Source organism: Perna viridis, chromosome 11 (assembly GCF_037379345.1).
Source record: "Perna viridis isolate PV_CMFRI_1.1 ecotype Kerala chromosome 11, ASM3737934v1, whole genome shotgun sequence".
Classification (NCBI taxonomy): domain Eukaryota; kingdom Metazoa; phylum Mollusca; class Bivalvia; order Mytilida; family Mytilidae; genus Perna; species Perna viridis.
The window spans coordinates 34098069-34660216 of record NC_142455.1 but is presented as its reverse complement, the minus strand read 5'-3'; the positions used below and the strand labels follow the sequence as shown (position 1 = coordinate 34660216).

The following is a 562148-nucleotide window of genomic DNA, read 5'->3' as shown; positions in this document are numbered from 1 at the left end:
TCCAAAACCCATTAAACAAATGGTATGGGGTATCCAAAACCCATTAAACAAATGGTATGGGGTCCAAAACCCATTAAACAAATGTTATGGGGTATCCAAAACCCATTAAACAAATGGTATGGGGTATCCAAAACCCATTAAACAAATGGTATGGGGTATCCAAAACCCCTTAAACAAATGGCATGGAGTATCCATAACCCATTAAACAAATGGTATGGGGTATCCAAAACCCTTTAAACATACCACCCATTAAACAAATGGTATGGGGTATCCAAAACCCATTAAACAAATGGAATGGGGTATCCAAAACCCATTAAACAAATGGTATGGGGTATCCAAAACCCTTTAAACAAATGGTATGGGGTATCCAAAACCCTTTAAACATACCACCCTTTAAACAAATGGTATGGGGTATCCAAAACCCATTAAACAAATGGTATGGGGTATCCAAAACCCTTTAAACAAATGTTATGGGATATCCAAAACCCATTAAACAAATGGTATGGGGTATCCAAAACCCTTTAAACAAATGGTATGGGATATCCAAAACCCATTACACAAATGTTATGGGGTATCCAAAACCCATTAAACAAATGTTATGGGATATCCAAAACCCATTAAACAAATGATATGGGGTATCCAAAACCCTTTAAACAAATGTTATGGGGTATCCAAAACCCTTTAAACAAATGTTATGGGGTATCCAAAACCCTTTAAACAAATGGTATGGGGTATCCAAAACCCTTTAAACAAATGGTATGGGGTATCCAAAACCCATTACACAAATGTTATGGGGTATCCAAAACCCTTTAAACAAATGGTATGGGGTATCCAAAACCCATTAAACAAATGTTATGGGGTATCCAAAACCCACTAAACAAATAGTATGGGGTATCCAAAACCCATTAAACAAATGGTATGGGGTATCCAAAACCCATTAAACAAATGTTATGGGGTATCCAAAACCCATTAAACAAATGGTATGGGGTATCCAATACCCTTTAAACAAATGGTATGGAGTATCCAAAACCCATTAAACAAATGGTATGGGGTATCCAAAACCCTTTAAACAAATGGTATGGGGTATTCAAAACCCATTAAACAAATGTTATGGGGTATCCAAAACCCTTTAAACAAATGGTATGGAGTATCCAAAACCTATTAAACAAATGTTATGGGGTCCAAAACACCTCATATTATGTTTTAAAGTCCATTTAGTGCACATAGCCCAGTCTCTCACTTTTCACCGGTTTGAAAAGAAGAGGGTTTAATTTCAAAAACAAACTATAATATTCTATCGGGAAAATTTTTCGGTAACTATTGTGTATTTCGGATATTCCATAACAGTTGTTGGGGTTTTCTGTGCACATGTGGAAAATTGCCTTTTTTTTACTTTTCCAAATATTTTCGCTCACACACTCAAATTTGGCGGAATTGGATTCTAAATTCTGCTTTTGAACCCAAGAATACAGTATGAATGCGTTTCTTAGCATTATATGATTCTAAATCCTGCAAATCAAGGGGATCTTCTCTATTACATCTTCTATCCCCACAAAACTGACAGAAATGAAAATCTTGATGATTTAAATAGCCACACATCTTGAAGAACAACATGGTCTTCCAGCGAAATACTAATCAAAGGCCACCATATGAGTGCAACATCTTCATTGGTGATAACCGTGGTGCAAAATCTAACTCTTTGGTCTCTCAAAAAACTCAAAACTTGAAGGATCAAAACAAGAGGGGGGGATGTACAAATTATCAGACGGGCACAAAGTCTGAGAAAACACTTTAACACCTGCTGAACCTGGAGTTGAAAACGGAGTAAAATGACGCAAAGGTAAGTCAACCGCATTCCTCATCACATTAGAGTCTAAAGACATCAGATCTATTTGGTGAGGACCAAAAATTTCCTCTATTAAAGAAATTTGTCTCTACTGAACATATAATCCTGGACAGATCGACTTCCAGAAAGTAAATCTACAGGGTTCTTCTTAGAAGGAATGTAAGATATCCTCAGATCAACATTGAACTCAACTGTAAAATTGAAAAGATCTTTCATTAGTTCATTTAAGGCCAAATCCTTAAATTTCTGTATATCCCATGCCTGCACACATGCAATATTATCAACAAAGGCATCTACTCTATGATCCTGAATGGAAGTTGAAACAGACTTAAGACCATTAATTAAAGCCTGTGTTTCTTTTAAATGAATAGGACGTTCACCCTTTCCATCCCAAAAATCTGAGAATTCTGTAGACTTGTCCTGTGAGAAAACCAAAGCTCCCCACTTGTATAAAGATGAGTCTATAGACACCTGTAAATGTTTTTCACCTCTCCAAGGAAAACATCCTTTCCAGCTTTGTAAAAAAAGTCCGGTGAGATATTTCATTTCTTAAATCCTGAGAAAGCTCAACATAAGCACTATTTTTCCCTGCTATACTTATAGCTTTGTTGACTTCCTTTGTATAGAATTTAGCACTAGGCACTGCTAACAAGAAAGAAATACACTTCCCAGCAAACTTTTGTAAGGTGTTCAAATCAACTTCCTACACAGACAAGATTTTATCCTTCAATGCCAAAATTTTTTGCACTTTATCTTCAGGAATGAGAAAAGCCAATCTGTCTGAGTCTACCAACATACCCAAAAACCTGATTATTGCACTAGGGGCAAACTTAGATTTTTCAATGCTAATAAAATAACCCAATCTGATTAAAACCTCACAGACGACATGTAAGGATATAGCAGCGTTCTTCTGTCTTGCACATTGTATATCATCAATTTTCCCCACCAGCTCTCTTATCCATCTGTCATCTATATACTGTAAACAAGGTATACCCAGTGATCCACAAAAACCTGTAACAGCAAGTCCAGTCAACTGATAAATATATGCGCTAGCCTTAAAACCAAAAGGAATACTGTTGAAAACAAAATAAAACCCACCGAATTGCAAACCAAAATATTTTCTACTATCCTCATCTAAGAGAATATGATCGTATCCGGATTTGTCATCTAAAGAGGACATCAAATCATCTTTACGAACAAGGCGTGGGAGGTCTCTTAAAGTTTCGAGTGAAAAAGGACTATCAACAATCCATAAATTGAGATACCTTTCATCGTGACAAAGCCTTGGTTTACTGGGTTCTATAGTTAAAGGAAGCACTGAATAAGGAGGGTCACATTCACCCACTTTTCCTAGCAATGTCAAAGAACCATTCCTTAACCTTTCTTCTAAAGTTCTAGCAATAAACTGGGTGTAGTCCTCAGAAAACTTAGCGTTAGGTAGCAAAATACTGGGAGGGATATCATGGTCATAATGCTTTCCTTTAAAATTCCCCTTGAAATGCTTAAAACGGATCAACATTTACACCATTTTTTCCCAATCTAGAAATTTTCTATCAGTGCAAATTTTTTCCCATTCAAAATGCTCATGCAAACTGCCTGCCATAAAATTGTTAGGGGTTTCTGAATCTCAAATTATCTGCTGAACTATGGGTAAGGGGCTGAGATATCACATCCCTGTAATCAACATAATCTTCCCTTATCCTTCTCTGTATTACTGATGGATTTAAACTTTATTTCAACTCCCAAATAGAAACATCTGGTAAGTTTTTTTTCTTTTCATCATTAGCATGGTTTAATATATCGCACTGAAAAACTTATAAAACCATTCTTCGACCATGTTGACTACAGAGGTGGATACTCAGCCCCCAGCCCACGTGAATGTAAAATTCACTAGGGCTTCAGTGTCCCTAAGGTTAAAGGCTAGTATCCGAAAAATTATTAACAATAAAAATGAAAATCGACAATAAAATAAAAATATTTATACATTTTATGATTGTATATCCAAAATTACAAAACCTCAAAATACCCCAAAAATATACTAAACCTAAAAAATTCACAAGATCGAGAATATCAAACAAAATGTCTTATTAAGAGTCCTTCTTAATCTTAGGGCATTCAGCAACGTAGTGCCCGCTTTCTTTACAAAAAAGACAGTTGCCTCCCCTGGAGTACCCTTCCCTTCCCAGTCTATTACATCTTCCATTACCAAAACTCCCCTGAAAATTAAAAGGGCTGCGCCTGCTCCATGAGAACTAGTACTAGCTACAATGACAGGATCTGGAACATTCCGGGCTGCAAAAGCTTTCCCTTTTGGGGCCCCGACAAGGTGCATCAGCAACCTAGCATTCTCTATAAGTGGCTCCTTGCAACACAACTACAAAATAAAAATAAGGAATAAATAATAATAATAATAAAATAAAAAATAACTTCAGATTGTCATTAAAATACTAAGAGTCCCTAAGAAAGAAGACAGACTTGAGACATAGCTTGAATAATTTAAACAGTCCCTCATGTCCGTTATTAACCATGGCCGAACAAAATTTAAAGTCTAAAGGGAAAATATATCCAGATTCAAATCCAACAACATGAGAAAATTGCTCTAAGTAAATAAAATATACAGGATCTGATATTGTTTTGACAAAGGTAAAACCGGTACCAGCAATCCCATTCTAATAAAAATAAAAAAACTTACCGTCAAAACATCATTCAAGTCCTCGCCTGCCAGTCCACCAAACTCCGTCTCTAGCTCTTCTATGGGATGATCTTTCTTCAACCTATGCATACGATCAACTGGTAAAGTATCTGACTGCGTTTTGACCTTCATAATCACCGGTATTAGACTTTTATTAATTAAGGAAAACCTTAGTTTCAGAACCTATGGCTGTGCTGCTTAGTCCATCCTCCCGAAAATACAATACAATTTAAATCCAACATTTACTAAGCACTTAAGTCATTAAATGTGGATTTTTTTTTTCTTGACAAATTTCCTTCTAAATTGCATTCTATCAACTTTATACATGTAGTTATATCTATGATATTAATTTTGACTATACTTGAGTATGTACACCTGTAGCTAACAAAATGTTCACAAACATACAGATTTAAAACCTTGAATTAATTTTTATCGTTAAATGCCACTACGACCAAACTCTATGACGACGAATTGTCGAAATGTCCTATACAAACAACTTTGAAAGGAAGTGGCCGACAAAGACTAAGTGGTACTATATATAACAAATCAGGAACAAATTTCAGCAAAGTGTAAGCCTGAATCAACAAAATACATGTAATATACATAACTCCATACTTAACTGACAAAAAATGCCACTCGAATACAAACAAATCTGCAGTCTGCTAAGTCAGTAAAGAGGCTTGTATAGGGGGGGGGTATCTAATATACCGTATCCCTAGAACTTTTAGTCTTAATATCCCTTAACACATTATTTTTAAAATGCATATCCCTCCCTAAAATAATTTTTAATATGCCGTATCCCCTAAACAATTTCAAAGTTGTAATATCTCATATCCCATTACAGTAAATTGTCTAATATCCCATATCCCTAAAAGTAAATTAGCAAATATACCGTATCCCAATATGCCCTATACAAGCCTCAGTAAGGAAAAAAGGCTGAAAAGTAGGGTGGCCAAACTTATAAAGAATACACCCTTTTCTGTTCTTCTGAGCTATTCAAAACAACAAATGAACAATGCCAAAACAAACACATGAAAAATGTAGATCTAAAAAACTGCATAAATTTCACTGAATTTCAGAAAAGAAATAAAAAATAAAGCCAATAAAACACATGTATGCATGCATTGTACAAATTACGCACAAATGATTTACAATTAAAGTGAAAGTAAAACCAAAACCAAAACACCAAATGCATAAACCTAAAAGCTGGCGACACGGAACGGACGAGAAGAAATGGCCGCCTAAGTTAAAAGTCTAAAACTAACTAGTTTAACTAGTTTAAATTAACTACATGTAAATTATACAAAAACACACCAGGAAAAATCAAAAACAAATAGCTACTGTGTTTCCGAAATCGGAACACACGAGGACTCGCGATGTCGATGATACCATCCACGTGGAACCAAGGCCACCGACAGGCAGACAATAAAAATAACAACGTGCCCAAAATTACACGCTAAATACTAATAGCATCTGTTAAAACCTTCTTCCAAATAAATTAAAAAGTTAAAACGTGAACAACAAGCACGTGTAAAAACCAACAGACAAAAAATACACAACTCCGCCACAGTCCATGCACACAATCGTTCATCGAACTATCCAAAACATAAAAATGGTCTAAGACCATCTAAAGCACAACCCATTATATCTTCTATAAAATTAAAAAAACACGTGTCCGAAACACGCCAGAGACATGCATACCAAGTTTCGTGCCCAAAATGACACGCCAAGCTATTCAAGACTTGCAATAATAATCTAAAAGTTATCCATTGCGCATCCAAATAAAATAAAAAATAATATTATTTACCCAACACCAGGCGTATCAAACTCAAGTGAAAGCCGCTGGTCCAAAGGGATGTGTCCTCCTCGGCTGTTCAGCGAAGAATTATTTAAACACCTCGTAATTCTCGCGATATCTCACTTCATCCTCCCAAGTCAGGGTTTTGAGTCCACCCTCGCTCCCTCAAACCTCTGGCATCACTCATTCATATTTAGCGGGTATCGTCCAGCCAATTCCGATTGGTTGCTTTTCCGGGTGAGAAGCACAAATGAAAATCGATTTAACATAAAATGTCTGTGGAAAGGTAAACAATAATACGAGGTAATGAACGATGCGATATAGTAACTGAAAGTTGTTTGATGTCACAAATGATGCAATATGAGCAAAAATGATAACTGTAGATTCTGTTTAGAGTCTTTACTGAAAAAAAAAATTACGTTATGTGTAGCCACTTTGTAAGTTATATCGAAGAGTTTCTATTACGAGTGATTTGATTGGATTTTGGATCCGGGTTAAATTTAAGTAACTCACTAGATGGTGCTGGACGATACCCGCACAATGTGAATGAGTGGTGTCAGGGGTTTCAGGGATCGAGGGTGGACTCAAAACCCTGACTTGGGAGGGTGTCTCACGTAGGATATAAGATAAGTTTCAATAATACAAATGCAACTTTTCTATTTCCTTATTGCAATGAAAACCCCATATCTCTGATGAATATAATAGAATTGGTACTACTAATATATCAAAAAGCTTCAACTATATATCAATTGGTAGACACAATCCTTTAGTTTTATGTATCAATGCGTACATGGCCTTTCGAGCCTGTTCAACTGAATGTTTTTGTGCTAGCGAAAATTTGCAGTTATAGTTGAACAGTATCCCTAGATACGGAAAAGAATCAACAACTTGAGTAATAACACCATCAAATATGAATCTATATTTTTTGTTTTATGTTCTCTTTGAGAAAACCATGATTTTTTGTTTTATCCAAGTTTACAGACAACCTCCACTGCTTACAATATTTTACTAAATGCATATAGAAGCAGCTGTAAATCTTAGTTTCAGACAGTAGAATTGTGTCATCAGCATATATTAACAAAAATATTTTCATGTACATGTCATATTCTTTTTGAAAATTTCATTAACTCTTTCGAGGCATTTTTTTTTATCATTTTGCATGAAATATTCTTCCAAATCTGATAGAAATATTGAAAACACAAAAGTTGATAAATTTTCGCCTTGACTCACACAAGTTTCTGAAGCAGAAAAAACAGATAACTCATTCCCACTTCTTACAAAAGATTTTATATTATCATACATATTATAAATTATTTTAAGTATTTTTCAGTTTACCCCATTTTTGATCATTTTTTTGCCACAGGCCACTCCGCCAAACCGTATCGATTGATTTTCGAAAGTCCACAAATGTACAAAATAGCTTCTTTCCAGATGAAAAGTTGATTTGAATAAGTAAATATAAACAAAATATATTATCTGTTGTGGAGTGACCTTTTCTGAAGCCTGCTTGAGAATGTGGAATCATATCGAGTAGATCTGCTAATTTTGTTAACCTATAATTAGGAATCACTGTAAAAAGTTTTCCCATCACTGACACCATATAGTTATACCTCTATTTGAATTTGGATCTGTCGGATCACCTTTATTTTTGTAAATTGGTACTAATTCCAACTAACCAAGATTCTGGTATTTTTCTAGAGTCCAGTAACTATTAATATGTTTTCATAGAAATGTAACAAAATATGTACAGTACTTTTTATATATTAATAACATTATCAATGCCTGGGGCTTTCGAGTTTTTAGGCCTTTCGCAATAACCATTATTTCTTCATCTGATATATATCCATTGATAATATCATTAATTACATCATCATTAACATTTTCAAAATTCGGTACAAAATCATAACATTTTTATTTTTATTTAACTGTTCAAAATAATCACGTAAAGTCTCAATTGAGATTGGGGTATTGTTTTTATTACAATTACTGAAATCGTTCCATAATCTATTCGGACCACTTCTAGCCTTCTCGCGTATTATACTCTCGGCCTTAAATTCGTAATCTCTGTATGCCCTATTAATGGCTCTATGATAGTCGCTACTTCCTTGTTTTAAGCACAATCGGTTCGTCTCGTTTTTATTAACATCATAGTTTTTCTTCGCTTTATGAAAAGCTGCGGGCTTCAATTTACAATCCGCGTTGTACCAAGTCTGATCAACTTTATGAACACTACTGACCCGTTTTCTATTTCCAAACGCCGGTTCCGCCTTTCCAGTAAAAATACTATTCACTTCTTCAATGACAATATCGAGCTCCGTTTGAAAATTACTATCATGAACATCTAGTGTTTCCGCTTCGGTAAATAAATCGTCAATCGCCTCGCGGTCATTTTGTATACCATCAATAAACTAGTTTTGTTTGTCTGCTACCCAACGAATAGGTAGAACTTTAATCTCCGCTTTATTTTAATCTGTATTCTCACTCGAACATGAATGGAATGTAATGTGTATGTATATCGAAAAAAACAGGGTCAAATTTATAAACAAACGGATTAGGTGATGCAATCGCACAATCAATTAAACATGTATTTTTACAAGTTTTTCTCCCTATATAGTTGCATCTTTTCCAATTCTACCATTTACTATAAAACACCATTGTCAGTACAAAAATCAATTAGTTTTAATCCAAAGATATTTGGTCAACCCTGATCCTCATTACATCTAGATAGAGGGACATTCATTTGTTTCAGAATATTAACTGAATGTAGTGATTCTGCACAGTATCAATATTTAATATATCAAATAATTTATCATCAGGTTCTGTGAAATCTGACAAAACACCAGTTCTAGAATTAATAGTAAAAAATCCATATTTTCCTCAGATAGTAATAGCATATCAGCTTCAATGTCCAAATAAGTATCAACAGAGGTATATTTGACCCTTCAGGAGGGATATAAATACACCCAATAATTAAAGAGTCAATTTTGGAAAATGGATTTGAAAATTTCAACCACTGCACAAAATCGCAGTTTGATTTTGAAAATTTAATTTTATCTTCTAAAATTTTGTTGTATATAACGATAATACCTCTCTGTTTTGCATGATAGGAGTAATTAGGAGGTATATTCCAAAAATCATATTTATCAGTTGTAGATTCTAAGCATACAAAGACGTCATAATTTTGAATTGTTTCACTAAATTCATGCATTAATAATTTATTGGCAAGGCCACATACATTAATACATCAATCTAAGATCATTAAAAGGTTTTAAATTATCAGAAACATTCTGTCCTCTTGTTGTCCTGTCCTCTTTCCAACCCTCATCATTCCGTTGATTATCGGAACGTCGGTGCTGGGATTCATCAGTCTGGAATATTTCGCCTTCTCCGTTGGTTTTTGTAAGTCGGCCGTTTCGATTCGGGATAAACAGGTACATTATTGACATACAGCACATCGTCTTTAAATTTGCAATCATTCCCCAGTCTTTTTCCCTACTGAAGACTGGCCAAAGTTCATTTCGTCTTTCATAGATTTCTTTTGGTAATTGTTCATACACACTGTACGTTGTACATTTAAGTGTTGTGGGTGCACTTTTTAGGACGAGACCCCTATCCTTTCGGCGTTCAAATCGGGCAATGATTGACCTAGACTTACCGTCAGTACGCGGCCGCAGTCTGTGAACGACTTGGAACGGTATATTTTGTTCTATTTTCATTACCTCTTTAATAAAGCGTTTCAGTTATTGTTCTGTGTGTATATTTTCTGCTCCTTTCGATTGTTCATTACTTGCTTCATCTACACCAGAAAAAATTAAGTTCTCTCTCATTGACCTTGTCTGAACATCTATTGCACTTTCTTTAAGCTCGTAATTATCTGATATAATTTAGTTTTTCTCAGCTTCAAGATCCGCTATTCTTTTAGACAAGTCATTCATATTTGTCTCAGTAGAGATAATTATGGCACTGAAATTACCCATGTCATCTTTTATAGATACAACTTCACTTTCAACATAAGAAAATCGCCTTTCAAGTTAAATAATATTGTCATTAATACTAGGGAGCAGATTCAGTTTTTCCACCAGATTGGGAAAGGCACCAAGTTGATCAAGTTTCGCAGTAAGATCACCAATCATTGTGAATAACGATTGAGGCAGCGATGTAAAATGGGGGTCTACTGGGCTGTCAACAAATGATAATGTCTGTGCGACATGACCCTGATTGGCGTAAGATGTATTGAAATTGGTTGCATGCGTCTGTAGCTGGTTAGTGGCCATATCATTTTGTTTCACAACTGTATTAGGTGTCGCCATTTTTTTCTTTGTTTACACACAAAAGTGGAGTTGAAGTTGAATAAAGTTCAATTTACAGTAAATAATTCAAAATGACGATATCAACAAACAGCGATATCATTACATAAATAGTTTATATGCATTAAACAGTCCCACTTTAAGCAAAGCCATCCAAAGAGACAACAAACCCACCACTTCCACCCTGTCCGCCATTGATTTAGTAGTAATTCCCAAACGATGACCACACACTCTTTTGTTTAATCGTTCTTGTGTTTCTCCGACATATACTAAACCACATAAGTTGCATTCTAATCCATATATTAAGTTTGTTGATTTGTAACTTAAATCATCGTGACTTCTTAGAAGGTTTTGTTTGTAAGGGAACTGGTGAAGTATAAGAGTCGCTTATAAGAATGTTGCATGTTTTGCAATTTTTAATACCACATTTTGATATGGTACAATGTGGTTCGTGATCGTTGTAGTCAAATATATCATTTAAAGTGATGGAACATGGTTTGATAATTTTAAAATAGTCAGAATTTTTGTACTGGAATAGATGGTCTGCAGATTGAACGTGTGATTGGGTACTTTTTGTTGAATTGGTCTGGGCACTTTCCATTCCAGATATGAGTGTGCTAAGATTCCCATCTGGGGACACCACATTCTTACAAGACAACAGAGTGTCCGATCTGCTGTCAGGTTCGGACCTTTTTATACTGGGCGACGCCCGAGCCAGTTTTTCTTTCATTCCTCTAGTTAAAACCATTATTTTTAAAAAATGTATTTCTGGGTTGATGATACCCTCGGGGACAAAATCCACCAGCAGAGGTATCGATCCAGCGGTGTGAAAGAGTAATCAAGGGAACCAAGGTTATAGCGGTAATCAAAAGAATGCAATCCAGGGACAAAGACCAGACATGGAAAACAGACATACACAACAAAGAACATAAAGTAACTAAAATCATACATACAAAGTAACAAAATTAAACGAGCAACTCGGACTCCACTAAAAACTGGGAGCATGGACCAGGTGCACCGGTAGAGTAAGCGTCCTCTGCTTTTCTAGAAACACCCACCGAGTTGCTCATAAAGTCAAGTCCGGGGTAGACAAACGAGGAAAGGAAAACTATGACCCGTTGAACAAATCAGTTTTCATGGTGCAGATGGATACACCATAAGGATCCACGAATTCATGACGAAGACCATAAAACTTCTGCAGTGATGATTTCAATCTTGTAGCAACATAACCCTGTTCCAGAAGCCTATTTGTTAGAGTTCTAGCGCGATACAAAAAGTATGCGTAGTTTCGGCAAGCTCTGCCATAACGTATGAGTTGTGTAAGAAAAGTAGTTTTGCAAATTGTTAGCAGATGACGACGGACGCCAAATGATATAAATTAATAGCTCACACTGCCTGGTAATTATAAGCTAAAAACATACTTGAGAATTATTAACTGATCCTGAATACTCGGGTGAATAGTAGTGAAAAATCAATGTTTACAAGTTCCCATGGCAATATCGCAAATATGTAAGTGTGCGAGGACCTTAGCCGCAATTAATCGTGCATCATTATGGTCGTATGTTTCCCAAATAATCAAATTATCCATGTCATTCTTAACATTCCTTTAATCATAGTTTTGAAAGCTGTAGATTTATTTAGAAAAGAACAATAGGCCTCACAAAGGTGCGATGTTAAAATTAAGATAATTTATGAAATCTTGAATGAAAATTAAGTACATGTATGTATTTGTGTCCTGTTGTTTACGCCCCGTTGAAGATACTGATGGCTAAGTTTCGTTTAAAAAAAAACACAAGTATTGCCCCATGTTAATACACCCCTTCCAAAGTTTACGTTTTCTAAATGCTTTCTTTCATATTTTAGGCTTAAAACCATTTTGTCCTAAAATGATTTAACGCCCGTGGAGCTATAGAAAAAGGGTCTAATTATAAGAATGTTTCACGGATACATTTACGAATAAAATCAATTAATTTGGCGGTCTTTCGAATTTTTTAACGAGTTTTAAGACTGGTATTGTGCGTGTGGTTGGATCTATTTTTAAATGGTCTATATAACCTTAGTTTAACCTTTATACATAAAACCGATCAAATATAAAACGTAAATATTGTCAAACGAGCAGTGTTTGCTCCAGGCTTACCTTTATTGTTAAGTCTTTACGTTTAAAAGTGGCATGGAATTTACAGTCGGGAAAGAACTATTCTCAATTTTGAAGTGCCATTAAATGAGATTCACGAGGTCAAGTAACCAGTGGCGGATCCAGAGAATCCCCTTAAAGGGGGAACACCAAGGGCCCACACAGAAATCCTGCTAAACACATTTGAATGCACGCATTTACACAAAAAATACGCTATTTTCATAAATTTTAACCCACCGCCAGATAAAACCGAAAAAATGGTTTTCTCAAATGTCGAAACACAAGATGACCTATGACTTTTCCTACATGATAAGATTATACTGATACTGTCGGGACCAGATACAGTCACTTTGAAAAGAAGGGTGCCAACCGATGTTCCTAATTTTCCATTAAAAAGGGGCGGTTGCCAACCCTCTGCACCCTTTCGTCACAAACATCTTGGAATAGCTTTTTCCATGGAAGGTGGTAAATGGAATAGCCACTTAGATTCTATTGTTAAAAGTGTTAATTGTAAGAAAGTTTGGTATAAGCTCAATGGGGATACACTTTCCAAACTCTATACAGTTTACTGATTATACAGTATACATCCGTCCGCTTTTTGAATATGGTTCTGAGTTTCGGATAAACTCTTAAAAACTTGAAAACTACAGTTTGATGCTGCTAGAATCGTAGCTGAGTTACCGATATTCGTTAAAAAAAAACAGAATATATGTGCTCTGAAACTGCACTGGGAGCCACTCTAGGAAAGAAAAAAAACATGGAAATCTGCACTGGTTTTACTATATTGTCAATAATATGATGAAGGTGAAACCTTTTAACGCTCCCGAAGAAACATTAATTAAAAACAACTTTGATAATTTTTGTCAGCTAATTTGATATTTTTTTTTACTTATAACCTTCAAGTATGTGAAATTTTGTAATGATATATATTTGTTCTAAAGCATTTTACTGATTGTCGTGGTCTGATATGTCTATTGGGCGATATGTCCGGCATTCATAAGGAATTATTGGTTGTCATGGTCCGAAATGGATCGAATTGTCCGGCACTGGTTAACATTATGGTTCTTATATTTGCGAAACGTCTTCAAAGATTTCTTTTGTTGCTTTTAGTTTCGCTTAATTCTCTTCGTTTTGTATAGTTAAATTATGTTTTTATAACGATTTGAGTCATTTTATCGAATAGATTCGTTTCGGTGCTTTCTTTTATCGATTGTTTTCGTTCCGTTTTGGTTCGATTTCGTTTCGCAATTTTTATGACCCGAAAATTATGAGTAATATTGATTACGTAATTTTCGTAAACATCTGGACGCCATACTGCAGACTATAAGGCCAACCCTATCTTGGAAAATCTATGATTCGATTTGTATTTAATTATCGAAACTAGCAAATATTTTCCGAGACTGGTTTGGCTTTCAGTCGCACATATACAAGTATATGCAAATGAAGCTCCCATTATGCTGTTTTTCAGCTCCTGAAAATGCAGGTACAAACCGGATATTGATGCTTTTTCTTGCCATAAGTATACAGAACCAAGTTGATAATACAACCATAAACGCTCCCTTCGGGAGCGTAAAAACACACCCAACTATCTCAATAACTTTTTACTCCCCTGATGTTTAAAGTTTAACTTCATATCCCGTGCGAAACGGCGATGATTTAATAGTCATCTTATAAGCTTTCCGCTAACATCCGAATCTTTCATTCCTTCTGTGTTTAAAACATGGTACAAACTTGACCCGTTCTTCGGGAACTAGTCTCTTTAAAAATTTAAGGCATGTAACGATAAACATAAATCCTCAAAAACAAACCCCTGCACCTTCATATTATTCCTATGGTCCACGAAAACTTAACATAATACTCTTACAACTCCATTACGCTTCATTTCTAATAAGAAATCTTGATAAAACTAACATGTAGCTCCCAGTCTACTTTGTGTAACCAGGGATGCAAATCATTTCTTCTTTGTATGTCCTTCATACAATGAAATCGAAAACAACCTTATTCATAAATTAAATTAGTTATCCATGGAAATAAAAATAAAATAGTTTCTCTCAAGTGGACATCAAGAACCTTCAGTTGAAATAAATGTAGTTATCCTAGAAGAATTTGTTAATTATCAAGAAATCGAAGCTTTGCTCCTGGTGTAAAACACTTGAAGGCATCGGCGGGTGCACTAGCAAACTACATGAATTTAGTTATGTTTCCTGATTTTTGTTTATTTCATTCAGTAGCTATTAATTGTTTTTGCATGACTGTTATTACTGTATATCCTTGTAGTATGCGCTACTGTAATATTGTAAAAAGTATTATTCATATGAGAAGACTTCATTCTGTTCGGTCTCATTTGTGTCCTTGTGGCACAGTATGATTCATTGTAATTATAGATGGTCCCTAAAATGTTAGATTTATTTTCTGATGCTATAGACGATCGTGCCGCTCGTGGCAATTCGTTCTCTCGGCCAGGTGATACACTGATTAGGGACAATTGTGGATTTCGTCACAACAGGCAAACAGAGCAGAATTTAAAGTTGTTCAGCGGAGTGTTGAACTTGTACTACATTCTCCATGACCACTCCGAATTAAATACGTGCGAGATGTGTTTTTAGAGTTCGAAAGACTATTTGCGTGGGAACAGCCATTTTACTGGAAACAAACACTGAAATTGCAATAAGTGACGCATTTAATGACATGAAGCCTTCAAAGTCTATTTTGATATTTAGAGACTTTCAAAATCTGCTGTTTCCCAAATAAAAAAAGTACAAAATGTTCCATTTATCAACTTCACTAATTAATCGCAACAGTTAAATACTTATAAAAAAAGCCATTTTAATTGTTATAAAACCGCCTATTGTTATAATATAAACATCTATTGAAATATTTTTGTTGGCATTGAAGGAATAGGTAATATATAAAGTGTTGGCATTCGTGGAAGGCACCAGTTAAAAGTGGGAAAACCAGGATGACACCCTATATATAATCTGAATTCTTCTTTTCCCTATAACTTCCTCCACTTATTGGAGTACAACAATGCTATAATTGGTTTAAAATTTAATCATTTCGTTTTAATAAGCAGGAACAGTAAGAATCTAGAAGGATAGTTGCAAAATTAACATGTACAGGTCATGTGGTACATGTTCATTATAAATAATAAAATAGTTCTAAGGATTTCGGTGTTATATATATAGTGACGAAAAGTTAAAATGTAAAATAAACGACCCAATCTGTCTGCTGGTTATCACACATATTACAATATAAACCAGTTAAAAAAAAATACATGTACACTACTGTCAACCAAAATTTTAATTTCTCCACTCTTCACAATGGAGTCACTCATGTCCTCAACTTGACTCCACCATAGTAAAAACAAGGATAAAATTGCTCGATTTCAATAGTTTTCAATATTTTTTTCTGCCCTTTATTGAAATGTTATTAAACTGCTGGAACCATTAAATATACATTTGTATAAAGACAGGAGAAGTTAGTTACAATTTTTGAAATGGTGACTTCTCTCTGGAGAGTGGAGACACTGTGACTCCACTCAAAATATCTCAATGTGGAGAGTGGAGAAATTAAACTTTGTGTTGGCAGTAGTGTATCTGTGTATTGTTTTGTTATTGTCCATGTGAACCAACGATTGGTTCACTACAATACTTCGAACTTTAAAGCAGATTTAAGAATGGTGAAGGAAGATAATATTTTTAAACATTGTTCTGGTACTTGTAAATAATGAGGGATAACTTTAACCCGCTGACAACGCTGTCGTTGTCTGAATCTTGAATCTGTTACATGTTCTCGTGTGTGTTTAATGCCTTTCAAGTGTTGAACTACTCTATAAACCTTCTGACAACCTCCTCTTGTGAATTTATTTGACACGATTTTAAGCCTTGATATTTTTGAGGTTTTTTTGTTGCGATAATCTATTCTAAATAACATGTCAATGCATTATAAGCCTTTTTGGCTGGCAGTTATTTCATGTTCTTTATGAACATAATCTGGGATCAAATATCTAGTTTGAAACATATTAATATTATGTACAGGTTACAGACTAAAATAATTCATACATTCATATGGTTGTGCAATTACCACCTGCCCGAATTGTAATGGGTATGTACAAAATTGTACTAATTAAAAGGAAAATTCCAATACAATAGATTTCACTAGGTTTCTATGCATTCATGCAGTACGTTATGTACCATACCGGTACACAAACACTGTGTACACAAACAGCTAGATGTATACAATGTCTACCAGCATGCTAATAAAGCAGGCAACCTACATGTAAACACTTATATTTCAGTATCTAAATCCGGCTTGGAAACTAAGGGCTCAAATTATTTGAAGCTTATTTCCTAATGGTCACTGTATTTAGGTATAACTCATTCATATTATAGTACCCATTGTTTGTTCTCTGCCATATCTGTCATATATGTATATTGTGGTATTTGCTATAGCATTGTTTTGTTGATGCAATAAAATATTCATTCATATACATTTGTACCTGTATTATTAGCCTTCCTTGGGTGTATGAACAATGTTATTGATTTATTGATTGCATTTAGCAGTGTAAATTTTCTGAATGTCAATAAAACCATGAATATTGAGGAATTTTACGTGTATGTCAAGTTTTGATAAAGAGTGTTTGTAAAAAGTCCTAAACTGGGGTGAGAATTCATGGTTTACAGAGAGTTTTACAGTTAATAGATATTCAGGTGAAGATTAAAATGATTTGTTTTTGGCATTAATAGGTTCAAACGACAGTAAGCTATCGGGAAACTGTATTTACTATTATTGAATATGTGTAACCATGGTGATCGTTCTTTTAAATGGATAACATTTATCAAAAATATATTTTACAGCATAGGTATGACCGAAACGGTCATAATAACGCTCACTAAAGTACATATAAGATTTTCATGAAGAAATAATAGCCAAGGACGTTAAGAAATCCCTTAGTCCGTCATGATCTTATATTACACAGTGTTCGGAAGAAATGTTTATTTATTTTAATGGCGAAGTTTTGTTGTTTCAAAACTTTAGTCGACAGCTTTTTCAAGAAAATCATGTCTGTTCTTTTAAAAGTAAGTGAAACCTTCTATAATGATCACAGTAGCAATTTAAAATATGGATGAATTGTAGATTCCCAAGTCTTAATTAATATCAGCATTTGAAAAGTACGTGTATTATTTTCTTTTGTGTACATGTATATATATATATACGAAAAAGAGCCTTGAACAGCCTTAGTTGCTCAACTGGTAATGTTGTAGGAGAGTTCTTCGTGACGTCATCACTTACCTGTGATTTGGTTTTGGTTGGCAAAAAATCCATTGAGTGGCATAGGGTATCAACTTTAAATCATCATAACTTTTTCATTTTTAAAGATAATTGAAAAATTCTTTTGGTTCCCAACATTGCAAATAAAATTCTTTTTATCCATTGAATTTTTAAATAAATATTCAGTAATTAGACTATATGTACATAAGATTTTAATTATAATTTTATACAAAAATTGAGGTTTACATATAGATATCACTACAAATTTATTTTTTCAAGTAAAACAGTTATAAATTAAAATACATAATATGAATTATTTTATCTAAATGAAACATTTTACAAAACCAAAATTGGATATAAAATAACAAAGTTATAAAGTTTTGAAAATTGGGATTCTAATCATGAAATTGTTTATTTAGTTGTTTATTTGCCAACCAATTTGACACTTAATGATATGCAAATTAGTGAATATGACATCACTAATGAGATTGGCGAACTCTCTTATAGACTGGTTACTATTATATTTGTTCCTGCAGAATATTTTTTTTTAATTTACAGAGGCCTATCCTAATACACTGGACATTTTTGTAATATTTATATCTATATATATATTTCCCTACCATAGTCCTAGGAATTATATTATCAACTGAAAGTGTTTTGTAGCTATGATATGTATTATGCATGAATATTATGCATGAATTTCAAGTGTAAGAACCTGTCCTTGTACACACAACACATAATTACTTCCTCCGCCTCTTATAAAAATAATAAAAAAGATGTTTTTATTCGACTGAGAAAAAGTTTCTGTCACATAATGATTTGATACTGTCGTCCCTGTTGCCAATGCATGCCCATAGATACTCAAGTTACAAGTAATAATTACATATAACAGAAGTATTTTACTGGGTTATGGAAATTTAAATGTTTCAGAATTTTAAGTACAAAGATTTTACTGTTGACATACACTGTTTTATTTTGAATATATATATATATATATATATATATATATATATATATATATATATATATATATATATATATATATATATATATATATATATATATATTATGGTTGTGTTATACATGTAATTACATGTTTCGTTTCAGGTACCTACACTTCACACATGTATATTGTTTAGAAGGAATTTCATATTTACCATAATTTATGTAAGGATTTGGGGCTAGCTCTCCAGAAAGACTATAACTATACATGAAGAATCGATCGATCTTCAAGTTGGTAAATAATTGGTAATGACATCAAACAGTCTGAAGTAAACACAATAGAATAATATAATACCTTACACATTCATTTACATATTGTCGTATACATCCTTTGTTCGCACGCATTTTCTCCATTACTCAACTGCTCGGTTTCACTCTCTAAGAAATAAAATGTTTTGACTTTTCCATAATTTGTGATTGTTTCTAATGTTCTTGGCAACCTGTGGTTGCAATCCGTGCGACTTCAGGAATTCTACAATAAATGTACCACTATCCAGGTTAACGTGTTTATTAAATTCCAACAAGACTGCGTGCACTAGGACTTTTTCAAAAAATTTATAGCTACCCTTTAGAACTTTATCTTCCGATTTTTCTACATCTATTTTCAAAATGGCCTCTTTTATGTCATAAATATCCAGAATGTTATCTACCATAATAGTATCGATCGTTAGATCAGCATTTTCGATATTAGAATCTATGTACGTACCCCCCCTATCCCCTTTCCATTTATGAATGCCAACCTTCGTGTTTTCGAAAGATGCAGCGTTGACGATTATTGTCATATTCAGTGGTCTTTTCTTTGGATATCTCATAGATGCACATAGTCTGTTAACATTGATATCAAGACATTCAATAGAAATTACTCTATGTCCCAAAGAAGCTAATGATATTGAATATACTCCAATATTTGCACCAATATCAAGAAAAACTGAATTTGGGTACTTATTTAAATAGGATGATAAAGTTTTTATATAATTTTCTTCATATCCACCCCGTGTTAATATTGCATTAGACACGTGTACGTCAACTGCAGGGGGGTGAACGAAAATTGTAGTTCCTGCCGGATATTTCAGTATTCCTTTCCGAAAGTCATCTTTAATGTCGCACTGAGATGAAACTTTTGTCCATTTTCCTTCTTTCCACGTTATTAACTCTCCTTTGGTATTGTCTTGTTCCATAATTGTTGGACTCTGAAAGTTTTTGTACGTAATCTTGGATTCAAAACCCATGTCCGTCACTGAATCAGAAGATTTGTTTCCAGTTAAACCGCTTAACATCCAAAGCAGAAATAAGAACACTGACGATAAAAATAATATGATAAACTTCCGTTTTGCAAAAAAAGCGACATACTCCATACCTGATAAGTAAACAGTATTAACCAAGTTGAGACATGCGCACAACTAGATTATCGAGTTTTCGCAACTGGACATTCATTACACGTGACATTAAATGAAAAAGATTAGGTCATTCATTTCTCTCTATTGTTACAGGTAGATTTAATGGTTATTCAACTCATTTTAAATTACATGTTATTACAGGTATTTTGGGAAGATTTTGAGTTTTCAGGGGTGTGTTCACGTTTCTCCAACATTTAATTTTTACACTAAAACTACGATTCATTACCGATTGTCCAACATTTTAAAATTATGGAGTTCTGATTGTCCAACAACAAAACTTCTGATTGTCCTATTTTCATTGTTGTTAATTAAACAATGTATGGTCATCATTATAATTTAAGAGTAGCAAGGGGTTTTATTGTAAATAAATAAATAATAAATACATATTTATATAAATTAAAAATAAAACAATGTCTTAAAATAGACGAGAGATAATTTTAATTTGAAATACATATTTATTTTTTTTTTATCATATTGTTTTGTATATTTATCTGAAGCAAACAATAATATAAAAACAAATCATACTGTTTAAAAGAAAATTATTTTAAATATCCAATAAATTGTAAAGTCGAATTTATGTGACTTTTGACCGAAAATCGAAAATCCCATTTTTTTGCTTTTTTGATAAATTTTGACTACAAAAATTGTCAAAAATCATCAAAAGAACCCCAGAAGTACAAAACGTGATAATACTAAACAGAAAATACCACATAAGCCATTTTTTACAGAAGCATAAATATTCTAAGGGTTTTGACATTGAAAAATATGTCAATTTAAACGATTTTTCGGCGGGATAGGGGTACATTGTTTTTCATTTTACCCCAAAACCGCAAGTGTTACCGCAATTTTCTTGGTACCATTGTAAAGCTGATACACTGGGCTATACAATGATACCTACATGTGTATAGTTTGTTCACACATGCTATCCTACCTAGGAAGGCTAAGACGGTCAAACAATTGCGTCACAAAAATCTTGGCTTTTTGACCCAGTGGGGTACAAATATTGGCTTGTACTGAAAAAGAATCAGAGAATATTCTTTGGCGACAAATTGATTCGGTAATGGAAGGTATAAAGGTACCTAATATCACTATGAAGTTGATGGGGGGGGGGGTGCACGGTGGACCCTCCCAGCCCATGGACTGATAAGACGAACTACATGTACTGTACCTATAAAAATGTCAGTCTAGTTGATTATTTGTTACTCTTGCCTTATATTTTCGATGTAATTACTGAATTAATTATTGATTTTAACCCTATGTTTTCAGATGTGCATGTATCTTTTACCCGCTGGCTCTGATAAAGCGGTAAATAGTAAAAACAAAAATGCATGTAAAGAAAGGGTTAAATGGAACCAGCGTAAAGCAGATGATTTTCTGAAAGTTCTGTGAGATGATTCAGAACTTGTTTTACAAAATATTGATGACAAACTAATGCATGAATGTAGAACACAGTCATGTGACCCTTGATGAAGTAAATTCCATTGTAAATGATTTATATTTATTATATAATGAAAGTGCTACATCTGTATTTGGTACACACAATTTAAAGACTAATTTGAAAGATGATTATAAACCTTGGTTCACTAAAGAGTGCAGTATTAAGCGGGATGCATTTCATGATGCTAAAAGTAAATATAAACGCGTTAAAACCGATTATACAAAAAAGCTTCTGAATGAAAAATCGCGAGAGTACAAGCGGGAACTTAACAAAAGTTTTCGTAGTTATCAAGAAAAATAAACGCGACGGAGTTGATATCTCATTCGAAGTATGATCTTAATTCTTTTTGGAGAACGCTGAATAAAGGAGTAAATTCACTAACTTTAGTTTTATGCCTACTATTTTCCCAAAGTTTCAACTTACTATTTGAAATTTTCTATTTGCCTTTTTTAAAGCTGAAATATTATCTGAATACTAATATTCAGAAAATACAAGCTCTTGTGTCATAATTTAGTCACAAGGAGGGTACAAAATGCTACTTCCACACAGTTTTCAAAGAATTTTCACAAAAAAATGAGAGGATTAGGGGTAGTTTTTTAATCCATCAATACAGAGCGCAAGCTATGAACAACAAAATCTTTTGTCAGAAGTTGTGATAGTATAGAAGGCTATTTTTGCATTAATATCAAAGAGTTCGACAAATGCGCTCTATATTTTGTAAATAAAAATGTCTCATTAAATAAGCTATTTTAACAAAATTCGGCTTTATTTTCTGATTTTGCTTTATTTTCATCTAAAATTTTAGTGAAACACTGTCATTTACAGCAATGAAACTTTCTTTTTAACGAAGGCATATATTCAAATAGTAAATTTTGCAATTATCAAATTTATTTGAAACACTTTAGTTTTGGGGGCTGATTTTGACATTTTCTGAACATACTCCTTTTCAGACTCTCGTAAATCCAACCCACCTATAGATATAGATACATGTTTTGATTATTTTAAGAAGCTTAATGATGATGATGATGATGATGTCTTTGATTTAAACACTACTTGTGACAATCCACAGATTGAATCTTTATTAAATAATGACTTTGCTGAGGATGAGATTCGTAGTTCTATCAGATCATTGAAAAATAATAAATCCCCAGGTCTGGATAGTGTTTTGAATGAGTATCTGAAAAACTCGCCTCCGATATTGATTCAGTTCTTGGTTAAACTATTCAACCTTGTTTTGAATACGGGTGTTGTACTTGACAGTTGGACCGTGGGTATAATTCGACCCGTGTATAAAAACAAGGGAGATGATATGAACCCAGATCACTTCAGAGCAATCACGTTAATAAGTTGTTTAGGAAAAATCTTCACCTCGATACTAAACACTAGAATAACGTGCTTTGCTAAGGAGGTTGATTTATTATCGAAAAATCAAGCTGGATTTAGAAAGGGGCATTCAACAATAGACAACTTGTTTACTTTGAATTCCCTCGTATCGATTTACCAATCTAACAGATAGAAATTATTTTGCGCCTTTATTAACTTCTGCAAGGCTTTCAACACTGTGTGGATAACAGACTTGTGGAAGAAGTTACAGAGAAGTGGAATTAAAGGAAAGGTTTTCACTGTTATGCACAACATGTATGATACTATTAAATCTTGTGTTCAATATGATGGTGAACAATCAGATTCTTCCCCCAGTTTGACAAGTGTGAGGCAGGGTGAAAACTTGTGTCCCTGCCTTTTCTCCATTTTTCTAAACGATCTTGAGGAATTTCTTGAAGATCGTGGATGCTCTCCGTAGCATTTGGTTCAAGGTCTAGCTGACCGTGATTGTGATATTTTACTCAAAATATTTGTAATTCTGTATGTCGAGGATATCGTACTATTAGCCGAAACTCCTGATGGGATGCAGAACGCACTCAATATTTTTCAACAATACTGTAATTATTGGAAATTAAAGGTTAATGTAGAGAAGACAAAAATTATGATATGTTGTAAACGGAAATGTAAAATTAATTTTCAATTCAGATTACAAGACGAAAATATAGAAATTATAGATACATTTTCCTAGCTAGGATTATCTTTCAAGTACAATGGCACTTTTTCAAATGCAAAAGAAAAGCTTGTTAACCAAGCTCAAAGACTTTGTTTAGTATTTATAAAAATATTAGAAACCAGAACATTCCTGTTGATCTTCAACTTAAACTTTTTGATGCTATAATTGAACCTATTTTACTGTATGGTTCTGAAATTTTGGGATATGAAAATTTACAAGTTATAGAAAGAATACGGTGTCACCTTAGTTTTTGTAAAAGAATTTTGAAGGTTCGAAGCTCGACCCCTAATTTTATGGTTTATGGAGAACTGGAGCGTTCAAGATACCCTCATAATGCAGGATTTGAGGTTTAATATTTCAAAATTTCCTTGGAGCCATGCCCCCAAACCCCCTTGCCAATTCAGAACACTTTATTATCCTCACCGGTGATCCTGTTAAAATTATTTTTGCCCTAAAACTCTGGATCCGCCACTGATATAGTTATTCGCATTACAATGAATTATGTTAAATAGTTGTATTTTCTACTGCATTTATATTTTGTAGACTGTCTTTGTTATAATAGTTTTTTTTTAAGTTAAATAAAAAATAGTTGAAAGTATTTGTTCGTAAAAAAACATGTGTCATATGGATATTATCAGTAAAAAAGTGGTGTCCTAACAAAAGCATTACATCAAAAAAGTGTCTGTCCTACTGCTATTTGCACTGGTCCTATGTGGTGATAAATTTTGACCGGTCCATAAGACTCCCAGAAACTAGTAGGATTTGGATAACTAAATTGCGTACGTCAAAACTACATTTCCCAATAGAAACTGGAAGATGTTTTAATGTGCCAAGACAAGTAAGATTGTGTACTTTGTAAGAAGATGGAATAAGGGATGAATATCATATTTTATTTATATGGAATAATAGTGTAGTAACAGAATTCAGGAGCAAACTTAGTCCTAACTATTACATCATTATTAAAGAATGGATAAATTTGCAAAATTACTTACCTACTGTCATATTGATGTTTACAAAAAAAACTATCTCTTTTTATAAAAAAAATCAGTCAATTATTTCAACATGTACATTGTTTGTCTGTCCTTTCTGCCATGTACCTCATGTTACACATATTACGTGTATGTGTTTGAGCGTTATCAATAAAGTTACAAAGTTGCAAAAGTATCATCAACCACTTAGAAGGATGGCATATCAACCTGAAGAAATTCATAAGACACGCCCATCCGAACATTTACCATTGGATAGAACTGCTCCAAAAGACACAAGCAAACACAGAGGCCAACCAGATACAGCTAGCTAGTGGTCTAGGGCGCTGAACTTAGTGCAGGCGGTGTTGCCATAGATGTCACAGCGGTACAAGTTCGAGTCCCGCGGAGGGAACGACCAAACATTTGCTTCGCAAATTTGACAGTTCTAACATCGTTGGAATTTTTCAGACCCTTATATTTATAAACATCATAATAAACGATTCTAGTTGACCTACTTCTAAACGATTCTGGTTGACCTACTTCGGACTTAATTGTACTTTAATAGTTGAACGGTGTGTCCCCAGTTGTTTACATGTCTATAAACCTTCACAATTGTGCTGCTGTACTCAGCCTAAAACTGTCTTCCGTTACTGCTTTTCATTTTGTTTTGCTGGAATCATACTTAATTACTCTTTTGCTTTATTTTGTTGTATGTTAATGAAGATTTTATTTTCTTTCTATATGCTTATAGATATGTTTAAAATTAGGAAAAAATTAAAAGGTCATTCGTAAAACAAAATATTAAGACAGAAACCCAACTAATTCCACTTAATCATCCACAAAATAAAAATAAATGACGTAACCAAAATACCATGGAACAAACAAAATGAAGATCTACCTATCTGTTCTTGTTATGTGTGATCTGTTCTAATTATGTGTGATCTGTTCTAATTATGTGTGATCTGTTCTTGTTATGTGTGATCTGTTCTTGTTATGTGTATGTAAGGTTTAATTGCTAAAAAAGCACAAAGTAGCACTTAAATACATGAGTACTCAATTCCCATTTTGCCTTAGTTCATCCAAAATTTGGCGAAATGGGAATAATTTTATTAACCAAATTTGACAGCTGAGGCAAAATGGGAACAAGTCGTTTAGTTGAGGCGGAAAAGTGAATCTATTGTTTATTGCCGTTGCTAATGACCTTAAAAGTTACTTTAAGACAAACAATCGAAGTTAAAATTTTCAATTTAGATAACACTAAGGATAAAGAGTACTATATTTGTAAACAATAAATTATCAACAAAAACTGTGTAAATAATAGTAAGATAAAGCCTAGATCATTAAATGAAATGATTTTGAGTGGGGTTGCGTACGATAAAAAATGGATCACGTCTTAATTGTGTTAGAACAAAAAAAATCGGGAAAAAATACAGAAGTCCGTCATATGTGTATCTACCAACATGCCAAATTTAGGATTTTTTTCTGGCTGTAATTGTTGATAAAGTTAATATACGTTTCACAAGTCCGAATCTAATTTACAATAACTCACGCATGGACAGCAACCTAATACCAAATGTTGTGTCTGCAACTAGATATGCTTTGTTTATGTATTACACATCATGATAGCAAACTTAGTCTGATTGTTCTGCCTGAAAGCAACCGATTTAAAGTACTATGAGCCAACCCATCGTTGTAAAAGGCTAATTAACACGGTGGCAGCGGTGAGCAACGTCTGAAACATTGAAAATTAATGACTGATGATAAACACTCTCTATTCGCACGTGGTTGATTCCCTGAAAATGGCCGACGGTTTTACATACACATTTCGATCACCCCCACCGTTAAATGTAACTGAAGGAAATGCTTCCCTGAAAACTACAAAAAAAGATGGAAAAAACAAGTCCAGATTTATGTAACAGCTAGTGGAGCTTTGGAAAAAGATAATGCTGTGCAAACTGCAATTATTTTGAATTGTGCAGGTCCCCAAGTTGTAGACATTTATGATCAATTTCAATGGGCGGAAGCTGGTGATGAAAATAAACCTGACAAAGTGTTTGAAAAACTTGAAGCCTACTGTATCCCAAGAAAGAATGAAGTATTAGAATCCCATAGATTCCGGAATGAACCCTATCAGGAACCTTTTGACAATTTCTTAACTGAACTTCGGACTAGAGCAGCGTCTTGCAATTTCAAAGAGAAGGACAGAATACTACGTGATAAAAAAAAATTTCACTGCTAAGGGCAAGCTACTTTTAAGTTTTATTGTGAGAGGACAAAATAGACTTAGGAAAATTAATCAAAATTTGTAAAGCTAATGAACAATCCAACAAACAAGTGAAAGAATGGAGAGAAACTCCAACCCGCACTGTTAACAAGGTCAGCAGTGGAAACTCCAACTCACACTGTTAACAAGGTCAGCAGTGGAAACTCCAACCCGCACTGTTAACAAGGTCAGCAGTGGAAACTCCAACCCGCACTGTTAACAAGGTCAGCAGTGGAAACTCCAACTCACACTGTTAACAAGGTCAGCAGTGGAAACTCCAACCCGCACTGTTAACAAGGTCAGCAGTGGAAACTCCAACGCACACTGTTAACAAGGTCAGCAGTGGAAACTCCAACGCACACTGTTAACAAGGTCAGCAGTGGAAACTCCAACCCGCACTGTTAACAAGGTCAGCAGTGGAAACTCCAACGCACACTGTTAACAAGGTCAGCAGTGGAAACTCCAACGCACACTGTTAACAAGGTCAGCAGTGGAAACTCCAACCCGCACTGTTAACAAGGTCAGCAGTGGAAACTCCAACGCACACTGTTAACAAGGTCAGCAGTGGAAAACAAATACAAAAGTTTTCGTAACCTTGCTAAACAAACACCAAGTCATGACAGAAACAATAGTCCATACAAGGAATGCAAATTCTGTGGTAGAAAACACGAATTAAAAAAGGAGAAATGTCCAGCATGGGGTAAAACATGCGACTCATGCAAAGGCAGAAAACGATGAAACAAATGATGATGAACGTTGGCTCAACTCAGTAGAAGGTAATACAGGAGGTAGAATTTCGGCCTTCATGAAGGTCAACAACTGTGATGTTCGCTTTCAGTTAGATAGTGGTGCCGACATTAATACTATATGTCAGAAATATGTCCGAAAATAGCAAGCACGTCCAACAACAGTCACATTAAGAATGTGGAATAAGTCGCACACGAAACCACTTGGAGAAGCTGATCTGAAAATTATAAATCCTATCACTGGAGAAGAATCGATAAGTAAATTCACAATCGTACCAAATGGTCACATTACTCAACTAGGTTTAAAAACAAGTCAAAAGATGGGATTTGTTACTATAAATAGTGAACGTTTTTTTGCTATGATAGACAAACAAGAGCTTGGTACTCTAGGGGAGGCAATTCTAACTGTTGATGAGAAAACTCCCCCAAAAACACCACCGTGTAGGAAACTACCGGTCACTATCGCTACAAGACGATGTTAAAAAGGAAATCGACCAGTTAGTGGAGAGATAAGTTCTGATCCCAGTAACTGAACCGATAAAATGGGTAAGTCAGATGGCAGTAGTGAGGAAACCGAATGGAAAACTGCGCATAGACCCACAACTGTTAAATACTGCACTTATGAGAGAACATTATAAACTTCAAACTATTGATGATGTACTCCCGAAATTAGCTAATGCTAAGATCATTAGTAAATGTGATGTCCGTGAAGCATATTGGCATGTGAAATTAGACAAATCGTCAAGTGAACTGACAACAACGATCACACCATTTGGACGCTACAGATGGGCTAGATTACCGTTTGGACTGAAAGTATCGAGTGAGATATTTCAGCGGAAACTCACTGAAGAACTATGTGACTTTAAAGGAACATTTACTATCGCAGACGATATTGTAGTTGCAGGATGTGGACATACTGAGCAAGAAGCAAAGTTTGACAATGAGCGAAAATTGCAAAATTTGTACAAGCGTTGCCATAGTTGCAAGGAAAAAATATTTTACTGAATGATGACAAGAAAGAAATTGGACTGACTGAAATGAGTTTTCATGGTCACCGGATAACTCGCGAAGGAGTTAAAGTAGATAATGCAAAGGTTAAGGCAATACAGGAAATGCCTATTCCGACCGATATCTCAGGTGTCAAAAGATTATGTGGTATGGTCCAATATATGGCCAAATTTCTACCTGATCTTGCAGACGACTTAGAACCGATTTATGAACTGACTCGAAAAAATGTGCCGTGGCACTGGTTTAGTTAATGTGATTCAGTCTTTCAGCGAGTGACGAAAAGGCTTAATAAAGCACCTGTATTAGCATATTTTGATATCATCAAGGAAGTTGTTCTACAAGTTAATAGTAGTAAAAGTGGTCTAGGAGCCGTTTTACTTCAAGATGGAAAACATGTCGAATTCGCATCTAGAGCACTCAAACCTTCTGAGCGCAACTGGGCTCAAATCGAGGAAGAGGCTTTATCAATGCTTTACGGCCTTGAAAGTTTTGATCAATATACGTATGGTACGTCATAGTCCAGGATGACCACAAACCATTAGCTGCGATACTTAGTAAACCGTTAAGTAGAGCACTAAAACGTTTACAGGATATAGTGATGAATTCAGATTTGTGAAAGGAGTAAATCTAGCACTTGCTGATACTTTAGGTAGGGCCTTTTTGGAAAATGACACTACTACAGAAAGCGAGCGGCCCAGCATCATGAAAATGTACTCATTTGAAGACATACCCAATGCACGATTTCAGGAAGTGAGAAGTGCTACACTGGTTTACAAACTCTTATGCAAATCATAAATGAAGGCAGGCCAGAGGACAGACGGGTGTCATGTCTATAATTAGATATGCCTTATTTTTTTTTCATTGTATTACGCATGTTGATAGCAAGCCACTGCCCGTAAGCAGCCGATTTCAAGTATTTTGAGCCAACCCATCGTTGTAATAGACTAATTAACAGTAATAATATAGAAAAAAATGTTTCAGTGAGTCGGTCGTATCATCGAAAACTTGCCGATGTACTCATCAAATACATTTACCTATGTTTTACCTGTATATTGTCAACAGGTTCAAGATTACATGTACATGTATATCGGCTATGTTGGTTTTAGACCGAAAGTGATCACCGTAATAGGATAATCAATTGGAAAGAGTGAATAACCAAAATATGACCACAAGTACCGAAGAACGCCTAGAATTAACGAGTGTGCGGAACTTGTTGCGCACGAGTTTAATCTTAGGCACCGACCATTTTTATACTGAGGGGGGGCCTGGGATTTTCAATGTTGCTAAATGATTTTTTCTGCTCTTCCTAAACTTATTTATTTTTTTTCAATTGCAATTTAATTATATTTTTTTCAGGAATATGGCAGTTTTTTGTCCGTCAAATTTACGATAAACAATAAATGGAAAATACTTTATAAATTATATAAATACAAAGGGAGAACATGAAAGTAAAGACTCAGATGATCAGATGTTGTATTCTTGTTAAGACCAAATAAAATTAATTAATAGATTTACACCCCCTCCCTCTCCTAAAAAATGACAATTTATAAAAATATGGGACTGGAATTTCAAAATCAGGATTTTTTTCACTTCAGTTTCATGTATTTAGGCACTAAAATAATGTTTCTTCTCTGAAACTGATGTGGCTATGGATTTAGAACATGTCTATACACCAAAAAGATAAAATTAAGACAGCAAATATCTGGTAAAGAGTAAAAAACAAAAAATAAAATCCTCCCAACCACCCATATTTTGGTGAGGGTTGGATAAAAGTTACTTGGCCTAAACAAGACATGGCTTTGTCTGTAGCCAGAAACTGATGAGGAGCTGCGTCTTCTTTCTAAACCATAACAGAGCACGAGAAAGTCTGGGATTCGTGCATGCCGGGATTAACTTCCCCTGTGATAGCACGAGAAAGTCTTAGACACGTGCAGGCCGGAAAGGTCCCTCTGCGATAGCACAAGAAAGTCCCACGTCACAATAAATTATGCATGGCCAATCTAGAGTCTATAGCCCATTAGCACCCCAAAATATATCAATTAGGCAAGAAGCAATCTATGAGTAAATTCATGATTGTATATTATATCTAATTAAATTTCTTGCACACTTATATAGAAAATAAGGGGCGACAGGAGACAGCCTTGGCGTATTTCTTGTATGTTCAATGAAGGATGGTGCGAGTGTTGAATTGTGGATGGGTTGACATTTGGTGTTTTTGTAGAGTCTTTGGATAATCTTTACTATTTGATAGGGATTCCACAGTGTCTTAGTACCTTCCAAAGTACATTTCTGTTTACTATGCTAAGGCGTAAGTCCACAAAGTTTATGTAGAGGTGTGATTGCCATTCTATTTACACCTCGATGGTGACCCGTAACGTGGCAATTTAGTCAATACATGATCGACCGCATTGGAATTTGGAGAGTAGCTGAATTCCTGTCCAGTTTTTGGCAGTTGCCCAGGTCGCCCTTCTTTGGAAGCTTTATGATGTAACTTAAACTCCACTCCCCAGGAATTTCCACTGTTTCTCAGATGTTTTCAAACAGCTCATGCAAGGTGCTGTCGAGCCCCGTGCAGATCCGATTGTCAGAAGAATAGGTGAAATATTGCTGCTCGGGCGTGAAACCCAATAATCATTCAATCGAGATGTTGTTGGTTTTTTCCGACTTGATCTTCAAGACCTCAGATGGAAATTTGGTTCGGTCCTGGGGCTGCTTTTCTAGTCCTTATTCGTAGTGCTTTTATGATTCCATCTTTCTTGATTGGGCCAGTATCAACATCAAGGTCTTCTCCAGGAGATAGATCAGGAGCATCTGATGTATCTTGTCCATTTAAAAGTGGTCGATCTAGGTTTGTTATCACATTGCCATCTTTGTCTTCCACTGGTTTGGAAGTATTGGTCAGATCTACGCTTCTCAGTCATCGCGAATGTATCGTCAGATAACCATGGTTTGTATTCCTTCTTTGAGAATCAAAGTTCTTCTTGGCATTTGGTGTTATATGTGGATTTTACTCTTTCTCATTGTTTGTCTACTGCGCCTCTTCCATATGTTATACTTTGGCCTTATAATATGATCTTGTCTAGTTGCCATGGCTATCTTGATCTTAAATTTAGCCACCACAAGTTGCTGATCGGATGCTATATCAGCACCTCGATAAGCTCTAACATCTGTCATTCTCTTTCTCAATCTCCTGGCGACTGTAGTGTGGTTTATCTGGTTTCTAGTTTTCATCTTTGGAGATACTCAGGTTGTTTTGTGTATATCCTTGTGAGGAAGTTGGAATGTCGTACATGTACCTCCTATGACCAGATCGTTCTGGGGGCAACAATCTGCATTCTGAGTTCTCCATTTTCGTTGATGTTACCAATTCATTCCTTCCCCGTCATTAGTTATCTTTTCAAACTTTGGCATTCATGTCACCGATTACAACCAAGATGCCCCAAGTGTTGTTCTGGGGTAGCTTGAAGCTGGTTGTAAAACTCTTCGTCTTCTTCCTCTGCTACATGGGTAGGAGCGTAGCATTGAATGACTTACATTTTTTATCTTTCACATAAATCTTGCCACGATAAATCCCCATTCGATGAATGATGATTTGGCCTTCATGTTGAGTGAGATTTCTACTCCATGCTGATGGTTGCCATCCTCGTTTGGTGGTCCAAAGTACAGTAGTTTGCCCTGAAGATAGTATGACCGCCCCAGATGATGTCCATCAACTTTGTCCCAAAATATCAAGGTTGTAGTGCTCCGTTTCTATTGCCGCCTGGGCAGCTTTTCCGGTTTCCTATAATGCCAACACGCTCCAGCTTGCAATCATTGAGGCAGTCTTAAGGGAGGAAAGTTTCATCGGCGGATGAAAAATTATAGTTAAGTGAAATCGAATGTGTTTTGTGATATATGTACACATATCACTAGTATATTTCACGAATGTTTCGTTGGCTTCAGATTTATAATGAAAATACTACTTAGTTTCGTAATTAAATGTATTATGTAAAAGATGCATACTTAAAGAACGGTTTATACATGTGATGATTTTATCTTCAACAGATAAAAAGTGCTATGGAGTAATATTTTTAGTTTATTTGTTCATGAAAGACGTGCATCATTGAGGTTTGTCCATTTACTAACTCATATGGTGGTTCTGATAGTCAGGGTCATTTATTATACAAGACCAGTGCTTTCGTAACAAATACGAGATTGTGTAATGTTGGATAGTATTTTGTTGTAAATTTTGATAACTTTTTATTATGTTTTTTATTGACTTTATGTCTGAGAGCACACGCTCTGCTAGTGGGCATAACAAGCTGTATATTTTGCAGTCGAGTAACTTTTTAATGAATTAAAACTGTTGAGATTGTGCATTAGGAACATTGGCCTACTATTAAGTGTCGTAAGGTTTCACCCTATTCCATTTGGACTTCATTGCTCTTTCTCTAAGAAATTTATTGAGGACTTAGATAACGTATAAGTAAATTTGAGTAGTTCAGGTTCTTATTAGCAATGTTAAATAACATTTGAAGTTGATCAAAAGACCCATTAAAGGCAATAAAGCCATCATCTCGGAGCTAATTATGCTGTGCTTGTTTGGGAACTTTTCAACCATAAAGTTAATAAGTTCTTACGCTCGTATGTCGCATACGTCAGGGCTAGGGACTGTCCTCATTGCACATCGCATAATGAACTAATTCTAATGGAACAAATCATAATATTAGAAGTAAGTTCTTATTGCTCAAAAGTATAGCATATTCTTCTTTTTTTTTTCATTTCAAAGTGAACGTTTTCAGCCGCCTTAATTAGTTCATTACTGAACATGATTGTATACATGCTAGTCATGTCATAAGTACATAGGATATTTGTTGTCATTTAGAAACTGTAAAAGTTCCGAACTGTCTCGTACATAAGTACCTTGATTTATAACAATAGGTAGCAAAAATTAGTCAAGAAATCTACGCAATTTCCACAATGGGGAATAATCGGATGGCATGGTATTCTTATCTTTTCTCTATTGGAGATAAAATCTAAATTGGTTATAATGTTTAGTGGTAGTTCGTGTATTTTATGCATCTTTCTAATAGTTTGTTTAACAAACTGGATTAATATAAAACAAAAATCTCTGGATATTGATATCCATTTAGTTACTCATTATAACACTATAAATTTTTCGACTATAAACCGTAGCATGTTAATATCAAAGACATTTATTACATACTTCTTCATACATAATTTAGTATGTTGAATGGCAGTTTATGGTACATTCACTATATGTTCATGAGATACCTCTCCTCTCCTTTCCTTTTCCAATTTTGTTCAACCGTAACTTTTTTAATGAAAAATGGAATACAACATTTTTTTTCATCATTGTGGAACTTTATTTTTTTCTTGCCACAGAATTTTTTTAAAATTTTTCTTCAAAGTGAAATTAATATTTTTTCAAAAATATCCCAGCACCCCCCCCCCAATATAAAACTGGTCAATACCTTACTGAGTTCTTGGCATGAATGATCATATTTTGGTTATTCACGATAACCAATTGATTATTATATTTATTAATTGTTCTATTTATTGCCCCGTTCAGGTCCGTGTGACAAAAGAATAGGCCTGCAGCAGCGCTAAAGGGCGATTAAATAGTGCTCAGAAACCTAGCAGGGGGCTGTGCGCTCTGCCCACAGAGCAACTGGGCTGTGTGCCCCAGGTGGTGGAATGGGATACCCCTGTTATATGCTGGGGATGTCAGGCTACAATACGGAAAACCTAACCGCAAACCATAGTGGTGCACCGTGTTGGGGAGGATGCCTCGTTTCTCGCACGTTAGAGAACCCTTCTGTGGTATTCTCCCGGAGTAGGAACCATAGGGCTCCGCCACAGGAGGCGAAATTGCCCGATCCTACCCATCCCTCCTTTTGTTTTAGTGGCAATCAAAATATTTGGCCCTATTATCCTTGTATCCCATCCCACATCTATATAGATTTCCTCCATTATTCGTAGTTTTTTTCCACGTGAATTTCAAAATTTGTGAACGGCGGATTGGTTTTCGTGTTGTGACTATTTGGCAAGAGAAAACTCAAGAGAGAAATTACAGAATTTATCTAACGGTATGAAATATCGAAATTTTGTACAATGGGAACATTCGGTAAATCACTACTATCTATATAATAATGCCCGAATGTATCATCGATGTTTTTGCCCATTTGTAATTTGAGTACACTTTTTACTCTATCTACTAGGGGTTTTATTCGCGAAAATCTTTCCAATTTTGATTATTTTTTTCTTTTGATGTGTCCGTGGAACATTGCTTTAATTTATTCAAAACATGTTCATTCGCATTGAAGTTCTGTATTTATTCTAGAATATCACCTCGAAAAGTTATATTGATTTATTCATTTACAAATAATTTACATATGATGTAACATTTTTCATTTCTCATTGGTTATGATCACGTGATTCAAAGGATATTCAACGTACCTGAAGCTTTTTTTTTTGGGTCATTCTCAAAATAAGTGCAATTACTGGGTTGGTGTTTTGAAAAAAAAATGCAGGAACGAATGGTTCTATGTTTTTTTGTCTGCGGATTCCAAATATTCATCGTCTAAAATATCTCCACAGTAAGTCTCCAGGCGTTCCAGTGTAATACCAATCAATTTAGATAGGGGAAGCAAAAACCAAAACACAAAACACACACTGAAATCCAAATTTCATCTAGAAAATAAAATAAAATGCACCATTAATACATAAATGTCCATGGGATAATAAAATAAATGTCTTTTGTGTAACAAATGTCGTCTTTCGTATGACATAAATATTGCAAAACCCATTTCCGTCAAACGAAATTCCGTAAATAACAAAATAATTGTCTTTGATGTAACACATTCTGTCTTTGGTGTAACAAAAATTTTGCAGAACCATTTTCCTTCAAAAGTACCCCTGAGATAGTGTTGGGAATATCTGATTCTTAAATAAGAAATGTGTAAATTGATAAAAATATAATTACTTTGAAAAATATAAAGTTAATGATAAACAAAATGGATTATTACTGCATAACTGTCCTTGGACAAAACAAAATTATTATCTTCGGTCAAACAGAAATTGTCTCATATATAACACAAACTATATCAATGTTATACCAAAGACCGTAAAAAAAGTTACGACGTCACTTGTACGCACATATTTTGACTTTAAATAATTGTAACATTTCTGCCGTAAAACATCGTCTGTTATTTGAGTACGTTGGATTATGGTGAAGGGGAAAAACTATTTTTTTTAGTTATTATTCAAGGCAAGACAAGCCATGCCACTCACTTTTCTTTGGTGTTATACCAAAGACAAAAACAAAACAAAAAACAAAAAACAAAAAAACGGCAACTATTTATTATGTTCAACGGCAAAAAAAAATCAACATGTTTATAAGATATATCCATTTTTGGATGATACAAAATCAAATTTACATATCAACACGCTAAATTATTGGGTTTATGTGTAATATTTGATGCATTTTTGAATTCCTAGACCATTGTAAAGATTAAAAAGTGTGCCAGGGACATACAAAACACAGCAACAAATGCCTACTTATCAGGTGGAAATTTTTTTACCATATATATATTATGATTTCATATATTTTTTTCCCCATCTTTAGGCCAACACACGTCGGATAACATAACTTTTGTATATTTATTAAATAATTTCCATCCACCAGCCTACAGGGACAACACCGTTGCACATTTTATTTAGAATTACCCATTTTTAAGCATATTGACGCTATGTACTATTTATTTATGTATTGACGCTATATTGCTAAATATAGAACTAAATATAAATTATTCCTATTTCAACTTTCAAATTTAACATTGATATCATATGTTCAAAAGCGGCTGTATACATATGTAAATAGTGTATTATATATGGGAATGGCCTTAAATTTTATATTTTTGTTATTCCATGGACATTTATGCATTAATGATCAATTTTATTTGTCATACAGTTTATCTTAAAAAAAAAAAACTAAAGATGCATTTTCTTTTTTTTAGATGATATTTGGATTTGGGTGTGTGTTTTGTGTTTTGGTTTTTGCTTCCCCTATCTAAATTGATTGGTATTCAATTGGATATGTTTTGTACATTTGTAGCAATAGGGTATGTAAGTCTAGTCACGGGACGCCGTGATTTCACTAGAATGGGTCCTCATCTACCATTCAAATGCATGGAGATCCATCATTTACATAGCATTGAGTTCAATATAAAAAGCAAAATATATTTCTTTGTAAACATACCGACAAAAAATGTCAAATATCTTGTTATACAGGATAAAAATGTTAAGAAAAGCATAAAATAGAGGTTTTAGCATAGTGATGCAGCGTTTCGATTTCCCGAAAATGAACAATAATATGCAGATCGGTCTTCGAATTTCAATACGTTCTACGTGGGAGATTCCGGAAGGGAAACTGAAACTAGAACGAGACTTACAAATCCTATATATATGATTGGTACTTTTATTGGTATTTTTATATTTAACAGTTAGTAATCATTAATGGGTCTATGCCACTGCTGGTGAACCAAGGGTTTGCAGTATTACAAATTTAATTTCAAAATACCCAAAACGCTGTGGCTTCATTCCTTGTATTGCTCACGCTAAAACCTCTCTCGGTGGTGGATTTGGCCTCCTATTTCGACAGTTTTGGTTTCGATAATTTCTTGTATACCGGCAATTATTAATTGGATTTCTCTTAAAATAAAGATATTCCTATATAATTGATTCTAATATGCTACAGGTGCCTGGTGAGAGGTTACTCCTTGAAACGCATGTACAACATATCGAAATTTACAATAAATAGGATGTTTTGTATTTAATTTTGAAGATATGGAAAATTGATGTAAATTCAAATGGCTACTAACAAACAAAGACAAAGCATGTTTTTATTGATGTACGAATGTTTTAAGCTACCAAACATAAAAACTTCATTTTTTAATATTGTACTATATATAGATGATTATACAAAATTTGCATTGGCACTATTCATGCTTATACCACTGTCTTGTGTTTAGACCATTGGCTAATAAATATTAATAAGTAGATTATCATCCCCTCCCGTCCCTAAAATATAGACATCAATAAAAAAAGATGGGTGGAATTTTAAAACCAGCGTTATTCGCGCCAGTTTCTAGAATTCTGTCTAATTACAATTCAGTCTTATTGAAATTAGCCCCTCCGGTTTTTATTTCTGTTACCGGAGAATAGAAAAAAATATAAAAAAAAAACGCAAGGTCTAATTTTAATAAGACTTTTCATGATATTGAAATACTATAGCACACAAATGTTTCATTTCGTGATGGCTAAAACTATGTTTTCTTCAAAACTGATGTGGCTATGAATGTAGAACATATACATTTCAAATAGCTATTCTATTCTATAACAGCACTTTGAAAGAGTAATCAAGGGCACCAAGGTTATAGCGGTAATCAAAAGAATGTAATCCAGGGACAAAGACCAGACATGGAAAACAGACATTCACAACATAAAGTAACTAAAATCATACATACAAAGTAACAAAAGTAAATGAGCAACTCGGACTCCACTAAAAACTGGGAGCATGGACCAGGTGCACCGGTAGGGTAAGCGTCCTCTGCTTTTGAAACACTTAATTCTTGTGTTTTGTTGCTGTTTGACGCTTTTTTGAACATTTTGTCTCTTATTATAGAGACCATACATACGAGACAAGAATATAAAGTTTAATAAAGTAAAAACGCTGAAAGTGATAGTTTAAATTCGTAATGATTGCATATGACATGAACATGATTTTCTATCATTAAGGAAACAACCATTCTCGTTTAAACAAATCTCGTTTCTAAAGAATGTTTCAAAATGGCTGACCAGTAGTGGGTTATCACAGTCGTCGTTGCCACAAACATCTTGTGTCTCTGAAATGGAGAAAATTCACATAGAAAGTGTATCAGCTTCTATAGTCCGTGAATATTTAAGTCGAAAGGTTAACTCAGTTGATAAATTTGTTCCATTTTTGTTCAGAAATTGATTTCTCGCGCCGACAGTTGTTTGACACAATCAAATTCAAATTATTTTATTGGTATAAAATCCAAATAATAGGATTACAACCAGTTACAGGACAAGTATAAAACATATAATTCAATGTTAAAACAAACAAACAGAAAAAAAAATACCAATATCAAAACCATGATACTGTAGCGCAGAGGAGAATCATAATAATCATTCTCATCATTACTCAAATTAGTCCGAATTTCCTCTGACCCTGCAACCCTCCTCTTTTTTATTTGGATATTGATATGTCGGGTTGGGGTCAGAACAATGTGCCATACAAAAAGTTGGGAGATATAGCGGTACTGCAGATAAATCAAACTTTATATAATTATTAAAACTAAGTAATGATAAATGTACTCAAAATTATACTTTGTAAAATAAATGTAAAAAATTGATAGATTTAAAATATGGCATATGAATTTCTCATTCTTATGTATGAATATATCTTGACTTTATAAGCTAAATTATTAATTAGACATATGGACACAATGTCATCAATAAAAGATGTTAAGGGCTAAAAAAAAGTATGTGTTTCCGGTAACCTGACCGACCCTAGTTTGTGCCCCCCACAACCCTAACTTTTTTATGGCGTCAGCAAAAAAAAAAATCCGGAATGTTGGTGTTTTCCGTTGCTGATTTGTATTTTATTGTATTTAAATCGCTCTCCGGTGTGGAGACCCATTATTACAGTAAGAAAGCTATGGCGAACGCCAGTGCAAGTTCAGTATTTGCAATCAAAATTGCGAAATGTCAGTACTTGGAGGCTAAAAACCTACTGATCATAGTTCCTCGATTAACATTGATTCACTTAGGACCACTAGGGCAAAAAAAAAATTCCTGAATTTTGGTGTTTTCCGTCACCGAATTGCATTTATTGTATTTAAATCGCTCTCCGGTGTTGAGACCCATTATCAAACACAGTAAGAACGCTATGGCAAATGCCAGTGCGAGTTCAGTATTTGCAATCAAAATTGCTTAGTGTCAGCACTTGGAGGCTGAAAACCTACTGATCATAGTTCGTCGATTAACCTTGATTCACTTATGACCACTAGGGCCTAAAAAAAACTACCTACCTACCCTAATTTTGAAAAGGGTGTTACCAGAAACACATATTTTTTTTAGGCCTAAATGTTAACAATAATGTGCTGGGGCAGAGCCAGTGTATTTGATCATAAGTATAGAGACTATTCAGAATTGTAATCATATATATAAAACTGATATAAGTTAGATATTAAGCACAACATTTGTTTTATCTGAGGATCTTCCTAATTCTAGTCCATTATTGTCCCAATTTTTTCAGAAGTTGCAAATCTTCATGGATAAAAATCCAATTGAATTTAAATTTTGATATCCAAATTTCTGAAATGTTACATGTAAGCATAATTTTATCATAAAGGTCAGTCCTAATTTGCTCATATAATGGGGCCAGGTGTTCATGTATATTTATAGAAATATTAACAGGGATGTCAAAAGAAGCTGTCAACGGGCAAAATTGGACATCTACTTGCACATCTTCTGACAGCTATTTTGTTTTAAAAAATGACTTAACTCTTGCAAAATTTTCATCAGTCTACCTGCTACTTAAAATGTTAGACATTTCTGAAATATGTGTATCTAAATCTACAAAAAGCAAAGTTATAAAGTTTTAAACAATGTTGACTGGAACCTCCTAGAGGACTCTATAGTGAACTGACATAAATCTGAGAAGTTAAAATTGTTGTTCCTTGGTAAGCGGGATTAGATCAGTGCAGACCACCCTGTCACATAGTAGCCTAGAGGGAATCTGTTACATACATGTACCTATATGTACATGTACCGGTATACAGATACAGAGAATGTGATTATTAACCTGTAATTGGTTATCATTTATTATGATGTTTAATTTGCTAACCAATTTGACACTATAATGAGATGCAAATTAATGAATATGTAATTTTGCAAAAGTGTACAGTCTTGATCAACATATGAGGCTTAGAACCATGGTCTAAATGCTAGGCTGTACTGAGTATTTTCACCAGTTCTTACAGATAGTAACAGTGTGTTGGCCTTAAGTTGAAATGGTTGAGTCTTAGAATACTATTATAAACAAATTTACATGTGTAATTTTACTCTGAATGAATCCAATAATGTGTGTCTTTATTTCATTTGAAAATTTTGAATACAAAGTATGGAGGAATTTATTAAATGCACAAGAGTTTCTATTATTTAATTTGACATTGATATGTCAGGAAAGGATCAGAAATATGTACCATTTAAAAATAAGGAATGTAAGCAGTACATGTACTTTATGATACTATACTATAGTTATATATTTTTTTATTTTTTTATATGAGACAGATGTAATGAGAGAGGATGAAGTCGTAAGTTGGAGAGACTTGATCCAAAGATACAGCAAATGTACTTGTATGGCCTCTTTAAGGATGAGTCAAAATTTTTACATATTTCAACCAGACATGCCCATCATAAAGACAGTTGACTTACCCTTGATGAAAATGTTAATCTTTGGACTGACCTTAATTTATAAACATGTTTATATATTTCAATTGTCTTCATTCAGGGTTTGAAAGGTACACTCCAAATGATGGACCAAGAGATGCCACGGACAGAAGGATGTATTAGTAACAGACAAGGTCTGATGAAAGAGTTACACATTGAAAGACTTATGAAAAGAAATAAGGTAACACATTATTATAGTGACTGCAGTCCTTCAAAAATTCTCAATGACTGGCTCGAATAATGAAGTACTGTATAGAATTCTACATGCCCGAAATAGGAAAAGTACACACCATTTCACTAGCCTGAATCAACTTTTTGTAGACCCTGGGCTTTGGGCAAGTGGATAAAATCAAGCACTGTGACTGAGAAGTCAAGTATGTAGTGAGGATTGTCAAAGTCAATCTTAAAGTTTTCTTGAAACTATCATTTTACAGTGTTTTAGGATTAAAAAAAAAATCAGGACACCACAGAAAAGCTCCAAACAAAATGGGGTATATTTGTTTATACCTTTTTCTAACCCTGTTATTTACATGTACATGTAGATTACGCACTGAAAAGACATATTGCCACATTTTTATGTTAAAAAGAAGACTAAACCTCAACAAAAATTATTTACGAGCTGTTACATTTACATGTCAAAATGTCACTAAGTATCGTTTTATGCAACTTTAATGATTTCTTACAAAATTTGAAGTTTTGTCAGTGGTTTTTCAGTCCAGACACATTAGCCACAGCCTTAGACCAATTTATTTTCAGCGCCAAGTTTGATATAAACCAAACATTCCCCATTAACTTTCCAAATTCTATGTCTTCATTCAAACAATAACATGTATTAAGTTTTGCACTTGCCAAAGAAAAAAAAATCTTTCCTCACCAAAATTTCACTTGTTTTGGTCTTTTAGGTGATTGGAAATGGGTATAAAGGAATTCTATCTCACAATCATTTGAAAGAGAACTGGTTATTGTTCAGTGATTAATTGGAGGTGTTGTGAGCCTTAGATTATTATAATTTTTTTTCATAACTCTGGTTGTGTTAAAAGATTTAGAAATTTACCAAAATGCAGCATAAGATTGTTCAAAATTTGAAAATGCAGTAATTTTTTTATATTAATACTTTTTATACTCCAGATAGACCAGTGACCTATTGTTTTCCAAGACTGGACAACACCTAATTTTTATCTCTGGACTCAGATTTTCAGAATTAGTTTCAGTCTAGGTGAACTGAATTTCATATTGCGCTTTATACCCTTTCCAAAATACAAATGTTTGCAAAAATGTAACATAACTTTACATTTAATATGTATGCAATATTGATTATGTTGTAGGAGAGATCTGACCCCTTCAGAGCTATGCTAGAAATAATTGTTGCCAGTTTTGTGGAGAATGGAATAAGCATCACTGGATCCGACAGACCATCCTCTATTAAGTCAGGAAGATATAAGCCTCCAGATCTATTAGATATTAGCCCTGCAGTAGATAGACCTACATCGCCCACAGAGACACATAATAATCATAACGGAATTTCAACTGGTTCCTACAAAAGTAAAATTATTTAAAACAAACATATATGAACTTTGAAGAGAAAAGATTTTGTATTAAACAATTCCATAGTAACACTTCATTTTCATGAATCTCCACTTGAATTGAATGGGAATCTGTTTTAAACAATTTAAGAGAACCTCACTTTGAAGAGAAATGAATCAGATCAAGCAATAGATAAAGGAAGAGAAATGGTAAATGCAACAAATGCATCATCGTGTAACCTTTATAAAATAGTAAATACTTACAGAGATCGCCGAAAGATCTTCAATAACAGTTAAGACACCTTGGAAATAATGGACAAACATTTGTCTTTGACAAAATTAGATGAAAAATCACCATAAAACATGCATCATTTATCAATTATTTGTTGAAGAATCTTAATTTGATCTTGAACAAAAACAACTTAAGATCTGCAAGTGTTTAGAAAAAAAAGTCCCCAAAACTAATGATGGACAGACAGACTTACAGGTACTTTTTGTTCTGCTTCTATAGCTGATTTTTACCTATTATTGACTTAAGGAACTTGGACTAAGCAAATTCTACAGAAATAACTGTTTTCTGGACTTTTTTCCAAACACTTGCAGATATTGAGCTGAATTTTTGGTGTGATTTGTTTGGCTATGCTGAACTTTATGAAAATAACTGGCCTTGGACAAATTTCATAAAAATATCAGTTTTCCTAATTTTTTGTCAACAATTTCAGAAACTGAGCTGATTTATGGTATGTGAATCTTCAATGTATCATAATGAGTTACAGATCAAGTTTATGTTTGATTAGACTTTCTATGAATTTTAAAGCCCTTTGAACTTTTTATTTTTATGAGGTTTTTGCCCCACCCCTTTTGGAAGTAAGGTGGTGGAAGGGTGAGATATGTGTTTTCATTAGAATTGATAGAAAAAGCTTATTGATGATTCAATTTTTATGATCAGATGTCAATCTGTTCCTTTTGAAATTTTGTATTGAAAAAATTAGGCTTATCGTTAACCGTTTTGGAGTTAAAGTAGTACAAAATTGGGCCATGCTAAAAAAAAGTGTACTTTTTTATTGTTGGTCTGATTTAATGTTTGTTTATTGGATTCCCTGCCTGTGATTTTCAATTACATTTCAGATATTTATTACCATGTTCAAGTTATAAAGGGTCAAATGGGTCATGCCATGAAAAATTGATGTAATTTTTGTCTGATTTTTAACATTTTTAATTAATTTTCAATTTTTTTGGTTTATTGTGTCCAAATCTATTGTTGTGTCCTTAATGAACTGTAAGCCTTGTGCTTAAGTGTGTCCAAAAAACTAATATTGTATCCACATTGCCCCAACTGTTCTGAGTTTGACCACTGTAGTCATATCATGCTGCATTCCACAGAGCTCTTTACTTTAATGGGAGAATGTGTTTTTGATTGATTGTATTTCATGACTTTTTCACATAATTAATGCATTGTTTGCTTACTTTATAATGATTATAATTCTCATTTGATACACTTTGTCTTTTATATTTTCTCAGAGTTATTGTATATTGTTGTAGGTACAGCAGTAAGATCAGGTGACCTGCTGATTGAGGATGACATTGAGAGTCATACACTCTTGGGCGACGGAAAAGCTGGGCTGATGGACACGCCCCCAGAAACTGAATCTTCAATCAAAACAACACAGGCTAGACCTAAAAGTGCCAAAGTTAAAAATATTGGAGGTCCTATCTCATCAAATATAGATGTAATGTACCTGAAAGTTTTAAAATTCTTTGGCTTTTATTAATGAAGTGTAATGAATGAACTAGGAAACAAACCACAGAAACTCCATTTTATCATTGTTTTATTACAGGCTGGCCATTTATGTCACATTGTTTTATCCCGAGCGATAGAAAGTGGTTAAATAATGACATAATAGTCAGCCTGTAGTAAAACTATGATAAAATGGAGTTTCTGTGATTTACTCCAGTTCTAATAGGACTAGTTTCTTCATATTTTTGCAGACACAGCCTATGTGTTGCACGAAACGTTGGTCATGTGTTTTTTAACGTTTTTACCATGACTGTTGTCTAAAGATCTTTGAAGCACATCATGTTAGAATTATATTTTATTTAATAGATAATCAATTTTCGTTCCATATCCATTTTTTCTGTGTGTACCTTAGAATTAAATTGTGACTTGATATACTAGTATACTAAAAATATCTCTCTCAAAACAGAAAATACATATGTAATTGTATTTCATTTACAATGGTAGGAAAACTTATAATTTATCATTTAAACTTATCAAGGTCAATCCTTTGCTCAGGATTAAAATAACTGAACCTTCATCTGTTTTCATTTTTTTCAGACACTAGGGAAAGGTAGACATGTCCATAAACCTAGACCTTTATCATCCACTGGGAGAGGAGGTAAGAAACTTGATTTATCAAAAGACAATTTTGGATCTAATCTCGGACCAGATATTATAACAAGCAGCAGATATTCACAAGACTCTCCATTGGATAGCTTGTCTGTGAAAAAAATTACACCAGAATCTCGAACAGAAAGTCGTAAAATTCTACATGTCAGTTCAGAGCCTATCATTGAAAACATTGACAGTTTGATAAAAAAGGAAAGAAAGTCATCAATTCAGGATGTTTTAGAGGTTGATGAATCTCATAATTTGAAGACTTCTATTGGAAGGCCAAAATCAAGTCGAAGGCAACAGGATCTAGAGCCAGTAACATATAGTATAGAAGACTCCAGTATCTTACAAAGGCCACCTACTCGTGGGGGTCTGGAAAGGTCAGTATCTTAAAAGGGCCACCTACTTGTGGAGGTCTAGGAAGGTCAGTATCTTAAACGGGCCACCTACTTGTGGGGGTCTGGAAAGGTCAGTATCTAAAAAGGGCCACCTACTTGTGGGGGTCTGGAAAGGTCAGTATCTTAAAAGGGCCACCTACTTGTGGGGGTCTGGAAAGGTCAGTGTTTTTAATTGTCAAATTTGACCATCTTTTGTAAGTACTGATAATCTGAGTATGGTTTTGGTGAAGTATGGGAAAATCAAAGTGTAGAAAATGAAGTATTATTTTTTGAGATTTTTAAACAAAGGCTTAAAGATGTATGTTTGCAGAATTGGTCAGAATATTTATCAAATTCCTCTAAATGTGAGTTTTATACAAAAGTTAAAGATGGAATATATGTAAATGAAAACATTCAAAAGTTATCTTATAATCTACATTGGTATATATATTCTATTTTATGTTCAAATCATAAACTTGCCATAGAAAAAGGTAGACATGAAAACAAACAATTTATATAAAAAAGGCATTGTTAGTTTGAGAAGAAATGCTGTCAATTTGAAAATACTTGTCAATTTGATATTTTGTATTATGTTTCTAATTTTTTAAATTTAAAAAAATTTTTTTTTTTTTTTTGCAAACATAAATATTGTTATGTGTAATGTCTGTAATGAGCTTATAAAGCTATTGTATAATATGTTGTGTTAAATATTGTTCAAATGATGTAGTTGGCATTAATTATTAATTACTTATTGTAAATTGGTACCGTGGGCTGGAGGCCTTTATAGTACAATAAACACATCTTATCTTATCTTACCTGATAATCTGACTTGCTTTGGGGTTTTCGATCATTATGTCAAAATTCTTAAGTACCATATTTTGGTGTGTATTATGTGCACATTTTTACAAAGAAATCATTTCCAGAGCAATATATAAGAATTGGCCAGGAAATATAAGATTGTCGTATGAGATAATACATGATATAAAGTAAACAAACAAAATCAGAAGTTAAATGTTACTGAAAGAGTAATCAAGGGAACCAAGGTTATAGCAGTAATCAAAAGAATGTAATCCAGGGACAAAGACCAGACATGGAAAACAGACACACACAACAAAGAACATAAAGTAACTAAAATCATTTATACAAAGTAACAAAAGCAAATGAGCAACTCAGACTCCACTAAAAAACTGGGAGCATAGACCAGGTGCACTGGTAAGGTAAGCGTAAAAGAAAGTTTATCTAAAAATCAAATACATCTTTAAGTATTGAGTTTGAAATGATATTTTCTTCAAATCATGTTAAAATGTTTTAATCTGAATATAAGTTTCTTTCCTTCACATTTATGTAAGAAATACAGCATCAAGGTAAATAAATTGACTGATCAAGTGCAACATATCGTTCTTTTGTCTGACAAAATTTTACTGCAATCTAAGTCTAGAAAATATTTTTTTACACGCTTTGACCTTCAATACATAAATGTGTATTATTCAAGGTTATCTTTGAAGAAAACAAGGAAATATTAGGTATGATCTACCTTAAATAATGATATTTAAAGCACTCCCTAAAAATACTGTATTAGATAATTTATTTCTTACCATGAAAAAAGCTATATTTAAAAAAAAGTATACATTTCATATTAACCTTTAACCCCCAGAACACTAACATTTTTTTTCTTGTCTAATCGTTAGAAATGCTGTGGTGAAATGCAACAAATATGTATAATATGACCTATTTAAGATAGTATTTGAGTTATGAATATTTATTTAGGTAATCTATAAAAGTACTGTAAGTGAGAAGGTAATTACATGATGCCGTGTCTATTGTAGAAAATCATCATCAACTTCATTGAAAAGTTCTAAAAGTACTAGTAGTACAAAGGTGGGAGATGTTGAATTTGGAGATGTTGATGACCTTGATAGTGACCTTGCTGATCTTCAGCTAGGGCCTTCAGTGCCAAGTTCCCGTCCTATACAGAATTTAATAGATGCTCGACCTATTACATTACAGACTGCCATAAATTTAAAATCTGTGATATTTGGTACAGGCAATCAGAACTTTAACGATGAGTGGCGATACCAGAGTTTCTCCTTTTGTGATATTCCAAAGTTACAATATGGTATTGTCCAGAAAAAGGTAATGGAATAATTCAATGAAGAGTGTTAAGAGGATGTATTAGCTTCTTGTTTTCTCAGGAGAAAGTAGAAACTTCACTTTAATCTGAATTTTTGGGTTAGTTATCTCGCGGCATTTTCCCATATTCCTTTTTTTCTTTACATTTTCATTTAAGACAAAAATTCAGTGTTTCTTTGCCTGATTTTTGCAAAGACTAGCATTTAAATGATAATTACATATTTTCTTTCAGGGTGGTCCCTGTGGTGTCTTAGCTGCAGTACAAGCTATGGTTCTACAGAGTTTACTCTTCAAAGATGGCAGAATACCTCTAAATAGATTGTAAGTAGAAAGATGTGATTGACAAATAAATCTATGACCTTGAAAAAATGCAAATGACCAATAATTTAAATGATCAATGCATTGAATGTGATTATAATGTCCTATGGCAGATATTTTAGGAATTTAAGGAGTAAAATGTTCGATAAATTGAACAGACCCTTTTTGTAGTGGTACAACATACTGAGCCAGATTTCTTGATGCCAGCTCACAGACTTAAGAGTCCTTGGCTAAGCATGTCACCCCACTCGGACAAATTATTCTAACTTGAAGCCAACCAGTCATCGCCAGTCATTGTGCTTGGTGAAGAATCAGTGACTACCAGCTTTAAAGTCTTTAAAAAATTGTATGATTTGAGGGTCAAATTCATCTTGTCTAGCACTTAAGATAAGCAAGCTACCAGGATACTACCAAAGCAGTTATAACTTAGATGAAAAAAGATTATACTTGTGTGTAACTTTTCATTCAGATATATATAGCTAAAACAAGGAAACTGTTGACAGGAATGTGATTAGCATGGTTGACGTTGTTACATGTCTACTTTAAGTGTATTTGCTATTGCTATTTGTCAGTGTTTTCCTTTTATCTTGGTGTTTGAGGTATAATAGCTTAGGCATCTGTGTCATAAGGACTCATTTCCTCTAATCTTTTGTGATGATGTCTTTTTCATCATTTTTCGAATATATTCAGGTACAAAAAATATTACTTCAATTTTTTTTTCATTTAATGATAACAGAAAATTACATAATTATGACATAAATTTACATACACATGTAGGATCTAAGCTACAAAAAATTTTACCTGTAAAACATTACAAACAATTTAAAAAAATATTTATGCCAAATAAAATTAATTAGTAAATTCTCATTGAGTCCTGTATTTAGTATTTAAATACTATAATACATAGCTACATGTATCTTTCATTTTTTTGTGACTAAAATGATGCGTCTTCTCTGAAATTGATGTGGCTATGGATTTAGTACACATCTGTACGTTAAATAGCTAAAACTAGGCTAGCTAGCAAATATCTGGTAACAAATAACAAAAAAATATGGAATCCTCCCATCAGCCCCCTATATTTTGTGAAGGTTGGATGAGGGTCTCCTGTTTAAGATTACTGAGCCCTATTTGTAAGGATCCTCAATAATTTTGAGGAAAATTTCAGTTAATTATATAATGGAGAAATAAGCAGTAATATTATTCAAGATCTGTACGATTCTCCACAAATTATATATAAAACTGTATATCTAAAACTACTTGGGTCAAATATATTATTACAGTACATGGTGATTTATTTCTTTTACAGTGGTGAACCAACACATGCTGAGAGAACCAACGCACTTGCCATTGCTCTAGCCAAAATTTTCTGGAGATGTGGAGAAAGTAAAACTGCTGTAGTTGTCATGTAGGTGAACACTGTTACTATATGAATTATAATAGTCCAGCCAAAATATTGTCTAACCTCAAATATATAGATTACCATAATTCGTGACTAAATCAATATTTTAGTTGGTTATGACAATTCTTTTTATGAATTTCTTTCCTTAAGATAAAACCTTTTAACTGACAGATTTTTTTTTTTAGAGTTTTTAGAGTATCATAAACTAATTGTTTTAGTCTTTGTTGTTTCCTATTTTTATGATTTTAATTTGGGTTATTGGTTGTACTTAAATTAGAATGAATGAAAAAATGGCCATATTAAAATAATTCACATGGCTTGTCAAGAATTTCTGACTACTATAAACACAACAGTAACTTACTATAATTATTTATTTCAACATTTATTGAAGTTTAAAAAAGAAATAGGTATACTTATGTAATTAAGGAATGCTATTAATGCAGATGTCTGAAATCAGTCCTACACTTATAAGCGGGTCAAATCTAGGTTCCATAAATTTTCAATTGAAAAGGGGATCTGACTTAAAGGCTGATAGACTTATACTTGAGTATATACAGTATGTCTTAATTTTTAAAAACTTTGATGCACTTTTACACCTATGTGTTAAGTTACATACTATAAAGATAAAGTGAACATGTTCCATACTTCCTCTGTGAGGTGCCACATGTGTTGTTTTTATTTTTTTTGTGATATATGAAAGATAACTCTTTCTGCAAAACAATATCAGTAGATTTTTTTATACTTGAATAGTCATTAAAATGTGAAACTCAGTATGGTGATGTCACAGAATTATTTGTGATAAGGCATGAGAACTGAAAAATTGTATTTTGATATTCTAATGATTTTGTTATTATTTTTAGGCCATCTACAGGAAATTCTTTGTTCCAGGCGGGAGGCAATAAATACAAATGTGATGGCCTTACTGAAACAGTAAGTTTCAAATTTCCAAAGAACTTGAAAGTTTTTGATGATATTGTTGTACCATTTTTTTGTGATTGACATCAGTGATTATCATCGTTAATGAAGCTAATATTGAATGTTTTATTTAGGAGTATGTTCTGTAATGGTTTGACAGTTTTAAATGGAACTATACTTTCATTTGTTCCTTTAGTGAAGAAAGTTATTTTACTATTACATGTATTACTTTTGTGTGTAATAATGTATTGTTATGTTTCATATTCCTATAATGTATTAATATAGAATAGAAAATAGAGTTTCTTAAATACTGAAGTATTTTGTTGAAAAAGTAGTAGTTCTTAGGAGACTAGCTAAGATGTTTAAAATTGAACATGAAAATCTGTAATACCCACTCCGGCCACTGTTTTATTTATTGACAATACAATTTCACACTTAAATATATCTGAAGTCAATTTTAAAGTTTAAAATTTAATCTAAAATCCTAGTAATGATTATGATGTTAAAATGTAGAGAATATGATATCAAAATGTGTCACATGATTTTCGTGTTGACTTGTATATATTTTCGTGTTTGCATTTGAAAATAATTTGTTGAAATATTTTTGTAAAAAATGTGAGTTTTAACGCTAATTGGTCACTAATTGTAACAGACATTTTAATTGCATATATCACTTGTCCTTGATGATATTGACATTTTTCTGTCAGTTTATTTTCTGTTACAGTTGATGATCAACCATTTCAAGAGTTATGAAGATCTTCACAGTTTCATATCACAGAATATAAGACAGGTGGGTATTAGTCATTCATTGCATACTGTCGAAGAATGACTATTTTTAGGAAAGATTTTTATTCCATTGCAAATTTTTTTCAGTTATATAATGGTATCACGTCTTTGTTGTTGGCATCCGTCAACTTTAGTTTATTTACAAAAACTTGATTAAAACTTATCCATTCTTTTTGACATATTAACACTTTATTATTCCTAGGGTTAAGGCAGAGGCCTTATAGTTTTTTGTTTTTTTTTCCTAACCACTTTTAAAATAAAGGGGCTAAAAGGGGAAAAAAATTTGGGTTATCGTTAGCATTGATAGAAGAAGCTTTCTTTATGATCAGATGTCAATCTGTTCTTTTTGAAATTCTGTCTTGAAAATGTTTTACAGGGTATGCTTTTTAACTGTTTAAGAGTTTAAGGGGTACAAAATTGGGCCACATAAAAACAAATCTACTTCTTTATTTTTTGTCTAATTTCAAAAACTTTTTTGCCTTTTGAAAATCTCTGCCAGCATTTTTGAATCAGATTTCAGATATCTCTTATGGTTTTTTTTAAATTTTTGGTTTGATTTTGAAACTGTTTAATCAAATTTTCCAATTTTGTACTATGTTGTGCCCAAACCAGTTGTTATGTCCATAATAAACTGTAAGTCCCTATGCTTAAATGAGTCAAAAACTAATATTGTGTCCACACTTCCCCAACTGTTCAGGGTTCAACCACTGCAGTCGTATCATGCTGCACTCTGTGAAGCTCTTTATTCAACATTTTTGTGTTATTCTCAAAGCATGATATCGAAACTTAATAAACCATCTCTTTAACCCCATTATGAATTTATTAAATCTAGGCTTCCATTATTTAGACCTTATTGACAAATAGAATCCTTCATTTGCTTTTGTAACCAGTATTGGTTTGTAAATAAAACTAATTATGTATAAAAAGCTTTTTTGTTTGTACATAAAAAAATTTGTTGAGTCAGAGTTGCTCATTTACTTTTATTACTTTGTATGTATGATTTTAGTTACTTTATGTCCTTTGTTTATGTCTGTTTTCCATGTCTGGTCTTTGTCCCTGGATTACATTCTTTTGATTACCGCTATAACCTTGGTTCCCTTGATTACTCTTTTACAAGAACTAATATTATTTTTATATCAATGTAAACATGACAAACAATGTTTCCCAGTATAATAATTGTCAGTATATTTTGCTGGATTGTTGTTTATATTTACAGTTTGAATGTGATGGGACAGGAGGAGTTGTTTTATGTGTTTATTCTGCTGTTATGTCTCGCTATATTGATCTGTAAGTAGAAACTGTGAAACATTTAGATAGGTACTTGTGAGAATTAGAAGACAAGAAAATGATGAAATTTCACATAAGAAAAAGAAACAGATATGGTGAAAGAGTAATCAAGGGAACCAAGGTTATAGCGGTAATCAAAAGAATGTAATCCAGGGACAAAGACCAGACATGGAAAACAGACACACACAACAAAGAACACAAAGCAACTAAAATCATACATACAAAGTAACAAAAGCAAATAAGCAACTCGGACTCCACTAAAACCTGGGAGCATGGACCACGTGCACTGGTAGGGTAAGCGTCCTCTGCTTTTCTAGAAACACCTGCCGAGTTTCTCATAAAAAGTCAAGTCCAGGGTAGACAAACGAGGAAAGGAAAGCTATGACTTGTTGAATAAATCAGTTTTCATGGTGCAGATGGATACACCATAACGATTCATGAGTTCATGATGACGACCATAAAACTTCTGTAGTGATGACTTCAATCTTGTAGCAACATAACTCTGTTCCAGAAGCCTATTTGTTAGAGTTCTAGCGTGATACAAAAAGTCTGCGTAGTTTCGGCAAGCTCTGGCATGACGTATGAGTTGTGATATGAACACTCCATACGCTGGTGCTGAAGGGATGTTGCCACAGATGAAAGGAAAGTTGACAATTTTGAATGAAAAGTCATGACGTTTGTCGTAAAGTTTGGTGAATAGTTTTCCTTTACCACCGATTTCTAAGTGTAGGTCAAGATATGAGGCTGTCTTCACAGTGTCTGTGGTATCCTTTATCTCAAGTTCTTTTGGGTAGATGCGATGTATCAAATCCATGAAATTAGTGTTGTTTAAAGATAATACGTCATCTATATAACGGAAACTGAGATCAAAGGATCTAGCCAGACGATATTCTTTCTTTCGGATATGAAACATAACAAATGCACCATTATATAACCCCTATAAAATAGTAAATACTTAGGTCACCAAAAGGTCTTCAATAAGTGTAAACACACCTTTAAGTAAGCTCTGGATGGCCTCGACAACAAAAGTAATAAAATATACGGTAACAGAACGATGACACTCCTTTAAATAAATTAAAAAGTCAAATGATGACACAGAGACACATTAATGATGGCAACCAGATTTTCAGTTGAAAATATTTTGGTTTTTTTTGGACACCTGAATTTTGTACTCATTCTGTTAGTTACATTAAAATATGTAGTATATTGTGGGAGGTAACAAGGTGAAGATTCAGTTGTATCATATGTATTAAAAAAAAAAACCAAATCTATTATGGTGATACCAATGACTAATTGGATATTTGATTATTGCTTAACTTTCACTCGTTTCAGTATGAGTTATTTATATAACTGTTAGCTGGGTCCAACCTGCTTTGTTCAAATCAACACTTTCTTTGATTTTTTAATGTGCTAGTTCTTGACCAAAAACATTAAGATAATTAGTCTGTAGAAATACAGAATGATTACCAATTGAATATCCTATTTATTGAATAGATTTCCTAAAAAATTTGAGAATCAGTTTCAAATAAATATGAAGTATTGGGATCGGTATATTGATACTTCAGATCACCAGAGACGTCAGAAAATTTTAATGTCTAAGAGGAAAGCATTATGATGTTTTAGCAGAAGAAAGTATGAGAGTGGTAGTACAGAATTTATTATACCCCACGCAACGACATTGCGAAGGGTATAATGTTTTTAACCTGTCCATCAGTCTGTCAGTCCATTTTCAGTTTTCCTGACTTTTTTTTAAACACAGATATTGACATGATTTTTGGTATATAAGTTCATCATATTAAGTTACAGGTCAAGTTTAATTTTCTTTCTGCTCTGATGAATTTTACTGAAAATTACAGGCCTTGAACTTAGTGAAATTCCCAGAAATAACAATTTTCCTAACTTTTTTTCTAAATACTTGCAGATATTGACATGATTTTTGTTATATAAGTTCACCATGATAAGTTACAGGTAAAGTTTATGTTTTGTTCTGCTCTGATGATTTTTATCGAAAGTATGGGCCTTGATCTTAGCAAAATTCACAAAAAAAAATGTTTTCCAGACTTTTATTTCTAAACGCTTGCAGTTATTGACATGATTTTTGGTATATAAGTTCATCATACTAAGTTACAGATCAAGTTTAATTTTCATTGTGCTCTGATGAATCTTACCGTAAATTACAGGCCTTGAACTTAGCAAAATTCACAGAAGTAACAATTTTCCTAACTTTTTTCTAATTGCTTTCAGATATTAACATGATTTTTAGTATAATACTTCACCATGTTAAGTTATAGAACGTGTGTAGTGGGTTCTGTTCTGATGATTTTTATCGAAATTATGGGCCTTGAACTTAGCTAAATTTACAGAAATAACTGTTTTTTCGGAATTTTTCTCTGAACTCTTGCAGATGATGACATGATTTTTAATATATAAGTTCACCATGCTAAGTTACAGGTCAAGTGTATGTTTTGTTCTGCTACAATGATATTTACTCTGGTTTAACTAAAACTCAAAGAAATCACAGTCTGGAGTTTGAACCTACCATTCTGAGTAAAAGAATTTAGTTAAAGGATAAAGGTCTAAAGCCTCAAAACAAAAACACTCTTATTCCTTTTTTTATCGGGGTCCTTCCACATGTATTTCTCTTACAAACAAATTTACTTGAGAAATCAACATGGGGACCCGTGGGGTATGTGAGCGCGCTCACTAAGGTTCTTTCATTTCACTTGCGAATAATTTTTTATAACAATTAAAATATCGTTTCTTTTGGTATATTATATATACTGTAATTTCAGAGTCAAAAGTGATATGGATGAACCCACAGGGAAGTTGATGGGTGCTCATGGATATTGTACTCAGGTCAGCCTCTGTAGATTCCGAAGTAACTTCCATATTTTTTGTAAAACATACTTGTGTTATGCTATACCAGGGGGTATATTGCAATCACCCTGTTCTTTCATTTGTTTGTTACAGATTTCTGAGCTTACTCATTTGATATATTGCTTTTGCATGATGACTTGCACCAATGAGCACTCACTTATCTACATCTTGTTTTAATATCTTAACTCTACTGACATTTTCTAGTACTGTAAACATGTTCATTTTCAGTGTGTACTAATTTTCTTTGTGGTGGGCAGAAAAGCTTGAAAATTACTACCAGTGAAATTGACTTTTAGCACTATAAACCTTATCATTTTTTTAAACTGTGAAAATTAATCCAAGTAATTATGTTCACATGACAGAGTCCATAAAAAGTAATAAAAAATTGTAAATCATTTAAGACTGAAAAATTCATTTACTTTAACTAACATTTTGGAATAAGCATGTCTATTTTCAAGAAATGTCCTCTGAAAATAACTTGTATTTATGTCTTTAAGATCAATACTCTATGCCACTTCTTCATTGATAGTGATTATAATAAAATTTTAGAAAGAATTTTGATTTGTTTGTAGGACCTTGTAAATTTACTGCTGACTGGTAAAGCAGTTTCTAATGTGTTCAATGATCAGATGGAGTTAGAATCTGGAGACGGGTCACCACCAATGATCCTGAAGGGTATTACCGGTCGTAGTGATATTGGACTATTATCTCTGTTTGAACATTATAAGTCTTGCCAGGTTAGTTATTTTAATCAAGGAAAGACCATGTCTATCATAACATGATTTAAGGCTATGCCTATGAAGGATGGAGCTCAATGTTGTATTAAGACGTAACAGTGCCTCAGCACTTGCACAATTGTCTAAAAATATCAATTTTCAATTATGACTAAGGAGATTTTAAGCATTTGTAGTCCATTTGCTTTCTATAGTACATGCATTTTGAAATTTTTGTTGTCAAATTAAAAAAATTGTGGATGACACATTTTCAGCATCATAAGAACTCATGAAGCATGGAATAATCATCTAGAAATCAAAAGGTGTCCCATTAACTTTAATGCAAAATATGTCCATGTCTTTTGTAGGAGTGACCAGATAAAATTAATATCCATTTGAAAACAAAACCAATGTGCTTTTGATCTATTTTAAGCATGACATTTGATAACATATTTAAAGAAACAAAAGCCACAAAATGGATTGAACAAATACACCTAAAACACACCGTTGCTATTTTTGTTACATTTACCTGAGCTATTCCTTTTACCTGAACACTCCTACTATTGAGGTGGTGATAATAGGTGAAAATTTGCACTAGAGGTACATGTAATGGAAAATTTTGATTTTATATGATTTTATTTTTTTTGGTAAATGGTGTCAGAGCTCATATGATGTCAGAAATGTGTTTGCCAAAAATTAAATAAATTCTGATGCAAATCTGATTTTTAACAAATTGTTTCATTTTACTGTAAAAAGTACTTAAAATAATGCAGAGGTATAAGCAATAAATGTAATTGAAATTAGTCCAGTATTGAAATTATCATGAAGTGTTAGAATGTGGTGTTGGTCTTAAAATAACACAAAAGCTATATTATACACTGTATTATATATATAACCTGTACCGTGTCTAGGTGGGGACATTCTGCAGGCCATTTTATATATAACCTGTACCATGTCTAGGTGGGGACATTCTACAGGCCATTTTATATATAACCTGTATCGTGTCTAGGTGGGGGACATTCTACAGGCCATCATATATAACCTGTACTGTGTCTAGGTGGGGAGATTCTGCAGGCCATTATATATAACCTGTACTGTGTCTAAGTGGGGACATTCTACAGGCCATCATATATAACCTGTACTGTGTCTAGGTGGGGACATTCTACAGGCCATTATATATATAACCTATACTGTATTTTAGGTGGGGACATTTTACAAGACACCAAAGTTTCCAATCTGGGTTGTGTGCAGTGAAAGCCATTTCAGTGTAATATTCTCTATAAACAAAGATTTAATCAATGATTGGAAGGCTGAGAAAAGATTTGATTTATATTACTATGATGGACTAGCCAGGCAGCAAGAAGTCATAAGATTATCCATCTGTAAGTACATACCCTCTAGCCTGGTGGGCATAGAACTTTCAAGATAATATACTTTGATAATAAGTCTAATTTAAATCTTGAGTTTTATTGGGTCATTAGTACAGGCAGTCGAAATTTTTTTATCAAATTATTTGTTTTACTTATTACAATAGTTACTTAAGATAAGGAAAGATATTCGTGTGGCTTTATTTGTATATGAAAACAAACTGGGCTCTGGATCTTTAAACAATTAAATTTAGTATCTATACAACCACAAATACATTGCACGTGATTTTAGGGTGGTAATTTCAGCAGTTGATGGTTTTTAATAAAACTTTTTTCCACATTACAAAGGAAAGTTGGGATTGATATGAGGTTATGACCCTATCTATTCAAGAATCAAAGGAAAGGTTGGGATTGATGTGAGGTTATGACCCTATCTATTCAAGAATCAAAGGAAAGGTTGGGATTGATGTGAGGTTATGACCCTGTCTATTCAAGAATCAAAGGAAAGGTTGGGGCTGATGTGAGGTTATGACCCCATCTATTCAAGAATCAAAGGAAAGGTTGGGGCTGATGTGAGGTTATGACCCTGTCTATTCAAGAATCAAAGGAAAGGTTGAGGTTATGATCCTGTCTATTCAAGAATCAAAGGAAAGGTTGGGGCTGATGTGAGGTTATGACCCCATCTATTCAAGAATCAAAGGAAAGTTTGGGGCTGATATGAGGTTATGACCCTGTCTATTCAAGAATAAAAGGAAAAACAAGCATTTTTGTTTTAAATGAGTATAATTTTTTTATATTTTGATCAATTTTAATGGGTGTGGTTAAAAGTTGTAAAAGTACATGTTCTCCACTGAACACTGGTCATTTGAACTCTCTAAATAAAAATGTAATGTCAGTCTAGAATGAACATTTTAAGTTGGTTGGAGTTTGGTAGCAGGGGCAAAGATAAATTTCATTATGTTTTATATTTTGGGCATTGTTTCTAATGGGTCTCATTGTGGTCCATAGGGTGTAGAATTGTTTATTGATTTACTTCAACAGACCTTTAATAGTTATCTGGGTTCTTTGATTAAACTTAATTAAACTGTGTATATAAATATGTTTGCTACGGACTGCAATAGTTGAATATCTTATATAAAATTTTTAAGTTCTACGATGCTTCTTTAATAAAATAATCCCACAAATAAATTAATTACCATCAAAATCAGAATTGTTAGTTTTACATACAAGTTTTGTCTATACTTGACGGAGTTGCTCATTTACTTTTGTTACTTTGTATGTGTAATTTTGTTTATTTTATGTTCTTTGTTTTGTATGTCTGTTTTTCGTGTCTGGTCTTTGTCCCTGGATTACATCCTTTTGATTTCTGCTATAACCTTGGTTCATTGATTACTACTTGGCTCAACTGTTAAGGGGTTGATAGTTGGTATTGTATCAGGCTGTATTCTAAGGAACATTTTATTATCTAAAATACTTCATATGGAAATGTCTGTTGTCCTCAGTTTATTCTGTAATGTAATCAGTGGGGGTTTTGACTCACTACTTTATCTTTATCTATATTGGACAATATGTTTTAATTGAATATTTTGTTATCAGATCACTTGTTACTTTTCTGCAGGTACTGTTGATAAAACATATAAACCACCTTCTGGAGAGGAAGAACTGGTTCCCCCCATAGATCACTGTATCAGAACAAAGTAAGTATATCTTCATTTATTATCAGGTCTGTAATGATACCCCCTGCATACAAAGTTTTGTAGGAATTACCATATCTTTGTCTGCTTATATAACTCAAAGAAACACTGTTAGATCAATATAGGCAACATTGGCTAGTGAATGTTTAAGATTCACCAAAAAGCTCTGAATTATAGAATCTATTAGCAGAATATTGCTTTTGAAACTTATTTTTACATTCTTAATGATAAAAAATTGTATTACACTATTCAGATTCAGAATCATGAATTGCAAATTACCTATAGAATCTGGTAGATGTTAACATTTCTAGATAGAAAATGTAATTTATGTAATTTTCAAGATATTTGCGATAATTATTGTTATTTACTGGGATGTAAGGCACTTGAAAATGAGAGGAAATTATTTTTGAAACAATTATTTTGTACTCAGCTGAACCGTATGTCTGTCCATCTACCCATTCATCTGTCCACATTTCTTGTTAGCACAACGCTTCCTAAACCTCAAGTTTTTTTGATGATATTTTTAGGAAGGTTAGGCACCAATTGTAGATGTGCATTAAGGAATATTATAATGTTGAGAGGGCTCCTAAGGGAGATAACTCAACTTGAAGGTTTTACATATGAAAACCTTGTAAGTGCAATTGTTCATATACTGTTCAAGGGATTTCAATGAAATTTTGTAGAAAGGGTTTGGCATAAAATATAGATTTGCAAGAAGGAAAATAGTTATTGTTTGAAGACTCCAAAGTGAAGTAATTCCTTTCAAGGGTTTTTGTATTAACGTTTAACTCCTTTTGGAGTGGTGAGGAGTTACTCATAGTATTTCTAGTAATTATTTTGCAAATGCTTACTTAAACTGTTTAATTAAAGTTTGGTGATCACCTTATACAGTTAGAATAGAGTATAACATGTTTACAGGTTGGAGTTCTTTGTACACGTTTGTACATATTCTGACATTTATGAAAAGTTGCTTTTAGCAATGAGCATGTTTGCCCCATGCACTATTTTAATAGGGACTGAGCATCAGCGATGTTCTACACATGTAGATCCTTTATCAAGACTTGAATGACTGAAAATCTTTCAGTCTGGGGTGATATATGTAGTTAGGAGGTGACTGTTTTTAAACTTTTAATGTAGACATACATTATGTAGACATACATTGTATGTAATAGGAAGTGTCACATATTCCCGTCGTTCATCAGCTATATAAAAGCGAAGCAGTGCATTATCAATAAAGTTAAATGTAATTTTAGTACAAATAGCTTAGTCCTTCATAGGCAGAGCCTGAAATCATTAATTTAAATCTGTGTCTGAGAGTCTATTTCATTTGTAGTTAAAATTTGTTTTAAATGTATTTTGTTTGTTTAAAAGTATTTTATTTGAACTTTTAGATGGCAAGATGCAGAGGTTGATTGGAATGGGACTGAACCTTTGCTGTGACACCCACTCTTCCATGAATTGGACCCATCCAGAATATTCCATTTTTGTTATTAACATACCAGTGTCAGTATGTTGTTGAACTACCTTTTAATTACTTCATACACTGTGATATATACAAACTACTGAATTTAGGAGGACATCATCATTATTACAACTCCCTTTGTTCCAGTGATGTAACCTGTTATGATGGTCTTTACAACTATCTACAATATCTGTGATAATTTGTTATAGAACCTAAGCTGGTGTTTAATGCCTGGAGTTTTGTACATTGATATTTTTAAGAGATATTTTATTGAAGAACTATTTATTGTAATCTTTGTATACATAGTGCTGCTTCTACAGTACCAGAATATTGTGATGAGTTTTAACAAAAATTAATATGTTTGTGCCAATATTCAGTTGAAAAAAAATGCATCATAAAGCATCAGCAAGCTATTTATTTGTATTTATAGGTAAAATGCATTAGCTTAGTATATTTATTTTACATAGGTGATGAAGAACTTTTTCATTTATTTGTTTCATAAAATTTAATTGAATATGAATTGTTTAGATTCAATTGTATCATAAAAACACTTTATTTACTAAAGTATAATGGCTTTTCTTTTTAAGAAGCAGTCTTTATAAAAATCAGACAGAAGGTGATTCATGCATGTCAAAAAACCAACAAATTCAGTTTTATTTCTTGTTCAGAAAGAGTAATCAAGGGAACCAAGATTCTAGCGGATATCAAAAGAATGTTATCCAGGGACAAAGACATGGAAAAGAGACAAACACAACAAAGAACATAAAGTAACTAAAATAATACAACATACAAAATAACAAAAGTAAATGAGCAACTCGGACTCCACTAAAAACTGGGAGCATTGACCAGGTGCAGCGGTTGGGTATGTGTCCTCTGCTTTTCTAGAAACACCCGCCAAGCTGCTCATAAAAAGTTATACAAAAGACGAAAAAAAAAACTATGACATGTTGATCAAACAGGTTTCATGGTGCAGATGGATACACTGTAACGATCCACGAGTTCATGATGACAACCATAAAACTTCTGTAGTGATGACTTCAATCTTGTAGCAACACAACCCTGTTCCAGAAGCCTAATTGTAAGAAGTATTGTGTGATACAAAAAGTCTGCGTAGTTACGGCAAGTTCTGGCTTAATGTATGAGTTGTGATATGAAAACTCCATACGCAGGTGCTGAAGAGATGTTGCCACAGATTAAAAGAAAGTTATCGCGTTTATCGTAAACTTTTGTCAATAGTTTTCCTTAACCATCGATCTCTAAGTGCAGGTCAAGATATGAGGGCAACTTCACATTGTCTGTAGTATCCTTTATCTCAAGTTTTCTGTGGTAGATGTGATGTATCAAGTCCTCGAAACTAGTATTGTTTACAGAAACAGTTACTGATACATAACCTGTCTTGGTTTTTCATTTGGGTGTTGCACTTTTGGGATAGAATGTACATAAAATTGGCTTTTTGCAAGAGTTGTCTTTCTTATTTTTGTTTGATTTGGTTGATTTCAGTTGGAGATAAATGTATGATTTTCTCAAAAGTAGAGATCTGAATACAGAAATGATTATCGTTATGTGAAAATATAGCATATGTAGACTGAAAAAGCATTGTTTTTTTGGTGGGTTTTTCTACACAAAGAATAACTTTACCATTGGTAGTGTCTGAATTTTATGTGGACTGGTACTTATGTAGGGTAGTAATTGCACATCAGTCATTTTTAAGGTTCAATTCATAGCAACAGAATGATTGAATATGTAGTGTGTACAAACTAAATAGGATAAAATATTGGCCATTGATCTCTAACTAAGACATGTGTTTTTTTCTATATTAATCCACGTTTATTGACAGCTGGTGCCCCACTGATTTAGTTAATTAGATTTAATAAGAGGACAAAGAAGAGAACTACACTGGTATTTTTACTGGATAAAAAGTTTACCAATATAGATAGTAAGAATCAGTTTAATCTCAATGACCACCTGTAAATAGTTCACCTTCGGTAGCAAGTTCATCTTTCTAGAATCATTATCTTGGATATCCTGTGAACTGAGCATGGAATGCCCTTAACTTTTCCGTTAGTTGTAAAAATAATTTGGTCATATTAAGACCCCATAGTAGTGTACTGTAGTGACCCCACTGTTAATATATTGTTCCATAAATAAAAAGTTCTTTCTTTTTTAAGGATTATTTTATGACAACATTTTTTTAATGATTTTTTTTTACAATTATTTTCATAATAAAGATAGTAGTAAAGTTTGTTTATTTTAGTCTTTCTAGCATGTATCATTATATATTAATTTGTGATAAATAGTGTAATCTGATTGGTTAAAATAATTTCGTTATATCTCAATGGATAAAAAAGATATTGACATACCCCTATTCAGTTAAATTCAGAGCTACTTTTCTCATGTTTAAAGATAAAAATATGTTTTAAAATTAATTTATAAGAATTGGCAATAATAAAAATTTTGTCTATTGAAAAATAACATAAATTTTCCATGTGCATATTGTTTATTGCACTTAAAAACAATAGACAAAATTTTTATTATTGCCAATTCTTAAATATGAATAAATTGTTTATGACATATTTTAAAGTCATGACGTAAAATAGAATTTACAAATTTATTACCTCAAAAATAGTAATCAGTGGCTCACTATTCCATTGTAAGTTTTCATAATTTGAAGTAAACTGCTATTGTATTAAATGATGTAAATTAATTCAATCACTTAAGAAGTACTCCTTTATCATTTAACTGATTGAAATTATTCCATAACTTAACCTTTCAATTACAGTGAAACCAAGCCCTGAATAAACTGAATATCTGTCTATAGGTACCAGTCCATATAGCATTCAGACACCGCTACTAGAAGAGGTGATTCATGGTGTAAAAAAACCCAACCAAAACAATGCGTTTTTGGTTTACATATGCTCCATTTTAAAGTGGCCAAAGCCTTTTTCTGCATTCAGATTTGTACTTTTTAGGAAACCATACATTTATCTTCTAATAAAATAAACCACATCAAACCAATTCATAATTGATAACTCTTAGTGCAATTTTGTACACACTTGATATAGTTTGTTATACTCCACCACACGAAGTGGCGCGGTATTATACGATACCCTCTGAAAAGTGGCCTGTCCGTCCTTCTGTCAGTCCATCCCTTGGTGGTTTCCATACGATAACTTGAGAATGGATCAATGATTTTTTAAAAAAAAAATTGCAGTTGTTCAATACCAAAAGATACAGTTAAGATCAATCTAAAATGTAGTTATGCATCAATGCCCTATTTTTATCACAAACGTGCGACAACATAATGACTGGTTATATGGTCTTTCAATGTTGAAGTATAACCAGATTCGTTGGGTATATGACATGCATGACCTGTCTGAATTTGATAAAATATTGATACTTGAAGTCTCATCACGTCAGTTAAAATGTATTTTGCTCCATGGTAAACCAAATACATGTCTAAACTGAATTTTAGTCTAAAATGGGTTTAGACAGGTTGTTCAGTATAAAGGAAACAAGAGCCTGCCTGATCGTCTTAGACGGAAACGGGACTATGCGAAACCCTTACACAGCAGGTCTGTAAATATCGTATTTGAGAACAATGAGAAGAAAATCAAGGAAACCAGGACTCGAACGGGAATCGAGAAGACCATAGTTCAGGGATTAGGTCTCATATTGGATAAAGAAAATAGGCAAACACAACAGAGAACACGAAATAACCAAAATAACACGAACATAGAAACACAAATAAATGAGCAACATGATTCCCATTAATAAAACTGGGAACATGGAACAGGTGCATCGGTAGGGTAAGCATCCTCATGCAGCGCTTCTAGATACACTCGCCGAGTTCCCCCCAAAATGTCACTGGGGCTTGCACCCACTATCTGATATGCAAAATCTGATTTTATATAAGTCAGACTGCATATTTGATAGTGAGAGTAAGCCCCTAACTTTCACTGCCGCCCTAAGTCTAGAGAAGACGAAAAAGGAAAACTATGACACGATTAACAAATCGGTTGTCATGGTGCAGATGGACACACCATTACGTTACACAAGTTCATGCATGATGACAAACACCACCCCGTTCCAGTAGCCTAATTGTGAGAAGTCTAGCATGGTACAAAGAAGTCTGCGTAATTTCGGCAAGCTCTGGCCTAACATATGAGTCGTGATATGAAAACTACATACATTGTATATAGGATGTTGCCGCATATAACATAAATGTTAACAGTACAAAATGAGAAGGCATCGTATAGTTTAGTCATAAGTTTACCTTTCACTTTCCTTTGAAACTAGGGTTTTATACTTGAAGTAAGGATAAAGGACATTTTTAATCTGAGAATATTTTGACAATGTTTAATCATCTTATCTCACGTTTTTCCGTGTTTCGTTCGGATTTATTATGGAACTGTCTTACAGGCGTATTATGCATCTGTTTCAGCATTATCGGTTACTTCCTTTTCTTGTTGCGACGTCGCCTTGCACCGAAAAATTGATGCATTTTGCGACATTTAGATCATCGTCTTTGTTTTGGTACTGGTGGAGACTGCCTTTACAATAAATAAAACTGGTATTTTTTTTTGTATTTTGAACACATTACACAGGGACTGCTTCATGACTGGAGGGTATTACCTGCTGTTTTAAATGTAATGGAGACAGCCCTTGAACACATTTATGGACTGCTGAATGGCTGGAATTTATTACCTGCTGAATAAACAGGGACTGACTTTTAAAACTATAAGCAGAACTGCTGAATGATTGGAAGTTATAACCTGCTGTTTCTAAACGTCAGCTGGTTTGACTATATTACGTAGCTACACATCTGGGATCTCAAAACTAGTGTCCGGGTTGAATTCATGGGACAATGTGTGGGACATTGGTGGAACTTTTCTGGTAGCAATGCAGTTACATTGTAGGTATCGCAATTCGAAGTAGCAAACAATAGAAACCCATGAACAACTTAGGCTTCATGCCTTGTATTGTATGTTAGAACGTTCGATACTGGATTAAAAATTACGATTTCGACATTTTTCATTTTGAATACTTCTTGTATACAATTTCTTTTTTTTTCTAAAAAAAAATGATAATGAAAAAATATTATTTCAAAGATTTCTAGAAGGCCAGACACCTGCTCCTCTAAATTCCTTACGCAACATATGACGTGAAGTTAAAATGTTTGAAAAAACCTTATTTTAAGCTTCTTTAAACAATTCATCCTATATGATTAACTTCAAACACTGCATATAAGACATTTATGTCGTACACACGACACATTCTGCAAATCTATAGTTACGATAAGGAGGGCAGGGAAGAGAACCACACTGGTATTTAACAGGATAATAGAGGTGCCTATTTTGGTCTGCCTCTCCACGCAAGACGTATTCTGGGTCACCGTCTACACAGACGTACGACGAAGCAGTGTGAATCCTGCGAATACTTGCAAGTAATCCATGATACTCCTTTGTCCATTTTTGATAACATGTGCGTCTTCCTGGAATCATTACAACTGACGTCTTCGCCGTGGTTCTGCAAACTGCACAAGGAACGTCCTTGTTTAGAAAATCTCGGGCAAGATTATTTGTTTGCAGGGCCTCCTAATCGCACACCGTAGTCAGCGTGGTGATGTTCTTGTCCTGCTGCGAAATCTGTAAAGAATGATAAGTAGTTCTGGTGGATCGATATATACACAACAAAAAAGATTGGACCAATAAATGCAGAATAATTAGTATTGTAATAATAATAATAATAATAATAATAATAATAATAATACTTTAATTAAACCAAACATGAACCCTATATTAGGCAGTTACAGATTGACATTCATGTTTCAAGTATCATAAGCACTGACATGAAGGATACGTTGCCATACCGAAGGCTCAAACGATGGAAACATTTTTGACAACGTAAGGAAAGAACAGAGTAAATTGTAGAACAGAAAAAGGATCAAACAACAACAAAAAATAAACAACAACAAAAACCAACAACAAACAAAAACAAAACAAACAAACAGAAAACAACTTTTTTACTAAACTTAAACGAACCTTGTCTCTAACATAGCCAACGTTCATATCCGTTGTATGAAGCAACAGTCACATTAATGCTTGTTAACCAATCAAGCATTAGCACTTGTATAATTGTTGAGACAGAAAACTTGTATGGCTTGCTTAACATCCGCATCAGTGAATTATGTTTTCGTTGGTTCGAATATTGAGTCTCTTGTAACTATAAATTAAATAATAATAATCAACTTTATTAAAGTTAGCCCTTCTTTCTGTCAATATCTTTTATCTTGGCATTTTCACGAAGACATTTTAAAATCTGTTTTCACTAAATTCTGTTGGACGTTGTTTAATTGATTCTTTTGTCTGAGAAAACTAGGTATTCTTATCAGTTGGTTTTGGATTTGAACTAGCTTACAGAAACAGCGAGTACTCTATCGAGGTAGACACAGCTTGTTGTCGTTTGTCTTATTTGTTAAGGAGTAATCAAGGGAATGAAGGTTATAGCGGTAATCAAAAGAATGTAATCCAAGGACAAAGACCAGACATGGAAGAGTAATCAAGGGAACCAAGGTCATAGCGGTAATCCAAAGAATGTAATCCAGGGACAAAGACCAGACATGGAAAACAGACAAACACAACAAAGAACATAAAGTAAATAAAATCATAGAAAAAAAGTAACAAAAGTAAATGAGCAACTCGGACTCCACTAAAAACTGGAAGCATGGATCAGGTGCACCGGTGGGATACGCGTCCTCTACTTTTCTAGAAACACCCGTTGAGTTGCTCATTAAACGGCAAGTCCGGGATGGAAAAGAGGAAAGGAAAACTATGACTATTAAGGTGTTTGTATTCTGTATAAATTCAAGAGTTAAATTCAAATTCGCCAAATTTTTATATTTCGTTTTATTGTAGTATTTTTCCAACACTGCTCCGAGTAAGGGGACTGTTGAGCGCTCACAAACATGTTTAACATCGCCACACACTTTATGTTCCTGTCCCAAGCCAGGAACCTGTAGTCTAGTGGTTGTCGTTCTTTTTGTATGTTCATTGAAATTCGTTTACGGTTTTTGTCTAACGATTAGGTCGATATTCGTCTTTCAAAAATAGTTCCACATCATTCATTTCTAGGCCTTTTCAGCTTTATTTATGGTATGGGTTTTGCCCATCATTGAAAACCGTATTGTGACTTGTAGAACTTTAACTGTTTGTTGCTTGAAATTTGGTGGATGACTATCTCTTTGGCAGTCATACCATATCTTCTACTTTGATATTAAAACTATGATATTAAGTACAGCGTTAAAAATATAGACATTTATGCAGTTCTGTATTATGACATGGACACTGTATTCTATCCTCATTGAACATATGTTGCTCCATTATCTGAAATGGGTAGACATATTACCACAAGCTGCTAACAATGGTAGTCTTAAAAGAGTGATCAAAGTAACCAGGATTCCAGCGTTATCAAAAGTTTTTATACTTTTAGTAATAGACACACAACAACAAAGAGCACAATATAACCGAAATAACACGTATAAAAACAAAGTAAACGAGCAACCCGGACTGTGCTAAAACTGGGAGCATGGACCACATGCACCGGAAGGGTAAGCACCCTCTGCTTTGTCAAAGTTTGCAAAAATTGTGACTGTCATACGTGGAAGTTTGAACTTTTAATAACGTTACTTTTCTGTGTGATAACCACAAAATATGAGAATAAGATTATTGCTACTTTTTGAACAATAACCTGTAACTTCCTGCTTACAAGACAACATCTCTGAAGTGATGACGTGCATGGGGTGTCAATATAATTAAAATTAGACCCATTAATTATCAGCAAATAAAACATATTCATATGTTGTTTTCATAAATATATCACATCCATCAGTTTGAATTATCTCTTCCTATGAATTTTGACAAAGTACACTAATCTTAAAATTTTCAAAGTCATTTTAAACTTGCGAAATAGGAGATGTATATACCATTAAGCATCATGTAATGCTAGATTTGATCCAGTCAATTCTATTTCAATACTAAAAGACAACTTAATTCAGAAATTGTTCCGTGTTATGGGGAAATGTTGTTTTTAGAGGTATTTGATATAGATATAATTAAAATCAAAAGCATAAAAAATAGGCTATGCGAACCTAGCCAGAGGTCCTCTTCACAAAAAAAATCGTAAGAGTAAACCTAATCGTAAGTTATGACGACACAAGAGTAATCAAGGGAACCAAGGTTATAGCGATAATCAAAAGAATGTAATCCAGGGACAAAGACCAGACATGGAAAACAGATATACACAATAAAGAACATAAAGTAACTAAAATCATACATACAAAGTAACAAAAGCAAATGAGCAACTCGGACTCCATTAAAAATTAGGAGCATGGACAAGGTGCACCGTTCGGGTAAGCGTCCTCTGCTATTCTAGAAACACCCGCCGAGTTGCTCATAAAAAGTCAAGTCCGGGGTAGACAAACGAGGAAAGGAAAACTATGACCCGTTAAATAATTCAGTTTTCATGGTGCAGATGGATACACCAAAACGATCCACGAATTCATGATGACGACCATAAAACTTCTGTAGTGATGACTTCAATCTTGTAGCAACATAACTCTGTTCCAGAAGCCTATTTGTTAGAGTTCTAGCTCGATACAAAAAGTCTGCGTAGTTTCGGCAAGCTCTGGCATAACGTATGAGTTGTGATATGAACACTCCGTACGCAGGTGCCGAAGGGATGTTGCCACAGATGAAAGGAAAGTTGACAATTCTGAATGAAAAGTCATCACGTTTGTCGTAAAGTTTGGTCAATAGTTTTCCTTTACCATCGATTTCTAAGAGTAGGTCACGATATGAGGCTGATTTCACAGAGTCTGTAGTATCCTTTATCTCACGTTCTTTTGGGTAGATGCGATGTATCAAGTCCCCGAAATTAGGGTTGTTTAAAGATAATACGTCATCTAAATAGCGGAAACTGAGATAGAAGGATCTAGCCAAACAATATTCTTTCTTTCTGATCAGATCAGCTATCAAGTCAGCCTCATAAGAGTGAAGGAATAGGTTAAAAAGTAATGGAGCACAATTTATTCCCATTGGAATGCCGTCCGTTTGTTGAAAAACACGTCCACCACACTGGACAAATATGTTTTCGATTGATAAAAACTGATAAAAATACACAGAGTAATGTTTTTTTTTTAGAAACTAATGCATTGCATTCATCTTACTAATGACTCACTTATGATACTCACTTTTATTTTGATGATTAAGGGTTTGAATGGTTGCCTCTTGAGCTGCAAATCAAAATAAAATAAAAACGAAAGAGTTCGATATATTTCGAACTACTTTTGTTTCACAAACAAAATGAAATCTTTTCGAAGAAAACTAATGCCATATCTGTCGTATGTAACTATAAGATCCACACAAGTTTCGGTATTCATGGAAGATCAACACAGGTTTTACATTTAAAATTTTGTTTCCAAATTTTCCATTAGAATTAACAAACTCATGCTCTATGAAAATGAATGTTAGTTTGTACTTCACAGAAACGGTAAAACCTGTTCTTTTTAAAATCATAAAGAGTTCAACATGAAAATTGGTGAGATAATTCGTACCCTATGTCCCTCATATGATATGGGAGGTCTCTTACATACTCCAAGTGGTTTAATATTAGATGTCACATTACGTCTGTTTCTTTATTTGGAGCAAGGTCTTCCTAACAAATACACCCTTTGTATTTTCTCTAAATATGTTTCGAGTTTTGAATAATTTATTAATTGTAAATGTCACAATGTAAACAAAACAATGAATAGGTCTTGTAAAATGTTCATACATAGATGGACAAACACATCATAAATGTGTTGCATATTTTGTCAATGAGTAATCAAGGGAACCAATGTTATAGCGGTAATCAAAAGAATGTAATCCAGGCATGGAAAACAGACATACACAACTCTTCGGAATCCTTCATAGAAAGTAGTACAATTTGAAAACCTTTGTTATCGTGCATTATGTGACTATAAAGTATCTATATTACTTGACCTTGTTTAATACTATTACATTGATATAGTTGGAGATTAACAATACTGAGGGATTTTGGACATTCTAAAATATGGAAGTAAGTTTACGAGTGTATAGTTTTAAAAAAAAATGCCAGACCGTACGTGTAATTTACACTTTGTAATTTCGTTTGAGTAAAATATGTTTTGATCGATAATTGTGCTTTAGTATAACGGTATGAAAATTACTTGTTACTTGTTATACAAAAGTTATACAATGTACAGCAATATACAACAATGCTTAATATTTGTTCAATGAAGAATACTCCACTGTTTCAGCAACAGATACGAATGGATGGAGGTGAGCCCACTTTCGTTTAAATAGTTGGGTTGATTATGAAGTGAAAACTGGAAATAACATGAGGGCCCCATCATTTTGGAATTTCTGGATCTTTCACTGGTAGAAAATCGTATAAGTGACCTTTACACAAGATCTATTATAGGTATTGTTGCTAATTCACAGTGTTTTGTACACTAATCATCAATTAATTTGATGCGTCTAAACAAATTTTTCTGTGAACAAGATTATTTCTGTGAGTAAAAATCTAGCATGTTATTTAACAATTACATGAGATTAATCAAGGGAAACGGAAATCAAAAGAATATATTCCAATAATAAAGACTATACAGGGAAAAAAAGGCATACACAACAAAGAATATGAAATAACCAAAATATCACGGACAAAGAAAAAGGTAAATAAGCAACCCGGACCCAACTAAAAATTGGGAGTATGGACCTGGTGCACCAGTAGGGAAAGCGTCATCTGCTTTTCGACCCGCCGTGTTGCTCATAAAAGTCACGCTCGGGATAGAGATGAAAGAGGGAAGACAAACTAAGTCACAGTGAACAACTCGGTTTGTATGGTGCAGATGGACACATCATATCAACCTATGAGTTTTGATAGAAAACGCCATACGCAGGTGCTGAAGGGATGTTGCCATAGGTGAAAAAAAATGACAATACGATATGAGAAGTAATCGCGTTTGTCGTATGGTTTAGTCATGACTTTTCTAATTCCATTGATCTCTAAGTGTAGGTCAATATAGAGGCTGACTTCATAGTTTCTGTAGTCTCATAAATCTCGTGTTTGTAATGGATAGATGCCATGTATAAAATCCCCCAAAACTACGATTTATTTAAGACAATAGTCATATATATAGCGGATACTAAACTCAAAGGATCTAGCTAGTAAACGATGTTCCTTCATTATAATCAGATAAAATCACCATCATAGATATAACCGGAAGGAAAAGGTCAGCATCTGTTATAAACATAACCACCACACTGCACAAATATGTTGGCGATAAAAAAAAAAAAACAACGTAGGAAGAGACAAAATGGGTTTTGTATATGAACTTTTCAAAGCCTGTCGAATACGAAAGGTTTTGTCCTTACGTGTATATAAAAATTACTCAATTTGAAAAAACGAAACTTATTCAATATCATTTAAGTACAGATTTAAACTTTCAATGATCTTTAAAATGGACATGTACCACTGAAAATGCCAAACTATTGTAAAATTGAATGATTTTTCAATACATATGTTCATTTTTATTGACGGTGCACTGGAGGATTTGATGATTCCTGTATAAGTTAAATAAATACAAAGAAATGTTCATTTTCTGTTGTTAATTGAAGTAAAACACTTTGCATTTAAACCGAATAGACAGGATATTATGAAATAGAGTAATGGGCAGCCACAGACTAGACCAAATTTCAAACAGACGAGTAGGTCAATAAAACAATGCAGAAATAAACAGAGGGAAATTCATACATGATGCAAGGTTCCAAAGGCAGCACAAACATAAAATGTTATGTTTATTTTGTGCATACAACGCACTCAACAATTCGATCATTTTGGTACGGAGGACATGGTAATGATCCGCACGAATATTTTACCGGATAAAACAAGTGACCGTTTTGATCTGCTTCTCCATGCAATATATATTCAGGCGTATAATCGACGCATACATAAGAAGAAGCGGTTTCACCTCTGTTACCACTAGCAAGTAACCCATGATACTCTTCAGTCCATCCTTGATAACAGGTTCGTCTTCCAGGAATCATTACAGCTGACGTCTTATCCATTCCCCTACAAACTGTGCAAGGTACGTCCCTATTTGCAAAACCTTGGGCAAAACCATTCGATTCATATTCTGATCCAGAAATAGTGCTCCAGGTGTTGGTGAATGAGACATTAGATAATTCTGGATCTTGAGGTAATTACAGAACATTTGCTGGACCTCCCCATCTTGTGGTGTAATCAGTATGATAGTATTCTTGTCCTGCCGCAAAACCTGTTACAAAAAATAATAGAATGCTAACTCATTGTTAATACAAATATTGTGACTGAAAAGAGTAGAACGTGGTACCATAAAAAGGGCTTCATTAAAGAAATATGTAAATTCATTTGACTGTTAGAATTCTAAAATAACATGATTCAATATTAATGAATTTGAAGATCGACACATGAATTTCTTTTGTTTTGTCGATCTTCAAATTCATTAATATTAAACATACTATAGTGTTTTAAAAACAATACATAAACTTTTTTATTTGTAAACATCCCATGAACGTCACCGTTTGTCAGTCCAAACTACGAAGACGTTGACTCCTCAGCAGTATGTCAAAAATCATCATTTAAAAAGAAATAATATTCGCATTTTCTGGTCATCACATAGAAAAGTAACATTTTCAGAGTAATTCAAAACACTTTACCAGTTTGCATTTATATGACTTTGATGATGCAGCTACGTAAAAAGCAATATACAAAATTCCATGGAAAGAAAAGCAAAGAAAGTAACAGCACATAAAATGATAAATGATAGAATTTCTACCTGACACATATTCAAATGCAAGAGGAATTAATGAGAACAGATAAATTGTATTAACTTGTCATATCTGAATATTTTCTAAATGCATTATTCTGCACCTACACAAATTGTAGTAAGATATGTTATTACAATTATAATTTGCAAACAAGAAACGTGTCAACATGGAATTTTATATTACATGTACAGTTGTACAAGAACAGGTTTTGTTTTAAAAGCCACATATACTGTAGCCGGACTATTCCATGCAAGGCAAGATACCACTGACTTGAAGATTTTATTTTGATATTCTGTGGTTATTGCTTTTCGTTTTCTAGCTAGAACACAGGATGTATATTCCAATTAAATATCACAATTTGTTAAGCAGATCAATGCCAGCTTGCACAATATTACATATCTATAGAATAAATAAGTAATGAATATGCGATTTAAAACTTTGACAGCTGCAAATTTTAATTAAAGTACATTGTTCTGTTTTTGAAGTTAGGTTGTACTTTCCCTTAATATGACATTTTGTTTTGTGTTCAATGATATCTGAAGACGCATTGAGTAATTATTCAGAGTAAATGCATAACTAAAGTTATGCATGAGAAAAAATCATACAAATGACTTTAGATGAACCCTATATATCTACCAAAGGAAGTCCGGTAATTGATTGTTATTGTTTATGTATATACGTTTTCTTTACTTTATAACTGGTGTCAAGGTGGCTGAGCAAAAAGGCAGTCGAACAATCTGGTAAAAATGCAACTTTTTCCCATCTTGAGGCTTATTTTCCGATTGGTATAATAATACATGTATGTCTATGAACGTTGCGTTGTTTTATGAACATTGTATTATTTAGTGGTGATATATAAACGAGTTTATGAAAATCTATATGATAGTGCAGAACGAATCCACAGATCATCATCACGTTTTATTTCTTCTGGGTGTTTTCGATTTTTGAGGAAAAAAGGTTCAATGACAATTTGATAAAGATATTGTTTTTAATTACACAAACTTGCTATCTATGTGCTTACATTAAACGTTTGACCATATGGATATGACTTTGTCTGCAATGAATATAGTTACAATCATCAGGACAATGACAGCAGGGCTATGCACTGATTTACTCACCAGAGTAAACAAGTTCGGCTGTGTTGTTAGGACACTGTTTACGACCCCATCGAATATAGGTTGCTCCGTTTCCTGAAAATAGAACGTTTTTACATAACATGATAGAGAGTCGGTCAATGAGAGTTGATGCTGTATTAAATTAAAACTTTAACTTTTACAACTGCCTGTCATAAACACAAAGATGTGATATACAAATGGTTACGAAAAATATGGCTATGTCGGTCAAAAGCTCAATAGAGCGTCTATTTATTATTTTGTATTTTTCATGCCGACTCTAAATAAACTTAACTTATTAATTTTTTCATTTAATTTATTTACAAATATACATATAAAAAAGAAATAAAAGGAACTAATATTCTAGAGGAATCAAAAGAATGTAATGGAGGAACAAAGACCAGACACGGAAAACAGAGACACACCACAAATAACATAAATAACAAAATAAATAGGTACAAATCAACAAAAAAGGGAAAACTCGGACTAATAACTGGGAGCATTGGGTAGGTGCATTGGTAGAGTAAGTGTTCCCTGCTCTTCTAAAAGCACCCACCGATTTGCTCATAAAAAGTCAAGTCCGGGGTAGACGAAAGAGGAACGGAAAACTATGACATTGAACAAATCAGTTTCCAAGGTGTAGATGGATACAGCGTAACGATCCACGAGGTCATGATGACGACCATAAAACCTCTGTAATGATGACTTTATTCTTGTAGCAACATAATCCTGTTCCAAAAGCATTATTATAAGAAGTCATCACGGTTGTCGTAAAGTTTGGTCAATATGTTTCCGTGATCACCAATCTCTAAATGTAGGTCAAGATTTATTGCCTTTACAGTATCTATAATATCCTTTATCCTAAATTCTTTGGAGTAGATGCGATGCATCAAATCCCCGAAAATAGGATTGTTTAGCGATTATACGTTATCTATACTACAGAAACTGAGTGAGATTAAAGGATCTAGCTAAACGATGTTCTTTCTTTCGGATCAGATCAGCTATAAAGTCAGCCTCATAATAGTGAAGGAATATGTCAGCAAATAGAGGAGCACAATTTGTTCCCATTGGAATGCCGACCGTATGTCGAAAAACGTGTCCATCACACTTGACAAATAGTTTGTTGACAAACAAATCCAGCATTCTGAAAACAGGCTAATTTTTTCGTGCGAATATGATGAATACTAAGCGTTTGACCGTCTATAGAGATGTCGTACAAGGCTGGAGGATTATACCGTCTATGGTCGTGACTACGTAGGCGACGTTATCAATTATTGAAAATGTTCACCACATTCACAGAGCTATAGCGGGGACTGGACATATTGCCTACACTGTTGATATTAATGCAGTCGTATGTTATTGTGGTCTCAAGCTCTTGAAAGCAGTTTTCCTCTCTCTGTAAACGGTATAGTGTACTTAAAATAGGACTATTTATTTGGCGAATATGCGATACAGAAACATCTAACCAACTTTGGCTAGATGAAATGAACGTGTAAACATGACCGTTGCACTTTGTGACAAAATTATACACAAAAAGAAACCAAACAATACTGACCTTGCCGAAAAGTTGCCATTTCGTGCTTGAGCTGTGTTATTTCTGACTGGTGGGAAGTTTTCATTTGATTTATCATCTGCTCCAAGTGAGTTAGTCGAGCATTCAACGCATCCGGATCATTGAGAAGCAACCGCTTGTCGACTGCGTGAGTAAGTCCGAAGAGCAGTGTAAGTGCATTTAACATCACAACAATCATTATTTTTAGATTTACAACCGAACTACGTATACATGTACATTAATTCTTATCTTTGTATATGGTCATACAGTGAACATATGGTAGATATCTGCGATTTTCGATAAGGCGTATCATTAGAAATCATGATTAATGAGGTTGCCATATTATAATCTCTGATGCTAACAAAGACCCAACGATATTATAATTTTATGGGTTTTTTTTGGCACAACAATGTAGCGAATAAAAACATATTAAGAGTCACCGTGGTGATATATTCAAATCCCTTGCATAGTTTTATATATATATATGTATGAGCTAAGCTGTGGACCAATAACACAAATAAATATTACTGTGTTAGTGTGAATCGACCCAATAACATATTTACTACTTTTACAACTCATTTACAAAACAGTTATGCAGAGTTCAATTGTGACACATAAACTCTCTTTCAACTCAAATTAATTTAACCTATCACCACCTACGCCATAACGGAAATGTGTTTTGGTAAAATCCTTTGAAAATAACAGACTTTGGAGATGAAGTAGAAATTCCCCAATACCGTAACGTAATTAGAAAAATGTCATTTGCAACAATGGACAGATGGACATACCTCTTTCTTAATTTCTTGGTATCTAATGTTATGATTACCGAATCAAGAACGAATTAAACTATCAAGTTGTTCACCTTTTCTATTGCCTTTATATTAACAGAATATCTCCATCCTAAGCGAGGCAACATTTGTGACCACACTATACTAGTTTCCGGAATACCATTTGACAAGGTACTCAGTACATGTTTAAATATAATACGTCATCTATATAGCGGAAACTGAGATTAAAGGATCTAGCCAAACGGTATTCTTGCTTTCGGATCAAATCAGCTATAAAGTCAGCCTCATAAGAGTGAAGGAATAGGTCAGCAAGTAAAGGAGTACAATTTGTTCCCATTGGAATGCCGACCGTTTGTTGAAAAACACGTCCACCACACTGTACAAAAATGTTGTCGATTAAAAATTCCAGCATTTTGTAAACATCTTCCTCTGTATATTTGGAAGATGATTTGGAATTATTCCTTACAAAGTATGAGGAGTCTCTACCAAGAACTATATATTTGTATCTAGGTGTACCATCTTTTTTGGAAAAACAACGATATATAATGTTTTAAGTCGGGATTTGAACTGAGTGTGGGGAATAAAAGTGTAGTGTTGAAAAATCATAGGTTTTAATGCTATTATATTTAGATAATTGTCTTGAACTGATTGTCTCCAAAAGATCTTCTAATTTTTCAGGATTCACATTGAATTAATACCACTACGGGAGTAAAAAGTGTTGTGGTAGGACTGCAAACCCTCTTTGACAGTTGTGAGTATAGAAGTTTAAAGTTTTGAAAGAGGTATGGTGATATATTTTGCAGATTCAGCTATGAAACGTTGTTTGTATGGATTCTTGTGGAGTTTAGGAATCCAGTACATAGACGGTAAATCAAAATCATCGTCCTTGGTAGAGAGACCAAAAGAGGATAGCAAATATTTATGGTTTTCCACAATCTCTTCTTTGGAGAGTGTGGTAGAAGTATAGGTCTTATCACTGCTATTATTTTCTACGTTTGAACATTTCCTTAAATATCCAAAATTTTGGTATTATTTTTAAGTAAACTTTCTTTAGTCAAACCTATATTTTTACCAGTTGTAAGTTCAGGTCTAATGTATGCTTAATTTGCATTAGATTTCCACCGACCTAGGCGCAAAATTGTTTCCGCTGTTAATTTCAGAACAGTGGGAGCTAAAGCGTTTGGGCCTAATTACGACCAACTCAAAGGATGTTTTTAATACTATGACTAACTGGTACCGTAATATTGTACGTCCGTCAAGGTGACAAAAGAGAAAACCAGGCACTGATGATCTATAAACAAGGTATTCAGTAACAAATATACACGGATAAATTAGATGGTCGGATTGTTATTGCAACAACATAATGGAGCCTGTCCCTATTTGGTCGTCGGTTTAAGAAAGAGGAACACAATACCTCCACGAGCTTATCGCCGAAACATAAGAAATTTAAATAATAGGATTAGTTTGTCCCATGCTACATGTAATAGTAATTTTCCCAATTCTCAGAACACCATGATATGCTAGCAAAAGAGACGCCTGGATATTTTAGCTTCATATCTACACTTACAAATCTGAGATTATACTAAAAATCTTTTGAGATGGGTAGCCTAGAATTTTTGCCAGGACCATTTTTCTTTTTGAAACCTTCCAACTTCTATTGAAAAAAATAAATTTTTGAGTTGGATCGCTTATAACTTACTTTGAAACGAATCATAGTTGAGTAGCATCTAACGTAGAATGAGACGGAATCTCCTGGTACAAAAAGGCTATGATGTGGTATATTAATGCAAAGAGGCAGACCAAACATGACTCTTACCAAATTATGTTCATAACTTAAATATCTATGATATAAATCTTTGCAAGGGTTAAAATTGAACATCCAAACACCTGTAATGGAACCCTAGTAAATCAAAGTTTTCCGGGCTAATGATTTATGATCGAAAAGTTGACCTCACATTCCTTTTTTTCCAAGCTTCACTGGTGCGGATAGTGAATTTTTTTTCGAGAACCACACGAAGTATATATAATTTGTGTCACGTCGGGGTCGACATATGCATTCATAATATTCCGAGCTGGGTGAGATACAATTGTCATGAGCCTATACCCTCATCTCATATCGGAGATAACCTTATATGTGATTTTCGTAATTAAAGATACATAATTTTGAAAAAGGGTCCAAGGCTCGACCCAGTTCAACCTCGTTGCAAATTATTGCCTATGTAACGACTTTAAATTTATTTGGTGAACGCAGATAGCCAGAGAATAAATAATTTTAAGGTCCCATACTTTACCTAAAGCCATGGTGGTGCTGCTAATGGCTAATTGTATTTATTTTCATATTTGCTAAGGTTGGTCTTGGACTTCTTGGTACTAATCCATGTAGCTGGGGGTCTCATTTGGTATTACGACCATTGCTGAAATTGGGTCCTGACAACCCCTTAAAACTGTCTATATAACAGCAGGTGATCATCTGCACGCATAAATGGCTGTAATAATGAGATACTCGTTGGCGTATGCCATCAAAATTGATCACATTCAACCGCGTCTTTCCTTCTACTTAACTGATGTCAGAAACTACTCACAAAGCCACAAGCACTACTAGAGATATAAATTAACTTAAGTTGAAGTCAACAATAGCCAATGAGCTTTTCTCGTTCTGAACGGTTCGTCTTAAAATTTCCAAGTATTCTGAACTGTTCGTATTAAAATTTCCAAGTATTCTGAACTGTTCGTCTTAAAATTTCCAAGTATTCCTTAGGGAACATTAAATGGGTTACAAAAAAGTAGAATTACCTTCTGCTTATGTAGCTGGTACAATTTTTTCAGTATATATGATATGCACAGTAGCAGGAGTTGAAGAGCCTGGAGTTTGTACTCGATACCCTAATTTGGTAATGTTCAACAGCCGAATAATAGAACTTATACTATTATTTTGGTATTCTGACTATAGAATACCCAAGGCGGGTATGCATGGTGGCCACTGCAGCAGTTGTGATGAAGGTTTCTGTTTCCGACTAGGTCACCTCAGTCCCGTGCAGGTCCGGGTGTTTAAAGAATAGGCCTGCAGCAGCGCTAAACTTGTCGTAAAAGGCGACTAAATTGTGCTCAGAACTCTAGCCGGGGGCTAGGGCGCTCTGCCCACAGAGCAACTGGGATGTGTGCTCCAGGTGGTGGAATGGGGTACCCCTGATGTGTTACATGCTATAATACGGAAAACCTGACCGCAAACCATAGTGGTGCACCTTGTTGGGAAAGATGCCACGTTCCCCACAGTTAAAGAACCCTACTGTGGTATTCTCCCGGAGTAGGAACCATAGGGCTCCGCCACAGGAGGCTAAATTGCCCGACCCTACCCACCTCCCCTTATTTCCAGTGGCAAACAAACTTTGTCGACCCCATTGTCCTTGTGTCCCATCCCTTTTTCATTTCATCATCATTTCATCATCATTTCATGTTCAAACAAACAAATAGATCACCTCAGCTGAGCAGAGACATGGCTCTCATGAGGATAATTTAAAAAAAAAAAAAAAAAAAAAAAAAAAATGCTAGTTGCTTGATAACTTTGCCGATTCAAAAAATATATTTCAGTCCATAGCATACTGCCCATACAATACCCTGCATGTTCTATATAAATACAACGAAACGATTACGATATTATGTGAATGAAATATGCATTCAAATATCTATGTTAGTGCGTGTGCCCTTTCAGGTAATACAATCGTCAACCGAATCTCAAGCAAGGTTAATTGAACCAAGTGTGAAATTCTCATATAAGCATTTTGTCGGAAAAGAGTAATCATGCAAACCAAGATTCCAGCGGAAAATCTAAAAAAGAATGTAATCCAGGGACAAAGACCAGACATGGAAAACAGACAAACATATCAAAGAGCATAAAATAACTAGAGCAATACATAAAAAGTAACAAAAGTAAATGAGCAACTCGGACTCCATTAAAAACTGGGTGCATGGACCAGGTGTACCGGTAGTGTAAGCATCCTTTTCTTTTCTAGAAACACCAGCCGAGTTGCTAATTAGAAGTCAAGTCCGGGTAAGCAAAAGAAGAAAGGAAAACTATGACACTTTGAACAAATCAGTTTTAATGGTGCAGATGGATACATCGTAAAACCCCGCAAGTTCATGATGACGACCATAAAACTTCTGTAGTGATGATTTCAATCTTGTAGCAACATAACCCTTTCCAGAAGCCTTAATGCAAGAAATCTAGCGAGAAACAAAAAGCATGTGTAGTTTCGGCAATCTCTGGTATGATGTTTTCTCCATACGCAGGAGCTGAAGGGATGCTACCACAGATGAAAGGAAGACTTTACTCTTTAAACATGTGAATATTTTTATTGTCATATATGATCATAGCTCTTTCATTTAAATATACTTATTGCAACCCAATCTTTCAAAAAAGAATTTATCAAAGTGAATAATATATCAACAATAATATCAAGTACTTGGGAAAGTTGTTGTCGTCGGATATTCAACTTGACGATGATGTTCTGTTGAACCAGTTAAGAGGATACCAAAGCAAAAATCCATACAGTCGTGTCACATGACAAATTTGGTTTTCAAAATGTTTTTCATCCATTTCATATCACGTATGTATTCTTTGTCAACGTTGAATGCTGGCTTTGAATTAACTACAAAGATAAAAGAGAAATAAATTACATAGAAATCACTGAAAATCATTGAAAAGAGGGAGATAACTGTTTCATCATATGTTGTCGTACTAGCAGACAAAGCTAACAAAACATTGTTTTTGTCTGCTTAACGCATTACATCCAATGTTTATTGTGAGAATTAGACGTAATAACAGTGATAAGACCTATACTGTCACTACATTCTCCAACGAAGAAATACTGTGCTATCCTCTTTCGGTCTCTCTCTACCAAAGACGAAGATTGTAATTTACCGTCTATGTACTGGATTCCTAAACTCCACAAAAATCTACACAAACAACGCTACATAGCTGGATCTGCAAAATGTACCATCCAACTTATTTCAAAACTTTTAACTTCTATACTCACAACTGTCAAAGAGGGTCTGCAGTCCTACTAAAACACTTGTTACTCCAGTTATGGTATTAGTTAATGGATCCTCAATTCTGATTATTATCAGAATATTATAGTATTAAAACCTATGATTTTTGTCAACACTTTAAACTTCTATTCCCCATACTCAGTTAAAATCCCGACTCAAAAATATTGTACACCTAGATACAAATATAAAGGTTTTGGTAGAGGTTACAATATTTTGTAAAATATAATTTCAAATCATCTTCCAAATATACAAAAGAAAATGTTTTCAATATATTGGAATTTTTTTATCGATAAAATATTTGTCCAGGATGATGGAAACGTTTTTCAACAAACGTTCGACATTACAATGGGAACAAATTGTGCTCCTCTAATTGCTGACTATTCCTTCACTCTTATGAGGCTGACGTTATAGCTGATCTGATCAGAAAGAAAGAATATCTAGATATAAAGCTAGATCATTTAATATCACAAGCTTCTAGTTTTTATTGGAGTCCGAGTTGCTCATTTGCTTTGTTACTTTGTATGTATGATTTTAGTAACTTCATGTTCTTTGTTGTGTATTCTGTTTTCCATGTCTGGTCTTTGTCCCTGGATTACATTCTTTTGATTACCGCTATAACCTTGGTTCCATTGATTACTCTTTCAAGGCACAATTTATAAAAAAATGTTTTCATTATTTTTTGACAGAAAAGGACAATTTCGGATATTTCTAAGTATTACCATCTTAATGATTATGTCTTTTCAAACCAATTTTAGAAACTATGATGTCACTGTATCTATTCGTTTTTATGAAGCCATCATGGATATTTCTTACCAAATTTATATGGCTTTTTGTTGAAGACCAAATTTTGATGACCGACAACAATACTAGAGTGTTTTCCTATGCAATCCAATATTACAGACGGTTCATCGGTAGCAAAATCTCCATGAATAAATTTTCAGATGTAATTTATAGTATTAATAAATCAATTTGTGACAATATAAAATTTTCGGACTATTTTACAGTATACGGTGGTGGATCCAGAAAAAAATGAAATGGTCCTAAATGAAGGTTATGTGGCTTGGAAAAGGAGGACAAATATCATCGGCATTATTTAGAATCATGGATTTAGGACACCAGCATACTAAAAATAAACCACAGTTTGAATGCCGAAGGTAAAATGCATAATTTTGCTTCTTCACCACCATCTGTACTAATGTAAAACATGCGTTGAGCTTTTAAAGTAGCTGGATTTAACATAGAAATTAATGGGGACTAGAAATAGTGGTATGACACTTAAGTGCTCGATTTGCATCATAATTAGTGCGCGTATTGTAATTGTTCAGTAAAGGGGATTATCTTATAACAAACAGGGCTTCCCCATGTAATCATAGAATTAGAGCAAGTATCCTCTCTAATTAAATAATTAGGTATAATTTGGGAAAATGAACTTCAGATTCTTTTTGTATTGTGTAAAGACTATCATTAAACCCCACATGTTGAAAAGGATCCTATTCACTTTAACTTAACGTTTGTACACCGTAAAACTATACTTCTATATTCCATCACATGTTTTGAACTGAATTCAATCTAGTCTTGCCGAGTGGTCTAGGGCGCTGGACTTAGTGCAGGCGGTGTTGCCATAGATGTCACAGCGGTACGAGTTCGAGTCCCGCAGAGGGAACGACCAAAAATTTGCTTCGCAAATTTGACAGTTCTAACATCGTTGGGAATTTTTCAGACCCTTCTATAAGTTTACGTTATCTTCCCTGTATCAATTAGACGTTATATATATTGAATAGCACTGCAAGCCTCGCGATCAAAGCTATAAAAAAGATAAGAAATTCCATAATCAACTCGTTGTGATTTCAAGAATTAATATTATATTGTATTTAGTTAGTTTCTCTACTTCTATATAATAAATTTGAGTTGTCTTTCTTCCTATGTGTTTTCAATATATTTTAAATAGCAACCAAGGTACTTTTGAGCGTTTTTAGGTTCACATTCTTTTTCTAATAAGGTTGAATGCAGTAATTATGCAGTTTGTTTTCTTTTCTCAATAAATTAAGGTATGGAATTACAGAATATTGCCAAAGATTACATAGTGTATCCCATTTTCACAGATGAAGGCTATTAGATAAAATACTTTACCCTTGTTTGTTGGTTGGATCCTGACATGTATTTTGGTGTATAATAAAGTTCAATCATACAAAATGAATCATATACAGGGAAACGTATAGTTTCATTTTAATTCTATTCGACAAGATCCATACCTAATACAACAATAAATCTTATGTTAATGAATATTTACTGCCTTTATTTCACAAAAATAAATCACTAGAGTAATCTTCCATTTAACAGGTCAGTCTAAAACCAGTGGACTTTGTTGCATTTGCAATATAATAACGATTATTTAACAACAATATTTATTTCTTACATATAGAATCTACAACGATAACGAGTTGATTATGGAATTTCTTACATCGAGTGAAATAAATTTTATAGTTTTGATCACGAGACTGGCCGTGCTATTCAAACTATAAAATTTATTTCAAGAGTTGTGAGAAATTCATAATCAACAAGCTTTGAGTGTAGATTATGTTTCTCTTATGCCCTTAAAACATCAAAAATATCCTAAAATGAAAAGTGCGCGAAACGTTATGATTCCGATTCGTAGGAAACATGTTTTACATCCAAACCTCCTGAGTCCTTTCAAAATTCTTTTTTAACTGAAATATAACCAGAATGGCAATCGAGTCCATTACAATCGATTTCTAAGCCAATCGAACTCTGAGAACAAAAAAGGCAATAGTGATGAGAACATTTTTTTCCACACCGGTCAAGCGGTATGAAAATTGAAACAAAATTAAAGAAATACATTTTTGTTACGTTTATGTTGCAACTTTGAGTAACTTAGGTAACACGAAATAGTTATATGTTCAAACAATAACACCATTAAAAAGCTCATATTTCTGTACAGTCAACTCATTTAACATGAATATTGTCATTATATGAAGTACTCAGTAACACGCAAAGTTTGAATTACTTCGGTAAAGAACTGCGATGTATTAAATTCTGTGTAAATAAAACACATATTTCCCGTTATCATGTGAAATGAACATGCTTTTTTACACGGAATTACATGAGGAGAATGGTTAAACCATTTTATTTCAATAAAAATACATGTATTTTTGCTTGTGTTTTTTTTCTTTCCACAAATTGCAGCTTTTAACTTTTATGAATTATATATTATGCGATATTCCCCGTGTGTTTTAGTTCTAATACTTTGACAAGTGTGATAACATATTCACAAATAAGAACATATTATAGTCACTTCAACAGTTAAAAAATCTGTAACACCAGAGACCTTCTTCATTTTTTTACATTTGCAGGGCGAAATTTTGATCTGATCGAATTAGGGAAGAGTATTCAAGTGAACAAATATTCGGAAAGAAATCAAGAGAAATATTCCAATGATGAAGACTAGAAAGGGAAAACTGACACACACAACGAAGAATTTGAAATAACAAAATATCATATAGGTACAAAGAAACAAAGGTAATTGAGCAACCCTGGCTCCACTAAAAAGCAGTAGGGTATGAGTCCTCTACTTTTCTAGAAACACCTACTGAGTTGCTCATTGAATGTTACGTGCGGGGTAGGCGAAAAGGAAAGAACACACTTGACAAGGTAAAATAATATGTTTTCATAATGCATATGGATACACCAAAACAATCAACAAGTTCATGATGACGCCCATAAAACTTCCGTAAGAAATCATGGAAACAAATATTTGAATGGTTATCAAATGAACTAAATCTAAAGATAACGATCATTTAAAGACATACACAGCAAGGAAAATGAATCAACAAAATAAAACGTTCAAAGAAACAAAAGTAAAGAGCAACCCCAATTCCAGGGAGCAAGGATCAGGTGGAAATGTAGCTAGGGTAAGCGTCCTCCAATTTTCTTTCTAGAAAACCGGGCGAAAATGCTAAAGTCTTCGTGATAGACAAAAGAGGAAAGTAAAACTACTTCTTAATAAAACCGAAGTAGGGGTTGTGAGATTACATTTTTGTTCCAAATACTTTTTGAAATGAAATAAACTTCATAACATAGCATGTGTATTTCTGAGGTAAGAAAACAAGCAACATACATATAAAGTTATTAAAACAAGCGCCATATGAACCTTTCGTATTCGTTCATTTCTCAAATGGTACAATATGCGTCAGTAGAAGTGTTTTAGGGTTCATTTTAACTAGATTGCACAGTATGAAGACAATAATCAGATAAGGCACTCCATGATTTAATGATATAAACTTAATGCGATAAAAATGGTGTGGTTTATTCTAAGTGTACTTCTTCCTTTGGTGTTAATTATATATGGTGACAACAGGAAACGGTTGTTAGTCACAGATCCCGATGTCATAAACTCACGTCTGGCTCACCTGGAACAGACTGTGGCTTAATTACAGAATATAATAACTGGTAACCAAAGTAACACGTCTATTGATAATGACATACTATTCGTATGGTTTTATTCATTTGTAGATAACTATACCAAACAAGATTAGGCGTAATAAGAATCATTATTGACTAACGTTCGAATATTAGCCTAAATAAGATAAACATAGCCAATAAAATACCAAATACAAAAGTGCGCCAATACGGAATCTAGCCGTCCAATACGAGATTTAGCCGGCCAATACGGCTTTTACCCGCCCAATACATCACATTGGACTGGTTAAAATCCATATTGGTCTAGCGTATTGGACAAGAGTAATCAAGGGAACCAAGGTTATAGCGGTAATCAAAAGAATGTAATCCAGGGACAAAGACCAGACATGGAAAACAGAAATTCACAACAAAGAACATAAAGTAACTAAAATCATACATACAAAGTAACAAAAGTAAATGAGCAACTCGTACTCCACTAAAAACTGGGAGCATGGACCAGGTGCACCGGTAGGGTAAGCGTCCTCTGCTTTACTAGAAACACCAGCCGAGTTGCTCATAAAAAGTCAAGTCCGGGTTAGACAAACGAGGAAAGGAAAACTATGACCCGTTGAATACATCAGTTTTCATGGTGCTGGTGGATACACCATAACGATCCACGAGTTCATGATGACGACTATAAAACTTCTGTAGTGATGACTTCAATCTTGTAGCAACATAATCCTGTTCCAGAAGCCGCGCGATACAAAAAGTCTGCGTAGTTTCGGCAAGCTCTGGCATAACGTATGAGTTGTAATATGAACACTCCATACGCAGGAGCCGAAGGGATGTTGCCACAGATGAAAGGAAAGTTAACAATTCTGAATGACAAGTTAGTCAATAAAGGTAAAATTGCGTAAGTTTTTCCATATTGGCTGAGTTATTGATCCTCGGCTAAAATATTGGACTGAAACGTCGCCTCAGTCCAATATGGCTAGCTTCGGACCATTTATTAGGCCAATGTGGAAAACCTTACGCAATAATACTATATTACCAAGAGATAATGATTTTTATTAAAAAGTTTGAAAGTTTGTTTCTATCTATTACGATTTGCAAGTTATAATCTGAAATCACAATTTTCTTTTGTCGTCTAAGGACAATAACTCTTATAATATGTTAACACATGACCCTGTAAGGACTTTTGTTACATAGATGATTGGAACATTTGAAAGATTTTTAAAGGATACTAAAGACACCCTGAAGTCATTCTTATACCTTGATCTACATTTAGAGATCGATGTGAAAGAAAAACTATCGACAAAACAATGACTTTTCTTTCCGTTTTGTCAGCGTTCCTTTCACCTGTGGCAACATCCCGGTGCACCTGGTCCATACTCCCAGTTTTTGGTGGAGTCCGAGTTGCTCATTTGCTTTTATTGCTATGTGTGTGTGGTTTTGGTTGCTTTATGTTCGTTGTTGTGTGTGTCTGTTTTACATGTCTGGTCTTTGTCCCTGGATTACATTCTTTTGTTTACCGCTAGAATCTTGGTTCCCTTGATTACTCCTTCAGCACCTACGTATGGAGTGTATATATCATATAATTGTTTTGGTACAATTTTCTTTTCTAGATTCCGCTAGAATCTTGGTTTCCTTGATAACTCTTCCAGACAATGGCAAATTAGAAATAAACAAAGGAAGCGCACATCAGAGAAATGGAGACCAACATTTACATTGATTTTTTCCCAGACTTTTTATGTTCTCAGAACATAGGAGAACGCTTAACGTACCGATCTAATTGGTTTATGCTCCCAGTCATTATTAGAGTCCGAGTTGCTCATTTACCTTTGCTTCTTTGTACGTGTTATTTTGGTCTTTACCCCTAAATTGTACTCTTTTGATTTCCTTTAAAGTTTCCTTAATGACTGTATGACATACTTCCAGAAAATGCTTAAATGTTGCCACATTTTAAAAAATTCAGGAAATGGTCAAGGCTCCATATTTTTGTGAGATGGGGAAGGACACAGTGTCCAAACAACTCCTATACAGAGGTAGTGTATTCAGGTTTGTCATTGGAGTGAAATTGTTAACAGAACCGTTATTTTGAATGTAAAAAGGAGCGGACATGAATAAACTCGGGTGATATGGAATGTTGTGAAGTTCCTGTCTCTTGCGAGACACACACCCTTCTGTACGTTATGGTCACGTGTTCTGGGTAGGAAGGGCACCTTTGACTGAGGATGTATATAGTTTAACAAGATCAAATCAATCGGTATGGCGAGAAAAACTTTTCACGTCTAGTCAATAATCCGACGCACTAATGTAGTAAAAACGTAAAAGAATTATACAAAACAAAATCACTTTATTGAGTCTTCACAACGGTATGCAATGCAAAAATAAAGTCATAGCTTGGACGCACCGAGAGCCTGGTCTAGCAGGAAATCACTTATTTCGAATCTTTCCATACTAATCTCAGTATTTTCGTATCTTCTTTACTAAAAAGCGTTCATCATATGGTCTTAGATAATTAATCAAATTCAGACATTTTTTTTCTTTTCCAACATACCATAAGAGTAGGCCTTTCTGGTTTAAAGTCCAAAGTACGAACGCTTTATACTGCATCGTCTTACGTCTGTGTTGATTCCAATCCTGAATATATACCGTCGTGCTAAAATAACCTAAATGGACATTTGTTTAATCCAATCGGTGTAAAATGTGGCCCGTTGCCATGTCCTTATCACGAGGGACGCTTAATCGAATGTGTTGTATATACCAAATAAATGCATAACTTTTATGCTTTTCTTCGCATGCAATTATTCAGTTCATCATACTTATTAACGAGCCGTTATTCTAACATAAAAACAAGGCATGTTCAAAGAAACAGTGATTAAATGAAAAACCAAACTCATAGACTTTTTATGCTGCCAGAAAAGCAGAAAACGCTAACCCTACCCGTACATCTGGTCCATACTTCCAGCTTTTAGCGGAGCCCGGATGACCAATTTACCATTGTTTGTATTGTATTTCACTTATATTTTCTCATACGGTTCTCTTAAAATTTGAAGTAAGCCTTTGAAAATGATTTGCAAGAACAATATTGTATAGTTGAATATAGAAAACACTATTTAAATACTTTCAATCAATTATTTAACCATAATAATGCTTTCTTTATTGTCATGTCTCTTTTTCAAAGATCGACATAAGGGTGTAATTGTTTTAGTTTTATTTCAATCAAAAACTGCAACCGTTCTTGTTTTTTCTCTATCTTGAATCCATTTGCAAAGATCTTACAAATAGTTACCAAAGACATACAAATGTCAGACACAAAGTGTTTATCATGACACAGCCTCCGTTAAATCATATATATTTTAAAATAAAACAATACCCGAAAAAAGACAAAATGTACGAACTCTTACATTTTTATTTCATCAAACACTTTACGTGGTCCTATACTATTTCGCCTAGCCTCAAGGTACACTTGTCTATGTAAATTATCCTCATGGTATAAAGTCTTTCTTATCCTGATTGAAGTAAATGCAGTTAATCGAATAATTTCTAAAAAGATCACGATTCCATTTTCAGAACTTTCCACACTTAATCTATATCAAGAGAATTAAACCCTTCCATATGATGTGTTTTTTAAATAAAGTACTTTAATATTTGTCTCAGAATTGTCAGAACTGTTGTAGATATTAACTCGTCAATCATGTTGATCTTTGTGTTGTCTAAATAGTCGTCAGTACATTACACTTTATGTGTCCGATTTAAAGTGCTATACTTTTCACAAGTTAAATTAAATCAGCATCCTTGGAAAACCTTATTTGAATTTACAACTAGGCCGCCTTTCAATTTACTAATCTCCACTAATTGAACCACCACGTTAGAAATTTATTTTCCGGGAATACGGGGAAATACCAGCGTCAAAGGAATGTAAACATATATATATATATATATATATATATATATATATATATGTATATATATATGTATATATATATATGTATATATATATGTATATATATATATATATGTATATATATATATGTATATATATATATGTATATATGTATATATATATATATATATATATATGTATATATGTATATATATATATATATATATATGTATATATGTATATATATATATATATATATATATATATATATATATATATATATAATTGTAAATTTCTTTATGTTGTATTTGCGATGTTCATGTTAAATGCGTTGAAATCGATAGTTTTTATACTTAAGAGAAACAGCTTCTATCTTTACATCTCTAAATAACGAATTTAGTAACTGCTCAAATATACTTTCAAGAGATCCCTTTGATATTCGTGTCAAGGAGCTACATTATTGTTATAAACTATTCTTACCGGATTATTCTCACTTGAAGTATGACGGGAGCCGCTGGTAGAGCAGGAGATGCTTACCCTTCCGGAGCACCTGTTTTTGTGGGAGTTTATATTGCTAGTGCTTTATTTTTTTGTGTTGCATTTTGTTTTTCGTGTCTTCAGTATTTATATCTAATCTATTTTATTCGGTACATTATGTATGTAGATCGTCTATGTTTCCTGTTTTCACGGTCTGGCCATCTATTTGGATTCTGAAGCATTTTGAATTATCATATTATTCACGATTTGGTAACTTTTTGCCGATATTATGAATAAAGTCTTTTAAAATAAAAAAAAAACACAGTTATATCGTAATATTTGGCACGGAATTAGTATATGTAAAACTTAAACGTATGATTCATTTTTTAGTCAAATTTAAATGAGAATGTTATGGCAAAGCATATCAGTGATAGGAACCAATAACAAAACATCAGAAATAAATCAGGTCACTAATTACAGCCGATTAATCGACTATTTAACAGATGTTTTGATTTTTATGTCATATCCAGATGTTTCATGAGTGTTAACTTCGTTTTGTTATTAATAAATTTAGGAAATATGTAACTTGTATACCTGTTTGAATTGATCTATGATTGAAAGTGGGAGTAGAAAGCATATGAATAGCAGCTTAAACTAATAAAATATAACCTTTGAAGTAAAGACGATCTCATTTCTTTGATTTAAACTAAAATATGATGTTTTTGCACAATATTCAGATTAAGTATTTATCAATAATAGCATAGTAATAGCTTCCCCAAAATTAGTGCACGTCAAAATTTGTTACTTTTAATTGTCGTGAATACCATCATAAAGAGCTACTGTATTATAATCAATTAAATGGTTTACAGATGTTAATATCGGAAAAGGCAAATCCGATTAAACTCTAATCGTACAACATTTTACGAATGAAACTCTAACTTGGCATTAAAAAATCTCATAAACCACCCAGCAGATCTTTAAATAAAACCTAGCAAACACACAAACATATAAAGAAAAATAGAAAAAAGTGACGATTCTCCTCAAAATCAAAATATATCTAATTTCATAATGCGAAACTTGAAAATTAGTAGTTACATAAGTTTACACAGTATTTACACACTTTTTTCAAGAATCATCATTTTGGTACGATGTTTTATCTTATAGGTTATTAATCATTTAACATAAATACATCGTTCGAGTTGTCTTCTGTAAACTAATAATAAAGAGACACTGTCGTCATAAGGAGTCCAATTGAATTTGAGTTAGCCATGCATGGCATAATATGGTGCATGTACTGATGTTGATATCATTTTGCGGATTCTATATATCGTATTTATCACAAAGACCTGATGATAAAAGAGACCATTGACATTATGATATCAGCTTCAAATCTTGAAATACACTTAGAGACCGATGGAAAAGGAAAACATGAAGAATATTTACGACGAACACGATGACTTCTCATTCCCTATTGTTAACTTTCCTTTCATTTATGGCACTGGATGATTTGGAATTTTCACATCATAACGCCAGAGCTTGCAGAAATAAAGCGGACTTGTTGTACCGTGCAAGACTTCTTACAATTTGGCTCAGAAACAGGGTTTTGTTTTAGCTACAATATTTACTACAGAAGTTTTATGCTACTCATTATGAACTCATGGATCGATATGGTATATCCATCTGCATCATGAGAACAGATTTGATCACCATATCATAGTTTTCCTTTCCTCTTTCGTCTACCCTGGTTGTGACATTGTATGAGCAAATCGATGGGTTATTTAAGAACAGCAGAGAACGCTTACCCTATCGGTGAACGTGGTCCATGCCCCTATCATAAGTGAAGGTGGAGTCCGATTTGCTCATTTACTTTTGTTTCTTTGTTGTGTGTATGTCTGCTTTTCTTGTCTTTTTCATTGAATCTTGGTTTCTTTCCCTTGATTACTCTTTCATGTTGGTTAAACAACTGAGAAAAAAAACATAATTTTTTTTATAGTTCTTCTGTTTAACATTAAACATTTGAGGTTGCTGATTTGCCTTACAGGGGCCAGATGCAGTAATTTCTTATACCATCACGCAAGTATAAGCGGACCATCTCCCATGGATCCGCTTAATACGTGAGTGAAATGCAAAGACAAATAATTAGTGTGACGAATCAATTATTGTACAATGCTGATCGTATATGTATGAATTTAATAATTTAAGAGGATGAATTTCAAGAATAAAATTGATAAGCCGAAAATAAATTATCAGATCGTTTGTACGATTCTAATATACCGACATAATATATAGAGTTGATAATTTATCAGAATCATCGTAATTATCTAAAGAAGCAGTTGGTAGCACCATTACCATTAAATATGGTATTTAAAAAAAAATCCGACCACCACTTGGATCATTGAAACTGTGTCACGAAGACTCTTCTTGATATTATAAAACATCTAAAATTTTGCTTTTCCTTAAATATTGCCATTTAACTTGTCGACGTAAAGTAAAATAAGGATTTCAGTTTACAAAGTCTGTTTGAAGTACGATATGACAACGGAACCGTCAATCTCCTTTTTGTTTGGAATTAATGACGTCTTCCGTAGTATCAGGGAAAATATATAGCGCTCATAAACTTTTGTCATTAGTTAACCACTAGCAGTGTTCATAATTGCGTTTTCTATTCGCATTTTTGTCTTTTGAAGCTCTGTAATCATCATAATCGAAACGAGCTTTGTTTCACGTGTACATATATGAATCTTACACTCTATTCAAATTGGTGATCCTCCTAAAAATATCTTTGCCCAAGCACTTTAAATGTATTTTAGAGACATTTTAAATAGTATATCTAAATTTGTTAACACAGTAGTTGATACATACTATGACTATATCAAGCATTAACAATTAGTCATGCTGTTTTAACCAATCGTCGTGGTTTAGGGGAAAATGATCAGTTCATAGATTCTTGATTTCGTGGATTTTAGAACAATATCATACAATCGAAGGGTAATTTCCATTTCGTTGGGAACCACATTTCGTGGTTTACCAAACCCACGAAAACCACGAAAATTGGTACCCAACGAACAACAATAAGTTCACAGCATGTTATAAGTCCTATATATGAGTACATTGTAAAAATTATCTTGCGGAAATTAATAAAAATGTCTGGATGTCGGACTTTATGCTTATTTTAGAATGGCTAGAGACTATATTTTGCATTATTTTTCACCGAGCTTTAGGAATTATTTCTTCTCTAACATGACAAAAAAGTCATGTTTGTCAGTGAGGCCTACTTAGATAAACGAAATATTTGGCTCTTCCAATTACGTTTCCATATTATGTTTCTTTTAACTGTTTCAACACTAATATCTTAAATACAAGTATATCATTATAATAAGGAGTAATATGCAGAATTTGAAAACGATAATTGAACCTCATTAAAAAATAAACAAACCAACGGAATCATATCATGTGACGTAAAATATAGGTCATTCAGTCGCGGTGGAAAAGCCGCACAAGATCGTTGAGGTTAGCCTCACAAAATAATTACAAATCACAGTCCTCGAAACACATTTAATTCTTTGTGAATGACATTTCAATTTTGGTTTGGTAGCGTGATCACCATCCTCAATGCTTGGCCGAAACCGTCATTGTACATGTGTCATACAGCCAACTGGTATCTTGAACATGTTCATTGACAATTGGATTATCAGGTCCTCGATTCAATTCTTCTATAGTAAATTGTGTTACAATTTAAAACCTAGTAATTTATAATTAAACCAATCTCCAAGGTGCTACCCGGTTTTGAAGCGATATGTATTTGTTCATCTATGTAAACGACACATTTTTAACTTGTTTTTAAGCGGGAGTGTCGTAAGAATGGCCTAATGTTTGACCAAAACTTAAGATAATATTTTCTATATGTTCTAATGTAGTTGGCTAAGATCGTAATAGAACAGAGGCTTTTCTTAAGAAGTATTATTGTATAATTTTTTGGATCATTGTCATTATCTAACGAAACAATTGGTTGTAACATCATTATTGAATATGAAATTAAAAGAAGACCAGATCTTGGACAATTGAAAAATTGTCATCAGGACTGATCTGGATATCAAAATTCATCTAAAACTTTGCTTTTTCTTAAATACTGATTTCTAGCCATTCAATTAGTCGATATTAAGGTAAAAGTGTTCAGTTTGCAAAATCTGTTTGTACCATATGACAACGGAACCTTCAATCTACTTTTTACTGTCCGTTTTCTTTGTTTGGAATTAATTATGTTTACCATAGTTTGAAACTAGAATAAAACATATTGGACCTACATTTTTGTCATTAACAAATAGCAGCCTTTATGATTGCGTCCTGTAGTCCTTCCTTACTTCAGTTCTATTGAAGCTATGTCTTTGTCACAATCTAAAAGAATTTGTTTCACCCGTACAAATATGTATCTTACACTCTATAACAGTTTTTAAATTAATGCTTTTTTCATTGTCGAATGTTCAAACAAAAGAGCAATTAACCCCTAAAATGTGCAACACCAAAACAAAATTTATCAAATGCAATTTCTGTATATTCGCTGTTTTTGTTGCACTTTTGACGTGTACAGTTTTCTGCGCATGCTCTATGAAAAGGCACATATGTCCATTTAGACTTATGAATTATGTCGCTAGTACTGCATATTCAAAGAGCTTACACAGGGACGTATATATTTGTATATATACAGTGAGAAATGTCTTAACAGAACCTCTTTTAGACTTAACGACTGGTGCACTTAAGACTGGTTTTCGGTTTAAAAAAATTGAAAATTTATTGTTATTGAGGTCATGCTTCGGTTCAGGAACGATTCACTAATTTAATAAGATTAACGACAAGTGGAACAAGTAGGAATATAAACAATAGGACATAACTCGCAGCTCTCAATAATTGATCAATTTTGTAACATCAATGTTTTCATTTAGTACAAACAACTGTACGTTCATATGACCGCATACGTTCTGATCACGTCAAAGTATTGTGACCCCGCCGCATATTTTTGCGCCTGTTCCAAATCAGGAATTACAAGCCTGTGTATATCTTGTTTCGTTTTCACTTTTAGTTTACTTTTATGTAGCTGTAATATTAAGGTGCAACTATTGAAGACCCACCGATGACCTTGAAGAGACATTTTTCACCTCTGGTATTGATGTATCTTAGACATATTCACCATATCCGTTCCTGTTAAACATTACACAGTAGGAAACTATTTCTCAGTGTATAAGACGAATACAAGTTATCAACATTCTTCCAAGAGTTTTATCTATTTCTTTCATTAATTTTAACACTTTTTCTGTTTGATTCCAATTAAAGCCCGATGGAATGGAAATAAGGAAATATAAGAAAAATACTTTCCATTTCCCTACGAAGTTTTTTACTTAAATAACCATAGACCTATGGATGGAAACCTCGATAGTTCCCAGTTGACAAAGTAATAATACTCTCATAAATCATTAAATTCAACGAACGAATAAAAATGTTCAATTGATTATATTTGTAAGATTGCTAATACATATATTTCTATCGTTTATTCCCCACTGTGATTGGAATATCATAAACTCGCAAAATTTAAGAACTTAAGATAATTCATCAAAATGGATTTTTTAAACGTCATACGTAATCTTGTTTTTATTTCCTGAAGATGATAAAAGTGCAAATGATTTGTCTACAACTGTTCTGGAATATCTAGGTAAAACACTAGTTATGATGAAATTAATAATTCATTAATGATTTTACAATTCCAAGGCAATGGGTGATCTTATTAAATTTATCCGTATTAATGGTAACTCTTGTGTTTGGCAAAAATATTGAAAAGTTGAGGTTAGGAACAAAACCACCAATGTTTGCTCAGTATATTGTAAAAGTATGTCGTATGTTGTTGAAAGTTGTTTGGTCAAAGTAGAAATTTAAATGTCGTTCAATAACGTAATGATAGAACTAAGATATTTTAGGTAAACCAAAGTTTCAGGAACAAATATGAACAAGAAGAAATACAATGGCGTAAAACAAATAGACGGGTGATTCAGAGCATTTAAAGTGTTCGTTTTTGTTTCCACATTTCACACTTACACTATGTACTGGACTTAGCACATACATAATAGGGTATGTAAGTCTCGTTCTAGTTTCATGTTCATTACCGGAATTTTCCACGTAGAACGTATTGAAAACCAAAGACCTATCTGCATTTTATTGTTTACTTCCGGGTACTCGAAACGTTGTATACAAATGCAAAATGAAAAATGTTTTTTCTTAATACCTTTATCAGGTAGGTAAATAGATATTTGTTATTTTTTATCTGTATGTTTTACACAAAAGATGTTTTGCCCTCGACACTGAACTCAATGCTCTCTCATGACAAATCTCCATGCTTTCGAAAGGTAGAATATGACCAAATTTCGTGAAATCACGGGGTCACATGACGACACTTGCATACTCCATGTCGCGAATAGGATACGATTTTATTACATATTAAATTAAGACAAGGAAAAAATATATCATGCAAAATTTGAAAAACTTAAAATATGAACTATCCAAAAATATGGCAGTGACATCAGGATCTACTTAATGATAAGCAAGTTCTTCTCTGACAGCGTCATCCGTCAATCAGCAAGTGGACTAATCCGGAAAAAAATCTAGCTGCAATCATGTAGTTTCCAAAGAACACTTTTTCCAGGTGGAGTCACAAAGATGTTCACACAAAAACAAGTAAGTGATTTTAAGTTGGGCGGTATCATAATACTAAACAATGTGTTTCGTGGTGTAAACAATACTGAAAAGTACAAATAATTTTTAAACTACACCAAATAATGGTACAGTGAAACTCAACTTAACCGGCCCTGAACAATAAACCTTTTGAAACTTCTTTAATAGAAAAAGAACGGATATGGTGAAATAAATGCACACGCGTATAACTTAAGTACAATATAGTAAATACTTTGACAGACCAAAAAAGGTCTTCTATAAGTGAAAACACGCCTTCTGAAAGCTCTGGAATGCCCCATTTAGAACAGTTTAAATATATTTTGGGTAAACCAAGCATCCGTCTATACAAAACACATGTCTATACCAAACACCTGTCAAATCGAACACTGTTTAAACCAAACACATTTCAAACTGATCACCTGTCTTAACCGAACAAATGATACAGTCTAAAAGTGATTTAGACAGGTTTTACTTTAGCATTAAGTTGTTATTCCGCCTTTTTAGTCGATAGTGTATCAAACCTTTTATTAATACTGCTTTTGATACTTTTTTGTATCGCGTTAGACTTCTTACAATTGTCTAGTGCGAGTTGCGAATATGGTTTAGTCGATATATTTGTACGTATTATTGTTGTTATTTTATGTTCTTTGTTGTGTGTGTCTGTTTTCCATGTCTGGTCTTTGTCCCTGAATTACATTCTTTTGATTTCTGCCGGAATCTTGGTTCCCTTGATTACTCTTTGATATCAGCATCTGTATAACTCAATGTGGAGTAAATATAAAAATAAAATGACCATGGAAATGAGGCAAGAAATTGATTCTCATTAATCAAATGAAGCTTATCGTTATTCAATAAATAGACATGAAATACGCGACCCTTATCTTGAAAATGATATAACAGTCTTATTAGGTTAGTCGAATCATGCTTGACTTCTCCATGACTCCGTATTTATTACTGAGATTAAACGTTAACCTTACATTCCAGTATGGGAACATCTTGCCGACCATCTGTCTACGGAATACGACATTAAAATACTAATATATACGTGGCATGAAAGTAACAACAGTATAATATTTTGGTCTTTATTACTTCATTTTGATATCCAAATTATTTTTAGACACTGAAATACAGGACGGAAATCTGCAAAAAGTTCATGAAGGTATTTCACAATATTTATTTTTTGAAAATGTCTAAACGGGTTAGGAATACACTCTTTTTATTTTTTTTTAAACATTCTTATATTTTGTTAGATTACTTTACGATATTATTTAGCATGTCAAACATTTGGACAAAATAGTTGATGAATTCTGTGTCAAAAATAAATGATGGAATGTGTTTAAATAATTTTGAAAAAAAATTGATAAGAAAATGGGGTGAGAAAGGTGGTTCAAATTATTTCTGTATATAAACAATGGTTTCCACATGTCAGTAATGAATCCGTGGTTTTTATACTTTGCGTTGATTTATCTCAGCATGACTAAACAAATATGTTTATTCTAAATAACTAGTATTTTGAAATTGGTGTTCGTTTACAATTTTTTTAGGCTAAAGTTTATAAGATATTAAACTTAAAATATTATTTTTCATTGTTATCTACATGTTTTGACTCTAAATAAAATTTACTTGACTTGCTTGAGTTGATCCTCTATCCTACATAACAACGCCTAGATGAACTGTCCCGTACTACCATACATCGTGTACCAAGTTACAACCCTACATTAATCCGCTAAAAATGAATCCATTGACCAGGTTCGTTGTAAAGTAAGCGTCCTGTTTTTTGTTCTAAAAGCAACCACTGCGTTGCTCATTTAAAATTGAGTCCGTAAAAGACCTACGAAAAATGTATGACACAAATCAGATGGATACACCATAACGATTTCACAAGTTCACAATGTTGTCCATGAAACTTCGTTAGTAATTGTTTCGATCTGGTAGCAACAAAACCCTTTGTTAGAAGCCTATTTGTTAGAAGACTTAAATGATACAAAGTGCCGGCGTAGTAACGACACTCTCTGGCATAGGGTACGAATTGTGATACGAAAACTTCATACGCAGGTGCAGAAGAGATGTTGCCACGGAGGAAACGAAAGGAAAGTTGACAATACGGATTTCACAGTCATTGCTTTGTCGTATAGTTTGGTCATGAGATTTTCCTTTTTCATTGGTCTCTAATTGTAGGTCAAATTATGAGGCTGTCTTTATAATGTTCATACTTGTATTAAAATAAAGGAATGACTCCCAATGAACACAAATTTTGCAAAAAAGACATATTACCCATATTTCATATCCGTGTTCTCCTCGTTTGGTAACTGTTCTAAAAACACGGAAATGCTCAATATAGATCAATAAAGACTATAATAATATACTGTAAACATACAGTTGAACATAAAGACATAGGTCATCTATCTATCGACAAACAATGACGTTATGGAGGATAATGTCTAAATATATACCCCATCTACCTATTTATGGCTAGGAAAAAGGAATTCGGATGCGATATTAACTGAACATAAAGACTTCCTTGTATCAAAGGCCAAAAACCATACAAAACAGTATTGACACATAGACAGTATAAGTGCCATTAACCTCACTGTTAACGTTGTATACTACAACACATTTCAGAATTCCGCGCCATTAAAATTAGCGGGAAAGGACGGATGAAGCAATCAAAGCTGTTGAGACAAATTTAGGTAATTGCTGTTACAAAGAATTCATGGTGGAAGTAAGAACTGCCAATAACTGTTATATGTATAGATTTTATTACTTAGTTACACTATTTAAGTTAATTGAATGACTTTTTATCATTCATGGGCCACAAGGCTAAAATGACTTTACTGTACTACAGATTAATATATTCATATTCATGATGACATGTTCAATCGGTAAGATTTGAAAGGATACTAAATAAGAATGAAAATGTATATTTGTCATATAAAATTTACAAAGCAATTCTGTTTTTTTTTTTCGCAACCTAGTTTAAGATTGATTGATTGATTATAGGAGTTTAACGCCCGAGCAGCAATATTTCAGCTATATTCAGGCGATGAACATGAAATGGATGATAACATGGACATGAAATGATGAAGATGAAATAAAAAAAAAGGATCGGACACAAGGATAATAGGGTCGACAAATGTTGATTGCAACAAGAGAAAAGAGAGGGATGGGTAGGATCTGGCAATTTAGTCTCCTGTGGCAAAGCATAAAGGTTCCTACTCCTATCGAGTACTACAGCAGGGTTTTTTTTTAACGTGTGGGGAACGTGGCATATTTATCAACACGGTGCACCACTATGGTTTGCGGTAAGATTTTCCGTATTATGTCTGACAACCCCACAATGTAACACGTCAGGGGTACCCCATTCCACCTCCTGAGACACACATTCCAGTTGCTCGGTGGGCAGAGTGCCTAGCTCGCGGCTAGGTTTCTGAGCACTATTTAGTCATCTGCACGGGGCACCAACTTTGAGGAATCGAAATATATTGCTGGATTATGGCTGTGTTCATCATTAAATAAATATTTATCCTTAATGTACAATAAAACGTCAACATATGTTCAGAAAAATAGACTTTTCATCAAGAATTAAGGGTATACTTCTTTAATGCAATAAATATAATCGCTATCTTAGTCAATACTACTGTCATTTGTATAACGATATTGACCAGTTTATATCAGTAAATTTCATGATATTGGTATTGAATAACTTGACAAGAAGATGTATATATAACCAATTGTGATACTGGAAGTACGTTTAAGTTGTATTTTCATAATTTCATTTTTACTAAATGAGAACACAAGAAGCTGAGATTACCCACAACTTGACCAGTCATGCCAATGGGTCTTAATACAATGTAGCCTGTGATTGCCAACACCTTGCAAGGTGGTAATCTATGAATGTTTATGAAAATGTGGCTCAATGGCAGTTTGGCTCAATATTTCTCATTAATTGAGTATCATTCAAAAAGAGATATTGCGTATTATTCCATGTGAATACGATGAACAAACAGTGATTGATTAATGTAAGGCTGTAGATTATCCATAGAAACGACGTAATTATGACGCATAAGTCCATGACTACATTGGCGGTGGTGACTTTTATTGAAATTATTTATCATTATCACATATAACTTCGGCGGAGTAGTGGACAGATAATCTACTCTTAATCTAGCAGTAATAAGACATATACTGCTACCGCACTCTTCATCAACATTCTGTGCTATCCCCTTTTGGTCTGTCTACCAAAGACGATGATTGTGATCTACCGCCTATGTACTGGATTCCTAAACTCCATAAAAACAACGCTACGCTACATAGTTGGATCTGCAAAATGTACCACCAAACCACTTTTAAAACTTTTAACTTCTATACTCACAGCTGTCAAACTTTGAGAGTAAGTCTCTAGACCTAACACGACACTGGTTACTCCCGTAGTGGTATTAATTCAATGTGGATCCTGACAAATTTGAAAGATCTTCTGGAAACCCTCAATTCAAGATTATTATTAAATATAATAGCACTGAAACCTATGATTTTTTCAACGCTTTTTATTCTACTCTATTAAAACGGTCGGCATTCCAATTGGGACAAATTGTGCTCCTCTATTTGCTGACTTATTCCTTTACTCTTATGAGGCTGACTTTGTAGCCGATCTGATTCAAAAGAGGGAAAATCGTTTATCGAGGTCCTTTAATCTCAGTTTCCGCTATAAAGATGACGTATTATTGTTAAACAAACCTGGTTTCTGAGATTTGATATTCAGCATCTACCCCCAAAGAACTTGCCATAAAGGATACTACAGACACTGTGAAGTTAGCCTCGTATATTGACCTACAATTAAAGATCGATGGTAAAGGAAAAGTATTGACCAAATATAAACGCAATGACTTTCCTTTCATCTGTGGCAATATCCCTTCAGCTCCTGCGCACGGAGTTTTCATCACAACTCATACGATGTGCCAAAGCTTACCGTAACTATGCTTACTTTTTGGATCGCGCTAGACTTCTTACAATTAAGCGTTTAGAACAGGGTTATGTTGCTTGATTGACCACTCTCTTGTTTCGTACGATTTTTTAATTTTCATACAATTCATAAATGATAAATTTCGGAACATAATGATTTTATGGTTGTTACGACATACCTGGAATGAAATGTTTCATCTTAAGGAGATAGGCCTAGGGAAAAGGGACATAACCCTTTTGAATCATTGGAACGTTTGTGTAAAGCATTTTACATCCATCTCATCTAAGCATCAAAGTAACATTGATTGATTTCATTCTATTTCAAATTAAATATGCTTTGTTGAAGTTGAATATGATGCTAATATATCACTGATTTTATGAGCTATGTTACTTATCCCAGGTCTACCTACTTAACTACCAATACCAATGGTTGCATCTATTTTCGTCATAATTTTGACTTAAATATGAAAATTTCTGCTGGCGAATTGATCTGCATTGTGGAGAAAACAATACACCAATTTCCTTCTAAAATGAATCAAATTAAGAACGAAAAATCTTTCCCATTTCATAAACAATATATGTGGCCTGAAACGTGCAGCTACAGAGATTGGTCTGTTACTTTTTCTGAATAAAGATAGGTGTAAATGTTGTTGGTTTGAATCATGAATCATTTTTTGTCTAATATTTATAATGATTACTACTTAAGGCAATACCAAAAAAAAAAATAAAAAATAAAAAAAATAAAATAAAATATAAAATCATGCATTTTCATTGTCATATTAAAAAATGTTCCAGAAAAGAAATAACAGATGGTGACGCATGTCTTGTAATTACGCAATGTTGGTAAAACCGAGAAACGTGTTGTCATGACAGCACATTGATATCTGTGTGACTTATGCTATGATGTTTTATTTTTTTTATTTTATTCAAAGGACTTCTACAGCTGCAAATACTTTATTTATATAGTCCATCACTGCAATCATTAAGTAATAAACAAATCTAAACCCACATCAAAGGCTTTAGAAACCAGTTTATTATTGATAGAAATTACTTTTATATTACAATAAAACTATTTTCTTTGACAAGTTCTTTCCGTATATTGATTAACACGAGCCTCCTTAAATGACAATGAATCTGCCTTCAACAAATTGCAATTCAATCACTGCAGAAGCTTTGAATGACATTTATATCATTATTATGAAACTAGTTAATGCTGTAGATCCCATTAATTTGTAATATGTACCACTTTTGAAGCGTTATTCTATAATTAAGTATATCTTTGAAGTTAATTGTAGTAAACGCTAAGAAGGTCGCGTGAATTAGGTTAGGCATGTACACAGTAGTACATCAGTTTGATAAGCCTGAAAATTTTGATCATTCCTTTTGGAATGTCGCATTTTAGTCTGCCAAAACATAAATATCCTATAAAAGCCAACCGAATGTTTATGAAAAGTTCGCTTCGAATAATTAGCTTGGGTATCATTTCCATCAAGAATGGTCCTTTTGTACAACGATACCAAAAACAAAGACTGTAGTTATTTTTTACATTTATCGCTAAATTTTGACATGTATTATCCATATAAATATATTTTATTTATTTATTGCAAAGACTTTTACAAATGAAAAAAAATAGCATGAAAGTTAAGAAATAAACACTACCACTAACTCCACAAACATGTGAGTTATTCGATAGCATCCGATGATATCAAAATTTTAAATCACTTTCTCAGGAGAGTTCTAGCCTCAACTGTTAATTTCTTAATTCTTAATATATACCAACATCTCCATCTTTTGGAGTTTATATGTTGTACTGTCGTGCATGCCTTTGACTTTGACTTCATTTGCATAGCATGAATACTGTCACATAAGTTTCTAAGACATGGTTATTTTAAGCCTTTGTTCATAGTTGTGCGAGTTATTTTCTCAAATCTAGGTACAGGAACATCGACGAAATAGCCTCCAATGATATAAAATATAATCACTTTCTCATGAAAGAACATCTTGTATGTACAAGGCAGAAGAATCTGTTGTGATCAGATTTTACAATTATATGTTTTTTTTCGGCCGAACTGATTGAGTTTTTACCATTACCTCTATCTTGGCATATAAGCCCCAAACGTTTTTTTTGTATGTAGTTACATTTTGGTCTAATATTTTATATAATTCATAACACTACCGTGATAAGAAAACTATTTTGTTTTGGTACATCCATTACAAACAATATCTAACGAACTTTTTTTTATCTGCATCCGACATCATTTGTTTGAGAAGCAGAAGTTGAATAGAAGTTCCGAATAATCTACTTTGTTTAAATTTTCAACTCTACTTTGAATCTCCTTATATGGCAATTACCATGTTAGTGTAATGAATTTCTTATTTTATTATAACCACCGAACCTGCTAAGTTTTAGGTATAAGTATTCTGAATATTTGCTGATGTCTGTAATACAATTATTTGTTTTTGTTTTTGTTTTTCATCTCCAATATCGAAGACCAAAATATATGTTATCCATGCTTCTTTAACAAGTATGTTGTATAAACTCGGAAAAGTTTGACCCGTTAGAAAATCTAAAACTAAACCAATTTCCCTATAAATTACTATGATATCTTTTTCATTTTATCCAGTAAATGATTTCTAAAAAAACCCGCTTGCAGAGGTCTTATATAAAACATTGACAAAGCAGTATGGTTAGTATGTACACCTTATGAGATACGTCATAGCCTGGCAATTGGTTTTCCTTCTATCCTTAGTTTCGATTCATTTTTGTGCTATTTCAGTAATCCTTTGATATTTAGCAACAGCGGATCTTAATATAATTAGATTCCACTATTTGTACGAGCAATTCTCATTACAATTTTCTGTTCACGTATCATTTTGGTTATTTCATGTTTTTGTTGATTGTGTCTGTTTTCGCTGTCTAGTCTTTATCCATGGGTTGTATTCTTTTGATTTCCGTTAAATCTTGGTTCCCTTGATCACTCTTCTCTCTCTTAATATACGAATATTAACAATCTGGTTTTTATTTCATTTCTATTTCTGTCTAGTGTCAAAGAAGTCTTTTTATTTTTGACGTGTGCCCAACGGTGTAAACAGGTATAAGCCCGCTCGATTCCGTCTGTCCGTCCCATCATCACGTTTAGGGTCTATCTACTTTGAGTAACTGTAACTCATGACAGCTTTTAACCTACTCTGAACAGTGTTTATATAAATATTAATGATGTGCCTTTGATATTATGAAGGCATTTGCCTTTTTTCTACAGTTTTAGCATTTTGAACTTTCGTTTGGTAACTGTACGCTGTTTACATGGTGTTATATATAATTTAATAAGAATAAAACGAATAATATACAAACATTGCATTGTGTTTTTTACATATTAAAGATACTTATTTGCTGCTTTGCATGACAGGGACGCAGGTCCAGATGAGTATGAGCCTTGTTTAACGTAAGCATGGCTCTTCATCTAACTAACATCCGTTTTGTTTCTATATCTATATATATATATATATATATATATATAGCCTAGCTGGCCGAGTGGTTTAGGGCGCTGGACTTTGTGCAAGCGGTGTTGCCATAGATGTCACAGCAATACGAGTTCGAGTCCCGCAGAGGGAACGACCAAAACTTGCATCGCAAATTTGACAGTTCAGACAGACCATCCCCCAAAAACAAAAGGGTACGGATTGTAGTTCAATAACGTTACTTTCTCAAAGTAAATAATCATTGGGAACAAATCGGTTATGCTTTTCCAATTATTTTATTTTTGTATTTAGCTACGAAGAGAAAAACGGGTTTGTATGTTTGAATTGGAATAGAGGACGTTTTTCCTCAATTGACTTTGATTAACAATGAACAATCAATATTATTTACATACAATAACATTAGATAAGCTATGTGTTATTTTATTTAATCTGTGATTGATGAATTTAAAACACAAATTATGAGCGAAATAAGTCATACGTTACATATTTAGTATACGAAGACATACCACAAACTTAGTAATGGTAATAAACTGGCTATGTTCTATGATTTTATCTAATAATATCTCAAATTCATGTACCCCTCAATGTAATTAAGAAATCAATCACGGAATATTCATGTTATTATTTTTTTTACCACGGGCTGGCCGTGTATGCCACATTGTTTTACCCGAGCGATGGCGAATGTAAAATAACGACATATATGGACAGACCATGGTAAAACAATGATTAAATTGAGATTCCCTGATTAATTTCGATTGTAATAGGTCTAGTTTCTTCATATTTTTTAACAGATGCACGAAATGTGTTCATGTATTTGCCACTTTTTTTTACCAAAAAGCTTTGTATCAAGTCATATCAGAAATACATTGTCACAAATACAATAGTGTAAGTTACGAAATCCGTGCAACAATAGCTAGCTTATTATTTGCAACAGTTCAACGTTGTGTTTTTTTCCTTAAATATTTTCCTTATCATTCATACAAGAATGGTAATAAGTAGACCTTGACCGATACTGACCATTACATTAGCTCAGTGCAATAATATCAAGAAAAACTTTAATTTTTGCATAAAATTGCTTCTCATGAGATATTCTCAAATAGTCGTCCTTGTATAACCAATATGAGTGCGTAAGATACTATATTGGATCCAATGTCACAAGAAGTCGTAAGGGTAAAGTCGATCGTAGATATTGACGTCACGATAACATTGTGACGTCATAACTTACGATGATCGCTTTCGGCTTTTTGCAAAAAAAAAAGGTTGCGGAATAGCATCTTGTATTTCCGTAAATAAAAACTTTTTAAATAGTGTAGTTTTATTTCATTATTTGTTTCCTCATAATAAATACAATAAATTATGGTCATACTGTACATCATAATAAAATGTATACATGTTTTAAATAAATATGATGATGCATAACATTGAACCTACACTTCGTGGTCGTCATCACTTGTAATGAGATATGAACGATAGTTGAGCAATTACTTTACATCAGCATAAACATTGTTCCAATATAACATTTAATATGCACCCTTATGTATATAACTCAAGTTTTTTATATCGTGTTATGAAGTATTGTTTTGATATTGTTTTGTTTTTGCTAGCGACAAAGATGCAGTGCTAATGTAATGTAGCTTCTATCTTTGAGAATCAACATAAAAACCGTTGGTGTTTTATTTTTTTTTCCAGAAATGATATTGAAGTGATTGTGTATCCATTGGATCGTATCATCGTGAAGTCCTTTCCTTGTGACTATCGCACAATCTAAAGGCAACTCCTCCATTGATACAGTACAGCACAGCGATATATATTAATCCAACTAGTTATAATCCAAAATATCTTCAAATAACACTTTCATTGATTCTTTCGAAAGATTCAGCGGATGGTAAAATAAATGTGTTATCACCAAACCCAGACAAATGTTTTATTTCAATACCTGCGTTAAGATGTTTATATTCCATGGAAGAATTACAGGGTCCCCCGTTTATTTTGGTCTGTGTGTTATTGTTTAGGTTGTTGATCGTTTCAACATGATCGGAAACAGAATGGCCAATCGGCACGTGGTTTGGAATAATAACTGGTGTAGCATCCACATGGCTTTCTACTAAAGACTTCTCTTCCAAATGGTTGTTCACAACAAGTTTATCATTGGTTTTGTTTTCGAAAATAGGTTCAATTTCCGTACAGTTTTCATCAATAAACTCTTCAGGAATCGGTGTTGTTATCTTGTTGAAACGACTGTTGTTCAAAACACCGGAAGTATTATCAGATGACAACGAAGATCCAGCTAAGAGTAAGGATGATGTGGGAAGTTGAGTCTGCTACAAAAGGAGGAAAAATGAAATCAAAATCTAATAAAGGGAAATAATTAAGAAGCTTAAATAAATAATAAAAAAAAACATATATCATAATAAAATTAGAAACGTATACATGTCGCCAAATTGGTATTTCTTATGTTATAAACATATGATTACCAAAAAAAAAAAGAAGACAAAACATTAAATAATATGAAATTAAAATCATTAAACCGTCTTGTGTCTTACATCACGATACGTACCAAAAATGTATAATGATAAAAAAGCAAAAAAATAAAAAACGAAAGACAAAATAAAAAAAATTATGCTTGGAACCTAGTTACCTTCGAGAACTCTGACACGATAGAAGGTATGCTATATAGTAACTTATTCATGTCATTTGCAAAATCATAAAAAATTCGAAAAAGTTATGCTTACAAATGATTTAGGATAATAATAATTAATGATTTTCAAATGTATACAATTAATTCACGGCGACGTCACTTAAATGCATCTCTTTTACAAATGTAGCTTGTATTTCCATTAAATATTATGCTCAAATTGTGCTTGAAAATTGACAATTCACACAACAACTACACTGACGAAATATGTAAGATTAAAGAAGATGGAAAAAAGCATTATCGTGAGTGAACAGCTTTTAAGTGCATTAGTTGTTAGACAGGAAATATCTAAATGTAATTAGTGCTAATTCACCTGAAGACACAATGACCAATCCAATGAATACAACACTAGTGTTATGAACATATTTATTGCACAACGTTAGTCATTAATACATTATTTCAGGTGATTTTAATCCTCGTCCCATGCACACGGACAGAAAATCTTTTTCTCTTTTTTATCACAGTCAGGTGCGTGTTTATGTTCACATTCATCGTGACAGCCATGTAGTGCATGGCAAACACTCTTGCGAAAAGCAGTCAAGGGGTGTACCTCTGTTTGTGAGAGCATGAAGTCAGAGGCCCGTGAACCACGCGGTCGGCCCCTCCCTCCCTTCAAATGGCGTCTTATGGTGAACCTAGTCCATTTCTGTCTTATCACCCTCTTAACCTGTAAAATAAGAAAATAAAGAATAAGTAAATAAGACTTTAATTCTGCATGAGAATGCGATTTGTAAATGTTAGCGAAGATTTTGAGGCTAAGTCTCTTTAAGAAGCAGACATATGGCAAATCAAGGTATGAAAAAAAGAAAACCATTTTGAAAATGGTATTTGACTATTTGCATCATCAGAATCAAGGAAATAGGAAAGATTTTCAATATTGTTTTGGGTAAACTGAGGTATAATTTCATCTAAATGAACTAAAATGAACATTTCCAGGACAGATAACTCTATCAATAATATAATTTTCTATTGAAAAATTACTAAACAGATCCAGTAAAGGAGAGATTTATCAGTAGATTTTTCATATCGAAAAATCATCCTTAAGTGAAATTTTCTTTTTGACATAGTAGAATAATATAATGACTTTTCTAATTTTGCCTGATTCTTACAAATACTTTCACTTTAAGGATATACTTTTTTAAGTACTATAAATGCGGTAAAAAGTAATGGAGGAAAGTGATGAAAAGGATTGAAGCATGGTTCGTTCTTATCTAGGCATATTCTTATAAACCAAAACAGTTATTCCTAAATCATTGGCCGCAGTTTAACAATACTTGATGTACGATGTAAAGACCTTAGAATTTCTAATATGTAGCTAACGATGTGATAAACATGTATTTTTTCAGTATTGTAGGTATAAGATAAGATGATTGCAAACTCTGCATTTCTCTTTCATAGTATTTTACAGGCTACATGTCAGTAACCTACCTCTCCGTTCATAAAACAGTACAAAACTGCAAGCAATATACCCTAAAATAGACAAAGTTTTAATCAACTTTTATTACGATATGAAGTAAATGGCTGCCTATTGAAAGCTATATTTACATTACGTTAATCATTTAACTTTATTGTTTATATGTTCTCATGTCCTTTGGCAATTATTTTTTTGTATAAAATGTCTTTTCGTCTCAAAAATCATAACCTATTCTTCAAAATTGTGTTTATACAATTTATAACAAACAAAAAAATTTCTTTATTTTAACAAATTTGATTTGGCCATTTTATAAGCATGAACATAAGTGCATAAGTGCTCATATTAAATTTGAAGATAGTGTCTCATCCAGGTAATTGATCAATTTTAATGACGTACTAATTTTAGCATATACTATATCTATTGATTAAAAAAGCCAAAAACAATTTGTGTTTGTAGAAAGGTTATTTGTCCACTTAAATGGCTCGCTGTGAAACCATGAATTATTTATCTCGTGCTTCAAATAAGCAAATGTGTTTTTGTTTTAAAGTGTGAAATAATATTTATTACCTATTTTTATTTATTCAGAAATTGTTAGTTAACATACTTTCTTTTTGTTGGTTTAATGCTCATTCCATTCTGTAATAATAGATTAGAGTAATAGTATGAGACCTGACGTTTAATATAAATTGCGCATCTTAGGACACTGCAATACGTCATTAGACCTAAAAATTATTTTACGCTTGCTGACTATAATTTTGTAATAGTAAAATGGTGAGTAAACTGAATTGTATTGCTCACCCCAGTTGACTGTAATATTGCATTGGTAATATGGTATGTGACTTGAAGACTGCCTCTATCCTCTGGATTATACAGGAAGATTATATTGGTCAATCCTAATAACGGGAATAATATTATTGTAGCTCTAATTGTCTTTCTGAAAAATAATATAAGAAAAATATACACATACTAGATAATTTAATTTACTTCTTGCTTTATCTTATAAACTAGATGTTATGTGGCACAGATTCAAGCATTTTAAAGAGGTTATATATAAAAGCACTACTTGTATGGTAATTAGATGCCTTATCTATAAGAATTAAACAAGATAAGGCTAAAGAGGAATAAGGTAAAAATGTCGCTCAATAGTACATAGCCTAAGGAATGTCGAAACATTAAATTTCTATTTAGATCAAGTTGCATTGTACTAAAAAAGGAAAACCACCTTTGCATTAAGTTAGACACTTGAGAATAAACATTCACATGTAACCAAAAATATGTAACCTTTATTGCAAAATGTGCATTTGTAAAATGCACAAGGCTATGCAAAATTCGAGATCATTTTGACGTATGTAAATGTCCATCTTGCAAAACTCTTCTGAAGGAATTGTACTCAGACTTTATTGATTTTTACCGATAGCTTTAGATTAGCTCGTGACGTCACTAAGTCGGTTGGTAGTGTTACAAGTACTACATTATTGTAAGTAAACAAGAAATAGTCCTTATATATTTCTACGATCCTGTTTTTCTAATCACCAAAATATCACAAATGATAAAGGAGAAATATTCAAACAGTTCTTTGACAGGCAACATGAACACTCTTCGAAAGTGGCCATTAGATCTTCCTCAGAAATATATTATACTAGTCTTCTAACTGCAAAAAAACCATCGTTCGTTAATGTTTTCTGGCATTTGATTACATTGTGTGCCTCAATATTTTTTTCCTATTTATTTTGGATTGACCTTATAGAGAAAAAGTCTCAAATTTGCGCTTTCTTCGGACTTCGCAATCAATTACATATTTACGTTCGCTTTACAAACCGACTTCGTGATGGCACAGCTCAAACGATTATGGTGGCGGGAAATTAAAAAAAATCAAAAACCCTAATTATCAATCGTGATAAATGAGTTAAGAAAAAATATTGAAATTATTTCTATTAATTTAAATTTCATGAATATTTAACAGATTACTTTCGATGTAAATGACTTGCATAGTCTTCTCCTTCAAAAAATTCAGTTTATTCAAGTTAAACCAATATGTACCAATACCCTTGATTATATCTACCAGAAGAAATAATTGAACAAAACATTCCACCAAGTTATTTGAAATTTCAAGATAACACATTATTCTCCAGATTTGCATTGCGATACAAATATTAATTTGTGCACAACATCGGTACTAAAAGTTTATTTTCTTCGGCATTTAGAAAATAATGAACAATCATTAGTTATCCACTTTCTATTGAACATAGGAATTCTAAGGCATATTAGTGTCTTTTCGGTATTGATATTGTCTAAATTAAATTGTGTGTAATGAGTAAAAAATTAAAATTGTACCTAAAACATTGCTTGATTGACAAGTAACACAATTGAAGTGACAGGTGAACACATAACATACAGACTTGAAATTAATGTGGAGAGATAAAACGCCTTCACATTGTGTTTTTAGTAAACTTTAATAAGTCAAATGATTTGTTTGAATCAAATTAGCATTAGCTTGTATATGATGCAGTCGACTTGCCGTAAAATGATTAAAACTTTATTATTCTGTTATTCATCAAATCATACAGCAGCTTGACAATTTAATGTATAAAGCAGTGGGAAAATCGACGTTTCAAACATGGAGAAATTTGTGAATAAATCGAAGCCTGTGACAAAAAATTAAACACGTGAAAACGTGCACCAATATAGAAATGAAAATAACACACAGACGAATCAAAATGCACGAACTCTGCTAACATTTTTTTTCAAAAACTGATTTATTCTCCCGATAAACCAACGCACGACGAACAAATTATTTGAATGTTTTAATTTGTCACGACAAATGTGTACTGACGTTTATCAAAATTCTGAAAATTACATATCATATGATGATTTACAATACTTACTTAATTCTAGATGATTCATCTGTGTTATTTGATCGGAGTTTTGTGACTAGAATTCGTATAATATTTATTAAAAATAATAAATTTATCTGCAAAAGATAAGAAAATGACATCTATTAGTAAAGTGATTTATTTTTAGGCATAATAATCACCATTTCTCATGATAAAAGATACCAGTAAACTTAACCCCTCACATTTTTTATCCTCACAGTTGACAGGAAGTTGAATATGTATATCAAACCATGCCTAATATCCTAATTACATGAATTCCATGTCGTAAAAAAAGAAAATTTGAAACGAAATAGATGGAATAAATTATAAAATTAAACAGTATTTTTTATCAATTCAATATGAGTCATAGTAATCAACAGTATCGAGGGACCGTTAAATAATCTTTCATTGAAACGGTAACATTCCCGAAAAAGACATGATTTTCTTTTAAAGTCAATATTTGTGAGGTAATTGTAAAATAAAGCGCAATACATAATTTTACACACAATTAAATTTCTAAACTTTGAACAGTATAGCAATTTATTTGCTACAAAGTGTTTGTAGACTAAAGAACTAAGCGTTTTATCCATGTCCATAAAATTATATTATTGTAGTACTTAATGAATAAAGGCAGGAAAACGTCATCGTCAATTTCAAAGTAAAGTGCCAACAATTATGACGATGAAATGGAAAGAATTAGCGGCTGCAGTTGAAGGTTTTTGTTTCATATTTTACACTCTAGTCTACCATGTTTCGGTGTGGATTATTATCATGAATGAAAACATAACAAATTACAATGTCATGATTAACGTGTTAGCCGACAGAATCACATTTAAAAATGTCTGTTCTAAACCTTTTTGTCCATATTAGACAGGTGTTAAGGTTGTCCAATTTGAAAATAAATTTAAGCTTAAATGAAAGAACTTTGAAGATTGGCCGGTTTAAACGGGTTAAATTAGGATTAGACAGGTTGCATTTTTTCAGTGTTCGGTTAAAACAGGTTACAGTTTATTCCGAGTTCAGTTTAGACAGGTTGCACTGTATTACAAAAAAAAAATACGAAATTACTTACAAATATTACAAATAAAAATGGAACTAAGACCAAATAAATCCAGTCGGACTGTGAATATTTATTCCAACAACTGTTATCATATGTAAGCTGCATTATTATTGACCAAACTAAAACTATTATACCCGGTACTCCTAAAATAGACAGAAACAATATATACATGCACATGTTTTTGTTGTTATTCCAAGTTGGGAAAGTATGTTTGATGTTTCTTGTTAAAATATTCAAATCATTAAAATAACTAATAAAAGTATAAACTGCTTAAAAAACAACTGATAAAGTTATAAACGGGGGAGTGAATGAAAGAGAGCCTTGAATGGGCTATAAAAGCAAAATATGAGGATATGAATTAATCCTTTTAGGCAATTTTAACCTTTGGGTTTATTTGGCGATTTGAGATGGCATTTCATTATAAAATGCGGATTCGCTTTGACATAGCATTTTTTCATTCAAGTGTCAAAAATGATTCGTTTTTTTTTCTCGATTTCGAGTTTCATTTAATGTTCACAACAGCCCTTACATATACTATATTACTGTAGCATCTTAGGGTTGCTAGCTCTGTAAAATTAGTGTTTGATTTTGACGCATATCGTCTTACCCCAGCCAATGAAGCAGAATAATTTGAACGGAGCGTCTGTACTAAACACGGCAGCAGCTATTTGGTTATGTAGATAAAGCCCTTCAACAAACATCCAGTACATATTTGAAGTGTTTCCATATTCTCGGAGGGCAATCAGCGTTTTACATAACCATTCCTAAAGGAAACAATGAAAACAATTGTAAAGTTAAGCCCATACAATTTTGAGCACTTGCAGAAAATGTTTCGTTCTGTGTAGGTGTAGGAAGCTTAAGGAGTTCAGCTAGCTCTGTTTGAAAATATTTTTAAGACGGTTATTATTGTACTTGAGGGTTGTAAATCTGCAAAGAGATTTTAATGCATTCATAAATTTCACAAAAAACAGAGGACACAAATAAGCAATTGTAACGGAATTTGTATGTTCCCTATCTGTAAACATAACATGTATTATTTCTTATGAATAACATATAGAATAATACTATGATTGGTGTGATGAATAAAGGAGGTAATTTCCGACACACTTATTCATAAAACGTTGATTAAATAACCTTATACGAACCCGCTGAATCATGATGACTGAACATGTTTCCAAACAGTTAGGAAAGTAGTGAAAGGTTGTTGCCATGTTTTCATTATTCATTATAATTATATATTAAACTTCATTCCAGTGGTCTAGACAGTAGCATTTTGAAGCATGCTTGGGTACTTCCATGTATATGCATTGTTAGTTGGTTAGTTGGTTGCCTTTATATCTTTTGAAAACTATGTTTTGCTAATGATATGTAGTGTTTCAGCCTTGTTTAATGTATATAGAAAACAATTATTACTTGACAGTGAATTGTCCTCAAAATGGGTGTGTTTGTATGTCTACAACGATATATGTCACACGTATCGACTAAATTGTCATTCGGTTGACGACTATCACTGTTTATGGATGTTTACGTTAGTGAAAAGCTTACAGAACATTACCCTGAGATCGTTTGCCTCTTTAAACGTAAAATTCAATATGGAATGTTACTGTAAAATGTTGCTAATAGTATGCTTTTTGGCTGTAGTCGTAACAAACATTACTATTTTCATCAAGAAATTTAATAATAATAATAATAATAATAATAATAATAATAATAATAAAAACACCTAAATAAAATTCGTCAGGAACATCATTTTTTTTTTTTACTTTTGTAGACATTTATAGATGAAGACGAAAGTTTTTATCCTCTTAATTTTTTCATTAATAGATATACTTATGAATTGTTGAACATAATGTCTCTTTCCGTACTATCCTGACATATTGTACCGCGTATATTCTCAATTACAAGGTCAATAGCGTAATAATTAATTTTTATTTATCCTAATCAAATTTTTACATTACACAACTTATTATTATAAAATAGTAAGATTCTACGACATTATGAATCAACCATAAAGAAAATCTTCCTTTTATCTAATTTGTCGATGAATATCAATATCACAAGACAGTTATTGAAAAATAAGTCATGTTTTAATATTAAATGTTATAAATTCAAATTTAATATTAAAACTCAAAATACTATGTATGTAATTGTTGATACACTTCGGTACAAATTTTCCTTGTACGAGTTGAAAAATCTTAAATATGCTTTCACTGAGCGAAGTCTTCTATATTTGAAACTATCTATTATTCTATCTGATCTCTGCATGACTGGAGATGTTTGGAACTACTGCAATAGATTATAAAGAAAACTGAGCTTTTTCCTGCCCAAATGCTATAGAAAATCATTTCGAAATTGTTTTCATTCTGGAGGTGAAATTGTTAAATAACACTGTTAAAGTACACATATTTTACCCACTGCCTGATTTTCATGAAGCTTGACACTTAATCCTGCAAGTTTTAATTGTGTACTTACATAATCTCTGTATGTATTAGTTCTCTTAGTAACACCTGGTTCTACCATGATTATCAGGATAACAAACTTAATCACAAATGATATGAACATGTGGACGTGTATTGTTATTCTGTGACAATGTAATGATCTGAAATAAAATAATAACAATTGAATATTATTCAGGTCCGAATACTGGGCCACCTAATTTTAAAATATAAATGCAATAGTAACAACGCACCTAAAAGCAATTTCCTTGGACACTAGAAAAATATGTTATGAGTCCATCCGTCGTTAAACAGCGGTTTATATAGTTTTAAGATTTTTCTATTTAAATTCCTGTTTTCGCGTTTTGGTCATTTACATTGGATTTGGTGTTTCAATATTATCCTTCAGTTTTCATGTTTTTTTTCGGTAATTGACAAAAAATTATTTGAGCAACAGAATGACGGCGTTTTTGGATTCTGCTATTCAGAAGCACTTGAGGTGACATATTTTAACCGAAAATCTTATGAAACGTTAGCCTTTGCAAAGCAACAATATCGGAATGGTGAACTTTTTTGAAACTAAGTTTTTATACTACTATTTATTTTACTATTTAATATATGTGATATAAGCATTTCAACAGGAAATCGGAGGAAACCGTGAATCGAATGGTTATCACAAACAACATAATTGAAGGATAACGACGAGATGGGCAAAGTAAAAACCACGTACAGTACAAAAAAAAAGTAAATGAGCTACCCGAACTTCACTAGAACTTGAAGCATGGACCAGGTTCAATGGTAAGATGATCGTCCTCTTCATATCCAGAAAAAAAAAATTAACGAACATTTTTTTTAATTGCGATATATTGCAAATCAGTATAAGCTGCTCTTTTAATATTCAGTTTCGATTAATTTTTATTCTAATAAAAAATATATAAACATGCCAACAGATATTTCTAAGTAGGATCCGAACAAAAACAAGAAGTACGACACGACGTCCGGGGAACATAAAAAAGAAAAACAAAACGTAAAAACGAAGGAAACCTGATTAAATCAAATTATTCATACTGTACATATGTAAATATACACAAAACGTGTGCTTACAGCAAGCAACAATGAAACTAGACAAAGTTTTAATACAGTTCGCTTAAGAATATCCCACCCCTCATCCAACAAACAATATGTTTATGTAAAATCAATGTAATCAAACAGGAGATAAACTTCGCTAGAGTCTGAATGCACCATACGGCATAGCCATATAAAGCATCTTTCAAATTTAAACTGGTTGTGATTAGAAGTGAATAATTGTGAAGAAAACTGTTATTAAACGAACAAAAATGTTGACGGACGAACGCACGGATGAACACCATGGTTACTACAAACTCGTGCACATCGTTAAAATATATTTGTACATAATGTGCTACTTACTTGAAGTATATAAAGATGAATATTGAGATGAGAAGGAATAACAAGGAAATGATACTGAAGACAAAGTAGATATCTGACATGACTGTAGCTATGTGCTTCTCATATTCATCAACCATTTCAGTCTGAGAAAACAAAACATTATACAAATTATGCTATTCATTGTCCGCTAGTTATTTATTAATATGAGATTAAAGTGACCTGTCAACAATGGTCCATATGAAAACTGCTACCTACTACCTTCGAAATGTGCACTATTGATAGGCATATTAATTGGCTAACAACTTGATTTGTAAAATAAAGTATTAAACAATTGGTAATAACTTCATGAAAATAAATATTAATTGCAAGTATTAGGTTTTGGGGAAAAGCCAGACTAATACTCCAACCACAATCTACTGAAATTCCTTTTGGATATGTTCTATATGTACAAAGGTAAATGAATATTCAGATTGCACATGTTCGCAAAGCTAGTATACGATTTGTGATTTTTAAGAATTCTCGTATCGACATAAATACAAAGCAATGTGAACTGCTTAAGTTTATTATGTATTTTTCTGCTCGTTTTGTACCTTCTCTTTTTTCTCCTACACTATCATTTAGTGTTCTCTCTGATGTAGGAGTTATAATCTGTTATTGCTATTTTACATGTTAGCATTTGTTCTAATATCTCAGTCCTTTTTTATAACACCACTCCTAAACGGATATACCATCATTAGGCTTACCGGGTGTGGAATGAATTCCTCTTCCGGTATATGCTGGAAGCAAACATTGTAATCTGTTTTTGTCCAGTTCCCATCACTACTGCAGTTTTTAAATGCTAAGGCCTGAGCTGTAATAAAAAAGGTATAGTCGATGATAGTTCATCTACCTAATAAATAATTTACCGGACAATTTTCACGATGCACTATGTTAATATAGTCCTTTTCATGAAATCATATGCAAAAATACTAGAAAATTCATATTTACATAAATATATAACAAAGGTTTACCTACTTGTTGAATTTAATAACTGAAAACCGAAAAAGAGACGATTTTTCGATGTAAATAAAATATCAATGTACTTAGTACATCGTTTAATTAAGTATCAGAAGGCGTTAGCTTTATCATAATTACATTTTAAATGTCATTGAACATGTTTGCGTTAAGATTAATTACTATACTTTGTCAGACCAATTTCTTCTTTTCTCTATTGTGCTTGAAATACATATACTCATTCTCAGAATTTCCTAAATTTATGACTCTTTTAGTATCAAACTTATCAATTATTATGAGAATAAGTTGTTCTATTTAGCCTGATATTCTAAGTTCTCACTTAACTAAAAAGAATATTGTTTTGTTCAGCTGTTGTAAAAAATACAATCGTTAAACAAATGTTAGGCAATGAATAATAACAATAAAATACAGCATGTATATATAAAATGAAAGTAATATGCAGTTTACACTTTTTTTAATTTTCAAAAAATACGGATGCAGCAATAGCAGAATAATAGTCACTATATAGCAGCCGGTTCCAAGGCCATCGGTATAAACGTGGACTTTTATGACTAAAGAGCGACAAACCAATTCTAAAACGATAAAACGTAACACATATTGTAACTAAGGAAATTATTATAATCAAAAACAAAACGCTCTAAATATTTTTTTCATATCATATTTATTGTAAACATTACTTTCATTTAATTGTAAGGGATGATTCAGCTATATAAATAACATAGTTTTTACCAATCGTTTTAATGACTGCAATTACTATAATTATTTGTTATTTGAGCTTAAAATAAACCAATCCGAAACTATTAAAGACAATTTGTGTTAGTTAAAAGCTATTTATTTACTCTTAAAATGGGCAACTATCATGGTGTCAATGCATAACAGTAAATTTTGTTTAATAAGAAGAGAATACTGTTTCAACATTTCTTTCTTTACACATGCTGCATTGAGTTTTGAACGAAAATGTATGGAAGAATTATGTGATCTGGGCTAGTAGTTTATTTCGTCAAACGTCAACATGATTATAATATATTGAGTATAATTATATATCATGGAACAGTGTTCTTAATTCTTATAGGAAAGTGACGTGAACGAATACTTTCTTTTTCATTTTACCCGCAAAAATATGAAAAATTGAACTTAAAAAAATATGGACACTATCAGTTTATGTAAGAAGGTGGGTTAATCTTGGAAGGCTTGATACATATACATATTGTACCAGTTCTGTACTCTTGGACACTGTAGCGTCACCAACCAGGTTAAGATAACGACCATTTAGCGTTTAAAATGGCAACTTTTAAAAATGGGAAACATTGTTTTGTCCTTGCAAATTTTACGTACGTCAATTGACTATATCTAGGATAATTATTGTTTTATCTAGAACAGTACAGAATGTCTGATTGCAGACTTCACTAATGATTTCGAACTTCTAGTACTTATGTTTCAATACTGGTTTATTTAGTTACCTATTCTGCTTATTTGCAATGGGAAAGTAATGGAATGTGATGCTGAAACAATATATTATATTATGTTACTAATGATACCCATTTTCGCTTCATTATGCTTTTCTCATGAAAGATATCATATTTTGTTGTGGTTGTTTTTGTTGTTGAATAAATATTGAACTGTTTTAGCATCTTTGCTTCCAATGACAGTCAAAAGGCCACAAGGTTACACTTAACCTGTATAAATTAACTCTATGATAACCATTTTTTTTCACAAGTGTATATTTTTGAGTAATCTCTGTAATAAGTGCCATGGATAATAGAAAGAATCAGGTGAACGTATTATTTGCAATGTCATACATGTAATCAATCAAGAAAAACCTCTAACCTTTAAACAACAAAGGGGTCATGATCCTACTCTTTCTGTCATAACCAGGCTTATAAACCAACATAATTGACTTTATTACTAGTTAAACGATACACAATAGTGATGATTGGCCAGACAAAACGTCGTAATTACCATGACCACTCAACTCAAAAGGTTCTCCATTATAGGATTATAATATAATAGTAGCTTTTATGTAACATATAATGATTGTATTGAGTAGACAATGACGTCGATTTGCAAATAAATTGAAGTTTTCATAATAGAGAAATATTAGTTTTACAAGATAATATAATTTAATGTTATAAAAAGTTTTATTGATTGATGAACTCATGTAAGGAAACAATTGTTTGTTAAAAGGACACATGCCTATGTGGCATGATTAACATCATTGCCCTCTTTTGGGAGAATTTTTGCTGCTTAGAAAACGGATAAGGTGCTTGGTTGAATGTTTATGTATAAAATAATGTTATATACCATAAATTTGTCGTAATACAAGTGATTACAAATATCTTAATAACAATTTAAAAAAGAAATTAAAATTAAAAAAAATAATAATAAAAATGACTAACTTACAAATAACCAAGGAATTAACATTTCTTGTTAAAGCGAACCTTTGATTCAACGTTTCGTATTAGATTCAGGAGTTGAATCATTGGTATGGACATGTACAATGTCCAGAAGGATTTTTTCTTGCCTTTTTATCAATACTTTTTCTTTTTTGTCTTATGATGCATTAATTTCTTTCTTTTAACTTTTAACTAGTTACCGTCTTAAGATTTTGTGTGACGTATTGTTTCCCTTATTTTCAGTTTTTTAATTCGGCTTGTAAATCGTCTCTGTTTTCTGTATTCAAGTTCAGGCCATGTTTTGGTTTTTTTTTACCTTTTTGTAGAATGCCACTGCTAACCCAGTGATTTTCTATGCCATCATTTACTACATTTACTTAGCTATCGGAATGTTTATTTGATGAATTTATGATCTAAATATCTTACGTGGAAGTTGCACGCCTGGTATCGGACACGGTTCTGACATAATGGAGTTCGCTGGAGCAGCTTTCCAACAAATCAGTTGGTCGAATTCAGGTTCACAGTATACTTGACCTAGCAAAATACATAAATGAGAATGGATAATCTAAAATAAATAAAGCGTTATCAGCATATATTGATAAAATCACGTGAACTATTTTTGCCAATGTTCAGATTGCATATGTCAAAAAAAAAAAAAAAAAAAAAAAAAAAAACAATACAACACAACACAACACAAATTACAACTTCGTCACCCAAGTTATAATATAGGATATAAAGTTCAGATTAATTATGAGCTGCTCCTCGACTTCTACACGTTGACGGTATAATGAAATGCAATTTCTATAAAGATCTTCTCAGCTAACAAAATACATGAACTAAAAATATTGGGATTGATTTGCGATATATTACTTATTATTTGTATTTGTTTATTTATACGGCATTAAGATAAAAAATGAAGTTATATAAATGTATACTCTATTGAATGTAACCGTTTGACAAACATATACTAGTAATACATGATGAAAACAAAGTAGCTGTTTTAGAATCTGTTAATATTATGCAATGGTCAATAGAATGACATAACTAGAGTAGAATGACCCAAATTTACTAAAAATATGGATGTCTCAACAGTAATCAAGACCAAGTCTTATCAGAAAATATTGATTGAACCATTTCTTACAAATTAAACTAGCAATTTGTTTTATCAGATGAGTGCTACTGATCAAACAAATATGATTAATGATAATGTTTAGGGGAATTTAATTAGAGAATTTCTAATCTTTTACGTAGTCCCTGTCTTATCTGGTAACTTCTATCATTTCTACAAACACTCTGCCTTTGAAATCGCATGAAATTTATAGATATTTCGGTTCATTTTGAAGATTTACTTGTAATTATTTATTGTTATTGTAAATTGACGAAATTAATGTTTCGACTAATGACCGATTTGTGCTTAAATATTTGTTATGAAAACGGATTCATGTAGATATTTTTTTCTTTTTTTCCAAGTTTATTTTTTGTTAAAGCCAACAGCGTGATATCCAGTCACTTTAGCTATTGGAAGACGGTAAATAAACGACGCGGCATAAACGGGTGGCATAAGGTACCAGTGCACCTGCCGTATAGTCCATAATACATTTTCCTAGCACACTTGTCATTCGGTTTCTGTTTTTTTTTTTTTCGTTTTCCGTTTTTATTTGCTTCAACTTATTAAATATGTCGTCCATATATAGATGAATATCGGTATCGTTCAACGTCATAAAGAAAACGTTAATACAATTTAGTAAGTTGTAGATATTATCATTTAGTTTGGAGGGTGAGTGGAGTGTGTGGTTGGTATAATTTATTTGGTTTTCCATTTTTATGAGCAACTCGGCGGGTGTTTCTAGAAAAACAGAGGACGCTTACCCTACCGGTGCATCTGGTCCATGCTCCCAGTTTTTAGTGTTACTTTTATGTAATATTTTAGTTACTTTATGTTCTTTGTTGTGTATGTCTGTTTTCCATGTCTGGTCTTTGTCCCTGGATTACATTCTTTTGATTACCACTATAACCTTGGTTCCCTTGATTATTCTTTCAACTATATGAGGGTTCCCAAAACTAGATTAATCCATTGTTCCTACCATTTAAAAAGCGATACTAGGACTCTAAAAATAAACTCGTTCACAATAGCACCAGACCTTATCTCGACAATGGTAACAATTTTTCTCTAGAGTCTACGAAAGCATTGTTTCAATGCTTGATAAAGATTGGAGAGAGTATATCAACATTGTCATATAATTTCAGACAGCTCGTGGGAGAGATCAAATGCGTTGGAATAGATGGTTTTATCAGAACATTTCACAGCAATCACGTTGACGAGAAATGTTTCTCAGTGTGATCAGTAAAGCTGATACTCTTTATAGGTTATATACTTTACTATACTTTTTCATTTTCACAAACCTGTATGTTATTGTATGGTTTTGTGTTCTCTGGTATCCCTTCTTAAAGAGTTATCAAGGGAACCAAGAATGGACCAGCTGCACCAGTAGGGTAAGCGTCTTGTGATTTTGTTTTTAGAAATACAAGCCGAGTTGCTTATAAAAAGTCAAGTCAAGGTTTGACAAAAAGAAAGGGAAAACTATGACATTTGGAAGAAACCGGTTCTTAAAAATGGCACGTGCAACCTTTTTGAGTATTTTCATGCAGTTGAAAAAAGAAACGCTTTCAAAAAATGACTATTTCCTTAAGTGAAAAAATTGATTTTTTTTACTGTTGAATTAGTGTTCTCATTAAACAAATTATATAATGAACTTTTATTGACGAATGTAGTAATCAAACGCCAGGAACTGAAACACAGCATCGATTTTCTTTAATGAAAAATTAAGTTTTAAACCCCACGGAGTGTAAATAAATGTTAAAGGAAAGCATAGAAGACGTCGTCTACACTTTAAAAGATAAATATACCTGCCAAAATGAAAAAAAAATGGATAAAAGTGAGTTATCCGTTTTGATGAAACGTATGGTTTGAAAAGAAAGTTAAAACAAAGCCCATATGTAAGATGAGAATTATTAGCAAAAATAATACATACATTAACTAAATGAGAGTACAATTGTATATAATATAGTTTACCCCCCACCCCCAGTCCCACACACAGAAAATGTCGCTATCATTTAAATAGTCGAACAATATTATTAACACAAATGCGAAATTTCCTATAACATACGAATGCATTTGTGTTATAAGTTTAAAGAACCAATTCCTAAATACGTCACACGACATAAATTCAAGCAATTTCAACCATTAGTTTTTCGGAGTAACTACATAAATAGTACTCGCTCTTCCTTTGTTTAATTAGTCAAACAATATCATTAACACAAACAAAGACCGATAGATCTTGAATAAAATGATATTTAAGTTGTGAAAGCATTCTTTGTTTGAAACGTCGAATATACATCTTGTTTTAGGGCCGGAAAACGAAATTCTGCTCTGGCATCAAACGTACAAGGCATATCATGGCTTTTAGTACTTACTTATTAAGACAAAATGGAAACACGGAAATAGGAGAAGCCTAAATAAATAAATAAATAAATAAAATTAAAAAAAAATTAAAAAGACCAAATCAGCAGAAGTAACTCTTTAAACAACAAATTAAACTCTGGGTGTTTGAACATCACTTAAATATTATTAATTCTGATATATATCTACTCGGGGTCATTGTGTTCTAATATAACTCTTTAACATGCAACATGTTGATCTCCTTCTCTTCACATCTCCTTTAGTCTCTATCTCGAAATAATCGTCTTTTTTCATTTGGCATATACCCCGTCGTGAATTTCGGTGCAAACAAAAATAGTGTATGGCGAGTAGGTAATTCAAACTCCATTCAAGAAGAATCTGTTGTAACTTGCCCGTAATATACATTGAATTATCACTTACATTTTAGCTATATATTTGCACATTGCCACATGAAATTGCGCGGTACCTAGTGGAATATGTAATGTGGTCGTCTAGTATTTTTTTTTTACAGTTTATCTTTATATCTTTCAATTTACTTAGAATTGGTAAAAGAAAAAATATTTATAAAAGCAATTTACCCCAAAATGTAGACTTTAAACATACCAATATGATACATGTAAAGTGGACATCATTTTCTATTCTTATTTCCCCTTGTTCTTTTTGCTTTCATTTTAGTTTAGACTTCGTACTTTACGTGTTTTTATTTTCTAATATCGATGTTTGTATTTCGAAATAAGATATCTAACGATACACAGTACCGTTTATAAGAAGTTAAGGTTGGTGTTTAAAATATGTTTTTCTGTATGAGCGTGGAGAATGCTTAGGATCTCTGTTAGTATGATACTAATACTAGTTCTAATTATTTACTTTTGTTACTTTGTATGTATGATTTTGAGTTACTTTATGTTCTTTGTTGTGTGTGTCTGTTTTCCTTGTCTGGTCTTTGTCCCTGGATTACATTCTTTTGATTACCGCTATAACCTTGGTTCCCTTGATTACTCCTTAATTATTTAATTATTAATAATGTTTTGAGGTACAATTGTCCTCAAATCGACATTGTTTATCAAATAACCTTTGCCTTATTGAATATATGATATGATGCAAACATGTTAAATCTTCTTTTGTGTGTATGGTTAATTCACATGGGGACGAAACTGAGGTTCATGGTAATGGATTCTTACTCGATATGAAACATTCTAAAATGTAATAAAAAGTATGATTACCTTCACAACAGAGACCGTTATCTTTGTTAACTTAAGACCTTTAATCAATATTTAAGTGTAAGAACGAGCGTTTAACTACAGATGCAGTACTTTTTGTTTTTCCGACGCAGTCGGTATAGTTTCACTTTTTACCCTTTGACCTTAAAGACGCTCTTCTATGGAAACCCAAGGCACCTGATCGCAATTCTGTTTCCCGATCGGCCAAATACTGATAACTTAGTGGCGTTCCAAAAACATGTATCGACATTGTTTGCCATGTGTTATTTTCTTGAATGAAATATAGAAAAGTATTAGTAAAAGAACAAAATTCTACTGCGTCGGTTATCTTTTTTAAAGATGGTACTTGTTTTATTTACTATGTTGATACAAGAGCAGCGGAAATCAAAATAATGTAACCCAGACATGTAATTTTCTACTGAGCTCATTTTTGTGTACATCTTATTTCCGAGGAAATTCTAGTACAGTTTTGGCCCTGTGAGGTTTACTAATGCACGATTTATTGCTTTATGATATCAAGGGCAAGATCAAATTCAAAATGTTCTACAAACAATTTATGAATGAAGCATGTTTTGGATGCTTTATCGTTGCCTTTATCTAATTATGTTGATTACCGATGCTTGTCTACTATTTCCAAGTTGTCTGCTGCACTTGCAGCATAATACCAAGTTCGAAATGAATGATTTCGCCTAAATATATTAATGTTGGTCATTCAGGTGTCTTGGTATCGATATTTGCCGAATATAAGGACATATTTTCAAGTGCATTTTATTTAATTAGGTATGGACTAAAACTCAAAATAAAATATAATTACTTATCACATCCACTCCCGGTAGATGATAAAATAAATCTTACCCCTACAGAAATGGACATTTAAATTTAAATACAAGATTTGGACCGTAGTGAATTCTATGACTTAGCTCGTTTGACTTGTGTCAAAGGAATTTCGGCTGGAAGGTATAAGGGTCGGTTGGTAATCAATCTTGTAAGGCGTCGAATCTAAAAGGAACATATATGGTGAACTATACTTAAACAAGAAGGAGAAGACTAATTAATGACCAACATCTCCGGACTGAACTCATGTAAATTAATACTATAAAATGCAATTGTGTGTGTCCACACAGGAAGTGTTATCCTTATTTAAGGGAATTTGCACATTTCATTTTAACCGGTGTTCTTACTGTCAGTACGTCGTTAAATGTATGTTGTCGGTAAATAACCACGCGAGTCAAGTCCTGTAAGACTATGATATTAGTTGAAGCACCTTCTATCTGTTGAATATCAATGTAACAAGCAAGTCACATCATCCATTGATAGTTTGTTTTAAAAATAACGTGTTGAATATTCATCAAACTTACAAGCATGTACAATTTGAAATATGAGAGCCGTGTATATGTGTTACTGTATTTAGGAATTGTTAGCCTAGTAGAGAAACACTAATTTTGAATAAGGTCAGTTAATATTTTAAACATCACTTGCCATTGTTTGGTATCGAATACGACCGATTTTATTACTGTTTCTCGCCAATGTGATTTAATCTCTGATTTTGACGCCTTTCAGATTGGATATTAAATATCCGATTAATTTTCTAAAAATGAATTGCTAATCTACTGATTTAAGGTAAATACCTCAAACAGACAAAATTTTAATTATCAGAACGAATTCTGTACTAATCCGATAACAGGACTACGGTATCATTATTTGAAGTACATATTCTTTAAAGAAAGAAATATGCAATATTGCCTGAGGACGGGTATGCACAATGAAAAAAAGAGTTCAAGTGAAAACCAGGAGAACCAGAACTCGAACGGTAATAAAGACACACTCCAAGGACAACGACTTGACAGGAAAAATATATATACACTATAAAATACATAAAATAACAAAACATAACTTGTAAAAAACAACGGCAATTGAGCAATCCGGACTCAATAAATAAAAGAAAAGTACTGGATGCACCAGTAGGGTAAGGGATCTGTGTAATTCTGATACAAGTGACATTAAACATATGAAAATATTTGTATCACGATGCAGGTGTTTTGTGCACTAAAAATCGAACTAACTAATACATTGTATTAAAGAGAGAAAAATATGATAAGGTTCTTTGACGGATGTGTATTCATTACAGAATTAAACAACAAAACATCCCAAAAAGATTTGAAGATATTGATTTAAAAATAATAATATCCTATAAGACACGTATAAATAATTACAATTAGATAGGACAAATAACAAGACATAACACATAAAATGAACTGGGAATATGACTTCATGTTCGTTTATTACTAACATTTGTATATATATGTATGAGTAATCAAGGGAACCAAGGTTATAGCGATAATCAAAAGAATGTAATCCAGGGACAAAGACCAGACATGGAAAACAAACATACACAACAAAGAACATAAAGTAACTAAAATCATACATACAAAGTAACAAAAGCAAATGAGCAACTCAGACTCGACTAAACACTGGGAGCATGGACCAGGTGCACCGGTAGGGTAAGCGTCCTCTGCTGTTCTAGAAACAACCGCCGTGTTGCTCATAAAAAGTCGAGCCCGGGGTAGACAAACGAGGAAAACTATGACCCGTTGAATAAATCAGTTTTCATGGTGCAGATGGATACATCATTACGATCCACGAGTATATCATAATGATATTATATCAGGGACAGATAAATAGCTTATTTCACAAGTAGTAATCAACATATGATAATACAAAATAATACAAACAAACAAAAAACACTTACTACAATAAACTCAAGTACATGTATACCATATTATAAATTCAACAAGGTAGGCGAATTGCACATCAAGAAAATTATTCATAAAGTAAATACCAGTTTATAAATCACATCGATGTTCAAACTTTAAATTTTCAAAGATATAATCATTTATCCCTTTGTTAAAAGCATCATGATTTGCAATGTTTTCAGTTTATTGGGCAAATTATTCCAATCTTTCACAGAAATGTAGTACAATGTATTTGCTGCCATGTCCTGAACAGGTGGTACAAAAAGTTGTGCTGACTGGAACTTGTGTTATAAGAGAGACTATCTCTAAGTTTAACAAAACTATTTTTCATATACGATGGACATTTATTGAACAACACAGTTTTGAGAATATGGTTAAGTCGCAATTGCCATACACTAATTTCAACATTTAAAAAACTTATCTCTTGAAACAAAGGATATTTTATACTTGATCCGAAGTCTAAGTTTTTTATTATAAAAAGTATTGTCTTATTTTGTCCTACTTGAAGATTATTTCTCAATGCTTTGTTTAAACCAGAAAACAAAATGAATATAAGTAGTCGAGATGACACTGTATTAAGGCCATACATGAAATGTTTATCGATTTTTCTGATCAACATTTTTGTATCTGTATAAGAAACTCAGTTGCATTAACTATACTATGTTATTTACAATTAACTTTCCAGATGTGAATTGTTCAATACATAGACCTAAATATTTAACACTTTTTTTTACATAAAATTGTATGACAATTACATGAAATTTTGAAATCTTTCACCTTTTTTAATTTACTTTTTGACCCATGAATTCTATAGCCTGAAAACAGAGTAGATATAACAGACGTTTTTCCTCAATATTTGTTTACAAATGCATTACATTACGTCAGAGCTAGTAACAACAATTCTGAAATCTCAGGACACCACGTTTGTTTCCAGACAGACGTTTGGACCAAGATTATAAGAAAATACGTCTCATACGCTGTCCTAAAAGATTAGTTTCCGATATTCATCTTGAACTTTACGCAAATTTTCAAAATAGGTCAACACTCATTTTGAAATTTGTTGTTTGAATTTACATGTATACGATGACATTACATTGCTAAAACATTCGATCTTTATGAAACTGTTTCAGTGGAATGAAAATGGTTTATGTATAATTGGCTTTCAATGATTCTAAATTGTTTAATAGTTTCCTAGCTTAGATAGTTGAATCGGAGTTTTTATTTTAGTTCCTATTAGTTAAAGTTCGATCAGAATAAATGAAATAATCTTAAAAAATCGATCGAAACGCAAGATATTAATATGAATTTCAAATATTACGCTTGGGCATGAAAACGCACACTGCAATACTTTCTCATCCAAACTTTACATTTCGACAACAATTGCTGAGCAAAGGGGAAGTAAAAATTAACCATATATACCTATACCAGAGTACATTTCACAATAGCAAAAAAGCATGTACGCGTGAGGTCGTGTTACTTGTAATTTTCAGAAAACAAATACTAGTTGAATAGGTTGAAAATGTCAGAGGCACTCCGTTGGTTCAGCTGATTGCGTCAATAAAATTCACCTTATTTAATTTGAATAATACTATTCCAAATACATGACATTTCAATTAAGGGTCAAATCATGCAGAATTTCAATCTAGTCTGATTAAAGAAATAGCATGTAAGCTAGGAACTTGTTGCTTGGATATTTGATAGTACATGATTGGAATATACGAGGTGTTGACAATATAACTAATTATGGATTTTAGCAAGGTTTTCTTTTTGAGCTGAGAACAAATTAACACTTAAAATTTAGATTTGACTTCTTCATTTATTTTAGCACCACATTTTGGTCGATATTAAACAAAAAACATTTTGGTAAATATAGATTTAAACCTTAACTTCAAATGGGGTTATTGGTACTCTTTCCGTAGTACCAGATTTGAAGCAAAACATTTATATGAAAAGTTCTATATAACACTGTCATTAACACTACCATAACCGAGAAGGAGATTTCCCGTCAATCTTAACTCAGTACTTGACATAGGCTAATAGTAGAAGTTTTACATCAACCAACTACTTGTCACAATGAAGAGAGCTCTCATCATCCTACATACACAATCAATACAAAATTATATTACAGGAAGTCTAAGCTAATAAAATCACTAGTCAATTTGATTGCAACTCATTCTTCTATTCGAATTTAATCTGGAAAATTAAGACTGGGATAAATTGATAACTGATCTTAAGTCAACAACGAAATTTATTTGTAATGAACTTTCTAAGGAAAATCAAATTACATGTTTTTTTTAGGCTTTAGATTTGGATAATTAAGCTCTGAAGTATTTGACCTCCTGAAAAATTAATCTCATGATTCAACCACAGTTGTTGATAGGCATTCAACACTTTTATCCTAATTGACTCCCACATGGATAGATTTTATTAAAAAAATACAAAATAGGCATGAAAAACCGTGGCTTTTTCTCGCTATTTGTGCGGTAGTATAATGAATTGAGTAATAATCGTAAATTTTAAACAGTTCAAAAGTAGATTTTTTCACAGATCCCACGAAAAATAAAAGTTGGTGTGAATATGATCCTGTTAACAGTTTATTTGATTCGATCATATAAAACAGAATTTTTTATATCGACATTGTTCCGAGTTTTAAGTCGAATAACAAAATTTCCAAACAATTTGACTAGTGAAAGAATGCAAGACCATATTGAATGGAAACCTTCAATGAAGGAAAAATATCTAAATTTAGCAGCGGAATTAAACAGTTAGGACTTGACCTCAGAGGTTTATATAATATACAGGGAGATGTCACTAATAGTAAACGTGTTAATACATACCATTTAAAAGGTTTGTTATGCTTTCTAGTGTAAAAAACAATAATATTTTTCAAATGAGATTGCTTGGAAGGAGGATACCAGTTGTCATTTAGTCATGTATTTCAACAATGTCATTGTCGACATTGTAAACGCTTAGTATTTAATCATACAGTGCTTTTTTGAAAAGGGATTTTGACATTTTGTAATAATATATTTCTGTCAGTTGGGAATCTTCGTCATTTTAATTGAACAAAAATGATTGGCCAAGGATGATTTGTCTGTATGGAAGATATCAAATATTAAGTAAACACAAGTCCACTCAACTGGTATAATTTGTTCCCTCATCCAATATATCAACATGATTGGCACAGAAAAAAACTATGATATTTTACTGATAAGCGTCTGTATAACGACTTAAATATTCAAATCGCTTTTGGCCCACTACATCTATTTTCAATACTTGAATTGTATAAATCGAAGTGACGAGCTGAAAAGTATTTTGAGGGTTTAACGACCACTTTACGCAAATGACACTGTAACATATTCATTCTACATTCGACAAATTGTAAAAGTTCATGAGTTCTTTTAAAAAAACATCGTACTTGTAAAATAAGCCGCAAGTTATGACGTCATATATTTTGAACTATATTATGATGTCATAGCTCACGACAATGTCCACACCTTCGACTTTTGGTGAAAAAGACCCTAGATTCGTTAACGTCACAATTAACGAACGTCAAAAACATTTATTGTTTCAGCTACTGATTACGGGGAAATAACCCATGATTTCAGTGGTCAAGCAGCATACGAATTGACTTTTCATACACAAATTTAACCATTTTTAAATTCAATAATTTAACAGTGTTCTCAGAAATGTAAGGGAAAACCTAATACAAGGACTGTATTTCCTTGGATATCAAATTCCCATTAGTTGATAAAAGCTGTAAATACAGTTTATAGTAATATTACCGCATGTTGTTAATCAAAAAAGCCATCAACAGTAACGGCACTTTATTATTAATTTTCCCGCTATTTGCATTCGGACGCTCAATATCTGGACGTTATCACAAACATTTGTACACTTGTATAATTTTGGAATTACATCCTGCAAAAACGCGTCGGGAGGTTTGATTGAAATCGTTCGCTTGAATAAGTAATTGGCACTGTAGTTACTGCCATTTGTTTCTTAAAAGTTTATCATAAACTTAATCCATTTTGTCTTTAACCTTATAATGATATTATAGTCTCACACATACTAGACTTCTAGTTTCTACAGTGCTTTTGGTATCAGTTAGAACAAACTGTCTTGTACTGATGTTTAGTTTGAATGTGTATCGTAATGTTCTAGTATGATATTATTAAAAAAACGAAATAATTCAATTGCGAAATGCGACTAAATACATTGTATAATGACCGCTACAGAGTAGCCAATTGCAGGGTATAATGAACATTTATCAGCATAAATATACATTAAAAAAAAGAAGAAAAAAAGATACCGAGATTGTTTGTACGCTCTATTAACAATTCAAAAATATAAATCATTTTTAAAGAACTTGTTCTTCGTATATACTCTTACTACAAGATTACATAAGACAAATGGATTTAAATCAATCAGAACATTATTGTGACACTTTATCAATTCATTCTTATGTATTATTAAGTTTATGTAACCGTTAAGCATAAGAAAAAAACAATGGTTTAATTCGATTTTTAGTACGTATAAAAGCGCTTAGGCAGAAATAGTCGAGTTTTAAATCAATTCCTATATGTTTGAGAGATAAATACCATTTATCTTACTTTCTTTGTCATCATTTTGGCGTAGATATGTTCATCATGAAGCCATTGCATTAATTTTCATTTCATATTATCGGTTATTTATGTCCTCTTTTTAAGGACGCTTACCCTTCCGGTGCATCTGGTCCATGCTCCCAGTTTTTAGTCCGAGTGGCTCATTTACCTTTGTTATTTTATATGTATGATATTAGTTACTTTATGCTATCTGTTGTGTATGTCTGATTTCCATGTCTGGTTTTTGTCCCTGGATTACATTCGTTTGATAACCGCTATAACCTTGGTTCCCTTGATTACTCTTTTAAACTTCAGTTTTAGTAGAAACCCATTTTTCATTTTCAAAGGATTGTCCAAATTAAAACCTTAAGTATGATAGAAAACTTAACATGCCTAAGGGCCCTGTGCAGGTCCGGGTGTCAAAAAATAGGGCTGCAGCAGCGCTAAGCTTGTCGTAAAAGGCGACTAAATAGTGCTCAGAAATCTAGCCGGGGCTAGGCGCTCTGCCCACAGAGCAGCTGGGATGTGGGCCCCAGGTGGTGGAATAGGGTATAATTGACGTGTTACATGCTGGGGTTGTCAGGCTATAATACGGAAAACCTGACAGCAAACCATAGTGGTACATCGTGTTGGGAAAGATGCCACGTCCCTCGCACGTCAAAGAACCCTTTTGTGGTATTCGATAGGAGTAGGAACCTTTGCGCTCCGTCACAGGAGACTAAATTGCCCGACCCTACCCATCCCCCAATTTTTCTTGTGGCAATCAAAATTTGTCGAACCTATTGTCCTTGTGCCCCATCCCTTTATTCATTTCACCATCATCATTTCATGTTCATTTTATCATCCTTTTCATGTTCATCACCTGAATATAGCTGTAATATTGCTGCCTTGGCGTTAAACCTCAAAAATCAATCAATCATTAACATGCCTTAGGTAGCAATGATAATTACTGTAACAACCTGCTGGGCATTATTTTGTCGTTTCAAATATCCAATTCTCCATTTAATACAACGAAATTTCGTAAGTCTGTTGAAACAATACTAAACGTATATGTGTTATAGAAGACAGGTAATAGTAACGATTTAAGTGTCAAAGAAATGTAAAACACAGAATCACTGAATTCTGTTAAGTAGCAGTCTTTGTATGAACAATGCAAGCTCTGTAAAATGTGATACACCCTAAAAAAAGGCTGCACATTTTAATTTTTGTTATTAAGTTGCTTTATAGGTCTTTATGATGAAATGTATGTTTCAATTGTATTTTAGTGTAAATTTACAGAGTTATTTACCTTAATTTTAAATTCTGTAGTGCATATAATTTTTATCTCCTAAAAATAAGTGTTATGTGAAAAACCACATGTAGTTTTTGTTTACTATAGCATTTATAACAAAATATCAAAATTAAAAATAAAGATATGTAGGTTTTCCAACCATGAAACACATTTGCATGATTCTAATCAGGAGTGCTACTTAAAGCAATATAGAAAATAGCACAAATAAAGGAGAACACAACGACTATCAAAATGAAACCAATTTTACAGGTTTTTGTAACTTAATCATGTTCCCTTCACGACGTAGTTTATCAATGAAACATTCGGTACAATATTTCCTTTCACGTGTCTGGTTGTGACGGGTCAATTATTATAGAATCGTTATTCAATTTAAATTAAACAAAGAAACAATTAAACATTCATTAGTTGTAGGTAACATTTATTACCTTGCAGTTAGTAGTTTCAACTAACGTAAGAGGCATTCGTCGAAGTAGGGAAAGTTAATTAATCTAATTAAATGCTATTAATTAAATATTGAGTAGATCTCATTAGGCAAACGTATCATTTATTCATGTGCCAGCAAGAAAAACATACTTTAAAATGTTGTTCCGAACATTAAAGATAAATCTCACACCTTTAAGCTGAAAAAAGAATCAAAGAAAATTGAAGACACAATGGAGACACAACACGTAGATACAAAGTATACAAGTACCTGAAATAACACAGAAAGAAAGGAGACACAAACTCAGAATAAAACACAGGAATAAACGAGGCACGAACTCTGCATAATGAACACACGGATGCAATGGCGACACGAACTTGGACTCAAAGGAGAAACACACCCAACGATCACAGACAGACGCCAAGGATATGAAGTCCGAACACATCACAGACAAAAAAAAAGAGATACGAACTCCGAACACGTAACAAACACAAAGAACACACGAACTCTGCATAATTAAAGACACAAAGTAAACACAAACACCGAAAAAAAAAACACCAACAGGAAAGAGACATGAACTCCGCATTAAACACAAACACAAATGAAATGAGAAATCTGAGTAAATCACAACCACTAATTACTCGCAGACACACAGGAGACACATACTCCAAGTAACACACAAACACGACAGAGACAAGAACAAAGAACAAACCGCTGCCACTAGGAGTTACCAACCACTAACTACTCGCAGACGCAAAGGAGACACGAACTCCGAACAACTCATAGACGCAAAGGAGACATGAACTCCGGAAAACTCATAGACGTAAAGGAGACATGAACTCTAAACAATATACATAAACTATGGCGACTCAAACCACTAACTCCTCTCAGACAAAAAGGAGACATGAACTCAGAACAAAACGTAGCCACAAGAAGACACGAACTTTCACAAACATAAAAGTGAAAAGAACTGCAAACAACTCACAGACACAAAAGATACATTTACTCGAATAAAACAACCGCACAAAGGAGACAGGAACTAAAAAAAATCACATACAAAAAGGAAACACGAACTCCGAATAAAACATAGAGACAAAGGATATACGAACTCCCAATAAAATACAGACACAATAGGAGACACGAACAACAAACATACAAGAATATACGGATTCGTGGACACACTAACACCGAACAACTTGCGTAAACCTCACAGATAAGAACGCTAAACGACATATGTATACATTGGGGGCAAGAACGAGGAACACACTTTTTGAAGCTGCTAATCAAATTTATCTTTCTCAATTATTCTAATTGCTAATATCTGAAACACAGAAAAATCAACTTAACTCTTGATTTTCATAAACAAAATAATTTAGATCTATTTTTTTTTAACTTCTTCTTCCATACAGTCTGACAATCTAAGAGACAGTCTGACATGAAACCTTCAATACACCATTCATTAACTACGGGTTCAAACATTTAACCTTCATTAACTGGTGGTTCATTAGTGGTTAATTCCATAGTGTATCTGGGACGACTACGTCATGTAGAAACTGGCTGAGTGACATATCAGACATGACATATGAAAAAATGACAATTAACAGCTACATTCAGTCTAGGATTAACAAATTTTCGTACCCACCATTACAATCTAGAAATCGAGTTAACAGATGTCCTTTAAAGTAAGAAATGTAAATTAGAAGTAATAAAATGTACAGCACATCTATCGTGGTGCTTTACTTCTCAGAATGTCACCACTCTAACTACACTGCTTAATCGAATCATGATTTTACTAATGCTATTACGAAAATCATAATCCGATAAAGCAGTATAGCAATATCCGGAGTCACTTTCAGGGGTGTATTGATGCTATTTATTTAATGTGACTTGCATCGTAAACATGATCTTGACACCCCTCTCGTAACTGTCATGGACTCCTATACATTGTGTACTAACCAAATATTCTAGACTAACCATCTACACTGTACGACACAATGCAAGTAATATGATAGCATAATTATTGTTTAAGATGTTTTTTTAATCGAACGGATGGGTGTTTGATGTTTTGATAGATTCGAGCGAAAATTAAAAAAAAATATTCCACAGACAAAGACTAGACAGAAAAAAAACCAGACACACATAACAAAGAACGTGAAATGACCAGAAGTACACGTACCAAGAAACAAAAGTCAATGATCAACAAAATCACTAACCAGGTGAACCAATAGGGGAAGCATGCTCTGATTTTTTAGAACAACCCACCGAGTTGCTCATAAAATAAAAAAAAAACACAAAAATTAAAAGCAAAGACGTCAAAATAGATGCAAGAGTGTCGAATCTAAAGGAGCTAATAAGTATTCATCAATTACCACATGTGAACCTTTATGCTTTATATTGTTATGTTAATTTGAAATTTAAAACGAGAGACGTTGACTAGAAAAAAAAAGAGTAACACGCACCACTGACTGATGACCCTATTTTATATATATACTTCATAACTCTAGCATACCGCTGATATATCACATTTATTCTTCAACAACTATTTATATAAATGGTCAACACTCACCAACAATTATTTGCTTATGGATACAAACACAGGATACAGCTCAAGTTTTTTTCTTAATATTCAGTCATTGCATCGATTTGTAATACACAGTGTAGAAATGATGAAGAACAGGAAACATTGTGTCTCCCTTGATGTTATTCACGAGGTCTTTTCGTGAGAAAAGAGACGTTAAGTGTTATTAATTACCGTAAGAAGACCAATGCATTCCCATAAAACACGACTAGCTCGGTATTAAACAAACAGTTGTATAACAAAAGACTAAAATTAAGATCGTAATAGGTTTACTTATTAATGGAGTTAAACACATCCCATTATGGCTTAAATTGATATGAAAGAAGCCCTTTCCTGAATGGTATATGATAATCATAAAACATTATCCGAATAAACAAGGAAATAATAGGAAAAAAAAACAAAAATAACAGCTACAAAACAAACCAAAACAACAAATAATGCAAATGAATATAATCAGGAAGAAGCATGATTTAATGAACAGAATGTGACGACTCTACTTGCTACACTGCTCCATCGGATCAAATTGATACAGGGAAGATATATAAACGTATAGAAAGGCATGACAAAAACGATGTTAATATTCCGAGTCCCGCGGAGAGAACGACCAAACATTTGCATCGCAAATTTGACAGTTCTAACATCGTTGGGAATTTTTCAGACCTTTATATATATATATATGAAAGGCAAGTACAATCAACAAAAAGACAAATGTGTTTGAACAGATAAAAATATCTCAATAGACAATAATGTTTTAAATGTTTGATACATGTGCGTCTATTATTTATGTATACAGCTCACCTAAACGACCAAAAATAGAACCAAACGCATAATTTGAACATCCGAATATTAGACTGTTTCTTAACATAACATGTTTAATCTTCAATAATTGAATAGTTGCAGCGTTTGACCAGTAACAATACGACATGAAACTTTACAAATAAATATACAAAAATTATATAGTAGAATATCATATTCGGTTTCTTGTGTAACCTTGAAATCATATTTTACTATCATATCAGAGCAATTAATCAAAATGTTCAAAATATTTTAAAAGTAATTACGATATTATGAATTTTAATTTGTTTACATCATGCGATAGCTTTCTTTTTGACTTAATGGGTTCATAGCGTGTAAGTCATAAATAACTTGCGCGCTAGTTTTACGTACCAAATATTAGTAAGGAGATATCTGATGGATAAGACTCTATTTTATCAATATTTGATTTGTTTTCATTACAAAATTAAATGGCATAATTTTCTCTGAGTTGAATTTTATTGTGTATGAAAGCTTTGATTTGTGAAAAAAGAAGGCCAATTTTATTTAAAGTGAATCTGTCAAAATGATGACATAAACATTACTGTTCTAAATGTACGTCGACAAAATATTTTGTGATAACTTGTCCTGTATATTCGATGTGTTTTTGAGTTTATTGAAGACAGATGGAAAGGATACTTGTTAATTACTTACTTATTCATTCTTCAGTTTCTAGGTGTAATCTTTTTATTCGGTTCGCTACATTATGTATGAAAATCATCTTGGTTTCATGTTTTCACATTCAGGCTATGTTTTTGGATTTTTACGTATTTTAACCATCTCATAGCCGACGCTTGTTTTTCTTTTTTACAACTAACAACTATCATTTTTATGATGCTTTCGTAAGGTCTGTCGGGTCATAAAAATAGATGCATCCATTAATTTGATAAATTGTTGCGATCTTCACTCTGTCAAAGTGTTTGAGAAAGGAAGATAAAAAAATATTATGATTACATCAATGTTATTGATTTGTCGTCACTTTATACGTGGACAACATACATGGTGCAATCATGTTATTTCTAACAAGGTCATAAGCTATATTAATGTATCTGATCAAACAGTCCACAACTTTAATTTGGGAATATTTGTGGTTTGTGCTAAGATCTCCCTATACGATAGTCATTGAGTCAGGTATCGATATCATAATATTCATCCTTATTTTTTACGGTCCTAATATTTCACATTCAGGTTCAGTCTAAGGTCTTTCCTTCAGGGTCATATTCTGTTTCACTCCGTGATATTACAACACTATAACACTATAGCTCATGATAGTGTTTTTTTATTACCTCGTTTGTCATGTAATTAGTCTTAAAGCACAGTCTACATATTTGTTTATCTTTTTATGGAAATACAAATATTTTGACATATCGTATATTTGTATTATACCTTTTTTGTATTTGCATTATAAGTGTGTGTTTAAACTCTGTATTGTAAACCATATATCGTATACCCTAAATCAACACCTTAAGACCTGTACTGCATACCCTATATCATACCCCTTAACCTTTATCGCATACCCTATATCGCACCCCTTCACGGACCATACTAGAAGTATAGTTAAAATATATGATATAATAAAATGACATGTCAAAATCTGTATAACATGCGTCACCATATCGGCCCGCGGGCCGGTGGCTCTTGTGGTAATATAGGAGTCTCGGATTGATAAAGCATACCATACAGATTTCGAATGTGATATTCAGTATATATTCTCTCTCTTATCTATTATTAAGCTCAAATAAAACATCTTGGTAGGTCTTTGACATCGTGTGTTATTGAGAGAATATCATTTTTCATATTCGTTTTTATTCGACGATCAATTGCGTTCTCCCCGAATACTTCTGTAGGTCTTTTGTCTCAGATGACAACAAGAATACAAGATCACAATAGAAATCAAAAACAGTACAAGATGCGTTTGTGTTATATCGATGAGCAAGTGACATGTACTTCTGCGAGGTAGGGCTTCGGTGATACAAACTAAAATCCTCGACAAAGTCTAAATTAAGCATGCTCCATACATGCTCCATACATGCCCATCGCCTATCACTTAGCAAACACGAAATTGTCTGTTTGTCAATTTGTTATACCTATACAAACTAACAGCTGATTTAGGATGTCCGAATGGAATAAAAACATGTTATTAAAACAGCATACAATGTGGCAGATAGTCCGTTTATGAAAAAAAATATCTACTTTGAAATCTTTGTATAATCCTAATTATGTTCAACAGTAAATGTGTCATTTCATTGACCATATGTCAAATGTTGTTTAGGGTACGAATTTTGAAATTCTACCACCGAATAAAGTTCAATTCTGCAATTCGATATGCATTTTACCTTTTGTTTGTTTTTTACGTTCAAACTTGAATAATATGTTTATGTTGATGCATATATAAAAGAATTCAAATAAGACAGACACAATTATCTTCTTACTGCACGATATGAATTCACAATATATTACCATCCCAAAGAACACATTAATAAAATCAAAAGTGCATCAGACAAAACAACGGTCAAACATAATATAGGAAGTCACAATATTCATTAAAGGTTTCATTTATTGTACAGTACCCATCAAGATTACCAATCAGTGAGTAATGTCTTCAGAAATAGATTGGATTTCTCCATTACACTGATGATTAGTTACGATGGCTACCTAATCATTGTCTTATTTTTGTTTATAGGTCGCTAGCGATAGAAATATTCTAACTCTTAACAAATATAATAATGATAATTAGGGCACAAGCTAAGCATTAAAAGGGTGGAGCTGTTGTTAAATAATCAAGCAGTTGTCAATATTTAATTTCTAGTTACAATAAACATCTTTATTAAAAGAATGGGAAAACCGTCTGTAATCCACGTCAAATGAACAAGAGTATTAAATATCGTTCAGTGAATAATTAATCTGAATTATTCCAAAATTGCGTACAAGCATGGACATTACTGAAGTAAATATCGCCACACTTATCGCAAACTACTCTGCTTTTTTTTCTGTAAAAGTGTAAATTTTAGGTATTCTGCGTTTTCCATATTCTTCTCATTTTCTTTTCTTTTGGCGTTACCTGCATTTTTTTTATTCAAGGGTTCGACACTTTGGTATTACGACTTTTTCTTAAATTCGTCAGAAAATGTAGCCATGGTAATGACGACGAAACCATTTATGCTCAAGAGTAATAAGAGGAATTAAGATTCTAGCAGAAATCAAAAGAATGTTATCCAGGGACAAAGACCAGACATGGAAAACACATACAACTCTCCAAACAAGTAACATACACATATCAAATTGGAAATACTATTATTATTGATATAATTAATGAACACTTCAATAAATCATTATTCTTTTAACACAACAGTTATAGAACTGTCTGAGTTTTAGTCAGATAAATGCAATCTGGGTTCTCTTTATAATTTAATCATGCATACAACCGATTTTCTTAGGGTAGGTTCTTATCATGTTATATTGAATTTCAGAAAACGTTCTATTTTTATCACATAAAGAAAAAATGAGGACTTTAAAATATCGCTTGATGCTATAATAGCTGTTTAACTTGTACTGGATTCTTTTCTAAAGATTAATCAATATCCAACAACAAAGGTTTACTGCTACAAAACAGTTACTCATTCCTTAATTAACAACATGCTGAAATGTTGTTTAGTTTTCATCTCCTTTGAAAAGGGAATTCAGGCAAAAAAACCCTACCTGATCCTTTGATGATGAGAAATCGAACAAAATTAGACATATACAGGTTGAGTGATAAATATTCTGCCTGAATTGTCTTCAACGAACGAAAGATTAAAATTTCATGTAAAGTGACAAAAAATGTAAAGGACAGTAATTAAATGACAATACTTGATATGTTTCGATGTTAAAGTGGGTTTTTACCACTTTCTGTTATAACCGCCAGTTACGTTTAAAGAGAAATCCAAAACAGCATCGACACGATAATGCAAATTTCACGATTCTGACTTTATTGCCCCTCTGTTTGGTTGGAATCCCTTTTTGCTCAGCATGTCAATCCTAATTTTTCAATAGAAATGTATTTGAAACTTTGCAGTTTGTCGAACAATCTGTTAAAGAAGCAAAATAAGTATGGCACTCTCCTCTATTAGAAATAGTTGTATCAGCAATATAGTTATGACTATTGATAAATACCCACAGTTGCTGTAGAGAAATCTCTGTTCTCTCACAACAAAATAATTCTAAGATATTTTTAATATGAAATCTATGAATTAGAATTGTGTATAGAATCTGAGTTTACATATGAATGGTTGTGTAATAATAAAATTTCCGAACTGACAAAGTCTAAGCAGTAATCAAAAAGCATAATCTGAATGGAAAGACGTATATCAAATGGCAATATCAGGGCAAATCCGGGAAGTGGCAAAACCACCTCAATGGTCCTGACTTGGTATAGGAATTTCAAAATGGAGGTGGGTTAAATCAGGTTTTATAGTGCCGCTTCCATTAGAGTTAATTATTTTAGGATCAGGTAGTTTTGTCATCTGTTTTCGAAAATTTGGAATGGCGAAAAGACAGATGGTTAAATTCTGATATTAAATGAACACAGGTTCTTTATTGTCGATAAGATTCAATTGTCTTCCACTTAATATGATATAAACCTTTGATGTAGCACCACTATAATCAAATAAAAATACTCACACATACTTCGGTAATACGGGTGTAAATTAGGTTAAAGTTTTATGCTTTTCATCTGGGGGAACCTGCATAGTTCCAGGAAAAGAAAAAAAAATCATAAGAATATTAACTTTAATTGACTATAAATTCAAATTTTCGCCCATAATATGATTTTGAAATATTGTTCCTTTCAACGAATGACATTAAAAAGTAGTAATTTGCTTGATTAAGGAGATAATGATAAATGACACTTGTTACAGTATCTTGGATTGGTTCCTGAAACTAAATTATACATGACAAACTCATTTCATTTATTGTCTTTGCTCGTTCTAAGATTGATGTATAAACAACTCTATTATTTTCCGCTCTTCTTAAATCAAGAAATGCATAGGTTGTATTGTATACGGAGGAAATTATTTCATATGATTTTCACACAAATTTCACATAATTTTCACCTGAAATGAGCAAAGAAACTTTTGATAAATTCGCGTGAAATTCGGGTGAATCGAGCCTTCCGATAACATTCACGTTTTTTTTTCACATGAAATTCATTTTAACTGAATTTCACGTGATAATCACGTGAATTTCATGTGACATTCACATGAATTTTATGTGAACAGAATTTGCGCATGTGAATTGTGGACCGTGCACGTATATGTGTGTCATCTTTTGCGTTAAAAAAATAATGTATGTATTTCAAGAGATCAACTGTGGAAATTGACAGGAAACACTTGGAAATACAATACATAATGTAGACGAATTTCTTTATCACTATATTAAAAACGTTTAGATTTAGATAAAAAAGGAATTGATATTTTTTGTAAAAAATCACAAATAAAGATTTCTCGTGTATTTTCAAGTATTTCAAAATTTTCAAAACTGTAACGAGATGAATGATGTGGAGATTCAAAGCATGATAAACGCCAAGATGGAATTCAAATTAATATTCAATAAACACCTTCATCTATAAAACAAGCACAAGAAACGGAGAATAAATCGAGAATAACAGCATGAGTTTACATATCTCCCGTATCACAGTCCTAATTAAACATCTGTTGATTGTTTTATAAGAAATGGCACACAGATCATTCTCTAGTATTGAATACAGAATAGCAGGTTAATTACGATTAAATATAATACCATGGCATAGTAAAATCAAATGCGAATTGTATTTGAACTCAGCATTTACGTCTTTCTCACAATTAATGGTCGAATTCCTTACAAATAGTGTATATGTAGTTCAGACAGGTTTTAAACCGAGGAAAATTCATATTATTGATAATAACAATTACAGTTTTATTATCTTTATCAAACCACTTATTCTGCTGGGAATGGACATTTAAGATATTTTCCTCAACGATACAAATTCAAATTAGCTTTTTAGTAAAACTTTAAGATACCAATTGCTGTGCGAATCTGAAAAATGCACTTGACCAATTCGGTTTCATTTTAGCTCATCATTACTCAACAATGATGTATAATAAAGAAAAAGACGACTCCAATGTTTTACAAACTTCATAAGACACGTTTAAGACACATTTATATCGTACTAAGTTTGCATTGACTCTAAAAATAATAGACACGTTTTGTTTTTTTTTTGTGTTATTTTTCATGTCTCCCATAACGGCAATAGATATATTAATCACCACATGAAAATGACAATGTGATATAGATTTCATATTCACATTTCCTGAACACCTCTGTAAAACCCGCCCTTAAGAATCCAGATCAACGATCAAACTAACGACAAAATACCAATACATATGCATCAACCTTCAATATTACAACTAGTGTGACATTTCTTTCTATGTTCAAGAATTCGCAAAAACAAAACGAAAAAGATGATTTCGATATTGAAATTAGAACGTCATGGATGCAAACTAAGCGTGGGGTATAATTACATTCGCTAAACTGATTGCGTTACTGCGTTAGCTTTCCTGGGCTACTCCTTGTATATCTAATCAAACAGAAAAGGCAAATATGACAATTAATCTGTCCGTAAACTGTAAATAGATACATACCATTGATTAAGATTATTACTCATAATTATAACGTTTGCTTCTGCATCGTATTTAAATCATATACTTACAACTTATAAATATCCGTCAATAGTATAATAAGTATTGTTTACATAAATAAAACTGCCTTATATGTATAATTTTAGTTACTTTGTGTTCTTTGTTGTGAATGTCTGTTTTCCATGTCTGGTCTATGTCTCTAGATTGCATTCTTTTGATTACCTTATAACCTTGGTTCCCTTGATAACTCTTACATCAAATCAACAGTTCTGCCTGGTCGCTTTTTATCTACTTCTTGGACGGCTATATATTTGCAATATCACGCCATGGACGATGTGATATGAACAAGTGCTATGGAAATTAACTTCGCAAAAGTTGGTTGTTGTTTGATTATATATCATTTTCTATAAAAAATTATATCTCGTAAAATCTCGGTTATTTCGGAGTATTAACTCGTGAAATTTGATAAGTGCGGAATGTCAATTCGCGTTATTTACTTTCAACAACATAAAAAAGTTGCTTAGGCTCGTGTGTTATTAATATTGTAAATGTATTAATTTTTGCGGATTCAAGTGAGCATATTCGCGTGTATCAATTTTCGCGGTTTCCAAAAAAAAAAAAAAAAACAAAACAAATGATTTGCGTCACAAAGTATTGAAAATCAATTTTGCGTATACTATTTTTCGATGGTTTTTTTTGTCCACCCCACAAAAAGCAAAAATTAGTACGTTTACAGTAACTTAAGGTGAATTTTTGTGCTATACAACATTCATTAATAATGAAGCCTATACTTAACTGAAAAAACAGCTAATAGAATGGCAATTGTTCGACCAAAATACTGTTTTAAGTCGATAGACGATTTTTTAACTGTGTTAAAAATAATTCCCAGATATACCAAACATGATGTTTTCAATTTTTTTACCGAATTTTTTATCGACAACATATTTGTCAAGTATGGCGGACGCGTTTTTCAATAAATGGTCGGCATTCCAATGCATTTCAATGGGAACAAATGGTGCTCCTTTATTTGTTGATCATTTCCGTCACTCTTATAAAGCTGACTTTAAAGCTCATCTGACCCAAAAGAAGAAACATCCTTAAGCAAGATCCTTCAATATCAGTTTCCGCTATACAGATGACGTAATATCGTTAATCGATCCTATTTTCGGGGATTTGATACACCGCATCTACTCGAAAGAACTTGAGATAACAAATATAGCATACACAGTAAGTTCAGCCTCATATATTGACCGACACTTAGATTCCGATGATAAATGAAAACTATTAACCAAACTATACGACAAACGCGATGACTTTTCTTTCCGTATTGTGAACTTTTTTTTTCATCTGTGACAACATCCCTTCGGCGCCTGCGTACGGAGTTTCCATATTGCAATACGATATGCCAGAGGTTGCCGTATCGCGCTTCACGTCGTACAATTAGGCTTTTGGAACAGTTATGATTGAAGATTGAAGTCATCATTGCAGAATTTTTATGGTCGTTACCATGAACTTGTGCATCGTTACGGTGCATCCATTTGCACCATGAAAACTGAATTGTTCAACGTGTCATAGTTTTCCTTTCCTCTTTCTTCTACCTCCAACTTAACTTGAATGAACATATCGACGGCTGTATTCTTAAAAAGTAGAGGACGCTTACCCTACCGGTGCATCTGGTCCATGCTCCCAGTTCGGGAGTCCGAGTTGCTCATTTACTTATGTCATTCTGAATGTATTATATTGGTTATTTTATGTTCTTTGTTGTGTCAGTCTGTTTTCAATATCTAGTGTTTGTCCCTGAATAACATTTTTTTTTTCTTTCCGCTAGAATCGTGGTTCCCTTAATTACTCTTATATTCAAAAAGTAACGTTACTCCTTACATAAGGACAGTCTAGACTTAAGTTAGGTTTGTTTTGGTAACGTTCATTACATTGAACGTTTGTGTGGAAAAAAATAAGTATGCATTCAAAACATTTTATTTGAGACTGTTGCGCTATTATTCGGTTATTTTTTACCAGATTAAAGACAGATCATTGAACGCTTCTATTAACCCTTTGAATAAAGTTTTAAACGAAAATAAATTAAGCGTTATATAATTTTATCTCTGTGTGAATGACATAACGATTTACGTTAGAACGTGATCTAAAGAATCAGGTATGAAAATAAACAGAAATGCTAATCACTGGCTAATTCATTTTTTAGATATCTTAAACACGGCGCCCCTATCATAAAAAAGGAAAATAGTTGTCAACACTTCAGAATAAACTTTTCACAGATTTGATCCAGTTCTGATATAGTTATAATGGACAGGTTACACTTGTAATTTAGCACGTCATAATCGGTTTTCCAAAGCAAGGGTTTATCTGATGAAAAAAAAAGTACAGCTAAAGAAAAATATGTTAAAATCGATGAAAAGTGACGGTAAGGATTTTAACACGCTAGGAACTATCTGATTCAAATGACAGTTATATAAATTGACCATATTTTTATGTAGAAAATTTAAAAAAAAACAAAACAAAACAAACAAAAACAAAATCATTAAATTTTCGCGATAATTATTGTCCTTTTCATCTATTCCTTAATTAAATCAATTACTACTTGTGGAGTCAATAGTTTGTTAGTTAGTTTGTTTGTTTGTTTGTTTGTTTTTATTTCTGTTTCAAATGTTATTGTTTGTATCTAACATTATACTATACAAATTTTCTGAATAAATGGTATTATTTTCCGATGAATTGATTTATCATACTGACAAGTTAGCTGCATATTAACATTTCACTAAAGTTAAGATATTTTATGTTAATTTGAAATATTTACTACTTGAATAAAGTATCGTATATATTTCTCTTAATGTTCCATTTTAAAACAGTTTGGTTGCCGATGATGCAATGCCTGAACAATGTACTTAATTTTGTATTTTCATCTAAGTCGAACATCAACGTGAAATCAACAAAACAGCTGATGTTTCTCCTCTTATGTTTATTAAGGAATTCATATTGCTAGTGTTATTACTTTGTGTTACGTCTTGTATTCATTGTCTCCAGTTTTTATGTGTAATCTTTTTATTCGGTTCGCCATATTGTGTTTGTAGATCGTTGTTTGTTTCCTGTTTTCACATTTTGGCCATGAATTTGGATTTTTAGGTATTTTGATTGTCCAATTGATAACTGTTCAGTATTTTATTTTGCCAATACTGAAAAAAAGAAACATAAACCAGATCTATAACAAGAGGAAACACTATAGTCTGTGTTACATTTCATGTTACTAACTACTATAATCGATTGTTGTTTGTAAGAACAGATACAAAAGTAACAGAGTAACAAAGAAAAACCTAAATTAAAGCTATTATAAGACGACTTGAAGATAAACCTGATCTTTCTGTGATCAAAAATATGATTGTAACAACAAGCTTAGCGTCAGGTGAAATGACAGAAGACAACAATAATAACACCTGGAACTCGATTATCAACTCATTCAATAAAATGCTAGTGCCCGTATACCATATTTCATCAATCAAAAACATTGGCAAAACAACAACACACAACAAAAACGTAACTTTGAATCCGAACTAACAGCTAGGTTTGAGCTAAAATTGATGTTGATGGAAAAAAACTACCCTAAAGCAAGGCAATCTCAAAGATAGTCAACTTCCGTGTTTATCTAACACAGATATATAACAAGACAGAGACATATCATGTATGATAAGATCCTTAAAACACTTCATAAGACCTTACATACATTTCCTTTTTACTCAGACAATTGTGAAAATAAACGTCGAATTAAACATGGTAGAAACGCAACAAAAGGGAATAACATAAACTCAACTTGTTTGTAGAATTGGCTTAAAATGAAAAAGGATCAATATGATTTGATCACCGATTGTTGAAACTGATGACTTGTTTAAGGCAGATAATGCAATTAATGATGAACTTCGTTGAGGAACTCTTCTCATCAGCGGGAGGTTTTGTAAATATAATTTATATTTTTACAGGAAATGGTTTTCTTTAGTATTGTATAATATAGCATCAATAATCGCTATAATTCAAAAATAATATTGTGGATAACCTATTATGTATAATTTATCAGATCTAAAACTAAAGGGTCAATATTAAAGATTTTAAAAAAAGTATTGCAACTAACAGACATTGTTCAACAGAACTTTAACTTGTTTTTCAGGTTTGACCTAAATGAATACAAAATTTAATTATCTTTTATTTAAGGGCGTATTAATGATGCATACCTTTTACATGTTTTTTTTTTAAAGATAAATTGCACTTCCTCTGCTTCTAACACTAATTCGATCAACAGGAAATAATAATCTGACATTCGTGGAAGTAAAACAAATCATTATAAAATTTCATAGTAAATAGACTACTGTCCACCGAAATGTTTAGAATGCTAATTTATACAGTTGTTCATGACATGACGTTTAGCCGGAATAAATGAAACCGTATGTTGAAATTTTAGTTAAAAAAAAGAGGTAAAAAGGATCTTTGAAGTATTCAATTGGCACAGTCAAAGAAACTGCTGCCAGAAAACTATAAAAACAAATAAAACATCCTTAATTCTTTTGGTCGTTATAAAACAATCAATTCCTGATCCAATTAGGTAAGTTATTATCTAAACATGATGTACCATCAAAAACAAGACGAATCAATCATTAAAACTATGTTCTTACCTGGATCTCTTGTAATTAGGGCATTAGAAGTACTGGTACAGTTTAGTTGTTTAAACCTAAACATATCTTCACTCATCGCCATTTCGTCCAAATTATGATTTCTTCTGATACAGCCTTTTTTTGAATGATCTTCACTATGTTATAAATTTATTTCCAAAACTAAAATGTAGAATCGTACCGATCAGTATCCATATCGAAGAAACAAAATTATATTATTTTCTACATCTTCTGTTCTATATTGTAACACTGTCTTATAGTGCACCCAACATACGTAAACTCTCACACTATTTAGAGTGTTATTCCGTGAAAGCAACTCCCGTAAAGAAATCTACAATAGGAATTGTCTCGAGTAGTTTCAATTTTATTGTGCTTCTCTTCTGCAGATTATCGCTGTTTTTGTATAAGCAGATTTTATTTATAATCAATAAATCCGTGTAAGTTACTAACCGCAATTAAATTCCTTCTAAACTTTCTCTTACAGCAATTAAAACTAATCGAATCTCTTAATTTCGTAATTATTCATATGATCTTGCATTCTCTGATAATCGGTTCCGAATGAGTTCCACGTGCGGAGCAGATGCAATGACAATCCCCACGTGTACAGATATCATCTGCTAATTGATGTTCTGTTCGTGAATATCCTTATGAAAAGAAATAAGTGTTTTTAGACAACATAAGATGCTTAATCTTTCTATATGTAGAATGAATGTCACATCTATAAAATAATGTTTTATCCTAACATCTGTTCACTAATCAACTGGAAGCCAATATATTTTCTTCTGAGATGCTGCGATCCAAAATCTCCCTCTTATAGACGAACGTCTTTGCTAAACTCTCCGATATTTTCTAATGTGCAAGCAAATGTATATCACCTGTTTTCCCACTGTTCTTCTCTGGAAAACAAAAGGCAGATTGATTTATAATTAATTATAACTATTCATCCCTATAATAAGGTCATAACGTCTTGGTCTAGAACATTGAATACTATATATAGGTTTCTATTCAATACCAACGCAATTACGCATTTAGAGATAAACAGTCAGAATTGTTGTTTTGAATGAACACATGTAAGCGATACCTTATATTTCATACTAAATTAGGCTGTCATAATTGTTGATTGGTATGTCTGTCTTTGTCCTACGAAGATATTGTGAGCTATTTTCAAACAACCATTTAAATTGTTTAAAGCTGTCAAATAATAGTAAGTATTTTAATGATAAAGGAAGGACAGTACTCTAAGTTCCTAACAACATATGTTCATAATTAGCCATCGATGACCGAGATTTTAACGCTTAGAGGATAATTATAACTAAAACTTACACGCAAATACAGCATTGATGTATATGTCATCAAAAGAGAGGAATGAAAAGACAAAAATTAAATATGAACATTTATTAGTAAACATCCTATTTACTCGTAATAATTGGTTTGTTGTTGAATATTATCTATCAATTAACATTTATATATCTCTTAATTAATTATATAAAATTTCTGACTTTTAATACCTATAGATAAATATATCCCGTGTTATATGCAGTATATGTATACTGCACTACAGTAGTAGAATTTGTTAAATGTTAACGTCTTTTGTTGATTTAACCATAGGCTGAGAAATGTTGAGAGATGTTAAAGCGGTAATGAGGTATGATTATATAGCTTATAATCATGGGTGATATTTGGTTTGGTATGTTCACAAACAGAAGGTTTCGATGGTTAGACACAAATGTTATAGCTGTGAATATAAAAAAAAATATTTAGAACTTTGGGTTTTCCTTCTCAAATATACCTTTATTTAATGTCACTTCGAAGTGATAGTTGTGTAATTTGATGTTTTTGCTGCCGTTCTACATTACTGATTGTAAAAATAGTGAAACGATAAAAAAAATATGTACGGCAGGTGCTTTAAGTTTGAGGACGAAACCAACTGTGCCTCGATAGTCTTTTATGAATAAATTCGGTTCCCATTTCTACTATTCAAACCAATGTTTTTAGTTATGTGAATTAACCTTTACAAAATCAAGTTCTTTGTATTGCTTTTTAAGGTTATATACTTCGTTATCTTTTGCAACATTCAAACACAAGGTCATGCGGCATTTTTTTGCTAGGCTTGTTTACATAAAATGTGAAAATGTGCTAAATTTTGACTCTAGCCCCCACTTTTGTTATAAGTGCTGTGAAAAAAATCGGAAAAGCAGGATAAAAAAACTTGCGTATTTCAAGTGCAAAAATGAAATTTCTTTCAAATCATGTTAAATTGAAAAATTATTATTCAACACCATGGCCACTGGCCTTCACTTTGTGACAATTTTTTCTTCCGAAAGGGCTGTCCTTGTGACTTCCATGAATATTTGCTATATTTATACCTGTAAGAATACATAGTCAATTCAAATATATACCGTTTTTACCATATTTTGTCAAATCTGTCCAAACTCCTAAAGTGTTGTTTTGATACAAAGGAATTCTAATCTTTTCACCAACAAGAATAAAATAATGGAACAGAAATACACTTGATCAAAGTGTATTTTCATATATATATATATATTGCGTAATGGAACCCGTAAAAGAAGAATAAAGAAGAAAAAGAAAAGCAGCCAGGAAAAAAGTAATACATCTAATGAGTTCGTCCGTTGTATTGACCTAATATTTGTATGCTCCCGTGACTCTGCTTTTATTTTTCAACACTAAGTTTTATTGTTAAGAAGTTAGATTTATTTCATATTCGAAGACTATTTTCGTAATTAATTACCTTTATGTATGCCAGTTATGAATCTCTAATACAAGGTAACGGAAATACCAGTACCATGCCACGATTGTAATTTGTTTTATGGAATCTTTTTTTACTTTTCCATTTCATAATGCTTAAATTTAATCAGTTATGCAGTTTTGTTATTATTCTTTATTACCGAGTAAAAACTAAAGCATCATAGTTCGATGGGTAAGGATTTCGATTCTGTTTATTTTCTCGCCCTCGATCGATTGATGCGATCAAATGTTTCCTTTTTTTCTTTTTTCGTACCGTAGATTTTACCACCTACAAACCTAACACTGAACAATTCACATTTACAAAATGGACCAAAGGGCGATAGATAAACTCCTTGAAGGTATCAAGTGTCAGAGCAGGATGTAACAGTTGTAAGTCTAACGATTATATGACAAACATCCGCGACTCCACAAGTTTGCTGGCATTGTATTGTAATGAAGGCATTGTACTTCTAGCCGTAGTGTAAAAGAAACCACACAATTGGTATAATAATGATGATCAATCAAATGTATAGGATGAAATCTGCCTAATTGGAATAATTGATAGTTTTAATTCACTAAAACTTGGATAACAATCTACTTAAAGTCAGAAATGTGATCAAGGCTAGTTAAGAATAGCTATTGACGTTTTTTTTTTTCTGCTGTGTTGTTTTCAAGACGTCGACATTCGGTCATAAAGATTCTTTAGTTATTATTCATGGTATTTATGAAAATTGATGCTTTCTTGGATAAATTGAATGTTCATTTGGCGGGCCTAGGACATCGATTTCATAATTAATTTCGTAATGGCAATTCCATTGTTGATTCCATGATAAATTGGGCTTGATCCCGTCGAAAATAAAAATATCTCTAAATATTTCCCGATAACACGAATATTAAAACAATTTCCATTATAAGTAAGATGTCAGTAGAAGTTTTCCCTATTGATGTACCAGGCACAGACGATGTGAATAAAAAGAAAAATGAAATTGGTTGTTAAATAAGCTTGTCATCTCCCGGGTTTTTGTAAAATATAATTATGAAGTTAAAGAGAGGGATATTGTGTCATTCACATCAACGTGTCTTTTCAGTTAAACACAGATCAGACCAATGTAACAAAGATGCAAAGATATGCAAGGACGAAGATATGTGCAAAGATGATCAAACAGGACTTGTAATAGGTGCAAAATCTATATTATTGAATTTCAATTATATCAAGTCCCCAAAGTAAGTAAGTTAGAGAGGAAACAATATGAAAGTGTAATTTACTTTAGGAAATGATAAGACTTTTGACCATGATGATGGAGCTATATTCATTTATGCACTTGTCTTTCCAATTAGTCTATAAGTTTCAAGATATAATATTTTCCCCACACTTGCAGTGTTATTTGTGCTGATATGGACTGGTCAGAACTGCAAATCATTTTAAACACAAATCACAAATTAAGCTTTGGTTTTTTTTTTTTATATCTTAATACATGCACATTTTGTCAGAATGCCAAGTAGCGATTAAAAGAGGCACTAGATCAATACAAATATGAACTAGAGAAGTTACAACGTTTTATGAGATCTCACAAATTTAAGTGCATATATTACTCAATGAGATTTTAAAGTTGGTCAACATTACACTTTGATAAGTTGAACAGTGCACAATGCTTAACGGTGCGAAAGTAAGACATTTATTTTACAGTTAATTAACAGTATTGTCTGTAATTGCTGAACTATACGTATTTCTGAACATATGAAAATCCCCAGACCAAATTGGCTTTAAACAATTTTCCACTGTTTTGGATAGGTGAAATGTATAATTTAAACGTCTGACATCAATTGTCGTTGTCGTAGACTTGCTGCAAGCTTTTCTCTTTTATCAAAATAAATCCTGAAAGTTTTCACGTCTGAGTAAAAAAACTCTAATACAGAGTAATTAGTAGTGATGCTATCAGAAGGATGAAATGTAAAGGAAATAGCTCGACGGAATTAAAGAATGACTGTTATTTCTTGTCAGTGTAATGCTTACATAACGATTTCTGTCGTCTTAATCGCCTGCCATCTCCAACAAAGAACAATAATCTTTCAATGAGTGGGTATTTCTAGAACATTGACTATTGTTTTATTATGAACAACATAAACGCTTACTGGTTGATCATAGTACGATGATTATTTCCGATTTCTACAACAAATATAGTAATACAGATGGTTAATACATTTTTTTGTATTATTCATTTCAATTTTTCTGCAGTTGAGAGAGGAAATTTGCTAGGAAATTCCAAAACTTGGTGTAACAATATCCCAACTTGATGTTAATTTTTCCTGCTCTTGTTTAGTAAATATATTAACTTCATTTTTTTAACAAATTCCACCATCTGTTTCCGGTTTTGTAAACGTAGTAATAAAATAATTATAAGTTAATTTGATCACATGTTAATGTCATAATGCATCAAGTACTGGCAGTAACAAATTGATTAGTGTATGTTATATAACATTTTCATTGCATGAATGATTCTGTAAGTAATTTTGTTTGAGAACTTACAATTTAATTCTCCGTTTTCAATTTTTATGAACAATAAAAAAGAAAGTAATAATGCTCTTCTTGATACAGTTGTAGAATAAGAACTGTCATCTTTTACAAACCGATGTTTAATGTTAATATAGTTAAAAGTATAAGCTCTAGCATTTAGTGGGAACTTGTGAGACTACATTGTCGATACCGCAATGAAACAATTATTAAGAACAGTGGATCGCCTGTAAATAAATTTCAGCAAAATAAAACTAATAGAGGCAGACTGATAACTATTCACGCGCAAATTCAAGCAAATTTTTTAACCAAGAAAGAATATTTAATTGACATTGTTGTGACACACACACACACACACACACACACACACACACACACACACACACACACACACACACACACACACACACACACACACACACACACACACACACACACACACACATAATTTAACCATAATTTAACCATAAGATCAAAATTCAAGCTCAAGCATCAACCAACCATGCATTGTCTTTACATTGTTACATATTACCCAATTTGTAAAAGTCTAAAACCTCATCCCAATTATGCTTCTTTTTTTTCAATCCATGCTCGAAAGAATTGACTAATGTATGTAATAAGACAGGCTATCTTGGGTGGGTAGAAGATGCGTAGAAAAGGGAAAAATATTTCTAATATTTGCAAAGAGATATCACGGGAACAAAGGCTACAGCTGTAATCAAAAGAATGTAATCCAGAGACAATGACCAGACATGGAAAACAGACATACACAACAAAGAAGATAAAGTAACTAAAATCATACATACAAAGTAACAAAAGCAAATAAGCAACTCGGACTCAGCTAAAGACTGGGAGCATGCACCAGGTGCACCGGTAGAGTAAGCGTCCTCTGTTTTTATAGAAACACCCACCAATTTCCTCATAAAAAGTCAAGTTCGGGGTAGACAAATGAGGAAAGGAAAACTATGAACCGTTGAATAAATCAGGTTTGATGGTGCAGATGGATACACCATAAGGATCCACGAGTTCATGATGACGACCATAACACTTCTGTAGTGATTACTTCAATCTTGTAGCAACATAACACTGTTGTTCCAGAAGCCTATTTGTAAGAATTCTAGAAATAATTGTTGTGCAACAAATAGAAATGTACGTTTTATCTGTCATGTCATGTTCTACATGACTTTATTATGTAATTTCCTTCAACATTTTAGGTTTTGCAAGATTGTTTGATTATTGTATCATAGCACGATTACAGAAGTAGTTGATGATAAATTCATCACGAAACGCTAAGAATCTAACTGCCGTACAATACATACATACTCTCCAATTGAACCCAGAATCTTACAACTGTAAAATGTATAAAAACTCTCCAACAGAAACATAGAATCAAACAACCATACAATGCATAAAAAAAAACATTTCAATAGAAAGACAGAGTTTACCAACCATACAATGCATTAAAATTCTCCAATAGAAACCTAGAAACTAACAACAGTACAATGGATAGAAATTCTCCAATAGATATCCAGAATCTTACAACCATGCAATGCATACAAACTCTCCAACAAAACCCTGAATTTATCAACCATACAATACATACAATCTCTCCAATAAAAAAAACAGAATCTAACAACCATATAATGCATACAAAATCTCCAATTGAACCCTGAACATTTTATGGCGTCCGAGCAAGTCTGTCAGTTTTGTCTGAATAATATCAGTAATTGAAATATTCTCCTGACAATGTTTTATCATTGGAATATCTTTGATATTGATGTCAATCCTTTCTTTCTCCCTCCCCCTGTCTGTTCGTCCATCTCAAATGTAGTTCTACTTTCATCTATCATGGAATTAGATATTTAATCACTGATTTATTAAACAAGCTTTTAAAACGTGCGCAAAAAAATCCTATAAAAAGTTAAGTGCACATGTGTAATGACAATGTGTAAAGGGAGAATGGAGCAAAATCAATCGTATAAGTTGAAAATAATCATATTTCATTTGTATGCACATCACACATCAAATGGTCTTTATGCATTGTTGATTTTTTAAATAAAGATTCCCGTTTCTGAGAAATGTAGGGGAGTTCCAGTTCTTCTTTCAGCTTGCTTATTGCTATCCCGGAGCATGTGTCAGTAGGATAGTGACCTAAATGATATTTGTTGTGCTGTATGTGTAAGCGTTGTATGTTATATAGTTATAGTCTTCGGCAGGTTCATTGTACGGGGGAGGCCATTTACACATCAAACCCAGTCAGTTCAGCAGTTGCAAATGCTGGAAAATAACATAGTGGTTCTTCAGACTTTATCAGATTTGAATGAATCAAAACACATCCAGCAATTAAATGCACAATTAAAGAGCGATTTGTATTTATTCATATATCGGTTCATTTATTTCAAAGATGGTACAAAAGGGATAAAAAGAAGATTGAGTTATTTTTGTATCAATAATAAACCTTAATTGGTTCACGGTAAACTCATTGTTTCATCTGATCTTACTCAAACAAAACAATAAGGTAAACATGGATGTGTTGCAATGAAAAGAACGCATATAAAACACAGTTGCAATCACTAGCTCCTTGAATAAAACTAAATATTAAACCACTAAATTTTGACACAAATAAACTTAACTCGTAAATCATTAATCTTACTTGAAACCAGTTTATATAAAATCGAAGATCTATTTCAGAAATAGAAACACATACATAAAGACACAAATAAATCACTTATAACAATGTGAAAGTAAACAACGGTCAATATAAACAGTATCAGTGTTTAAATGAAATTCAGTATAGATACGCATACAGTTAAATCTGGCACTCCCTGTCAACTAGTATCCGGGGATGTGCATTTTATTGTTCGTTTTAACACTAACTGCTTAAATTTGAGTGTGTATTTTTACTTTAATGATTTCAGATTGTAGTTAATATTTCCGTCATATACATTTAGGCATGTATTTGTCTTCATTGCATAGATCTGACCATTTATTGCTTAATCCATAGATTTTGGAATACATAGATTTTTGTACAGATTTCATTCTGAAAATTGCACACCCGGTCACAAAATAATGGAATAACACCTACAGAGGAAAGGGTTTAGAAAGGGAATAACACCTAGCCCCCACCCCACCCGTGCCCCGAAAATCTGTTCAGATCGAACACGGATACACGGATAAACCGGTGGCCTGTGTTAACCGGACATCTTCTGAGGTCAATTCAAACTATATTTTTAATACTTTTTAAACCTATGTAGACCAAATATTTGCCTTAACCGAACAAATCGTCAGTGCGACAAAATGGATTTAAACAGGTTCCTATACGATTAAATGTTGACTATGAGATGGTGACGCTGCATCGAACTCTTCTCACAGTAAAATTATCTGATTATTGAAGTATTTGTTTGAAAACGATTTTCGAAGTTATGTAGCTAAATACCACGCCAATTGAAAGCCAAACAAAAGCGATATGACACCGGAGACTCATTCTAATTATGCGCTTAAGTAAAGCAACATAAAAAAACATGGTTTAACCTAAATCTGTATATTTACTCATGATACTACAGCTAACAGTATGAAATACAACTAAAATTCAATAATACAAAGATTTAACTAAACACGTGATAAACTGAATTGAATGTTAAAATGTAAGTCCACTTTTACTAGTTATATTAGTACAGTCTGTGGAAGTCTAAGTTAACACGATTTATTGTCCTACCTTAGAATATCTCTTTCCAATTACCTAAACATAATAATTGAGCAATGGTTAACTTAATGTTATACTCCTATATGATCGTGCATTGATGATGCTACCGAGACACTGGTTACTAGACGGTGCATTCCAAGATAGGTATAATAAGCAAAGTGTATCAAATCACTCTATAAATGTTTATACAATTAACTACAACAGGGTTATAATTAAAGAGTTATGATTATATGTTTCTGGTAGAGTTCTACTTATATCACATATATCTTCCGTGGGGTTGTGGAAATAATGATAGCATCTTTAATATCAGGACCAATTAAGGGAAAACAAAGAATTCGATTCGTATCTGTAATCTTTATATCATAACGGTCATAATAACTTATAGCTAAATAGACATACCTAAGATAGATGACATTTGTTTAACATTGGAGTAAGTTAGAAAAGAGAAACAAAGGGAAAAAACAAGAATGTTCTAATATTGATATCACCCCTCAGTAGTCCTTCTGAAACGTTGAGATAATTTCAAACTATTTTATGGTATCTAATTTGTTTATAGTCATCACAATACCTTTACATTGTAAAACAATAGATCCACAGTCCACGTCGACTTAAATCTGTGCCAGTTCATTATTGTCACTTTAAATTGTTAAACGACACATTATAATTTCATACGAGAACATAACATGTTTAATACTAATACACAAAACAAAGAATACAATTATATATTTGTGGCTATAAAATCTTATGCACAATTAAATATATGAAATAATAAACACTTGCTTTGTGCTTTCAATTTCATTTTTATTTTGCAACTGCACCAAAACGTGATTGTAGATTTGTGTACACGTTACACCATGTAAATGCATTCAATGTTTAATGAAGTTACTCGATAAAATATCTAGCAGAATTTTAACATTACTTGATAAACAAGTACATCTTAAACTTGTGATAAGCGACGAATCATTCTATAACCCGGGCATCTTAAGTTTAAAACGTGGCTGAGATAGTTTTTGTCTGTTATGTTCCCTTATATGTATGTGAAATGATAAGTGATAGAGCATTTAAATCTGATATAAATACACACACAAAATCTGTATTCCCTTGATTACTTTTAATCAGTGGCAGGGAATGTAACAAATACTTTCACGGTTGCCCATTGACATTGTGTACATCAGTGTGTCTTTAAAAGCATAGCATATGCCTTTTTTAATTTGCCAAAATATCATTGTCTTCATAAACATGACGCTCCCTACGCTTGTGACAAATAAGGAGATATAGATATCAGGGATGATCTTACAAGGGCAAAATTTATTTAACATGATGTTCACACGAATATCACATTATCTTCACCTGAATTGAGCAATTAAAATATGTGATTGTGTTTATTGAGATTCAGATGTATCGAATCTTAAGGTGAAATTCATGCTACGTGAGCCACCCATAAAAATCTACTAATCAGTGTTGAACCCGATAGAATTTTTTTATAATATTTTATAAATGCTCCAAGGCAATCTTTTTTTATAACAATCTGGCATGAAAATCATTGCATCCTATTAGGTATGAACATGTAGACTAATTTTGATGATCCCAAACCTATTGTTAAAGGTGTTAATGCGTAAATTAAATCCTAAACATAGGCGTTATAAGCATAAACAGATTATGAACACCTGCAATATAATACTTTTATTGTTCATAAATATAAATTTTGAATTAATACTGTTGTCTAGAAGGGAAGGTATAACCCCTGTGTGACCTTATGAGTGTAAGAATCAATGTGGATAGAGCAATAAAGGGCATTAAAACACTCACAAACGCAGAAATTGGTTTAAAGTTGTAGTGATCATAGTGTTAATTATAGCAACAAACTATGTGCTGATTATATATTGCCTTGAGACGAAATGCATTCTTTGACAAAACAAATAGGGAGCAACAAGAGGTTTGAAGAACAAAAAGATTACATGTGTAAGCACTGCTGATTGTATCCTTTTACTGAACTGTAATACATTGGTGTAAATATATTTCCGAACGAAATTACATTTGAGAGAAATGTAGCAATGTAGTTAAAATTAAGAATTTGCAATATATACAAAATACGGTAGTAATGATCCACTCAACATCATTCATTAAATTACAAAAAATGATATAAAAATAGGATATATGGTATGATTGCCACTGAATCAGTCATCCACCAAAAGTTACTCAACGAGCAACTAAACTTCAATGATGGGCAAAACTCATACCATAAGGCAAGATGTAAAAGTATCCAAAATTAATGAAGAGTAACTTTTCATAAAACATGAAAATTGACCTTATCTATAGAAATAAATGTAAAACGAATAACAATAAACATAAAAATGACAACCTCTATATCACAGGTTTCTGGCTTGGAACAGGAACACAAGTATATTACGGGGTTAAACATAATTGTAAGTGCTCACCCCTCCTCTAACCTGGGACATTGTAGGAAAATTAAAACAATAAAACGAACCATAAACATTTGTTGAATTCTTATTTACTCTTGAGTTCGATATAGAATACAAATAAGTTATCAAATAGTTCGAATGACAACAACCTGTATCTACTTCGAAAGAAACAACCGGTTTACTCACACACTGAAATGCAAGCTTTTGAGAGGTATTAACCATGATATGACTGTACTGAGTCGGGACCATTTAATTTATTTTTACTTTCCGCCTTTCTCTTGATGTGACCATTTGTTATACGGACTATCCTTATTTCTGGTGATTATTACCTAGAGTTTATCAGTAATTTTGTTAATATCCTTCATGTTCAAGTTGGCAAAATCTTGATATCTCTTTATTCAAAGCTGATTGTTTGTTTTCCATTGAATTATATGTACAATATAATATTTCTCTTTTAGCTGGGTTTGTTTATCCATCTTTTTCAAGATATCGCTTAAAAAGAGTTAACCATTGGTTTAGCTTCAGTTAAATTAGGTATTGCGTGTTATACGAAACACATATAAAGTACAATATCATACCAATACCTTTGATCACATGATGCATTATGCCATGCATTAATTACGTCTTGATGATTTTTACTACTTACTTAATTTCAAACAAGCACCATTGTTGAGAAATATGACAGTTATAGCTAACCAATGAAGAGTAAAAGTAAATGAATATGTACAAGTTGCTATCCTCATTCAAAGAAATGAATACAATATTACGTAAGTAAATCAAATCTTACTATCTCTCAAAACACTTTAAAATCAAATGTATTTACTTTTCTGAATCATGCACACTCAACCCTTGACGGTCTGCTTAATCAATATAAGGGAGATAATCAGATCTAAACCAAAGACTTTAAGTTTCAACCGTACAACTAACAAAAAAATGATACGAACACGAAATCAAGTAATCAACCTTGGAAGTTGAAAATTGCTTACAGTAAGCTCCTATTTTTGAAATATTTTGGAAGATCCACCAACGAGGATTTTAATTTGACTTTATTTTGCCATTGTGGACCATTACTGCCTGATTGTCAGATTCAAAGCATCGAGTCGACTTGAATGACAAAATTACAGCTTTAATCAGTTCTTAGCACCTGAGTTCAGTGGAATAAGAAAAGGAGAAGAGACATTAATAGAGAAATAAAAGATGTCACGTTTTACCGTAATTGGATAGTTTATAACGAAACCTTTACGGCAGTGCTTCAAAAGTAATATCCCAATTGTTGGATATTTATAATATATGTACAAAAGTTGCAAGATATATGATTATTTTTCGTATTTAATAACCACAGGGTCGATGCAACTACTAGTGGACCGAAGGTCCTCGAGGGTTTCCGCCAATCCGGTAATGTAGTCAGACTTTCCCGACACCGAATTATATCAGCTATAATTTATCATATTTATCAAAATTTGCAATTTTACAAATTTCAAAATACTGAAATACTGAGGCTTTATTGCTGATATTGCACACATTTCAATAGATTACACTTTGGGTACTTTTGGCTACAATTTATTTTTTTTTTAAATTTCTATACATTTGATTATATGCTTCTGATGAGCAATATCTCCCTGCAACACATGTACAGCATATTGAAATATTCAATATTAATGATTACTATTTTAGTATTTTTATAAACTAACAAACTAACTAAATATTATGATAATTTATCACAAAGCATGCAAAAAAAAACCAAATATACTTTTATCAACACCGTAGTTTTCTTCATCCTTTTTTGTGTATTTTTTTAATTATTCGGTGCACTATACTGTGTATGTAGATCGTCTCTGTTTCATGTGTTCACGTTTAGACCATGTTTTTGTATTTTGATGTACTTGAATCATCCCACTGCTGAGGCTTTGGCATTTTTTTTGCCAATACTTAACAGCAAAATTTAAACCTAACAGTTCAATTGGAATCATAGGGAAAAAACAAACAACACCAAACATCCACAGATTTGTATCAATCTGTTTTACATGTTCTAATAAATACAATTTTGGAATTAGTTTGTTGCTACAACGAGGCATGGGGATATGAAAATACTTTTTAAAGATATTAGAAAGCAACTTACAAGTCTGATTCAATCTGTTTCACCATCTTTGTTACATACACTGGACTGTTTATTTCTGAAAGCGATAAATATATAATATTACAGCTACACAATCAACAATGGTGCCTGAATCTTCGCTATTTGTTGTAACATTCGACCATTCTTTACTGTAATATGGACATCTTATACATGTAGGTCTCTGTCAAAACACAATTTGCTTATAATAGTTGTGTCAGAAATGACATATGCATTTAGGACATAACGCGGAAGCACATATGGTGTTACATGAAGAGTCGCATTGAAATTCTATTTATTCTGATTTGTACAACAATATATATATATATATGTTTTGGTAAACATATGAATGTCTGAGATGACACTTATAATTCTAAAGGTAATACATTTGAAACATTTTCTTGAATGTTGCGATTAGAAAATAGCATTAAGTGTAGGTTGAACACAAGTATGGTGTTAATGAATATCGATAGAAATATTTGTCGGCAACTTGTAATCATATTGGCTACACATGTTTCACAATGTCTATAATATGTGTTACATGCATTTGATAATTATTGCCAGAACTTTAAGAAGACATGTATTTTAGACATATTTTTTTTATAAATATACACAGCGGTCGTAAGATTACGAGGATATAAATACACCTACTAGTTGTAATCATAACAAACAATTTGCATCAAAAAGTTTATATTTCAATCTAACGTACATATCTCACGAAAATAACATATTCATTATTGCTTATTGTCTCGTGAGAGAGTAGTTTACACTAAATTTCAAATAGCCTCCTGATGTTAAATCAATGCCCAGAATATTTATAAAATACAACAAGGAACATCTCCTTCCTGGCATTCAATAGTTGGAATGTCATCATAGAATATGTCTCGTCAAATCATAGATCGTTAATGCTTCTTCAACATCCTTTTGTAGAGATAACCGACTTAATAACGCCATAATATATCACATGAATGACCCAGAATATATAAAACTAATGCCCAAAGAGGATATCTGGTCTATATTTGATTTTTGAAGGTCAAGTGAGGATTTAAATATTTTACTCTTTTGGCGGATTTTCTTATCAACGATGCTTTAATTGTAATTACACAGTATATGTCATTAAAAGATTTATTCCGGTCACCAGGGTTTTAAATATATACTGGGTAATATCTGGGACAATTATATCCCCCTCGGCAAATCACAAAATGATAGACCATTTTTCTCTAGGTATTTAACACTTTCATTAGTATTTTTCAGAAACGGGACATAGACTTTAAACATGTGTAAGCCTAGCTCTCCTCCTCAGATGCTGATTACATTACTTTATTTACAGATCTTAATGTTTCTAAACCCTTTCCTCTGTAAGTTTATTTACTATGCTTCTTTTCACTTGGATATAACTGTGCTTTTATCCAAAACAAAGTTATTTCATTAAATAACATAAATGCATAAAACGCTACAATGTTTATACTTTAATAGACTAATCATAGTTCAAAGCAGTAAGCATTCTTGTTCTTTTTCATTTTACAAATGCCAATATCGTAATTGTTCAGTAAATCGTCCTGGTACAAATTAATACTGCAATGTCGATATAATGTACATGTGTTTGAAGAGAAACCTCTCATCAGCAGCATAGAAGAAAATGAAATAAGACCTAAATCCAAAAATTGATTGACTACACCAAGTTTTTAAAACCACAAATATCCAAGTGGGAAGCCAAATCATTCCCCAAGAAATCAAACCAAGCGTATTACAAGGAATGCAGCCTGAGTGTTTTACAGCTTTTCAATGCTGTAATACTACATTTTTTTTTGTAAATGATCTATGACATAAGTAGGGTCAGATAAACCAAAATTAAACTAAATAGGCTAAACATTGAGAAATAATTCTGAGTAGAATACAACGACCTTCATTGTTTAAGAGGTTTTCATTTTCGTAATACTGAAAATTTCGTTAATTAATCTATAAGTCGGTTTAGGCAAGTCTGACTACAGATTTGATATTCTCGATGACAAATTTGTCCACCATTAGTAGTAGATGAGGGATGATACGAAACTTAACATATTAATTTACATATTTTATATTTATATATCTTGTACTTTTAATTTATTATTATTATTATTTATACATTAAGCCTATGTTAATATTATATACAGTGTGTATGTGTGATGGTGAGTGTATGTGTGTGTTTTTTTTGTGCGTTTTTGTGTTCGTGTTTGTTTTTTGTGCGTGCGTGTGTACGCGCGTGCATGTTATCGTGAGTGTGTAATGTTAAGCGCTTAGTGTAATATTTAATTGTGATAGATAATCGCTATATAAAAACTTAGTAATAATAATAATAATAATAATTGTTTTGCGATTGGTAACAGAACAGTGGTGTACTAAATGTAATTATTTCATTTGAGTAATACAAATTGAAACTTGAATCGTACAATTATGTTAAAGTAACGAAGTCAAACGTCAGTTTAACAAGGGTTACTATAAGGAAACATGAACTGTAAAAAAAAACAACTGTAAAAACAAAAAAAACCCAAAATACTCATTAACAAGTCAGATAGTACATTGAGTAAGTTGACAGGATCAGTTTCCTCATGATAACATGTTGAGTACCTAAACCATGGCATTTTTTTAAGTTAACCTGAACTGTATAAAAGGTCAATTGGAAGTCTTCGTTAGTTACCCGAGCACGGTGACTGGTCACCGAACACCGAAAGACTATTAATTTGCCCGATTACACATTTATAATATGTTTAAACCGTGTAAAATCTTACTCCACAATTTAGTATCAACAATTGATTTTAGTAATCTTGTGATATTAAGTTGTATGGCACAAGCAGTATATCTTGTACTGTATGCACAGAGATATGTTTGTTGGCATGTGATATTATGTTTACATGATTGAAGGTAATTCCAAATGTATGAAGCTATCTTAGCTGTGTGGTTCTGCGTTTTCCATTAAGGAGGATATGGGCGATTGAGAAGTGCGAGTTTGAGATATATATGGGTATGAGGTTTATAAATGAGGAGAAAATAAGACGTCTTTTTAAAAACGCTTATTTGTCTCAAATTGTATTTAATCAAAGAACCAACAATAATTGAATTTAAAAGAAATTAAAATCCAATTGGGAATATATGATAAATGATTCTTCTTTTATAGGAAATGGATAATTTTCTGTGGGGTATTAGGTACGTGGGATTGAGGATTAATGTAGTTTATGGTGTAACTGGAAGTTATACAGTTTAAAACCTGTCTTCTTGTGACATTGCCATGTAGTTTGATCAATCACCAAATATCATACATATTTCTTTTTTCATTTTTTGCTTTGCCTTATATACCCCTAACATTAATCACATCAGGTTAATAGAGTACTAGTTAAATGATCTATACTGCAATCATATGTAGAACAAGCTTATGTTGTAAGAAATAAATCATATAGATCTTACGGATCACTCGGCTTGTGTTTCTAAAAATGCAGATCAGGCTTACCCTACTAGCGCACCTGGTTTACGCACTAAGATTTTAGCTGAGTCTTATTTACTCATTTTATTTTGTTTCTTGGTGCGTGCAATATGTTTTTTTTTATTTCCGCTCAAATCTTGGTTCTCTTTGAACTTCTGACGAAGAATAGTAAACGAAGTACGTTTCGAGTTCTTAATAAATTGATATATTCATATCCTTATTTGATCTGTAACAAAACTTAATTACGAAAAATGAAATGTTTGCCTCATTTCATTGATGTAATTATAGACAAAACAATTAAAAATATTAAAAATTAATTGAAACTGACAGATTTCTTGTTACTTGTGACATTGTAACGAGGAACTCCTGCACGTTAATAATTATGTAAACATCGAATATATTTACTTTGAGGATAAACAAAAAAGTTAACTATATGATTATACTAGGTACTCTTGTTGATAGATCACGTGACACCTCATTGCCCATGTGATAAATATACTCCAATCTATATACACCAAATAGTCAAACATTTTCCAGCAGAAAGAAAAAAAAAGTATTAAAGTGTGCAGAAAATTATTTTGTGCTCTTTCAAACATTACATGTAATACTCCATTTAAATTTTTAAAATGTTTTCTCACAAAATAAGGATTAAATTTGCTATAAATAAAAGAGTTATAGCATGAATATTTGATAACATCATCACTCTCGAGGTTTCTCATTTTATATTTAATTCTGCAGAATACTTCCCAATACTCATTTAATCACCATTAACTTGTAGTGATATAGTGTTATTTTCTATTAGCGTTTTTTAACGTTTCAAATCGACATTGTAATTGTATTATGATTTAGACAATAATAGTTTTTTTTTTGTACATTTTGAGTTCTTAACAAAAACAATACAGTCTCTCAAAAGATAGTCGTTTGCTTGTTTATTTGTTCCGTCATATTAGTGTGCATGGTCATGCACGTGACATGTGTACATAAGTTGCAGAAAATAACGTGGAAGTCACATAGTAATCTTAAAGAACTATTTTAAAAGGATGTTTTCAACCTTTATCAGAAAGACAATGTGAACAAAGAAACATAATACGATCCAGTGAATTAAATAAATAAATATAGAATGCCACCCTCTCACTGTAAGAATTCTTGAAATTATCTTATATTGTTTTAATGCATGAATATCAATGCATCATAACATTGTATAAATTATAACAACTTACCCTTTCCTAAAATAAGATAACCATGAAACGTTATGCCACGAACATTACTCTGATAATCGAATAAGGATCAAATATATGCTTGGGCTATTAAAATCATGGTACTTCTTTCTTAAGGCTTTTTACACTTATTAAACAGCTTGGCGAAACCGTCTTTATCTGGATTAAAATTTTGAATAAGTAAAACTCTATTTAAATATCACGCAGCAGTTTAATGTATATTTATATTTGATGAATGATAATCCTGATTTAAACATGGACTTTTAGGCGTACATGTACTGCTCTCCGCCCCCCCCCCCCAAAAAAAAAAAAAAAAAACCGAACAAACAAACAAACAAAAACAAAAAACAGTATTTTTTTTTGGTTTTTTTTGTTGTTTTGTTTTGTTTTATTTTTATTGAAATCTTTATTTTTAGCAATGTATATCTTCGTAAATTTTCTTGCCAGCTACAATCGGTCTTTAATTTCATCTACGCCCATCACTTGTAATCCAGCATTTAGGATTCAATTTTGATGGTCGTCCTACAACCGTTGTTATTTGGTAATTCTGTACTATATCAAAAACTGAAAAAGAAATGGAGATCGATTTTAAATTTGAAGTACATGTAGCTATACTTATAGGAAATTAATATTGTGTCCCAAAAAAAAATGTCGGTATCAATAGGCTATATTAGAACGACTGCATGATCTTAAGGTGACTACTACCCAGCATTGGATCATAGAGGAAGTCATCTCGTGAGAAAGTTAAAACGAGGATACAGATACATTTATATTTTGTCAGTTGGAATAAAAGCGATACAATTTATATATATTTTTGGGATCCTGATGACGATAGAACTTTCACATATGTTTCACTTCCTGGTTTTATCTTTAATTTATAATTTTATCAAAAAATGATTTTATTTATTTTATAACAATACAGTCATACAATGTATATTTATACATACATCATAGTGAAGAAAAAAAATAACCCCACCGTCTTTTCTTAATGTAAATTATAATTGTTTATTTCTGGATTGCTGGAATTCTGCAATGTGCACCTGATTACAAAAGATAAGCATTTCATATAAATCAATAATTTCTTTTAGACAAAATAATACAGGCTTAGACAAGCATTACAAATATAGTGCATTGAAATTAACCTAATTTGAAGTGATAAAGAATGATACAGTTGATGTTTACTCAGTATAGTGGTAATAAGTACGGTTGCTTAATTTGAAAATGAAGCATCTTTAATTAACCAGAACTAATAATGTTTTAATTAAGGTAAATATATCAAAACAGAACAAACCAACAGTAAAACCTATTTCTGTTTACTTTGAGATTGTGTAGAATGTGTATACATACAAATATGTATTTAAGACATCGACCATTTTATGGGCGCGCGGGGGATTATATTAGAGAGTGGAGACGAGGGATCTTTAAACAAAATTAAAAAAAAAAAAAAAAAAATGTTCCAAATTAAAAAAAAAAGAAATTCTCATCCACCCAAAATAAAAACGAAAATGATGATTCTATATTTTACCCATTACTTTTAGGCAATTTTTGGATGAAACATATTGATTTTGGTTGCTGTGGAAATACCAATACAAATTCTGCGCTTTTGTTCTCTTCTGTTATTTTTCCTATTTATGATAATCTTGTGAAGATGCGTGTGTGTGTGCGCGCGCATCATCTCTCAATAATATTATGTCATCATACATTTGTTTATTGTGACAATAATTTTTTTTTATAAGAACGCCCTATGTCGATAGTTCGTCTTACATTTGTAGCAATATTCATGCACAGAAAACAAAATGTAAGCTGTAGAACTTCGATTTTACACTAGATACTTTGGTGTTTTGATTTTCTAAGCACCGGCGTGTGGTATGTAATTTAGGGCAATGATATAAGCATTCTCTCGCTCTTAGGCTAGTGAATTATTGCGAGATTGCTGTTCTAAAAGCATTCTAAAGTTACAATAAATGTCATAAAGAGGTATTTTCCAATTTATGAAAATAAATTAATTTGCTGTTTCAAATAAATAATTCAGAAAGAATTATATGTACATTAGTAATAAATGATTGTTCTTACTAATGATTGTTTTCTTTCTTCTGTTTTCACCTTTCTTTCTTTTTTTGCACTTAACTACGTTGTTAATGGTAAGTATGATGCAATAACGATTTAAATATGGTTTATTATAATTCAAGAGTATTTACTCCAAAAATAAATAATCCCTTTAACCTAATAACCAGTTTTTAAAAGTTGTTGCAAGCGCTGCTATGTAAGTTGGTTTTCAAGTGATCGTTTCTTTTATATTTTTTTTTTTCGAGACCCGACAGGATACAGTCAAGGACGTTAAAAAAAAACCCTCACTCACTTACTCTGAAGCCTTGACACTATTCTATTAGTTATGTTTTCGTTTTCAACAGGTGCATTGATATATTGACTATAAATCTTCAAATCTTACATTGTTTTCTTTAACTACTGAATATATGCCACATCACAATGCTATTATAACCATAACAATGCTCAGTAGATTATTCGTATAATGAATTGCTTTCTTTATTTTATTAAACTTTCAATAAAGGATTGATTTTGCATATTCATGTAAATTAGAAGCTTCTAACAATCTATTTCTAGGTGAAACATGTTTGTTTTAGTATAGGTGGAGAGACATTATCATTGTTACAAGGGAAACATTAGCTTTATCTGTCATTCCAAGTAATAAGTACATACTAATTCTGAGAAAGAATATTGTTGCAATAATCGTTACCATACCTTTGGAAAATATAAATCATTTCGTTGCGCGATAAATCAATTGGCATGAATTATACACCAATAAGCGATGAATACTCTCTCATACTAATGTTAGTTTTGACAATCATATAATTCTAGAGATGGAATATAATACATAACTCCAATTAAAACAGAAACCTGTAAAGCTTTTAAATCTTTTACGCCTAATTGATAACTGAGATGAACTAGAACGACCGGGACTAGTGTACATGTTTTAGGTATAAACACTCAAATATATAATTACTCTATCAAAACGACCACACAAAGTTAAAGAAACTATTCTGTACTTGACTATATTATTTTGGTTATTGCATTTTTTTTTTAATTTTTTTTTTTTTTGTAATGTGTGTCTGTTTTCCCTGTTTTGTCTTTTTCCCATGATTGCGTTCTTTTGATTTCCGCTAGAATCTTGGTTCTCTTGATTACTCTTACATGTAGATATGTATTTAGGTATTTTGTATTTGAATCTTGGTTCCCTCGATTATTCTTCCTAATACATCTAAAGCATACATTGTATGTATAGAATTTTTTTTTTTAATTTTGGGGACTGTTGGTTGACAATTTTAATATGCTGTAAAGAAAACAATTACATGCATACAATAAATAGCCCCAATTTATCCATTTCGATGTTTCACATGTAAGGTCACTTTTAAGGAGGCCACAATTTAGAAGGATACACATAACAAGCCTAGACCACAAAAATAGACGAATCACCATGAATAGCACAAATACACACAGAAACTAAAGATAAATGAGCCACGCGGACTCCAATAAAAACTGGGGAGTGTAGACCAGTTGCAACGGTAAGGTAAGCGCTAGTGTCAAACCTAGGTTAGAACGTATGTGGAATCGTCTCACAACGCATAGCAATTGTGACGTAATGGTCAGTTTGATAATTCATAAGCTATTAATAAAATTTGTAATTGAAGTAATGTTACAAAACTGATCAAATGATGATACGACAAGTAGTATATTCTTTTGTATTCTTTGATAACAAAACTATCACTCATGCCAAAAGCTACTAAAGATTCGGCGCATGCAAGGAGAAATTTCAGCTTCTAAAGTCGTTCTCAATATCTGCATCGGTGTTGTTAGGTATTCGTGATCATACTTTTGTCATTCCTTCCTTTAAATTAATTTTCTGGTAATATTAATGGAAGATTAGGAAGTAATAGACAGCATTTAATATTAAAAAATAGATTGTTCAATTTCTCGAAAAAGGATTAAGAACTAAGAAAACATTGATTGAATGCATCCCGTTTACACAATATGATTCTAAACAATATTTTGAGATACACGTAAAACAATATTCTTTATATCGAGGATTAGAGACAGTAACTGGACAGCCACAACATATAATATCATAGTCATGTTTAAATTTACCCTGAAAGTGGGATTAGTGTTCCTATTTACGACTTAGAAATGCAGTCAATATAATAAATTATTAACCAACTACCCAATTTGAAAATACGTTAAAATATGTCAAAAACTGACCAATTGATATGAGTTCAAACCGGTCATCATATTGACCCTGTAATAGGTTTCGGTCAATCATAATGGCCCTGACAGCCGTACTGGCCCTCGGCGATGCCTCGGGACCAATACAACCGCCTCGACCAATATGACAGACCTCAAACCTATAACAAGGTCAATATGAAATTACATATTTATTATTTACATATAGTACCGACTGTTTTCATGTAATTGGACGGAAGGCAAGGAATTCACGCTAATCAGTTATGAAGGCCGTGTGAAGAATTGATTACATGCATGCCAGTAAACATGTAATAATAAATAAGTACAATGTAACTTTATACTATGAAATACCTACATACATATACATGTAGTAATTTAAAATCCTTTATAGACAATGCAGTATATAGAGATCATGAACACCTGCATAACTTAATTAACAACCCATATACATGTCATCATATACCTACATGTATAGAAGATTATTATAGAATGGTTATTTGAAAACACAACACTACAAAGAAAAAAAGTCTCCTTTCATTTCAGCCTCTTGTTTGTTACTGAAATATAATCCGGGTCTCAACACTTTAACCCTTCGCAATTTAGATGATATATAAAGCATATATAAATCCAAAAGGGGCCCGAATTTATAAAAATAGCGTACATATTTGTACGTAAATGCATGTATCGAGGATTTGTTTTTGTGGGCCATTCATTGTGTGAGAAAGTTTAGAATAGACATGATATAGGTAACAAAACTAGTAGAAAGAAAATTCAAATAAGTTAGATCTTAAACAATTTAAGGACTTCTTTTGCACGAGTTTATACAGACAGTGGCTAGAATATAGTTATTAATGATCTTGGAAAAGGTGTTGGCTGAATGCATGTGCTCTGATATAATTAGGCACTCTTCTCCAACAAAAAGAAGGAATGGAAGATTTTCGACAATACTCTCGCTTAACTCATGATTTAATTACGGTCAAAATGTTTTAAGACCGACCATTTTGTTCAAATAAAAAGATATAACAACATTTTGTAATAACATTTAATATGGGGTAGGCATTGCCGAAATCAGCGAGCACCGTGAGCTTTACCATATATGTACCGTCTGTGTGAGACTCGTCAAATTATTAAAGAGTAATCAAGGGAACCAAGGTTATAGCGGTAATCAAAAGAATGTAATCCAGGGACAAAGACCAGACATGGAAAACAGACACACACAACAAAGAACATAAAGTAACTAAAATCATACATACAAAGTAACAAAAGTAAATAAGCAACTCGGACTCCACTAAAAACTGGGAGCATGGACCAGGTGCACCGGTAGGGTAAGCGTCCTCTGCTTTTCTAGAAACACCGCGGAGTTGCTCATAAAAAGTCAAGTTCGGGATAGACAAACGAGGAAAGGCAAACCATGACCCGTTGAATAAATCAGTTTTCAAGGTTGAAGGCCGTGAGGTCTTTAATTTTGAAACGAATGAAAGTTTTAAGTAGGTCAATGAGTGCCAAGGCTACATCAGTTTTCAAAGACCCCGATGTAGCAAAAACATTGTCTACTATATATGAAAAGTATGTTGTCGTACCAGCAGACAAAGCCCAAAACAACATTGTTTTTGTCTGCAAAACGTTTTATATCAAATGTTTATTATCAGAGGTAGACGTAGAAAATAATAGCAGTGATAAGACCTACACTGCTACCACTCTTTCCAAAGAAGAGATTGTGGAAAACCATAAATCTGTACTGTCCTCTTTTGGTCTCTCTACCAAGGACGATGATTGTGATTTACCGTCTATGTACTGGATTCCTAAACTTCACAAGAATCCATACAAACAACGTTTCATAGCTGGATCTGCAAAATGTACCACCAAACCTCTTTCAAAACTTATAACTTCTATACTCACCACTGTCAAAGAGGGTCTGCAGTCCTACCACAACACTTGTTACTCCCGTAGTGGTATTAATTCAATGTGGATCCTGAAAAATTCGAAAGATCTTTTGGAGACAATCAGTTCAAGACTATTATCTGTATATAATAGCATTAAAACCTATGATTTTTCAACACTGTATACTTCTATTCCCCAAACTCAGTTAAAATCCCGACTTAAAAACATTATACATTGTTGTTTTTTTCAAAAAAAAAGATGGTACACCTAGATACAAGTATATAGTTCTTGGTAGAGACTCCTCATACTTTGTAAGAAATAATTCCAAATCATTTTCCAAATATACAGAGGAAGATGTTTACAAAATGCTGGAATTTTTAATCGACAACATATTTGTCCAGTGTGGTGGACGTGTTTTTCAACAAACCGTCGGCATTCCAATGGGAACAAATTGTGCCCCTTTACTAGCTGACCTATTCCTTCACTCTTATGAGGCTGACTTTATAGCTGATCTGATCAGAAAGAAAGAATATTGTTTAGCTAGATCCTTCAATCTCAGTTTCCGCTATACAGATGACGTGTTATCTTTAAACAATCCTAATTTTGGGGATTTGATACATCGCATCTACCCAAAAGAACTTTAGATAAAGGATACTACAGATACTGTGAAGTCAGCCTCATATCTTGACCTACACTTAGAAATCGATGGTGAAGGTAAACTATTGACCAAACTTTACGACAAACGTGATGACTTTTCATTCAGAATTGTCAACTTTCCTTTCATCTGTGGCAACATCCCTTCGGCTCCTGCGTATGGAGTGTTCATATCACAACTCATACGTTATGCCAGAGCTTGCCGAAACTAGGCAGACTTTTCGTATCGCGCTAGAACTCTAACAAATAGGCTTCTGGAACAGGGTTATGTTGCTAAGATTGAAGTCAACACTACAGAAGTTTTATGGTCGTCATTGTAGTATCCTTTATCTCAAGTAAATCCATGTGCATGTTTCCCGAACTCTTTAAAAACATCATAATCACTTCTTTAGTAAACAAAAATTGAGAAAGACTCGAAACTATCAAAAAATATGAATTTATTTTTGCTGAATCCTAATCTTAACCAATGTACTTTTATTTGTTTGGTTTAAGCAATGAATTTTCTCCGTAAGGACAGTTACTTTCTGTTACTTCCGGGACATGACTTTTTTTCCGTTAGTATATTGGGGAACTTTGAGGAAAATTTAGACAGTACGTGTAATAACCGTAGAGCTCACACCGCTTCGCGGTTCTCGCTGTAACATTTACTTTTATGTCTGCTTTTCCAAATAATTCAGCTTACTTCATGACATTTCGTAAAAGTTGTAATTGGACGATACAGTGTAAGCATACATCGTTGTTTTGTTTATACCGGAACCAGAATTATAGGCGGAAGTACGAACCTTTATCATGGCATATAGGTTCCTACCGGAACGGTTGACAGGTCGGAACTTATATTATAAGACACCAGCCCCCGGGTTGGCCCCTTAAGTGTTTCTCTGGATCCGCCAGTGTAAATTATTCAAATAACTCCTTGTTTTGCTCGTTTTGTGCATTTTAATCTAATTCATATGTCATGAGCAACTAGGTGACTTTTTACAAATGCCTCTTCAGGTGGCATCTTTTCTATGTCAATTTTCATACACAATTGCATATTACATGAAACTATTTACTCTCTGTGATCAAATCAACAAATTCGGAAAAAGCCCGTCATATCCTTGTGGATGTGACGTGTTTTTAGGAAAGCACGTGTCGCTTATTTGACTTCAGTCCACATACATGTTTTTACATGTACGTACTGTGTTGAGTTTTTGTGTGTCTTTTGTCCGTTCTTGTCACTTAATGTTCTCATGTGATAGTTTTCAATACTTGACTCTCTTTATTGGCCCGTACAATTTCAATAGCATTACTGAAGCAGAGAAGCTGAGGCTAACGTATATTTAAGTATTGTTTTTATTTTTTGACCAGGTTATGCGAAATTACCAACTTTGAGACAGTTAATGCTTTATTAAGAACAAACGTAAACTGGCCCAAAGTTAGTAATATGGTCATAACTTGATAAAAAATTAATAGCAATCCTTCTTATTTAACTTTTAATCAATTGAAACCAAAAATAAGAATTGCACATTCATCAAAGCCTTATTTAGTTTGAAATTAAGAATTGATGACTGCGGACCGATCGACGTTAATGACGTCACACTATCAAGTTATGTTATCTTGCCCGGATGGGAAATAAAAAAGTAGATTATTATGAGACAACATCTCCATCAATTTAGTTAGATAAGCAACCGAGGATTAATACATGTATAAGTAAGATGAATGTCAAGAAGAACTATATTACTGTCTTATCTGGCGCATTAATCTGTTTACCAGATCTACATTTTCGAATTTATTTACAATTTAAGCAGTTATTAAGTGAGAATTGAGCTCAAGACGTATAAACATATTTTTTTCCGTTTATGTTGAAATATATATAATTCATTTCATTACCATTAAATGACTAAGGGCCTTAGTCTTAACACATCCAACTTGACATCAATGACATATCTATGGATAACTTCGTCAGGTCATTTCTGCCATCTTACAAACCTGTCCAAAAATATCTTTTTTTATGCATGTCTCCTGCCATTATACTGTATAAATAGAAACAACAGCATTACTAAAATAAATAATTTTTTTTTTCTGGACAATTTAATGACTTGTATAACAGATGGTTAAATAACAATTCTTATCATTTGTATTGTTACAGTAACTCAGACCTGACCTAATTCATTAACCTACTTTTAAAACCCAATTAAAGGTGATTTATACATAGCCCGTTCGGCATTATTTTTTGTCTTGGCATATTATATTTGTTTGACGTTGTGTTTTGCATGATTTAGATGAAACGATGCGTTAGGGAAAAGAGACGTAATTAAGCATTTGATCTCATAACATCCTTTGTACCAGCCAACATCTGTCCGAAGTTCAATAATTAGGACATATATTCTTCATTTAATTTTCTTTATCTTTTACTTGTTCCGATGCCAGATTTAAGTAGTTTGATCCTTTACTAATGAAGTAGTGAGGAAAGGAGAACATGGTAGATGTCGTAATGTACAATTACAGAAATAAATGAAGAGAATCTGATATGATGGTCTTTTCAAACAAATTCTCAATACAAATCGAATGTTTTTCCTATCAATGCGTAAATACTAGCAGCAACGGTGTAAATAAGAAGCTGTACTATCGTGACCGGTGTGTGTTCATGTAATGTGCATACATCATTATCTTGCATACGTACGAAGAAAAGCCTGTAATGCAAGTTCATTTGTGGTGTCGAAGTGTAATGCATCGCAACCTGTCTTAACCAAACCTTGAAAAATCCGAAAACCTGTCTAAACCAAACACGACATGAAGTCTCTGTATATCAGACTTGTCTAAAACACGATATAAAGTATCTGTATATCAGACTTGTCTAATCCAGACACGATTTAAAGGCTCCGTATATCAGACTTGTCCAAACCAAACACGATTTAAAGTCTGTGTATATTAGTTTAAAAGATGAACCTCGATAAACCGAACACCTGTCTAAACCGATCTAATTTTAAAGTCAAAACAAGTTCGGGTAAGGCAGGTTTCCCTGTATAATCATAGCACACTTAAAGTATACAAACATTACGACAAAGGGCTTCCGACATTCAATGACGTAAATTAAGAGGAAACATGATTTTATAACGAAACCTTATTTCATGAATAGTTGTACTTATAAAACATAACAGTATATATACATATATAATTTAATTTCTTAAGTAACACGCTTTCTGATTGGAATAAAAACTTTGTTCATCATCTCATAGACCAAATTTTAGCATCACAATGACCTCTCGATTGAGTTGATTGTTGTTACCTTGTCTTTTTTACTTTTATTCTGTAGGGCCTTTCAGAGCTTGTCTGAATATGTGTTTACATTTGTAGAGGACCTATGGTGACTTCTGAAGGTATTTACTGTTTTTGGATTTAAGTTATACGCTGATACATTTGTTGCTTCTCATCCGTGTTCTGTTTCTATTACACCCCCCCCCCCATATCTTCGCTGCATTTTTTGTGATTGTTGTCCACGATAAGCAAATATTACTTTTAAATTTCAATTTTAAATTAAATGTTACTAATGCAAAATCTTTCTTAGTGAATTCTACTGTTAAGAATGAAATATAGCTAAACTTGCATATGAATTTAACCATTTTCATTTAGTAAGGTATTATTTTTGTTATCAGCTTTCAATCGTATTGGCGGGAACATTTTAGTGTGTTAAATATATGTTTTGTGTGAACTTTACTTATTCATTCATTGCGTGACACAATAACCTTGAACCTGCTTCCTTATTAATTATTTTTTATCAATTTAATTCACTATATCCGCTCTTGCTAAAGCTCACATTATTAAACGCTGCATGTTTCCAAGTTTCCCGCCAAACTGGGCTGCTATTTTTTAGCTAAATTTAACACATATTATTAGAAAGTGTGAACAACAAGCACACGAGAAGAAAACATGAGCCCAAAACATTTCACGGTAGCCGGACTACAGACGTTTTTGTACTTGTATGTCTCGTAGCATTGTTACTATTTATAGATAGATCAACGTCAGCCATTATATTTCGCCAGATTAGAGCAACATAATGGAATTTAATTAATACTTACACTTACAACCCCTGGTCTAGATTTGGTCGTAAAGAAAATTTAAAAATCCTGTTTATCGGTCAGGAGGACTTGCATTATATCAAGCATTGTAACATGGCTTTATCGTAATATGTTTGGAATGTATGTACGGATTTTATTTTTATTTTTAAATGGTTGTGTTTTATTTCATCTGTCGGGTTGGGGTGGTTTGTACATAATCTGAATTTATATTAGCATGCAGGTTACTGTTGTATATATGTACTATGAATTCTAAATGGTTCTATTTTGTTTTTAGTTTCAGGCACATAAACATATATAAGTCACTTCTCTGACATAATTCACCAAATCAGAAATAAATAACTATGTCAGATTGTTTTATTTTTAGAATATCCAATACAAACAGAACCTATATATATTTAATAGTCATCTATTTCCTATTTATGTACGAACGAATATAGAAACAGATAGAGATCTTAATAGTGCGTGTAAGCTAGTGTAAAACCAAAAGAAAACCGTAGCAATAAATAAACTGTTTCCGTCGGTGTTCAATTACATTACTGAATTGTATGATACTTTCATTGGAAAATACAGTTCAACATAAAGATCATGCATTGATATATGTAGATGTATCGAGAATACAATCCTTATTGAAATAGTTTTGCTTTTAAATGATCAAGTTTAATTGATTTTAAGTACGTTTTAAATTGCTTCATCTCTGAATGATTTTGAGCCTTTTAAAGGCATGTATTAGTAGGCTTACTATCTATTTTCTGCTCAGTTATTACAACTCCTGACCGTTGTGAGACCTGCTGTACGGCGTGAGATATATGTTTTTTCCCTAGAGACTCACCCCTTTTTTGATTTCTATAGAACATTCATATTTTTATTTCAACGACTTTGCAGCTACAAAGATTAGAAAAAGTCATTAACGCAACATAACGGTTAGGAACCACATTTCGTGTAAAGCTACATTCTACATTCTCAGTAGGTACGCACGATTTGGATATCTTGAGCTGCCGTTGTTTCACTACATGTCACTACTTAACTTATTTTATTTTCATTTCACAATGTACATGTAGTGTTACGGTTTTACATGTAATAGGTATTAACATGTACTTTTTGATATCGTTACGCTTCACGCTAAAATTTACTATGTTGCACTTATTTTTGATTAATTCCATGTAGTAAGGCTTCTAGTACCCAAGCAAGATTGTATAAGGGCTTCTTTGTGAAAAGTAATGTGATATATGTCCACCGTAAGTAATGTAATGTAAACGGATGTAAGTCGCAGAAATTTAAAAAAATGTAACGTAGGCTACTAAAGCACCGATCATTTTTATCATGTGGGGAGGGGTGCAGGAATCTGATGTAGGATAAGATATATTTTCGCGCAAGCTTTTTTTTCAGCAGCAACCGAAATTAATATTTTTATTTGAAAATCCACCTTGTTAAGTTATGGGGTAATGAAGGATCAATGTTTTTATTTTCTTCTGTGGATGATATTTTTTTTCAAAAGATCCCAGCCCCCTTCCCGCTAAAAAATGGTTGGTGCCTTAAACCTTGTTATAAATGTACCATCTATTAAAGCAAAGATACTGCGTAGAAAAAAAAAGTAATTTCTTTTTTTGTTTGTTTGTCCTTCGTAAACATCATTTAAGTCGATTCTGTTTATTGATTACTTATTTAGTGGTAATGTATCTATCCTTTTACAGAGTAGTATAGCAAGATCACAAAAACAAATTATTACAATAGAAATCAAGTCTTATGATTATTTTACATCACAGGTGTGAAAACATGGAAATCGTCTATTTCATTTTATTACTCTGAAAATAGGGAAGTCTTACTTGTAGACTTTATAAAACGGTCAGGCTAATAGCAAAAATGAAAGTGATTTCAATCGAACATGCGTCATCGACTCCACATAAAAATTAAAATTCTCATTTCGGTAATTGACTTCCTCTTATTTTGTAAACATGGAACAAGAATCAAAGTAAAACTACGAACAAGAGTTAACTGACGTCAGAAACTTTATTTACCATTTGCTGGAGACAATCAGCGGTAAATTTAATTTGTCCGGTGTCGTTCGGAATTATCGGCAGGCAACGTGAGATTTTTCACTGGGACTAAGCTGTAATTACTTCTTACTAAAGCGAAACATTTATCAGAAACGTGCAAACATACGCCAATGTTTGTATCAAGAAATTTTACTAAATGTCAGAAACAGATTCTTAAAAAAATAAAATAACAATAACAAAAAACCAAACAAACAAACAAACAAACGACAGTACAGCGAAAACAACAAAAGAAAATAAAACAACCCAAAATATAAGTATAGACACTGTGGGTTTAACATTTACATCCAGAACAGCTGTTTGACCGAAAGTGACCAGGGCTAAGAACTGACTAGATGTGAAGTTAAAACCACCATATATAGTTTGTTCTGAATCCTTAATGAGTTGGTTAAACATCTACATGATTTTAATAATACGTTCGAACGTGAGCGGAGGTAATACTGCTCATGTGACCAATGTCTGCAGTTTTTCTAGACCGTGCAGAACTACTATCTCACTTGAATACCAACTGGCGTCCATTCTGATTGATTTTTCAGGTTAAAAAATCATGTTGATTTAAAAACTTAAGAGATAAGAGTATAACATCTCGCTGCTGACTTGTTAATGTTGTATTGACTCAACTACATTATTACACTGTAATTACATGTATGATCAATGTACTAAATGCCGTTTTATACTTCGACATTTAATTTTGCAAAGAATTACAATATAGATGTTCATGTAGTCCAGAAAAAATTACCTGTAGCAGAAAATTCAATTGATCACAAGGCATTGAGGATACTGAAGTGTACAGTTTAGTGATTTTATATGAGATCAGATGAACAGAACTTTGACATATGTTTTAATTATGTAACTCCTCTTTGTTGCTTCATCAAAGACTACATGTTGTTTCCTTTGGTAAGAATTGTTGCATAACAAGGAGAAATGTAATTGGGTCTGGCATCTATTGTTGTCTGCTACCTTTATTCTCAAAATATCAATGAAAGGAGCTGATGGCAGGGCAGACGTAAATCTTATGCTATGTTTAATACACAAGAGTCGTATTGATGTTGTATGCAATATCTGTGGCATAAACACAAGTAACTCTTAATGTTATCGCACGTAATAATTATCTATCACATCTTGTTTTCTTTCCTTTTCTTTTGTTTATGTTCGTTGATTACGTATCTTTTGTTTTATGTTATTCTGTGTGTTCTTTATTCCCGGATAATTGAGCTCTGACTAGGTCAAGGTTAGTTTTCTGCCAAACATGGATTCCAAAGATGGATTTATCTGTCTAGTTCTATGGACATGTATAGCTAAGTTCAGCATGTATTATTCAGTTTTCTTTTACAAGCGACAAAAGTGCCAAATTATGAAATATTAGCATGTTTGTTTTCACGCAAACCATAGGGTCTTCTTCCTCCAAAATTTATACTGTACTAATGTGCTGGGTCACGTGTCTCAACTCCAGATGGGTCGGACTTTACTTGCCATTAAAAGGACAGTTCTGCGTTTTTTTAGGAACATGTTACATGTTGAAGAATGATTGGACTATATCATATATCAGACCGATGGGAAGTCCAATCATACCATTCAGATATCAATTATATGGTCCAACTGAGACTTACATTCCTATTGTTTAAAACGGAGGAGTGTTATATCAGTGGTAGTCATTGGTATGAACTAATTACTCGGAACTGTTCATTTGTTTTTACGGAGTTCCTGAAAAAAAATGGTCTAAAACCAGCATGGTCAAATTCGATGTAATCATTTAAGACATTGTCATTTATATGTAGAAAACAGTAGACTAAGTGATTTGTTTTCAAACAAAACTAGCAATTTAAAGGTTTTTTTTATCAGGAGTACACCGTTTCTTTTTCAACCATCATGAGGATCTGTTTACTTGTTTTCAAGATGAGCTAATGATATTGACATCTCATTAACAATTAACTGGGGGAAAAGACTCATCAAAATATTATTACAGTGATATTAGAAGCCACTTTTAAATACTATTAATTAACTTACTTCTGAGTTTCAGAAACAAAATATATTATAAAAATCTTTGAATCGATACATTATAATTTTGATGTCCTTTCTTCTGATTGGACAACTAAATCATTCTGTTTTCTCCTGAACTTCCTGGTCGTTGGAGCACACTGCAATGACCCATAAGTGATGTCTGTTCAATCCTTACAAAAGGGCTTTGCGATCTGGACTTATTTTAATTAGAGTGGGCCGATACCTTTATATAGCGATTTAAGGAAGACCTCAAATTCTTAATCTTTCTGATTGCCAAGACAAGCAACTAGTTCATTTCTTTCCTGATTTCTATTTATTAAAATTCTTTTAACAAAGACATGATATTCGCTCCTTATCCATTATTAAACAACTAAACACGATGTCAGTTTTATTCAGAACATAAAGAGAATGGCTTCTTATGATAAGTTGGCGCCGAATATAGTGTTTGTTCGAATTATTCATTGTGATGTATGCAGTTCTATGATAGAGAAGGGATTCTGGAGTCAAAATGTTTTAATTGATGTTGCTAGTATGACTAATTAACTGAAAGATATTTCATCAAATTATTACCTTATAAATTTTCTCAAAAGCCCTTGATTAATTGAAATTTTCTGAATTGCATATTGCATACTAGAAATAGCAGTGCAATCTAGCTCTTGTTGAATTCCTTATGATATCGTAAGTTTATTTTACATATTGCCTTAATAACCACGATTCTCCAACTCTTTTGAGATGTTCAAAATATGTCAGTCTACGATGATTCGACATTTGAATAAAGTGACAGAGATTCATTGACTGGAATAAAAGGCAACCAGAATCAATGTCCGGTGCCAGTGACGTGGTGGTGAACGGTGCACGTGTACTACTGAGGCGGCTTGGTGCCCGCTAATCGTGTAACGATAGCAGCTCGTTGACATGATACACGGTACAAAACATTAGTTACCATTAAAGCGTGCATTTTCTGAACATGTTTAAATTTATTCTATATTGTTTTGTGTTGTTATGTAAAAAAATAACTATACCGGAGATTTTTGCAAGCTATGGATATTAACTGCACCTATATTAGAAAAACTTTTGACACAAATAGCTCACTTTGTACTGCACGTATCCGGTGTAAGTAAAAATTAAGTCATCGCATGATTTGAAATAATTTATGTCCGCAAATACCAAAGCAAAATTATAAAAGCCAGATTTCGTTTTGTATACGACAAATAAACTTTAAAATGGTCATGATGTGTTACCTAGTTCGATATCTCTTTATTGTAATTTTGAATGGTTATAGTCTTTGTTTATTATAGAGCCGCCTACTCTCCCATTTTGCGTTTTGAATCGTTTTTATTTTGATTCAACCCCAAAGTCAATGCACTGGCTAAAGATCAAAGTCAATGCACTGACTAAAGATCAAAGTCAATGCACTGACTAAAGATCAAAGTCAAGCACTGGCTAAAGATCAAAGTCAATGCACTGACTAAAGATCAAAGTCAATGCACTGGCTAAATATCAAAGTCAATGCACTGGCTGAAGATCAAAGTCAATGCACTGACTAAAGATCAAAGTCAATGCACTGGCTAAAGATCAAAGTCAATACACTGGCTAAAGATCCGATTTGACTTAAATGACGACATAGCTTTGACGACTTTAGTGTAACTTTCTCATGCTTTACTAATATTTAACATGAAAAAGTCTTATTATTCTTTTTGATACATAGTCTAGTTTTTTCCGATTTATGCATTATGATGCATGGTTTATGTTGCCCCGTATTATGGTCATTGTAAACCTCTTTTCTGAGATGTTTCACTGTAGATGATGTGAAATGTTCTTTTTCTGTTTCCTTTCCTTTCTCTGTCAAAGACGATGATTGTGATTTACCGTCAATGTACTGGATTCATAAACTACACACGAATCCATACAAACAATGTTACATAGCTGGATCTGCAAAATATACCACAAAACCGCTTTCAAAACTTTTAACTACTATACATGCACTCACAGCTGTAATAAAAGATGGCCTCCAATTCTACCACGACACTTGTTACTCTCCTAGTAATATTAATTATTTTTGGATCTGGAAAAATCAATATATCTTCTTGAAACCCTCAACTGAAGATTATTATCAGAATGCAATAGCATTAAAACCTGATTTTTTCAACTTTTTATACTTTGATTCCCCATATTCAGTTATAATCCCGACTCAAAAACATTATACATCATTGTTGCACATAGATACAGATATGTAGAACTTAAAAGAGATTCTTCATACGTTGTAAAAATGGATTCCAAATCATCCTCCAAATATACCAAAGAAGATGTTTTCAATATGCTGGATTTTTTTATCGACAACATATTTGTCCAATGTGGTGAAGGCGTTTTTTCAACAAACGGTCGGCATTCAATGGGAACAAATTGTACTCTTCTACTGCCTGACCTATTCCTTCACTCTCATGAGTCTGACTTTATAGCTGATCTCATCCAAAGGAAAGAACATTGTTTAGTCAGATCATTGATCTTGGTTTCTGCTATATAGATGGCATAATATTATTAAAAAAAAACTCGTAGTTTCGATGATTATGTACATCGTGTCTACCCGAAAGAACTTGAGATAAAGGATACTACAGACACTGTGAAGTCAGCCCCATATCTTGATCTACACAGTGAAGAAATCGATGGTAAAGGAAAACTATTGACCACACTATTCGACAAACGCGAAGACTTTTCATTCCGTATTGTCAACTTTCCTTTCATCCGTTGCAACATCCTTTCAGTACCTGCGTATGGAGTTTTTATCACAACTCATACGTTGTGCTAGAGCTGGCCGTAACCATGCACACTTTTTTGTACCGCGCTAGATTTCATACAAATAGGCTTCTTGAACAGGGTTATGATGAGACAAGTTTGAAGTCATCACTACAGAAGTTTTGTGGTCGTCCTCATGAACTCGTGGATCGATACGATGTATCCGTCTGCACCACGAAAAATGATTTGTTCAACGTGTCATAGTTTTACTTTCTTCTTTCGTCTACCCTGGACTTGACATTTTATGACCAGCTCGGCGGGTGTTTCTAGAGAAAATCAGAGGACGCTTACCCTACTGGTGCACCTGGTCCATGCCCCAGTGTTAGTGGCCTTTGTTCCAAAATTACATTTTTTGTAATTCATATCTTGGTTCCCTTGGTTACGCTTTCACGAATCATTAGCTATTAATGACTATTAATATTGAACTATTCATATTTTGACGTCTCCTTGACATAAATTGAACGGTTTTGCATTCTAATTGGGCCCTCATCATATTGAGCACCAAGAAATAATTAAAGATTTTTTTTTTAATTGTCTAAATCTTTTTAGATTGCAGTCGATACCACCAGCGAAACGGACATTAGAATTATGTAAATGCATTTCATTGAAAACGTTTGTCTCGATCTATGCGACACACACACACATATAGATGTCTAAATGAACTGTCCCGTACTACCATACATCGTGCACTAAGTTACAGCCCTAGATTAATCCTACGAGGAGGAATGACCCGGCCAGCGAAAGCTATAGTTTTATATAGACTAGCTGGCCGAGTGGTCTAAGGCGCTGGACTTTGTGCAGGTGGTGTTGCCATAGATGTCACAGCGGTACGAGTGCGAGTCCCGCGGAGGGAACGACCAAAAATTTGCATCGCAAATTTGACAGTTCTAACATCGTTGGGAATTTTTCAGACCTTTCTATACGTTTACATATCTTCCCTGTATCAATTTGATCCGATGGAGCAGTGTAGTGAATACAGTCGTCACATTCTGAGACGTTTATATATATATGTGTGTGTGTCATTTGCTAAGTCAAAGATGTTCCTTTATATTTAAAGTTGTCACACCAGGAAATCCTCAGAAAGAGATGCACTTTAAGTTTACATGCACCTTGTGAATATATATATTACCATCGTACCTGTGTTGCTCAAGTTGCTTTTGGGGTGATAAAAGTTAGTTTCGAAGGAATCTTCTTACAATGTAGTCTAGAACATTGACGTCGTTTTTCCTCAGAAGTGAAGGTCTTTCTCAATCTTATTTGGGATGTTCGGCCACATTTACAAATTCTCATGAAGATTGCGTTTCCTGTATGATGATTGTATGCCGCATATGGTTTCGCATATTGAACTCTTTAGTTTTGCGGGTGATTTGTGAACTCCATTTTCGAAGGCGTATCTTGACTTTTTGACACGTACGAACCTATGGTGACTAGTTTGCTGAAACTTCCATGATTACGTTTTGTCCCTTTCCAAACTGGTCAATGATATCCTTCTCAACCTTCTTATTGATATTGCCGAACGAAGGTTTGTGTGTTACAATTAACAATACTGACTTAGACTTAGATGTTATAAAAAGTATGTGTATCTTGTTAATGAATTGGAAATCCAAACTACATGTAACTAGAACGAAGACCTAATTAATTCAATAAGCCACCTAACATAATGGAAAACCAGTTACCCACGACCACCATACATTTGTATGCATCAATTTCGTTCGATCTCATATCAGTGTGGGTTTATGTTGAATGATACTGTTGTAATACGATTTTCTTTTTAATTTGTGTGACCGACGACTGAAAATTCAAGTGTGCACCGAATGAAATTCACGTTGAAAATCGCGGAAAAAAGAGATCCCAAACTACAACACGAATAGTATTTACTTGCTCCACATGTGAGATCCGCTAAAGGTTTCCATGACAACTGAGCTTTGATGGTATCAATTTGTACACTGTACATCTTAACATCAGTACATAGTATGGAAAGATTCGAGTTTAAGTGTCTTTATTAATTCAATGTGGATCCTGAAAAATTCGAAAGATCTTTTGGAGACAATCAGTTCAAGACTATTATCTGAAAATGATAGCATTAAAACCTATGATTTTTCAACACTTTATACTTCTATTCCCCATACTCAGTTAAAATCCCGACTTAAAAACATACATCGTTGTTTTTCCAAAAAAAAAGATGGTACACCTAGATACAAAGATATAGTTCTTGGTAGAGATTCCTCATACTTTGTAAGAAATAATTCCAAATCATCTTCCAAATATACAGAGGAAGATGTTTACAAAATGCTTGAATTTTTAATCAACAACATATTTGTCCAGTGTGGTGGACGTGTTTTTCAACAAACGGTCGGCATTCCAATGGGAACAAATTCTGCTCCTTTACTTGCTGACCTATTTCTTCACTCTTATGAGGCTGACTTTATAGCTGATTTGATCAGAAAGAAAGAATATCGTTTGGCTAGATTCTTCAATCTCAGTTTCCGCTATATAGATGACGTATTATCTCTAAACAATCCTAATTTCGGGGATTTGATACATCGCATCTACCCAAAAGAACTTGAGATAAAGGATACTACAGACACTGTGAAGTCAGCCTCATATCTTGACCTACACTTAGAAATCGATGGTAATGGAAAACTATTGACCAAACTTTGCGACAAACATGATGACTTTTCATTCAGAATTGTCAACTTTTCTTTCGTCTGTGGCAACATTCCTTCGGCTCCTGCGTATGGAGTGTTCATATCACAACTCATACGTTATGCCAGAGCTTGCCGAAACTACGCAGACTTTTTTGTATCGCGCTAGAAGTCTAACATATAGGCTTCTGGAACAGGGTTATGTTGTTACAAGATTGAAGTCATCACTACAGAAGTTTTATGGTCGTCATCATGAACTCGTGGATCGTTATGATGTATCCATCAGCACCATGAAAACTGATTTATTCAACGGGTCATGGTTTACCTTTCCTCGTTTGTCTACCCCGGACTTGACTTTTTATGAGCAACTCGGCGGGTGTTTCTAGAAAAGCAGAGGACGCTTACCCTACCGGTGCACCTGGTCCATGCTCCCAGTTTTTAGTGGAGTGAGAGTTGCTCATTTACTTTTGTTACTTTGTATGTATGATTTTAGTTACTTTATGTTCTTTGTTGTGTGTGTCTGTTTTCCATGTCTGGTCTTTGTCCCTGGATTACATTCTTTTGATTACCGCTATAACCTTGGTTCCCTTGATTACTCTTTAAGATATTAAGTTTATTTAAATGGCAAATTTCTCACCATTCACTGAATGTTCATTGGCGGTTTCTTTTCTCTGTTTGATAGAGTTCATTTCTTGTTTCTTTGTTATCTCAGTTGTACCCGCCCCTTTATGCAATACACACGTACATGTAGACTTTGATAACCACAATTAATAATGTAGTTTATACTTTCACTTAAAGTTAAGTACATCTTAAAAGTTTAAACAACTTGAACACGATATCTCAATTTACACAGAACGATAATAATGGCATTTCTTTATTTCCTGTTATCACTGCACCTAAACCAATTCAGTATTGGACAATTCTGTCCACGTTGTCAAACACTCCTCGATCTGTCCATTGCAACGAAGAAATATCTCTTCCTGGTTGGGTTTGTATTGTTAATTTGCAATCATATCTCTCATGAGGACCATTCTGAGAGATACTAAGTAGCTCTCATTAAGGAAAAGCTGGCGAGACCGTTCATAATCCCTATAAACAAAACAATTTTCTACAAAAATATCAATTTCAATATCATCATCAATATCGTAAAATGTAAAATAAAAACCACCAATTATCATACTTCTCTATTGACTAGGTAGTAATTCTGCACTTGTTTTATACTTGTTATTGACGGTTTAAAGTTTGTAATGTTCATGAAATATCGGAAAGTTGTCAATTTGGTTTTGCAGTCCTTTTCATAGATGACAAATGAATTTCCTTGTCTATTCTCGTTGTACTTAAGATCAAATAACACACTGTAATGATGTACATTTATCTAACTCACTATAATGGTGTACATGTATCTATTACTGGTTCATGGTTGGCTGAATACAGGTAATTTTATTTGACGTTTCTTTTGTTTTTGCAAAATCAGTAAAGAAAACATCTGTTACAAATTCAAATATATCGATCACTTTATAGAAATACTCGTTCTTCAAAGAGTGACCTGTCATTAATACCATTAGAAACAAATATATAGGAAGACCTAGATCCAAACATTAATTGTATACAAGAAGTTCTCAGAACCATGATAAATATCACCAGAAACGCTATGTTCACACGTACTTCATCGACAAAATACAGTGGTTCACAATAGTAATGATTTAGATAATGATGACCACATCTTATTATTTGTAAATATTCTTCTTACACATATTTACTGTACATATTTATATTTGTACAGAATGTTGATTAAAACCACATTCGATAATTTCATTTCATAATACTGTTCTTTTTTGTTTTTTTTTTTTTGTAAATTAACAAGATTTTCCCATTTATATATCTGTTAAAGTTTTGTTTCGTTTCCAGTAATTTAAATGAAGTGTTTGACCTTTTACACTGTCTTGGGTCTAACCACCCATTCTAATATGACGTGCTTCATAGCTCTTTACACTACAGCAATGGTAAAAAAGTGATAAATACATGACCAACATTTCGTGCAACACATAGACTGCGTCTATTCAAAAAAATGAAAACACAAGTCCTATTAGAATCGAAATAAATCACGGAAACTCCATTTTATCATTGTTTTACCACGGGGTGGCCATTTATGTCGTTATTTAATCCATCGCTTTCGCTCGGAGTAAAACAATGCGACATAAACTGCCAGCCCGTGGTAAAACAATGATAAAATGGAGTTTCCGTGATTTATTTCTTAAATTCGATCAAACAGTACACACGTATTTTGTATCGTACAATTCTCTTGAATGCTCTTCTCAGTCTTAGAACACTTAGTATCCGTTTGTATTATGAACTGTAATTAAGTTGGCTTATTTGCATTGCAGTACATTTATTTCGAAATCTTTGGGGCCTATTTACTTTGATAACATTCTGAATTTTGCGGTAATAAACGAATTTGATATCATTGTTGTTATGTTTCCTTTTGATATTCATTACAAGGATTTCAGCCATTTAAAATTTAAATGAAGACATACAGCAACAACGTGAAAAACCAACTGTGAAGGGAATTGATCCTGTCAGAATACTCACTGTTTGGGAAAATTATGTTAAGGACTTGAAACAAACAAAATCAATTTCAAAATATATCTGCTGTCGTGTCAATTTATAGGTGCGGTAGTCTAAGTACAATTGTCTGTGTTTGTTGGATGAACTAAGTCAGTAGAGGCATGATGTATTGAGTATATTTGGGAATCTTTCGTTTTCAAAACTTAGTAATTATCTGACTAGTACCGTAGTCAGACACTTGTCAAAGTGGATACTGAAATCAATAACAACAAACCTTATTTTGCGTGCGCGCGCGCGCGTGTGTGTGTGTGTTTCCTTCACTGTTGTTTTATTTACTTAAAATGAGATGTATACATCCACTGACTGAGGTCGATGTCTCTATGATTGTTATCTTTTCAAATAGATAAATGAACTTCTGATTTTGAACGTACATGTAAGTGTATGATGGTAGAAAAGGAAGCCATTTTCATGAAACACTTGGCAACATCTCTTGTTCATACAAAATGAGGAAGTCAAGTTTTACGTGGCTATTGAAACCTGGTGTAAAGGGAGATAATTCTTGTAAAATAGCGTGTGTTCATGAGAACTTCTTTACTTTAAATCTTTCCAAAAATGACGAAAGTATTTGAAAATGCAAACTCATAACGCTCCTTTGGAGTCATTGTATGGAATGGGCATAATCATGAAATAACGTTAACCTTAAGCAGTTGCAGATCCAGAAATTTCGATAAGGGGACTTGTGGTTGTCTTATACTAGTATATAACCAATCAACATTTTCGAACATAAGAATGACCGCCCCAGCTCTCCCTTTAGCATACTACCACCAATAGGACACATTAATTAAAAACAGTAAGACATGATTTAGGTCGGCCGTGTGATTCTAAGGGGGTCTTGCAAATTTTGTTGAATCAGAATATTTATTTTTGAAATTTTCAAATATTTTTAACCATATCTGGGCTAGATTATGTATTTCCACTTCGCTGTATGAAGTATCTGCATTGAAGTAAGAATATATATTTATTTTCTAGGAGGCGTTGGCCAGAATATTTATTTTCAAAATCTGCCACCTCAGAAATAAATGGTCGCCCCTTATATCTGTAAAAACACTAATGTCATCAAATGGACTTCTGTTACTACATTGTTATAACTTATCCAATCGAGAAATTCCACCCACACAGTATTTCGAAGTATATACATATGTTGGAATAGATAGGCCTTTTTACGATGTAAATGTTTCAAGTATGTATCAGGGAAGTTTTGTTTACTAAATATTTGAATTATCCAGAAACTTGTTCATACCTATTAGTATTCATTTATTCCACAACATATCTCAATGTCGGAAAGTTAATGCTTCAGATAGATTCCAAATGATTCTATACTTAGTAGAATCTAATGTAGATTTTATATTTGAGTCGTTCGATGTAAATTTGATTTATTTCTTAGATGATTTCATGATTATATTTACATACTATTTGAATTTGTCGAATATCTGATGATTTGAATCATTGAAAAAAAAACTATTTGAAATCCACAAGTTGATGACCACATGTGTTTAGTATGGACATTATCATAATAACTCATTACACAGGTAAATTGTACTTTGGGAACGGGTGGTTTCGACTACTCATTTTGTTCTCGAGAACCAATATCTTTGACAAAAATACGAATTTTAATCACATTAATGAATCGGACGGAGATATTGCTTCGCGAGAAAAAAGGGGGTGGTCTAAACCATCCACACCCTAAGTGCCTGTGATTCATTAGCAAGTAAAAAGTAGCCATATTGCAAAGGTACAATGAAACTAAATATAAAACAAATACCAATAAAACGTTATGAAAGAAGAAAGGGACACCAAAATGTTCTACTTGTCAACTTGAAGGACGAATAGCACTTGATGACAGACTGTCAACCCAAACGAAAGAAAGTCAAAACTGTGTCATTACAAAGTAATAAAAGTGGATATGTTTCTTTCTGTCGTTAAACTCAATAAGACTTCAATGATACATGTATATTCATCTACATTGTATTAGACAGATATAAATTAATCTGTAAAATAAAAATATATATCAGAATAGGTACTAGTTATAACCATGAATGCTGTAATTGACTTCGTACAACGATAATTCCGTTCCACTTGGACTATGGGAATGTTAATCCAATTTCTTAGATAAGCTCCCATCGTTTTCTTTGTCTAGTTCAGTATTGAGGACAACTGCTGTCATTTTTTTTTTACAATAAGCTTACAAACATTTACCATGTAGGTCATTTATACATAACATCATTTGCAAGTATCCGATTCTCTCATAATGCACAATCTCATGTACCTACCTAAAGTGCTGAAGATTTATATAAAGGATATGAAATACAGGGATGGTTCAGGAAGAGTAACTCTGACAAGTTATAAACACGTAGATTCGACAAAATGCTCCGCTTCATTAAAAATTATCATCGAAAAGCATCGAACAGTTATGTTCCAAATTCATCGAAAATTTTATCGTTATGTTGTTTCGCGTTATATGTCACTCCTGTTGCCGAACAAACCCGTCATCTAGATAAAGGGCATGTTTTTGGTATCATTACAATTATCACGTTTGTCAATAATTCATTGAGATTTATTTTTTTCCTATTTCATTCTTTTTGTTATTATTATAACGACTTGTCATTAAATCCGTAAAGCAACTACATTTGTATGACGAACACATGTATAAAAAGTCACAATAAACTCACTAATTCCACCACTAAAACACAACTGCAATTTTAGACCTACGAAGGATAACTCCGACTCAAATTTTAAGAACTATTTAGTGTTTATAATATTCAGATTCACTGCAAAACAATGGACATCTTCAAAAGTTAATTGTGTTTCTGAACACAATTGTTTATAAGAAAATGTGACAATCTAGAATTTTGCGACACATATGAGGCGCATCGTTTAAAGAAGGTTTGCATGTACTTCACAATAGATGTAAGGAGGATTCAATATTTAGCTTCGCTACCAATGGTGAAAGCAGGTCCGTCCGCTGTTCGTTCGCCCGTCCGTCCGTAACGCTTAGGATTACCTACTTCGTGTAATCTGTAACTCAAAAAGTATTCAAACAAAATTCTTAAATATTCTTCAAATTTGCAGAGGTGTTATATTCTTATTATAATGTGTATCTCCTATTATGTAGACATTTGATAAGGGCCCCACCACGAAAACTGGCGGTTGCCAATAGTGATCAATCTGTCATTCTGTCTGTATGTCCATCCGTTACAAACTGCTGAGGGCTGTAACTTTTTTGTCTTTCGATGTAGGTGTTCGATATTTTGCATGTGGATAGATCACCTCAAAACAATTTGTCGCGTACAATGGATAGTGGCCTATGACCTGAATTTTTGACTTCAAGGTAAAATTCCTGTTCTTTCGTTGACAAACTAATGTCCAGGCCATGAATTTTTTGTCTTTCAATGTGAGGTTTTGATATTTGGCATGCAGGTAGATCACCTAAATACCCTAATATACACGGCTTAATTGCCAAGGCGGGGCCCACTGAGATGGATTCCCTCTCAATGATTTCTAGTTAAAGCTATGTCTATGGCGTTACGCATGGAGATTTGTAACCCACACTGCAGTTTTAGTTAATTTGGTTAGTGTTTATATGCTATTGAAGGCACTTATGTACAGACAAATATATGTCGGTGACACAGGTCCAGACATGTATTGGTCTTGTTATAATACTGAAATCTCGATATCATGGAGATGACCGATAATTACAGACTAAGTAAACTTCAAAATCGTTTGAACAACTTGACATTTCTAACGTAGAATGTCCCTAATTCCATTTCGTATACTTTTTATTAATCAATTAACAAATCATTTAACTGAGCATTTGATTTATACGTCTTTTCTTTGAAGACATGGAACTTTGAATCAACTATTTAGCTTGTTTCCCTCTATTACTTTTGTATGTAAAATGTGTGAATTGCATTTGTATGTATTTACTTGAATAGATACATTGCATATTTAAACTACAGAGAGTGCTTCGAGGTCCTTGTTTTTGGTTTTGACAGCGAATAAATTACACTCTTAATCTCTAATATCTAGGCACGTACCATCTTTATCATGCGAGAGACCTGGTATTCTGATTCTTGATGTCTGATAAGAATTTCTAGACGTTTTAGATTGATGAGTAAATATAACGAGAAGAATAGGTATGATACAGATGTCAAACAGACAACAACCCCACTGATAAGAAAAGGTCAGACCAAGGCCACCCATCCGTCTTCAATGAGCGACGAGTAACCCTCATACCACAGGGCAGGCTGCAGCCGGTCCCAATACATCATTATACAGAGGTACAGCGAAAGAGTTGCCCGTATGTACTCAAGTAACATAAAAATGAACTAAAAGTGACAACGAAACAAGACATACAGAGGTAAGAAATTCCTGATTCGGGACAGGGCTGAAATGCGGCGGGGTTAAAGTACTTTGGTGTGATAAAAACCCTGTCCCTTTATAATCTGGCAACTGAGATAAATATTACATAATTAAACACACCTAAAAATCAGTTCAAAAAGGCCTGAGTTCAACGAAAATAAACAGAATATAAATTACACAAATGTAAAAACTAAGGACTAATAGCAGTTACATGTAACTGACATGCCAGCTCCAGACCAGTTTAAACCTACAAAAAGTTACATGTATAACCTCATCAAATGTAAAAATCAATCCCAATTCTTCTCATGTGGGGTTGAGAATCATGGTACATCATAAGTCACACAAAAAGGACACAACCCATGTCACTGCTTTTGAATATATTGTTTTAATTTATTTGAAAAGACCCCATGAGCGAATCAAATTAAATATTAATACCAAAAATGCAATGCTTAACGATTTGACAACAATATCATAACTATATCCCTTACAAATGAACCTATATAACGGTTTGGATAACTTAATGAGCAAGTATCGAGCTTTCCTTGCCGTGTGTAGAATATTACCGTAAAACAAAGGGTGAGTTATACCGGCACGTATTAATCCTGTACAAGTGCATCTGTATTTGAGAGTGAAGACATTGTATCGGTTGAAAAAATTTGTTAATGTTTTTACGAGCATATGACATTGTAATAACTTTTCGATTATATAAAAGATTCCTTTCGATAAAATCCAAAACATATGTAAACACAATATGATGGTGACAAGGGAACGTCACCATCTAAAAACGGATATATGGCAAGCCAAAGTGGACAAAAATAAGTATTTTCTAATATTAAAAAATGATTTTTAATATTACAAATTCATTTTCTAATATTACAATTGAGATTTCTAATATTACATAACTCTTTTTTAATATTAAAAAATCAATTGAATTTCTAATATTGAAAAACGATTTTTTAATATTAGAAATTGATTTTCTAGTATCAGAAAATGGACTTCTTGTATTCAATTACGATTTTTTAATATTAGAAAATCATTTTGTAATATTAAAAAATGTGACCGATTTTGCAATATTGCAAAGTGATTTTCTAATATTACAAAGTCATTTTCTAATATTACAAATTAAATTTGTAATATTACAAAATGATTGATTGATTGATATTCTTTATTTCCTCCAGTATTGAAGATCATTACAAGCAAGTTTACAAGACAAAGATCATTTCAAAACCAACATATATACAGACTATAAACGGAACAATAGTAGCTAAAGTATCAAAGCATTACACAAGGCATGGGTACTAACCAAAACTATACTTAATATGATGCTAAGACATCTTTAATTCGACCATACATATTATAAATGCGCTCTGCCAAACAGTGCATCAGGCGTCGCCATGTGAACGAGTCAATTGTTTCTATGAAGTGTGTTACACCACCAAGTAATGCAGTTAAGATGTCCTCATCATCTTGGTCGAAGAAAAGAACAGATTCCTGGACAGGTAATACGTCCACGATATTGTAAAATAGTTCATTTCTTTGTTCATGTAGTTCGTAGCAGTTCACAATTAGATGCTTGACAATGTCGGATGAATGTGTACCACATAAAGTACATAAGCCTTGTCTTACGGCCACAGTTCCAAGGGAGACCAAGGTTATCATCTGTTGACGTATGCGGAATCGTTTGCTGCCAGTCTTAAAAGTCTATGTGCGGTCAATTTATTATGGATTCTAAAATATCTGGGAAGTTCCGGACGTTGAACAATGGATGAATGCCATTTGTTTTCTTCTTGAAATTCAATTGATTGACGAACAGTGTTGGACCACAAAAGTTTTTCTGTTATATAACATTCGGATACATAGTTTCCGATGAATGATAGCATGTCATATTTAACCACAGTTTTTAAAATATCATATGTTATGGATTGCTTGTCTAATTCACCAATAAGTAGTTGGCTTAAACGGAAATTAAACAGTTTCTTGTGAGTCGTTTCGGAATTGGATCTACATAGTCGTCCACAGAATAAAAGTTTAAATTTATCAATAGTGCCTTGGATTGTCCAAAGTCCTAAGTTTGTTATGCATGCATCTGTTGGAGATGTTTTCGGTAGTTTGAGTATAAATCGAGCAAAATATCTTTGGGTTTTCTCAAGCATATCGATTTCAGTCTCTGTTAATCTCCCCCGCAGATCACGTGAATGTAAAGCAGTAAGTAGAACTATTTTTTTCCATATAATATTATTTGAAATCGGACTCACTCCATCGGGGTTTACTCCGATATTATACAATGAGTGTAGATTTTGCTTCAATTTATTACAAGCTTCCGCTCAATCGTTTTAAAGGAAAAGTCTATGATAGTTCCTGCATAAACCACACTTTGACTTATTGGAACGTGTATATCACAAAGTCTAAAGTCGTATTCTGGTTCTCTTTTAGAAGATTTCACAGGGTTAAAGACGACACAGGTACTTTTTGATGCATTGTACTTAAGTCTCCAAGAATATACATAATTTCGAACAGTATCTATTGATGTCTGTAGCCCGGTGGCTGTAGCACTAAGTAAAGTTGTATCATCGGCTAGAAGAATAGTTGGTATGTGTAGAGACAACAATCAATCCACAGTTTGTATTTAATAATTGCACTATGAGATCATCGCAAATAGCCAGGCAGACATCACTTCTCCCTGTCCAACGCCTTGTTTGATATGAAACGATCGACTCATCAAGCCATTAAACTGTGCGGTAGCAGTTTTATAAGAAGTGAATATAATGTTCCACAATTTTCCCTATATACCAATATTCCAGAGTTTGTACATCAATCCATCTTGCCAGATACGATCGAAAGCTTTTTCGTTATCAAGAAAAGCCGAAAATACTTTGGAAGACTGTTCATTATAGTACCTGACCGATTCTTGCAGTGTGTATATTGCCGGAATAGAGTCATGCATTTTCACGAATCCAAATTGAAGTTGTAATATTACAAAATGAATTTATAACATTAAAAAATGATTTTGTAATATTAAAAAATATGTTTTCTAATATTGAAAAATACGTGTTTTCTATTATTAAAAAATGTTTTTTTTTAATATTACAAATTCATTTTCTAATATTACAAATTAGATTTCTAATATTACATAACTCTTTTTTAATATTAGAAAATCGACTGAATTTCTAATACTAAAAAGCGACTTTTCAATATTAGAAATTGATTTTCTAGTATCAGAAAATGGGTTTGTCGTATTCAATTACGATTTTTTAATATTAGAAAATCATTTTGTAATATTAAAAAATGTGACCGATTTTGCAATATTGCAAAGTGATTTTCTAATATTACAAAGTCATTTTCTAATATTACATATTCAATTTGTAATATTACAAAATGTCTGATGTTTTATACTATTACAAAATCAAGAATTTTTAATATTAAAAAATCTGTTCTAATATTTAAAAAATGATTTTGTATTATTACAAATTCTTTTCCTTATGTTACAAAATATTGATTTTTGTCCACTTTGGCTTGTCATACGGATAGTTGATAATAGGGAATAAGACATCATCCTTTTTTCGTAAATTTCAGTATTATAAAAATTTGGAATATTTATATTCTTTTACATCTTTTCAAAACGGTCCCAGCTCCACAACCCTTCCCCCTCACCCACACAGGCCAATTAAATAGTAGGTGGGTTATTCAATTGTACTAACGATCAATACATATCATATAATCTGAAATAGCTGTGTTTTTTTCCTGTTTAAGAAAGGTCATGTTCACATGTAAAGGTCATGTGAATTGATCGACACAGCAGCAAATTAAAAATTGACAGTATCATTAACTGCTGAATACAATTAAATTTTCTAGGTTCAATATAACGACTAGAGGTATGGTAAATATGTCAAAGAGACAACAGCCACCGGGATGAAAATGTCAGCACATGGCCACCAAATGTACATTTAACGTTTAATTTTGCTTGTTAAAATTTATCCCAATTTCGAGATCCATTTAGACGAATTGTAATCACGATTTTTATCCCATAATGATACAAAATAACCCTAATTGTAACTTTTAACATTTTTAATCCTGGGGCGGGACGAAATAAGCTGTTTAAACAGAGGTAGGGTACAGATTAAATATAAAATCTTTTCTGCATACAGCATACATCAGTCTTGCGGATATGAAACAAGCGCTTGCAGTCGTCTGCTGGTTGTTGGTGTCGGCATGTGATGTCAGGTCGGCATCGTCGACTAATGAACAGTTGGAAGACCATCTCGCTATCGACAACTGCAATAAACATGAAACGTAAGTTTATTTACGTGCACCACGAGATGACGTTTTTTTTTATACATAAGAAAAATAGAGATTTTTAAGTTAAAATTTTGATTTGGAAATATCGACTTTTTATAGAGCATTTTAAATTAACAAATTTCTTAAATTCGCTAACACAATGCATTTTGTTCGTTATTCTCTTCTGTAGTAAACCACAAGCAGTTCTTCAAGGAGAAGGTGACCTCAGATGTTCCACAGCTACAGATGAGAAACGATCAAAGTACACGTATTTCGACAATGAATCTCTGGCAGTAGGGGATACAACAATCTACACAGTATTCCAAGGTCTACTGAACTTTCAAGACAACACACCAAGATATTGTTTCGGTGCAAACAATCAACTGAAGTCACTTGATATCAAATTCACAAGGTTGGTGATGTACATTTCGCTAATGTCGGATTGGATACTATACTCCGCTACACTAAGGGACGTGGTATTATATGGGATACAATCAGAAACAATGCGTGTCCGTCCACCTGTCCACCCACCTACCGTCTCCCGACTACTTCTGGATGATAACTTAAGAACGGATCAATGATTTCTGTTAACTCAGCGCAGTTGTTTAGTACGATACAATACAGGTTAAGTTCAATTTTCAGCGAAATCCAAAATGCAGTTACCGAGTTATGGCATCATTTTGAACATTTTGCCATCCCCTTTTTTCACAATTATGTGGCGGGTATCACTGTCCATCAATGTCCTATATGTATTTTGCTTCGTGAAACGAAGTATACTACGTATTTGAAGTATCTTTTTTTTATTGTTCGATCTCTGTTCAAGTGTCCGTACATGCCCTATATATCCTGGATCCTAATCGGGATATAGATATACCAGACTTGTACATGGCCGATGCAGATATTTACAGCTGTATCTTAAACAAATAAAAAAAAACATCGTTAAGATAAAAATGTCATTCAAACGATACAATTCGTCAATAATTAAGAAGGCATAATAATAATTGTCTTTCTAATGTTCTGTCTGTTTTTTCGGGTGTATTTTTCTATGAAAAGTATGTAAAGCAGACTTGTCCTCAAATTTGACCATCATTGTTTAAAAATATATTAGAATAGTGATTTAAATTTGCAGTGATTTGTTTACGATTATCGAGAAGGAAGACGGGACCTGGGATTTGATGTCGGATAACAATTTTTTTTTCGCTCAAGCACAACATTTTAATTTATATTTTAGCAGCAACCGAAATCAATGTTTTTATTTGAATTAAATTATGCCATGTTAAGAAATTCGAAAAATATATATTCATTATTTTTATCTTATTATTATTATTTTTTTCAATGGATGATTTAAAACTGGAACATTTTTTTTTCAAAAATACCACAACCCTTGCTATTAAAATGGTTGCATTAACGCATACAGTCGTACATTTATATGTATAAACAATTAACTATATCTATATATTTATATTCTAAATGCTTGAACAAACCAGGTTCAGATTCTGGAGGACAAGCGGAAAATGTGCGACATCCTAAAAATTAGAAGAATGTTTTTAGTTATGTTTTCCGCGTATATTGAGCGTAGAGGCTGTATTTCTATTACTATCTGATTGTAACACTAAATTAACTTAAAAATTGTGTGTTAAATTGATCATTTGTAAAAACAGAAAATACCGTCTTTTTCTTTAAAGCGACTCTCCAAATGAAATTGCTAGAGTGGAATTTACTCCATGTCGGACAGGCGGCTACTGGACCAATGGTAAAGTATTCTGTGCACCTGAAGAATGCAGTAAATATTTGCGTCAGCCGGATGTAGATTACTTCATCGAAGGCCTATCCGTCAGTGTCAATATGTACGATCTTGAAAAACTTCCAGATGGAACGTCCATCATAAAGTTCATAGGGGGTCCAGACCACAGATTGGTTTATAACTTAGCTTCAAACGGGACACTTTACATGAAAACTGAGGAATTTCTCAAACTTTGCCAGGACCAGGGTCCCTGTTATAAGGGGAAGTTCCTTGGTAATAAGGATATACTGTACCTTCAAGGAGGCTGGCCACCTATGGTTATGATGAAAAAGGGCGGCAAAGCTTTCATTGGAATAAGATACGACCCGAGAATCTTTATATTTCCGGAAAAATCCTTGAACAAGACATGTGATTACAAAGACGACCAAGGTGTAGGCTCCTGTGCATCTCCATCCGGGTATCACTCCTGGAGAAAATTATGGCAAAGCACTTTGCCTTACAAGAAAGAATGGCTCTCATTGGATTTTATAACTAAATGGTCCTACAAGCAAGACTGTGAGATTGAAGTCATAGATTCTGACACGAAAGAACATCTGGTGAATTATAAGGGGCCATGCGGAAGGTACGCTGATATGAAGTTAGGTAATTATCCCTATCCGAAAGTTGGTGTGTACAGTAGAAGCGGTGCCAAGGAAGAAGTAAAGATGAGGTTTCGTGATATTATGCTCAACCGATTAGGACCCATCACACTTGAGGATTAAACCAGTATTTTTTTGCATTTTATGTGTTTTTATAATAAATTTCTGTCTAATGGTTGAATTTATAATCAGTCTACATAGAGTTATTTCTGATAAATTCAAATTGAAAACATTACAAACGGTGTAATTGTTTGTTCTTGAATCTTGTTAACCATGAATGAGAACTACATGTAAATCAGTTAATAGAATGAGGACTACATGTAAGTCGGTTATAATGAATAAGGACTACATGTAAGTCGGTTATAATATTTTTCAAAACATTGAATTAAGATTTAAGACTTTAAAATTCACATTCTATTATAGTTTTTGCAATACAAACAAACGTTTGTGACTTGATCATTGGGCAAAAAACAACGAGAAAAATATATGCAGATCATAGAACACCAATGCCCACTGTGACATTTCAAGACGGTTTTTCTTCAAAAAGCTTTCTATGAAAAGTTTGCACCAAACACATAAAAAAGAGCGTAAAACAAAACAAGACTAAATTTTGAAGGAAGGCATACATTGTAGGGTAAGGGGTATAACTCTTGAAATCAGTGATATGTTTGTATCATATTCAATGTCACCAAAACCTATTAAGTTTGCATTTGAAACAGAATGAAATCAATCCAAGTTACTTTGATGCTTACATGAGATTGGGGTAAAATGCTGAATGCAAGCGTTCCAATGACTTGTAAGAGTTGTACCCCTTACCCTAGATCTACAAATGTACTTCACGAAGGGAAAGAAGATGTGTTTCGTTAAACTAATTTAAAAAAATATATATATAAATCTGGTTACTTCCTTTGTGCCATGGTAACCGATCTTTTATAACATTGCGGTATTAGACATTCTATTATGATATTTTCCAGGAACTATGACCAAAAAAAAATATAAATTTTAATTAAGTTGATGAATTGAACGGAAATATTGTTTCTCGAGAAAAAATAGAGGATGGTCGAAACCATCCGTGCTTGAAGTGCCTGTGAACTAACGAGATTATGTTACTAGTCTCGTTATTTGAATGGCTATGCATTCCTGTTTCCCGTTATTTGAATGGCCATGCATTTCCGTTTCCGGTGAGAATTGTTCATACATTGAATCATTATTAATTGATACATTAGAAATAATCATATTAATTATTAACTACGGTTAAAACCAAATATTCTGCTTTTTTATCATTATCTTTATTTCTCAAACATCCAATGATCAGTGGAACAGAGAAAGAAAGAAAAGTTAAAACAAAATAAACAAATTAAATAAACAAGCAAATTAAAAGACACAGTAAACTATATGTATCTGTATAGTATACACACTATTGGAATGAGCTCTAGGTAAGTTTAAAGACCATTTCCCGAAGCTCATGGCAACGCAGCCCTTCAGCCTAGAGTAACAATACTCTTATTTAAACATGCTATCAATTTACAGAATCCAGAATGGAAGCAACAATTCAACAATAAAAACAAAATCTAGCAATTTCACAACATCACCCCTTTCAAAATAACAATTTATATTATTTAACATTCTGAAAGAGTAATCAAGGAAACCAAGGTTATAGCGGTAATCAAAAGAATGTAATCCAGGGACAAAGACCCGACATGGAAAACAGACATACACAACAAAGAACATAAAGTAACTAAAATCATACATACAAAGTAACAAAAGCAAATGAGCAACTCGGACTCCAGTAAAAACTGGGAACATGGACCAGGTACACCGGTAGGGTAAGCGTCCTCTGCTTTTGTAGAAACACCCGCCGAGTTGCTCATGAAAGTTACTATTGAATGACGCAAAACGATCACAAGTGCAGAATTAACTAATATAGGAATGAAAATGTGTAACAGTTAAGATTTTTTTAATATTGCATTTTTAACATTAAATAATAGAAAAGAGGGAGGGGTATGGTGAAACGCAACTAAATGCATTAACGTATAACTTTATGAAAAATGGTAAGTACTTTCAAAGATCACCAAAAGGTCTTCAATAAGTGTAAAAACACCTTTAAATAATCTCTGAAAAGCCCCGACAACAAAAATAATAAAATCCACGGTAACAGAACGACGACACTACTTTAAAAAAAACTAAAAAGTAAAATAACGTCACAAAGATACATTAATGACCGACGCCTCGTGTTGACAGGCGCATGTTTACGGTGGGGTATTAGTTTTACAAGCTTTTCATGTAAGGTAAAAAAATGAACTGAAAAAAAAATGAAAAAACAATTCAATCGGCCACACATTAAATGACAATTCTCTCCATGGAAATCCACAACATACAGACAAAATGGGACATCCACTTAATAGCTATATTTTTGTGTAGCTCAGTACATATTAAAGAATGATAACACCATCGATATTACCATCGGGATAAATAATACGTCTCTACAATTCCGAAGGAGTAGTTACTATAACGTCTTGAGAACTAAGTACAGTACATGTAGGCAAGATTATATAACATACAGTAACCAAGTTTGTAAGTGTCCTTGTTTTCGTATATTTTTTTTTATTATCATTATTTTTGTTATAGTGTATAATCACTAAGTCATGATATTATTTGTTTATCATATTGCAGGTGTTTCCTATCAACATGCTATTTTTAAAGCTACTCAGCACATAAGATGATGTCTTGTGTACCTTAAAGGGTTTAATGACCATGTAAACTTTGATGTTTTTACTGATATCGGAACGTAAAGTCACGTATACATAAGATAAATCAGTAAAATATGGAAAATAATTTTATGTAAATTAGGAAATCTGTTTAAAAAGTCAAGGGTATGTCACGTTAATAGTTCAGATGTACCAGTGTAGGTGATAAAAACCCAAATAAATGTAAATGTAGGAAAACCGTTTTGGTTTTTTATCTTGAAGGACATCGTCATTGTTATCCGGCAATGTTAGTGAATGATGTACCAGTGTACATGCATGAACACATCATTAGTCTGTAATGTACTATCTGTAAAATATATATTATTTTTTTCTAAAACCGTGATCAATAAAAAAGTTGTTACAAACAGGTACAACACGACTCCAACGTCTTCATTTATTCCTTATTCTAATCTTACAGTAAATTCAGCACTTAAACATGGATGTCAAGGTATATATAAAGTCTCTAGATCAGACACATAACCCCAGTGTGCAGAATGAAACAATACGCGCTTGCAACTGTCTGCTGGTTGTTGGTGTCGGCACGTGCTGTCAGGTCAGCGTCGTCGACAAATGAAGCATTGGAGGACCATTTAACTATCGATAACTGCAATAAACACGAGACGTAAGTTCTTCGTTTGCTCCTAAATTTTTTTCTTCATTTAAATAACTGTTTATCGTCTTCTTTATATTTATTTTTATAATAATGTATATTTGATATCATGTCTTAAACTTGAGACCAGTTTACACGATCGAAGTTTGTCCGAAATTTGTTTTATGAAAACTAAGGTCAAAGAAAACTTCTTCAAAGTTGTCTGGTTAAGTATCTAATTCCCATTAAATGGACGCGAAATTAAGTACGCACCTGTTTTATGTTTTGTTTTTTTTTATTTCACATTCATTTTTCAAAATTTATATTGAGATCGGCAAAGATTCATCAAAGTCAAGTAAAAGAGTATGGAGTTCTTGTCCATCAAATTCCGTCGTAGTCCGTCAAAGTTTTTTGTCTTAGTTTTTGGTCCGGGTTTACACGGTAAAAATATTGTCAAAGAAAACTGTGGTAAAGTTTTTGACGGAAAACTGATCGTGTAAGTGGCAGCTGCAATGTAATCTATACATATAATTAAAATTAGCTTTTGTTATTACTGTGAAAGTACAATTGTTCGTGGGGTACCAATTTTCGTGGTTTTCGTGGATAGGCTAAACCAACGGAAAGGAAATTTTACATTGCATGTGTATACTGAAAATCTCAAAACCACAAATTAAAGAATCCACGAATTTGTGCTTCTACCCTAATCCACTAAAATTGGTATCCATGAATTAAAGTACTTTCACAGTAGTTCACCTACTTTCACACTTTAGCTTCTACGGGAATTCCTACAACTCATTTATATGACCTCCACATATAAGTTTTAGAAGATTGAATTACAGCCAAATAACTTTTCGTGATTTTTATCAACTAAAGGAAAATAATTAGAAGGCTTTTAGTCAAACAAAGTGCCTCTTGGATAAGTTGCAGGCTTTTCCAACGTTTATAGCAGATTAAATTAAAGTAACAACGAAATTGATCATCGGGAAGGAACTTTAATATTCAATGAAATGGCAAAATCTAGAACAATCCGGAAAATGAATTGATTCACTACGTCTCTGGCTTATTGAAGAATTTAAAAATGATATGGTGGGTTAAACCACGTTTTATTGCTACCTAAACCTTCCGCTTCCATGGCCATGAGCTTTTTCCGATGTAAGAAATGTTGCGCATACAATATTCAAAAGGGTAAAACAGTTGTCACTTCAGGCTTAACCTAGACGACCGGTGTCATACCCGCTTCACAAGGACGATTTTTTTTCTTCCGAATCCTTACTAATCTCCAAAATTTACAAGATTCTTAAAACTAACCATAATTACTGGAAATAAGTCACTTTTTACAAGTGATTTGTGAGTGCTTTACAATTGATTACGAGTATGACCAATCACTTTATGAATGGAAAGCGATACGAAAACAGTTCATGCTTTATTGCGGTTAGATACGAGCTATTACGAATTCATACGAGTTAGTTAAGAATGATTGCGAGTACAATTGGAATTGTTACGATTTGGTAAAAGCCTGCATTTTTTATTTTTGATATTTTGTTAATGCTTATGCAAACAGAAAATAACATGTGAATTTCCATAGAACCCTTGTTCATAGGTGATATAAATTATAGATAATGTACTGTACAATTCAAAACTAAGGGAGATAACACTATAAATGACACTGAAATAAGTAGAAACCGTTTGATTTTCAATTGGAATTATCTCCTAAGAGCAGGCAGATTGGAATGAATCATTACACATTTCATCATAAAGACTTACATGTATATAGCAACCTAATAACAACAATAAAAATGTGTGGCCTTTTTTTGGGGTGTTTCACATATTGCAGAATTTGCATGATTCTTACGAAGACTGAAACTTAATATGATGTCAAATTTTCTTTTAACTTCTCCGACTGGCACGGCAATCTTATACTCTTCGTCTTAAGAAAAGTATTCGTATATTTTCGCAAAGTACTCGCGGAATTATTTTTTATCCGTTAATCCATCGGAAAACTATTGTAAAATACTTGCAATCATCCGTACATGAATTGCAAATCAATCGCATAAAACAGCAAACCAGAATGTATTGTGAATGCTTTATGAGTTCTTGTAATCAGTTGGCGATATCTAGTCAATAAACTTGTTTAAAGATTAGCGAATATTCAGGTAGAAATTTTGACATGTAAAACAATAAACTCCTCCTTTCTCGAATTGATACAAATGTCTGTAAATGTCTTCGAGTTATTAAGAGTTACACATATTTACCACCGACGACTTAAATACACGAATGCATGCAAAGAATTCTTAAGAATTTCGTAGAAAGATTTGTGTATATGAAGGGGGCATTCTGTTTCACCAAGAATTTGAAATACCAAACAAATGACCGGATGTAGGGTGAAATTAGAAATAAATAGATTTTAAAAACGTTCATAATTTTACAGGCATCCACATGCATCTATGTGTACAACGACAACAGACGAAAAAAGATCGAGATACACCTATTTCGACAATGAACATTTGACCATTGGGCAAACAACAGTGTACACAGTATTCCAAGGTCTACTGAACTTTCAAGACAACACACCAAGATATTGTTTCGGTCCAAACAATCAACTGAAATCATTTGATATTAAATTCACAAGGTTGGTGTTACATTAGTCGGATATCTAAATGGGATAAGAGTGTAGTGCATTAGTCGGATATCTAAATGGAATGAGAGTGTAGTGCATTAGTGGGATATCTAAATGGGACGAGAGTGTAGTGCATTAGTCGGATATCTAAATGGGACGAGAGTGTAGTGCATTAGTGGGATATCTAAATGGGATGAGAGTGTAGTGCATTAGTGGGATATCTAAATGGGACGAGAGTGTAGTGTATTAATGTGATATCTAAATGGGATGAGAGTGTAGTACATTTGTGGAATATCTAAATGGGGTGAGAGTGTAGTGCATTAGTGGGATATCTAAATGGGATGAGACTGTAGTTTCCAAAGGAACAAAGATTAGGCTGGTCAATGTTGAATGAAACAGGTTCGTTTTCACATTTGTACTGAAAATGACAGAGCAGTGATGACACAATAGTTTTAATATGCTCTAAAGTAATATCTAGAAATCCTGATCGACGCAAGTTTACTAAAGTAGTATTACGCTAACACATGTATGACAAGAAGACCCCACCCCTCTTATTTGAAAGGCATAATAAAACAAGCTATAATTATCTTTTTAGGGTCGACTCGATTTTATGCTGTAAATAAGTGGGGAGATCTCTGTTAGCGCTATGTTTTAACAAATTTGCACTCATAGTCATTTGCGCTATGAATTAAGAAATCGATTTAGTAGTTAAATAAATAAAAACAAGATAAACTTAAAATGGAATACGGACTTTACTTAAAACAGCCTCGTTTTACCCACACCCGCGCTTACAAAAGTGGGAAGTACATGTACATTGTTAATAGTGATAATACCGTCTGCCTGTTCATCTGCATGACTTTTCATCCAACTCCAAGAAACATTTAATGCAATTTCATACATACTTCATCACATGACGCAATTGTTTGCCTAATATTTTGCACTTTCAATATTTTATGATGCATATTGTAATTCCCATCCGTATCAGAAATCGCTGAACCGACTTCATTGTCGGCTTTCAAAACTTATATAATATATCATTCCTTGACTATGAGCCAGTCTTATTTGCAACGTCTTGTCAAAATGACCACTTGATACTTAAACAGAAGTTATAGGTATGTCGTCTCCTGAGATTCTATTGTAGACTCGTCATGGTTGAAGACTTTGTTTATATTTTGACCAAATTGTTACTGGGGTTGAGAGTGAAGTATCCAAGACAGGGGAACGGGGTATCTGTGAATGAGATTTGATCACAGTATTTGTTATCAGGCATTATTAGCTAACCCAGACTGAGTCATTATAGTACATTGTAAATTTAGTTGTAGGGTAAATTTTTCCTGACTACAACTTCATATAATTGTTTGTATATATTCTATTTCTATTGTATCGTTGTTTCCACTGTATCATGGTATTTCTAGAACATGGATCAATGCACACTCTCAGTATTTGTTGTGTTTGAAATAAGAACCAAGTGTACACTGTATCGTGGTATTGCTAGAACATGGAACAATGTACACTCTCAGTATTTGTTGTGTTTGAACTAAGAACCAAGTGTACACTGTATAGTGGTATTGCTAGAACATAGAACAATGTACACACTCAGTATTTGTTGTGTTTGAACTAAGAACCAAGTGTAAGCTTATTTATTCCGTTTTCCTAAGGAGATGCACAATTTCGAAATTTTATCATGATTTCTAGCCATTTTCAAATTTTGCTTTGGTAATGTTCGGAAAATTGCTGTCAAGTTGAACGAAGATGAAATTTGGATGAAAGAGTTATCATTATTCATTGAAACGTCCCTACAGTATGCCATAGCAATATATTGGAAAGAAATCATTTAAGAGAATTTTCTTTTCAACACAGTGATACAATGGTAACATACTTGGCAAGCAATTACGGAGTGTCAAAAATGCTGTATAGAAAAAATAAGTCTAATGCTGTGAAAAATTATATCTTGTACTAATCTAAGAGAAAATAAAAAATCCACTTTCCAGATGCCTGTTTTTCCTCAGTCTAGAAAACAATTAGCGACATGTACAATGTACTGTGATACAGTGAGACCCCAGTATATATTCCCATTCATAATGATGTCCTAATTCTTATTTTCTTCCATTTCAAGCAATTCCCCAAATGATATCGCACGTGTGGAGTTCACACCATGTCGAACTGGTGGCTACTGGACCAATGGCAAAGTGTTCTGTGCACCAGAAGAATGTGGTCAGTACCTGCGCCAACCGGAATTGGATTACTTCGGGAATGAGCTGTCCGTTTCCGTCAATATGAATGATCTTGAAAAACTTCCCAAAGGCACTTCTATCATCAAGTTCATTGGTGGTCCGGATCATAGGTTGGTGTATGACGTCACAGAGAACTCGAGTAAGTACTACGACACCCAAAATTTTCTAAAGCTTTGTGAAAAGTATGGCCCTTGTTATAAGGGAAAATTTCTCGGAAATGACAGTCTCCTTTACTTTCAGGGCGGTTGGCCACCTATGGTCATGCAGAAAACAGACAATGCAGTTTTCATTGGGTTGAGATTTGATCCTAGGAACTTCATCTTTCCAGAGAAATCCTTACCTCAGTCATGTGAGTACACAGCAGACGAGTTGTCTGGTACGTGTGATTCTCCTTCCGGGTCGCACACTTGGATGAAGCTATGGGAAAGCTCTCTCCCTTATAAGAAAGAATGGCTTTCTCTGAAATTTATAACAGTTTGGTCTTACAAAAAAGACTGCTTAATTGAAGTTACTGACACAGTTACAGGTGAAAATCTCGTCTGGTTTCAGGGACCATGTGGGAGGTATGCTGATATGAAATTAGGAAATTACCCTTATCCGAAAGTTGGTGTTTACAGTAGAAGTGGTGCTAGCGGATTGGTACAAATGAGGTTCCGTGACATAATTGTCAAGAAACCATCGCTAATCTACAATGTAACATTGTCATAAAAACTGATAATCATTCACTCTGTTAAAACATATCGGTTTACCATTTTTGATATTATCGACATCTCACTTGTGATCATTTGACATTCAGTTTTCCCTTTTTTCTAAACTTTAAATAAAGCTTTTGAACTTTGAAATTTGTTGTATAATGCAACGGTTCGTCAGTCGGCTATATGTAACTTCGAGTGAGTTCGAAATTGCACGAACTCAAGCAAAGCTGCGCTATGCTCTTAAATACGGTAACTTCGTAATCGTTATGACCAAAATGTTTCTCAATCAAAACAACTCCGAGACTAGGAGTTCCATGCTAACCGATCTTTCAATGTAAACTTTCCCCTCTCGTACAATTAAAAACACACATAGTACACATGTGTTTGGTATTTAAGAGGTACATGTACATTTTGATCTCGTACGAAGCTGGAAATGACAGTTCAATGGCACCTGGTGGAGTAGTAATATACATGTATAAATATGCAAATCATATAGGAATGTACAGTACTGAAATTACGAGTGCAAGAAGTCGATAACAATATAGCGACTTAAAAGACAGGATTATTGTTGCCTTAATATTTTATGTTTGTGTTTAAAAAAAATAAAAGTGTCAAATGTGCATAAAGAATTAAGAATATCCGTTTAATAATACTACTGTTCTACACATCATTTAATAAAACATCTACAGATAAACATTTACATCTGACTTGATAAGAGAATGAATGCTTTGGTGACTGGAGGGAGATTTATATTTTTTGACCCCCCTGTGGATCGCTATCCTTGTCGTGGTAGGGGGGCTTGCGTGCCTCAGTGATCCTAAGAGCTATGCCAGCTGGAGTTTTTTTCTCCTGGTAGGGTTACCCATGCTGGAAAGGTCAAAGGTTAGAGGCCAGACTAAAGCGATCCGAACATCGACCGTGGACCCGGTGTTTAAAATAAAAAAGGGTTCGCCTACTTGTTTGCCGTTAGTTGCAACCCGTGAGTTATTGGTGGGCGAGGAGGTCCTAGTGGATGAAGGTCGTATCTAGACTCCAGTCGTGACGTAACCCCCGTGTCATCGATGGCTGGATGATCGAGGATACGGCTGTATATGCCACTCGGCTCTTAGGTCATCTAAACGGGAGATCGGATGGACTCGGTTCGATCAATCGGCTGGTCACGCCATGTCCTTCATTTGTCCACCTGCTTTACTGATGGCATTTTGTTTAATCCAATGTTTCCAAAATTTTCAAAAGCTTACAAATGGCAAATGAAGAAGGCGGTGGCTCATGGGTCAATCGAGTAGTACGCTGTCTATGCGCCATTGATAGATACGCTCTGTTCGAGTATGTCGTCTCTGGAATCCCTGATGCTATCTGCTGGAAATCCGTCCTAGCATCGCCCGTGTTGGAACAGAGACGATGAAACTTATAAAAACTTAACATGGCGACAAAAAACAGCGGGGAGTCCAATGTTTCTTATTAAAAAAACGAAAAAGTGATGTCTGCAATTCTTCTGACGAAAGTGATAAAAACTGGCCAAGATTTATTGTAATTTCTGCAAAAGATAAAGACAAAAATGTGAATGACCTTTCTCCTTTTTTTAATACAGAAAACTATCAAGGGTGTAGCTGGTGATGTTAAAGATACAAAAAAAATAAGATCAGGAATTTTAATTGAATGCCTCAGACCTGGCCAATCATCAAATTTGTTAAAATTAACCAGGATTGGTGACCTTGATGTGGTTTCATCTGCACACAAGTCACTAAATCAGTCACAGGGTGTCCTTAAATACCGAGGTCGAGACCTCGACGCCTTGACTGATGAAGAGATCTGTGAGGAACTGAAATCACAAGGCGTTAAGTCAGTGAAAAGGTTTACTTCTCGACGTGCAGATGCAACCACACCAATGAGAACAATCCTGTTAACATTTAGTTCCACTTCAGTGCCATCTCATGTCTACATTGGTCCATACAGGACAGCTGTCATTCTGTATATTCCTAACCCACTTCGGTGTTTTAAATGCCAGAAGTTTGGGCATGGAAAGGGCCAGTGTAGAGGAAAACTGTTTTGTTTCCGATGCTCTGAAGAAGGACACGAGGGAATCGACTGCAAAAAAGATCTGAAATGCAGAAACTGTGAGGAAGCTCACATGTCATCATCTAAAGATTGCCCTCTTTATAAGAAAGAAAAAGATATTTTAAAGATAAAAACTGAAAACAAAATTTCATATAGTGAAGCTCGCCAGAAGTGGTCCCGTTCCAACAATTTTCTTGCATCTGGCAAAACATCTTATGCTAGTGTTGCAAAGCGTGCTTGTCTGTCCTCGACTGTTGAGGTGCAGACGATCATGAGTTGGAAAGAGGATATCAATGGTCTTGCCAAACTGCCCACTGAGGTATCCACCAAAATAATGAAACCATCCAAAAAATGTTTAGAGGAAATTAAAAAGGCCAGAGCTAAGAAATCTCACCAATGTTCCCAAACTCAGTCATCCCAAAATTCCGGATCATCTTCAAAATCATCTCCATCATCCCAACAGTCATCGTCTTACAAATCTCAACAGAAGAATGTCCAACCCCCAAAAAAGTTGGGGAATTTCCGTGTGGAGGACTTGGAGAAATCTAAGTCTAGGCGACAGATTGTGTCGCCTGATGCGTCGGACTCGGATTCCCAGTCTGACATGGAAACAACAGATCATGGACTTTGTCCAGGTGAAAACTGGCTGGGTCCCGACCTTGATCAGATTGACCAAACAGATCCTGTTGCCATGAAAAAATTCAAGGAGCAACGCGCTCAGTCAATTCGAATTGACCTTAATGGTGGCACTCGTACTAGAAGGTCATCGAGTCGTGGTCGCGGATCCAAGTCAGAGAAAATATCCCCCATTCGTCACCCATAAAAATGGCCAAATTACTTCAATGGAATTGTCGAGGTTTAAAGGCTAATATTTTGGAATTAACTCTTCTTGTTCAGTCTATTTTACTAGTTGCATTATGTCTCCAGGAGACTCATTTAAAAGAAACGGATCAAATTTCCGTAAAAGGATATACAATGTATAGTACATTTGCTGAGGCAAATGAACGAGCTGCTGGTGGATCTACCATTTTTATTAGGAACAGAGTAATACATAGTTCAGTTCCATTAACTACCGATCTACAAGCAGTGGCCGTTCGGTTATCCCTTGATAAAACCATAACCGTTTGTTCCATTTACATTCCCCTAAATTCAATTTTGTGCAGAAATAAATTAGTTGATTTGGTTAAACAGTTGCCCAAACCATTTATTATTTTGGGTGACTTTAATGCTCATAATCCTTTATGGGGAAGTAATCATACGAATGATAAAGGTAAAAAAGTTGAGGAGCTCCTTCAGCAAGAAGATTTGTGTATATTTAATGACGGATCTTCAACGTTCCTTCATTCAGGCAATGGATCGTATTCTTCTATTGATTTAAGCATTTGTGATCCTCTCGTACTTTCAGAGTTTACATGGCGAGTTCACGATGACTTGTGCGGGAGTGATCATTTTCCAATTATTTTGGAGCATTTATCCTCCAAAACGGAGGAACGTCAACCTCGTTTTAAACTTGAGAAAGCAGATTGGGCTTCATTTGAAGCCCACTGTCTTGAAGAATTACGATTAGAAACGATGAAGGATGTTGTAGATCCCATTTTATTATTTAATGAAAGACTGACATCAATTGCTAATAAAACAATACCTAAAACCTCGACAAATCCAAAAAGGCCTAGTAAACCATGGTTTACTGATGAGTGCGACAAAGCGATCGAAGAACGCAACAAGGCCCATCGCCGGTTTGACAAAAATCCTACACCAGCAAATCTGTCAAACTTCCGAATATTTCGAGCAAAAGCTCGACGTACATGTAAACAAGCCAGACGAACCTCTTGGAAAAATTTTGTTTCTAGTATTAAATCTCACACTCCCCTCAATAAAGTATGGAATTTTATTAGAAAAGTAAAAGGAAATAATTCGAAGTCTTCGGTGAAACACCTTAAAGTTGGTAATTCCACTCTAACCACCGAAAAAGATATCGCCAATAAGCTAGCCGAAACGTTCGCTAAACATTCATCCTCATCTAACTACAAACCGAATTTTCAAAAAATTAAATCATCTGCAGAAAAGACAAAATTAAACTTCAAGTCAAATAATGCTGAATCCTACAACTCTCAATTTTCGATAGAGGAACTAAAATCGTCACTTGCTAAAAGCCACGATACAGCTAGTGGGCTAGATAATATTCACTATTAACTTTTGAAACATCTTCCTGATCCATCTCTACATACACTTCTTGCGTTAATGAACGAGATATGGACTTCTGGTAACGTTCCGTCCATCTGGAAAACGGCTTCAATTGTCCCTATTCCAAAACCAGGAAAGGATCATACGGATCCTTCAAATTATCGCCCGATCGCATTGACAAGCTGCGTCTGCAAGACAATGGAACGAATGGTCAATGATCGCCTTGTGTGGTTCCTCGAGAAGCACAACTTACTCACTAATATTCAGTGTGGTTTTAGGCAAGGCAGAAGTACTCTTGACCATTTAGTCCGGTTTGAAACGCTCATCAGAAATGCATTTGCTAAAAATGAACATGTTGTGTCGGTCTTTTTCGATTTAGAAAAAGCCTATGACACGACGTGGAAATATGGTATTTTAAAAGATATATTTGATATGGGGTTGAAAGGAAGACTTCCTCTGTTCTTATCTAATTTTTTGTCAGATCGTCATTTTAATGTGAGGATAAATTCGACTTTTTCTGAGGAGAAGGAACAGGAAATGGGAGTTCCTCAGAAAAGTATTCTTTCTGTCACTCTCTTCAGTATTAAAATTAATAGTTTAGCCCAAGTTTTGAAGGACAATATTGACGGTTCCTTGTATGTAGACGACTTTTTGATCTGCTACAGGGGACAAAATATGAGTAATATTGAAAGGCAGTTACAACTTTGCCTCAAAAGAATTGAGAAATGGGCTTTGGAGAATGGGTTTAAGTTTTTTACATCTAAAACTGTTGGTATGCACTTTTGTCGAAAGCGAAAGCTGCATCCGGACCCAGATCTCTTTCTTTGTGGAAATAAAATCAAAATAGTAGAAGAAACAAAGTTCCTTGGATTACTTTTTGATAGTAAACTTTCTTTTCTTCCCCATATCAAATTACTTAAATCTAGGTGTCTTAAGGCACTAGATATTTTAAAAATGGTGTCCAGTACCGATTGGGGTGCTGATACCTCAATTTTATTAAATTTATATAGATCTTTGGTTAGGTCTAAACTTGATTACGGATCTATTGTTTATGGTTCCGCCAAAAAATCTTACCTTAAAATTTTAGACGCTGTTCACCACCAGGGGTTGCGACTTTGCCTTGGTGCCTTCAGAACCTCTCCTATAGAGAGCCTTTATGCCGAGGCAAATGAACCATCCCTTGGAGACAGACGTTTGAAATTAGGTCTTCAATATGTAAGTAAACTTATGGCCTACCCAGATAGCCTTGCCTACGACTGTGTCATTAATCCTATTTATGTCGACATTTATCGAAAACATGAAAGCAAAACCCCTCCTTTTGGAATTCGAATAAAACCTCATTTGGAAGCAATTCATCTGGAGACCAATGCAGTGACACATGTTGTTACTTCGAAATACCCTCCATGGGAGCTTCCACACCCTTCTTTCATTTTTGATCTGCGTGAATATAAAAAGTCCGATACCAATCATTTATTTTTACAACAAAAATTTTCTGAAATTAAAGCAAATTATCCAGATTTTTCGACGGTGTATACAGATGGCTCTAAAGATGGCGATAGCGTTGCATGTGCTGCTGTCCATGGTGACTGAACTGTAACTGAACGGTTGCCATCAAGCGCTTCCATATTCACAGCTGAAGCTCGAGCCATATTGTTAGCACTTAAATCGATTACTCAATCTAATCTGTCACAGTTTATTATTTGTTCTGACTCTTTGAGCTGTCTTTTGGCAATTAAGAATCACAAACTGAAAAACACTCTTATCTTACAAATTTTATTTTTTATTCATCGACTTCGGGAATTTGATATAGAGATTGTTTTTCTCTGGGTACCCAGTCATGTTGGTATTCAGGGGAATTCAGTTGTAGACAGGGTTGCCAAGAAGGCATTAAATGAAATAATAAAGGAAGTTAGTTTGCCATACACCGATTTTAAACCTTTAATAAGGAAATATATTTTAAAGATGTGGCAGGACCGATGGGACGGTCTTAAACACAACAAACTCAATTCCATAAAACCCGATCTAGGCGTTCATCAATCCGGGTCGGGCAATCGCAAAGAGCAAGTGGTCATGACTAGATGCCGCATTGGACATTCTAGATTTACACATGGCCATTTGCTTGTTGGTGATCCTCCACCTGAGTGTATCCCATGTGATTGCCCTTTCTCTATCAAACATGTTCTTCTAGATTGTGTGGATTTTGCCAACACCAGGCAAAATTATTTTGACTGCGCCAATATGTTTGATTTGTTCAAGACTGTTTCATCTAAAAACATTATCGATTTCTTGCGGGACATCGGTTTATTTAAGAAAATCTAAATTGGATACCTTCCCTGATTTTTCAATATTTTAAATGTTTTATCGACGTTATGTTTCTATGTGTATTTTATGTCTTAGGTTCACCTTTTATGTACCTTTTTATATGTAAATAGCTGCTTGTTTTAATTTCATTATTTTATGAAGATACTTTGATCTTGATTTAATATTTTCATTTCATTAAATGTTCTTGCCGTGATATGGCCCTAGTCGCCGAAACGGCAATAAACAACATCAATCAATCAATCAATATATTTTTTGGTTAATTTTTACATACGAATCGATAAGAGAAGAATTCTTCTCAGTGGTAATGGCAAAGAAGAGTTGTATTCTAGATAAAGCCCAGTTACTTGTTGGGACAATGATATGATACACGTTGATTAATGTCGCTATTTGAGAAATTCTACAGTTGTCACAATGACTCTCCACCTGGTCAGAGAAAACTAAACAAATATACAACCAAACCATAAAGTAAATCATGTACATTATCAAACACTTGGAACATCAACAAGTTGACTTAGTATGCAGGTGTCCTCTGGTTTTCTGTTTTCTGATTTTTCGTTTAATTGGTTAGTTATAAAATTAGTAACGTTGATTCTTTTCTTGAAGTCAGAAATTTAGTGTATAGAGCGAATTTAACTTAAAAATCTTACTTGGAAGGAAAATGTCAGAAATGTTTTTTGTTTATATTTCACAATTAGCAAGAATTCAGTTATTCAGTTTACTAATAAAACTTTAACAAACAAACAAAAATAATTTGCAGCACAATTTTTCGAAATAAGCATAGATCCAAAAACGCAGAAAAACAGTGTGTTAAACAATTTGTTGTCCTGTAAATTTAAGAAAAAAATCATACATTATGTAGCTTTCTACTGTTGTAAAGGCCAAATTCTGTTCGTGTCATCTATATAAATGTATTTATTGAATGAACACACCATTATCACTAATACATTGATAGGAATATAATATGATGGATGCTACAAGTAGTTTCTCAATTGTATAAACGCTCGGTTGTCCACATTTGTCTAGGAAGATAATACCCCAGTAGTAATGTCTATGGCAAATGCAACTAAAGATATAATCAACCACAACATATAAAACACTAATGATACGGTGTCAAACATCCTTGAGACATCTTGCCACGTGACATTGGACTTGGATTCTGACTCAAACAAATCAGTATTGTTTCCTTTAACGTCGATTGCTCTACAGTTGTCTTCTATTTTCCGTTTCTTGCAATTTAATACTTTCAAAATAACTCCTGGAATGTTCTTGTCTTCAGATCTGTGGTATAACCACGAACTAAAAATAACCGAAACAGTTATTGCCCCACTCATAAACATGTCAACTACAAGTAACATGCATATTCCGGAAAGTCTTGGATTAGCTGTTGCCGGGAGAAGGCCTTGAGCAATGGTCAGAAACACGACTATTGAAAGCAGTGACGTGATGGCAAATCCCAGTCTCTCACCTGATTCCTGTGGTAAAATAAAGACAAACATGTTCAAAAATGCGATGAAAACAACCGGAAGTAAAATGTTAATGATAAAATATGCCGGGCGTCTTTTTAACGTTAACGAATATTGTGCATAGTTAGACGAAATACTGGTGTGGCTAGTTTCTACAAGATCCCACTCGCTGTTTTCAGAAAACGAAGATGTATCAATTTTAGAACCGGGTGATACGGAAAGTGCGACTTCAGTGTCTTTATATCCCCACACTAATAACTTTATGTCACACTTTTGCTGATCGAAGGGGAAATAAGTTGTATCGATACTACAGGCAAACTGAACGAACTCGCCAGGTTGCCACAGAGTTGAACCGTCATAATTCAAGTTAACTACCAAGTCCTTCATTGTTGTACCAAGCAATGAGTATGTCTGTGCGGAGTTCGTCACGATCAATGGGGGTTTCCAAATCACGTCGTGCGGCAATGTAATTTCATTTGCGTTTCCGTAAGTCGCAGGTGCCCATGTTAAGATTTCGTCTGTCCAAGAAATTGTAAAATATCCGGATATGCTGACCGAGCCCTCCATTCCATTAACCTCCATTATGGAAACTAAACTTAACTCACAACTAACAGCAGTTGGTATAGTCAGGTCCGTTGATGGTCGTAAGTACCGGTTATGACCGTTAATTAGAGCAGTGTATAAATTTCCTACGTCCGTGTAACTAGCTGAATGTGTCAAAACCATGAAACATGAAATAAAAATTAAATAGAGAATCATTTTCGAAATTCTAATCAACAAAAGTCTAAATTAGATGGTCTATAACATATATAACGTATCAATGTGTATCCAGTCTTGATAGATGGTCAGTTGGCATTAAAATACCTGTATTATTAATGCTGCTATCACGCCCCTGATTTAGTTTTTGAACCATAACGATGAAAAACAAACACAGATTAGAGGTCCCTTTTGAAGTATTAATAAAGATCAGAAATTGTAAACTTTTGTGACATAACAGTAATAGTAATAAGATTAAAAACATTGTTATTGTAAATACTTTTCTCTTTTCATTCATTTTATAACAAATGTAAACTCCAGGTCTTCGTGAATTGAAATAATACACACAACAAGTTCGATTTGTTTAGTGAAAATTGTCATTGAATAAAATATTTACAAAGTCCAACTGGCGAATCTCAAACAAGTCATGAACCCATTAGATAATAGTTCAGACGGAGAGAGGACACAATGAAGAACCAAATATGAATAGATTTCTTGTTATTTGCTCTCTTCTCTGAAAATCTAAAAACATTTTAGTCTTTTCAACAGTCATATTGAATAATCTAACTGTTGACATTTGAGAAAAAAGTTCTGTGTTAAAAATAAAGTCAAAAGAAAAAAGAGTATTTCTTTTTTGCAAGACGAACAACAGATGAAGAAGACGGGTTTCTCAGTATTAGACATCAGTGGAGAAGACAGGGCTACTTAGTGTCGAACATCACTAGAGGAAGGCCAGATCTCTCGGTATTAGACATCAGTGGAAAAAGACGGCATCTCTCCGTGTCGAACATCACTTGTGGATGACAGGGTCTCTCAGTATAAGACAACATAGGAAGAAACGGGAACTCTCCGTGTCGAATACCACTTGAGGAAGACAGGACCTTTCAGTATTTGACATCAATGGAAGAAGACATGTCTATTAGTATCAGACATCGGTGTAGGAAGACATGACCTCTCCGTGTCGAACATCACTTGAGGAAGACATTGTCTCTCGGTATCAGACATCAGTGCGAACATCACTTGAGGAAGACAGGGTCTCTCGGCATCAGACATCAGTGGAAGAAGACATGACCTCTCCGTGTCGAACATCACTTGAGGAAGACAGTGTCTCTCGGTATCAGACATCAGTGGAAGAAGACAGGGCCTCTCCGAGTCGAATATCGCTTGAGGAAGACAGGGTCTCTCAGTATCAGACATCAGTGGAAGAAGACAGGGCCTCTCCGTGTCGAACATCACTTGAGGAAGACAGTGTCTCTCGGTATCAGACATCAGTGGAAGAAGACAGGGCCTCTCCGAGTCGAATATCGCTTGAGGAAGACAGGGCCTCTCAGTATCAGATATTAGTTCAAAAAGACGGGGCCTCTCAGGGCAAAATATCAGAAGACAATGACAGGGCCTCTCAGTTTCTAATATCACTTGAAATAGATTAAATAGAGAGGGTATCACAGCACCAGACGCCTCGCTGTGTCGAACATCAGTGGAAGAAGACAGGACCTCTCAGTGTCGAAGAAAACATAGAGACCTGGCTTGAATTAAGATAGTTGTATTGTTCCGTCTTACTGCTAACATCGAAATTCACATCCTCCAGTACAGTCACGATGTCGTACCTGAAACATATAGTGTGAAGAAAAGTTTTACGATCACACAAAATAAAAAAAAAGAAAAGTAGTTTTATTCTATAATCATGATGGAATACATCTGTGGAGTCATATAACATAACGTCAGGGACTGTGGATAGGCTGTCTAGGATATACATACATTTTACAATAATTCTGGTCATGAGATTCTTCATGCTTATAGCCGTTTTTGATTGGTCGAGAATGTCGTTACCAGAAAGTTCGTACATGCATGAACTTCGCCAGATCGTTCATACATGCCAGTCAACTTGAAACCAATATGGCGGTCATGCAGTTCGAAAGACGGTGGCAACACACTGAACGGCATAATATAGCCGTAAGAATAGTTTATTAGTTTATTACATGCACATTGATTTTACCGGTCAAGTTTGTTTACAGAGATTAATTCTCAGCTCGGGGAAAGAAACTTATAACTGAGTCTGACTGAACCCTTAAAAAAACCTTGTTGTTCTTTCTTGTTGTATTTCCTTAATAATTTTATTCCTGTTGAATTGTTTACATCTCGTATTTTTCAATGCCAACTATTACCTTCGCTGTCGTGCAGAGTGTGGAGGGGAATGCGTGTGTATTGAAGCGTAAACATAAACACAGTGTATCAATATAAACGATTGAGGCTCTCAGAGAGTAACTTTGACTGTCGTATAGAACTATAAGGATTGAACAGCTATTTTCGGTTGTTCATACATGTATGAACGGATTTCTCCACTCCCAAACATTACATCTCCGCTGTTCATTGAGTTTGGGAGCTCCGAGATCCGTTCATACATGCATGAACGACCGAAAATAGCTGTTCAATCCTATACATGTAATAGAAACAGAAAGCCATAAAGATTCAACGTGTAACCATAACGTAAACAACATAGCAACCAAAGCTTCCATACGATATATATGGTGTATGATGTATAATATTGATTTTCAAAATATTCTTAAAGTGCTAACAATAAATAGCCGAGTGATATAGGCAAAGACCCTAAAATAAGTCGACCCCATGTCGGGAACAAGTCTCAGTGTTAAAGATAGTCAGGTAATCGTCACCAACGTACATAACTGTTACATGTACATGTGTATGGTGATATTTATATCGCAGCTATCCCCAAATTAGGTTTTTGTGAAACTTATCGATATTGAGTCAGTTACATGTAATAATTAACTCCCAAGGTGTGAGTTGAAAAAAAAATGAAACGATACAATTAATAATAATAATAATAATAATAATAATAATAATAATAATAAAATAGTAATAACACTTTAAAGGGATAAAGTTACATGTAACTTGTAGGTTTTAAATAATGATTGACATCCTTTACATTCGAGCATCTGATGTGATACGCCATTTGGTGACCAAGGGGCATCAATAAAAATTATTAGCTGCAAAAAAAAAAAAACAAAAACAAAAACAAAAAGAAGCAAAAGTATAAACCTTGGCCATGAATTAGAAAGGATAAAAAATATTATAATGCGTATTTGAAAAATCACGCAGTTTGAATTAACACGAGGTCAAATTTGTCAGAGATTGCTGTTACCTGAAGGTCATTGATTATTAACGGTATTCAATGTCAAAAAATAGGCTAAATAGGATTATAAAGTCCCACATTCTGAACCGTGTGATGTAAGTAGTGTATGACGTTAAAACGTTGTTTTTACTTTTTTTAGGGAGCAGCCATTTTATTTCGGTTTAGAGAACTACGTTTTTTCTGTCCTGTGTTTTCTATATAAATCTCGTGCTGTATTTTGTCTTTGTTTTTTATTCCCAATTGCTTAACCCGGATTTTCTAACCTAGGACTGTATTACAAATTTAACCCCTACCCGTAAAATGGTTGCTCCCTAATGCGTTCACATTAATTCGGCGTTAAGATCATTATATCATTCTGAACTAATACAAGTTTTGAAAAAAATTGATTCAGAAAATTTAAAGTACCAATCCTCATAAAAATCAGACGCTGCCAAAGGTAAAGTGATTCAAACAAACGAAGCTTTTGTTGTCTTCATATTCTATACTTTCGCATAAAGCTTATCATTTCTGCATTCAGATCTGCACTATTTAAACAATCATACATTTATCTCCCATTAAAATCAACCAAATGAAACCAAAGTGCCAATGTCATTTACAATCTATATAGTTTTTATCTCGAAAGTGCAACAGCCAATGGCAAATGAAAACTTAGATATGTTATAAGTTATCAGTCTGGGCAGGAAATAAAAACTGAATTCAGTAGGTTTTTGACATGCACGAATCATCTCTTGTCTGATTTTTAGAAAGACTGCTACTTAGTTCTTTCTGGCTTTGGTTTGATCTGACCTTATCCAGCCCGACTTGTAAAAACAGTGTACTTAACAAGAAGTCATATTCTTCCGGTGAAGACGTTTCTGTTTTCATGTTTTGGTCATCGTGTCATAGCTTTCCGTCACTCTTTTGTCTACCCCGGACGTGATATTTTATTAGCAACTCGGTGGGTATTTCTAGATTTACAGAGGAGGCAGGTCCATGCTCCCATGTTTTTATTGGAGTTCAGATTGGTTATTTACTAAAATGATATTATTGATTGGAAAGAGTGAATAACCAAAATATGATCTCGAGTGCCGAAGAACGCTTAGATTTAACGAGTATGTGGAACTTGTGCAGCCCCACTAGTATACAAGTATATAGTACTGGGGCTGCACATTCGATAGTGGGAGCAAGCCCCTGTGTCATTGACAGTCAAGTCGCTATGGTTACTATAATGGTATTTATACTAACTTATCCCCATTTTCTTTAATATTATCGTGAAGTGCATTTAGGTACCAAGATCCTGTCTGTTCATGGCGGTAACTAAGGTGTCCAGGCAATGTTGAATAACCGACAAGGAAATCGACATCATTTATCAGGAACCGACTTTTCTCCAACTCACCAGGCTTAGGTTTTGAGTCAGGCACAGTGCTTTCTGTCCGTGGTATCTGTTCTACAGTAACAAGTATAGAAACTTAAGATATAATATATGGAAGACATTTTGACATGTATACATGTAAATATAGGTTAATTTGATCTCAACTACGATTAATTTTGTTGAGTATTTCTTTGTTTTGTTTTGTTTTTGCTTTTGCTTTTTTGTGTACAGGGAAAAACCCGTTGCTTCATTCATATCACGCATGAAGAAAATCCCAAGGCAAATTTGTTGAATGAAAATATTGACGTAAATTACTCTCTTTTATACACCTAGTTAGTAAAATACCTTCTTTTTCTTCAGCCTGGCAAGACTGCAAGAAAAACAACTTCGGTTTCCCCGCCAAACTGGAACATTTTTCTCCTTTGAACATGCGTATTTGTTTATTTAACAGGATGCGCAGTCCGTCACAACCATAGACCTGATTGATAGTACCATGACTAGACATGATGCAAATAAAACTGTCGAACTTTCGGTGGTCTAGTTCAGCCATCGACTTCAGTTCCCATTCCATTTCCCAATGTTTAATGTTGTCTCGCCTGGTTACAAGGTATCCCATTTCTTTCAGTAGCGATTCCATTTTGTCTGAAATAAAAATATGAAAATTCTTATGTCGATTGTTTTTACTATATATCTCAGATTCGGGATATCAAATTATCATTCTACATTTATAATGCAATGTTTAATCTTTTGTTCTCTTTAATACCGACAAGATGGATCTTGAAATTCATTCATAAATCAGAAATTTAGATACTAGTAAATTAGAATGCTATTGGTAAAATCATGATATCGGCCTTACTTTACAGTACGTTCGTGTGCTAGTACCGATACCGATAAATTAAAATACATTCTCAGAGAATTATACCTGCATCGATTTCTGCTCCAGGTCTGTCACTGAAATCATAGCTCCATGGGTCTCCTGGTACTTTGTAAAACTTGTAGTTAGTCAGTATCAATGCATGACCTATTAAATTTCAATGCAAAAATAGCATACTAGGATGAACAAAATGTCAAATGGCTATAAGGCACAAACTATTATCCTCTCGAATAGGGGGACTGAGAATTTATGTTGAGTTAGAATTTTTTTTGCCTAAGCGCGAAAATAAATATATTTTTTTTTCAATAGCTGCCGGAGTTAAAAAAAAACACATTTGAAAATCTACATTGTAAAATAATGGTGGGAAATATTGAATCATATTTTTTTCTGTCCATGGCTGAGTGAAAAATGATTTTGCTCAAATCTGGATTATATTTTTTTTTCAAATAAAAATCCAACCTCCCTCCCCCTGTTCATTATAAAAATTGTCTGAAGGTAAATATTTGAATCGAGGACCTCTGGACATGATAGATTTTGTGATTTTATTACATGTTTACTAGAAATTTCTTGCACATCGCCTTTGCAAACTTTATTTTGATACATTTTCTCCTTTTAATCCACAAAATGTCTTTGTCCGATTGGACGAAGCTAGTTTTTTACCTCTTGGTTTCTGATCCATTCTGTAATGGAATCCTTCATTAAAATCTTGAAACTGACGAACAAATAATTCAATTTCCGTTCTTGTGTAATTTCCAGAGTCCCAATTTTGCACTTTCTGCAGTAGCTGAGATAAGAACCCTGTCAGTCCATCGTACTCCTTATCGCCTTTCATCTCTTCTATTTCATCTAGCAACAGCTGTAATTCCGGTAAAGTGATAGAGGTGACACCTGCCGGATTTTCGATGATTTTTGGCATCTCTGGAACTTTACGTTGCATTTGTTTTTTCCTCTTTTTGTCTTTATCTGAAAATACGAATGTTAAGTTTGTATCAGCTGTTTTGTTGGTTTTATTTACCATTACTATACTCTCTGTAAACATAAACATCAGTTCATCCAAACATTGTCTCCTCAGTCGGAAGTCGCAATTATCAACACGGAGCCACGAGTACATGGTGTAGAACGAAACAATATTCATGTTAGAAAAAATTTACATGAACTTTTGGTATATTGCAGTTACATACATTTGTATATAAGTATATTGATTGAATAGAAAAAATCAAACATCCCAATCTTGACTATAGCAGACACGAAATCTTATTTCCCTACCTCAGTATTTAATTCTTACCTCCAGGTCCTCTTTTTATACTTCGTTTTTGTTGTTCACCCTTTGTCTGTAGACCCTGCCTCTGTATTGTGGAATTTGCTCCGCCTCTCAATCCACTTATTGTGTCTGCATTGTTCTGATATCTCTCGTTCCCATTTGCCTGAATGATTGTTGCCTTTCCATCAATTGTTTGTGAATTTTTTTGTTGATTTGGTTGTTTCACTATACCCTGTCGCCCTATTTGATTCTTCTGTGCTGTAGCGGGTTGAGCATTTGTATTTTGGTCTCCTGTATTCTGGTTTAAAAGTCCTTTTGCTTGCAATGACCTTTGACCCGTTTGTGTATTTAATTGTTGATTCCCCAAACTTTGTCCTTTTGATTGAACATTTTGCAGGGGTTTTGCTATATTTTGCTGAGTTCTGTTAATTTTATCTTTTAAAAGTTGCTTTGTATTGCCATTAACTTGATATCCAGGTTTTTGTCCAATTTGTCCTGCTTCTTTTGAAATGGTTTGTTGCTGCTTTTGTCCAAATTGTTTATTATTTCTATTGTTCTGTTGCTTGGACGTTGACAGTCCTTGTTTTGGTATACTCGTATTTTCAACAATATTTCCTATTTGTTGTTTGGACTGATGTCCTATTTTCTGTCCCGTCTGTTGTGTTGACTTCAGACCAGTTTGTTGAGGTCCTGGCCTTTGAACAGTTGTTATTTTAGTCAATTGCCCATCCGACTGTGGCTTATTCAGTCGGACTTCTTGTTTTTGTTGCGTATGTGCTTTTATTTGGTTGACAGCACTGGGTGACGATTTAGATACGACGGGATTAGCATGTCTTGAGCTCCTTTGATCATTTTTGGGTATAGAGTTGACTGATTTTGGTAAATTGTTGCTTATCTCTGTTTGCTTGGGTTGATTTTGCTTCGTTTTGGATGTATTTTGTTGTCCTTTCAGTTGACTTACTCCATTTGGCACCGATTTTGATAAACTGTTTGGTTTGTTTCCTCTTTGATTACTTCTAGAAAGATTCACCGACTGAGATAAAATGGTTTCACCTTTCCTGACTTGGTTACCGGGCTTTCCTTGTTTCTGCATGTTTTGTCCGTGGTTCTGTGGATTTTTAGACAGAGTCGTACTGTTTTCAGTCCGTGATTTATTGTCACTGTTCGTGTTGCCTTTTTGTAATGGTTTAGAAGGGTGTGGTTCCGTCTTACTATAAGCTGGCTTTGGAACCTTTGAAATAAAAACCTAAATTCTAATCATAGTGGGAAGATGACTTTTAATTTGCAGAAAATTGTTTTTCTTTGACTGTTGTTTGTTTGAAATATTACGTTTTTTTGTGTATTAAACCGTTTAATACAATCGCGAAACAGGTAGTTTGAAAAAAATCACAAAATACCAAGAACAGAATATTCATATTTTAGTTAAATGTTCAAGAGATCTCGCTATAGACGTCCATGTTGTCAATAACAGTTCTATTAGGGGTTCCTGTTGGCTTCTAGAGTTTTCTTGATTTTCTATAGCATGCAATGTATCAAAATTACATTTCAAGATTTTGCACGTTAGGTTTAAAGAAATGTAGATACAGTACATTGAAATGTAAAGAAAATAGGTTTGCTGAATATGTCATAGAAACAAAAACCCCACCGAGATGGAAATGTCAACTCAAGGTCACTCATTGGTCTTCAGTGAACGAGAAAACCCTCACACCAGGCTGTAGCAGTAAGTATAGTTGTCTTTTTGATGATTCTTCTATATGTTTTCTTTGTTTATATTTTCTGATACTATTATTATATATATTCAATTTTTGACAGTACCGTTACCTTGGTATTTGTTTTTGTTGCCATGGTAGTCATATTATGACCGGTTGTCTTCACTTTTTATCTAATATTAATCATCGTACACATATAATCTGAATTAGAAATAATAATAAAAAATAACAAACAAACAAGCAAAAAAGAAAGAAAGAAAGAAAGAAAGCACAAATAAAAACGTGTACTAATCCATCTAGGCAATGAATGATACCTCCGACTCCCGTCATGTGCGCGTGGTCATGTGTTTTCATAATATAGACGATGCAGCAACGTTTTATGAGGGTGTCCATGGAAGACCCAGGCAGTTGGTGGCACATGTCAAATTTTGTTTTGAAAACCATTTCATCCATTAGAGATCACATTTTTCTAAGAAATAAATGAAGTAGTATGAACAAAATTATTATATAGAAAGCACTAGAACATATAAAACAAAGAGAACTAGATGTACTGGTAAGTCTTTGCTTTGTTTATAATTTAGTTGATTTGTAACGAAATTTTGAACTTTTATTCTGAGTCACCAATTTTCAGTACAGAAATATCCGTGTTCTTTCTAACATCATAGGGTGTTCAACATTTTATTGAAAAATAAAATTTATGTGATAAAATTTACTGTGTGCCACCCATATTAATGGATATGCCTGGTTTCTACGTGGACATATACATGTACATTCCACTTCAGTCTCAAGGGGATTACAAGATTTCTCCACTTGAGATAAATAAATCTGAAATTTACCTATCTCGAGTAGAGAAATCTTGTAATCCCCGAGAACACTGGAGGAGAATTTGTTTCTCCTATGAAATCTGTAGACAACTCAGAAATGAAAAATGGCGGGAAAACTATCACAGAAATTTAATCACCGCCCGGTGGTTAAGAAGTCTCGTGCATTTTTATTCACCGGCTTAGAATAGGAGAAAGTCTCTTGTTTGTTGGGGTTTAACGTCCGAGCAGCAATATTTCAGCTATATTCAGACGATGAACATGAAATGGATGATAAAATGAACATGAAATGAAAAAAAAAAAAAGGATGGGACACAAGGACAATAGGATCGACAAATTTTGATTGCCACTGGAAAAAGGGGGGATGGGTAAGGTCGGGCAATTTAGCCTCCCGCGGCGGAGCGCAAAGGTTCCTACTCCTATCGAATACCACAGCAGGGTTCTTTAACGTGCGAGGAACGTGGCATCTTTCCCAACACGGCGCACCACTATGGCCTGCGGTCAGGTTTTCCGTATTATAGCCTGACAACCCCAGCATGTAACACGCCAGGAGTACCCCATTCCACCACCTGGGGCACACATCCCAGTTGCTCTGTGGGCAGAGCGCCTAGCCCCCGGCTAGGTTTCTGAGCACTATTTAGTCGCCTTATACGACAAGCTTAGCGCTGCTGCAGGCCTATTCTTTTAACACCCGGACCTGCACGGGGCAGAAAGTCTCTTAACTTGTGTCCTATCCTTGACGACTCCTAAACAAAACGCGTACAATTATGTCATCGACTATCCGCAGTTATCCTTGTCATATAAAATACTTGATTCGACGAAGGAGAGTATATACCACAATCGCTTTTCGGCATCTAATTCGTTGACATGTGTTTGCTTGTATAAATATAAATATTTGATGTATGTTTTTGGAAATAAATCGGTCTTCAGTACAGAAATATCCCTGTTCTTTCTAACATCATAAGGTGTACAACATTTTACTGGAAAAGAAAATTTATGTGAAAAAATTTACTGTGAGCCACCCATATTAATGGATTTACCTGGTTTCTACGTGGACGTATAAATTCTCCTTCAGTCTCATGGAGGTTGCAAGTTTCTCCACTCGAGATAAATAAATCTCCTATGAAATCTGTAGAAAACTCGGCATTGTAAAATTGCGGGAAACTCTCGCAGAAATTTAATTACCACCTGGTCATTAAAAAGTCACGTGCATTTTTATTCATTGGCTTAGAATAGGAGAAATATAGATTCTTCAGTCTCGACGGGATTACTAGATTTCTCCAGTCGAGATAGTTAAAATCTAAAAATTAACTGTCGAGAGTGGAGAATCCTTTAATCCCCGAGAGAAATGAGGGAGAATCTGTTTCTCCCATGAATGAAACCATAAAAATTGAATAAAGCAACACCCTAAATTCTCCCAGCATCAACTACGTCATCAAGGACCTTCCTCCAGTCATCAAGTCATTGCGTCATCGATATCACTACCATTACGATTAGTTGATAAACTACCAACTAATCTTTTAAAATATGCATAACATTCGTAAATCAACAAATATTTAATTGATCAACAATATGAATAACAACTGTAAACATGGTAAGCGTGGGAGTCTTCACGCGACATTTTAAGTTCCCGGCACGTGGCGGGAAGTTACAAAATTGTAATCTCTCGCTCGTGCGGTGTGAATGAAGCCTATGAATGGGAGAAAGTCTCTTAACTCGTGTCCTATCCTCGACGACTCCTATACAAAACATGTACAATTATGTCGTCGACTATCCGTAGTTATCCTTGTCATATAAAATACTTGATTCGACGAAGGAGAGTATTACCAATCGCTTTTCGGTACATGTATCTAATACGTTGACATGTGTTTGTTTGGATATATATGAACACTTGATGCATGTTTTTGTTGTTGTTTTTTGTTGTTTTGTTTTGTTTTGTTTTATTTTGTTTTGTTTTGTTTTGTTTTTTTAAATGAATCAGTCTTACCTCAACTTTATGTATGCTTCTTTTAAATTCCTTTACTATACAATGTGAAATATTAAAATGAATTTTTTTTTAATTACACAATCGGCCTCACGTTTTGTTAACGAGTACCTGTCAGTGTTCACTAGGCATATAGTAAGTAATTATTTATTATAGTGACATGTGTACAAAATCAAACTAACAAACAATAATTTTAACATGAAATAAGATACACCCGGCCCACTGGACCTATAAGTCACTTAAATTAGCTTTATCTATATACAATTTCAAGCAAAGTAAAACAACAGAAAAAAAAATCATTTTGAGTAAATGAACTGTCTACGCTTACAATAAGCTTTTAAAATAAAATTTGAAGTTTGTCTGGGAAAATATTTCACAAGTTGAATTAACTGTTCACATTTTGGTAAGGTTTTGAAAGTATCAAGTCCATTTATGTTATTGACAAGCTCAGTTCTGATATCATTGTAGAAACAACATTCGGTCAAAAAGTGTATTTCATCTTCAATTACATTGTCAGTGTCACACAAACGACATATTCTTTGATGTTTGGGTTCACCTACATAGCGGCCTGTTTCGATCCTCAAAGGGAGAATTCCACATCTGAACTGTGCCATCATAGATCTCTCAGATTTCGATAAGTTCATTTTGACGTATGGTTCAATTTGGAAGAACGATTTAAACGTTTTGTAAGTCCTCAACTTTGGTGAGTTTTCATTCATATCAAACCACTCATGTGCGTACTTTTCAACAAGAGAGTCATTTACGGTGTTAAGATCACATACGAGTTTATTACTAAATTGATGATTGAGTCCAATGTCATTCATCACAGACTTTAAATCTGAGGACCAGTTATTGTTACATCTGTTATAGTCCCACAGAAACACTTGTTTACATAATCTGTCGTCAGGCATTTTCATAAGTCTATTCCAGTATCTAACCATATGTTGAAAATGTCTATGTCGTGATGGTAACCAACCCATATCTCCGATTATTGCCGATTTAGGTGCGAACTTGTGTACTCCTAAGAAGTATCTGATTGCTTTATTTTGAACATTGTCAATACAGTTGAAACCTTTAAATCCCCATATAGCAGCATTATAGTCAATAATCGGAGCCACACATGAGTAGAACAGTTTTTGAAAAGTACTAACTCCACAGTCCTTTAGCCCGTGCACTTTTGAGATTAGGGCCCCGAGGGCACGACCTCCAGCCTTAGCAAGATTATCGGCATTTGACTCGAATGTTTTCTTTTCATGAAATATCACGCCTAGATACTTATATTGTTCTGTTATTTGTAGCATATTATCACCAATTTTAAACTGGAAGGATGTTCTTGGTCTTCGTCCCGATCGAAAATGAACGACTTTAGATTTGTCCGTGTTAATGAGAACTCGCCACTTTTTACACCAGTTGTGAAGAGTATTCAGCATAAGCTGCATGTCATTCTCGTTAGTCGCAAACATAACTATGTCGTCGGCATACAATAACAGTGAAAGTTTTTTTGAATGGATATCGATACCCAACTCTAGGTTATTTATTTCCTGAACCAAGTCATTTATGAATATCGAGAATAGAGTCGGGGACAAATTATCACCTTGCTTAACTCCTGAATAGCACGTGAACCAGTCTGTCATAGTATTGTTTATTCGTATGCTTGCTGAAGTCAATGAATATATACTTTTCACAGAGTTATAAAGTTTACCATCGATATTCTTTAAGAGTAATTTATAAAGGAGCATATCACGGTCTACGAAATCGAACGCTTTCTTCAGGTCTACGAAAGTTGCTATTATATTTTGGTTATTTCGAATTATACTGTTCAGTGTAAAAACATGGTCCTCACATGATCTTTGTCGGCGGAATCCATTTTGCTCGTCTGCAAGTAAATCATTATCCTCTAAATAGGAAGTTAGACGATTGTTCATAAAAGAGCTAAACAGTTTAGATATACATGACTGTAGACACACTCCTCTATAATTCAATGGTTCTCGCTTATCGGAGGACATGTCTTTCAGGATGGGAAACAATATTGCCTTTCTCCATAAAGATGGTATCAAACTTGTATCAAATATCCATTGAAAAAGAGATAGTAGAATTGGTAAGATGTTCGGCGATTTAAGAACTTCGTATGGTATTTTATCCAAACCAGTAGCTTTTCCATTTTTCGTGGCTTTAATCACTACAGAGACCTCTTCAATAGTAATATTGGAATTTAATTCTTCGTTACATTGATATAACGGATCTAACATGTTGTTTTCTAGTAGATTTTTATGCTGTAGCGATTGTCTATAAAATTCATTATCAAAATCCTGATTTGCATTAGTGTTGTTGTACATTTTTTCAAATTCGGATTTCCATTTTTCGCAAACTTCATTTTCGTCATTAAGAATATTTCGTTCATCGTCATAAACTTCCATGGGTATTTCGGATTGTTTTCGTGGTCCCATATTACGTATTTTAGCCCAGAATTCGTTAGGGTTTTTTGTTGTCATTGTTTCAAGTTCCTCACAGAACGCATTTCGGTGCCGTCTTTCATAAAATCTCAATCTACGATCAAATAGTTTTTGTGCACTTTGGAATTGGAGCCGTTTTAATCGTTTCGAATTTGTATTTCCCGTACATTTTAAGAATGATCGCTCTTTAAAGTGCATGTCTTTCCAAAGAGTCGATAGTTCTTCATTCCAGTATGGTTTATGATTTCGGGAACGTTTTTTCGTTTTGTTACTTGGTGCAAAGCAAGGAATTGTATCATCCATCTCCTTTAAGATAGTATCGCACAAATCCGTATATATTCCATCTATGTTGCTTTGTGTTTCACGGGTCCGTTCAATACGTGTTATAAGTGTTTGTATTGCTTGTTTCGATATATCAGAGGCGAAAAAATCGTTCGGAATCACCTTCAGTTTATATCGTTTTTTGAAAGCACTTCCTGATTTTTTACTTATACTATCGACATTAATTTGTGTGTTCAGTTTAGTTTCTAGTACAGAATGATCCGGGACTTTCGAGCGGTCATTTAGGTATCCAAATAAGTCGTATTTTTCAACTATCGATCGTATGGTGCGAACCTCGAACGAAATGAATGTCTGTAAAGCTTCATGAGGAACGCATATATAATCGACAACTGACTTTCCTTTTCCCGATATGCACGTATAATTGTTTTTTGAATTATCATATCTTCCATTTAGAACGCACGTTTTAGATTCGTTCAAAAAGTCTATAAAGGCATGTCCATGTTGATTAATTGCTTTATCAATCCACGACCTTTCCGGTACAGAATCAAACTCTGAAACGTCGCTTAAGGATCCAATGCGCGCATTCAAGTCTCCGCATATAATATGAGCGTCACAGTCGTTATAAGAGTACATGATTGACAGGATATGCGCAAAGAAACTTTGTGAATCTCGTCCCCAAACTGAATTTTCCGGCGGTAGATAACAAGATATCACGGTGAAACTGAGGTCGGTACTTTTGGAAGTAAATTTTACACATAGAATACCATCGTATGTAGCGTCTATTATTTCCGAAGTATATTCCTGATTAATCCAATGTTTGACGAAAAGTCCGACACCCCCAGACCCTTTCGGTGCGTTTCTGTGAATTTCTTTTCTATTCGATCCTATCCATTTATAATTTTCTATCTCTAGTTTATCATCATTTTTCAAGTGCGTTTCGCATATACTGAATATATCGGCATCTACATTTTTAACAATCTGCTTTCGTAATAAAGAGTTATTTTCAGTCCAACCACAAACATTTAGCTGAGCTATGCTAATAGTCCAGTTGCACCGGCCGTGTACCTATTCCGAATCGTTTTGAATATCGTTTGCCTCCATCGGTACGTTTTCATTTTTCTTAAGAATGCGTCCGCTTCCCGTTATTCTGTACGAATTTCCGTGTGGTAATTCTTTCAATATTGTTCTCGCATTTGTTTCAAGAAGTCTCTCCATGCGTGATTTCGCGCCCTGGATAAACACCCGTTTATATTCATCAACTTCTTTGAGTTTATATTTATTTCGGAGAACGAGTACTTTTTGATCTGAGTTTTCGAAACTGACTTTTATCAATGCCGGTTTGTCACGAAATCGCTTTCGTAGTCTAGCTGCTGCTACAATTTTCACGTTATTTGATATATCTTCACCGATACTATTTATAATGTTATTTGCTTTTTCGGTTATATCTTCATCGTCAGAATATGGAACATTTTTAACTATAACGGTGATTTCATTGTCATTCAGTGGATCTGGCCTACGTGGATTGCCGTGAGCATTTTGTGTATTCGCTTGACCGTTATTGCCTAATCCATGTTCATCGACCGGTACATTGTCAACAATACCCTGTATAGTATCAATACGTGTAGTGAGTGTTTCTAAAGATTTAGCGAGGGTGTCCATGCGTGACGATTCACGGGCCATATCAATGTCTATGTCAGTTTTTAGAGCTTTTATTTTATCATCAATAGTTGATAGGACATCTTTTCTTAGTTTGTCAATTTTTGATTCAACCATCTTTTTCATACTATCTTGTCCATCTTTTATTTCTTTAACACTTTTGGCAATAGAAAGTACTGAGTCTTTTAATTCATTGAAATCGGACAATTCACAGGTAGCCATTTTACTTTGTTTACGTTCGGGTTTGGGGGTCTCACCTTCAGAACTTCGCTGTCTTTTGTTAAATTCGTTCGTTGAGTCCGTCATACTCCAGAAACATATGAAATATTCATAGTGTCAACATCACTTCAAATTTCTAATGTTTTTAAGCACTTAAAGTTCATTTTTTCACTAGTATTTACGCTGCTCGTGTTATTGTGTACCTTTCCACGGTAATATCATATAACGATCCACCGATAATATTACAAAAGACAACAATACACAACTTCAAATTAAACAATAAACAATCACTGTACATTCAATTCCAACTATTTTAATTTTTATTTTATTGGGTCCAATTATGTTTAAAGCACTCATTACTATAATTAGCTTTTTTAATCTTGACACATTTGACCGACACACTGTTCATTTCAGCTCAAACATTGTCGTAGAAGTGGTTAATTAACTTCTGAAGTTTGCACTGACTCCACGAGTACAACACCCTTTTTTCTGCACACTTACTTTACACAAGATAAAAAAAAACAAAAACAAAAAAACTGTTCGCTAGACTCGTTCATACCACCGATCCCCTCCCTAGAAAAAAAACAGAGGAAATCAAAAAGTCATTCATTCAGATGGAAACCAAAATAGAATGTGCAATACGGCATCATGTTATAAAAAATGTTTGAAAGTTTTATTCAATTTTAGAAGATCTGTGGATTAATAGACGGCCTTCTTAATCAACAAAGTACATATGTTGCACAAGGAAATCCCAAAAGTCATTCATATAGGGGGAAATAGGAAGTGCACATAGGCATCATGTAATAAAGAACTTATGAAGGTTTCAACAAATTCTATTCAGCGATTTTAGAGGAGTTGCTGATACACGCGTGTTTATATCATTCAGAAGTTTTACCTGCACTGCCATTCTGCAACGAATACCCCCTTTTTGCATCACATAAAATTGCTAAGTCGTATACTTAACAGAAAATATAAGGAACATGAAAAGGGGAGACTATACAAATCATTATGCAAAAGCAATATTACACCTAATATCTAAGCATTGAATTTCCTTCCAACAGAAGCCAAAAAATCTGTTACGGAGTGTGACGGACAGATAGACGGATGGACAAGATGATTGCAAAAACAGCTCCTTTTTGAGTGTCGATATAATTCTAGCGGTTTAATGTTAGCAAGAGAGCAACCGTCCGATAGTTATTGGAGTGCTAAAAGCACATTTTTATCCCCCCTCAAAATTATTTTTCATTCTACGCTCTGGTATGACAATTTTTTTAATCCTGGAAAGTTGAAACTGAAGATTAGTTTGGCATCTACAATTAAAATAAACACAAACAAGACAAGTCGTCATAGCTTGTTTCTCTACCCGAGATGTTCTCTACTTTCTAAGAGCAGTATTTCAGAATTGCTTAAATAGATTAAAGTAGACGTGAGAAATGTCGTTTCTCAATGTTTGAAAAATGTTCGTATGAATTATAGCTGTAAAGAAATGCCGTGCCATAACAACGATCCAATTGATAAACAAACATGAATGAAATCCAAGACCAAGATACATGTACAACAAAGTGTGAGTCAAAGACTGAATTAAGTCTTCAAAGTCGCTTTTCGTTTAATATTCTCTGCCATTGATTTTGGCTACCATCGTTTAGCTAGTTCCTTTAATCTCAGTTTCCGCTATATAGACGACGTATTATCGTTAAACAATCCTAGTTTCGGGAATTTGATACATCGCATCTACCCAAAAGGACTTGAGATAAAGGATACTTAGAGGTCGATGGTAAAGGGAAAGGAGAATTGTTAACGTTCCTTTCATCTGTGGCAACATCCCTTCAGCAACTGCGTATGGAATTTATACTTATACGTTATGCCAGAGCTTGCCGTAACTACGCAGACTTTTTGTATCGCGCTAGACTTTTTTACATTTTGACTTCTGGAGCAGGGTAACATTACGTTGCTACAAGATTGAAGTTATCACTTCAGAAATTTTATGGTCGTCACCACGAACTCGTGGATCGATACGGTGTATCCATCTGCATCATGACAACTTATTTGTTCAACATGTCATAGTTTTCCTTCCCTCTTTCGTCTACCCCAGACTTGATTTTTTATGAGCAACTCGGTGGATGTTTCCTGAAAAGCAGAGGACGCTTACCCTACCGGTGCACCTGGTCCATGCTCCCAGTTTTTAGTGGAAACCGAGTTGCTCAATTACTTTTGTTACTTTGTATGTATTATTTTAGTTACCTTATGTTCTTTGTTGTGTATGTCTGTTTTCCATGTCTGGTCTTTACATTTTCTCTGTTTTCCAAGTCTGGTCTTTGTCCCTGGATTACATTCTTTTTGATTTCCGGTAGAATCTTGGTTCCCTAGATTACTCTTTCAACATCATAAATGCGGTATGCAATAAAATCGGGTGACTTCTGCTAGAATCTTGGTTCCCTTCATATGTTTACTTTTTCTTATCCGTGATGACCCGAATGTTTTCAATCAAAACAACTGATTACCATGAACCAAATTAAACAACGGCTATTTATATAGATTTCGGGGGTCCTGATAATGCATATGACTTCAATAGTTAATTGTAAAAGCCCCCCCCCCCACACACACCACATAGACATGTGTATGATAATTTTTTTAAAGAGGTTCATTATAGCGATCTTTGGGTTACTTATTGACTAGGGACCCAGATACGGAACCAGATTAAAAAGCTGGCAATTAATATTCATAGATATCGGGCCCTTGTAATGTATATGACCTATGTAGTCTTGTAACGAGTCCCTGTGCCTGAATCGGAAACTTGGTAATGTTCAATGCTAACCGATCATATCGTGTAAATTTCCCGTTTTTATACAGCAAGAAACACACGAAGAACACACGTTTATGATATTTAAGAGGTACATTTTTATCTCATGAAGCTTCAACTGTAACGCTTTTGCGGTAAACACGGCACACATCTGCAGCATGACGTAGAGTTTAAACATATAGTTATGCAAGTCATATGCGAATATAAAGTACTGAAATTAAGAGTGCAAGAATTCTCTAACAATATTAGCGACTTAAAAAGTAAAGGAAATAAAATACTTCTTTTAAATGATTTTATTGAGAACAAAATTTATTTTACTATGACCAACAATATTACAAAAAAATATGCGTTTTGTTTTTGTTCACTGGAAGAACACGTGACCTTTTAAGCAGTCGACAAACATAGTAACTGACCCTAGGTCATTGGGTCTACACTCTGACTTCTTCTCTGCTAGTTCTCTGTTCATATCCTCCAAAATCGCTACTAAGTCACATCTAGAACGTGAAAGTAGAAATCATGTGATTAAAAAAAGAAGTATACTAGTACTCGATCACAATTTCTTGGTCAGATCTATCCAATCTCTTATCCTAATCTTCTAGTGAATGACAAGTCATACAAAAATAAAAATAATAATAATAAAAAAAACACAGAGGGAATAATCCGTGAAATTTTAGCATTTTGTTAGGATTTTGAGGTGATGATTAAGACTTTTAATTCGTTAATCATTTTATACACTGTTGGGTCATACATTCAACTGAAAATGATTTCCTGCAATGGTACTTCTATCAAAGACACATGGTAGATTAAAACGGAGCAATCATTATAAATATAGTTTCTTTTTGAGATTTGTGTGTAATTTAATTGGATTTTTTTTAATGATTTTGCCCAATTACCTTGTGAATCAAATTCTAATCCACAGTCACGTGACATACAAAATAACTTCAAGTATACACATTTGTACATTTGTTTTCTTTGTATGTTATTTTTGTTTTCTGTGACACGAAAAAGGCCGAATGGTTCCGACATCAAGTTTTTTTTTTTCGGATAGAAAACTGTAATTAAAAGTTTGTTTTTAGTTATAATTTAAACATATTTTATTCTGAAATAGTTTGATTACAATAAATTACAAAACATAATAGTAATAAGACAAGGATTCGGAAGCAAGCATAGCTCATACTAAGTCCGTCTCCTTATAAGAATGAAGTTAGCACATATGTTCTATTGCACGCTCACATGTTGAAGAATATAATATGTGGCGAGGAGAAAATAAAGTATTTAGGAAAAAAAGGGATGAAATGCATGAATAGGTAGTTGATTATAGTTAGGTGGTCACAAACCGTTTACTGTCTACTATATACTTTTGCACATTTGTAAATATATGAATATTTTGTTCTGAAGTTAGAGCATCTGATCCATGAAGCAAAATTTTTGGAGTTAACGGGATTGGTAAATCTAACGACAATATGTACGTCTAACGAATGGCTGCATACTTGTTACAGTGAAGAAGACAATGGCCAGACGTTTCAGATTTACCGCATGTACGATATGGGTTATCGACAAGATTTCGTGCAAATAAATGAGCATTCAAAGAACTACTATCAATACGTAATGGAGCACCTGACCGATTCTACTGCGAATATAGAAAGTATTTTGGGCATTTTACGTTCTGAACTTTCAAATAGTTCTTGAACGTTTCTAACGAAGACGCCTTACGAATGTCGACAGGCAAGTTGTTCCATAATTTGACACTTGAAGGTAAAAAGTAACCAGAATAGATATTGGTTCTCGTACGTATTTCTGCCACGTTGTTGGAATGTCGAGTAAAATGATGATGCAGGTCCGAAACCGAGTTAGGTATCCAATTACCAAGATAGTCAGGAGCATTCTTATGCACCATTTTATAAATCATAATAAGTTTATGATTCTTTCTACGATCTACGAGCTTTTCCCACCCTGTCTCAACGTATAATTTTGCTATTATAGAAGTTAGTTTAGTCCCACCCGTTACTATTCGCATGGTCTCGATTTGCACACTCTCGACTTTTTCAGACAAATATTCTATATTGTTGTCCCAAATGACGTCGCCATATTCCATTAATGGTCTAATGTACGAGATATACATTTTTTCGAGTGTAAATCTACCAAGAACTAATCTCAAGCGACGAAGTGCATTTACACGGGTAAAGGCTTTTCTGACAATATTGTCGATGTGATAATGCCACGATCCGTCATCTGAAAATGTTATACCCAAATGCTAATGGCTTGTCACTTCTTGTATGTCATGATCGTTCATCTTTAAGACCGGATGTACCACTCGTGTAGACTTGTGCGAAATAAGCATCGTCTCGGTTTTCTGTGGATTAAATTTAACCATCCAAGTAGTTGCCCACTGGTGAATTTTGGCGAGGTCATTATTTAAGATATTCGCAGCGATAGCAGGCGAATCGACGGTTACAAAGAGGCTAGTATCGTCAGCATATAACTTAATAGTTGCATCTATGTCTACAACGATGTCGTTTATAAATATAAAAAATAACAGAGGTCCTAAAATCAAGCCTTGCGGTACGCCGGCATTTATGGGTGTTCATTCGGAGAGACCCCCCATTCAAACAAACGCGTTGAGTTCCACCGCTCAAATAACTCTTAAACCAATCCAACAGTTTTCCCGAAATACCGTGGTTTCTTAGTTTAAATAAAAGACCAGTGGGGCACCAGCTGTCAGTAAACGTGGATTTATAAGGTCAGGCCCCTAAGCCTTACTGCTTTAGCTTCTTTTCATACCAAAAGTGCATGAATACTTACGCTTTATACTTTTCACTCAAGTGCTGATATAAAGAGTGTAAATAAAATGAACCAGTCTTCTGGGAATCTTTTGGATTATATGCTGCAGACCCAGGGAGTGTAGAATAGCCGTACAGAAAATCTGTGTCATTTATAATAGAAGGTTGTACATTTTTCTGCATCTTTTCTGTCGGAAAAAAAAAACAACAAAGGTTAGATAGTTCTTGAATAACAGTTTTAAACACAAAATGAACTTACCAAGTTACATGTAATTATTACTCGGAAGTTATGTGGTTTATGAGCCTTATCACCATCTGATGCCGATCACAAGGACATTCAGTTGATCACCACCTTATAAATATTTCCACCGCGATAGAGATTTGGCGATGAACACTAAAATGTATCATATTGATAACTTTGTATAAATACACTGTCCGTTTTTACAGTATACTGCTCAAATTATATATTTTCAATAAATGATTGTCAAAGAAAAATTCGAATACATGTATAGAAGTTTGAACTATATTTGTCAATGCCTTTGATATTCATATATTATGGACTCCAAGTGATTACATTTAAATCTAAAAATACACATTGAAAAACAAAATAAAAAGAAATGAAAAAACAAAACAAAACAAAACAAAAAACAAAAAAACAAAAGAAAACAAATTGAAACGTAATTTAAATGAAATTTAGAATCATCGGTATTGTGTCGATGTTACATAAAAAATTAAGTGCAAAAATCTTTAAATTTTAAAGGCTATTTTCAGAAATGAAAACGTGGACTTATCAGGAAAAGCTCTCAAATCACTTTTCCTAAAAAATGTAAATTTTTGTTGTGTACATGTAGTTGGTTAAATATTAAACACTACTACTTTACCACTTTAGGTATATCTAATGTATAAATACATATAAACAATGCACTGATGATGATTTTGCACCCATATTTACCGTCATTTTCAGAATTGCAAGCTTGGAACAAGAAAATCTTTGGTTTTCCATCAAGGCTTGGACAACTATCCGTTCGAAACCTCTGAATCTGCGGCGCCAAAACTACTTCGTATCCATCAGTTCCATATATTTTATTGGCGGTCCCGTGACTAGACATGATACAAACGAAACAGTCGAACTTTTTATGGTCTGATTCCACCATCGTCTTAAATTCTCTTTCAATCTCCCATTTCTTCAAGTTCTCTTTGCGAACTACCTTAAAACCGATTCTACTCATTAAAGATTCCAATCGCTCTGAAAATAAATGATACAAAAATAGCAATAAGCAAATAGAATAATAATCTGATCCGAAAGTTGCTTGGCGTCGCCATCCTCAATTATATTCACAGTATATTTATATTTATTTTATTTAAGTGGTTGACAATAAGAAAACACTTCTTCAGTACGATCTTTCTTAACATATAATGGACAATGTACATATGGTCTTTATACATCTGCGCATCCTTGTAGTTTTATGAGATTATTCATACAGATGACTCGTTTCATAATTCGAACGAAACACTAAGTAAAAATTTGTTAGGTCGAGGAAAACAAATGTAAAGTTATCTAATGATTAATAATTTATTCAAAGTGTAGACTGAGATATACCTACATATAAAATACTCACTCATATCATATTCGGAGCCTGGTCTTTCTGAAAGTTTTTTACTAATTGGACATCCGGGAACTTGATAAAATTCTCTATTGTTGATCATAAGACAATACCCTGAAATAAAAACAGCAGGTAAAATCTAATCGACGCCTCAAAAAGTCTTCAACCTCATTCTTCAATTTCTGTTTACACACATAATTGTGTAATAAACTATAGCAATGGCGTCTTAAATACGACCTTGTATGGTAACGCTTGCAGTAGGTTCTATACAAGACATTAACCGCAGACAACTTATCACTGCTCTTGTTTATTTCTCACAGCACTCAATTTAATTATACCTTTCGGTTTTGAGCTGAGTATGTACTGGTACCCCTCCGTATAGTCCTGATATTGTCGTACAGTCATGTCGATCTCAATCCGAGAGAATTGACCATCTTCCAAGGATTTTAGTTTCCGGAACAAGTCGGACAAAAAACCTAATGTTGCCGAATACTTCTGATCTGATTTCAGCTGATCAATTTGACTGAGAACAGCTCGAGCATCTTTTAATGGAAGGACACTGGTACCTAAACTTAGCTCGACTACTTGACCCGATTTCTTTTCCTTTTCATTTTTCTTGCCTGAAATGAAAAGTTCTCAACTTCTGCGTAAATTATACAACTACAATCAGTGAACATTGCTTCTACAAACACAAAAACAAAATAAAAGACGAAATACTTGTGCTTGTCTTTTTGTATTAAGTTTCTGCTTTATCCGAACATTCAGGTATAATTTTAAGCAATTTGAAATTCAATTTACAAAAAATTATTTATTTTGACGTTGTAACATCATTTATACTGATTTACACACCATCACTTTACATTAATCATGCAACTATTTTTTTGTGTTAGTTGTATCGTGTTAAGTGGAGCTCTGGAAATGTAAGAAAAATACTTTTTCTAGGAATAAAGCTCTGTCATGTAAAACAATTACACGTGCAGAAAGTAGGACAAGGAATGTTAATGAAAAGGGATGACAGTATTTTATGGTTACTGAGTGACATTCATGAAGCAAGGAGTCTAAGATTTAAATTATGCTTCACCGTTTATTCAAGGAACGTCACGAGATTGTTTTACATGCATTTTGGAGTTCTCTTAGAATGGTAGTAGGATGCTGTCTGATGCTGTAATTTAATGGGTTTTTTTTAGCAGTCAACTAGTTTAACTTACCTCGATCTATAAGTACATGTGTATGTCAATCTCTTATAAAAGTGCAAGGAATGCATGCAAACAAACAGTAAAAAATGGAAATACGATGATGTAGGAGCGAAACAGGAAGGAATTTAACAAATTACAAACAAATCTACAGGTACATTTGTTATAACATTGTTCCTGCCATGCTCACCACCCGGCAAAACAAATCATAAGACTACAATGGAATTTATCAAACAACAATTACGTCATTCCAACATACATGTACACAAAATGTTTAATTGAACGACATAACACTTACTGTTCAAATCTAAAATAATGTAGAAACAGGCATGATATAAGAAATACCACGTGGCAAAAATGACTCCAGGAAAGGGTTTTAAAAAGAATAACCAATCTTGTGATAGATGTGAACAGAACTCTCAGGGCTTGATTCAATTTCACAGGCAACGAGTTTAAACCACGGGACTTTCCAATGTGTGGAATGCTCCACTTACACCACAGATTCCTGTTCCTCAACTAATAAAATGTGGCGTGTTACAGATAATGTATCAGACGAACCGGAAGTATAGTCAGTGAACATGAGCAATGGCTTCTTTTCCATTCCCCTGTACTTTCATTTCTTTTGGTCGGATCGCCTCGTACATGTATATTATTTGTAACGTAACGTAGTACAACATTTATTGGTACACGAATCTGTGGCTCAACTGAAACGAACCGCTCAATGGAAAGCATCCAGGGATAACGGAAAGATCCCATTTTTTTCCATCAACATAAACTATGTTTTTTTAAAATTATGATCCAATGAATTTCTGTTTTCCCCCAGAAAAAGCTCGCGATACACAAGATTGGTTTTTATATTTTCATACCAAGCAAAATACTTTTATATACTCCCACGAGAAAATCTGTAAAATTAACACAGAATTACTAGCTTAACGGTACAATAAATAAGGATTCAATAAGCGAGAACTAAAGGCAATTTAACACTAACATGATTTCGTGGACAAGTTATTTTTTATGAACAGTTCAAGCACAAAACGATTCGTTATTTTCTGGCGTTGGAAAAAACACCGAGTCTGAGAGACCGCGGTATTTTTTTATCTGTGAAATCTATATTTTGAGACAATGAAAATAAACAATTTTATATTAAGTATATATTTACTGAGCAGACCCGTATCATATTTTAATGAATAAGTTCAAAAACTAGATATGATTTGTTCAACATGTCATATTTTACCTTTCCTCCTTCGCCTATCCCGGATTTTCTTGAAAAGCAGAGGACGCTTACCCTACCAGAGCACATGGTCCATGGTCCTAGTTTTTTATGGCGTCCGAGTTGCTCATTTAACTTTGTTGCTTTGTACGTACATTTTGGTTAATTTGTCTATTTTGTTGTGTCTGGTCTTTTTCCCTGGATTACATTCTATTGATTTCACTTAGAATTTTTCCCTTGAATACACTTTATGAATATAATTTGTCGCTTCGATTCTAAACGAATCAAGGTAACAAATAGATAAAATAACGGGATCTTCCATCGCTAGAAAGTAAAAAATTCAAAACTTCTTACATTTAGTTGAACGCCAAGTTATGAATAGAGGAATAGACCCTCTCGTGTTGAGTTCCCTGGAGCACGTCATTACTGTAATTCATTAAGTATACACGATCCTCCCTGAACCCTTTTCCCGGCATACTTGGCCGTTCTTTCATTTCTTTCAGATTTACTTCGCTTTTCAAAATGAAAAAAAAAAAACATCTTTGCCACCGACCCCCTCCCCCCCCCCCCAAAAAAAAAGATCACTGCCACAACTTACCAATCTGACTCTGACTCGGATTCTTCCGTCTTTGTTCCTTTTTATTACTGAACTGTAAGGAAGTAAATATTGATAAACATTATTATCAGTTTTTATAATATTTATTATTGCGCCAATATTCCAGACCATACTTATATTTAGTTCCAACATATTTATTAAGTAATTTGTATATTTTAAAATCAAGTGAATTGTTCTATACCTACATGTGTATTGGGTGCGCACGTGTACGTTCTGGCTGAAGTCGTCGATCTTGTAAAGTAGCTGGGTTCATTATAAATCGATTTTTTTCGAATTTCGTTACTTTTATGGAAGAATTACAACTTTATGGTTTCATTGTAAATTTGATTTTTATGGAAGAGTAATCAAGGGAACCAAGGTTATAGCGGTAATCAAAAGAATGTAATCAAGGGACAAAGACACGACATGGAAAACAGACATACACAACAAAGAACATAAAGTAACTAAAATCATACATACAAAGTAACAAAATCAAATGAGCAACTCGGACTCCACTAAAAACTGGCATCATGGACCAGGTGCACCGGTAAGGTAAGCGTCCTCTGCTTTTCTAGAAACACCCGCCGAGTTGCTCATAAAAAATCAAGTACGGGGTAGACAAACGAGGAAAGGAAAACTACCCGTTGAATAAATCAGTTTTCATGGTGCAGATGGATACACCATAACGATCCACGAGTTCATGATGACAACCAGAAAACTTCTGTAGTGATGACTTCAATCTTGTAGCAACATAACCTTGTTCCAGAAGCCTATTTGTTAAGAGTTCTAGTACGATACAAAAAGTCTGCGTAGTTTCGGGAAGCTCTGGCATAACGTATGAGTTGTGATATGAACAATCCATACGCAGGTGCTGAAGGGATGTTACCACAGATGAAAGGAAAGTTGACAATTCTGAATGAAAAGTCATCACGTTTGTCGTAAAAAAAGCTGTGAAAAACGACGAAAATCACGACAGTTGGTACACCGCGAACATTACAATGTAATACTCGGTAATACAAAAGGAATTTTGTTTTGAAACATTCAATGTTAGAATTGAAAGTCGTGTTTATTTTTCACATTCATTTCAGATTTAATGTTCAATTGAACATGTAATATATTTCATTACAAATGTTTGAATTGTAGTTTGTGTAGTAGAATCTTGAATTCGGTCCAAATACTTGCGTGGTTTAGCTTATGAAGTCGTAACTAAACATTTGAACGCATACGCATATGGGTATGCTCGTCTGGAACATAAATAAAATTACATACATGTATGTAAATTTCAAAACAATGAACATTTGACTATGATGCATTGAAAATCAAAACGCTATAAATTTAAAACATAAACTCAAAATGAGATACCACTGACCTCTTTTGTAGTGTTATTGGTCTGTTCCGAACTCATCTTTTCCATTCTATGGTTATGTATTGGGAAGAATCAATCTTTCCATACCTCATGATTTACTTTATCAAATATACATACGTTTTCCAAACCTTATACAAAAACATCAAACAGTTGTCAAGCGTTGTTTGAAAACCTTAACTAATTTTATTAACTATTTGAATTATTAATTACCAGATGTAATTGGTAGTTAGTACTTATTTCTCCCCAAGGACGATCTGACTGATTGTGTCGACACAACATTGTGACAATTAATCAAGATTCGTCCTAAATATTTTTAATTATTTCTTGATGTATTTTTTACGAACACGTTCGACTTAAGATCAGGCAGTGGTTGAAAAATTAAGAGAGTGGCCACGCAAAAAACGAGGCAGTAGGTGGCACATGACAATTTAAAAACAAATTCATCTATTTTGTATCACAAACGCACCCTTTAACTAATAAACTGTTACAGTAAAAGAGAAATAAATAGACAATTACATAGAAAGCATTGAAATTCATTTAAGAAAGACGATTCCTCTTTAATTTGAGCAAAATTTGGTTGCTTTGTTCGCAAACTTTAAAACGTATACACACGTTTCTGTGAGAAAAAAAATCGAGGTGTTGCGGACGGACTGACGGACAATACCGTAACCATTAACCAAAACCAATGTTTCACGACAGGGGACAACTAAAATCAGACCTATGAATACACGTACCTTACTTTAAATCGATTTCATTGTTTGCTGATTTTAATCGCTACATTATATGTATATAATAATCAGGAAATTATATTTGATAAACTAACAGGATAATATCAAAATATGTCAATTAAGAACGAAAAGAGGTGTATTCATTACAGAACCATTATGTGAGAACATTTAAAATATACAATGTGATAGTAATGTGTTTATGATTTTTCGTAACGTACCAGCTAGTCTATATCTGAAAGTATTAAATCGGTTTTATCAGAAAAAAAGAGCACATAGGCATGCCATCGCAATTACATGCTTGCTGAAATACATTGTAACGCGCGAAGAAAACATCTGAGTGATGAATTCAGGTCAAAGACTAGCTGTACTTTCGACTATTTACAAAGGAAACCATGCATCGCAATGACACCGAAAAATTTGAATATGGTAAAGGCGATACAAGAAAAACAAAACAACTTTTCAATACAGAATGTACTTTAACTGCACAAGAAATTATGCAGGAACAAAATCTATGACAAGATGTGCTGAAAAAGAAAAAAAATGAAAAGGGACCGGATGGTCTGGTACGGTACATAGATTGTCCCTCAGTAACTCAGTCATTAGGTTGTTTTCAGATATTAATTATGATGTTTCTTCTTTTTTCAAATAGAATATTTTATTTGATAAACAGGTATTGCAGACAAAGCGTCTTTGTCTAGATATATGAACACTGTTCAGTTGTTGAAGAAAATAGGCCCGCGTAGGCAAGAGATAAATGTTGAAACAGCATTGACGTCACCAGCTCTGTATTTTGCCTTTACAGCGGAGAGTTCCCTGTTAACGTCCTCAAGGATAGTGACTAAATCATACCTACAAAAAATAAGGTTTCCTTTATGAGACGGTGACCATGTCATAAAAATATATCTTTATGAGATTTCAGTAGCATGAAAGTGAATATGAAAAAGAATTTTTGCATCCCAAAGGAACAACAAGAATAAGATCATGCACGTGCGAGTGCTACAATATTGCAGTTTTCTGTTACTGTTCGAAGTTAACTGTCACTGAACGATTCCAGAAAAAAAAACATATCAATAAATAAGAGACTCTCAAAAAGATAACCCAAATTTAATAGTCGTAATAACGATTTCGTTTATTAATTTAATTGCCACATTAAATAATAAATAATCCAGACTGAATGGTGTATTCTTCCATGGCGGACATTTACATACATACATACATACATACATACATACATACATATATATATATATATATATATATATATATATAGATATATAGATATATATATATATATATATATATATATATATATATATATATATATATATATATATATATATATGTATGTATGTAAATGTATATATAAAACTTTATTCTAATAAACCGATGTAGGTGCAAAGGTATGCAGAAATACAAATTACATCAAAACATTGTTATTTGTACAAGTTGACGAGGAGGGATAAAACATTCAATATGAATACACAAGTTAAAACAAAATGAAATAATAGGAAGAAGATAATAAAAAAAACCAAAAAAAAAACAGATGTAGGTGGAACGTCAGAGAGAATCCAATATATCATTTATCTTACGAATAAATATAATCAAGTTTTTTTTTTAGTTTTGACTGTTTCTTCATATTCATTATTTTCTTGAATTTAATAACATACAATGTGTTATGAGTTGACTATCTATGTATTTTTGTTTTACTTTTTTACTACACATTAACTTCACAGTACACACGCATATATATCTTTTTTTAAGTCGGAGTGTATTTGTAAGAGAGAAACATGAGTGATCTGGATGGATTTATCTTTTTAATCACAACCTGTTAAAACAACCATTTGCTTAATTAATTTCGGTAATGATTCTGTACAATATTTATGTCACTGCGTACGAAACTCACGCTTCTCCTTTATCGTTCAGGTTCTTGAACAACGATTTGAGATAGAACGAAGCAGTTTGTTCTGATCTATAACTCAGTGAAGCAGGAAGTGTCGAATAGCCCACAAGGAAATCCACATCATTGATGATAAATTTTGGTTTGTTATCCGTCGCAGCTGTCTTCCCTTTAGTCTTACCATCCAAAGTCAGGGCTTCCGTGTCTGTAAATCGAAGAACTGTTGTTTGATTAAAATATGTGTTTTTGTATTTACCCCTTGCCCCCGGTCCTTACAGAGACAGTCATTCGGGGACTTACATGATTAATGTGATGAGTAATGAATTACAATAAACAATATTAACAATCTCATTGACCAATTTTCAGATTTGTTGATGACATTAGAATGCCATCGAACATGTTATCAATGCCCTTCCAGGAGTGCTAACTGAAAATGAATCATTGTTGCAATTGTGCGGACAACGGCGTCATCTATTGGTTTCATGTTTTTGTGGTTCTATCAGTTATTACTTAGTGACCATGATGCCCGACTGCCCGTTTTTCCGTTCATCCGTCTCTAGTCCACAACTCATTTAAATCCACTGAATGGACTTGATCAAACTTTCCCAGTATCCTTATTATATAATGCTATTATTGTGTACCTCCTATTTTGTTATTTCAATCTGAATGACTTTTGGTGTTTCCGGATGCTAACCATAAATTTGTATTTAGTCGACCAAAGGGGGGGGGGCGGGGGGGGGCATCTTCTAATCCACAACTCCTCTGAAATCGTTGAATGGAATTTCATCAATTTTTTACAAATTCTTCATTGTACGATGCAATTGTGCTCCACCTATTTTGTTTTATCCGTCTGAATGCCTTTATTCACTGGTGTTTGTTATATTGTTTCAAGGGGACTGGAAAATGGGTATAATCAAGTGAGCTTTGCTCAAATTTTTTTAATGATTAATTTTCATACCAAACGTGTGTTTATTACAATCATGTGTCAGTTTAACTATTTAGTTAACCAATGCAGTATTACATCTTTTAAATTTGCAAATCGATCAAACATATACAGGAATTAAAGCTTCCCCTCGATCTTATGAATTTCCATTTGAGTTTTAAAACTTTACGTAATATTTTTTACAATGTTATCAAACAGTCATGTAATACGGTTTAATAAAAGATTTACCCGACACATGTAAACCTATGCAGATATTTCTTATTCTAACTTACCATCTTCCTCTGCCAATGGGCACGCCTGAAAGAAACACAGTTTCGGCTTTCCCTTCAGATCTTTACAAACATCCGGTTTGAAAAGCTTCAATTGCTGACTGATAACAACTGGTTGCCCGTCCGTACCAAATATTTTCCCAATTGTACCATGACTACTAAGTATCAGGATAAAAATGTCCATGGCTTTATGGTCTGTGCGTGCTATTGTTTTGATTTCATGCTCGATTTCCCATTTCTTCAGGTTGTCTTTTCTTACGACACGGAAGCCAAGTGACGACAAAACTGACTCCATATTTCCTGAAATGGCGTACAAGAAGCAAGTACCATCTTAAAAAATGATAGCCGACGCAGTAAAATTTTACTTCTAAGTATATGCATTTCCTTCAAGAAAGTAACACATGGCACGCAATTTCAAATTTTCGATACCGTTGTTTGAACGCCACTAAGTTATTAGTATTTGGCCAATCGGGAAATTGAATTGCAATCTGGTAACTTGAGTTTCCATAGAAGAGCATCCTTAAGATCAATTAGTAAAAAGCGAAACTACACCGACTGCGTAGGAAAAAAGAGTAATATACAGGAAATAATAGCTGGATCTCTACATTTTTATCGGTTATTTTACATGTACTTGTTCATGTGTATGTATTTTTTAAACGATCGTTTGTACCAATAGGTTTTTGGATAATTTTATGGCGTATTTTTATTCACTTTTTTGACAAAAGAGAAACAGCATGTAAATGCACTAATATCTAACGATAATGAAATTACCAGCATCAGTTTCCGCACCAGGTCTCTTAGGTAATTCTCTACTCAAAGGATCACCAGGAATTTGGTAAAATGTGCCATTGTGTATCAGTAGTGCATAGCCTGTAAGGAAACTTATTTAAGATCAGTACTTTTACAAGATGGTAAAAGTTAGTATGTATGGAATGAAGAGACACGATAACAATAAGTATTGGAAATGTCTAATATAATGAATATAATGATTATGGTAAATATGCCAAAAGAAACAACAAGTCAAGTACTACAGCATATTACAAAAAGTGTCTGAAATCACATCTTTCGTCAGATTCGTCTATACCTTAACTTTTGTTTTCTTTTTTAATTTGTTTGACGTTTTTGGTGTATTTTTAAAGCTGTCCTAAAATACCTCTCGGCTTTGCATCCATTTTGTACTTAAATCCCTCACTGTAATCTTGATACTGTTTAACTGTCATGTCGACTTCGATTCGAGTAAACTCCCCTTTCTCCAACGGCTGCAACTTTCGGAACAACTCGCTCAAGAATCCTGTCGTAATGTTGAACCTATCATCAGTCTTTAGTTTGTTGTATTGTTCCAACACTAGCCTGGCATCAGCTAAAGGAAGAGTTGTTGTTCCCATTTTACACTCAATTGTCTCCGACTTTCCATTCTTGCCCTTCCTTTTAGCTTGTGGTGTACCATCTAAATGTATTGTAAACAATTAGGTATGTAAGTCTCGTTCTATTTTTATTTTATTTACCGGAATCTCCGACATAAAACGTATTGAAAACCGAAGACCGATCTGCATTCAATTGTTTACTTCCGGGTACCCAAAACGCTGTATAACAATGCAAAATCTTCTATTTTATGTTTTTTACCTTTATCATGTAGAAATAGATTTTGTCATTTTTTATCGGAATTTTTTACACAAAAAGATGTTTTACCCTTAACACTGAACTCAACGCTCTCTAAATGACTCTCCATTCTTTTGAATGGTGGACTAGGACCTTTTCTCGTGAAATCATGGGGTCACATGACGAGACTTACATACCCTATTATGAAAATAGACTTAAAAATGAAGAAGAAATGTTAATTATTTTCTACTTTAACAATCGAATTACATTCATTTTCTCAGTGTTTTACCGACATATATGAGATACAAAGTTGGAGCTCATACCGTCAGTTTGCCCTACTGTGATAGAGTTACAGTGTGCTCACATCCATACAAACACATGCTCTTTAAAATAATTATGTTTTCAATCTTTTTTTTTTATGTATACCTATGCAAAAACCCATTTATGTTTTTTTACAACCATGTCGTGTCTCAGGAGTTTTTGTTACAAAAATGAATGGTCCCTTAAGTTAAGGGTTTTGTTTTTTTATCGTCAGCTTCTAAAACACTCATGATTTTATTAAATGATTAATATTGCCTTACCATCACTTTCATCATTTGTGATTTTCAGTTTGTAGTTTTTATCATTCGAACGCGACATTTTATTCCCGTTGAATAATGAAGCATGTCGTTCAGTTTCTACCTATACACAGCCATTGCATAATCTTGGAAATAAAAACATGATACTTGTACAATATTTTCAATTAATATATTTTATTTAAGTTTTTCACTTAAATACATTGTAGTTACGTATCACAAATAATGTCAAACAAAATCGAACAATATCTGATAAATATAAACATGAAGGAACTATTAAAGATTCTCAAGGACACAAATGATAATATGCACTGTTTTGTTCTGTGTTGACGCTTTTCAGTGACTCGGAAAACAAATGCTATACAGATAAGATTAGTTCTAATCTCTCAAGGGAACTGTCAGAAGAGCCGACTCTACGACATTTCTTAAAATGTCATAACAGTTCTAGAGTCAGCTCTTCTGGCAATTCTTCTACTGGCGCCAGCTCTTCTGAGAGTTCTAACAGAGTCGGCTCTACGAGAACAGTTCTATAAGTAGAGCCAGCTCTTCTTCTAGAACTGTCAGAAGAGAGGTGGCTCTAGAACTGTTCTTAATTTGTCACAGAACTGTTCTTCTGACAGTTGTAGGGCAATTTAGTGAAATGTTAGTACTGATCTTATCTGTACCTATGTTCACGATATTGATGTATCTGAATCGTTACAGGAGAAAAAAAATTTATATCCAAATTAATTGTAAAACTATCAACTAATTCTACAATTTTGCAGTTTACTTTAAAAGTATTTATGAGGAAGGTACGTAGTCTTACCTCCATTGGCTGTGGTTCAAAATTGTTTTTACTTGATTACATTTATATGGCATGCTAATCTATGACCCATACATGATTGTCTGATAAGACCTTTTTTACTTGTCTTTAAATGTTTCTTTTAAAACTATTTTTGGAGAATTTTTTACGCAGAGGTCAATTATGATATTGACAAGCGGTAGTAGGGAAGATTTTTGTCGCTTTCGGTATCAGGATTTGGGAGGAGGAAGGGCCGAAGATTCAAGTTGCCAAATCGCTGACACCTTAGAGTTTAGCTATGATGCTGGGCATTTTAAATATTGTGGGCTCTAACCATATCAAAAACTGCATTTTATAGAAATGGTCTTAAATTGACTCAATATGTAGTATCACATGCATTGTCTCTTTCCTTTATTAGTACACTACAATATATGTATTCTTTTAATTTGACTTTTGTAAATTAACTCCGATTGACTTTAATAATTAAAAGTTCTTTTACAACAAAAACTTAATTAACTATAACAGTTGTCTATATAAATGAAGAGGTTTTCAATGCAAAAATCAGGCAGAAACTATATGATGCAGGTGGCACAGGATAAATTTAATCCCATTGAGTTTTTTTGTAGCAATGTAATGTATATATAACATGTACAGTGTATTTCGAATAGTAAAAATATTCTTTTAAATCGAGAATGGATGGCCACGAAAATGATTTTTAAGTTCCCTAACAATAATAATTTTTTTTCAAATTAAAGGTTATCTCCCTTTCTTCAATGAATTTAAATGCTTTCTATGTAATTTATTTCTTTTTAATCTTAGAGGTTAATCAAAACCTAAGTCTCAACTTTGAAAAACGATGTATTTGTGATATGAAATGGGCGATTTTTTTTGCCGAAAACAAAAAACAAAAAACCAAAAAAAATTATCATGCACCACGTACCGCCTGGTTTTTACATGGACTTCTATTAATACATTGTAAGTTATTAACTAATGGTATGTGACCATAAACAAAAGGTGTAATTAATTCTTTTTACAATTCAAACAGTGCTTTTCAATCTCACTTAAGCGAAGCAGGTCTAGATTTTAAAACAAACACAGTTACAAAATGACAATGGACACATTCCGAAAATGTAAGTAAAATAATAGTTCAACTAACAAAATGTAGCCATGCAATGCATTTAAATGATAAAATTCAAGCAAATAAAATAAAATAAAAGGGTAAGAAAAATAAAGTCAAATTATCAAAATCGCGAAAGCTTCCGAGCCTTACAGGAAAATAAGATAGTAGTAGTTATCAGAAACCAAAGAATTCTTGAGTGTATGTGTTCCTTTTAAGCAGTACGTCCACAAATTCCGAAATTCGTTTTTTTTACAGAACGCAGTGATATTAATTATAAAACGATACTAATGATTCTACGCGATGTCATTGGTCGGTGAAGGAACCAGATCTTTAAAGGAAAGAGTAAGATTATTACAGTAACGTTTATTTCATTGTTTCTTTCTTTTTCTTGTTTATGTTATAAATTTGATGGAATCATAGAATATCATGTTGATCAACACAACTGTAAAACCATAACACAAAACCTGTATGAATGGGCATTATTTGATAAAGTCAAATGAACCCTCACCATTATACAGAAATGATCAAAATACAACTATCAGTTTTCCGAAGAGAAACAGCGCGCCATAATCACACCCAGGAATTTGTTGGGTAGTTGCGTCAATCTAAGATAGATACAAATTGTTAATAGCAAGATTCTGTACGTGAACAACTAACAGGTACTACCAGGGAGAACTACTGGTTTTTATAATTGGTACAAACATGTGATAACGATGCCGGAAATTAACGATGAACTAATCATTGCTAAAAAGGGGAATATAAAATAATATATTTCTATATTCCAATAAATTTTACCATAGCACGTCAGATTTAATTATTAAGATGACTTTTTTAATTACATTTTAAAGCCATTCAAGTTTCTGGTTTGAACTGCATAAAATATTCAGATATGAATTGACTTTATTATCTTTTCATTGCAGAGCATTTTGGACAACCCAGTACCACACTACAAAAATGTTCACGTTTCTAAGAAAAAGACATCAAGATCAAAAGCATTTGGTAGGTAATTCAGGTTCAATCATATTTCGAAATTCGGCAATAATACATGCAAATCAATTGTGCCGATTAGAATGCAGTGTCTTTCGATACTCGTCTCTCTTTCTTTACAGCAATAGAAAACACCACTTGTCTAACGCAAAGTTAAAAAAACAGAAAATATTTTAAAGACTACAAAGCTACTAATTATAGGATTACGTGGAGCATTAAATACCATTAGATATGGTTGTATGTGACATACGATCCAAAGATATTCCGGAGAATTCAGACAGAAAATGGTTTAAAATTAGATTGGCAGAAACGTAACACTTGAGGGAAAAGTATAATATAAGGTTGAATTATAGGACGAAGATCTGCGCCAGCTTTTGGAAAGAGATGGAAGTACCACCAGAAAGTCAGTGATTCAGATTCTGTTGGTAAATAATTAATTAAATGCGCTTTCATATGTACTTATATCTGAACATTTACTCTTCCAATACATCTGACTGGTTTATCCAATTTTACAGGAATCAGACATGTATCTATAATACGATGTATACTTTTGTTGTAATGACCACTTGCTTCATTTTAGATTTTGTTATTTATTTGTTTGTTATGATGTATAATTGTATCTTTTTTTGTGTTAATTTTGTTTTAATTAAGTGCCATAGCTTAACGTTTTACGTTTTATATAATGGTATTTATGCAGCCTATATCGATGAAAATGTCCTCTTTTAACAATTGTAGTTTTCTATGGTAATTACGCTTTTTGTTCTAAATGTCGACATTTATATTCTGGTTCTTAATCCTTTGTAGCCTCTGGATTCCTATCTTACAGATCTTGGGTAAGAGCCAGCCATGCTTCATCGTTAACAGGTAGACAGAGTAAGTAACCAAAATGTCTTAACCCACAGAATATGCCACTGATTATCATGTTGAAAGTTTCACGATTGAAATACATACAAGTACAATTTGTGTTTGTCAGTTATATGTAGAATTCTATTGAATGAATTTACATGACATAGATACATACTATTTCAGGAGTATTTGGACCTGAGAATGTAGTTGTTCGACTCACATCTAACACCTCAATTAGGGTGTCATGGCGACCACCGGAAGATATTGGGAGTGAGATAACAAGATACGTCATTGAAGTTCTTAAACCCAATGATGAGAAAATAACAGAATGTATCATCGATGTTGACAATCCAGTCAAAAACCATTATATTAAGGAAGTCCAACATTTGCCGTCTGATTCAAAACTTCTAGTCACAATTAAAGCAGCGCGGAAAGGGTATTTCAGCGAACCAATCAGAAAGGAAATTTCAACATATGAAGAAAGTAAGTGCAGAGTCAACTTCCTATTTTACTCTGACATGTTTATGATTTTATATACTTATCGAGTTGTCTTTTTATGCTGTTATCCATTATATCTTGTCTTTTGATAAAATGTAACTAAGATCGATGATTGTTAATTATGCACAACGTATTCTGATTTTGTTTAAAAAAAAACTTGTGAGTGATTTCCAACGATTGAAGAATATTTTTAATTTGAAGATATTGCCGACCGATATATCATGCGACGGAAACTCCAGTCAGCTGACCGTGCAATAGCTTCGCCGATGCCATATCGCATCGGAGAGAAAGTCAGAGGTAATTTGTGTGGCTTACTCACTTACGTTGGTTGTATTGTTATAGTTAGAATATCACATCTGATGGATATAGTTATTCCATTTTAAGTCGTTAATATTGTTAGCAACTTCTTGCACTCCTAATACCAGTACTGTACATTCGTATATGATTTGCATAATTGTATGTTACTACAGTACCTTATGATGTGGACCGGTGCCGTAGAACTGTCAATCAAGCTTCATAGGATAGCATAATGTACCTCTTAACATTAAGAGTAACCAAGGGAACCAAGATTCTAACGGAAATGAAATGAATGTAATCCAGGGATCAGACATGGAAAACAGACAAAAAAGAACATAAAGTAACTAAAATAATACATACAAAGTAACAAAAGTAAACGAGCAACTCGGACGCCACTAAAAACTGGGAGCATGGGCCAGGTGCACCGATAGTGTAAGCTGAAAAGACGAAATGGTCGGGTAAGATTGAACTTTCTGTAAAATAGCTGAAAAATGCCTAGTCTCTGAGTTGTTTTGATTGAGAAACATTAGAGTCATCATGGTTACGAAGTCTCCTGATTTTGAATAAAACATATCGTAACTTCGCATGAAGTTTGCCGACCTTAACCGATTGACGAACTGTTGCGTAACACAACAAAGTTCAAGGTTTAAAGTTCAAAAATACATACAAAGTCGGTACATATAAAACATTACAACACAAGATCTAATGAGCTTTTAAAACTAAGATTTTAAAATGTTCTAAAATGTAAAGTATATTTTCGAAGAGTACATTTATTTTGCTAATAATGTGCACATTTACGATATGTCAAAAGATGTGAAATGAAAAAAAAAAAACAAAAAAAAAACAAAAAAACAAAACGTGAATGTATATTATCAATCGACCTAAAGTCTTGACGGTTCTGCTCACTAAAATTTGTGAGTCCATACATATATCTACGCCAGGGTTTCATTATTGTGAAAATGAAAAAAAAATCACTGATTGTAAGTAGAGCATTGAATTCGCCTGGATGTCAAAAGTAAGCCAAAATCAGTGGCATAGCATAGTTAATGATTAGCGGCTTTGCATATTTTAGTCTTTGATTTTTTTTCTGCGTCTCTTTAATATCTGTCTGTTAACAATTGAGTTACTGATCTGCAACGTTCACGGAAAAATAGAAGTTATCAATTTATTTCAGGATTTGCCCTTATTATAGTTAACATAAATAATCCGGTAGGAGAAGATGATGCTGGTACGTTTTATTTGTAGTATATTAAAAAATCACACACACACACACACACTAACACACACAGAAATTTAGAATTACAGGGTAACAGGATAATCACAACACCCGTTTTGTAAATACCGATTTTCTCACGTGCGAATTTTTCGTTCTCGGCAGATGTTTGGTTTGCAAGGTATTATAACATCACTTAACCAAGTTGATTTGCTTTTTTTAATCTTCTGTTTTACAAGACAACTTACAAGCGAAGATAACAGATCATTTGAAACATAGAATTTTACACCGCATTTGGTGTCGACTAAAATTGTTCTCGACAGTAAAATTTTCATATATCCAACGCTCATCGAACCTCGCGCTTTGCTTTTGAAAAATGATTTTACGCAATGGAGTGTAAAATGTCGTTTAACACTGACTGCGGCGTAATATTATTTATATATAAACGAATTAACGCGGAAGGTTTGTTTTATATATATAAGTAAAAGAAAAGGTATGATTTGTCTGCCTATGTTATAAAACTGGCACTATTTCTTTTTCTTGAACTTCAATTTTCATTTTTTTGTAATGGAGGTCGAAATGGAGAGATTTAAAACTGTTTATTCTCAATACATAGTAACTTATGTTTTGGTTTAGTCAAACTAAGTCATTTATTAAACTTTTATATCGTGAATCAAAATGGAAAACAAAAACAAAAAACAAAAACAAAAGCAAAAAAACAAAAGCAAAAAAAACAAAAAAAAATGAAAAAAAATGAAAAAAGGAGCAACAATTATCTTTGGTGTAAGAGAATAAGACCCCTAAAGTACTAGTGTCGCGAAAGTGTCGTGTTATTTTGCATTGAAACGTAAAAAAATAATTTTTGGTCTCGAAAATGAGCTCCATAGGCTTTAGTAATGTCACTACTGCTCAGACACAATCTCATTGTGATACAACCACAGTTCCAATATACACCTGATGGTTTACAGTTGTACAAGGACGATGCGAATACCATTGTCATAATACTTTTGTGAACGACGTGGGTTTGAAAATATGTTGACAAATGCATGTTTAGTCATCTATTGTAGAATACATGAAGATTCTATTCAAAGACACGTTTAACTTCAAAGTAGCAACTCATGTAAACATGGATGCAATGAAGATGAAAGCTGCAGTTCAACATTATGCAGAAACCGAATCATTCCATGATCTTTTTGTTTGTGTATTTGCTTGTTCTGGTAACCTTGCTGAACTTTATGGATCTGATGGAAAGAGGTCAGTCACAATAGAAGACCTGCTCAGACCTCTTGCAGAAAGTAGAGGGTTGCAGGATAAACCAAAGATAGTTCTCATCGATGCTTGTCAAGGCGTGGATGACAAATGTGAGGTTATGCAGAATACTAAAAATATATTGGTTGTTACCCAAAATCAAGCAGTTAATTTTCTATACACTTAAGAAATGGAAAGAAAGCTATGTAATGACGAAATTTCTGAAAGATTTGTCATAATAGAACGTACTTTCATTGTTATCATTTTTGTTACTGTTGGTATCTTGTAGGTTCTTTCATGTTGGTCTGTATCTCTGACTGATGAAACGTATGATAATTTCTTTATTGATTTCAGTCGAAATTCACGCCACTCCATTGTCCCCTCATTCTATCAAGTTGTCCTGGGAACGACACAATATAGGGGAAGGTGACGAAGTTCAATATGCTGTTTACTACCAAATCTCTGGTGGTGGGGAACGTTTTGAAATGATCACAGACCGTAATAATGTTACACTGAGAGAATTACAGGACAATACTTTATATCGACTTGTTGTAGTGCCTATGTGGAAGTTTAGGTCGGTTACCGGAAAACGGAAAGAAATTCGAGGGACTCCGTCAACCGAAATAGAATGTAAAACATTTGAAAAAGGTACGATTGTCTGTAGCTTATCTTCAGGAACAAGGGATGTTAGAAAACACATAAGGGACGCGTGACAAAACAATCTGATGTTTGATATAACGCAGTAGCATTCAGTTTTTGTAGTTGTAGAGGTTTGAATTTTCTTTCAGATTTAAAATTGTAATAGAATATATGTTTTATTTTAGAGATTGTTTTATAATTTCGAACATTTTTCCTTTTTTTGTGAATATTGCAGATTCGTTCCAGCCAAGACATATAAATGCTGTCTCGAAAACACCATATACAATAGATGTATCTTGGATTGGACCAAAATACTTCGAAAACGTCAAGCAGTACATTATATTTTTTCGTGGGTCTCGAATAACCGTCAACTCCTCTCAGGACACATTAAATTATTTCACAAAGTTAAATCATTTGTTACCTGATACGGAATATAAACTAAAAGTAGTAGCAGTACTAAAAAATGGTAAAAGGGATGATGTTGAACTGTTTGCCCATACAAAGAAGAAAGGTAATGTTGAGTACATATATCATGTGAATGCATAAAATTGAAGTTTCTCTTTCAACTTGGTTATAGTGGAATAGATTTCGGAGATTTTCGTTTACTTTTTACCCCCTACAAAAATAGATTTATATTTTCGTTGAAGAATGGATCATAACACTTGATTAACAATTAACTCGTAGTCTATTCGGCCAAATCTCAACGATCTAAACACTTGCAATTTATTTAAGTTACCTACAGTTTACTGAGTAAACGATTAGGAACTTGACGTTTTTGTGTCATCAAATGAACATAAAACATAATCATAAAATACAAATAAGAGAGACAACCAAATTCAATGAATGTACAGAATCCATGTGCAGTGTAATATAAACACGACGGGAAATTGAATGAAAGGAAAAATTTATTTTAGAAAACCGCAACAACTTCAGCAAATACAAAGTAACCAATCAGATAATTAGCGATGCACCATATTTAGAGTATGTTAATAGCCTTTGTTATTAGTAAAAAAAGATCAGTTCTTATATTTCCACTTCTAACGTATCAAGGAAAAATATAGTTATATTTCCACTCCTAGTCTGCCTACTTTATTTTCAGATAGGACTTAGTTATTTGGGTTTTCCGGTCACTTCAAACCCAAAAAGTCAAATAATACTTTTGCCTTCACTTTCAGAAACTATGCAACCAAAACAGATCCACAGTTTTCTTATATCACCAACGCAAGTGTGCGTTCGTTGGAAACCACCGGAAGGCAGACTGAGACATCTGATTACCAGGTATAAAGTTCGTTGGGGCGAAAGCGCACGGACATATAAGGAAATGGACACCGAATATGCCTCAGCTATTCTAAGAGACCTTGATGTAAACACAGAATATACAATACAAGTTAATCCCATCACTAAGAAGGGAAAATTTGATCTTCCTTTTGAAATCAAGGAACCCGCAAGGACCACTATACACACCACCTTACGTAAGTTGTGGAATAAACGTTAATTTTCACTGTTCAATTAAGCAATGCTAATTCAATGTGTTTAGATGAAATCTACAATTGCGAAAATTTATGTGACATTAACAGTCGTTTAAACACTTTGTTCATGCCATTTTATTAAATGAGGCTTTGCCTATGGATTTACACTCTTTCATATTCCTTATTTTCTTTGACACTTCGGTATTTTCCATTTACTTTTTTATAATTTTATTTTCTTTGCCGTATTGTTCGTACATATGTAGTATTATGACAAACATTTCATAACGATGATATTCCAATAAATATGTATGTCTTAAATTTGACAATCACTTTTAAGAACGGAACAGTGTGTTGTGCAGTAACAAATGTGTGTATAAATTATTTAATGACAATACTTGAGTGTCTCTCAATCACATCAGAGTGTACATAATCTGTGAGATAGAGTCAAAAAAAGTTTGAATTTTAATAGCTGGTTCAACATACTTACCAAAAGATCCAGATTTCCTGGTTGGAATCTCTACGATACCAAAGTTTGTTAGCTATTTCGACATTGAAAAAGGTTCCAAGTACCTATCTGCCGTAAAGAGCCATTTTGACGATAATCCAAGGTAATGTGTTTTACCGGGAATCGTTTCTTTTTCGTGTATAATCAGATCAATAAAACTGAGCATTTATGAAAATATTACTACAAATGTTTTTATTCGTCTTATTGTTTTAATCACTAGTCAAGTTTGTCATAAAATTGGTTTTTGTTTCTATTTTTAGCTCACCTTGCCAAAGGCCACGTGTGGTTTTACCCTCACTCGTCCGTCGTCGTTAACAATTTTTTTCAAAACACTTCTCCTCTGACACTGCTTGACCAATTTAAACCAAACTTGGTATCAATGTTCCTTGAGGTATCCTGCATAGAACTGTTGTGGGGAGTTTTGATCCGTCGAAAAACATGGCTGTCGTCAATAAAAATAGCACATAGGAGTCAGATTGTAGATTTTCGCATATTATATCTCCAAAACCGTTAGGTTTAGCTAAATTTTTTCAATTGCTGAAATGATCCTTATTATAAGCCTACAAAAGTCTTGAATGGATCAAAGTTGTCAAACGACTCCTTGTAAGAGTTACTGCCATTAAAAGGTGAAAAATGACTTTTTTTACAGCCAATATATTGTAAACTATGATAGATGGAAGAAACATTCAATGCTGAAATGATCCCTATGATAAGTCCTACCAAAGTCTTCTTGAGTTAATATTGATCCTTAATATAAGCTTCAAAAAGTCTTGAATGGATCAAAGTTGCCAGATGACTCCTTGTTAGATTTATTGCCCTTTAAAGGGAAAATTTAACCAGGTGAGCGATTCAGGCTCCTGGGAGCCTATTGTTTTTATTTCATGAACCTTTGATATGACATCAATGTTTGTTGCCTTCATGACGGAATTGTTGCTTTGAACTGCAATTGTGTGTTTACAAGAGTAATGTAATTCAAACTTGCGTAAAGCTGCTGTGATGTAAAATAGCTAGAACTCGCAATAAGATAGATAATAAGTGGAATGTTGACACAAGAATCAGGAAAGGGGATTAATTTCTTATAAATATATAATCATATAACATGGAATTGGACATTAATTTTATGGAATTAAAAGTAAGAATAATAGGAACAATATATAGATCGTAAAACGGAAAGTTTTTGTTGAATTGTTTGCCAGAGTAACTTTATTTTGAATCTTTTTCGTTTATAGACTTATGCGGAAGGATATCGCTACCATATTACAGGAAGCCAACACAAAAGTAAATAGCGATGATAATAACAAAGTCAGGCAGGTGGCGCTGATGTATTCAACGCTAACAGGACCAATTTACTTAAATGGTTGAAAGACTTCAAAATGGATAAAATACAAAATCTAAAAAAGTAGAAAAATTGTACGAAGGAGTTGTACAGGGCGTTACATAACGTACTGTGGTCTTCGTGTAGTTATCACTAAATAACAAAATACCTCTATTTGTTGAATTGCCTGTAGTTATCAAATAATAAACCCATTTTAAACTGTCAAGATTTGTTTTCGCTGTCAGTTATTTTCCTTTGTTACTTATGTGTGTTTGACTTCTTAATGGCTGTTGAAATTATATATACATTTGTATTAAGAGGAGGACAATTTAGTGAATAAACAATGGTGAAGGTGATTACATGTCGTTAAATGTTGACATACAAAAAAAACAGAAGTAAGGTATCATTTGCACCTTGAAACCTGATTTGTTCAACATGTCATAATTTTCCTTTCCTCTTTCTTCTACTCCGGACTTTTTATGAGCAACTCGGCGGATGTTTCTTGAAAAGCAGAGGACGCTTACCCTACAGATGCATCCGGTCCATGCTCCCAGTTTTGAGTGGTGTCCGAGTTGCTCATTTATTTGTGTTACTTTGTATGTGTTATTCTAGTTACTTTATGTTCTATGTTGTGTTTGTCTGTTTACCATGTCTGGTCTTTGTCACTGTATTACATTTGTTTGATTTCTGCTAGAATCTTGGTTCCCTTGATTAATCTTTCAAGTCAGTTTCCCTAAAAAACATGAAGTATGTTGCATTTTGGATTTTTATCGCGGTCGATCATTCGTTCTCTTCCAGTGTTATGTAGAGACCAATATAAACAATTACCACGATCATGACGATATCTTAAATCGACAAGAAATACAAAGGACAAAGGTTATAAATAATTAAATCAGAAACAACAAACGTTATTGAACACCGGCAAAAGAATCTTAAATTGAATGGAGTATACTTGCATTTTACATAGAGGTTTCAAACTCCTTAAACAAATACCAAATAAAAAACAGAATGTTTCCAGCATTTAAAAAAATAGAATGATATCTATATGCTTATTAATAACTTAGCTATGATAGTACATACATGGATTTCCGATAAATGTACGGCATGTTTTATTTATTTGTTATTTAAACAATACAATACATACCATGTGATCATGTAATACATTCAAAACAAATGAAATAATCGATACAACAACAATATTGTAACTAGCAAAATGACAAGGAAGGCACATTATAACATTAAAGGACACTGAATATAGTACTTTTGTATGGGTACAGATGGCTACGATGAAGTAGTGGTAAAGTTATATTCTCAAGAAAAGTAAATGTTCTATTAGAATAAACAAACATAAAATGTCTCATATTTCAAATCAGTTAAAACTAAAGTCGCATTTTAGAACAAATTCACAGCCATGAAAGAAAGATTTCATTTAGAGAATCTGGTTTGTTAAATCATGACGAAAACTAAAGAAGACAGGTTGTCGCAATGTTGATAAAGATTGAGGTATTTCGTAGTTGTCAGTTGAACATGTAATTTCTTTCTTTACATCTTCCAGTATACTCTGAATATCGTTCCTACAAATATTAAAGTGCAAACGCTGAAAGATATAATTTAAGTGTAAGGTTTGTACGAATCAGGCAAACTATGATAAATGAGAAACATGCGTGTCAAAAACACACCGATCCGACAGTACCATTTCACTAAAGGATGCTTGGTCTATATGACGAAAAACACCATTTGATCTCTGCATCACTGGATTTTCTCAACAATTTTTCGATAGAGTGATAGAAGAATAAGGTTTTTGATATTTATCTGTCCTTGAAATGTTCACTTTCAGTGCATTTCAAAGTAATTATAACTCAGTATACCAAATTCATTCGGAAAATCGTGCCTTTTTCGTTGACTCTTAGGTGCAAATAGTCACATTTAACTTTCAAAATGGTGTTTCTTATATCATATTTTACCCACTACCTGGTTCTAACAGACTGAAACTGAAGTACAATAATTATTAGACCGTTAGTTGTGTCAAAACTGACTTTGTTGATTGGATGTCTCTTTTGTAGATACTTATTTGTCTTTATTTTATTTGTTTAAATTGTTCATTGGCTTACATAAGGCGTGAAGCACTTATAATTTGAAAGAAAAGCTGAAATTGACAAACCTTGCCTAGGTTATAGGTTCGCTTGGGTCATTTTTCTTCGGAAATATCTGAGTACAATTATTTGAATACTATGGACGCGTGTTTCTTATTTACTGAAAGTTTTGAATGGGAGTAATACCAGGTGAGATCAGTTTTCTGTTTGACTCGTTTAAAAAAAAACCTGTGCATTACTTTGTTGATTTAGGTTATATAATCAATGCCTAAAAAATAACCGAAACTGAAACGGAAAACGGTTTAATTTACCTACTTTTCAAATTTGAAAACAATGTGTCTCTTAATGGTATTCAGGAATGACGATGTTGTGTTTTCTAAAAATGCCGAAGCTGTTGCTGAAGCAATAAAGAAATCGGGTTCCTCTAAAACATACTGAACCGTCTGACCTAAAGTTAAATTATTAACATTTATAAAGTCATGAAGTTAGTATTATATGCTTAATAATGTTCACGATTCATATACAAGTTACGCTCATTCTCTTAATAGGATTTCGAAAATACTTTGTAACTTTTACAATTTACTCTTTTTTTCTTTTTTGAGTACACATGATTAGAATGCGTATTTTTCCGTCACGAATGAAGGATTATTGCGCCTTTTTTGAAACATTATCATTTGAATTATTTCGGCTTGATTACGTCTTGTATACAGTTATTTTTTTGGATTAATATCTTTCTATATCTTGGATTTTAATGTTGCTGATGGGAGGTCACTCTTTAAAACGAGTGAACAACATATAGAATTTCAATATATATGATTGGTATTTTTAATTTAACGAGCGCATTACACTTAAAAGCCTTTAAAAGGGCTTTTCTTATATAATTTTTATATCTGAATTTCCTAAATCATGACCCGCCTTAGAGTGCCTTTGTTTCCAATCATGAAGCTGCTGGTAAGTTGTATTAAATTTTAAATTTAAATTAAATGTACTTTACAAAGGTTAAATGTTAAACAAAATATGTAATTTGAGGTTAATTAATAATATCCAAGTTACGAGTTCATATGCATCAAACGTAAATCAACTTACTAGACATTATAGTTGGTGTACCTTAAAAGTAAAAAAACAAATATTGGATAAACAAATATGTTGAGCTAATACAAATTATACATACATTATCAACAATATATACTTTGTGTAGACCACTTATTATGAAACTAAAAAAAGCTACTACAGTGTACACGTAGTAACTGGAAAAACAAACACAGAAACGTCATAAAGGATATAGTAGTAGGACAAAAATATTCAGTAACAACAAAACAAATGAAAGAGTAATCAAGGGAACCAATGTTATAGCGGTAATCAAAAGAATGAAATCCAGGGACAAAGACTAGACATGAAAAACAGACATACACAACAAAGAACATACAGTAACTAAAATCATACATACAAAGTAACAAAAGCAAACGAGCAACTCGGACTCCAAAAAAAACTGGGAGCATGGACCAGGTGCACCGGTAGTGTAAGCGTCCTCTGCTTTTCTAGAAACACCCGCCGAGTTGCTCATAAAAAGTCAAGTCCGGAGTAGACAAACGAGGAAAGGAAAACTATGACCCGTTGAATAAATCAGTTTTCATGGTGCAGATGGATACACCATAACGATCCACGAGTTCATGATGACGACCACAGAACTTCTGTAGTGATGACTTCAATCTTGTAGCAACATAACCCTGTTCCAGAAGCATATTTGTTAGAGTTCTTGTGCGATACAAAAGTCTGCGTAGGTTCGGGAAGCTCTGGCATAATGTATGAGTTGTGATATGAACACTCCATACGCAGGTGCTGAAGGGATGTTGCCACAGATAAAAGGTTGACAAAAGTTGACAATGCTGAATGAAAAGTCATCACGTTTGTCGTAAAGTTTAGTCAATAGTTTTCCTTTACCATCGATTTCTAAGTGTAGTTCAAGATATGAGGCTGACTTCAAAGTGTCTGTAGTATCCTTTATCTCAAGTTCTTTTGGGTAGATGCGATGTATCAAACCCCCGAAATTAGGATTGTTTAAAGATCTGTATCGTCATCTGTATAGCGGAAACTGAGATTGAAGGATCTAGCCAAACGATGTTCCTTCTTTCTAATCAGATCAGCTATAAAGTCAGCCTTATAAGAGTGAATGAATAGGTCAGCAAGTAAAGGAGCACAATTTGTTCACATTGGAATGCCGACCGTTTGTTGCAAAACACGTCCACCACACTGTAGAAATATGTTGTCGATTAAAAATTCCAACATTTTGTAAACATCTCCTCTGTATATTTGGAAGATGATTTTGAATTATTTCTTACAAAGTATGAGGAATATCTACCAAGAACTATATATTTGTATCTAGTGTACCATCTTTTTTGGAAAAACAACTATGCATAATGTTTTTTAAGTCAGGATTTTAACTGAGTATTGGGAATAGAAGTATAGTGTTGAAAAATCATAGGTTTTAATGCTATTATATTCAGATAATAGTCCTGAACTAATTGTTTCCAAAGGATCTTTCGAATTTTTCAGGATCCACATTGAATTAATACTGCTACGGGAGTAACAAGTGTTGTGGTAGGACTGCAGACCCTCTTTGACAGTTGTGAGTATAGAAGTTAAAAGTTTTGAAAGAGGTTTGGTAGTACATTTTGCAGATCCAGCTATGAAACTTTGTTTGTATGGATTTTTGCGGAGTTTAGGAATCCACTACATAGATGGTAAATCACAATCATCGTCCTTGGTAGAGAGACCAAAAGAGGATAGCACAGATTATGGTTTTCCACAATCTCTTCTTTGGAGAGTGTGATAGCAGTATAGGTCTTATCACTGCTATTATTTTCTACGTCTACCTCTGATAATAAACATTGGATATAAAACGTTTTGCAGACAAATGAATGTTGTTCTGGGCTTTGTCTGCTGGTACAACAACATATTTGTCATGTATAGTAGACAATGTTTTTGCTACATCGGGGTCTTTAAAAACTGATGTAGCCTTGGCACTCATTGACCTACTTAAAACTTTCATTCGTTTCAAAATTAAAGACCTCACGGCCTTTAACCACTCTGACAGAGAATCAATGTCTTCTTGTTCTCGTGTTATCTATTTTCTTGCGTACCTACACAACTGTAAGTGCCACACATACAATCCATATCAATTGCATCGCCTGTTAGCGATCCACTTTAGCATATAAGAATGATATTGCTATCATAGGTAAAATATCGTATGATTATAATATGATTTCCATATGATATCGTATATGACCCTTTGCCTGTGTAATTTTATAAACAGAACTTACGATCTGCTAAAGTAGTAATATCTATATATACAGGTTTGCTTTCTTCATCGATCACTTCTGCATCCAAATCAATTACCTCCCCTTTAACTATTGTAGTCACTGAAATGTTATATTCTGTATCCTCCTTTAGGTCATTAAATACGTGACAGGTATATGACGTCATTTGCTGCACAAGTTCTTCCCGCATTCGATCGCGCAGTGATATTTTATACCCTATGACAGTTCTATCAAACAGCTTTGGTGGAATCCAGTAAACAAAAATCTGGGTAGTTGACACAGCCTCTACAGATAGTTTACGTGGTTGCATTGGTTCTGCATAAAACATAAATATTATTAAAAAAAACATAATAATCGGAAGGCTTGTTGGTGCGTATTCTCACTGTTTTTCTTTCTTTTTTGATTTTTTAAATAACATTTTTCACAAATATACATAATGTATCTCGTAATGAAACGTTTTTCTGATACGAGTAATTCGTTGGAAGCCTTTTATATTTATTCATATATGTAGAACGTTTCTTCAACCTTGCTTGTGGTGCATGGTTTCATGATTTATGGTAATTTAGGCTGTTCATTTCCTTTTAGTGTTATAAGTGGTTTCGCTCTGTATATCATTCACAATACATTTTACGTTCTCCATCTTTGTTTTGGGGTATCATATGTTTTGTTTGGACCTTAAACCTTGGCATTTCACCACTTTTATGACATAATTTCAGGGTTTAAGGAAAACGACAATCACTTGTCGTGTAATTATTTTTAAGAGTAATCAAAGGAACCAAGGTTATAGCGGTAATCAAAAGAATGTAATTCAGGGACAAAGACCAGATATGGAAAACAGACATACACAACAAATAACATAAAGTAACTAAAATCATACATACAAAGTAACAAAAACAAATGAGCAACTTTTAGAAATTGCCTTCGATAGAGTAATATTTTAGAAGAACTACGTTTTTTTTTTAAATTAACGATCTCAGGGTATACGTAATCACAAAGCTTAGTAAGATATACTAACCCGATTCAGATGTGATTAAAGTTGCCTTGACGGCTTTTCCAACATGCCCATCTACATACTCTGCGCATATTTCTAAATTATATTCTGTATTATTCTCCAGTTTTGTGAACTTGTGAAAGTAACTGTCTTTTTGTTGGTTGAATTGCAGTAGTTTACTTTCGGTACTTGCAGTACTTTTTAGATTCAGCCTGAACCCCTTCAATTTTCTCTTTGTTAATTTTGGCCTTTTCCAAGAGGCCTCTAATGATTTATTAGATGAAGATCGAAACTGTACTGCTCTAGGTTGCAGAGTATCTATGAAAGAAAAATGGGGTTAACTATTTTCCCGTCTTTATGGTATCACGGTTAGAATGTTAGTCGGACAGGAGGCATTTAATATTCCATCCTACTATCAAAATATCTTGCTTTGGTGTTAGTAACATTGTCAGTTATATAAATTATTGATTTGATTATATAACTACATTAGGTAAGCCAATTTGCCTTCTCAAAGATGGGTCAAAATTTTAACAACACATTAACGAAAACGATCATTGTAATGAACTTACTGTATAACGAAAACAAATGTAAGATAAAATAAAAAGCGTTAAAAATAAACAGGTTTAATTATCGATAATAGTTGATCAACATCTTACAGACGTCATAAACGTTCATCCAAGCAGGAGCCAGTACGTGATTGACTTCATTAGCATACTTACTATCAAGTTCTTCGATGATATTTTCCCTTACTTTATAAGCATCAACAAAGATGAGTTTCATCTTCCCCCTTCTTATCTCAGGTCGTCCATTTTCTTTTCTATCCAATACCCTTAATGGTTCAAACAATTCATGTAGTAGAACTGGTATTCCATCTCTTCCATACATATACCCATTGTACATGTATCCTGTGACTACACATAACAAGCAATCGCCTTCGTCTGAGTGAACATTGCCGGCAAAATGGTCCACAGCTTGGATTAGGTCTTGTCCGTCTAGGTTTTCCTTTACTTCTACATCGAATGAAAAGTGCTCCAACTGTTCCTTAAAGCTAACTGGAAGAATGTATTGTATTTTGGGTCTGAATTCAACTTTGATACCCAATCACCAAATTATAATTTAGTGTATATGTAATATTATATTTGGTGTTTTCGAAAGTTTAAAAGAAATAGTATACTTAGTCGCATCAATTCGTATTTGATATACTACATAATCCTTTATATTAAAACAGAGAAGGGTTGAAATTTGGTTTAATGTTTTTTCAATGAGCTCAGATATGGTATTACGGCAGATGAATAAAATGTTTATTTCAATAGTGTATGAATAAATGTGTAAGCATTTTTCTTATTTCACCATTTTCATACTTAATTTAGCGTCAACAACTAAAATGTCTAGAAACTAAAAGTACAGTAATCTACTCACTTATATCTGTTTGAATATCTAATAGGTCTTTCAAATTGGGCAGTGTAAAGTTAGAGTAGTTGGCTATAATCAAAGCATGTCCACTAACTGAAAGAAATAAATCTACAAGACTACGATTACTGTTATGTTTCATAATATTCCATGATTTGATTTCACACAATAATTTCCAAGAAAGAAATATACAAAGTAAAAATGCCTTTTTTTTTACTACTTTAAGGTTGTGCTTATTTTGGACCTAAATGCCATTGTTTGATCAATATAAACAAGCCATCTCTGCGAAATGATCAGATAAAAAAGTTGATCTGATTCATTTATATGCATTCCTGGTAAAAGTTAGAGATAATTAATTGCTTGTGGAATGAAGAAAGTATGAAGATTAAATGCTGTATGCTGTTGTAATCACATACATCTTAATATTATCGGGAATGTCTCAAAACGGGTATATATACATTCTGTTGATTTATAATATTTAAATATTTCGACAAGATGGATTATGCTAGATAATAATTGAAAACTATAAATTCATAGAAAAAAGATCGATTATTTAAGAGTATTTGAGTAGAGTTCACATCAACTGTTGACGGAAGATAATTATTTAACAAAGAATTTTATAAAGTTATGTTTAGTGATAAATTGATACATAGAAAGAGAGAGTCACACTTGATGAGTTTTTTTTTTTCAAATGTTTGATGTATAATTGCATAATTTCAAAATCAGTTTAAAATCAATTTATCATTAAAAATGGAGTGTTATATGCTAGTGAATAATAAACTACAAGACACCATTAATCAAACCTGGTTTGAAGGTAGCAACTGTTGCTAATTCTGTGGTAATTTTATATTCTTCTTTCGACAGTCCTTCTAATTTTATTTCATAATCAGTCCCTGGCTTCAAATTCTCTATAACAAATGACGTGTCGCCTGGATCAGGATGTACGTCAAGAAACACTGAATCCTGTGCTTCATTGTTTTCGTCGTCATTTTCAGATCCACCCTTAAATATGTCATTTTTCCTTGGAACATGTCTATAGAACAAGGTGTAAGATTTTATATCTGGGAAGTCGGTTGGATTCCAGTAGACATCGATCTCCGACGGAGACAAAGCAAAAACTTTGATGCAATCACACGATATGACTGAAAAATAGATATCAAAATATTTTCTATGTACGAATACAGTCACTTAAACATGCGGATTAAACACCCGCCGAGTTTTCTATAAAAAGTCAAGTTCAGGGTAGACGAAAGAGGAAAGAAAAAGATTGACACATTTAAAAAATCAATTTTCATAGAGCAGATGGATACAACTTAACGATCCACGAGTTCATGATGACGACCATAAAATTTCCGTTAGAGATGACTTCAATCTTGATGCAACATAATCCTGTTCCAGAAGTCTAATTGTAAGACGTCTAGCGCGATACAAAAAATAGTAGTTATGGTAAGCTCTGGCATGAATATGTTGTGATATGAAAACTCCATATGTATGTGCTGAATGGATAAGCCATTGCGTTTGTCGTATAGTTTGGTCAATAGTTTTCCTTTTGCCATCGATCTCTACGTATAGGTCAAGATATCAGGCTGCCTTCACAGTGTCTGTTGTTTACTTTATCTCAAGTTCTTTGAGGAAGATGCGAGGTATTAAATCCGCGAAACTTGGATTGTTTAACGATAATACATCATCTGCATAGCGGAAAGTGAGATTAAAGGATCTAGCTAAACACTATTTTTCTTTCGGATCAGTTCAGCTATAAAGTCAACCTAATTAGAGTAAAGAAATGGGTCAGCAAGTAGAGGAGCACAATTGGAATGCCGTCAATTATTTAAAAACGCGTACACCACACTGGACAAATATGTTGTCGATCAAAAATTCAAGCATTTTGAAAACACTTTCTTCGGTATATTTAGAAGATGATTTGGAATTCTCTACGAAGATCTACTATTGTAAACTATTGTTCTTTCTTAATATCTATATATTATTGTTTATTGAATTGTATATTATTATGCAGTTCTTTTTAAAAGAGAAATCAAGGGAACCAAGGTTATAGCGGTAATTAAAAGAATGTAATCCAGGGACAAAGACTAGACATGAAAAACAGACATACACAACAAAGAACATAAAATAACTAAAATCATACATACAAAGTAAAAAAGGCAAATGAGCACCTCAGACTCCACAAAAGTCATGAAATATGTGATAAACGGGTTTTCATACCGTCCAGGTACCAGTCCCCGACCCCTATCAGCTTTCCATTAAACCTCAGTTGTGATATGAGAGTTTCGGACTGAAACCAAGGGCGATTTTGAAAATGCCCTAATAACATAAATATCATCTCGATCAAAATGTTAATTATATTTTTAGTCACTAAAAATGTCGCACAAGATTTAACACTTACTCTTATCATCTTTTCTTTTGACTTTCTCTTTCATTGTCGACACTTGCTGATGTAAATCCTGTATCAGATTTATCACCGTGGCTTTTTGTCTGAACTTTGACAGGAATTCCTTTTTACTTTTTAATTCTTGGACTTTTAATTGCAACTCATCAGTTGACAAAAGGGATAAATCTTCGGTTTTTCTCTTCTCGTCCATGTATTTACTGGTTTTGTCGATCTTTTCGTTCAGTTCCTTGAGCTGAATATCAATTGCTGAACCTGATTTAATTCCTGTAGCCATTGGAGCTGTGTCTGATTTAGAAACACAAGTAGATCTTTTCAGATATGTTTTTACTTGGTTGTTTGTTTGTTTATTTGCTTATTTTTTATTTGGATTTTTTGTCTTATAAGAATTTAAGATAACGAAAAGATGAGAAATGCCGTCGTTTTCAAGGAGAAATTTTGAAAAGAAATTGAAGTAAAGCTTACTGTTCGCAATAACTGGAGCCCCAGAACTTCCAAAAGAGCTGTTATTCGTGTCGTTCTGAACATTGCTTTGTACCTCTGTTTGCAAGGCTTGTATCTCTTTTATCAGTTGTTTCTGTCTCAGCGACTTTCTCTGGTTTTCTAATTCTTCAATTTTTCGAATTAGCTCATCTCTTGTGCTATCAGCTTCGTTGGTTAGAACAGTCTTGTCATAAACCGATATGACGCCCGTTGCGTAAGAACGTTCTGCCTTTGTTTCTAAATCTTCTGAAGCATTTATTTCCTCCGTTTTGTTATTTTTAGAATAAACGAGAGCGTCATTTGCCTCTCGTATTTGCTTTTCCCTTGCACTATCAAGAAACACATTTCCAGTGTATCGTATCTGACTACCTTCATGCAAGTATGGTGGTGTAGCAGAATTCCCGTCATTGTTTGCTTTTCCGTCAACCTCAATGTCGTGACTTTTCCCATTTGTCCATTCGTTATTTTGCGTTCCATTTTCAAGATTAGTTGTTTCACTATCTTCAAAATTCTTTTCATCCCCATTATTTTCTTTATTTTTAAAATCCATGGCTTGCTTTATATAATACCGAAAAGAAAACGTTGCGTTCTTTGTTTAAATCTCGTCGAATTAGCGGTTGAAATGATTTTCATTATAATCAAACCTACTTAAAACAATGGACACTGGTCTAATATCGTTTTTCGTTCCACTTTTTAATTTTGAATAAGGGACTTTATTTTTAAATATCTTATTGTTTTAAAATTTGAACCACATGTCCGCTTACTTATTAACATACTAATATTGCGATCACTAAAATCGTATTTTTTTCAAATCTGTATTGTATAACGATATCCAACACTTTAAAAACATTTCTGGGACTAATTTGATAAGTATGTTGAAGGGAGGTGTTTCTTGTCAAACAAAAATTTAAATATATTTTAGTTAAAGATGCACTGCACTCATCAATGGTTACACTGGTTGTAAAAACGAGTGGAAAAAGACAACACGAAATACTGCATAACTAAAACACAAGTAGACCAAATCAATTATAAAAAAAGAATCAAAACAGTGCATACAGAAACACGACCATCAGTCATCCCATTAAAAACTGGCATGAACTCAGATTCTCAAGAAAGGCGGCGATGTCCTACAGCGTGCAATACACTTTTTGTTGCTATTGTAGATCAAATTGAGTGAGGCAGAATGGTATACATGACAGTTTTTTCATAATACAACCGAAAATCGATATTGATCAATCTGGTCAACTGATGACGGTAGAATATTTAGACTTTAATCTATATATAAAATATCCTAGCACCAGCCGTTTGTTTGGTGCGTCGTAGAGCTTTACCTTGACAATTGACGTAATATTGGCAAAATATAGAATAGGTATTTTTTGTCGATATCAGTTATCATGATTGAGAAAAATATATTAAGATTATAGTGAGATGTTTTAGTTAGGGAGTCGGCTGTCAAGTCTATATAGCATACAGCTGATTTCTATGGCAGTTACAGGTATCTGATAAATACTCTACCATGAAACAATGTATGAAATATGGGTAACAAAGCCTTCATAACAAACTCATTCAGCATTTATTATGACAAAAATTTAAACGATTAAGTGTATTTGGTCTTGCATCCCTCAATCTCCAGTGTTAATGAACCGCCTAGAAACACAGACTTGTCTAGTGTTGATGACATGATAGGAGTGTCATATCGTCCAGAGCTGTATACAAGCTCATTGCGAGCGTCTTGAATTAGTGATGCTATATCAAATCTGTAATTAGAAATCCTATTTGTGCGGTGCATGCCTGTGTTCGGTGTCTTAAAAAATCTGATAGATATTGGCAAATCAATTGGTAAGTTTCTGAATAAAATGTATGATATCGAGGCAATATATCATTGGTTGAGTGTGTTAAGTAATGATAAATCAAAAGCTTTTTTTAATTTTTGTTTTTGTTTTTGTTTTTTAAATGAGGTCAAGGTCATGTATTGTACTCATAATAGTACTGTATTTTTACAGTATTGAAAGCTGTATAAGTTAATGTGTCGATAGTCTAACTGATCTGTTGTGTTAGGTTAAATTTGCACTTTGGTTCAGATTCGTGTTGTTTTAGTTTACTTTGCTTATTAATGGTATTATCGATTAATGATTTGAAATTGTCATTTAAAAGCGTGTCAAACTTACGACATTTCTTTACAAAATTACCTATGATATTTCTGTTCTAAATGTTCTCTAAAACAAGTAAGAAACGACTTCGAGATATCAGCGAAGTATGCACCAGTTGCAGTAGCTACCAGAAAGTTCTGTTCACCAACAATATGTGCTGTTGTTGTGTCTGTATAAACACATTTTGTTACAAACATAATTCAAATTCCAGAACAAAATGCAAAGTACTGTCTTTGTTATTTTTCATTTCTAGACACTTACATAACACATGTAAGCAGAATGTACGTGGGCAATATAGGAGCACCTTTATACGAGAAAAGGAAGTATTGTCACAATAATATGGCATCTAATCTAAGTGTTCTAGGTAATTAATTATTAAGTATTTATGTTTAGTCTGATAGCAAGGGGTTTTCGGCTGTAACACATTCAATCATGTTTTGCATGCACATAATACTTCGATAACTTCGTCAATAAGTTTTGAATGTTTGACGAGTTCAATAGAAACAAACACCTTTTGAAAGTTACATAAATCAGTGACAAAATGAAAATGTCTTACCAGCCATAATAATAGGTGTCCCTGAAATGAAAAGGAAGACATTATTGCCAACACGTTTATTTTGTTTTATTTCATACTTATTTTCACAATGTGAAACAGACTTATTCGTTATAATTATTTGAGTATTTTACTCGACATTTCGTGTATAGTATAGTTTTGGCAATGACATAGACAGTAATCTGTTACCAAGGGAGGCTACTCACCATCTTGAGGCGTAGTAATCGAGATATCAGCTGCTTCACTCTCCTCGTTGTTATTATTCTCACTCTTGACAGATGTCACCCTGATATTATACAAAGTGTTTTGCTTCAAATTGTCAAAAACATGACATGGATAAGTCACCAAAGTATCTTCAGATTCATTATTGTTCAAGTTCCTTATGAACACTCTATATGATAAGTTATCGGAGTTCTCAAGGGTTGCCGGTTTCCAGAAGGCGTAAATCTGTGAATGTGAAATTATTTCAACACCGAAACGTCTTGGTATTGTTGAATCTAACAATAGAAATTAAGTAGTGGTGAGCATGATATTATTTTGTTTTTGTTTTGTTTCGTTTGCTTTTGGGGATTGTGGTAGGGTCACATTTTTGTAGGATAATCTTTTGGACACATCTCCCTTCTCCAATTTATTCACTACTAATTTGTCATTTTATCTAGTTGTTACATGCAATTTACTGGTGAAGGCAATTCAATCGCTTATACTACCGGTATAGTCAACATGTTATCATATATATATATATATATATTGAGCACTGTATTTTCATGAAAGCATTGCAAATGTATTAAAATATGTTATTTTGCCCATCCAGTATAATTTACTAATTTGTTTTCCTTTATCAAGCACATATTTACTGATTGGTGTTATACCTTTCCGATTCTGTGTACTTGGTGTTTTCAAGAACCCAGTAATAGATTGTCCCTTGTGTGTTTGGTATACAGCACAAACTTCATATTTATACTCTGTATCAGCGTTCAGCTTGCCAAACTCACAAGTATACGTGTCCATTGATGACAAAGCTTCTATGTGCTTTACCAAGGGCTTGTTAGATGTGCTAAGTGTCACTACAAATCTGTTTACAGGCTGCTCAGCGAGTTTGGGTTGTTGAAAGGATATTTCAACTTTTCCAAAATCAGTGAATCGGACTCTCAGATATCGTGGTTGATATGAGTCTGGTGTTCAAAATAAATGATGTCCGATATTATATTAATATCTCATTTTATTGAAGTTGTTATCATAGTAAGGACACCGAAGGTACTGTTATCAATTATATATGTGTCATTGGTGATGTAAAAAATATTTTGACCAAAGAAATTCTTGGAAACCCGGATCATGCATAAATAGGGAGACAGAGACAACGTATCAAAATCGGGACAAAAATACTCAAAACGTTTAATCAAATACTAAAAGTAAAAACCAGGCTATAGCAGTAATGCAAGTGTTCTCTTCGTTTCGGTAAATAGCTGACTGTGTGTACGATTGGATTATCAATTAAAGGCCCCAAAAATCAAACTTTGGGATACAAATTACGACCGTAAAATATACATGTCAAAGCCTTTTATATAATTGTCTAAATAATGCAGGGTCAATCATTAACAAATTTTCTATAGGATGTACACATACACGTGCCATTTTCCAGGACAGCAGAGGTATTTTGTATTTTTTCTTATTTTAGAAACACATCTCACCATCAAGTTCTTCGATCGTTTCTTCCTTAATTTTGACTGTGTCCATTAGTACGATCCTGGGTTTATGTCTGGCTTCTTTAGAGTCTTTATTCGGTTCGAACTTAAAAGCATCGATTAGCTTGTTAATCAGGATACCACCATCCGTGCCAAATATGTATCCATGGTATTTATAACTGGATAATACCAGTATAAACGAATCTACTCTGGTTTCATCTAGTTTTTGCTTGTACATTTGGATAAATTGGATCATATTAGCACCAGATATATTCTCCAGCAGAACGACCTCGGATCCCATTTTCTCAAACGACGCCTTTAAGTCCACTAGTTAATGTAACAATAAGAACAAAATTAAACTTTCAAAATCAGACAATTAACCAGTAGATGCAGCTACTCGGTAATATTACGAAGAATCGTGTATCATATCTGCAGCTCCTCGGTAATATTACGAAGAATCGTGTATCATACCTGCAGCTCCTCGGTAATATTACGAATAATCGTGTATCATACCTGCAGCTCCTCGGTAATATTACGAAGAATCGTTAAATGTGTATCATACAACAGTAAATAAAATATTAATGTCATTCTAAGTCATTAAAAATGTCACTTATAAACACAAATAGCTGCTACAATAAATACGTAGTGTTTTGTCAAAATTGTATATCATAAAATATCTTAAGAAATTGAGTGGGTAAAGGGCAGTGATCATAATCTTAATGACTGGTGCATCTTCTTGTATTAGCAATTTCTTTGTGCATTAACTAGGATCTCGATAATATATATATGTGTGTGTGTGTGTGTGTGTGTTTAGTGTACGAGCAAAGAAATAAAGTGTAATAACCAATTCTTGATGTGGCATCAAACGGAAACAAACACAGGAAGTGTTCTATCAAAAATGAAAGTTAAGAACAAAAATATTCTTAATACTTAATAATAATACTCAGGAAGTAATAAAACATTGGTAGATAACTCTGATTGAATGAACACCTCGAGATGGAGTATGATCTAGATAAATTGAAATGCTATAATCGTCCTCGGCCTTTCAAACATACTCGTTGGTTAAAGCTTGCCCTACCATATTTGGTAGATGAACACTTTGGCAAAAAAAAACACAAAAAACACAACAAAAAAAACCAAACAAATACAAAACAAAAACAAAAACAAAAACAAACAAACAACAAAGCAAATAAAAAATGTCATAAATTGTTGCAGGGTGTATCATATGTCTTGAAGTCTTCCTAATGGCTACAGTAGAAGTTTTGAATGAGGTCTTAATGCTAAACATCCTTACTAAAAACATCAAAAGGCGTGCTGGGTTTGACATGTAATTTTGTCTTTTTTAACTTCCCGCGAAAAGGTTAGGGTACAAAATTTTGTGAGACTTTTGTTATATACAGTTAATTGTACGTACAAGTATATACAATACATGTACGTATGTACATCTAATCGAGGACAGCAGTACGCGAGATTTTAAGATTATGCAAGGCCCTGTTCCATAGAGAATCTCAGATTGAGTCAACCAATCATTAGAAACTTTTCTCAAAAGCTGTGCTATAAATTGGTTTAATGAAAAGGAAAAAAAAATGGTCGAAGAGAAGTTGCGCACAAATGTTTCCTTCGGAATAACGATAGCATATTGAAAAGTTTTGTAATTACAATGGAACAATATTTTGTCGATTGAATTAAACAATTCAAAAGTTTCTAATATGTACATATCAACAAACACATAGATGAAGGTATCGCATCAAAATAAAAAAAAAATTTAAAAAAACCGACGCAGTCTTTCAAATATAAATAAAAGGATAAAAGGAGAGGAAGACCAATTAATGCAAAGACAACTATCTTTTGAAACCGTTGAATACTTTTACTTTCACACGTACCACACTTACGTAATATATTATGTAATAGGGGTAAAGTTTACATTGATAAAAGCATCCATAAACATTTATATGAAGACTTAAGCATCCATAAACATTTACATGAAGACGTTAGCATCCATAAACATTTACATAAAAACTTTAGCATCAATAAACATTTTCATGAATACTTTAGCATCCATAAACATTTACATGATGATTTTGGCATCAATAAACATTACATCATTAACTTACCTACGTCTCGCATAACGCCTTTCAATTTCTGTAAAGCTTTGAGATGGAACTCGTGGTAGTTTGCTATTATCAGTACAAAAGATGTTGCTACAATATTCATGATAAGTACATATAATGTAAGTATTGGAGTGACGCCTTTGTGTAATACCGGCGCGGGTCCAAGAACGGGCGTGCCAGGCGTACGCCCCCTTTAGAATCAGGAATTATTTTGCATGCAATCTTCATTTTTCACGAATTATATCCCCAGAATTTATTTTGCCTTGTTTTACTCGGAAATTAATTCTATTTACACCCCTAAGCTGAAACCCTGGATCCGCCCCTGTAATATAATTGAACTGTGCATGCATATGCCTTCGGGTTGTAAAAAGTAAGAAAAACAAGACTTTTTTCTCCAAAATCGTGTTTAAAATCAAAGACACGCTTTTACTGAAGGGTAGAAGCACGTTTATATCTCACATATTTTAATTGTTTTGATCGATAAGTTTAACTATGTTTTGTGGCTTAGCAGATTGTTACATTTTCTAATTTGATGTTTGTATATTTAATTTTACAGGGACTATTTCTTTTCTTTGTAAAGGACGTGTTATATTACAATGAAGACTGTGAAGACTAAGTTAATTGTTCGGTGTCAGAATCATCTGGCATGCCTTACGGGTGATTACTAGTATTGCCTCAACTTGCTACACAAATCCAGAGTTCACGTGATTAAATGTTTCTATTGAATATCTGACAAAACGCGTTATGACTCGTAAGCTGAAACGAAATGTAAAGCCAATTTTACCTGCTTTCCTTGTGCTTATTTCAACCACCTCTGTTTTAATTTCTGATTTGTCCAATCCATCCGCTTCCATTTTTATTTGGTAAATTGTGTTTGGGACCAAAGCGGCTATTATACATGAAGAGTCGTCGTTTTTAAGGTTAACTGACCGATAATCTTCGTCGTTTTGGCTTTTCGCTTTATAGAATAGAGCAAGTGATTCTACTTCACCGAATTCTTCAAGATCCCAGCAAACCTTTACTTCAGTCGGAGATACAGAGATAACGGTGATAGCGTCTCTTGTTAGCACTGAATGATATAACATTTTGTATTTACTTTTGATGCAAACCTTGAACAATATACACAGCAAAATATGCCACATATGATGACCATATAACGATTATTATATGACAATCATATGGTTATTTACATATGACAGTAATATGATTATCATAATAATTCTCATACGTAAATTTTGCCTTGCAAATATATGATAATGAAGCGATATGAGTATCATATCACACTCGATTCATATGATAATCATTTGTTGCAAACCATGGCACGCGTGGAACTTTTGGTTTTGTAGATTACAGAGGATATAGTTACTGAGTTTGATCCATGAACTTGTCAAGCTTTGTACTAAAATGATGTTTCATAACGATTTTTTACAATTTTACTATCCATGACCATACAACGAAAATAAGTTGTTTCGCTTTAGATCATCGTCTTTTAAAGTTGTTTTACCCAACCCACTGTAGGTTATACACCTAGGCATCGTTTCGCAAAGCACTCGTAAGAACAATTGAATCACTAACAAACCAATGGGACTTCCGTACACGTAACTCTTACGTAAGCTTTGTGAAACGGTGCCCTGTTCCAAGACCGGAGTAATTTATAACGCCGTGCAGGTCCGGGTGGTAAAAGAATATGCCTGCGGCAGCGCTAAGCTTGTCGTAAAAGGCGACTAAATAGTGCTCAGAACCCTAGCCGGGGGCTAGGGCGCTCTGCCCACAGAGCAACTGGGATGTGTGCCCCAGGTGGTGGAATGGGGTACCCCTGGCGTGTTAAATGCTGGGGTTGTTAGACTATAATACGGGAAATCTGACCGCAAACCATAGTGGTGCACCGTGTTGGGAAAGATGCCACGTTCCTCGCACGTTAAAGAACCCTACTGTGGTATTCTCCCGGAGTAGGAACCATAGGGCTCCGCCACAGGAGGCTAAATTGCCCGACCCTACCCACCTCTCCTTATTTCCAGTGGCAATCAAAATTTGTCGACCCCATTGTCCTTGTATCCCATCCCTTTTCATTTCATCATTTCATGTTCATTTTAGCATCAATTTCATGTTCATTGTCTGAATATAGCTGAAATATTGCTGCTCGGACGTTAAACCCCAACAAACAAACAAGTAATTTATAATTAAGCTTGTTGGTTATGTACAACCTGTGTTCTCCCACTTTTTTAGATTCAGGATTTTGGATTATTTTTATTCAGAGTTATATTGTGTATTTAAGGCTGGACGGTGCTCTCAAGATTGCTGTGTCCATAGTGTTTGTGTCTAACTTGATTGATATAGGAATATTATCTTAGTAACATTTCCCTCAACTTCTCTGTCCATACCTTTAGTTTCCCTGTAATCTGTTTCTATCTGTAACTTCTGAATATCTCTTTGGAGTGTATCAATTTCTTCCATCAGTCGCTTGTTTGATAATTCATCTCTTTGTCGCTTCAGATCTTCGAGTCTTTCAGAAAGTTCGTTAATTGGAAGATCATAGATGTCTTTATCGCCTTTTGGCAGAATATATAATAATTGTTTATACGCTATTGGAAATCATTAATAAAATACTTAAGCAATGACACACAGTTACTCTGAAGTCAACTTTACCTTTCACTTTAAATACGTGTGCAAATAAAAATGCATTTTAGTATACAAATTTGTCTGAACTATTCATTATTAATTAGTTCCTGTAATGTATAAAACATTCATACAGAAATGCATCGTACACATCAATATGAACATTCCACATTACTGTGATATCATGAAGTTCAGCAAACAACAATGCACGTACGCTTTTTAAAATGGAATGGAGTTTTAAGATTTCTTTCTAGGTACTTACCACTTTTATCTTTCTCTCTTTTTTCGTGATCCTTGAGTTCATTTTGTAACTTGTCTATCTCCTGCAACAATTGTTGCTGCGCTAGAACTTCTTTCTCCTGTTCTAAACTTTGAAGTGTATTCAACAATTCTTCGTCTGTCAAATTTTCAAGGTCATTTGGATCAATTGTGTCGATTGACGGTTTGTCCACCACGACTGGATTTAGAGAAGTATCAGACATACCGCTGTCATTGGGAGAACAGTCAAGACTCTTTATAGCATTGAATCAATTGCATATGTGGTATTCGTCGATTCAGTATACAAAAGCCAACATTATCTGTTCTGTATCGTTCAAAATAATATTTGATCTCAAAGTGTGCAAAGAGGAAAAATTGACAGAATCAATATGAAAATTGAGAGAATTTACCTTAGTTTGGAAATACTTCTCCTTTCCTATGACATTATTGTGCTATATATATATAATTGTTTGAGCTTTAATAGGTATAAATTGAGACAATGGTTCCATTTAATTCATTCTTCTGCTAACGTGCGCTGAAATATCGAGTTTCATAACATAATCAAACCTAATGAACACATCTTAAATTTAAAATCTTCTCGTTGAATCTCGTACTGTAGTGGATTCAGTGATGAAGGTTCTTGAGGATCTATTATCCCTCTGTCTGATCCCCTTAGTGTATTTAGATTGGATACCAGAGAGTTCGGTCGGGGTCGTATTGGAAGTATCTTATTAGTATTTTCTTCATGCATATAGAGCTATTTAAATTTTAGTGGTGTTTATATTTGTTTCCAATTTTATAATTTCCATTTGACTGAAATCAAACTGAATAGTTGTATTATACAAATCCGTCCACTATGTATAGTTTATCAAAGAATAAGATGTAATACATGTATACACAGGCAAATATTTTTATGTGAAATTCATATTAATCGAGCTTCACATAAAATTCATGTGATTTTCATGTGATATTGCATGTGAACAATTAACGTGAATTTCACCTGAAGGCTCGATTCACCCGAATTTCACGTGAACTCTATCACAAAGTTTATTTGCTCAATTTGGTGGACAATCACATTAAATTCGTGTGAAAATCGTGTGAAATAATTTTGCCTGTGTATACAGTACATGTTGCTTGTTACTATCGGTCAAATGTCTTATGTAATGACGGATTTCATTAATTGTTTTGATGAATTGGCGGATATGATCCAATTTTGAGGGGTGGGGCACTTAGGCTCGAAACTTTTTGTTGATTTTATAAAAAGCCGCTAAAAGTCACTGGAGAGGGTCCCATTTTTCGGAATTCCTTTTTGTTTTATAATTCTTTTTGCTTATTCAAGAAACTGTGTATGTTAATGGTTTGATTAACAAATCAGGCTATGCAAAAATAAAACAAATAACATGAACTTGACAGTGTATTACTATCATTGTCGGGATTTATGGCTTTTATTGCATCATTAAAGTCAAGTACTTGTTTAGTTTAGCTTTCATTTCGGCGATGTTTTTTCTGGATAGTTCTATCCGAATGCTAGCTGCACCCATAACACAAAGTACTTGCCCCCTTAAAGTCCTCCTTTACATGCAAAGATGTTTTAAATTTTCCAAATATTTTCATACAAATATTCCTGTACAAATATTTCCCATATAATGATTGAATTATCGATTTCAATTTCAATCTATAGCGGTGTGAATTAACTAGTATAAGAGGTCGATCAGTACAAATTAAAATTCAATTTTAAGGAATAAAGTAAAGGGGCCAATAAATTCATAACTTTAGCCATGACTCATACACAATGTAGAACCCCAACGTTCTACAATTTACCAAATTTACAGGGAAAGCAGTGTTAGTGAAGGTTAATATATAAACTATTTATAAAACTTGTCCTAGCTAGGATTAGATCATGCAATTTCTAAAATCGATTTCAGTAAAAACAGTTTCAGGCTATTTTTTTGTTCATTTTTTAAAAAGTTTTGCGCAAAATTTTCCGATTTTCAAGCTTAAGGGGTTCCAACCTCAAGACACCTTCTCTAGATGGATCGCTGGGTCGAGAGGAAAAATCCTCAGATATTAGAATAGCTTTCACCAGGACTAAAACGTCTTATCAATACAACCACAATTAGTTTATAAGTACAAATGTACGCATGTACTTACCTTATAATAAACATTTACATGGTCAACTTTTTAGGCACAGAACATTTTTCTTCTTGGGGGTTGTTATTTCATGAGTTCGAACCCAATTTTTCGAGTTAATAAGCGCAGGAATATTTTTATAAGTAGAGCCTGAGTTAAAATCTACTGTAATATTGAAATATGGAAATATTTTTCTTCCATCCATGGCTGAGTAAACTTTCTTTTTTTTTGCTACAATTTGGAACATTTTTTTTTTTCAAATATCCCAGTCCAATTCTATTTTGCCATTTTTTATTAACCAAGGAGTTAGATATGTATAAATCCTTGTATTAACCATGGCGACATTTTGAATATTGTCAAAAATTAACGGTTGGCGTGAATTCATTTTTTTTGCATTCATTGCAGGTTTTAAAGAGAATTTCAAACGTAGCAAATTTTTAAGTGCTTAGTAAATTTAAATGATAAATTCTATCAAAACATCAGCTATTGTTTTCTTTGCTTTTGTAATAGTTTACACTCTGGTAATTTTATAGATCTGTAATTGATTATAGGTCTCGGGTACTTTTCGGATGATCGAATCTTACGTGTCGGATTTGCTTTTCTAGTATTTTTCTAAACGTTAAAACGTTTGTTAAAACTGAAAAAAAGCTTATTGTAGCCAGGGAATGTGGTAAACCATAGACCTATAATTAAATTTAATTGTAGGTCTCATATTGGTAGACAAATGACTTGAAAATGAGATGTTTCAGTGGCCCGAACACGGACATAAAAAGTAAGTTAAAAATGTATATCTATGGCGTAATTTAATGTTGAATACAATCAAGCTTTAGCGACAAAAATATTTTGTTTGTCGTGATTTCGTGATGGTGAGTCATAAACGATCGTACGATTTTTGTGGGACGATTTCATGGCGGGAAATTCACCCCCTTTGAATCTCCAGGGGAAGACAACTCCAAGGTACCGGAAGTGTACATTTTGTCTACAGTGAACTGGTCGAAGATCGTTTTCTCACACTCTTCACTAAGTTTGAACATTATCCAGAGAAACAATGTTACCCAAAGGATAACTAATGTATGTTCATGTTCACACACGCTTTTTGATAGTTCTCGATTAAGCGTCCTTTCCCTTTGAAATCACAGATTACAGTGTCAGTGGTCTCTGTCCACCCGTCACGTTCAAAATCATGATAATGATCAAAGCGTCATGTTTGCTATCGTAATACTGGTTTATTTGCTAGTATTTAAACTCGCAGCATGCTACTACAAGTACTTAAACTGCCAAGTGTCTACGATTAACTCATCTTTATGTATGTCATATCTCAACTGAATAACAGTTAATATAGCCATTTATGATTTAAAGACAGAAGCATTTCTCTCCAATTTACTCACCAAAAGTTTATTCCTCTGTGAAAATCGTTATATGATGGCTAATTTTTAGAGCAAAACATCAACAATCTGATGTTTTGTCTTAAATTTTGGGCAAGAACTTGTTTTCACAGCTACAGGAGAGGACAAAAAATCTGTTGGTAAGAATCTCTTGCCTGCTTAGTGCTAGAACTACTCTTTGACCAGCATATGCATCCATGTCCTTGGTAGTTAGGGTTTAGATCTGTTTAATTCACCAATGCTTTGTTATGATTCTGCAATATTGAAAACCTCTCAGTATTCTAGGATTTTTCAGAAATTGAGGTTTCCCCGGAGAAAATCCATATAAAATCAACTTTCCCACAGTCAGTGACTGCTTTCCTAACAAAACAAATCCTTACAGCATATGAAGTTTTCAACTTCCCACGGGAAAGTGTAACTAAGTACCTAACTTTCCCTGACCTAAATTTCACTTGCCACGGGTAACAGGAAATAGGAATCCTAGAACACTGCCTCTGCCAGTCTGGAAGGCATGACAAGAAAATGAATTCCAACATTACTACATGGTAAATTGTGGTTTTGCCTAAATGGTGACATACAGCTTAGAAGCATTTTTCAAAGTATTCTATTGACATACATGTACTTTTAAAAGGTGATGTTGGACCAAAAAAAAAATCATTATGCATCATCCATGGATTTTCTGCTGGACCTACATTTTTTTCCCGGAAAACTGCCATAGCAGTTAAAAATTGTACAATGTAAAATGAAATGGATTTTTTGAATGCAACATACATAATGATACGTGTACATGTAGCAGAATAATCATATTGTATTAACTTTGTCAGATTTTATTTCCATTTTATTAGATAAACTTACATAACCCAAACCATTCATTTTATTATTTTGATAATATTTGCAAATACATTATATCATTTTGATTCAAATACGGTTGAAAACACAGAGTTGATCGAACTTGGATGGGTATGAACAATGCATGTACATTACAAACTTCTGTTTAAAGAAACATAAATAAAAAAATGTGGGCATGAGGACTGGTATTACCAACCTTATTGCCTGACCTCCCTACTGGGTCTCTTGTACATGTGCATTATATAGGTCTGATGAATTAAAAAAATTCTGGATTGTTACATGTAAATGTTATTGCTGCTAATTTTTTCTTGTCTTTTTAGAATATTTTCAGTATTGTGGCCTTGATAAAAACTCCACCATGATAAGTTAAAATGAAAGCTTTACAGGATAGGGTGGCACAAGTTTACTACACACATGGACTGTTTTGTGCATCACATCCTGTGGCAATCCTTACTGGAGTCATATGTTTGATGTTAATAACTTTGTAAGTAAATAGTTTGAATGCTGCATTCCAACAACATTTTATAAACATGATAATTTTTTTTCAGCAATGAATGATATACACATGTACATGTAGCCTTGCAATATGAAATCTAATGCAACATTCACCATATTGTTTGTTGAAACATGGAATTTCATTGGATAACATAAGTTTTGGCTGTCTAAAGTTGTTAATGCATGCACAAAGTTATGATTAAAGATTTTTAATGGTTACTTGACAGGTGACAATGAAGATTATTTGTTGTTAGATTTGACAGTAGCGAGTACAAATTTACATGTATGCATTTAAGCATTGCAAGTAAACTTAAATTGCCAATGTCAATTCCACAACTTACATTATTTGTACATGTATGCCTCCAAATTTTCAAATAAAATACAGTTATCTCCTGATTGTCTTCAGGGTTCACAAAAATGAAAAAGTTAGCAGGTCTAGAGTGACCTCTTTTATGCATGCTAGGCCTTATTTCAATTGATACAAAAAATGTACCATGGTACGAAATATCAAAAATAAAAATATGTAGGCTTTCCAACCATGAATTACATTCATGTCATTTTGCATGATTCTTACATGGAGTGCTACTTAAGTTCTTCAAACCAGTTTGGGAATACGTGTACATTGTGTGATTAAACCAAATAATTCTTTGAAAAACATACACCTGAAAATGATGTATAAAATAGAACTATATTTTGCATTGAGTATTTGCTAGTTTAAATGTTGATATTGAAATGTTGTAATCAAATTACCATATAAAATGGATTTAAAAAAGAATGCCATAGAATATAATGATGTAGTTGTTTGAACTTTGAATGTATTTGTCTATAAGGGGAATATGAATCTACCTTTCTATTGAACCTCTACATGTAAAATAGAGAGTTGAAGTGACTAAAATCCTTAATGTAAGCAAATAATTCTAGATCAAGTAAATTAGTAGATAGTGTTATGTTGATGATGGAATCATTTTTTTTCAGCTATCCCTTAATTTATGTCCCTTTACCTGGAACTGTTCCAAGATATTATGCCACACCCCTTGCACCTAATACTCCTGAGATCAGCCATAGGTCAACTTCAAGACATGGAGAAGAAGAAGGGAAAATGCAACCTCATTGGGTAGATTAAATCTTATCAGTAGCCCATTTGTTTTGAATTGATAAAACAGTGTTTCCATCAGCACAAATCTCAGCGTAATATACACATAAAAAATAGTTTTTACCCCTTAAAACATCACCCAAAGGGTCATCTTAACGCATGTAAAAAAGGTAAAGATTTTACATTTTGAGATTGGGTTCCCATGTTTGCTCCCATAAGGAACCAATTAAACGTATCATTGGACACAACTCTGCTGATTACGGCAGCTTCAGCAGACAAGTTAGATGTAATTGGCTGAGGTGAGCTGAATGTTAGAAATCATTCATCAAATATGGCGACTTTGTTGAACTTTTTTTTTTTTTTTACAAAAGCCAATAATAAATGTGATAAGGATTGTCCCAACATTAGTAACAATGGAAGCACCTTCAATAACCGCTGGTTAGGTGAATACTCTTGGCTATCATTCGATGATACAACAAATTGATGAAATGTAAATTTTTAACGGTCAGTAAACAGTGTAATCTTTTTGGACTTTATGTTTCTAAAAACTTGCAACCATCAGTGTGAGATGCACATTTTTTAGTGGTGACCACAGACTGGCAACAAGTCATATAAAACAGTCATTGGTATTTGTTCTTGTAAAGTTGGACAAAATGAAGCTAACACTTAAAGTGATGATTGTTACTGTAGTGAGCACATTGCTGACAAAAAATTAGAAAAACTGATTGATCAACAAGTAAAAAAAGGATAAAATTTTAATTTTGTTTATGAAATAAAAACTTTTTACGTTATTAATAGAATGTGTGACCTCCCCAAATTGAGTTTGACCCCCAAAAGTCAGTGCCGGAGAGTCATAATGACCCTTTCATCTCAAGAGGTTCAAAATCACTGTAAAATTACAATTTTGTAACTTGCTGTTTTCCACCCATAACAGTGATTGCAAGATGAACTACCATCATGAGTTAAGTATACAGTCTTGGGTCCAGGTACATGAAATATTAGGTCCAGACTCCACTATGATTCAACCAATTCTTAAAAAACTTAGGCAGAAAATCCTTCTTATCCACTATTTTTCAATTCTGCCTTATGTTCATTATTCTAGTTCATTTAATCACCAAAATTATAATCAGTAAATCACATTTGTGTATGTAAGGAGAAAGTAGTAAACATATTTTTGGTTGAGAGACTGTACAACATTTGTACAGGGTAGAGTGGAGAAATAATTAAAATTCCTATGGGAGATAATGTAGTTATTTAATTTAGTTATCCCTGGCTTTTTAAGTGAATTTCAACTATCCTTTTAAATGGTCATCAGTAATTTATTATTATAACATAATAACGCAATATTGATAGAAAAACATGATACAGAATATAATATATTTTGTGTTAGTGAAACTCCCACATTTCCTGTGTGATAAAATTTCTGTTCTTTTGTAGTTTAAAGGTCAAGCCTTAGGATATGTCCAGCAGATTGTTGTTAAGGCAGCAGTGTCACCATGGAAACCAGACGTAATGATCCCTAGTGATGCCTACAGGTCACCTCTCAGTACAGTGTTTCAGTTGATGGATAGAATTAATGGCTTCCAATTTAATGATGGGTAATGGAATAATCTTCTGATGTACAAAATAATATAAAAATGTCCTGATTCATAGGAATTGAGGTTCAGGGTTGGGAGTTATTATGTTTTTGGATTGTTTTATGGAATTTGAAACTTGAATATGGGAAGGCCATTTTATGAATAAGCAGTGATCAGGGTTTGATAGGGCCAAGTGGTATTTATCACATTCAAACTGAAAAGTCCCTTAAAACTCAGAAATATTTATTTAGCTTGTTAAAGAATGGCGTATTGTACATATGTAACTCTGAAATTAATTAAAAATGGCAATTTTAAAAAAAATTTTAAACCCAGTTACTAGTTTAGGTTTTGTGACAGTTCTGAAATTAGACCAATCAGCTCAAACTCTGATGAGATTGTCTTATTCTAGATTTATATTTTAATACACGATTTATTCAAAAACAATAACCATATCTAAATTTTGTCCAGTGTGTAGATTATATATCACCTTTCATGTTCATTTAATATTGTTGAATGTATATGTATAAATTTTATGAACTATTTAGTTTTAGCTGCTGTTGTTAATAAGCTAGAAAATTCATCAATTGTTTTTGTATTGATACTATCTTTGCAGCGATGGTGACTATTCTCTATCAGACATATGCTATCGTGTCTCAGAAGCTAAGTCAGCTAAGCATGCCAAAGATCTGTTACCTGAGTACTCCTGTATGATTGTCTCACCGGCTAATCTTTGGCAGGGAAACAGTCTCAAGTAAGATTTTTTTTTATATTTCATTCAGGTGATAGATGTATTATATGCATTTGAAAGAGCTTCATTTTTATTTCCTCTGATAAAATATAGAAATTTACAGAAGCTAAATAACCTGATGAAATAATTTCACAGAACAAAAAAGATTTTTTTTGCTGATATTGAAAAGTAATGTTCAACTTTCCAAGGGCAGCAAGAGGTTGAAACTTAGATCACACTTTTCTCAGAAACATTTTAACCATTGCTAAATATGGGTGAAGGGGAAATCTAGACATTGAGTAACTCATTTGCTTTTTTTTTTTTTTTTATCATAGTTTATCTCTTATGATGCCATTAAATTCAGATGTATTTTGGTAACCTTGCCAAGTTTTATTTAAACATTCAGAATATTATTTCCATAGATCATGATTGTAATTATTACATGTATAATGATTTCCATAGATCATGATTGTAATTATTACACGTATAATGATTTCACAATTCAAATAAAACAAAGATAAAATGTACAGTTACATGTATGTGTTTTTTTTATACACATACATGTAGTATACTAAAACATATGATCTTACTTTGTTGTAGGTTTAAAGAAGATGAAGTTCTGAGATCAATATTCAAAAGACATGGACAAGCCCTTGAAACTCCCCCCTATCCTAAAGGTTAGTAGAAGGACAACAGTTGTTCATGTTGGTTTTAGATTATATAGCTGAAAATCAAAACATTTAAATAATGATTTATAAATGAATCCTTTTAATCAAGAAGATTGAAAACTGTACCGAAATTAATATTGTGTCATCACATTTAGCAGATATGTTAACCTTTACTGAATCTACATAGTTTACATTATGGATTGTGAACCTACATGTGTGTTTGTCATCTACATAGTTTACATTATGGATTGTGAACCTACATGTGTGTTTGTAATCTACAAAGTTTACATTATGGATTGTGAACCTACATGTGTGTTTGTAATCTACAAAGTTTACATTATGGATTGTGAACCTACATGTGTGTTTGTAATCTACAAAGTTTACATTATGGATTGTGACCTACATGTGTGTTTGTAATCTACATAGTTTACATTATGGATTGTGACCTACATGTGTGTTTGTAATCTACATAGTTTACATTATGGATTGTGACCTACATGTGTGTTTGTAATCTACAAAGTTTACATTATGGATTGTGACCTACATGTGTGTTTGTAATCTACAAAGTTTACATTATGGATTGTGACCTACATGTGTGTTTGTAAATAAATCACAACCTTCAACATTCAAGATTTATCTCATCATAAAATACTGATTGTCATTTAGTAGAATAAACAAGTGTACACATAGGGAAACTTTTCAAGGTAGACATTGTTTTTGGATGACAAGGTTGACATTTGTCATACCTGCTTGTCATAAAGTGTCGTATTATTTTTAAAAGGGTGATTTTTTATTAATTTGTTTGAAATCTTGGGATCATGCTTAAAAAAATGATGGAAGGATGATACATTTATTATTTGTATACTCTTATTTTCATGATTTAGAATGGTAAGTTTTTAAATAATCAAAAATTTATGTATTTCTGTATTCCTAATTAAAATGACTTATTTGCACAATTTATTATCAGTAATCGGTATCAGTTTCTAGTCTGTGAAAAAAAGGATAAATAAATCAGTTGCCGTAATAGGTTTACAATAAATATTTAACAGATATACTATTTGGTTTACCTTGGAAGAATACCGGAATCTCTCGATACTTCATTAGAAACAAACAGAGGACCATATCTTATGCTGTGACCATAGTACTGAAAAAACATGATCAAAGGTATTACAGAAAACAGTTTATTGTAGAATGTGTCCTTTGTAAGGGCTATTCCAGAAAATAATGTCTATGGGGGTACAACACAGTTGATCTATTAATGTAATAGTGGGGATCAAATTTGATTATTTACGTGTAAGAAAAATGTATTGCATCTGAATTTTAATATGATGGTTATACCCCTAAACATCATGGGTTTTGTGCCCCTGCATATATTTTTTGATGGATTAGCCCTCGTAAAGTGAAATAAATTTTGTTATATAACAATCAGACTTCCTCCTGCAATAAATGTCTCAACATGTTTCAGTTTTGATGTTAACTTAATTTGACATCACTGATGATTTGGAATATTAATCCACAAATAACAGACTTTAGAATTAATTTGAAAGTAGTGATAATTTTTTGAGAAAATCTATATGATAAATAGATGGATTAATTGGCTATCATGAATAACCTAAATAAAATAACTCCATACACTCATGGTCAATATTTTAGTTATTTATTCTTTCCAATATATTTTACTATAATTAAATCATTTTATACCATTGCTGTTGAAGTCTGTATATTTATTCATTCAAAGATGGTAACCTAAAACCTTCCTTACTATGTGATAGACTTTAGAACAAAGCTTAAATAGTTTTTGTGTTCGAAATGAAAATGTACTTGTAGATACGTGTATTACATGAAGTCAAAATTTAAAAGGAAAGAAATCTGTTACTTATTTTAATTATTGCATTGAGTGCTGTGATTTGGAAAAGCAGTATTTAATTTTTATATTCAGAAGTCAGTAAGAAATAAGAAAAGAATGGGACTTATATGCCAGATTATGTTCTTTACCATTTGTGTGAGTTTCAATTTTAAAAGAAATGTTTTTATCCAATTTCACACACATTTTTTTTTGTAGGTTTCTAGAAGCATTAAAGATGAAGTTATTGGACTGGTACCCTGATTCTGTAACCAATGTAAACCAGACAGCTGAACCAAATATTATACATGTACATTACCAGGAGATTAAGATCATTTCAGAGTACATGTACCTGGTTGTGACATACCTAGTTCTGTTTCTATATCTCTATTTCTCTGTTTGTAAGTATGATTACAGAATGGTTGTTTTTCACATGCCATAGTTATTAAAATTGGTCAACAAATTTTAAAGCACAGGTCCGTGCTAGGATGGGGCTTGATCAATGAAAACTGATACATCAACAATCTATCTAAAATAAATACATGTATTTCAAATATGAATCCATACCTTGTGGCACCACCAGCATCATGAACATTGCAATCTAAAGTCCAGCGCACCAACCATAATGCTACTGTTTATCCCCTCAATAGGATAGTTAGTGGCTGTAGATGATATAGGGAAACAGTATGCCCTGTGTTATTCTGTGATTTGCAATAGTTAATGTGTTTTATTTTAAAAATACTATGCATTTATTGTTTTGTATTAACAAAAATTTACATGCTGAGTAGCAGGACAAGGCCTGGGATATTTAGAAATTTCTTCCAAGGAAAAAAACTTTAGTTGAGTGTGATAGGTCATAGGAATGATCCCTGGTTCTTTCATAGTAATAAAAATGATAATCAATTGGTTATTGTGAATATCCAAAATATAATCCTGCTAAGAACGCCTGAGATTTAACTATTGTGAGAAACAACGTTCCACACACTCATTTAATATTTGTGTTCTTCAGCACTTGTGATCATATTTTGGTTATTCACTCTTCCCTATTAATTATCCTAGTACTCACCATCTTGTTTCAGGTAAAATAGACATGGTAAAATCTAAGGGAGGTTTAGCATTTAGTGCTGTGTTTACGGTGGTAGCCTCTCTATTGATGTCTGTCAGCATATGTACTATGTTTGGGCTGACTCCAACACTTAATGGAGGGTGAGTATAAAGATTATATCATTCAATTTTAGAAAATAAAAGTAGTTTATTACATGTATATTTGACTCATTATAAGTAGGCTGACTAATTATTTTATGAATGGATGTGTTCTTAGCATTTGATCAGATATTTATGCAAAGGTTTTTAATTGATTTAAAATCTGTTACTCCTTTAAACTGTATTTCCTTAATTCAGTGTACATGAATGGACCAGTCACAATGTTGGCACTATTAAAACAATAGTAAACTATCTGAACTTAAGAAGTATTTTGTATACGATGTCCTGTGTTATGTCTTACTCTTACAAATTAGTGGTAATTTTTTCTAGCATTTGCAGCCATTTTCTATCCATTTTCTATTCATTTTCTATCCTATGAAAGGATAAATTTGAACTTCCTCTATCAGTTAGGGTGGTTCAAAATTAAATTTAGTACTGATATTATATATTTGTCAGTGAGATCTTTCCTTAGCGGTGTGGTTCTGATGTGAGTTTAGCGCTGATATTTTATATTTTTCAGTGAGATCTTTCCTTACCAGTGTGGTTCTGATTCGAGTTTAGCACTGATATTTTATATTTTTCAGTGAGATCTTTCCATATCAGTGTGATTCTGATTTGAGTTTTAGCAGTGATATTTTATATTTTTCAGTGAGGTTTTTCCGTATCGGTGTGATTCTGATTTGAGTTTAGCAGTGATATTTTATATTTTTCATTTAAATCTTTCCGTATCAGTATGGTTCTGATTTGAGTTTTAGCACTGATATTTTATATTTTTCAGTGAGATCTTTCCATATCTTGTGGTACTAATAGGAGTAGAGAATGTAATGGTCATTACAAAGTCTGTCGTATCAACACCAGTAGATTTAGAGGTCAGATATAGGATAGCTCAAGGTCAGTATGAAATCTAAATTATACATGAATTGTTTTCACAAATCTTTCAGTGAAAGAATATACTTAGTTAAAATAGGTCTTCAAAATCTTGATTGGACTGAAATATGTCTTGTGACTTCTTTTTCTTGATATTGGAATGTCATGTCATGTTTCGTAGCCTGAAAATTATTGGTAACGTTTGTTTTTGGAGATATAATAAGAATAACCCTTTTTCTCAGACCGTCCAGTCATCTGTCTATATATAGATTTAGATCAACTTCTCCTAAACTGTTTAATAGATTTTGATGGAGTTTTATAGGAAAGTAAGTCATCTGTGTAGGTGTACATGAAGGAAGATAATTATGGATTGAATGATTTAATTCCAGTTGAAGTAGAGGGATTCTCTTTGTAAGCTTGCTCACAGAATGTCTCGTTTTACTCTGGCTTCTTTGCCACAAAAAGAATATCATAATTAATGTGTAGATGGTCCTGTTAAATCTTAGTTGAACCCATAAATTACCTGAAATTACTATTTCCCATTAATATTTAGTTTGAAAAATGCTTCGGTTGATGGTGATAAATGTAACTATGTCATGTTTTGTATACAATGTAGGTATAAGTAAAGAGGGCTGGTATATCACGAAGAACCTAGCTACAGAGCTCATCATAGTTCTTGGTGGTTTTCTGACTTCAGTTCCTCAGATACAGGAGTTTGCAGTTTTTGCTTTAGTTGGATTACTGACAGATTTCTTTCTGCAGATTGTGTTCTTTGTGACTGTGTTATCTGTGGATATCAGGAGAATGGAGGTATTGGTTTACACAAGTTTCACTTTGATGGAAAAATAATTACTCATTAGCTGCCTTCATGTTCTGGTTATTTTGTTCAACATTACATAAGGATGGTAAACATAAATATATGTACATTTGTACAAAGAGTTAAATATTACTAATGAAAGAGTAATCAAGGGAACCAAGGTTATAGCGGTAATCAAAAGAATATAATCCAGGGACAAAGACCAGACATAGAAAACAGACACACACAACAAAGAACATAAAGTAACTAAAATCATACATACAAAGTAACAAAAGTAAATGAGCAACTCTGACTCCACTAAAAACTGGGAGCATGGACCAGGTCCTCTGCTTTTCTAGAAATACCCGCCGAGTTGCTCATAAAAGTCAAGTCCGGGGTAGACAAACGAGGAAAGGTAAACTATGACCCGTTGAATAAATCAGTTTTTATGATGCTGATGGATACATCATAACGATCCACAAGTTCATGATGACGACCATAAAACTTCTGTAGTAGAAACATTGGTGTAACTTTGATTATTTATAGCTTTCAGATTTACATAAAAGAGCCATTAGAAAAAGTACCTCTGATTCCGTCCTAAGTAAATCTGAACTGATGATTCCTCTATTAAGATGTCCAGTTATGACACTGTTAGGAGATGAAGGTTCCAAGTCCATTGGTGTGGCACCCCATGCAGTTAAAAATGATAAATTTTTGTCCAATCCAGAGGCTCTACAGTCGTCAAGGAGATTAAAGTTGATGGACTTTATAGGGACAACACGAGCAGTACAGAAGTGTATGATGGTAGGTCCCACATAGTCCACTTTTTTTTTCTTTTTTTGTACTGTTATTCAAAAGATGAAACTGGAGTAATGTAAAAGACATCTATTGATTGCGTTGTTTCAATTAGGTCGAAGGTCAAGATTACTATTTAAGTAGCACTCCAGCTAAGGATCATGCAAAATGTGATTCATGGGTCAGACGCCTACATATTTTTATTTCTGATATTTTGTTTTAAATGTCATAGTAAACAGAAATTAACATGTGGTTTTTCATATAGCCCATGCTCTTAGGAGATAAAAATTGTATAGAATGCACTGTAGATTTCAAAATTATGGGAGATAACTGTGTAAATGGCGCTCAAATATTATAGAATCTACTGGATTTTCAATGTTGATTATCTCCTAAGACCAGGCAGATTTGAATGAATAATTGCACATTATATAATATAGACCCATAAAACAACTTAATAATAAAAATAAAAATATGTAGCCTTTTTTGGGGTGTATCACATTTAGATTTTGCATGATTCTTACACAGACAGCTACTTAATTTGTTTTTTTTTGTGGAAATGGGGCATACCAAGGTAGTGCTCTGCTCCTATATCATCGGTGTTACTTTTAAACTTGTTAGTGCCAATGTTATAGGTAATTGTAGTGACATTAGGAATGATAATTATATTACTATTCAGATTTTTTGTAAAGGTCTTTTTAAAAATATTAATTAATAAAGACTTCAATTTTATTTATCTGTAGGTATGTACTGTGATATGGATTGCTCTCATTGTCTATAAGTCTGGCCTTGTGGATCATTTAACCAACTCAACAGCCACCGTTAATTTCTCCTCTGGCGTTCCTGTTGCCAGTGACAACAAGACCAAACAAAATGGAGGAAAAGAGGAGTATTTGGGAATGTCGTTTCCATGGGGATTTTCTGATTCTGATGAGGGAGGGTCTCCAGTCAATCATACTGAGTATGAACTTTGGAAAGATCTCAATCATAAACATTGGTTAACATTGTTTGGTTACTACAACATGAGTCTTTATGGCAGGTAGGAATTATTCCTAGGAAAAGTTTTTTATTGTTATCCAATTTGGCCGTATAGTTTTACTCTTATCAGTCTTTATGTCCTTCTTTTACTAAGGTTATCATGTATGTGTGAAGATTTACTGATGGTGTTTGTTTCGATTTTTTTTTTTACAAAATTTAAGGGAGTGTCATTCTTGTCTCATGACACCTATATTAAATAGTATAGTCCTACTATATGATCAGTTCTAATCTAATGATACATGTAAATGGAGTTTAATATTCCAAAGCACTTAGAATTTCTTAAAAAAAACTTTTAGTACTCAATTTGTGAGGTAGTAATCACCCAATCAAACAATATTTACATAATTGAAACCTGAAGTCCTCAAATTTGCATTTTTGTTCTCAACAGAATCCACAGGTATAATTTAAGAGTAGTTTCATGAATGCCAGTAAAGAAATTGAAATTTTAGAATCGACGTTTCTTTTATTTTATAGGTTTATCAGTATTATTCCATCCATACATATATCAAAAATCATTTCACCACAAGAAGCAATTCATCATCGTCATCCATCACATCTCAAGCCAACAGAGGGTGCCAATGATCAACAAGATCCGAAATTAGACTTTTCACCTCGCATTGACATGACAGAAGATGTAACCATGGAGGGAGGAGAACTTCCACCAAATTATATGTATGATCCAGAACATTTAAAACAGTTTTATCCCAAGTCTCGTCGGGAATATGTGATAACGGTGTCGTTAGGTTTATTGAGTGTTATTTGCATCTCATACTTTGTTGTGGCACTTTATCATTGTATTTGTCCAAGAAATTATGGCAAGTGGCGACAAAAATGGATGAGAGGAGGAAGAAAGAGTCGCCAGAATGGATACTTCAGACAAATAAAGGCCTCATTACCAAAGGTCCTTAAAGGACACTCACAGGTAAAGTCAAAAACAGATATTGGTCTATGTAGAGCAAATTAAAGTAATAATGAATTAAGATTTATGTAATTTGGAAGCAACTAGATTTTTATAGGTAAGATACATTATTTTCTTGAAGTGTATATACTGTAAAACGTGAAATTTTTGCCGCAGTTTTATTTTTGCCATTTTCGTGCCAAGATCTGTTATGCGAAAATTAAATGTCTTGAATATTTTCTTCAAAGAAAATTACAGAACAGTTTAATGAACTCTTGCGAATTTAAAACTGCAGGAAAGCAGATTTATAGTAGAAACAGCGAGAAAAAAGCGGCAAGAAAATTTCCAAAGTTTTGTCTATTGTCTTCTTCATGGTTGCAAGAGGAAATTACATGTGACACATATTACAGTGAAAGTATTAATGTTTGTGTACCAATTTTTTGAGTTTTTGTGGGTTTGGTGAACCAAAAAATTTAGATCCTAACTTAAAGGAGATTTTCTATTAGTTTTACTGATAGAGTCGTCAAAGCCATGAATTCAATAATCTATAAACTGATAACTTTTCCTTAAAATTGAAATTGGTACCCAAGAGTACAAGTACTTTGACAGTATAACTATAAGATACATATCCGATATGATACAGAATTTGTTGATTATATCATCAGGAAGAAATCTAAAGGGATTGTAGTAGTTTTAATCTACACCATAATTTCATGCTTATACACATGTACAAAATTTGGATTTGTTGTTATGTCATGTGGTTTAAAGTATAGAGCTTATTGTTTTTGTAGTGTAAAAGTAGATTTTAGCTGCAACATCTGAATTTGTTATATTTCAATATTTGGATATAAACTGATACGTATATTTCCAATAAAAAGGATGTGATAGTTTTGGAACAGGACAACAATATAACCATGTAAAAAAATCACAATTAACAAGTAATTTTCTGATATTTGAGATAGATTAAATAAGTTACTGTCTTTATGTCACGTATATACTGTTGCAGGAGATAGAATGTCTTGCTACAGATGGTCACTTTATAGTTAGTTCCTGTTTAGGTGGACAGCTGAGAGTTTGGGATTCTATAACTGCTGAGTGCATCACTATCATTAACAGGAAAAGGTAGGACTGGTGTTGTTTTAATATCTTTTATGTTGTATATTATTATTCATGTCTGTATGTCTGTATTTGTTCTAATGCCCATCAGGGTTACAACTGTGTATACACTGTAAGATAACCATGGGAAAAGGGGAATATCTAAAATATTATAACATGTACAGGGAATACAAAGATTAATTCATGAAGTTATATGCTTTACTTAAGCAAACATTCTTTTTATTATATTTCATTGTCTTTGTTATTTACAGATTTCAAGTTATTCTTTATATTTTATAGATTTTTTTAATAGTTAATTGTTATTTTTAACACATTTCTGTTAACAGCTGATTCTAAACTGTCAGTTATGGTATCTAGTAAGACGCAATGAATAAGTATTATGACAATTTGATGGGAGTGTCAAGGCATGAAATAAAAATTATATCACCTGTGCATTATGGAATATTTGGTAAAAAAAATACCAATTATTGACCTTATATATGGGTCAAACTTTAATAAAAATACCCTCTGTTTATCACCAGACAGAAATGTCCATTGTAGCACTATTCATCTGATTGAAATATTTCTTATAATGTAAATTTCTTACCTGACAGTCTCTACAAAGTTTTTTTGTAATGAACTCCCACTCTCTTAGTAAAGGTTAAGTTGTTTGGTGTAATATAGAAAGAAGATTTGCTTAAATGTAGATATTATGCCTGTATTCATTGGCTTAACCATTTCATTTTTTGTTCAGTATGACACCTCCAGTGAAACGTAAACCCTGCTTGGGACGTAACATTGAAGACAGTGATGCTGACTTGTATGCTGAATACCATGGGGATGACAGCTCAGTCTTAACAGATTCTTCAAACAACATTGGTCCTCGGCAGAGAAGCTCTAGTGGACGCAAAGACACTGAAGCTGCAAGAAAGTTATTTATAGCTCAACCAGATCTTTCTAGTACCATCAACACAAACTTTTCAATTCTGTCCAATTCAGATCAACTGTCCTTGACCCCGTCACCTCAGCCAGAGAACAGGGGTTTTGATTTCACAGGGCAGTTTGGTAATGTTTACGCCAATCACCAAAGATTCTTAGAGGAAAGTGGTGAAGCTGTTAGTAACCGTGGAGATGGTGATATCCGTGATGAGTGGAGGTCACGTAGCTGGAGTGTTGGTAATTACATGTATAATATATGTAGATAAATCTCAAGTAAAAAAAGGGATTTTGAATTTAATTGTGTTTTTTTTTGTTGTTGATATTTTTGTCTGAGAAAATAACTATTAAGTACCTGTCGATATAAAATTCCGACCAATGGTTGAAGTGGTTCTTGGTACAGAGAAAAACTACCAAACAAACAATGCGTTTTGATCTGCTTAAGCTGTATTTTCACATAACTATAGTTCTTTTTGCATGCAGCTGTGTATTTTGGAGAAAACCATATAATTGTCTCTTTAATACTAAATTCAACTAAATTATGAACAATATTGTTTACAAACAATCAAAGTCATACACAATCTGTATAATTTTATCTCAACTTAATAAGAAACAAACTGGTATGTAACTGTTCTGAATAAAAAATGAAGTGGCTTTTGACATACATGAGTTAATTCCTTTCGAATATTTATGAACTAAAGAGTGCTGCATGTACTTTTAAAAGTATCATTATCAACACTTTAGATTATTTGAAATAAGTATATACATGTATTTACATAAGCATCAGTTTTAACTCAGTAACTTATTTTATATATAGGGCAATGCCCGTAATGTTATGGTTCAGTTACTCTATATTACTATATAGGACAAATTGCTAGTTGTGTTCTGGTGTTTTTCGTACAGTGTATGTTTGGAAACATAGACAAGTATGTTACTCACAGTATAGTAACAAAAGTGTTAAAAATACCATATGAACAAACATGGTACAACTTTCATTTAAAAGGACCTAAATTATACTTATAAAAATATGATGAAAACTTAGTAAATACAAAACCTGTCTTAAAATGTTCAGTACATTTGGTCAGGTGATCTACCAGTTACTATGCACCATGATGCTCCATTGTTTGATACTGGTTTCCAAGACAACAAAGCTCCACCCATCTGGTGTCTATCATTCTCTGAAGGTTTGATAGTGGCAGGGTGTGGCAATGGAAGAATTGAAGTAAGTTTTTCTCTACCAACAGAATATTACTGTTAATCAGGAAATTTGTCTTGCTTTTTTTGTGTGGTTCCTGCAATCAATCTACTTTGGCACATTTACATATTCACTATCGATCATCTAATTATATTATAATGTTCTTTGAAGAAAGTATTCACTATTTTGTTTGTTTGTTGGGGTTTAACGTCCGAGCAGCAATATAGAGTATTCACTACAGTTTGATTTACATGTAACTAAGTTTTCCCACACAATAGCAAAGTAGCTTAAATAAAACTGACGAGGAAATGTTAAGTTCAGTTTACAGCATGTATGGAAATAATAAACACTGCTCTTTTTTATAGTTTTGTGGTCAAAATGTTATCAAACATATTTGTACAAATGACAATATATTTAAATGTTACAGTTATGGGATGGTGCCACAGGTATCCTCAAGAATATGTTTGGTGAAAGTAGGATTGGTGTAACCTCAGTTTGTTTGGCCAAGAATAGGTAAAGTTATATTCTGTTATATAAGCATGTTACCTGCCTGTTAACGTACATGTACTACTTTTCCTAAGGCATATATCATTGTTTGTATTCAGACCTACGATATCCTTACAAATATGTTAACATTTTCAAAAACAGTGACATCTTTAACATGAACAACAAAAATATAATCATTTATGAGGAAATCTAATACCTTGTATTCTGTGCCACTTTTGATAATTTTGGAAGCTTCACACACCAGGAGTAATTGTAATAGTAATTGTATAAATGATCAAAACTTTAGTACTAGTTTTAATTACAGAAGCTGCCATTTTTAGCTCTCCTGGCTGAAGGCCACGTGAGCTATTCCCATCACTTGGCATCCGTTGTCGTCGTTAACAATTTTTAATATTCTTCTCCTCTGACACTACTTGACCAATTGGAATCAAACTAGGTATGAATGTTGTTTTGGGAATCCTGCATAGAATAGATGTGAAATTTTTGATTTGTCGAAGAACATGGCTGCCATTACTAAAATTAGAACATAGGGGTCAGACAGTAGTTTTTCGCATATACAGTCGAACTTCACTCCCTCAAACTCGGCGGGCTCGAACACCAGGATTTCTCAGGAACAAAATTTTCTCCTATGTAATCAGTATTAATGACCATGGATTTCTCGAACACTCGAACGGACTAGTTGGTCCGTTCGGTAATAAATTTTGGAGAATAACCCTCACTAACTTGAACTTGTCAGCCATTTTTGTCAGCTTGGGTAATAAAAGATGTGAAAACTGAAACCCTATCATTAATCAGTGTCATTTTAGTTAATTACAGATAATATTTAAGTCATTACTAGTTAAGTAGTCTTGATCTTAACATTGAAGTTTGAGAATGTTCCGAAGTCGGAATGATGAAATTGAAAAAGAAAATCGGATGAAAACAAATTATTGACCAAGGAACTCGAACTCTGAAAGTTTTTAAAAGCAAACACAGCATTTTTAATGTCCACAAATCAACGTAATCTTCTGAAAGTGAATGAAAAAGATCCATGAACTAACACAACTTTGAGGAAGTAAGCAATTTCTATCTATGAAGTAAACTCGGTCCGGCAATGAAAAAAATCCAGATATACAAGAATTTTAATTTCACAAACTCCTGATAACTCGAACACATTTCAGTGGTCCCTTGGAGTTCAAGCTACCGAAATTTGACTGTATCTCAGAAATCATTAGGTTATGCCAAATTCTGGCATGGAGGTTAAAGTGTTCAGCATGATGAGATCTATCTGTGGTCAAACTCATTTTAATCTGTTAAACCATGTTGGAGTTATTGCCCTTTTTCAACATTTTTTTTGGCTATTTTTAATGTTATTTCTTTCAAAAATCTTCTCTGTCACTACTTGACCAATTGAAACCAAACTTAATATGAATGTTCCTTGGGGTATCCTGCTTAGAACTGATGTGGTGATTTTTGATTCTACGAAAAACATGGCTGCCATTACTAAAAATAGAACAAAGGGGTCAGACAGTAGTTTTTCGCATATATCTCCAAAACCATTAGGTTTAGCAAAATTATTTTAATTGCTGAAATGACCCTTATCATAAGGCCTTCAGAAGTCTTCAGGGATCAAAGTTGTCAGGTGACTCCTTGTAAGAGTTGTTGCCCTTGAAAGGTGAAAAATGATGGGTTTTTTTACAGTTTTCAGCCAGTATTTTGAAAACTGTAATAGATCACTGAAATGATCCTTATGATAGTCCTACCAAAGTCTTCTTAAGTCAAAATTGTTGGACAACTCCTTGTTAAATTTATTGCCCTTGAAAGACAAACTTTAACCAGGGGAGCGATACAGGCTTCTGGGAGCCTCTTGTCTTTTATCAATGACATTTACTATAACAATGAAAGTAGATCAAATATTTCTTCTTAAAAGTTATTCTACTTCCCACCTAATTTACCATCGACTTTTATTCTCTCTGTTACATAGAAATTTAATAGTTGATGTTAAAATTATCAAATGTTATTACAAAAAAACCTCATGTTACACCAATGTATTATTTCAAGTGTTTTTTTGTTTCACAGGATTGTGGCAGCTAGACTGAATGGAACACTGGACTTTGTAGACTTAGAAACATTCCAAAACCCTGCTTTCACATCCACTCCATCCACTAACTTTACCAAAGGTTTGTCCAGGATTATATAGATGTGTAGTGATATCATTGCTTTATTTAAAAAAAAAAAAACTATCGTTGTTCTTACTGCCTAAATTTCTACATGTATCTAAGCTACTGCTGTGATACTTAAAATTCCATAAATGAATGAGCTGCAACATCTGGTATTCAAGTACCAGTCTACATCAAATTCAATGGTAAAACCCACTAAACAAATGATGCTATTTCAGTCTCATATTCTATATTTTTACATGGTAATAATTATTTCTGTATTCAGATCTGTACTTTTCAGAAGATGATACATTAATCTCCCACTACAGTTAACCAAATCAAACAGAATCAAGAATGACAAAGTGCAAATTTCATGTACAATGTAATTTTTATCTCTAAAGTGCAACAACCAATTGAAAAAATAAGACTGGCTATGTAATCAGTAACTGTTTCTGAACAGAAAATAAAACTGAGTTGATGAATTTTTGACATGCATGAATCACCTCTTGTCTGATTTTTATAAAGACTGCTACTTAAAATATTGGCAATTTCCAAAAACTGAGTTACATCAAATTGACTGACATCACTGATAATCAGAATGACAACAGTTTTGAACGTCTCTACAGAACACACATCTTTCCCTATCTGGCTTCATGTGATATTTTCTGTGTGCTGTTATTCTGTATGTATACAATTATAGAGGTGTGATAGTTTTTACTTACGATGCAGTGGACAAAAATTCATATTTCACTATGAGTTAGAATATTTAATTGTTTTTTTTTTATCTCCCATAATTTTTTATTTCAACACTTTAATAATTGAGCCTCAGCAAGTTGATTATTTTTGCATAAATTGAAAAATGAGAGATGATATTCAGCTACATTCAGTTTCCTTAAATTGTGAAATCTATATTTTCTTGAGATATAGTAGAGATATAGTAGAGATTATTTCTGTCTGAAAAATGCTAATTCAAGGCATAGACATTTTTTTTGCATTTTGATTTGACATAAAAAATGTGAGGGAGGAAAATTTTGCACAAAATTATTAGCACTGAATATCTAAGTAGGACAGAGTTGGCATAAATTACATGTTTTATAGTAAAATGACAAAATCAAAAAGTTATAGGACAGGCAATGAAGATTAAATAATGTTCCATCTATCATTTAACAAGAATGGATATGGTGAATTTGTCAAAGAGAAAGCAACCTGGGCTTCGCCAATGTCGGAATTTGCGATTTTTTATTTGATCTGGCGACAAAAATAACCAGTTGGCGATTTTCTTGGCACCTAAGTTTTGTATATTAAAATTGACAAGATGTTTATCAGCAAGGGATATTTTCTCTAATTATCAAATTATGTTGATACTTGGTCAGAATTAACTGACCATGACCAATTTACGACTGAAGGCAATTAACGGTAGTTAGACCAGATGACTGTGACTGACAATATCCTCATGGGAGGTGTCAATCAAATGTAAATATATTATTGAGCCAATCAAAACTCTCATCATCTGGTCAAAGGTAAACACAATTATGGCCATGTGCACGTGGCTACATACAAGCTTCACATCCCTGTTTAACCATGTGATACATTCAGAAACAGATTTACCTCATAACAGAATAAATTAAATCCAATTAACAATGATTATCCCATCAGAAAATGTCGAAACACTTAGAAATGAAAGAATTGATGAAAGAAAATGGATGACATTTGTTTACACTTTTGCCATGTGACTTTTTTGGCGGGAAAATCGGTAAACAAATAGAATGGGGATTCCTAATATCTAATTAGGGAAATACTATTCAGATACCAAGATAATTAAACAGGGACACATTTAAAGGTCCATGGTATAAAATGTTGTTTGATAGAAATTTTATCACTTGTAAAAAAAAAGAATCAAGTTTGGTAAATTAAAAAACAATCAAATTATATTGTAAGATAAATTAGACCATTAGGGACAAAGGTGAACATGCTTTAAAATCAGGTACTATATGAGAATAGTAATATAAAGTCCTTGATAGAAATAAAATACCTGTTTCTGGAGTAGTACTTTATTATTTTATGTATATGAAAGTGACAGACTAGAGCTAAAAACCTGCTTCATACATGCATCAAGAGTGAATCTTGTGTACATGTATGTCATGAATGGAGAGGTTATCTTGATGAATTGACAAAGATGAATCATCAGTGGACTTAATACTGTCACATTTTTTAAAGAAAGTGTAATTTTTTTTGCTCCTTCAAACTTAAATAAATTACTATGAAGGCTTAAATGACATTAATTTTCATCAAAATCCATTTAGGAGATGTAATTTTATGGGAGGAGAAATTTGAACATAATTCACAGATTTATGCTTGTCTCGTAGACATAGCCATCATTTTTTGTCAGAATACCAGATGTAAAGGCATGTATACAGATTCTTTCTCTGGATTATTTTCTCACTTCAGGAATAAACTAGTTTCATATATTTTTAGGTCATAGCAGACAACACAGTCAAGCCAAAGTGAAAGTAGAAACTTTACAAAAACGCAATGAAAACATAAATATGACATTGTCAAAAAGTATCAAAGCACATCAACAGCCTGTGGTATCTCTACAATATGCTAGGACACTAGGGAAAGTTGTATCAGCCAGTCAGGACCACACATTGAAGGTTAGTAAACCAATGATAATAATATAATAATTAATTGGAAAGAGTGAATAATCAAAATATAATCACCACTGCTCTACATTTAACATTGTGCAGAATTTGTTCCATGCCCAAGTTAAATCTAAATGCATTCTAGAGATGACTGATTGGACGATAACCATTTGATTATCTTGTTTATTATAAAGATTTTCTCAATAATTTATTGCTAATTTCAACATTATTTTACAATGTCATGATCAGGAGATTGATATGTTTACATTTTGGCTGGAGATAGTCTGAGAATAAAATTACTGAATTTATGAGTTTACACTGTGAATTATCAAAGTGTTTTACATGGAAAACAATCGTTAAATCATTATCTGTATAATAAGCATGTCTATTGCCAAATTCAACATTTTTGTCATTCATATCAAGTCATTATGTTTATCATGTCTATTTAAGGTAATTGCCTTTTTCTGTATTGAAGCATTAAGCTTTGAAATAGACCAAATATTTTCAATGAATTTCCTTACAGGTTTTTTACAGCCAATTATAAAGTTATCACCAATGTTTAAACAACAATCCTATTTTTCCATGGTTTTGAAGATTTGTTTTTTTTGTTTACTATGCATGATTTTCTATTTCAGGTATTCCAAATTGATGATGGGTTTTGTTTGTACACATTACATGGTCATTCTGCCAAAATAACTGTCCTATATATTGATAAGGTTTGTGTATTATAAACTTCTACACTATAACTACAGTTGTGCCCAAAAAACAGTGCCAAGTTTCATAAAAAAAGTCTCAAATTGAAATCTCCAAATCCTTCTTCAAATCAAATTTATGTCAATCATGAATAATTATAATTCATACATGTAGACGCAAGATATATTGAGTCTTAGAGACAGACAAATACATGAAAACATAATCTATATTTTATTCTAACAATATTGTACAGGTTGACAGAATATGTTCTTTATTTAAAAAATAGAGTTATCTTTCTTTGTACTTAAAGTATTTTATTGTATTACAGGGTCAATTAATTTATTTGTAACCGATTCCAATCTGCCTTACCAATAAAAGAACCCTAAATCATCCATGTGTATTTTGTGGATCCCAATATGGTTTCATATTCAACTTATGTGCAATTGAAGTATTAGAAAAAACACTGGATTTGAGGAAATATTCAACTTAATTTTTTTTTGAAACCCAGGCCAGAATACATAGGGTTTTAGATACTATGAGGAGAGTAGTGTTTAGCAATCATACTCTGAGAATATCCATGCTGTTCTAAGTTAGAGTGGGCAATTTATCACTTAAACAATGGTCTCAATCATTTACAAATTTATATTTATATAGTATATGGTGATTGTCAGCCCTTTCACTTTCTTGTTATTAGTATCAGTCCTACATGTAACCATCAGGATTTTAAATATTTCTGATGTCAACAGTTCATAGGAAAATTTGTGACATGTTTTTCGTATGTTCAGGGCCACCATGAAAAATATATGTTTAGAACGAACTTATTAATTCATAAAAAAAACAAGTGATAAAAATCATATTGTAAACAGCAAGTTGCTGCAAGAAGAATTGCATCTATTTGTGTTTCCATATTATTTGTCATGGAAGTTTTTATAACACTGATATCCATGTACACTTACAGAAAAAAAACATGAATCTTCTTTGTACAATAAGCAAACTTTCTACATGATACTTCAGGTTCCACCATTCTATGCAGCCAGTGGGGATGCAGATGGATCTGTAAGACTTTGGGACTTACGGGCTGGAAATTGTTTACACAAGGTGAAGGGTCATGACGGAGCAGTAGTAGCTATTAATAGTACAGAAAAATATGTGATAAGTTCAGGATTAGATGACAAGCTGTGTATTTGGGACAGAAATAAAGGATCAATTCTTCACTCCTTAGATCTGGTAAGTTTTTTGCAAATGTTTATTTTTCTTGAGTTTGGGTGGAATGTTTTCAGGGTTTTAGTAACATGAATAGTAATGAGTTGTTGATAAATGATAGAAGTCTGATTTTCCTACATCAATGAGATGTTCTGGAGAAAGCGAACAGCTACCAAAGATTATTTTGTAGGTTATTTGTAACTGCACACCAATATAATCAAATGTAACTATGTTAAAATACTTCAAAAGATAAAATTTGTTGGAAGTGATAATTTAATACTTAAATTGAAGCAGCAGCGTAATATCAAGCAGTACAGGTTAGTTTCTGTTGTACTATCGTAACCATGTATGACTTGCAGATTTTGTGTATTATTCAGTATATTTTCCAATTAAATTATCCACCATAACAATCTTTACTTACATGTATTTGTTTTTAGGACCCATGTGGAAATAACTGTTTATCATTGCTATCTAAAGATTTACTAGTAACTGGAGGTCAGGTATGTGATTCACTATACTCGGCGTCACATAAATAACATACTGTTAAAATTTGAATAAAAATATTTTCTACGACTTTATTGAGACCTACCGTCGTTTAAATTGTCTTAAATGACTTGCTCATTCGTTTAGCCAAACGGCTTCTCCCTGAACATTGAATCGTTAAATTCCGGTCAGATTTTAATTCTAGGTGCTAATATTTACATTGTAAAAAGTCGGCCATGTTTACAGTGATCGGGTTGCTAGGAGATGTTGTTTACGTTTAAATGGTTTGTCCAAAAACCGAAGAACCCAGAATGCATTTCGGCGTTATTTCGGATATCTCGGATTTATTTTACGCGAACAACGTACAATACCGAGAAGTTAATCAAGCAGACGATTGTCACCGGAGTTCGACGGGAACTTACGAACTTCGTTTGTAAACAAATCGTCCCGTAGAAACCAACATGGCGGATATTAGTATGGGATTTTCCCGTAAGGATTTGTTACGCATGATTTAAGCTAAAAGCGACTTGTTCAGGGAGAAGCCGTTTGGCTAAACGAATGAGCAAGTCATTTAAGACAATTTAAATGACGGTAGGTGTCAATAAAGTCGTAGAAAATATTTTTATTCAAATTTTAACAGTATGTTATTTATGTGACGCCGAGTATAGGCCTAACTTTCATCCATTTCTCAGTCTCAGTGTCAATCTAATTGGCAAAACCTGTATACTACCATTGGATAGGACTAAGAATTTGATTTTTTCCAGGAACTTTCACTAGTGACTTGAATGTTATAGCTTCCATGTTGTAATTGAAATATAATCCAAGTAGAAATTTCAAAAATGACTGCTCCCTTTTTGGTTCTATATTTTGTCATAGGAAGTAGAATCTAAAATAAGTAGCTGAAGTATACTAATTCAATACGGAATTAAGTAGGGAGCAAGGCTCTGTCAAAAATGCCAGTCATTGACCAACAAATAATGACATATAAAATTGTCAACCCTTATTAATTACTGTCTAGGTAATTTGATTAGTGTTTTAATATTCTGTCTACCTGTCTCCTAATTGTTTATTGGATGTTAATTGACAGGTGTGCATCAATATTAATTAGCCAATGTGCTGCTATATGTGACTGTGATTTACCTGAAACTGATTAGTTACAAGGGTACATGTGCCTTTGTCATCCACTACTAAATGTACAAAAGAAATGAAGTGACTAAGGGAATTTTCATACAATTTATTTCTTGGTAAAAACTGACCTTATTTGTTTATACGGCATATTCAAATATTTTGTTGCGGACAAAGCATGTGATGAAATAACACAAATTCCAATATTTATTCTCAGTCTGAGCAAGTAAAAGACTGACACAAACATCCAATTTCGTCCACTTAAGTCTGATAAAATGACTGGGCTTTCAAAACTTCAGGAGACTTTGTAGGGAAATATGCATTCTCTAATGAAATCAAGGAATTCAAATTTTCAGAAAATTAACAGCTAAAAATTCCGAAACAAAATATATTTGCTGTCAGTGGTTCAAACATACTAAGGTGTACATAATGTAATTTGACTCTTTGTTTTAGTGACATTTTCTCACACAATTTCCTTTCTTTTGGTATATTATGGTGTAACATATTTTGAAACACTGTTCACCATGATATTATAATAAATCAGCTGTAATAATCAATGTAATGACTCTCTATTTAGTGGACAAAATATTGATTAATTAGCAAGTAGTTTATCTCGCTAATGGTCATATAGCAATATATGGACTGGTGTGTCACCCTTAAAAAATAAAGGAACCTCAGCTATGCTTCAGAAAAGATAATTTTTTATGCAACTTACCAGTCCATAAATTTGAATTTGTCTCAAAGTATCATGAATTATTTTCTGTATTATACTTTTCAAATATAGTTCACTCTGGAGTACTTATGTGGAGGAAAAAAAACTTTTTAAATTATGATTTTGGAAGCAATGAAACTCATATAACATTATATGGACTAGCAGATACATGTATATATCAAAGAGTAATCAAGGGAACAAAGATTCCTCTGGAAATCAAAAGAATGTAATCCAGGGACAAAGACTAGACATGGAAAACAGACATACACAACATATAACATAAAATAACTAAAATAATACTTACACAGTAACAAAAGCAATGAGCAACTCGGACTCCACTAAAAGCTGGGAGCATGGACTAGGTGCACCAGTAGGGTAAGCCTCCTCTGCTTTTCTAGAAACACCCACTGAGTTGCTTAGAAAGTAAAACAAACCGAAATCTAAAAAGTATTGTATTGTATTACAGGGCTGTATCCATCTGTTAGACATTGGTAAGGGTCAGATACTGAAGACAATCAGTCTCGGTGATAGTACCGATAGAATGGCGTTCGTTCATCAGATAAAAGTTGTTGACAGTACAGTTATCGTCTGTGATTACGCTAGTGATATGAAAGTGATACATTTTCCCACAGTTTTAGAAAAAGTTGAATAAGTGTGTTCTGTTTATGTTACATGTGGAATACTGTACAGTGTTTTTTTATTGTACAGAATTGTGAATTGATGTTGTAAGTTTTCTCTTTTGTATGAAATAAAAGAAAATTTTCATATTTGTAGTAGAAATCCTTTATATATTTGATATACTCCTGACAGGTATGTTAATAGTACATTTTGCAACTTTATCCATTTACTATTTTATAATAATGATTTTTGTTGAGTTACATATCTCAACATTGTAGATGCGCAATTGAGTTTCTGGTGTTTTTTTTTTCAATCTTAATTATAATTAGACAACTAATTGTTCCTTTCAAATTACAGCATGTGGAAAACAACACTCCATTCATTTTTAGAATTCTTGGGATTCAATATATAAGTAATGCTTTTACGGAAGCTGAAATCTGACTGGCTAATCAGAAAGGTCATCAAAACAGAATGTTGTTTGTTCCTTCATGTAGTGATTGAAGGGAGCAATGATAAGGTCTACTTTTAATTAGATTGCTTGTGCTAGTGCTTGAAACAACTACTTTTATTGATCTTCGTAATTAAATTATATTTTTAACAATGTCTAATTAGTAATTCAGGTTGCAGATACTGTATAGAATGTGCAATAAGGTAACATACATAGTGTTTAGACTTATTCATAACAATAACAGTCATTGGGTGATCTACCCATACATAGAACAGTCATCTGCTATAAAATACTGGTATTCATGGGACATAAGTTTATGTATCATTTTGTGAGTGTTTTATTTAAACTTATGCTAAGTTTTACATAATGATGCAGTTATAATCTTAACTATATGAGAGCAAAACTGTTATTTTTTTGAGAGGAGAATATCATATTTCAGAAAAGGAATTATTGTCAAGTCTGAGAGAAATATTTTCTTGTCTGTTAGAGAGAAAACTTGTCTTATGCAAGAGAATGTTTGAAAGTGTGTGAAATTACTTTTATTTTTCCAATAGTTGTATACTATGTATTCTTACTTGGTTGTTCTTTAAGAAGAAAAAGGTTACACAACTTTGCTAATTCGTTTTGTTGCTTAGAATAAAAGAAAAAGGAATGGATGTAACAAATGCACCACTATATAATTGTTATAAAAAATAGTAAATACCTACAGAGATCACCAGAAGGAACACCCAAGAACAGGTTAATTATTTTTAATTATATTTCTATAGGCAGCTATAACTTGAAATTGTCACATCCTTGATCATGATTTTCTCATTAAAACCTTCTCAACTTACGTGTACTGTAGATTCAGAATTACTTGCACATTTTTTGTTGAATTTGCGATGCAAATTTTTGGTCATTCCCTCCGCGGGACTCGAACTCGTACTGCTGTGACATCTATGGCAACACCGCCTGCACAAAGTCCAGCGCCCTAGACCACTCGGCCAGCTAGGCTATACAAAAATATAGCATATATATGTATAACATGCAAGTAACATACTTACAGCAGAGATGTAACATCCAAATCTTGATTGATACAGCAGGGGTAACCAACACGAATCTTGTCTTAATCAGTTACAGACTCAAAAACCGTGTTTTTAAATTTTTAAAATATTTTGACGAGACATGACATACAACAAATAATATTGGTACTGCTCCCAGTTCAGTATTAATTGGGACTGCTAATTATGGAATTCATAGTATTGTGGAACTTTTTTCACCAAAGTTATGGTCATTCTTTTAGCAGTCTCGTCTTGAATCTAGATTGTATTATTGATTGTAGCATCTTGAATTTACCGTATTTTCCAGACTATTAGTCGATGTGGAGTATAAGTCGAATTGCTTAATTTTTACCAAAATCGACGAAAAAAACATAGACAAGTTTAATTCTGGTCAGACATGTGCATTTATATCGTAGGTGTCAGTGGAGATCCGAGTTGAGCGGTTTGTTTTCAGCAGAGTATTATTTGATTTTTCTGAATTAAATTAAAGATTGTATTGTTTAACGTTAAAGTGTACTTTACCAACGAGTTCAATTATTTTTATTGAATGGCGTGTCAATGGCTCTGAAGCCTGAGATCATCAGGTGTACGAAATCATAAATATGTCAAACGTGGGCACCTATGTGTGAAATAAGTGTGAAATTAGTTTGATGAATCACGAGCGGTAATTGATAAATAATATTACCTGGTATTACAAAATACAGTAAAAGATAATTGGTACCTGCACATTTGGTTACAATTAGCCATTTAGATAACACCTGAATTAATTATGATTTGAGCCACATGAGAATGTGTTACGACATACCGTAAATGGGTATAAATTTGCATATTAAAGGACCAATTACTCCAGAACACTCAATAATGTCTTTCCAGTTGAAAAGAGTTTTGTTAACGTATCTTCTAGAGTTTGTTCTAGATATTGTAACGGTTTCAATGTATTCATTCATAAAGGATAGCGGCAATGATCAATGATATTCGAATTCAATCGCCGGTTTGACTGTTAGAGCGACTGCTTTCGTTGATTGCAGTTTACCAAAAAATTTGAATTAAAGCAATCAAAAGTGAACTAAACAAATCTAATGAAATGCATTGTGGATGAAAATTTTTCTAGAAAAATCCTTAGATAAGTCGAAGTGGACGATAAGTTGAGGCTGACACTTTGCTGAAAAAAATATCGACTTATAGTCTGGAAAATACTGTAGATTGTACTAGTGAATTTAGCTAAAAATAGTAATACTAATTCTTATGGAATCAACTAATTTTTATTAAAATATATTCGGAATGTGGGCAATACAAAATTTGATATGATGTAAAAACTTCTTCCGTAAACAATCATGAATAGTGTTATTAAACTATACATTGCAGAATTTCAAGCATTTATTCTTAAGAAGCCATTTTCGTAGGGAAGGTATTTGAATGTTCCTAGGAAATGTGTCGGTGAAAGATCATTAGCGACGTCTTAAATACGTAGATTCTCTGTCGAGACATGAATGACTTAACTTTTTCAGTCATATTCTTGCATTGACATCAGTCATATTACAACATAACAGTGTATTATCAATATTTGACTACACATAGCTTTGTCCCTAAATTTACAAATGCTAAAATCATATTAGTGAGAATTTAAGCTTTCCGAAAAAAGCAAGATAGAATGTCTGTTGATCTTAAGATTTATGTTAAAAAAATTGAAGGAATGTGAGGTAAGTGTTTATTTCACAAAATTATGAACAATTCTCTGTCCTGTTTTCATAATTGTTTCAAGAATATATGAAATTCTCTTTGTAATCTATATAAAGTTTTACAAACATCAGACTGGAGGCTCAGTTTTGATCATTTTCAGTGATTTTTATATTCAATCTTAAATTTTTCATCAACCATCATCTCTGATAAAATTATGGAAAATCTATAGATAAAAAGTCTACAGAATCTACCTTAATGCTTAAAAGATCTTAAGTTGAGTATTTAGTTATTTGTAATTCTAATTTGTCCTGGGTGCAACAGAACTAAAAACAGGTTAAATAGACTCACGTCAGGGAAAGTTCTTTAATCATTGTCTTTAATATTGATGACCTCTCAGAATGTAAAGAATTTTTTTAGTTTTGTGGCACTTGGGCCATTTAAAAAAAAATTCTATTTATATGTAATTATGTGCTGTGAAATTAATCAAACTTTTTTACTTTTGTACTTGAATTATTTTCTTACTTCAGTTTGTTGTTAATTAAATGTGCAATGTTATTTTTGTGTGTATTTTCATGTGAGGTTCACCAAGAATTTGATTTCAACATTCGATTGTTTTGGTACTGTTAATTACAGTCATGATATGAATTAAACATTATGTAAAATATGCAGATGTTTTGTGGTCTGTCATTTTACTTAGATTATTTTTTTTTGTTTTCTTCAGATGATAAGTTTTTGCTTTTAATGTGTTATCATTTTCGCATACAAGAAGATTTGTAACACATGTTTTCGTTTGTTTGTTTGCTTTAAAACACATGGCAGCATATGTTTAGGACCATTAAGAAAATATTTGTTTTTGTGCATAAAACATATGAAATTTATGTTCGACCAAAATCATACGAAAAAACATCTAGTGTTCATATATGAAGTCCTATAAAATACATATAATTACATATGATTTTTTATTTACTATGTGATGATCCTAAAAATATGTTTCAACATGTGTCAAACATGTTTTCAGTTGTTTTTTTTTTCACTCCAAACTTGTATATTGAAACCTGTCTAAACAGAACCCTGTTGGGACTTTGAAGTTGACTTTCCAGACCGGTGTTTTACAGGTTCAAAACATTTAAATTAATGTAAACGGACTTTAAAAGTGTCTGGTTTAGAGGGTTTATTGATATTTCAGGATTCAGTTTTAGACAGGTTTAATTGTATTAAACATATTTTCCTGTGCACCAGCTTCATCAACCCATTAATGACTCTAAGATACAGTTAATTATAATTATATTTGTCTTGCAAAGTACATTTTCTGATTTATTTATACATCATTTTTCATTCCATCCTAATTTATTTCTATTGATGCCTTGGTGACTTATGTAATAAACTTTAATTCAACAAGAAAGTTTTTTTATGACGGCTTATAACTTAAAATAGTGAATACTTTCAGAGACACTAAACGGTCTTCAACAAGTGTAAACATACTTTTAAGCCAACTTTTGATAGGCCCCGACAACGAAAGTACTTAAATCCTCGGTAACACAACGACGGCACTTTTTCAAAATAACCTAAAAAGTAAAATAACGACGCAAAGACACATTAATGACCAACATCTGACTGGACAGGGGTATGAAATCTTTGGTTGGATTAAACAAATTTTATAAGGCCTTAACATGAATGTTTAAAAAATCGAACTGAAGCAATGTTTAAACACACAATAAAATTCACTCAGTAATTCTCACCATCGAACTCAATATACACCATATAGATAAATAAGATAACCACGTAAAGATCGCTGGTAGTTACTGACAGCCAGAACATATCATAGAATGACAATACCATCAGTAAGGATACGGTGAGTATGTCAAAGGGACAACAACACCACGGGAATGAAAAATGACAGCTCAAGATCACCCATGGTCTTCAATGAACGACGAGGAAACCCTCACAACACGGTAGGCAGCAGCTGTACCCAAAATAGCGAAATAGTTGTTTCTATATACTCCAGGAACATAAAGTAAACTGAAAGTGAAAAATTAAAGAAGACATACAAAGGCCAGACATTCCTGAATTAAGACGGGGGGGGGGGGATGCGCAGGGTTAAAGCACTTTGGCGTGATCACAACCCTTTCTTAAAACTGGCCACTGTGGAAAAAAATAAACAATTGAACATACCTAAAAATCAGTTCAAAAAGACCTGAGTCCCTTGTTAAAATATAAAGAAACACAAATTCAAAAACAAAGAGTTACTAGCAGCTAACTGACATGCCAGTTCCAGACCAGTTCAATTCTACAAAAAGTTATGTCCTCATCGTATGTAAAATCAATCCCAATTATTCACATGCGGGATTGAGAACCACATTACATCATAAGTCATATAATAAGGATGGAACCCATGTCATGCCAAAAACTACTTTAATTACAGTGTGATAGTTTCTATATAAAATAGCGAATCAATGTAATACAAAAATGCCATCTTTAACGATTGGACAACCATATCATGAATATATCCCTTACGAATTAACCTATTCAACGGTTTAGTAAACGTTTTGGGTGAGTATGGAGTTTTTCGTACTTTGTGAAGAAAATTATGATAGGGAAGAACGGACATTGCCATCTAAAAATGAATACGTAACAATAGAAAAATGAAAGATCATCTTTTTTTTTCGTAAATTTGAGTTTACCACTATTTATATGAATACTAAGAATTTTTGTTTAAAGAGATTATGTGGAAGTGTTGTAGAGTAATCAAGGGAACCAAGGTTATAGCGGTAATCAAAAGAACGTAATCTAGGGACAAAGACCAGACATGGAAAACAGACATACGCAACAGAGAACATAAAGTAACTAAAATCATACATACAAAGTAACAAACGCAAATGAGCAACTCAGACTCCACTAAAAACTGGGAGCATGGACCAGGTGCACCGGTAGGGTAAGCGTCCTATATAGGCAGACAAATCGAAACATATTCGAAAGATCTCACATGGGCTTGTTATACATCAAGCACTTCAAGCGAGTTTTAACACTACAAAAGTAGTTAATTCCACTTTGTTACAGACATTTACAAATATATTTTTATGGTATCGGGTGAACTAGTAAGTAAAAGGGAAAGCCTGGTTGGTCATCAATAACTTGAAAAGGACATAAATCAATACTAATAAGGTAAATTATGAAGTTTGAAGTTCATAGTAGGAACTTTCGAAATAGCGACGTGTTTGTGTTTGTTCACAATTTCTCAAAAATCTTTTGAAAATAGAAATGAGTCATTACTATACCAGTGGGCTGGCTTTAGAGTAGTAGTACAAAACAAGCAAGATTTGATGTAGTGTAATACTGAAAAAATATTTGTTTTTTTTTCTACAGGGTTTAAATCAGGTGTCGAATATATCTATTTGTGAAAATAGGGTTTAACTATAAAATAGAAAATAATTTTAAAGCCGTTTTTTTTACGAATAAATCTATTAGGGGCAGTTAAATAATCAGACTTTGTTTTGAAGAATATGATTTATAGACTTCATTTCCACAAAGAAACTGTGTGAGCAACATCATTTTAATAAAGAACATGCACGTGCTTTTATATTTTTTTTTATCAAAGTTTTGTAATGCTGAAAAAAAAATAGTTATAGATTTTTTTTCAGCTGGTGTTTATAATTTCTGTTATTTTCGTATTACCCTTCATTGGCACCGGCCATTTTTATACTGGGGTGGGGATACTCATCATAAAATCTCAGCTCCCCTTCCCACCCCTCGAGAAGGAAATGTTCTGTGACTAATAATTTTGATTGTATTTGAATTCTTATCATTTTCACTTATTTATTGTTTATATATTCTGTAAAGCTTTGACTACCGATTTTACCAATTTTCACCGTTGGCAATTTCATGCTGCCCGGTAGTGTTGTAATATAAAGGAAATAACTAACGGTAACGGGAGCATGAGGATTACCGCCGTGCTATTAAACCTGGTTGCACCAAGTCAGTGAGGCATCACGAGGATTTCATTTTTCGGTTTTTACTATCATATTGTCATTTGCTATATGACGTTTCCCATTGAATATTATGTTTGATTATTGCCTAACTTTTACGGGTTCGGTAATTTTGTTATTACCCTACAGTTACAAGTTTGTGATATCGATACACCTGCTATGCTACAAAAGCTTTTCTGTGAGGAATCTGATGCGTTCATTAAAATCTGGCACTTTATTTCAAATACGAGCAGAACTGACCTGTTATGAAATGTGAATACCACAGGAGGGTGATTCAGGAATATCACCAAATAATAAGAAAATCAAAATCATCCTTTTTGTCAAAAATTTGTGTATGAAAGCTGCCATATTTAAATGTCATATCTAAATCAAGAAAATGTGTACGATAGGAAGACCTTAATACCAACAACAAAAAGTACTCAAAATCATAAATGGAATAAGTTGTCAAGTCCAAGTCTTTGATAAGATTCAGGCAGCATGTATATAAAATGTTCACCAATTCAAGTGTTAGTAGTCTTTCTATACCGAATACCACTATTAGAAATGTTTGCAATTTAGAAAAAAAACAAATATTGGAAACTTGCAATTTTAATTAAGCAATTGTTTTGTTTACATTCTTATAAAAGCTGTTGTAAGGACAATTGTATACCAAAGCGTTGTTTCAGTTTGTGAGATAAAATATTAATACAGAATACGGAATAAATGGTAAAGATGAGAGCGCACCGAACCTTTATAGCTAGGAATACTATCAAATGTCCACTGTGCGTTCATCTTATACATTTACAAACGTTAGTGTTTATACCATGGTTTTTATATGTATTTAATCAACACGTAGGCTTCGTTTATCTTATACAATCTGTACTGATAGAAAGGGTACCAGTCTACTGTAGTTAAATTTGTACTCCCCACCCCCCACCAAGAAAAAAAAAAAATGCACGAATATAACACAATTTTGGAAGTATTATCCCAGGAACATCCCACACCAGATTTCCTACTGAACGGAGAACTTACAAAATGAAATTATTGTTAGTTCAAAGCATATTATATTTATTTACTAATAAAATCAGTCGATAACATGTAATTATTCTCTTTTTCTACATCTACATAGTCAATAATGTATTTTTAATGACAATGTCTCTGTATATGTAATAAATTTGCTATTCTTTGAACTATTGGTTGTCATGGATACAAATGTACGTACATTTTCTATTAACGGTACATGCAGTACTGGAAGTTGTCCTAATTCAATTGTGACATATTACAGTGAAGAAGGTATAAACAAGTAAGTGTAACTTTTTATGCAGTGGTTAGAAAATGAAGTAATTAAATCTTTCTAAAAAGAAGTTGTAATTGTTTTAAGGAAAAAAAACATTGGAAATTGCGAAAATCCATCAAATCCACGAGAAATAAAAGGCACCGATTATTAGCACTTTATCTTCATTGAGAGTTACCAGCAACACCAGTCGATCGAATCGACCACAAACCAACCGAATTCCGCTCGTCGGTAGTAATGAATTTCTTTGCGATTCCATTTACGAAAAATCTTACTGATACTATTAATCTTAGCAGTGGAGACTATTCAATGGTTTTAAAATGTTTTCTGTCAAAAAATGTCCGTCAGAAAAATAAAATAAAAAAACTTTTTTGATTGATTAACCATTGGATAAATTCTCAAGATCTCCTGACGTTAATGTGAGAACACAGTAAGTTACCTATTGACTTTGTACCCTGTATTTGTGTAACGTTCCATTCTGTTTTATTGCTTATTTATTTCCCACCTATATATGTCGGCAAACCGACTTATTGTTTACTGGATCTTTTTGTTTCCCACCTATATATGTCGGCAAACCGACTTATTGTTTATTGGATCTTTTTGTTTCCCACCTATATATGTCGGCAAACCGACTTATTGTTTACTGGATCTTTTTGTTTCCCACCTATATATGTCGGCAAACCGACTTATTGTTTATTGGATCTTTTTGTTTCCCACCTATATATGTCGGCAAACCGATTTATTGTTTACTGGATCTTTCTGTTTCCCACCTATATATGTCGGCAAACCGACTTATTGTTTACTGGATCTTTTTGTTTCCCACCTATATATGTCGGCAAACGGACTTATTGTTTATTGGATCTTTTTGTTTCCCACCTATATATGTCGGCAAACCGACTTATTGTTTACTGGATCTTTTTGTTTCCCACCTATATATGTCGGCAAACCGACTTATTGTTTACTGGATCTTTTTGTTTCCCACCTATATATGTCGGCAAACCGATTTATTGTTTACTGAATCTTTTTGTTTATGTAAAGGAGTTCGTGGAAGAAAATTTAGCATCTCAATGAAATGATTTGGAATTCGGTCTTAAAGTTTTAACGATAGGATTGGTTGTACGATAAATAAGCCTTATTAATTAACCAACCCTGAGAATGGTTTGATATCATGGGAAAGGTTTTAAATTTTGCTTCGTCGTACTTAATTGTTATATATGTAACCTGAAATCAATACAGACATAATTAAGGTATTCACCTGGTCCAAGAATAATAATAGGATAATGAATTGAAAAGAGTGAATAACCAAAATATGTGTCGAAGATTGCCTAGACTTGGTCCTCGCACGAGTTAAATCTTAATACGTTTCTTGGCAAGATTGGTTATATTGTGGTTATTCACGATAACCAATTAGTTATCCTATATATTATATAGATTTATTCATGTATCCATTGCTGTATTCAAAACAAAATTTAAATGTTATGAACGGCGGATAGATATACATGTTGTAACGTTTTGTCGGAGAAATTCCTAGAGTGACATTATCGAATTTCTTTCACAGTATGAATTATCGAAAATATTTACACTGGGAACTTTCGGTAAATCACTGTTATCTTTATAACAATGAAATATTGTTCATTTTCTATTATGAAATGAAATGTTTGACTACAAATGTAATATTTACAAGTCAAAATGAAATATAAAGTAACAAAATGCAATAAATGTACCCTGGTATATACTTACTTAGAATTTTTAGGATAACACACTCCAATTTCTTCTAATTAGCTTTATATTTTGTTAGACCTAGTCACTATTTCTGGATCTGAATCATAATGCCATCCATTTTAAACATTTTCTGGATAATTCTATTACAAGAACAATTAATTAAACTCGCATGTTTTACCAAAATTTCTAGAAATATAAAGATTCTAAAATATCTTTGTTAGGACCAATGATGGAAAAGAAATTAAACAGATGCATCTCTGTATGCTACACCAAGTTTGCATATATTGTAACCAACAGTACCTGGAGGTCATGACATTGTTTTAGGCTTTAACACTAATTTAACTGAGATCAATATGTTATTAGACTTCTACTTAGTTATAAATGTGTCTTCCTATCATTATATTAGTTTTTAATTTAGTTTTGACGAATTGTCATCGTTCTGTTCCCGTGGATTTTATCACTTTTTAGAGTTCAGGTAAAGGTGTGTTTATACTTGTTGAAGACCTTTTTGTGGTCATTGAAAGAATAAGAATTTGGATTTATATTTCGAAATATCCGTTCTTTTTTATGTTACATATCACCTAAATGCTGAATACATACACATGCACTAACAAGCAGTTTATGGTACACATCGGTTTTCGGTCGAGTTACAGTAACAAACTTATGATGAATTACTTGGTTGTGAACGTAAACAATAGAAATCTGAAAAAGGTAAGCAAAAGTCTTATTTGTGCTTTTCAGTGATTGTAAACAATAGATTTATTTGGAAGAGAAATGTTTTAATGTTAAAAATTCGTTTGTGGTTTGATATCAGCCGTTCCCGTTCTCTTGGTTAGCTTGCAAAACTGTAAAAAGGAAACGGAACTAGGTGAATGGTTATATCGACACTGTAGTTCTTTGTAGAGATTCCTCATACTTTGTAAAAAACATCAATCCAAATTCCAAATCATCTTCCAATTATACCGAAGATGTTTTCAAAATGCTGGAGTTTTCGATCGACAACATATTTGTCCAGTGTGTTGGACGCGTTTTTTAGCAATCGGTTGGCTTTTCAGTTGGAACAAATAGCTGACCTATTCATTCACTCTTGATCTGAACCAAGAGAAGATTTTTTTAATTTAGCTAGATCCTTTAATCTCAGCTACCGCTAAATAAATGATGTATTATCGTTATACAACCCTAGATTCGGGGATTTTATACATCGCATATACTCTAAAGAACTTGAAACAAAGGATATTACAGACACTGTGGAGTCAACCTCATATGACCTACACTAAGAGAGCGACGGTAAAGTATTAAATTTCTTCTGTTTATTACTAGCTCTGAATTGTATATTCATGATTTTTTTCTGGTAGTCTATCAGACTCGCACGACATAGTTTGAGCCGACTTTGTCTGGCCTCATCGACTTCAACCGTAAGAATATCTGTAGATAGGCTGCAGCTCGGGTAACTATCTTCAGATTTGAGAATTTGTCAAACCTTAACAAATTTGTTCACTTGGGACCTTACAACTTGTATCGTTAACTACTGTCTCTTTTTAGATATTGTAACAAAACGACGCAAATCTTTATAAAACTCCAGGTCAACTAATAGAACAGTCATCATTACCATAACTCAACTGATTAATTGTCGACCCAAGACTTTGTTTGGTCATTATATCAGCTACTCGAATTATATCCTTGGAGGTACTCATCTCGCACCCTACTCAGCAGGTTACCGTCGGTTCATAGTTTTACTGACCTGACTTGAATCTAATTTCAACGTACATGTAAAGTCGGTGTGTCTGATCATATCTTCATCCAACGACTACCTTACTATCAGTGTAGTATTCTACCTAGTCCAAAGCATGATCTAGGGTCCCCAAATCTATCATTGTCTGCACTTGTTTAAATGCGATTGGTTTGATACTTTAAGATGTCTCTCCACATTTCATCACGGAGGTCACGCTTTTCATCGCAGATTGTTAGCACGTGAATTAGAATGTTTGTTAAAGTAAAGCCGCATCTCTCACATTGCATTGGGGCATCAGATGCAGGTATGGAAAATTTCTAGCACGAAATAATGCGCGATGTGGTACAATATTAGTGTGGATAAGACGAATGAATGCAGAGTTAAGCTCGCGCAACACACACTTTTTCCATTGCAATGTTTCAAACTCTCTACTCCTATAGTTAATCAATTTTCTTTGATTCTTTCCGAGGAAAGGTCTGGTTATATTGAACTTATATATATTTTATAGATCTTTGTGATATAATAAATTGGTGAAAATTGATGTTCTACTATACTGAAAAAAATAATATTACCTGTCAAATTCAAAAGGTTAAGGCCTTATGAAAAAATAAAAATAACATAAATAAAATGTTCCAAACCTTTCAACTAATTCATAGTTATTTGAATATTCATCGTGATCAGATGTGATCATGATTACTTGCTAATGTAATCATTAATTTAAATTAATCATACTTTTGACAACGAAATTGTTAATTAATCAATTACATTGAAATTAATCGGACACATCTCTGGTAGCAAGTGATCGGGTTCAATAACGAAGAGTGAATGCCGTTTCCCATGATACGAAGAGTGGAAACTCTTAATGTGCGACAAGTGGACAGTGTACGTTCCATGGAATTGAACTTCGTGCCAAGAATGATGCCGATGGGAAGTCGTATAATGTTAATGTCGATTCTGGCAGATATACTTTTCCAACAAGAGCGTCTCACTTTTTTGAACTGAGAATTTGAACTTTAAATAGATGCTATACATTTCACATTTTTATCATCGACTGCATTCCAGAATGCGAGGACGACAGAAGAACTATATCATGGTCCTACACTGCACAATCTATTTTGAAGCCAATCACTACAGTTCCTAGATCGCTAATATCAACTTTGTCGAGCAGGTCATTGTTGTATACTAGATATGAAAGAGCGGATAACACACTGTCTTGTCGCACTCCACGGGCTTGATAGAACCAACATGACTTTAATTTGACGTGGCTGATACAGCTTTTTATGTCGTTGTGCATATCAGCTAAAATTAGACAACGGTAAACATTTATCCCTCTCATGAGAAGTTGAACGTAATTCCATAGTGCCATACTGTATCAAACTGTATCATGCGGTCAAGCAAGGTCACACAAACGCTACCTCCCCTTTTTGTGTGATGGCGGACAGTTTCTTGTAGGTTAAATGAAGCATGAGTACAATATTTTTTGATAAGCCATTTGATTCTATTTGGCAAATTAGTTCTTAACTCAGGAAGCCGTAGTAAGAGCGCTTTTTCAAAAAAATATAAAAAAAAACTTATGCTAGACCAGGCATTAGCGAGATAGCTCTATACGAATTGGGGTCAGTCTTGGATTTGTTACCTCCTTTGAATAGGGGAGTTACAACGGATTCTTTCCAAGAGGAAGGCGCCTTGCCGCATTGCAAGATTAAATTAAAAAATGCACGCAGATGTGTTAACAGGGTTCGTCCTCCATATTTTACATGCCCATATAATACATTGTATAGGCCAGTTCCTTAGTTGTCGAAAATGCGCAAAATGTCAGGAAAGATGAAATCCGACACAAGGTTGTTTGCATTTTTAGTTTTTGATCGTTGTTTCTCCACCGATTCGCTAACTATTTGTTCAAAAAATATTTTCTATTTCGGCCTTAAATAAATGTTCAAAATGCAACGCCAAACCTTTGCATATCAGACACAACAAGTTTGTTACTAGGATTTTTACCCCCTTTTCGACTCTTTAGAAAGGTCCATATGAGTTTTTGATCAGTTTTAGTGGATTCGTACTCTTACGCTTTATATTCATGGAAGAAATATCATCTTTGTCGTGACGTTTCCCGTTCCTTACCCAGAGCAGAGCAATTGACAAGCATTCTGTTTTAAAAAAGTCCAATAAGTTTTAAAGTGGTTTCTTTGAAAGATTGAGAGAGGAAAGTTTCGTCATGAATATATGGTCCCTGAGTGCATGTGTTTTGGTAACGTTTCACATTAACTCTGAATTCTTGGCTCTTAAAGATCAGATCGGAACACATGCAGAGGTCCAGCTGCAGATGAACTGAATGCAACTCAAAATTGTTCAAAAAGTTTGAGAGTTCCGTACTTCGGATATCAAGTGATAACGAGTTGCGTGGTCTAGAGGTTTTTACATTAAAATCGCCTAAACATGGTATTTCCAGCATCAACGTACGCATTGCAGAGGTCATAAAGGGTTACGATTTCATGTTAAAATTTTTCTTCAAATGGTAAAGTCGCTGCCGGTAAGTAGACACAGAAAATATAAATTGTTTCCCATGCGTTCAATTTGATCTCAATGTCGCATGTTCTGAAGCTATTGGTTTCTATTTCAGTCACATATGGTGTCATGTTTTTGTTTTGATACTCCACCTCTAATGTTACAATTTCTTTTTTTCTGGAAAATCAATATCAAAACCTTTGCCAAAGGCTTTATTCCCATTGTCAATTGAGTCTTAGAAATGAAAGTAATTTGTTCGCAGCCAGTGCTCTGATGGGCAAAGACTATTAATTTTGTGGCAGCTCATATATTGCGACAGAAATGGGGCCCTGGCCATAAGATAAGTTAATATACATTACGAAGGTTACGGTTTTCTCGCATTTCATTTTGAAGACGTCACATAGTAACCATTCTTAATGAATGTTCCTTCCGGCCAAAAATTCTCGTTAAGGATTTTGTGTTCGTCTTGAGAATCAATGTTCAGTTGCGCTGACGTCTCTTGTTTTTCCACAGATAAAATGAAGACAAGTGACCTTTACAATTTCATGTTCGAGATAAGACTTCATGCCTTCAGGAGTTGAGGACTTGCTGATTCCACCAATACAAAATCGGGACAAAATCTAGCTTATCAACATCTTTATTTGGAGAGGTGCCAATATTGAATGATTTATGGCAATACACCTGGAATTGAAAAGTTGTATTTTTGTTATAGATTTTGTTAAAGTATTTCAGCGTAACTATTGCATGTCTTGTTAATGGTTTTCATGTCGCGCTCGAGATAAGTTATTCGCTTGGAGTAGTCTTTTAAGGTGAAAGTGAATGTCATAATTTCATTACTTGAAGAAGTGAAACAATCTTCAGTTATTCACTTTCGAGATACTTAATCTAATATTTGAGGTCGCTTCTGTCTTTAGATTTGACAAAATGTCTTTCGAAGACTTGTTTAAAGTAGTTATTTCTGATCACGTGTCTCTGATTTGAGTCTTTCGATGTCTTCCTATAAAGATTCAACATCATTCATATATTCTACCAATTGTTTTGTACAGTCATTCAAATTTCAATTTACACCTTCGTTGTCTTTCTTGTAACGTCGCTCTGTGTGCCTTAATTGAAGATGTTGTATCATTTAATTCCATGTTTGGTCTCTTTAGCTGTTCATTTTGTTTTGTGTTTACCACTTTGAGGGCTTTGTGTTCATGTTGAAGTTTCTTTACTCGCTTGTGTAACGAGTCAGTCTTGATCATGTTCTCCTTTAAGATCTCATTCAATTTTAGTGATAATGTCTCTTTATTGTGGCCTGGAAAGCAAATCGTAGATGAGATGCAGTCGGAATACTGAGAATATCTCCCTTGAAATAATCACCACAGATGGCTTTGCTGAGAACAGAACAGCAACGCGATAGTTTGTTTTGACCAGAGTCAACGCCTTATTTCCGTGGACTTTAACACAGTTTTAGCGTTGCCTTGCAGTGGGGGAAAACCGTATTACTTAAGGGCGCACAAGAACAGTTTATTTCTTATTGTCTCTTCACAAGTGCTTGGTTTTGACAACTGGTAAGCAAGTCAGTGTCGAAACACTCGCTTGGTTGCAACAATGGCGGAAAAGCAAAAAGAGTCTAGACTGTTGTTTAATTAGCTGCTGTGTACTAAAAATTCGCAGTTTCGCATTTGAGTTAATGATTCGTTTAATCTATCATTTGATCAATTTCCATAGTGACTGGTGAATGTATATTTTAGACAAGAAGGGTTGTGAGTTCAATCACGGAGGTATTATTCAATACACATAATATGCTTTAGGGCATAGCTAGTGTCAAACTGTGATCACTACCAGTCTAAATAATAAATATTGCATATACATGTTCTGTTGGTAAAATACTTTAAGCTAGAGATAGTAAAGGGGTGCAGAGTGTGTGTGTGTGTGGTTTTGGAACAATCGTACTGAAAGCAATATCACGTCAGGAGTCTAAAACCAATCCCGATACTAATTTCTTCACTGGGCTATATTCGGCAAAACTGTAATACGATCAGACCACGACAACAGAATTCTCCACTACATCAGCATATAATGGTATCAGCTGATATTGGCCAAATTAAATTGATTCCTCACTAATTCTACCCACAAATATTTTCTTGGTCTTCAATTTGTGACAATTTAAAAACAAATATAAGTAAAGTTACTATGAATTTAAATTGATTTCAGAAACTTTGTATTATTTTGGCAAATGGACATAGAATTCAGTTTGTGGGAAGTTCAGGATAAACACAACAAACCGTTCTAAGGGACCGGTCAAAATTTATCGCCACATAGGAACAGTGCAAATAGCAGTAGGACAAATACTTTTTTGATGTAATTCTTTTGTTGGGACACCATTTTTTTTACTGATAATATCCATAGGACACATGTTTTTACGAACAAATACCTTGAACTAAATTTTAAATTAACTGTAAAAAATTCAAACTATTACAACAAAAATAGTCTACAACATATAAATTTAACATAATTCATTGTAATTTGAATAACTATATGTATTAAAATGGAAATAGCTTTATATCAATACCTTATTGTAAGATCTTTAATACACTGTATGTGTTAATATAATATTTTCAAATAAAAACTTTATAAGAAAACCATGATAGGACATCAACTTTTTCTTACCAAAAGTTACTTACTCCTGTATGAGCATTAAGATCCGAGCAATGGGAAAGCTGTCACACTTTCAATATATAGGAATTTAGCGGAAACATATACTGAGAGTAATCAAGGGAACCAATATTCTAGCAGAAATAAAAAAAATATAATCCAGGGAGAAAGACCAAGAGAGGAAAAACAGACATTTTAACAAAGTTACTAGTCAGTTATTGATTGTTTTAATAACTATTCATCGTTTGGTACTTGTTTCAAGATATCACTAAATCGTTAATAGGTAAGTGACATGTCAAAGGAGTATATTATAAATAACTGTCTGTTATTGTCCGGTGGAAATGATGAACTGTTCCTGATCACTATGACCACTACTACTTCAAAGGAACATATAATTACTCACAATTTTGTGATAAGTAACATTAGCTGTTTATAGCCTACAAGAACTATATATAAGGCCATGCATTGTAGACTACTAAAAACAGGCCAGTCTGAAACCGAGCTTGGACGTTATTCTGATTCTTGACTTGAATCGAACTCTGGATTCTATAAACTTTCGACTTTCGTATAACACAATGTTTTAGTACTTTATAATGTTTCGATATAATTTCGATAAAATAATGAATTTATAAACTGAACACAACGTGAACTTATGTAGTGGAACAGTAACTCCTAAATCTATATTCCTCATGTAATAAAATTCTATTCAAATACTCAGTGTTTGATTGTGTTACAACATACAGAAAGTAAATGACTCCACTAAAAACTGGGAGCATGAACGAGGAGCATCGACTAAAGTCTGTATGCATGTGCATGTATTTTGCGGAACAAAATTCTGGGAGTTTACCATTTAGCTTGGGATCGACTCTGATATATATGTATAAAGTTCCATTAGAATATATTGAAAATTCATTGAGATTGTTTTTCATTCCTACATGTCTTAAAGCGACATGCCACATCGGCTTGGATACATTATTACATTATTTTAAAATAAAGTTATGTTGATCTCGAAAGATAATTTTTGGACTGTTCATAGTTTCGTGATATACATGTATGATTAAAATAAATGGAGAATTATGTTGGTATTGCACTTTATGTGCTATGATACTAATATTTTTAATTTGTTTCCCCTGATGAATCTTTCACGAATATGTTCTTTTTACATTCATACATTCTGCTTCATGGAATGCATCGAACTAAATCCCCTGAGTTCGAGGAACATATGAATATTCAATTTTGAACATTAACATATCTGAAAATGTTATTTTTTAATTTTCTGTGAAATGTATAAAAACATGACGATTTTGTAATTGATTTTCAATGCCTTTCAATGCCCATCTGTTTACTGTTTACATCGTATTATTGTAAAAAGGTCATCTAAAACGTTAACATCTTCAATGTAAAAATGATCAATACTTACAATGCTTACCGTTATCATAAGGACCAACCATTGAAAAAGGTAGGATATCTTTTTAATTGATTATATGTGTCATATTATAACGTGCATATATATGATAAGTCTTTTTTCTGCATAAAGAGTGTCTTTTCAGAAGATGTGGCTCGAAAAATAATCATACAATTGTCTCAATTTAATGGATGACTTACACAATTTATTATATTATATTTGTCAAAGTTTTTGCTTTGATTTACTCTCCGTTATGTGTAAACCGATGTTGTAATTGTTTGATGCATTCATTCTCAGTAAAAGTCTTTCCAAAATTAGTGAAAAGTATACATAACAAAAACAAGAGACATATATTTACTTCTGAAAGCTAAAAATGACTGAAGTAATTTTACTATTATAAAATCACTAAACAACCTATGCGGGTTTCCAAGTTGTCCTTTGTGTCGTAAATTCTGTTTGACAAGTACGTATGCTGAAAGAGGTTTATGTATCATATCCTCTCAGCTCGCAGTCTTTTCCAATTTTATAACGTTTTACTATCACAGGTTACGGACTAGTTGTTTAAACATGTGTGGCGTATACTGCTGAAAGGGAGAGCATTAAACGGATGTACACAGGCAAATTATAGACGCATGTCTAACGTACGTCTTGAAATGACGCATGCCAGACGTCTATCAAACATATGTTTAACGTATGTTTTTTTTTCAGACGCATGGTAAACGCGTATCCAAAATGTTTATCAGACATATGTTGTGCAAACATATGTTAAACGCATGTCAAAAACATATGTCTACCGTATGGTATACGCCGACATATGTTAAACGCATATCAAAAACATGTCTACCGTAGTGTGTACGCAGACATATGTTAAACGCATATCTACCGTATGGTGTACGCAGACATACGTTAAACGCATATCAAAAACATGTCTACCGTATGATGTACGCAGACATATGTTAAACGCATATCAAAACACATGTTTGTCATATATTGAACATACCTATAGATGTTTAACACAGAATCAGTAATTAAACTTTAAATTCAATTACTTGAAAGAATAATCAAGGGAACCAAGATTCTAGCGGAAATGAAAAGAATGTAATCCAGGGACAAAGAACAGATATGGAAAACAGACATACACAACAAAGAACATAAAGTAACTAAAATTATACATACAAAGTTACAAAAGTAGATGAATAACTCGGACTCCACTAACAACTGGGAGCATGGACCAGGTGCACCGGTCGGGTAAGCATCCTCTGCTTTTCTAGAAACATCCGCGGTTTCGAAAAAATAATTAATTTTACTGCATTTTCTCATTGTCATAATAGAATGAAATTAAAAAAAAAACAAATAGGATTAAGGGGATTGAGGTCAAGTAAAAACAGAGTCAGGGGCGATAAGCGATAGCACAAAAAAGCCTGGGCCTAAATTATATATTATAAATTATAATAATTATAAATATTTTCACAACAAAAATTCTAATGCCTAATAAGAAACTAAGATGTCTATGCTTTCTGGTTATGGTCACTTCGGTATACCATTTCCATTTACAATAACATTAGATTAACAGTACAGTGTAGATTACATTCTTTGAGTTTCCGTTATTTGTTGAACTCTCATAAAATATTGCAAAACTATCTCTTTATTTGTTTACTTGTGAGAAATATTTGTTATTTTTAACAAATTGTCAGAAAGTACTTTATTTGTCCTTTATAAGCTGAATAATTGGTGTTTACCCAGGCAGGACCATATTAAAAGTCCTAAACAACTCACAGTTTTTCAATGAATTGAGCACTATAATATCTAGATTTGTGTACAGAGCCCCAACCAACAAAAAAAAAGTTCAATTACCATTTATGCATATTCAAGATTTCTGTATCATGGCTTTAATCTTAATCTGTTATGTTTTTTGTGCGATTGTTTAAATAAAAATTTGTGTGTCACACAGTATACATTTGTAACGTAGCCACTTTTTGGAATAAAACATGAAGTCTCTATTTATGAGCTTTAAAATAAAAATAAAAATGAGCAAAATTTTCACTGTGGAGTACAATTTTGTGAGCAGATTGGCAAGAAGTGCTTCTGTCTTAAAAATGGCGATATTTAATCTCCGACCAATACATTTTAATCTTCATATAAAGAACTAAGAAATAAGATAAAAGAAAATTACCAGTATAACTTTATGTTCTCGTTTGATGAACCCTGATGGAAAACAGAGATGTGATGTCAATATTGTCACTGTATAATTTCATGCAGAATCATGCGATTTTGTGTTATTTTTGAGTACAAACTTGCGCCCAATTTCTAATTTTCAAAGTACGTAATCCGTACTCAGAAATGCACAGAAAGTGAGGGTTTCTCTGTTGTTATTTTTCTTTTTCTGAATCCTGGCTGTGAGGTACTCTTGTACATCAAAACATATCCGGGAAATTAACATGCAAGGGAGATACCTTTGAAGCGGTTGGTCATTTCGCCCCATATGAAAAATGATTTTCGTCGTTCTATTTTCCTAGACTGGGCGTTAATCGGTGTAAAACGTGATCTGATTCTGTTTAAAATTTTCAAATGAATACAACTATACCTATACTAGGAATCACGTTTGTAAAACTTCAATTTCTTTTCTGATTTTTTATCTTTAAATGGACGACAGCAGTAGGGCCGAATCGTTAATTTCAAGTGCACGCGAATGTATCATAATAACAAAAGACATGCAGACGCGTTGTTTGTGAAAAAAAAAAAAACATAACAGATAATGAAGCAACCTGTTTGGATGCATACATTCCTGATATTTTAATTAGGTTCCAGTAATAGAATTATATAAGTATTTTGCTTCTGTAAAGAATTTAAAGGCTTGTTATCAGTCTTGTATGAGTTTAGTTTACCAGATACATGTAGCATACAACATCGCCCATTACAAGTATATTAAACATTTAAACGTCAAGATTTGTGATATTACAAAACAATAACTACAGAATACCAACACACCAAAATATGCTGTGGCCCCCCCCCCCATTTGGGATCATACATGTATACCTTATTTGATTTTGATTCTATTGATCTTTTTTTGCAATTTTGCTAGGTTGCCTGGACATTATTTACCGTTTTTTATCAATTTTACACATGAAAATAACAAATTTTCCAATAAAAAGGAGGAGTGCCACACTCCTGGCCTTGCACCCCCTCCCCAAGGATCTGCTGTGTGGGCAGTCAACTTTGTTGGTAGTCCCATACATACATGTACATGTATGTTTAATTCATTTTCAGGTACTACAGCTCCAAAATAAGGAGCTTAAAATTTTAACAATTTTACAAAAGGTGTGTACTGTAGTTCTTTAGTTTTCAGACAGAGCCTCATACAGCTGTTTTTGATAAATTTTGTGTTTACAGTAGAGTACTACATTTAGATGTAAGTCTTTGAGGTTGATAGATAAAATGAGAGGAGAGAAGATTTTTAATGGTTAATGAGAGGATCATTTAAAAAGAGTTTTCGTACTCTTGCAGAAACTACGCAGACTTTTTGTATCGCGCTAAAACGCTAACAAATAGGCTTCTGGAACAGGGTTATGTTGCTACAAGATTGAAGTCATCACTACAGAAGTTTTATGGCCGTCATCATGAACTCGCGGATCGTTATGGTGTATCCATCAGCACCATGAAAACCCATTTATTCAACGGGTCATAGTTTTCCTTTCCTCGTTTGTCTACCCCGGACTTGACTTTTTATGAGGAAATCGGCGGGTGTTTTTAGAAAAGCAGAGGACGCTTACCCTACCGGTGCACCTGGTCCATGCTCCCAGTTTTTAGTGGAGTTCGAGTTGCTCATTTGGTTTTGTTACTTTGTATGTATGATTTTAGTTACTTTATGTTCCTTGTTGTGTATGTCTGTTTCCATATCTGGTCTTTGTCCGTGGATTACATTATTTGGGTTACCGCTATAACCTTGGTTCCCTTGATTACTCTTTCTATCAAAGAACAGCCTACATGTATATTTAATACCTTATTAGTGAACAATGTGTCCATATTAAACTAGCACCCTGCACTTTTCAAATCTTAGCTAGAACACTGTAAATGTAGTAAAGTTCAAGAATTTCAATTTTGATGATAATACGATCAAATACTTTTAACAAATGATATTTTGCATACAAATGAATATAAATATTACAGTGGTCAGGAAAAAAAATATTGAAATGAGTCATTTTCAGCATTTATTACAAGTATTCAAATTGTATATGTGCCATTTATTAGCATTCTAAGTACAATTCTTTGATGGGTCTTTTATAGCTTCAATGGGTACAATGTATATGCTCATGCCCCCTGCCTTTCTTTACCATTTGATAAACAAGAGCAATTCAAAAAAAGAATAAGTCTACCCTTATTATATAACATGTGCTACATATTATGGACTCCACAATGTGTGAGATAGTCAATGAGGAATAAATAGCTAAAAATAGCAATGGGGAGGGGGGATCGTGACAAAAAAAATGTGGAGTTATCTCCCCTTTACAATGTATATTGAAATGTTTATTTTACATTTGCTTCAATTTAAAGTCTTAGAAACTTTTTTTCTGTGTTTATAAGGTGCATTACGCCGTAGACGAATTGAATTCCAACATTTTTGGTTGTAATTTGTATAAGGTTACAATTTGTTTTGACTGGACTACACAGCAGCTAATTAAATAACAGTCTAGACTCTTTTTGCTTTTCCGCCATTGTCGCAACCAAGCGAGTGTTTCGACACTGACTTGCTTACCAGTTGTCAAAACCAAGCACTTGTGAAGAGACAATAAGAAATAAACTGTTCTTGTGCGCCCTTAAGTAATACGGTTTTCCCCCATTGCAAGGCAACGCTAAAACTGTGTTAAAGTCCACGGAAACAAGGCGTTGACTCTGGTCAAAATAAACTATCGCGTTGCTGTTCTGTTCTCAGCAAAGCCATCTGTGGTGATTATTTCAAGGGAGATATTCTCAGTATTCCGACTGCATCTCATCTACGATTTGCTTTCCAGGCCACAATAAAGAGACATTATCACTAAAATTGAATGAGATCTTAAAGGAGAACATGATCAAGCAAGACTGACTCGTTAAACAAGCGAGTAAAGAAACTTCAACATGAACACAAAGCCCTCAAAATGGTAAACACAAAACAAAATGAACAGCTAAAGAGACCAAACATGGAATTAAATGATACAACATCTTCAATTAAGGCACACAGAGCGACGTTACAAGAAAGACAACGAAGGTGTAAATTGAAATTTGAATGACTGTACAAAACAATTGGTAGAATTTATGAATGATGTTGAATCTTTATAGGAAGACATCGAAAGACTCAAATCAGAGACACGTGATCAGAAATAACTACTTTAAACAAGTCTTCGAAAGACATTTTGTCAAGTCTAAAGACAGAAGCGACCTCAAATATTAGATTAAGTATCTCGAAAGTGAAGTACAAATTATCACTTGTGAATAACTGAAGATTGTTTCACCTCTTCAAGTAATGAAATTATGACATTCACTTTCACCTTAAAAGACTACTCCAAGCGAATAACTTATCTCGATCGCGACATGAAAACCATTAACAAGACATGCAATAGTTACGCTGAAATACTTTAACAAAATCTATAACAAAAATACAACTTTTCAATTCCAGGTATATTGACATAAATAATTCAATATTGGCACCTCTCCAAATAAAGATGTTGATAAGCTAGACTTTATCATTGTTGATGTGAAAATGTATTGATATCCATGACGTTTCATGTGACACATTTGTATAAAAGATCCTGTCTTGTACAATCGTACATTTTTGTTTGTATTGAGATTAAGCTTTTTCGATTCTGTTTAAAAAAAACACCTTTATTGTGCATAAATTTAATTTAATGTACATGTACATGCAATTTTGCATGTTAGTTAAGACATGATCCATTATGATTGTTTGTAGGCAGATCCAGAGGGACAGAGTTTGCAAAGTGTTATATTTATTTAGTTGTAGATCGAAAATGTACTCAGATAGCAATTTGCATTTTGAACAATTAATAAAATTTGATTTTGAGTGTAGTTTTAATATCGCATACAAATTCATTTTTTATATGACACACATTTTTTTTTGTTGAGGAAGGATTTTGAGCCCCAGGTAAGGGCCCTTTTGTATACCATTGGATCTGCCATCAAGAACAAAGTATGTTTAAAAGATCTTGGCAGAAATCACCACCATTTATATGTTTTGACCCTCAAAATTGCCTATTTCTCATTTGAAGAACATATGTTAATATATATGTATGGTTCATGTGCATTATGATCTGATACGTGTCACTGGATAAGTTGCAGGCATTAGACATAAAACATATGTTCAAGTTATGTTAAACTTACGTTAAACGCAAATCAAAGGCTATACGATTAAGGCGTCTGTTTACCATATGTCTGACATACGTTTAACACATGTCTGTGAGTATATGATTTAGGCGTCCAACATAAGACACATATTAACTGTATGTCTGACACATGTAACCTTATGTTTTCTGACGCATGTCTGACATACGCGGTTAGAAACGGGGGTCAGACGTATGGCAGTCGACATATGTCTGACGTATGGTTGACATATGTTTGACATGCGTCTGAATTTTGCTTGTATATATTGGGTATACACAAAGACTAGATACACCGTCAGTTAAGACCAAAAACAAAATCTAATGGACGTATTTCTTAAATTTTATAAGAACAACCGCATCTTGACATTACTATACGTGTCTCTACCTATCAACGTATGACTACCTATCGCCTCATAACGCATTCAAGCATGACACGCAGGGATCGCTTGTTGTGTGCAATCATAATTAGTTAAAGTGCACGGAATGATATTCTCACAAATTGTATGTTTCTAAACTAAGATATTGTTTGCAAATGTTTTATCGTGTCATTATTACTTCAAAAGTATTGCTATGTAAAAACATGCACATCGTGCAAACGAAATTTTGAAAAAAAGTAATGCTCGTGAATTTGTATGGAAATAAAACTTCAGAGAGATGTTTATATTATTGAGACCTTTATTTCCAGGATTGTGACTTCATTTTATACTACTGTAATTAATTGATACATTAGAATAGCAGAAGTACACGTATTTATTAAAGAATATACCACGTTTTTACCAGAATCATAGGAACGTTACTTATTGTGAATGTTCTTTTAATAAAAATTTCTCTTTTTAGAAAGTTAGGTAGCAGTCCATGTAAGAATCAAGCAAAATAAGTGATTCGTGAATAACAAAAGGGTACAATGGTGTTTGTTTTCCTTAACTTGATTATTTTGGTTCTTTAAAATTATATCCTACAGTGATAAAAGCTTTAGTTGACATCGTTTGACGTTCAAAACTTACCCTATCCAGCCCTCTCAGAAAATGCAGTAGGAAAAAAATAGAATGAGTTTACCCAACGTTATATGATTGTCAAACGAAACGACGTATGCTTTAATTTTCTAGAATTTTGAAAAACCTCTTTGCAGCTAATAGTAAGCAATTGAGCCCGGTCATGGGAAATATGATTTACTTTGTTATAAAAGAAAAAAATATAGAAAACTTTTCCCGCCAAATGCCCCTATATAATGAATGATTTGTTTTTAGACCAAATTGAATAGATTGCAAAGATAAAACACACGTAGTAATAGTTAGTATTGAAGTGTATTTTCTTTTTCCGTTATTGAAAGCTGAACGCTGTGAAACTTCAACTGGTTTTCCGTTTTTGTAAATGGTGTTTTTCTTTCGCAAAAAAAAAGCAAAGTGATAAAAAATGTAAAAAAAATCGACTTAGCATTGTTGATGATGTCTGTCCCATTTCATATTTTTGAAATGTTGTCATTATCGCCATTTTATAACGGGCACTCCTCCCAAATGCCATTGAAACACTAACAATTGGAAAAAAAAGATGAAGCAATATAGGGGTTAACTTCTTTTTAAATTATACAGAGTTGAACCTTTTAAGGTTCATACTTGACTATAGCTAATGATGGTGACCTTTTTTTATTTTATTTCTGTACAATATCGTATCAGCTCGTTCCTAGTATGGATTACACTGCAGAATCAAATCTCTAAAGCTTCTAATTTAAATCTCCACTACATCAATCAGCATATAGTCGTAACTTTTACGTTTTCAAACACTGAATAATTTCAAGAATACATTAAGTTCAAGTAGAAATGAAATAAACAAAAATCACCGAAAAAAGGAATATAGGATATATTCATGAACTTTCGTTATGTGGAATGAGTAGATCTTGATTATTTTATATATTTTGATCAATTTTAAAATATTTATGTTCTTAAAAAATGAATATTTGTGGAAAATATGATGACGGTATCGGGACAACGTTGATACGGGTAACATAATTGTAAATCTGTCTACTTTGAGTTGTCCTTGATATTTGAACAAAAATGAATTAATTTGCTCGTAACGTAGTATATTCTGCTAAAACCGTCTCTCACCAAAGGCTTAATATGCAGATTTTAGTCGCTTTATCAAGAGGTCGGATTACGTTTCAGTACGTTCTCGTACGTGCTTGCTAACAAATGTCGCACATTATCAACCCCATTACTTATTGTATAGGGTCTATTGTTGCTTTCGTCATATCCAAATGTTCGTTTTCCTGGTATCCATTTCAAGCAAAAGTCATTATCCCAAACACCATATCCAGCCGTAAGCTACAATGAGTATCGCAATTCACCAACCTTTTTTCCCCCTTACCCAATCGTCTATAAAATGATTGATTTTTTTTTATTTCCGCATATTAACTTGTATCTGATTGAAAACAATGATTAAGTTTATTGCTATTTCAATTTAACCAATTTCCCCCACAAATACATTCTCTTTATCATTTCACGATGATTAAAATAAAACTTCTTTATATGGAGGTAAAAAATTACAAATGACAAGGGGGGGGAATAATATAGTTTTCGAAACTTCTGTAAAATAAAAATATTTCTCCAGTATCCGGGACCAGTAGAAAAGAGAACGGATATGTTGAAAGAGTAATCAAGGGAACCAAGGTTATAGCGGTAATCAAAAGAATGTAATTCAGGGACAAAGACCAGACATGGAAAACAGACATACACAATAAAGAACATAAAGTAACTAAAATCATACATACAACGTAACAAAAGTAAATGAGCAATTCGGACTCCACTAAAAACTGGGAGCATGGACCAGGTGCACCGGTAGGGTAAGCGTCCTCTGCTTTTAAGTTGCTCATAAAAAGTCAAGTCCGGGGTAGACAAACGAGGAAAAAAAACTATGACCCATTGAATAAATCAGTTTTCATGGTGCTGATGTATACACCATAACGATCCACAAGTTCATGAGGACGACCATAAAACTTCTGTAGTGATGGCTTTAATCTTGTAGCAACATAACCTTGTTCCAGAAGCCTATTTGTTAGAGTTCTAGCGCGATACAAAAAAGTCTGCGTAGTTTCGGCAAGCTCTGGCATTGAAACATTACAAATGCATTACATTGAAACATTACAAATGCACCACATATAACCTAGATACAATATAGCAACCACTTTCATTAAAAGGACCTCAACAACTGTAAACACACCTCTTATTAAGCAGTTACAGGCTCCGACAACAAAAGTAAAAGTCAAATAACGACATATTTATAATCAACATCACCTGACTGTGCATGAAATCTGCGATTAGGTTTATACAGTTTTATAAGACGATTATCGGCCCCCCTTTAATGTAGGGTAAAAATAAGCTGAAAAAACAAACAAATACACCATACATAACATTACCTCATTTATTCATTCAATTATTTCCATGGAATATCCCAACAAACAACATGAAGACAAAATGAAATATTCACTGAAATAACGCCTGAAGTTGCAGTTTTTAGTTAAGCCCGAGTTGCTTATTTACTTTTGTTACTTCGTATGTATTATTTGGGTTGATTTATGTTCTTTGTTTTGTGTGTCTGTTTTCCATGTCTTTTACCCTAGATTACATTCTTTTTGATTTCCGCTAGAATCTTGATTCCCTTGATTACCCTTCAACCGTACGATCGTTTGCCATTGATACGTTTGATTTTTCTAGAATGGAATTATTAGTGACCGTAATTTGTGCTGCAGTGTCCAGAACACTATACGTATCCATATTTAAAAACTAAATAGATATAACCAGACTGACTGGCCGCATTGTGATCTTTTACAGACGTTTCTTGATTACTGCCATCGACTGATTTTCCTTCCATGTCTACTTGTCGGCCTGGGTTGCTGGCTGGGACCGAGACTTAGCGGACAAGTGTTTTAAGGATCTACTTCATTTTTTATCAAGACATTCCTTTTCATATTATCCTGCCCTCCTACAATGGTAACACGGCATTCGAGTCTAGCTTGGTTTTTCAGGAAAAACAGACCCTGATCTACTGTTTGAAAAACGCCTTCCTGAATTTCCAGAGCAGCGTTGTGGAGACCTAGTTCGTCTGAAATAATTTCTGTTGATACTGGAATCCCTACTATCTAGCCTACGAAGAATCTCCTTCACGGCTTGGGTCAACTCCTGCATATCTAGACTACTGAAATGTGTCCTACTAGATTGACATGGTTAATATCCCACAGTATATTGTTCGTCAGCGAGCGCTGTTTTTCGAGCAGGGTATGAGCAGTTTGAAACGACAGAAAAGCATGTTGGAAAATTAACTGATGCCCTGACATATTTGAGTGCATTGAAAATATTTTATTCTTCTCCATTGCATACTTAACGAGCCCTCTTTCTGTCGTAGAGACCTAAGCTCTCGCCTTGCTGCAATCGTAGCCTCTGTTTGTGCTAAAAGTCTGATCATATTTTTGACAAATTCGTTATACCTGGAACGGCAGATTACCCTGGCGAATTCCCGTGCTTTGTCACTTACACAATCTATTTCCTTAGCCTTCTTATCACTTAAATGATGCCTATCTGCCATACGTTTGGACAGAAACAAAAATGAGTCTTAGTTTCCTTCTCCATTCAACTTTGGAGGTTTCGGTGTAGGTGGTCTATTATTTCGCCTTTTAGATTTCTTGTGACGCTTGCTGTATCATCCCTACATCATTTTTCTATCAAACGCTTGTATTTGAAGAGCCAGACTCCGAGTTTAAAGAATCATACAAACGACACCTGTTCTTTCTTCTTTGCCTGAAAACAAAAGTATTTCAACCAAGGCAATGATTATGACTGCCAAATCTCCACCTTTCCGAGTCAGAATTATCCGACCCGGATAAGACTACTCTTGGATTTCGCCTTAAGTCTTTATTACCACTAAGTGTACTGGTATACATATGTGGGTTCTAATTCATATTAGTTTGCGAGTCTAAGGCATTGTTGGCATGGTTGGGGCCATCACCGGAACTATACTTGTTATTTTATGTGTTGTCTTTGCTTGTAGAAAGTCTGTCAATCTTTCTTGTTTTATACATTCCCCATAATACCGTTTGTTATCTAGCAGTGTCAGTGAAATGCAAATGTTGAAATGTTCTCCTCTCATCCTTATTGATGGCCTCACCCCATTTTTTCCTTTCTGATAACTTCTGCTGTAACATTCTGCTTGTCTCCGGCCATATGTTATTCTCTGCTTCTAGCCAAACACGTGTCATCTTCATCTTGTGTATCTTTTTCGTGAGTGCTTTATTTCTCTCCCGAAAGGCATTCAATCCTCGCAAAATCACTTTCCCTAAGTAATCATTTGCTGTCAGTCGTTTTTGGTATTCCAGTAAATTCAACTGTGTCTTGAATGTCAATGAAGCCTTGTGCCACCCTATACATTACAAACGTGTATACCTTTGCTGATCTTATATTCTTTATGCGCTGGAAATCCTTTCACCGGAACTCTAACATAAACTTGGTCTTTAAACTCATTCTTATTATTGATTTCCTTTTGTAGTTTCACAATAATGGGATATATACTTTGTTAAACGCAATTGAAAATGTACAGACAACAGTACAAGGATTTACAACACAATTGAAAATGTACATACAATAATACTAGAATTTAAGTCATGATATTAGAATAACGTTTTGTACTCGTTGTATAGTATAAAATTGTGTCAACATTTAAAAAAATACAATTAAAGCAGTATGGTGTCAAATTGTATTATTTGTATTGATAATCTGTACTCAAACAATGATCCATCAATATAAATAATTCCACACAATCAGGTTTCACAGAAGTCAAGGAGTAATCAAGATAACCAAGATTCTAGCGGAAATCAAAAGAATGTAATCCAGGGACAAAACCAGACATGGAAAACAGACATACACAACAAAGAACATAAAATAACAAAAAATAATACCTAAGAAGTAGCAAAAGTAAATGAGCAATTCGGACTCATGGGAGCAAGGACCAGGTGCACCGGTAGGGTAAGTTCATGATGACAGTCATAAAACTTCTGTTGTGATGACTTCAATCTTATAGTTATCATAATGGAGCTTCATTATTTCATTATTTCTCTAAAAATAAAATCGTGTATTGCTAATGAATTTCCATTTTTAACACATCGAGTACGCATAACCTTAGAGTTGTGTATTGCATATTTAGATATTCATTTTTTAATATTTATTCCTATGTAGTAGTGAAAATGCACATTTAATTGCATATTGACCAAAGTACGATAAGTTTGTTTTGTGTATCAAAATTTTACAATGACGTGAGAACGTGACGGCAAAATTAAATTCGTGTTTTGGAGTACAAATAACCTTTTCTGACAATGAACAGAAGCGCAATGTATGAACTTTCCATAATGGAAATGTATGATTTCTAAACTGAATTTTACTTTTACCATCGGCAAAGTGATCAAAAGGATTTTTTATGTAGAAAATCAATAATCGTGCTCTGAGCTTCAATTTATTATGAAAAAATTCCTGTAAAATAACACGAATGTTCCTATTAGAATGACTCGAGAACTGGTTGGACAAATATTCCAAAAGGGTTGATTTCCAAGTTACACTGTAATCTGAATTATTTCATCAGTTGTTTAAGACACTGTCCATTCAGAAACCAGTCAGTTCCTATGATGTGGCACATGATAATTTATTCCAATGGAATGGTTTGTTCTAATGTAATTTTATATCACATATTTTAGCAATCGTACAAAGATTTCCTAAATCGACAATGGACGACTCAGGAAATGATTTTAACGTTTTAACTAAAATACAAACATTTTTGCACAAAATGAAAGAGTTATCTATCTTTTTTTCAATGAATTTCACTAGTTTTTATGTAATGTATTTCTCTTTAACTAGTTAATAAAAAAACAACAACATTCAACTTAGAAAATGGATCCATTTGCGATATGAAATAGGTGATTTTTTTTCGAAAACAAAATTTATCATGTGGATTTGTGTATTGTTTGTTCGCGGTTGTTTTTGGCTTCGTTTGGCGGTGTTGTGGGTCTTTTCTTTACACAAAGGCACATTCTAATGTTTCTAAAAGGTACCAATATATGATAACTTTTGCTGGTGTTTTAACCACATTGTGTCCAAAGAAATTGTACTATGATAATATTAATTATTTCTAGAGATAAAAAAGGTCATATGAGATGAAACATTTGTGCATAAACTTACTTTATCAAGTATGTATCTAGGGAGGACTATATGCGTGTGTAAAAAGAAAATATTGATCATATAGGGCAAAATATATAAAATATTTTCTTAAGGTTCATACTTTTTTACATAGCTAACAATGGAGAATTGTTTGATTGCATACTAGAGTTAAGAATTTATTATCACAATGAAAAATATTAAATATCATTACAAAGTGTATAAAGATTTACAGATTTGCAATGTAACTTGTATAGAATAAACCCTTTAAGGCGTACAATAACACGTCGTTTTAAACTGAAGCATTGTTTTTTACCTACAAATATTCGATATACTTAAGATAATTTTTTGTGACATGCATCATTAATTTGATCCTCTATCCTACATATTAACATCTAAATGAACTGTCCCGTACCACCATACATCGTGTCCTAAGTTACAGCCCTAGATTAATCCTACGAGGAGGAATGTCCCGGCCAGCCAAAGTATATTTTTATATAGCCTAACTGGCCGAGTGGTCTAGGGCGCTGGACTTTGTGCAGGCGGTGTTGTCATAGATGTCACAGCAGTACAAGTTCGAGTCCCGCGGAGGGAACGACCAAAACTAAAAAAAAAATTGCGCACATTTTTTGTCGTTCCCTCCGCGGGACTGCTGACTACACTGCTCCATCGAATCATATTGATACGACCAAAAATTTGCCTCGCAAATTTGACTGTTGGAACATCGTTGGGGATTTTTTCAGACCTTTATATATATAAACGTCTAAATATGATTAACATCACCAGATGGTAAAATTTAAATTGAATATTTCGGATAACAGATATCCTTCCTCGGCATAAAACTCATAAAACTATATGAGCATAAAACTCACAAAACTTAACGAGCATAAAACTCACAAAGTTCAAGATAAAAAAAGATTCAGAAGCTGAATCGCGTACGCTGTTGGTGATTGTACCTTTATCAAAGGCTCACATAAGCAACTGTTGAGGAGCCTGAATGAAATTAACAAAGAGAGTCTTTTTTCAAAGTTACAATTAACTGTGGAAAACAATTTAAAAAAATAAAAAGTCCAAATTTAGTAGTACGGGGTATTGATGTATAGCAAGTAGTGCTGTACCAGCCTCAAGTTAGATCCTAGACCTAAAAATGAATTATTTTTTCTCGTTATTTCCATCTGGAGAAGTTGTTTGCAATTTCTTCATCCAAAAGCTTTCCCGAGATACTCTTTTACATTTTGACCAGTTTTTATTATGTTCTATGATCATCACAACAATGTTGTGGAGATCCTCCTGGGTGTGTCCGGCAGATCTAAGATGGCGACTTAGAGGGAGGTCTGGTTTGCATTTGTAGTCACTGCGATGACCATTCATACGCCTGTTGAAAGGTTGTTCTGTTTCGCCAACGTGCTGCATACCACATCGGCACTGGAGAAGGTATATGGTATTTTCGGTTTTGCAAGTTACGTCGCAAAAAATGGCAAATTCCTTTCCAGTGTAGTAGCTTTTAAAAGTTTTGGTGTGCAGCATCTGGGTACAGGTCTTACATCTCCACATGGTCGACACTGGCCCGTTGTATTTTGTTTGGGATGAGATGATATCTCTGCTCTTGCCACACCATCTCTTAGACTCCTAGGTCTACGGAATGCCAAAACCGGTGCCCAAGCAAAGAGTTTGGAGAGGTTAGTATGTTTTTGAATGGCTTCCTAATTCAAATGAAGTAGCTGCGACATTTTCCCAAAAGGCTGGGTGGTAAGTAAGCAAAAAAGGAATCCTTTTGTTCTTTTTCTTGGGTTTGTACTCGAGGAGATCGTTACGGCTGATGTTGTTAGCATGTTCAAATCCCCGATCTACGTCTGCGGATTTGTAGCCACGCGATAAAAAATTACCACGCGTATTAGTTCATCTAGACGTTTGTTAGTGATATCGTTAGATGAGCAAATACGCCGAATTCTAACTGCCTAACTGTATGGTATACTTTTAGTACAATGTTTTGGATGACAACTATTGGGAGACAAGTGTTGGTGACTATCAGTTAGTTTGCGTTGACGATCAATTGACATTTCACCGTCTCTTACAGACGTAGTAGTATCCAAAAATGTGATTTTAGTGTCGGAAAATTCATGGGTGTTTGTAAAAGTTGGACGAAAAAAACGGGACCTAAACATATTGATGTTTTCTTGCTGGACAACACATTTTTAATGTTTTTTCCCCTTTTCACAGGGTCTTGGCTTTTTTGTAAATGCAGTTGTCGTTATATCTAAAGATTATGCCACGCAATCATTTGATTTACCTGTAGTTCTGATAACATTATTTGATTTTGTAATCATTACCTTAATAGTTTCAAATGAATTTTGTTATACCTTAACCATGGACGTAGAACTAGTTTTGCGTTCAACATAAGTTGTTAAATATCTTTTTTTTCGTTTTAACTAAATGATAATTCTTGATAAATTGGACATATATGTATATGCCTCTGTTTTTGAAACAACATCTTATTCATGTAGGTCACAACGATATTGGAGTTGATTTTTTTTACCGAATAAGAAACTCAGACCAAAGTTCTCGCAATTGCTTACACTCGTACAACGTTAAGTCCTATATATAAAGTGTGTATATTAATAAAGACTATAGAAATTATGTCTAATAGTGAAATACATGTCAAATATGACGAAATTGTAGTTTATTTTTACCTGAATTGAATACAATTTCTTAGTTTATATATATGCCATGACGAAATTTGATTAATTGTCATGTTCTTGATAAAAGGAAAGCTTTATAAAAAGTGACATTAGCAAAGTGGATTATTTGTTTGCTACTATCAGGATTTCAAGAAATAAAACGTAGCTGTTTCGAGAAAAAAGGTAAGAAATTTTCAGACAAAGACATTAATTTCCCTTTTGTCTCTATCTTTAGCTTATTTTTATATAGGAATGTATCAAACAGAATGTTTAGTGTGTAATGACATATATGTTGAATATTATACACTCATTTGTCATTACCTGAGAGAAAATGTCCCTCAAACAGTTTAGCCACAATCTCCTAAAGATGAATGCAACACTTGTTTGAGAACTGTAAAAATCATACGAACATGTGTTGCACTTTTCTCCTGGAAATAAGGGAAATGAAAGTCGTGTTGTAAATAGGCGTTTTCAGTGTGTATTTCTTGATTATTGGTAGTCCGAGTTGCTCACTTACTTTGGTTACTTTTTAAGTATTTTTTTAGTTATTTATGTTCTTTGTTGTGCGTGTCTGTTTTCCATGTCTGGTCTTTGTCCCTGGATTACAATCTTTTCATTTCCACTAGAATCTTGGTTGTCTTGCTTACTCTTTCTTATACCCGCATCGATGAAACTCTTCACCCTCTTTTCAATTAACAATCACAAAAGATTGAATTTCTAAACACTCGTGTAAGAATCTTAGATCCTTTATAATATTGACACTGAAACAAGTCTATCATTCTAATTTTAAGTCAGCTTTTAAAGGAAATCAAACTAAACCTTGTAAAAAGAAGACGTATTTAAAACTCTTCAAATGACTTTTGTCTTCTTGTGTAAATGTAATAGAAATTTCTTCATCTTGTGCCTTAAAAATCAATCTTAATGGGTAACTAACAATTCCAAAGAAACATTGGTATAACAGTAACATATTTACAACAACCCCACAATTACTATACATAGAAATTACCATTATTAACTATGCACATTTAATGACAGAAAGATTCCAATACGATTTTGATTGCTGACTTTGGAATTTTTCAAATTAGTATTTAGAAGCAATCTCTTTAAAAAAATCAGATATTTAAGATGTTGGTCAAATTAATAAACAAATATAAACCAATACCCAATAGAAATGTCTGTTGTTGTCAAACAATGCCAGAAAAATGTCTAAGATTATTTATAGGGTAACACCTACAGCTGCTGATTAAAAGATGAAAAATTAACCTGAATGTGTATGTATGTATGTATCAGTATAAAGTACATTTAATAGGATTAACTCATTAATCAAGTAATCTACCCTCTAGCACTTGTATTGTACTACTAATGCAATGATTGGCAAGTCCATTTAAGATCACATAATTTACGCCCCGTGGTTATACACCAGTACATTTTTAAGGTAAGAATTTTTTGTTATACGGCGACACTTGTAAAAATTGTGATGTAAATTTTATAACTAATAAGTACATTAATGATACTGTATTTATTAGCCACAAAGAATTATTTTTATAGGCAAAGTGCAAGTATTCCGATTATAGTCATTCTATTTCAGAAATATAATATCCAGATTTCAGTATAAAAAGTTTGTAATCTGATTTCTTTCATAGTGAATTGGCATTTAATTAGAATTCATATAGTCATTTCCGTAAATATTCTATCAATTGTATTTCTTATTTTCTTATTTTTTGGCATTACAAAACCCCAGTTATCCAAGTTATCCATAATCTGAATACTTTCATAAGTTGTTTAAAAAACTGTCCATTCAGAAACCAAGCAGTTATGACATGGATGGCATGTGGTAATTTTTATCCCATGGATTTTTTGGTCTTGTTATTTTTATATCATATACATACATACATACATACATATATATAATATATATATAGCAGTGTAGCAAATAGAGTCGTCAAATTTTGGGATGTTTGTATAGTATTTATTTGCTGTAATTAATTTAATCCTCTAATCTGCATTATAATACCTAGATGAACTGTACCGTGCTACCATACATCGTGTACTAAATTACAGCCCTAGATTAATCTTAACAGGAGGAATGATCCGGCCTATATAGCCTAGCTGGCCGAGTGGTGTAGGGCGCTGGATTTTGTGCAGGATATTTTGCCGTAGATATCACATGGGAACAACCACAAAATTTGCTTTGCAAATTTGACAGTTCTAACATCGTTGGGAATATATATATAAACGTCTCAGAATTGATATAGGGAAAAAATTGCGATGCAAATTGTTGGTCGTTTCCTCCGCGGGACTCGAACTCGCATGGCTGTGACATCTATGGCAACACCACCTGCACAAAGTCCAGCGTCTTAGACCACACATATATACATATATGAATACATGTCCAACAGTACAAAGATTTTTTTTAAATCGACAATAGATGGGTATGAAAATGATTTTACAGTTCATTAAGAAAGCAAGCAAATATTGCACAAAATGAAAGAGTTATCTTCCCTTTTCAATGAGTTTCAAAGGTTTTTATATAATTAAGGTTATGACAAAATTACCGAACACTTATCCGATCCATAATCAAGTAGATGCTAAAAAAATCCGGCAAAATAGATAATACACCACGGGATCAGCTGGTACCACAATGGTCCTCACTTGGTACAGTCATTTCAAACAAATTGGTGGGTTAAATCAAGTTTTTACAGAGCGTTAATCCTCCGTCTTCCATTGCGGTGTGAATAAACCGGTGGCGTTTAAATAGCATATGCAGGCTATTGTGTCATTATCGGCAAATCAGCGGTCACATCAGCACAAAGAATAATTTTAAAAAAAATCGTTACACATTATTTTAGAAGTAACTGGTTTTTTTTTCAAATATTTAACAAAAATTGGTCAGAGACTTCCTTATACCTCTGATTAAGGATTCTGTTACGCAGATATTTATCGCGTTTAAGGAAATCAGCGTAGTTTGTTCTTACATTATCGTAGCGAATCAGTTGTGAAATATAAACACCAAATACAGGATAAGAAGGTATATTGCTGTACACTTAATGGAACTAATCATTTTGTCCTCTTTAACCATTGCAATTAATCAAAAACCAACTTCAAACTTTGAAAATGAAAATCTGTCATGTGTCACTCACTGCCTGCGTTTTACGCGGACACTTTATTAATTTCATCAAAGAATATACACGCAATTTAATTTAGAATTTTAAAAGTAAAAATAATAATCCTATTGTGTACTGTAAGAGGATTTCATATCAGTTCTAATTACATTTTTGTCTCTAAACTCTATGCTAGAAATTGTAATCATTACTAATTTTTTCGATAACCCATACTGATAGACTGAATCTGATGTTTTGGAAATATCGAAATTTGTTATCACAATATTTTCAATACAGACTTAGCAGGAAAGCCTTTACATTCAACCTCCTCTTTCTTCAAAGCTCTAGATTAATCATCACCTCTCATTACACTTCATCAACAATAGTTCATTTTTTTATGTTTATATGTTTGATGGACTTCACTCCTTCTTGTTTTTTCCACGGGGCACAGTTAACTCAACGCCGTCAGTACAATATCTTATCGTGGAATGGTTGGCATTATCTCAGGGAATGTCAGTTTCTAGTCAAGAGTAATCAAAGGAACCAAGGTTATAGCGGTGATCAAAAGAATGTAATCCATGGACAAAGACCAGACATGGAAAACAGATATACACAACAGAAAACACAAAGTAACAAATATCATACATACAAAGTAACAAAAGCAAATTAGCAACTCGGACTCCACTAAAACCTGGGAGCATGGACCAGGTGCACCGGTAGGGTAAGCGTCCTCTGCTTTTCTAAAAACACCCGCCGAGTTGCTCATAAAAAGTCAAGTCCGGGGTAGACAAACGAGGAAGGGAAAACTATGACCCGTTGAATAAATTAGTTTTCATGGTGCAGATGGATACACCATAACGATCTTTGACAGTTGTGAGTATAGAAGTTAAAAGCTTTGAAAGAGGTTTGGTGGTACATTTTGCAGATCCAGCTATGAAACATTGTTTGTATGGATTCTTGTGGAGTTTAGGAATCCAGTACATAGACGGTAAATCACAATCATCGTCCGTGGTAGAGAGACCAAAAGGGGATAGCACAGATTTATGGTTTTCAATAATCTCTTCTTTGGAGATTGTGATAGCAGTATAAGTCTTATCAGTGCTATTATTTTCTACGTCTACCTGTGATAATAAACATTGGATGTAAAACGTTTTGCAGACACAAACAATGTTGTTTTGGGCTTTGTCTGCTGGTACGACAACATATTTGTCAGGTATAATAGACGATGTTGCATGCTACATCGGGTCTTTGAAAACTGATGTAGCCTTGGCACTCATTGACCTACTTTAAACTTTCATTCGTTTTAAAATTAAAGACCTCACGGCCTTTAACCACTCTGACAGAGAATCAATGTCTTCTTGTTCTCGTTTTATCTATTTTCTTTATATACCACAGGTTTTACGGAACATCCGGTTAACACCCGTAAATCAAGCATTGCTCTGATGATCTGCCGTGTTAATTGAATCAAGTAAGATGGCCTGAAATGGCCAGTACATGCGGACTACTGTAAATTTAACCAATGGCATGATATCATCTATAGCATCTCTTAAAGCTGTTAAACTGCAAAAATCAAAGCTTCTTTATAGATTGTAAGCACTAATAATGAATTGATGTCAACGATTTGGTTTACAAACTATGAATTTTGTTTCAGTTTGGAATGAGGGTCATGTCCTAGAGGTCTTTTCTGTCACCCCTATTACAAAATGAATTTGAGTATTTTTTTTTTTTTTTCGTGGTTGTTGTTGTTGGTCTTGTTTGGCCATTATTAGTTTACTACTGGTATGACTTGTGGAACTTTCTTGTGAAGCCAAGTGTACCTGCCCTAAAATAATGTCACCGAGTAAGAAGCAGTGGTATTGAATATGATAGTATTGCATGGTATAGAGATGGAAAAGGTCATATGGGATGAAAGTTTTGTAAGAGAACTAACTGTATAAAGTATAACTAGGGAGGACTATATTTGGGTTTAAAAATAATCCAATGATTATATATGACTATATAAAATATTTTCTTACAGGATAATTTTATAATATAGCTATCAAAGGAGCATTGTTTGATTGCATACTGGAGACTCAATGATCCCAATGAAAACCTTAAAATGTCATTACAAATGACAGAGAGATTAAAAACTTATAGAACAAACCGCTTCATGTACAATACACTATCATTGTTTGACTTACAAAATAATATACACTTAAGATAGTTATAAAGTTTAAAGGACTGTATTATTATTGATTGATAAGGTTGAAGGTAAAATGTGGATAAGTATACAAGAGTTTCACCATAGTTTAATCTGACTCGCTGTTTTAAGTTTAGTTATCACTCTGAAACCAATTCATTGGATTCTTATCAATAATCAAAAAAGATGTATTCAATAAAACGAAAATGAAGCGCATAACAAAATAGTAGTTCATCTAAAAATAGTATTTCATCTAAAAATAGAAGTACAATTAAAAATAGAAGTTTATCTAAAAATAGAAGTACAAGTATTTATGCATCAGCACTCATGCAGCTGGAAAGGGACGAAACTTTATAAAAACCAGGGATACTTTTACAGAAACGTTTCGGATTTGCAATAACCTTTTTCCTCGAAGTTCTGAGCCACGTTTAATGTTCATAATCGACGATCAGACCAAGTGGATCCGACTTGATATCAAATACATAAAGAGAAGGATATATTACTTTTAATTATGCGATACACTCAAAAGTTCTTTTGAAAGTTTGAAGATAGAAACGGAGCATTAAAATGTTCTTTATCATGGCAATTGGTGTTTTTTTGCTAGAATTTCTTCCCTTACTTACTTTAATCAAAGGGTCTGTTGTTTTATGTAAATGCAGTCGTCGTTATGTCCAAAGATTATGAGACACAATCGTTAGAATTATTGGGAATTCTGGATACGATATTAACTTTAAATTTGTAATTTGCTCCACAGTCGGTTTATGTGTGTGTGTGTGTTTTTTTTTGTTTTTTGTATTTTACATGTATTTTTGTTTAAGATGTCGGATCATAACATTCATACTTAGGTTTCAAATGAATTTTGACATTCCGGGTCTTAATCATGGACGTAATATTTCCCATAATGCTTCGTAAAGGACTAGTTGTGTGTTAAACATAAATGCCTAATTGATTTTAATAACGGATAATTCTTGATAAATGTAGACTTATAGGCCTCTACTTCTGAAACAACATCTTATTCGGGTAGAGCAAGATGAAATTTAAATTTCTTTTACCAATTATGGCAATTGCTTACACGTACAAAGTAAAATCATATCTATTAAGCTTCTGAATGTTAACAACGCGTGTTCGAGATGACTATGCAATTTATGTGTAATAGTGATATCTATGTCAATTACAACGGACTCGTTATTTATTTTACCTGCATTAAATATAATTTCTTAGTTTACATATATACATTATTATATATATGTCATCAGCAAAATGATTTATGTATTGCTTTCATCATGATTCCAAAAATTAAAACGAAGCTGTTTCGAAAAAAAGTAAGAAACCTGCAGATAAAGACATTATTTTTGCTTTTGTCTCTAGCTCTAGAGAAATGTGTAATGACTTAAAAAGTAACATTATGCTTGCAACTGTCGCTACAAAAGAGAAGGTTTCCCTCAACAAGATACATGTAGCAGCCATTATCACCCAAATGTGAATTCTCTCCCATCAACACTTGTTTGAGAACTTGGAAAATCATACGGAAATGTATTGCATTTTTCTCTTAAAAATAAGGAAAAGGAAAGTCTAGTTGTAAATAAGCGTTTTCGTTGTGTACTTCTTGGTACATGTAGATGGCTAAAAGGCTGCATTTTACAATAGGAATATGTTCTTACTATAAGCAATCGGTTTTCGGTCAATGTTATTTGTAAAATGTTTGTCTGGATTGTCTATAACTGGAGAGGCAGATTACACACGAAGACTTTGAAGAAGATTTAAATAATTTAATACGATAATTTAATGATAACTTAATTACAACAACGATACAAGGGTAGACCACAGTATAAAGCCTGATCTAATTGTATATCAACATAAATTTTGCAACAGATTTAAAACATCTCAAATAATCAACAATATTCGAAATAACATGACAACATCCAAATAGGTAGCATATTTAACTTTCACATATGTATTAGTTTAGTTTTACCTTGATTTATTGTTTTTTTTTCAAATATAACTACATAATTTACAGTTTGTCACAAATTAATAAAGCTCAAGCAATATAACTTTAAATGTGTTGAAAACTAACATTCTAAAATATCTAAGTTGACAAATTATGAAATTCATACTACAATTTAACAAAAACTTTTAAATACTTATTCTCTTTATTTGTTGACATGGTCCATATTCAATCGGTGACATTGCACTAGCTTCAATACCCTTTCAACAGACTATAGCAAAACAAGGAATTTCCCTGATTCTTAATGTATAAAGAGACACGTAAAAAACTTATCAGTCTTATCTAAACTTAGGTTTTAATTGAAATCAAACTGTTGGTAGTCCGAGTTTTGCTCATTTACTTTTGTTACTTTTTAAATATTTTTTAGTTAATTTATGTTCTTTGTTGTGTGTGTCTGTTTTCCATGTCTGGTCTTTGTCCCTGGATTACATTCTTTTTCATTTCCACTAGAATCTTGGTTGTCTTGCTTTCTCTTTCTTACGCCCGCATCGATGATACTCTTCACCCTCTTTTCAATTGAAAATTGTAAAAGAAGGAATTTCTAAACATTAGTGTAAGAGATCCTAAATACTTAATATGGACACTGAAACAAATCTATCATTCTAATTCAAAGTCAGTTTTTAATGGAAATCAAACTAAACGTTGTTAAAAGAAGAGGTATCACAAACTCTTCAAATAACTTTCGTCTTCTTGTGTACATATAATAGACAATTTTCCATTTTCTATCATCTTATACCATAAAAACAATTTTTTACACAATCACAATCACTATACACACCTTAAATTGTTCAGAAATATCCAGAAAAAAAACATGACATTTCTCTAAAATGGCTGATGTATTTCGACTGCTGACTTTGGAACTTTTCAAGTTACATATTAAAAGTGATGAAAATTCTGCATATCACAAACTACAATTATATATAGTAATTTCAATAATTCTGAAATTGTTGAAGTGGACTCTACCTGGGGCATTAGCTCAATCGTCAGATTATTATCTTTAGTAATGAGCTATTATGCAGTGTTACTCTAATGTAATGGATAATATCATATATTATTTATATGCACTAATAGTGTAGTAATAGAATTCAGGATCAAACTTATTCCTATTATATATATAGTATCCAAGATTGGATAAATTTACAAAATTACTTACCTACTGTCATATTAATGCTTACAAAAAAATCTTAGATCTTTTTATAAGAAAAGTCCGTCTATCATTTATATGTACACGCATTGTTTGTCTATTCTTTCTGTCATGTATGATTTGTATATATGTTTGACCAGATATTGCACATATTATGTATCTGAGCGTTATCAATAAAGATTACTAAGTTTAATAATGTAAATTAATATTAATACCTTAATCCTTAAAACAATACAAGTCATGAACAGGACTTATCCCTTTAACTTTAATTGATATACGAAAGTGTACCATATACTTAAATATTTTTCTCTAACATGTGTTAAAGTTCCTAAACCAATAAAAACGCCGATCAATAGTTACTTTAAATACTTCAGAGTCAAAACCCAGCTGTAGTTTTTGACCAGGAGCGGAAAGCCATAAAACGTAAATCTATTTTACTTTAAATTACTTTATCCATAAAATATCCGGGCGAATGTCAAATTATCATTGTCTTTCTGCCTGTTACAGAACCTTTAAAGTGATAAAGAAATATCGATTCTTTGTAAATTTTTATGATACTATTAATTCTTTAGAAAAGTATTTACTAAACTAAGTTACCAGAATGAAAATATGTTTTTCTTTTATGCTGGAGTTTTTAACTACTCTGACGTGTATGTTTTGCCTTTGAAAAGCCATTTTCATTCAAATCAAAGACCGTTAGCAAGCAAAAGATAACTACCAGATATCTGCCTAGAAAAGGGAAAAAAATTCTGAAAGAATTGGCATCATACAATTTACGAACTTTGAACTACCTGCTACTCATATTAAAATACATTGTATATCAGCTACTGAACGGTTATCAATAATCATGTAGTTGTTTTGGGGTAAGAATAGCTATTTATACTCTACTTGGATCAAAGTTAAGAAAATTGTGACATTGGCATACACCATTGAAGTTTAAATGCAAATAGTTATGCGGGTGTGTTAAGGAGAAATGTCATAAATTGTCATAAATTCAACAATGAAAACAAGCTACATTTAAACTCGTCTTAATACGTGAAATTTCGTCAATGTTCATATCTTATGTATACTAGTGCGTAAAATAAAATTTTCCAAACACAAAAAGATCAACAAAATGTCAAAATGTGAAATAAAAATGAGTCACGTGATCGGTTTACCAAGCCGTGGTCAGACCACATAAATGTCAAAAGTGCAGTGGGAAGATGACAAAACTGTACATTCAAATTTTAATGGTAGGTCAATGAATATGTATATTTTTCAAAAAGTGCTGCGGGAAGTCTGAAAAATCTACAAGAAAGTTTAGAAATTGCTCGTAACTTGCTTGGGATGAGATATTTTTGCGTTTCCTTGTATTTCAACAAATACTAAAACAAAACGCTACCGATAGATAACTTCCCGCAGCAGTTTTCAAGTAAAATGAAATAACGCTTTGAGTTTCTTATTTTTAAAAAATAAAAACATTTTTCATTGAATATTGCAATTATTTATAATATAATTTGCAGAAAAGTTAGTAACTTGTGTTAAAGATGTCATCTTTTTTGCTGATCAAAGCATGGTACCCCCCTTTTTACAAGTATATAGTATATGTTGTCTTATGTAGAAAATATTCCATATCCAACAGTATCTAGGCAATATTTCCTTTCATTGAAAATTTGTTATACGTGTCATTCTCCGAAATCTGCATAAATGAAAACAGAAAGTAGCATGTAACGGCTTAGTAATTGGTGTAAACGTGATATGTTTAAGACATTGCATGAGTGTGCATGTACAATCTGAACTCTCCTAAGGATCATGAGGTATCATCATAGATAATTGAAGTTGATGTACAATTTGCCAACAAAGAAGAGACAACATCGTATGGAGTTTTTGCTCCATACAAAAAAAAAAATGTTAATTCAAAATCCAATTTGATAGTGTATTTGCCCTTTAATACCCCCCCCCCCACACACACACACAAATACACTTCACCATAGTACCAAATGAAGTATCATTATTTTAGGAATACATGTATATAACAGTTACTCTAAGTGGTGGTGGGGGGACACGATTAGTCTGTACATCACTACATGAATATTCGTTTAAAGATACTAGGGGTAAGTGTTTATAAATGTACATGTATGTTCATGCAATAATTCAATGATTTTCTCTTATATGATATGGCTATGAACATACTTCAAGGTCTGTTTTATAGTTCATAGTTAACACATGTATGATTAACAGGAAGGATCATGCTTCTTCACATTTTCTGAGTTTGCAACTTTTGTTCAGATTAAGAATGCAAAAGGAAAGGTATGGTCTAATTTTATGACTGAACACATTTTGAACATGTACTGTATACAAAACTCCCTTCAAAACGTTTATGAAATGAAGTGTTTTTTACATTTTATTTTCAAAAAAATTATGTATACACAGCAATGTTCAGTGTTAGCACAATTATAGAAAGTTATATTAATCACATTGATCACTGTACTTGTCCTACATAGATAGGATATGATTCCATTGAGTCAAAACACAATTTAGCAGAAAACTTTTTTCAAATGCACTTTCCATTGAACACATAACTATATGTATTTCACTAATACATCCAATTTCAATGTAAATGTATAATGTACACATGAAATATGGCAAGTAAATGCTTCCTTCTGTTAACTTTGCAAACAGTTCTTGAAATCAAAATTGAATCCAACTGAGAACATTTATTCACAAATAAAAACGTCAAATTTCTTGTCACTCTGAGTTGAAAACTGTTGAAGTTCGGTAATATTCTATACTCGAGACTCTATACTGTTACCAAAGGGATAGAAACATCAACCTAAGTAAGGTTTACCTTGCTGTCCATGGGTTTGAAGCTTGGAGTTGGGAAATATCTCTGTAAAGACAGTAAAATTCAAATTAGCATATACTTCATGCAATCAAATTACTGGTCAGTCATTCAAAAGGCCACGTGCGGCCACAGGGTTGAAATGAATATAGATAACCAATTACATATATTACAAGAATTTGACATGTCATTGAAAGTTATTGAAAGGAAAACATTTAAACAATGATTTCCATCCCTTGTTTATAGTTAAAATAAGATTATATAAACAGACATTTACTAGTATCAATTCGGGTTGTAATATATTTATCATTTCAATACACATTTCGGTAGATGAAGATTTTTGAAACTCTGATGACAGTTGTTCGATGTATGTTAGTAGGCCAGTGATGAATGAACCACGACAAAGCCGGTCCCGCATATAGTTACAACCGTCTTATACATAAACTAAGAGAATTTAAGATACAACTTACCCAAACTTGTATTGTTGTTTTACTATACTCGGCGTCACATAAATAACATACTGTTAAAATTTGAAAAAAAAATATTTTCTACGACTTTATTGACACCTACCGTCGTTTAAATTGTCTTAAATGACTTGCTCATTCGTTTAGCCAAACGGCTTCTCCCTGAACAAGTCGCTTTTAGCTTAAATCATGCGTAACAAATCCTTACGGGAAAATCCCATACTAATATCCGCCATGTTGGTTTCTACGGGACGATTTGTTTACAAACGAAGTTCGTAAGTTCCCGTCGAACTCCGGTGACAATCGTCTGCCTGATTAACTTCTCGGTATTGTACGTTGTTCGCGTAAAATAAATCCGAGATATCCGAAATAACGCCGAAATGCATTCTGGGCTCTTCGGTTTCTGGACAAACCATTTAAACGTAAACAACATCTCCTAGCAACCCGATCACTGTAAACATGGCCGACTTTTTACAATGTAAATATGGGCACCGAGAATTAAAATCTGACCGGAATTTAACGATTCAATGTTTAGGGAGAAGCCGTTTGGCTAAACGAATGAGCAAGTCATTTAAGACAATTTAAACGACGGTAGGTGTCAATAAAGTCGTAGCAAATATTTTTATTCAAATTTTAACAGTATGTTATTTATGTGATGCCGAGTATAGTAATATGTATGACTTCAGAATTCGTCAATGATTGAAGTGTAAAGTGAAGTCCCGTTAAATGCAAACATGACGTCTTATTTGTTTACTATAGGTGCTCTGACGTTTCAAGCTTCTCTGTGACGTCAAAATGCTGTCAATTTTGTTATGCTGTGTTTCTTTATAAAAATGGGGATCTATTAAATCGTTTATTTTATAGATTGCAGAAGTAAGGACTTCATTTATACTAAAAATATTCTTATGCGTTATTTGCAAAGATTTTGGTTACTTCCGGAATAAATTCTCCCAACTTAAAACGTCACGTATTGTGTGCGTGATCAGACGTCAAGAAAACTCCGTAACATACCCGCGTTTGCCTCTTTGTAGGTATTTCTAAAATTTCAACTTTGATACCATGTTAGTTACGCATGACATGTTAATCATTTCTATGCATTTACCCAAATAAACCAGTCGCTTACTAAAATATGGATATCAAATCTGTCAATGTACAAAAGTTTGGTTCTTGTTTGTAAACCGGGTACATAAAGTCAAGGACCAGAAAATTACTTTTACAAATTTCTTCATTTTTGTTTTCTAAATGAAAATAGCTACACCTGTACATGTAATGGAACATTAATATTAACTGAATGACTTTTTAGCATTGAAACTGAGTAACATTTTAACAAAACTAATTATTTATGTATATATGAAGTACCGATCTGATAAACTCAATGAGAACGGAAACAATCAATAAGGAAATTCCTTTTAAAAATGGCAATTTGGAGAAAAAACTTTGAAACAAGGAAACCAAAGTATATTTGAATAGTACATAAAAGAAATTGTTTTGGCGTGGTAAAGTACTTAAATTTCACCATATGAATGTTTTAAGAGGAAGTTACAACATAGACAGCCGTCATTGTGAAACATTATATGTAACTTTGTTATTTTTTTTTGTTTGATTTTGTTTTTTTTCTTTTAAGTCTTGTTATCCATGGTGGCCTTGAGCTGACATTTTTCATCCCGGTGGGGTTGTTGTCTCTGGGACATTTTCACCATATCCATTCCACTTTTTTTCCTATTTTTTTTTCAAGTAAGAAATTAAAGTGATTTAAGTTTTTATTCATTTTGTTCATATAAAAGACATTTGTTCAGTATTTGAGCAGTTGAGGAAGCTTTCTCTTCCGCCTCACTGAAATTTAGGACCGTTTTCTGAACCACTATAAGAAGTTTGAAGCCTCAATGTATTTTGTTGGTCCGCACTCCTGTGTAACAAACCGACTTTTAAAAACTCGAAATTTTGTCTTTTCAAATATTTAAATTCTTGTAAATGCTTAGATAATACTTTATTATTCATAATAAGGGAGTAACCATTGGAAACATTATTATTGGTAACAATATCAGGACGTGTATTCAGTAGTGAAAAGTTATCTAACTAAATAATTAAAAAAAACCTAAAAACAATACCAGACACAAATGGAAAAAAAAACGACGAAAATACAAAATATCTTCACGCCCCTTGTCCACAAAAAAATCAAACGGATACCTCCAAAACTCGGGCATGCGAGTCAGATACAAACGATATAATTGGTGTAGCCTTATTGACTTATACACACTGTTTTACACGGTATCATTGGTGTAGCCTGGTTGAGTTATACACGCTATCTTACATGGTATCATTGGTGTAGCCTGGTTGATTTTTATACACACTATCTTACACGGTATCATTGGTGTAGCCTGGTTGAGTTATACACGCTATCTTACACGGTATCATACACGGTATCATTGGTGTAGCCTGGTTGACTTATACACACTATCTTACACGGTATCATTGGTGTAGCCTGGTTGGGTTATGCACGCTATTTACATGGTATCATTGGTGTAGCCTGATTGAGTTGTACACGCTATCTTACATGGTATCATTTGTGTAGCCTGGTTGAGTTATACACACTGTTTTACACGGTATCATTGGCGTATCCTGATTGAATTATACACGCTATCTTACATGGTATCATTGGTGTAGCCTGGTTGAGTTATACACACTATTTTACACGGTATCATTGGTATAGCCTGAATGAGTTGTACACGCTATCTTACATGGTATCATTGGTGTAGCCTGGTTGAGTTATACACACTATTTTACACGGTATCATTGGTGTATCCTGATTGAGTTATACACGCTATCTTACATGGTATCATTGGTGTAGCCTGGTTGAGTTACAACCTATTTTACACGGTATCATTGGTGTAGCCTGGTTGATTTTTATACACACTATCTTACACGGTATCATTGGTGTAGCCTGGTTGAGTTATACACGCTATCTTACACGGTATCATACACGGTATCATTGGTGTAGCCTGGTTGACTTATACACACTATCTTACACGGTATCATTGGTGTAGCCTGGTTGGGTTATGCACGCTATTTACATGGTATCATTGGTGTAGCCTGATTGAGTTGTACACGCTATCTTACATGGTATCATTTGTGTAGCCTGGTTGAGTTATACACACTGTTTTACACGGTATCATTGGCGTATCCTGATTGAATTATACACGCTATCTTACATGGTATCATTGGTGTAGCCTGGTTGAGTTACACCCTATTTTACACGGTATCATTGGTGTAGCCTGATTGAGTTAAAGACGCTATCTTACACGATATCATTGGTGTAGCCTGGTTGATTTGTATACACACTATCTTACACGGTATCTTTGGTGTAGCCTGGTTGAGTTATACACGCTATCTTACACGGTATTATTGGTGTAGCCTGATTGAATTATACACGCTATCTTACACGGTATCATACACGGTATCATTGGTGTAGACTGGTTGACTTATACACACTATCTTACATGGTATCAATGGTGTAGCCTGTTCGAGTTATACACGCTATCTTACACGGTATCATTGGTGTAGCCTGATTGAGTTATACACGCTATTTTACACGGTATTATTGGTGTAGCCTGATTGAGTTATACACGCTATTTCACACGGTATCATTGGTGTAGCCTGATTGAGTTATACAAGCTATCTTACACGGTATCATTGTTGTAGCCTGATTGAGTCATACACCTTATCTTACACGGTATCATTGGTGTAGCCTGATAGAGTTAATCACACTATCTTACGTGGTATCATTGTTATTCATACTGTCTTTTTTTGGTTAGTTTCTGAGTAATTGTTTCTTTGTACATCGAAATATGAGGAAACAATCTGTTGTGAATAAATAACCGTGTAGCATCCATAAAAGTACCTTTCTTAGTATAACTTTAAAAATGGAGATGGGTGACTTGCTTAAATGACCTTTACTCAAAGGAGAATGGTTGCTTCATGTTATGGAATGACTGCATATTAACTGTATTCAGGTGACACTAAATTTATATTCTTAAAGTTGAAAATATCTTGATCATTTTGGGGTATGTTATGTCATAATATTAAGCCCGAACTTAGCAAAGAATGTTTAAGTCCAATCATGAAGCACTCGAGAGCCTTACAAATTACCAACATGGATTTCAGTGATTACATAAAATACAATGATGAGGAACATACATGTACATTGTTATAAAACTAGGAATAAACATCTTTTTGACATTGTACGACATATGAGGGATATGATATCCCCTCGATCCTCCGAAGTCAAACCCAGGCAACTTGACAATTATTTCTTTATATTAAGCAGAGAGTCGCCTATCCCATCGGCGCACCCGATCCATGTTCCAAATCTGCTTACGCAACCGGCGCACTTGATCCATGTCCATCACACACTGATTTCTGTCTACGACGCGTATTTCATTTGTTTCCTCATTCATTCTCTAAAACTTGACTCAATTCTTTATTTCACTCAATGAAAACCGTACTATTTCCGCCATTAAGACGAGTTAGAACGCTGATGAAGGATATTGTATGTGATATTTTCTATTTGGCTACTATATTTTTTAAACAGAAACGTAAGTTAGTCTCTTTAGCGCGTGATGACACAGTGTATAGAATTACTACATAAAATGACAACTACAGCAAAGTACTGCTGATTACTATAATATTCTGTCTAATTGGAAAAAAACGTGAAAACTGTCTATACTTACGAAAGAAGAGGAAGAATTGTTTATTTAAAAAATGCAAACTGAGGAGTTAACATAACATCATTATATATTTAATACAGTTGCAATCACTATTGAAAAATTTAACATTTTAGTCATTAATGTATGACCGTCATGGAAATAAAAAGTGCATGCACTCACACTTTGCACAAATACGACATTTTAAAGAATTATGACTCATACTAATGTGTTGCAGGCACCACATGATAGTCATATTGAAAAATTTAGCATTTTAGTCATTAATTTTAGACCTTCATGGAAATTAAAAGTGCACGTACTCACATTTTGCAAGAATATGACATTTGAAAGAATTTTGACTCTAACTGGACACTCATACCTATGCTGGAATATGACATTTTTTAAGAATTTTGACAGAAATATGTCACAGTCACCCACATGATAGCTTTATTGAAAAAAAGGCATTTTAGTCAATAGTTTTAGACCATTATGAAATATAAAACTGCTCGTACTCATACTTTTTGCAGAATTTTTAGACGTTTTACTTAAGTACAGGTGTCATAATCACTAATATGAAGCTGACATGTTTAATTGCTACATATAAAACCATATTCCTTGCTAAAAGTGGCATATTAAAGAATTTCGACCAAAATATTTAGGTATCAGTCACCCATTTAATGCTAAAATTTTCAATTTTAACATTTTTTAGAATGGTTTGTGACCCTTATGTTATCAAAAGTAGCTTTCACTCAAAAAGTACTTTGTCAATCTTGAACTTCGTGAAAATTACCAAACATCTGACAGATAACGGTTATCACTTTTACACTCAGAACAGAAAAATAAACCTTCAATTTTATAATTAAATGATTTGATTTAATTAATATCACAGGTGTATGACAGAATGTAAAAAGACATATACATATAAACAAGATTTCAAGATTTTATTGATACACTCAGACACAATTAAGGTAACATGAGGTCAATAATAAATATGTAAATACACAATGACAGGAAGAATAAGTTGACAGAAAGTAATACAATAATCATAGAAAATATTTGTTAAGTTTGTTTACAAAAGTTGCAATGTAAGATAACAATTTTACATGACAAAAAGTTAACATTCCTTTCATCTTATAAACACTGGGATTCACATAATAATACCTTGGTATGTATGTTTGCCTGAGCTGAACAATAGATTCATTATCACAGATAAATAGATAGTGGTACTCATCTCCTATATCATTCCTACACAGAGGACATATCCTCTCATGTCGAGGGGTCTTATTCCATCTACCCGTTTCGATTGGTAGTTTTAGATTACATGTTCTTAATTTCGTAATATATTTTCTTTTTGACTCCGGCAGCCGTAAGAGGTAATTCTCGATGCCAAAATCTGTTTTAACAGTTTCATAAAAATCCCCTCTAGATGAATTCACTATATTCGAAAACCAACTCTGAATAAACTGATCCCTAAAGCGGTTATACAAAACAGGCTTTAGAGTATTCCATTCAATGTGTAGTTGATTTGCAAATATGTATCCAAGGCCAGTATTGTCAAATAAGGATCTGATGTGGGCAATCCATCTAAAGTTCATGCCTTCGTTAATGTTTAAAGCTAGCATCAACTTGTAAAGAATGCTACTAAGTTTTGTCTCATTCTTTAAAAGTCTACACCAGAACGAGACCATTCTCATATTTGCTCGAACATGTAATGGGTGACGTCTAAGTTCCCCATACACCATGAAGTTTGGGGTCGAAGGTCTGAGATTGAGTATCCTTTTACAAAACTGTAGGTGCACTCTTTCAATTATCTCATGATTCTCGTAACCCCAGACCTCAGATCCATAGAGTAAAATAGGTTCAACCAAGGAGTCAAATAGCTTAAGTTGCACATCTACAGGTATACTATGGTTTCTAATTTTTTTGAATATAGAAAACAAAGATTTTTGTGATTGCTCGACAAGTTTTTTTCTTGCATCGCTAAAATTGCCGTTAAATTTAAAAACAATACCAAGGTATGTCAGCGAATCAACAATATCCAACTCTATACCATTTAGTTTAAATACAGGATTATTTCTGGATTTACGTTTGCTAAAAATAATAGCTTTAGTTTTTGATACATTTACCGAAAGCTTCCATTTAGTACAAAATTCTTGAAAAATATCAAGTGCTTTCTGCATTCCTTCTTCAGATTCAGAAAAAATAACTGTATCATCAGCATATAACAATACAAAAATTTTAATTAAGTGGTGAAGTGTGTTTTCAATTTTCTCTTTAATGACTGTCAATGGTAGAACATTAAGATCTTCAAAGTACTTTTCTAAGTCATTTAGAAATATTGAAAAAAGAAAAGGTGAAAGGTTTTCACCTTGTCTAACACCATTCAGACACAGAAAAAAATCAGAAGTCTGGTTGTTAAATGACACACAAGATTTAATATTATCATACATGTTATAGATTATTCGGAAACACTTTCCCTTGATACCATAATTTTGTAACTTTTTCCAAAGACCAACTCGCCATACAGTGTCGAAAGCTTTGCGAAAATCGACAAATGTGCAATATAATTTTTTACCATAAGTCAAATATAATGAAATCAGGGCATGCATAATAAAAATATTATCTGTGGTTGAGTAACCCTTCCTGAAGCCGGATTGACATTTAGAAATAATATCAAACTTACTAGAAAGAAAGTTTAATCTACTGTTTATAATTGATGTAAATTATTTACCTAAGCAGCTAATTAGTGTAATAGCTCGGTAATTATCTGGATCATTTGGATCACCTTTATTCTTGTATATCGGACGAATAATTCCATTTAACCAGGTATCTGGCACAATATCAGAATCAAACACAATATTAAAAAGTTTACAAAAAATAGAGACGAGATGCGGCGAGGAACATTTAAAATATTCATTTACAAATTCGTCGATACCTGAAGCTTTACCATTCTTTAACCCTTTAATTGCTTCATTTACTTCATCTTCAGTTATCTCCCCATTAATAATTACATCATAAAGACCATTGTCGCATATGTTATCAAGGAAAGCGTCCGAATCATCTTCATCAACAACATCTTCACTGGTATTATTTAATTTCTTAAAGTATTCATATAATTTATCAGTATCAATATTAGCATCTTTCTTATTTGAAAAGTTCATATTATTAAGTATTTTCCACATTTCTTTGGGATCAGATTTAGAGGTTTGTCTAAGTTTTGTTGCATTCTGCTCTTGAAAAAGTTCAAAACTTTTGTTCATAGCATTTCGAAACTCTTTTGCTTTTAGATTTAATTCATTTTTGACTTGATCTGATTTATCATGTTTATATTTATCTCTGAGTTTATTAAATTCTTTGCGTTTTTCAGCACAAGTTTTATTAAACCATGGTTTTGACTTATTATGATCATTTAATCTCTTTTTAGGAGTGTGTGTCCCAAATGTATTTTTTGCATTATCAACAAAAATATTTTGAAGATCTAAAAACAAATCATCTATAACACCTTTGGTAATGGTTTCTATACAAACGGAGTTGACCTTTTCATCTAATTCTTTAATGCAATCATTTTCATCTGAATTAATATTATTCACAAACTCTTGAGTCTTCACCTGATTCCATTTAATAATTTTTTCCCCTTCACTAACTTTAGCACGATTATCATGCTTGTCATTTTTTGACAAGATAGTAAAGTGTATTCTATTGTGTATGTCAGAGAACATGGGATTAAAATCACATATTTCAAACTCTATAATATATTGGATTAACAATGGGAACATAATTAGACAATCAACAGTGCTAATGTTTTTGCTAGTTGTTTTACCACAAAGTTTATCAGCATGTAATCTACCATTAACTATAAATAAAGAACACCGTTTACAAAGATCTAATAATTTGTGTCCATATGGATTAATTCTACCTTCATCCTTGTTAAATCTTTCAAGAGGAATACCTATATTTTCTAAAATTTTGTGAGTATACATGTTTTCAGTTAAATCATCATCTACAATATGGAGTATTTCTTCTAACAAATTTTCATCAGGTGTAACATAATCTGGAAGTCGGGCGGTTCTTGCATTAAAGTCGCCAACTAGTGACACATACTTCGATTTTTGTGAAAAAATTAATGATGTCATTTTCTAGTTCAATAAAAGAATTTTCAGACGAATAGACCGAATTTTCTGGAGGTATATAAACACAACCAAGATAAACTTTACTCTCAAGGTTTAAATTTAATTCTACCCATTGAGCAACATCTGATTCTGAATCAATAAACTTAATAAAGTTAGATAAACACTTTTTGTAAATAATAATAATACCCCCAGATTTACGTTTACACCCTTTCCGATTTTTACAATAAAAAAGATAATCGTTTGGTAAATCTATAGTATCAAGTTCGTCTAGTTTTGTTTCAACAAAAATAAGTACATCATATTTTAATATGAGTTCTGAAAAGTCAGGATTTAACAATTTCGATTTTAATCCACATACATTAAGATATGTAACATTTAGTTTTTTATCGTAACAGTTTAATTCATTGGGATTTATTGTGTTATTGTTTACAGGTGTTTCGTTGGTATTGATTGTGTCCGAGTGACTGTCCTATTTACTCAAGTCGACGTGGGGTCCCTCAGGGGTTGCGCTTTCATATGGTTTGCCATTTATCAAGATTTTGTCATACACCATTTTAGCGTTTACGCCTTGCCTTTTAAGTTGTTTGAGTTCTTGTAATAACGCTCTGCGTCTATTTGCAATTTCTGTTGGGTACTGCTGATTTACGGTGTAGCCTCTTTTTCTTTTAAGGGCCCTTGGTACAGCTCTTAAAACTCGTTCATGATCACTATATTTTGTAAATCTAGCTATGATGTTCCTTGGTTTGTCATCGTTTCGCTGACCCAGTCTATGAACATTTTGGAATTGTATGCCTTCCACGTTTTCAATATGAAGTTGTCTTTCTAGAAACTCACGAATTACCACCTCAGTATTTTCATCTTCAATGGTTTGTCTAATTCCACCAAATATCAGGTTATACTTCATAGAGTGACTTTGAAGTTTCAAAAAGTCTTCTCTCAAGTTATAGTTTTCAGCCTCAAGATATTGGTTTTGTCGTTCCAGCTCTTGAGTTCTGTCTTCTATGTCATGATGATGCTTTTCCTGTCTTGTAGTAATTTCACCTTGATTTTTCTGAGCCTGCTTTATATTTCAATCTCACCTCTTATGTTGATGATATTTTCTTCCAGTGCATCAAATCTCCTGGAGATTGAGTCTAGAACATCAAGCTTCTGTAATTTTTCATGTAGGATAGATTCAAGATGTTGCATCTTTTGTGAGATTATATGAATATCTTTAACAATGTTTACAGATTGCATATATTAAACAATGATATATAATTTTTGAACGATGAGTGACTGGACCGTGATTGACGAAAATTGGAACATGAACAACGATCGAGTGATTGTGGGATGATGATCACGACGAGGTCTATATATATAATTGGAAATTCAATGTAAATTTTTAAATCAATTTTTTTCCTAATCGGATTTGCTAATTAACATTAGTCACACAGTTTCATTTATTAATCGCGGACTTCTGTTCTAAATTACGTCACACAGAATAGAAAGATTTAGTGTCAGGAACTGTCCAAGTGTATGACAGTTTAGAACAGCTTTTCGTATTTTCTTTGTCACGACCCAGGATAGTTTCTGTCAGGATCTGTCAGGGAATAGGGCAAAATGTGTCCTGACCCAGGATAGCCTCTGCCAGACGCTGTCAAGATCTGTCAGGGTATCTGTTCTACCTGCTGGCGTAGAACAGATATCTTGACAGATTCTGACAGAATTTAAGAGAGGTTAGAATTAATTGCAACTGTATATTCTGAATCTTTAGTCAGCCAAATAGGCTTTGTATGCACTATTTGAATCTGTGCTTTTTTACGTGTTTTACAGAATCGATACATCAAGAAAAAAAAACGCGTGTTACAATGAAAGCTCTTATTTTAAAAATATGCCGTTCATTCGGGCGGTCTTAGATTGATCGAATTATCCCATACATGTAGGTAACAACAAATGGAATTGGTGATACAAACATAAAAAAAACTAAAAGATTAGGGACAATACCCCATACACTTTGAAGAAAACAGAACATCCGACGGTAGTTAAGGAAACTTTAGGACCTCTGACGAATTTGAAAATGCAAGCCGAATCTCTTGCACGTCTCTTTTGTGTTGCGACACCGCGATAGAGATATGAAGTAAAAATGTAAAACCAATTTGTTTAACAGTATTTTATGTTTCTTTACAGATGAGGGTAGGGAAGATTAACTCTGTCCGCCGGATAAAGCAGGTGGTTGTAATATTAGCAGTGTGTTACATCAGTTTAGTTATAATTCCATTCATATTGCAAGGTATGTCTGCAACACTAAACCCAAACATGTCTTGTCCGACAACTAAGTATCCTAGAAACTTTTATGAAATATCTTACTTATTTGTCCTCAAACTGAAAATGTTCAATGAGTTTTACTCTGTATATTAATTTCGTGAAGGCTCGATGTCAGGGAGGTATTCTCGTTGTAGGTGCTGATAATATGAAAACAAGATGATTTCTCTGCAGTATACAATTAAATTAGACTCGTTTTATGTATCATGATTCCCGACATTCCTTTTTATATCATGGGTATTCGTAAAGAGTAACTGAAATATCTTTTACCAGTAAGGTACCGACGACAATTTTTTCAGCTTGGAAAAAATATTTGGTGCTTAGCAAATTACCAATTACAATTGAATAATTTAGCCTCTTCAAACTATAAAATACTATAACATGTGCCTAGTTCTATATCACAGTATTACATTCTTAAAACATTTTAGCCAAAAATAAAATTAGGATCATCTTTATTTTGTTTTTTTTTTTATTTTCTTGGGTCTGAACAAATGCTTCATTTCTTCAGACATCTTAGCCAAAAAACAACATTTTGATCATCATTCATTTGGGTCTGCACAAGTTTTTGATTTCTATTTATCATTTATTATTTTCTATTTATTATTTATTTAACTAGAGTTGTCTCGCTTTGATTGTTTTAATTATATACATGTTCACCCTACACCAATGTTAGTCCTAGACAAAAACAAAAACAAAACAAAACAAAAAACAAAAAAACAACCAAAAACAAAACAAAACAAAAAACAACCAAAACAAAACAAAACAAAACAAAACAAAGCAAAATAAAAATAAAAACTTTATTAAAAGTACAAAGTGCTACAATTAAAGAGCAACAGCGTTCAGCATTAAGCCATAGACTAATACCGAGTAATTTGTAATAATGACGGATCTAAATTCTACAATCTACCAAATCATACTGATTATATGTAGTATTTCAGGGACACACTTTGAACATAACAGATTGAAACTACAAGCTGAGAGCGGAACGTTTTTCTTGGAATTTGTTACAGTATGTATAAATTTGTTCCCTTAAAAATGTATCATCACCAAAACAAGATTTGCCATGAATAAGATTTAAATGTCCAGCTTTAAGGTCAATGTCAAAAAGTGAACTTCACATCAAAGGTCAGGCATTGCATATGAAAAATAAACACAATATCATAGCTTCACAACGACACTACCTTCACATAATAGAGCTTAAACAGCTAACATCACATTAATATAACATAAATAATTGTATACATATAGCAAACATTACGGAAATGATATTCAAAATCTAGAGAACAAAATGCCAAATCTTTATTGGAAACAAAAGAACACGATTTTTACGGATATAATTCAAAAATAAAAATAAGAAGCTACAAAGACAGCAAGCTTTTATTTTTTTTAAAGCGCTCAACTTGTTTGGTTGCAAATTCATACTTTAGCCTTGTTCAAGTCGATGACGGAATGATCCTTATTCTGATCCGTAAATTTTTTGTTTGTTTGTTTGTTAGGGTTTAACGCCCGAGCAGCAATATTTCAGCTATATTCAGGCGATGAACATGAAGTGGATGACAAAATGAACATGAAATGATGATGAAATGAAAAATGGGAAGGGATACAAGGATAATGGGGTCGACAAATTTTGATTGCCACTGGAAATATGGAGAGATGGGTAGGGTCGGGCAATTTAGCCTCCTGTGGTGGAGCCCTATGGTTCCTACTCTGGGAGAATACCAAAGTAGGGTTCTTTAACTTGCGAGGAACGTGGCATCTTTCCCAACACGGTGCACTAGTATGGTTTGATGTCAGGTTTCCCGTATTATAGCCTGACAACTCCAGCATGTAACACACCAGGGGTACCCCATGCCACCACCTGGGGCACATAACCCAGTTGCTCTGTGGGCAGAGCGCCCTAGCCCCCGGCTGGGGTTCTAACACTATTTAGTTGCCTTTTACGACAAGCTTAGCGCTGCTGCAGGCCTATTCTTTTGATACCCGGACCTGCACGGGTAAAAGGTAATGTAGGAATCCCGACCACGGAGAAAATTTGTGAACGGCAATCTCAATTGATAGCAAGGTTTAAAAAAAGCCAATAATTGTATTTACTATTTTCCAGAACTCAACGCCAAAAGGAAAACAAATTATTTCATCTACAACGAATCAAATGATAGAGAAGTGCAATAAACTTAAATATTCATACAAAAGAAAAATAAACGACGATTGGTTCATAAATGGATTATTGAAAATACAAAAATTTAATATGTCGTTTTGTCGCGTTCCTAAAGGAGCCTCAACATTTCTCACTCGTCTGTTAGTATGCTTAGAAAGAGACATAATGAAGCCGCCTTTTATATATAAACCGTATGATGGAAGTGTTTTACCGAAGTATAACTTTAACAGTTATGGATTAAAAAAACTCTACAAGACTCTTGAAAATACACATAACTTTATGTTCAGTAGAAATCCGTATTCTAGAGTGTATTCATTTTATGTTGACAAATTATTTTCGCCGAACCCTCATTACTGGAATTCAGTAGGTGTTCCAATTACTACATCTCAACGGTCAAGATCGTCATGTGGTCATGACATTAAGTTCAGGGAGTACATTCAGTACATCCTCGATAACCCCGTCGGTAAACGAGAGTATCATATTGTGCCCATAAACGATGTTTGTCGTCCATGTCACGTGAAATACGACTTCATTGGTAAACTGGAAAATTTTGAGTCAGACTTAAAAAGAATGCTCACCATGTTGAAAATGGAGCATTACCCTTATTTCAATACCAGTTTTAAAAAAGAATTTTCTGCAGATGCTGCTAACGATATAATTCATGCCTTCATCTCTTTCATAAAGTCCGCTGAAAAATGCATGTCTCGATACTCTTTATTACAGCGTGTCTGGAGGGTTCTTCAACTCAGGGGATTTGTATCGGAGTCTATGCAACTTCCGGTGGCAGAGAACGAAGCAAAGTTAATTAGTTACCCGCAATTGACAAAAATAGTTATAGAAGTGGCAGATAAGTCAAACAAAAATGACCTGAAAAATCAAAAACATGATTACATGGTACAAGCCTTTCTCAGCATTCCAATAGATATGATGCATAAACTACACGATGTTTATAAAGAAGATCTGATATTATTCGGATATGAAGAGTATCCGAAAGATCTTTTCCAAGCACGTCCGAATAAAATAAAAGACGTTTTTAAAACGTAATGAAGTCTTGTAATTTGTCACTTTAATGGTTAAAGCCAATTTTAGTTCTACTATTGAATACAAATCTTTGTTATAGTCAAAATTAAAATGTGGACAAGCTGATTTTTTATTAGTCTAATAATTATGGTTTCCATTATATTTCATTTCTTTAAATTTGATCTGTTTTCTACAGTGGTCTGAGTTACTATACGTTTCATTGCATTTTGCATTTACTTCACATTGTACCTAAAATCTGCTCACTGACTGTTACTAGTTAAATTAAACTTAGGGGTTGGATGTCCTAAATTTTCCACTCGTGAGTAGCATTTTATTTTGGTATAAATACTCAGAGTTTTGTACAGTATTTCAATGTGGAATTAGAAGGCCAAGATGTACGTATTTGAAAGCAGTACAGCCAGCAGATAAGGTATTTATGATGTTCATTTTGCCATAAACTTTTCATTTTTCGTACTAATTTCATTTTGCAAGTTAGAGTATTAAGCCGGACTCTCAGGTTTTCTAACGCAGGTATTTTTTAATTTACGATTATTTCCACAGAAAAGTCAACCATACGTCGAACTAAAATTCCATTATTTTGCAAACATAGGAGCATTAATGGAAAATTTGAGAATCAATGACTATGAAAATGTTTGATACGTGTACAAATGTATGCTTTTGAGGTTTCTGATGCTTTTTGTATTAAAAAGAAGCAACCATTAGACAAATGAAACGAGAATAGATATAGTGAATATGTCAAAGAGACGACAACCCCACCGGGGTGAAAATGTCAGCCCAAGGTCACACATTGATCTTCAATGAACGGATGCAGCTGTCCCTAAAATATCATTATTCACAGGTCATTAAGGTTTCTGACACTTTGTTTTGTTTGGAAAGAGCTAACACTAGATAAGTATATAATGCGCCCATATTGTTTCCGTAAATCCGAGACTCCAGGGTGAGATTTCATTCCTTTAAGTGCACGTGTTTTGTGGCGAGGAATGCGTTAATGATCAACTCTATTAACTCTTCTTAATGATACATTTTCAAAATACCGATATAGCTAGAAATAGATTACTTGCACAGGAAACATACAAACCAATCAAATGTAACTCATTATCTCAAAACTTATTACATGTAGCTCTATTGGGTGTTTGTGATTTTGTTTTACATATCTATCTCGCTTATAACGCTAATCATCATATAGGATTCTAGTAAATTTTCGAATATTATCAGAACCACTGAGAGTAAACTGACCGGTCTGTAAGACAGGTCTGTAAACACCCAGGAGTGGTCTTGCTCTTTGTTCCACCACTGTAAATTTGAATAATTAATCCCAGTTTACATCTTTCTCGCCAAATTTAAGTTGCTCGTTTTATATCAGATTGTGATCAAGAGCACTCCGAGTTTCAGTCAAGCAAAAGAATCTACATTTTACCCCAGTAATCAAACCTGATGGTAAGTCTTCGCCTCCCCTAGTTCATTTTTTTGTATTTGTTTATATCGATATCTGATTCAATTATGTCACTTTCTTTAGATACATTATCGTAATACGTTGCAAACGTTTTATACCAGTCTCCGTTGTATAACACTTGGTCATTAAGGACTATTTCGGGGTATACTTTAAATTTGATATTCGATGATAATTTAACAGACTTCTAACCCGCGATCGATTGCCAATCAAGGTTTCACTGTAAGAAACGAGCTGTGAACAGTAGAACCACTGGGCTATTTAACATTCAATATATTAGACCTGATCAATAATCTGTTAGGGATATTCTCTTGCTAAGTGTACAACTGTATAAAATATGTTTTTAAAAGTTATAAGATATTAAGATCGATTATATTTTGAAGTTGGTTAAAATTTGCTCAGCTATATATAGCCTTAAATGGGTTCTTCACAATAAACGTGTGATTTTAGAGAGATGCAGTACTTTCCTTGTAACAGATGTCAAACTTAACTAACATGTAAAACAGTTGCTTTTTAAAAAATCTATACGAAAATGGAGTGAATGAAGATTCAATCATGACAAATATGGAAAATAAGACATCAGAGCCGAACAAGGATACTTTTGATGAAATATTTGCAAGGACTATCCAAAAGGCAAAGCAAATTTGTGAGACTACTGTTTTAGGTCAACCGTATCCTAGAAATGGTAAGTCATCATTTATATAAGATAGTATATACTGGACAGGGGAACGCATGATGGGCAGCAAAAGAAAAGAAAACTAAGACTAAAAATAATAATAGTAATTATAAAAAAAAATTCCTAAGACTGTATCCAACTATGACATTCCGAGAAGCCCCCTTTTGAATGTTAATTCCTACATGTATATATAAGGAATGTTGCCAGACTTCTCTTTCCTATTTATTCACGGCTTGTATTTATATCAGTAGTTCGTGTCTCTGGTAATGAACAGACTACATTAGGTTTGACCAGGGGCGGATTCAGGATTCCTCCTATGACTGGTGTTCAAACAACATACATGTATTTACAGAGCCTTTGTTATATAATGAAATCTGTCTAATCAGAACCCCTTTTTATTTTCAAACTTTAGAGTATGACAGGTATTCGGTTTACTGACGTTTAAAATATTTTTCAATTGATGTAAAGGGATTTAAAAATTTCCAGAATATTCAGGTTTCTGATTAGCACGATACCTTGTATAGAGACGATTTATAGTAAGTCTTTCTTTGTGCTTGTTTGTTTTGATAATGATAATACCGGACGGGTATAGAAGTTACGAACATTCACATTTTTAACAGTTTAGTTTGAATATTTTAATATATAATGCGATAAACCTTAATATTTAGATCGGAAGATTAAAAATATAAGTCAGGAGTTTTGGCCTTCGACCAAAATGTCTTGAAATGGAACATTTTCTGCATCAATCTTACAATACGGCGAAGTGCTTGCGTAACACCATCCCGGTAATATTTCTTGATCAGACATATACATGTATATTCGGATGGGTATGAGAATCAATCATTGTTTACATGTACCTTAGAAAAACAGGGTTGGGCAGATTATGTTATATGATTTTAATAAAATATTATTTCTAAATCATGTTAAATGTATTTTTTAAAGATACAGATAATAAAATGAATCCTTTTATAATAATCAAAGTTCTTGCATCAGTTCAACAGCACAATCGCAATTAGGATTATTTTAATATATTACAAACCATTGCGTCAAATTGTCGTCAAACGTTTTTATTTAAAATGTTGAATTAAATCATTAATCTTATTTCAACCAAATAATACTTTTACACATGCCACTTCAAAGGATAAAACAAAACTTTCTAATGCTGTACATAACTTAAGGTCAAGTTGTTTTTGTTTTTGTTTCTTGTTTCTTGTTTCTTGTTTCTTGTTTCTTGTTTTTTGTTTTTTGTTTTTGTTTTTTTTTGCGCGCCAAAGCGGTGAATATAATAACGAACTCTGTCCATTTGGTTACCAAAACGTTTTGCCCTTTTGATCAACACTTGACATTCGCATGTCTAGACAGAATGGATAATACAGATGTTGATTTAACTTTTCCGCATACCATTTTTACTATATTTATTCTCGTTCCTAGCGGAACGGTATAAGATGATTTATCTTCAGAAAAAGAAAGTATAATTGTGACATGTATTTTCTGAGAAATTAGAAACTCGAATTCTTTTTATGTTTTTTTTTTGTTTTTTGTGAATTCGAGGAAACAAAAAGAAAAAGTGTCAAACTATGTTAGCCAAAAGTCGTAATACATACATGTACCAATACCATGGATTATTACTGTACAAAGACACATGCCGCTGTTAGCGGTCGTTTTTAGAATGACAATATGTTATCTATACCAGAGGTTTTTGCCGGGTTCATAATGGGTCTGATATTAGTATTGGCATATTATGACTTTAATCTTTGTCTCGTATACTTTATGGTCGTATTATCCGGGATACAATTCTAAAATTTAGTCATACATTTTTGGCTATTAGTATATTATTTAAAATCTCAACAAAAATAAATTTTAAACGAGAAGAACTGTGAGTAATGCTTACTAACTTGGTACCTCTCACTATCCCATTTGATAACATGCACCTTTGAATCAAAAATTATAAATTTGTAGTGCACAACTAGAACGTGTTCTTTGAAAGTTTCAATAAGTTCCATTCAGTGGTGTTGGATGAATAACGGATAAGAGGGTCCCTCATATCCCTACATTCACAAATTGTGCTACATGAAATTCCAAATTTATTTGTATCAAACTCATAAGGTGGAAGGTATGCAATAGGATTATGTAATAAAGGTTTTGTGAAAGTTTCATTCAATCCAATTCAGTGGTGTACACAGGAAAATTGCAACATAAGTTTTCATATGTGTTATAACATATGTTTAGGACCAACATGGATAGTTATGTTTCTGTGCAATCCCATGGAAACAAGTTTTTTTCTCAATGACATAAAACCAGACCTTTTTCTCAACATCTTGGCCGATAAGTGGTAACTCTTGTGGCTCAATATCAGAATACTTCTGTACATTTGCTTATAGAAATATACCGACTTCAGGTTTCTATTTCTACTTACATTATTTTATTATACTATACATACGTCATGAAACAAATATAGGAACACGAACATTATACTATATATTGACCATACGAAAGTAATATATACCTCGGATTGCGTACCCTATCGATATAGTTTTAATGGGTTAATAAACATGTATAACAAAGTGAGCTCGTTAAAAGCCCATAGTTTGAAATTATTCATTTCCCTTTTTTTCGATTGAGTGTTTTGAAAATAAAACTCTGAAATGGCTCAATTGTATTGATCTCGTCAAGGACCGGATACTATTTATCACCGCGGTGGGACCGGTACAAAAAAATTTATCAATGTAAAAAAAGTACATGTCCCATGACTGTTTTTTAAAAAGAGATATGTCCCATGTATTAAGTTGTCTAAAAAGTATATGTCCCATTCAAAGGAGGTATCAATGTCATATTATAATTATAATATATAATGTATATTCCATTTGTCCATCTATCTTTTATCTTCTTATATTTCATAAAGCCGTAATTGTACTTCAAATTCTTTATTTAGTTAAATATGTCAATCTATATCATTCCCTTTTCAGACAAATGTGTCCTGCTGTATCATTCCCTTTTCAGACAAATGTGTCCATCTATATCATTCCTTTTTCAGACAAATGTGTCCATCTATATCATTCCTTTTTTCAGACAAATATGTCTTGCTATATCATTCCTTTTTCAAACAAATGTGTCCATCTATATCGTTTCTTTTTTTCAGACAAATATGTCCTTCTATATCATTCTTTTTTTCAGACAAATGTGTCCTTCTATATCATTCCTTTTTTCAAACAAATGTGTCCATCTATATCACTCCTTTTTTCAGACAAATGTGTCCATCTATATCACTCCATTTTCAGATAAATGTGTCTATCTATATCATTCCCTTTTTCAGACAAATATGTCCATCTATATCGTTCTCTTTTTTCAGACAAATGTGTCTATCTATATCATTCCTTTTTTCAGACAAATGTGTCCTTCTATATCATTCCTTTTTTCAGACAAATATGTCCATCTATATCACTCCTTTTTCAAACTATTAAACAATCATTTTCAAAAATTTACACAAAACCTTTACGTTGACTTTTTGAATAGTGAAAAGTAATTAGCATTCTTTTCTCGTGTACTTGAAGTAATAGATGTATCCTTCTTTCATCAAAATGGAAAATAAAGGCATATTGATGCTATGGGCCATCTTTATATTGTAGTTGGGTATGGACAACTGTTCACGGTTAAAAACTCTACAACAGCATTCAAAATAAAGACGAAAAGTAAAAACCCTGGTCCTTGATAATTTTTGATTTCCCCATGTATTATAAATGTCTGCTCTTGTCACACGTGGATTGACTTATATACTTTGTTACATGTAGTAAACTATGCAAACATAAAGTCATAAAGGAGTAACAATGTTATTCCTGTTGGTTGATAGTTGACTGCTGCAAAGAATTCAACAAAGAACAAGTAGATCAACTAATAAAAATGGAAGTCCAAACATATTATTTTACATATATGTACATATATATAACCAGAGCATAAACTCATACTAATTCAAACACAACACATATAACAACAGAACTTGCTTATTTACATTTTCCACCTTTCATCCTATTTAAAGACATCAAAATAAGTCAACAGCTTTCAAATACAATTAAAAAAAAATGTTTTTCTCATACTCATTTCATCTGAAAAATACTTTATCCCATATTTTTCCATGCAGTAAAAGGTGTTGTCCCATGCTCATTTGTACAGCTTCTATGCCGGTGATAAATATTGATAATGGAAGTGCGTACATTTTTTTGGTGATTCTGGAACAGGGTTATATTGCTACAAGATTGAAGTCATCACTACAGAAGTTTTATGGTCGTCATCATGAACTCGTGGATCGTTATGGTGTATCCATCTGTACCATGAAAACTGATTTATTCAACGGGTCATAGTTTCCCTTTCCTCGTTTGTCTACCCCGGACTTGCCTTTTTATGAGAAACTCGGCAGGTGTTTCTAGAAAAGCAGAGGACGCTTACCCTACAGGTGCACCTGGTTCATACTCCAAGTTTTTAGTGGAGTCCGCGTTGCTCATTTGCTTTTGTTACTTTGTATGTACGATTTTAGTTACTTTATGTTCTTTGTTGTGTATGTCTGTTTTCCATGTCGGGTCTTTGTCCCTGCGTTACATTCTTTCGATTACCCTATAACCTTGGTTCCCTTGATTACTCTTTCAAGACTAATGTCCGACTCCAAGGCATGGGTATCATTTCTTAAATCACCATTGCTCGTCACTCCCTTTATCAACATACTGATGTCATTTAATGTCTACATGAAGTCCGTGTCGTCTGCAAATTATTTGCTTGAGTAAATAATCGACTTTATTTACCGATACGGATTTTACAAGCGATATAATCTGGAAACAAAGCCATATCACACAGCTTCTTGATGTACAAAGATACCTTCATATATGTAATGATTTCAGTATACCGTAACTATGTTTTAAAGAGTTACCTCTATAATGCAACATTATAACCAAATACTTAGGAAGACGTTAATGATTATAAAACATAAATTTTACATAAAAAACCACTCGAAACCAAACGTATCGAAATATGAAGCCAAACCCTGCATCATTTAGTTTAAAATATGTCTACATTATTATAGCACCATTGTTTAATACAAGGAACAAAGTAGTTATGAATGAACAGTTGAATTGAGGCTGTAGTTATACAGTCTTGTCTAAAGGTTTGTGTTAAATTTTAAAAAAAATAAGAATACCGATATAAATATTGCAATTTTTTGTATATGTATGCTGTACACGTGTTTCAAGAAGTAACCCGTCATGAGGAGTATTAGAACAAATTGCATAATCAGATCGATGTCCAAAAATAAACTTGTATTCAAGATGTATATAAAACCAATAAAAAATAAAAAAATAGATAATTGAAAGCCAAATCCAGCATCAATAGCCTTTACCATGTACATTACAACGAATAGCGACTCGGTATTTAAGAATTTAAATTTTGTGATTGGTATAGTTCTGGTAAGACAAGTCTGATTGCTATATGGGTGATTACTCTCGGGGTCATTGGTCAACCAGCAGAGGTAACGTACCAGTGGTTTCTAAATTTACAAATATACCATGAAAGTATCGCAAATTTCGATATGGTATAAATGATGGTTTTTTTTATTGTCTCACTATTGAATGACTCTATATTCTGTCATGTCATGAATGACGACGAAATATGTTTATTTTTTTTCATTTATATGTATACAAATCGATCGTTCTGTTTATATCTTTACGTTTGATAATTACGAAAAAAGATTCACAAAGTTAGAATACAAATTATACAAGAACGTAACAAATGTTGTGATGTCACTTAATCATTTGTAACAGGTTTAGATAATGAGAAATAAAATGACACTTTACTACATTGTTTTTTTTCTCTGTAAGATAGTTATGGCATTGGTTTAAACATTGCTGTGCTCTTACACTCGTGTCCGGTAAAAAAATCATGAAGGCACAAAGTTCTAGTAAATGATTGAATTAATGATTACATAGGTACAGTAATAATGATTTCATCTGATTACAATGAATATTGTATTTGTATTTCGAAATATGGTGTATTTGTATGTTCTAATAGAACAGCTGCAGAAACTTATCCCTAGTATGCACTCGAACTCTTATGATTTTTTTTCTTTTAAGCTAATACATGTTGATTCTCTTTTTTTTTCATTTTGTTGAACTGTTAACAAGAAACCAAAATATCCAATTTGGATTTTTTTTCTGTACATTGTAACTGAGAATGAATATTTTTTTTAGCTATAACTAAATTTTGTTTTTATTTTATAAATGTATCTTTATAACGCTATAGGTACTCCTGTGTATCATTGTAAAATGTTGCAAATGTAAAAAAAGAATATGTTTATTAAAATACGTTTAGCCTTTGCAATAATGCATATCATTTTTCTTAATGTCCATTTTGTGCTCGATTAGAAATTTGATTTTGTCAATTGAACATTAATGTAATAAATACAAACGTATGTGCAAAATATGTATCCTGTTATTAATCTGAATGATACTTGATCAAATTGAATGGTGAATTAGTTGCATTAAATATCTTAGAGTATGTAATATAAATAAGTATACAGAAGTAACATGAACATACTAAAATATATTGTTTTATAAAAATAAGCTAAAAAACATGGTACCCAATATTACCCATTCCCTTTTTGGACGTTTTAATACATTGCTCATATTTATTTCTAATGTATTCAAAATATAATCATAAAGTAATCAGTAATCAAGCTATCGATTAAATCAAATAACATATAATCATATTTTGGATGATTAATGATTACAGTACAATGATTACTTCATAAACTGTAATCAATTACTTTTTAACTTTACTAAATTGAAACCATAAAGACCAAAATGAACTTGTTTTTTAACATCTGGGTCATCCATATGCATTAAACATTTTGCCTCTCAACTGTACGCTCAAATTTTAACTTACGTCGACGAAATGGCCATTTTTAATATGAAAGTAAATTCGTAAAAGTTTATCAATTTAAATGTAATTCACCTTTTTTATCAGTAGAAAAATTAAACATGTACATAAGGGTGGGCACAGGGGAAATCTACAAACGTATTCAAACTGCAGAGTGTGACTTCTTGTTAACAGATCTAACTACAATCTTTTAATCCAATATGAACTGATGTCATATACATATGTTAATATCCTGAGTAAAGGAAACAGCTGTACAAATAATAAAAAAAACAAATGAGATAATTTCCATTTCTTCAAAAATATGTTAAACGTCCAACAAATCGTAGTACTACCATACTTCTGTTCTATGATTATCTTATATTTTTTGTGAATTAATATACGGACTCAAAATATTATAAAAAGAAAGAAATGCAGAATCATTTTCACCTTTTTTTTTATTTTAGCTGCCTATAAATACTGATACATTAGTGTTTGTTAGATGGCATTTTACATGACACGAAATTCGATGTATTGGATGCAATTTTGTGAAACAGTTTGTCTTCATAACACTTTACAACTTTTCAACACATTGATAATATAAAAACTGCTTAACAGACTCCAGAAATATTTAAGTAAAACAAGGCACAGGCACATGCAAATGAACAAAAAAGAAATCTTCTTCGATGTATGTGTTTTTTTATGGTTTTGTTTTTGTTTTTGTTTTTGTTTCGTCGTATCTATTTCATACTGTTATAAAGTGAATAATATAAAATTTTAATTAAAATAGGTTTGAAATAACACGTCTTTCCTTCTTTTCTTCGTAGTATAATTGTATTTAGTATAATTTCTACCTAGTATAATTGTAACCTATTTAAGTATTTCTCTGTCTAAATATCAAGCAAAATGTGTAAAAAGTGTTGAGCATGAAGAATCCTATTGTATTTTCCAAGTATTTTTAACCATCAAAGTGTTTGTAAAGTTTGACTTAAGATATTAGTAGGTTGATTTAGTTGAAATGCACTAAAGGAACATGGCATATCTAAACAGCAGTCAAAGACTATCTACGTCATGGATGATTCAGAGCAAATTAAATAGCTTTGCGGTGGTTTTCTTCATGTATTAAATGTATTTGAGGCAAAAAAGACCAAATAGGGAGAAACAGATTTCCCGCCAATTTCTTGATTCTAACACCGAATTGTACCTCAATAGCATATAATTCATCAAAACGTTATGTTGACCTTTTTTCATGATCTTTTTTTTCCAGCCAGGTACATGTTCCATTTTAAGAATAAAGTGCAAAGTCAATATATTTTCGCGATGATGAAATTCGTTTTCAGATTAAAGTACTTCTCCGTCTACGAATCGGTTATATAAAGTGTTGTACTTGAAGGGAAAAAAATCACAGAGATTATATTGCATTACCCAAGTATTTATGCATGATAACCTCCAGAAATAAAACATCAAAGTGTTTGTAAAATTTCCCTTTTTAAGGTATTGAAATGTCAAATTTATTTGAAATGCACCATGGAAAAAATAGCACACTTTTTCTTTATACAAGCAGTTAAAAAATATCAACGTCATGCTTCGGGATAAATTCTAGATGTATTGAATATATTGGAGGCAAAACAAAAAACAAATTAAGAATCATGATGTGCCACCCATTGCCCGATTCTTACAAAGAATGGTACTAAACCATTATGAAAGGGATCAGTGTTTACCAGACGACAAAATGGCTTTTAACACTTTAAAGAGAAAATTATGATTATGTAATTTTATCGGTGAACATTTTCTTGCGCTAAAGTACAAATACATCACTTTGTTGATAGATTTAATTACAGATAACGATACTCATGCTATGCTTAGTATTAAGGGAGAAACAGGCTTTGTATATCAGAACATACATCTCTGTACATGTGAGTAAACAATAACAAATAAAACACTCTTATTGTAAATAGCAATAGGTTCTCTTTTAAATAATTGTCCGTCTGTCTGTTCGTTATATTGGTAGTGCTCTTTATAAATGTCCCGGATGAAAAAACAATCAATCACATCATGTGAATTTATGAAAAACGGTCACTACACGTTCCGTAAACGTCCGTGTGTTTGTGCTAAGTGCCAGATTTTTAAAAATTGTTAAATAACAGTTCTTGGTGTCCCTGATTTATTCATATTCACATAATAGAAACGGTGCCTCATGATCAGGAAGAAGTGGCTGCATTAACTCTTCATTAAGCGCTTCTGAATGATATTCTTTCAAAATTCACGAATTGATCACACTTTGTCTTATTCTCTGACAAGATGTTTACAGAACTATTCTGAGTAGTGAAATATATGTGTTCTACACTGTCATACAACTGGAGAGTTCCTAACATATATAATAACTTTTCGAAATTGGAACCACCGCTCAGCGATCAAATCGTTACACAAAGTAAGAGTGATCAAGGGAACCAAGGTTATAGCAATAATCAAAAGAATGTAATGCAGGGACAAAAACTACACAATGGAAAACAGACATACACAACAAAGAACATAAAGTAACTAAAATCATACATACAAAGTAACAAAAGCAAATGAGCAACTCGGACTCCACTAAATACTGGGAGCATGGACCAGGTGCACCTGTAGGGTAAGCGTCCTCTGCTTTTCTAGAAACATCCGCCGAGTTGCTCATAAAAAGGAAAGTCCGTGGTAGACAAACGAGGAAAGGAAAACTATGACCCGTTGATTAAATCAGTTTTCATGGTACAGATGGATACACCATAACGATCTACGAGTTCATGATGACGACCATAAAACTTCTGTAGTGATGACTTCAATCTTATAGCAACAGATTAATATGCTTGTATTAAGTCAATACCATTGCGGTATCAGCTGCTCCGGTGGTTTAATATCCATTTTGCAAAATATATTTTGGAGTTGACTTGATTGTGAATCGGATTATTGTTCTTTAATTTTGTTGTTACCCGTATTGGTGTCTGTGATTCATATGTTTAAGTCAACATTATTGAAAGTGACATATGTTTACAAAATGTGTGAAGAGGAGAAGTGTTGCATATGAGTCTACAATTATTAAATAGAATGTTTAAAATTCCATATTATTTTTAGCTTTGTTAACGGGTTCTCAAACAGATCGATGGTTTTGGTTTTGAATACTTCTTATATGCAATTTATCTTTCCTACACATTTGATTCTAATGCTATTGATTAGAGGATACTACTTGAAACACGTGTACAGCATACCGAAATTTACAATATATATGATTGTTTTTTTTTTTTGTTTTTTGTTTTTTTGTTATTTACAGTATTATTTGCTAATTTACTATTGCTGCTTTGTATATATTGTATTGGTTAAGTTATGTTATTTGTTGTTTGCGTCTGCTTGTCCATGTTTGGTCTTTCTCCCTGGAATACATTTTTTATTTCCGCTTGAATCGTGATTCCCTAACGTATCATACAACTGACAACATGGCCTTGAAATAAGACAAACTCATCTATGTCTGTGAAAGGTTTTTCACTGTGTTCATGTTTATTCTATATTATACTTAAGTATGTCGCGGCCAGTTTTGTTGTTTTTTTAATGACAAGGTTAAAAAATATACATCTCCTGATATATTCTCACTTATTAAAATGTATTTGGTCCAAATAAACAACCCTGCTCCTAAAGTTTTTTAGGTCCACACTAACTTTCAAAAGTATTCTGTTTGCTATGACTTTTCCCAGTACTTGTTTCACAGATTCAAGCTTCCTTCAGATAATCATTTTTTATCAGTAATTATTATTCTTTGGCGAGATATTAAAAAAAGGAAACTAATATATATTACAAAACACATACGACATTACTGTTGGTTGATGGACATTTCAATCTTATCAATGATCCCTAAACACTTTTATGAATCTTTGGAAATTATTAATAATTCAATGTTATTTTTACCTGCATTATAGATAGTTGTAAACAGATCTTAAAAGTACTTAAAACGTCAAGTGATTGTAAATTACGAGATACTTTCTTTATAGTCTTTTAAAGAGTAGAGGATCAATAATTTACAATTACAAAAATAATATGCGACAACAGTCAACTCGGTTCTAAAATATATAAATAACAAATTGTTTTAAATCATAGAATAATCTTTTTAAGTGTTATTATCAATAACTGATATCTGAACATATTGCCATTTCATGAAATTGTTAATAAAAACAAGTTATGAAAATTTCAAATATTGCAAAAATTACGTATTTTTATATTTCAAGAAAAAACTATAATGAACAATTCTTAATATTACATTGACATCACTTTTAAAACAAAATTGCACATTTTTACACCGTAAAAAGGAATTAAACAAGAAATTATGTTAGCAAAAACCTCTAAAGAATACCTCGCCTTATGTGATAAGAAACTGCGAACAAGCAGACTAATAAATGATCGGACGGACAAACACCATTAATCAACAGATACTTCACGCTTTCAAATCGGGGTTTAAAAAGATGCAACCTGTTGATAGCTTAGTAATAAGCAAAACAGTGTCATCTGGATAATACATAATGCATGATCAGACGTCCAATAAAGAGTTTTAACCTTTTAAAAAATTTACAGTAACACTTTATTGGTTTTTTTGTAATGTAGTAAATGTAATAAAGGTAGGGATTTAGAAAAAGATTACCTACTCCACTGTATATGGTAGTAAAGTGACAATGTTCTATAATTAGAAATATTTAATAACGTATAAATGTCACAACATCACTATTCCCAAGTTTCAAACACCATTCTGAATACAGCCAGAAATACTTTTATCTTTTAGGAGTCCCTAGAAATTAATTGTGTACAAAGTCATTAGAATTCTTGATTCATTACTTCTGAATTTTAAATTATTCTTAAAGTGCTTATAGTTGAGAACACCGGTAATTCATTTCGTCATTTTCATTATGACATTGTCCGACAACAATACAGTATCAATAGAATTGCATCAGATGCTGAGATTAGGTTATCAAAACCCGATGAATGAATTTTAAGGCATGTGTCAAGACATTATGGCTAGGGTTATAAACCCTACCATGTACACATCCCGAGAATGTACCAAGACACTGAAATGCCGTTGAGGGAAAATATATATTTGGAAATATAGAGTAATCACGAGAACAAGATTAGATGGATCTATAATTGCTACCCCCGTTTTTTTCTTTGCATTGTTGGCAGTTTGAAAAAGCTTAGTCACTTCGAAGCAAATATTCATCATAAGTCTAGTGTACACATATTTGTCGATACAGTTTATATTTAACTGAAATTTAATTACACAAGGATAAAAAAAAACTATACCACACAATACAAAACAATGCGGTATTTCTGCAGTTAAACATTTGCTATGATTATATAAAAGACCATACCACTACCATACTGTATCGTGTACAGTACTTTAGTGGAGTACGAGTTGCTCATTTACTTTTGTTGCCTTGTATGTATTATTTTGGTTATTTTATGTTATGTGTGTCTGTTTTCCATGTCAGACATTCGTCCCTGGATCGCATTATTTTGATTTTCGCTAGATTCTTGCGTTTCTTGGATTACTCTTGTATAATTTCCGTGATCTTAAGATATGCACAATTCAATACCTCCATGAATCATTTATTGAGAACCGAAATAGAACAAAAAACATAGATTTCTTTTTAAAAATAGGAAACGGCCAAGATTTGTCATATAATATTATATACTGAAATAGTTATACAACATGTCTTCACTTCATTCGGCAAATGTGCAGTGTTTGTTGCAGTTGGTGTGGTAAACACATGCGCTGTGTGTGTGTTGCAGTGGATGTAGTAAACACATGTGCTGTGTGTGTGTTGCAGTGGATAGAGTGAACACAACCATACTTCTTGTTATAACTCTTACCTATTTTTCCATTCTTTCATTTGCTTTTATTACTTTGTATGTATGAATTTAGCTACTTTATGTTCTTTGTTGTGAAAATATCGTTGAAGTCATTTACATTAACCCTGGGCGTTGTGTAGAGATATAATCACTATTTAGTTCATTATATCTAATGAATACAACAACACACACATTCTTGGTGACATATTTCTTACTATAAATCCATTAAAATGTCAACGCATCTGAATAATTAATTCCTACGTCTTACTGAAATTTAAAGATCATGTCGAAAAAGTAGACGATAAAACTTATCCTTCTGGAAACTTGCATTATTGAATAATGCTTTTCGTAACTGGACGTTCAATATACAGTTCTTCAGGATATGATTCACGAGTGTTCCCTTTTCACATAAATTAACACCACTTTTTACCCATAGTTAGCTACTTAGAAACTAATAAATTTGTAATAAAACATATATTGGAAGCTTGCAATATTTGATAAATAGTCTTATCAAGTTAATGATTATATTATAAGCTTCCATCATATTTTAAAATAATGGCTGAAAATTTCACACTCATGGTTAATGAATAGAAAAGGCATAAATTTGCGATTAACAAAGTCAAGCTAGGTGAAAATAAAACTCAGATAGATCCTTCATTATATTAACTCCTGTAGGTACTTTTACACGGAGCACACTTTTTTCTCTTAACTGTAATGGTCCAAACTTTATGATAAATTATTTAGTTTCTGAGATCTATTTGCAGTATGACAACATACATGATATCACAGAAGCATTCCTCCGACATACGCAATCCTAGTATCACATGAGCATTCCTCCGACAGACGAAATCCGAGTATCACAGAAGCATTCCTCCGACAGACGAAATCCTAGTATCACATGAGCATTCCTCCGACAGACGAAATTCTAGTATCACAGAAGCATTCCTCCGACAGACGCAATCCTAGTATCACATGAGCATTCCTCCGACAGACGAAATCCTAGTATCATATGACCATTCCTCCGACAGACGAAATCTTAGTATCACAGGAGTATTCCTCCGACAGACAAAATCCTAGTATCAAGGAGTATTCCTCCGACAGACGAAATCCTAGTATCACAGAAGCATTCCTCCGACAGACGCAATCCTAGTATCACATGAGCATTCCTCCGACAGACGCAATCCTAGTATCACAGAAGCATTCCTCCGACAGACGCAATCCTAGTATCACAGAAGCATTCCTCCGACAGACGCAATCCTAGTATCACATGAGCATTCCTCCGACATACGAAATTCTAATATCACATGAGCATTCCTCCGACAGACGCAATCCTAGTATCACAGAAGCATTCCTCCGACAGACGCAATCCTAGTATCACAGAAGCATTCCTCCGACAGACAAAATCCTAGTATCACAGAAGCATTCCTCCGACAAACAAAATCCTAGTATCACAGAAGTATTCCTCCGACAGACGCAATCCTAGTATCACAGGAGTATTCCTCCGACAGACAAAATCCTAGTATCACAGGAGTATTCCTCCGACAGACAAAATCCTAGTTAACGCTTCTCGGTGAGTGTTTCTAGAAAAGCAGAGGACGCTTACCCTACCAGTGCACCTGGTACATGCTCCCATTTAATTTTTTAGAGAAGTACGAGTTGTTCATTTGCTTTTGTTACTTTGTATGTATGATTTTAGTTACTCTATGTTCTTTGTTGTGTATGTCTGTTTTCCATGTCTGGTTTTGTCCCTGGATTACATTCTTTTGATTACCACTATAACCTTGGTTTCCTTGATTATTCTTAAATAACTTCTATCAATTATTGTTTCGTTCAATTAGCAGGTACATGAACACAGTATTCACTCTGTGATATTCCATATATGGAATAAAACCCCCTTATATTTCAACAGCAAAACATGTTAATAGTAATAGACAATGTAATGAACATATTTGATAAATATAAAACCTGATATTACTCATGTCTGAATTAGATTTGATGTTATTATGTATAACTTAAAACGGGTTTATCCAATGTCTTCATTCAAAATCCCCATTTCCCATATAAAATCTTTATCCTTTATACAAAATCATCAATTTATTATACGAAACCCCAATCCGCTATACAATATACGAAACCCCAATCCGCTATACAAAATCACCAATCTATTATACGAAACCCCAATCTCCAACACAAAATTCTTCCTTAGCACATGCCTCATCCCCATGTGTCATAAAATGCGAAGTTCGTCTTATGAAGTTTGTCTTATGAAAGGTGTGAGTTGTAGTCTCTATAACATTGTCCAAAATGACTGACCTACGGCATTTTTTTTTGGCTGAGAAAACACTTGTGCATTTGAAAATCAAGTTTGCGAACTGTTGGTTTAGTTTAGAAAATACTATTTATATTTTTGATTTTCATTTCAGAGTGTCGCTATCTTCATTCTTTTTTAAGTGAGATATCTTCTTAAAATGCATCTTACATACCCATTCTTTGTATGTCTGTCAAATACGCTGTTATATCCGGCACAACAAAAATAGTTATATTGTTTTTAATTTAATTAGTCCGTAGTCAGTTTATTACATGTAAGCATTATTTTTTTTCTGAAATGTGAATATTGAATATACATATATATTGTACATGCATTTGACAGAAAAAAGGGGTGTTAGCATGATTCAACTTTACCTACATAAAGGATAATAATGTACAAATAGGTATTATAAATACAATTTATATTTTTCAGCATTTCTCACCGATAATATGATTATATGGCCATCTCCTTGGAGATATGCCTCTTGGACATAGATTGTTATTACTCATTGACGATATTTGGAAATTAGTGATGTGAGCATACTAACAAAAGTGTATAATTTCTCTTTCTTACATTTCAAATGTACAGTTAATACTTCCAGGACAGTCATACTGCAATGCAACATTTGATGGCTACAGTTGTTGGAACTTCACTAAAGCTGGCACCAGGATATATGGAACATGTCCAAAATTCTTTGTTCACCGATTTGGACACACAGACGGTATGTATATTTATACTGTCAATTATCGTATATATTTTTGATCACACTAAATAAAACCACATTTATTATATGTTTCTCCCAGTACACAAGTAACTTGACACATTATCGGCAATCCCCTTTCTTTCGCTTTACTAATTCATTTAAGTACATTCCATGAATTAGGCAGTTGGTTGCATATGATTTTGTGGAAAAAATTATCCCGCCATTTTTCAAAGTGTATAACTAAATTAAACCATTCAATGTCTTAAAAAAATAACTTAATAAAGAATATTATGGTTAAATCTGGATGTTATGAGGTAAATATACTTTGATAGTGCAATAAAATCTCCGTCGTCAGAACAACGTCGCAGACAAACTTGATGAAATTTTCATCTCCTGGAATCCGTCAGATCAATAATAAATTATAACCAATAATAAATGTGTTGTTGTCCCAGCAAATAAACCAAGAGATAACATTATATTTATTTGTAATAGTGATAACATTAGTTCTTTTTAACGACAACGAGAATTGAAATGACACTGGGTAATCCCTCATTTTCTTATCAATACTGTTTACTACCATTCACGTCTCCTGCTAAGGATTCACATCATTCAACGCTTCTTTTGTTTTCATTACACGATGAACACAGGTATCCGTTTCTTGTTATAGGAATTGAAAAATTTACTTTGTAAAAAAGTAAAATAAAATAAAATAAATAATAAAACAACAATGCTGAAAAAAAATTGAGAGAATGGAAACATTATTCAGCCAATATTATAGATTGACATCACTTTATACAGCTCGGTGTTTCTTAAACAGGCGTCGCGACGGGTACCAATTTGGCAGCTTTTGACATTGCCTTCTTTCTATTTACTGTAGAGTACAAGATTCCAGTATATGAATTAGTATGTTCAAAAGAGTAACCAAGGGAACCAAGGTTATAGCGATAATCAAAAGAATGTATTCCAGGGACAAAGACCAGACATGGAAAACAGACATACACAACAAAGAACATAAAGTAACTAAAATCATACATACAAAGTAACAAAAGTAAATGAGCAACTCGGACTCCACTAAAACTAGGAGCATGGACCAGGTGCATCGGTAGGGTAAGCATCCTCTGCTTTTCTAGAAACACCCGCAAATATATACAGTCAAATTTGTATAACGGAACAGTTGCATGCCGAACTCAACAACAGTATTTACATAAGACTGATATTTTTTTTATTTGGACATACTTAAGTTGAATATGAAGGAAAAAACAAATATATCAAACGGACAAACAAACCTACCTGTCCATACAGAAACAAAGTATCCAGCACGACCAGTATTAAAAGCACGATGAAATCGGACTATAGGGAAGGATGTATATTTCTAACTTCCTGCAAGACACCAGCCGTGCTGTAAGCTGATGGTCTAGTTCGGTAAAGAAGAAAGTCTTCTATAACAATTCGTGGTCACTGTTTATATTGGAAGGTGACAATTTATGTTAGTTAGGCCATGGTGACTTTTGACATGTCGATTTAAAAACAGCACTGGCAATATATTCCCGTTTCATTAGTCCAGGTTCAGTTGCAATTTTGCGTGCAGTATAGAATGCATCCTATCTGTCTCGATCTCTACTGATAACTTTTGCGACTAAGTAGTTTATTTACAGTCGATGAGCTATTTCTAAGTAATCAGCCACTTCTATATAACTGATTTCTTCACAGAGAGTAAAAAAAACCCAGATTTTCTTTCTATACAAAACCTCTTCGAAAAACGAGCAGCCTTGTAGATTAAAAGATCTTTTTTACTGCATTTTAGCGCGTCCATTTAAAGACTGCAATCCAGATGGTACATGGTACCGTCACCCAGAATCGAATAAAACTTGGTCAGACTACACACCTTGTACAGATACAACAAGTATCAGGGTAAGCTTACATCCTACGTGATTAGACAAAAAGAAAACGAACATCGGATATTGTGAAATACAACAAATGCACCAGATATAACCTACATACAAAATAATAAATACTTCCAGAAATCGTAAACCTTTATGTTTGTCTTGAAAGGCCCCTACAAAAACAGTAACAAAATCCACGGTGACAGATTGAGGGCCAACGAAACAAGCTTTAAATGTAATTATACCATAGTAATACAGAATCAATATTCATGTTTATTTTTTAACAACAGTACACAATAGCATGTTTGATTTTAAACCAGTCTTTGATGTTATTTGTTTTTAAGCAAAGAAAATGTCTATATGAAATTGAAATATATTTTGTAAATATACACATGTAACAACATTCCCCACTGTTTCGCAAACACGATTCGATCTTATTTGATCTTTAATGATGAATGCAAACCTATTTATTTTGAACTTGTATCAATTAGAAATGTCGTTAGCGTTCCTTTGCTTTTCTGAAATAGTAATTACTGTCGAGATAAATTTAATGACACTTGCCCATTTATTGTCAAGGCAGATGTTCTGAAGATGTTCCCAGCAACTATATTAATCTAACCATTGAAATAGATATTTTTTATCGTGGGTTAAAAGTTATTTATGAATTGCTATAAAAAACTTAATAAATGATATTATTATTATAGCAATTAATAAAATAAAGTAAGTAAGCTCTAAGGCTTGTAAGCTTAATTGAAAAACAGATTTATATAGGGCTTAAACATCGATGCAGTATGGCATTTTCAACATTACCATCAATTAATCTTATCCGTCCGATTAAGCTATTCTGCAAGTTTTAATCATGTTTAGGTCAAATTACAACTTATTCTTCTGAAAAAAAACTTTCTTTTTGAAAACTGTTAAGCCTCAATAATACCAAGGTCTTATCGCCTGATGCAGTGTAATGTAAAGATTCTCGGTACTTAGTTTCCGATTTTTTAGTAAAATCTTTTGATATAAAAACCTTTAGGAACAAATACTTTATATGGAAAAGAAAAACCGGCTCTTCACGATTAATTTTTAAACACAATCTTTTTATGGAATATTTACTTTACAAAAAAACATCTGGTGTTAACAGGTGAGTGATTCAAGTGATTTGTATCCTGCATTTGTATGTCATTCATGCATTATACCAGTACGCTTCTATTTCCTTTATGTTTGGATGATTACAGTATAAAACTGACTATTGTTTTTCAGATATTATTTATGACTTTACGAACTTTCGTTTTGTTTACACTAATATATACTTAACTTGGTTATAGAGAGCCCAGAACATTGTCAACATATATTTTGGAGGATATACCCTCTCTGTCATCTCGTTGATAATGGCATTGTTTATATTCTGTTTTTACAGGTAAAATTTTCTCAATTATATGTTTTGATTTGGTTTAGAGTTTCTTATGAAAAAATGGCTGGCAATGTTGTAATTCTGTGATAAATTAAGAGAGACATCTGATTTGTACCTGATAAAACTTGTTTATGTAATGTATAGCAACATTACATGATGGCTCCAACTTGTAGTGAATATAACATCTGAGCAGTTATACATACATTAGGTCTTATAGTTTTGTATAATGAATGTAAATATGAATTAGGCGTCGAGTTCACAAAAAGTCGTTAGAGTAAAGTTGATCGTCAGTAATGACGTCAATACTGTATCCAAATATCTTGTCAATCAAATAATTTATTATCTATAACCCTTAACTTCACATGAACGGGTATTCTTACCATTTAGGCAGCTAAAGTGTCCAAGAGTGTCAATACACAAGAATATGTTCCTGTCCTACATTCTAGCTGGTGTGTTATGGGTTATATACTACGCAACAACGTCTTTACAACCACATGTTCTCGTGGAAAGTCCGGTATGTAGACATTTTCAATGAGTTTTTAAGTAAGAAATGGACTGCAAGTACCTTGGCTCGTAGTATTCTAACCTTACCAACGTAAAGTATTAAAGTAATGTCGTATTTTAAATTACTTTTTACATGAAATCATATGCATTAATTGGTCTTTTTACCAAATTCAACGTTGTGTATTTACAAGCCTACCCTTTTATCTTTTCAACACCCTTTGCGTTCTATCAACCGTGGTTATTTTGTCATTGTTTTTCATAGTCAGAATAGATTATTATTTTAGTAGGAACGTTAGGCATATCGTGGTATGTATCGATAGATAATCTTTATAAGTCCATTTTTTACACGCGAACTTCTTAAACACATCGTTTATCACAATTTCTTTTTGTGCACTTAAAAAATGAAACAAAAACAAACCAAAACAAAATAAAAGATATAATATGTATGTTGTACAACAGTCCAGTCAATGCTTGTATCTGTTCATAATGACTCCACTAATTTTATGTTAGAAAGTCAGAGGAAAGTAAAGTGTGTTTTTATTGTAGATGTGGTGTCAAATGCTGCATGTGTTTGCTCAGTATGCCACATGTTCTAACTACGGTTGGATGTTTTGTGAGGGGCTTTATTTACATACAATCCTTATCCATGCTTTTGTAAACGAATCAAACATACTCACCATTTGTTATATCGTAGGTTGGGGTAAGTAGATTTAATTAAAACCGATTCATCCATATATGATTATGCTTATAAGCTATGCCATCTTATAGAAGTTTATGAAGATATTGGACTTTTTACACGATTGTATGCGCGATCGTTTCCTCACCATGATTTAGCGGGCGTAATCCAGAATGCACATTTAGTCCTACTTTTTCGTGTTGTTTTATATCTATTGTTATTACTTCCGTTGTATCTAATAAAGTCGTTTTACTTTTTTATTGTCTTTGAGTTTGAGAACTTAATAGACATGCTTGTTGGTGCATTGTATATTTTCATGGCATCAAAGTTTAAATGTACGTACTGTTATTAGTCGTTCTGTATTTTTAGTTGTACCATTTATACAGACCATAATATATTTCATAGTGCGGATGTCAATACAGCCAATCAATGTAATGTAAGAACAACAAAGCAATTCTTAGGCAAAATAATATGTATGTTTCATGCTACCCTACTTAGCCCCTTTGCGTCTATCCATAACATCTTGTGTCCATTTTGACCTTTGGCTCAAGCATAGTTTGTAGTCTGTTTTGATTGTTTACCCATTAACGCAATGTAAACATTTCTTGAAAGAAAAAAGAAATCCGTGCCTACCTTTTTTGTCTTCTTGATAGCAGGAACCATGACAATATGTTTTGCCTAGTAAGCATTAGGAGGTAAAAGAGCTATTGTTCCAGCATAGAACTTTACCATTACCAATCATTAATTGTATTCATATATCGATATGCTGTACACGTGTCGTGTTTAAAGAATTAACCTCTCATCAACAGCATTGACATCAGATATATCGGACGATATAAATCCATAAATTAATTGTACACAAGAAGTAATCAAAACCAAAACTATAAAAAAGAAAGAAGGAAGCCAAAGCAACCACCGAGAAGTTCTACCATGTGCAATACACGGAATGAACTTCGGTGTTTCAAATATTTTGAATATTCTGATTTTTGTCACATCATGACACATTCTAACCTACTTTGATCTTATCAAATTTTATACGTTCATCTGATTATAAATTTTGTTAAATTAAAATCTCAATTTCTATATCAGATCCAATATCAGAAACATTACAAAATGGCCAATTTGTTCTTTTGCAGGTGCTGGCATGGGCAGTCTAACATACATTGGATATTACTCGCTCCTATAATTGTAGAATTAATGGTAAGTATCTTTATTTTTTTTTTCAATAGACATTTTATTCACTGCAACAATACGATTTATTAACGCCGGCTATTCATGCATAGATGTGTAATTTTTTTACAGTCATTTGGTGGTAGTTGTTTACAATGTTAACTACACTTCTTTTAAATTGGAAAAGGGGCTAACCAATTCTTTTGGTTTCTTATGTTTAATCATTATGCTCTTTATAAAGGATTGCGTTATGAAACTTGAATATCTTCTGGGTTAAATTATATTTACAATCAGACGCTGAACCAAAACGATTTGTAGCAAACCGTTAAAAGACTAATGTGTTCATTAAAATAAAATTAAATTCACTTATAAAATAAGTTAATACATTAAGCACTGTGTTCTCTGACAATCATGTCGACAGCATTCTTTTAGGACGTCATAACGCACTCACAAAACGCGGTTGGATCAATATTGACTTACACTCAAAAACTTGTACTGTAAAATCAAGGTTTGTGTAATGCACTGTATAACACAAAATGAAGGTTTGTGCAATTCACAATATAACACAAAATTAAGACCATTTTGTGTGTTGAAAATATCTAGAATAGAAATAAAAATTTTGGGAGTGTGGTATATGATCGACTATCGGTCAATATGTTTTTCCGTATGTCCGTTATAAATCATTTAGTGCAATACCTCCATAACCAGTCACCAGAATCATATGATATAAGCAACGATAAAGATCACAGTGGCTTACAGATGTCAAAATACTTTAAACACGGAGGCTTCAAACGGTAGAACCTTTCTCTAATTGGCTTGGCTTCATGTTTCTACAGCTTGGGTTTCGAGAACTTCTTGAATACAATTAATTTTCCTATAATTTGATAGCATATCGAAAATTGCAATATATATGACTGTTTTTATTGTATTTGTGTACACAGACCTGTGACTAACAGCTAATTAAATAGTGCAAGTGTTCGTTTGAACTTGATTTGTTATAAAATTATTATTCTTAGATTTGGACTCTTATAGAATAATAAATGTTTTATCCTTTTTTTAGATATTTGAATCAGACTTTTAATCATATCGACTCACGCGCAAAAAAAAAAACGACCGGTTCTCTGTAGTCTTTTTAAGTCTTATTATTACATTGAATAATTGTCTAATCGTTATACCTATCTAAGCGTTGTACCTGTCTGAGCGTTGTACCTGTCTGAGCGTTGTACCTGTCTAATCGTTATACCTATCTAAGCGTTGTACCTGTCTGAGCGTTGTACCTATCTAAGCGTTGTACCTGTCTGAGCGTTGTACCTATCTAAGCGTTGTACCTGTCTGAGCGTTATACCTATCTAAGCGTTGTACCTGTCTGAGCGTTGTACCTATCTAAGCGTTATACCTGTCTGAGCGTTGTACCTATCTAAGCGTTGTACCTGTCTGAGCGTTATACCTATCTAAGCGTTGTACCTGTCTGAGCGTTGTACCTATCTAAGCGTTATACCTGTCTGAGCGTTGTACCTATCTAAGCGTTGTACCTGTCTGAGCGTTATACCTATCTAAGCGTTGTACCTGTCTGAGCGTTGTACCTATCTAAGCGTTATACCTGTCTGAGCGTTGTACCTGTCTGAGCGTTGTACCTGTCTGAGCGTTAAAATTCTCTAAGTGTTATACCTGCCTAAGCATTATACTTAACTCTTAAAAGACAAGTAATACAAATCAATTATAGTACGAATATTATTGAAAAATAAAGAACAATATTAGACATTGCTCGAACTCAATTTGAAATTAAATCCATCAAGGTCGAATTAACCGTGAAAAGAAATGTCCTTAAATCTGTCAATGGATAATTTGTATGAATCAAAATGTAAATTGGTGTTCCATCATTTGATTGAGTTCGTTAATACTGAATGCACTGTACCAGCAACAGACTGTGTCTTGTCATTATATTATACAAACGATGAATATATGCATGAAAATAATGATGATAATGTTTACTAAAGATTATCTCTATATTCGTAAGATGTGTGAATAACATGCTGTCTATTACTTTATATAGTAACAGAAAGTGTGACGAACACTAAAGCAGGTGCACGAGTAATTGGTTCTGTAGTGCTGTTTGATGTAAAGATACGTGTCAATAATGCACAACTGTAGAAACGTTTCTGCATAACATGTTAAGATATTTTTTTATTTAAAATTGAATAATTGATTAGGATGGAATCGAATACTCTGTATCAAAAGAGTAGTCAAGGGAACCGAGGTTATAGCGGTAATCAAAAGAATGTAATCCAGGGACAAAGACCAGACATGGAAAACAGATCAAATAATCTAACAAATAAAAAAAAATATTTTGCACTTTTTCCTTTTATTATCGTTTGCTGTTGTGTAGCTATATTTCATTGTATATGTGCAATTCCATGGGTGTTTCTGGAAACACTGAGAGGGGAATGAGGGTTCTTACCCTATCATTTTACCTTGCGAATTAGGTTTGGTGTGGTTTAGAATGTCTATTTTATATTTTCATTGTTGACACTGCGAAGTCAGCATCATATCTTGACATATACTTAGAGATCGATGGTAAATGAAAAATATTGACCAAACTATACGACAAACGCGATGACTTTTCATTCCGTATTGTCAACTTTCCTTTTATCTGTGGTAACATCCCTTCAGCACCTGCGTATGGAGTTTTCATACCAACACTCATATGTTATGCCAGAATCTAACTACGCATACGTTTTGTACCGCGCTAGACTTCTTTACAATTAGGCTTCTGAAACGGGGTTATGTTGCTACAATTATGAAGTCATCACTACTGAAGTTTTATGGTCGTCATTATGAACTCGTGGACTATAAACTTAAAGAACTTAAACTCAACTAATTTCCTCTTTCGTCTAGCCTGGACTTGACTTTTTCGAGCAACTCGGTGGGTGTTTCTAGAAAAGCAGAGGACGCTTACCCTACTGGTACTTCTGGTCGATGCTCCCAGTTTATAGTGGAGTCCTAGCTAGTCATTTACTTTTGTTACTTTGTATGTATTATTTTGGTTATTTTGTGTTTTTTTTGTTGTGTGTTTCTGTTGTCCATGTCTATTCTTTGTCCATGGATGACATTCTTTTGATTTCCGCTAGAATCTTGGTGCCCTAGATTACTCTTTCATTGTGATTTAGTAGGATTTTCTAAGTGTGTGTTGTTAAAACTTAATCAGTTACCTCTTTACACTATTTATAAATAGATGATAGTAGTCTTTTGATACACATGCTCAAAGAAATGTAAAATCGTTTATTTTTTACTTAGTTCACACCTGACGTTTTATAGATACTCCAAAAGCAGTATTTTCTGTACTTACTTTAGTAATTGTTTAGTTCTTTTTATAAGTTCAGTTCCTAAACCACGAGTTCCATGACCTTGTCACTAATATCACAATTGCTACATAGATAGATTAGATTATTTGTTTGTCATTTACGAAAATAGCATGCCTCATTTTAACAAATACACCTATTCAATGCAAAAATAAGTATCCAGGACCTCCATTAGTAATAAAAACCTCTGTTTAGAATGATATCTTAACCTGTTTGACTTTGTCATTAACTTGTTACATCATGCATTTTTCTTTTTCTTTTGACAGTTAAACACATTATTTTTGATCAACATTCTACGGATACTTTGTAGAAAACGCATCGCTATGAATCAACCAGACACATTACCCATTCGGTGAGTGTTTTTATGAATCAATCTGATACAGTACCCATTTTGTAAGTGTTTCCAATTTTTTAACAAAATTGGAATATGGTACGTTCAAGTGATATACATCAGAATTATTTGAATCTGTTTCATATGACCATCTCTCTTAATAATGACCAGATTTATCCTGTTATATTGAAAACGTTTGAATGTATATACAGGTTTTGAGGTGTAAGTCTGTCGGGAGTGAGAATGCAGGCTATTTTAGAGGACATATAAAATTTGTCAATACACTTCCCCTAGTTAACCGATTGAAGTTTCGATAATTGTTTTTATTGCTGTTCAGTAATCAAGTGCATTTAGGAACACAATCTTATTAAGATATTTTAATATGCTCGGTATACATGTATGTGACATTTACTTTCTTCCAGACGATCTCTAAGAGCTACCCTTATACTTGTTCCACTGTTGGGAATTCAATACTTTGCTGTACCATTCAGGCCATTGGGAAAAGAGGAATTGATTCATGTCTACAACATATTTTCAGCAGTTCTAGTATCTTTTCAGGTAAGAGATGGGATCAATCACAATATACATGTAGCAATGAATAAAACAATGCTGTATGTAATACCGGCTTACATCAATCCTTCCGGTTGCTGTAGATGACAATGGGTTTATGGGTTTCTCATTTTCTTACGACTCACGTACATTATCAAACAGTATATGCTTTCAAAAGTTATGTCTTTCTTAAGGCTTAATGAAGGGTAATAACAAAATAAGCATACTGATCAAATCTAGGCAGTATTTAAAAAGGATAGTCAAAAGGAAAATCCGTCAAAACAATAGCAGGGTGAAAACCGGAAAGATGGAAACCACCGAAGTGGTGCTGACTTAGCACAGGCATTTAAAAATGAAAAGTGGGTTAAACCATGTTTTATTGCGCTTATTAAATTAACTCCCGCTTTAATTATGGTTCATTATTTCCGGTATATTTTAACACAAATGGTCGGCAAAATTTGCCACTAGTCAAAATCGGTAAAACAAGTAGTCAAAATAAAGAGAGATACAGAGAATGCAAAAACTCATTCATATAATATGCTGTTGTGTATTTCTGAAATAGACAATTGGAAATTTACAAAGTCACTAATGGCATGTTACTATTTATTGTGCTTTTTCTTAATTATATTCTTCATAATCTAACACTCATAGTAATAGATGGCTTATATCAACACATTCTATCAATTATTCTTATTATCGGTTCTACTTGAGATAAGAATTCTGGAGATGTTTATCCTTGTCCTTTGTAAACCGTCTTCTATTTATGTTTCTTTGATTGGTTGATTGATTGATTGATTGATTAACCCTCGAGCAGCAATATTTCAGCTATAATCAGGCGATGAACATGAAATGGATGATAAAATGAACATAAAATAAAAAATGGGATGGGACACAAGGATAATAGGGTCGACAAATTTTGGTTGCCACTAGAAATAGAGAAGGATGGGCAGGGTCGGGCAATTTAGCCTCCTGTGGCGGAGGGCAAAGATTCCTTCCTTGCAACGATTCACCACTATGGTTTGCGGTCAGGTTTTCCGTATTATAGCCTGACAACCCCAGCATGTGACACGCCAGGGGTACCCATTCCACCACCTTGGGCACACAACCCAGTTGCTCTGTGGGAAGACCGCCTTAGTCCCTGGCTAGGGTTCTGAGCACTATTTAGTTGCCTTTTACGACAAGCTTAGCGCTGCTGCGGGCCTATTCTTTTGACACCCGGACTCCCACGGGGCAATGATTGATTTATATTGTTATATTTCCTATTGTATCATACTATGTTTCGTACAACTTCAACATTTTCTCTACTTTTTACAGGGTTTTGTGGTAGCGTTATTATTCTGTTTTTGCAATGAAGAGGTATGTATGTAACTACAGAATCAATTTCTTTCGTATGGATCAAAGTCATTGTCCTACCCCGGACAGAAACTTTTAACTTATACCCATTAAGAGCTTGTTTTTGGAAGTTGTGATGAGATAAATACATGTAAGTCAACGGTTAAGCCAAATAACCCATTTGACCTTATACATGGGAAACAAAGAAATTATGCTTACAAATATGGCTGGAATCTGGGTTGATTGTGATAAAACCAGCTGTGAAGCAATATCTTAATACATAGACCTGCGCTGCGCAAAATCCTTAAAATCATTTTGTAAAAATCAAACGCTGAATAAAATCCTTGATATTAAGTATACAGAAAATTGCTATACTTACTTTACCATATCCGATTTTAGATCACACCATGACAAGACATTATCAAATACACTCATTGCCGTCTGTAAATGTTGTTGATACAATTTCTTGTCTACTGTTTATTGTAGCTTCTTTGCATACTCTGGTAGAACTCATTGGTGATAGATTTGGCTTCCTATTTCGATATTGTTTGGAGTTGAGAACTACTTTGCTATACTTTATTTTTTTAATCTTGAACTTACAACGTACATGATTCTAATGCTGCTGATAATGGACCTTTATGATACCTTTATATGGTCGGTATTAATTTATTATTGCTACCCAGAGAGACCCTTATAATTTATATCCAGGAAGAGCCATATAAGGAGCAGGTGTGATCGAATGCCATAAATAGCTTACTGTTAAAATTCTTCGCTCATTTTGGCCCATATAGCGGAAACATATATTAGTACAGAATGTGGTTTATTGGATCACAATTTAAATGTTATTGAGGACAAGGCAAGCAATATGGCAATGATTTAGAGCAGAATTGCACTCAATCATAGTAAAATCATTTGGTATCCCAAAATGCTGCATTACTGCCCGCATGCAAAATGCTCCTTTAATTTCAGGTATTCTGGCAATTGACTTGATAATTTGTTTTATACATAACAATAACACATTATTATTAGGCCCATTACTGTGTGAATTTTGTCAATGACTTTTTTCACACTATTGTTTAGGTCAGTTTTATTAGACTTCGTATATTTGTTAATTTCTTCAAAATTTGAAACAAATGAGGAGAATGTCCTTCTGTAGCACATGATTCGAGCTTCACAAAAAAAAAATCACGCGAATCAAGCTTAACATGGAATTCGCGTAAATCGAGCTTCACACGAAATTCACAATAATTTTACAAGAATTGGATGTAATTTTTATAGAAATTATTTCTCGTGAATGCTTGATTTACATGAATATCGCTTGAATTCCGTCACACAAATTTTTGCTAATTTAAGAGAAAAACAAAACAAAATGTGAAAATATTCATTCACGTGTAAAATATAGTCGTATTTTATTAAGGTGTAGTGTCCATCGGTTCAGTATGATATTTGTTAATATTTCTGCCTTACTTTTCTTTGCTATGACGGAAAAAAAATGCCTTTCCTGACGCAAATTTGTCTCGATACTACTATCACGTTCCCTTTCTTTCTCGATCGTAGTGTATATGCATTGGCATTTGACTTTACCCGCCATTTCTCTGACACTTTGCATAGACGGTCGATTTTACCCGCCACTTCTCTGAACAGGCTTTCAGCAGGAGACCGAGGGTTACACGTAATAATGGACCTGCGTATGTTACGTCAGGTGTAAATAAGTACCTGATGTAGTTGCACTGAAGTCATCAGGTTCAATTCATATCTTCACCGGAAGTCTTAATCAAACGTTCTTATTTCTTGAAATTTCGTTAAATTAAAAAAAATGGGTCTGATTAATTCAGGGTGTCTGGCGCTTTCTTCAAATATGAAGTTCTATTCGCTTTCTCTCCGAAACTGTCGTTCCCCCATATTTTTTTAATTGTTATAACGCTAATCATAAGAAAATACGGGTATTTCTATAATTTGTACAATGAAGCTTGTCAGAGAGTACTTTAATTTCAGGTAAGATTTCTCCTCAAAAAGCAGTTCGGTTCACAATTCCAACGTAAACTTTCACGCACAGACACCGTTAGGAGTACACTGCATTCTCTGATTCCAAATAGCCATATGTTTGGTCGGACAAGGTTTTCTAGTGGGAATATTGAACACAAACCGGAATCAGAAGGGGAAAGCAAGAAACCCCGCGATGAACCTAAGGTAATTCTTATTGTAACCCAACACATAAGATACAAGAAACTCCGGTATGAATCTAAGGCAATTCTGATCGTTACTAAACATATATAGTACGAGAAACCTCACCTTGAACCTAATGTTTATTTTTATTTTTACCAAACACAGTAAGTACGAATAGCCATTCATTTAGAAACAAATGTGATTAAATCTCTTTTTAATGAATTTTGGAAACACATGCGAGACAGGACATACGTTTGATAGAAAACTAATTGAGGGTGATATGTACATGTATATATACAAAACAAAGGCTATTTCTTATACTATAGAAGTTTGCATTCGACAAGAACAAAGATAACAGCAATTAATTAAGAATTACTGTATTTTCTTTTATTCTACGTCAGTTAAGCGCTTGCAATGAGACCGATGGAGATACCTATGATAGTTTAAACGTACTTGTAATAGAGTGTATCATATGTTAGTAAGTTTTGTTTTTGTTTTTTTAGGCATGTGAGCATGAAGATGTTTTCACTGCTAGTGTTGTTTAAACGATGGAACCTGTTCGAATTATATTTGTTTTCGTATTATTGGGTAATTCCCGGTAATGACATTGTATCTGATGTTTTTATAAACAATTTAGCTTCAGATTTATAAATTACTATTTGACGTCAATCATTGTTATCTATATTAAAATAAATGTACGTAAGATTGATTTTTTTCTAAAGTATCTTAATACGACAAAACGTATGCTGTGATTTCTCACAGAGTGAAATGTTATAAGTAAACCACGTGTTACTGTACTTAAGGCATCTATATCACTAAATGTTTTTCAAAGAAAACCAAAAGCCGAAATGCGTTGAATTAAATATTCAGATGTTAAAGGAAAAAAAAGGAGAGACAAAGACTGAAATAGTAAACATATTAAGTACAGCTATGCCCCTTTCTACCATAATCTTTGAACATAAACCCTTGCTGATCCGTCCTGTCCGTATCAGGGTTTTCTTCAATCTATTATAAAACACCATATTTTGAAAATAGTATTTAAGAAAGCTAATTTGGAAGTACATAAATTACATGTAGGTTCAGGATATGATACAAATGCAGTTGAAAGAAGATCGAAGAATGTTTTTTTTTCAATTTTTATCGATATAGTAGAAAGGGTTTGTATTAAAGGTATATATTTTTCCGATCAACATGAGTGTATGTAATTTGTATACAACTGATCATTTTACGTTGCTGATTAAGAACAATGCCAGATATCCAAATTTCAAAAATCTTAAAACTGAGAGGATCATTTTTATGATGAATTATATAGAGGCAACTATTTCACTGTGCATGTGAATAATGTTGTTTTGGTGCCAGCTGCAGCTTGCCCTGTGATGTTTCCTCGTCGTTCACTGAAGACCCGTGGGTGGCTTTGGAATTTTTCATCCCAGTGGGATTGTTTGTCTCTTTGACATATTCACCATTTCTATATTTCTATTCTCGTTATATGTATATGTGTATTTAATTTATCATTGTTGTATTACACATACCAGTGCTTCATATATTTTAAATATTCATTTTTATAAGTTGTTATTGACCATTGCTCAATAAAAGTATAAGCATCCATGTTATTTTGTTGAGTGAGTGGGTGGTAGCACGCTGGATCCAGGCTAATCTGAAAAACCGGGATTTCGATCTCTTGGAATTCTTACTCAAATGCATTTGAAACAGTGGAGCACCATACGCTTAAAATATTTGCAAAAAGACCAATATGAAATCGAAACCAGGACCTCTGGCACTTTTTCCAATTAGTTCAAGGACTTCGTCACTAGCGCAGGTAACTGAGCCTAGTACAGACATTTTGTATCCAAAGCAAATTACCGCTTCACTTCCAGAACAAACATATAAGCGTAAACCCAAAAAGAAATTTCTTAAAAATGTATAAGTTAACATTGACTATGTAAATGATCAGGTTTCAATGTGCTGCTTCACAGTTAGTATCATTTACAACTCAGTTTAATCCAGTGTCAATCAAACAGTCAGCAGTAGTTACAACAATAACGTGGTCAGGCCAAGTAAATAGAAAGATCTCTGAAGTGATCATCCGCACATTAAAACATACATTACAATTTATTATTGTTTGTTTTCGACATAATCTAAAATGTTAAAAACCTCGTAAACCATATAAGTAAATTAAATATGGAAAGAATTTGCATTTCGTTATAGCCATTTCACTCCTCCATGTGTAACTGTGAATTCCGGAAAAAAAATCAGGGTTGTTAAAAAAAGTTACCTTGTACCATTGTTTAAATGGCATACATGTATCTGGATATCTATGTGGTTATACGCAATATCAGGTAAAACAAAGACCTCCCATCCCCCTGTCCTATAAACCTAAATATAAAACAAACAAATGATGACCACGGAACACAGTAACAAACTGTGTATTCTATATGTTAAGATGGAAAAAAAAAACAAAAAACAAAAACAAAAAAAAAAAAAACTAACTACAAAAACAGAAATGTGCCGGTTGTGACATATCAATACTCTACTGGTAATTTCTATAAGAGTGTAAAATTTGAACGTACGTCAAGTTCGAAATTGCTTTAGCGACCATCTTTAAATCAAAGGAGAAATTGTTTAAATCAATAACAGATTGTAGGAACGTCGGATCCTGCAACTGGAACATTTGAAATTGCAGGAATCCTCTAGCATAAACTGTTTCAACGCTTTGTGACATGAATTTTTCAATGAGAGAAAATTACGTCAATCGATATTCCGAGTCTCATTTCATTTCTAGTCTTTTAGGTTCTAATGTGATCTTAAAGGGGATCTAACCTCCGAAGTAGAGACAATCAACATGCAAGACTGTTCAACTTGCATCACACAACGGTTCGAATTTGTGTGTGTATTAAATATTATACAATAATATAGGAATAAACACGTTTACAGAAATGACTCATAACTACATGTATACTGGATCATTATTTAGTTTGTAAATGACCCTTTCGTAATAACTGCAGGGTAGTCCATGGGCATGCCGGATAACTGTTTTGTTCTACGCCAAGGCTCGGAATCACCTACTAACATTAAATTAGTTAATTCCCATAATCCTAACCTTTTTCGTTGTTTTCATTGTTACACTGTCAATGTATAAGCATGCAAAACTATTGCCATGGATACGTCTTGTGCTAAATGATTTTCACACATCTTCCACATCTTTATAGAGTAAATCGATTTAAAATTAAAACTTTAATGTCGCTACTTGTCTAAATCATAAGAAAAGGAAAATTGAAGGAAATTAATTTCTTCGCTTGAGATTTTATTTTTTTTTAATTTCATACTATTGCGGATGTTGAACCCGTCATGCCGTCAACAGATGATGTAAGTTTTTTTTAATTACTAGTTTTTAACCAGTTGTTATTTGTTAATTTGTAATTGTGCCTGATTATTTTAGACAACATGTCTTTTAATACAAATGTACTTGAAAACTAATTAAATTGACGAAAAGGCAAGAGTGTATCTATTATTTCCGAAATTAATACATGTACCACTAAAATACATACACGTACCAGTAAAGACTTACTTCACCTTCCAAAATAATTTTAGGATCTGTATTATTTCGACCATATACATGTATTCACAACAGGGTTATTGTTTAAACTACGAAACATTTGATTAGACTGGAGAACATTAATGCATAAATGTATATACGGTTATAAAACAACCCATTTTATTGGTCAAGTTGAAAAATCTAATTCAAGGCATACTGTTTTATGCGATAAAGATCATAGTGTCTACGTCGAAAAAAAATCCAATGACTCCTCCCCCCCTAAAAAGCGAAAAAAAAACCTACTGCTTTTTCACCACGTGTTATTGCCTATACTTATATATTATACTGTTAAGTTCTCCTATTCCTATATGTCAACTTTCCTTTGAACTCTGTAACATCTTATCTACTTTTGAGTAAGTTTGTTTTATCCAAACCACTCATTAAGCTCTTCTAGAGCCAGAGGTCGAGTCATACATCGCTAAAGATACTACACTACGGCCATATCAAGTATATGAATTTATCCCCTTTTCACATCTTCTGTTGCCATAAGTTGCTGGTCTTAAACCAATGGTACATAGCATGAGGTGCGGAATTCGTCAAAAGTATCATTATATAAGGAGGTCCTTTAATATTTATGGACCTCCACATTTCGATTTCAGCACCTCGAGAAAAATTTGAGGAGCTTCTGAAATCGAATTCGGGAGGTCCAAGAAAATTTCAGGACGTCTTGAAATAATTATTTGTGGAGGTCCTGAAATAATTCAAGAGGTCCTAAAACTCATAAATATTGAAGGAGCTCCTCAAGTATTTTTGAAGATCCTAAAATCGAATTGTAAAGACCCCTTGAAAAAAGATAATTTTGACTAATTCCGCGCCTCATAACATTAAATCATGACATAGTAACCCAAGATAAGAAGTACAATGTCAATAGTCCCAGTTTTTGCCGACATCTATAATAATGTTTCTTTTTACTTTTATATATATTCAATAACTTTAATGTTTCTGAACGGGACACGGAAATCAAAATAAAACAAACAAAAAAAAACACATTATAAACATATATTTTTTTAAGATGAAGATACTAGAAGAAACAGAGAGAAAAGAGGATGATGTCGTTACGGTCCATAATAATTCGGTGACAGTTTCACTTGATGAAGCATCTGAGATTCTTGATGTGGTCCAACCACCGTTGTTTGGTAGAGGTAAGTTTTGTCGATTTTTTTCAATATGTCATAGTTTCCATTCCTCCTTTGTCTACCCAGGACTTGACATTTTATAAGAATCTCTGCAGGTGTATTTAAAAAAAGCAAAGGACGCTTACCCAACCGATGCATCTGGTCCATGCTCACAATTTTTAGAGGAGTCCGAGTAGCTCATTTACTATTCTTTCTTTGTATGTCTTATTTTGTGTGTCTGTTTTCCCTGCCCGTTCTTTGTCTCTGGATTGGCTTCTCTGCTCTAGAATCTTTATTCTTTAACAAAAGTTCCAGTACGTATTATTTTGCAGCTTTTGGAAATAATAGTGCCACTTTTTTATCTATCGGTCTTATCTATAGCAAACACCCCATCGTGGATTATGCGCCATTGAAACATGCATTTAGAAGAAGCAGTTTGAGGTCAAGTTTTTCAATGCACGCATAAGATGCAAGCACGGGAAAATTTTGTAACAGGCCCATTGGAATTTGCCCTATATACTTTGCACGAATTTTGCCGTATACTTTGCACGAATTTGCCGTATACTTTGCACGAATTTGGCCTATGCTTTGAACGAATATGCCCTATACTTTGCATGAGATTGCCGTATATTTTGCACGAATTTGCCCTATTATTTGCACGAATTTGCCCTATACTTTGCACGAATTCGCCATATACTTTGCCCAACTTTCCCCGTATACTTTACACGAATTTGGCCTATACTTTGAACGAATATGCCCTATATTTTGCACGAGTTTGCCCTATACTATGCGCGCACTTAAACTAAACAAACAAGGCACACTTTCTTGATTTTGTCCTCAGGAATATGTCGGGACGAACCACTTTCAAAGACTGGAAAGAAGCTCCAGCTCTTTAAGATGTTGTGCCTAACTGTCTTACCTATTCTTGGTCTGTGGGGATATACGGTTTATACTTTAGCAGATATTCTCAACAGCCGTGCGGAGAACGACAAGGTTAGTGTGATTGTTTAATCCATCTGTTACTAAACTGCTGCTTTTTTAAATGGAACTCTTAATTCAAAATTAGAATATGGGAAAACATTCGTCAGTTTTATAGTTATTTATTTTGCATTGTCGAAATGGTAAAATCTTAATCTTAAGGAAAGGTTTGTTTATCAAACGTCTGCACTGTAAATAAAAAAGGGAACGGTTTTGGACATAGAACAAGCTTAAATCACAATGTTCCCCGCATTTACTTACCGATTATCACAGATTGTTCATTGTATAAAATTGTTTTATATAACTTGTGACGATGCATTTTTAGCCAGGCCGTATATAGGAGATAAGTTTCCACGCGATTTACACCTGAGTTCAGCAAAGAAATTATTTCTTATGAAATCATGTGAATCGAGCGATCAGGATGACATCGTGTACGAAGTTTGTGAAGTGAATCCAATGAGAAAAACCAGATACATTTGACTTTGATTTAAGTTGATCTGCACTAAATTTGCTCGATACAACCCTTACTCATACATACTGATTCACGAATAAGATACTACATGAAATAACGAAACCGTCCGTCCGTCTTTCCGTTGTCGACCGTTTCCAGCTGATATTTTAAAGCATTTCAAATTTTGTATACATACTGATTACCATATATACAGATCAAGTTCGAATTTCGGTTTGACTTAATTATTTACACGAAAGTTATGGATGTTTAATTTTGTTTAAAAAAAAACAAGAATTGTTTTGCAACTACTGTCCGATTAGATGTTCTTGTTGACGAGTAGTCAAGGGAACCATAGTTATAGCGGTAATCAAAAGAATGTAATCCAGGGACAAAGACCCGACATGGAAAACAGACATACACAACAAAGAACATAAAGTTAACAAAATGATTGCATAATTGATATACAGTTTTGTCCTGATTTATTAGTTATTTGTTAAAATCTATTTCAATAATGACTGACGTCAATTTCCTATTCAAGATATTGTTTTCATTTTAATAATTAACATTTCTCTCTTCAGCAAAGATCATCCGTATACTACAGTATCGATGTTGGGCAACTGGTACATAGGCTACAGGTAGAGAGAGACATGAGCGTGCTGTACCTTAGCGAACTTGGACCGGAAACCAGAACTTTCCTTTTAGCAGAATACATCAACACTGATCGAACGATCGATCGATTATCATATTGGCCTGGTGATCTCGATAAAGCAAACGGTGCCATGTTCTTGTCGAAAGCAAATTTTCGTGATTACCTGGCGGCCCATCGACAAATCTTGAGTCGAGATCAATTCTCGATCCAAGACGAAATCGATTTCTACTCTCGAATTATTGATACTACAATCTATTGGCTATATAATACAATAACAGAGTCTAAGTTTTCCCTTGTGTGGAAAATTTTGGTCGCTTACCAAAAACTCGCCAGTGCCAAGGAAAACGTGGGCGTAGAAAGAGCTTTAGGGACTATGTTTTATTCAAAAGGAGGATTCGAATCCCATTCCTATTTCGAGACATACAATAAAAGATTGCACAGTTTTCGAGCTCACATGAAAACTGCTGGTATGTACTCAGAATTCGTCAAACAAATTTATAATGTCGGTTTACGAGAACAGAACAACGGAACTAATATCACATCAATCATCGAGAGTTTCCGGACGGAGATTCAAACTTCGGACAACAACGTTTCAAGTATCGACATAGCGAAATCCCGATATTGGTTCGATAATATGACAATTTATTTAGACACACTTCTCGATATTCAAACACAGATGGCACAGAAGGTCATCAACATTCTTGACATAGCTATTGAAGACCTTACTACAGATCTAGCTGTATACGCCATCTTGCTTGTAGTCGTCATTCTTATGTGTCCTCTCGTCATATTAGCGACAGAAAGCTTGACGAGTAGTATACAAATTTTTGCATTAACCTTGGTAGACAAGACTAACGAACTGACTAACGAAAAAGCTCGGAAGGACGGCTTACTCTATCAAATGGTACCGAAACAGATTGCAAATAGGTTAAAGCGCCAGAAAAAAGTAGAAGCAGAATATTTTAAATCTGTTACAGTTTTATTTGCCGATATTCATGGTTTTGATCCTATTACTGTTGATTTAACACCAAAAGAACTCATTCAACTTTTAGGAACAATGCATAATACGGTTGATAGCATCTTGAAGGATTTTGATGCTTTTAAAGTGGAAACAATCAACGACAGTTTCATGGTCGCATCGGGTAGGTTTTAAATTTTGTTTTCTTTCACCTGTTGAGAGACAAAAAACTCTTGTAGGAGTAATGATGTATTTGAATACTTCTTCTGCTGAGTTATATTCTGAATCAGATCGTGAATTAAAACAGAACAGGCCGTCAGCCATCTTATATTCGGACCTAATACATGCAGATCGATTTTTTCAATGACTATTTGGTTTAGTTTTTACCTGAGATATAGAAAATACTTGAAGTTAAAATAGGTATTGGTTAACTGTCATAGTAATTTTCACACCTTACAAGGAAATATTATTTAAAAAAAATTCAGCAACTTTATTTGATCAGATTTTACAGTATAAACCGATAAAATGTCTGATGTTGTATTCCAGCTGATTTGTGAACATTACGCTAAGTTGTGCTGTAGGGAAATTTAATTTCAGAAATTACGAACTTCATTAAATAAATTTATATCGCTTGAAGTATCGGTCTGTTTTTATAATATCATATTAATATTTTCAATTAAATTTTCATATTATTAATCGCAAATACTTACTATATTAGTTCTTTTATAGGTCTTCCACAAAGAAGCTCAGATCGTCACGCGATAGAAATTGCCAACTTCTCTCTAAAGATGTTAAATACTGTCTCTGAAATGAAATTTTGTAACGCGCATCGTATGATAAAACTGAGGATTGGAATCAATTCAGGTATGGTTTATACACTTCTGAGTATATTGAATAGTGTCACATACTCTAAAAGAATGCACTGTTACACTCTCACTTCTCTTATGCAAAGTTTTTAAACAAATATATAGCCTGATATAGTGTCATATAGCCTCAAGACTTTTATTCAACTTCATTCATGCAATTTTCATATTTTCTTGTTTTCAAATATATTCCTGGCAATGTGCATGTTGAATATTTGGTAAACAAATAAATTTAACAACTATTCATCACTCAAATGTATCCTTTTAAGCATTGATCAGTATTCGCTACTATAAAAGAAGGTGAAGTGGTATGATTGTCAATGGAACAGTCGTCCAACAAAAGCCAAGCAACAAACATTTAAACTTCTACAGGCTAAGTCAAGCTTACACTTCATACATTTCATTTAACACCGCCTCAATGCAGTCTGATTAAAATTAGATCTATCATGATACTGTATGCAATGACTGAACAGAACAATTGGTAGGTCTAATTTTAAGTCTTTTTTTGTTGTTGATTTTAATTCGGTTGTACGCATATTTTAACTTTGTCTCTTTATACGTGTTTCTCTCATCGCTTTAACTGTGCACTTCTTCATTTCCATTGAAACTCGATCATTTATCATGTTTATCAAATTATACAGCAGGTCATTATGAAGCACCCAAAATGCTGTTCTCAAGGGTCTAAACAAAATGAAACGATGACGTCATAAAATGACCCTTGACCGAAAAAAATTCTCCCACTTTTGCCTCCTGTTTGTGTTTCAAATTCAACTATCCAAGAAACAAAGTCATACTCCATTTTACCATAAGTGTTGAATCGTTTAGATCCAATGACTTTGTAATCTTCACGTAACGTCTCACTAATTTCATTGTAAAATCAGTCGCAGACCTATTACCAAATTTCTCGGTTTTTTTTGTTTTGTTTTGTTTTGTTTTGTTTTTTTGAGTGATTTCACTAAAACCCTTTTTCACTCCTTTTATCTTATCTTTAACTTTTGGATATTTTTGCCTCCAATAAAAACAGATCAATGATTATAAGGTATACTGCTGTCAAAAACAATAGATAATGATACACTTCGTTTATGACGGTGATGACATAGAAAGGCTGTATGTAACTACAAGCGTAGATTTCATTCTAATTCCATAATTCCAACATGACGTCTTTATATCGTCAAACAACCCCACCTTTAGAACCTGCGCACTGTTTTTTTTCTTTTGTTCTCGCTTTGAGACAAAACACTCCTTTAAAAACATTTGGATTTAACCGCTGAAAGGTTATCTAATTGAAATTAATTATATAAATGCACACATTTAACATATACGATGACATAACTATACAAATTCAATCCAACTTCCATACGAGGGAGGTTAAACGTAACAGCCGTTATTTTGGCTGCGGCTATGGAAATTTTTGTCACAAAAATGACCGTATTTGTCATATTAGAAAAAAAAATAATTCTTGGAGGGGGTAGATTTGTACGCATTTTAACATGGGTACGGCATTTATATTCGATTATTTATTAAATGAGGATATAAATGCCAAACCCATGTTGAAATAAATACAAGTCTACCCCCTCCACGAATTATTTCTTAAATATACCGAAAAATATTGCATAAAAGAAACACAACATGAAAAAACAGTTACATGAAGTATTAATCTAATTTTCTGTTATCGACTGATGAAATGATTAATTAATTCAAGTAAAATAAAAGTTCAAGCAGAAAAACATGTGGAAACATAAATGGTTCTTGTATTTTGGAATGGAGCGAACGCTTTCATTATGTTTTGTTTGATGAAAGGCTTTATTTTTTTGTCTTTCCGTAATCAGTTGGGCAAAATCTAATCAGTAAGCGTGATAGGTAATTTGAAATGCTGAAAAAGATCACCATGACAAAAACGCTTTTTGCCTACGATTTGGTCATGAAATTGTCAACAGGTAAGAAAAGTCTTTTTTTGTAAATGAATGACAACAGTAGCAAAGAAAAAACAATGTCTTCCTGCTGAATAATTATTACTTGAACAGCGGTATAAGTAGCAATATGTGTGCTTCAAAAACATGACAGGAAGTCTTATTAAACATGACAGGAAGTCTGATTAAACATGACAGGAAGTCTTATTAAAACATGACAGGAAGTCTGATTAAACCTGACAGGAAGTTTTATTAAACATGACAGGAAGTCTGATTAAACCTGACAGGAAGTCTTATTAAACATGACAGGAAGTCTGATTAAAACATGACAGGAAGTCTTATTAAACATGACAGGAAGTCTGATTAAAACATGACAGGAAGTCTTATTAAACATGACAGGAAATCTGATTTAACCTGACAGGAAGTCTTATTAAATATGACAGGAAGTCTGATTAAAACATGACAGGAAGTCTTATTAAACATGACAGGAAGTCTTATTAAAACATGACAGGAAGTCTTATTAAACAGGAAGTCTTATTAAAACATGACAGGAAGTCTTATTAAACATGACAGAAAGTCTTATTAAAACATTGGATAGTAGTTTGGATCGAGGAAGCAGTAGAACTTCTAGATCATATCTTGGATCACAACTATAAGATGGAACAAAGACAATTGTAAAAAGACATGACCTTCATTGTTGGTGCAGAAATATGATGCACATACAATTATAGCAATGTATAACTTCATAGGTTTAATAATATTGGAAAAAAATTATAACAAACCCGGGAAAAAGCTACAAGTTGTTTTTCATAGTTTTCTCTCATGTCATATATAGACTGCTACTTGGATCACTACAAAGCTGACTTCAAAATTCTGTCTTGTTTTAGCGTATTTTCATGGAACCTTAACAGACTTAGCCTTAAACATTATATACAGTATAAGTGTTCATCAATGTGAAGACGCTCTGTCTCACGACCGATATTATATACGGTATTAGTGTACATCAATGTAAAGGCACCTCCGTCTCACAACTGACATTATATACGGTATCAGTGCACATCAATGTAAAGACACCTCCGACCGAGTCACATTTGCACTGTGTGTATGTACTTTAAAAGTTCTATATGTTAAGATGCTGACACAATTTCCTGGAAATTAACTGTTCTTTGGAAGGAAAAAAAATCACATTAGTGTCAAAGAAAATCTTTATTGATGCCTTACTTTAGCCTGATAAACAGGAAGAGGTGAATCGAAACTGTGCTCATTTTTTGTTATTAATTTTTAAGGAAGTAATTGCTTCATAATTTTAAAAGTTGATATTATTGCCACGTATAATTGGAAACAAGTCAATTATTCGTGAAATTGAATAATGTAATATTTGATAAACAAATAGCTTGTTGTTTACATTACAGGAGTATAGACTAATATAGCCTTCCGGAAGTTAGTTTATTGTAAAGAAAACGGTAATTGAAATATTGCAATAAAACTGTTTTTGGTGCGCTGGCGTTTTGTCAGATTTTCTTGATGCGTGTAGGTTTGGGTGTTCTTTTTTATTGCTTCATCGTCAAAATGTTTTCTCTGAACTTTCAAAACCGTCAAAATTGGTACTCAAAAACACAGTCACCTTAAACTTGAATCTTGTGATCTTTTACTTTTTTTCGCTACAACCACGAAGGACGCCAATAAATCTTCAAATACAATAGTTATCTCAAGCTATTGATTAATAAAAAATCGGGCTCGAATATGATTTCGTCTTCTTTGATCTTATTTTAAAAGCCGGGAATATAGCAGTTTTCAACTGAAATATTTTACACATAAGCTGTGACATATAAACGAATGAACAGCTTTACAGAAACAAATTATTTTCTTCCCTATCAGAAAAGAATAGAAAGTAATGCATTGCATCGGTAGCACGATAGCCTATGCGGCCTTAGTTGGGATGCTTCCCCGATATTTCTGGATTGCGATAAGTATCAATTTTATTTGTTTTCTTGCTGTGTAACTTCCCCTTTAGGGCTATTTGTACGTTCTACCGAACCCTGTCCTATTTCACTCATAACTACCACTAGGGACCATCCAAAGAGTGTTCTTTTTTCACGAATACACGCATTACTGTTGAGGTCATTTTGTTCTTGCTTTTATTTGTGTCGTCAAGAAATTTAATGACATTTTCAGAATTAAATATTACCCAGGATTCTCTGAAAAGAAATCTGGGTTACGCTTTGTTCCACCACCATCCCTATTTCCCTAAACCTTACGCAATTATACCTTTATTGACTAACTAGACGAATACGTCATATTGGCCTAGGCCAATATTGATCTTAACCAGGCCATTATGATATATTGGACGGCTAAATCCGGTATTGGACGGTTAAAATCCGTATTAGACGGATAAATCCCGTTTTGTGTTTTGTATTGTATAGACAGTTTTGATCATACATGTATTCAGGGAAATATTCGATCTTTAGACAATAAAATACATTTCTTTTACATGTACCAGTTGACCAAATGGATTTGCAACCAACACTTTTTTCCGAATTACGTCATTTATGTCACCGATGTAACATTTGTTGGACTGGGCATTGATTTTGATAGAAAAATAATGTACTTGTGATGTACTTTGAACTTGTTCTGTAAGAACCTATTTTCGGAGGTACTTTGATTAGAATTTCAATGTTATGTAGTAATTGACGCTCAAGCCATATAACTTTTTTCAATTGGTATGCCCTCTAATTCGTTTACAGAATTTTCCTCTAAAAGATAAAACTGAAAGGTAGTATAAAAAAATTAAATCCATAAAGGTAACTTACATTAATACTGTAGTTATTAGAAATGATAAATAGGTTTTTGAAGGATTGGGGGGGAAATAAGATAAGGCCATTCAAGATTGTCTCATATTTTTTCTGTCCTCAATCACATGGTGCAAACTAATTTTTATATGACACGCCTAAAAGCTCTTTAGACCACAACCAAGATAAATAAGTTATAAACACATGATTAATATTCCGTACAACACATAGGCTGCGTCTATTCAATAATATGAAGAAACTTTTCCTATTAGAATTGACATAAATCACGGAAATTCCATTTTATCATTGTTTTACCACGGGCTGGCCCGGTATGTCATTATTAACAAGAAGAACTCAAAACAACTATCGAAATAGGAAACCAAATCCATCAACAGAAGGTGCGGCCATGTGCAACACAGGGAATGACAGGGTGTCAGATATTTTGAAATTTGTAATACTGCAACTTTTGATAAATATGAAAAATAAGTATGACAACTTAGGTTTTATTTCGACATATGTCTGTGTTCATTAAATTTAATCATGACTCAATTTCACCGTATACAACTGCTTCGCTTGGTTGATAAGGTCAAATTAGATTTCTTCACAAATCTAGAACACAACCTGTCAGTCTAAGTAGGTCACGGATCTATATGAAAATTTGGATGAATCTTCTGTCCTTCTTAGTGCAAGTAAATTAATAACCCTTCCCTTTAAGATAATCAACACCAACCAATTACATTGTATTTGCACATGAAGAAATCTTTAAAATTAATAAATAATGAATGGTGCATTTGTAGATTGATTGATGTAATGTTTTCATAACTTTATGGTAAACAAGTTTGACCATTCGTTCTTGGATAGATTAAAGATTGTAAACAATGTTGTTATCTCCAATTGTCTGTATTTAGAATCTTTAAGGACATTTCAAAAGTGGTCCTATTTAACTTGCTAGAGGTTCAGTCTTGGTTCTGTGTCAATACTGGTTAATATATTTGATTAATACATATTTTCAAAATTTGTTTGAAGAAAAACCAGAATCAATACACACATTTATTAAAGTTTTCAGTAATTTATCAATTCTAATATTAATTGTATCAGCCGAAATAATGTTCCATTTGTCAAGCAATCAAGTAAATTTACAATTGAATAATATTCGCTTGAGCTCCTTCTTGAACAGAATGCCTAATTTGACATAATTAGTTCACATTTACCATTTCAAATGTCAATGAATCATGGTATTTTGAAAAAAAAACTATTTTATCAGAAATTGTAAAATAAAATATTGACAAGGTCTTTTGTACTTGAGGGTTCTGAATTCTCTACTTAATTGATAATGTAAAACATGTTTAACATACACATAACATACAGTTTGAATTAATGTTTACACAGAACACATTCTCAAATTAATTATGAAATGCATTTCTATTTATTCGACATTTTTACTTGCATTGAACGAGGAAAGTGCCACTGGCGGAGAACTTGCATTCATTATCGATATTTGTGGATATTCACATTGTGAGTGCCCACTTTTTTTCGGTTTGCTGTCTTGATTTCCTTTTCTTCAATATGAATGTAGATATTCTCTGGATTTTCCTTTTCTTTTTATGCTTTTGTATTTTAGTATAATGAAATAAGCCATATTGCCGGTACACGGCTTGACAAAACAAATATATGTATATCAATAAATATTCAAAAGTAGTGTACGTATTCGATTGGAATAATAGTATGTTCAAAAACATTAAAAGCGTACATTTTATTAGGTTCGGTTTTCATTTTGATATAATGAACTGTTAATGAGATACAAAACATTAATTGTTGAAAAATCGGTTAATCATATTGATAGAATGAAGTGCTCACAAAATTCACAAAAAAATGATTTACATATAATTTGACAAAGTTTAAGTAGATCAAATCGGTAACGTCCTTTTTATTTGAATCATTTAGATACAGTTAATAAGGTTATCATAAATTGGTAGATTTCATGTCAACATGTATATCGATATTTCATTTGACTAAAGAATAAATGAGAATAGGATTCCCAGTTTTACATTTCACCCTTTCGGTACACCACCTGGTCTCCAAGATTTTAGCGGAGTCCAGGGTGCACTTTTGTTTCATTGTAGTATTCCTATAGTTATTTCATTGTCTTTGTCATTTTCCTGTCAAGTCTTTATTCTTGATACAATGTATGTATTATGTAGATAACAGAATATGCATCAAATTAACAACACTTTCTTTTGGACATTTTTATTTACATAAAATCATACTCCACAATTTAAAAAAAACAATCGAGACATGCAGTTCGGACTCAGGAACAGTAGATGTCCGTCTAAAATTTACTTGCTAATATGTAGATAATTATCTGTCTCAATTCAAGTTGACATGTCCAAAGAAATGCATGTGGGTGTAAAATGTTTTGAAATACATCATGCGCAAAGATAGAATATGGTTGAAGTGGTGATAGGTTAGAATGCTATTCATTCCTTAGTACTATACCAGTCCTGTATTTGATTAAAGAGTAATCAAGGGAACTAAGGTTATAGAGTAATCAAAAGAATTTAATCCAGCGACAAAGACCAGACAAGGAAAACAGACATACACAACAAAGAACATAAAGTAACTAAAATCATACATACAAAGTAACAAAAGCAAATGATCAACTCGGACTCCCCTAAAAACTGGGAGCATGGACCAGGTGCACCGGTAGGGTAAGCGTCCTCTGCTTTTCTAGAAACACCCGTCGAGTTGTTCATAAAAGTCAAGTCCGGGGTAGACAAACGAGAAAAAGAAACTATAACCCGTTAAATAAATCAGTTTTCATGGTGCAGATGGATACACCATAACGATCCACGAGTTCATGATGACGACCATAAAACATCTGTAGTGATGACTTCAATGTTGTTGCAACATAACCCTGTTCCAGAAGCCTATTTGTTAGAGTTCTAGCGCGACACAAAAAGTTTGTGTAGTTTCCGCAAGCTCTGGCATAACGTATGTGTTGTGATATGAACACTCCATAGGCAGGTGCTGAAGGGATGTTACCACAGATGAAAGGAAAGTTGACAATTCTGAATGAAAAGTCATCACATTTGTCGTAAAGTTTGGTCAATAGTTTTCCTTTACCATCGATTTCTACGTGTAGGTCAAGATATGAGGCTGACAGTGTCTTTGGTATCCTTTATTTTAAGTTCTTCGGGGTAGATACGATGAATCAAGTCCCTGAAATTAGGATTGTTTAAAGGGAAAGGCCACCTTTGTATTAAGTTCGGCTCTTATGATAAATCATATCCATGTAAACAAAAATAAATAACCTTTTATGCAATATACGCTTTTATAAAATGCTCAAGGCTATGCAAAGTTCGGAATCTTTGAAATATATGTAAATAGCCATCTTGTAGAGCTCTCCTTTCTGAAGGAAGATCATAAGCAGACTTTATTGATTTTAACCGAAAGCTTCCGATTGGCTCGTGACGTCACTTATAGTCGGCGTCACATAAATAACATACTGTTAAAATTTGAATAAAAATATTTTCTACGACTTTATTGACACCTACCGTCGTTTAAATTGTCTTAAATGACTTGCTCATTCGTTTAGCCAAACGGCTTCTCCCTAAACATTGAATCGTTAAATTCCGGTCAGATTTTAATTCTAGGTGGCAATATTTACATTGTAAAAAGTCGGCCATGTTTACAGTGATCGGGTTGCTAGGAGATGTTGTTTACGTTTAAATGGTTTGTCCAAAAACCGAAGAACCCAGAATGCAATTCGGCGTTATTTCGGATATCTCGGATTTATTTTACGCGAACAACGTATAATACCGAGAAGTTGATCAAGCAGACGATTGTCACCGGAGTTCGACGGGAACTTACGCACTTCGTTTGTAAACAAATCGTCCCGTAAAAACCAACATGGCGGATATTAGTATGGGATTTTCCCGTAAGGATTTGTTACGCATGATTTAAGCTAATAAGCGACTTGTTTTTGAGAAGCTGTTTGCCTAAACGAATGAGCAAGTCATTTAAGACAATTTAAACGACGGTTGGTGTCAATAAAGTCGTAGAAAATATTTTTATTCAAATTTTAACAGTATGTTATTTATGTGACGCCGAGTATAGTCGGTTTGGTACTGATAAAAGTATTGCAAATAATATGCAAATAAACAATATTCCGTGAATATTTCTACGATTCTGTTTATCTAATCACCAAAACATGTTGTATTGTCAAGGAATATTCTAAAAGTTTTTGGTCGGCAACATGAACATTCTTTGGAAGTAGATTTTCCTATGACATACTAATCTTCTGGCAGCAAATCCCGGTTTTCGTCAATGTTGTCTGACATTTACTTACATGTTGTGCCTCAATCTCTTCTTCTATTTATTTTTGGTTGAAATTATAGGGGGAAGTCCCAAATTTGTGATTTCTTCGGACATCGTTATCAATTACTTATTTACTTTCACTTTACAAACCGACTTTGTGACGTCACAACTCGACCGATCATGGTGGCGCCCATAGACGCGGGAAATTCAAATTGCATGAATTTAAATCGCGATTAATTAATAAAAAAAGGAAATATTTTTGTTTCAACTTAAATTTCACGAACATTTAAAAGACTAGTTTCGATATTTATGACTTGCACAATAACATGGTCTTCTCCTTTAAAGGTAATACGTCTTCTATATAGCGGAAACTTGGATTAAACATCTAGCCAAACGATACTCTTTCTTTCCGATCAGATCAGCTATAAAGTCAGCCTCATCAGAGTGAACTTTAAAGAAACATAAAAATCCATGCATTTATTCCGTATCTGAATTCAGTAAAGGTCAACGAATAAAACAAAGCAACCATACAAAAGCCATCTTTAGACAGATAAGGTAGACATATACGACAGCTAAGTGTTCTTGAGCATTACCTAGACATACGTGTATTTCAAAAGTGATTTTTTCTTGTTTTGTATTTCAGGACCTTGCATGGCTGGCATAGTTGGATTTAAAGTTCCAAAGTACTGTTTGTTTGGGGAGACTGTCAACATTGCAACTTGGATTCGTTCATCAAGCACACGTGAGTTAATTTTTAATGAAATCAGTATATTTGGTTTAGTTTTTCCATTATTAACAAAGAGATATTGGTTGATTTTACGGATTTGAAAATAATGTTTTAATGAGTGAGCTAACTTCTCAGAACATAAATTGTAAGGTCAAGAAACCAAGAAATCTTATATAGAACTTCATTTTTATATGGTTTATCCAATTATAATTTGAACTGGATTACAACAATCTTTCTGATAAAAAACATAAACGAAGGAAAGTTTTGAATATAAATTTTACTCTTGATATTTATAATTAAGGAAATAATCTGGTTTGCTACAGATTACACTTATAAACCAGCTTTGTAGAATATAAACAAATTTAAACTGACCAACACTAGGTTATTTCGTATACTATCTTCATAAATGTGAAACATTCTTTCTAGCTTACTTACTAATGGATTCAGATCGAAATATTAGAAATTATGTCGTCATAAAAGTTTTGTTTTGTTTGGGAATATTTGAATAGCGGAATTCAGACTGATCGAAGTTAATTACATCACTGTGCTAAAGCAATTTATTCAAAATATCTTCATCAGCTGAAAGACAACCAACCAATCAAAAGCTTGTTTCAATGCAAATTAGATTATTAAAAGAAATTAACTAACAATAAAACATTAGTTTAATTACAACCAATTAACAATCTCAAGTGATATATTTGCTATTTCAAGGTTTTTATTAATTTTTGAAACTCATCTAGACTCGGTATCTAATTGATGTAAATTAGTTTTGGTAACTAAGTTGGTGATAATTAGTGCTCATTCTTGGTGATTTAATTATTTTCTGCACATCCCAATTATACTTGGCGTCACATACATAACATATTGTTCAAATTTGAAATAAAACATGTCTACAGATTTATTGACATTACCGATATTAAATATGTGTTAAATAACCTGCTCATTCATACCACATAGCGAAAGTAAAAAGAAATACAACTCATGTAAAAGGTGAATTATTTAAATTTAATGACATTTCAAATCCCACATTACAATGTTTATATTGTCAAATTGATTTTGTTACCAAGATGATTTTCAGTTGTTGGTAATTTGACGAAAACAAAGATTTACCGCCCTATTGTGTGTCAAAAATTCTTCTGAAGGTGTTCGTTCCAACTAAGTAATTGTTTATTTTTAAATTCGTGAGAAAGATACAATTATCAGTTTTTTGTCAACATTTGACACTTAGCATAAAAAGGCGGAATTACAATGGAATTTCTTGTAAGGAATGATGAATTTCTTTTTGATTGTGAATACCAATCACACTGACTTTTGGTGCTTATAAGCCGAGAAACGTATAACAAATAAAAAGAAAGACAACTCTGTCTTGATAAAGAAAATTATGATTAAATCCAAAATGGGCTTGAACTGAAGTGGAGTATACTATAACTTGGTACTTTACCATGTTAACGGCATGTTAAATTATAGAAATCTTTAAGTCTGAATAAACACAGTACTTAAACTGAATTTGTCCGAAAGAGCATATTCTTTGTTTTAGTCAATGACGGAAATGATTTCGAAGAAGTGGAAATTTGTGTTTCATGTCGGATAATTTTATTTTTTCTATAGCCAACAAGATCCACATCAGTAGTTCCACAAACACTCTCCTGAGTAAATACAAGGCGTTCAAGATTGAGAAAAAGGATGTCACCATTCCGGTAAATACGAAGAGTGCTAATAGTACTTTACTTTCCTCGTCAAGACTGTAAAATTCATTATAATTGTTGCATTTTATATATCCATACACTTTTTAAAATGTACTGTATGAGGATATATTGAAAATTGACAATTACTCTACAAAATATTATATTATTATATAAAAAATATGTTTGAATTTAATTATAGGCTAAAAGAAAATAATATATGAGTTTTCTAGAACTTGATTCGTCCAGGCCATACAAGGAGGTATATTTTATCCTACGAAAATCGTGATACATAAATGGTAATATATTTTTTGGCTACTTATTGTTCATCATTATTTTTTGCAACAGTCGAAAAGTGACCTGGTTATTTACTGGCTTGTACGAAGAAGCGGAGACGCAATACAATCCAGCAATGGCGACATTGAACAGAAAAGGTTAGCTGGAAGTGAAAGTGATCAGGTTGATTGTCCAGGAGAGGTAACACCTGCAATTCACGAGTCCAATGAGTATGCGCCAAACAAACATAACGGAAAAGGAAAGGATGATGGGAAATCTACAGCAAGAGTTGCACCGACAGTTACGGAAAAAGGAAAGAAGCAAACGAAAAAGCATGGACATGAAAAATAGTGACTTTAATTTCTTTGTTTTCTTTTAGTATGTAGAACTACATACATTTTGTATGTATAAGTAATGTGTCTATTTTCTAACATTTTCTCTTTTATCATGAAACGGCATTTTTGATAAATCAAAAGGAACAGATGGACACATAGTTCTTATTGTTTTGAAAGATTTATGGTCAGGCGTTACCAATGTCGGTATGTGTCATTGATCATTTGGATGCAGGATATATATGTACACGTGATGGACATTGTTGTTCCTCATCTCATTTGCAAATATGAAAGACGTTGTTGTCTCACACGTACACATTTAAAGTAGGTTTTTATCCACCATTACATATGTAAGAATGTAGAATATTGTCTCCTATTACATTTGCAAATTTGGAGGACGTTTTTTCATCCATCACACATGCACAATGGATGAAAATGTTGCTTTCCATTGCATGTGTACATGTGAAGGACACTGATGTCTACCATTACAAGTGTAGATTGAAAGACATTTTGCAGTTTTGCAAGATATGTTCCAATAGTTCAAACAGTGAAAAAGGTTCTATATTATTTGTAATCAAATGATCTTAAAGCATACGTGGTTCAAATACCCACACAGATGTCGACATATCTTGGTGTTTTCTGTTACCATCGTCAGTAATTTATTGTCGGCATATACGAAACGAGTCAAGATATAAGAAATCAGATTTTAAAAACTAGACCATACATTATATTACTTCCTTATTGTCTCATATGTGATGCTGGATGAACATTCTTTAGAATTTTTATATCACATATATATTTTTTTTAAATCGATTTTGAGAATATTCAGCAAAAATATTGGAGATTCTTGCAATATTTTATATAGATATGTAGGGAATTTGCCTATTTGATAAGAATTAAAAACACTAGTCTTTCGAAATTCTTTTAAATATAACAAAACATATGAAAGCATATACTTATCCAACAAAATAAAATATATAGTTCACCGACATTTCATTTTGTTGGTAGGTGGCTTCACATTTATATATATAAATACTAGTAATACTATCTGCCTAGCTCTAGTATTGAAATGTATTTACTGTGTAGTGTATATATCTGGATTTATGGCGGTTATTTCAGGGGCCCCCTTATGAGTTTTGTCATTTACTCCATTTCTGGAAAGAAGATCAGCTTTAAGTATTGTACTTGAAATAAAGCTACACATGTGGGTAAATATTGATCCAATAGATAAAATCGGAAATCGTTGACTATTTCGATTTATTCTTTAACTCTTATTGAAGGATAAAAAAGCTTAATTTGAAGAGAAGTTTGATTTTCAATAGAAAGATATAAGTTTTTAATTCATATGACAATAATAAGATCAATATGTAAAAACTATTTAAGGAAAAACAGGTGTAATGGAAGTAAGCGTGATGAAAACTATAAAGTCAGGAAGAGAATGGTGTTTTAATCATTGAATTTTAAAGGGTAAATAGGGTTTAATGAGAAAGTAAAAAAAATCCTGATCCAAGTATACAGTCTACTTCCGTTATAAATTGCATAACCTCCATAACACAAAATTTACTAAGAATATAAACTCGTTTCAGCAACAAACAATCTAATCATAAAATATTGAAATAATAAAAAGGAATACATTTTTTTTCTCAAAACACATTTTAATATCATTTATATATTTAATGATAAGCAAGTATCTTTTTCTATCCTCCGTTTCTTCCTTTATTCATTAATATATTTTCTATTTCTGCTGTTTATTTGTTAGTGTAGTTTAAATAGTTCAACATCAGTGGAAAATTCATATTAAATAATAAGTAGCAGTCCATCTAAGAATCATGCAGTTGGGTGATTTATCGATATCAGACATTTGAACCAAATTGACTTGCAATATGTAGGATTAAATGGAAAAACAAGAATTAATATAAACAAAATTAAAAATGTTTTCACCGTAACCATAGCAACGACCATTCCTTAACAACCACCAATTATGGGCCTGAAAAACACAAAAACATCACAATTTAAATATATTTTTTTATATCAAATGGTGGAAATTTGTCAAACTACATAATTATATTAATGAAGTATGTCTTAGGAAAAACAATTTACAATAAAGTACAAAGCAATCTGGTTGGTTTAGATCTGGTCACCATAACAACCAAAATTCTTATTTGAAATGTACGAAAATAGGACACGTTTTGCTAACAAGAGCAAGAATATATTAATTACATGTATGCGTGGATGTGTAGTAAGTGCTCTCCACTGAAACATATCAAAAATAAAAATATGTAGCATATCTTTGTTTTTTGCTAATCTGGACCCAAAATCACCCCCTGTAAGGACTTTACTTCTTCTTAACGTTTTTCGTACAAACTTTGTCCAGACCATAACTTTTTTTGTCTTTTGACCTAGACTTCTAATATTTGGTATGTTGATATATCCTCTCAGGATAGATTGTCGCTTACCCAAGTGTGAGACTTTTGACTTTGACCTTTAACCTCAAGGTCAAATAACATACAAATTTTGTCAAAATACGATACATAATTTTGACTGAACCATTATTTTTTGGTCTTTTCACTTAGATATCTGATCTTTGGCATTTAAGTATATCACACCAAGGCAAGGAGTAATGTTTTAGGTAGGTGACCTTTGACCTTGACTTTTTGCTCCTAGGACATCTAACATAAAAGTTTAGGAAATATACCATAAAAAACTTTGTCTTGACCATATTGTGTTTTTGTCTTTTACCAAGATATCTCATTTTTGGTATGTAAGTAAATCACAGTATAACGTTTGACCTTGACCTTTGACTCCAAGGTCAAATGACATATAAAATTCTGTCTGGGCTAAAAAAATTGTTTTGTCTTTTCACTCAGACATCTGAAATTTGGTATGGGATTATAAACCTGAAGGCCAGGCATCACATACTAGGGTGATTGGCATTTGAACTTGACTTTTGACCTTATGTTCAAATAAAATACCAATGTTTGACGCTATTCATACAAAAGTTGTCCATACCATAACTCATTTTGTCTTTTGACCTAGATTTCGAATATTTAGTATGTTGGTATATCCTCTCAAAACTTGCTACTTACATACACAATACATGTTTTGAGTCACTGTAAAAAAAATAAAAATTGTTAGTTTCTTTTTCATTATGAAATGGATCTAAAGATTTAAATGACAACATATCACATTTCTATGCCTTGGGATTAAGTAAAATTTACATTAAATATTTCATTTCATAGTTTGTAAATCTTATCATTTGAATACTATAGTGTTTCTGTAATAAAGTTTCAGGCTTCTTATCACTAACATTTTGATTCACCAAGCTAGCTTGTGCTACAATATTTTAGTCATGTCTCTTATGAGCAACTCGGCGGGTGTTTATAGAAAAGCAGAGGACAATTACCCCACCGGTGCACCTGGTCCATGCTCCTAGTTTTTAGTGGAGTCCGAGTTGTTGCTCATTTACTTTTGTTACTTTGTATGTATCATTTTAGTTACTTTATGTTCTTTGTTGTGTATGTCTGTTTTCTATGTCTGGTCTTTGTCCTTGGATTACATTCTTCTGATTACCGCTGTAACCTTCGTTCCCTTGATCGCTCTTTTAAATAATTTTGATCATCATTGTATCTGGTGTAGCCGAAGTAAAACGTTTTTACAGAAACAATATTTCAAAGATTGAACCTTGTTCGTGTACGTAATTCTGTGTGTACCTAGTTAATGTAGTTTGTGACTAGGTATGTCTTTTGCTATTCCCAGCATTTTTACCATATTTTCCCTATCGTTAAAACCTATATCCTATTTTCTTTTTGGACAGCGAATCGGAAAATATGCATCAAAGCTCCATCAACGTATTTAAATGGCAACTAATTGATTAAGCATTCTGGTAGGTAAACAGGGAATAGCAAAATATATGTACTTTATTTTTGTTTTGATAGGCAACTTTCGTTCTCAGTTTCTTTACTAGGAGTTCTTAGTATGAATAATATTTTAACAGGATCTTTATTATAGCTATTGAGAAACAGTATCGTTAATAGCTATTTGTTTTCACATCGAAGAAATGGTTGAAAAAGTAAAGAAATATACAATTTGTGTATCATTTCCATACAAAAAGCAAAGAAAGGTAATCGTTTTCCTCATCTAAAAAGTGTCATTCTTCAAAACTTAAAAAGGCCATATCGCACCAATTTGGCCACCAAAAGTTTGTCTATGTATTCAACGTAATTTAAAAGACAGTTCTGCAAAATATCAATAGTATAGCATTAGTGTTTGTTCATGTCTAAACTGTAAAAAAAAGTTGTTCGCGACAACGCATAATTACTTGCAAACAAACTCTCTTCTGACAAAGTATTATACACGGAGATCAAGTTGTGTACGTATAATGAATGAATTTTATTAACGTGATAAATGATGATATCTACAGTACACAATATTACTAAACTTTAAAGTGCATTTATTTAAATTATATTACATGTATTGACACACATGTACAGATAGGTGTACAATGATAACACAGACCACTCCAGAAAATGTAAGTCAAGGTTATACATATGATATACAAAAAACACATTCAAAGTCGTATTGCAACCCTGCAGTAGTAATTTATTTACCCCAAATTTACACAAGACATACAATTATTTTTCTGTACAAAACTGCATTAGATAACAGATATAGTTACATGTATATATAGAAAATCAGATGGTGGGCATCGGTTGTAGTTTGCCCTTTCCAATGGTCTCTAAGACTGAAGATATGAGAATTACTTCAAAGCGTCTGTTGTGTTCTTTATTTCAAGGTCTTTTGGATAGATATGATATATAAAATCGCAAATATATATAAGATAGTTTAAATACAAAACGTCATATTTATAGCGGAAACCGGAAAAGAGAAAGCTGTCTAAACGATGTTCATTTTGATGAAAGAGTAATCAAGGAAACCAAGGTTATAGCGGTAATCAAAAGAATGTAATCCAGGGACAAAGATCAGACATGGAAAACATACACAATAAAGAACATAACGTAACTAAAATCATACATACAAAGTAACAAAAGTAAATGAGCAACTCGGACTTCACAAAAAAACTAGGAGCATGGACCAGGTGCACCGATAGGGTAAGTGTTCTCTGCTTTTCTAGAAACATCCGCCGAATTGCTCATAAAAAGGCAAGTCCGGGGTAGACAAACGAAGAAAGGAAAACTATGACCCGTTGAATAAATCAGTTTTCATGGCGCAGATGGATACACCATAACGATCCACGAGTTCATGATGACGACCATCAAACTTCTGTAGTGATTACTTCAATCTTGTGGCAATTTAACCCTGTTCCAGAAGCCTACTTGTTAAATTTGTAGAGCAATACAAAAAGTTTGTGTAGTTTTGGCAAGCTCTGGAATAACGTATGTGTTGTGATATGAACACTCCATAGGCAGGTGCTGAAGGGATGTTGCCACAGATGAAAGGAAAGTTGACAATTCTGAATGAAAAGTCATCACGTTTGTCGTAAAGTTTGGTCAAAAGTTTTCCTTTACCATCGATTTCCAAGTGTATGTCAAGATGTGAGGCTGACCTCACAGTGTCTGTAGTATCCTTCATCTCAAGTTCTTTTGGGTAGATTTGATATATCAAATCCCCGAAATTAGGGTTGTTTAACGATAATACGTCAACTATATAGCGGAAACTGAAATTAAAGGATCTAGCCAAACGATATTCTTTCTTTCGGATCAGATTAGCTATGAAAATGAACAACACGGATTTCACTAAAAACTGGGACAATGGACCAGATGCTCCGAAAGCTTAAGGATAAGCGTCTTCTGCTTTTCTAGATACACCCACCGAGTGGCTCATAAAAGGTCAAGGAAAAATCAAGGGAACCAAGGTTATAGCGGCAACCAAACAAAAGAACCCAATCCAGGGACAAATACCAGACATGGAAAACCGACACTCACAACAAAGAACATGAAGTAACTAAAATCTTACATACAAAGTAACAAAAGCAAATGATCAAGTCTAGGGTAGACGAAAGAGGAAAGGGAAACTATGACACGTTGAACTGATCAGTTTTCATTGTGCAGATAGATACACCGTAACAACACATGAGTTAACGATGACGACCATTTGAATTCTGTACTATGACTTTAATCTTGAAGCAAAATAACCCTTTTCCAGAAGCTTAATTGTAAGAAGTCTGGTGCGATACAAAAAGTCTAGTTATGGAAGGCTCTGGCCCAACGTATGATTGTGATATGAAAAATCCATACGCGAGTGCTGAAGGGATGTTACCACAGAGGAAAGGAAAGTTTACCATACGGAATGAAAAGTCATTGCGTTTGTCCTATAGTTTTGTTAATAAAATTTCTTTACCATGTAACTGCGATGTAGAAGCTGTTTTAAACGACGGGTTATATTAGTTTAAATATAGAAATGATTTATATATTACAGTTCTAATACGTCTAACTACCAACACATATTGTTGATCAGGGAGATTGCAATGGCGTAACTATCTGCAAAAGTGGTCATGAAGGACCGTAGCACCGACAAACAAACTTCAATTTCGCTTGTTATGGGCGATAACAGGAGAAAGAAGACACAAACAGTTCAAGTCGATGACGTCGAAAACAACGATCTAAGATTTTTTAAAAGGTTTTCCGGCGACCGAAGTTTTCGTGAGAGAATATTTATCTGGACATCGTTATGTTGGTCCTTTATAGTACTGGTATGTTCAATATTAGCAAATACCTTTTTTTATGAATTCATTTTCTATACACAATAATAATAATATACCATAAATTACATATGTATGTACACAATAGTACTCACTATTCATTGTACATGGTTTTATGTGTAACAACGACAAGAGATATTGGTTTAGCAACACGTTAAAGGAACATGTTTTATCAACCCAATAAAGGAACATAAAATGAACATAACGAAATATGAAGGATGACAATCGATAACAAACAGTTTTGATTTTGCACCATTGCAAGATAACATTATTAGATCAAAATAAGAATAAATATATGAAAAGTAAGATCTATTACCATATTTTCTCTGAAAAGTGTAGAGAGTTGTAGCTAAAATAAAATCAACAGAGACATGTATCCAGCTGAAAATTTGTGAATAAGCATACGATATTTTGAATTTACAGAAATAGTTTGAAAAACATGTATTAAAAATAAAAGAAAACGGCATTATGATGATAACATTCTTTTAAAGTTAAGCACTGTGAAATAAAACACTTGTGGAGTGAACAATGACAGGTAATTCGGCAATTTGATTGGTTGGCTTGATTAGGGATCAAGAAATATAACGTTTATCGAGATAAAGATGGATGAATTTGACCTGGAAAGGGAAAAAAAAGTTGGTTTCATATTCTCTTTGTATATTCATCCTGAATAACATTACAAAACAGCTATAGGCTTCAACTACATCAACAACTATGTTACTACTGTAAGCCGTGAATAACCGTTAACATCGGAAATGAAACGTACTTTAATCGTCGGGGATTCACGTTTTCGTGGAATTTCATTTACTTTGCAGATAATATCTTTCTAGCAGTTAAATATATTATTTATAAAGAAAACACTTCTGAATTTACCATTGAAAATGTTGTTGATAGCGTACGCGCAAACTACACAATTCGACGTCTTAACAAAAAATAGTCGATTGTTATAAGGAATGACTGTTATACTATACCTTTCAAGAAACAATATACATAAGTCTACGGCAAGCCAAAGTGGACAAAAATGAGCATTTTCTAATATAAAAAAATGATTTTTTAATATTACAAATTCATTTTCTAATATTACAAATTAGATTTCTTATATCATAAAACACTTTTTTTAGTATTAAAAAAATCATTTTTTTTTAATATTAAGAATTCAATTGAATTTCTAATATTAAAAAATAATTTTTGAATATTAGAAATTTATTTGTCATATTTAGTGACGATTATTTAATATTAGAAAATCATTTTGTAATATTAAAAAATGTGACTGATTTTCTAATGTTACAAATTCAATTTGTAATATTACAAAATGTGTGATATTTTACTAAATCAGGAATTTGTAATATTAGAAAATGATTTTTTATATATTACAAAATGAATTTCTAATATTCAAAATTCTTTTCTAATATTCAAAATTCTTTTCTAATATTAAAAAATGATTTTGTAATATTAGAAATTCATTTTCTGATATTACAAAATATTGATTTTTGTCCACTTTGGCTTGCCATATAAGTCTATCTAGTACGTCTGTCTGCAGGGATGGCTAATGTCACAACTTGGACCATCACTCCTAGATCTTCAAGAAATTACAAAAACAACTTTGGAAGGAGCGTCTGTCTTTGTAACAGGAACATTCATCGGCTACCTCGCAGGTGCAGTTATAAGCGGTGCTATATTTGAGCGAATCAACGCCTTCCTTATATTAATACTTGGACTTACATTATTAGGACTTTCTTCTACAGTCATTCCGTTTTGTAAAGTGTACGAAGCAATGGTTTGTATGCATATTGTAAAAGGACTCGGCGCTGGAATTTTAGATTCAGGTTAGTAGATAGTAAATGTATATAGACTAAATAATACTTTTTATAAATAACTTGATTTATAAGTGTGTCCATGAAGTACCCATACAGTAGATGGTGCACGACAATCTTGTTTACAACTAGATATTATTGAGATGGAATCCATCTCTGGGGACCCTGCTGAGGTAAAAATCCTGCACATCCATGTTCTGTTAAGTAGATCACTGGACGAACACAGTTGCCTTCCTTTCACATTGAAACATGTCTCTTAACTATTAACAGTCTACATCAGGTTTCATATAACATCTTTATAGTAACTAGTATAACCATAGTATTCTACCTTTGAATCTCACCCTATCGGTGCACTTGGTCAATGATCCATTTTTTGTTGTTGTTTTTGTTTTTTTGGTTGCTTGTTTACTTCTGTTTGATTGATTATTTGTTTATAGTATTAACCGTAAATAAAATTGATTAATAGGTCAAACAATGCATTTAGTTTAATTGGTCTTCGTTTTTTTTCTTAGCTGGAAATTCTTTGCTTATGTTGAAGTTCCGGAAACAGAAGTCGGCAAGATCTTATTTACAAACTCTACATTTCACGTTTGCTATAGGTGGAATAATGTCACCTATAGCAACGGCACCATTTCTCCTCCAAACAGATACGAATGACTTCTACAGTAATACAACCAAAACTTCCACGACTTCAACTGTAGCTCGACCCGAATCTTCAATTATATTTGACGGTACAACTCATTTAAATATAACGACCTACGACAATGAAGTCACGTCTACAAGACTAAGATGTACTGGCAACACAACAATTCATTCTGCTATTTTTCATGAACATAAAAAGTCAGTTTTATATCAAGCATACCTTTTGTCTACAGGCTTATGTACTTTGGCAGCTTTACCGTTTATTTATATGTTTTGTAAATTTCAAAAGGATGCGGATGTGGAAGAAAATTCTACAGATAACGTTGATGAAGTCAGTCGCAACTTACCACTTAAGTTTAAAATATTTGTTTTGGTTTTAATGAGTCTTTTTATTGGGATTGATAATGGCATGGAGGACACTTATTTTGGATTTTTCACAACATTTACCGTAAAACAACTGAAGTGGTCGAAACAGAAAGGATCATATGCGGCTTCTGTTTATTGGGCCGCTTATGCCTTCGGTCGTTTTGCCGCCATTTTTATAGTTCCACATTTCAGACCTTCCATGCTATTACGTATATATGTGAACTTACTGATAGTTTCTGGTATAGGAATGCTTCTCTCCACAATCTATAATTCGTTTTGGGGCATTTGGATATTCACTCCAATTGTTGGGTTTTCGATATCAGTATTTTTCCCATTGATATTTTTATTGATGGAGGAGGATTTTATACCTGTGACAGGAAAAGTCGCCTCTCTTTTAATGGTTTCAGCTTCACTGGGATCTATGATAAACCCGATAATTATAGGCTATTTGATGGATAACTTTTCACCTATGTGGTTCGTTTACATTCCGATGGGACAAACAGTTGCTTTGTTTGTAATGACATGGGCGTCATCGTTTTTATCGAGGAAGGCAAATAAATACGTAGTATCAAAAGAAGTGAACAAAGACCCGGAATTTGTGACAAAATTTTGATGAAATTATCTAATACTGCATCTAAACATTTAATGAGACGTATCTTGGTAAAACTTACACGTGATTCCAAGGTACGTGTAATAACCTATAAGACATAAAGTGTTATGTTGTAATTACGGCTTATCTAGTTGAGCTTGTATATCAAACACGAACACATAACACATTGAAGTCGAGAGTGGATTTATCACATTTAGCCTGATAAATGGGAGAATATTGCAATTGTTCATGAAATTAAAAAAAAATCCATTTACCGAGCACAAATTCGAAACCCCTAAAAAACTGAGGCTTCGTTCCTTGTATTAACAAAGAGCTATAATAATGTAGCTCCTTTGACATACTCAGATAAAACGTATCGGTGCTAGATTTGACTTCATAATTAATTAAATATTGTTAGGTTATTGTATAACACAAACTTTTGAAACCTGGACTTATTACGTATTTTATTCTAATATTCTAATGCTGCTGATCGGGTGTCATTTCTTAAACCATGTGTACTGCATACCTCAATTTGCAGTATTCATAATTATGATTGTATGTTTTTAATTCATACAAGACTTTGTTTCACGTCACTGTACTTTAAAAAAAAAAAAATGAAAAAAAACCTAATGATGATATATGACATTTACATGTATATAGTTCAGTATTACTTTTTATTGGGTCCCAAGCTTGTGTCAGTCTAAATTTACTTAACTACTAAAGAGTTGCTGTTCATACTCGGACATTTTAATTATATTTTACGTTAACTATACAGTAATTTGGTCAATAGGAATTTAGGCAAAAGGAATGTGGTCCCTAAGTCCATCCATGATTTTTCTGTATTTCCACGTGTGTAGTTATCAGTTCTTACATCTTAAAAGTTGACAGTATAAAAACAGAAACAATTCCATGTTACATGTACCTAGGTTACTTACAATTAATAGGCTCATTGTACTGGATACTGCTAATTTTATATCACAATCAATATTGGTGAATATTTAGCACTGCCAGTTACGTGTTCTTTTAAATGTTTTTTTTAAGGAAACACACTATTTTTAGCTGAAGTGTGATTGTTACACACAGATCTAATATAATTGCACAAACATACTGTAAATTAAGAAATTATTGCGACATTTAACTATTGCCAAAAAATGCGACTGGTGTTATGCCGCAAAAATTATAACTCACATTATAGTTTTTAACCAATGTCGGATTTTTCTCGAAATTGCAAAAAAGAAAAAAAAATTAAATAAATAAAACCACATTTTTTGATTAATGCACGGAATAATTTCTGAATTTACAATTATGGTAATACAAAAAAAATTATTGGCAGTGCTATGCATGTATGACTTCAATTTTTCTTTGACAGTCTTTATTTTCAATGTATAAAAAATTTTTAATCATTTTATTATGTTCTTACTGAAACATGATCAATAAACTTTGATTTTCAATCAGTCCTATGAACTATCAGATGAGTTGATTGGCAATTAGATTCTCTGTACTATCTTGGTTAATTACTACCGGGATACTGATAAAACATTGAAATTGAAGTTAAATGTACAGTTACTTAATATGAACCTTGCCCAAACAAAGTCGTTCAAGTTCAAATAAGTTCGAAACCAGCAATTAACATAATTATACATCATATTTAAAGCCCCTTTTTGTACAGTTTACGGTTGTTTACTTTTTCTGATGATGTATAAAACCTTCACTTTGCTTTAGACAACTATTTAAATGACTTTGTTTTTTCCCGTTTTCTTTGGGTTCGGCTACTTCTCCTCTGTACAAAAGACAGGCGATTTCCTGTTCCGCCAATTTACTTTGTATATCGGACAACAAGTGTGCAATACGAAAATCGACTTTCGGAACATCTCCGTATTTTTACGGAATACGTAAAAAAAGATCGCGAAACTGAGTAATATATCGGCACATATTGCACTTTTAATTTATTTTAGAATATAATAGGCAAAAATTGTTTAGATTATGATGATATAACTTCCTGCACTCAACATCTATAGGCATGTATAAATAATAAAAAAAAAAAAACATTAAGCAGCTACATTTTTTACTGTTTATAATTTTCTAAAGTTCTTGATGAGGGATCGGTCGTATTACTCCACTTTGGCATCCAGAAATATGGTGTGAAATGGTCATGACCTTTATAGTACTTCTCAAACACACGGCGGTAGAACAAGGCTTCTTTGGTTTTTGGCGGATTTACTTTGTACTTTTCAGCAGCAGTCGCTATTTCACTATCGTTGATCTGAAAATAATGATCAACAATGGTGTAACTATTATGCGTACTACTGTTTTTTTCTCTTATTTTTACTTTAAATAAAATCAGTCGTACAGTATCTCAGAAACTTGGTTATTGAATTTTTTATGATAATGCATAATATTTCGAATTTGCAGTTGCCTTACATACATTTGTACATGTAGGACAGGTACCTCTGTATCGAAATGATCAGTCAATATTTTATACCACGACATTGAAGTTGATGAAACACCATCACTAAACCCTTCCTTAGGCCTCCACAAGATTTCATCTGGAATCAGATTTTGACCTTTAAAAGCTGATCGTATTGTGAACTTTTCTACACCATTTATTGGTCTTCTAAGCTCTACCGGAAGTGAGAGGTAGTAACTAGTTAGTTTGTGGTCCAAGAAAGGCACTCTGATTTCTAAACTGAAATAAAAAGATATACGATACGTTTTGTGAATAAATGACACCTTACTTCCTTATCTAGTTTTGTTACCGGGATACGTTGGAATGTACCCCTTCGTGTAAGGTGTATTTCGTATGTTTTACTCATGGTCACATTGTATGTACATGTAACTGTATCCACAATTTGATATGTATATTTTAATACGTCTGTTATTTTCATATCAAGGTTTGCTTCTCTACACCACACTTCCACATTATCTTACTAAACAGACATTTATCAAGTGGTGCTTCGATATTTGTTGTAATAAAGAAAGGTAATTTTTCTCAGACGAACGAGATACATTTTAATACGAACATTATACTTATTAGACCTGTGAGAGTCATTTTCCTTTATATCCGTTTTGTCCATAAAAGTAGAAATTCCAATGGACACAAATTGTGCACCTTTAATAGCTGATCGATTTCTTTATTGTTATGAATATCTGTTTATGGTCTAGCTTCATAAAAAATATCCTTCCTAATCTTATTTAATTTACAAATTTCATAATACCTGATGATATAACCTTGACTTTGTCAAATACACTGCTGAAATTTACCCTGACTTTAAATAAGGCTAATATGGACAGTTCTAATTGCCTTTTTCTGGATTTAGATGTTTTCATTTCACTTGGTAAACTCCAAACTAATATTTGCGACAAAAAAGGCGATTTCTCGTATCCAATTGTTATTTTTTTTTCCTTCCTTGATGAAGACGTTCATTTGGCTCCTTCGTACGGTATATATATTTCTCAACTAGTTCGATGTGCCAGTGTTTGTATAGATATTTTAGACTTTAATGAACAAAACTTTTCTATACTACCGGTTATTTGTTAGGTCAAGGTTTTCGTTACCTTTAAATGATGACTGTTTTCTAAATGCTTTCATAAATATAAAGATTTGATGCTAAAGTTTTGATATACTCGTCGTAACAAAAATGGGATTCCACATCCTAGTTTTTATGGTAATGTAATAAATAAAGCTTGAAAGTTTTAACAGAATCAAACAAAAAATATTTGAATAAACTCATCCATAAGGGTTATCTTCACCGTAACATTATAAAATCTTTGAATTATGTTTTTAGTGGTTATAATACTGACTCCCTTTTTTATCTTTATTTCGTTTTACTTCCTGTCAGTACTTTATATCTTGGCATTTGTACGAAGACCTTGTTTTCCTGAGACATTTTATGACATAATTTTAGTAAATCCTGTTGGAGGTGTTTTTATTGATACTTTTGTCTGAGAAAACAAGGTTTACTTATCAGCTGCTATTGGATTTTGAGCTAAATTACAGAAACAGTGAGTACCCGTTCGATGTATGTACAGCTCGTTGTCTTTGTCTGACATTTTTGTATTTGTTAACGTGTTTGATTTCTGTATGGAACTCAAGAGTTACATCAGAATTTAATAGATGTTCATGGTTCGTTTTATTTTTGTATTTTCCCACTATAGCCCCAGGTTTGGGAAGGGGATGAGCACTCAGAAACATGTTTAACCTCGCAAAATAATTTATGAGTCTAGTGGTTATCTTTGTTTTTTATGATTATTGTTATTCATTTTACGTTTTTTCTATAGTCAAGGTCGATTTTCGTCATTTATAAATAGTTTCAAATCATTTATCTTGGGGCTTTTTACAGCTTGCCTTATGGTATTGGTTTTGCAATCATCAAAAACCGTATGGTGACCTGTAAAAGATTAATTGCTCATTGCTTGGCATTTTGTGGATGACTGTCGCAATTACCAAACACTCAGTCTACGTTATTTCCCTATTGAAACTTATATTAGCAGGCAGGTGTGAATTAAGGTCTGAAGATTTTTCGATATATATTCTTTTTCCTCTGCTAGAATATGCTAGTATAATTGTACCTTTACATATACTGACCCCCATGCCGCTGTGCATCGGTCCACCCGGAGAACATCGTAGAGATAAAGATCCTTGCAGAGTCGTCTGCTCTCTTCATCTGCTTCCTGGTTAGATGGCGCATTGTGGAAGCAGATGTATCCTTGTGCTATCTCATCAGATCCTTCTCCCGACAGAATGACAATTGTGTCGGTCTTCTTTCGGATATATTTCATAAGAAGGTACATTGCTGAAAGAAAAACTATGAGTACAAATTTATGCATTTTTAACAAAAAGAAAAGTTCTTGTGTAAACTTTGTTTTTGTGGAATCTATTTCACAGAAACTTTGATATATTATTAAATTAAGGAACATTTTCCTCATATGAAACAAATTCAAATAACAGATGTCAGTTATATACTCCACTCTTGTAAATATGAGTCTCGAAAAATACTTCACCATGGACATGAAGCAATTCGCGTTACTATTTGTAATTAATGTAACTACGGAGTCAGAACATGATTTTTATCTTCACATTGACAATCATATAAGAAATGTTACCCTGAAAGTGATATTAAAAGCTGTGGACGCTTTTTTATCCTACATCTGAAAAAAATCAGTAAATCCCTGCGCGGCATGGACGTCACGTGACGACCGTGTATTTCTTATGCCCGATCAACGTAGTTATACCCGGTACCTAACCTAGCGATACCCGGTCAATGCTTGGGTTATCGTTTTTATCATTTTTAGTCAAAGAGTTGATATTTACAAGTACTTATATGCACACTGTAGGCCATTGAGTGGGCAAATTTGATGTCCTTTGTTTTTTGTGTCTAGTTTCTCTGTCTAGTCGTTATCCTTGGCTTATATTCTTTAGATTAAAGTACGAATTCCTGGTTCCTTTGATCTCCCTTTGTACTAGAGTAACTATTTTCTCAGTTACTATGCAAAACTTTTGTACATGTAATTCAACTCAGTAAAACTTTACCACATTTCTGAATAAAGCAGTTTTTACATCGACCGAGGAATTTATTTCATTTGGTAAGAAATGAGTTGCATAGCAACAGTGGAACTTTACTAAGAAGATATGTGTAAATAGGCCACATTTCAAAGAAACTGATTTGTTTAATTAATAATTTTACTCAATACAAATTCCTCTAGAATAATTTTCGTACGATTTTTTTAAAGAACAAAGCCAGCAAATGAACATTTTGATCCATACACAATTGTAAAATGTTGTGTTATGCTACAAAACTAAACAACAACGATTAACTTCGAAGTCAAGTTGATAAACATACGAACAGAAGCTCTGATTGTAATTACGTCATAACTCTCTAGGTGGTAACAAACATCTTCAATGGCAGAGATTGCTTCTTCCGGTGAGAAAATTACTTCGTGATGTTCTGTTCCTAGGTAGTCAGCTACCTTCAAAGAAGTTATACTACAATTAAATCAGGAAGAGATTCCATCTCTAAATTATACAGGAAGTGATACATCACTTACATGTATATTATACTTAATCTCAAGTATCCTTGATGTATTTGATGTGCAATATTTGACGAAATAATATCTAAGATTGGAAATGACATTACCGTCACATGAATCTAGAGATTTGTAAAACTTGTTAGCATCCTCTGCTGAAAATAATTCTATCGACATTCAAAAGCCCGAGTTATTTAAGTCCAAGGGATTAATATAGATTATTTTTATTAATCTTTCAAGTGAGGAACGTACAAAGATACACATTATTCTGTGTTCTAACCGTCTCCAACTGATACCTCATTAGCATTTTGTAAACGGATATCTATTATTCAAATGTTGGCGTAAGATTTAAGTAAAAGTTCCTCATTTGACATGAGTACTTTGATTACAAACTTAGCAATATTTTGTACTAAACGAACAGAATTAAATAGAATATAGAAATAAAAAAAATATAATGAATCACACAAACCCCAATGAATCCTGACTGAACTCGTGCTCCAAAAGACTGAGCAGTAGTTGCTACTTGCGTGGCACCCACCGTTTTGCTCATTTTAAGGAGGAAACCTAGGGTAAGGGAAATAACTCTTGGTATCAGTGATATATTTGTACTACATACAATTTCACCAAAGCCCGTCAAGCTTTCATTTGAACAGAATGAAATCAGTCCAAGTTGCTTTGATGCTTACATGAAATTGATGTAAAATACTGAATACAAACGTTCCAATTATTCATAAGATTTGTGTCCTTTACCCTAGGTCTACCTTCTGAAAAGGAACTCCAGTAAAAGAGGAAGCACATCCACGAAATGCATGTATGGAGGTCGTATATGTTCCTATTGGTCAATAACGCTACAACCGTACAATTTTTGAAATTACAACTTAAATGTATGGTGAAATATTCTCATCTCATTTGTTTTATACTTAAGTCGCTTAGCCTTATTTAAAACCTGTATAATGGCCGCAAACTTTAGAACAGCGAATGCGTTCAGAGAAAAACTCCATGTAAACTGGAGCCGTTTGAATGAATAATAAATGGCAAGGATAATTTAAAATAAGTGAAATTCTATAAATTTAGTTGAAAAACTTTCTCTTTCATAAGATTAGAATAAGAGGTACATTTCAATATGCGCGAAGGCAGTGCCTTTAATCTCAAGCTCTTTTGGGTTAGGTGAATTTTTAATCGATTGTAAGCAAACAATCATGCAAGTCTTTTATGCCTTTTTTCACATATGATAAACGAATGTGTCATTTCAAAACGTATTGAAATACCAAATGTATTGTTAATAAAAATGAAATACATGTATATTTAGCAAAATAGTTTTAAGGTCTTAATTTTTAAAAAAATGTACTCTTGAATTCGATTCAAAACACTATGAACCGCTAATCTTTTTAGAACTGCTAAACTTAAATCGAATATGATCAGTTGAGATAATCCGCAAAAATAGCAACCACGTATATTGCGACACATGTCCAGTACATTCAGTTTCTATCTCTGACTTTTTTAGCTGCCAGGAGGTCTGTGCTGTTCTCCATGCCTACGACAAATGACTGGACTTTATAGGGAAGGCTGTACTCCTTGGCTATCTTCACAACAATAGAGGCCACTAGACTAGAATCAAGTCCCCCTTAAATAGAAAAAACTAAAAAAAGGAATAAAGGAATAATTATAGACTACCTCAATAAATTTTACTTACAATAAACTTGCAATATGTGGAAAAAATAGTTTGCATTTCAGTGTAACGGGCATTAAAGACTTTAGTTTATCTATTAAGAAACGATCAGCTGCATGAAACACTGACATATACAAAATTGGGATGTGACTAAAACAGATGATATCAATGAACATGACCTAAACCTACGAACTCTTTTAATGTATGTTAATTAAAACATGTTTTAACTATTTGTAGATACAATTCACATGTATTTTTTTCATACCAGATATCAAGCACCCAACACGTCTTTCGGCCATCATTCGTTTCCTAACTGAATCTTCCAAAAGCGCTCTTATGTTTCCCTCTATCGAATGGCTATCTAAATTGAGATGATAATAAAAAAAAAGTTAGAACACTGCATATATAGATTGAAATAAAACACACGATTTACATGCATGGTCTCATAGCTCAGAATCATGAGAAAAATCATGATATAACAAAAAAAGAACGGGAATTTTTTCTCATGAGGGTAAACAAGTTCCTGAATATCTAAATGCATTAAGTGCTTTTAAGTTGTCGTACGACTTGTTGACAAACTTATGGACAGATAGATTGACATAGATACCAAAACATACACATCAGAAGACGACAGTAAATGATACAGAATATAGGTATACTTAACTGATGTATACATACAATGTATGAGACACGTGAAACCGGAAAGGCTCCCGATTCATGCTACCTTTGATTTTGTAAGCCCTCTTATCATTCTAATAACCATTCAATACGGTTTAAATCTTCCGTATGTATGTGTTGGTGGGCAAATTGGAATCCAGTAGGAACCGGATTCCTCCTAGGGCTAATCGGAATTCCAATTTATCCTAGTAGAAATTGGAATTCTGATTTGCACTGGCTTAAATCCAGTACTAGTCAGAATTCCAATTTCCACTAGGACAAATTGAGATATCCCGATATGTACTAAGGGGATTCCGGATCCTACTGAATTTCTAGTAAGATCTAGAATCGCTCTAGAAATTTAAGTTAGTAGGATTCTGGATCGTCATGGCATTTTAAACCATAAAATTTGTTTGAACAATGAATTCAAACTACATGTAATAATATGAAGTTTGTTTTTTTCATAAAACAATCTTTTATCGTCATCAATGTTATAACTTTTCATTAAATGATGATAAAGGATCAAAGGTTTAAAAGTCTGGTTACGGAGACTAACCAATTTTAGATTAATAAAATATCTTTAACACGTTTTTTTTTAATAAAAGATGATTAGACAATTATTTTATCATTACATAACACAAAAACACTTTCAATTTTTTTCTTTATTAACATGTATTATAACTTTTTAGTAAATGTAGTACACTCAAATAAGTCAGAACGATTCGGAATCCTCCTAGGGCAGATCGGGATATCTCAATTTGTCCTAGTAGAAATTGGAATTCTTATTTGTTCTGGATTTAAACCAGTGCGAATCTGAATTCCAATTTCTACTGGGACAAATTGGAATTCAGATTGGAATTTATTCTGTTTTGACTTGTTTCTGCTTTTTTAAAAATTTTATTTCGTTTTAAATTGTTTCTTTCGTTTCACTTAATTTCGATTCGTTTCATTTTATTTTGCTTTCGTTTCACAATTTATAAGTACCTACGAATTGTAGGGTCAACACTGATTACGCCACTTCTGAATTTGGTCATCAGCTATGATTCGATTAAGAAAAAAATCATGGAAACTCCATTTTATCATAATGATTGTTTTACCACGGGCTAGCCATTTATGTCGCATTGTTTTACCCCGGGCGTCTCGACAGAACATCACATCTCGCCCTATATCGGGCTCACCGATATTTTCCTTCTCGATTTTTATTTTAATTCATTACTCTGTGTTGTATTTGTCAAAAATACCTTCAATATTTACACCTGAACTGTAGGTAGGTGGTTGTCCGATATCATGAAACCGAACGGTCTCTGCTAGAGTTGCTTCTCCGTCTGCGTTCAGACGATACGTTTGGACATATCCGGGTAGAAACGCTTCAACAACTTCATTATTGTTACTACTTATAAGATTCATCAGTCCTGTTTAAAAAGTGGATAATTGTAATTAAATTGAAGTTCTAAAATGACTTAAACACAAAACATGATCTTCTGTTTGTATATGATTAGAATGGTGCACGATGTTTCTCTACCAGAGGAGTTGTAATTGAGTCTTAGCATACAGTATTTTTTAAATTAATTTCGAAGTTACAAAATAAATTTTATACCGTCAAATTTTCGAATTTTTTGGAAATGCATGTAGATTTCAAAACTTTTTGAAGCAACATGCCAACAAAAGAACATATGAATCATAATTTCACTGTTGCAGATTTCAACAGATTCGATTGGAAAACTAATAGTACGTGGGCTGAGACACCCCCGTGCACCCTTCCTACTCATCGACGCCAATATGATTTTCAGATACCCATAAGTCTGAAGCATTTTGTCCACTTTTTATACCTCGTTCACGGTTATTTTATTTTATTCTTCAAGCTTTTTTTTCAATAGTTCAGCCTTTCAATGGTACACAGAAAGTTGCGATAACACTTACGGTTATAGATATATATGTAATATATGTATCCTACCCCACCGAAAAAAAAATGTTTCAATTGACATTTTGAATATTAAATTTTAAGCGCCTTATAATGAGCAAATATATTGGATAAATTGTTATTTTTAAAATAAATGCCAAAACTTTATTTTGTTTGATAGTCGTGAATGAGGTTTTTTTTTCATACTAAAACCTTTTCCTCTGGGTAGGGGTAGTATTTTTAATTTTCTAGGAAAATTCTTCAATCAAAATAAGCTATATTTATTTTAATAATGAAGAGATTATTGAATTATTGAATTATTCAAAATTTGAGACGTTTTTATCGTGCAAAAACTTAAACAGTTCGATTTATAGGAATTTTAATGGAAAATTCGAAAACTCAATTTTTAACCATTTTTTTCTGACTATGAAAATTGCCAAAAGTTACCAAAAGACCCCCAAAAGTATCAGTTGTGATGGTGCAAAACAGAAAATATCAAAATAAGCCAGTCTTTCGCTAGGGGTTTTGACATTTGAAAATTATACCATTGAAGAGCTCATACATCGTGCTAAACGAATAATTCGCTATATGTTTATTCATATTTGATGTCACAGTGATGACTTAAGATGCTCAAACATTGGAGTCAGAAAATATTGACCTTTTGACGAAGTGAGGTACAAAGATTATGTTATGCTGAAAAATTTTCCTAGAATATTCTTTGGCGACATATTGTGGTAAATGGGAGGTATAAAGGTACCTGAAAAGCATCATGGAGTTGATGGAATGGAGGGGGTCTCTCAGTGGAGCCTTCCGCCCATAGATCATAACAAATTAAAATATTGTTTTTACATTCAGATTCTGTACAAAAGCGAACATGTACAACACAGGCAAATGTGCCACACATGAGAATCACATGGTTTGCATCATATGATTATCATATAAATCGAGCACCATATGATAATCATATTTTTTGGTATACAATATGATTATCGCATGGTTATCACATGATAATCATATGTTTTTCACAAACATAAGATTATCATATGTTTTTAAGCCATAATCATATGACTATCATATGTTCAATATCACATGATTGTCATAGGATTACCATACGATTATCATATGAATTGAGCACCATACGATTATCATATGTGGCACATTTGGCTGTGTATTTAGGGCCAGTTTTCAGTATTTGTGAAGAAAAAAAATGTTACAATTTTGGAACTCGAAGTTACAACTGAACTCGTTTCTCCTGTGCAACAACAATGTTTGAACAGGATACCAAACGATGGAGTTACACTTATTTTGATTACACTTTAATACCGCTCATGTACACTAATGTTATAAGTGTTTAATTACATTTGTATACATACAATGCATATACCTTTAGCTTCTGACGAAACAGCAAGAAGTCCACTTTCCCTAAAAAGACGAAAAAGAGGCCGAACACCAAACGTATCACGACCAAGGTAAACATTTCTTTTCTCTGTGTCGAAGAGACAAAATGCAAACGTTCCGTCCAAATGCTTTGCAGCGAACTCGATTCCTCCTATTGCGTACAGGTGAATAATAACCTCTCCGTCACAGGAAGTAGTGCTTTTAAAACCAAACTCTCTCTGTAACTGAACATTAATATTATAGAATTATCGATAAGTTTCAAATACCGTATTTTGGTACATGCACATATAATACGCATTTATGAATTGCAAGAAATGCAATTTTTAAGGCGAAAAGTTTTTTAGACATGGATTGCAGTAAAATTATCAAAAATTTACAAAATATCGATATGTTGCTGTCGATCGGGCAATTATTTACTTTGATGTGGTATTCCAACAGCAATATGAATGGTAGAAACTTATTTTCATACTAAAACATCATGTTAAGTTCAGCAGCTAAATAAATTGGATAATTTTTATTTGAAAGCATAATAAAATTGACACAGGATGTGCGAAATAGCTTATACATGTAAAACAAAATCGAAAGTCGGGAAAATTAGGCTTTTCCGGTTTCAGTTGAAACTCTTTAGTGATTTTTTATTTCAAAACATACATTGTTACTTTTCAGGAAGAAAATTGTTAGAAATAATCAAAATTAGTTTCAAGTACCCGTTTTCGGTTGCAAAAGTATTTAAAAGGAGAAATTGAAAAAGTGAACTTATTTACTTTTCGGTTTTAAGTTGTTACATTTTACTCTCTAATCGTGTTTTATAAAAAAGAAATGTTTTACAACTTTGTCTGAAACATGTTATAAAGACATTAAAACATGATTTGAAGATAATATCATCTTTTTAAATCCAATACTTAATGAAGTATTTGATAATTAGATAAACTTTCTTTCAATAACATTTCACTTCCGATTTGTTTGTTTACATTAAGTGATCTCTTTTTTATTCTCATATGAAATATTTTATTTCGTGGCCAATTCTCATGTATAATTGATGTTTTATACGCACTTCATGCTCTGGAAATGATTTCTATGTTATAATGTGCGTAAAATATACACCAAAATACGGGTATATAAGTTAAATGAGTCACGGAGCAAAATGTTTTCTGGACCCGACATTTCCTAGCTTCCCAATTGTTGTTCGGTGCCCGAGGTTCAGTTTATTTCTTCACATGGATAGTGTTTTTACCTGTAAGTCGCCGGTATTGTTAGCGACTTCTTGCACTTGTAATTTCAATACTGTATAATCGAATATGATTTGCATAATTATATACATGTATCAATACATTAAATTATGATGCTGGTCGGTGCCATAGAACCGCCATTTTACCTGAATATTAGACCAAATGTACGTCTTAAATACCATACACATGGGTTCTACGTGTCTTTTACCTGTGTGATAGCGGGAAGTTTAAATTACTGTAACATTAAAAGATAAAATGGTCGGTTAGCATTGAACTATCTGTAATATAGATGAGCAACGCCTAGTCTCCGATTCAGAGGTTGCCAGTTGTATTCAGGACACAACAGTTAATTACGAAGTCACCCGATTTTAGAGCATATCGCAACTTCATTTAAGTTCATATCATTTTGGACTCACTCGAAGTTTGCCGATCTTAGCAGATTGAAGAATTGTTGCATTACATTCTAAAATGTCAAGTATATTTTCGAAAAAGGAATAATTATACTTAATTTGCTAGAAATGTACAAATGTAGGATGTCAAAAGATGTGTCTGAAATGAAAAAGAACATGAATGTATTTTACCAAACATCATCCCTGGATAGTCTTCCTTAAAGCGACATAAAATCTTCAAGTTTTTGTGATTTTTTTAAAATTCTTAAGTCCATACATATAAACGCCAGGGTTTATAGTGAAAAAAAGAAAATCACTGATTGATTGGGAGTTATGTTTATTAGTGCATTAAATTCGCCTGGATATTGACAACAAGCCAAAATCTGTGGCAAAGAATATTTGACGATCAGCGACTTTGAAGACTCAAGTCATTGATTTGTTTTGTTTTTGTTTTAGTTCAAACATATTTATTCAAGTATATAAATACAAGCATATACAGTATACACATTTACATAAAAACTCATGGTAGGATTCGGAAAGAAGCTAGATAGCTTATACAAAGTTCCGTGTGCTTCGTAAACTTGCAAGAATATTCTTATAAATAAGATGGGTGTGGAATGATTTTCATAATTGATTAGTGAATAAGACAAACGATTAGAAAAACAAAAAATGAAATTACAAAATAAGTGAAGAGATGCAGTACATGGACGTCAAGCATTTATAAACCTTTCACTTTTGATAATAAACTTCTGGCCAGCGTTTCACCAAAAAACGTACGTTTTACGTTTACCAGTACACCTACGACCGCCGTAAGGTTACATTTACGTGTCTTTCACAAAACCACTCGTAAACGTAATCGTAAACCTACGTTTACGTGTGCTTTAAGAGTAATTCTTTTCTTGAAGGTATAAAAAGCTCTCAATCAAAATTCAATTTCGGTTCGTCAGCTAATTATTAGTATCGTTGATTAGCGATTGCTTCTTGATTGACACAAACTGCTTGAAGTAGAAATGAAATCAACAAGGAAGCCAAATTGGACGTCACTGGAAGTGACTACTTTAGTAGAGGAAATATCACCTTATATAGCATTTTTAAAGTCAAAATTCACAAATACAGTAACAAATGAGAAAAAATCAAAGATGGGAAGAAATTTCTCAAAAGTATGTTCCTTGGATATTTTAAAAGTATCATCGTTTTATCAACTAAGCCAAAACACTAAGATCTATATTAAAGTATGTGCATCATATTTTATAACACCTTCACCGTAAACATGTATGACAACCTAGTATCTACAATTTTTATGAAAAAATTCTCCTTACCTTAGCAGAATTTGTTTTCCTTGATTAACATATCCTATTTCAAATATAGTAGTGCCATGTTTCATTACACTGCTGATTATTTATACTCCATCAAAATTGTTCCTAAAAATCTCCAACATCTTTCAGTAACATGACAAAACTTGTTTTAAGTAAAGTGTACTATTCAATATCCTTTCATCAACATCAAATACGTGTACATGCTGGTCGTCGTTCCTTTGAAATGTAAAATGTTTCAGCAGCCATCCACATTTTCCACCAAACTTAAGTAAATGACCTAGATAAAGATCTACCTGCTACAATAACTATATGACGTACTTAAACTGACGTTGAACACGGACCGGGAGAAATATAAAACATTGAATAAAAACACTGAAAATGTGGAAAGGCTTCGATTAATAGTGTTATCCAAACAAGTCTACAATAGAAAACCCTTCTTGTGAACTAAGAAGCCTTCCCGGAAGCCTAATTCAAAAGAGTCTTCAACAGTTGGTTCACATGTGTAAGAATGTTTCAGCTAATCTGACGTCATCAATAATATGGGATAGGCATTGCCTAAATCAGCTTTACTATACATTTATCGCCACGGTCTGTGCTAGACTTGTAAAAATGATAAAAGACATTACGAAGGGCTTCGCCAGTGCAATTTTTTATTTATATTTAAGCAGCAAGCAAAATCAATATTTCTATTTGAAGAGCTGTCTTGTTGATTAATGTTTTTTTTCCCCAATACCCCTCTTTCCAGTGGCAAAAAAATTATTCTACCCCATTATCCTTGTGTCCCATCCCATTTTTCATTTTATCATCATTTCATGTTCATTTTATCATCCACTTCATGTTCATCGCCTGAATGTAGATGAAATATTGCTGCTCGGGCGTTAAACCCAAACAAACAAACAATAAACATAACATTCACGTCTTTATATAAGTAAAACAAATTAGAAAAGACTTGAAAACTATCAGAAAAGAAGAATTATTTTTTACCGAAACGTAATCTTAACCTATATTTTTTTATTTGTTTGATTGAAGGAAATGATGAATTTTCTCCGTATGGACAGTCACTTTTTGATACTTCCAGGACATGACTTTTTCTTCGTTAATATATCGGGGAACCTTAAGGGAAATTTAGAAAGTACACGTAATAATAGTAGAGCTCACACTGCTTCGCGGCGCTTGCTATAAACGTGTTTACAAACGTGTGTATGGGGCACTTGTGGGATTACACCTGTCATCGCAAATGTTTGCAATAAAGTGGAACAATAGACAAACTAAATTATGCATTACCTACATGTAGATATGGGTTGTCGAATATTTTAAAGTTTACTTAAACAAACATCAAACCAGTTTTTTACGAGCTTAAATTTTTTTTAACATGAACTGTATACATTTGTCAAGTAATTATGATTTCCAGTCGAACAGCAAAGTGCCTCCGTGACCCCGAAATCCTTTGATCTCATTTGCAGTGACCCATGAGCAGATAAATCTAAAAATGGCGGTGATAAATTTTCCGGGAAAATTTTACGTTATCCTGCTTCAAAGAATCATTAAATTAATTTAAATCAATTAGAATATAGGTGAACAAAAAATCGTATCATATACAAAAATAAATTCTTCTTCTAAATGACGTAAACAAAAACATTTCAATGTTTCAATGACGGACCAATGAAGAAAAAGAACGCATAAAAGTCCCCCTCTCGAAAAACGAGATTTCATTGTTTTGATTTTGAGCCAATGGAAAAGCTGACAGAATTGCATTTCACTCGTCATATCTATTACAAGAAGGGTTTTCTAGATAGGTTGACCTATTTGTGGACGTGTTTATAGACACATCTTTCAAAGCATTTAGGCAAAAAACATAATAATGTAATTGGTCTATAATTTTTCACTTCACAGGAGTTATTATTCTTAAAAATAGGCGTTACATTTGCTTTCTTCCATTGAATTGGGAAGACAGAAGTTGAAAGTGATAAGTTAAAAAGTTTACATAATGGAACCTTTAACACAGAAGCTGCTTCTTTTAACACGCGGGGGTTTATTAGATCAGGACCTAATGCTTTACTTGTATCCAAGATTTTTAGCACATTTTCTACCTGTCATTAAGAACAACTTCACCGAGTTGTTCTTCAGAATCGGTACGAGGGGGAGGGGGGTTCAGCATCTGTTGTATCTAGAACTTATTGTAGGACAAAGAAGTTGTTAAAGAGATTTGCTTTGTCCAGGTCATTTGTAATCAATTCATTATCAACCAGTAATGATGGGATACCAGAATGTGAGGGTTTAATTCCAGATTCATGTAACTGGTTACATATTTTCCACCAAGACCGAGATGAACTGTTCGTGTTAATCAACTTATACATAAGATCTAAGTGATGCATATCATGTGCTGCTCTAACCCTTGATTTCAGTAAATTTCTAACCTGTTTAAATTTATTCCAATCAGTCGGGCTACCAGAGCGCTTAGCTTTTGAGTAAAGGCGTTTTTTTCTAGTCAGATTTTTAGTATCATTACTCAACCACGGTGGATCAGACTTTCGAATGGTAACTATCCTGTCTGGGATAGTATTTTCTGCGGCGTGCAGAATAGTGGTAGAAATACCTTTAACAATGTTGTCAATAAAAGTATATTTCGGAGTCTATCAAAATCTCCTCGATGATATAGCCAAATTTTACGCATTAAAGTTCGAGAAGATGGGGACCAACACTAACATATGGGATGAAAGAGGGGTTGTCAGTAATTATAAGATTAATATTGGATGATGAATGCTCAGTAAAATTTGTAGGTTCTTCTACCAATTGGTGCAAACTGTATTTCGTACAGATATGTTTCGTGTTTGGGTTGTTCATAAATTGATTATTATTAAAGTAACTTCGTTCACAGCCGACTCTATAGAATCATTAACACCAAGTATCAGCGTTACTCCCGGGAGGTACATGTACATAACATGTACCATGTTTTACTTACATTGTGATATATGTATGTGATAAATAAAATTGCGAGTTTCTAACACAAAGACCATTATTTAGCATAAGCAGTATCAAAATATGGGCTTGATAATTTTCAAACTTGATTGGCAGTTTATACTTCCTATGGAAAATAAAAAAATCTGCAACTTACCCGTTTGAAATTATATATTTCGCCATTATAAGTAAGCCATACATGTGGGTGACGGAACACTCTCATCGGCTGCATGCCATGCAAGTCATCCATAATTGCCAAACGGTGAAAACCGAGACAACACGAAGGAAAGCAATGAATCGTTTCGATCCTAAAAGCATCTGGTCCTCTGTAGGAAATTTTATGAGCATCATTACATACGGTGCTGACATCGCCATGAAAGCCAAAAATGGCCCAAATTCCACACATGTTTTATTGAGGAAGCTGCAAATAGACCTAATTCATGTTCAGATACATAACAATATAAAGCTAATGTGTACAAAATATATTATTTCTCTACTCAAGTCTTCCGCATAGAGCCAAGTCTCCCGTTATATGGCTATTGCATTTGAAATTCGTTAGGAAAGGAAAAGCGACCAATACCCATTTTTTCTAAATTGAATGTATTGAAACTTTCCGCCAGTTATGATGTACTTTACACGTGAAGCTCTGACCAACATACAACTTACATTTTATGACAAACGATGAAAACGGTAAAGTTTTGTTACTACATGTACTGAATGTTCCGAGCTTTTTTTTTTTTTTAAAGTTTTGAAAGGGCAACAACGATTATAAAAAATACACACGTACGTTTACAATTAGCATTAAAAAATATCTGCATAATACGAAGTTCATTCAATTGAAATTTCTATTGGCGACATACATGATATATTTGACTGCCAAAATTACTAAATTTTTGCGGCCTTAATCAACATGAGAGTAAAATATCGTTTTAGCAGTTGTTGGTTGCTCTTTCACAATGCGCCTATCATTTGACGAACATGTTATAGTATAACACTGTCCTCTTCATTTTATTTCTAATAGATTTTATGCAATTGTTGTTAGAAGAAAGCTCCCATTTTTCACTTGTTTTCAATCTTGGGTTTCCGAGTTATGGGATTTTAAACACCAGAACATCATTTGAAGCTTACAGTGTATCTTAAAATTGTAACATGAATCTTCTTTTTTCCTTTGATCTTTTTATGGAATAACATAGAGACGACAAGCATTTACCAAAATGTATGCTCTAAATTGAAGCAACCAAATAATATTGCATGGAAGGTCACATGGGCCTATATAATGCAATGAGGAAACAGCCATGAAATAACCAAAACACTAAAACCAATATTGCATGGGTAAGCTCCGCCTCTTTGGGAAAAGATTACGCCTACAAAAAAGCACACATACAAATGTCAATTTTATTAGGTTTCAAATAATAAAATACAAATCTTTAAATCTCTGCAGGTTTTCTTTGCCAGACGGAGAACAAAAAATATAATGTCTACTCATTAATTTAAAGATAGAACCGAAAAAATACACATTTCTTTACTTTTGAAACATATTAGCAAAAAAAAAAAAAAAACAACCCCCAAGTTGAACATAATGTATCGAAATGAAAGTTTGCTCAAATACAGACCTAAAAGTTAGTAAAAGTTGAAGTTGCAATTTTAAAATTGAACTACCCCTTTAGTATTTGTAACGTCTTTAAGGATTTCTGGTGTGGTCCGTTGACGTTTTATCGGTGGGATGGCCAACACGCTCGAATTTTCACTAGTCGCTTCAACGCTAGCATTTTCCTCGAGAATGCGTCTGCCATACTGCCTACTGTGCGGGTTATTAGATTTTCCCGCCAAACGTTATTTTTTTTTGCACGGACTGTCATGGGCGTGTCATTCATGTTACAAATCATTTATAGCAACGCCTTCCTCGTTAGCCAAATAAACTTCTCACGCTGCGCGTTCGAAAGTCTATTTGTCTAACTCGGAATACTATGCTATAAATATAACTTGTATTGCAAATGCACAATTTTAGATGCTGTCATATTTGAAATAAGTGTATAATACATACATTTTTGTACCAAAACGAATTCACAAATGTGTATATTCCATCGTTACATCTTTAAATTAATCGTGTACAGTCAAGCATAAACACAGTATAAAGAGGCCTTAAGTAAGTGGAGCGTGACAAGTGATTGTGCTTCACGGCAGATTGAATTTCAAGCTTATGGTGTCACACCGAAAGATGATAAACAACGAAATGTCAGAAAGTGCTTGTTAATAAATGTTGTGCTATGTTTATCCCCGTGAATGAATACATCGAATTTTAAAGGGATATATCATGATCAATTGCCATGGCTTTAAATGAGACATTCTCATATCTGAGGCCCGTACAGGTCCGGGTGTCAAAAGAATATGCCCTCAGCAGTGTTAAGCTTGGCGTAAAACGAGACTTGTGTTCAGAATCTTGGCTGGGGGCTGCGGTGCTCTGCCCACAGAGCAACTGGGTTGTGTGCCCCATGTGGTGGAATGGGGTACTCCTGGCATGTTACATGCTGGGGTCGTCAGGCCATACTATGGAAAACCTGATCGCAAACCATAGTGGTGCAACGTGTTGGGAAAGATGCCACGTTCCTCGCACGTTAAGAACACTTCTGTGGTAACTAAACTAAAACTAAAAACCTTTGTATATTTATTCGTAAGATAAATGATATATTGGCTGCTCTCTGCCGTTCCACCTACATCTGTTTTTTTTTAATTATCTTCTTCCTATTATTTCATTTTGTTTTAACTTGGAGGCCAAATCGCCGACACTACCCACCTCTCCCTATTTCCAGTGGCTATCAAATTTGTCGACCCCATTATCCTTGTGTCCCATCCAATTTCATCATCATTTCAAGTTTATTTTATCATCCATTTCATGTTCATCGCCTGCATATAGCAGAAATATTGCTGCTCGGACATTAAACCCCAACAAACAATCAATCCATCATTTCTGAGCACCCTTGTTGGATTAAACGCTTCAGCAGATTTGGTCGAAAACTATGTTTAAACAATCAAAATTGTTCTGTAAAACCAAATATTTATTATAACCACAATTACATGTATTAAGTATGTTTTCACGTGATGTAACCAACCAGCTCTATATTTAGACGATTATTCAACTATACCATTCACCCTTTTAGACCCCGAAATCGCCATTTTCCTTAAAATCACTGCTACTAAAAAAAACACAAAATTGTTCATAACCTTGTTCAACTTTAAATACAAACTTTCAGTTTGAACGATATTCCTAAATCCTCATACTTAACATTCACTACAACAAGTTTTATGAATCACAAAAAAAACAAACAAACAAACAAACAAAAAAAAACAAATAAAAACCAAAAATAACAACACAAAGAATTAAAGTAAAAAGCATTAAAGAAACAACCAAACAGAAATCGCTCTAAACTTACAGCCTGGTATTTTTTTAGAGTTGAGTTTTCAGATCTACTTAAAGTCCTTAGTAAATTGGGAGTTCCGAATGTTTTCTCTGGTGTGCGCTGTCTATCTCTGGTTAATTTGTTCTAAGTGTACTACATGTACTAAGCTTCGGTAAAACCAGATACCGAATGTCATTACTAATGCCACTATACTTCACATTCTAGGGCATCTGTTGTAATGTACATGTACATGTATAGGCCTCGTGTGTATTAGTTAGTTTGAAGGACATTCCTGCCTGTAGTTCAAGGAATAAAGAAGACTTATTACAGAATAAGTGTACGAACCGCCTTTGCAGATTGTAAATGATAAAAAGTATTAGTAAAATACAACCATCATATTGCTAAAATGAGGTGAACAGGTCAATAATGGATTTCAAGCATTGCAACTTGAACATGAAGGGAGATGTTTACGAGATCTTGAACAATAATTTGGTCACTTTATCACCAATTAGAAAACCTGCAACTTTTACAACATCAAAGATGTCTTTCAAAACGATAACCTTTAGCAACATAATAGCAAAGAGCTCTATTTCATTTACATGCCTATGGTAATAGATAGGGAGAAATGTTCTGTTGATAAAACAAAACTCTTTTCAGAAAAAAATTGCTATGTAAAAATGACAGTTGACACATTATATCACGATGTCGATTTAAATAGATTTACAATCTAATTTTGTTTACCAATACATGTAACATGAAATATGCCGTATTGTTTATTATCAAAATTTGGTTTGCATCATCATGTTGATATAATTTTTCGCTCCAATAAGTCACTGTGATTTTTATTTTATTCCTGACAACTAGAGTTGTCTCCCTTCTAACGTTTTCAAATGTTCATGAACTCTTGGACATCTGCAACATGAGAACCGGTTTCTTTAATGTGTTATTTTTTTCTTTTCCCTTTCGTCTACACCGACAGTGACATTTTATAGCAATTCGGGCGGTGACCTTTACACTATCGATGCACCTAGTCCATGATCCCTGTTTTTAATAGAGTCCAGATTGCTCATTGTTTCTTTGTACGTGTTATGGTTATTTCATGTATATTGTTGTGTGTGACTATCTATTTCCCCTATCTATACTAAGTTTTTATATTCCTTGGAATGTACTATTTGGATTTCCGCTCGAATTTGGATTCCCTTGGTTACTCTGAATTGTTAAAAACAAATCTGTAGTTTTCTTGGAAGGAATGTTGGTTTGAACGCATATAAAGTTATCTAATGGATTGATTGCTCGTATTCGAGTTTTTATTTTTCCGACGCAGTCGGTATATTTTCGTTTTTTACCCTTTGACCTTAAAGACGCTCTTCCATGGAAACACAAGTCACCTGATCGCAACTCTGTTTCCCGATTGGCCAAATACTTATAACAAAGTGGCGTTCGAAAAAACTGTATCAAAATTGCGTGCCATGTGTTATTTCCTGAATGAAATGCAGAAAATTATAAGTAGAAAGAACAAAATTTCACCGCGTCGACTATCTTTTGTTTAAAATATAGTACTTGTTTTCTTTGTGGATAAGTTCAGGTCATTTGATTAGCTGTGTCGACTGTCTAAATGGAGACAACCCATAGTCTGGTAATGTAACAAGCAAGGAATTTTCCATAATGTTCCTGTGGTATTTTTCTTTTCTTTTCTTTTGTTCTTTTGTTTTTGTTTTCATTTCCTTCAGTTATTCAATGCTCCACAAAATATTAATAATCAATGATAATATAAGTAAAAATATATTAACCTCAGTAGGAAGAAACTTCAAAATGTTGTTGAATGTAATGTAAGAATGCAAATTCTATAATTGATTTATAATTGATTAGTGTTAGTTAAACAACACAGAAAAAACTCTCAAAATGTCCGATTCCACTCTGCATCAAAATTCGGAATAAAACAAGCTCTATGTTAAGTTCCAAGTCTATTATAGTTTGCTATTGAACTGTGTTGGGACCGGTTCCTTAAACTTTGTTTCGATTGTCAGTTATCTTAAGTAGTTGAACTCAACACAGCCAGTATGTTTAATGTATAACTTGATATATGTTATTATAGATAAAGTTTGTGTTAGAGTAGGTGTTGAAAAGTCCAATTTGATCATAATATTTGTTCACATAAAAGGTTACCAATGTCTTTATCAGTGTTTACCGTGCTATGATGACTACTTAAATGTGCAAGATAAAAATATTCACTTTTAAATGTTTTAAAAATGTTTTAATAAATCAGATTTTTATTATCATTTTAAGAAACACTGTTAATCTTGTATACTAATGTACTTATATAACTGTGAACTGAGTGCAGTATATCATTTCATTTATACTATAACTTGTTCTTTGTCATAAATTAAGTTTCCAGATCCAGGTACATTGCATTCGGAGCAACCCGATGAGGTCTATATAGATAAACAAATCCAATATAAACTTTCAAAAAAATCCAGGGAGAAAGATCAGACAGGAAAAACAGACACAGCAAAGAAATAAAATAACCAAAATAATACGTACAAACTAATAATTTGCTGTACTTGTGTATAATAATATTTTGGGGCCAGCTGTAGTCTGCCCTGTGGTATAAGTGTTCCCTCGTCATTCAGTGAATATTAATTGATGACCATGAGCTGGCAATTTTCATGCCGTTGGGGTTGTTGTCTCTGACATATTCACCATTCACATCCTCGTAATATTCTATGTGATTTGTTTTCGTTGAAGATTATCCGTATTAGTTTTTATTTGTACCATTGCCATTTGGTTAACCTACAAGCTTGTATACTATTTATTTATTTGTGACAATTTTTAGACTCATTAAGTGTAAGTGTTTATAAAAATCAGGCACAATATAAAAATAAAATCAGAAATATACACCGATTTGACAATATAATTTCACTCTGTTTGAAAAGACCATTATTTGATATCTACCTCTGGATTTGCACAGAATTTTTGTCATTAGAATGTTAGAAAAATGAGGTTATTGACAGTGTTATCTGCCCTTGAAATTTTTATTTTCAGTGCATTTTAATGCAATGAAATTGAAATTCAATTTACCAAAATGATATGGTAAATATTGCCCTTTTCCCTTGATTCTGATAGTGTAAATAGTCTAAACTTTCAAAACGGTATCTTTTATACCATGTTTCACACACTACCCGAGTTTTACACGGACTAACACTTTTAATATTTTATCTTCGTTTTTAATTAATGAACGTGTACGGCACTTTCTCAGTATTTAAGAAGTATAGGGTACATTTGTGGCGACAAATAATTTTCTGTCATCTTTTTTATTCTCAGTTATGAGATTTACCAATTCAGGGGAGGTGGGGAATAGAAGGTAGACCCACCCTTATCGACCGATGACATGGCCAATTCTATTGCCCAATAATGCAAACTTGCTTTCACAGATATCATCAGTTGTGAATACACTCCTTCAGTATTTTGTAACTCTCAAAGGACTTACAACACAAACTTCCTTCATTCCTGCATAAACAAACCCTGGACTTCAATACATAGGAATGATAGCAGCGAGTAAGCTTATACTTGTTACAGGTCTATATTCAGAACTGGCTAAACCAATAGTGCCTCGTCATCTCGTGACGTATTTCAATGTAGAAGGTCTTACTCTTATATAATTTTCTCATTCGTAATTTTTTCATTAACAAAATACTTAATTTTTTAACGTATCATATCAATTTGAAAAGTACTTTTAAGGGGATTTGAATTCCAACTATCTCTCATTCAAGGTATAATGCTAGCTACAGACACATTCACCGGTAAAAACAAATATGAATACAAAAATAGTTAAGATTATATATCTGTTTATTAATAATTTCAAACTTGCATTAATAACATGGGCACATTTTGATAAGTTTAGAGATAGGTCAATGCGTCTAAAAATATGAAAATATGTATAAAATTACAATGACGGACACATTTCTTTTATGTGCGTAAATTCAATATAAACTTTAAGTTTATATGGTCAGTAGTCTTACAATATCATAATACGTTGTTTTTGTTGGGCGTAAAAACGCCATGTCATGTACTACGCTAGCCACAATAACGATCTGTTAACAAATACATTGAAAAGATACCAGAATCAAGTTTTTTTTCCTCTACAATCCTCCTTCGTAAAGTAATCCTAAAAGGAAAGGATACACACATAGTTGATATAAACAATACATCGATTTCAATACAACTCTAATACATTGTAGAATTCATACCACAATATTAACAAAATTTACATGTACGTGTAAGTTAAGTGTTGGTTGCTTTTATAAAAGACCGATCTTTCGACGGATGGGCCGGCAGGGTGTTTGTAGAGAAGTAGAGGGCTTACGATAGCGGGTACTCTACCATCCTATTGTGGTAGGACAGTGGTTAGACATTCGTTATTAAATGATGTTAGTCTTTGAGAAGAAGAGGAGAGTGTATGGACATTTTGAGACTTTATAACTAATATTTTATTATGTGAACTTTTGATTAAATTAATATGTATAAGGGGTAAAACAACTATACAAAATATGAGAACAGGTACAAAATAACTCCCAATACTCCCAATACATAATAAAATATCAGTTATAAAGTCTCCAAATGTCCATACACTCTCCTCCTCTTCTCAAAGACTAACATCATTTAATCAAGAATGTCTAACCACTGTCCTATCACACTATATCTTTCGACGGACTTGCTATTACTGTAGACTTATCAAAACACTGATTTACAAAATCAGCCTACATATATTTGCACATTACATTATGATTCTCTTCGTTTTATTACGTATACAAATGATGTGCCTTTTGAAACATTTTATAAAAACATAATAGACTCATGGACTAGCTGAAATTCATCACCAAACACATTCGGTCATTTGTAAACTGGGTCAAAACGTGTCATCTTAAATCCACTTGTTTGTCAGAGTGGAAATATCAAGTAATTCAAACAAGGAATATATACTATACTATTATGAGTGTAGGTATGATTAAGTTTATATATTTAAGGTCGCAAAGAGATACATAAAATGGCTAAGATTTGTATCACTGCTCAAAGAATACCTTCAGACTAACAACTTGTAATATATTTCAATGCTTTGTTTTGTAATGAAGATCTTGACTAATTTTATTACTAGGTATAATTCAACGACCGAAGAAATCAGATTTTTGTAGGTCAATAACTAATTCGGGTTCACTTGATTTCCCTTTCGAACTTTTCTGGTAATAAAATGCATATGTATTTTAAAGAGCATGGCGATATTTTTATTGGGGGTTATTTTAACCATCTTCGTTCTGCTTTAAGTGTAAGTGTTTGTAGGAATCAGGCAAAATGGGAAAAACCATAAACCTGCATGTCGAAAACCTTCCGATCTGACAATGAAATTTCACGCAAGAATGCTTTCTCGATTTCCAAAGACCACTATTTCATCTTTGCATCACTGGATTTTGTTAAGAAATATTTCAATAGAATGTTAGAACAATGAGGTTTTTGACAGTTATCTGCAATTGAAATGTCCATTTTCAATACATTTCAATGAAATTATAACTCAATGCACCAACATGATACATTGTATTGCATAGTATTGTCATTTTTCTTGATTATGATGGTGCAAATAGTGGAAGAGTAATCAGGGCATCCAAAGCTATAGCGGTAATCAAAATAATGTAATCCAGGGACAAAGACCAGACATGGAAAACAGACACACACAACAAAGAACACAAAGTAACTAAAATCATACATACAAAGTAACAAAAGCAAATGAGCAACTCGGACTCTACTAAAACCTGGAAGCATGGACCAGGTGCACCGGTAGGGTAAGCGTCCTCTGCTTTTCTAGAAACACCCGCCGAGTTGCTCATAAAAAGTAAAGTCCGGGGTAGACGAAAGAGGAAAGGGAAATTATGACGCGTTGAACAAATCATGGCGCAGATGGATACACTGTAACGATCCAGGAGTTCATGATGACGACCATAAAACTTTTGTAGTTATGACTTCAATCTTGTAGCTACATAACCCTTTTCTAGAAGCCTATTTGTTAGAAATATAGTGCGATACAAAAAGTCTGCGTAGTTTCGGCAAGCTCTGGCATAACGTATGAGTTGTGATATGAACACTCCATACGCTGGTGTTGAAGGGATGTTGCCAGAGATGAAAGGAAAGTTGACAATTCTGAATGAAATGTCATCACGTTTGTCTCAAAGTTTGGTTAAAAGTTTTCCTTTACCATTGATTTCAAAGTATCTGTAGTATCCTTTATCCCAAGTCCTTTAGGGTAGATCCGATGTATCAAATTCCGAAATTAGGGTTTTTTAAAGATAATACGTCATCTATATAGCGGAAACTGAGAAAAGAGGATCTAGCTAAACGATATTCCTTCTTTTGGATCAGATCAGCTATAAAGTCAGCCTCATAATAGTGTAGGAATAGGTCAGCAAGTAGAGGAGCACAATTTGTTCCAATTGGAATGCCGACCGTTTGTTGAAAAACGCGTCCACCACACTTGACATCTTTGTTATCGATTGAAAATTCCAGTATTTTGTAAACATTTTCTTCTGTATATTTGGACGATGATTCGGAATTATTTCTCACAAAATATGAAGAATTTCTACCAGTATGAGATGTGGGGAATAGAAGTTCACAGTGTTGAATAATCATAGGTTAAATGCTATTACATTCTGATAACAGTCTTCAACTGATTGTCTCCAAAGATCTTTCGAATTTTTCAGGATCCACACTGAATTTATACCACTACGGGAGTAACAAGCGTTATGGTAGGACTGCAGACCCTCTCTGACAGCGTCAAATTACACTGTCAAAATGATGCGGTTTTTTCATACCATGTTTCATCTACTGCCTAATTCTTACAGAGACTGACACTTAATTAGGAAATTCTTCTTTCATACCGACCAAATAGAGTTCCATTCTAAGATATCCCAAAGTAACAACCAATCCATGCATGCAATAGTATTTAGGTTAATGACAAAATGGGCTGAAATTTTTACCTGAAATACAAGCTGTTGTGAAACAGGCAATATTACCAGCGATCATTGCACGAACAATAACCTGTGATAAATCACTTCTCCGTGATGGAGCCATAGCTCCCAAAGCACCGAGTTGTATACCAATAGATCCAATATTCGAAAAACCACAGAGAGCATACGTCGAAATTACCACAGATCTGTCCTGTAAAATAAGATAGTTGCACCTCAAGAAAACTACTACAAACATTATAATTATTGGATTGTTGGATTTACAATAAAATTTCAATACAATTGCCAGTGTAAATCGGTGTGTGCAAAACAAAGGAGTTTTTTTTTTTTTTTTTTTTTATCTATTAACGGTATTGATATGATCAAGCTCTTATAAAGGAGTTAATGAGTTAGTATACATATGCTATTATTGAAAAGACTTTGCCAATTAGGGAAGGAGCTATTTGTACTCAAACAACAATTGACTTCATAATGCACGATTATATTGTTATATTGTTGATTCACCACCAAATGTAATATGCGATACTTCCTATAAAACACATTGTTTGTCTGTGTTAAAAGTTTAAACAACCATCTCCTATCTGTATACGTCATTTCCGATATAAAAATAATTTTGAAATATACGACTTACCTCCATCAATCCTCTCTCTAAAGTAATATTCATGAAATCATATTTGATATCATCTCCGTCGTAATGCCACGTTGAGTTATAAATCGAGCTGTTGTACAGTTCTTCGTACCAAGTCAAATTTTTCCTGTTGTTTATGTATTTAGCAAGTTCTGTGTAAGCAACAAATTCATTGAAGAATGTCTTAATTCCTATGAGCTCAGCTACTTTCCGACAATCAACATTTTCAATACCCATAAGAAAAGCAAGAGGATAAAACACGTATGAACATATGTACTGGAAGAAAAAAAAAAACAAACAATATAAAACAAGGGCGAAATATGTGTAGCAGATTATTTGAGTTCAAGTCAGATGTGAAATGATAGCAATACAAGTGAAAAAAACATAAACAAGAAAACAAAGATAACAGGCAAATAAACAAACACACACCATGAAAGATAAAACAACTTAATAGCAACAACATTTCATCAACATTAGAACTAAAACAAGATAAACGTTTTATTTATCAATAAAAGAAATCGAACGAAACACAAGAGATAAATTTAGATAAAGCAGGTTCTATATGCTATAACACTATTCAACAAGAGGATGTAGCAGAGGGGAAGATCCAGAAATTTTGAAAAAAGGATTGCTAGGATATTATTTACAATGATTTTTTGTCCATTTTACGCATGAAAATGACAAAATATCCAACAAAAGCGGGATACCAGCCCCCTGCACCCCCTGGAAGAGAGATCTAAACAATTGATGTTGGAATCTACTTGTAGACGCCAAGAGCTTGTCTCCGTAACAAGATGTAATCATTTAGAATCAGACAGATTATGCAGTTTGATTCAGCACCGCAGTTTTTCATTCATGATACATTTTGCTATTTAAGTGTAGTAACATTTTAATGGCATTTGTTTTTGCTATGGTGAATACGTACCTGAAAAGTAAGGTATTCGTAGCTTGGTGGCCTCATACCAACTCTTTCTCCAAACCACCTCAAAGTTGCATTAACAAACCCAAGCAAAGAGATGAACGCAATTATATTCACTGCTATGTTGGCTACCAATTTGATAGAATTTGTGGCGCCAGATGATGCCGCTTCTATCACATTGCGTTCTGTTCTGGAACATAAAAAGAGGATGGGACGTATATACATGTACTTGCATATCGAAAGTAGTTTATTTGTTAATATCCTTTTTGACACGAATTAAGTTTATCTTTATTAAAAACGTAATTGATTAATTTTCTGTAATTGTAGATTATACATAATATGATTTGTTTGTTGAATTTTTGTTTAATAAAGGCCATATTTCAGTAATTGTATTGCTTTCCTTATCCGGATGCAATTCATTATATATGCAAAAGAAAATAAAAATTGCTCGGACGAATCAGACAAAATCTAAAAAATCAGGAATATGCATGTCAAATCCCCATTGATCTGACAATATAATATCACATTCAGATCCCTAGTCACGTGTCACTACCCCATGAACGCTACGTGCTTGCATTCTTTGAAATGATTACTAGTCGCGATCACCTACCACGAAACCACCCAGACGATCCTTATTATAAGGGATTATTCGTCGATTTTTTTTCTTTCTATCTATTATGGTTTTAGCGATTTTTTTGTCTTTTGTGGTCTCAAAACAAATTGCGTATTACCAATTTTTTACTGCAATTAACGTATTATCGTTAAACAATCCTAGTTTCTGAGATTTGATACATCGCATCTCTCCCAAAGAACTTGAGATAAAGGATACTACGGACTTTGTGAAATCAGCCTCATATCTTGACCTACACTTAGAGATCGATGGTGAAGGAAAATTAATGAGGAAACTTTACGACAAACGTGATGACTTTTTATTCAAAATTGTCAACTTTCCTTTCATCGGTGGCAACATCCCTTCAGCACCTGCGTATGGAATATTCATATCACAACTCATACATTATACCAGAGCTTGTCGTCCGTAACTACGCAAATGTTTTGGATCGCGCTAGACTTCTGACAATTAGGCTTCTGGAACAGGGTTATGTTGCTCAAAGATTGAAGTCATCACTACAGAAGTTTTATGGTCGTCATCATGAACTCGTGGATCGTTACGGTGTATCCATCTGCAACACGAAAATTGATTTTTTTCAACTTGTCAAAGCTTTCTTTTCCTCTTTCCTCTACCCCGGACATAACTATGTTATGAGCAATTCGACTGGTGTTTTTAGAAAAAACAGAGGACGCTTACCCTACCGGTACACCTGGTCCATGGTCCCAGTTTTTATTTAAGTCCGAGTTGCTCATTTACTTTTGTTACCTTGTTTGTATTATTTTAGTTACTTTATGTTCTTTGTCGTGTTTGTCTGTTTTCCATGCCTGGTCTTTTTCCCTGGATTACATTCTTTTGATTTCCCCTAGAATCGTGGTTCGCCTGGTTACTCTTTCGATCGAAAGGACGGACACTTCAGTAATGCTCTTCAAGCCAAGGAAGGAAGAGCATCTTTTATTTTTCTCTCTATCCCCACTGTTTATGAGATAATATCTCGGAATAAGTGGTTTCAACCCTATATCCTATATATCATAGACATTGCGATCGTATTTGTTGCCCTACCAGTATAAATCGACATACTTTTTTAGTAAACATCTTTGAATAGCTGGTGACAAGAATGATTTCAGGGGAGAAGATTTCTTAAAATGATTAACGACAATTAAAGACGACACCGAACGCTTAGCAGTGAAATAGTCCCAGATGAGCTCCATTTGTACATGTGATAAGATAAGTAAGGAAAAGAAAGAAAACAAGCCACAGTGAATATCAAAGTTAACCTTCTCTATAATTGCGGAGGTTCTTTAAGAATACAATTATGTGATTTCCCTTCCAAGGTTTACACCAAGGAATTTATAAAATACTATTTCTCTTGTATTATAATTGTATGTAAGTGTTTATAATATTTTGATGGTAAACGCTATCTTTTTCTTTAGTGTATACTTTGCTTGTATTTTAACAGCAAGTACATACCCTTTCTCCATATTGTACACATCTTTACTTTTTGCTCTGATCGTTTCTGTTTCAGGCCAGAAAAGTTTGGACATTGCTAGAGCCGCCGGTGCCGACATGACGGATGCAGATAATAAATGATTAGCAGGAACCTTAAAAAAATAGAAAATAGTTTGAGAATTTTGAATTATCTCCCGTCTTCTTTTATTTGTGAAATCTGTATCGACTACAATTAGTTGATAAGTTGCATTATGAACCTAATTCATAGGAGATATCTCAGGTAAGTCAGTCGGCAATACCTTGTCAGGTAAGTTCATTTGATTAATGCAAACATGCCCAAACAGGAACAATATTATAATGCTTAGCAAGAATTTACCTGATTAGTTCTTCCGAACGGACACACTATCAATACCAAAGGAATGTTACTGACGATAGTTAATGGCCTGATATACAAGTGTGTGAACATTTGTATACTGTATATCATAATCGGAAAAAACAAATTTTCAAGTTCAAACTTGTGTCCTATCCCTTTTGTGATGTTAAAAGATGTAAGAGGCAGTATTTTTTTAAGAACTAGAAACAGGTCTCTGGTAAGAGGTTGACTTTTTTGTTTGAAATAGAACATGTATTGGTGAATTGCATTAAGGCCAAACAGAATTATACATCTGTTTCCTGTTAGATGTACACAAATGGGTCGGTAGGTCGGGACTTTATTTTATAAATTTATTACTTATTTTTCTCAAATTTCATAGAAAACAACCTAAAAAAATGTCTTATGAACAATTGGGACATTGTGGAAAACGACAATTGACTACAATCTGTATAATGTTGGATCGTATGGTGATTCTCTTTTGTTGTGTGTTAACTTGAAAATAAGTCAGTCAGGAGGGTCACGGTATGAGTCGGTCGGGTAGCAGGAAACATAGATATAATTTTATGTGGCCTAATCATAAATATTCTTGCTCGGTAATTTCCTGTTAAAAAAGATGTCTTTTTATGTGCTTTCAGGACACTTTTTATGTAAAAATACTATGTCGAAAAACAATACATATAAAATAAACTGGTAATGGCAATTTCTATTAAAGCATTTCAACGATATTTCTGTACATAATAAAAACATATATAAATCCTTGTCTCATTTTCATTCATCATGACAACAATCTTAGAAAAAAATATTGAAGATCGCATGAAAATTTTGAATTTGTTGACTGTTTATCTGTTCGTACTCCATAAATGATATAAGCAGCCATCACACTTCCAGCTATTGTTGAAAATCCTCCCGTGCACACAGCATGGATTTCTGATTTCGTCAATTTTTCCATGAACGGTCTTATCATCAGTGGGGCTTCTACCTGAAAAATTACTCGAGCAATTATGTATTGAAACGAGTCAGTACATTTTGTTATATAAGGTACAGACCGTTTTCGTCTTGAGGAAAGGGGTGGAGTATTTTTTGTCAAGTGCAGAAATCGAATATTTATTCAAGAGAAGCTTCAGTAAAAAAATATTATTATTAAATAGTATTTGGTACGGGGCGCCGAATGGGGCTCTTGTACTCAAATTTCAATTTTGTACAGACAAAAGTTAATTTTGCTCAACAAAAATGAATTCAGATTAACAAAATTTATAACATACTACAAATTTTCAATTTTGTGTTACAAAAGCCATTTCTGTGGCACAAAATTCAATTTTGTGAGAAAAAATTCAATTCTGTGTCACAAAAATCAATTTTGTTTCACAAAAGTCAATTTTGTGAGACAAAATTGAATTTTGTCATACAAGTCAATTTTGTATGCAAATTAATTTACAGAATCCTTTGAATGTGCAAATGTAAGAATATTTCTCATTGGATATAGTAATCGCAGTTTTCCGATTACTCCGAGCAACGCAGGACGGTTAAGACCGTTTTAAGTGAAATTAAAAAAAAATCTTTTCAGTTGCATTTTACAGTAAAACTGTTTTGAATTGACTAAAATTGCTATTATACGTTTTCTATGAGATTTGTTTGATAAAACAGGTTTTAAAACATGCCATTTTTCTACTTTCGATTTATTGGGATTTTCCTTGGTAAATCAAGTAATCATTTCCTGACATCTTTTAACTAAACTAGAAAATGCTTTTGCCCTACCTGTTAATCGTAACCAAATTTGTTTAAATTTGTCAGGATAATTTGTATTAATGTATTTGTTCTATATTTTGTTGGGAAAAGAAATGAATCGTCAGATTAGCCAAGAAAAGCACATTAGAAATATGTTGTGGGATGAAATTTGTTAATCTGTCGAAGTCAGCTAAAGATTATTTTGTTCCGCTACAGATACAGACGATTGTTTGGCAGATACAGATAGATTCCTTATTTCATTCCGATTCTATTGATGTATGACACACGTAATTCGGTTGAGTGGAACAGGTCGGGCGAGATGAAAAAACCGACATAGTACGTGTCTAACTTTCGTTTCCCTTTTGTTTACAAGTGCTCAGATGATCTATCTTTAGATTCACAATTAAATGACACAGTTGGTTATATGATTACGATATCCGATATTTTCTTTCACTAATGTGCTTTATTATAACCATGCACATTCGTACCTTATCCACTGTATTGCAGTGAATGCTTTAAGTTTGCAATACACGTATACATGATGCACATTTTGAATTCATTGGCATATCCAAAGGAATTTGTAAACTAATTAACATATAAAATTGATTTTTGTGACACAAAATTGATTTTGATCACAAAAGATCAAGTCCCATTCGATGCACCGTAATTAGGCAATGATCTCAACCTAAATGTGATTTTCGTATCTGTTTACCTAGTCACCTTATTATTTCAGAAATAAATCAGACTCACTTTTATCATTATTTTAGAAGGGGCTGGCGGTTTATGTCGCATTGTTAAATGGCTAGCCCGTACTACAGGTAAAAGTCCATTTTGAAATACATGCCTGTCCCAAGAATATATTTCCAGCTGTGTTGAGAGATTCAGCAGGTGACGTTCCAAGCGAGGTTGCCAGAGCCTTAGCGAGATTGCGTATGATAAACTGCATCACACCGAGGTAATAAAGTATAGAAACTGTAGTACTGAAAAATATCGTTACTGGTAAGACCTAAAACAGAAAAATAAAAATGCATGTATTGTATACTTCAGGTTCATTAGTTATATCATATTTCTAATTCGGTATGTGTGTGTGTGTATGTGTGTTAAACATTTGTTTCAGTATTGATATCACTGTCTATCGTCGCCATTGGATGTAAGTATCTGATATTTGCTCGTAAACACTAAAAACTTTTGTTGTAAATTTTTTGAAAGATATTTTTTGCGTTAAAATTAATGCCTGTATAAAATAAGATTAACGGATACTTTACTTTCATTGCGAAAAAGTGATCAGTATACTTATTTCCAAACACAAATATTGCTCCTTCATCAGCATATGACAAAAATTCCATTAATCGATCACCAAGCCATTGGAAAATATCATATCCTATATCCCATCTCAATATAATTAATGCAAAAATAAACTGTAACATTAGTCCCCAGAACACCGGTCGCCATTTCACCTGCAGAAAACAATTTTGCAGAAGATATTAGTCATGAAACACATATAAGAGAGATGTGGATTCCAAACTAGAGTCTCAGAACTACAGCTTTCAATATTATATTCATCACAAACTTTCTTTTGCTATATATTTTGAAAAGTAGACTGCCACATTTAAAAAAAATTAACAACATCATGTACACGAACCCTTATGCTACTGTATCGCTAACAATCTAAACGCATTTAAAACGTAATTAATGGATGGAACGAATGTATAGCACCTTAAATTACATTGAATTTTGAAAATGAAATACGTTTTAAACAAAATGTACAGGAAGAAACAGCCAGATATACAAATGTAATTTGGTAATGTAACGATGAGGAAAATTGCTGGATCTTCAATGCATGTCTTTTTATTATCTTTCGGTATTATGTCGAGTTGTCTGACTGGTTTGCTCTCGTTCAATTTTGATATTTTGTAATTATAAGAGCATGACTGATAACAAGAGTTCTACTTCTTATTGATTGTTTAACAATGTCTCATTCAATATCTAACTGACAGCTTGTCGTTGCATTATTAACATAGTACTTTTCTTATGACTGCGGGAGTTATCATTAATACTTAGGCTTTACTCTCTTACAAGAATATTATTGTTACAATTTTCCTTTTTAAGACACTTTTGTACATGTAGATCGATCAGTATTTAAACATTCATTATCGGCTACAGTAAATAAGATCATGGCGTTTCGTTTGGACCCGCTCAGACATTGAATAGAATAGTATATGATTGCTCACTTATTTTTCCTAAAAACAATCCGGGACACGAAATTTGATAACGAACATAACGATTGTCGAATGTCCTATGAATGTTGTCGTCAATTCGTCGTACTTCATTGAGTATTTTCATGTTTATGTTCGATAAATTCATAACGTTTGGAACGAATTGCAACGTTGCCGTCTTGTCTTTAAAACATGAAAACTTCTGCATCCGTTTTGCACTCGTTTTGGACTACGGAAATTTGTTGTTCCGGGTTTACCGTGAAATCTATCCTATAGTGGTACTACATGTAGCGAGGTTTTCGTGAATGTGTGATCGACGTATTACAGTACCAATATAGTTAGTACAAATTAACCTATGTTGCCAAATCAGAAGATTTATAACATATTAAAATTAAATTATATGGAAGTGGTCTTACCTCTGCAGGATGTTTTGAAAATACAAATGTTATAAGAACAAAAACAATAGTTCCTGCAAGAGATATCAGGTTTCTTGGTGATTTCATTCCTATTTCAGCAATAATGTAGGCTATCGCAAATATGATCAACCCTCCTGCAAGGCATCGATGTAACCTGTGCAATAACATTTATACATCTTGTGATATAGTATACTAGCAAGAGTTTACTAGCTCTGTTTGTTCGTATTTTTTAAGGACGATAGGAATTTTTCTTTAGTCGTTACAAGAACACTTTCATGCTTTTCAGATAAAAAAAAAATAAATGTCTTGTATAGTTTTTGAAACAATAAATATATCATATAATAAGATGTCAACGTGAGCTTTAAAATTTGCATTTGTTATCTGGTTAGTATTTAGCAAATTCACAACTACTAGTTACAGGTACTAATAGGTTTACAGAACTACATAGCAAATTGATTGGCTCTCTTACTTACGCATGCTACTTGTAAGAGACTAAGTAGTTATATGTCTATCTACTTTGTGCCAAAAAGGGATAGTTTAATTTGAATTATACTTAAGGAACATTCATTTCCAACGTAAAGATTATAAACCGACACTGTAAATAGTGTCGGTAGTAAACCAAACTTACCATGTAGTGATAATCTCCAATCGTTGATTTTTGAAACATGTAGACGGCAATGGAAATTTCGATAATATTGCAAGAGATGTCAAAAACAGTATCACCAGTATTGTTCCGATAAGCAAGGGTACGCTGGTTCCGTACCGAATTCATACAACATCGATTCCACGACATACCAGCAATACAAACCAAACAAAATAAAACCAACTATAACCCATATTACACGACGACTCCTGTTGTAGAAATGTGATAAAGATGATTGAATTGAAGCTAAGACTCCCTTTGATTCTTTGGTATCTATGTTACTCTCATTTGGACTGCAATTTTCGCTATTTCCATTACTCTAAAATGTAAAGCACGAAATCTTAATGGATTGTCTTAACACAATTACAGAACTGATGAAAGCTAGGCAATAGTCAAAAGAATGGTCAAATATAGAGTCTATGTAACAAATGGCAATATCAGAGTGAAAACCGGAAAGTTGTTGGAAATCGCCGTAATAATCGTGACGTGGAACAAACATTTCCGGTATAAATGGTGAGTTTAACCAGTTAGTATAGTGCGCTGTCAAAAGGCAAATGAATGAAAAAAAAAAACCAAACAAACTTTGCAAATGAACTTTATATAAGTATACAAAATTACACACTGCAAAATCATGCAGTGTATAGCAAGGACAATTCTCACCATCACTTAAATGACAACAAATATACAAATATATAATAATGCATGATTATATATACAAATATATAATCATGCATAATGTCGATGGCTATGGAGTACTGTGTGGGCATATTAACAACAAAATAAAAAAGAAAAAAAAGTCTGTAAAACTACACCGAGTCATAAAAGTCAAGTCTGGGGCGTATGAAAGAGGAAAGGAAAACTATGACGCGTTGAACAAATCAGTTTTCATGGTGCAGATTGATACGCCGTAAAAAACCACGAGTTCATGATGACGACCATAAAACGTCTGTAGTTATATCTTCAATCTTGTACGCTGTTCCTGTAGCCTTATTGTAAGAAGTCTAGCGCGACACAAAACGTCTGCAAGCTCTGGCATAACGTATGAGTTGTGATTCGAAAACCCAATACGCAGATACTGAAGGGATGTTGTCGCAGATGACTGGAATGTTGACAATTCTGAATGAAAAGTCATCACGTTTTTCAATACAAGTTTGATCAATAGTTTTCCTTTACCATCGATCTCTAAGTGTAGGTCAAGATATGAGGCTGACTTCACGGTGTCTGTAGTATCCTTTATCTTTGTTATTTGGGGTAGAGCCTTCACGGTGTCTGTAGTAACCTTTATCTTTGTTATTTGGGGTAGATGCAATGTATTAAGTCACCAAAACTAGATTTGTTTAAAGATAATACATTATTTATATAGCGGAAACTGAGATTAAAGGATCTAGCTAAACGATATGCTTTCTTTCGGATCAGATTAGCTATAAGGTGAACCTTATAAAGCTTACAAAATTTCCAAAAACTTCGTTGATTATATTTGCAATGCTGGTTTCACTTTGGAGGGAACATAAGGTTACCTTTCATCAGTAGGGGATTGGTTGATATATTTATATGCGCTTATGTATGTATTAATTATTAAATGCATTCTTCCCATTTTCAGAACGTAGTACGTACACAGGACGTCTACATGCACGAAATACCGTCGAAAAAAAATCTTAATAACATTGGTCTTACCATTTCAACCGAGAAAATCCTTTATTATCTTTCTGCATTTTGTCCTTTTTTAGCCAACGAAAAGTTGATATTTGCTTATAGAATTTTAAACTAAGTCATAAGCATTTTACAATTTCGGAGTATCCGAAACAAACATCAAATCGGGTATTAACAAAAGATACACAGGTATACAAACAATTTTCGATCTCTGATTACATAAAAGTGCTCGAAAAGTTTACACGAAATAATGCATTCTTCTGTCGTTCAGATGACTATATCACAAGTACGACCGTCGTTCCTGTAAGTAACCAATCCAAAAAGCTTATATCTCTAGATGTTATGGTCACGCTATACAAACATTTAAGAAAACGGATATATGACAACACACTAGTGTTTTTCTCAATGGAATCGACAGCGTAAGCCGGTATAATCAAATACGAATTTTCTTGTTAAAAAGCCGCTCATTTGATTATTTTCGTAATCAGATCATGTAGATGCATGGAATCCGAGTGTCATATGGTTATTGTTTGCTCATAGTGATATAGTAATTTTATTACTTCGCATTCAGCTAAAAAATAGCGGACAATTTGTCAAGCACAGACAGTGGGATAAATGCACAAAGGCGTATACAAAATTTTCTTGTACATGTACACACAGGCCTAGGACTGGCATTGAATATAATGGCCCGCATTAATAAACTGTACTTAAGACATGAATCTTATATTTTAATTATTGACAGCTATACAATTGCTGGTTAGTGAAAGCCTTTATTTCCACGTGCAAATAACACACATGTTGTATTTATATATATAGTCCATGCAAACGATTATTATCAGTATACACTTAAAATGTATTGAAACATATGTGCCAAATAATCTTATGTAAAAAGGACCAACCCATCCAAAATTAAAACAATAGATTTTGTTTTGTGTCAGGAAAAACAAAATATTTCAGCAATTGAAGCCATTTCCATATCAACTACAATTCGTCAAATTAGAAGTAGAACCTAATAAGATTGCTATTAAAGGGGAGCAACTCCTAAAAGATTACTTATGAATTGAGGTTACACCGTTTTTGTCGTAAAAGATTTTCACATTTTTCAGAGGAATGTTGACCCTTCAAGAATAGCATGTATCATCATATTATCATGCTCAGATTTACCTCTCACAACCAAAGTGGGTGTTGTAACCATGGGTTTATACAATGTATCTTTCAATGACTGTTTGCAGTATCAGTAGCTAAACATACCTTTCCTGTCGGCAGTCCATCTTCATCGAAATCATAGCCTTTATTATCGTACTGCATTCCACCAACTGGATGGTTTTGATTCCCCTTGTACAAAACGTGGTCTTCCATATTTTTCTGGTGTTAAACGACGATAAATAGACCTCCACCTTGATTAACCTCTTATTATTTATTGTAAACATATTTTAACAAAGTGAAATAATACATTATCTATCTATTTGAAAGTCTTACTGTACATGCAGTTCTATAGGTGATGGATTTTTCTCAATAATGTGTTAAATATATACGAATGCCATTTATAGGTTTGTTTTTGTTTGTTTGTTGGGGTTTAACGTCCGAGCAGCAATTTTTCAGCTATATTCAGACGATGAACATGAAATTGATGATAAAATGAACATGAAATGGTAATGAAATGAAAAAGGATGGGACACAAGGACAATGGGGTCGACAAATTTAGATTGCCACTGGAAATAGAGAGAGGAGGGTAGTGTTGGGCAATTTAGCCTCCTGTGGCGGAGCCCTATGGTTCCTACTCCGGGAGAATACCACAGTAGGGCTCTTTAACATGCGTGGAACGTGGCATCTTTCCCAACACGATGCACCACTATGGGTTGCGGTCAGGTTTTCCGTATTATAGCCTGACAACCCCAGCATGCAACGCGCCAGGGGTACCCCATTCCACCATCTGGGGCACACATCCCAGTTGCTCTGTGGGCAGAGCGCCCTAGCCCCTAACATCCGGACCTGCACTGGGCCATTTATAGGTAGCTAGAATTATTTGAACATAAATGCAAACTTCTCTGCTTTGTACATGTAGCTCATTCATTTGATTTGTGTGACATTGTACATACTAGGGTCTTTCCTCACCCCTCCTTTTGATTTAAAACATATTGCTTACAGTCTACGTTTATTAACTGACTACATTTCAGATTTCAGTGAACGTTTATATTTACAATAGTGTCCCCCGGATATGACATGTCAAAAAGACCCACATAGATCCATTTTGTCAGCCACATATCTGTTCTTGATTTTACTTCCTTGTTCCATATATAAGTATAAAAGAACCCATACATACATATAAGAAGACCATTTGTCTTAGTCCTCAGTTGTAGGGAGAGTGGGATCTGTGCCACAAATCATTTCGATTAAATATTCACATTTCAGCCTCATACCCCGACCTACACTTAGAAATCGATGGTAAAGGAAACTATTGACCAAATTTTACGACAAACGTGATGACTTTTCATTCAGAATTGTCAACTTTCCTTTCATCTGTGGCAACATCCCTTCAGCACCTGCGTATGGAGTGTTCGTATCGCAACTCATACGTTATGCAGGAGCTTGCCGAAACTACACGGACGTTTTGTATCGCGCTAGAACTCTAACAAATAGGCTTCTGAAACAGGGTTATGTTGCTACAAGTCATCACTACAGAAGTTTTATGGTCGTCACCATAAACTCGTGGATCGTTATGGTGTATCCATCTGCACCATGAAAACTGATTATTTCAACGGGTCAAAGTTTTCCTTTCCTCGTTTGTCTACCCAGGACTTGACTTTTTATGAACAACTCGGCGGGTGTTTCTAGAAAAGCAGAGAACGCTTACCCTACCGGTGCACCTGGTCCATGCTCCCAGTTTTTAGTTAAATCCGAGTTGCCTATTTGCTTTTGCTACTTTGTATATATGATTTTAGTTACTTTATTATCTTTGTCTTTTTTCCATGTCTCGTATTTGTCCCAGGATTACAATCTTTTGATTACCACTATGACCTTGGTTCCCTTGATTACTCTTTAATCAAAGTGTCGTCCGTTAATTGCATTACTGTAACGACAGTTGTTCGGTTTTCGACGAAGTGTGAGCTGTGAGCTAATCAGAACCGTAGGCTATTGACTCTATTTATTTGTTGCGTGTTGTATAAAACAATTTCTAGTTATGTAACAGTACTTTGATTTGTCGGTAATTTTAGATTGATGTGACGTTTTCAAAAGTATTCATGTTCAACACAAATATGTAACGTAATTGAGAGGTGTATCGGATAAGATTACAAGTACCTTTATGGATAGACCATGGAAACAATCTTTCAGTTAACGTTATATATCGAACCTACGACGAAAAACATATATCAGTAATTTACTGTTATTATTATTATAATTAATCATGTTTTCGTTAATTATGCTTACAATATTTGGTACATGTATCACATTTCAGACCAATACCATGAAACAGAAACCTGTCATCCAAATTATGAGAAAAATGCCTGATTTGTTTAATTTACTGAAAAATACATCTGTGGCATATTAAATAGCAAACAATAAAAAACAAAAACAAACAAACAACAACAAACAAACAAAATATATAAGAAATCAAGAAGTTTTCTTGGCCATCTATTATGACTTCATAAATCAACAAATAGCAATACTGTTAATATAAGTTGGTTAAGGAATAAAAATAAACAAGTCTTACCTTTAGGTTAGTATACTTCTCTGTTCAAGATTGTATTACAAATAAATCAGGAAGTAAATATTTGAGTTCCCAAAGAGCTTGGTAGATAGTGTTTCGTAAGATTAAATGGAAAGATAATTAGCTCGACAAACTGATATGAACATTTTTCTGTTCTTATCATTGAAGACCCCGGTACAATATGATACACGCTGAAAATCTTACATCATAGATCAAGTAATTATGATATATGAATATCAACGAATATCAACATGCTACTTAATTGAACAAAAACATCCATTTTTAAAAATGCACGTTACATTTTTTATCCACATGTGAATATAAATGTCATGCGCAGATCGCAATGTTCATCAAATGAATTACAGTGAAAGTTTAAATTCGCATGAGTTGCTGCATACATGTATGATGCAAACCCTGTAAACTGATAGGAAAACAGTTTTTTTTCTTTTTCATTGTAAAGTAATTTCCATTGGGCTCGCTCTCTTCTATCAGAGGTATAATAATTTTTGTTGTTGATTTGATTAACTGATGTATGTTTCTATTATTTATATAGACATATTTGAAAAAAATAGGCGTAGCTGTATTTGGGTGTCTAAATTGAGTATTATTCATACTATAATAAATTGCAATAAAAAGATAACATATGTTTATTTGTGAGACCGTCAAAAGGGAATTTTATCGCTCAGACGATGAATCCGCCTTTAACACAAATATAATGCATGATAAAGTTGTAGATGCATGACAGACTTAATTTAGCCTACTGGTACATGCACATAATTTGCAGCTTTGAGACTCATCATTAGATGTCCGAAATATTAAAACGGTAAACATGTGAACACATACATGCAACGTTTTTTTTTTTTTTATCGAAATAACACCATACATGTAGCTGTTTCAAAAAAGAGTAGGTTATCAAGAGTTCTATATCAATCCCTTAGAGATATAGAGATTCGGTTTTCGGGGTCAGTGTTTGAATATTGGAAATGAGTATTTTACCTAATTATATAATAAGTACATATTGCGTTGGTATTTCATCATCACACAACTTGATAAAATGATCACTGGAAACTTACGTTGTGTTATCTATATACGCTACTAAGTATGATGACAAATAAACTTTTTATATATACTTTTATTATAAAATTAATAATATTAAAGGACTTTCAAATCACATTGAAGTAATCAAAATATACATCAACAATTGCTAACAAAGTTATGTTGAAAATGAAATATTGTCTTTGATAATAACTACAATGTGGGAACGCCTGGTAATTGATTAACATTTACAAAATCAATGATATACTTTCAAATAGCTTTGATAATAATACGATGAAGGCAATATAATAATAAAGTGAACAAGACATGTCCATATATGTACAAAATCCTAATTATATCAATTTACGAAGAAAAAATGCAAAACACTGAAAAAACTAAAGCCGTATGAACCGAATGACGGTCTTTGTAACAGACGACAAAAAAAAAAACATCACTTATTTTTGTCAATTATTTTTTTTTAAACTTAATAATTATAAATATACATTGCATATTCAATACTATCATTATAATTTCAGCAGTATACAAAAATATATCAAAATATTAGTTGGAAAGATAAATAAATGTGCAATTAAAATATATGATCAATCATATAAATGTGTTAAAAAGAAGCATTACAGTTGTTTGATAATATAACATGTAAAAAAAAGTTACATTTTTTGCACAATTCATTAAAACATAATACAAAACACATTACTGATATCACCATCACCATGCCAAAGCAATGCTATTGTCATTATCTATTTACACGGATCTGCAGCATCTGAAGAATAAAAAGACAACCGTAATATAATAAAACAAAACTAAACTAAACAAATCAAATCAAATCAACAAGAAAACTTTCCAAAAATAAGAACACCCTAATATATACATTTTTACTTACGTCTTCGATTAATGATTCAAAAACCATGAAATAAAACAACCCCATTGTGTTCAGAACTTGGATATTTATTTCATGTATGGTGACTTTAGTGTAGAAATATGAATTAATCATGCATCTAACTACATTTTTTATGATAGTTACCTTAAAAGAATAACGTTTAATGAGTAACACATCAGATTATTTCGCATAGATGTACAGATCTACAGTAAATACATGTAGCAGAAGTCATTCAGTATGACGCATTGAAGATAGAAGGGTAATTTGTTATTCTATTGTTCAAGAAATATTTTACCCCTTTATATTTTACATTAAAATTGCAGCACAATCATTAGTTCACGAGTATAGAAATCGATGGTAAATTACAGTACCAAATATAGAGATTGATCAGTAGTTTAAAAGAGTAATCAAGGGAACCAAGTCATAGCGGTAATCAAAAGAATGTAATCCAGGGACAAAGACCAGACATGGAAAACAGACATACACAACAAAGAACATAAAGTAACTAAAATCATACATACAAAGTAACAAAAGTAAATGAGCAACTCGGACTCCACTAAAAACTGGGAACATAATTTCATAATTCCTTTGGGCGTAAAAACGCTATGCCATGTACTACTTTAGCCAGGTTAACGATTTGTAAACAAATACATTGAAAAGATACCAGAATCAGGTTTTTTGCTCTACAATCCTCCTTCGTAAAGTAATCCTGAAATGGAAGGATACACACATAGTTGATATAAACAATACATCGATTTCAATAAAACTCTAATACATTGTAGAATTCATACCACTGTATTTGCAAAAGTAACTTGTAGATTACGTGGCGGTTGTTTTCGATCTTTCGACGGGTGGATCAGGTGTTTATAGAGAAGTAGAGGGGCTTACCATAGCGGGTACTGTACCATTCTATATCTTTCGACGGACTTGCTTTTACTGTAGACTTATCAAAACACTAATTTACAAGATCAGCCCCCATGTATCTGCACATTACATTATGATTCTCTTTGTTTCTTGTTTTTTCGTATACAAATGATTGGTATTTTGTAATGTTTTGTAAACTCATTGAATAGCTAAGATTTATCACGAAACACATTCGGTCGTTTGTAAACTGGATCAAAACGTGTCATCTTAAATCCGCTTGTTTGTCCGATTGAATACATCCGGTAATTCAAACAACGCATGTGTAGGATACTATTATGAGTGTAGGTACATGTATGCTAAAGTTTATATATTTAAAGTGGGTGTGTATTGGTTGCAAAGTGATACATAAAACAGTTAGATTAGATTTGTATCACTGCTCAAAGAATACCTTAAGACTTGTCGTATATTTCAATGCGTTGTTTTTGTAATGAAGACCTTGGCTAATTTTGTTACTATGCATACTTCAACAACCGAAATCAGATTTGTTCAGTTGATTTCCCTTTCGAACCTTTCTGGTAATGAAATGCATATACATTTTAAAGAGCGTCATAATATTTTTATTGGGTGTTATTTTAACCATCTTCGTTCGTTCTGATTTAAGTGTAAGTGTTTGAAGGAATCAGGCAAATTGGGAAAAACCATAAACTTGCATTTCAAAAACCGACCGATTTGACAATAAAATATCGCTATTTCCAAGGACCATTATTTGATCTTAAGTCACTGTCTTTTTTCTGAAAGTTTGCAATAGAATGATGGAAAAATTAGGTTTTTGACAGTTATCTCCAACTGAAATGTCCATTTTCAATACATTTCAATTACATCATACCTCAATGCACCAACATGATATGGAAAATCTTGTCTTTTTTCCTTAATTCTGTTGATGCAAATAGTCAAATTACGCTGTCAAAATGATGTTTTTTTTATACCGTGTTTCACCCACTGCCTGATTCTTACAGAGACTGACACTTCATTAGAAAATTCTTCTTTCATACCGACCAAACAGAGTTCCATTCTATGATACCCCAAAGTAACAACCAATCCATGCATACAGTATAATTTGTGGTAATGACAAGATGGGCTGAACTATTTACCTGAAATACAAGCTGTTGTGAAACAGGCAATATTACCAGCGATCATTGCACGAACAATAACCTGTGATAAATCACTTCTCCGTGATGGCGCCATAGCTCCCAAAGCACCGAGTTGTATACCAATAGATGAAATATTCGAAAAACCACAGAGAGCATACGTCGAAATAACAACAGATCTGTCCTGTAAAATGAAAAGGTTGCACCTCAAGAGAACTGCTAAAAACAATATGATTATTGGATTGTTGGATTTTCAACAAAAATTCAATATAACTACAGTGTAAATCAGTGTGTGTAAAACAAAAGAGCTATTTGTACTCAAACAACATTTGATTTCACGATTATATTGTTTTATTGCTCATTTCTTCACTAAATGTAACATGCGGTAAAAAAACACATTGTTCGTCTGCGTTAAAAGTTTAAACAATCATCTATCTGCATCAGTCATTTCAGAAATAGGAATAATTTTGACTTACCTCCATCAATCCTCTCTCTAAAGTAATATTCATGAAATCATATTTGATATCATCCCCGTCGTAATGCCACGTTGAGTTATGAATCGAGCTGTTGTATAGACCTTCGTACCACGTCAAATTTTTCCTGTTGTTTATGTACTTAGCAAGTTCTGTGTAAGCAACGAATTCATTGACGAATGTCTTAATTCCTATGAGCTCAGCGACTTTCCGACAATCAACAGTTTCAATACCCATAAGAAAAGCGAGAGGATAAAACGCGTAGGAACATAAGTACTGGAAGAAAAAACAAACAATAAACAACAAGGGCGAAGTATTTGCAGCAGATGATTTGAGTCAGACGTGAAATGATAGCAATATAAGTGAAAAAAACATAAACAAGAAAACAAAAATAACAAGCAAATAAACAAACACATACCATGAAAGATAAAACAACTTAATAGCAACAACATTTTATCAACATTAAAACTAAAACAAGATAAACGTATTATTTATCAATAAAAGAAATCGAACGAAACACAAGAGATAAATTTAGATAAAGCAGGTTCTATATGCCATAAAACTATGCTATTCAACAAGAGGATACAGCAGAGGAGGAGTGCGGATCCAGACCTTTTGAAAAAGGAGTGCTAGGACATTATATTCAATGATTTTTTGTCCATTTTACGCATGAAAATGACAAATTTTCCAATACAAAGGGGGATGCCAGCCCTCTGCACCCCTCCCCCTTGAGGAGAGGTTCCACTTGATATTGGAATCTACTTGAAGACGCCAAGAGCCTGTCTCCGTAACACGATGTAAGCATTCAGAATCAGACAGATTATACAGTTTGATTCAGTATCGCAGTTTTTTTCTGTAGGTGCATATATGATATCTTCTTCTGTTTAAGTATAGTTATATATTAATGACATTTTTTTCTGCTATGGTGAAACCGTACCTGAAAAGTAAGATATTCATAGCTTGGTGGCCTCATACCAACTCTTTCTCCAAACCATCTCAAAGTTGCATTAACAAACCCAAGCAAAGCGATGAATGCAATTAGATTCACTGCTACATTGGCTACCAATTTAATAGAATTTGTTGCGCCAGATGATGCAGCTTCTATCATATTGCGTTCTGTTCTAAAACATAAAAAGAGGATGGGACGTATATATTTGCATATCGAAAGTAGTATAATTGTTTAATATCCTTTTGACATGAATTAAGTTTGTCTTTATTAAAAGCGCAATTGATTAATTTTCTGACAATATGATTTATTTGTTGAATTTTAATAACTAAAGGCCAAAGAGCGCCTACATCGCTAACTCTGAACCAAATAATTGGCTGTATAGATATTTGGTGTCAGGCATTAAACAAATTTCAGCAATTGATTTGCTTCCCTTATCTGGATGCAATTCATTATATATGGGGAAAAAATGAAAATTCAATGGAAGTAAATGTAAGTAATTGTAAGAATCAGGCAAAATGGGAAAAATGAGAAACATGCATGTCAAAACCCCATCGATCTGATAATGTAATATCACATTCCTAGCCAGTCACGTATAACTATCTCCTGAATGCTACGGGCTTGCACTCTTTAATATGATTCGACCATCACAACATCCTTCACTAGTAGCAATTACCTACCACGAAACCACTTTATCATAAGGGATCATTTCATTCATTGATTTTTTTCTTTCTATCTATTATGGTTTTAGCGATAATTGCTAAAAGTTGTTTAAAATTAATTTGTTGCTTAAACTTTAACAAGTAGTCGTTCTACAACTTCGACCTATCAGTTGAATTTTTTTTCTCCTCAAACAAAATGCGAATTGCCATTTTTGGCTTTTCAATGAAAATAACGTCGTTTAATGTATTATCGTTAAACAATGCTAGTAATTGGATTTAATACACTGCATCTACCCCAAAGAACTTGAGATAAAGGACACTACAGATATTTTGAAGTCAGCCTCATATCTTGACCTACACTTATAGATCGATGGTAAAGGAAAACTATTGAACAATTATATGACAAACGTGACGACTTTTTATTCCGAATTGTTAACTTTCCTTTCATCTGTGGCAACATCCCCTCAGCACCCGTGTATGGAGTATTCATGTCACAATGCCGTAGCTACGCAGACATTTTGGATCGCGCTAGACTTCTTACAAGTGTGATTCTGGAAAAGGATTATGTTGCTACAAGGTTTAAGTCATCACTACAGAAGTTTTATGGTCGTCATCGTGAGCTCGTGGATCGTTACAGTGTATCCATCTGTACCATGACAACTGATTTGTTCAATGTGTCATTGTTTTCCTTTCCTCTTTCCGCTACCCCGGACTGGTCTTTGTCTCTGGATTACGTCCGCTGGAATCTTGGTGTTCCCTTGATTACTCTTTCGATCGAGAGGACGGACACTTCAATAATGCTCTTCCAAGGAATTTGTAAAATACACTTTCTCTATTATTATTGTATATAATTATTTATATTGTTTTGATGATAACCGTTAATTTTTCCTTTAATATATACTTTGCTAGTAATCTATCATCAGGTACATACACTTTCTCCATATTGTATATATCTTTACTTTTTGCTCTGATCGATTCTGTTTCAGGCCAGAAAAGTTTGGACACAGCTAGGGCCGCCGGTGCTGACATGACGGATGCAGATAATAAATGATTAGCTGGAACCTTAGAAAAATATGAAACAGTTTAAGAATTTTGAAATATCTCCTATCCTCTTCCATTTGTGAAGTTTGTATCTACTAAGAATAGTTAATTAGTTGCATTTTGTGTGCTTTATTAAAGCTATTTTAATTGTAGATATGTTTTATGTATTTTAACCAACTGAATGATGTCTCAATTTTGAATTTGATGACTTATCCTATCTGTTCTTGGAGAAAACCTTTTAAAATATGCTTTCAAAAGATTTATTTGTCAAGCATCATAAATGTTTAAAATGTGCATCGCTCTGTGTTTATTAATTCGAGCACGACTGTGATGTACTGGGACCTTTTGTATAAGGGGAATCTGCTATTCATAAAGGTTATACAGTGGAGCATTTGTTGCGCTTCAACATATCTTATCCTTTTTCTATGCAAATTATTTTAATTTCACACGAAAAATGCTCTTTCGTTGCATTTGAAATAAACAATTATTCACAAATGTGTTATGCTATTCATGTAATTTTACAAAATGTACAATATATACAGTTTGCATGACATGTAATCGTACAGGATTATAAAACAACATCATGATCTAAAACATTTACTCCATAAATGATATAAGCAGCCATCACACTTCCAGCTATTGTTGAAAATCCTCCCGTGCACACAGCATGGATTTCTGATTTCGTCAATTTTTCCATGAACGGTCTTATCATGAGTGGGGCTTCTGTCTGAAAAATTACACGTACAATGATATCTTGGAAGGAGTTAGTACATCGTGTACTTTAAGGTACAAACCATTTTCTTCTTGAGGAAAGGAGTGGGATAATTTTTTGTCAATTGATAAGGTCAAAGATTTTTTTCCCAAGAGAAGCTGGAGTGAAAATGGCAAGTTATTTTAAAATAGTAATTGGATACTATTAAACCATAATTTTCTACTATCCTTAGGTGATAAGACATCTTTGGCTACAATTTGTAAAAAAAAACAAAGAGATCAACAAAATTCACTTCTTCTCACTAATAAAATGATGAGTACCTAACAAATGCATCATCTAAAATACATGTATGTTGAGATGATTTTTTTTGGTCAATTTCAATTTGATGACCAAAACTAATCTAAGAGATGAACCTAGTATTATATAGAATTCATGTAAATTTCAGTGTTTTGGTATAGTATAATATATTGAACCAGATATTTTACATTTTTCTACGCTTTTGGGGAAACTGCTTTTACAGATCATCTCGGCCTAAAATGTGATTTTCGTATCTGTTCACGTAGCCACTTTGTTATTCGTTATATAATAAAAGAAATATGTATCTTAAGAGAAACTGCAGGTAGTAATCCATTTTAAAATACGTGCCTGTCCCAAGAATATATTTCCAGCTGCGTTGAGAGATTCAGCAGGTGACGTTCCCAGCGACGTTGCTAGAGCCTTAGCGAGATTACGTATGATAAACTGCATCACACCGAGGTAATAAAGTATAGAAACTGTAGTATTGAAAAATATCGTTACTGGTAAAACCTAAAACAGAAAAATGAAAATGTAGGCATTATTTACTTCAGTCTCATTAATTATATCATGTTTCTGATTCGTTTGTGTGTGTGTGTGTGTGTTAATGTGTGTGTTAAACATTATTTTCAGTATTGATATCACTTCCTACCGTCTTCAATGAATGTAAACATTATTCCCGAAAAACCTTATATTTGCTCGTAAACACTAAAAACCTTTGTGATTAAGTTTTACTTAATTGTCTGTTTACAACTAATACAAGAGTGATTTACGGATAATTTACCTTCATTGCGAAAAAGTGGTCCGTATATTTCTCTCCAAACACAAATATTGCTCCTTCATCAGCATATGATAAAAATTCCATTAATCGATCACCAAGCCATTGGAATATATCATATCCTATATCCCATCTCAATATAATTAATGCAAAAATAAACTGCAACATTAGTCCCCAGAACACCGGTCGCCAATTAACCTGCAGAAAACAACAGAATATATTCATGAAACACATATAAGAGAGATGTCGAAATACGGCGTTCAAAACTCGAGGCTAAGAACTACGTTTTATAGGTTTTAAGATTATGATCATCACAAACTCTCTCTTCCTATATATTTTGAAAAATACACTGCCACATCTACAAAATTGAACAATCATCATATACACAAACCCCGAAGTTCTGCAACTGTATCACTAACGACATAAACACATTTAAAAAATGCAATTAACGGCTGGAACGAATGCATAGCACTAAAATTACATTGAATTTTACATTACAATGAAATAGGTTTAAAACAAAATGTACAGAAAGAAACAGCGAGACGTACAAAAAATGTGATTTGGTAATGAAGCGGGAATCCAGTAAAGAAAAATTGCTTGATCTCCAATGCATATCGCGGGAAGTTATTATCTTTCGACATAATGTAGGGGTGTCTTACTGGTTTGCTGTCGTTCAATTTTGATATATTTGTTTTTAATTATAAGAGCATGACTGATAACAAGATTCCTTCTTTTTATTGATTGTCAAACAAGGCCTCATTGAAGATCTAATCGACAGCTTGTGTCGTTGCATTATTAACATATTTCTAACATCTTAGTTTTCTTGTTAGTACTCAACTGCGGGAGTTTTCATTGATACCTAGGCTTCACTCTCTTTCAAGAACATTATTGTTACAATTATCCTTTTTAAGACACTTTCATACATGTACATCAGTGTTTAAACATTCATAATCGGCTACACTAAATAAAGTCATGCGTGTCAACTAGACCTGCTCCTTCATTGAATAGAATAGCATATGATTGCTCTCCTTATTTTTCTTGTTCCCTTTTTCAGCATTAACCGGCCGTGTGGGTAGATCCTGCTTAATCTTATATGCATATAAATTTTATGCATTGATCACCTTTATATAATCGAAAAAAAGGCCGCACTAATCACGAAAACTATTTAAAAATATATTAGGATCTGTTTTGAAAAAAAAAAAAGTCAATTTAATTCTGATTAAACTATATATTTTATAACAAATACAGGCAATGTTATAGTAAAAAAAAGCAGGTCACAAAATTTCAAAACGTACAAAACGATTGTCAAATGTCCCATGAATGTTGTCTTCAATTCGTCGGAGTTCATCGACTATTTTCATGTTCATGTTCTGTAAATTCATAACGAACTGCAGCGTTGTCGTCTTGTCGTTGAAGCATAAAATCATTGTACTTCCGTTACGGACTCGTTTTGGACTATGTAAATTTGTTGTTCCGGGTCATCCGTGAAATTTATCCGATAGTGGTACCAGCGAAGTTATCCGAGAATGTGTGATCAGAGCATTACAGTATCAAGAGAGTACAAATTAATCTATGTTGCTAAATCAGAAGATTTATAACATATTAAAATTAAATTATATGGAAGTGGTCTTACCTCTGCGGGATGTTTTGAAAATACAAATGTTATAAGAACAAGGACAATAGTTCCTGCAAGAGATATCAGGTTTCGTGGTGATTTCATTCCTATTTCAGCTATAATGTAGGCTATTGCAAATATGATCAACCCTCCTGCAAGGGACCGATGTAACCTGTACAATAGAATTTATACATGTAGTGTTACAAATAGTATACCGACGACATCACCAGAGTTTACTAACTCTGTTCGGATTCTTTAAGGACGATATGAATTTTACTTTAGTCGTTACGAGAACACTTTCAAGCTTTAGATTTATTTATATAAATAATTAAATGTCTGTTATAAGTCTTGAAACAATGAATATAAATGTATGATATTAATATGATGTCAACGTGAGCTTTCAAATTTGCATTTGTTATCTGGTTAATATGTGGCAAATACATGTAGGATTACACGACTGTATAGCAAATTGATTGTCTCTCTTATTTACGCACCTACATGTACTAGGCTAAGGAGTTATATTTTTATCTACTTTGTGCCAAAAGTTATTAGTTTAATTTGATTTATACATAAGGAACATTCATTTCCAACGTAAAGAGTATAAACAACACTGTCCTTAGTTAAACCAAATTTACCATTTAGTGATAGTCTCCCATCGTTGATTTTTGAAACATGTAGACGGCAATGGAAATTTCGATAATATTGCAAGAGATGTCATAAACAGTAACACCAGTATTGTTCCAATAAGCAAGCGGTACGCTGGTTCCGTACTGAATTCATACAACATCGATTCCACGACATACCAGCAATACAAACCAAACAAAATGAAACCAACTATAACCCATATTACACGACGACTCCTGTTGTAGAAATGTGATAAAAATGATTGAATTGAAGCTAAGACTCCCTTTGATTCTTTGGTATCTATGTTACTCTCCTCTGGACTGAATTTTCCGCTACTTCCATTACTCTAAAATGTGAAACAGAAATTTTCACTGAATGAAGGGTATTAACACAATTACCGAACAGATGAAAGTTAAGCAATAACCACTCATCATTATCATTAGATTAAATATATAGGAAGATCTCAACAAAAAAATATTTTATTTTATTATAGTATAGAAAACAAGGGCGCTAACTCATATCTCGACGAAAGCACTCGAAATGGAGTTTAATAATCATGCATGAATTGGGCTAATTCATTTTATTTGCAGGATGTCCATATAAGGAAATTAAGGGGAGTTCTCCCTTATACATGTCGTGATGCATGATATTTAGACAAGGGAATTACGTTTAAAACCATGACCCATTTCTACAAAAAAAGAAAGATTAATTTTCTTTGACGTCAAAATTATTCACAATTAATCAGATCTTCATGTTAGACCATGGTTTTTAAAAAATGCACAATTTTTTTGATTATTTGATCATAAAATCAAAATAAAAATTCATATTTATGATACAGATATTGTACAAAACTGTACATACCACGCTTTTTACAAGTTAACAATCTCAGACAACAAATCCGCAGGTAGTTTTAGTATCTTAATGAGGAAGGCATGGTATATATGTTTTGTAACATGAGGTTCAGGCAATGACATCGATCGTAGGCATGTCATTCTGGAGCTCTAACTATTGTAAATGCATAAACTCATTTAAAAACTGGATTCACTGTAGACGTAACCTAAAGGTAAGTTCAAATGTACATGTGTCAAAAGTATAGGCCTGCAGCAGCGCTAAGCTTGTCGTAAAAGGCGACTAAATAGTGCTGAGAAAGTGCCGGGAGCAACTGGGATGTGTGCACTAGGTGGTGAAATGGGATACCCCTGGCGTATTACATGCAGGGGTTGTCATGCTTAAATACGGAAAACCTGACCGCAAACCATAGTGGTGCACGGTGTTGAGAAAGATGCCATGTTCCGCCCACGTTATAAACATCCTGTTGTGGTATTCGATAGTAGGAACCTTTGCGCTCCGCCAAAGGAGGCTAAACTGCCCGATCCTGCCCATCCCTCTCTTTAATCTTGTGGCAATCAAAATTTGTCGACCCTATTATCCTTGTGTCCCGTCCCACCCCTACAGAAGTTTTATGGTCGTCCTCATAAACTCGTGGATCGTTATGATGTATCCATCCGCACCATGAAAACTGATTTATTCAATGGGTCATAGTTTTCCTTTCCTCGTTTATCTACCCCGGACTTGACTTTTATGAGCAACTCGGCGGGTGTTTCTAGAAAAGCAGAAGACGCTCTTACCCTACCGGTGCACCTGGTCCGTACTCCCAGTTTTTAGTGGAGTCCGAGTTGCTCATTTTCTTTTGTTACTTTGTATGTATGATTTTATTTACTTTATTCTCTTTGTTGTGTATGTCTGTTTTCCATGTCTAGTCTTTGTCCCTGGATTACATTCTTTTGATTATCGCTATAACCTTGGTTCCCTTGATTACTCTGTCATTTCATCATCATCATTTCATGTTCATTTTATCATCCCTTTCATGTTCTGAATAAAACTGAAATATTGCTACTCGGGCGTTCAACCCCAACAGTCTATTAGTCAATCAAATGTACATTAGTGTTTGTAAGACTATTTCAAAAAGTAATCAATTTTTTTAACCAAGGTTAAAGCGGTAATCAAAAGAATGCATTCCAAGGACAAAGACCTGACATGGAAAACAGACATACACGACAAAGAACACAAAGTAACTAAACTCATACACACAAAACAACAAACGCAAATGAGCAACTCCACTAAAAACTAGGAGCACGGACCAGGTGCACCAGTAGAGTAAGCGTTCTCTGCTTCTCTAGAAACACCCGCCGAGTTGCTCATGAATAGTCCAGGGTAGACGAAAGAGGAAAGGAAAATTATGACACGTTGAACAAGTCAGTTTTCATGGCGCAGATGGATACACCTTAACGATCTACAGTATCCTTCACAGTATCCTTTATCTCAAGTAAAGATTTCATTTTATTACAGTGTAGGAAAAACTGCACTTATCTAACACGTACTTGGATTTGAGCAACTTGGCGGGTACGCGGGTGTTTCTTAAACAGCAGAGGACGCTTACCCTACCGATGCACCTGGTCCATGTTGCTCATTTACTTTTGTTGTTTTTTACGTATTATTTTGTTTATTTACGAAAACACCCATTATAACTTTTTTGGGGAATTTTCTACAGTTCAATAATCATGCATAAATAACCTAATACTGTCTAAGTGTCCATAAAAGAAATCCGTTTTACATTTTGTGATGGACGGAGTTTAAACTAGGGGACAACGCTTAACTCCTTTTGTTAAACCATGACCTACTTCTAAAGAAAATAAAAACAAATAATTTTATATAACGTCAAAAGTATGGTTTAACGTCAAATCTTCATGTTAAACATTAGGTTCATGTGTTACCTGTCATCAGTAAGGTATTGGTATGCGGTTATTGCATCCCATTGTTAAAACATAATATGTAGAAAGGATGCCTATATGTACGAAACATTCGCCGATGAAAACCTAAATAACAATTGTCTTACCATTTCAATCGGGACTTCACTCTCTTCAAAGGAAAATCCCTTATTATCCCTCTGCATTTTGAACTTTTTTTATCCACGGAAATGGTGATAATTGCTGCTCTTAAAAATATAAATAATTCAAAACTAAGACATAAACATATTAAATCGGGTAAAAAGCGAACTACATGTTGGTAAACAAATAATCTTAAATCTCAGATTATATGAAAGTATAGTATTTCTTGACCATATGAGATAATGAATTCATTTTTTTGTCGTTCAGGAAAAATGGGGTAATACATCCCTTCGCAGCAGTTAATACCCAAGAAGTGAATGCAATGCAATGAACTGAAATTGAAATCTGTCGTTGAATTATTCCAAATTTGTATTGTTTTACTTATTTTTACAATGAAGGACGATGCAAATGATTAAAGTAAGAAAAAAAAAAACAATTTAGGTAAATATATCACATCAATATTGGAAAGGTGAAAATCTCCATAGATTCTTAACCAGACACGCTTTGTGTACCTAAGTTGTGGTAATCAAAAACAGTTGACCATTTTCAAAAACTCAATTAGTTTGGAAGGTGTTTAACACTTAAACACCTTTGAATATAATCTACAAGAAATCTGCAGTGTTTTGTTAAGGCTGTATATAATCTATGATCAACTTATTTAAGTTCATCAGACAAGACTATCTAGCCCCTTCCAACACACACACACACACACACACGCATACTTTAACAATAGTCTTTTTTTGTCTGGTATAAGTTACTAGGCCTGGTTTTATATCTCGTTATTTAATTGACCACTGTTTAGAAAACATTTGTATATGATGTATACGTAAAGAACTGACACAAAGTTAACCCGAAATAGATACAACGTTCTCTGTAACATTTGTGTTCAAACATGTAGGTTTTAATGTACCGAGAAATAAAAGTAAATTTATTGACGATAACTTATCAGCTGAGGTCAGTTTTCACCCAAAACAAAACCGACTTCCTCGTTCTTGTATGTAACCAATCAAAGAAGCTTACGTTCTTTTTACTGTTTATTTACTAAATGAAAGAGACGATGTTATATTCAAACAATTCATTTTGATCATCGTATATTGTTTACATGCATTACAGAATCTACCAGCACACTCTTTTGTGTCTCAACAATATCGAGGATATAAGCCACATTAGTCAAGCAAAATGAAGAACGGAAGAAAACGTTTTTGGTTTAATGTTTCATATTAAAACAGGCTTTATGTTCTAGTTCCTTTTTGTCTTTCTATGAGACTAATAAACACGAGTCTTCCATTTTGTTGCAAGGGTTTTAATAGTTCTTGAAACAATTTATACAAGAAATCACTGATCGTTGCGTCATTACCTTATCAGCAACCGTTCAAAAAAGGCCGGCTGATATTCTGGTAAAGCCGCTTGTGATATTGTTTTCAATCCGATCATGCATGGAATTCATTCATCATATAGCAAGAACATCGTGATATAGTAAGTTTGTGACTGCACAGTAGCTTAACAATAAAATTTATCAAGAATTGGTTGTGAGATAAATGTAAAAAGACATATCCTAACTTTGCTAACACACGTACACACATGACTGACACAATAAATGTACGAATTAAACTGCACTAAAAGCATAACAGTGTCAATTTTATCCGTTAGTAATCCAATTATACAATTGTTTGTAAGCGAAAATACCGCGTACATATCACACGTATATTATCTGGTAATCATGTAAACGATATTCCATAACATCCTCATTTTATTTCCAAAATTAAAATTATAGATATTTGATGTCAGAAATAAAAACAAAAACAAAAACAAAAACAAAATTAGCAATGAAACCATTTATGTGTTTGCTTTAATTCGTAAATACGAAGAAAAATACAAGCATTGGTTTTCCTGGGCAGTAACTTCTAAAAGTCTTATTTATCTCGACTCAGTTGAGTTTTGAAAGAAATACAATCATTTCAGAAATTGAAAGAATGTTCCTTTCAATTATAGTCTCAATAGTTTAAAAACTTCGTAAAAATAATATTTCAAAGTCAATAATTCTTAAACGATTCATCCAACATTTTAGAAATATTCTAGGTATTACCATACGTATTGATGGAATGATTATGAATAATCGTTCTACGGCAGATATTTCTTGGACTCTATATGTTCTAGTTCGACATCCTCTATATTTTTGTGCTATCTCACAAAAGAATTAGCCCGTTATCGATGTTACATAAAGTAACCCAAAGTCAGTCAATCAGTCAGCCAATCCAATATATTCTTTTAGCTTGGCAAAGAAACAACGGCAAACAATTTTCAACTTTTGGCTATAACCTTGGTTCCCTTGATTACTCTTCCAGGTCCCTAAAAAAACGACTTCCCACACTCGTGGTGCTACCACAAAACCGCCGATACGGTCCTTATCAAAAGGATCGTCTCGTTAATGTATTTGTTTTTTTATTTAAATTATGGTTTTCAGGCAAAAAGCTAAAAGCAGCAGTAACATCATCTGTCGTTTTACAATGGGAAACGCTCTTACAATTAGTCGTCCTACTACTTCAACTTAATTTATAATTTTGCAGGCATTACATCATAGGGAATATTTTATCAATTGAAAGTTTATTTTTTAAGGTCTTCAAGATATTTGTGATTGACACATTTTGGCATTTCAAGGACTATGTCTTCGATCCAATGAACGCCTGAGTAATGCTAGTCAACCCGAAGAAGGAAAGTCATTTCTTAATTTTCAAGTGAGCTTTCTGGTACAATTGTATTATGAAAATTTAGAATAAAAACCCACAGAAAATAGCAAAGTTAACCTTCTCTACAACTGCGAAACTTTATGTGTATGTTACCCTAGTATATAGTAGTATACTCTTTCACTGTACCTGTGTATAAGATGTTTTGGGGCCAGACACAGCCTGCCCAGTGGTGTGAGTGTTTCTTCATCGTTCATTGAAGACTGATGGGAGCCCTTTGTGACATTTTCATCCAGGTGGGGTTTATTGTCTGACATATTCACAATACCTATTCTCATTATATATGCGAGTTGCTTTACATGTTTTAGCTATAGGGTTTAGACACAGATTTTCATTTTTATTAGTACTATTAATGTTTATATAATTATTTATGTTGGTTTTACTAGTGATGAATACTAATAATATACCTTATTTTGTATTTTGTTTGTGTCTTTACTTTTTGTTTTGATCGTTTCAGTTTCCAGCCAGAACAGTTTGGCCATTACCTGAGCCGCTGGTGCCAACATAACGGAATCAGACAATAGATACTTGGCTGGTACCATAGAAAAATGGTTCATTTCAAGTCATTAAACCTTTTTTATACAAGTCAAGTGTGATGAGAATTAAAATTCTCGACGCAATGTCTCACGACCGCAAAGTTAGCTCGATTCCAACGATACTTTGTTTAGTGCATTTATTCGAGTATACAAGCGTGCATAAAACATTGTACTAAGAGCAAGGTTTGCCCGGAAACAACGATGATATTTTGAACAGAACCTATGTCATGATGACACGAAAACATATCCTCTGAACGACTGAGACATAATCCTTAACAAATGTATATAAACGACAGTAGTTAATTCTTTCTTTTCTACTCTTAGAAAAGCAGAGTACGCTTACCCTACCGGCGCACTTGGTCCATGCTCCCAGTTTTTAGTGGCGTCCGAGTTGCTCATTTGTTTTTTTTACTTTGCATGTACGATTTTAGTCACTTTATGGTCTCTGTTGTGTATGTCTGTTTTCCATGTCTGGTTTTTGTCCCTGGATTACATTCTTTTGATTACCGCTATTACCTTGGTTCCCTTGATTACTCTTGGAGAAATAACCCTTAGGCCAGGAAGTCACTGTGGATGACGGACTGACAAAAGCAAAACATCTAAATATTTATGCCTGTAAAATTTTTTCCAGGTGATGTGTTGTTATTTGAATTTCTCCACCACTGACACTTGGATATTGTTGTCGATATTTTATTTGTTAACATTCTATAAGTGCTTGCCATAAAGTGGGGAATTGTAATGTGCTTATAAGACTGCTATCTCTGTTATGACAAATACAGTTACCTTACACAATCTTGTAATAGCTGGTGTCACCTTTCAACAATGGTTTCTTTATATCAATATTTTTTTGACATAATGTACCATGATTTCATCGTCATGCAATATAACAGGAGTTCTCTTGTTATGATATAGGAAAATTTTATATTAAAAAATATTTTTAAAAGTTTGTATTATGTTGTTCACTTATCTGTTATTGGAAAAAAGAAAACCAAAATATACTTTAATAGGACGGGTCCTGTTTGTTTGTATATTACTTACATTTTACATAAAAATGATTTCCTTAATTCATTTTAACATGCATAGTCACGTAGTTTTGATAACATTCATGTATTGCCCATATAAACGATATATGTACTATAGTGTGCATGACCTGTAATAATATGGGTTAAAATACCAACAATTTAATATAACTACTGGAATAAGCAGTCGTTTCACTTCCAAAACTTGTCGATATTGGTTTCTGATTGCATCATTTTTTCAATAAATGGTCTGATCATCAATCGTCATAAAAATGACACGTACAATATCATCATGATCACTGTTGATAATATTTGATAAGGCACTTTGTCTTCTCGAGAGGAGTCTAGAATACTGGGGATATTGATATAAAAAAATCAGCAGTAACCGGGTTTATTCTATATTTTTTTTAAATTCTACATAGTGGAGTAATTTGGGACGAAATATAGTAATATTTTCTCTGCTCATGGCAAATTAAAATTTGTTTTTGGTCCCATAAAAATCCTAATTCATTTTCCCTCATTAACAAAATCATTCGTGACTAACGCATGCATTTATTTGGTCAGTATTTTCATTTGTTTATGGGCCCTATATGTCATTTACATTTGATGACAAATAATTGATTACTGCAATGAATTTGTAGTTAAGTATAGATGTAGCTTTGAACCATATTGTGATTTATGGAACGTTAACTTACATTTTGAAAAAAATATGATCCGTATATTTCTCTCCTAACACAAATATGGCTTCTTCATTAGCATATGATAAAAATTCAGTTATTCTATTACCAAACCATTTGAATAAATCGTATCCTGTATCCAATTTCAATATAAATAATTCAAATATAAACTGAAACATTAGTCCCCAGAATACCGTCCGCCCTTTTTACCTACAAAAACGTTTTTGACGATCTCATTAAAAGGTGAAATTGTTGTAAAATTCAAGAATACAAATTAAAATTCCTGTGGCATAACTGCTATTAAAACGACAACAATATTATTAAAATACTAAACTAAAAGAAAATAACAAAGAATCGACGCCAAATAGATGCATAACTAAATCATCATTACATGTCCCGTCTTTGTATGTTTGTTTGGGAATACATTATCACAATATGACCAATGGTTCCTGAAAGACAGACCAGCTTTTTTCTTAGATTTCATTCTAATTTCAGTGATAATGTAGATAACCGTGAGCATCGCCAAACCTCCAGCCAGAGACCTATGTACCAATGTTAAACAAAAATATAGTACTGCGGTTATTTAATTTGAATTGAACCATTGTTTAGTAAACCTATCGTGACATTTGTATTGTTCTTTGGTCACGTGTATTTAAAACTGCCTTCTTGGGTTCTGTTCATGATACCGTGTGGTTCCTCCTTTTCTTTTATATATTGTGAAACTATTTTTACTCAAGCAACTTCAGCTTTAAGTATATAATACAAACCTTTGAGCGTAAATGTATTTCTATAATACAAACCTCAACATATGGCAACATATATTCACAAAACTTATTGTTGTGAATTAATAAGTTAAAAATTACAGCATATAAACTAAGCAATAAACTACATGCCGAGATCTGACCTGAAGGTTACAGACCACCAATTCAACCAATGAGCATTTGGAACGTACACAAAAATAGTCCTACGCAGAAATTACCCCTGTTCCTCATAGTTCTGTAAAAAAAGTTCTCATCTTATTTAAAAAATTTAAACGGTTTCTGAAAGGAAAAAACATTTCTGTACATTGTATAGGTGCATTTTGCTTCTTGTGATGTGAAGCCTAATATCCATAATGGTTTCAAAAATATACCCCTATCTTGTGAAAACACTGGGATTTTCCATGCTATTTATAGACACTTCACTTCCGGTGACCAGTACTGCACTGCAAGTCTGCTAACCCTACATGCAATTCTGAGGATTGTGAGCTGACATATGTAGAATCATGCTGATATATAGTCCTCTGCAGATTAAAGTTAAAATAAAGTCCAGAGAAGCCATTGAATATTGTGAAATTAGCATAGAAGCCTATGGGAAGTGGAATTAGTGGTTTCTATCCTTAAGTTGAAGCCATGGCAAAATGAAAAGTTTCTTGGTATAGCTTTAAACAATTTGAAGATCTTGTAAACTTTGCCATGAGAGGAATACACTACAAAAATCCTTCAAAATATGCATTTTTTTTAAGTTATAGGTCCAAATTATGGAAAATCGGTCTTTTAGCTGATTTTTATGTCCTATCTTGTAAAAAGTGTAGAAAATTTAGTAAAAATATCAAATATTAAATTTTGAGGGCTACATTTACCTCAGTATGGTGGTAATCAGCACTTGAAATCAGGTTTTGTGTAGATTTGAGCAAAAATTTGGTTAGATATGAGAAAAAAGTCACTTTCATTACTGCGGTTAAGGATATATAAGCATTTTCTTATGGCAACATGGAAAATCCATTTTTGAGTACATTTTTTGCTTTAGGTGCCCTTTACTGGTCATGTTTTAATGTGTAAACACTGTATTTACAAATTTAAAGCCAAATATATCACCTTTTGTGAAAATTTAAAGATTTAGGGTTTTTGACATGTGATCAAGAAAAAGAAGGAGGCATGTCAGACATAACTTTTAAAAAAATAGACCAATTTTTCAGAAAATGATTACTTTTAAAGGCTATCTCTTTATTAATATTGTAAAAAAACAAGTCATGATTAATTTATTTTATTTGAAAAGTCAGAAAAAGTTCTTTGCAAATATTTAATGCATTTAAGTATGGTAGAATATTGTTACTTTTTTGCTTGCGCAACTTGGTTACCATATATTTAAAAATCAAATATTTAAAAAAGTGCTCGTCACATTTCACTGAAACTTTGCAAATGCATTCAGTATGTGTATAGGAAGACACTTGTATAGTTATTTATTTTTTCTAAGACAGAAAGTGAAACTTTAGGTTACAGACCACCAATTCAACCAATGAGCATTTGGAACGTACGCAAAAATAGTCCTACGCAGAAATTACCCCTGTTCCTCATAGTGCTGTGAAAAAAGTTCTCATTTTATTTAAAAAATTTAAACAGTTTCTGAAAGGAAAAACATTTCGGTACATTTTATAGCTGCATTTTGCTTCTTGTGATGTGAAGCCTAATCTCCATAATGGTTTCTAAATATAGCCCTATCTTGTGAAAACACTGGGATTTTCCATGCTATTTATAGACCCTTCACTTCCGGTGACCAGTACTGCACTGCAAGTCTGCTAACCCTACATGCCATTCTGAGAACATGACATATGTAGAATCATGCTGATATGTAGTCCTCTGTAGATTAAAGTTAAAATAAAGTCCAGAGAAGCCATTGAATATTGTGAAATTAGCATAGAAGCCTATTGGAAGTGGAATTAGGGGTTTCTAGCCTTAACACACGAAGAATTATGGGTCACAAATCGGTAAATTAGGAAAGGCAATGTTTATATTATTGCAACTGTTGCAGACAATGATGTCACAAGAATCAATCCAATAAGCAGACGGTACGAATAATTAATCCGTGTAAAATTCATACAACATCGATTCAACCAAATACCAACAAAATAACAATATAAAACAACATGTCCATTTTGTTAGACTCATTCTAAAGAAATCTGACAAAGATGACTTAATACCACCTTAATCCTGGGAAAAATATGGCAGGCGAGACACTTTGAATGCATTTCGAGCTGACCTCACAACGCTGCAATACAAAAAACAAAACAATATGACCCTACAAGAGAATTGTGGCAAAGGTCCATGAGTGAAAACGCATATACACTAATAGTATTCAAATATTTCCCTGCCACATAATGATAAAATATGAAATATAAAATGTTGGTGTGAAATTGAAAAAAAAAATATGATAAAAAATGAAGCCTTACCATTTAAGTATTGACGTCTATTTTCAAAAATAAACCTTCGTTATATAATAACGTTATTTAACAAGTGATAACCTCGTCCCATCTACCTTTACAAGGACCTGGTATCTTCTTTATGGTGTTCAAAAATCTTTCGTTGTGATCATTTCTGAAGTTCACACAACCACAATTATTATTTTTTGTATAAGTAAAAATAATTTAGTATGATTGTTTTTTTTTTTATTCCTTTATTTTATTTTTTTTATAATCCTGTGACAGTATGAAGATTTTCAGGTATTAAGCTAAATTTGTGGGCGTCTTTTTTCTTAAATATCAGAGTTTTATTGATATAAAATGGCAAGTTTTTAATGTTTGCCATGATTTTTTAACATATTTTCAAGAGTGGTAGACGCATTTTTCGACAATTGGTCGGTATTCCAATGGAAACAAATTGTGCTCATTCCGTCACTTTTATGAGGTTTACTTTATAGCCGATGTGATGCAAAAGAATGAATATGACTTAGCTAGATCCTTTAATCAACATTTTCGCAATATAGTTGACTTATAATCGTTTATCAATTATAGTTTTGGGGATTTGATACATCACATCTACCCCAAAGAACTTGAGATGAATGATACTACAGACATTGTGAAGTCAGCCTCATATCTTGACCCAAACTAAGAGGTCGATAATAAAGGAAAAATAATGACCAAATTTCACGTCAAACGCGATAACTTTTCATTCCGTATTGTCAACTTTCCTTTCATATGTGGCAACATTCCTTCAGCACCTGCGTATGGAGTTTTTTTTCATATCACATCTCATGAGTTATGCTAGAGCTTGCCGTAATTATGCAGACTTTCTGTATCGCACTAGACTTCTTACAATTAGGCTTCTTACCCTACCGGTGTACCTGGTCCATGCTCCCAGTTTTTAGTGGAGTCCGAGTTGCTCATTTGCTTTTGTTACTTTGTATGTATGATTTTAGTTACTGTATGTTCTTTGTTGTGTATGTCTGTTTTCCATGTCGGGTCTTTGTCCCTGGATTACATCCTTTTGATTACCGCTATATTCTTGGTTCCCTTGATTTCTCTTTCTAAAGCAGGGTTATGTTGCTACAAGAATAAAATCATCACTACAGAAATTTTATGGTCGTCATAATTTCCTCGCGGATCGTTACGGTGTATCCTAATGCGCCATGGTATTTGATTTGTTCAACGCGTGCTGGTTATGAGCAACTTAGTGGACAAGCAGAGGACGCTCACCCTATCAGTGCACCTATCCCATGCTCCCAGTTTTTAGTGGAGTCGGAGTTATTCATTTACTTCTGTTACTTGGATTATTTTGATTATATTATGTTCTTTTTTATGTGTGTTTGTTTTCCATGGCTGGTGTTTGTCCCTGGATTACATTATTTTGAGCCGCTATAACCTTTGTTCCCTTGATTATTCTTTCTTTAACCAAAGTTTTGTTAAACCTTTTATATTGCAAGTTTAAATTATTTTAGACTGCACAATCAGAAGTCGTAGTAAAATTTTCGACTGTGTAATTGAAAATCAGAATCTGTTTGATTCTTAACTTCAGTAAAAAAAGGACATACTGATCAATTGAGGCTTTCTTCGATTTGTAATTGTTCTTGTGACATGGTCAACAATGAACCCGTAGACTTGCTGTCGTATGATGTAAAGTTCAAAGGTTATTATAAAGGGATTGTTTCAAAATGAAAGGAGATTATATTTCAAAATTCAAGAAATCAGCGAGGCACAAAGTTATTTATAGTAACATATGTTTGTTTGTTGGGGTTTAACGTCCGAGCAGCAATATTTCAGCTATATTCAGACAATGAAAATGAAATGGATGATATAATGAACATGAAATGATAAAAAAAGGATGGGCCACAAGAATAACAGGGTCGACAAATTTTGCTTGCCACTGAAAAAAGGGGGGATGGGTAAGATCGGGCAATTTAGCCTCCTGTGGCGGAGCGCAAAGGTTCCTACTCCTATCGAATACCACAGCAGGGTTCTTTAACGTGCGAGGAACGTGGCATCATTCCCAACACGGTGCACCACTATGGTTTGCGGTCAGGTTTTCCGTATTATAGCCTGACAACCCCAGCATGTAACATGCCAGGGGTACCCCATTCCACCACCTGGGGCACACATCCCAGTTGCTCTGTAGGGTAGGCAGAGCGCCTAGAACCCGGCTAGGTTTCTGAGCACTATTTAGTCGCCTTATACGACAAGCTTAGCGCTGCACGGGGCTATAGTAACATAAATATTAATATATAAAAAACCGTTTTTGTGATAAGTTAGTTCATGGTTTGTTTTTAAAATTCATAAGTATTTGCTCTCTTCCATAGTTTTTAAGGTGAAAAAAAAAATAGGAATCGAAAGTTAGGTATTAATTGTAAATAAACGGTTTGTTTTTAACTGTCTTCCTTAACCTCGTTCTTGTTATTGACATGTTTAACTGAATCCAGGTCCTTACTATCGAAGCCATCATGACATCTTAGGTATTTCTGTTTCAAAAGTAAGATGTTTGTGTTCTAGTAAATATCAAAGCATAGCTATTATAATCAAAGATGATTTATTTCAACCGTTTTAAACAGTCAAGACCAATTGTCACCATTATTGTCATATCAATGGCTGTAAGATAAATATATTCAATATTTTCGGATAGAATAAGTTGTTATGTAGAAATTACAAGACTTAGTACATAAATCACCCATATTAAATATTATTTTTTATATACGTTATACCGAGTAATCCAATAAGATTCAAATTACTGAATGAGATACAATCGGTAACAAAATGATTATTGTACATGAATTTGAAGGGAAAAAAAAGCACTGTATTTTATACGTTTTGCTTAACATGTTCATTAGTAAGATCACATTCAGTAACAATATCCCATATTGTGTACATATTAGGGAAGAACCAAAAAATTATTTAAACTTCAAATCACCCGACCTGGATGGTACTTGCATTTACACTTAATTCATATGCAGTGGAATGGTATTCTCTTTAGATTGACACTACCTCAATTTATCAATTACATGGAAACCGAACAAGTGCAATCCCTAAGGACACATAGATAAAATAACAAAGCAATTATTTATGAGCGACCATTAAAATGATAGAGACTTTAAAAAAGTAAAGATAAATACGTTTTGAATATGCGTTGGTTAGATATGCAAACTTCCAACAAACTTTAATTATGTAAAACCACTTTAACTATATCAGTTAAAGTAAAGTTTACCATATGTCTTTTAAAGTTTTTGTATTTCCATTCGATGCATACGTTATACCACACCTGCCTTTTTTTACTTTTGTTCCAGTGCATACTATCAGAATGCTAACGGAGGATGGTTGTAATTATGAGATTTCACCTTTAATTCCTGTTAAAATCAATAAATGTTCAGGGCCACCATGAAAAACATATGCATAACAAGTATAGGACAAACAAATTAATTCATTAAAAAAGTAGATAAAATCATATTCGAGAGTAATCAAGGGAACCAAGGTTATAGCGGTAATCAAAAGAATGTAATCCAGGGACAAAGACCAGACATTGAAAACAGACATACACAACAAAGAACATAGAATAACTAAAATCGTACATACAAAGTAACAAAAGCAAATGAGCAACCATTGAAAACTGGGAGCATGGACCAGGTGCACCAGTAGGGTAAGCGTCCTATGCTTTTCTAGAAACACTCGCCGAGTTGTAAACCTGTACCTGATAGACACTCGTAAGAAGTTGGTAAACTTCCTTGTTATTACATCCAACCAATAAACAGGATATGGTTTTAATCTGTTTATCGTTAAATTGTGAAACATTTAAATGTTATCATTGAGGTAATGACAATAATCACTTGTATCATATATAACCAAACCAAACATGCATCGTTAAATAAGATCGGATTTTGTTCACTTTTGTATATTTTCTTCTCCAATAATCAAACAGAGTTTGTCATTTCTTTAGTACCACATTTTTTGGTCTATTCTGAAAACTTCATCGCTCTTAGTTGCAATTAAACCTTTTGAAGGCAGTCACATAGCAAAACAAAGTGATATTTCCCTATATAAAGTAATAATCTCTTTTATCCTTGAATTAAGGATACACAAGACGTTTATGAGCTTCTTTTATGATATTTCGATTCGTCACACTACTGGCGTCGTTTCCCTCAATTTTGTTCTAATTAGTTGAGGCAATATGCATAGATTCAATATATAAGTTGCATTTCAGAACTCGTCGTTCGTTATAGTATATCCATCTGCACCGAGAGAACCGCTTTTCTTCGCCGTATCATATTTTTTCTTTCCTTTGTCATCTACTCCGTTCGTAACATTTTATGAGCAACTCGGCGAGTGGTTAAAAAAAAGCAGTGGACAACAACAAAAACAAAAAACAAAAAAAAAAAAAAAAACGCTCCACCTACTGGTGCACCTGGTCCATGTTCCAAGTTTCAAGTGGAGTCCGTTTGTCCATTTACTTTTGTTCCTTTGTATCTGTTGTTGTAGTTTCATGGTCTTAATTATTTGTGTATATGTTTCCTATCTACATCTCTGGTATATATTATTTTGATTGCCGCTCGAATCTTCATTCTTTGATTTCTCTTTACATACCGTGAATTACTTGTTATGTTTAATGGAATCCAGGTCAGATTTTAATAACCCATTACTAATCAAAACAGTATTTGGTTATGTATTATTTAAATCGTGGTACCAGCTACCCCGGATGTGTGATATCTTTTTTGTCAGTTTTGATGTGGATCGGATTAGTGTTCGGTAATTTTGTTGTTACCATTTTGGCGGACCAATTGTCATTAAGGACACCATAGAACCAAGATAGGGTATTCAAATTTACTTTGGTTGCTTAAAGAGAACAAATCGATCAGTTTGTTACGAATCAAATATTCAAATTATAATGGGACACGTGCAGGTCCAGGTGTCAAAAGAATAGACCTGCAGCAACGCTACGCTTGTCGTAAAAGGCAACTAAATAGTGCTCAGAACCCTAGCCGGGGGCTAGGGCGCTCTGCCCACAGAGCAACTGGGTTGTGTGCCCCAGGTGGTGGAATTGGGTACCCCTGGCGCGTTACATGCTGGAGTTGTCAGGCTATAATACGGAAAACCTGACCGCAAACCATAGTGGTGCACCGTGTTGGGAAAGACGCCACGTTCCTCGCACGATAAAAAACCCTACTACGGCATTCTCCCGGAGTAGGAACCATAGGGTTCCGCCACAGGAGGCTAAATTGCCCGACCCTACCCACCTCTCCCTATTTTCAGTGGCAATCAAAATTTGTCGACCCCATTGTCCTTGTGTCCCATCCCATTTTTCATTTCATATTCATTTTATCGTCCACTTCATGTTCATCGCCTGAATATAGCTGAAATATTGCTGCTCGGGCGTTAAATCCCAACAAACAAATAAACAAACAAATCATAATAGTATAGTTGTCCTTGTTCATACGGTATCGGGAATAACATGCACAACTCTATGATCATTGGGTGGTACTAGAGATTTATTTCCGCGATGGGACATCAAAAGTATGTATCTAGTTACTATACTAGCCGTCTTGGTTATTCATCTACTGGTTTGTTTTTATTTTGTATGTTTTATGTTGTTCGGTGTTAAGCTTTCGTTGTTTGTTTTAATTCACGGCTGACCTCTTTATCTCCACAGAATTCAGAAATGTCCATTAGACGCAATGTAATTTTTCTTTTTCTTTTTTTTTTCTTTTCGAAGGTTAGAACAGCTAATTTAATATTTGACGTAATTTAAAAAAAAATTCCATGTTTTGTTGTTGCGAAACAAAAATAGGGCACTTCAAGTAATTTATATATCTACAGTATGTATGTCAATACAGGATTAGAACCTTGTTTTATGATGGTCAAATTACATCTTTGTAGAGATTCCTCATACTTTGTAAGAAATAATTCCAAATCATCTTCCAAATATACAGAGGAAGATGTTTACAAAATGCTGGAATTTTTAATCGACAACATATTTGTCCAGTGTGGCGGACGTGTTTTTCAACAAACGGTCGGCATTCCAATGGGAACAAATTGTGCTCCTTTACTTGCTGACCTATTCCTTCACTCTTATGAGGCTGACTTTATAGCTGATCAGATCAGTAAGAAAGAATATCGTTTGGCTAGATCCTTCAATCTCAGTTTCCGCTATATAGATGACGTATTATCTTTAAACAATCCTAATTTCGGGGATTTGATACATCGCATCTACCCAAAAGAACTTGAGATAAGGAATACTACAGACACTGTGAAGTCAGCCTCATAGCTTGACCTACACTTAGAAATCGATGGTAAAGGAAAACTATTGACAAAACTTTACGACAAACATGATGAGTTTTCATTCAGAATTGTCAACTTTCCTTTCATCTGTAGCAACATTCCTTCAGCACCTGTAGATGGAGTGTTCATATCACAACTCATACGTCATGCCAAAGCTTGCCGAAACTACGCAGACTTTTTGTATCGCGCTAGAAGTCTAACAAATAGGCTTCTGGAATAGGGCTATGTTGCTACAAGATTGAAGTCATCACTACAGAAGTTTTATGGTCGTAAATATGAAATCGTGGATCGTTATGGTATATCCATCTGCACCATGAAAACTGATTAATTCAACGGGTCATAGTTTTCCTTTCCTCGTTTGTCTTCTCTGAACTTGACTTTTTATGACCAACTCGGCGGGTGTTTTTACAAAAGCAGAAGACGCTATAACATTGGTTCCCTTGATTACTCTTTTAGATATTCAAATGAGTCAAGTGACTGATTTATGTCCCTGAATATTCAGTTGGCTCTTCCAATACTTACGAATCATGAAAAAATGTGATTCATGGGTAAAAAGCCTACATATTTTTATTTTTTTTATATTTTGTTTGAATAGCTACAGTGAACAGAAATTCACATTCAGTTCTTCAAATAATCTGTGTTCTTTGGAGATAAAAAGTATATAGGTTGCACTGTAGATTTCAAAATAAAGGGAGGTAACTCTGTAAATGACCACTTAAATACAATAGAATCTGTTAGAATTTCAATTTCCTAAGAGCAAGCAGATTTGAATGAATATTTTTTTTTACACACTTCATTGTATAGATGCATAAAACTTAATTACAAAAATAAAAATATGTAGCTTGTTTTGGGGTGTATCACATTTTTATGATTTTACATGATTCTTAAGGAGATTGTTACTTGAGTATACCAAGCAGAATGAAAAAAAAATATAAAATTGAAATTACATTTTACATAATAATAATAGAAACATCTGCTGAGATAAAACTCTGAAAAATATTTCTTAAATTAGTTTTGGATATTCTATGGAAAAGTATCTGCAGTAAAAATGTTAAAATATTTTGAAAGTAAAGCAGTTCCGTATTTTCAAAGGAATTTGTATCTTGAAATACATGTACTCTCAAAACATAAAAAGGCTATATTAAGAATGAAATTATGTTGCATTCACGGTTAAAAACATATACCTAGAATTTTCGTTGTCTTGATATATATAAAATCGTTCGCAAATAATACAAAATGTATCCAGATAAATGTTCGGCGTGTGTTTGATTCAACTACTTATACAATACATGGTCATCAAAGTGAAAGCCTACGTTCCTTTCTCACCCTCTGAATTACCGCATACATTGCTTTTTGTGCAGTCAAGAAGCAAAATCGACGACAAAATACAATAAGTAAGCAAAACAAGTAAACATACAATGTAACACGTCATTTGACTGAAAGATAAAAACTGTTCCACAATACATCCATGTTTCTTGCATGTCGAAAACAGATCTACAGCGTTCCAGTAGTGTCTAATGATTTCATAAAGAGCTACAATTGTCCCTCGTAGAATAAACCTTTTACCAAAAAAATAATAGTTAAAGTATCATATGCAAACATATAAACGAAACGACAACATGCAACTTTCAGTCAGTTAATGTATTTTTGTATTAATTAGGTCAACGTTTATAAGTGTTAAAGTGATCGACAATTTCCAAATACTCGGTACCATTTCGAGTGAGAAGTCAAAAATATGCAATGACCTTATATTAGAATTGATTTTAATTAGACATATTCAGCGACCTATGGGTGAATCTGACGCATTCGGAATCACTGAGCTAAGGACGCGTAACAATATTTATTATCATTGCAATCAACGAAATTGTTTAAGCTATCATCCCTCAATTTCACAATTAACAAGGCTTTATATAGCTTTTGTGTATTTAATTGGTTGATATGGTTTGTATTATGAATACGGAATGAATAATCGAAAAATGTAAAGTACCTGATATACAAGCGGTCATAAAACAAGCAATATTCCCTGCAATCATGGCTCGTATAATGACCTGGGACAAATCTCCTTTCCGTGACGGGGCCATGGCACCTAATCCACCAAGGGTTATTCCTATGGATCCTATATTAGAGAAGCCACAAAGGGCATATGTTGCAATAACTACTGATCTGTCCTATAGAAATAAATATAAACATGTATTGCGATTTTATTGAAGTAGGAAAACCCAGACAAAGGGGTTTTGTATATAAAGATAAGCTGTACGTTGCCCATTGTCCCGCAAGCAAGCAAAATTAACATACAGGAAACAATACTTTCAACAGTGAATAAGAAGAAGGGTGTTTTAATCTGACGTGTGTGTCCACAAAAATAACAATAAAATGTAGTCATTACAGATAATGCTTATTCAATTTGTGATTTGTGTATGAAGTATAATTTTAGAAAAAGCTATTAGTCCGTTATGGCCAGCCTCTTGTTGATTAGTCTGAATACAGTTACATGTAAGTTGTTGTCTATGAATCGTGCAATTCTGTAATATGTAGTACACCCCAAAAGAGGCTACACATTTTTATTATTGTTATCAAGTTGCTTTATAGGTCTATATTGTGAAATGTGTAATTATTCATTCCAATACAGTATATCAGCTCACATTGAAAATCGAACATCTTCAATTGTACTTTATTGTCGTTTACAGAGTTGTCTCCCTACGTAATTGTGAATTCTACAGTACATTCTATATGATTTTTATCTTCTTAAAATATGTAGGCTTTCCAACCATGAATCACATTTTGCATGGTTCTTACACAGCCAAATGTGCAACATATGATAATCATATGGTAATCATACGACAATCATATGATATTTAACATATGATAGTCTTATGATTATTATATGGTTCTCATATGTTAATTTTGGCTTGAAAACATATGACAATGATATGTTCGTGAAAAACATATGACAATCACGCGATTATCATATGTAAACCGAAACAAATGATTATCATATGGTGCTCGATTCATATGATAATCATATCATGCAAACCATACGATTTTAATGTGTTGCACATTTGCCTATGTATCTGGAGTTCTCCATAAAAGACCTTCCATAGTCAGTCAAACGCATTTGCACATTGTTTAAACTCACCTGCAACACGCCCTTGTTTAGAGTAATATTCATATGATCATATTCAATATTATCTCCATCATAGTGCCATGTAGAATTGAACAACGTACTGTTGTATCCTTCATACCACGTCAGATTCTCTCTATTGTGAATGTACTTTGATAGCTCTGTATAGGCAACAAATTCATTGATAAATGTTTTTACTCCGATGAGTTCAGCAACTCTGCGACAGTCTTCTGTTTCAACACCCATTACGAAAGCTAGTGGGTAGAACACATAGGAACATATGTACTAAAAAGAAACAAAACTCATTTCATTTCATCTTACCTGAGTTGTTGTAGCATTGTTAAACATGCACATTTTATTTATTATTCAAATTATTTTGTATTGTTGGTACTATCTCCCTACCATTTTGGGCTGTCAAAATGATTTTGATGTACGAATTGTTACATGCAGTAACAATTTATTGGTGTTCAAGACATCTCATCTTCCTGTCTTCTCAAATCATACAGAATCACTTAATAATGCCCTAACCTATCTAAACATTTTACGTCCCTCTGAACAGCGAGGAAGAGCTTAGTGCAAATCTATAAAATTCTTCCATTAGTATTTGTACAGTTTTCCTCGTCTTGAAGAACTAACGCATTGCCTCAGATCTGATTATTAGGCAACATACCACTGTTAACTTATACATAGTACCTGAAATGTGAGGTACTCATAGTCTGGTGGCCGCATTCCAACTCGTTCACCAAACCATCTAAGTGTGGCGTTTACAAAGCCCAGGAAAGATATGAACGCTATGATATTGACAGCGACATTGGCAACCAGTTTTATTGAGTTTGTAGCTCCCTGTGATGCTGCTTCTATTATATTTCGTTCGTTACTGTAAGTGTTGTAGGAAACCTTTGTTAATTTAATTGTTGCACATTTTGAGCCATACGTGTACATGTATACAGATCACAAGTAGCATTAGTTTTATTATCTGAAATAGCGTTTCGCCAACTCCTGGACCAAAACTATTGCCCAGAAAACCTAACAGTATCACAGTTTTTCACAGTGAAGCAATACGGGGTTTACAAAATCTCTGTGGTAACCGTATTTGGAATACCGATACCTGTAGCAGACTATACCTGATATAAAGTACCTAAATTTATAAATGTAAAACTTTATCGAAGGTGTATCCAATACTGCCATTTCTGGAATTTTTCCATGTTGCCATAGTATATTCTATTCAGTTACTTGTATTCTGTGTTGTACTTTTTATACTCCGTTTTCAGTTTTTTTTGTATGTGTGTTTCTGGCTTTGTTTTGTCTGTGCATATCCCATACGTTCGACATTGCTACTTATTCTTTCGATTGTTATCGTTTTACCTCTTTTCCATATTGTATACGTCATCAGCGGTGGCTTTAGTATCTTCAGTCTCGGGCCAGAACAACTTTGCAATGGCCAGTGCCGCTGGAGCAGACATAACGGACGCAGCGAGTAAATGATTAGCTGGTACCTAGAAAGTTAGATAAGATATTGCTGCTCTTTATATTTCCAAAAGCTAGGGTATGGCCCGTGCAATTTGCCAGAACTTTTATCACACGACTAAATGTTTAAACTGCCATTACTTTTTATCGTACTTTTATTTACCTATAATGTAATGAATCGAAAGATATGAGGTCGGTTTGAGAATCCGAGAGAAATCATGTGGACACAATTGCAACGGTTATCAAAATGATATTGTATTGTCGCCAGGTATATAGTTCAATTGCTGTTATGTGTGTGTACGTTGAGCGAAAGTTTAATATGAAATAATTCTGTTATCATTTAATTTTATTATTAAGTCCTATTCATTTACTTTCGACTGACGGGACTTATACAGACAAACCCGTTAAACGACTTCACTACTAGCTAGTGTCCTGTACATTTTTTTACCTTTGAACTTTTATGTATGTTTTCCAACCAGCCACTTACCTTCTTAGTATTTTGACCTTTTAACCACTCGATTTCCGTATTTATGCTTCAACCCCAACAAGCACGAATGGGAATGTTTGAGGCTTCCAAATGTATTTTCAGACAAGAGAACAGTTAAAATTGTCAATGTTCTATTACTAACATTTTGCAAAAACCTTTTGCTTTGACATAATATTAAAATTAAATCAGTAAAAAATTGGTGGAAACTAAACAAGTTGAGTCACAGAAGCCAAACTTCCCTGTGACAGTATTAAAACAGAACTAATCAAAATACTAAACAAAAATATTAAGAGGAAAAACCGTTCGATCTAAATTAACGCCTTGTTTGATTGAGTTTGAATTTCACTGATATTGACACAAACAAGTTTTAATAATCAGCTTTTCATTAGGATTAATTACCCCATATACAATGTACGCAGCCATCACAGTTCCAGCTATTGTCGCAAAGCCACCTGTACAGACTGCGTGGATTTCGGATACTGTCAATTTGTCAAAGAATGGGCGAATCATCAACGGGGCTTCTGTCTGAAAAATAACGACTGCTTACATTAGATTCTTTATATGTTGGTAGGCTTATAAAATACCTACAAAGGTATTTGTTTATTGTTTGTTTGTTGTCCAGTCAAAAATGGCTTTGCTATGGAAGCTTTATAGTCGGTAAATGCAGAGGAGTCTAATTTGTTTTTACGCTTTAGTAAAGTGAATACTTAGAACATAGTAAATTTCAACCGAGAAAATTGTATCGATTAACTTACCATTCCTAAAAATATATTACCAGCGGCATTCAATGACTCAGCTGGAGATGTTCCGAGTGCAGCTGCTAAACCTTTGGCTACATTCCGAATTATGAATTGCATGACACCAAGGTAATATAACACAGAAACTGTAGTGCTAAAGAATACTATGACCGGAAGCACCTACAATGAATCGAATTCAAGAACAAAACAATAGAAATATAAAGTCATAGTATTTTGTTTTTCATAAATACAAAAAACAAACAAACAAACAAACAAAAAAACAAACCCCATATATTTCAAATTACAAAAAATTGTTCTCTTATTATGTTTAACAAATATGCTAAAAAAACAGAATTTTAAAAGCGATATAATGAATGGCAGCAATCACTATTTTTAATTATACCTTACGAAAGATTCTGACAAACGGAGTTAGAGAATAAAGAAATCGAAAGAGAACGCACAGAAAACCGAAAATATTCGACATCTAATTGGACATTAAATGTTACCCCGCCACATTGTTTATATTTATAAATGTAGGATTTAAAAAGAGTAGAAATGGTGAATATGTCAAAGAAACAACTCAACCTGAATGACAAATACATGTACAATGTAAACGTATCATCCATTTGCAGCCCATTGGCTTTCAATGAATGGTTTTCACAGCCTCATACGTAAGGACAGTCTGCAGTTGGTAACGGCATCAATGTATAACCGCACAAATGTGTTGGCCTTAACAAATCTTTTAAACGAAACATATTTTTTTTATTCAGCTGAAAATTAAACTTAACCTGTATTTCATACTACCAAAAACAATGTAAACGTTATTCTAAAGCAAATTTTTCATCATTTCAACCACCATCTGGAAGCATGTATCGGTAAAAAATGTGGGGGTGGTGTTGGTTTAGAGTGAAAAATGGCATATATGAAAAAAATTTAAAAAAAAAACCAACTTTTGAATTTATATGAAAATTAAACTTAATCTGTATTTTATAGTACTGAGCAACCGTGCAGAATTTCAAAATAATTCATTGATTCTTTCTCGATTAATCAGCTGAAATATGTATCAACTGTAAACAACTGTGCAGAGTTTCAAAACAATAAATCTGTTAATCGATCTGTTCTACATTCATCATCTGGAACCCGCTGGGACGGACGGACGGGCAAACGGACGGATGCTTAACTGCAATTTTTTTCTAAGGGTATCGCATAATACCTCGCCGTTACGTGTGGGGGGTATTAAAAAATGAAGCAAGCAATAGTGTCAACGTTCGCAGCATTCAAAAACATCTGATCGTTTGTCTAAGCATTCTAAGAAATGAATCTACTTTTCGAACAAGTCATACTGTACGAAATGTTACGAGGATATTAGGTAAAAACGTCAATAATAAAAACCTGGTTTCTGGCATTATACACTTAAAAACAGGAAGCCTTTAAACTTGTTAAACAGTAGAAATATTCCTTATAATTAATTTCTGATGGATTCTAGTTGATATGGCGGAGTGGGACCAAATAACTAGGTTATATATACATATATACATCTAGAATTAATTTTACCTTCATGGCAAAGAAATGGTCAGTAAATTTCTCTCCAAACACAAATATTGCTCCATCATCCGTGTAGGAAATAAATTCTAGTACTCGTTCACCAAGCCATTGGAAGGCTTTAAATCCAAATTCCCATCGTAAAATTATTAATGCAAATAAGAACTGTAACATAATTCCCCAAAACACAGGTCGCCATTTTACCTGTTAATTTAATATAAACTAATATACTTTTAGTACAGACAGAATGACATAACTCTCTGATCAGTATGAAAAACAATATGGTATGAAAAACATTATGCACTTTCAGAAGGCGTTACCGAAAGTAATTGTTCGCAATTGAGTTGTCTGTGTACGTGCACTTTTTTCTGTTTTTTGTGAACAGCCCTGTTTGAAGGTTGGTAGTTGAATTTTAACCTTTCATTAAGATTATAAAAGCGTGACATCTAACAGTAGCATAAGGACACATGGTAAAATCAATATATCAAATCAAGATATTGCCAAGGTAAATATGTTTGCACTCTTAAATACTACAATCATTGCATTCGTTTGTACGCTGATTAATCACTGTACATACCCTTGCTGGATTGTGAGAAAACAAGAATGTAAAAAGAACTAGAGCTGCCATTCCACCCAGTGAAACCATATTTCGAGGTGTCTTCATGGCTATTTCAGCTATCACGTATGCTACGGCAAACATAGCTAATGCACTCGCCAAAGACCTATGAATCCTATACAGAAAAAAAAATATACTGAATACTATACAATGTACATTGTACAGGTATGTTTCATATCCCGTATCATTTCAACCCAAAACCCCTAAAGTAGCCCAAGGACTACCAGCCCAAGAGGTGATATAGGTTTGGGGTTGATATGGCGTGAGATACAGATTTTAACATATTATGTTCACTAAACCCTATATTTCAATTACAATCCAAGTGTGTGCTCCGATGGTTAATGATTTAGGGTTAATCAATCACTGAAAATGCACATACTAAGACATACATGTAAAACCCCTATATTTTATAAAGATATATAATATTCTGGGGTTGTAATGTTAACTTAAAGTAGGCTGTTTACATATTGCCGAATTATAAAAATATTCAGTATATATTACCTTGTACGAAGTACTTGTGAAATTGTTTTAAATGTAAATAGTTTACTACGGGTACACATTGATTTATCACACGTCAAACAAATGACCAGATGTACCTAAGGCAGACCTTGCAAAGTGTAAATAAATCTTGCAGTTCGTTTGTCTTGGAATGTGTCCATCAGAAAATGCACCACAGTGGAATGTGAGGCCTTCGACGGATAGGACTCACAGAATGAGGGAAGATCGTCTATACAACAGAAATAAAAATTGACAAAACCAAGAATCATGAGACAACCACGTCTTAAAAAGCAATTAATACATGTATTAGTACATTTGTAACAATCGAACACAAGCTAAACATGTAGGATTGACTATGCATTTTAATTTTAGATTAATCATTTGATTATTTTTTACACGTACCATTTTGAAGCCGTTCTCCAACGCGAGTTGCTCAAATTACAACATTTTATAGGAAACCTCAAAAATAGTTCACGGCAAATTATAAATAGCAAGACTAAAATTGAACCAATCAGAAGACGATATGCTGGTTCTGTTCCAAACTCGTACAACATGGATTCCACTAAATACCAGCAGTACAATCCAAACAGAATAAATCCGATAGTTATCCATATCACAAGAGAGAATTTGTTGTAAAAGTTTGTCAAAGAAGACTGTATGGTGTTGACTAATTTGTGGAACGAGGATTGTTTGGGTTCGTAGTCTGCTGGTGGATCTGTTTTACCATTACTCTGAATAAATCAAACGACAGTTTACATATTTATAACTCGAGATCAAAATATTGTTACAGTGATAATGAATTCTGCACAGGCCGGATTCAGAGACTTTGAAAAAGGCGTCCCAGTGTATTATATTGATCATTTATACTAAATTTTGCACGAAAGTAACATATTTTTCACCGAAACCCCTACATCCACCACTGCTTCGCACATTCCCATTATTTGGTAGTTAATCAAATATTTGTTTACTTGTATGCATTTTAACACTGAAATGGCATTTGTGTGATTGGTGCATTCCATTCGAAACACGAGGATCTGAGACATAACTCTGCATAAGCATCCCCATTTTTATCCTCATAAACTATCGGAATCTTGGCTGTGTCAATATGTAACTAATCAAGTTAACCGCCTGTAAAGGAATCTTGGTAGGTGTTGTAACCATTGGTTTACATCATTCAATAATAGTCTGCGGTAAAAAAAGCTAAGCATGCATTATACCTTTCCTATCGGCAGCCCATCTTCATCGAAATCATAGCCTTTATTATCATACTGCCTTCTATCATTTTGGGGGTTTTGATTCATCTTGTACACCACGCTGTCTTCCATGTTTGTCTTGTGTTTTGTATCAGACAAACTTTGCACTAGGTACAAAAACAATTCAAATGTTTGTTATGATATTTTTTCTGTAATGTAAAATTTTACTGTTGATATATACATGTATTATACTTAACTATCGTTTAGTGCATAAACATTAAGTACCGTAAATAGGTCAGTCACGTACCTTAAAGCAATATACATGGAGAGATAGAAAGATGTAGGAATTCATAGGTCATGCTTGCAAATGATAAACTGATTTTGTAAAGTTCGTTACTATTCAAGACCTCTATTTATGCTTTTAAACACAAGTATGCAAAATCACTAGGCAACTAAACCGGTAGTCTGAAGTTATACAGCACCCATTTGATAAACATAATTAGCTATATACGTTTTGGTAAATTTTAAATAGAATAAAGGCATTTGGTACGTTTCAGTCCCTCCTAGACACATGCAAAATTGGAAAACATGATTTCAAATTGTTATACAGAAACGTAATGCTTAGAACCGATACGGAAAGATATGCTTTTAATGCCTTTAGAAAACGCAGAAACAATGACTTCCCACGTTGTCTGAAAAAAACATGCTGTTTTAATACATCAAGTCCTATGGAAGACATATAAATGTCCCATATGAAATTTATTGACGTGTTTTACATGAAGTAAAGTGTAACCCTCAACATGATTATGTTTTTCAATTTTTTTTCATGGTGATCTAAAACATACGAAAACACAAAAGAAACATATGTTTCCACTTTTTTTTTATCAAATCACATAAAAATACAGATATCATTAGGCGGATTTTCAAATGCACTGAATTCAAATATGGCATCGAATCAATATTTTCGTGGATATGAGAAAAAATTCACCAAAACTGTGAAAAGGAAATCTGTTTAGTTATATGTTTATGTTTATGAAATAAACTAACATGTACATGTATTTAAAGAAGTAAAAAAGAAGAAAATATGACATTCATCCTACCTGTATATTTTGAACTTTTCATTTTAGATATCCACCTTCCGGGACACACAAATGTTTGAGAGAAAAATGGATTAAAATATACAATTTGTAGTGGGATATGATTTTGACTTGATTTACAATGAACTGATAAACGACATAAATAATTGTATCAAAGAAAAGGCCATTGTGACGGTATTTATAGGTATATGGAAGGAAGAAGTCTGATTTATCACAGAATCAATAAAATACCGTAACGATTTATTATCAGATAGGTACTGATTATTCTTTTTTCGTAATGACAAAATGTAATAGTTTGATCTTTGATATGCAGCCGTCCTTTTTACCCGGTACCGATTTGTAAGTAGTATACATGTTCTCTTTTCTAGCTATTCCGACGGTAACCGTTACTCGATTCATGCAATACATGTATCTGAATTTTGTTATTTATAGAGGGTCAACCAATTGAATAGCATCGAAGTGGGGCACCGAAGGGCCCATCACACCCCATTTATGAGTATGAAAACTTATTAAATTAAAACAGCGTTATTTTTGCCTAAACGACGAGAAACACACCTACCTCTTGATTATGCCCTATTTATTTAGTGTAAGAAGTATTTTTTTATGGAGATCATATTCATGTGATAAATAAATTATTTATTTTAGAGTCCTACTCTAGATGAAGTACTATAGGTGCCGGATTTTCCTCAATGTTGTGTTAAGTACATGCAACTTTATACAGCGGATGCCATTTACATATCTTGAATTATTTGTACATAAATGCAAACTTCTCTGCTTCGAAACTCAATGTTCATCTGCGTCTATTTATCTGACGACACTTTAGATTGGGTTCAATGTTTACAATCGTGTTCTCCTGATATGACATGTCAACAAGACCGACATAGATCCATTTTATCAGCGATCTCATTGTCGTCCTGTCGCCACTCATCTGTCTGAAGTTTACTTCCTTGTTCTATAGAAGTACAATAGAACCCAGAAATAAGATGACCATTTCTGTTCGTCCTCAGTTGTAGGGAGAGTGGGTTTGTATTTTATGGGACACACTTTGCCACACATCATATTTATTTTATATTTATATTTCGCCAAAGTATTGTTTAGTTTTTCTATCCGAAAACGATGCATTTAGAAAAAAAAATGGTTATTTCAGCATTTATAAAAGTTACATTCAAAATATCGTAATAACTGTTAATGAATGGAACAGAAGTTTCTATTACCCCCTGGTACATGCCTCAAACTGTAATGTTTCTTTAAAAATACGATTATGCATGAATTTTATATGTATGATACACAGGCAAATATTTTTCACGTGAAATTCATGTGAAATTCACTAAACACGAATTTCATGTGAACATTTCGTGTGAATTTCACGTGAAGGCTCCATTCACCCAAATTTCACGTGAACTCTGTCACTTAGTTTATTTGCTGAATCCAGGTGAAATTCATGTGAAATTCGTGTGAAAATCATGTGAAATAATTTTGCCCATGTAGCCCACAATTATCGAGAATAGCGTTTACTTAAGTAAGCCTAGTAATATTGTAACAGGCTTACTTATGTAAACGCTATTCTCGATAATTGTGGGCTACACAGGCAAAATTATTTCACATGATTTTCACTCGAATTTCACATGAATTTCACCTGAATTCAGCAAATAAACTAAGTGACAGAGTTCACGTGAAATTTGGGTGAATGGAGCCTAGTAATATTGTAACAGCCCCATGCAGGTCCGGGTGTTAAAAGAATAGGCCTGCAGCAGCGCTAAGCTTGTCGTATAAGGCGACTAAATAGTGCTCAGAAACCTAGCCGGGGGCTAGGCGCTCTGTACACAGAGCAACTGGGATGTGTGCCCCAGGTGGTGGAATGGGGTACCCCTGGCGTGTTACATGCTGGGGTTGTCAGGCTATAATACGGAAAACCTGACCGCAAACCATAGTGGTGCACCGTGTTGGGAAAGATGCCACGTTCCTCGCACGTTAAAGAACTCTGCTGTGGTATTCGATAGAAGTAGGAACCTTTGTGCTCCACCACAGGAGGCTAAATTGCCCGATCTTACCCATCCCCCCTTTTTCCAGTGGCAATCAATATTTGTCGACCCTATTATCCTTGTGACCCATCCTTTTTTTTTTTCATTTCATGTTCATTATATCATCCATTTCATGTTCATTGTCTGAATATAGCTGAAATATTGCTGCTCGGACGTTAAACCCCAACAAACAAACAAACAAAATATTGTAACGTGTGCCAGAAGAAAATTAATCTGACACTTACACGCTAGCATTTCAGACAAACCAATCACTTGCTTGGGCCAGTAATTAATTTCTCTCAATTTAATACGTATATCAAAATGGTATACATTTGCACGTATGTATCTAATTCCCTATGTATCTAATTCCCCATATATCTATCTGATTCCCTATATATCTATCAATTCCCTATATATCTAATTCCCTATATATCTAATTCCCCATATATCTATATAATTCCCTATATATCTAATTCCCTATATATCTATCTAATTCCCTTTATAAACAGGTGTGAATGTCTTTAGTTGCAATAATAATTTACAGAACTTTCGATGTTATCCCCAAATTCCACATCTATATAAAAAACACGGTGCTGAAAAAGGTTGGACTACTTCATCAAAGAGTTTTAATCGACACGAAGGAATAGTTGACAAATGTATAATTATGATGAACCATTGTAATGTGTACCAAACACTCGAAGAAAGCAAGCAAAATAATAGTCATAAAACAATAATGACATATATAAATAGATAGATCTAGATGGCCTTGTGGATGGAAATATTGATTTTAATTTGTTTTCACCTTTATCTACTTATAACTAAATACTAAAATCTTTTTGGACGATATATTTACTACCAGCTTAACAGAACCGTGCACTATTGACTCTATTTATAAATTGTGTTGCATGTTGTATAAACAATTGTGTAGTAATGTAACAATACTATGATTTGCCGGTAATGTTAGATGTATATAACGTATTCATGTTCAACACAAATATTTAACATAATTGAGATGTGCATCGGATAAGATTACAAGTACTTTTATGGATAGACATGGAAACAATCTTTCAGTTAACGTTACATCGGACCTACGACGAAAAACATATGTAATTTACTGTTATTATTATTATAATTAGTTATGTTTTTGTTAATTATGCTTCAAATATTGGTACATGTATAACTTTACAGACCAATATGATAAAACAAAACAAAAAAAAAACCCAAAAACCACGCATTTCATTTGCGTTTATTATTTATTTTTACAAGTATTTGCATGGATATACACATTAGACTACATGTACCTGTCGTCCACATTAGACAATCATGTACCTGTCGTCCACATTAGACTACATGTACCTGTCGTCCACATTAGACTATCATGTACCTGTCGTCCACATTAGACTATCATGTACCTGTCGTCCAAATTGTGTGAAAAAAACGCCAAATTGTTTAATCTACTGAAAAATACATCTGTTGCATATGACATTGCAAACTATAAATAGAAAAAAAAAACAAAAACAAAAACAAAACAAAAAGCGAACAAACAAACAAACAAACACACAAAACATGTATAAAAAATAAAGAAACAACACCCATTTCGACGTTCCTTGGCCAACTATTAACATCATGAAACAACAAATTGCAATACTGAAAATATAAGTTGGTTAAGGAAAAAAGTCTCACCTTTAGGAAAGTATCCCACTCCGTTCAAGATTATTTTACAAATAAATTGGTAAGCAAATATTTTGGTTTCCTAAGAGCTGGGTAGATAGTGTTTTATAAGATTAAATGGAAAGATAATTAGCTCGACCAACTGATACGAGTTTGAATGTTTTTCTGTTGCTATCATTGCAGAAGATCCCGTTTACAAACATCCGCCTACAAAATATTTTTGTTCCGAGTGACAAAATATGGTACAATATGATACACGCTGTAAATCTTACTACATAAATTCACTGATCATGAATTTCATACAAATATCAACATGTTACCTCATTCAGAAGAAATATCCATTTTTAAAAATGCACGTGACGTTTTTTTATTCACACGTGAATGGAATTGTCATGTGCAGATCGCCATGTTCATCAAATTTATTTCCGGGAAGGTAAATTCGCATCACTTTCTATTAACATGTATGCTGCAAACCCTGTAAACTTACAGGAATATAGTGTTAAGTAATTTCCATTGGAAACGCGCTCACTTCTATCAGAGGTACAATCATATATTTGTTTAAATGATAAATTGATATATTTTCATTATATACATAGAAATGTTACAATCAATATATGTTGCTCTGTTTGGCTGTCTAAATTCAGTATAATTCATACCGTAATAATTTGCAATAAAAAGATAGCATGCGTTCATTTGTGAGACCGCAAAAAGGAATTTTATCGCAAAGGTGATCAATCCGCCTTCAACACAAATATAAAGCATGATTAAGTTGAAGATGCATGACAAACTTCTCTTACTGGTGCATGCATATAATATGCAGGATTGAGACTCAAAAGAAATCATCATTAGTTGACCGAAATATTGAATAGGTTAACATGTGATCATATAACGTTTTCTTATTGAAAGAACAACATATACATGTACAAGTAGCTGTTTCAAAGAGGAGTTGTAAGTAGTTATTTAAAGTTCTATATCAATCTATGGTGACCCCTTACAGTTATACAGAATCGTAACATTGAAAAACGCTATCGGTTTTCAGGATCAGTGTATAAACATTGGATATGAGCATTTGACCTAATTATACCATAAGTACATGTTGTACTGATATAATTTCATCATCGCACAACTTGATAAAATGACCACCGAATACACACCTCGTATTATCTATATATACGCTAAGGATGATAACAAATAAACTGTAGAGACTTTTATTATAAACTTCTTAATATCAAAGGACTTTTAAATCACATCGAAATACTCAAAATATACATCAACAATTGCAAACGAAGTTATGTTGAAAATGAAATATTGTCTTTGATAATAACTGCAATGATGGAATAACTGCCTAGTATTAACATGTATAATACAATACGTATTGTCATCAATGTTATTTAATGCATATTAATGATTTGTGAATGTCAATTGATTAAATTGACATTCACAAATCATTAATATGCATTAAATAACATTGATGACAATACGGTGAAGGCAATACTATCATAAGTTGTATTATACATGTTAATATATATACCAAATCAACTATATCAATTTACAAAGAAAAAGATAGAAAACACTTTAAAATAGAAGCCGCATGAACCGCCATAACGGTCTTTGTAACTCAATAAAGACGATCGATAAAAATGATCACGTACTTTCTTCAGTTATTGTCTTAATACTAGTAATTAATTATTCTTGTACACTGTATATTTGCATATTCAATACTATCATTATAATTTCAGCAATAATAAAAAATATCAAAATAATAATTCGAAAGATAAATAACTGTGCAATTGAAATTATACAACCTGTAATGTAAATGTGTCAAAAAAAAAAAAAAAAAACGAATTACAGTTGGTGTGATAAGATAAAATGTAAACTAGGTAATTTTTTTTTTCATTGAAACATGATACAAAGCACATTACTCATATCACCATGCCAATGCAATGTTATTATCATAATCTATTTACACAGATCTGCAGCATCTGAAGCATAAGAAGACAACCGTAAAGAATGAAAAAACAAATCAAAACAAAAATAATACCTTCCAAGATAAGAACCCAGCATTTCCTATTTATTTACACAATTTACTTACGTCTCCGATTACCAATTGAAGACAATTTATGAAACTTCCAGATTGCGTTCTTAATATTGATTCTTTATTTATTATGGTCATTTTAGTGTAGAAGTAAGAATTTTTCGTGCATCTAAACTACAATTCATGTATAGTTGTGTTTAAAGAGTTACATTATGCGATCCCTTCACATTAAGGTACTGATATACAGTAACTAAATGTAGCAAAAGTCATTTGGTATGGTGCATTGTAGGTAGAAGGTTAATTTGTCATTTTGTTGTTCAAGAAATGTTTTACCTCTTTATATTTCATATCATAATTTAAGTACAATCATCAGCTCACGGAAACAGAACTAGATAGTAAATTACAGTATACAGCATTACATAGTTATTGTACTCACAGAAAATCAAAGTCTGACCGAAAACTCTTCTTCGTCGTTCTCCTGAAGAACGAGGTTGTTTTTACCTTTGTCTTCTATCGGATCTAACTTGTTGGTGAAGGATGGTACTGTGAGGGTCATATCATCCAGAATAAGGTCAATTGGACGACGTCTTTTTCTAAATGTATTGCAAAGAAATTTAACTTCGTTTGAACAAACATGTTAGGTAGGTTAGACATATCTCGAAATATGAAAATTTATTTGATTTCCCATGTCATGGTATCTATCATACAATAAAGGAAATACTTATGTTAGTACGTTCGATCGCTAGTGGTTCAGTTATCGTCTATCTCTGCTGTTACTAAGCTAGCCTTCGATTTATAAAGTAGCTAATTTACTTTACTTGATGATACACAGCGAATAAAAACTTATTGTACACGTGCGACGAATTTGTGTTGTTTTGCATGTTCTCCTAAACTACATGATTGTGGTACATTGTACATGTACAAGTAGGGTTTGGTCATTTAATCAACGACGACGATCGCTTTATAACATACACTAATAACGTTAGCGACAGATACACAGAAACCCAAACTGATATCTTCTACATGTAAACCTACCAGCTTGGCTGATGTATACGCTTATGTAAGAAAACGGTTCCAAATTAATTAAAATGTATAACTTCGATTTGCTAACCTTCTGGTCTTATGGATCTATGACTACAATTGGATTTTATAGTGCATAATGAAGATCTTTATGAGATCGTTCTACTGAGGAAAACAGAATCCTCGCTTAATCTTCGTATATATATATATATATATATATATATATATATATATATATATATATATATATATATATATATATATATATATATCGAAGCTAAATCATGCACTTCACAAAAGGAGCTATTTAACTGTACTTGCAACCCCTACATAAATCATTCCACATATTTGTACATGTATATTGCATGAGAAATCATTGGTATTTCTTTATTGAACATCAATTTTCGGACATAATGAAAATGTAATATGCATACGCTGATATTATACATGAATGTTGATAATCCTACCCAAGATATTTCTTTGCTACTATGAATGAAACAATGACGACACTAGCACCGACAAGAACACCGACCAGTATCTGCCAGTTTGATGAAACCCAAGACTGTAATAGAGAAGGGAAATATTTGGTTTAATTAGGGAACTTATTAAATCAAAATGATGACATATTCATAATGATTCGGTTTAAATAATGAGTATGTTCTTACTAATTTTATTCTCATAGTTTCATTACCTTGAAGTCCTTCTAATTACAATACCTTCTTTTGTTATAACTATACAATATAAGCAGACCTGTTTTTTCTTCAAAGAGTATAATTAAGGAAACCAAGAGTCTAGCGGAAATCAAAAGGATGTAATCCAAAAACAAAAACCAGACATGGAAAACAGACACACACAACAAAAAACATGAAATAACAAAAATAGAAACACCCACCAAGTTGCTCATAAAAAGTCATTCTTCTAAAACATTCTTCATATGCATTACGGCCTAGGTCAATATATCAAATGTGTCTTAAATGAAACTTTAATGTGATCCTGGGATCATATATCTAGGTATGAAATATTCAAAGAAATAGTTTAGAAATTTTCAATAATTTGACCAAACAGAAGAGAAGCATACAAAATCATCACAGTAGCTGCAAAATGGACACCATCAGACAGCGAACGAAGAACAGGACGACCAAGAGAAGCATGGAGGCGAACTATGACATCAGAGTTCAAAGACATGGGAAAGACCTGGGGTGTAATGGAGAGCATTGTCAAAAACCGAGAAAAACTGGAGGTCCCTGATTACAGCCTTATGCGGAACCAGGCGCGAAGAGGATAAGTAAGTGACCCAACAAACCTTAATTTTCATCAATGAACATTTTGTTTAACTATGCATTTCTACATTCGTAATGTTTTACAAAAAAGTCTGTACTGACTTGTGCTTACCCTGTTCTCGGTCTGCTGTGTGTTTTTATCTGATCCTCTGATGACAGGGAGAGGGAATGTTGCCTCTAGATCTTTCTGAGGAACATCTTTAATTTTCTCATTCAACTCATCAGTTGTCAAAAATTCTCTGTCACAAAGAATGTGCATTGACACTTTCGTTGTTTTATCTCTGAATAGACGAAAATATCATGCATTCTCTTCTTTTGTGTTAAATGCTTAAATAAAATATTTCTTCCAAAGCTTGATATACCAATTGATAAAGACATCGAATTAAACTTTTGTCATGTTTAATTCTAGAAAATATATAGACTTTGATTTTTTTTAATGTTAAGGCCTCCATTTTTCATTCACATATCATTGTTTACAATCAGAGAAGTACATGAAAGAGTACATCAATGGAACTAAGTTTCGAGCTTATTTCGAAAGAATATATTCCAAAGATAAAGACTAGACAGGAACAAAGCACACGCACAACAGAGAACATGACCAAAATAACACCTACAAAGAAACAAAAGTAAATAAGCAACACAGACTCCATTAAAAACTGGGAACACGAGCCTTGCAGTGTCCTCTGCTTTTCTTAAAACACCAGTCGAGTTTCTCATAAAATTACACGTCCGGGGTAGACGGAATGGGGAAAAAAATCTGACACATGGCGCAGATAGATACATCACAACAATCCATGAGTTCATAATGAACTTCTGTAGTGATGACGCTTTCATCTTGTAGCATCATAACCCTGTTCCAGAAGCCCAATTGTAAGGAGTCGCGCGGAACAGTAGTCCGCATAACTGCGGCAACATCTTATTACTGCGTAAATTTTGAGACAAAAAAGTATTTTAATTAGACTACTAAAACGAACGAAAAATGACGTAAAGAAATAGTAAAAAAAACAAAAAATGGATTGGGAAACTCACTTCATATCAGCTTGTTTGTGGACAAAGGTGACATCAACTTTTTTACAGCTCTTATCTTGGAGTAGCTTAATTAGGCCAGCCTCTATCTCCTTAGTTATATCACCTTTACCGTCTATCACACCTTTAAACTCCATAGTAGCGGATGCTACGCCAGAAACCGTGGGACCTGTCATCATGACAAATGTCTTTAATTTATACATTAATGTCACTTTTTTAAATAAAATTCCAATTACTGAAGATAGTATGACATCTTATTAATTTAATCTCTTGTAACAGACCGGTAATAAGCCTGTCTTTAATATGAAACGATAAAAGTATCAAATAGGTTAGTTACTACGAACCTGCCTTCTTAAATGCAACAATTATTGAGAAATTAATCTAAACAACATATTTAGTTTCTTTTTTTGTATGATGAATTAAAAAAAAGCAGACATATGTACGAAGAAGAATTTTAATAATCAATAAAAGAGAGCGTTGTTGTTAAACTAGTTCGTTAGATTACACGTATATAAATGAAAAACGTCATACCCATAGCTTTGTAATGTTTGTAATGCTAGAATTGTTGTTCTCTGCGTTTTATCAAAAAGTGTATTTTGCAATTCACATTGAATTATTATGTATTGTATGGATAGAGTTACCAAAATTGCACTTATTTTTTCGATTTGTGATGACCAATTAAAAATCTTATGCATTTGAAAAGTAACACGATATGTAACCCAAATTATCCAGTCGTTATATTACATTCCCTTCGATCCATATATCAACGATAGTAGATAAAAAAAGAATGTGGAGCGGGACTGGATTTTTAGGGTTACATGATATACATTTATTTGGATGCCCCTTCAAATTTTTCATTCAAGTTCTTTTTGCATTTTAGTTTAATCTGCTTTCATAAAAGTACACATATAACAAATGAAAATTGACAGAATGTGTCTGTCACATGTGGCCAAATACGTCTATACGTTTGGAATGGAATCATACTATATTAAACGGAATATCAGTTAAGCTCTTACCTGTTGTAGTCAGCAACACAATAGACGGTTTAGGTGTTGTCGTCTTCACCGATGAAGCTGTCGTTGGGTTATTAACTGCTATTGAGGTTCGTTCTTGTTGTTGGGTAGAAGCTGTAGAGGCATTCGAATGGTAACTTGTCGTATCGTTTCTGCTAACAGTAGTCAATATATGCAATGTATTATTTAATGTGTTAGATGCCGATGGTGGTATTGATGTCGTTGTTAGATTTTTTGGGGGAGTATTTACCGTTGTTTGCAATAATTTTGATGTTAATGTTTTTGCATCTGTTGAAAATAATGTATTTTGAGCATGGTGTGACATCTCCGTTGTTGGTAATAAATGGATCGGTGTTGTTGATTTTGCTTGAGTAGTTGTATAAAAGGACACACGTTGTGTTATTTTTGCTGTCGACTTTCGAATAGATGTTGTTGGATATTCAGTCGATTGTGTTCTTGATCCCTCCGTATTATGCGTTGTTTTGATTTGAGCTTTGGTTTCACTTGACATTGTCGTCTGGCATGTAGATCCTGTATAACCTCCATTGCAATGACATTTATAATAGGGTGAACTCCCAAAAACAGCACATGTTCCGTGCCCTCTACATGGATTTGACGAACATGGACTTATTTGACAAGTTGATCCACTGTATCCACCATTGCATCTGCATGTGAAATAAGGCCTAGTGTTTGTTGTTACACACGTTCCATTATGACATTGGTTAGGCGAACAGGCACTGGTCTGACAAGTTGATCCTTTGTAACCATTTGTACAATTACATGTAAAGTAAGGATTAGTTTTAGAAACACTACATGTCCCGTTATGCTGACAAGGGTTGTTAGAACACGAGTTTGTCTCGCATCTTGTACCTCTGAATCCCTGTGGACAAGAACATCGATAGAAAGGTGATTTATTGTACACTGTACATGTGCCATGACCACATACACTGTTTGAGCATGGACTTCTCTCGCATCTGGATCCTTTGTACCCATTTGTACATGAGCACTTGTAATAAGGAGATGTACTTGAAGATGAACAAATACCTGAGTTTTGACATGGTTTTGTGGAACAGGGATTTCTTTGGCATGTAGATCCTGTATAACCTCCATTGCAATTACATTTATAATAGGGTGAACTCCCAAAAACAGCACATGTTCCGTGCCCTCCACATGGATTTGACGAACATGGACTTATTTGACAAGTTGATCCACTGTATCCACTGTTGCATGTGCATCTGAAATAAGGACTTACTATTGCTATCGCACAAGTTCCATTGTGACATGGGTTATGTGAACATGGATTAGTTTGACAAGTTGTTCCTTTGTAACCATTTGTACAATTACACGTGTAGTAAGGATTAGTTTTAGTTATACTGCATTTCCCGTTATGCTGACAAGGGTTGTTAGAACATGCGTTTGTCTCGCATCTTGTACCTCTGAATCCTTGTGGACAAGAACATCGATAGAAAGGTGATTTATTGTACACTGTACATGTTCCATGACCACAAAGACTATTTGAGCATGGACTTCTCTCGCATCTGGAACCTTTGTACCCATTTGTGCATGAGCACTTGTAGTAAGGAGATGTACTTGAAGATGAACAAATACCTGAGTGTTGACAAGGTTTTGTGGAACACGGAGTTCTCTCGCATGTAGAGCCTATATAACCTCCATTGCAATGACATTTATAATACGGTGAAGTCCCAAAAACAGCACATGTTCCGTGCCCTCTACATGGATTTGACGAACATGGACTTATTTGACAAGTTGATCCACTGTATCCACCATTGCATCTGCATGTGAAATAAGGCCTAGTGTTTGTTGTTACACACGTTCCATTATGACATGGATTAGGCGAACAGGCACTGGTCTGACAAGTTGATCCTTTGTAACCATTTTTACAATTACACGTAAAGTAAGGATTAGTTTTAGAAACACTACATGTCCCGTTATGCTGACAAGGGTTGTTAGAACACGAGTTTGTCTCGCATCTTGTACCTCTGAATCCTGGTGGACACGAACATCGATAGTAAGGTAATTTAGTGTTCACTGTACATGTGCCATGACCACATAGACTGTTTGAGCATGGACTTCTCTCGCATCTGGATCCTTTGTACCCATTTGTACATGAGCACTTGTAATAAGGAGATGTACTTGAAGATGAACAAATACCTGAGTTTTGACATGGTTTTGTGGAACAGGGATTTCTTTGGCATGTAGATCCTGTATAACCTCCATTGCAATTACATTTATAATAGGGTGAACTCCCAAAAACAGCACATGTTCCGTGCCCTCTACATGGATTTGACGAACATGGACTTATTTGACAAGTTGATCCACTGTATCCACTGTTGCATGTGCATCTGAAATAAGGACTTACTATCGCTATCGCACAAGTTCCATTGTGACATGGGTTATGTGAACATGGATTAGTTTGACAAGTTGTTCCTTTGTAACCATTTGTACAATTACACGTGTAGTAAGGATTAGTTTTAGTTATACTGCATTTCCCGTTATGCTGACAAGGGTTGTTAGAACATGCGTTTGTCTCGCATCTTGTACCTCTGAATCCTTGTGGACAAGAACATCGATAGAAAGGTGATTTATTGTACACTGTACATGTTCCATGACCACAAAGACTATTTGAGCATGGACTTCTCTCGCATCTGGAACCTTTGTACCCATTTGTGCATGAGCACTTGTAGTAAGGAGATGTACTTGAAGATGAACAAATACCTGAGTGTTGACAAGGTTTTGTGGAACACGGAGTTCTCTCGCATGTAGAGCCTATATAACCTCCATTGCAATGACATTTATAATACGGTGAAGTCCCAAAAACAGCACATGTTCCGTGCCCTCTACATGGATTTGACGAACATGGACTTATTTGACAAGTTGATCCACTGTATCCACCATTGCATCTGCATGTGAAATAAGGCCTAGTGTTTGTTGTTACACACGTTCCATTATGACATGGATTAGGCGAACAGGCACTGGTCTGACAAGTTGATCCTTTGTAACCATTTTTACAATTACACGTAAAGTAAGGATTAGTTTTAGAAACACTACATGTCCCGTTATGCTGACAAGGGTTGTTAGAACACGAGTTTGTCTCGCATCTTGTACCTCTGAATCCTGGTGGACACGAACATCGATAGTAAGGTAATTTAGTGTTCACTGTACATGTGCCATGACCACATACACTGTTTGAGCATGGACTTCTCTCGCATCTGGATCCTTTGTACCCATTTGTACATGAGCACTTGTAATAAGGAGATGTACTTGAAGATGAACAAATACCTGAGTTTTGACATGGTTTTGTGGAACAGGGATTTCTTTGGCATGTAGATCCTGTATAACCTCCATTGCAATTACATTTATAATAGGGTGAACTCCCAAAAACAGCACATGTTCCGTGCCCTCTACATGGATTTGACGAACATGGACTTATTTGACAAGTTGATCCACTGTATCCACTGTTGCATGTGCATCTGAAATAAGGACTTACTATCGCTATCGCACAAGTTCCATTGTGACATGGGTTATGTGAACATGGATTAGTTTGACAAGTTGTTCCTTTGTAACCATTTGTACAATTACACGTGTAGTAAGGATTAGTTTTAGTTATACTGCATTTCCCGTTATGCTGACAAGGGTTGTTAGAACATGCGTTTGTCTCGCATCTTGTACCTCTGAATCCTTGTGGACAAGAACATCGATAGAAAGGTGATTTATTGTACACTGTACATGTTCCATGACCACAAAGACTATTTGAGCATGGACTTCTCTCGCATCTGGAACCTTTGTACCCATTTGTGCATGAGCACTTGTAGTAAGGAGATGTACTTGAAGATGAACAAATACCTGAGTGTTGACAAGGTTTTGTGGAACACGGAGTTCTCTCGCATGTAGAGCCTATATAACCTCCATTGCAATGACATTTATAATACGGTGAAGTCCCAAAAACAGCACATGTTCCGTGCCCTCTACATGGATTTGACGAACATGGACTTATTTGACAAGTTGATCCACTGTATCCACCATTGCATCTGCATGTGAAATAAGGCCTAGTGTTTGTTGTTACACACGTTCCATTATGACATGGATTAGGCGAACAGGCACTGGTCTGACAAGTTGATCCTTTGTAACCATTTGTACAATTACACGTAAAGTAAGGATTAGTTTTAGAAACACTACATGTCCCGTTATGCTGACAAGGGTTGTTAGAACACGAGTTTGTCTCGCATCTTGTACCTCTGAATCCTGGTGGACACGAACATCGATAGTAAGGTAATTTAGTGTTCACTGTACATGTGCCATGACCACATAGACTGTTTGAGCATGGACTTCTCTCGCATCTGGATCCTTTGTACCCATTTGTACATGAGCACTTGTAATAAGGAGATGTACTTGAAGATGAACAAATACCTGAGTTTTGACATGGTTTTGTGGAACAGGGATTTCTTTGGCATGTAGATCCTGTATAACCTCCATTGCAATTACATTTATAATAGGGTGAACTCCCAAAAACAGCACATGTTCCGTGCCCTCTACATGGATTTGACGAACATGGACTTATTTGACAAGTTGATCCACTGTATCCACTGTTGCATGTGCATCTGAAATAAGGACTTACTATCGCTATCGCACAAGTTCCATTGTGACATGGGTTATGTGAACATGGATTAGTTTGACAAGTTGTTCCTTTGTAACCATTTGTACAATTACACGTGTAGTAAGGATTAGTTTTAGTTATACTGCATTTCCCGTTATGCTGACAAGGGTTGTTAGAACATGCGTTTGTCTCACATCTTGTACCTCTGAATCCTTGTGGACAAGAACATTGATAGAAAGGTGATTTATTGTACACTGTACATGTTCCATGACCACAAAGACTATTTGAGCATGGACTTCTCTCGCATCTGGAACCTTTGTACCCATTTGTGCATGAGCACTTGTAGTAAGGAGATGTACTTGAAGATGAACAAATACCTGAGTTTTGACATGGTTTTGTGGAACAGGGATTTCTTTGGCATTTAGATCCTGTATAACCTCCATTGCAATGACACTTATAATACGGTGAAGTCCCAAAAACAGCACATGTTCCGTGCCCTCTACATGGATTTGACGAACATGGACTTATTTGACAAGTTGATCCACTGTATCCACCATTGCATCTGCATGTGAAATAAGGCCTAGTGTTTGTTGTTACACACGTTCCATTATGACATGGATTAGGCGAACAGGCACTGGTCTGACAAGTTGATCCTTTGTAACCATTTTTACAATTACACGTAAAGTAAGGATTAGTTTTAGAAACACTACATGTCCCGTTATGCTGACAAGGGTTGTTAGAACAGGAGTTTGTCTCGCATCTTGTACCTCTGAATCCTGGTGGACAAGAACATCGATAGTAGGGTGATTTAGTGTTCACTGTACATGTGCCATGACCACAGAGACTATTTGAGCATGGACTACTCTCGCATCTGGAACCTTTGTATCCATTCGAACATGAGCACTTGTAGTAAGGAGATGTACTTGACATAGAACAATTACCTGAGTGTTGACATGGTTTTGTAAAACACGGGCTAGCCTGACATATTGATCCTGTATATCCTTTACTGCACCTGCAGTAATAACTACTACCATTGTTAACGCATACTCCGTCGTTTTTACAAGGCATACTTCGGCAAAGGTCTTTAACGTTACATGGTTTACCTGTCCAACCCGTCGGACATGAGCATACGTATGTACTCAAACTATTTGTACAATTAGCTCCGTGTTGACATGGGTTAGGCGTACAATGATCCTGTCTATCACATCGTGCCCCAGTCCATCCAGATTTACAGGTACATTTATATGAATTACCAATTACAGAACATGTTGCACCATTATGACAGGGTGAACTCGAGCAATAATTCCAATTTTCGCAATGTCTACCAGTGTAAGCAGTAGCACAATAACAAGTGTAATCATTGCTTCCTTTATTCACACATCTACCAAAATGTTGACAAGGAGAACTAGAACATGGTATTTGTTTATTACATCTACTTCCGGTCCATGGTTTGGTACAGGTACAGCTGTATCCCCGAGCTTTGCTAGTACATCGTCCATGGCTTCCACATGGATTACCGAGACAGTGGTTTTCAATAGTTGTGGTAATTTGAGTTGTAGCTTCATTGGTAGTTTTGATACTTTTTATCTCACATCTTTGACCGGAGAATCCATGTTGGCATTGACATCTGATAGACGTTTGTGATAGTGTTTGACACCTTCCGCCGTTTTGACATGGATGACTCTCACAGGTCTCCATAATATCACATCGGAGACCATATAAACCCAGCGGACAGACACAGCGATAGCTACCCGGAGTATTTACACATTTACCCGAATTACATATTGTCCTCAATACATTGCATTCGTTCGTGTCCGTCGTACAAGATGTACCTATCCATCCTGAAAATATACCCGAATTTATAAGTAAAACATTAAAATCACACTACTACAAAATGGAACAAATGGACTTCATGTTCATTCAAGACATGGGTACATCTTATTTTCTATACATTTCTTTCCCAGAAGTGTCAGAAGTTTCGTAGAGTTGGAGGCATGAATGTTGTCATACATTTTGACGTAGCGTTCGGTGTTGGTGTCATTTTTTGTATCGTCGAAATTGGCAAATTTAACGTCTTTTATGTATTGCGACGTACATCGTTCTATAATTGTTACATGTAAAAAAAGTGTGCTTATTTATTTTTTACATAAAATAACACACACGACATGTTTTATTATTTAATTATCCGATTCGATGTTAATTTTTCGTACGTTTTGGTCAATTGAAATGATCAGATTACATCTTGATATGGTAAATAGTGTGGCATCAACCATTTAAAAATGATTTGAAGGAAATTTTATCCTATGAGAAAAATGTTAGGAATTATGAAAACAAATTTCGGGATGCGCTAATAAAAAGTAAAACACCCTCACTAAAACAGACACAAACACACCTACAAGCAAAAAAGTCAATAGCACCCCACCGCACCCGTCCCCCCCCCGGAAATCATATTGGGAAAGCGTATAAAGTGAATCTTTCCTATTTGGTTTTATATCTCTAATGTAGACGTATGTTGATATTTCCGAATACATCATTGTACTCGTTTAGGAATTTCATAAGGTATGTTGCTTAACATAAAACATTGCTTAACATTTTGAGAAAACAAAACCTTGGCAAATCTCCCTCTTTAGAAAAATTTGGGAGCAAAAAGCAAAAAAACAACAAAAAAAAAAAAAAACAAAAAAAAACCATAAAAAAAAAACAAACAAATTTGCGTATAATGTTATGTCGCAGGCGTCGTCCACGTCGTGCTATGGGGACACTTCGTTTCCGTGCGATAACTTAACTTGGCGAATTGTTCTGAAATGTTAATATGATTTTAAGAAAATTCCTATTTAATTTGGACTTTGTTGCCCCTGCCGCTTCAGAAAAAGGGGCCAAAAAGGATAAAAATACGTATTTTATTAAAACCCATGAAGATTGGTTACTTTTTCGATTTCAAATTTTTTATTTTTAATGTGTTCTTTATTTAATTCGCCTAAACAAATGTACAGCAGATTTTACATAATGTATGTCTTTTGGACCGTTTCAAGTTATAGGGGTCAAACTTGGGTCACGCCTAAAAACATTTTCATAACTTTTTTCTTTTGTTCAATTTCATTTTTTTTTATTTCATTGGATTCTTCATTTGTTTCCTCATTAATATTCCTACCTGGATTTTTCAGATTTTGGATATCTCTTACGGTTCTCTAGTTATAAGGGGTCAAAAAGACCACTCAAGAATAAATCATTTTTTTTTGTTTTGATTTTGGTCCGATTTGAAAAAAAATTCAAAAAAATATTTTGCAATATTTGTAAAGCTTGTTATATCTTATAGCTAAAATAATTGTCAAGAGGTATAGTTAGATGATCATGAAATACGTTGATATTACAATATTTCACTAGCGAAAGTGCAAGCGCGTGTCTACACATAACAAAATACTTTGATGCAAGCACGCTGATCCCGATTTAACCAGCACAACATTGCATACGAACATACGAGAGTGCGCGCAAATGTGAGTGTATGTTGGGGGGGGGTCTTTTTCCTTTTTTTTCAACATTTCTTCATTATTTCATCACATTCGCTAAAATTTTAATTTTCTTTTATTCATTACGTCCTAAGTCCTAATAATTTTATCTAGTATCGTAACGTTTTGTATCGCGCTAGAACTCTAACAAATAGGCTTTTGGAACAGGGTTATGTTGCTGCAGGATTGGGGTCGTCGCTGCGGGGGTTTTGTGGTCGTCGTCGTGGGCTCGTGGATCGTTGTGGTGTGTCCATCGGCACCGTTAGGGCTGGTTTATTCAACGGGTCATAGTTTTCCTTTCCTCGTTTGTCTACCCCGGACTTGACTTTTTATGAGCAACTCGGCGGGTGTTTCTAGAAAAGCGGAGGGCGCGGAGAGTCCGAGTTGCTCATTTACTGTTGTTACTTTGTATGTATGATTTTAGTTACTTTATGTTCTTTGTTGTGTGTGTCTGTTTTCCGTGTCTGGTCTTTGTCCCTGGATTGCATTCTTTTGATTACCGCTGTGGCTTTGGTTCCCTTGGTTGCTCTTTCAATACTTTTTTTTATTGTTTTTAAAGAAAAAGAGGAGGATAAATACATTTTTAAGTATATGAAAAAGTCGACTAAATACCATTTGCCTTTTTGAATAATTCGATCGAATTGCGCATGGTGTACGCGTGAACAAATAAAATATACAAATTTTAGATGTTGTGACATTGTGATTAGACAGAGACAAGATGCTGTGCTTAGATACATGTTCAACCAAGTACAATTATTTTTAGAATATACTATCTGCAGCATATATACATGTATAGTTCAAAATTTCATAGTTATTAGTTCACTCAAAGCTACCGAAAAAAGCTTTTGATCAAGACCGGATAGCACGCAACGTGTAGAAAATGTCGGGAAAAAGACAACGTGACATCACAACATACACGCGTATTTATTTACTATTAGACAATAAAACCAATTATTTTTTAGAATAAAAATGATATTCTGAACATATATACAGTCCTTTTAGCGTGAATATACTTTGGTAAAAATATAATTCGTTGTTATATTTTACATCCGTAAGCAAGAAAGTAGACAATGGCCAACGTCGAAAAAATTTAAGACTTGTGACATAATTGAAATACGGACAGAAACTTTAAGGCTTTTAACAAAAAGACTGATTGAACATTTTATATATTTTTTCATTGGGGTTATGTAAAAAATTGTCAATAAAGTTAATTAAAGTCCCGATTAAAAAATCTGTTCGCATATTAACAATGTCTAACATTTTGTCTTCAAATCGATTTCTTTCCATTTTTACAATGTCCACAACAAAGGAGAGACATTTCTGATATTGTAATACGCTTTGATCTTATCATTACGTCATGAAAAAATATGACATCATCTGCTGCACAAACTGTTCTTTCCAAAAAAGTTTGTTTTATCAAAATACGTCAAGAAATAACTTAGATATATTGATGAAGTGAAATGGGAAGAAAACATTTTCTCAATGTTACCCGTCCACATATGAAAATGGACGTTCTTGTAATCGAATAATGAATACTTTCCCTCTACAATCAATGGCATCTTTCAAAGATTTATGATTGTAATCCTAACACAACAACCATTTTTGATCATTTTAATTTCTGTATTGCCTTTAATAACTCCACATTCTAATAGCAATATTTCGGTTTTCGTAACCAGCCCCGGTTCAATCGAATGTGACACCAACAACATACGCAACGTCTTGGTGCACTTTTTTGTAAAGTGCAGGTGCTATAATCAATATTTTTCACAGAAAATTAGTTTGCCGCTTTCTCATTCGGTTATGGCTTTTAAAGTGTATTTTTGATCTTTAAAGCAAAAAGTGATATGGTGGAAAGGGAAAGAGCAATGGGGAACATTCTAATTTGTTAATTCTGCCCCTGAACGTTTATGCATTAATATTATTCCATTCTAAATGAAGAATCTCATATGAAATGTGTGTCTTGAGAATACACGCATCTGATACATATATGAGAAAAATAAACGATTAAACCATATTATATAATATTTATGTACCAGTGTACGACCAAAAATAAAAATATTTCTTGAGATTATTGGCTGATACATGTACATGTCGTTCCCATTCATCCAAAAATCTTTTATATCATAGATTATATGTTTACATTAAATAAGACGAAACGAAGGCAAATGCGGTTACACAATGTAATAAAGTGCACAAATTCTGGTCTCGTGTGATTCCCTCCGTTTATGGAATTTGTGTAGAGAATTCGGTACTTTGTAAGGAACAGAAAATGCAGTAACAGGAAATGGATAATTATTGGATAGTATTTGGTGTGAATAAACAGTTTATTGAAGTATTGAAGTGTATTTCACCTTACCTACATGTAACTTTTTAGTGACATTTTTTCTTCCATCGTTCAGTACTTTTTACTTTTTAGAATTTTAAGTATTTTGACAGGTAAATATAGATAACATCAAATAAATGTTATACTTTTTTTTTCTACTAAAATGCAGTTATTTAACAATGATGAGTTTAGTATTTAATACTATTTCTTGGTTGAACGTATATGCAGGGCAGCATAAAAGAATGCATGCATTTTTTAGTTTTATTTTGTGTTGTATTGATATGTTCATCATACATTTTCTTTTAAATTCTTCTGGTGATTTATTTTATATGAGTATACTCTTGTTTGTATCTCGGTTGGTATTTCTGCTCCAACTTTTTAAATTTTTGGCAAATTGATTAAAGTTAAACAATTACAATCGCAGTTTTTTTTTCAAAAATAGTGCCTAGAAATACCGTAGTTAAAACATGCCTCGTTTTCTAGTCCGACTTATTCAAGAAATACGGAAGCATGGGTACCAAGCCGTTTGACTTGTTTACTTTCATATGCATGTATGTATTGTAATATGTCTTCTTCTTCTTCAAACTGAAATATCATAAAACAACAGATAAATGCTCCGCCGTTTTTAGAAGTACGTTGACAGTAATAATTAATCCATCGCCATCAGTTGACCGTGAAAAACTGTCACCTTCTGTACTGCCATGTACCTTGTTTGTATTTGTCGCTAGCATAATTTAGTACTAATCAAACTGCTACTTGTTCAAAAATAATCAAGGGAACCAAGGTTATAGCGGTAATCAAAAGAATGTAATCCAGGTACAAAGACCAGACATGGAAAAGAGACTCGCACAACAAAGAACATATAGTAACTAAAATCATACATACAAAGTAACAAAAGCAAATGAGCAACTATGACTCCACTAAAAACTGGGAGCAACGGTAGGTTAAGAGTCCTCTGCTTTTCTAAAAACACCCGCCGAGTTGCTCATAAAAAGTCAAGGAACACTATGACTCGTTGAATAAATCAGTGCAGATGGATATACCATAACGATCCACGAGTTCATGATGACGACCATAAAACATCTGTAGTGATGACATCAATCTTGTAGCAACATAACCCTGTTCCAGAAGCCCATTTGTTTGAGTTCTGGCGCGATACAAAAAGTCTGCGTAGTTTCGGCAAGCTCTGGCATAACGTATGAGTTGTGATATGAACACGCCATACGCAGGTGCTGAAGGGATGTTACCACAGATGAAAGGAAAGTTGACAATTTTGAATGAAAAGTCATCACGTTTGTCGTAAAGTTTAGTCAATAGTTTTCTTTTACCATCGATTTCTAAGTGTAGGTCAAGATATAAGGCTGACTTCACAGTGTCTGTAGTATCCTTTATCTCAAGTTCTTTGGGGTAGATGCGATGTATCAAATCCACGAAATTAGGATTGTTTAAAGATAATACGTCATTTGTATAGCGGAAACTGAGATTAAAGGATCTAGGTAAACGATATTCTTTCTTTCGGATCAGATCAGCTATACAGTCAGTCTCATAAGAGTGAAGGAAAAGGTTAGCAAGTAAAGGGATACAATTTGTTCCCATTGGAATGCCGACCGTTTGTTGAAAAACACGTCCACCAGACTGGAAAAATATGTTATCGGTTAACAATTCCAGCATTTTGTAAACATCTTCCTCTGTAGATTTTGAAGATGATTTGAAATTATTTCTTACAAAGTATCAGCAATCTCTACCAAGAACTATATATTTGTATCTAGGTGTACCATCTTGTTTGGAAAAACAACGATGTATAATGTTTTTAAGTCGGGATTTTAACTGAGTATGTTGAATAGAAGTATACAGTCTTGAAAAATCATAGGTTTTAATGCTATTATATTCAGATAATAGTCTTGAACTGATTGTCTCCAAAAGATCTTTCGAATTTTTCAGGATCCACATTGAATAAATACCACTGCGTGAGTGACACATATTGTGGTAGGACTGTAGACCCTCTTTGACAGTTGTGAGTATAGAAGTTAAAAGTTTTGAATGAGGTTTGGTGGTACATTTTGCAGATCCAGCTATGAAACGTTGTTTGTATGGATTCTCGTGGAGTTTAGGAATCCAGTACATAGACGGTAAATCAAAATCATCGTCCTTGGTAGAGAGACCAAAAGAGGATAGCACAGATTTATGGTTTTCCACAATCTCTTCTTTGCAGAGTGTGGTAGCAGTATAGGTCTTACCACTGCTATTATTTTCCACGTCTACCTCTTATAATAAATGTTTGATGTAAAAGGTTTTGCAGACAAAAACAATGTTGTTTGGGGCTTTGTCTGCTGGTATTTGTCATGTATATTAGACAATGTTTTTGCTACATCAGGGTCTTTGAAAACCGATGTAGCTTTGGCACTCATTGACCTACTTAAAACTTTCATTCGTTTCAAAATTGAAGACCTCACGGCCAAGGAATAGGTTTTGTTTCTGTAGAGGTGTATTGTATTGTATTGCATCAGGAAAAGTCTGGAATAATGTATGGAAAAAAGCATTAGTTAAATGTTAATATAGAAGCAAATGACAAAAAGAATAGCCATGTCTTCGATCCTATTAATGTGTGAACAGATGTGAAGGAAGTGGAAACGAGAACAAACCTGAATAAGTGAGAGTGACAAGTGTTGCCTAGACATTTGGAGATACGTCTACCTACCTGGTTTACATTGTCTTCTTTTACATTTATGATCAGAAGATTGAAGATGGTTAGAGTCACAAGGTGTACAATTTCTTCCATATGCAGTAGGAGGACAATAAAACTTGTAGTTGAACGTCAAACTGTAATATGTTGTCATGGCATTACGGGTATTAAATGTAAAAGTGAAAAGTTGTGTTGTGACCAAAACAATGTTCACACCTCTATTTAAAGTAGTGGTAAAGTTATTCTAATTTTTTCCTCTGATTAGAAATTGAAATTGATATATATATATAATTGAAATTGTCAGAGCAGTAACTATATTGTACACGTTAGCGTATACAATTTGACACTTTGCGAGAGCTAGTCATTGTACAAGTGTAAACTTCATGAGATATGCTATGATATATTTTAACAAATCAAACTATTTTAACTGTTACTCGAACCGGAAATCAAACCATGATTCTATTACACTGAAATATAATGATTATATCATAATTCAGAAGCGAATTTGTGCGACCAATATTGTTGATTGACGTCTGATCAAGCTGTGTCTGATTTTAATTGACAATAGTCAAGGTTAAATCTCGGGAATTGGAGGAAACATCTGAGTTTGGCACAAATGCACCAGTCAATAATAATATAAAAAAACGGTTGGTCAGTTAAATTGAACATCCAAGGCCTTTTACGTAATAAATTAAAATGTTACACTTTACCTACTTTAGAAAATAAAAACTTATAGTATAATATATAAACTTATATAAATATAGGTACAATATTTTATTTTTTTTTAACTTCTCATGTAGATAAAATAAATAAATACATAATATATATTATACGATAATTGAATAAATACTAGTGAGAATTGTCCCGTGCAAATATTACATTGTAAGACCTTACGAATGCAATATTATAGTATTATACTCTGAAATATTCACCTCCATAAATGCAATAACCTTATTCAGTAACAATACTCTTGTGTTTTTATTGAGACTATGCATTTAGTTAAAATATTTATTTAATATTAAACAATTTCTAATGTCGATCACACTTTTTGAACTAGTTCAATATATATTTCACTTCCAAATGATTTTTTTATTCAGAAATTAATGTTAATCGACATTGTTCTTATTAATTCAATATCTATGTGGCATTTGTTAATAATATATGAAATGCATTTTGGAATGACCGGCCTTCGCTATTTTGTTTTGATAATTGACAACAATACAATATAATCGGATTCATTGTCGGAATATGACGGTTCTTAACCGAAAATGATGAATTACAAAGATATATTGCACGTTCGTTTAATCAGGCTTTTCACTAAACGATAATAAAGAACTCTTATGTAATTGTAAAGATACAATGTATTTCTTACGAATTCATTTCATATTGAACTTGATCTTACCTCGTCCAACATGCATATTTCCACTACTATATATACATCTTATTCTTATATGATTATCAGTCAGCAATAGCTTAGTTATTAAAAAAAACACAAATAAGAGAGGTCCAAGTACCGAACCTTGACGCACACATGATGTGAAATTGTTTTAATTTCAGGTGTGACTTTGAAAATTGTTTATTTAAAATAAAAAATAATGAAGATTCAGTTCATTTTCAAGAGCACTAGTCCAAGAAAATGACCCCTAGACGACGTTCCTTCTCCACAGCAAAAATGAGTCAAAAACCTTTGTCAACATCAATGTTTGAATGCATATTAAAACAGACAGGATATAGAGTCCCAGGCCAACATTATTGATCTGATATGTGTTTTAACCCTTGTCATAACGCTGAAATTTCTTTGAGCTGTTGCCGTGGTCATCGATATTCGCTGCATCTGCAGACAATCGTACATATTCGGATGAAGCTCGCTGTTGGTAATCGACATAGTTTCCGCGAGTGTAGACGCTTTAAGTTCATTGCCATTTACAATCCATCTGTGAACTTCTTCCAAAAATAGCCCGACTTTGCCAAGAAGATCAATTTTGTAGGCATCAAAGATAGTGTTGATTACTTGCTGAGTAATACTTTTCAGCTTTGATGAAGTAAGATAATTATACTGGACATGTTCTTCGTCAGACACATATGAGTAACAGTAAGAACATTGGTCGTATCCAGTTCTTAGTGTTTAAACATTGACTCTATATCAGGTTCTCTGGGCATAGTAGGATTCTCTTTAAGAGAATCTTTGATACCTCGCCAAGGGCTTTTTTTTCAGTGCTGCTATTGCAATCATTTGAGCCTCCTTGTTTTTGAATTCTCTAGGGTATAAAATCTTAACTTTAAGTGCGATTAGGAATGTAATCATGTGAACGACTACCCCAACGAGTTGCATAAACGAGGTTTTATTTATTTATTTATTTTTATTTATTTATTTTTATTTATCAATTTTATTTATTTATTTTTATTTATTTATTTTTGTTTTGCTTTTCCGTTTCCTCATTTTATTCTATGTTATATTTGAATAGCAGGATTGGTATCACAGAGTAAACAAATTCAAACCAATAGCCAGTACGGTGTTCATAATATTTCTTATCAACAATTATTTCCGAATTCAAGTTATTGGCTCTGCAGTGTACATATTGGGCTCCTTGAAATAGGTGGATGGTGAAACCCAAAACGCTCCCAGAGAAACACCTAAGTCTTTTAACTATTTTTGTCAGCTCTGTTATTAGTAACTTCCAAAATGGTAAATTTTTTTTATGATATACGGTGACGAAGTGTCCTTACTCTCCCGCGAAAGGTCATGCTCTGAAATATTTATGGGCCGAAATGTCCGGCTTTGGTAAGGAACAGTGAATTGTCATGGTTGAAAATGTCTTTGTGTAGAATTATTTGGTATCGTTTGGTATAAGCTGATTACGTCATTTTCGGGTGCCATGTTTTGACCATAACTATATTGAAAAAAAAAACCTAAGATTCGATATGTATTAAGACATCGATTCGGAAGCTTGTACGGGGCACCGAATGGGACTCTTGTGGTTTTGTATTCAAAATTAAATTTTGTACAGAAAAAAGTGAATTTTGTTCAACAAAAATGAATTCAGAGTAAAGAAATTCATAATATACTGCAAATTTTCAATTTTGTGTCACAAAATTCATTTTTTTTATGCAAATTAGTTTACAGAATCATATGGACATGCAAATGAATTCTCTCATCACGATTTTGTAAGATGGTTTCTCATTGAATATAGTAACCGCGGGTCTCACAGACGCAGGTTTCGGATTACTTCGAGCAACACAGGACGGTTTTGTAAGGGCGTTTTAAGTGAAAAAAAATCTTTTAAGTTGCATTCTACTGTAAAACTTTTAAAATGACTTAAATTGCTATCATACGTTTTAAATGTGATTTGTTTGATAAAACATGTTTTAAAATACACAATTTTTCTATTTTCGATTTATTGGGATTTTTCTCTGGTGAATCACGTGATCATTTCCTTACATTTTCAACTCAACTATAAAATGATTTTGCCCTACCTGTTAATCGCAACAAACTTTGTTAAAATTTGACGAGATAATTTGTATTAATGTATTTGTCCCAAATTTTTCTGGGAAAAGAAATGAATCGTCAGATTAGCCAAGAAATTCATATTAAAAATATGTTGTTCGGTGTAATTTGATACATGTAATCTGTCAAAGTCCACGAAAGCTTATTTCGTTCTACAATCCATGACGATTTTTTGCCAGATACAGATAGATTCCTTATTTCATTCCGATTCTATTGATGTATGACACAAGGAATTCGGTTGAGTGGAACAGGTCGGGCGAGATGAAAAACCTACATAGTACGTGTCCTACTTTCGTTTCCCTTTTGTTTACAAATGTTCAAATGATCTACCTTTAAATTCAAAATTAAGTGGTACAGCGGGTTGTACGATAACTATATCCGATATTTCTTTCACTCCTGTGCTTTATTATAACCGTGCACATTCGTACCTTATCCACTGCATTGCAGTGAATGCTTTAAGTTTGTAACACACGTATACATGATGCTGCACATTTCATTTGCATATCCAAAGAAATCTGTGAACTAATTTGCATACAAAATTGACTTTTGCGACACAAAATTGATTTTGATTACCCAAAGATCAAGTCCCATTCGGCGCCCCGTAGCTAGCTTATGTTGGTTCTCAATTTCATTCACATGATTGTATACCATGATGCTGTTTTTAAACTCCCCATGCACAAACAGGATAATGTTACCTTTTCACCATAAATACAATGAAGCCAGTTGATAATACAACCATTTACCGGAATATTAGCGAGCCCTATCTGTTTACACTGGATACTAGCTGACAATAAAAGAAGGATGACCATAACAACTACTAAGATTTTGCTCAAAATGTACCATTATGTTAAACTGTGTGAACAATTGCAAATGCATGGGATAAAGACACCGATAAATTTTGACATCAGGTAATAGTGAAATGGTGGGACTAAGAACTCGTTATGACATAAATTTACGCTCCACTACTGTGTGCACTAACCCCGGTCCTGGATGTACATGTTCAGAATTTCGCTTTCATTGTGGACTGACCCTTTAACATCACTTGTTTGCTCTTAAAAAGCTTATTAAATAAAGCATTAAATCATTTCTGCAACTGAACACAAGAAGCGTAGACCAAAGACAATTTTCTACAAGTTGAATACACAGTAATCTTGACAGGTGTACCGTATATTCATATTAATATGTATATTAAAGTAAAAAAACAGCAAAACGACCCCGTATAAGACCAAATGTGTATCAATTTCCCCGAGGTATTTCCACTCCTGTTTGGCTAACACTGGAAGAAGATTTATTTTTAATTACATAAATTTCCTACATTTCTTTTGACACCGAGCGGAATAGTATACTGGTCCGAATGAACTATTAGGGAATTTTTTAAACGTCCGCGGCCGGTCGTAATTTACCGGTACATCACACGAAAATGAATGGGTGTGAACTTAAGCTCAACGTTGTATATAACTGTTTATAAAAGAGTTAGAACGGGATAATGCATAATCGTTTCATTCATTTGCTGAAAAATAACTTTCTGCAATCCAATCTTTCTGATAAGAAGTAATTGAATCTAGATCACAAAAACCCTTCGAAAATCAACAGTTAAATTGGAGACTCGCCCCACCATGCGTGTTTCCTTTCATGCGTTCAATTATTCTTTCAAAAGCGGCTCTTTCTTGTTGACAATATCGCAAATTCAACTGGCAAATACTGAATTTAAAAATAGTAAGTGATGGCTATCTTTCGGAAAGTGCATCTTTTGTACTGCATAGTAAGTTTTGGGGCGAGATGCACATGTTGTATATTATGTAATAGAGAAACAATGAAATGCCGTTGATTCGTGAAACAAAAGAAACTACGAGCCCGAAGGGCGAGTAATTCATTTTTACGAATCAACGGTGTTTCTGTTACTTAAACTATTGTTTTGACGTCCCCATATTAATCTATTTTGACATCCAATTAGGTCTTTTGTGTAACTCAAATGAGTTATATTCGCTTCGGTGTATATAAGGTATTTTTAACATTACTGTATTCATTCGTTTAAAGACGTTTCGAGTGGAATCATGACCTACAGCAACTTTGATTCATAGCAAGAGGTCGATATGTGAACAGTTGAAGATACGGAGTTCCGATGAAATGGCCTGACTTAAAAGCCTGATGGTCAATTCGATTTTTTCCCAGTCTCCGGTCGGAATTTTTATCATAATATTGTTTTCCGATGAAAAAGCTAAATGGGTTGTCTCCATTTCTTTTCTTATTTTGAAAAAAAAAACAAATCTTTTATACATATGTGGTCTTTAAAAGTAGCTATCATATCATACAAAATAAAGTGCATGTACTCTTTTTGAAGTGTAGTTTCTATTTACAAATGTGACACACTACAAAGGGTTTGTATAGTAGCAGGGCATGTGAAAACAGGCGAGTGCTTGCCATTTCTCATGCAATACTTTGGCAAAATGTTCATCTAAATAATTTTTGGTAAATTATGTTACATCATAGATGTATGGCTATATGTTATTATCAGTCTCTGTATAGGGATCAGTGTGTGTGTGTGTGTGAAACATGTTATGCAAGAATTCATCATGTAGACACTAATGTGATAATTTGTACCATTTGAATCAAAAAGAAAGACGCCATTTTTTATTTTATCTTGATAAAATGAATTGAAATGTCATTAAAATGCACTACAAATGAACATTTCAAGGTCACGAAAAGCTCTCAAAAACCTCAATTTTCTAATGTTCTATTGAAAAAGTAATAATTACGTAGTTACTGTAATGCAGCGATCAAAATGTTCCTTTCAAATAGATAAGAATTCTTTGATGAAACTTTATTGATAGATCCTCGAGTTTTTGAATTTCTTGTTTCAAAACGTCTCCCATTTTGCCCGACTTTCTCAAAGACTTATTCCTCATCCTATGTTTATTTCAAATTATTATTTTCGTTGTGTATTTATTTGCGGAAGAGTGTATTATTCCCAAAATATGAAAGTATTATAGTATTACGGTATAAGTGTGGTCGGCCAGTTGTTCGTCCGTTAACAGGGATTGAGAGGTTTTATGGAAATAGTATACACAAAGTCTTAAAGTTGTCTTGATAAAAGGAAACTTCCCCCCTTTTTTGCGTTAGCATTTGGGTTTTAAAAACCGAAAACGGATGACAGATAGCTGATGCAATTATGATTTTCATAGCAGTTTTGTATTTCGTAATTAAAAAAAAAACTACTGTCCCCTCGAAAAAGTCATTAATTTAAGTTCACCCTCTTTTATGATTGAACCAAAAAATGACAAATTGTATTCGGTTATTATTTTTTTTGAAATTCAGTCCAGCACGCTGGTCGGTAGAAAATGATTGGGGCACATGCAATAGACGCTCAAGTAACAAAAAATCACATCTAAACGGTTTCCTTCCGACCAGCAGATGCAACGCACATACATGTACCATGTACGGTTTAATGAACTATTGATCTTGAAATCGCAAGTAATAACTACGAAGCAAGCGAAGTGTACAGTTAAACACCGGTTTGTGATAAACTGGCGAAAGGACTGTCGGAAACCCGACTTACATTCGCGGATACACATTCAGAAGTCAATGATAATAAAATGAAAAAAACCTTTTCGTTAGTTATTTTTGGACTATTGGTAATTAGTGGCGTACTGATAAATCGAACAGCAACTTACACTTTCTAAAAACTACTAACTGAGTTTTTTTGTTTGGAAAGTTTTGTTTATTGTTTGTCCACCGTTGATTCCTTAAAAAAGATCCATTGTTAAAACAATAGGTTGACGTCACAACAATGGTTTAAGTTGCATGTAACGTCCGTGCCCTCCTCTTTATCTTAGAAAAAAATTTTAAAAAATCCGTAATCCGTAAACTTGTCTAAAAAATGGTCCGTTACAATTCCCCACTATGTATGAATTATGTAGACAATATCGACCATCGCATGACAAATCATAGTTCACGGCAAAGTCAAAACTAAGACAGGTAATAAGCGAACTAATTGCAAAAATAAAAAAAAAATAATTACCTATCAGAGGAAGAATTAACATTCTGAATGAGCAAAAACGAATATGCAACGAGTAAAGCGCATTCAGAACAAGTTTTAATGAACCAAGAATGAACATGCAAGTAAAAACAGAACGGATATCAATTTACTATACATGTATTTTATGATCTACATTTATGTCTAGCATACAAATTACGATTACATAATGGTTTAGAAGTAGAATCCATTTAAAAAGATGGTACAATTCATGTACATTATTTGAAAAAAATTAAAAATATAAATAAAAGGGAAAATTCGAAACGTTAGTTTCTCATGAAAACAAGACGTAAAAAGTGGATAATTTTTTTTGTTTTTTGTAATTTTTCTCTTTTTGTGTGCCATACGTAGCTTTCTCATTGCGAACAATATTTTAGCCCCCCCCCCCCCTCTACAAAAAAAAATAAAATAAGCATTACCTCAAATACAATTGAATGGTTTTACTTTAAATTCTTTTCTTAATTTACCGGTAAAACGTAAAACTCACTGTTACACTATACAAGTAAGAATATACTTTAAATATAGTTATATGACTGTTCCAGACTGTATGCGTATTTTCTAGAAATAACTAACAGGTCGGATTATACATGAACGGTCCGACCGGTTTTTCAAAGTACACTGTTTTAAACATGCTTCCATATTTTATAATGTCCAATATTTGTGAATACTATTGGTCTCCAATTAAATCAACTTAATAGTCTCGAACAGATAAATACGAGTGAGAAATTCGAAGTACAAAATATTGGAGAAGTCAATTCATACAGCTATACTGGCAAGTTTTTCACTTGCATCTAAAAGATGCAAGTGTAAGAAAGCATGCATAAACAAAACTTGTAAATGTAGAAAGTTAAATGCCACATGCAGCAGCAAAGAGAGCTTCTCTTGTATTATCTGTGAAAAGAGAACAAAGCCTTCAGAACGGCGGCGTTTGTCTGAGAAGGAACAACAAGAAGTCTCTAGAAAGCATATTTGCAAGTATTTTATGGTTGATGTGCAGGAACATGGTGTTATATGAGAAAATTGTCGTACACACATAGTAAGTATTACGCACATTCCAATCAAGGGCCAAAAATTAATTCAAAATAACCAGAGTATTCTGTCTATATCACAATTACCCGGACCACAATCAGCCACGTCACCAATAACTATCACACTACCACTTTAGTCAAAAGGAGGTAGCCATTATACATGTACATGACTAGTTTGTAAATAGTATAATCAAAAATGATAAATGTTTCGTTAAGTTATATTTATAGCATAGTATTCCGAGTTAGACAAATGAACTTTTGAACGCGCAGCGTGAGAAGTTTATTTGGCTAACGAGGAAGGCGTTGCTATAAATGATTTGTAACATGACACGCCCATGACAGTCCGTGCAGAAAAAAATAACGTTTGGCGGGAAAATCTAATAACCCGCACAGTAGGCAGTATGGCAGACGCATTCTCTCTACCAGATTGGCTTGACATTGAAAATGTAGAAAGCGATGATTTGGTTCTCTCTCAGGTGTGTATTTTTTAATTGAATTAGACTGATTTACGCTAATTGTCTTTTTGAAGGCTTTTAAACACAACTTTTCGGGGCATGGACCCCATTTTTTGGCCCAAATGTAAAAAAAAAATCTATTTATTTTTCCATATTTTGTGTATTTTTTCGGTTCTATCTTTAAATTAATGAGTAGACATTATATTTTTTGTTCTCTGTCTGGCAAAGAAAACCTGCAGAGATTTAAAGATTTGTATTTTATTATATGAAACCTAATAAAATTGACATTTGTATGTGTGCTTTTTTGTAGGCGTAATCTTTTCCCAAAGAGGCGGAGCTTACCCATGCAAAATTGGTTTTAGTGTTTTGGTTATTTCATGGCTGTTTCCTCATTGCATTATATAGGGCCATGTGACCTTTCATGCAATATTATTTGGTTGCTTCAATTTAGAGCATACATTTTGGTACATGCTTGTCGTCTCTATGTTATTCCATGAAAAGATCAAAGGAAAAAAGAAGATTCATTTTACAAATGTTATGCACTTCTGTTTTGTTTTACACAATTTGATTATACCAGCAATATGTTATCCAGTTCACCTTGCTGATGATACATTTACTTCTGAAACTGTAGACCTGATCAAAATTAGTCAGAAATGACCTAAAGAATTTACTTTCAAAGGTCAAAGAAACCCTACTGCAAAACTTAAAGTGATGCTGACCTAAAGAACTTAATTGGGATTAATAACATTAATGACGCTTTATCACACCTTACATAAGTACTTGACACACAGGTATTAATATTGACCTTGGTCTGTATCTCATCCAACTTATAACTGGACTTCACATTAAAGTACTATCTACACCCTTTAATTTGTCAAATGATTCAGTCAGACATAATGTCAAACCTGTCCGAAGCTTCTAGTACATACATTTATACCGCTGAAAATAGGATTTCAACATAGTTCAAGAGATAACGCCATTACCAATCATGCCCGTCATTTGTCTCAGACAATTTTGTCAAGGCTTGTTTCCTGCAACTTTAGTCATCGATGGTACCTACATGTATACACAAAATTCATCATAGTTCCGTGTCCAAAGACGTTCTTTCAGTATGTTTGAAAAAGAATGTCATTTACCGCTATTCTACATTATCTAATAAAGTTTAATGGACCTAACAATACTTTTAAGACGTCCTGACAAGTTTCTCCTTAATCTTAAACGCATGCATTTGGACATCTTTTCTTAAATACTCCTATCGTTCTCTGTATCCAATCATATACTTTTCGTCTAAGTTCACAGGGGATATGACAACACTTGTAAATCAACAAAATCATTCAGACTCAGTGTGACATAATGTAAATGGGATATCATTCATATTAACTATAAATAATACAAAGTCCAAGTAAAATAACTCTTGGTGAACCCGAGTTGTAACATCATTCTACTTTAATATGATTCAATATTTATGTAAGTTAAACACTCTGCAATCTGGTTGAAAGTCGAGTATAGAACTCACGTAATGGGTTATTTTCTCACCTTAATAAATTTAGTTGATACAATGCTATAGTCAAAAACATGAAATACAATGTACGTTATCAAGTCATTTCTTAGACCTCTGTTTTTTTTTGTCAAATTATATAAAACATTTGTCAAGTTTTAATGAAAGTTGAGTGAAATGAATGATTTTCTCTTAATCAAGTAGTTCTTGAACTTGAACAGATAGATTTTGAAAACGCATGCAAATGGGCGCGTATTTTTTTAACTTATATTTCAGAATAGAAAGGAAGAGATATTAATGTCTTTGGAATGTTTTTAAATGGAGCTCAATGGAAGAGTAATATATAAAACAATATAGACTTATGTTGGATTATAAGTATAAGAAAATTTTAAACGATAACACCATCTATTTTCAGAAATACCTTATTTTTGTAAAACATGCACATGTAATGGATAAATAGTGGAATAATACAGTGAAAATTGATTGTATCTTGGTCTAGCAATGCATATTATAACAAGCATCGTATTCGATATAGTAGTAATAAAGTAGTTCATTTTGTTTTATAAAATGAAATGATCATTCACGAAAATAAGAGGAATGACACAGCAAATGGTGGTAACTTTATCAAAGACACATATGAAGCTGAATGAGTAGGAAATGAGTACGAGGGTATTTTTGTCAAAAACCTGGAAAGGAATTAAATGTAGGAAACACGTGTGCACAAATATTACAGTAGAATAGTGTACCAAGGTATAGCCTCTGCTTTAGCAGCTTTAGACTAGAACCCAGTATTATTTCTTTTCGTTTTTACAATCCATCTGGAGAAACTGTTAATATTTTTTTTCATCCAAATTTCTCGGGACGCTATTTATTTTTTTAAGAAATGCTGCTGTTTTGATTTATGATCGTTATAACACGGTTGTAGAGATTCTTCAAGGTATGTCTGATGAAAACTTAGGGGGTCTGGTTTACATTTGTTGTCACAGCATGACCATGATTGATTGATTATTCCTCCATTAACGTGAAGAGCATATTACTGTTACATCAGTAAATACAACTCAAACTAATTTAAGGGAGCAAACAGATAAAACATATTTACACATGAAAACACATAAATTGAATCCAAAGTAAAGTCATATCATCATAAAATATTCAATACATCTAAGTGAGGTCGAATATAAGACAGTAGCGGGGGTATTCGAATTCGCCATGAATCTTATACATATAGTCAGCTGTGTGACATATCAATTCAGTCCATAAGTTGGCTGATAACGCTTTAATACTGTCCGTCATTCCACCCAAAAACGAAATCATAATTTCGTCATCATCTTGCTCGAAATAACTGATGGAGTTACTGATCGGGAAAATGTCGACTATTCCATGAAACATTTCATTTCTTAAGAACAGTTCGCTGCCTTAATCGGGTAAAGAGCCTAGTTTTACAAGGATCAACAGTTTTTGTTATTGTTTGGATATAAAACGGCCAGTCGTAATAGTCTATGTTCAGTAAGATTTGTGTGTATTTTCGTATATCGCACCAGGGTTGGTCGTTTCATAAGTGCGGATCGCCATTGATTTTCTTCATAAGTTTCCAAATCTAGGTTCATAATTTTCTTCCGGAGTAGCTTGTTCGAGAAATAGCAATCAGTCAAAAACTCTTCTAGAAAAAGTGTTAAGTCATATTTGGCTAGAAATTTGATGAAATCAAGAGTTATTGATTTTTTTACCACAGTCGCCCATAAGAACCTGTCCTATGTGTAGGTTAAATAACAGTTTGTGAAAACAGTCAGATTTAGCACGGCATAGTCGGCCAAAAATAGCAATTTCATTTTGTCTATATATCCATTTAATGACCGAAGTCCCAGATTTCTAGCCCAGGAATAGAAGGGGCTTCTTTTATAAAATCTGCGTATGAATCTTGTGAAGTATCTCTGTGTTGTTTCAAGAATATTGATATCTCGGTTTTTAAGTGGTCTCCACGTTCCACACGCAAAAAGTCCAATAGGAAGGATTACACGTTTCCATATAATACTACTTGTATGTTAATTCATACCGCGTGGATTTAAACCAACAGAATGTGGTGAGTGAAGTTTTTGTTTGAGTTTGTTGGCTATGTTTTCAGTTCTTTGAAGTTCTTTTTGCACTCCTGTAGTGCATGCTACAAAATATTTTACAATTCCCCGTGGCGACAATTATTGACGACAGATGCATATATTTGCAACATTTGCCTTTGTACTTAGGTAATTAAAACTTAGATAAATATGCCCGTACTTACAAAGTACGCATAAATATATATAATAAAGTTACTTAAAAACAATTAATTGTAGCCATGTACTACAATTTGGCTGATAATAAGTTTCTGTTTTTGAAGATGACGGAATGCTCTTATAATTATCGATTAATTTTCTAGCTTACATACAAAATATGAAACACTTCACAATTCCATACAGTTTTGATAGAGTAAGTTGTTAATCATCCCTATTTACATTCATGTAGTGCTTTTTCCAAGTATTGAACGCGAGGTAGATTTAAGAGATTACAGTTGAAACTTTATTCATGAACCATTCCAATCCTTAGAGGGAAATTAATACACTTTTCTGTGTGTAAATATTTGTAAAACGAGCTCGTAGCAGTTGTCGGATGTTTTTTACCAGCCAATATATAAGGGACATAAACTTTAATTTGTATAAGTTGAAATACATTCAATTTAATGCTTGACAGCTAGAAATATTATGAATATAGAATGTATCCCCTTTATGACAAAATACTGAATTACTCATAATTGTACGGTTTTTTATATTAGTGAATACTTCAAACGACATTGGTGAAAAGAAAATCGCGAAAAACAGTACCCGCAAATTTGAATTTAAGCATGATATAATGCTATTTTTTTTAATCGCGAAAATTGATACCCGCAAATACTTGACAAAATCCGCGAAAAATATCTACCGCGAAAATTATCACGTTTACTGTAATTACTATTTGTAGTTGATAAGGTTAAACGACAAGTCACTTAAGCCCAAATTTTCACTTCAAAATTAAAGGAAAGTGCCAGACTGAAAAACAAAATATAAGGAAAAAAACGGCTTTTAATACTTTTGTGAGGAACTACAAAAGTTAAATCACCCAGTACCACCAAACTGTTAATAGTTGTTTATAAAAGACGGCCATGGTGATTTTTCGATTTCTGAATGAAAGTACCACGCAAATTAGTTTATTAAGAATAATCAATAGAAACAAGGTTATGGCGGTAATCTAAATTATGTAACCCAGGGACAAAGACCAGATATGGAAAACAGACATACATTAAAAAAATATTAAAAAACTTAAAAAAAGAAGAAATAAAAAAAAACATTTCCGCTGCCGGTAAATAAAAACTATTATTTTCCCTTGACAACAATCCAATATTTATGGGGAACATTTCAAAATGTTCCTGTTCTGTTTCGAAGATGACAATTCATCCTCCGTGCAAATTAAAATATAAATTGTTCCGTCGTTTTTTCAGGCTGTTTAATTGATAATTTAAGTAGGAATTCACGGCAGATGAAAAATACAAACCGGTATGTTAAGCGGAAGATCACATAACTTAAAGGTTCTTGTGGACATAGTCATTAAAAGGTAGATACTCATTTTTTTTCACTTTTTTTATCAGAAATGTGAATTATTAGATCATCAACTGAAGAAATTGTCAATTTCATTTATCAAATTTATATTTATTTCACTGAATAATTTTATTTTAAAAAGAGTTATCACCCTATGGAAGGGGGAAACGCTTTGGTAAATACATTATATTCAACAGTTCACTGTTTATTAAATAAACTTTACCTGAAATGCAAAGGATTCAGTGAATTCACTTGTGCTTTTCCCCAAGATGCTGTTTCATACGTCTGTGAACTAGTCCCGGAACTGCTCATTCCAACTGATTTGTCATATATGAGATTCATTTTATTTCTGTATAAGTCATATGCATAAACATATCCACTGTAGAATCCCTATAAATGTTACAGATATTACAATGTTTGAAAATATAAAACGTCTGAAACTGTGGAAATACATAGTAATTATATTTACAGTATTTAAGCTTAAAACACAGATAGTATTTTATTATGTATCAGAGACGGAATACTAACTTATGAAATCAAATTTATGTCTTAATCATTTGCGGCAGAACTAAAATAATTATATGCAGTCAAAATTGGTTAAGACAAAATTAGGAATCTATGTTATTTACACGCCTACAATGTACGTTAGATAGCCGTAACAGAAAGGTTGCCTGATATCCAAAGGAAGAAAAAAACTTATATCTCACACTCACACCGAATTAATAATACTTAGTTGTTAAGAGTTCAATGTTAAGGCGATAATACATATAAAACACAACAATCTATAGACTTTTTTAGTATCATGTTTACTGGAACAGGGTTATGTTGCTACAAGATTGAAGTCATCACATCCGAATTTGTGTGGTCGTAATCATGAATTCGTTGATCGTTACAGTGTATCCATCTGCACCATGAACAATAATTTGTCCTACGTGTCATAGTTTTCCTTTCCTTTTCGTCTACCCTGGAATTGATTTTTTATGAGCAACTCGGCGAGTGTTTCTGAAAAAGCAGAGGACGCTTACCCTACCGGTGCACCTTTTCATGCTCCCATTTTTAGTGGGGTACGATTTTTGCATATGATACTTTTTTTGTATTATTTTGGTATTTTATGTTCTTTGTTGTAAGTGTCTGTTTTCCATGTAGAGTATTTATCCCTGGATTACATTCCTGTAATTTCCGCTAAACATTGGTTCCTTTGATAACTCTTTACTATAGCCCCTTGTTTCATATAACATAGATTTTGCATTTGGTATGGACGAAACATACGTTATATGTACATTGTCTGTTATACTAATCAAAACTCGCTAATTGAATACAAGATGTAATTAAGTAGGTTTCGTACTTATTGTGTTAAATACATACACTGCGTTTTGTGACATTGATCTGTATTGGGTTCGTTGTGTTTCCAAGATGTTGCCCAAAGGCAATTTTTCTACTTAGACTTTGCTGTAGAGTGAAAGACGATGATCCAAATGAACACACATGTCCAAAATTCCTGAATTATATCAGAAAAAAAAACATGATAGCAACTGTAAATACCTCCGATTCATAAGCTGGATGAACTCCGAATTCGGTAATATAAATGCCATCATTAATTGAAAAAAGATTTTCTCTGATCCCCCAAGAACATGCGCTGTATAATCCCTAATTGATGCCTGTTTTTCCTATTATGATATTCTGACGTCTGAATTTTGACTTAACCGTATGATCTAAAATACATAAAATTAAGGATACTGTCGCAAAATACAGCATGTATAGTAAGAGGCTGAGAAATTATAAAATTTTGTTGGACATTTTTCTCGTTTTATTCAAAGAAAACATTCAGAGTGTATTTTGTTGAGAAAAACCCTATCTTTTTAATAATTTAAATTTTAGATAAAGGACGATTTTCTTTTCTTTTCAGCACCTTAACTTTGTTGGCGTAGGATAACCAATCAAATTGACATTTAGGATGCTGCTCCACTACTTCGAAGTTCAATAATATGATGTGTAAACAAAATAAAATTGTTTAAAAATTTTGAAACACTAATTCTGTCACAACAACAAACGGGTACATCTGATACGTGTCTATGTCATAACCATGAGTAAAAATGTCTGTCGGATGATAATTGGTGTGGTTTATAAAATATCATCACGGGTAATTTCAATGTACAAAAAAGGTGAAATTAAGATCTTGTATTGATTTAAGTAGACAATGGCTTCAGCATAACAGAAACGTTCATTGAACATTTGTCAATGAAATTTTAATGTGGGAAATCCAACAATGCAAGTGTAAGATAAATCGAAAGAAATGGAAGCGACACAAATTCATCATTTGGTTGACTATGAGATGCTGAAGGCAAGAATTTGTCAACTTTTATACGCCGATGTTAAGTCCGTGTTAAGGTAGTGTAGTCCGAGTTGCTCATTTGCTTTTGTTACATTGTATGTAAGTTTTTAGTCACGTTATGTTCTTTGTTGTGTTTGTCTGTTTTCCATGTCTGGTCTTTGTCCCTGGATTACATTCTTTTGATTACCACTATAACTTTGGTTCCCTTGATTACTCTTATAGCAATCGCACTGTCTTGCTGGTTTGAATTTTCCACTGAAATCGCCAGCCCTTTTAACTTTATCAAATGCTTAACTAAAGTCTATGTGATTTTTTTCTTAATTAAACTGCTATTAACTTATAAACGTATTAGCATAACATACATTTACTATCATCTTAAAGAACGTGACTTGAAACCTGTTGACGGAAGTACCTACCCATAGCATATTTTTATTACAATATTACAAGGTGTAGAACATACACCACGTTTAGCAGTAGCACCTTGACAGCATTGGCCATTCTTCAACTTGTTATCTGTGGTAAGATGATCCAAATGAATATCGAGGATGGTATATCCCCATATTGTCTTCTAAAAAACGTATGAAATTATATTGTCATGAGAATGAATATAATTAAATAAATCATGTCGAACCTTTTAAGACATGTAAGCTTGCGAAGCCACAATTTAACCAAAAGGAAAACATAACAAATCACAAACAAAACACCACAAAAACTAACACACATACATAATCAAACACACACGTACACAATTAATTTATAGCTAAATTTTACCATATCCGTGCCATGCCTTTATGAGTTTTTTTTTCAAGAAAGTTTAGCTCACCTGTTCTCTTTTGTTATTCTTAGACAGCTATAATATTTCCTAAGCAAAACTTTAATTCTGCTTTTGTGGCAGATCGTGTTAAACCAAAAATCTATGAATTAGTACACATTTTGTTCCAAAATCTTTGCTTAATTTCAGAAGAACCATTAGATTTTGTGTCGTAGCTTTATTTTTTATTCTTACGCCTTATGTACATTGTACCAATCCAATATGGATTGCAAAGTCAGAATATCTTCATGCGACTCTCTTTTCTACTGAATAACGACGGAAGTTTTCATTTTCCAGAATATTACTGAATATGGAACAACACATGAATCTGTTACTATTTGGAATTAGCTTATTTATATTCATAGGGTCATAACGTTTTTTGGCATGACATGGGTGGTGTCCTTATTGTATGACTTATATTGTATCGTGGTTCTTAACCCTATATGGATAGAATGCATTTTTGTAGGTTTAAACTGGCCTGGAGCTGTCATGTTAGCTAACTGCTAGTAGTCCTTAGTTTGTACATTTATTCACGGTTTTTTTTATTTTCATGTAAAAAGGTAATCAGACCTTTTTGAACTAATGTTGAGGGGTGTTTAATTGTATGATTTATTTTTTTACAATGGCCAGCATAAAAGCGAGGGGATGTGATCAATCTGAGGAATTTCATTTATTTTTTGAAATGACCTTGAGATTGATGGTATGTGTAAATTGACACTTTTTTCAATACTTAAAAAATGTGTTCGATCATAAATAGATAAAATATGAGAGATAAAGATAAACCTTGGTTCAATAGTGAAATAAGGAAAACAGGAAAAGAAAACCTTTATTGGAAAATTATGAAGATGCTTTCAAAATCCGAAAAGGTTCTTAAAATAGCTCCCTCCCCCCTAACAAATGTTTCAGATATTCAGTCACTGTCGAATACGGTGAACGAGGACGATAAAAAGTGCATCATTTTAAATGAATACTTTCGTTCTATATCAAACATATAGGCGGCAAATAATTCGTCACCAAAATGGATCAAAAATCAAATAATGAAATATTTACCTTAAAAATTGAACGTTCCGAAATAAAAGATGTTATCAAAATTATAAACAGGAATAGAGCATCCGGTCCTGATATAATAAGCCATAAGATGCTAAAAATCAGCCCTAAAAATCTCAATCCCTATACAAAATATGTAATAAATACTTACAATATTGAAAGTTTCGCTCAAGCCGACAGACCGCAAAAGTGACTCCGACTTTTTGAAAAAAGGGGATACTGCTTTACCGTCGAAATACAGATTTATTTCTTTGATTAGCTTTGTGGACAAAGTGATGGACAGAATAATGCATAAACATGTCTACAATAACGTTTTTAAGAATGACATTTTGTACTAATACCAAACTGGGTTCCTCCCTGGATATTCAACTGTGCACATATTTATAGAGCTTTATAACTCTGATCTAGCGTGATTAGAAAAAAAGCAAACAAGCTCTTTGTGACTTCTCCAATATGTTTGATAGAGTGTAGCATAAAGGTTTACTGCATACATCGAAATCATACGACATAACTGGTGATCTTTTAAAATATCAACATATCTTGAAAAAAGGAACAAAGAGTTTTAATAAAATTACAATGCCCCACTTCATCCCCCGCACTGTACTAGGTCCTCTGTTATTTATCACTTCTTTTATCGATATATCAGAAAAGCCAATTTCATTGACAAAACTGGAGTTTCTAGAATCGATCTTGTACGCATTGAATCCATCAGAGATCATGATCTTGGTGAACTAGACGACTTCTAAAATGTGGTTGACGACGTTTAATCCGGATAAGACGGAAGTCGTAATGATTTCAAACATGACTTAACCTACTAGTAACATCAACTTCAAGAACCAAGCAATGCCATTTGTTGCCTCTCATAAACACTTAGGTCTAACATCTAGTCAAACTGGCAAATGGAATACTCACGCGTACCCTACCGGTGCACCTGGTCCATGCTCCCAGTTTTGAGTAGAGTCTGAGTTTACGTGCGGAAAATCTTAGAATATGTATGTGAAATACGGGACAATTGTGGTGTCAATTTTATTCGAGTAAGTAAGAAACTTGAGGCAGCTTGTAACTGGATTATCTATTTTTACCAAGATGGATCTAATTCTAAACTGCCGCGAAACGGGATGGGAAACAATCTTGACGGGAGAGACGAAAACAGCTAATAAGTGTATACACTTAACAACCAAATCGCACTTTTGTCTCTGTGTAATCTGCTTTCTCAAACAATTCAAAGTACTAGTGACTATCCCATAAGAAAAGGTTCAGATATAATATTACCCTCTGTAACCAAAACAGCAGAATCATTTATTCCCTCTACGATAAAACAGTGAAATAAACTAGATCAATCAACAAGAGTTTTTGGATTCGTTATCATAATTCAAAGGTGAACTAAAATGTAAAGTAAAAACCAATATCCCCAAACACTATGATTTTGTACCGAGACGACTTAATACTGTTCTAACACAAATGATATATGGAGCGTCATTTCTTGAATTTTTCCTTCATAAAGTAAAAATTATAGGTAATCCAATGTAAATATTGATTCAAAGTACGAACTCAATTCACTATTTTTTTCAAATGTAATTTATACAGTCTTTCGAGGTAGAAATTAAATGATGATCTTGCGTGGTAATATATTTATCTGTTCTCTTCCATATTAAATCTTCCTGAGTCTAATGACATTTTGATTAGGACACCTGCAATCTACCCGGTAGTGTGAGTGTTTTCCCATCGCCCATAGAAGACCAATGGGTTGCCTTTAGCTGACTTTTGCATCCCGATGGGGTTGATGTCTCGTTGACATATTCACCTTTTCTATCCTCGTTATGTTATATGTTAGAAAAGTGAAACCTTATGACTTAAGATCTTTAGGCAAAACGTTTGAAAAGGATTTGTCTATTATGTTTTCGTTGGGAAGAGATAATTCAATTTAATGCATACTTGTCGATATACTCCTTTGGTGAGGTTTTTAAACTATTTCTTTTATACTCACGCATATGCATAAACATAAGATGATCAAAACAGTTTTATAAACTCCAGTCATTGTTAAACATATCCCAATAGTGTTAATATTTTATCGTATCACCATTTGTTTGATTTATACTATTCAATATACTGGGGTATCTGATATCTAAGTTAATATGGTATAAAGGTTGGTGTGATATTGTCACAGATAATTAATGTTATTTTATCAAATTACTCTTCATTTATTTTTTCTATATCTAAAGTACATGTTCCAAAATAGAAATTTACCTAATGGTCATTTGTGATCTTGATGTTGCCAATCTAAATTTAGTACTATATAAGAAGAAGTGTTTAACTATTAATTATCTAAGACTTAAAAGTCGAATTAGCTGATTTCAATCAGTACAAGTTACAAAAACACAAAACAAAAAACAAAAACAAAAAAATTAGGTGTAGCTTTTGGAACCAACATAACACAAATTATAAACGTTGTCAAAACTGTCACATCAACAAAGTAAATCTTTGGTCTTTTCCCCAAAGGACTCGAACTCGTACCGATGTGATATGTATAGTAACTCCACGTGCACTAACTACTGTATCCTATACCGATCGGCAACTGTAGTACTTGTGATTTGTTTGTGCAAAACGGTAAGTTGTATTTAAAACACAATAACTGTTATAAGTTCATGTCACGGAGAATAACATAATATTAAACTCAGATTAAACTAATTTTAAATTTTGTGACGTGTTGTCAATGCATCTGATTTGCTACCATGAAATAAAAAGAATGTAATCCAGGGACAAATACCAGACATGGAAAACAGACAAACACAACAAAGG

General features: G+C 33.3%; 21 protein-coding genes, 1 long non-coding RNA gene and 1 pseudogene across 36 annotated transcripts; 10 read left to right on the top strand and 13 right to left on the bottom strand.

The window, feature by feature from the left end:
- The first annotated feature begins 38744 nt into the window (after positions 1 to 38744).
- Positions 38745 to 61270, top strand: LOC148603853 (putative ubiquitin carboxyl-terminal hydrolase MINDY-4). The gene is made up of 16 exons (XM_088552155.1): positions 38745 to 38899; positions 41525 to 41644; positions 42789 to 43005; positions 44529 to 44716; positions 45322 to 45758; positions 47582 to 47888; positions 48118 to 48206; positions 49510 to 49608; positions 50463 to 50532; positions 51242 to 51307; positions 52520 to 52590; positions 55383 to 55446; positions 56040 to 56204; positions 57382 to 57562; positions 59166 to 59244; positions 60633 to 61270. The coding sequence occupies exons 1-16, from the start codon at positions 38837 to 38839 to the stop codon at positions 60679 to 60681; spliced, it is 2265 nt and encodes a 754-aa protein (XP_088408281.1). The 5' UTR covers positions 38745 to 38836; the 3' UTR covers positions 60682 to 61270.
- Positions 61271 to 72294: 11024 nt separating this feature from the next.
- LOC148603852 (uncharacterized) lies at positions 72295 to 76528 on the bottom strand (annotated as a pseudogene). The gene is made up of 3 exons (XR_015916719.1): positions 76255 to 76528; positions 74706 to 74777; positions 72295 to 73055 (listed from the first exon to the last, which is right to left on the bottom strand). The product of XR_015916719.1 is annotated as an uncharacterized LOC148603852 (transcript).
- A 611-nt stretch (positions 76529 to 77139) lies between these two features.
- LOC148603851 (uncharacterized) lies at positions 77140 to 85205 on the top strand. Its single transcript, XR_015916692.1, has 3 exons — positions 77140 to 77210; positions 83090 to 83239; positions 84134 to 85205. It is a non-coding gene; the product is annotated as an uncharacterized LOC148603851 (long non-coding RNA).
- A 22489-nt stretch (positions 85206 to 107694) lies between these two features.
- On the bottom strand, positions 107695 to 158939 carry LOC148603850 (corticotropin-releasing hormone receptor 1-like). Of its 2 annotated transcripts, XM_088551796.1 has the most exons (13): positions 158753 to 158939; positions 149784 to 150676; positions 121741 to 121848; positions 118651 to 118757; positions 117929 to 118050; positions 116538 to 116664; positions 114673 to 114829; positions 114078 to 114208; positions 113018 to 113103; positions 110931 to 111066; positions 110147 to 110188; positions 109269 to 109385; positions 107695 to 108344 (listed from the first exon to the last, which is right to left on the bottom strand). In XM_088551796.1, the coding sequence occupies exons 2-13, from the start codon at positions 149863 to 149865 to the stop codon at positions 107865 to 107867; spliced, it is 1695 nt and encodes a 564-aa protein (XP_088407922.1). In that variant the 5' UTR covers positions 149866 to 150676; positions 158753 to 158939; the 3' UTR covers positions 107695 to 107864. The 2 variants fall into 2 exon arrangements, with proteins under 2 accessions (XP_088407922.1, XP_088407923.1); XM_088551797.1 differs by lacking the exon at positions 158753 to 158939 and having other exon boundaries at positions 149784 to 150795.
- Positions 158940 to 199277: 40338 nt separating this feature from the next.
- On the top strand, positions 199278 to 202108 carry LOC148603849 (uncharacterized). The gene is made up of 3 exons (XM_088553516.1): positions 199278 to 199561; positions 199737 to 199958; positions 201232 to 202108. Exons 1-3 carry the CDS (start codon positions 199437 to 199439, stop codon positions 202049 to 202051), a joined length of 1167 nt encoding a protein of 388 aa, XP_088409642.1. The 5' UTR covers positions 199278 to 199436; the 3' UTR covers positions 202052 to 202108.
- Positions 202109 to 205169: 3061 nt separating this feature from the next.
- LOC148603848 (uncharacterized) lies at positions 205170 to 210936 on the top strand. The gene is made up of 3 exons (XM_088551469.1): positions 205170 to 205297; positions 207693 to 207893; positions 209998 to 210936. The coding sequence occupies exons 1-3, from the start codon at positions 205170 to 205172 to the stop codon at positions 210821 to 210823; spliced, it is 1155 nt and encodes a 384-aa protein (XP_088407595.1). The 3' UTR covers positions 210824 to 210936.
- A 7332-nt stretch (positions 210937 to 218268) lies between these two features.
- LOC148603847 (neuronal acetylcholine receptor subunit alpha-6-like) lies at positions 218269 to 219596 on the bottom strand. Its single transcript, XM_088552154.1, has one exon. The coding sequence runs from the start codon at positions 219594 to 219596 to the stop codon at positions 218394 to 218396; it is 1203 nt and encodes a 400-aa protein (XP_088408280.1). The 3' UTR covers positions 218269 to 218393.
- A 1463-nt stretch (positions 219597 to 221059) lies between these two features.
- On the bottom strand, positions 221060 to 230845 carry LOC148603846 (uncharacterized). 2 transcript variants are annotated; one of them, XM_088552152.1, is made up of 8 exons: positions 230748 to 230845; positions 228052 to 228140; positions 226255 to 227461; positions 225630 to 225932; positions 225018 to 225116; positions 224441 to 224737; positions 223969 to 224170; positions 221060 to 221200 (listed from the first exon to the last, which is right to left on the bottom strand). In XM_088552152.1, exons 2-8 carry the CDS (start codon positions 228082 to 228084, stop codon positions 221068 to 221070), a joined length of 2274 nt encoding a protein of 757 aa, XP_088408278.1. In that variant the 5' UTR covers positions 228085 to 228140; positions 230748 to 230845; the 3' UTR covers positions 221060 to 221067. The 2 variants fall into 2 exon arrangements, with proteins under 2 accessions (XP_088408278.1, XP_088408279.1); XM_088552153.1 differs by lacking the exon at positions 230748 to 230845 and adding an exon at positions 229801 to 230137.
- Positions 230846 to 238480: 7635 nt separating this feature from the next.
- On the bottom strand, positions 238481 to 247043 carry LOC148603845 (caspase-3-like). The gene is made up of 7 exons (XM_088552720.1): positions 246906 to 247043; positions 245540 to 245591; positions 242877 to 243158; positions 242554 to 242652; positions 241887 to 242180; positions 240957 to 241122; positions 238481 to 238648 (listed from the first exon to the last, which is right to left on the bottom strand). The coding sequence occupies exons 1-7, from the start codon at positions 246948 to 246950 to the stop codon at positions 238516 to 238518; spliced, it is 1071 nt and encodes a 356-aa protein (XP_088408846.1). The 5' UTR covers positions 246951 to 247043; the 3' UTR covers positions 238481 to 238515.
- Positions 247044 to 248086: 1043 nt separating this feature from the next.
- On the bottom strand, positions 248087 to 253743 carry LOC148603844 (caspase-3-like). 2 transcript variants are annotated; one of them, XM_088553503.1, is made up of 7 exons: positions 253719 to 253743; positions 252920 to 253041; positions 251893 to 252186; positions 251511 to 251609; positions 250743 to 251039; positions 249534 to 249747; positions 248087 to 248479 (listed from the first exon to the last, which is right to left on the bottom strand). In XM_088553503.1, exons 2-7 carry the CDS (start codon positions 252975 to 252977, stop codon positions 248344 to 248346), a joined length of 1098 nt encoding a protein of 365 aa, XP_088409629.1. In that variant the 5' UTR covers positions 252978 to 253041; positions 253719 to 253743; the 3' UTR covers positions 248087 to 248343. The 2 variants fall into 2 exon arrangements, with proteins under 2 accessions (XP_088409629.1, XP_088409630.1); XM_088553504.1 differs by having other exon boundaries at positions 249534 to 249732.
- A 994-nt stretch (positions 253744 to 254737) lies between these two features.
- Positions 254738 to 264057, top strand: LOC148603843 (uncharacterized). Its single transcript, XM_088552967.1, has 14 exons — positions 254738 to 254824; positions 255070 to 255156; positions 255735 to 255813; positions 256155 to 256226; positions 256606 to 256674; positions 256831 to 257130; positions 257347 to 257442; positions 258617 to 258670; positions 259723 to 260016; positions 260258 to 260551; positions 260778 to 261053; positions 261718 to 262014; positions 262481 to 262619; positions 263746 to 264057. Exons 2-14 carry the CDS (start codon positions 255115 to 255117, stop codon positions 263876 to 263878), a joined length of 2145 nt encoding a protein of 714 aa, XP_088409093.1. The 5' UTR covers positions 254738 to 254824; positions 255070 to 255114; the 3' UTR covers positions 263879 to 264057.
- Positions 264058 to 264906: 849 nt separating this feature from the next.
- On the bottom strand, positions 264907 to 275948 carry LOC148603842 (uncharacterized). Its single transcript, XM_088552195.1, has 10 exons — positions 274512 to 275948; positions 274044 to 274334; positions 272446 to 272784; positions 271652 to 271738; positions 270952 to 271284; positions 270257 to 270550; positions 269245 to 269556; positions 267011 to 267031; positions 266240 to 266372; positions 264907 to 265405 (listed from the first exon to the last, which is right to left on the bottom strand). Exons 1-10 carry the CDS (start codon positions 275077 to 275079, stop codon positions 265261 to 265263), a joined length of 2523 nt encoding a protein of 840 aa, XP_088408321.1. The 5' UTR covers positions 275080 to 275948; the 3' UTR covers positions 264907 to 265260.
- A 135-nt stretch (positions 275949 to 276083) lies between these two features.
- On the bottom strand, positions 276084 to 284348 carry LOC148603841 (uncharacterized). Its single transcript, XM_088552196.1, has 10 exons — positions 283904 to 284348; positions 283407 to 283574; positions 281810 to 282094; positions 281029 to 281115; positions 278921 to 279241; positions 278102 to 278404; positions 277439 to 277729; positions 277236 to 277256; positions 276719 to 276848; positions 276084 to 276286 (listed from the first exon to the last, which is right to left on the bottom strand). Exons 1-10 carry the CDS (start codon positions 284121 to 284123, stop codon positions 276127 to 276129), a joined length of 1986 nt encoding a protein of 661 aa, XP_088408322.1. The 5' UTR covers positions 284124 to 284348; the 3' UTR covers positions 276084 to 276126.
- A 2611-nt stretch (positions 284349 to 286959) lies between these two features.
- On the top strand, positions 286960 to 314887 carry LOC148603840 (sterol regulatory element-binding protein cleavage-activating protein-like). Its single transcript, XM_088551804.1, has 24 exons — positions 286960 to 287100; positions 288584 to 288747; positions 289734 to 289872; positions 291289 to 291449; positions 292042 to 292179; positions 292756 to 292832; positions 293873 to 293987; positions 294886 to 295067; positions 295746 to 295872; positions 296648 to 296760; positions 297353 to 297546; positions 298079 to 298336; positions 299068 to 299363; positions 299837 to 300284; positions 301267 to 301382; positions 302110 to 302531; positions 303377 to 303513; positions 303914 to 303999; positions 306052 to 306152; positions 308607 to 308785; positions 309409 to 309489; positions 310481 to 310693; positions 311107 to 311169; positions 313456 to 314887. The coding sequence occupies exons 2-24, from the start codon at positions 288635 to 288637 to the stop codon at positions 313639 to 313641; spliced, it is 3945 nt and encodes a 1314-aa protein (XP_088407930.1). The 5' UTR covers positions 286960 to 287100; positions 288584 to 288634; the 3' UTR covers positions 313642 to 314887.
- A 7064-nt stretch (positions 314888 to 321951) lies between these two features.
- LOC148603839 (carbohydrate sulfotransferase 8-like) lies at positions 321952 to 374407 on the top strand. 4 transcript variants are annotated; one of them, XM_088552268.1, is made up of 4 exons: positions 321952 to 322040; positions 370979 to 371081; positions 372052 to 372122; positions 373215 to 374407. In XM_088552268.1, the coding sequence occupies exons 2-4, from the start codon at positions 370979 to 370981 to the stop codon at positions 374310 to 374312; spliced, it is 1272 nt and encodes a 423-aa protein (XP_088408394.1). In that variant the 5' UTR covers positions 321952 to 322040; the 3' UTR covers positions 374313 to 374407. The 4 variants fall into 4 exon arrangements, with proteins under 4 accessions (XP_088408394.1, XP_088408395.1, XP_088408391.1 ...); XM_088552269.1 differs by lacking the exon at positions 321952 to 322040 and adding an exon at positions 332029 to 332089 and having other exon boundaries at positions 373992 to 374407; XM_088552265.1 differs by lacking the exon at positions 321952 to 322040 and adding an exon at positions 332029 to 332089.
- Positions 374408 to 376056: 1649 nt separating this feature from the next.
- On the top strand, positions 376057 to 407187 carry LOC148603838 (calcitonin receptor-like). The gene is made up of 13 exons (XM_088553148.1): positions 376057 to 376444; positions 392098 to 392217; positions 394004 to 394110; positions 395402 to 395493; positions 395875 to 396001; positions 396538 to 396691; positions 397037 to 397103; positions 397804 to 397867; positions 401463 to 401548; positions 401950 to 402085; positions 403391 to 403432; positions 405404 to 405598; positions 406078 to 407187. The coding sequence occupies exons 1-13, from the start codon at positions 376315 to 376317 to the stop codon at positions 406117 to 406119; spliced, it is 1362 nt and encodes a 453-aa protein (XP_088409274.1). The 5' UTR covers positions 376057 to 376314; the 3' UTR covers positions 406120 to 407187.
- A 3979-nt stretch (positions 407188 to 411166) lies between these two features.
- Positions 411167 to 426235, top strand: LOC148603837 (uncharacterized). The gene is made up of 6 exons (XM_088551468.1): positions 411167 to 411277; positions 412292 to 413504; positions 414050 to 414184; positions 423843 to 423941; positions 425535 to 425623; positions 425957 to 426235. Exons 1-6 carry the CDS (start codon positions 411182 to 411184, stop codon positions 426233 to 426235), a joined length of 1911 nt encoding a protein of 636 aa, XP_088407594.1. The 5' UTR covers positions 411167 to 411181.
- Positions 426236 to 432657: 6422 nt separating this feature from the next.
- Positions 432658 to 436981, top strand: LOC148603836 (sodium-dependent glucose transporter 1A-like). The gene is made up of 3 exons (XM_088552399.1): positions 432658 to 432925; positions 434475 to 434760; positions 435261 to 436981. Exons 1-3 carry the CDS (start codon positions 432728 to 432730, stop codon positions 436367 to 436369), a joined length of 1593 nt encoding a protein of 530 aa, XP_088408525.1. The 5' UTR covers positions 432658 to 432727; the 3' UTR covers positions 436370 to 436981.
- A 1412-nt stretch (positions 436982 to 438393) lies between these two features.
- LOC148603835 (asparagine synthetase [glutamine-hydrolyzing]-like) lies at positions 438394 to 457446 on the bottom strand. Of its 3 annotated transcripts, none has more exons than XM_088552396.1 (10): positions 457317 to 457446; positions 454043 to 454306; positions 447980 to 448217; positions 445937 to 446107; positions 444304 to 444399; positions 443866 to 443993; positions 442186 to 442312; positions 440931 to 441138; positions 438794 to 439031; positions 438394 to 438608 (listed from the first exon to the last, which is right to left on the bottom strand). In XM_088552396.1, the coding sequence occupies exons 2-10, from the start codon at positions 454289 to 454291 to the stop codon at positions 438411 to 438413; spliced, it is 1653 nt and encodes a 550-aa protein (XP_088408522.1). In that variant the 5' UTR covers positions 454292 to 454306; positions 457317 to 457446; the 3' UTR covers positions 438394 to 438410. The 3 variants fall into 3 exon arrangements, with proteins under 3 accessions (XP_088408522.1, XP_088408523.1, XP_088408524.1); XM_088552397.1 differs by having other exon boundaries at positions 445952 to 446107; XM_088552398.1 differs by lacking the exon at positions 457317 to 457446 and adding an exon at positions 450931 to 450949 and having other exon boundaries at positions 454043 to 454180.
- A 3665-nt stretch (positions 457447 to 461111) lies between these two features.
- On the bottom strand, positions 461112 to 478781 carry LOC148603834 (solute carrier family 28 member 3-like). Its single transcript, XM_088551660.1, is given in 14 exon segments — positions 461112 to 461448; positions 464303 to 464483; positions 464922 to 465194; positions 465844 to 466027; positions 467915 to 468045; positions 469120 to 469245; positions 470836 to 470997; positions 471257 to 471448; positions 472624 to 472777; positions 473252 to 473369; positions 473372 to 473585; positions 476168 to 476281; positions 478217 to 478268; positions 478629 to 478781. Coding segments are annotated over 12 exon segments (1869 nt in total). The 5' UTR covers positions 476276 to 476281; positions 478217 to 478268; positions 478629 to 478781; the 3' UTR covers positions 461112 to 461422.
- A 987-nt stretch (positions 478782 to 479768) lies between these two features.
- LOC148603833 (solute carrier family 28 member 3-like) lies at positions 479769 to 500867 on the bottom strand. Of its 2 annotated transcripts, none has more exons than XM_088551657.1 (13): positions 500788 to 500867; positions 492612 to 492710; positions 489727 to 490061; positions 489110 to 489263; positions 487483 to 487674; positions 487046 to 487211; positions 486294 to 486415; positions 485583 to 485713; positions 483981 to 484164; positions 483047 to 483319; positions 482574 to 482754; positions 481223 to 481267; positions 479769 to 480441 (listed from the first exon to the last, which is right to left on the bottom strand). In XM_088551657.1, the coding sequence occupies exons 2-12, from the start codon at positions 492666 to 492668 to the stop codon at positions 481242 to 481244; spliced, it is 1821 nt and encodes a 606-aa protein (XP_088407783.1). In that variant the 5' UTR covers positions 492669 to 492710; positions 500788 to 500867; the 3' UTR covers positions 479769 to 480441; positions 481223 to 481241. The 2 variants fall into 2 exon arrangements, with proteins under 2 accessions (XP_088407783.1, XP_088407784.1); XM_088551658.1 differs by having other exon boundaries at positions 492612 to 492705; positions 500788 to 500857.
- Positions 500868 to 508019: 7152 nt separating this feature from the next.
- Positions 508020 to 521986, bottom strand: LOC148603832 (solute carrier family 28 member 3-like). Of its 4 annotated transcripts, none has more exons than XM_088551376.1 (12): positions 521858 to 521986; positions 516773 to 516915; positions 515958 to 516286; positions 515019 to 515172; positions 514454 to 514645; positions 512918 to 513079; positions 512562 to 512687; positions 511574 to 511704; positions 510902 to 511085; positions 510224 to 510493; positions 509075 to 509255; positions 508020 to 508646 (listed from the first exon to the last, which is right to left on the bottom strand). In XM_088551376.1, exons 2-12 carry the CDS (start codon positions 516878 to 516880, stop codon positions 508621 to 508623), a joined length of 1863 nt encoding a protein of 620 aa, XP_088407502.1. In that variant the 5' UTR covers positions 516881 to 516915; positions 521858 to 521986; the 3' UTR covers positions 508020 to 508620. The 4 variants fall into 4 exon arrangements, with proteins under 4 accessions (XP_088407502.1, XP_088407501.1, XP_088407500.1 ...); XM_088551375.1 differs by lacking the exon at positions 521858 to 521986 and adding an exon at positions 521550 to 521761; XM_088551374.1 differs by lacking the exon at positions 521858 to 521986 and adding an exon at positions 521168 to 521189.
- Positions 521987 to 522216: 230 nt separating this feature from the next.
- On the bottom strand, positions 522217 to 561464 carry LOC148603831 (uncharacterized). 2 transcript variants are annotated; one of them, XM_088551369.1, is made up of 11 exons: positions 561337 to 561464; positions 557908 to 558059; positions 556525 to 556657; positions 555383 to 555549; positions 541054 to 541175; positions 527915 to 534367; positions 526902 to 527067; positions 525985 to 526153; positions 525060 to 525154; positions 524009 to 524165; positions 522217 to 523519 (listed from the first exon to the last, which is right to left on the bottom strand). In XM_088551369.1, exons 1-10 carry the CDS (start codon positions 561385 to 561387, stop codon positions 524015 to 524017), a joined length of 7659 nt encoding a protein of 2552 aa, XP_088407495.1. In that variant the 5' UTR covers positions 561388 to 561464; the 3' UTR covers positions 522217 to 523519; positions 524009 to 524014. The 2 variants fall into 2 exon arrangements, with proteins under 2 accessions (XP_088407495.1, XP_088407494.1); XM_088551368.1 differs by having other exon boundaries at positions 522217 to 524165.
- Between the last annotated feature and the right edge of the window lie 684 nt (positions 561465 to 562148).

Excerpts from the sequence above, each read along its gene's own strand:
- LOC148603853 (XM_088552155.1), top strand. The coding sequence starts at position 38,837 with ATGGAGAAAATTCACATAGAAAGTGTATCAGCTTCTATAGTCCGTGAA. Across the intron at positions 50,533-51,241 it reads GTGATGGCCTTACTGAAACA|TTGATGATCAACCATTTCAA; the intron begins GTAAGTTTCAAA and ends TTTCTGTTACAG. Across the intron at positions 59,245-60,632 it reads GATCACTGTATCAGAACAAA|ATGGCAAGATGCAGAGGTTG; the intron begins GTAAGTATATCT and ends TTGAACTTTTAG.
- LOC148603850 (XM_088551796.1), bottom strand. The coding sequence starts at position 149,865 with ATGGCGATGAGTGAAGATATGTTTAGGTTTAAACAACTAAACTGTACC. Across the intron at positions 116,665-117,928 it reads TTCATCTTTATATACTTCAA|ATCATTACATTGTCACAGAA; the intron begins GTAAGTAGCACA and ends ATTTTATTTCAG. Across the intron at positions 114,830-116,537 it reads CTAATACATACAGAGATTAT|GAATGGTTATGTAAAACGCT; the intron begins GTAAGTACACAA and ends TGTTTCCTTTAG.
- LOC148603849 (XM_088553516.1), top strand. The coding sequence starts at position 199,437 with ATGAAACAAGCGCTTGCAGTCGTCTGCTGGTTGTTGGTGTCGGCATGT. Across the intron at positions 199,562-199,736 it reads AACTGCAATAAACATGAAAC|TAAACCACAAGCAGTTCTTC; the intron begins GTAAGTTTATTT and ends TCTCTTCTGTAG. Across the intron at positions 199,959-201,231 it reads CTTGATATCAAATTCACAAG|CGACTCTCCAAATGAAATTG; the intron begins GTTGGTGATGTA and ends TTTTCTTTAAAG.
- LOC148603848 (XM_088551469.1), top strand. The coding sequence starts at position 205,170 with ATGAAACAATACGCGCTTGCAACTGTCTGCTGGTTGTTGGTGTCGGCA. Across the intron at positions 205,298-207,692 it reads AACTGCAATAAACACGAGAC|GCATCCACATGCATCTATGT; the intron begins GTAAGTTCTTCG and ends ATAATTTTACAG. Across the intron at positions 207,894-209,997 it reads TTTGATATTAAATTCACAAG|CAATTCCCCAAATGATATCG; the intron begins GTTGGTGTTACA and ends TTCCATTTCAAG.
- LOC148603847 (XM_088552154.1), bottom strand. The coding sequence starts at position 219,596 with ATGATTCTCTATTTAATTTTTATTTCATGTTTCATGGTTTTGACACAT.
- LOC148603846 (XM_088552152.1), bottom strand. The coding sequence starts at position 228,084 with ATGACTACCATGGCAACAAAAACAAATACCAAG. Across the intron at positions 227,462-228,051 it reads CAACAAAAACAAATACCAAG|GTTCCAAAGCCAGCTTATAG; the intron begins GTAACGGTACTG and ends TTTATTTCAAAG. Across the intron at positions 221,201-223,968 it reads ATTAAAGAAAATGGGGATAA|GTACGACATCGTGACTGTAC; the intron begins GTTAGTATAAAT and ends TATATGTTTCAG.
- LOC148603845 (XM_088552720.1), bottom strand. The coding sequence starts at position 246,950 with ATGGAAAAGATGAGTTCGGAACAGACCAATAACACTACAAAAGAG. Across the intron at positions 242,653-242,876 it reads ACTCAGCTCAAAACCGAAAG|GGTATTGTCTTATGATCAAC; the intron begins GTATAATTAAAT and ends TTTTTATTTCAG. Across the intron at positions 242,181-242,553 it reads AGGCTCCGAATATGATATGA|AGCGATTGGAATCTTTAATG; the intron begins GTGAGTATTTTA and ends ATTTATTTTCAG.
- LOC148603844 (XM_088553503.1), bottom strand. The coding sequence starts at position 252,977 with ATGTCGCGTTCGAATGATAAAAACTACAAACTGAAAATCACAAATGAT. Across the intron at positions 251,610-251,892 it reads AATGGATGCAAAGCCGAGAG|GCTATGCACTACTGATACAC; the intron begins GTATTTTAGGAC and ends GTTTCCTTACAG. Across the intron at positions 248,480-249,533 it reads CTGAACGATAAAGGAGAAGC|GTATGATTTAGTCACTATCC; the intron begins GTGAGTTTCGTA and ends TATTTTTTGTAG.
- LOC148603843 (XM_088552967.1), top strand. The coding sequence starts at position 255,115 with ATGTCATTGGTCGGTGAAGGAACCAGATCTTTAAAGGAAAGA. Across the intron at positions 257,131-257,346 it reads AATTTCAACATATGAAGAAA|ATATTGCCGACCGATATATC; the intron begins GTAAGTGCAGAG and ends TTTAATTTGAAG. Across the intron at positions 260,552-260,777 it reads ATGTAAAACATTTGAAAAAG|ATTCGTTCCAGCCAAGACAT; the intron begins GTACGATTGTCT and ends TGAATATTGCAG.
- LOC148603842 (XM_088552195.1), bottom strand. The coding sequence starts at position 275,079 with ATGGATTTTAAAAATAAAGAAAATAATGGGGATGAAAAGAATTTTGAA. Across the intron at positions 271,739-272,445 it reads AGTTGCTACCTTCAAACCAG|TTAGTGGACATGCTTTGATT; the intron begins GTTTGATTAATG and ends TATTTCTTTCAG. Across the intron at positions 270,551-270,951 it reads TATCATCGAAGAACTTGATA|ATACTCTGCAACCTAGAGCA; the intron begins GTAAGTATGCTA and ends TTTCTTTCATAG.
- LOC148603841 (XM_088552196.1), bottom strand. The coding sequence starts at position 284,123 with ATGTCTGATACTTCTCTAAATCCAGTCGTGGTGGACAAACCGTCAATC. Across the intron at positions 282,095-283,406 it reads AGATTACAGGGAAACTAAAG|TGCTAACAAGAGACGCTATC; the intron begins GTATGGACAGAG and ends TATATCATTCAG. Across the intron at positions 279,242-281,028 it reads AGGCGTTATGCGAGACGTAG|TGGACTTAAAGGCGTCGTTT; the intron begins GTAAGTTAATGA and ends TACATTAACTAG.
- LOC148603840 (XM_088551804.1), top strand. The coding sequence starts at position 288,635 with ATGAAAGCTTTACAGGATAGGGTGGCACAAGTTTACTACACACATGGA. Across the intron at positions 293,988-294,885 it reads CTGAAAAAACATGATCAAAG|GTTTCTAGAAGCATTAAAGA; the intron begins GTATTACAGAAA and ends TTTTTTTTGTAG. Across the intron at positions 300,285-301,266 it reads TCCTTAAAGGACACTCACAG|GAGATAGAATGTCTTGCTAC; the intron begins GTAAAGTCAAAA and ends ATACTGTTGCAG.
- LOC148603839 (XM_088552265.1), top strand. The coding sequence starts at position 332,036 with ATGATCAATACTTACAATGCTTACCGTTATCATAAGGACCAACCATTG. Across the intron at positions 332,090-370,978 it reads AGGACCAACCATTGAAAAAG|ATGAGGGTAGGGAAGATTAA; the intron begins GTAGGATATCTT and ends GTTTCTTTACAG. Across the intron at positions 371,082-372,051 it reads AATTCCATTCATATTGCAAG|GGACACACTTTGAACATAAC; the intron begins GTATGTCTGCAA and ends GTAGTATTTCAG.
- LOC148603838 (XM_088553148.1), top strand. The coding sequence starts at position 376,315 with ATGACAAATATGGAAAATAAGACATCAGAGCCGAACAAGGATACTTTT. Across the intron at positions 396,692-397,036 it reads TTGTTATATCGTAGGTTGGG|TTGTACCATTTATACAGACC; the intron begins GTAAGTAGATTT and ends CTGTATTTTTAG. Across the intron at positions 403,433-405,403 it reads TCTGTTTTTGCAATGAAGAG|GTAAGATTTCTCCTCAAAAA; the intron begins GTATGTATGTAA and ends CTTTAATTTCAG.
- LOC148603837 (XM_088551468.1), top strand. The coding sequence starts at position 411,182 with ATGTTGTGCCTAACTGTCTTACCTATTCTTGGTCTGTGGGGATATACG. Across the intron at positions 413,505-414,049 it reads CAGTTTCATGGTCGCATCGG|GTCTTCCACAAAGAAGCTCA; the intron begins GTAGGTTTTAAA and ends GTTCTTTTATAG. Across the intron at positions 414,185-423,842 it reads GAGGATTGGAATCAATTCAG|GACCTTGCATGGCTGGCATA; the intron begins GTATGGTTTATA and ends TTTGTATTTCAG.
- LOC148603836 (XM_088552399.1), top strand. The coding sequence starts at position 432,728 with ATGAAGGACCGTAGCACCGACAAACAAACTTCAATTTCGCTTGTTATG. Across the intron at positions 432,926-434,474 it reads GTTGGTCCTTTATAGTACTG|GGATGGCTAATGTCACAACT; the intron begins GTATGTTCAATA and ends GTCTGTCTGCAG. Across the intron at positions 434,761-435,260 it reads CGCTGGAATTTTAGATTCAG|CTGGAAATTCTTTGCTTATG; the intron begins GTTAGTAGATAG and ends TTTTTTTCTTAG.
- LOC148603835 (XM_088552396.1), bottom strand. The coding sequence starts at position 454,291 with ATGTGTGGAATTTGGGCCATTTTTGGCTTTCATGGCGATGTCAGCACC. Across the intron at positions 444,400-445,936 it reads TTCAGGTGTAAATATTGAAG|ATAGCCATTCGATAGAGGGA; the intron begins GTATTTTTGACA and ends ATCTCAATTTAG. Across the intron at positions 442,313-443,865 it reads ACCTCCTGGCAGCTAAAAAA|GTAGCTGACTACCTAGGAAC; the intron begins GTCAGAGATAGA and ends ACTTCTTTGAAG.
- LOC148603833 (XM_088551657.1), bottom strand. The coding sequence starts at position 492,668 with ATGCAGAGGGATAATAAGGGATTTTCCTTTGAAGAGAGTGAAGTCCCG. Across the intron at positions 489,264-489,726 it reads TGGGAGACTATCACTAAATG|GTTACATCGGTCCCTTGCAG; the intron begins GTAAATTTGGTT and ends TCTATTGTACAG. Across the intron at positions 484,165-485,582 it reads ATATACAATATGGAGAAAGT|AACAGAACGCAATATGATAG; the intron begins GTATGTACCTGA and ends TTTATGTTTTAG.
- LOC148603832 (XM_088551373.1), bottom strand. The coding sequence starts at position 517,870 with ATGAAAAGTTCAAAATATACAG. Across the intron at positions 510,494-510,901 it reads ATGAGTACCTCACATTTCAG|TACATATGTTCCTATGTGTT; the intron begins GTACTATGTATA and ends GTTTCTTTTTAG. Across the intron at positions 508,647-509,074 it reads TATGACCGCTTGTATATCAG|GTTTATTCTACGAGGGACAA; the intron begins GTACTTTACATT and ends TTTTGGTAAAAG.
- LOC148603831 (XM_088551368.1), bottom strand. The coding sequence starts at position 561,387 with ATGACTGGAGTTTATAAAACTGTTTTGATCATCTTATGTTTATGCATA. Across the intron at positions 555,550-556,524 it reads TCAATGTCACAAAACGCAGT|GGATTCTACAGTGGATATGT; the intron begins GTATGTATTTAA and ends TAACATTTATAG. Across the intron at positions 541,176-555,382 it reads CTGAATCCTTTGCATTTCAG|TTTGACGTTCAACTACAAGT; the intron begins GTAAAGTTTATT and ends AACATATTACAG.